The sequence below is a fragment of the Lissotriton vulgaris genome, chromosome 9 (assembly GCF_964263255.1).
Source record: "Lissotriton vulgaris chromosome 9, aLisVul1.2, whole genome shotgun sequence".
NCBI lineage: Eukaryota > Metazoa > Chordata > Amphibia > Caudata > Salamandridae > Lissotriton > Lissotriton vulgaris.
In genome coordinates this window covers 187,957,414-188,534,129 of record NC_141697.1, presented here as the reverse complement: position 1 = coordinate 188,534,129, position 576,716 = coordinate 187,957,414, and the positions used below count along the sequence as shown (strand labels likewise).

Sequence of the window (576,716 nt, the reverse complement as noted above, 5' to 3'; positions counted from 1 at the left end):
AGAGTGAGTCAATCATGGTTAAAAGCTTTACTCCTCTGCAGATTAAAATGTTTGTTGACCCCCCCCCCCCCCCCCCCCCCACCCACCCCCCCCCGCCCAACAGGTAACAGTCTGCCTGCAGGTACGTATATTAAGTTCTTTTAAGATTGTTTTTAAGAGCATTTGTCTTGCTTCGCTAACTGCAGGACAGACACACATCATGTGACAAAGGGACTCCTTGTGATATCCACATAGTCTACAAGTTGCATTATCGCATTTCCCTTTCCAATTTGGTTGCAAATCCTTAGTTTCGTATCCCCCCAAACCGATACAGCATATACTTCTTTTTCAGAAATAATTTAAAATGAGCTGCTAGATAGGCTTGCGGTTTTAAATTTACATATTGCCATGTTTGTTTGTCGTGTTTCCATACCGCTGGCTATTCCTGAATACAATTAGTATTTGTATTTTTGTTATCTTGTGTTTGCTTACAGTTCTGTACTCTACCTCCAGCCACTCAAGCAAAAACACGCGCAATATAGTATTTGGCTTTACATCTTCTTGGTTTTTCTTTGTTTTACACTACTTCTAACTCATGAGTCAGAACAGACTCGAGAGTCTGGTTAGAAAAAAAAAAAAACAGTTGAATCCATCACCTGAAATGACAAGTCATTCCGACTTGCTAGTTGTGCACTGTTTTCAACATTTGCTTTTTCTGGAGTGTTTTATATTTTCCACATGTCTCTGACCACTACCCTGGTGTCAGTCATCTTTGAGGTGGGCCCTGGACCTCCATCACTGTTGACAATTCATTTTCACAGCGCAAAACTCACGAGCCAGACCCGACTTATGAGTTTTTAAGATGGCACCAAAAACATTTTCAGCCCTGCTCCGCTTAATAGCATTTTGTAAATAAAACCAAATATGATTATTAGAATGTGGCAAGCCATGGCTTACAAGTTAAAACAGCAGTTTGTAGACAATTGTTACATTTTCAGTCCTGCGGGGAATCGGTTTAGGCTCCTATACCTTTGAAACTACTGAACGAATTAACACCAAAACGAAAAAGCATGCTTTCTGAGTAAAATTCTATTCTCATGCCAAGGTTGGCCTTAATCAGTTCAGCCAGTCAGGGCGTAGATGTGATCAAAATACCCTCTGGGAACTAAAATGGGAATTAACCTGCAAGCCTTTTAACTTTTTCCCTTATGGAGACATTTCACAAAACGTGCTGTGTCCCAATTTAGCAGACTGAGTAAGTACATTGACTTTTTTTTGCAAATCGACCCATGGCATCAAAAGTTCTAGGTAAATCACAAAATGAATTTTCAGTGGAAACACATTATGAATGATAATAACACAGTAGGGACTGCTACAGTGTGCTATGTGTGTATATATATATATATATATATATATATCTCCAAAACACAGTATCCCACCTGGGGCCAGCCGAACTCGCGGCGGGTGCAACCGGGAAGCGGTGGTGGAAACCGCTTGTAACACAGCAAAAACAAGGAGTTCATGGCACTCCCAAGGTCCGGTGCACGCTCGGGTTGTGTGCCGGCCAGAAATTATCCGCAGACGCGTCTCCGGCTCCCGCCGTCATCAGTGCGGAAAGCCGTCAGCAAAGCGGCACAGTTATTTAAACGGAACTGCCATGTGGTTGGTGGATCCTTGGCCAATGAAAGGCCGATGGCGGTCCCATAGCGAAAAACTTTATTGGCAGCCGTAACAACTGTGCCTGCACATCCCCTCGCCTGCCGCTAATAGAACGAAGACGCTGTGAGTGTCACACAATGGTGGAGCACTCTAGCTTTGTATAAGCCACAACCTGCATGGGTCAACAGCGTCCGTAAGCGGCGTTTCGGCAGCCCAAATTGAATCCAAAACACAGGATCCCACCTGGGGCCAGCCGAACTCGCGGCGGGTGCAACCGGGAAGCGGTGGTGGAAACCGCTTGTAACACAGCAAAAACAAGGAGTTCTTGGTACTCCCAAGGTTCGGTGCACGCTCGGGTTGTGTGCCGGCCAGAAAGTAACCGCAGACGCGTCTCCGGCTCCCGCCGTCATCAGTGCGGAAAGCCGTCAGCAAAGCGGCACAGTTATTTAAACGGAACTGCCATGTGGTTGGTGGATCCTTGGCCAATGAAAGGCCGATGGCGGTCCCATAGCGAAAAACTTTATTGGCAGCCGTAACAACTGTGCCTGCACATCCCCTCGCCTGCCGCTAATAGAACGAAGACGCTGTGAGTGTCACACAATGGTGGAGCACTCTAGCTTTGTATAAGCCACAACCTGCATGGGTCAACAGCGTCCGTAAGCGGCGTTTCAGCAGCCCAAATTGAATCCAAAACACAGTATCCCACCTGGGGCCAGCCGAACTCGCGGCGGGTGCAACCGGGAAGCGGTGGTGGAAACCGCTTGTAACACAGCAAAAACAAGGAGTTCATGGTACTCCCAAGGTCCGGTACACGCTCGGGTTGTGTGCCGGCCAGAAAGTATCCACAGACGCGTCTCTGGCTCACGCCGTCATCAGTGCGGAAAGCCGTCAGCAAAGCGGCACAGTTATTTAAACGGAACTGCCATGTGGTTGGTGGATCCTTGGCCAATAAAAGGCCGATGGCGCTCCCATAGCGAAAAACTTTATTGGCAGCCGTAACAACTGTGCCTGCACATCCCCTCGCCTGCCGCTAATAGAACGAAGACGCTGTGAGTGTCACACAATGGTGGAGCACTCTAGATTTGTATAAGCCACAACCTGCATGGGCCAACAGCGTCCGTAAGCGGCGTTTCGGCAGCCCAAATTGAATCCAAAACATAGTATCCAACCTGGGGCCAGCCGAACTCGCGGCGGGTGCAACCGGTAAGCGGTGGTGGAAACCGCTTGTAACACAGCAAAAACAAGGAGTTCATGGTACTCCCAAAGTCCGGTGCACGCTCGGGTTGTGTGCCGGCCAGAAAGTATCCGCAGGCGCGTATCCGGCTCCTGCCGTCATCAGTGCGGAAAGCCGTCAGCAAAGCGGCAAGGAAAGGAGGCGCACGAAAGAGCACACCCAAGGGGATCCAATACACTGTAGAGAGGGTAGACACATCACGCCCTTTAGTCACCAACAAAACTTCTTTGGTTAAACCTCAAGGCACTTACACTTTCCCGACCATATCACCATCCTGATGCCCAAGAAACCACAGGGACGGAAGTACACGATCAAACATAGTTTTTATGGTTAATGTTCCCAAAATCAGCGACCCTTGAAGATCCGAATCCGGCAATTCACTAATTAATAAATCAATTCATTGGATTCCTCACGTGCGAGGGTGCCGCTCCATTATCAGGGAGGTTATAATCAAAGCCGAGAGATGCACCTCCTCCAATTCCGCATTTGATAGTATTGAGCTAACTTTGGCAGATGCTAGCCTGGCAGAAAACCTAGTAGCACTTGAATTTCGAACATCATCTTCAGACACCTCCCGCATACAATGAAGGCGTTTCCCCATTGCAACTGTAGGCGTTTGCTCCAGGATTTAAAGGGTCGTCATCAAAACTGGATGCAAACGATTGACTTTATCAGAATTTATCTGTAGAAGGCGAGAGTAGGTGAAACCCTTCCTGGCACAGATCCCCTGCCTTGCAAATCCAAGAGCACCCTTTGGTTTCTCCTAAGCCTATACTTCTAAATAATGTCAACAGCAATGACACCCTTACTTCAACTTCTAATGCACAAACCCATCTAAAAATCCTCTCCTGGAACATAGCTGGGCTAAAGAAAAATATGTCTGTACCCTCGTGGAATGGGTTTGTGGAAACTCATGATGTATGTCTATTTCAGGAGACTTGGAATGTAGTGGCGCTATATAACTCTGGCTACACTACGTTCCATACCCCTGCTGTCACCACTGGGAAAGGCAGACCTTCAGGAGGCTTAACAGCATGGATTAGACTAAATGCGGGTTGATCAGCTTCCGCACATGACATTGATAGCTACGACATCATGTGGTTAACATTAAAGGGTCCTAAGGGTGGTGATTCATTTATCCAAATGCCCCCCCTGCTAAAAACATTGTGACAAGCGATTTTAATTGCACATTTGAGCCATTAAGCCATGAAGACCTTTTAGGGACAATGGAGGAGGACATTAAATGGGCAGTGCCCCCATTAACCTTGCCCCCAGTAATAAGATGGTCTGAGATCATACTACAAGTAAATGCCTTAACACTGGAATATGGTCTCAGAGCTGCAAACGGCAGAACCCTATCTGATACACGGGGGAAAACACTTTCAACAAACTTGCATGTCCATCTCGTATTGACTACATTTTGGTGGACTTGCGCCTATGGACAGATGTCATTGATATGGAGGTGGGACATACCATTGATAGCGACCACAACCCTTTAATGTTAAAAATAAGGAATCAATGGGTTTCTTCCAATATAAAACCTAACACCATTGTGAACATCCCCCTCCCCACCAAGGAGCTAATCCTGTCAAATTGTGGTAGGCGCCTAGTGGAAAAAAGGTGGTAGGGGAAGAATTAAAGTTATCACATAGTTCCTCAATTTTGTTATCAAAGATAGGTGAATTGGAGGAAGCTTCATTCGTAGCGCAGGGGCGGGAGAGGATTACCCTAATCCACAAAGAAACTATTGGTCTGATTGGTGCCCAGTTCTTTGAAGAACCACGTACTGGCCATGGAAAGAAGCAATTAAAAAGCTCTAATTTACTATGTCGGAAGTTACTCTTGCAGTCCAAGGATTAAAATGTAATAAGGCCCCTGGCTTGGACAAGATCCCTGGTGATCTTTTTAGAGATGAGCCAAAGATCTGGGTCCCCTACTTGACCGTCATATTTAATGCCATTCTTGACGGTCAAGAGCCTCCAAGCACATGGCTGGGGGCCGAAATTATTCCGATTTATAAAAAGGGATCTCCGCTGGCCCCGTCAAACTATAGACCAATTAGTCTAATTGACGTTACCCAAAAAATCTACGCCAAACTGCTTTTGCAACGCTTGCAAGATTGGATTAGCGAGAATAACATCCTCTCCCACTTGCAAGCAGGGTTCTGTGCTAAAACATCGACCATTGACCAATTATTACGGCTCCAGGTTCTTTACTGGAAGCATGTGGTGATGGATGGGGGGAGCCTCTACCTGACATTTGTGGACCTAAAATCCGCATTTGACATGGTGGACAGAAACCAACTTTGGAGCATATTAACAACGATGGGGATACCACCCTACTTATGTCTCCAATTCAAAAGACTCCACGAAGGAACCTATGCAAAGGTTCGCTATGGCAAAAATGGCCAGCTAACAAGAGATTTTCCCATTGAGAAGGGAGTTAGGCAGGGATGCGTACTGGCCCCTACGCTATTTTCCCTTTTTTTAAATGGCCTCGTCGATGACTTAACTAGTGTACAAAACAGCGACGCTCCTAACCTAGCTGGTGGTAAATTTCCTGCACTCATGTTTGCGGATGACACCCTGCTGCTCTCAAAAACATCTATGGGGATGCAGCGGGTGTTAGACCAATTTACCAAATTCTGTAGGGACAGGAACCTTGTAATTAATATAGACAAAACAAAGTACATGGTGTTTAATGGCACTGCAACTAATTGCCCTTGTCCAACAATGGATGGACGAGCCCTGGAAAGGGTAAATAATTTTACTTATCTAGGCCTGACCTTAAATGATAGAATGAGTTGGGAAACCCAAATGACTAAGGCTAATTTAACCCTTTCCCAGTCTATGGGGGGTATTCTTAAAGTACAGAAATCCTGTGTTCACAAGCTAGTCAGTGTACCGCTGGAAATATACAAGGTACAAACCAGATCTTCCACCCTATACGGGGCAGAACTCTGGGGCCATTGTCCAGCGAATGAGATTAGTATAACAGAGAATAAATTTATTAGACAGCTTCTCTCCTTACCTACTAACACCCCCCTAACTCCACTAAGGCTGGATATAAATCTGAGGCCTATGGCAGAAGTAATTGCCTCACGCCCGCTCCTCTACTGGCGTAGATTGTGGAGCGTCCCGGAGCTCGAGTGCTATAGAGAAGAATTAAAGATTGTGATGGCTCGCCCGGGTGTAGGGAGGATAAAGTGGTTATCTTTTATAAGGGGGCAGGCGTCCAAGATTGGCATGGAGAATCTCTGGTCCAACCCGGAGGACACATGCAAATCTATCTCATAGAGAACCCTGGCTGAGTCTATAAAATATCACAACCTTGAAGAGGTCCTTCGATCAGCCAGGCCCTCTAGCCTCACTGACAGTTTTTTGGATTTCAAGAATGTCTATAGCTTTGAGAAAGAATTAGACGCTATAGAACCTGTCTTAGCAAAAAAATTGTTCTTACAGTTCAGATATGGTACATTACCCCTTTATTCCTATTCTGATAAATGGAAATTGGGTTTAGCTCGCCCTTGTCCAGGTTGCAATGATCCAAATGAATCTTTAATCCATGTGACTTTGTTCTGTCCTGCCTATTCTGCTAGCAGGAAAAAATGGATCATACAGTTATGTGTGAATCTAGGACTTAGGAACTACATAGACTATTTTAGAATTTTTTTTCAGTTTAATAAATTTTTATTGATCAGAAGAGAAAAAAAAAAATGATACATCATAATGTCACAACATAAGATATCGCAAAGTCAATAGGATATAATCATGAAAGACATTTTTTGAGATACAAAGAAGAAGAAACGTTAAATTAAAATCATGTAATGTAAGAAAACCATATAGAGAGGAGAGAAGGGAAAGAAGAAAGAAGAAAAGAGAGAAAGAGGAGGAGAGAGCGAGAAAAGGAGGAAGGGGGGTCAAGGGGGGGGAGGAGAGGATAAGAAGTTGGAGAAAGGTAGCCAGATAAGATCAGACTTAATTTTTAAGGTGACAGATGAAGAAGAAGCAATAGCAATTCTGTGCTCATCACACACAAAATTCCACCATGTCTGCACAGATAGTTTAGAATTATCCTTCCAGCAGGACAGGATTACTTTGTATGCAGTAGCAATAAACAGGTCAAACAATTTTGCATTATAAGAATGTAAGTCCAAAACATCAGATAAAGAACCTAGAAAAATATGCAATGATGAAAATGGTTCAGAAAAATGAAAAATACGCATACAGTATTTCCAAACTGATTTCCAAAAAGTGATAACTCTTGGGCATTCAAATAATAGATGTTTAAGTGTACCTGGGTGAGAGGAACAGGACCAACAAAGAGGAGAAGATGAAGGGGAGAACTTGGAAATGCTTATAGGGGTGAACAGAACTCTATGGTAAATGAAAAAAAGAGACTGAGTAATACGAGCAGAAACTGAAGTCTTAAATAGTTTGGACCATAATCGATCCCAAGTATCAATAGAGAACGGAGAAGAGAAATCAGTCTCCCATGCAACTTCTATAACAGTTTTAGGTCTAGGACCAACATTCTCCAATAACAATTTATAAATTAAAGCAGCTTTGGGGATTTGTTGGGTGAACAACGGGTAAAGAGGGGTGGAAGGAGTAAGAGAGGGAAGGATGGCAAACGTAGGAAAGGTAGATAAGTGAGACATAATGGCATTAGCAATAATATCAAATTCATTACGGTGTTGTGCAGATAAATCAAACTTAATTAGCATGTCCTCGAATGAAATAATAGATGATTCTGAGAAGAATTGATAAACAAACATAATATCCTTTTCCTTCCAATATTTGAAGTAGAAAGATTTACCCTTGTATTTAAGATATTTGTTGTACCAAATACTGGAGGAAAGGAAAATTTGTAAGGGTGATAACTCTTTTGAAAAAATACTGTGTAACAGGGTATGAGAATATTTCAGCACAGGGTGATGCGACAAAAATGAACAATTGGACATAAAAAGGGATTGTTGAAAAGTGAAATCCTTTAATAGAGATCTCTCAACTGCAATCCATCTGGGTAATGGGGTATCAGTAAAATCAAACGCCAATGAAAAGGCTTGTTTTAGTAAAAAGGCCGAATGGTATGATTGGAAATCAGGGAAGCGAACCCCCCCTTCAGATTTAGGGCGTATAAGTTTTGGTAAGGAAATTCGGGGTCGCTTATTGTTCCACAAAAATTTAGAACAGATGGAGTTTAGCCTATTAAAGTACAATTTAGGAATTTTTACAGGAAGCATGGAGACAGTATATAATATGTGTGGAGAGATCATCATTTTGATGGTGTCTAGGCGACCCCACCATGAAAGGAAAAGGGGAGACCATGTCTGGAGGAGTGAGTGAAGCTTTTGAGTAAGGGAGGTAAAGGTCAGTTTTAGTGTGTCACGTAGGGTGGATGAAAACCAGATGCCCAGATATTTGATCTTGGAGGGGCACCATGCAAAGTCGGTGGAGTCAAACATATATTGATAACAGGATGAGTTAAGGGGCAGAACTTCCGTTTTAGAAAGGTTGAGTTTATACCCAGAGACTGATGAATAGAGGCGGACCTCTTCCAGGAATGGGGGGAGCGATGACACAGGGTTGGCCATGTAGACCAAGACATCATCAGCATATGCCGAAATTTTTGTCTCAATCGAGGACTGTTTGAATCCCTGGATGAGGGGGTTGGAGCGGATTTTAATAAGGAAGGGTTCAAGGCAAAGAATAAAGAGTAACGGGGAGAGAGGACATCCTTGTCTGGTTCCTCTAGATAAGGGGAAAAACTTAGAGAATTGATTATTAACAAAAACACTGGCACGGGGAGCATCGTAAAGGAGTCTAACCAAGGAAATGAAGTGGGGGCCAAAACCGAACCAATGTAAAGCCTTAAACATAAATTGCCAATTAATTCTATCAAACGCTTTCTCTGCGTCTAGGGAAAGGGCAGCTAAAGGGGCTTTGAAACGGTTACTGTGGGAAATAATATTGGTAAAAACACGTGCATTGTCTGCAGCGAGTCTTCCTTTCACAAAGCCAACTTGGTCAGTCGAGATTAATAGGGGTATAAGGGATTCTAGACGGGCAGCTAGGATTTTGGCAAAAATTTTACAGTCGTAATTAATAAGGGATATGGGGCGGTAATTTTTGCAAAAGGAATGATCCTTATCCGGTTTGGGAATTATGACTATAAGGGCATCCAAAAATGAACCCGACGCTTTGGCATTTGCAATAAAGGAATTAAAAAGCTGTAAAAGGTGAGGGATAAAAATGGAATGCAGGTTGGCATAAAATTCGATAGGGAGACCATCTGGACCAGGGGCTTTCGCTTTCTTAAGGGAGGTAATAGCCTTGAGTATTTCCTGGGGTGTAATGTCAGTTTCTAATTGTTGAAATTCAGTAGGAAGTGATGGAGGAGGGGGAAGGCCTTCAAAGAAACGAGAAAGATCATCAACTCCAGGCCGTGTATCGTCTGTATACAAGAGTTTATAATAATTATGGAAAACCTGCGCAATATCCTCATCAGAGGAAACCTTGGTATTAGTGTCTTCATTAAGAATAGAGCCAATTGATTTGCGTTCAGCTTTGATTTTAAGGTAATTTGCCAACATTTTACCAGCCTTATTTTGACCCCCATGAAATTTGGATTTAATCTTTAACAGGGTGTTGCAAGCTTCAACAGTGGCAATTTGATTAAGTTCAGATTTGGCTTTAATGAGGAGACGGAGATTGTCAGGGTCCCTGGAAGAGAAGTACGAATGTTCCAGGGTTTTAATGTTGGCGAGCTGGGCAGTGTATTTGGACCTATTGATTTTCTTCTTCCTAGACACATAAGAAATGGTAAACCCTTGTAGTGCAGCTTTAAAGGCATCCCAATTATTTGAAACTGATGTGTCTTGGGGTTGATTGAGGGAGAAGTACTCAGAAATAAAACTCTTAACTTTAGACATGAATTCAGAATCAGAAAGAAGGAAAGTGTTAAATTTCCAGCGACTGAAAGAGGTGGTAGTATGGGACAGGTCAAAAGTGGCATATACAGGTGCATGGTCCGAAAGGAAAATAGAACCAATTTCAGATTTTTGGATAGCAGGGAGAAGAGATTTACTAACCATAATGTAATCAATTCTGGACCTGGTGTGGTGTACATTAGAGTAGAAGGTATATTCGAGTGAATAAGGATTACATGTTTTCCACACGTCAAAAAGGGGACGAGAGGCAATTGCAGACTGGAAAGCTTTATGAGTCTTGTCCGGCTGGAATTTGGAAGAGGATAGTCTATCCGAGAATGGGTCCAACCATTGGTTAAGGTCACCAGCTATGACCACATTAGGGCAGTCGATAGATGAAATGAGGATTTTAATATTATTCCAAAATTGAGGGTCAGGACGGACAGGACCATAGATATTAAGTAGCACCATAGTTTTGCTCTGTATAGACACCTTTGAAATAACCCAACGACCTTCAGCATCCGATTGGGAGGATAAAATTTGAACGTCTAGACCTTTACGGAATAATATAGCAACCCCCCCTTTCTTGTCAATCGCAGGAGAAAACACCACTTGACCCACCCAAGCCCTTTTGAGTTTCAACGATTCGACATCTGAACAATGTGTTTCTTGGATAAAAGCAATCTGAGCATTCAATTTGGATAAATGGGACAATACCTTTTGACGCTTAACTGGGTTGCCAAGACCACGAACATTCCACGTTACGAAGTTACACATGATGGGAGGTAAGGGAGGAAGATAACAGTTGGGTCTGGAACACTGCAGGTAAGGAAGTAAAGGGAGATACAAGGAAGACATACACGTTAGAAATACAAATCGGGAAAATGTATGAGAACAAAATATGAAGGAACATCACAGTCCATATAACGAGGCATAAATGATCATGGGGAACATTAGAGAATACGAGTTGAAAGACATGAAGGGAAACAAAGAAGATAACTGAACATGAATGAGCAAAGAATATGCAACATTGGCCTGTGAAAAGGGAGAAAAAGAGAAAAGAGGAAAAGAGAAGGAAACAGCTAAGAAACAGATCAAGGCAGGAATGCCAGATCTGAGAAACAAGAGAAGAGTTAAGTAAAGGAAGCATGGAAACGCCAACGCGGGCGCTTAGCCAACAGAGCCAGGAAAACGCGGGAAAATAAGTAAGATATGTTCGATAAAAAGTGAAAGTTTTAGCAAGACAGGACAGGAAGGAAACCGGGACAAGGCCACAACAGTCGTCAAGACATTAGAAAAACACCATTGCAAAAAGTGGAAGAAAGTTAGTTTCAGTCATTGGTGTCCATCGTCGGTGAAGAGATGGTGAGAAGATAATCTCGAAGCTTCTGAGGATCCTCAAAGGTACGGGTGCGACCATTATGGGTTATTTTGCAGAGGCAAGGGTGAAGAATGCCATATTGGATGTTGAGCTCTCTCATGCGAGGACGTAGATTAAGGAATTCCTTACGGCGTGCATTGGTAGCATTCGAGAGGTCTTGAGATATATAGATGGTGTGGCCCGACCATATGAGGCGACGTTTTGCTCTTGCGGCCTTAAGGACAGTCATTAATTCGGTGAATTCCAGAAACAACAGAATGATACCTCTGGGTTTGGCCGGGTTGGACGTTGGTCGACCCAGACGGTGTGCACGTTGAATGTTTAGTGGGGTAGATTCAGGTGGAAGACCCAAAAGTTCATATAGGAGTTTACGGACGAAGGTCACCATATCGCCCTCCCCATGGGACTCCGGAACACCATAAATTCGAAGGTTGTTTTGCCTGTTACGGTTTTCAAGGTCCTCAGTGTGAAGTTTCAGCTGCTGTATCTCCTTTTCGAGGAGAGGAATTTTTGTGGATACATCCTGGACATCACTGATACGTTGCTCCAGTTGCAGGACTTTGTTTTCCATGATAACCCATCTGTCTTCGATCTGTTTGAGCTTCTCATTAGTCGCCGTCATGAAAGGCTGTAGGCCACGAACCTCTTCCAGAATAGAGTCCAGCACCGGGTTTTGCGAGGTGCGAATTGGGGACGGAGGGTCATTCTTTTGGCGTTTTGGTTTCGTTCCGGTGACAGACGCTCTCACATGGCCTGCGTCCTGAGACATGATGCCACCAGAGGGGCAAACTAGGAGGACTGCAGGAATAGAAGCCAAACCAAATATCAAAAATTGTGAAACCCTCGAGATAATGAATAGAAAATACTTGATGGAAGAAGTCCTGGACGGGGTGATATGCAGCACTGGAGAAGCAGTAATTACAACCTATAGGATAGGCGTCTTGAGGCAGCAAGACTCAGAAAGTCACATCAAGGAACCAACCAAGGATATAATGAGGAAAAAAGCAGCAGAGCGTCCATATAGGTTGGAAACCATGTGGTTTATACGTTGAGCAACGAAGGTTAATGGTGACACAAATACAGGAATAGAGCAGGTGCGCAGGTATCACCTCAAAATGGCCGCCTATATGCAGTACTAGTAGTGAGAGAGAAGTTGAGAGGGACTCTGGCGCCAAGATTCATAAAAATGTAGAGGAAGCATTCGGCACAGTATTCATGACATACCTTGTCCAACTGTGACCTGTGGCGGCTGCATATGAACAGGAACGATGGTAAATTCGCCAGAAAAACGGGACGCGATCGCGGCGGCACAAAATGGCGGCCGCCCGCGTCCCTGTACTGAAAATAGAGGCTGAAGTGTAAAAAGACGCTAAAGCGGCAATTTAAAGCGCCGCCGCCGCTCGCCAATTAGGGGGACCATGTTCCGCCGTACGAAATGAACTTTTCCCGGTGTCCGTGTGAGGGAAGTATGCAGAGAAGATAGATTATGTCCCGCGTCGTTCCGGAGCTCAGCCGGGCAGCGCCATCACACGTCGGCGCGTAAGCCACGCCCTATTTTAGAATTTTAAAAACTGATACCAATGCATTGATAGTTACTGCTATTGCTAAATTTTTGTTTTCGATGTGGTTAACTAGACGAAGACTGATTCGTTTGTAGAAACCCGCTTATTGTGGTTAGACTGCTCTGTCTCAGTAATAACTAGTTTTTTTGTGTCCTAAAAATTTTTAGCTTGTATTTTATTGTTTCAGTGCTTTTATTGATATATTATAAACCGCACGTTAACTGATCATTGTAAATATCCAAAACGAGATGTAACTATGCATGGTTGAGTTGTAAATGTATTTTTTTTCTAGTTGCGATGTACTTTTATGGTTCATTAACAAACCGAAATAAAGTTAAAATGATGATGATGACTATTGGTCTGATTGGTGCCCAGTTCCTTGAAGAACCACGTACTGGCCATGGAAAGAAGCAATTAAAAAGCTCTAATTTATGGTATACAGAGATCTGTAAGGAGAATAGGCAAGCTTTAATCGCAGCTGTAAAGGGGAAAACTCTACCATGGGTAAAATAGCGAGGAAGGAATATAATCTATCCCTGAAACAAGCTAGGCGCAACTGGGAGGAGGCTCTTTGGGAGGACCTAAAAGAGGTATCCAGTAAGAGAAACTCCGCTTCCTTTTGGGCTCTAATTAAGAAGAAAGAAACGAGTGATAATATTCATATTGGAACTCAGGCCTGGTGGGACCATTTTGCCCAATTATATTCGGAGGAAGCTGAGGGGCCAACCGCAACCAACCAGCAACGTAGTCAGGCCCCACTTGAACTCGAAGCTACCAATCCCTTCCAAGTGAATGAGATTGTGAGCGCCATTAATTGTATCGTTCCTGCAAAGGCGGCAGGACCAGATGGCATTCCGGGCGATCTGTTTCTATTGGATCTGCATAAGTGGGCCCAATATATTCAGCTCATAACTAACAACATAATGGAATGAGGGGAAGTTCCGAACTCATGGAAAGAAGCTGAGGTAATACCCAAAAGGGAGATCGCCAGGACCCCGCCAATTATAGGCCCATAAGCTTATTAGATTCTATGCAGAAAGTGGTAGGCAGAACCCTCTTAAATAGGATCCAGATCTGGAATGAGGAGGAAGGCATTCTTTCCAATTGTCAAGCAGGCTTTAGGAAAGCCACCAGTACAGTAGACCAAGTTTTTAGATTGCTTCATCACTACTGGAAAATAGTGTTCATTGGTAAGGGAAGTCTCTACCTCGCGTTCATAGATCTTAAGTCGGCTTTTAAACTAGTGCTGCGCGCAAAGTTATGGCTAGTGCTACAGGAAATGGGCATACCCTCCTATATACTAACTCTCTTAACACGCCTTCATGAGGACACTTTTGCCAGAGTCAGATGGGGGACCATGGGCAAAACACTGAGAAGATACCGGTTAACAGGGGGGGGGGTCCGCCAGGGTTGTGTGATGGCTCCTACCCTCTTTTCACTTTATGTGAATGGAGTGGTTAATTTCCTGAGCCAAGTTCCAGCTGATGCCCCAACCCTGGCGGGGGAAAAAATTGCAACCCTCCTGTTTGCTGATGATACCCTCCTAATTTTGAAAACCCCGATGGGTCTCCAGAAACTTCTCACCCGCTTCCAATTATTCTGTACACTAAGGGGTATAACAGTTAACATCTCAAATACTAAGTTTATGGCTTTCAATCCTGGGAAACATTTTAGAAATAAACTTACTCTTAACTGCTCCCCCTTAGAGAGAGTCCACTCCTTTGACTACCTGGGTATTAGGCTTTCTGACAAAATGCTTTGGGGGCCGCACTTGAACAAGATGTTACTGAACCACAAACGGGTGGCTGGTGCCATCTCAAGAGATCAACGTTCCTCCCCGTCTAGATTGGTAGCTCCGGCCCTAGTAGTATACGAAGTAAAAGCGGTGAGTTCTGCAATGTATGGTGCCGAACTCTGGGGCTTTGAAAAAACTGAAGAGATACAAAGATCCGAGAATAAATTCCTTAGAGACCTGGTATCTGTCCCTATCAATACGCCACTTAAACCTTTATTTCTTGATATGGGTAGACGCCAGTTCAGCGAGGTGGCCAGACTTCGCCCCCTTTTGAACTGGGCAAGACTAAGACGCACCCCACAACTTTCCAACTATGCGGCTGGCCTTTCCGAGTTGATCACCCTGGACACAAACAAAAGGGTTAAATGGCTAAGGGATTTGAAAGACATGTTGCTTAATCTGGGCCTAGCCGAATCCTGGGCGAACCCGGCCCCCTTGACCAACTTGGAGCTAAAGAAGATCTACTGGAATTGGGTTAATCACCAGCTTTTACTCAATTCTAGGCTTGGGAGATTAACTGATCAATTCCTTCAGCATAAGCAAGTTGGTTCCCAGGAACCATATCTAGACTTCATCAAAATACCCAGAGACAGGGCACTATATATGCAGTTCAGATTTGGGTCTCTAATCCTAAATACTACTCTTGCAAAACAAGATCTCACAAAATCTATCTTAGCTAACTGCCCCTGCTGTGAGGCCCAGCAAGAAACGGTAGCACATCTATTTTTTGCCTGCCCAGCTTATATACAGGCCAGGCCAAAATGGCTTAAGCCCATTTGTGCCCAACTGGGAACTAGAAACCATCTTGTGGCCCTACGTATCCTGAGAACAGACTCATCCAGGTCTCTGTTTGTATGTGGCGTTGCAAAGTACTTGGGATGTGCGTGGATTATTCGTACAAAAGCACAAAATAAAAAAGCAGGTCCAAAACATAGCATCCAAATCTAGGGCTCTCCGAGAAAATCCACATTTAGGAAAGTTTTGCTAAGTACTGTCGTTCATTTGTCATGCGCGAGATACTGGTTACAGAATATATGTAAATTTATACTTAATGGTGAAAATCTAATTTGATTATTACGCCTTTTTTAGAGTGGACTTGTAAAGCAAGGTTTTAAATCTTTTAATGTTTTTAACTTTGATATGAAATGTTAATTTTATACTCTTTTTATGATCCTGAAACGCTTTTATGATGCTTGCTATCGAATAAAGCCTACTTTGAATTGAATATCAGAGCCCTCCACCCATTGTGCGACTCCAGAGAAAGTTCATGCAATTGGCAAGCAAAGGGCCCGACTTTGTGTAAGTCTTCCTGCTCCAACCCCATTCCTCAGGTGGAACCGGTGTACCCAGAATTTCTCAGGCCATCCCTCACCCTGCAGCAGGTAGAGGCCTTCAGGGAGGCAAATCTGCAGCAGTTCAGGATGAATCCGGGTCCTCCTGGAGCATCTTTACAGACCATGGATCTGCTGGCACCCTCCGTCAGACCTCCATCAGTGTGTCCTTCCCCTGCACTGACTGACCCCGTTAGGCTTCCGCCTTCAGCATCCGGTCATGCTTTCGCTCCCTTGCTTCAGAAAAGCTGGTTCTGAATGCAGAACCAACTCTAGTCATTGATAATGAATAGAGTTCATCTAGATATCAACCAATGTCTCCCTATCACTAAGGCAGAGCCAGTGGTATTGGGGTATTCTCTTGCAGTGCCTCAGCTGCGGTGCCTTGAGTCCCTGCACAGCTTCCACTCAGATGTACAGGCAACAAATGGTGCGCCACAATGGTGTGAATGATGAGTAAGTGGTTGATGACTTGCGCCATCACTATTCTGATAATGGGCACTGGCTAGGCCTGACATAGAATTGGAGATCGCATTAGGAGCTCCCAACCAATAAAATGCTCCATTCAGTGTTGTATGCAGAGTAGCAGGGGTTTTGGAAATAAATTTGCCTATGGTAGAAACTAAGGGGCCGATCAGGGTGGTAGGGCCATTTTCTACCAGGATAATGGAGTGAAATACTCCTTCCAAATTTAGAAATGTCCGTTGGGCTGCTGGACACTTCTAGAATTTACAGAAACCGCTGTCAAGGTGGATACTGTAAATGCATCGAAACTTTGCCCAATCGCAAAGTTAACAAAATGTTCATATTTTCAAATACAAAAACGCCTATTGGGTTTTTGTGCTTGGAACTAAAAAACAATGTCCCACTCGCTATGGGAGTCATCTTCATCTTCCATGGCGAGGAAAGCTGTTTTTGTTTTCTACTTTCCCTTACCACCAGGGTTTGCCTGGTGGTGACGAGCAGTAATAATGCTATATGTCTGCCCATCCTAATTAGGCAGACAGACATTTGGCCAGTGCTACGACTGGCCTTAATTGGTAGGACGGTTGGAGAAGTTTGGACACAGCAGAGACAGCGTAGTCTTTTAAATTTGACTGTGACCACCATGTTGGCAGTAAGCACACTCAGTTGCTGTTTCAACACAGTATTCTTACAACCAACATTTAAGTCGGGCCCAAGACCAATCTCTTGACTGAAATCTTGCAACTTGGCCTTTCATCTTCAGAGCCTTTACTGCCACTCAATTAAGCCCTAGGAAATGCTTTAGTTGCAGAATGGGCGAAGCTCTGCCCGGCACTGCCAGTAAGTTGCTCTTTAGATAGGCACCATAGGCATGCTGTTGGTGACCAAGTCTTTTTGACTTGGCACCTTTCACCTTAAACCTGAATTCCTTTCCCACTGCTCCGCTTGATAGAGGATCTAATCACATTCTTGCACTTGGTAAGTGGGTGTTGTTCTCTGCCACCTTGGCTTTGTGCTCCTTGAATGCTGTCTTCCTGCTAAGTAGATACAACCATGCATTCTGGTACACGGCCAGCAAGATCTTGCCTGCTCTTCCTGGGGAATACAAATACGTTTGCCTAAATGGTCCCAATGGACAGATTACAGCAAAGTAAATCGTGCAGGCTGGACTGAACACCATAGACTGTTTAGTCCATGCTAAGGGCACCAGTGTGGTTATTCAATACCACTCATGGATGTGTCCAACACTCGTTCCCCGAGACGTGCAGGCAATACTCATGAGCAGATTCTATGATGGCCTCAGGCTATTTGGAGACAGATTTTCAGCCTTTCAGAGATAGGTGTGCTATGACTTGCACCTTGAGATTGCTGGCCTACCAGGTGTAACAACAATAGTGAAAGTTCAGGGGTTACTAATAGGGGCCTGGCGTATCACTGAGGCAGTCATCAGCCCTTGCAGCACCCGCCAAGCCCTTTCAAAGCTCCAGGAGATGTGGCAGAATGTGTTCACCGTGTATATGTAAAATCAATAAAAATATTTTTTTTTTTAAAGAAAAGGATGGAGCCAGCAACAATGGTCAGTCATAGCCTTGCTCTTTCCCTGCAGCCGCTGACACCAAACCATCCCCTCATAGAGAATCGTTTGCAGTCAGTGGCGGTTGAGGCAGAATGCTGCTTTACCTGCTCAGATGGCATGCAATTACCGAAGACCAGTGGTTCAGTCAGGTTCTTCTGCACGGTTACACCCTTCCTTTTTGATCAACCCCTCCACCCTCTCCAATTCCTCCTGCCTTCGCCCAGACTGCAGCTGAACATATGTCCTTCTTTGCCAGTGAGGTTCAGTCATTACTGGCCAGAGGGGTAATAGAGAGGTAAGAGAGGAAGGTAGCCTCTGTTATTACTGCTATATATCTGGTACCCGAAAAGGACGGTGGACTCAGGTTGAATTTAGATCTTATGTTCCTGGGCGCTTTTCTTTGAAAGGACAAATAAAAAATTCTAACCTTGGAACAGGTGCTTTGTGCGCTGGACCTAGGAGACTAGATTGTGTACTTGGGGTTGCAGAACATGTACTTTTGTGTGCCCATCCTGCAGCCCCACAGGCATTTCCTGTGATCGTTGTAGGGAAGGAACACTTTCAGTTTGCCATCCTGACTTTTAGGCTTACTTTCACCGCTTGTGTCTTCATGAAACTGATGGTAGTGGTTGCAGCCCATCTTTTCCGGTTGGGAGTACACATTTCCCTTTCCTTGATGACTGACTGTTGAAGGGAGGCTTGGACCCCCTGCAGACGACCACCTCACTACTTTGGCATCCGTGGTTCTCCATCAACAATCTAAAATGTTATGTTAATAAAATTTGTTAAGTGCACAAATACCCGGAGGTACAAATACCCGGAGGTGTCAAGGCACTAGTTCTGAATGTATAAGCAAGGATCAACATAAAGATTAGACAAAAACCATGTTTTGAGAGCTAATAAGTTAGGCATGGCTCTGATATTTAGGGGCAGTTCGTTCCACAGTTTGACTGTGCCCAATACAAAACTTCTGCCTCCCCAATTGGCTCTGTATATCCTAGGGATAACCAGAGTATTTGCACCAGATGAGCGCAGGTATCTAGGTGGCTGGTATTTTTTAAAACTGTTTCCTTCTCTCTGCAGAGCCTTATAGGCAATGCACAAGGCTTGGAATTTATGTCTTATGGAGAGCCAGCGTAGACTGCGAAAAGCGTGTCTGACTGAATGAAATGTAGGGATTTTTGGTAAGCAGTCTCACCGCGGCGATCTGACAGACTTGCAGAATTGCTTCTTCATGTTAAGATAAAGACCATTGCAATAGTCCAATTTAGATAGCGTAACATCAGAGACTACTGTCTTCTTAGAGTCTTCTGAAATAAAAGGGAGGACTTTCATAAATGTCCTCAAAATGTGAAATGCTGATGAAGTCAGTGCATTGACTTGTTCTTTACAGGTAAGCTTATTGTCCACCAAGACTCCCAAATGGTTTGCTTTCTTAACCGAAACCAGGAGTGTACCTAGCTCTTCTGGCCACCATGATGGGCCCAAAACATGGGGTGGTTCCCTAACAAGATGACCTCCGTCTTACCGGAATTAAGTCTCATGCAATTACTATTCATCCAATTGCTGCATGCAGCTTTGTAATCTTTCACCCATATTGGAATCCTTTGTTGCCACTGATACAACAATCTGCATGTCATCCGCATAAGATGTAAGAGCAAACCTGAATGATCTTATAATGGGTGCGGGTAAGGTGACAAATATTAAACCGGGTTGGGCTGATGGACGAGCCCTGTGGAACCCCACATCGAGGACAAAAGGTGTCAGAGACATGAGGATCTAAGGCCACTGTCTGCGTTGTCTCTGATAGAAAGGATTTTAATAGGGAAAGTGTTGAACCTTCTATCCCTAACGCCTGGAGATGGTCGACCAGCAAATTATGGTAAATCGTGTCAAATGTGGCCCATAGGGCCACCTTTCCTCCCTTATCAATGGTCATCCTGGTTTCTTCTATTGATTTGATTAAAGGAGTCTTGGTGCTATGACCTGATTAAAACCCAAATTGAGAACATAACGTGTATTTGTAAAGCGCACGTTCACCTGTAGGCATCTTAGCACTGAATAATAGATGTTTATTATTATCCAACTCAATTGTACTCATTTTATCGACCTCATACAGATGAAAGGCTGAGTGGACCCACCAATATTTGAACCTGTGACCATGAGGTCAAACAAAGGCCCCTGCAGTGGATGCATTAGTCCACTGAGCCGCAAGAACCGTCATCATCTAGTAGCTGATTAGTCTAGACAAATTGCACCAGTTGTTAGTTCATTTCTCTTTCTACCAGTTTTGCGGGTAGGAAAATCCTGGAAATCGGTCAATAGTTACCGGGATCTGTCAGATTCAGGCTGGGTTTCTTCAATAGAGGGAGTATAGATGCCCTCTTCCACTGCTTTGGAAACTAGCCTTTTCTAAACATGGCCTTAAAAATGTCTGTGAGATGCGAGGCAATGGTTTCAGTGGCTAACTTGATTATAGCCGGAGGACATGGGTCAGAAGGTGATCCTGCTTTAATGCCTGGAATTAACTTCAGGATTTGCAACATGCTTAGAATAGAGCAAGTCACTTGATAAGCCTCTTTAGTAGTTTGTTTAGTGGTGTCCTGATCATCATTGTGATTATGCTCATAATTGTTATAGATTTTCTCTACTTTCTCACAAAAAACTTCACAAGGGTATTACAGAATTCCTGATTATTTTCTAGACTGTTCGTACTGGGCTCTGTGGAGGGTTCAAATACTACCTGCAAGAGTTCTTTAGTAGAATTTTTTGCTGACTCGATTTTCATCAAGTGGATTGGAAATCCCATTTCCAGCTGGTGTAGAGTATTCCTTTGATAGGAGCATTTCTGGACACAGTGGCATTATAAGCCTTTCTGCCCCCTACATTGAATCTGTTACATTCAGGACATGATCCTGATGTTTTGGGATTAGTCCTGGGTTTTGGCCTGGGTGGTTCTAAAGTCTCCAGGCCTCATGTATCCTGCAGATGCCTCATACCCATTGGCACATGCTAGCTCTGAGTTGAACCTCCACCTTCAATCAGCTGAGCAGTGTGGGTGCCTCATGGACATCGTTCACCTGTCAAACGAGGTGGCATAGGACCTTCAATGGTGGATGAAGGATGCCAACTTGATGTTCAGTAGAATATTCTCTCTGTCCCATCCACAGCTAATGGTGGTGACAGGTGCATTGATTCTTGGCTGGGGATGCCACCTGGACAAGAGGGAGATCAGAGGTCAGAGGTCTCCATTGGAGCAGTAGCACCACATCAACATTCTGGAACTGTGACCCATTTGGCTGGCTTCTGCCTTCCATCAAGGGGAACCATGTGCAGGTTCTGACAGATAGTACAACCACCATATGGTACTGCAAGAAGGAAGACAGTGTGTGGATTTGTGCGCTGTGTCAAGATGCCCCCCATCTGGTTCTCAAGGCCTTTCTGCCTTCCTTCAAGGACAACTCTGCTCAATTTCTGATGATCAACTCGACACGCTTCCGGTACTACAAGGCACTGTGGGATCACTAGTTCTATGCCAGGAAGCACAGGACTGAGTTACAGGCTGGAGCTACAGAATTTTATTGACTGTGAACTGTAAATATCAATATGGGCAAACTAAGCAGACTCCATGTACCCAACCACAAGTGGCGCTTGCAGACACACGTGGTTCAAAACATCATCGCTCATTGGGACGTGCCTTTGTTAAATAATTTTTCTAGCACTGCGAATGCTCACTGTCAATCCTTATTGGTTCTTTAGTTTCCCCCTCACGGTCTGTCGGAGACTCATTTTGCCTTAGGTGGGACTCAGATTTCATGCATGTCCCTGCCTCTACATCCCTGAGTGCTGAAGAAGGTCATTAGAGATCATTCTAATATCCCTGGATTGGGCTTGGAGAGTGTGGTACTCTAAGTTTCTGATCCTAAGGATCTTCCCTCCTCTCTTTCTGCCTCTGCTGGGAGACCTGTTTTCCTAGCAACAAGGAAGAGTTCTTCATCTGAATCTGCGCAATCTACACCTCCATATGTGGCGATTGAACAGACCTAGCCATCTTGGCGACTTCCTGTTCATCTGGAACGTCAATCTACGTTGTGTATTGGGCAAAGTTTGTGGCCTGGTGAGAGGAACAACAGGTCAAGCTGCCTCAGGCTTACTTTTATGAAGTTTTCACTAAACAGGACCCTGATGGGAAGTTTGTGACGGTGGAGGGGACGCTAGATGGGCGCAGTATATGCCTGGTAAATATGTATGCATCGAACAGTGATGGTGGTGGGTTTTTAAGTCGAGTTCTGGGACAGCTAGATCTGGACCCGGACATGGAATTGATTGTTGCAAGAGACTTTAATTGTGCCCTGGATGGGGAGTTAGACAGGCACCCCCCGAAGCTGGATGCCAAACCTTGAGACAGAGAAGCGATAGGCCAGATGCTCCACAATTATGGCCTCTTGGATGTATGGAGACACCGCAACTCTGGTCGGCGAGTGTACTCATGCCACACACCTGCTGCCAATACCCACAGTAGACTGGACAATTTTTTTATTCAAAAGAAAAGACGGCAGTACATCAGATAGCAGAGACACAATATCTGGCCCGCTATTTGTCTGATCACTCTCCACTATTAATTACTTACTCGTTAGGCCAGCCGAGATTGAAGATACCTGTCAGGTTTCAGCCCCGTACCTCACATGCGGCACGGAACTACATTTCCCAAGATTCCTATGCAGAGACAGGATATGATATAATCTGTCTTGGTGCGCGATTTGATGCGTGTAATTCTTCCTGTTTTCCGCCTTCGTGGGAGTTCGAAGGGATTTCCTGGTGTTGCTGTTCGAGTACGGAGCCTTCGCATTGTGGTGTCAGTTGAGCCTGCGGAGTCCGTGAGTAATTACGGAGCAGTGGCAGCTCAATTCACCGTTCCCTGGTCTATTGCCGTTTTCTGCTAGCGGGCGGACACCGCTTGGCAGATCATTGTTCCTTACAGCGGGTTACTGCAGGCTGCGGCCGAGTAACTCCGTGTGTAAGGGTTTTTCATTTCTGGTTTGGTTTGGACATTACAGCGGGTTACTGCGTGTTGTGGAAACAGCGTAACGCCGTCTGTTAACTGTGTTTCTGAATTTTAGTTCGTGGACATTACAGCGGGTTACAGCGTGCAGCCGCAGCGTAACACCGTCTGTAGATTGGGAATAGAGCAAGCAGGCGTTATGTGCAGAGCTTGGCGGTGGTCGCAACCGGAAGTCACCGTATAGGAGGATTTTCCATTTGATTGTTTCTTTTTGCCATGGCTGTGTGATTAACAGCGTTTATTGATTTACTTTGTTATTCGAACAACTATTGTCCTAGGTAGGGGATTCAAGTGTCTACTTCCAAGAAAGGCTTTTCATCATTCACTGGCTGGGTGACTTCTAACCTTGTCAGTTCTGCTTCCTATTTTCGATATTTCCTTGGAGGTGTCTCAGTCCTGTGAAGCTCATAGGATTTCCCAGCAGGGTAGGGGTACTGAGAAAACACATGAGTGATAATCTGTTTCTCAATGAATATTCGCTAATGCTTGGTTTTGCTTTCCTCATCAGACGGTGTTACAGTGTGTCATATGGTGTGCAGTTAAATACATATGCAGAGGACAAACAGGTATTTTTAGTCTCAGGTGAATTAGCGAGAATTGATGAGTGTAGAGTGTTGACGTTATCTTATTATTGTGTTTATGTCTTTTCAGAGCCTTTGTCCCTGCTGACCCCTCCCCTACCTGGTGTCCCTCGCTTGACAACTCGAAGACCCTGGGGAGTAACCCCATGTCAGGGTACTTGGTGATGTCAGGAGATGGTCCTTTATTCTACTGCAGCTGAATCCTGCAAAGCTATACCTGACAATACCACTATAGAGTCTTAACAACGAAGCCTTTGGCGACCCGATCTATAAAGATGCAATCTCGAACGGGTTGGATGCTTATTTGACGGTCAATTGGGGCTCAGCCTGCACCAGGGTGACCGAATGGGATGCTATGAAGGTGGTGCTATGGGGGATATGTTTGTCCACGGTGTTGGGGTTTAAAAAAGTGCTGGAGCGCGACCTCCGGTGGTATAAAGAGCCCACTGGAGAAGGGCCTTCCCTACGAGCAAGGAGAGGCTGCCTAAATTGACTGACGTGTGACGGAAGTTAGGGGACACATGGGACTCGCTCGGAAAATTTAATAGAACGGCAAGCATGCGCCGCTGGTATTCAGAGGGGGATAAGGCGGGACAGCTACAAGCATGGCTGATTCGAGCGGAGACTCAACCTCACCCGATCCTGGCGCTTGAGAATTACCTTGGCCAGGTGATATACACCCAACATGAGATCAACAACGTATTCCGGACCCTTTTAAGTAAAATATACTCCGAGACCCAGCCCCCCATGGCCCTGAGGTCGTGAAGGCCTATCTTGCCGAGGTGAAATTGCCTTGCATAGACACAGAAAGTCAGGAGGCCTTAGGTGGCCCCCTTTGGAGGGAGGAAATATGGCCGCCGATGGCCCACCTGGTGACTGCGAAGTCCCCTGGGATGGGCGGCATAGCAGCCGACCTCTAAAAGTAATATAGGCGGGGTCCTGATCCCCAAACTCCTAGAAATCGCGGCAGAGGCCAATGAACGCAGAATGCTCCCAGACTTCATGCAGGAAGTATTGATAGTAATGATCCCGAAACCAGGGAAAGATCCCCTCCCCTTCCCAGCCCTTGTAGGCCCATTTCAATGCTGAACTTATATTTTAAAATCATCAGCCAGGTGTTGGCAAGTAGGCTCCTCCCCTATCTTCGGCGGCTGGTCCACGAAGACCAGTCCGGGTTTATACCGGGCAGGAATACCCTGCGGAATATTCGCCGCCTCGCCCACGTCATGCAATCGTTGGAGGGATGGGCCCAGCAGAGCACCTTAGTGTTTCTTGATATCGAACAAGTGTTCGATTCAATCAGATGGGACTATCTATGGCAGGTACTGGGGAGGGGTTTGTAAACTGGATAAAATTGCTCTATGCTCGACCGGTGGCTAGAGTTCGCACGGAACGATACGTATGAGACACCATAACCATAGAGAGGGGGACGGGGCAGGGATGCCCGCTCTCCCCCTTGCTATCCGCCCTGACAATGGAGCCACTGGCTTGTCATCTCCACAGGGTACTCGAGGGACAGGGAGTTCAGAGCATGTCGTATCGATGTACGCCAATGACGCGTTGATATACCTGAAACTGCCGACTCAGTCATTACCGACTCTGATAGCTGCACTGTCACAGTTTGAAGCTGCCTCCGGGCTTTCCATTAACAAAACAAAATCACAGCTTCACGCAGTTGGAATGGGGAGCGACTGGGAAGGGGCTCAACGCCCGGAGATGGGACTTCCATGAGTAGAGGACACACTCCACTATCTGGGGATATGGATTTGAAAGACTGCGACAATCTTTTATCAACATAACATGGGAAGGATAATCTGGGGTCTTCAGGGTAGTATTGCCTTCTGGAACACACTTAAACTCTCCCTAATGGGGAAGATTACCTTAATAAAGATGGTGGTCCTACCTCGATTTCTATAAACAATGCAAGGTTCCTTCTTTGAACTTTCACACCGGGTATTCAAGGAACTGGACGCACTTATGGTCCTATTATTGTGGAATGGGAAGCGATGTAGGATAAGTCTAGAGGTCATGAAACGTAGATGGGGCAAAGGGGGTTTAGCGATCCCAGATTTAGAACTTTACTATTTTGCGTCCCAATTGCAACATGCAATAGCCTGGTTGGACACGGATCCCTCTTGGGAGAAGTCCCTGCTGGCAGGTACGTATGGGGACCGACAGCTAGGTGCACTTCTTTGGTGGGCGGGGGGCACCGAGAACACGGTCCTCCATTGGTGCAGCTTGTGGCTGCAATATGGAACCAGGTGGTATGACGACTACTCCGAGAAGGGCCGTTTGCCCCAGAGTTGGATGTCTGGCTGATGCCACCCTTTGCTCAAATAGACCAGGTTATGTCTACAGATAAATGGGAGGTGGCTGCCTGATGTTGTCCAACCTCTACTCGAACAATAAATTCATAACTTATCAGGAGGCGGTGACCACCTTTGAGTTGGGATCAGGGCAATTTCTGCAATACGCTAAGATAGCAGCAGCGGTGCGCCAATTATGGCCCTCGTTTCCAGAGGCTCCGGGGCTCACCCAAACCCTGGTCACCATGATCACTATGACAGGGGGACGAAAGTTTGTTACCCAACTCTACAGGGCGATGAGGAAAGATAATAAGACCGGCCCCCTAAAGATAGAACACAAATGGCAGCAGGTGTGTCCGCAGGAGGTCACAACGCAAGACTGGGAAAAATAAGAGTGTACGGAAGGTGTCGGTAAGTAACTGCTTCAAACAAATCCAGTATAATATCATACATATGGCTTATCTCTCACCCAGGAGCTCCAGGCCATCGATAGCAACAGGGATCCACATTGCCCTAGATGTCGCATCGATCAGGCGGATTTTCCGCATATGGTGTGGGAGTGCCCAATGATACAGACGTACTGGGTAACTGTCCTCGAGGATCTGACCAGGATAACGAGGTGGACGATTGCCCTGGACCTGCGTGCCTGTCTCCTGGGCTTGATTCCTCGAGATCCTAAGCGAAAGATCAGCAGGCAATTTCTGATGCTGGGCCTGGTTATAGCCAAGCGGCATATTGCAATCCATTGGCTAACCCAGCAAGGGCCTTTATTAGCGAAATGGAGGACAGACCTAAGGGAGTGGGCTCTGGCAGAGGAGGGACATATAGGGAACACCAGGAGGGATGATAAACTGCCCGAGATCCTAATGGCGTGGGGAGCGATGATTCAGGAGATAGCAGGACAGGCCTGCCAACTTACTCCGCAAAGCTCAGGGGAGACGTCTTCTATGAGAGGGGAGGCCCCTGGACAAAGGAGAGAGGCACAGGGAGACCCAATATAATTATTATGATGCACAGACCTCAAGTTATATGTACCTGGCAGGGGGGAGAGGGAATTGGGAGGGGGGACGGGGGGGTTTGGAAGGGAGGTGGGAGGTGTTCATTACTGTTGAGTTATGTTTAAGAAAGGAAAGAGAATGAGAATACTTACGATAGCGGAATCTCCAGGGATGTGACATTCGGTCTAGACTCTGACATGTATTATTGTGGAAACATACACCACCTCGGCTGATGTGGACAAGCTGTATGATTGTATTTACACATTCTCTTATGATTTGGAGAAATTAAACTAATAAAGAAATGTATGTTTTAAAAAAAAGCAAACCAAAAAAAAAAATGTTTGGATGTTTTTCTGTTATTCCTGTCTTTGGCCTTGGCGAGTGCACCATTGACGGTTATTTATCGCAGTGGCGGCTCCTCAGCAATGGCGGAGGAGCATCGCCTCACTGCCTGGGGCAGAGCCAGCGAACGAAAAATAAAATGATGTTCTAACAACGTTTTATTTTTTGTTTGACAACTTGTGAATGGAGGGGTGGGGCATGGGTGGGTGGAGGAGGAGTGCTTGTGCACTCCCTAAGTGCTCATGTGTGTTAGGCCAGCCGTCTCAGACTGACCAAAACACACACGCACACTTAGGTTTCTCCAGCCCGGCTGCATTCAGCAAGCAGGCTGGAGAAACCCCCACAGACTCCCTGGTCTGAGCAGAGTTAAACTGCAGCACAAGGATTGGCTGGGAGTCTGTCCGGGGCTGCTGGGATCCAGGAAGAGGCCAGCAAGAGGGATGCTATGTGAGAGGAGGCTGGTGGTGTCAGGTACGTTTATAAAATTATTATTCATCCTGTGTCCCCCCACCCTCACTCTCCCACCCCATGCTCCACCACCCGCCTCACCACCCTTTGTTAGTGGCAGCCGCCACTGATTTGTCGGCTCTTTCAGCCTTTCTGTATTTGTTCAATCAGCCCTGTAAGTGACCAGTTGTGATGAATTAAAAAAAATACTTACTTATATGTTTCAACCTGAGCCTTTCATTATGCCACAGTAGGACCTTAATTTTATTCTTAATATACACATTGTTCGAGTATATGCACAGCTGTTCTTTGAGGCATCTAACCAGCCGTGGCCCGTGCTGGTAACAGCAGTGGGGTGAAAATTGCAAAAAACACAGTTGATGGACAGAATGTAGAACAATGTCATACATTCACCCCAGTACAAGGATCTGGGCCTAAATCCATCGTTTTTTTCACTCCACACCACCCTGGGTTAGACACTGGCTATATGCAAATCAGCTCTGACCCTGTGCCTCATGGGAACAGTCCAGTCCCAACTACCAAGCCATGTCTTTCCTAGACCGGAATCAAGCATCCAAGGACCAGTTTCTGGCTATCAGCCTTCATCAGCCTGGATAGCTTGACTCCAGTCTGGGACTCACGTCTGAGTAACAGCAGTGGGGCATGGGATTTAAACATATGACACAGAGGAAAATTAATTATTTATTTAATGTTCCCTTGTGGTCATCTGTCGAATCCCCCCCAACCCGGCCCCACAACTCTTTCCTGCACGGGCCATGGCTTAATTCAACCCTTAAAACTGTCTCCCTCATTGTGATTAATTTTGCACGCTATGTCTTTAAACTTTAAGCGCGGTCAGTGCCACCACTACATACCACATTTTTTCCATAACAGCTGAGCCTTCTGATTTTGGCATAATTAAAGTAGTGTTGCCTTTCATGTGGGGCAGTTCAACATACTTCTCTGCTTTCTTCTCAATGCCACGTCTTCCTGAAGAAGAGGAAAGGCTGCACAGTTTGAACCCCAAGAAATGCCTTAGCTTTTACATGGACCGGACTAAGGAGCACCCTATGGATTAGCAACTCTTTGTGTTTTCTCTGTCCCAAAAAAGGGAAATGTGGTCCATAATCAAACCTTATCCAAATAGGTTGTCCTCTGCATGAAAATGTGTTATCCTTTGGCCAAGCAGGAACCTTCCCAGGGCCTTCTGACTCATTCTACTGGCGTCAAGGCAGTCACTACAGTTTCAGCCAGGGAGGTTTCTAGTGCTGGACATGTGCCAGTCTTGTAAAAAGTGTCCATTCGCACCTATACCAGGTATTGCAGCCTTGATTCACAGGGGTGCAGAAAGGAGCACTTTGCCAACTCGGTCGTGCAGTATTTGCTGGTGCAAAGTTGACTCCTCAGACCTTGTGAGAGGTAGTGCTTTGGTATCTATTCGATAGATGAGGAATCAACACCTGAAGTGTACATCTGAAGACCAAGTTACTTCCCTTCAGTAATGATCTTTCTTGTGGCTTCACTATCTAACCACAGATTCTTCACTACCCTTCCTCCTCCACATTCTGTGGAGTGGAATATTTTTCTGAAATCCTCGGGCATGGAATGCCTCATGGTAAACTGACATCAGCGCACATCTAAGCATGCACACACTTCAACAGACACAAGCAACACAAATACAAAAAGAGAAATCTAAAACTCTTAAACATGCACACACACAGCAGACACTCACCCTGCTCACTACCTCCACCACCCCCAGCATACCCACAAGCACTACAGCAACACATAGAGACCCCTCCACAGAGACACCCATACCAGAAGCCGCCACACCAATACTCACTGACCCTTCACAGACACAACCATACCTACTGACACCAACACTCACTGATCCCTCAACAACACCCAGCACATCATCATTACTCCCACCCACAAAACGTGAACTCTCACCATCACCCATGCAACAGACTTAAACACAACACACAGTGAAGACAGCAGACCCACCTCACACTCCTCCCAACCCCCGTCCCGAATACCCTACCCGTTTTCCCTGTGAAGATCTTTTGCTTGCCCTTGCTCATAACCCTGTGACACCTGCCCCCCAAAGTCCAAAAAACATCTCCCAACCCAAACCCATCCCTTCCACTTCCTATTCCACCCCTGAAAAACAGCCTCCCCACCCACTTGCCCCAGTGAAATAAAAATAAAACTGGAAAAAAAACTCCTAAACCTAAACCCAGCCCCAAACCGAAGAAGCCCCCTCCCAAGGACAAACCCGACCCTCCCTAAACCTCTGCACCCCCTTCCCAAGTACCATCTTGGAGGTACCTGCTATGCTCAATGGATGCCCCTTTGTGAGGATGTTCCTTGGCAGTGCCAGTAAGGGCAAGTTTGGAGGCACAGCCTTGTGATGTGCCAATGACTTATGATATGGACTGGACATTGATTTTTGTTTATGCTCTAGTTATGACATACTGTCATTAGACTCTTTCCCTACCTTCGAAGGCATTGGTCCTGCCATTACCTTTCTGACTATTTTATGGTATTGTATAGTTAGTGATGCGTGAGTACAGTCGTGTTTGTTTGATTCCTGATTACTGATCTAGTTTAAGTGGTTAGAATGATATGCCCTTGGAGCCGGTGCTGGAGTTATATAGGACAAGGGGATATGTTGGATGGATGTCTATGTGGGATAACATCCAAATGGGGCAGACATTGGATTGAGTGATATGTTATGTGGTAAGTATTTAAGCTTCGCTGGCCACTATCCAAATCATGTAGGTGACACTTCTCCCTCTGAAGTAGGTTGTATATGTGTTGAAGTTAGATATGTGAGTATCCACACATGGAGGGTGTGAACTTGTCATACCTTTGTGTAGTTCTGCCTGGACATGGTCCATTTTGCAGTGTGTACCTTGCAGCTTTTGCTTTCATAAGCTGTGCTTACTCCTTGCGTCCACATGCATGGCACTTGGTTATGCTAATGGTTTTCACTGATATACTTCTGTTCCCAGGTCCAGTGCACATGGAGCTTGTCAGGCATGTGAAAAATGTATTGTTACCCAGTGCCCCAACCTTTCAGGGTTTCCCTGATAGAGGCATAGCTATCCTGCATAGACTGTTTCCATTGCACCCTTAGAATGGTTCTCACACTGATTTCTATGCAATCCCATTGACTGTCATTGCCTTTTGATGTGGGTGCTGTGTGAGAGTCTAATCCAGAGTTGTTGCAGTGAATGTGTGTTTGACATTACTGACACATCCATATAGATGTTTCTGTGTCATTAAAATAGGACATGAGATGTGTGCAAATTGAGTGTGTCACATTCACTATAGCATCTTGTTTACAGTTGGAGTGAGAGTACCTTCTGGTAGTTGTAGTCACTTCAATCTCACTTTAGCAGCACTTGAGTAATGGTAAGCTGCATGACGAATTTAGTTCACTAGTAACATGGCAGACAAGTGAGAAAGGGGAAAAAGGAGTGTAGCATCTTGGTTAGAGTTGCATTGAGGAGTCTTGTGGTAGTTGTAGTCATTTCAATCTCACTTAGCAGCACTTGAGTAATAGTGAGAGAGCGCAATTTGAATAAAATATATAAGTGCACCATATGTACAACCCAGTTGCACGAATTCAGTTAAAGTATCTAGAAGTGTTGAAAATATATAACCGCATATACTCATGAGTGTTTAGTTAATATAGAAAACATATATAGAGTGTGGAACTAATGTAGAAATGTGTGGACATGTTTAGAAATATTAGAAGTGTTAATCAGATTCCATGTTATGTAGCTGCTACTGAAGAAAATGTAATGCTGCAAAACGTAGAAATGTGCAGGCCTCATGGCAATGTATGAAGAACGAAAACGTGCATTTACATCTTTCACATGACATGGATTTACTATTATTCAGTAATTTCTGCTCACATGTTAGAGTTATGTTTTATAGAAGTGTTTCATATAATCAGAGAGTAATGTGTTAGCATATTATTTTAAATTGAGAAAAGGGTTCACTGAGTGTAAGCCACTGCAGGAAATTTAGTAGGCCTGGAAAGATAAAGTGGCTTCTTTGATCTGCACGTGTTAGTTAAAGTCGAGTCTCGTTAAGAATAAATTGCCAATTCTGTTCGAAATTTTATGGCCTGAACAGATAAGTGAAGCCTGGAATTTGGGGCCCAAGTTGTGGGTGTCTGTCTGCAGGTGTGAGGGGGTTCCAATCAAGAGCGTGATGAATAGAGCTCTGTCTGGGGAGACAGGCACAGGCCTGGAGGAGGGTTCAGGAATGTTCTGGGGGGTACCAGCGAGCCGGAGAAGAAGCCTGGGAAGCAAGGTCAACGCTAACAAGAGGCCCAAAGGAGTATCATCATGGAAAAAGCCAGAACCGAGACCACGTGAGATGTGTACGTGAGGGGCGTCTCAGAGGGGCGTTCCAACCACAACTGTGATTTTATATTAGGGACAGCACCCTGGGGAGGAGAGAGAGCAGATGGCCTGAGGACCCTTAGAGAGCGGATGGGTAGGCAGAGAGGGCATGACTGCAATGCATAGGGTTTCACCTAAAGACTAAGAGAAAGTGAGTGAACTTCTTTGGAAGTCACCACGGCTGACACCTTTTTAGGTTAAGTTTCTGCTAAGTAGGGATGCCACCTAGTCTAGTGCAGGGACAGTCTAATCTGATCTTTTTCTTTCTGTAAATGACTTCTAAATTACATCTTGTGTCTATTTTGGCAAACCTGCTAATCCTTGAACTGGCTTTAGTGGTATTTTTCTGTCGTTTAAGATCATTCAGAGAATTCATGTTTCTGTTGATGCCAGTATACCTTTTGAACCTTATATTGAGATGTTTGTACCTGCAGTTAACTTTGGCTTTATAATAAAACTTTAAAACTTATCAGTGGTAAGTGGTCCTTCAGAGTCGTGTCAATTTTGGGGTTGGTTTAACCTGATGTTGGATTGCTTTTTACTCTGACAGGCAACAATCGATCCAAATGATTTAGGTGGGAATAGATCTAGAGTGTTCAGGTAATCGATGCAAAATCCCACCTTCCCAGTTGGTAGCAGGGAGACCGAAGGACACGAGTACTGGGATAGCTTTAAGTGCACTCACCATGCACCTGGCGATAATAGACCACACTGGGATCGCGGGAACATGGGGAGTTGCGAAGGGTCTTACCATGTGTTGAGTGATACTAGGCAGCAAGGGAAATGTGAGAACAAGGAGGACAATGGAAGGTCCTATCATGCATTCAGGGAGATTGAGCAGAACAGACAAAGTGGGACTGTAGGAAATAGAGTATCATTTCATCACATGCCAAGAGGGGATGGACCTGCATGGGACCTCGAAAGATGGGAACATGGGAGGACTCCCCATAACTCGCCCGAACCCAGGCGTAGGGCTCGGAGCTGGGACGGGAGAGACCCAAATGTACCCTCTAAGAATGAGACGCTGAGGGCTGAGATAAAAGCAAAAAGGTTAGACGTAACCAGTTTAAAATCAGATCTAGATGAAATCATAGATGGTACGTTGCCTTTGGAGAGGATTGACATGTACGAGCAAGATGAGGTACTATTTATAGCAAAGGATATTACTCGAAAGGCGAGAGCAGTACATGAGAAGTTATCTGAATTAGCAGACAAGTACATGGTAGACTTGTCGAGAACAAAGGCATTACAGGGTAACCATAGGTTGCATTATTCGGATCAGGACCTCGAAGAAAGGAGAACAATTGGGTTAAAAACGCACATCAGAGAACTGATTACAGGGATAAGGACATGGAGAGATCTGGATAAATGGGAAGAAAGGTGGTCCAAGAAAGGGACCGTTAGACGGAGCACAATTGGGATGTCCCCAGAGGGAGGGCTACAGAGAATGGAAGCTTTCCCTTTGCGAGAAATAGCGAATGGGAGCTATGTGCATGTGCCATGGAGTAGGGGAGACTTAGCGGCATTTACCAATTCTTTTCCTAAGCTGAGGGAGAACCCCGTGCAGTGGTATAAGCAGGTAGAGAGGTTCGTAAAAATTTCTAAAGTACTGTGGGTTGACCTGAACACCCTGTTTGACATTGTAGTACCAGGAGACTTGTGGTCAGCATGTAAGGTTAGTGTTGAATGGCCCACATCAGAACCGGAGAGGGATGCACAGACTAATGGACCGTCAGAGACAGTAATGGCAAAATATGAAAGGGTGATGACTTGGCTGAAAGATAAGGTGCCACTGCAGGACATAGATTGGGTCAAAATAGATCGGACTAGGCAAGAACCCAAGGAGACAGTCCATGAGTATTATGAGAGATTACTGAAGGCGTTCAAACAATACAGTGGGTTAGATGTAATGGATCCTAAAGATATAGGACAGTTTGTGTCAAAATTTGTTTTGGGATTGAGACCGGATATCTGTTTGATGATTCAGCAACATTTGATCTGTTGGCAAAACAAACCATTAGATGAAATTTTGAGATATGCAAGGTATTGCAGTGATGAGATAGATTCTAAAGCCAAGAAACTTAAGGAGAAGCTGATGATGGTGCAGATGCAGTCGGCTGGAAAGGGTGGACAGCGGCAACAGGGAACAGGGACCATAGGAAGGAGACAAAGTAGCCAGAATAAGGGCGATGAGGAAAGGCAGAGACCTAGGGTAGACATTGTGACATTGAAAAAGACGACCAGGTGTCACCAGTGTAACGAGGTGGGGCATTGGAAACGCGAGTCTCCCTATAACACTGACATTGGAGAACTAGAACCAGAGGAGGAAGAAGTCCAGAGTAATCTGGTAAAGGGGACAACGATACACAAGGGAAAGGTGGTCAAAGGGGGGACCCCGGCTCCTCGAGCCCAGTTCCCTCAGCCACCCAGAATTTCGACAGGAGGAAAGACCTATAGACAGATGCCACTTTTCCTAGGAGGAGAGGAGTGCTATTACGTTGATCCGTTGACTGGACAGCGTGTGAGTAACATGGAGGACTGCACCCTCGGGCAGTTCTAGAGGTGGACCAAAGGGGACCATACGTGGAGGCCGAAGTGGCAGGGTGTCCTACGACCTTTCTGGTGGACACAGGGGCCACTCGATCCACTCTGAGATCAGCAGTAGTTCCAGGTCTGCCAATGTCAGGAGAAACGATTCAAGTGGTAGGAGTTGCAAACAGGAGAATGACAAACCCATTGACAGAACCAGTACTAGTGAAAATAGGGAAGTACAGCGATGAGCATCAGTTTGTGGTTTGCGATTCTAGCCCTGTGTGTCTGTTGGGAAGAGACTTATTGTGCAAGCTAAATTGTACGATATACTGCACACCTCAGGGAGTGGAGGTACTGACTAACGATGATGATGCTGACTTCAAAGTTGCAAATTCAAAGGTATGCGTGGAGCTGTATCCTACTTTGACAGTGGAAGAGCTTCATTGGGACCTAAGAGAGGCGGTGTCATCTGAAGTGTGGGATTTCACTGGGGAAGAGATAGGACTGGTCAAAGGAGTGGAACCAGTGAAAATCATGGTAAAACCGAATGTTGAATATCCAAGAACACCCCAATACAAGTTGACCCCAGAGACGATTGCAGGAATAAAGCCTGTGATCGAATCCATGATTAAGCAGGGAATACTGAAGGAAATCGTGGGTAGTCCATGTAACTCCCCGATTATGGGTTTGCAGAAGCCGAGTGGGAAATTCAGAATAGTGCAGGATCTTCGGAAGATTAATAACATAGTTGTTTCATGTTGTCCAGTGGTACCGAATCCATCAGTGATATTGTTTCAGATACCATTCCAAGCTGAATGGTTCACAGTGATAGACCTTTGCCAGGCTTTCTTTTCGATCCCATTAGATGAGGAGAGCCAATTTCTTTTCGCTTTTAAGCTGGAAAATCGCGTATTAACATGGTGTCGTATCCCACAGGGGTATACAGAGAGTCCATCGATTTTTAACCAGCTGCTGAAGAAAAATCTCGAAAGTCTAGTACTGCCACTGAATTCGGTTCTAGTCCAGTACATAGACAACCTACTTGTTGCGTCAGAAACAGAGGAAGCTTGCAAGGTAGACACCATCGCCTTGTTAAGTCATCTAGCTGAAAACGGACACAAGGTGTCTCCGAGCAAATTACAGTACTGTCTGACAGAAGTGCAGTACTTGGGTCACAGAATTGAAAAAGGGAAACGGAAGGTGTCACCTGACAGGATAGAAGCGATCATGAAAATGAGTTCGCCCACAACTCAGAGAGAGGTCAGGATGTTTCTAGGAATGGTTGGGTATTGCTGACAGTGGATAGCTAACTATTCCCTGAAAGCAAAACCCTTACAAAAACTGACGCACAAGGAGGTGAGTGATCCGGTACCATGGGACAAGGACTGTTTGATGGCATTCTTGCAGCTGAGAGAGGACTTGTGTCGTGCTCCTGCTCAGGGAATGCCGGACTATGAAAAACCATTTTTTTTTAAAACCTTTTTTATTAGTTACGTTCAACACAGCATAACATGACAGTGACAGCATCTGCAATCCAATACATCAATCAAAACGGTACAATCAAGAGAGGGATATCAGCTTCGTATGGCCCAATACAATATAGACATAGTGCCATGTGTACACAAATGGGATGTCAGAACACAAGGAACAACCCCCCCTCCATAGTTAAGGGGGTACGGAGGATGAAGAATTCTCCCCCACGTCTGTATTTAGGCATAAGGATAGGCCAGAAGTAGCGGTAGCAGCCTTTTCCATCAATCCCCTACCGTCTGCGATCAGTCCTGTCAGCCGGCTATGTCCCAATGTGATGCGGTGCCCCATACGTACCCCAAGTGTGTATATCCACGCTAGGCAGTGCATCTAATGTCTAGTGTGGAGATGTCCGGGTCATACCACAGAGCCAAGCCGTGCAACACGGCCCTCTTTCTCAAGTGTCGACTGCAAAGGTGACCATGTGTGGCTATCAGTGTGTGTGTTTACCATCTGTATCCCAAGTAATGAAAGAGTGTGAGAGGCCCCACCCTTAAACAATGTTACAAGGCCTTCGGGTGTTCCCAGCTCCTTTACCACCAGAGGTTTCCCAGCTGTCTCGGCCACCTGTCGTATGGTAGTCGGTGTGAATGTCCCCCCACAATGTGTGTAGTGGTATGGTGAGTGCAATACACATTATCAATACGCTAATAGGCCCGGGACCGGCTCGTCATCTCCAGAGGAGTCGCTAAGTGTCGCCTGGGACAGCAAGTACACCTGCAAGGGAGACCAAAAATCGCTAGGCTTGCAACGGGCAGGCAACAGTTCTGCATAAACGCCGTGTTGGTCCTGGCAGTATGTGAGGTCGTCGAGCCACTCCTTAAATTTTGGCGCTCTCCCCCTACCCCACTTACAAGCTATTCTCCGCTTAGCAAGGAGCAACGCAAGGTCAACAAATTTGCGGTCCGGCTTGGGCACATGTTTGGTATAACCTAGCAGCATCACTATTGGCTCCATGGGCAATGGGCCATCAATCATTATTTGGAGTGCGGCGTGTACCTGTTCCCAATACGTTTGTGTGGCTCCACATTCCCAGGCCAAATGAAGGAAATCCGCGCCGCTCGCCCGGCATCTAGCACACCTATCATCCTCCGAGAGACGAAACCTACGTTTCCTGACTGGGGTATAATAGTAGCGTTGCACAAACTTATAATGAATAATTTTCAGCCGGCAGCTGGAGGAGACCCTGGCCGTGACAGAGCAGCAATAGTTCCACTGCTCATCTGTGATCGCTGAGGGCAGCTCAGCGTCACAGTTTGTCCGAGCCTTCGGCAGCATTAGCGGGCGCTGCCCACGTATGGCGGCATACAGTTTAGACACTAGGTGCTTGCCATCTGATATGAGCATGACATGCAATGGTAGTACCGTCCCAGGTTCGTCCGGGAAGTTGGGGAGTATGTCCCGCATACCCTGCCGGAGCCTGATGTAGTAAAACGCCTCCATAGGCGTCGGGGGAGTATTCTGGAATAACTGTTCCTTAGTGCGGAACGTTCCGTCCTGAAATAGGTCACCCCATGTACTAAGGTGTACGCGTTTGCACATGGATTGGAATCCGTTTTCCAGTAGAAGTGAAAGTTTCGGGTGGTATGCAAGGGGCAGTGCCGGGGAATAAAGCATGGGGGCGTCCAGTAGTTTAGTCACTCTCCGCCAGGCATCGATAGTGCAAGTTACAGTGGTGGCAGGCGTCTCAATATCCCCAATCAGTCCCATCAACATGCCTCTAAGCGGGAGCGGATGTACGACCCAATCCTCAGCAGCGACCTGTGGCATGAAGGGAGCGGGGTGTACCCAGTAGTATGAGTGTTGAGCCTGAGCACTAAGAAAGTATAATTCCATGTCGGGCACATCGAATCCGCCCTTATCGTATGGCTGCGTCAAGACCCTCCAGCTTAGGCGTGGCTGCTTTCCACCCCAGAAAAGGCGCAGAAGCTCAGAACGGAGCCGTTTAAAAAAAATAGGCCCCCGGATAGTAGGGAATGTTTTGGAATAGATATAAGAACCGTGGGAGGATGACCATCTTAATTAGGTAAGCCCTTCCCGCCATTGAGATCGGCAGGGCCCGCCAGCGGGACACATTATCCGTTAACTGCGAGATAGCCACCCCGTAGTTTGACCGGATAGTTTCGTCTTTATCGAGCGACACCTCTATGCCCAGGTAACGTAGGTCAGAGCTGCACCATTCCAGGGGGTAATCCAGCGGAAACCTGGTTACCGATGCCGTGAGGGGGAAGAATTGCGACTTCTTCCAGTTTATATGTACCCCGGATATGCCACCAAACGCCACGAACTCCCTTAGTAGCGAATTAAGGTGATCTTGTGGGTGACGCACGTACAGAGTAACGTCATCCGCGTAGAGTGAGATACTTATCTGTCGCTGATGACAATTAAAGGCACTGGCCTTGTGCAACTGTCGCACTCTACAAGCCAGTGGTTCTATCGCTAGGGCGAACAGCAGGGGTGACAGGGGGCAACCCTGCCTAGTTCCTCTCGTGATCGGCATCTGTGTCGAGAGCGCCCCATTGACGACGACCCTGGCGACCGGCGAGGTGTAGAGCAGCTTCACCCAGGCAACAAAGATCCGGGGGAACCCCATTCTGTTCAGTATAGCTAGTAAGTAACCCCACTCCACCGAATCGAATGCCTTGGTGGCGTCCAGGAACACAGCAGCAATCGGCAAGTCAGGTGATATAGTGGGTATGAGGGAAAACAGTGTACGCAGGTTATGGGATGTAGCTCTCCCCGGGACAAAGCCAGATTGGTCCGGCAGCACCAAGGTGTTCATAAGTAGGGACAACCTAGTCGCCAGCACTTTAGCAAGGATCTTTGCATCACAGTTTAGTAGCGACAGGGGGCGATAGGCATCTGTGTCCTTCGGATCCTTCCCTGGCTTCAGGAGCGACGTGATCGCCACCTCCCTCATGGAGCCCGGTAGTATCCCTACCTCGAGCGAGTCCTCGAAAACTTCTTTCAATACCGGCGCCATGATGTCGATATAACATTTATAAAATTCGGCCGGTAGGCCATCTAGCCCCGTCGCCTTGCCATTGCTAAGGGACATGATCGCCTCCCTGATCTCGTTCAGTTCGAACGGGCATCCCAAGAACGCCCTGTCGCTGTCGCTGAGCCAACAGAGTGCAATGTCGTCCAGGAAATTACCGAACTCCACCTCACCTGCCTGCTGCGTGGAATAGAGACACCGGTAGTGCTGTAGGAAGGTATTTTGAATTCCTAAGGAGTCCTGGTGTGTCCTACCCTCCCCATCAGAGATTTCCAGGATATGGGTGGCAAAGCGCTGGTGCCTCGTGAGAGCAGCCAGTACCTTCCCCGGACGATCCCCCTCACAGTAGCGCCTAGCCGTCCAGTACTTGCCCCGGAACTTCGATTCCCTGGCCGCTTCTTCCTCATAGGTTGACAGTAGTGTCCTGAATTTCCCCGCGAGATCAGGGCAGGGGTCATCAACCATCATTGCCTCCAGCACCTTAAGCTCTGCCTCAAGTTTATGTAGTGTGCGTACAATATCCCTCAGAATACCGCAACTTTTAGAGATCGTGATCCCCCTTACTGTCACCTTAAAGGCTTCCCAGATCGTTTCGAACTTGTCGACCGACCCTTTGTTTCTTGGAAAAAAGGCTTCAATTTCCTCCCCCAATTCTTGTCTAAAGACAGGTCTAGCAAGGCCGAGGGAAAGAGCCGCCACGGCGGACGCACCCTAGCATACCCCGGCATCTCCAAGACTGTCAAGATAGGACAATGGTCCGAGTAGGTACGAGGCAGATGTTTCACCCGAATGACTCCCCCAGCGAGACCCCGAGAGACAAAGCAGTAATCGATCCGCGCCCACGAGCGTGCATGTGCTGTAAAGTGTGTACCTTCCCTAATCGTCGGGTGTGTGTGCCTCCAGCTATCCACTAGTCCAGCCTCTGTCAGTATTCCCCGAAGTGTATCCCTGGCGTTTGTGTTGTATTGTATGCTACCGTCCGATCTATCCGCCATAGGACATAGCGATAGGTTGAAGTCTCCCCCCCAGAGAATGTGAGTGGCCTCAATTTCCAGTACATGGCCCCACAGCGACAGAAAAAATCCAGGAGTGTCCACATTAGGTGCATAGCTGTTCACAAGTATTATCACATCCGTGCCCAATCTCCCCCAAAGAATGACGTATCTCCCCTCCTTGTCCACCCGTTCACCCAGCTTTTGAAACGACAGTTGTTTGTTGATTAGGATAACAGTACCCCTAGAGTACGTGGAGTAGGAGGAAAACACTCTCACATTCGCCCATCTGCTCGCAAACTTAGGGACACCATTCGGGTTAAGGTGGGTTTCCTGGAGCATCGCTATCTGCACATGGTGCCGATCCAAATAAGCAAGAACATTCCTACATTTGCGGGGGTTATTAAGGCCACGAACATTCCAGGACATTATAGAGACAGTATTCGACGTATCATCACCCGTGTTCGACATCATATCCCTGATAGAAGCACTCGGCCAATGCTGTAGCCCTCGGTCGAAATGCACCCGATGCAACGCTCTCCGCTGTCCAGAACATTCTCCTCATACAAACACCCAGCTGTTCACACATACGAATTCCAGCATCTGCACACTTGTCAAGTATGTCATACGCAACAACATTTCTACTTTCAACAACAACTTGCAACCCAACATCCATGTCCCAGTCCTCCCCCAATGCACAACTGTTCAGCTCCCGTACTCCAGCACCCCCCCCCCACCCACTGAAGCAACCCAATCTTGCCAGTATCACATCCCCACCCCCCTCCCCGATCCCAACACCCAAGAACATTAGAAAAACCATTTGGGGAATCCCCCTCTAAGGACACTAGAGGAATGCACTCCAGCACCCCAACACTCCCCCCTCGACCCGCATGCGCCATACGGAGAAGACAGAGAAGGTGGGGTGATGCCTGGCATATGTTGCCCCTGCAGGCTAGTACCCACATATCAAGTCAGTGTCTCGCTCCTCATCCCCTCATGCCGGAAAAGTTACCAAAAAAGAAAAGCCAGGAGGATCTCCCCAGGAGCAGCCGCTGCTCATTCCAGTCTCATCGCTGCCCCCAGTTCGTCCAGTCTCAGATCAACTCCAGCAGAGGGGCAGGCACATTCAAAGGCAGCTGTCGCCCGCCTGTGACCATCGACACAGCAGAACCAACAGTCAAGCCCCCACCGGCAGTTCGAGGTCTCCACACCGGCAGCAGGCAACTCAAATCTCCATTCCAGTATCTGGCATCATTGATCAGCTGTTCATAAGGATATAGCTAGGGTTCCACGTGTTCGCCAGGGTTATCGTCTGCCTCATCTCCATCCTCGTTTCGCCTGTCCCTTCTGGTGTTACGCAGCCGCTTGACATAGTCCTCGGCCTGCTGCGGATTTGTAAAAAAGTGTTGTTTGCCCTGGTGGGTCACCCGGAGTCGCGCCGGGTATAGAAGCGCATAATCAATTTGCATGTCCCGCAGTTTTTTCTTTACGTCGAGGAATTTCCTCCGCTGGTCCTGCACCATCGGTGTAAAGTCCGGATACAGGGAGAACTGTACTCCGTCACAAGTTAGGTTCCGGGTCGTGCGGGCTGCACGCAGTGCCGCGTCGCGGTCCCGGTAGTTAAGTAACCGGGCAATGATGGGCCGCGGCTGCATTCCTGGCTTGGGAATCGGGCCCAGGGAGCGATGCGCCCGCTCTACAATAAATTGGCTGGAAAAGGCCTCCTTACCCACTGCCGTGAGGAGGATGCGCTCCACGTAGTCTTCCATGCGCCCCGTGTTGGTGGATTCCGGAACCCCCGTGACGCGTATGTTGCGTCTGCTCCTCGCCTCCAACTCCTCGTTCTTCGCCGCTATTACTCTCAGGATGTTATCCATTCTAGTCAGGCGTGTGTCGTGGGCAGCGGTCGTGTCCTCCGCGGTAGAGATGCGTCTCTCTGCCTCCCCCAGTCGCTCCTCGTGGACCTCCAGTTTCTGCGCAACCCCATCCATTCTGGACGATAATCGGTCGACCTTGTCAACTATCGTAGCGAAGCCCTGCCGCATTTCCTCCATCATCAGCCTGAGCTCCGGGGCCAGGGGGGCAGAGGGGGGCTCAGCGCCCGAAGATCCTGGGGCTCCACTGGTCCCCGCCATGCTGCGCAGTGGTTTTCTAGCAGCCGCCGGTTCAAAAGAGAGCTTGGGCTGTTTACCGTCATTTTTGCCCATCGTGTCGCGATTGTGAGCACCCCCACGGGCACTGCGACTGGCTCTAGTGTGCGTGCCTGCTGCTCTCAGCTCAGGTTGCGCATACAGATGGCTCCTACAAGCAGCAATTCTGTCCAGGGCGGTATCTCCCACCCTAGGCACGAAGTGTCACAGGCTGTCTCCTGCCCCCAGAGCCCCCGCACCGGAGTAGCTGCTATGGGTGAGGTGGTGGGAGGCTGCAGCAGTCCCCTCGGTCCGGAGCATAGGGAGAGTCTGCGTGGGATAGTGATAGGCCGCCGGGCGCAGCCGGGAGTCAGCGCGCCAAATGTGCAGGGCAGTACCCGTAGGCTGGGCGATCCCTATGTCCTCCGTGTGTCCGCCGTGGTGTCTGAAGCCCCAGCTCCCAGGCGGCCAGAGGTAGTTGCGGGGTCCCGGGGGGCAAGGCCGGGAAGATGTCCGCCTCGCTCGGCAGAGAGAGGCGTGCGTCGCGTAGGTCTCTCGGACCCTCCGTGGGCCACCAGGGAAGCTCGGTGCTTCTCCGCACACTGCGGTGGCTTCGCAGGGGGAGAGACTCACCTCCGATGTCGCTCGAAGGCTCCCAGCAGCATCCGCCTCCAGGAAATCAGGCCTCTCGATCCCGAGGCCTGGCCGCCTCGTGGAGAGCCGCGGCCTCGCGTGGGTCGGTGTCCGGGCACCTCAGCTGCGCTCCGTAGCAGCACCCACCGGTCCAAACGTACAGCCCCGTAACTCAGGCATACGTGGTCGGATCGCTCCCAGAATTGGACCGGAGCCGTATCTCGAGTTGGGTCGCCGACACTGCAACGATTGGGCGTCTAGTCGCAGGGTATAAGGATAATTTCAGGATCTTGCTGGCCAGGCAGCCAGAGCCTCACTAGAGTGCGGCCATTAGCTAGTGCGCCCTCTAGCGCCCCCCCATGAAAAACCATTTTTGCTTTACTGCTGTGAAAGAGAGGGTTGTGCTTTGTCAGTTTTGGTCCAAATCCATGGAAATGCCCGTAGACCAGTTGCATATTTCTCGGCTACTTTAGACCCAGTAGCCGCAGCGTTGCCCGGATGTTATGTTATGTTATGTTAATAACTTTTATTAGGCGCACAGCTGCCCCAGCAAAGGGGCGTCCTGGCGCCTGATCAAGTACCACAACACAACAAATTGATGCTGGAAAAGAGAGAGAATCAGTCAGCAGTAGGGAACAAATAAGTTTTTATGGTGCGTCTGAAAAGAGTCAGGCTGTTCAGGGCACGAATATGGACAGGGTGAGAGTTCCACAATCCTGCCGCTAGAACTCGAAAGGAGCGACCTCCCATCCTACTCAGTCTGAACCTGGTCTTAACCGCCAGATGAAGAGATTCCGATCTGAGAGCCCGCGTAGGAACATAGGGGGAAACAAGATTAGCAAGGGCTGGAGGAAAGGAAAGTTTCAAGATCTTGAATGTCAGACAAAGAGCCTTAAATGTAATTCTTTGTCTGACCGGCAGCCAGTGAAGAGAGGTCAAGACTGCAGAGACAGAACACCGTCTAGGAAGGCCAACGATGGCACGCGCCGCGGCATTCTGCACCCTTTGCAGCCTAGTAGCCTCCGCCTGATTCACTCCGAGCAGCAGCGCACTCCCATAGTCCAGCCGGGAAAGAATGGAGGCTTGGACCACCAGTTGCCGAGTAGGGGGGTCGAAGAATTTGAGGACTGGTCTCAGTCCTCGCAGAATGCCATAACAGGTAGCTGCAATCTTCTTTGTGTGGCTGGTAAAGGAGAGTGTAGGATCCAGCCAAACCCCCAAGTTCTTAACTTCGGCAGCTGGGATGGGAGTCACCCCCAATTCTGGAGGCCACCACTGGTCTCCCCAGAGTTCCGCCTGCTTCCCTAGGATCAGGACCTCGGTTTTTTTGGCATTTAACTGCAAGCAGTTAGTGCGCATCCAGTTTGCCACGGCTATGAGTCCTGCACGGAATCTGGGAGCATTCACCTCAGGGTCCCCACTGAGTGTCACCGCCAGCTGCGTGTCGTCGGCATACGATGTCATGGTTAAGCCACATTGTCTGACGACTGTAGCCAGCGGTTTCACATATAAGTTGAACAGAGTGGGGCTCAACGCAGAACCCTGAGGCACTCCCAGCCCCAATGGATGGAAGGAGGACTGACCAGGTGGAATAGCCACTTTAAAAAACCGGTCCGAAAGGAAAGAGCGAAACCATTGGAGAGCCGTCCCCTCAATTCCCACTTCCTCCAAACGCCGCATCAAAATGTCATGAGACACCGTGTCAAACGCGGCGCTCAAATCTAACAAGAGGAGCGCTGCTGTCTGCCCCGCATCCAGCACCGTAGGCAAGTGCTCAGTCATGAAGAGCAGTGCAGTTTCGGTGCTGTGTTGTGCACGAAAACCATTCTGGCTCTCGTCTAGAATATTATTTCGAGAGAGGTGGGCAGACAAGATGGAGTTCACGTGTGTCTCAGTGACCTTGGCGGTCCAGGGCAGGAGGGAGATGGGACAATAGTTTTCTGGTAGCAGGGGATCCAGATTAGGCTTCTTTATGGGGCTGACCACTGCCTGCTTCCAGGAAGAAGGGACCACGCCCGCAGTGAGTGATAGATTGATCAAATCCAATATAGGCTCACGACAAAGGGGCGATAGAAGTTTAAATAGCTCTGGCTTCAACGGATCTAATGGAGAGCCAGATTTAATTTTGAGGCTCAGAGTGTCAAAAACCTTGTCAGACGTAACAGGCAGGGAGGACAGAGTTTCATGGACCGTAGCCATCACACCAGTAGGCTCAGCACCGGGCACAGATGGAATAAATCCTCGGTAGATTGCCGGCACCTTCTCCGCGAAAAAGGATGCCAAACTTTCACAGTGAGAGTCCGTGCAGATTTCTAACGAGGTGGCCCGTTTCCCCACAAGGTCTTTGAGAACCTTAAAGATTAATTTAGATGGGTTAGGGCTGCTCAGAAACTCAGAAGCATAGTATGCGGCCCGGGTTTGGCAGATTGCCCTGTGATAGATCTTAAGCTGGGCAAAATACAGAGATTTCAAAGTGGGATCAAAGGATTTCCTCCAAGCCCTCTCAGCTTGCCGGCACGTTCTCTTGAGCTCGGCAAGAGTATCATTATACCATGGGCTGTGCATTTTAGCGTGGCATTTCGACCAGCGCATTGGTATAAGAGAATCAAGGGCGGCCAGGACCCAGTTACAAAACTGCTCATATCCTTGTTCCAAATTCAGCAGTCTCAAATCCGTTGCTGCAACGGGTGTCAGCATTGAAAGGTGCGAGAATATTGCTATGGAACACCAGTTAGTGGTGTATGTACCTCATTCTGTGGAACTGTTAATGACCAGGACCAAGACACAGCATCTGAGAACAGCAGGCTCACGTGCTATGAGCAAGTCATTCTTGCCGCAGAGAACGTGACCCTTAAGAGATGCTCTGTTTTGAATCCTGCCACTTTGATGCCACTTCCAAATGATATAGACGATGAAGAATGTGAAGATCACGATTGCCTTGATGTGACTGAACTATGCAGCAAACCGAGGCCAGATATTGTAGATGAGCCATTGACTAACCCCGATGAAATTTTCTTTGTTGATGGCTCATGTGTAAGAGACGATATCGGTCAGTTGAGAGCAGCTTATGCTGTTTGTACCATTACTGGAGTTGTAGAAGCCGCATGCCTGGAAGGAGTACACTCCGCTCAGGTAGCTGAAATCATTGCATTGACACGTGCCTGCTTGGCAGGTAACAAAATTCGAGTCACCATTTACACCGATAGCCAATATGGTTTCGGGGTAGTTCATGACTACGGGCAATTGTGGTCTCAAAGGGGTTACATGACCTCTTCAGGTTCACCTAGTCGAAATGGGGAATTTGTACGCCTATCGTTGGAAGCATTACAAGGTCCGGCAGCTATTGCCGTTGTTAAATGTACAGCACACACCAAGAATACTGACTTTGTGTCACAAGGCAATAGGTATGCAGACGAGGTTGCACGCTACTGTGCAGAGCAAGGTTATTCTTTCACGGAAGTGGAAGTGAGTGGGATACAGGAAAAGACTGAATTAACTATGATGTTGGAAACTGTAGACACCTGGGATGAATTAAAATGCATACAAGAAAACGCATCCGACTTCGAGAAAAAGACATGGGAAACCGCAGGTTGTGTGAAAAGTGAAATGGACTTCTGGGTCTCTGCAGATGGGAGGGCAGTGCTACCAAATGAGTTAGTTAGTCCAATGGCAAGGAGAATACACGGTCCAGTACATCTAGGCAGAGATGCTATGTTGCGGGTATTCAGACAAACCTGGTACAACCCCAAGTTTAGAGTAGCCGCAGAAGCAGTGTGCCAACGATGTGTCACCTGCCAGCAATTGAACATAGGGAAAAGGACACCAGTCACATTAAGTCACATTGGAAGGTCTGGTGGCCCTTTTAATAGGATGCAGTTAGATTTTATCGAAATGCCAAAATGCAATCGCCTAAGGTATGTTTTGGTGGTTGTCTGCATATTTTCCAGATGGGTCGAGGCTTACCCTACACGCAGGTGTGACACACTCACAGTAGCAAAGTTGTTGCTTAGGGAGTTAATACCGCGCTTCGGGGTGCCGGCCTCTTTGGAATCAGATAGGGGAACACATTTCAACAGCGAAATCGTGAAGATGCTCTGCTCAGCCCTGAATATAGACCAGAAATTACACTGTAGCTATCGACCAGAAGCTTCGGGAATTGTGGAACAGATCAACGGCACAATAAAATCCCGAATCGCCAAAGTTCGTTCATCAACATCCCTAAGTTGGCCTGATGCCCTGCCACTAGTCCTTATGAGTATACGTAGTACACCAGACAGAAGGACAGGACTCTCTCCACATGAAGTGTTAATGGGGAGGGCAATGAGACTGCCATCAGTTCCAACTGCAGCGTTGTTGAATATCACAGATGATCTGATCCTGGACTATTGTAAGGGACTGTCTGACGCCATTCATTCTGTGTCCCTTCAGGTGCAGGCTGCTGAAATTCCATCGTCTCAAGACTTGTGCCACGACCTGTGCCCTGGCAACTGGGTCGTGGTGAAAAAGCACGTCAGGAAGAATTGCTTAGATGTGCGTTGGCGTGGACCCTACCAGATCATATTGGTAACGAATACGGCAGTCAAGTGTGGAGGTTTGCCCAACTGGATACACGCCTCACACACTCGAAGAGTTCCAGCACCCTTGGAAGAAACAGCTCCTCTCTCGGATGAAAATCCAGCTGTGGACGGAGAATCAACAGAGGGGACCAGTCAAGCTGTAGAGGTGCCAGAGGAAGCTGGGAGCGTGTCTGACCAGGCCGAGGACGGTCAGTACACCAGCGAAACTGACGTTGCCACAGAAGGAGAAGGTAGCTGTGAGTAAGAATCAGACACTGATCAAGCTGCAAGTGGTCAAGAGTCAAGTGCAAGGACAAGGAGCAGGAGGACAAGGCGTGGAGAGGCTAGCTGGCCGGAAAGAAGAAGGAGGCCAAGCCTAAGATCAACTCCAGAGAGAACCCTTGCTCCGATATCCGAAGACTCAGACTTGGACGAAGGTGCATTGGACTGAGAAGCAGAGGGTCCAAGAAGATCAAGGAGGGTGCGTGTGCCCTGCAGAAGGTACGCTACTCCTGAGTGGACCTACTTGGCGGCAGATGTCTTGGGGACAGAGATCCGGGAGAGTGAGGGCAGTGATAGTGGTCAGCACTGACCCCATCATCAAAGTAGAAGTGCAGTTGTTGGTGCCTGGAGTCGAAGCCGAAGGGTTACTAACACTCAATATCCCCAACCCTCCCTACTTAAGCAGAATAAAGGGCATGGTCTTGAACGGAGTGGAATTTCCAACCTTTGGAACAACGGTAACAGAACACGAGGAGACCATTCTTCGCCTAGAAATATTGGAATACGCCATTAGAGCTGATGGAACACGTATCATAGTGGATACTTAAAGAGTTTTAAGCGAACAAGATTTGAGAGATAACCTAGCACCAAGTGGAAGAAGAAGAAAATTAGGGACATTTCATTTAGTGGGCGGAGAAGGGCTAGGGTTGTCTGTTGTTGAAACTCAAGAGACTGAACTTGCAAAAGGGGTTTATCAGCTTCCAGGTGTGGTCAACAGACTGAGTATCGGAAAAAGAAACTACACTATTTGAGAACATGGAGGCCGGTAACCCGAACCGCAAGGCAAGGTGCATAGTAGGCACACTTTTAGCAGGAGTGATTTTTCTTATAGTTTTAGTAGTTACTGTATCATATATATTGGGACACAACCACGAAGTAAAGGCAACGGAAGGAAAGGCTGTAGTGACATCGAAACCTGCTACTGCTAGTAAAGAGGGGAACAATGCAGAGAAAGACAATGCCTTGCTAGCAGCAGACAGTTCGCAGGTTACACATGGATGAGTCACAGGGAAATTTCAAATCTAATGCATATGCTAAATTGTTATACGAATACATTGATGTCATGGATGCTAAGGATTGTTACGTCTGCATGAAATTGCCAGCTTCTGTAGACGAAGGTATCAGATTTCATCATCTTCCATTGACTTATGGAATTACATGTAGTTTACTGCTTAGCATATTTTATGGACGAGATAGTTTTGAATACTATTTCTCAAATTTCGATTCAGTATTACCGGAAGTTTTGAACTACAAGCAGATGAATAAATGGGACTATTGCAAGAATGAAGATAGATTAGCGAAATTCTTCATTCCTTGGAATACCCTAGATACTTCACATGCTCGTAGAAATAATCTGACTTGCAAAGTGTCAGAGATTGAGAAAAAGTTTATAGGGCAAGTGGATGACCGTTACAGAAGGCAAAAGATTTTGAAAATGTCAGGACAATGGAAAACAGATTGGACCGAGGAGGAGAAGGCACACAAAAGGAAGGGTAGTAATGGTCCAATAGCGTTAGATCGAACACAGAAAGGGAAGCTATGTATACACCGAGGTAAAACCTATTATGAAAATGTGTTCGTGGGAGAAGTCAGTTGTGAACATGCCTTCCAATTAGAATACTACACGAAAGATTTCTTAAAGGGAATGCAAGTGATTCCTAATGTATATTTTGTATGTGGAAGAAACGCCTACGTGAAGCTACCTGATAATTGGTATAGCTCATGTTATTTGGCGATTGTCTTCCCCAAAATATACCATGCTAAAGATTTAGAAATCATAGAGGGAAAAACACCAGCGAGAGAGAGACGTGATCTAGGGGATGCTGAGATAGTTGGTGACGTATTTGGTGCTATGTTCCCTCTTTTAGAGATAATATTGAATGATGTCAAAATCAGGAGACTGGCAACAGTCGTAGATAGGTTGTCTGCCAGTACTGCAAGATCGTTGATGCTGGTGGAAGGAGAGATGCAATCGATAAGGGCAATGGTTCTTCAGAATTGTCTTGCTTTAGACGTTCTGTTAGCCAAGGAGGGCGGAGTCTGTAAGGCTTTGAAGGTCCAGGAATGTTGCACTTACATTCCAGACAATTCAAAACCTCTTGAGAAGGGCATACAGAATATAACCGAGATTCACCAAGAGATTGAAGAGCTAACAAGAGTGAATGTTTGGGAAATAGTGGGTCACGGAATGGGTAAAGTTGGAGGTTGGTTCGCCAATCTAGGAAAGAGTATGATATGGTATATATTAAAGCCTATCTTCATAATAGTGATCTGCATAATCATACTGTGGGGGTTAGTGAGGTTGTACCAATGGTATAGGTCAAATAGGTTGCAGAGATCCATGAGAGAGCAGGAGCAGAGGTTAGCTGCCATGCAAGATAATCAATACAGGAGTCTAAGGGCTCTGGAAACGATCAAGAGAGGGAGCCTTGCAACAAGTTCTGTTTGATAAGTCCAAATTGGTGTACTAATGGTGATGACCCCTAGAGGTCATCAAAGGGGGGGCTGAGAGAGCGCAATTTGAATAAAATATATAAGTGCACCATATGTACAACCCAGTTGCACGAATTCAGTTAAAGTATCTAGAAGTGTTGAAAATATATAACCGCATATACTCATGAGTGTTTAGTTAATATAGAAAACATATATAGAGTGTGGAACTAATGTAGAAATGTGTGGAAATGTTTAGAAATATTAGAAGTGTTAATCAGATTCCATGTTATGTAGCTGCTACTGAAGAAAATGTAATGCTGCAAAACGTAGAAATGTGCAGGCCTCATGGCAATGTATGAAGAACGAAAACGTGCATTTACATCTTTCACATGACATGGATTTACTATTATTCAGTAATTTCTGCTCACATGTTAGAGTTATGTTTTATAGAAGTGTTTCATATAATCAGAGAGTAATGTGTTAGCATATTATTTTAAATTGAGAAAAGGGTTCACTGAGTGTAAGCCACTGCAGGAAATTTAGTAGGCCTGGAAAGATAAAGTGGCTTCTTTGATCTGCACGTGTTAGTTAAAGTCGAGTCTCGTTAAGAATAAATTGCCAATTCTGTTCGAAATTTTATGGCCTGAACAGATAAGTGAAGCCTGGAATTTGGGGCCCAAGTTGTGGGTGTCTGTCTGCAGGTGTGAGGGGGTTCCAATCAAGAGCGTGATGAATAGAGCTCTGTCTGGGGAGACAGGCACAGGCCTGGAGGAGGGTTCAGGAATGTTCTGGGGGTACCAGCGAGCCGGAGAAGAAGCCTGGGAAGCAAGGTCAACGCTAACAAGAGGCCCAAAGGAGTATCATCATGGAAAAAGCCAGAACCGAGACCACGTGAGATGTGTACGTGAGGGGCGTCTCAGAGGGGCGTTCCAACCACAACTGTGATTTTATATTAGGGACAGCACCCTGGGGAGGAGAGAGAGCATATGGCCTGAGGACCCTTAGAGAGCGGATGGGTAGGCAGAGAGGGCATGACTGCAATGCATAGGGTTTCACCTAAAGACTAAGAGAAAGTGAGTGAACGTCTTTGGAAGTCACCACGGCTGACACCTTTTTAGGTTAAGATTCTGCTAAGTAGGGATGCCACCTAGTCTAGTGCAGGGACAGTCTAATCTGATCTTTTTCTTTCTGTAAATGACTTCTAAATTACATCTTGTGTCTATTTTGGCAAACCTGCTAATCCTTGAACTGGCTTTAGTGGTATTTTTCTGTCGTTTAAGATCATTCAGAGAATTCATGTTTCTGTTGATGCCAGTATACCTTTTGAACCTTATATTGAGATGTTTGTACCTGCAGTTAACTTTGGCTTTATAATAAAACTTTAAAACTTATCAGTGGTAAGTGGTCCTTCAGAGTCGTGTCAATTTTGGGGTTGGTTTAACCTGATGTTGGATTGCTTTTTACTCCATCGATCCAAATGATTTAAGTGGGAATAGATCTAGAGTGTTCAGGTAATCGATGCAAAATCCCACCTTCCCAATAGTAAGCTGCATGGCTAGTGTAGCTAAAGTGAAATGGCAAGCAAGTGAGAAGGGGCAAAAGGAGTGTAGCATCTTGGTTAGAGTTGCAATGAGAGTGCCTCATGGTAGTTGTACTCACTTCAATCTCACTTTAGCAACACTTGAGTAATCATAACCTGCATGTCGAGTAAAGATCAGTAATGACATGGGAGACAAGTGAGTAAGGGCAAAAGATGTGTAAGAGACATATATGGGTGTGATATTGTTGAGGAGGTGCTGTTGTGGGACACAACATAATGCACACATCACTATCACTGTCTATAATTTGGTAACACATGACCATTTTTGTACAGTATACCTATGCAGTATCAGTGTTTTGGCCTAGGAGCGCATCCTACCGATTTATTTTTGATATGCATATGTAACAATACCAGACAGGGTCCCTCGACATGTGCAAATTACTTAGGGACCCCAACTCCATACAGCCAAAATGGAAAAATGCCTGGCATCTTCTGTGTCTGAGGCAGATTCAAATACTCATGCTGCCTGAATAGCCTTGTAAATGGAGTGCCAATCCTGAAATGGAGCACTCTCTGCTAACCCACATGGCAGCCCAACACGATTCCTAATGGGAAGCTGCTCAATAAAGGCAAATTCCCCTTTGTGAATCTTTCATTACTTCCTTTGAGGAGTCGGTAATATTTCAGAAGCTTACAAACGCAATTGCATTTTTGTGATACGCAATTAAGAGGTTATTATAGCCCGCCGTAGAGGGCTATACCGGCTATTAAAGGCCCTCTCCAGCGTTAAAGGGAGAGGGACTTTAATAGCGGTATAGCCCATCTACGAAGGGCTATAAGGCTATTAGAACATTCTGACACTAGAGGGCAGAATGTTCTATCAAAAAAAAAAAGCCTTATGGGAGCGTGAGGGGATTCAAATCCCCTCAGGCTTCCTGAAGCCTTTGCTCACAGCCAGAGCTGTGAACAAAGAAACATTGGAATGTTGGAGCTCCAGGCTTATACCAGCCATTATAAGCCCGGAGCACTCCATTGTTTTCAATGGAGCTCCCAACATTCCAATGTTCTAATACAGTTTAACCCCCTTTCCTAACTGCGAATTACAATGAGTCACTAAATACATTTTGCATTTCAGAAAGGATGTTTCCAATTACAAAAGGGATTTAGTAAATACAAAAATTACATTTTGTACTTGCAAACCCTGTGATTTTGAGAATCACAATTTTGCGACTGAAAAATGCTTTTGCATACCTGACCCATCGTTCAATGCTTTTACATAATGTTTTGTTTGATAATCCATTGTGAAACCACTTCATTTTATGTCCTGCTGCACTCACTGCAGCAGTTTTCTTAACAGCTCTGTCAGGGTTTTGAAGAAACCCAAATATCGCATATCTATTTTTATTTGAAATAGCTCCTATTGAGATAACTAAAATAATCATGTAACTGATACTAGTTGTGCTGAGGGAATGTTTCTTCTCATGATCTGAAAAAGTGCTGCTTCCCAAAACCACACACTGTGAACAGAGAATAAAGCACACAATGGCCTCCAGGGGTGACTTTGAAAAGAGACCTAGAATGAGCAGCATAGATGAGGCGTACCTTCCTGGCCCGCAGACTGTGCTGTGAATTGTAAATCAGGTAGTTGCACGATGCCCAAAAGTCTCAACATGACTATCTCAGTCAGTCTATATGAGCCAGGATTAGTCACAATCAAAAATGAGACACAAGTCATCAAAGTTGCTACCAATTTCCCGCTACACATTTTTTAAATTGTTTAAACTGTCTGCAAAGATGACAGATTTCTAATATATGGAATTACAGCTATGTAACTGTGAATAAAGGGGATGTTTTTCCACAAAGGGCTACTAAATGTTATTCTCATAGGACTCTGGTTGAGACTACAAGGTCCAGTGTACCTGGAGTTGTTGGAGCGGAGGCCCTATAAATACTAGCCTGCCCTCACGCAGCGTGGGATGCGCCCTTTCATCTGACTGACTTCTGATTGGGACTTCGCAGTCAAGTGTGCTATGGGGGCTTTGGAGTTGGAAAAGAGAAGGCCCTAGAAAAACCAACGTGCACTCCAGCAACGCATTCTGTACCCGAATGTGGCTAGGCTGGGCCACCCCTCTTTTACTTGTCATTGTCCCAGTGGAGGGTTGAAGACAGCCCATGATGGGTAAGCGCAAAGCCACTGGTAATTCAAGTTCCCCTTCTAACAGCAGTTCTATTGACAGATTTATTGTGCAAGCTGTTGGGGTGCTGAATAAGGAGATTGAATTAGCTGAAAGAAGACTTTCAAGTGAGGGGTATGTTCAGGAATTTGCAAAGGACAATGAGTGTGTTTTAGCTTCTGTTCCTGCCACTGTGAGTACTGCTCTGATCAGCCCTAGCAACCACAGTCCTCACTCAAATGGGGCGACGATCAACTGCAAGAGGAGGGCGCTGAGACAGTCTACCACCTGCAAAGTTGTGAGTCCATACTGCACCAGTCGAGTCCTGTTCTGGCCTACTAGAATCAGTACTTATCGAAAGGATGGATGCGTGACAAACCAGACTCATTAATAAAAGAGAGTTTTACATATCAAGAAATCTACGAGGAAGTTGGAGGACTTTAAGGTAACTGTTCCAGCTGACAATATAATATTGTCCTCTTAAAGGCCTTTGGCAGGTGCAAGGTGGAAGTTAATATAAATCCTAGGATGACAAACAGTGTTTGGATAAAATATTGTATAAAAAATATAATAATACAAAAATATTGTGTGAAGAATATGGAGATGTCAAAATATATAGTGGACCCAAATATCGAGGTAGAAATATAGTTTTAATTGTTGTTTATAATATCGCTGTAAAAAATATTAATTTAGAAAATATTGCTGTATATAATATTGTTTGTCAGTGTTATTTTGTATGCAATTTATTGTAGTGTTTGATTCTATATGTTTATTGAAAAATGTATGAGTTTTTAGTAAGATAATTTTATTAATTATGAAATTGTTGATTTTTTAGCAGCGGGAAAGAGTGGGGAGATGTATTTAAAAGTGGATATTTTAATTTTAATGTGTTGTTAATTATGTTAATGATATACAAATTAAACTGTAAAATGTTTACTTTTTTATTACATTAATATTTTTATGAATGATCATTTTTAATAATCAAAATAGATATTAATTATATGTAATACATTATTTGGTTTATTTTAAATATTATTAAAATATGGTAATTATACTTTTCTTGCAATTAAAATGTATATAAATCACATGTAATAAGATAAAATAACTTTTAAAACAATTAAATACACATTTTACAATATTTGTGGAAAAAGGTTCATCACAAAATATTTTAAAAATGTTTTATGTTGTAAAATATGTTGTAATTGTTTTTTATTTTTATTTATTTAAAAATTGTTCTTATATATTGTTTGAATTATATGATTGTTAATGTTGGATTATAATTTTGTTGTTGTTATTATGGTTCAAAGTTTGGAAATGGTAGTACATATTTCTAAATTATATTAATTATTAATAAAGATAAAATATTATTTTATATGTTAATATTTAAATATGAATATATGTTATGGTATGTTAAAATCTCTTATAAAGTACGCATACACAGATTTCTTTTATTGGAGCTAATTCTTAGAAACCCTGGAGCCCTGTTGATTTATCATGTGCTTGGGTTTAGTTATAGGTTTGGGTAAATAACCAAGTTTAAGGAGTCTTCTAAATTTCACAAAGTCTGTACATGCTCTAAGGTTAGAGGGAAGACAATTACAAAATCCAGGTGCCAGCACTGCAAACCAGTAGCCACCTTGTCACTTTATTTGTAAGAATGTGTGGCCAAGAGGTTCATGTGAGCTGAATTCAGGTTGTGAGTGGGTAAATGCTTGTAGATAAGCTGGAGATACATTTTAGGCTATTGCCATTACAGGACTTATAGATCAGGCATCCTAATTTAAAAGCTGATCGTTGTGTGTCAGAACTGGATACACTCTAGGTCCCCTCAGGAACAGATGACCTTGCCCTAGATCCCTCCAACCAAGGCCAGCGACAGGTGATGACCACTGTCACTAAACTTAGCCCGGGGGGAAAGGAGAAGTGGAAGACAAAACAAGAGAGACACACCTCTGGGCACTGGCTCCTACTTCGAGAATTCAATAAGAAGCTGTGTAAAACAAACACAAGACAATTACCATTCCTTATTACTGTGAGACTCCTCTGACATTCTCTCTACTCTCTACTGGGATGCCTCTTACCTGTGTCTTATTAGAAGCTAGCTCCTCTCTGTGCTGTTTTGTCTAAAAACTGTTTTGCCTAAACAAACTGTTTTAGTGTACATCTGCTTTACTGGAAGAACCCAGCCTGCTCATTGTTCACCCAAGCAGATGAATTATGTTGAGCTGTGCCAGCTAGGGTTTTTATTCTTAGTGAATCTCTTTTTTCTTTTATGATGTCTTTAACAACAAGTCTCTTATATATTGGTCATGACTCTCTCTCAAGAACTAAAATAAAAGGTTTGCTTTACAGTTCAATGCTCTGTGGAGATTGTCTCAATTGTGCAATTCTTTATAGTGCTTGTCCTCAGTCTCTGAACTACTTTTGTTAGCCTCCTAGTTCAAATGACTACTTGCTGTCTCAATATTTTATCCACTCGCAGTCTCTGGGCTCATCAATGACACAGCGAGTGAATTACCAAAAACCAACTAGACACACATACTTGAATGTATTGGATTACTTCTCTTGACTGAAGTTACACCCAAAATTGACCACTCCTTCTAGTCCTGAATCCTGACTGATGAACCGGCACTGCTCTCTCAGGAACTCCGAAGTTAATTACTGCTGAGGAAAGAATTACTGAGGTTAAAACTCACTCAAAGAAACACAAGTGCACATATCTTGTTACTTCCCTATTGGGATGTCAAGCGCCAGCGATATTCAAAGTCTTTCTGTGGTGATTGAAGCTTTGACAGGAAGCACGCACAAACAAGGCTCCTGTCAGATGGTTTACCACAGTTGAGGGGCGCCACGCAATAGTCACGCAGGCGCATTACCGCTAACCTTTATTTCTGAGAAAAACAATTAGACCGCGCATCACTACAGGAAGTGGGACCAGACCGGTCTTTTCCCATCATGGCGGAACGTCACAATTCTTGTAACACCAAACGAAGGGAGGATCTCCAGCAAGGATTTTGTCATTTCGAGAGCAGGCATTTGCAGTTAGGGAATTTAATAGAAGCTACAGCGTTTCTCTTATGACCTCACAAGAGTCTTTATTGGGGTTCCTGACATTGTAGGACGTGGAGCCAATGTAACTACCTCGTAAGAGTGGAGACATGTTTCCATCCGGGTTGCTGGAAAATCAATCTGGCTGCCTGGTTCTGTGCTAATTGTAGTCTCTTGGTGAGGTACAATGGAATGCCAAAATAAAGGGAATTGGCGTAATCTAAATGTGAAATCACAATGGCAAGTACAGCCTGAATCAGTGCTTCCCCATAAGGAGTCTGCTGATCTTCCGTATTTTTCTTAGCTGATGGAAACAAGTCGATGGGACCGATGCAATTTGGACTTTCATTGTAAGGTCGCTGTTAATTATCACCCCCAAACGTTTAGCAGAGAAAGATAGAGTGGGAGGAGTACCCAACTCTGTTCGCCAAAACTGAGAGTTCCATGGGTTCTGAATACCTCCTATCAGGATGAGTTTGGGATTATCCGGATTGAGTTTTAGCTTGTTGCTATTCATCCAATCACGGATGTGCAGCATGGTGGTTTGGAATTCAAGCGCAGCTTCAGTGCTATTTTTAATAGTGAACATTAGTTGTAAATCGAGGGCATAATTGAATGTATACACCTTCCTTTTTTTTTTAAAAGACTGGATCAGTGGCCGAAGATATAGATCAAATAAATGTGGAGATAACGAGGAACCCTGGGGTACTCCACATGTTATGCTCATTTTAGATGCTGTGAACTGGGATAGGCGGACTGACTGCGATCGGTCATCCAAGAATTATCTTATCCCGCTAAGAGCTGATCCCTGAAGGCCAGCATCTTGCACACAATCGATCAGAATGTCATGATCGACAGCGTCAAATGCCGCAGACAGGTCCAACAATTCCAAGTCCTGAGGGGAGCCTTTATCTGTTGCTTTCCGATGTGTATCCAGCACGGTCAATATGACTGACTGTTGAGTGGGCTGGACGAAATCCTGCCTGATGAGGTCTGAATGCTTGATAGAAGCACACAGGCATTTTGCCACATAGGATTCTAAAGCCTTGGCCAAGTAGGGCAGCAGTGAGATTGGGCAATAGTTAGTCCGCTTCTGTGGGTCAGCACCTGATTTCTTTAAAAGGGGAACAATAATTGCTTCTTTAAAAGATCTCATGACGATGCCCTGAGCCAGTGACTCATTTAGTAGGGAGAGAGCTGGCCTGGGAAGGGAAGAGAAAACTTCTTTTAGAACATGGTGAGGGAAACTGTCAGTAGGGGACCCCGATTTTACTTTGGACAATGAGTCCAGAAACACCAGGCTATCTATCTCCAGAAACTGTTCCAGGGAGTGGGGAGGTTTTGGGGGTGTTGCAGATTGGAATGATGGGTTTAATCGAGGCAATTTTGTCTATAAAAAAATGTTAAGGGAGTTACACAGTGCTTGAGATGGAATAGGTTTTACTGTGGCTCTATCGGGATTAGATAATTCAATAATAATGGAAACTATTTCTTTTGATCTGTTAGAAGATCTCATAATATTTTATGAAAAATACTTAGCCTTGGTTGTGAATTTTTTTTTTTTATATAGCTTGAGTTGGGCTAAGTAGATCTCTCTTTTATCAGGAGAGTAGCTGCATCTCCATCTCCTTTCGGATTGACGAAGGGCTAATTGTATTTTTAGATCGGCAGAGAACCATTTCTGGGCTTCGTGGCTCCTAGCAGATTTCACTATCCTAAGCGGGCATGTTTGTTGCTAGCCCCTGTTAAACATGCAGTGAGGATTTCCTCACTGTCAGTGATGGATGACTGGAGGACAGGGGCTGTATTTGCAATGTATTCAGGAAGGCGGTTATATCCATACTATTACAGTTCCTGGCCATGGTTCCTTTACCTACTAAAGGTTTGACCTTGGTTATATTGTTGATGATGAACTGTATTAAGTAGTGGTCAGACGATGTACAGGGGGACACTGTCAAAGCAGACGCCTTCAGGTTGGCCATCCAAACATGGTCTAGGGCAGAGTTATTCAAACTGTGGGGCGAGCCCCCCTGGGGGGGGCGCGACGCCATCTCAGGGGGGGCACGCACTCCACCATCACCATAAAATTTCACCTTTCATTGTTTCCCACGGCAGCGAGGCAGAGTGGAGCTGCAGGGGCCCTAAGAAGGGGTGAAGACTATCAACACCTCATTAACATGTCAAAAGGTCTTTAAAAGACGGAAACACCCATTACATCGATGTCAAAAGATCGCGGTGCCATCACACCACGACTTTGACAGTATAGTTTGAATCGCATGCATTTACTATGCATGCGACAACGGCGTGTCAAATGCCAAACACAAGCACGAGGCTAGGTTCCTGCAGTGTCAACTTATTGTAATGCACAAGAGGTTCCTGCTCTGGTCGAGGCTTTGGAAGCATGCAAGTACGGCATGAAAAACAAAACACAAGCATGAGGCTTTGTGAAATAACTATAATTATGCATGAAATAAGTATAATTCTGCATTACATTATTGTGTGCCAAGAGGTTGGTGGTGGATGTATGGGTGATGGGATGGATGGATGACTGATGGAATGGATGGATGCATGATGGATGAATGCATGATGGGTGGATGGATGGATGGATTGGTGGGTGCATGATGGATGCATGGATGGAGGATGGATGGGTGGATGTATGGGTGCATGGATGCATGATGTGTGGCTGGTGGATGTATGGGGGATGAATGGATGGGTGCATGATGGGTGGATGGGTGAATGATGGATGGATGCATGATGGATGAATGGATGGGTGCATGTGGATGTATGGGGGGATGGATGGATGCATGATGGGTGGATGGATGGATGATGGATGGATACATAATGGATGGATGGATGGATGGGTGCATGATGGATGCAGGGATGGATGATGGATGGGTGGAAGGATGGGTGCATGGATGCATGATGTGTGGGTGGTGGATGTATGGGGGATGGATGGATGGGTGGGTGCATGATGGGTGGATGGGTGAATGATGCATAATGGATGGATGGATGGGTGCATGTGGATGTATGGGGGATGGATGGATGGATGCATGATGGGTGGATGGATGAATGATGGATGGATGCATGATGGATTGATGGATGCATGGATGGATGATGGATGGGTGGATGGTGTATGGGGGGATGGATGGATGAATGATGGAATATATGGATGGATGGCTGCATGCATGATAGATGAATGCATGATGGGTGGATGGATGGATGGATTGGTGGGTGCATGATGGATGCATGGATGGATGATGGATGGGTGGATGTATGGGTGCATGGATGCATGATGTGTGGCTTGTGGATGTATGGGGGGATGGATGGATGGGTGGGTGCATGATGGGTGGATGGGTGCATGATGGGTGGATGGATGGGGGCATGTGGATGTATGGGGGATGGATGGATGCATGATGGATGGATGGATGAATGATGGATGGATGCATGATGGATGAATGCATGATGGGTGGATGGATGAATGATGGATGGATGCATGATGGATGGATGGATGGATGGGTGCATGATGGATGCATGGATGGATGATGGATGGGTGGATGGTGTATGGGGGGATGGATGGATGGATGGATGAATGATGGAATGGATGGATGCATGATGGATGAATGCATGATGGGTGGATGGATGGATGGATTGGTGGGTGCATGATGGATGCATGGATGGATGATGGATGGGTGGATGTATGGGTGCATGGATGCATGATGTGTGGCTGATGGATGTATGGGGGGTGGATGGAGGGATGGGTGGGTGCATGATGGGTGGATGGGTGCATGATGGGTGGATGGATGGGGGCATGTGGATGTATGGGGGATGGATGGATGCATGATGGATGGATGGATGGATGAATGATGGATGGATGCATGATGGATGAATGCATGATGGGTGGATGGGTGGATGATGGATGGATGCATGATGGATGGATGGATGGATGGATGGATGGGTGCATGATGGATGCATGGATGGATGATGGATGGGTGGATGGTGTATGGGGGGATGGATGGATGAATGATGGAATGGATGGATGCATGATGGATGAATGCATGATGGGTGGATGGATGGATGGATTGGTGGGTGCATGATGGATGCATGGATGGATGATGGATGGGTGGATGTATGGGTGCATGGATGCATGATGTGTGGCTGGTGGATGTATGGGGGTGGATGGAGGGATGGGTGGGTGCATGATGGGTGGATGGGTGCATGTTGGGTGGATGGGTGAATGATGGATGGATGCATGATGGATGGATGGATGGTGCATGTGGATGTATGGGGGATGGATGGATGGATGCATGATGTGTGGCTGGTGGATGTATGGAGGGATGGATGGATGGATGGGTGCATGATCTGTGGATGGATGAATGATGGATGGATGCATGAATGATGGATGGATGGATGGATGTATGGGTGGATGGGTGGGTGCATGATGGATGGATGGGTGGGTGGGTGGGTGGATGGATGCATGGATGCTGCGATGCCAAACACAAGAACGAGGCTTTGAAAACATGCAAGTACAGCATGAAAAACTAAACATAAGCACAAGGCTTTGTTCCTGAGGTTCCTGCGATGCCAAACACAAGCACGAGGCTTTGGAAACATGCAAGTACGGCCTGAATAAATGCGGTGACATAAATGTAACTCTACAGTGCTTCTCAGTGGAGAGCATAGTCTTTGAATGGGTCTTATTTTATTGACCACAGAAGTTTTTTTGAGGAGGCTTTGCAAGAATTAAGTGGAGAACCCGTTACAATTTGCACACATTGTATCTTGAAAAATGTAGTTTTGGACTGTGTAGTAAGCCTCTGTCATTTCACCGCACCAACTCGCAAACCTGCAGTTTTCTAAACACTCTTACTGTGTTTAACATTATTAGCCAGATATGAACTGGGAAATGCGGATGACGGTCGATTATGTAGAATACCAGGTTCCAGAATTTTTTGTCAAGTGGTGGGGGGCCCTGACATCTAAATAAATTCAGATGAGGGGGCTCAACCTACAAAAGTTTGAAGACCTCTGGTCTAGGGTATATCCCTTGATGTCGGTGGTAGAGGTTATCAGCTGGGTAAAATGTAACCCATTAAGTAGGTCTGTTAGTTCTCCAGTGTGAGGGCCACCTAGTGCCCAGTAGTTAAAATTGCATAGCAACAATATCTTTCCGTGGTTCATAATCAAGTGGACCATCGGTTCACCCAGTGAATGGTGGAACAGAGGCATATTCTGCAGGGTCTATACAGTAGTACACAGACTAGAGGAGCCAATACTGAATCCAGTTTAGTAACTAAGTTGTCTACTGAGGTTAGGGCAAAGGAGTTAATGAAGAGAATTTTAATTCCTAGCGTATGATGGCGGCTACTCCCCCTCCAGCCCTTTCTGATGCGCAATCTGCTTGTAGGATATAGTAGTTATTGGGGAGTGCTGCCGAGATATTAGGAGCAGATTCCTGTGATAGCCATATTTCTGTTAACAGGAGAAGATCTGGGTGTGAGGACTCCAGTAGATAGAATATGTCCAACTTATGTTTAGGCAGAGAGCGAGTATTTAAATAGAGGATGGTTAGTTTTGGAAGGACTGCCCTTGTCCAAAATCTTGTTGGGTCCTGGCGGAATTAGGTCCTGCCTCGTATTGGGAGTGCGTAATTTCTGGGTAGGAGGCCCTTGTTTCCATAATTCCTACCTTGGTCAATCTAGAGCTAATTGAGGAGTTAAAAGGCTGGTCCCTGGAGTGAAGGGATTTTAACTCTTGCGTTGTGTAGGTTAAAAAACGGGCATAGTGAATGGCCTCTAGCCCGGTTCGGCCCGGACGGACGCAGGGTGGCATGTCTTTGCCGCACCTCTGGCGCACCCGCATTGCGGCCACCATTAAATAGTTGGTGCCGCCTAACCCCTCCACCCACTCTCCGTGAGTACAGGCCCCTAATTGGAGTGGGCCAGAAAATGAAGACTTAAACCTGCGGCAGCAGGGACCGAGCACAGCAGGTGAGAGTGAAGCTTCTGTCTTTTTTAAAAACACAAATTTCAACTTCAGCAGTACATGCAAGGTAGTTTAAAAGCAGCAGACATACAAACGGGCAGCACCGCTATTCTTAGACACATGCTCCCGCGCTGCAGCCACCATTGAATAGTTGGTGCTACCTAACTCCTCCTCCTACCCTCCATGAGTACACTCCCTTAATGGGAGTTAGCCGGGAAATGAAGACTCAACCTTGCGGCAGCAGGGACTGAGCACAGCAGGTGGGAGTGAAGCTTCTGTCTTTTTTTAAAAACACAAATTCAAGTTCATCAGTTCATGTGACGTAGTTTAAAAGCAGCAAAAATAATAACGGGCAGCATCGCTATTCTTAGACGCCTGCTCCCACGCTGAGGCCACCATTAAATAGTTGGTGCCGCCTAACTCCTCCTGCCACTCTCCGTGAGTACACTCCCATAATGGGAGCTGGCCACGAAATGAAAACTCGACCCTGCGGCAACAGGGACCGAGCACAGCAGGTGAAGCTTCTGTCTTTTTTAAAAACACAAATTCAATTTCAGCAGTACATGCAACATAGTTTAAAAGCAGCAGAAATACAAATGGACAGCAGGGCTATTCTTAGATTCTTATATAGGTTTGTAGTTTTGGTTAGTGTGGTTTTTTTTAAATTTTAGGGTTTTTTTATGAATCAAAATTTATGTATAAGTATGGATTGTGGATATAAATGTGTTACCTTGCATAACATGTTTTAAATTGCAGTGTGATTAGTCAATTTCACCCCTTTAGTGTCAAATGCCTTCACCAAGTTAGCTTAGATATCAGTGGGAATAGTAAATGTCACTCCTTAGTGTCCAACATCTTCACCCCACTGGGGGTTAGATTGGAGTGGGAATAGTAAATGTCACCACTTTAGTGTCCATAACCTTCCCCAATTTGGCATAGATTGGAGTTAGAATAGTAAATGTTGTCCCTTTAGAGTCCAACACTTCCTTCAAAATAGGTTAAGTTTGGAGTGGAAATAGTAAATGCCACACCTTTTGTGTCTAACACACATGGACGTCATTTGGAGGTAGTCAGGGGTTACAGCTGTAACCTCTAGCTTTCTCCCTGCTATTCGTGGCTCTTCCTTTCCGATCCCGGGCCTTAGAGGAGGCAAACGTCTTGCCCCCTCTGTGGCTAGGAGTTGCAACAAAAGTGCCAAGAGTAGCAGGGAGCAGGCTAGTGGTCACAGCTGCGACCCCTGGGGGTCTAAATGACGTCCATGCCAACACGTTCCCAAAATTATTTTAGGTTGGAGTGGGAATAGTAATTGTAAACCCTTTATTATCCATCACCTTCCTTAAATTTGTATGGATTGGAGTGGAAATAGGAATGTCACCCTTTTAGTGCCTAACAATCCACAAATTGCTAACGGGTGGAGTGGGAATAGTAAATTTCACTCTTTGTAGAAATTAGATTCTTATCACTCTCACCGGTGCAGGGACACCCTTCTTGTCTACGGGTTCAATAAATGAGGATCAACATTCAAGTGGAAATAAACACAAATGTATTATATCTCATTAGATGGCTCTGTGAAACAGACACTACAAGTGCCTGAGAGGGATCGAACTAGAACAGCCTTTAATACAATCTGGGCACCATAGGAGATCATCAGGAAACCTCTTAGTCATGGTTACATCATACTCTACATAACCCTCTTATGATATTTTTGAATAACACTTACACAACCCCCTTACACAAAGCCTACATGCTGCACTGTACAATCCTGATAAACCCCTACCCACGTCACTTTCATAGATAAGCAGGGGAGGTTACAGGTGTTGGTGGGATAACAGTTTAAACATTTGTGAACACGCTATTTCTAACTTAGAATGTCCCCGTAAAAACACAAAATGGGGCTGCTGGGCAAAATGGCTGGTAGCAGAGGCTAAGTTAACAGAATAACATTTTTTTAACAGTCCCTCCTTTTAGCCTCTGCTAAATACATTTTGCCCAATTAAGAGTATATCTTAAACATATATTTAAAAACGTTTCAATTACAGAATACATAAAGAGTAAAAACCTGAATCAACATTATACTGCAACAGCCAAAGTTGCTCTCTCTACATCGTTCAAACTTTGCGTATCTATTTTCAAAAATTCATCAATTTGTTGCTGAAGCATAAACTGCTTATTAGCATCACGAATATCCACTTTCTTAGGGATACAGGGCATGCATAAAGAAGCACAGAGGGGGCATATAATAGGCATACATTGAATACAAAGACAACATCCTAGAATAGTGCCTACTATACAGGCTGCTATATGAAGTAATTTCCATCCCCATGACATAACAATGTTCCCGAACCAACCAGACCAGGTCCATGTACTAGTGTCTTGGTGTATCTCAGCCGCTATTTTATGCAATTTAGAAATGGCCTGATAAACGGTTGGTGCGCTGTCTGGTATATAAACACAACAAATGGTGCCGATAATTGGGCATACACCTCCACGATCTGCAAGAATGACATATAGAACCCTACGGTTCTGCAAAACTACAAGTCTTGCCGCCTAGAGTTCCTCAGTGATGTTACCTAGAGCTGCCGTAGTCTGATTAACTACTGCTTCAACTACTCTAGTGAGTCTTTGTATGTTACAACTGTTGAGAGGCAGTCCAACAAAAGAGAACATACCCAGGTTTATGTCAACATATTTTTGCAATGAGGTATCAGTCTGATCCACCACTTTAATAACTGTCATTCTCTTGGTCCGGGCTAATAAAGGATTGACAGATGATAGTCCAGTTTTATGATAAGAAGCTGGAACAAAATAAACAGAGGGAAGGAGGAAAGATAAATAACATATCCCTGACCATCCTGGAGGTAGATAGAAATAACCCTTATTCCCACAAATAAAATCTGTATTATGGGGGGCGTGGCCAAGATGGCGTGGTGAGCGGACGCTTCCTCCCGTAGCTCCTCCGGCCCAGCTCAGCTCGAGCCCCGATTCCTGCGCTTCTCTCCCCCCGCGGCTGCACTGCGGGCGAGAGAACTGTGCCGGAGTTCTTGGAGCACATTTTGATGCCACTTTGACTTCTGGTGCCCCGGGGGAAGTCCCCGAAAAGTTTGATCAACGATCGATTCGAGGAGTGGAGCCTAGATCGCCCCGAGGAGAAGGGCCTGGAGGCGGAGCGTATCACGGCGCTGTCCGCGCGCCTCGGCTGGGCCGAGTGCTGAAAGCAAGGGATCCCGAGGGAGCGGACTCGACGGACTCCGCGGAGTGCGGAGGCTTCCTGGACGGCGCCCTTGTGACCAGAGTCATCGCTGGACGACAGACCCCAGACTTGCGCCGGCGATCTATCCCCCTGCCATGGGTGTCGGGGTGTGACGCCTGGCGGACCCCGAGCCTGGAAGAGAAGGACGGTGGAGTTTGAGCGGCGACCGTACTGGGTGTACTAGTTGGTGAAACTGGGGGTCACTGGCATCGCACTTTCCCGACCCGTTGATGTTTGAGGGTCGCCCATAGACTTGCTGGCCTGGGCTGCCCTCCTTGGTTCCGCCCTCCCGCCATCTTGTCATTGAGGAGCTGGTATTGGTGACCCTCGCCCGCGCCCTTGTCATACGGGCGCCTCGGCTCATCCTGGTGCCTACGCATCTGCCGTCCTCCCTGGAAGCACGCGACTGAAAGCCTCCGACCTGAACCTTGATTATCGCCCTGACTGGCTCGATGGTCGTATCGCCCTGGCCCGTGCCGCCATTTTGTCGCCTGTGACGCACTACCCTTGTCCTCGGTGTGGTCTTCACATCTGGTGCCCACGAGCGGCTGGGCCCATCTACAGCGGCCAACTCTAGGCTTCACCCACCGCGGAGGTCAAGATGGCTGGGAGACGAGGCGCGGCATGGGGAGATCGCACTCTGCCGGACATGCTCGGCAGGGCCCAGCAACTGCGTGACAGGACGCAGCCGTCCCCGGGGTCCTCCCGGGCCTCAACGGACGCCACCGGAGGCGAACCACCAGTCACGAGGTCCTTCATGGAGGACTTATTCAGCTCCCTCAAGGAGGAATTCCAGACTCTCAAGACCGAGGTGGCCGTAGAGGTCCGTGAAGTGCGCAGAGAAATCGAGGGCCTGGGCGAGCGAGTCGACACTGTGGAAACAGCGGCCCAGCGTTGTGATGAAGAGATAGTTCATCTCCAGCAGGACGTTCTCCGCCTACGGGAGCAATGTGTCGAGCTCCAGGCCCACTCTGAGGACCTCGAGAACAGGTCCAGGCAGAATAACATCCGGGTGCGAGGCGTTCCGTCCGCGGATGAGGGTGCGGACCTAGTGGCCTACCTGCAGGACCTGTTTCGCGACATCTTGGGAGAAGGAGCGGACTTTCCGATCCGTATCGACAGAGCACACAGGGTGGGCCGCCAGCGCCAGTCATCGGCACCCCCACCTGATATCCTGGCATTCCTGCCGGATTTCCCCCTAAAGGAGCGCATTATGACAGAGGCCCGCAGGAAGCAGCCGCTGTCCTTCCGAGAACGACCCGTGGCGCTCTATCAAGACCTGTCCGCCATCACACTGCAGAAGCGCAGGTCTTTCCGCATCGCTACGGACTTTCTGCGGGAGCATGAGACGGCCTACTCCTGGGGTCACCCCTTCCGTCTTATCTTCCGATGGAATGGGGTGCTACATCAGCTGCGCTCCTTACAAGATGTCTGTGGGGTGCTGGGACTCACAGCTACGGAGGAAGAAGGGGCGACACCCGCATGGAGGCGCCCCGAGCGGCGGGGCCGGCGGAGGTCGAGAAGGCACCAATCGCCGGCGACGGTGAGTCGCCCTGACTCCCCTACCATCAGGGTGGATATGGCGGAGGCCCTGAGGACTGCGGCCAGGAACTTGCCTGAATCTAATGGCGTGGCCCAGACGGCCTAACTTTTCTCTGGGGGGAGAGACTCTTAGCTTCTGCGATGCTGAGCTGGGGCTGGGGGTTGGGGGGGAGAGGTTGGAGGTGTGTGGCTGGACGTCCACCTGACTGATTTCTACAGACTCGCCCACTAGGGCTAGACTGAGACAATGGGGTGTTTTTTCTTGTTTTTGGTTTTGGCTGGTTGCCATGGGTTGGTTTTGGGGGGGTTCAAGAGCTGGTTTGGTGTTGGGGGGGCCCCGTCCGATACTGTCCGAACACATGCGAAGCCGACTCTGGCCTTCCCTGCACCCTTGCCCCGCGCGCCCCTTCCACTGATCCCTCGCTTGCTGCATAGCGCTTTGCGTCCCCGGGAGCGATGCCGTCCCTGAAAGTAGTGACCCTTAACGTTAAGGGTCTGAATAATCCTGTGAAGCGTAGGGCGATCCTTTCCCTGCTAGAAGGGTCGCAAGCGGATATCTGCCTCCTGCAGGAAACCCATTTACTCTCTAAAGATTGCCATAGGCTGCGCTCTGCCAAGTTCCCCACACAACTCTTTTCCTCGGCTGCGACTAAGACTGCGGGGGTAGCCATTCTTCTAGCCAACTCCTTCAGGGGTGAGGTGTTGTATAAACATGCCGAGCAGAAGGGGAGGCTTCTAGCGTATCGCATGCGTCTGGGGGTGTTGCCTTCACGGTTGGCTCCGTGTACAGCCCAAACGACCACCGGGATCGCTTCCTGGAATCTGTGTTGGTAGACGTTACTGCCTCGCCCGATCGCCACGTCATTTTGGGGGGAGACCTGAACATGGTCTTCGACTCCACCTTGGATAGGTCTGCCCAGCGCTTTCCGCAGACGGGGGAGCTCTCCAGAGCGGTACAGGACCAGATTGCAGAGATGGATCTGCATGACCTCTGGCGCACCATGCACCCCGCCGATAGGGACTACTCATATTTCTCCCACGCACACCGCACTTATTCGCGGTTGGACTACCTCTTGGTGAGCGGACCGCTTCGCTCGGCCGCCACGGCAGCAGACATCGGGGTCTTGTCCCTGTCCGACCATGCGCCGGTTTCCGGAGTTTTTGCTTGGCCGGCGGCCCCCCCCTCCAGAGGGATGTGGCGGCTTCGGGACACGCTTCTCCATAAGAAATCGGTGGTGAAGCGAGTGGAGGAGGTCATTCATGAGTACCTGACCCACAATAACAACTCCTACACGTCCCTAGCCACGCAGTGGGCGGCTTTGAAGGCGGTTGTCAGAGGGGAGTTTATTTCCATTTCCTCGGCGGAGAACAGGGAGCGGCAACGTAAGAGGGAGGAACTAACGGCGCAGGTCAGGGAACTTGAACAGGTTCACCGCCGGACGGGAGCTCCTCGAGTCTGGAGGCAACTGAAGGCGGCGCGGAAACTCCTCTCAGCGTTGGACCTGGACCGGGTGGAGTATGCGGCGTTGTGCTTGAAGCATGCCTTTTACACCGGCGGAGACAGATGCGGTAAGCTCCTGGCCCACCGGCTCAGGGCTGCGCAGCAACGCAACGTGGTGGGGGAGCTAGTGGGAGCGGATGGGGTCCCGGTTTCCGGTGACGCGGAGGTGGCGGATTCCTTCCGTGCCTTCTACGAGGCGCTGTACGCTGCAGAGCCCTCCCCACCGGGAGAGGCTGAGGCATACTTGGAATCAGTAACCCTCCCTGCCCTGGATCCCGCCCAGGCGGACCACCTGGAGAGGGACATTCATGTGGAGGAAGTCATCTCCGCTATTGCACGGTTAAAGCACGGCAAGGCCCCGGGCCCAGATGGCTACACAGCCTTATTTTACAAGACCTTCTGTCCCACTGTCGCACCTCTCCTGGCTCGCTTATTCAATTCCTTCTCTGAACCGGGAGCTATCCCACCGGACCTTCTCTCGGCGACTGTGTCGGTTATTCCGAAACCGGGGAAGGACCGGACTCTGTGTGGCTCGTATCGGCCCATCTCGCTTCTAAATGTGGACCTCAAGCTTTACACGGGGATCTTGGCGGCCAGACTGGGTCTGCACCTACCAGGTCTGGTGGAGGCGGACCAGGCCGGTTTTGTACCCGGTAGGCAGACGGTCGACAACACCAAGAGGGTGACGCACGTGCTAGAGAAGGCCTCACGCGTCCCGGGTGAGCGGATGCTGCTGTCGGTCGACGCGGAGAAGGCCTTTGATAGGGTCCATTGGCCGTACCTCGAGCTGGTTCTCGGGAAACTGGGGATCGGCGAGAAGTTCCGCACTATGGTTTTTAATTGTTATAGGAGGCCGTCAGCATCGGTGCGTGTCAATGGACACAGCTCCAGCAGCTTTGCCATTGAGCGCGGCACGAGACAGGGCTGCCCCCTCTCGCCGCTCCTGTTTGCCCTCTATATGGAGCCGTTTGCCCAGAGGATCCGCGACAATCCGGATGATATTGGGGTGAAGATGGGGCAATACACACATACTGTCAGCTTATATGCGGACGATGTCTTGCTGACCCTGGATGACCCCAAGCGGTCGCTCCCTGCCTGCGTCCAGGAGCTGAACTCCTTTGCCCGCGTGGCGGGCTTCAAAATGAATATGTCTAAATCGGCTGCCCTGGATGTGTCACTCTCTGTCGACACCAGGCGGGACCTCCAGCGCCTTTTTCCTCTGCAATGGTCCTCCTCCACGGTGCCTTACCTGGGGATTTTGCTTGCACCCTCCCTACCTGCGATGGTCGCAGCTAACTACTCCTCCCTGGGCAAGAAGATTAAGGAGGAACTTGGCCGTTGGAACAAAGGCCTGCTCTCGTGGCTGGGCCGTATCGCAGCGGTGAAGATGACGATACTGCCTCAGATCTTGTATCTTTTTCGCGCTCTACCTCTCCAGCCCCCTGTAGGTTGGATACGGCAGGCGCAGGCTGACATCTCCCGCTTTGTGTGGCAGGGCTGTAGGCCTCGAATGAAACGGGTCCTCTCCATGCTTGCCCCGGAGGCGGGGGGTCTCGGTGTCCCGGACCTCCGGAAGTACTTTCAGGCGGCGCAACTCCGATATTTGGTGGAGTGGAGCCGGTGGGAATCGGACAAGCACTGGCTCTTTCAGGACCAGGCAGTTGCGGGCCGTACTCTCCAGGAAGTCCCGTTCCTGCGGCGCACTCACCGCCCGCCTAATCTCTACGCCTCCTTTATCACCCGAGTTCCGCTGCGAGTGTGGGACGCGGTGTGCGAGCTTCGTGAGCTCACCACTTTTCCATCACCGTTCACTCCCATTGCTGGCAATCCAGACTTCACTCCGGGTCTGGAACCGGGAGCCTTTTCCCACTGGGTGAGCGCGGGTTGCAGGGCGCTTTTCCAGATCTACGGGCCGGAGGGTGTGCTCCCCTTCCAGCAGCTCCGACAGGACTTTGGTCTGACGGAAGGGGACAGACTGCGTTATATGCAAGTCCGCCACTGGGCTCTTCAACCCCCAGTGCGCGACGTCGCTGCCCGTTCGATTACACCCTATGAGCGGTGGCTGGTAACCCGGACCTCGGATGCCAAGCTTATCACCGACTTGTATAAGTTTCTCCAACCCCCGCCGTTTCATTACCATAACCCAGGGAGGGAGCGCTGGCACAGGGAATTGGGCAGGACCTTGAGCCACAAGGAGTGGGACAGGATCGTGTATCGGGCGAGGCACTCTGCGTACCACACTGGGCTGACGGAGACCTTTACTAAGGTGTCCACCTATTGGTACTACACCCCGGAGAGGCTCTACGAGATGCACAAAATCGGCGATAAAGGTTGCTGGCGCGGCTGCGGACAGGAAGGTACCCTCACGCACATTCTCTGGGAGTGCCCGGTGCTGTCGGCCTATTGGAAGGAGGTCTTGGATGAGGTGGACAGGCATTTCGAGATCGAACTCCCGCGCTTCCCTGCGTATGTCCTGCTAGGCCTCCCCAATGACCTGATGTACCCGCTGAAGTCCCGCAGGGGTAGACAGATTGCGATTGCGCTCGGCTCGGCGGTTCAAAACATCCTTGTACTCTGGCGTACCCCCACCGCCCCCTCTATCACTGGCTGGCTACACAGGCTCTGGCAGGTACTGGGTATGGAGAAGATGTCGCTAACAGTGGCTGGGAATGTAGACCAGTTTGAAGAGCTCTGGCACCCCTTTTTAGCGCTGCTGTCCACGGAATTTCGCGAGCTCACATGTCCACGGTACCTGCGACTCCTTAGGCTGACGCCGCCGGCGGCTCCAGCGGAGTGAATGTGGCGGGATCGGGGGTTTGGGGCTGGGGGTGGGAGGTGGGGTTACATGCTTCTAATGCTGACTTTCGGACGGGGAGGTTGGGGTATTGTTTTCTTCCTTTTCTCCTTTGCTTTTCTCTCTTGCTTTTCTCAGGGGGCGGGGGGTTGGAGGGATGGTGTGTTTTACTTTGTGTTGCGGGACGCTACTCTAGCTCAGCCTTGCTCGGGGAATGGGGGTCTTCTGGAGGGTCATTTGCATTGCCTTATTGCCTTATGACTTATGCCTCGCTACCCTCCGGGGCTTCCTGCCTCCCTCATTTCCTTCTAAATCGCTGCACCGTTTCGCATCTTGTATTGTATGTTCGCTTGACCTCCTATTCCCTTCCCCATGTTTTTTGTACCTTAATAAAATACTTTAAACCTAAAATCTGTATTATGGGATGCTAGAAAACTACTAAGAGCCGGACCTGTTATATTCAAAACAGTGTCACAATCACTATTACCTACAATAATGGGACCAAAACCTTTTACATATAGGGGAGCTTGTGTGTCTGTTACTGTTATAATGGGGACTACTTTCTCTAATTTAGTCTGTGTTCTTGCAAAGACATATCTCATGACAGAGGTACCTCTAGCATATTCCTCCATTTCCCATTTCATTCCCTTTGCTAGCGGATGTCCATCATCGTTTGGATAACATACTTTGGAATTTTATCTATCCTACATACACTTTTCAATGAGTTTGAAATAAACATCTAGTCGAGTCTTGCATGTCGCGAATGTGGATACGAAAAGAATGTAAAACCAGGATCTCCCCAGTGATTATGTTGCCAACCATCTATTAGGCTATGTACCATACATAGGTCTTTTAGAGCCCGAAAAACTCTTGGTTTCCTACCTTGGTATTTAAATTCGGGACCCATGGTCCAGTCCCCGGGGAGATGTAAGTTAAAATCCCCACACACTATAAGGGGTAACGGCCAATGAGCTAGCTCGTTGGAGACCTTTATTAGCATCTCTGGCTCGTCAAGGACACTCCCATAAATAGTGCAGATTGTTATTTTATTTCGCCACATATTATACTTACATTCGGCAATTGCCCATCTCTCGAATTTATCAGAGAGTACTTTATCAAATTGGAGATCCCCATCTTTTGCTAAGATTGCAACCCCCTTGGTTCGGACTCCCTGTGTAGTGGCAGTGATGAGGTTATATCCCAAGGATTTCAATAAGTAATGCTGAGAACCTTCGATATGAGTTTCTTGTATGCAGGCAATATTAGCCTCCATTAGTTTTAGTCCTACCGCCACTTTCTGTCTTCTGTTGATATCATTGAGTCCGCAGATGTTTAAAGAAACAATTTTTAACTTAGCCATAATAAAATTAAAATGATTGCCATCGGCCTAGTGTCATACCCATGTCTTTGTTTCCTAGTGAATGCACGCTTGTCTGTGACTACAGTAACACAGTTTTTTATACCCTTCATGTGATTGACATTCCTTGGTCCTAAGCTCCCACCCCCTACTCCCACATCCCACCCTTGGTTCCCTCCACCATCCCCGTCCCTTACCAACTCATGAGGCATCCTAGGTCCCGGGTCCTAGGTGCGGGCACCCGTATGGTAAGATCGCGAGAGCACACCGCGCAGCCTTGACAGTTTTATAGAGAAATTATAGTCAACCACAACCATTATACATAAACAACATTTTGTTTGAGCATGTGGTTTTTAAACTTGAACTCATAATATGCTCCGACCTGCTTATCCATTATACTAATCCCCCGAGCATTCCCAGTATGATCAGCTTTTTTCTTCTACTTCTTTATATGTTATTTAGTTATTTCCCCGAGTTTCGGGTCTCCTTCTCTGAAATTTCTCTTAAGTATTCTTCAGCTTGTATTTCACTCGTAAAGCTTCTGATTGAGACTTTAAATATCATTTTCAACCGTGCCGGATTCTGTAGGTATACCTTAGCACCGATTTTTTCGAATGGTGCAAATAATTGGCGCATTTTCCACCTTCGCTCTACAGTGGTATGCGCAGAGTCTGGCCTTACAAAGAATTTGAACCCTTTATATTCCCGTTGGCTTGTGGGTCTTGCAAGATCATAGATTGTTTCCCTAAGAAGAAAGTTCCCAAAGTAAATCAGCGTAGCCCTGGGATATTGTCGTGTTTTGTGAGAATGTTTCGATAGAGTCAGAGGAAATCGATGGACGCGCTGAATCCCTCTATCCATATCCCAGGCCTCCAATTCCGGTAATGCCGCTTTGATTAGAGTGATCATTGACCCTCTAGCATCGTTTCCTTCAAAATTTTCTGGGATACCAAGAAATCTTAGATTATTCCATCTGGATCTATTCTCCTGATCCTCGACTTTTGCCATAAGATCTTTGATTATTCCATCATGTTCTTTTTCTGTCTTTTGTAGTTTGATAGCGTCTGTTTCCAGGTTTTCTGTGCGAGTTTCAACTGCGGCCATTCTCTCCGAGATCTCAGTACATATGTTTTCAACTTTTTTGACTGTGCTTTGTAATTTGTCAATGGCGGCACGGTTCCTTTGGCTATCTTTTTTAACATCTTTATGAAAGTTCTTTATTGAGCTCAGAACATCACCTAATGAGGGTTCGCTTGTCAATCCAGATCCGGACCCGTTTCCCATTGTTTTTTGGCCTCCTTCTTCTATCTCGTCCGTCCTGTGTTTCTGGCATGGTGTTTCTCCCATTGATTTTACGATCAGGCTTTTCCGAGGAGGATTTGTTCTGGTTTTGCCATGATAACATGCTTTATTCAGTTTCCTATTACGACCCCCTACATCAGCACTGGAAAGGCCCCTGATTTTTGCCGCCCACAAAAGTGCAAACCAATACCACAACAAGAACTATTGTGGGAGAATGGGAGCGGGATAAGAGGTGTTCCCTCTGCGCCCTGGTGTGCTGGCAACAATCCGCAAATCCAAAAATTAGAAATGTTAGTAATGCGATGGGTGTAATGCAGAGGTCTTCGATCTGTGGGGCACAACCCCCAGGGGGGCCTGGAGTCCTGGGAACGTGGTTGTGCATTTCCCGGCCTAACTTCTGCGTGGAATGGAAGACATGCTCTTCCTTTTGGACAAACACAACCACGCTCGTTAAAATGCTTCAGCTGACCTGAATTGAGTGTCATGTGCTGTAGAACGAAGAGGCCCAGCAGACAAGTAAAACAATCCTTAAACTAAGCCTTCATGCCACGGTTCCTGCTTGCCTGAATTAAATGCAAATGTACCCTAGGAGTTAATATGCAAATGTCAAGGATGATTGGGATTGGTTCTGGCTTTAATTGCTCGATTCAAGCATTGTGATGGCAAAGATGTGTTTTTTTGTGTGGTGGTTAGCAACTGGGCTATGAAGTGTGTGCTTTTAACGATAACTGTTTTTACACAGCGCTTAGTACCCCTGAAAAGGTGCTGAAGGGACAGTTATGCAAAAGGAAATGCATTACTTATTGTCTGATATTACACTAATCTACATTTTGGAAGCAAGTATAAAATAATGACTTACACTTTCACAGTGCTTTCTGTCACAAGCTGTGACCACAAACGACTAAAAATACACTAGTCACTATTTTCCACTGCACCAACCAATATGAATTCTGTGGCTCTCTGGTTACACACAGGCCTATGCAGTGCATTAAATAATAGAGGTTATATAATGTACTGTATAGTGCATTTCCCATTGAGTAACAACTTTTTAAAAGTATTTTTCATTTAAGCTACCCATTATTTTATATGTAGCTACCTGATGGTGAAAGACCTAAAAATGAACAAAATATTTTAGAGCTAATTTATGGGAGGCCTGTGCCACTGAAGCATAAATATTTTGAGCTTCGGCGGCACAGGCATCTAAATCATATCATAATCATATCTATGAGGCGAGACAAAGTCCCCCTGTGTGACTTTGCATGGCCTCATAGATATGAAGTACGAGGGGAAATGTTTTCATTTCTCCTCGTTTTTTCCTCTTTCCATGTTTACTGCATTCAGCAGCACGCATGGAAAAAGGAAACCCCCTCTCAGGATTGTTTTTGTGCAGGAAGGTGCCCCTTCCTGCACAAAACCATCCGGACTATGTTGGCACCAGGCAGCAACTTGTGTGCCTAGATAGGAGGAAATTTCATAAATAAAGTGCATTCCTGCCCTTTCACATTGGCGTAGGGCAGTGCCTCATAAATTAGGCCCTTTGTTTTTAGCCACAACTTTGACCACGCCCCAACCACTGACCTTTGGTTTGCTAAACACAATGTAATGTATTTCCCCAATGTATAAATGATTTGCTGTGGGAATTGGAGGCCTTTATGATTGTCGATAGTTAGCAAAAATGAGGAGGCTCAAGTTCTAGAACTTTCCGTCAGGAGGGGGGGTCCTTAAGCCTAAAAGTGTTTGAAAGGGGGGTCTCGGCATCAGAAAGTTTGAAGACCTCTGGTGTAATGTAACATTCGAATAAATGAATTATTCTTGTAGGAGAGTCTATGTTTTTCATCTAACGGTGACAGTGTAAAATGGTAATGTTCAGACGGTGTGGGGGTGAGATACAAACATGTGCACAGGATATTTTACATGTAAAGACCAAGCTATGACACAAATTCCTATAACACTAATTTAACTTGCTGCTAAATAAATAGACATCCGTTTTCAATGTTCTTTCTTGATGTGAGGTGTTGAATATCCTTGTGTTCTTCTTCCATATTTAGCGACCAAAAACCAAAATTTTTCTTAATTGTATTGTCTCTTGAAAAACGCTGCACAAAATGTTCTTTTTCAAAAGAGTCTATAATTTGTGTCTAATGCATATATCAGTCAATGGGGAGTTTTTCAAAGAAAAAGCAAATATTTAAATCAAACAACACTTGTTCACCTCAAAAAAGTTCAAACTAAAAAGGGAAAAATCGTTGAAAGCTTGTAGTTTAATGATGGCAATGAAATCAATATAACAGGTACCCAAGAGAAATCGTCCACTAATTTGTCCCCAATAGCTTCAAGGATTGTTACATATGCTGCCTCTTTCAAAGGATGCAATTTGGGTCCCCTATAAAATCCTGTCGGGGAAAAGTCAGGGAACTGAAGCTCTGGGCCAAGACAAACAATTGCAATTGTGCTTCTAACCGGGTTCCTGTGCCAAAAAGTGTAATGTTCAGACTCTACTTCCAGTCCTGGGCAAAAGTAAATTAATAAGCACTCGAATACTGTCAGGGGTTCTCTGCATAAAAACCCCTTGAATTCTCTCCATTCAAAAACTGTATGACAGCTTTTTTTTACACAAATCAATTTATAGTTCAAAATTTTGGGTTCTTCCACTGATTCAGGATATCCATGCCACAAACCGCACCAAACCTAGTTCGAACACCTCTGTAGAACAGAGTCTCCTGCCAAGTAGGCCCTCTAACCGGACCAGACTCGCTGCACCCTCTTTCAAAGTATTCGCTCAGTGGATGACACGAAGTCTCAGATTGTACCTCTCCCTTCCAGCTGTCGTTTGATCAGTAAAACAGTAAAAAGGTGTAGTAAAATATTGATCCGTCTTTTCTCCGTTGCTGAGAATATTGTGTGCAATTCCTGTGTTCTCAGATTCTGTAATTTGAGTCAAATCGGCTGGCACTTTTTTACAGTGCGAGCCATGGACCCAATTCCTTCTGTTCATAACTCGGACTACTGTTCCGGCCCCTTCCAGTGAACCTCCAAGTTCTTTGAGCGCTGAGTTTTTTTTCATCAGGACCCATTCAGCAGGTTGTAGCGTATGCCCAGGACCTTCAGAATTGTCAGGAAGTGAGTCTCGCACCTGTTGATGAATCAAAGAGAGATTTTCTCTAAGTTCCTTCGTGTAATCTTACAAAGTAGGGTACTCAAGTTCTCTCATTTTCTTAGGACGTGGGGGACCCCATACATTCATTGAACTCCCAAATACCACTTCATACGGCGTAAGACCAGACTTGCTATCTGCCACTGCTCGTGTGGACATAAGGGGTAATGACAAAGCATCAGGCCATTTAAGCCCTGTCGAGGCCTGCAGCTTAGCTAGTTTAAGTTTCAAAGTCTCATTATAGCGTTCCACCAAAGCAGCAGATTATGGGTGATAAGCAGCATGAAATTTCTGACGTATACCCAAACTTTAAGAAATTAATTTTATAATGTGCAATAAAATGAGGTCCATTATCACTCCATAAAATTCTACAGATTCCGAACCGGGGGAAATACTCCTTCAAAAGGATCTTAGCTGTAGTAAGTGCAGTATTATCTCTAGTTGGATATGCTTCCACCCACTTACTAAAGGCACATACTATGACCAAGGCATACCTAAGGGTATTGCGCCTTTCCAGTTCTATAAAATCCATCTGCAGGACTTTGAATGGCGCACTAGGCGGAGAGAACCCTCTTTTTGGGGTATCCACTCCCTTCCCCGGATTGTGTTGCAAACATATCATACAGTGTTTAACAAGATGTTCAGCTGTTTTCCTTATATCTGGATGCTCCCATACTTGCTCTAACTGTGTGGCTATACTCTTTGCACTAACATGTGCTAGACGATGTGCCAAAGTGACAAACGGTAATCAATCAATCAATCAATCAATCAAGAGTATTTGTAAAGCGCGCTACTCAGCCGCTAGGGTCTCAAGGCGCTGGGGGGGGCTGCTACTGCTCGAAAAGCCAGGTCTTGAGTTGCTTCCTGAAGGAGAGATGTCGTAGGTGGGTGGGGAGGGTGTTCCAGGTATTGGCCGCCAGGTAGGTGAAGGATCTTCCTCCGGTGGTGGTTCTGCAGATCCGTGAAAAGGTGGCGAGGGCGAGGCTGGCGGAGCGGAGCTGGCGGGTTGGGGTGTAGACCGTGAGGCGGTTGTTGAGGTATTCGGGGCCCAAGTCGTGGAGAGCCTTGTGTGAGTTGGTGAGGAGTCTGAACGTGATCCTTTTGCTGACGGGGAGCCAGTGCAGGTCCCTCAGGTGGGCGGAGATGTGGCTGTGTCGGGGGATGTCCAAGACGAGTTGTGCTAAGGCGTTCTGGATGCGCTTGAGTCTTTTCTGTAGTTTGGCGGTGGTCCCAGTGTAGAGGGCGTTCCCGTAGTCCAGACGGCTGGGTGACCTTTTTCCTGGTTCCAGTGGGGATCCAGGGGAAGATCTTACGGAGCATGCGGAGTGTGTTGAAGCAGGAGGAGGTAACAGCATTAACTTGCCTGGCCATCGTGAGGGAGAAGTCAAGGATGAAGCCCAGGTTGCGTGCGTGGTCCGTGGGCTTGGGTGGGGGGCCCAGAGCAGGGGGCCACTAGGAGTCGTCCCAGGTGGAGATGGATGGGCCGAGGATGAGGACTTCCATCTTGTCTGCATTCAGTTTCAGGCGGCTGAGCTTCATCCAGTCTGCGATGTGTTTCATTCTGCCCTGGAAGCTGGCTCTGGCGGAGGTGGCGTCGTTGGTGAGGGAGAGGATCAGTTGGGTATCGTCGGCGTAGGAGATGATGTTGAGGTTGTGCTTGCCTGCAATGGCTGCGAGGGGGCTCATGTAGATGTTGAAGAGGGTGGGGCTGAGCGAGGAGCCTTGAGGTACGCAGCAGATTATCTTGGTGGCTTCTGCGCGGAAGGGCGGGAGACGGACTCTTTGGGTTCTGTCGGAGAGGAAGGAGGTGATCCATTCTAGGGCCTTTCCTTGGATCCCGGCGTGGCGGAGGGGGGTTGTCAGGGTGCGGTGGCAGACCGTGTCAAACTCAGCCGAAAGGTCGAGCAGGATGAGAGCGGGGGTTTCTCCGTTGTCCAGCAGGGTCCGGATGTCGTCGGTGGCCGCGATGAGGGCGGTCTCGGTGCTGTGGTTTGCTCGGAATCCAGACTGCGATGGGTCGAGGGAGCGGTTAGTCTCCAGGAAGGCTGTCATCTGTTTGTTGACGGTTTTCTCGATGACTTTTGCAGGGAAGAGGAGGAGCGAGATGGGGCGGAAGTTCTTGAGGTCTGAGGGGTCTACGGTGGGTTTATTCAGGAGGGCGCTGATCTCTGCGTGCTTCCAGCTCTCCGGGAAGGTGGCGGATATGAAGGAGTTGTTGATGATGTCCCGAAGTATGGGTGCGATGATAGAGTCGGCTTTGTTGAAGATGTGGTGTGGGCAGGGATCGGCTGGGGAGCCCGAGTGGATGGTGTTCATCTAGTGGGTGGTATCTTCCGTGCTGACCTGAGTCCAGGCGCACATGGTGGTGGTGGGGGGTGTAGGTTCGGTGGTGGGGTACGTGTTCTGAGCGCCGAAGCTGTTGTGTATGTCGAAGATCTTACGGTGAAAAAGGTGGCCAGAGAGTTGCAGAGGTCTTGAGATGGCGTGATGTCGTTGTCGCTGGCGTTGGGGTTGGAGAGCTCTTTCACGACGTTGAAGAGTTCTTTGCTGTTGTGGGTGTTGTCCAGTCGTTCTCTGAAGGATGACCTTTTGGTGGGGCGGACCAGCTGGTGGTGTTTGCGGGTGGCGTTCTTGAGGGCTGTCATGTTATCCGTTGACTGGTTGTGGCTCCAGGCTCTCTCGAGGTCACGGCAGGCTTGGAGTCTTTGAGATCATTGGTGAACCACGCGGCTTTCTTGCTGTTGAGGTTGCTGGGGGGGTTTGCAGTGGAGCAAGGGTGTCGGCGCAGTCGGTTATCCACTGTGTGAGGTTGCGGGCTCCTTCGTTGGGGTCCGTGGTGTTGGGGGAAGGGTTTAGGCGCAAGGAGGTGGTGAGTTGGTCAGTGGTGATCTTGCTCCAGCATCTTCCGGGGGTTTGTTGAGGGCGGTGGTGGGTCATTGTTTTCCTGAAGTTGAAGTGTACGCAGCTGTGGTCGGTCCAGTGGAGCTTGGTGGTGTGGCTGAAGGAGATGTGGTTGCTGGAGGAGAAGACAGGGTTGAGCGTGTGGCCGGCGTAATGGGTGGGGGTGTTGACCAGTTGCTTGAATCCGAGGTTGGCGAGGTTGTCTAGTAGGGCAGTGGTGTTGTTGTCCTGGTCGTTCTCCAGGTGGAAGTTGAGGTCTCATAGGAGGATGTAGTCGGGGGAGGCGAGGGCGAGCAGGCTGATGAAGTCTGCGATGGCCTCGCTGAAGTGTGAGCGTGGTCCCGGGGGTCTGTAGATGAGGGTTCCTCTGAGGGTGGTCTTGGGGTCGGTGTGAATCTGGAATTGCAGGTGCTCTGCGGTGGCGAGGGTGTCGTCGGTGTTGGTCGTGATGCGGATAGTGTTTCTGTGAACGATGGCGATGCCTACTCCGGTCTGGTTGACGCAGTCCCTCCGGATGATCTTGTAGCCGTCCGGGATGGCAATGGCGATGTCGGGGGCTGAGGAGGCATTCATCCAGGTTTCCGTGAAGAAGGCGACATCTGGTGCCGTTTTGTCCAGGAGGTCCCATAGTTTGATGGCGTGACTGTGGATGGAGCGAGTGTTGAGCAGGATGCACTTGAGGTGGTTGTTGTTGTCGGCTGTTTTGGCTGGCGCGGTGCAGGACCGAGTGCAGGTGAAGTAGCAGGCGTGGCAGGTGAAGGCTCTGTGGGTGCGTTTCGGGGTGGCTTGGTAGCAGGCTGGATGTCGGCCGGTGTTGAGTGCGTGGAGGGTGGCGACGTCGTAGCTCAGTTGGGTTGGCTGGCTCTGGCGGGGTCCAGGGGTTATGGCGCTGGGCGCGGTCCAGGCGTGGGTGGGCGTAGACGGGCTTGCCTTTGGCGTGCAATTGGCGTGCCCGCTGCACGTACGCGTGGTCCCCGCCATTTATGGCCAAGTGGGAGGGAGAAGCAGCTGGGAGGCGGGAGCGGGGCGGCGAATGGGGAGCGGGAGACAGGAGAGAGGGGCGAGGCCGCAGGAGAGCAGCGGCGGGGAGCAGAGGGGGAAAAGAGCGGGAAAGCGGAGCGGGGAGAGCGAGGGCAAGCCTGGGCAAGCCTGGAGATCGGGGCACACCTGGGCAAGCCTGGAGAGCGAGGGCAAGCCTGGAGAGCAGGGGCCCTAAGGAGAGGGGGCAGCAAGAGGACCAAGCAGGCAGCGGCAGCAGAATCCAGGCACACGGGGGCCGTGCGGTAGTTGAGTGACTGGGTCAAGGGTCACAGCTCACTGCCACGCGTTCCCCGCCATTTATGGCCAAGAGGGAGGGAGGAGCAGCTGGGAGGCAGGAGCAGGGCGGTGAATGGGGAGCGGGAGACGGGAGAGGGGGCGGGGCCACAGGAGAGCAGCGGCGGTGAGCAGAGGGGGTGAAGAGCAGGAAAGCAGAGCGGGGGAGAGCGAGGGCAAGCCTGGAGATCGGGGCAAGCCTGGGCAATCCTGGAGAGCGAGGGCAAGCCTGGAGAGCAGGGGGCCTAAGGAGAGGCGGCAGCAAGAGGGCCAAGCAGGCTGCGGCAGCAGATTCCGGGCACACGGGGGTCGTGCGGTAGTGGAGTGACCGGGTCAAGGGTCACCCCTAGCACCCCGGTAGTACATTGGAACTGGGCAATTTTCACCTGTCCCCATCTGGCCCTCTTCTCCAACAATTTTTACTATCCAATATTCATGTCTTCTCCCATTGTACTTTTTCCTCTTTTGTTGCCATCTCTTGAATCTCCCTGATTTCGTTATTGACATGATAAGTTTTTTCTGCAGAGGAGTACATTACATACATTTTCTCTTGTTGGCTACGCACTGTTTCTTTTGCGGTACTGTCTGCAAAAGCATTGCCTCTTCCCACATCATCTACCACTTTCTGGTGTGCACTACACTGAACAATAGCCACCTGCTTTGGTAGCGTTCATGCAGTTAATAAATTCTGAATTATTTCTCCATGTTGGATCCTTGTTCTGTGTGACCTCAGGCACCCCCTTTCCAGCCACAAGCGTCCGAAGTTATGTGCAACTCCAAAGGCGTACTGGCTATCTGTATAAATATTTACAGACAGTCCTTGGCTAAACTCACAAGCTCTCAAGAGTGCAGTACGTTTGGAGCCTGTGTGGGCTTATACAGGATTCGAGCCGTCTCCACAATTGTGTGCAGCATCTTTATAGCGTAAGCTGCAGTCGTAGTCGTAAGCTGCAGTCGTAGTGCCATCAGGCAGCTTGAAGCAGAACCCATCTACATATAATTCACCCTGGGCATTAGGCAAAGGAGTATCGGTAAGGTCCATTCGACCTTTAGTCTGTTCTTCAGTGCTGAAAATACAATCGTATATATCACTATACTGTTCAGAAGGCAAGGGCAACAAGGTGACTGGATTTAAAGTCGGATATCGTTTAAGAGTTATGTGTGGTGCTAACAACGTGAGTTCGTACCCGGTAAGATGAGCACTCGTCAAATGCTGTGACTTAGTTTGATTCAATAATACATCAACTGAATGGGGAACAAAAACCATCAGTTTGTGGTCCAGTTCAAGTCCTACTGATTGTCTGATCAAAATTGCAGTCTCTGCCACAGCTTTCAGGCAACCAGGGAGTGCTCTGGTCACAGGGTCCAGAACTGCAGATAAGTATAAACATAGGCGTTGTTTTTCCCTGTGTGGCTGTGTTAGGACAGACAATGTGCAACCTTTTCGTTCGTGTGCATAAAGAGAAAATGGGTTCGTGTAATCAGGTGTTCCCAATACAGGTGCAGAGCATAACACTGCTCGGAGTTGCTGATATGCATCTTGACACTCAAAGGACCAGGGAATAGGAAATGGGGTATTGTAAGGGCAAGGAGCGGTTTAATAATAAGTGAAAAATTAGGGATCCAATGATGACAATAGGACGCCATTCCAATCAATGCCCTAACGTCCTTTTCAGACTGAGGAATAGGTGTGTGTATGGTAGCCTGAATTCTGTCTTTGGTCAGCGTTCTTCCCTCCTTCAACAAGAGGTAACCTCTGGTCGACAAAACTGCAATTTGTTACTCGATACTTTTTATCCTAATGTTGCAAGGTGAGTTAATAAGAGCAAGGTAGCCTCAACACAAAGTTTGGTGGTGTCAGCTGCTACCTGCAGATAATCCACATATTGTTACAATTACGTCCCTGGGAGTAACAGCAAGGTATCAAGTTGATGTTTAAGGGCCTGACTATAAATGACTATACTCTCTGTATACCCCTGAGGAGCACGACAAAATTAGAATGATCGCCCTTTAATTGAGAAACCAAACAAATACCTACTTGAGGGTGCAATGGGAATGAAAAAGAACACATTTTTAAGATCTATTACTGAAAAGATGGAAGCCGTGACTGGAATCATTTTCAACAAAGTAGCAATATCTGGAACTACGGGAAACTGTGGAACAACTATTTTATTGAATTCACGCAAATCAATTACGAAGCGATAAACTTTCTTTTTATCTTCAGAAATGGAACGCTTCAAAGCAGGGAAGATAGGGCTGTTACAAACATTGCTACCAGTTTCTTCCACTACTCCTTTTACAATAAAATCTTCCATAATCTGAACTAAGGCACTTTCACCTTCCTTGGATATTTTATACTGAGGTAAGAGGGGCAAGACAGCATTCTGTTTAACCTGAATATGCACCGGTTCAATAGACAATAAGTCTACATCAGATTTATTAAGAAAAGGACGGTGCACCAAAGAATAGATTCAAAAGAGCTTCCAATGTATCCAAATGAATCCTTTATTCTTTTTTCAATCGAGCAGCACTATCACTGACAGTGCTGCTCGAACCATTTGAGGACGGACGGTCGCGACACTGGCTTGTCACTATACAGTCATATATTTTGTAGGGTCAATATTGCCCGTTGAATATGGAGGATTGTGGGCCGGTACCTTACAGAACTGGACACCACGGTGCCATACGTACTGGCTCGTCGAATCCCACCTACACATTTGGTCTGACTATCGTTCATTTATTGTGGAGCCCTGATGAAGTTCCAATGGAACGAAACGCGTTGGCTGTGGTTAAATTTTAAAAGATTGCAAAAAGAATAAAGGATTCAATTGGATCAATTTGAGGCTCTTTTGATTCTAATCTTTGGTCCACCATCCTTTTCTTCATAAATTTGGTTATCTGATCCTCAGTGGAGCGAAAGTGCGGTGAGCTCCGGACGTGCTTGCACAGATTATGGACTTAAATATTTACTTTGAAATTGAGGTGCTGAACCTTGGTCAGTCGCATTGTTCGTCTTTAACAATAAGTCTACATCAGTATCACCCTCTGCCCACACAGAAGGCGGGACAGTGGACAATACATGTGATACGTCATCAATAACATACTGCCTGTTACGTATCGGCTTACCAAACGTCCCTGGGAGTAACAGCAAGGTATCAAGTTGATGTTTAAGGGCCTGACTATAAATGACTATACTCTCTGTATACCCCTGAGGAGCACGACAAAATTAGAATGATCGCCCTTTAATTGAGAAACCAAACAAATACCTACTTGAGGGTGCAATGGGAATGAAAAAGAACACATTTTTAAGCTTACCAAACGTAACATATACACTATCCGGTGAACAACAGATGCGTGCATGGAAATGTTTGAGTAAGTCGAGACCTAGCAGATTATCAGGACAATTTGGTGCAAGAAGGAGCATGACTGGACGGTTAACGGTCCAATAGTAAGATCCAGGGGTTTTTATATTCTCCAGAAATGCCTACAGCCTGGGTGGTCTGGTTGACCTCCTGCAGCGATAAGGGGGCCGTACTAGCTCTCCAAGCACTGGGCATTCACAAAGTGGGACATTTTTTTTCAGATGGCGTCGCTAAAACATGGGAAGAAGCCACGGCCGCTATAGAAGCACCCACTTGCTTCCAGTTCCACAGAGTGCACAGAGCGCTGCACCAACAACTAGGGGACGATATGGACGAGCCCCCTGAGGTGCGAGAACTATCGTATCTCATTAAAACTAAATCTCCCTGCAAACTAGTCTCCAATATATATAAATTGGCAATGTCCCAGAGAGCTAATCAGTATACCAAAGCCAGGTTGGCCTGGCAATGTGACTTGGACATAACAATTGAGGATGACATGTGGTCATACTGTTGCACTAACACAATACATTAATAGAGTGTACTACACACCAGAGAGACTGCACAGGTATGGATTGAGAGAGGACGCAACCTGTGACTGATGTCGTTCTCCGACGGCGAATTTTATAAATTTAGCGTGGGGTTGCCCAGGTGTTTTCCGATTCTGGGAAAACATATTTCGGAAGATAAGCACTATTGCAGAGTTGGAGATCCCCCCTGAACCGGCAGTGGCATTGCTGGGTTAAAATTGCCGAAGGCAGCTCGTAGATTGGTTGGCTTAGGCCTGCTGATGGCAAAACGTAGAGTGGCAATGTGTTGGTTAAGGGGACCCTTGCCTACAGTGTTGCAGTGTTCACACAATGTCCTTTACTGTTGCACACAATCAGAAAACTTCAGCGAACAACTCCCGCCGCTGAGCAGACCGAAGAACTTTTGGAGGCTCCACACAACATACCTGAAAGGCGGGGGAGGGGGCACAGCGGCAGAGACTACGACAGGGGCAAAAGTGGGAATCCATACCCCAGCCCTATAGAGGACGTCGCTATTTTGTGGATCAGGATGCACATTTAAGCAGGGGAAAGTGCCGAGCTTTGCTTAATAGATGGGGCTGGAACAGAGGGCGGGAATCAGTAGAAGGAAACTAAGTCAGCAGGAGGATACTGGGACGGAATGGCAACAGATTCAGAGCCTCATTGTCGTGATTGTATGCTACTGTTTGAGTCCTGACAGTGAATGGCTGAGCTGATACCTCTTTGTTTGTTTGTTATAAAAATGTATTTTTGAGATTTATTTAAGATTACTGAAACGCAGCAGATACGCTTTGTACATGGATCAGAACTGCAACTCTTAAGAACAACGGGATGTGGGCAAAGTAGCTGTGTGATGTGTCTTATGTATATACGCTGCCGGCCTCAGGGTTGTAGGCGAACTGCTGTGTTTGTCAGTGATAACTTTCATAATAAATTAAAAAATTAAAAAAGATCCACGGGTTTTGACACGGAACTAAGAATAGGCTTCCCAGCAAAACCTATGGACAGTTATTATGGCCCGACGAGGGAGTCCCAGGGATCAGGTTTTTGAAATTGCGCTTCGTGTAGCCCCAGTATTCATCAGAAACTTCTGTGAGGTCCCCAATATTTCAGCAGTAACGTATGGGCATGTCTGATCTATCGGTAGGCAAACCGATCCCTCCCCTTGTCCTACGCTGTCCTAGTTAAAGTACATACCCGTAAAATTGGATGCACTGAAATCACTTACATAATAGGCTTTCGTTGGGACAGGATTGTCAAAATAATTCTGACTATTACGATGACCGGGGCGCTGTTAAGGACCCCTATACACTCCCCGTCCAGTACCTCTACCTTGTTCGTGAAGTAATGGGCATTCATATCGCCAATGTCCATCCTGTTTACAGTATGCACATTGATTCCGTCCCAATGGACCAAATGCCAGAGAGTCTTGAATGTTCCTCCTTGGGAGGTCAGCTCTAAATACTCCACAACCTCTACCTCTCTGTGGCCCATAAACCTGGTTCAATAACATTTTAGTTTTCAATTCTTTGTTGTTACCCTCTTTTATCTCCTTTTCTTGATTTATTTGATTTCCATAATTCTGGGCCATATCCAAAATCTTTGGCAGGGCAGAGGAGGCCCATGTACTTTCAGCTACTTTTAATTTCTGTGAAATTTCAGGGAACAAGTTAGATACAAATTTGTCTACAAATAAATGCTGACCTGTATCAGACGTGTGTCTTGACCACTATAATCATGAAATGTTGTTTCAAACCTTGTAAAAAAAGTCAGGGTCCGACTCATCCTTCTTTAGTTTGCGGGCTACCAATTTCGCCCATGATATTTTCTTTGGTGGGTCTATCTCTTATAAATACGTAATGGTGTGACCCGGTAAATTTAATGTAAGCTGTGGTGGTTTCTGCCTTGCTTTCCTATCAATATCTGCCGCTTGTAATTGCGGCCAAGTAACACCAAAGGCCGCATGGTCCGGTTTGCAGACCATATGCCAAAGTTCACGGGGCAATATTAATCCGAAAAACATGTCAATATCAACTAAAGTCATAGCACAAGAAGTTTCAGCAGCATTTAATTAATCATAAAATGCACTCAGGTTTTTCCTAGGGTCATGCAAAGAAGTTTTAAGGGCCAATATGTCTGATTGTTCCCAAGGGGAATAAATCTATTGATACCGGAACCGAGCCGCATTAACACCCTGACGTGACCTACGGCTGCTTGAAACACAGGGGTCGCTTCTCGCATAGGAAAAGCTTTAGTTGAGGCCGACATGAGCCTCTTAAGTTTTCTTTTTTGATTAAATATATCGTCCCCTTACATAAAAAAGGCAGCAAATCTGAGGCCTCAAACTATCGGCCAATTTCTCTATTGGATGCCTCAGTGAAGGTTATGAGCAGAATTCTGCTCAATCGATTAGAAACTTGGGCAGAAGATATGAGCATTTTAACTAAAGTGCAATACGGCTTCAGGAAGGGGATGGGTACCTTGGAGCAATGCGTGAACTTGGATCTTTTAATTAATAAGTACACTGTGGCTAAAAAGGGTAATTTATTTTTATGTTTTGCTGATCTGAGCAGCGCATTTGATTTAGTTGATCATGGCATTTTATGGCAGGTTTTACTGGATTTAGGGGCGCCGAAAGAAATAGTACATTTCCTGGCTAGGCTTTACCAGAAACTTTCTTGTAAAGTCCGATATGGTAGCCATGGCGAATGCACTCCATTTTTTAAGGTATCTAGGGGCATCCGCCAAGGATGCGTACTAGCTCCTCTTTTATTTTCTCTTTTCATTAACTGTGTAGATCGCACTTTGGCCACCATATCAGCAGATGCCCCGCAGATTGGAGGCAATTCTGTCTCAATCTTACTTTATGCGGATGACGCGGTACTTTTATCACGTACTCAGATAGGCTTACAACGCCTTATTGATGGTTTTATGTTGTTTATACAAAAAAGGAGACTATGTGTAAACAAATCTAAAACCTATGTTATGTTGTGCGGCGAGTCAGTCAATAAACTAAAGTCCAATTTCTATCTAGACAGCGATAAAATGTTACAAGTTAAAACATTCTGTTACCTAGGAATCACCTATGCCAGTGATGGATCCTGGAAATCAGAGCTTGAAAATGCTAGGTTGAAAATGACTCGATGTACCAGTAGTGTTTTTCGCTTCTCTTCTAAGCTCGGTTCGCAAAGTATTCGTGACATGATTAACATCTACAATATTCGTTGTGTTCCCTCGGCATTGTATGGGGCTGGAGTGTGGGGCCACACAGATGGCACCCTCCTCCAAAAAGAGGAGAACAAGTTCTTAAGAAAAGTGCTATGTGTTCCCCACTCCGCCTCCATTCAATTAATTCATGACGAGGTTGGGGTCGAGTTTATCTCGGACTTAGCAGCCGTACGTCCACTCTTATTGTGGCGTTCTATTTGGGCTAAGCCCGAAACTCGATTCACTCAAGAAATTATTCTTGATTGTATAGGCCTGGACTTTTCTTCACGTATTCTTTGGCTGAAATACATTAATTTTTGGTTTAAAACTCTGTTTGATATTGATGTTCTTACTGACCCCGAACTCGCGGTAGAAATACCCAAAAAAGAGATTAAACAAACTTTCTTGATGTATAAAAAGAAAGGGCGAGATGAGGCATATGGCAAGTTAACTACCGTAAAGTTCTATAGAGAACTAAACTTGCCATCAGGGTTTCAAGCATATCTCCTACATGTCAGCCGCCCATCTCATCAATATGTTTTAACTCGCGTCAGGTTGGGCATTGCACACCATCTTGTTGCTTTCCCAATACAGAAACAGAAATCTGACACCCCCTGCCCTTGTGACAATGTTTCACGCCAGAGTTGCTGCCATTTCCTACTTTTTTGTAAATTTTATCATTTTATAAGACTAAGGTATTTGAAACCTATATTTATTAAATACAATATACGGTCTTTTAAGAATGCCCTTGTGTTAGTATCAGTTTTAGAAAACGTGGACATATGTTTTTTTGTTGCAACCTATATTTTGAAATGTACAGCTGCCAGGAAAAGTATTGTGTTGCCATGATTTTTATATTCCTGTCTGAACTTTTCAAAACGTACAGCTGCCAGGGCGAGTGTTCAATATATCCTTAACCCTGTCTGTACATGTTTTTCTTTTCTTGTATTAACAAATTTTAAAATGAAATTTTTATGTCCTATGATTATGCGGGGGTTTGTTGCTCAACGTACAGCTGCCAGGATTAATCTTTTGTGCTAATTTATCTACTCCTGTCTGTACGATTTTAACTGTTAACTTCTATTCCTTTTGCCACTTTTATGTGTCTTCCTTAATTATGATCCAATATTAACGTGTGCTAGTATGTGTCCTATCTTTACATGAATTTTCTCGGATTCCTGTATAAATTTTGTATATTCTTTTTAAATTTTCAATGTAATGGATTGATTTCATGTTTTGCTTGTATGATTTGTTTACAAATCAAATAAAAGCTTTGAAACCGTAAACCGTAAACCGATTAAATATATCTTCTCTTGCTACTTTCAAGGGAGCAGCAGTCAATGCTCCTTCATTTGTCCTTTTACATATCCTAATTAATTCTCGAGGAGCTTTCTCATTCATATTAGTCCTCCAGTCCTCTACTAGTGCATTACCCATTTGCCCAACACTATACTGCTGAGTAAGCATGGGCGGAAAATCCGTTCCGCTCGCGGATTTTGCGTATTTTCGGTAAATTCGCAATCCGCGAACGCTCGCGAATTTACCGAAAATCCGCAAATTCGCACGCAGCGGATTTTTTTTTCTTGGTGATACAATTTTGCGGCGCGCGGCGTTCACTTACCGTCATTCAGCGTTTGCCGAGTTGTTTTTCTCGATATTTTGCGAGTGCTGCGCCATTTTGGATCTTGCTGCGGGATCCCGCGGGAGTTTGGCGACCGCGATTACGTCATCGCGGCTTGCCACCTTGCAAAGCGAGAGTTTGTCAACGCGAGTACGCCGTGATCACGTATCGCGGGAGTTCGCAATTGCGAACACGTAGATGCGGCGGGCAGCAACAATCTCGCACTCGCGAAAATACAAAATTTGCAATTCTGCACAAGAAATCCACCAGCAAGCAGCATAAACCTTCTGGAAATAATGATTTTTATCAGAATAACTCCTCAGGTTGACATTTGTCTGCACTTTTTTTTGCAAGGAGTCCATTTTGGGGGGGGGAGGAAGGAAGTGCCCCACAGTCTCCAACTTCCTGTTCCTGTCCAGCAGGCTCCTCCCAGTGCTTTCTTCATGTGCTGGTCACTTTCATTCGGATTCTTCACCTGGAAGGATTATTTTTTGTGGATGCTGCTGGATATTTGGATTTGAGTCCTTTTTGACTTTCTTTGGATCACTTTTGGATTAGAAATTTCACAAGTAAGTTTATTTGGGGCATTACAGTTGCTGCAACTACAATTTTGGAATTTTCGATTTTTGGGCTGTTGTTGGGGCCTTTTGCCCAGGGGTACTCAGTGGTGGGTGGACTGAGTCTTTCTGTGGGGTCTCTTTAATAAAAACATCATGGAGGGCCTGGATGGCTTGGGATTGTGCTGATTTTTCTGTGATTTTCGTTTTTTTGGGCTGTTGTTGTGGCCTTTTCACCAGGGGTAGTGAGTGGTGCATGGGCCTAGTCTTTCTGTGGGGTGTCTTGAATTTAAACATCATGGAGGGCATGGATGGCATGGGATTGTGCTGATTTTTCTGTGGTTTTCGATTTTTTGGGGTGTTCATGGGGACAGGCCATGTGGGTGGGGGTCATTTTGAGTGCTGCTACAGGCAGGCCCTGTCCATGTGCTGGGAGGCAGGGGGCCATTTTGAATGCAGGCAGTGTTCTTAGGTCTGCAACCATTTTGCCTAGCTTTCAACCTTTATGCCCAGGGGTAGTGAGTGGTGCATGGGCCTAGTCTTTCTGTGGGGTGTCTTGAATTTAAACATCATGGAGGGCCTAGATGGCTTGGGATTGTGCTGATTTTTCTGTGATTTTTGTTTTTTTGGGCTGTTGTTGTGGCCTTTTCACCAGGGGTAGTGAGTGGTGCACGGGCCTAGTCTTTCTGTGGGGTGTCTTGAATTTAAACATCATGGAGGGCATGGATGGCATGGGATTGTGCTGATTTGTCTGTGTTTTTCGATTTTTTGGGGTGTTCATGGGGACAGGCCATGTGGGTGGGGGCCATTTTGAGTGCTGCTACAGGCAGGCCCTGGCCATGTGCTGGGAGGCAGGGGGCCATTTTGAATGCAGGCAGTGTTCTTAGGTCTGCAACCATTTTACTAGCTTTCAACCTTTATGCCCAGGGGTAGTGAGTGGTGCATGGGCCTAGTATTTCTGTGGGGTGTCTTGAGTTTAAACATCATAGAGGGCTTTGGATTGTGCTGATTTTTCCTGTGATTTTCGATTTTTTGGGCAGTTGATGTGGCCTTTTCACCAGGGGTAGTGAGTGATGTATGGGCCTAGTCTTTTTGTGGGATGTCTTGAATTTAAACATCATGGAGGGCATGGATGGCATGGGATTGTGCTGATTTTTCTGTGTTTTTCGATTTTTTGGGGTGTTCATGGGGACAGGCCATGTGGGTGGGGGCCATTTGGAGTGCTGCTACAGGCAGGCCCTGGCCATGTGCTGGGAGGCAGGGGGGCATTTTGAATGCAGGCAGTTTTCTTAGGTCTGCAACCATTTTGCCTAGCTTTCAACCTTTATGCTCAGGGGTAGTGAGTGGTGCATGGGCCTAGTCTTTCTGTGGGGTGTCTTGAATTTAAACATCATGGAGGGCCTGGATGGCTTGGGATTGTACTGATTTTTCTGTGATTTTCTTTTTTTTGGGCTGTTGTTGTGGCCTTTTCACCAGGGGTAGTGAGTGGTGGATGGGCCTAGTCTTTCTGTGGGGTGTCTTGAATTTAAACATCATGGAGGGAATGGATGGCATGGGGTTGTGCTGATTTTTCTGTGTTTTTCGATTTTTTGGGGTGTTCATGGGGACAGGCCATGTGGGTGGGGGCCATTTTGAGTGCTGCTACAGGCAGGCCCTGGCCATGTGCTGGGAGGCAGGGGGCCATTTTGAATGCAGGCAGTGTTCTTAGGTCTGCAACCATTTTGCCTAGCTTTCAACCTTTATGCCCAGGGGTAGTGAGTGGTGCATGGGCCTAGTCTTTCTGTGGGGTGTCTTGAATTTAAACATCATGGAGGGCCTGGATGGCTTGGGATTGTGCTGACTTTTCTGTGATTTTCGTTTTTATGGGCTGTTGTTGTGGCCTTTTCACCAGGGGTAGTGAGTGGTGCATGGGCCTAGTCTTTCTGTGGGGTGTCTTGAATTTAAACATCATGGAGGGCATGGATGGCATGGGATTGTGCTGATTTTTCTGTGTTTTTCGATTTTTTGGGGTGTTCATGGGGACAGGCCATGTGGGTGGGGGCCATTTTGAGTGCTGCTACAAGCAGGCCCTGGCCATGTGCTGGGAGGCAGGGGGCCATTTTGAATGCAGGCAGTGTTCTTAGGTCTGCAACCATTTTGCCTAGCTTTCAACCTTTATGCCCAGGGGTAGTGAGTGGTGCATGGGCCTAGTCTTTCTGTGGGGTGTCTTGAATTTAAACATCATGGAGGGCTTGGGATTGTGCTGATTTTTCTGTAATTTCTATTTTTTGGGGTGTGTAACTGAACTGATGTTCCTCTGTCTTCCATTGCTTTTAGGTGCACAAGACTCAAGAGAACCACCAGTGCCAGGAAGAAGTCCTGCTGCGGTGTGTGTGTGCAGCATAACATCACGCGACGTCACGTCTGGCCACATACAACTCTGCAACTCGTGCAACTGCGGCCTACTGTTCTGACCTGCTCTGAAGAAGATGGCCCCAAAAAAAGTTCCCCGTAGCTCCTCTAGCAAGAAAGTTGCCAGTAAGGATCAGAAGTAGCAAGTGACCAAGGAGACTGGTGTGCCGCCCGCCACATTTTTTGGGAGTAAAAAAAAAGTACGCCTGCAGCAGGGGACCAAGCTGGGAGCAGCACCCCCGCTCCATTGGGCTCAGTGCCACCACCACCACCACACCAACTTAAGTCCAAGCCCTTGAGTGCTGCAGAGGCACTTAGTCTAGTTGTTCAATCACCATCCACCAGTGATGTTGGCTCATCGCAAGAAAGTAACAGCAATGTCCCTCATTCAACACAGGTTGTTGTAACTCATCTGACGAGTGTTGAACAACCACAGCTGCAACAACAACCACATGTGCAAGTACAAGCCCAAGTGCAAGTGGAAGGAGTGGCAGCGCAAGGAGATGTGCAAGCAGAGGTGCATGGAGGGTCACACGTGCCCACAATAGTTGTTCCTTCCGAAGTAGGGGCACATCAGGAAATCGACAATCAAGGTGAGGTATCATTTGAGGAAGCCACTCCTCCTGATAATCATTCATTGTCTTCCACACCCCTAGCAAGGAAGAGATCAAGGGTGGTGTCTACATCTTCTTCAAGCACACCTCCTTCTGATGATACGGATCAAAATTTGGAACCAGCACCACTGCCATCTGAGAGTGAGGCACACCATAATCTGACAAAGGTAGTTAAGCGTAAAAGGAAGCTCGTCCAAGGTTTCATACTTATGGAGTGTGATGAGGCTCAACAAGAAGTGGCGGATACTGCTGCTGATGAATACTCTCACGACGACGACCCAGTCATCATAAAGGTCACTGCAGCCCCAGCGGGCATGCAGCAAACAGACATTTTGACACTAGCCCGAGAAGCTGCTGAGCGTGATGATGATGTTGTCGACAAGGAGGCAGTGGAAACACCACAATCATTGGAGTTAACTAGTACACCAACACGTACGGCTTCCATATTTCTTCCTCGCCAGAAGGGACCTCCATCCACCTCAACCTCAATTAGTGGTGGTGAAAGGGCACAACGTACTAAAGTTCGGCAATCCACATCCTCCACTTCATCTGGCATTAGCAGCATGACCACCACCACCAGTATCGCTGCCTCCTCCGGCCCCCACAGACAATTCAAGTCCCCAGTTTGGGACTTCTTTAGTGTTTGCCCAAATAGGGAAAACTTCGCCATTTGTAGCATTTGTAAGCATGCAGTTAGTCGTGGTAAGTTTGGTACCAACTATGGTACCGGAGGCCAGAGAGGTCATCTTAGGAGACAACACGCTGTCCAATGGTTTGCGCACCTAAAGGACATCAAGGAAGCCCGAATTGCAAGTCAAGAAAACGATGTTTCATCTGATGATGACGAGGAGGAAGAAGACGTGTCAAACACTTAACTTACACCCAGTACCCCTGTCAGCAGCATACCCCATGTGAGCCACACTAAGAGTGTGGGAGAGAGTGAGACACCAATGCGAAAAAGTTAATCAGCGAGCGTAACTGGGTCGAAGAAGTCATCACCATCATCCCGTAAATGCTTGGTCCAGGGTAACATTAGAACCATGTTGTTTACAGAAGTGCCAAATGAACGCAACCACCCACTGACGCGTCTGTATAACACTAAGCTGGCTAAAATGCTAGCTCTGGACCTTCTCCCTTTTTCTTTTGTAGAAGGGATTGGTTTTCTAGAATTAGTGGCAGCGCTCTGTCCTAAATGGAAGGTTCCTAGCCGGTTCTATTTTGCCAGAGTTGCGGTTCCAGCACTACATGAAGATGTGCTGGAGGTGATTGTGGCAGCTTTGCAGAAGAGTGCTGTTCACACTATACATCTGACAACAGACATGTGGACCAGTGGCGCAGGAGCTGATTACATGTGCATCACTGCACACTGGGTCTCTTTTTTTCAGGGGTTAAAGCAAAGCTAAACGAAGGTGTTGACCCGGACCAAGTTTTTAAAGCTGCTCGGAAACATGCAACACTAGCCATGTTTGGCTTGGAGAAACGTCACACAGCAGAAAACATGTTGAATGAGTTTAACACAAAGGTCTTTCACTGGCTGTCCCCAAAAAAACACCAGGTTGGTTATGTTTCCACTGATAATGGCGCCAATGTAGTTAAGGCCATGGAGCTGGGTCAATATTTCAGAGTGCCGTGTTTGGCGCACTGTATAAACCTGGTTGTTAAAAAATTCTTGAGTGATGAAGACAGTCCAGCGTGCGAGTTAGTGGCCACCTGCCGAAGAATGTGCAACCATTTCAGCCATTCTTTTAAGGCCCGGAAGCATCTGAGGAGCCTGCTACATGAACGTCGAATGCCAGTGAAAGCACTCATCCAGGAGGTGGCAACACGTTGGAACTCAACCTTCTACATGCTTGAGCGTCTGTATGAGCAGTATACGGTACTCGATCACTATTTCTTAACACTGGGTACAGCTCAGAAGGACCTGAGGCTAGATGCGGCGCAATGGAACCTAGTTAAAAGCCTGACAGACATGCTTTGTCCTTTTGAGGTCTTCACGCGTTCAGTCAGCAAGGAGGACTGTAATTTGGGAAAAGCTATCCCATTGTTGCGCATGCTGGAGCACCAACTGAAGGCGGTGTCTTCTATGTTTGATAAATATAAAGAAAAGAAAGACGCTTTTCTTTTGGCTGAGAAATTATTAGAGCGCCTACTTGGTGATGAACGTCTTAAAATGATCCACACAGAACAGCATTACAATTGTGGTACTATTCTGGATCCACGCTACAAAAAGGTGCTGGCAGGCCAAGCATTCTTTCCTTTTGGTGATCAAGATGTTACAAAGAACAAACGTTGGCTAGCCTTCTCAGCCAAGAGGTTTGAAAGAGAACTGCAGCAAATTGAAGGAAAAGGCAGTACATCAGCATCAGCAGGCCATCCCAAGTCAAAAGAATCCACTTCTGCACCTGTGGCTGTGGCACAAGTGACCTCTCAGCCATTAAAGACACCGGCAACCGGATCATCTGCACCAGACACAACAGTAACATTGGATGCAGAAGAGGATTGGCTAACTCGGCTTGGGTTTGGTTCTCAAAAGGTCACAGCAAAAAGTAAGCAAAGTGGAGGAACCTTGGAGGACCTTGAGTTGATGGTGCAGGACTATCTGAATGACTCAACAGAGGTCTATGTTAATGCTGACCCATTGGCGTATTGGCATGGGAAAAAAGAATTGTGGGCACAGCTCTCCAACCTGGCTATAAACTACTTGTCTTGCCCACTCGCAAGCGTGTCTTCTGAACGTGTTTTCAGTGCTGCTGGTGGCATTGTGACTTCCAAACGGAGCCGCCTCTCGCCCAAAAATGTGGAGAGGTTAACAATGATCAAGATGAATCAGCACCTCATACCACCAGATTACAAAGTACGAGAAAGCACGCCGGATGAAGACGAGGTGGACAGCAACGTAGATGAGGGAATTTCTTCTCTGTTATGTGACACTGACCTCACCCTGCCTGAATTAGCAGAGTATGATGACGAAGCCTTATTCTTATTCACTGACACCGAGCCCTGAAAATGAGACAATGAATCAATAACTTTCTTTTTCGTCGTTATTCACTTTTATTCCTGTGTGTCTGTCTTTCTTTGTTGTGCACAGTTAATAAAATTCAAACTTTAATCACCTAATCACAAAAACAAGCCCATCAGCAGAACTGTCTTCACTTGTTTGCTTATTGATTTGAAGATGCCGCAATCTGCAATCCTCAGATTCACAAGTTCACAAGAACATGCTCCTCTATCCCCCTCCTCCAGACTCCTATTTCCCTCAAAGCAGAGGGCTGGATTACGCCCAATGAAGAAAGACTCTGCACTTGTGGGGGTGTTCTACTTCTTTGCGGGTGAGTTGACGGCTCTGGGGCCATTGCTGGGAAGCTCTAATACCGGATACAAGTGGTTTGGACCAAATCGGAGGCGAAATTTTTTTTGAGTTTTTGCTGACTTGCTTGCCTTTAAGGTGCTGTTTGGGGGGGTTCCGGGTGTTTGTGGTTGAGTTTTGGGGTCTGGGAGAACTGCTGGGACACTCTAATTTTGATTGCATTTGCTTTTCAGGAAATCCGTGGTGGAAAACGGGTTCTGACCTAGCTGCCCAGCGCGTTTGGACCAAAGGCCGAGAAATATTGTAAGTATGAGATTTTCCTTTTTGGCTGTTTGGGGGTGTTGTGCTTTTTTGCGGGTGGGTTGGCGGGTCTTGGAGCCTTGCTAGGAAGGTATAATACCGGATAGAAGTGGTTTGGACAAAATCCATGCAGAATTTTTTTGTGCTATTTCTGACATTTTGCTCAATGTAGCGTTTTCAGTGGCCTGTTTGGGGGCTTCCTGGTGTTTGTGGGTGGGTTTTGGGGTCTGGAAGCACTGCTGGCTATGGATACTTTAGATTGCAAGAGGTTTGAAGCAAATCCATGGTGGCAGAGGGGAGTTAGGGCCTTGCTGCAGAGCGCGCGCAGAGTGATTTTGGAAATTGCCAAGAAAATGACTAAGTCCCCATTTTTGTACTTTTGCTTTTTGGCTGTTTGGGGGTCTTCTACTAGTTTTCGCCTGGGTTGATGGCTCTGGGGCCATTGCTGGGAAGCTCTAATACCGGATTACAAGTGGTTTGGACCAAATCGGAGGCGAAAATGTATTTGCGTTTTTGCTGACTTGCTTGCCTTTGAGGTGCTCTTTGGGGGGGTTCCGGGTGTTTGTGGGTGAGTTTTGGGGTCTGGGAGCACTGCTGGCACACCCTAATTTTGATTGCATTTGCTTTTCAGGAAATCCGTGGTGGAAAACGGGAGTTATGACCTAGCTGCACAGCGCGTTTGGAACGAAGGCCGAGAAATATTGTAAGTATGAGATTTTCCTTTTTGGCTGTTTGGGGGTGTTGTGCTTTTTTGCGGGTGGGTTGGCGGGTCTTGGGGCATTGCTGGGAAGGTCTAATACCGGATAGAAGTGGTTTGGACAAAATCCATAAGGAAAAGCCTGTTGGCACTTTTTGTAACTTAGGGTTCGTTAGGGTTAGCCTCGCAGCAGGATTGCATGTGTTTCGGGGTGTTCTAGATTTTTGCAACTGAGTTCTGGGGTCTTAGAGCACTCGTGGGAATGTGTAATTTTGGTTGCAAGTCATTTGAAGAAAATCCATGGTAGGAAAGGGGGGATTTGGCATAGTTAAAGAAAGCCGTTGCCACTATTCTTAACTTAGGGCTTGTTAGGGTTTCTATTGCATGTGTTTGGGTGGGGGGGTTTTCGAGTCTTGGAGCGATGCTGGCTATGGATACTTTTGCTTGCTTGCAAGTGGTTTGAATACAATCCACGGTGGGTAAGGGGGTATTTGGGCCTACTTTTACTTTCTAAGTAAGTTTTGTCACCAGTTTTCTGCTAGGCCTCGTTTTTTGAGATCTGATTGGGGGTCTTCTACATTTTTGCGACTGGCTTTAGTAAGGGTCTGGGTGGGAGCACTGCTGGGAAGGTCTAATTCTGTTCTAAAACACAGTTTACAGTACACCTAGCTGGAGGGGAAAGATCCGCTAAATTAATTTGCCCATACTTATTTATCCTTCAAAAGGAGACTCAGACAGAGTACGCACTTTCAAAAATATTGTACTGTCTATTAGGAAAATCAAAGTTTGACTTTTTGCACTACACAGCGTACATGCCTTATATTTATTTATCAGTGGTGTTGTAATATCACTTCCTGTTTTTCGTTCATTAATTACAGGCTGGGTTTCAGTCTGTGCAATGGGGAAAAAAGGATGGAGTCAGGCTTCACATTAGCGAGCCGCAAATCAGCATCCGCCAGGCAGGCAGTGGACAGGGTGTCTTCTGGTCACCAACATTGATGGACGAAGCGTCAGCTGGAATGGAGGAGTGCCGCTAATAAGAGGAATTGTTTGCTGCATGCAACTTACTTACCAAATTCAACAGTACAACTATAACAACATACAGATACAGTATCCATTGTTTTCTTCTATGAGTGTGACTGCATTTCTTGGATCTCTCTCTGCTTCTAAATTGATCCCTACAGCCATTCTATAGGTTTTACTTCGGCTGTTTTTTAAACCTAATTTAATGTAAGAAGTGTTTCTCTGAGTGCAGAGATAGGCAAGTGAAAACGCTGCAGCCCTGTACTGTCGCATTCTGTCATTCACGGTTGTCGAAAGTACTACTTACTTTTCAGTAACAATGCATGCAGTAGTGCATGCACTTCCTTTATGTCACTTAAAAGATTTATGGTTAGCTTTACACCCAAAGATTTCTTTATCTCCAATTATTGTTTGTCCATGCTGTGCTTTTTTTTCTTCTCTCAACAAAACCTACCCAAAAAGAAACCCCCATTCCCATCCATTTTCCAAACCCTAATCCTCTTCCCCCGGGCTGTGTGGTTTTGATTGATGTGTGACTAAATTACATCAATAATTCCACACACTTGCTGGGGACTATAAGGTCATAGCAACAGGCTGGTGAAGGAATCCGAGGATATATTCTAGACTTACTCAGCTTCAGTACTATTTCTTGTAGTAGTAGCCAATGTCAAAGAAACTCAACGCAAGTACTAGTTATACTTTCAATACTTTACCATTTGTTAGGCTACATTGTGGCACTGTTCTAGTGTACTGTCACCTGCAGGTTTCATTTTCTTTTTTTCCATAGGCATGCAACTGCCACTGTGTCACACCACTAGTACCACCGCAATGAGGAGGACATTTCATCCGCCCAGGATTGCCAACCTTAATCGCCATTTCCCATGGAGCCAGCCCTGGGCCTAGCCCTACTTTCAAACACAAATTACAGGTAAGATAAGCGTTTGGTGGGAGGTAGTATAATGGAGTATTAGGAGAGAAGAGAAATTGACGGTAGTACTAATAAAGTACTAGGACTCTTGAATTCACTTACTCTGTGAGAGGCACTTAGTGTTGAAAAAATTTAGCCATTTACACTTAAAGGTAGAAAATGACACAGACTTAAGTTTCAGGAACACAAACTTTCTGTTAAACCCCCACCCACCAGACTCAAAAGCAGTAAAAAACAGGTATGCTCAGATAAAGTTTCAAAAAGTATATTTTTGTAGCCCTAACAAAATAATCTCCCGCAAGACCCTCCCTAACCCCAACGATTGTCCTTCAAAAGTCCCAAAAACAACCCAACTCCCAATTCCCACCCCCCAAAAGTCTCTAAAAAAGGGGCAAGGGACACTACGGCAGGCTGTTGTTCACTTTTGCGGCCAGGGCATCATACTCCTTGCGGACGGTGGCATGTTCGGAGCGGAGGCCCTCCACCAAGGTCTTATACGTTAGGACCTCCTGCTCCAGGTAGGACACTCTGAGGCATAAGCGGTGCTGGTGTGCCTTGCAACTCCTGTGGGGGGCAGCTGCTGTCTTTGCTGCTCGGTGGTGGCGGTTGGCTTTGGTAGCCCGGCTCCGTACCACTGGAGCACTGCGCTGGCTGGCAGCCCGTGGGGGCACGGAGGAGGATGCAGCTGTCCCAGTGGATGTTGTACCGGTAGACTGCGTGTCCTCCTCCTCCAGGGCCACCAGCCGCTGATATTCGGCGACAGTGGCATCCAGCCTCCGTTGCCGGGCCATTCAAGCCAGCTCCTTCCTTGATGGTCTGTTTGATTTGGAAGGAGCAACTATATGAAGAAAGAAAGACATAGTCTGTAACCAATGCTCCTTAAGATTAACACAAAATGATTGAGCAGAAAGTTGTGTCACAGTACAAGTAGCAAATTGAAAGCACAGTACATAACTATTGAGGACAGTATCTATCTAACCTCCCACTTCTTCATCCTTGCTCTAACATTAGTGGGAGTTTAAGGAACAAATTCTACGAGCAGTATGGACTTCCATTACAGTCGACTATGACAGTACACCAGTCTTATTCTTCTTCTTCTCTCTTGTTTAGGAAAATTGGTACGTTATCTTATGCAATCCGGCATAATGCCAGCGCAGTGAACTTGCACCCGAGAAAAACAGACGCACACCATGATGAGTGAGACAGACTTGCGTTACTTTACCGGTCCAGTACATGCAGGTGGTGAAGCTCTTACTTTTCTATTACGGGTGGCACTGAGAATACTCTGTTAAAAGGGCTACTGCTTAATTAATTTAGCTTTCACCCTACAGTGCAAATGAGTACTAGAAAAGGAAAATGAAGAAGCTAAATAATCTGATTATCTATCACTTCACATGGAATGTATTTGATTACATATGGGATGACTTTAGGTGCTTTGCTTATTATTGAGTGAACAGTGATACACCCACACATGAATGACTTACTACTACTAAACTAAAGTTATTAAGAGAGGTAGGGAGTGTCCACCGTAAGAACCGGATATATTCAAAGTATATGCACACATACAGTTTCTGTTTCACCCACCCAGGCTGTTCTCCTTCCACCCATCCTTGCTTCATCATTCACCCAGCCATGCACCATACCAAATTCTTTCCTTCCCAGCCACCTCGGGGACCAAGCAAACACATATCATTCTTCTTTGCCAGTCATCATTACATTTCTCGTCCTTCCACACTTACTTACACCCTTCTTTCGCTTTTCGTTCATCCCATCCATCAAGTTCATCTCAGATCTGATTGGGATTCTTCTCGCCAAAAACTACACAGCTAAGTTGAAGTACATTTAGAGGAGGCTACTACCTGGTTGATTTATAATACACCTGTGCAGATAGCGGGCGCAGGCTCCTTGCACTTGCTGGTGCGCCCCTCCCCCTCCCAGAGCCCCAGATAGCACAATCTGCAGTCTTCAATCTCAATAAGTAAGGAATATATAGCTTACCTCAGCCCACCACCACCGTGTGAACCCTCACAGGCACACTGGTGTCGTCCGGCACTTGCACCGCATCCTCCCCAGAAGTGTTCCCCTCATCCACCACCACCACCTCCGCGCTGGCCCCGCCACCAGATGTTCCACCTACAAAGAACATTTAAGAATGTTAGAATACACCACTCACTACTATATAATATTTGGTCTAGGAATAAAGAAATGTTAAAAAAACAGCAAACAATGTAATAATTTGTGGCTGTCTACTCTAAAAGTAAAAATGTCCCTTTTTCCAGGGAAGGCTGTTGTCTTGCTGCACTTTTTGGCACAACTGATGAATGCTTGCTTTTTATTTTTAACACGCACCACTTTTTCTCCTAACAGACAGAAGCTTGACTTCTAAGAACACGAGCAAGATCAAGTTCAAACCAGGTGAGAGCTCGGCTCGACCACAAGAAATGTGTCCAATTAATCATCAGCACTAAGCACTTTTCCATTTTCAGTTAAACGTTTACTTTTACGACAAACTTGATTTTAATAAATGTGTTTACTTTTAATAAAGCTTTTAAACTTAAATAGACTCTGTGGTTTTGGGTCCTCCAGAATAGAGTGGCTGAGCTAAAGGTTTTGGAATTTTTGCAACCCTGAGTCTGTGCCTCTGACACTTCTTGACTCTGACTCTGTACTCTTGTCCTGCGTTGGATAATCTAATCATCATTGGGGATCAATCATCTGTGACTTTGGGAGCTAAATGACTCTGCCACGTTATCTAGTAAGTAAGGAGATTGGGGGTTCAACTACAAAGTCTGTTATCACTGAGGTATGTGGAAAGTCTAACAGCGCCTATTATAATTGATAAGCTAAGCATTGCATTATTTAGTGTCCATAGTTCTGTTTGTGCAGATTTGTCCCTGCAACAGTAGTAGAATGGATTGCCCTCCTATCCAAACCAAAAGTAAAGTAGTATCTTATTCTTTCTTGGTGGTCATTCACCTTTTTATTGTTGGCAATTGTCAAAGCATAAACATTTAGAAGACTTGAAAAGACAGTATGGACAATCCCAGAGAACTGCACTCAGTGCATAGAGCTATTGCTGACTAGAATGGGAGTCCAATGGAATTTGCTCAAGGAACTAGTCCAGCTAAATTCTATTGATCCACGGTTACAATTCACCCATGAAATACAAGCTCACTCCATAACATACCTTGACGTCAAGATCACCAACACCAATACAGGGTTCGAAACAAGCGTGTTTCGCAAAAAAACTGACAGGAACAACACTGTACATTACTCGAGCTTTCACCCTCAACCACTCAAAAATCATCTACCATATAGTCAACTCATTCGAGCCAAAAGAATAACTTCTGATGTAAACAAATTCAACGAAGAGGCAAACATTATAACATCACGCTTTAATGCCCGAGGGTATCTGAACCAGATCCTTGAGCAGGCTAAACAACGGTGTGCAACCAAATCCAGAGACGATCTATTGAGTTTCAAAACAATGACCAAAACTGATGTCATCACTATGGTTTCCAAATACTCAACAGCTAGCCACAAGTTCAAACAAATTATCAAAAAACATTGGGATATTCTCAGAGTTGAACCTGACTTCAATAAAATCTTTGAGACAGAACCCATCTTTGCTTACACCCGAGCCAAAAATTTGGGGGAACTTATCAAACATCCTAAAAACACGTCCCAAATATTCAAAGGAACTCTTCCATGTTGGAATTGTAATCACTGTAACAGTGTCATAAAAGGCACAACTGTTAACCATCCCATGAAAGGACATCAAATAAAGATCAGAGCCACGGCTACGTGTGACACATCCAACGTAATGTATATGTTGAAGTGCCCATGCGGCAAAATTTATGTTGGACAAACCGAGAGAAAACTCAAAATAAGACTCACGGAACATAAGTCTAACATAAGAACTAAGCAAACTAAATCAGCCGTAGCACAACATTTTCTTGAGGCAGGTCATGGCATCAGCCAATTGCGCTATTGCGCATTGGAAACCGTCACAAAGGAACCAGGCAAAAATGGCCTCATATCTTAGCTAAGGAAGAGACACTCTGTGGAATCTACAGCACCTTTTCAGACATCATCCCCCAATATGCAAACTTAAGGTTGGGTTCCCACGAGGTCTTGAAAATGCATTACCACCTTGTGGAATCACTAACTCCCCTCCTGAGTAAAAACTACACAAACAAAAACGTCAACACAAACAGGCAATTGGAACTAGAGACGCCATGGTATAACAAACAGTGTCATCTAGCCAAAACTAATTTAATTATTGCCGTTAAGTCCAAAGACCAGTTGAGGGTTAGAGAATGTAGGAAAGCATACAAAAACCTTATGTATAATGCAAGACGGGAATGGGATGAGCGAATATGGGAAGACCTTTTGAGTGCCGCTAAGCAACATGACCAATGTACTTTTTGGAACTTAATAGCCAAAGGTAACAAAACAGGCAATTCCAATAGGGACTTCTTTTTGGATGAAAAGGTCTGGTTTGACCATTTTGTGGCTTTGTATGACCAAGCTGGGCCTCCGGTCGAACATAGTGACACCGAGTCTCCCATTCAGGGTATTAATCCTGTGCAATTTACCACCAAGGAAACTCTGTGTGCTATAAAAGCAATAAAGGCGGGTAAAGCCCCAGGTCCGGACAAATTACCTGGTGATTTATTCACCCATAACATCGAGGTATGGTGTCCCTACATAAATTACTTGTGTAATTCGATCTTGTTAGGAACCCCGATCCCTGAAACGTGGAAAGGGGCTGAAATAGTAACCATTTTTAAAAAAGGGGATCGGTACAACCCGGGTAACTATAGACCGATTAGTTTAATCGATATTTTACAGAAAATTTTTGCCAGACATATTTTAAACCGGCTTTTAATATGGATTGAAGAATCTGAAATCCTTTCCAAATTCCAAGCAGGCTTCAGATCCAAGACCAGTACTGTGGATCAAGTGTATAGATTTATGTGTATATGCTGGAAATACGTTAAGATAAAGAAGTGTAGCATATATGTTGCATTTATGGATCTACGCTCACCGTTTGATCTTGTACCACGCCACTCCTTATGGGAATGTTTAAAGAAGATGGGCGTCCCAGATGAATTGTTGGTTAATATTGTAAAACTGCATACTAACAACTTTGCAAAAGTAAGGTGGGGAAGGAACGGAGAACTAACCCGACCCATCCCAGTGAAAGGGGGGTGAGGCAAGGGTGTGTTCTGGCCCCAACCCTCTTTTCTCTATTTGTAAATGATATTCCCCACTACCTAGCCCAATGTAACCACGATTCACCGAAATTGTGTAACGAGGTAGTCACAGCATTACTATTCGCGGATGACACAATCCTAATATCCCAAAATGCCAAAGGCCTGCAAAATCTAATAAATAAATTCAATAGTTATTGTGAGATGAAGGGGTTGGAAATTAACTCGTCCAAAACGAAATATATGGCCATCAATCCCTCCAAATCATTTAAGAAGAACCTGGCCCTAAATAATACCAAACTTGAATATGTAGATTCTTTCGACTATCTGGGTATTAGGCTGGACAGTAGTATGTCTTGGACAAATCAACTTGATAAAAGCAGGCTAATACTCAAACAGAACTCACTCCCCATTCTAAAGATCCATGGTGGGAGCACATCCAAAGCCATAACTCCTGCGATTGAGGTGTTTAAAGCAAAAGCTCAATCTGCGGCTTTGTATGGAGCTGAGATTTGGGGGCCTTACTCTAAAAAAACATTTGATGTTGAAGAAAATACGTTTTTTAGACATGTACTAAGACTGCCTGTAAGAACATAGTGCCGGTCTACTTAGACATTAATATAAAACGCACTAACCTCTTATGTTGGCTGCGACCACTGCTCTACTGGGTGAGATTATGGTCCACTCCGGAACTAGCCGACTATAGAGCAGGTTTATTGGAAGTTAGGGAGCTGGATTCTTTTAAATCAATTAAGTGCTAAAACATGTATCCTACTGGTTCATAGAAATAGGTTTATCACACTTCTGGGAAACACCAGCTACATCAATCATTTAACCAAATATCTGTAAGAACCAAGTAAAATCCGCCTACTGGAACTATGTGAACATGCATATATATGAACTCGCTACTGGTACACTAACGTGCACATTTCTGCAATTTAAGGACCATCCTGCATTTGAACATTTCATGGACGAAATTGAACCTCCCCTGGCAAAATCTATCTTCTTGAAATTTAGGTATGGGGTTCTACAAATTAATGCAAACACTGGTAGGTGGGGAGGTGCAAATACAGATCGATACTGCACCTCTTGTGATTTGCATTTGAAAGAAGACGAGGCTCACATCCTCTTCTTTTGCCCGTTATATGTATCACCTCGAAAAAAATGGATTATACCCCTTTGTAAAAACCTGGGGACACGTTCATACAAAGAGGCAGAGCGCATACTTAGATCCTCGAATAGTAGGTTAATAGTATTTGGTTTGAGTAGGTACCTCCACGTTGTTAGTATAATAAGAAAGATATTTGGAATGTTAACTTAGGAAAAAACTTTGATTTTATCTTCTGGCTTTTTAATTATTTATCTACAACTGTATATAATTGTTCTTAATAATTGTCTTGGTCTAACAAAAAAACCCCGGCATGTACATCTCCCTCCTTACTCAAACATATGATCGATGTACTATTGCACAATTGCACCTTGTACCTACCCGCATATTTGCACACTATGAATAACTGTAAAGTTTTATGTATTGTAACTAATTTTTAATGTGTGTAACTCATGTGTTTTATTTTGTATTGGCTTCATGACAAAAATGTCGAATAAAGCTTTAACAGCACAGCAAATAAAGATCAGAGCCACGGCTACGTGTGACACATCCAACGTAATGTATATGTTGAAGTGCCCATGCGGCAAAATTTATGTTGGACAAACCGAGAGAAAACTCAAAATAAGACTCACGGAACATAAGTCTAACATAAGAACTAAGCAAACTAAATCAGCCGTAGCACAACATTTTCTTGAGGCAGGTCATGGCATCAGCCAATTGCGCTATTGCGCATTGGAAACCGTCACAAAGGAACCAGGCAAAGACAATCATAATGAACTTTTGAGACGTGAAAACTATTGGATTTTCACACTGTCCAGCATGAAACCATACGGACTCAATGATCGAGTGGAATATTCTGGTTATTTGTAAACCCCGTTTGGGGACATAGGTACTTCCTGTATGCGACTAATGGCTAGCCCTGTGTATTTTTCTTTTTATTAATTTCCTCCTATTTTGTGCAGCAACAAGGCTCATACACGCATTGTTTTATTTATTTCCTTATCATCACTCACTTTACTTTACTTTACATGTCATATTGTTTTCCTCATTCTCGTTATATCGGTTGTAGTAGTGTTTTCATGCCTGATACTCGCGATTAGCACTATGCAATGTTACTTGGTCTCCCGATGTTTTCCCTTTTCAACTTGTCCATTCCTTCGTTACACATCCTGTACTACGTTTCATATCGTTCACCGAGTCTCTTTTCCCTTTCCACCTCACCGCATCAACGTCAGCTCCACCTTTAGTTACCCGTAACCTAGCAACCACCACTCTTAAACCGCTTCCGGGATTTAGCTAACGCCCTGACCCGGCAGAGAACTGCGGTAACTTTGTGAATCCTGTCCGTGCACGCCACGGTAAGCTCCCCATTATTTTCTATTCGTTTACCTTTTACTACGTAATAGCGGCATGCTGTCTTTTCTGTGTCCCAGTTAGTTTAGAACTTTTTTTACCCGTACATTTCACCCAGGTTCATTTTACCTAACGGCTATCATTTCACTACCGTTTTTCAACATAGTCACGAACCCGTTCACTGATCATCAGGCACCCGCGTTTTTAAATTGAACTTTGCACCATCTTTTCACCGATATTTTTCACCAGCACTCCCTCACCGATTTTCCATTTCCCAATCACTTCACTGTTATGTACCAGACACCGAGTATCGTTTCCTTACATACACCCCGTTTCTCTTCTTCATTGACAGATATTTATCCCCTGGAAGAAGGCATTCACGTTATGCCGAAATGCATTGGGATTTATATGAGTGCATTTAGAAAAAATGTAAGATTCATGTGAACAAAAGATTTTCTTGTGAATACAACAAGATGGAATAACAACAATTAAAAAACAAGCATTTTCAAAGCACAATTCTTATATTGTTTATATTGGTGAAACCTTTATACAAGGACTATTAAGGAGCCCGGGGGACACTTCTCACTGTACGAGTAGTGCTACCGTCAGCATTTAACACGCTCCCCGTCGGAGGGCGATACTCCGGAGCACCTCACAAACTTCAAAACCATTAACAACATTGCTGTGCGTCCATTAATACCCCATTGATAAGTCCAATGGAATTGCCAAATGTGCAATCTTAGTTAGCTACACAGACAGACTAATAGGAATAATCTAGTAATACCACAGGGAGTCATAGTCGAGGAAGGATAAGAATTTAGATCTACAAGAAGATCAAAGACAATTTAGAAAAAATCGAATGAGGAACGCTAGGAAAAAATAGGTACTCTATATTAAAATTAAAACTTACCGGGGCCAGCAAAGGAGCCCTCGCCTGCCCGATCCTGGCCTGCATCCTGGCGAACAGCAGCCTCCTCCTCCTGTGTCCTCTTGCCACTGGGGGGAGCTGATGTACAACATGAAAGAAAGAAAGACCAGAAAACATGGATGAGATTTGTCAACCAAATCAAACATTTCAAAAGAACAATAACAAAATATTTTGGCGAAATAGCAAATAGACAACTATTCCATGGGATATATTGACCGATCTCATGTGGTCTACTACGTTATTAGTATTGCTTGATTTGTGGACCGTCGACTTGGAAAGTTCTTATGTAACTCACTAAACAAAGTACTAAAAAGTTTTGCCTAGGACTGGCAGGCAGCAGTCCGCAGCACGAGAAGTGACAGACAAAGTCCATCGTGATTGCAGATCAGCGACAACACTAAAGTTTCCTACTACATTAACCAGTCATTAAAATACTCAAACTATCAATCCACCACCACTATTTCTTCTTATCGCCTTGTGTACAAAGGAAGGACTGGACTTGAGTCTGTAGGGGCTGATTTAGAAGCCCCTTGCGGCTCTTTTGCTCCATTGTTGTGTGACCTTTGTGACGCAGCGGCAGAATAAAAGAGGCGCCATGGTGCGGCGTATATTAACAACGTGACGCATATGGGAGATGCATCACGTTGTAAAGCCCTGCGCCATCAGGGGGTGGTCCGGCGCAAGGGAGGGCGTTCCTGCGCAGGAACGCATCCTAAAAGTGGCTGAGGGAAATCTACAAGATTTCAATCAGTCACTTTGAGGACAATGATGCGTGACTTAAACCCTGCGCCTGCTTGAAGCAGACGTAAGGCTTGATGCAGCATTGGGGAGATAGGGCACCCCAGAGCATTGCTGGAGCTGCCTCATCGTTGCGACGCAACTCCAGCAATGCGCCGCCTTTACGGCACAGATGCATAACGCTTTGGTGACGTTTTGGGCCCATGGTGCGCCGCATTGTAAATACTTACAACAAGGGGTGGTGAGGGACAGAGTCTCTGAATTAAGCAGAAAGCTCTCACCCAGTCAAGAGATCAGGGCTAGATCCAACACCGTTTTTTAGCTCACTGCACCATCCCAGTTTCAGAACCTGGCTGTATGCAAATTAGTCTGTTCCTGTCCCAGTGCATGATGGGAACAGGGCAAACCAAACTACAAAAGCCAATTCTTACACTGGGAAGGAAACAAGCTCCCGGGGACCGGTTTCTGGCATTACAGCCGTCTTCGGCCCGGTTTGCTTGAATCCTGATGGTGCAATGAGCAAGGGTCTCACATCTGAGAATACCCTTCCACGCTTAGGGTGGACAAAAATATTTACAACAAGGGGTGGTGAGGGACAGAGTCTCTGAATTAAGCAGAAAGGGATGGGGCAGTGAGATAAATAACGGTGATGGATCAAGCCCTGATCTTTGGACTGGGTAAGAGTGGTCTGCTCAATTCAGACACTCTGTTCATCACCACCCCCTTTTGTAAATCGATTTTGGCCACTATAGGTGTGGCAGGGTATACTCAGACATGAGTCCCTTTCTCACTGCTCCATCAGGATTCAAGCAAGCCGGGCCGAAGAGGCTGAAATGCCAGAAACCGGTCCCCGGTAGCTTGTCTCCTTTCTGGTAAAGAATTGGCTTGGTAGTTTAGTCTGCCCTGTTCCCATGATGCACTGGGCCAGGGACAGACTGATTTGCATATAGCCAGGTTCTGAGCTGGGATGGGGCAGTGAGATAAATAACGGTGATGGATCAAGCCCTGATCTTTGGACTGGGTAAGAGTGGTCTGCTCAATTCAGACACTCTGTTCATCACCACCCCCTTTTGTAAATCGATTTTGGCCACTATAGGTGTGGCAGGGTATACTCAGACATGAGTCCCTTTCTCACTGCTCCATCAGGATTCAAGCAAGCCGGGCCGAAGAGGCTGAAATGCCAGAAACCGGTCCCCGGTAGCTTGTCTCCTTTCTGGTAAAGAATTGGCTTGGTAGTTTAGTCTGCCCTGTTCCCATGATGCACTGGGCCAGGGACAGACTGATTTGCATATAGCCAGGTTCTGAGCTGGGATGGGGCAGTGAGATAAATAACGGTGATGGATCAAGCCCTGATCTTTGGACTGGGTAAGAGTGGTCTGCTCAATTCAGACACTCTGTTCATCACCACCCCCTTTTGTAAATCGATTTTGGCCACTATAGGTGTGGCAGGGTATACTCAGACATGAGTCCCTTTCTCACTGCTCCATCAGGATTCAAGCAAGCCGGGCCGAAGAGGCTGAAATGCCAGAAACCGGTCCCCGGTAGCTTGTCTCCTTTCTGGTAAAGAATTGGCTTGGTAGTTTAGTCTGCCCTGTTCCCATGATGCACTGGGCCAGGGACAGACTGATTTGCATATAGCCAGGTTCTGAGCTGGGATGGGGCAGTGAGATAAATAACGGTGATGGATCAAGCCCTGATCTTTGGACTGGGTAAGAGTGGTCTGCTCAATTCAGACACTCTGTTCATCACCACCCCCTTTTGTAAATCGGCATTGTAAATACGGCGCACCATGGGTGGTGGTGGCGTGGCGCACAATTACTGGTGCATCCCTGCTACTTTGCAGGGATGCGCCGGTAATTAAAAATCTGACCCTTAGTGTCTAGCATTAGGCAGTTCTTTAAACTACACTCATGCATAATTTCACAGGCCAATGAAATGAGCACAAAATCGAAAACAAATAAGCATAGTAGCAGCGCTACTGAGAAGGAGAGCAGTGCACCTGAAATGCACAGAAGATTTTGAAATATAATTTACCTACAATGTAATCAGCAGCATTATTGCTCTTGGTAAAAAACAAAAATGTGCAAGATAATAACACACAGAGCAGGAGAAAACATAGTAAAGAAATAGCTACTACTACTCACCAAGCCCGGGGATCTCAAGGCCGAGCAGATCGCGTTCCCGGTCCAGGACATCCGTCCAGCGGTGGGTGGCCTGGTTGTAGGTGTGCCGGACGCAGAGTGGTGGTACATGGCCCGGCACACCTTCTCCCACCGCTTCTGGCGCTCCCCGATCCCGTACCCACTACCAATCTTGCCGCCTGCCATGATGGTCCTGGGGAGGCAGTGCTGAACATAAAAAATTAGTGCGGCCACCTCCTCCGGGCTGAAGATCTCCCGGGGTGCGACCTGCTCCCCCCTCAGACGCCCGCACCGGAGCCGGTCACGGGGTGCGGGACCCTTCCCCTTCTCGGGATACTTCCCGGCTCCCTTTACCATGGTCTGGGCAGAAAGGAAGCTAAATAATAAAGAAAATAGAATAGGGAAGAGAAGAAAAGAAAAAAGTTTAAAAAAGTAGTTTCAAATTAACCAAAAGTAGCAGAAAACACAAAAATATAGAGCTAGAAAAATAGAGGGATAGATAATAAGTAAAATAGATCAAAAAAAACTTCAAATAAGCAAAGGATGGCAGAGATTCAGAGAGGATACAAAAAGCATGCCCAGAACCATAGCAATGAATGAGAAACAAGATGGCCGCGCCCGTTCACGACCGCGTGGGTAAGTTCGCGCCAGATTTTCCTCGCGAACACACGCAAAATTGTACTAGCGAGCCGCACACTTTGCGAGATTACACATCGCGCCCGGAAACTGAAATACGTCATGCAAACAAGATGGCCGCGCCCGTGAACGACCGCGAGGGTAACTTCGCGCCGTTGCGCTACAAGCGGCTCGCTAAAACGCACAAAACCTTGCGAACCAACACGCCGCCAAAAAAAATCGCCTATTCGCACGAATTCACGGCTTCCGAATTCGATCTTGCGCAAGTTAGCGCCCCGCAAATCCCACGAAATTGCAGAAAAACGAGTTTTGCAAAACTGAAAGCACTCAGCAGGTGCAAAAGTTCAAACTCATCATTAGTAACCATTCCCTGTAGTGCTTCCTGACTGGGGCCCCTCCAGAGCTCAGTTGCTAGTTGCAACAATTGTATGACCCTGCTCTGACCCTCACAGCAGGCTCATAGAATAGCTACAAGTAGGCCACAAAGGTCCTGGAAAAAAAATGCACTGCAACAGAAAGCAAATTACTGATAAGGAAGCAGGTGCCAGACTGGAATTTTAAAACAGTGACACATTAATAAACCAACCCCAAATTGATTCATGTCAGTTGAAGCAGGGCAGGTGTGCTTGCTGCCCCCCCCCCATAATCTACAGTGATGATGAACCAGAGGGTGGCATTGATGTACCAGAGGGTGGCATGGGTGAAACAGAGGGTGGCAGTGGTGAAACAGAGGGTGCTGGGAACCTGTGATGATGAACCAGACGTAGAAACAACATAGTCGCGACCGTTGCGAGCCGACAAGTAAGTTCGCAATTGCGAACTGGTACCAAACCCTCGCGAACTGGCAGAAGCCCTCGCGAACGTCAGATTCGCAAAATTCGCCCATGCTTATTGCTGAGTCATTAGTGGGTATTGTGTTAAAGTTGTAAAAACCTTGTCCAACCATATATCGTCATCCCGGACCCATTCACAAGCCCTAATCAGTAATACCAATTTGTCCTCTTCCGTAAGGATAGATCTATGATGTCGTTTAGGAGTTAGGGGTGTATGAACTACAGTCTATCTATCAAGAACAAGGGTAGCAGCAGAGGCAGTAGGAAATGGAGGATACATTTGAACTACTGGAAGTAACCTGGGAGGCTCCGTCGGGACGGGATTTGGCACATAAGGAGGCGGGCTGGTCTACAAAGCATTTATTCAAATTCTGAATCCTCATCTTCTAAACCCTTAAGTCCCACTTCTTCCTTAGTCACATATGCTTTCTGCAATTGAAGTTTAAATCGTCTCTCATCACTCTCTACGCTTTCTTCAAGCATTTTTAGTTGGAGCTCTTTGATCTTCTGCACGATAGTCTGCTCTTCAGCTTTCTTCCTATCTTTTTCTTCTTTAATTTGTTTCTGTTTAATATATTTTTTCCATAATCCTAAAGCATCAACCATACTCTGCCTATTTTTTTTTAAGTTGTTCCTCTATATATATGGCAATTTCTTTGAATCAAAGGTACCTTGAAGTGGCCACTGTAAACTAGCATCGGCCTTTGTATAATTGCTCCACAATGCACTAAACTGTATGGAAGAAATACCATATTTAATGTACATTTTATAATTCGGAGTGCCTTCTAAAGGCGCTGGCTGTCTTTCCTCTAAAATATATTTCCTGCTGCAGCAACAACATAATGCACAAAGTGTGCTCAAAACAGGCATATTTACCAAATACTTCTTAACAATAGCTTTAAGAGACTCTTATACCAAAACCAAAAGATGAGAAAAAATTCTCACATTACCTTTCAAAGGCATTTGCAAATGACTTTTCCAAATAAAATCCCAAAAAGGCAACCAATTTGATCCTACCTGATCGCAGTGCTCCAACTCCCACCTGCTGATCCTCAGATCAATAGATCACCTCCAAAATGCCAACCGAAAAGCCCCAGTTGAGAAACACAACCACCACAAAGGTCAGGTCAATAAGCTGAAAATCACCTTGGCCGCGAGAGAAAGCCTCAATCTGTGGGGAGCCCCTTCATTGTTTCCGTCCTGTCGAAACGACCTCCTTCTGGTCCAGCTGTGTCCCCCAATGGGGTCCCACGTGGGGCACCAATTATAGAAATTAGATTCTTATCAGTCTCACCTGTGCAGGGACACCCTGCTTGTCTACGGGTTCAATAAATGAGGATCAACATTCGAGTGGAAATAAACACAAATTTATTATATCTCATTAGATGGCTCTGTAAAACAGACACTACAAGTGCCTGAGAGGGATCAAACTAGAACAGCTTGTGGTCTGCCTTTTATACAATCTAGACACCATAGGAGTTCATCAGAAAACCCCTTAGTCATGGTTACATCACACTTTACATAACCCTCTTATGACAATTTTACATAACACTTACACAACGCCTACATGCTGCACTGTACAATCCTGATAAACCCCTACCCACGTTACTTTCATTGATAAGCAAGGGAGGTTATAGGCATTGGTGGGCTAACAGTTTAAAGATCTGTGCATGTAGGCCCTTTGGCAGGGCAGGGCAGCTTGCTCTGACACACAGACGTTATCACTGTGACCAGCTTTCAGTGAACACGCAATTTCTAATTTAGAAAGTCCTCGTAGAAACACAAAATGGGGCTGCTGGGCAAAATGGCTGGTAGCAGAGGCTAAGTTAACAGAGTACAATTTTTTTACTGTTTAACACTTTTAACACTTTTAGTGTTCAACCCCTCCCCAAAATTGGTTTAGACTGAACTGGGAATAGTAAATGTCCCTCCTTTAGTTTGCACCACTATAATGTCCAACACTTTCTTAAAAATTGTTTACGTTTTGAGTGTGATTATTTAATTTGATGGTTAGTGTAAAATCCATTGTTTAAATTAATTGTATGTGTGTGTAGTATAAATAAATTGTGTTATTTAATTAGTACTGTTGGTCTTTAGACATATAATAAAAATATTTAATTGCAGGTTTTTAATAACTAATATTATTAATTACATATATTTATATAGAATAAAGACATTACACATTTTTCTAATTTTATTTATGTTTTCAAGGTTTATGCAATGTATATTGAAACATTTTTAAAACATATATTTGAACTTAAAAAGACACCTTTATATATAGATAAATAAATAAAAACATTTTTCATGTATTTTTATATTCAAAATGTAAATCATATTAAAATAGTATTGTGTTGTACAATTTCCACTTTTTTCCATTGTTTAACATATTGTCAGCCTTTGTACAATTAGCCCCTTTCAATTCCAATCTCTGCTTGTTTAATTGCGGGGTTCCATTGGGTCCTCACTTAGACCTTGTTCAACATATATGTTTCACCCTTGCCTGGTATTGTCAAGACTTGGGGTTTTGAGATCCTATCATATGCTGACAACACTCAGCTATCATTTCTATTGATGAGAGACACAGGGAGGCATGAGGAAATGTAATAGGATATTTCACAACAGTAGCTAAGTGGATGTGGTCACATTGTCTGAAGCTCAATTCAGAGAAAAACGGAATACTGCTCTTTGGAGGGCCTTGCAGAGTTTAGATGCTGCCCCTAAGCCAAAGAGGGTAGTTAAGAATGTGTGATTTTTAATTGATGATTTATTTGCTATGCAGGACCATGTAAATGCAGTTTATTGAAAATATTTTGGTCTCCTACGCATGATGCGTAAGCTTTTTCGATGGATCCCTGTAGAGTGGCAAAGGAACATGACTCAAACATTGATCATTGATCATGAGTATGCTAGATTACGTCAATTGGCTGACTTTATTCGCTTTCAATCTATTAAAAATGTGGTACTATACTGATTTGTAACAGCACCCAAGTTCAGCTACAGCTTGCTTGACTTCCCTACATCGGCTTATTCAATATTTAAAATGTATTTCTCATTCTTTTCTATGGGGAGATGGCCTTTTTTTTGTTTCGTTTAGTAACCATGTTTTTTTTTATCTGTATCTTTTATTTTGCAGTCTATTTGTGTAATTTTTAGGCTAATTCCAAGAATCCAGGTCACCGTGAGGTGTTCCTGTTGTCGGAAAAGATAAGGCCTTTTCTGTTTTCTTAATGGTTTTGTTGGTGGGGAAGGTGTGGTGGGGAGGTCTAGAGGTTAGTTTTAATGTTGTTTGCGAGGTTTTGTATATTTAGTTGTATTAATAGTAGTGTTTCTAACTAGGGTGTAGTTTTGGGTTTCTACACTGTTTTAGTAATGTATTGTTACATTGTGTTTTATTTTTTGTGCCCTCATTTGTGATAGAGGGTAAGGAGTACAGACAAGGAAAAAGAATCAGAATGCAGGCACGTCTGAGAATCTCCTCTTCCTGGTCCAAAGCCTCATTCAATATTCTGTAAGAGTTTCATAATGGTCCTGGTGCTCCTCTCTTTGTTGGTTTTTCCGTCCTAAGCATTAGGCACTAGGGTCACCAAACATTATAACGGTTTATGTTTCTCTAGATAGCTCCTTATGCCAAATCTCAAAAGGCTTCTACATCTCTACCCTTCTTCCAGAATGGTAACTACACAAAATATCGAATTCAGAATATCGAAAGGACAAAATATCGAAGTCAAAATATAAAATGGACAAAATATCGAATGGACAAACTATAGTGGTGAAAAATATCGAATTGAAGGTAAGTAATTTAATATCGCTTTTTTAAAATATAGAAAGTCAAAATATAAAATTTTTAATTATATTGAATTTTTTAAAGTGTTTTGTATGTTAGTATAAGTTTGAAAAGTGTATATTATTTTTGTAATTTATTTAATTAATTAATTGTATGTTATTTAATGTTTGCGTAATTTAATTCTGTAGCTGGTTGTGGGTTTATAGGGAATAGGGTGGGTAGTAATTCAGTTATATTAAATTAAATATTAATTTTTAGAAATTACTAATTATTTTTAATTTAATTTTGCGTTTTAGTTCTGTAGCGGGTTGTGGGTTTATAGGGGAATAGGGTGGGAAGTAATTTAATTGTAATTAATTAAATATTTTTATTTATTTATTGGTATTTATTTTGAATTATTTGGTAATTATTTTTAATCGGTAATTAATTTGTAATGATTGATTGATAATTATGTTAATGTTATTAATTTATTTTCTGTAGCGGGTTGTGAGTTTATAGGGGAATAGGGTTTAATTGTAATTAATTAAATATTTTTTATTTATTGGTATTCATTTTGACTTAATTGTTAATTATTGTTTAATTAGTAATTAATTTTTATAAATTGATTAATTGATAATTACGATAATTGTATTAATTTATTTTCTGTAGCGGTGCTTATAGGGGACTAGGGTGGGAAGTAATTTAATTGTAATTATTTACATATTAAATATACTTTTTGTGTATTGATGATTAATTTACTGTTAATTAATTCATTATTATTTGGTATAAATTTTTATTATTAATTAGTTTTTGTTATTGAAAATTAATTAGTTGTTAATGAATTATAAATATGTAATTAATTTTATTAACTAATATTTATTTGTATTTTTAATTGATTACTTATTACATAATATTAAATTGGTAATTAATTTTAATTAATTTTGTGTTCGTATTGATATTTCATGTATTTTTATTAAAATATTAAATCATTACTTTCCCTACTGTTGCACTCTCTGGAGTGGCAATAGTAATTTATACCCCTATGCTATCCAACGCTTTCCCTACTGTTGCACTCTCTGGAGTGTGAATAGTAATTTTTAACCCTACGCTATCCAACGCTTTCCCTACTGTTGCACTCTCTGGAGTGAGAATTGTAATTTTTACCCCTACGCTATCCAACGCTTTTCCTACTGATGCAGTTTCTCGAGTGGGAATAGTAATTTTTACCCCTACGCTATACAACGCTTTCCCTACTGTTGCAGTTTCTGGAGTGGGAATATTAATTTTTACACCTACGCTATCCAACGCTTTCCGTACTGTTGCACTCTTTGGAGTGGGAATAGTAATTTTTACCTCCACGCTATCCAACGCTTTCCCTACTGTTGCACTCTCTGGAGTGGGAATAGTAATTTTTACCCCTACGCTATCCAATGCTTTCCTTACTGTTGCACTCTCTGGAGTGGGAATAGTAATTTTTACCCCTCCGCTATCCAACGCTTTCCCTACTGTTGCACTCTCTGGAGTGGGAATAGTAATTTTTACCCCTACGCTATCCAACGCTTTCCCCACTGTTGCACTCTCTGGAGTGGGAATAGTAATTTTTACCCCTACGCTATCCAACGCTTTCCCTACTGTTGCACTCACTGGAGTGGGAATAGTAATTTTTACCCCTATGCTAGCCAACGTTGTCCCTACTGTTGTACTCACTAGAGTGGTAATAGTAAATTTTACCCTCCCACTATCCTATGGTAAAAATATTGTATATGTTTTATTAATATTACGTTAATATATATATATATATGTATTAAAAAATTAAATTGTATGTTTTTTTATAACTGAAATTAATTTTTAAATCATTTTAAGGTTATTTAAGTATTTTTAAGTATGTTTTGGTTAATTATATGTATTATTTCATTAATTTTAAATTATCTTTAAGACATTTAAAAAAATTCGATCTTTTGACTAACTATATGTTTTACAACAATATTTTTGATTCAATATTTTTGTACTTACCTGTTTGTAGATAGGAATTCGATATTTTTGCATTCAATATTTTGTTATTGATATTTTGGTAAGTCTATATTTTTGTATTCAATATTTTGTCAGTGATCCTCCAGAGTAACTACTGCAACCCTGCCTGCTGATACGCTGGACTGATATTACCCAATCCATGCATGTCGGCAATATAGTTGACACCCATTTTGCACTTTTAACCCTTTGTGCTATTAAAACAAATAAAAATAAGAGTTATGATTGTCTCTTCTGCAGTTTCTTCCCAGACCCTTCACCATCTAGGATGCCAATAATAACCAGTGCAAGGTTTACCTTGGCTTACCTTGATTTCTCTTCCCATTATATCTGATGGAGATGTGCCCATTTACTGCCAAAAGAGTTGGATAGCGGGACCAGGGCCAGATTAGCCGTAGCGGGCTCTGGGCATTTCCCCAGTGGGCCAGAAGGGTGGGGGCCAGTTTTGTCACTGGGGGCTCAGTTTGCAGCAGTGCTGCAATATCTGCCCCCCTGTAAAAAACAAGCAGAAGCGGTGCTTCTTGCTAGCAGCCCTTCTCCCCCACCCCCTGCTCCCAGGACCGATCGAGCAGCAACCGACCACGACTGGTTGCTGTTCCCAGTGCGGACCTTAGTGGGACACTGCCAAAACACTGGACATCATCTATCTTCTCCAGACGACATTTCAGGCAGCACTTGGTCTCTCAACCTACCAGATTTGATAGCTTCATATGGGTCCAGTACGCCCTATGTACTGCAAATAAATGATTTCTCCTGAGGAATGCAGATTTTACTAAGTCCCAAAGAGTGTACAGTGATACTTGCAATAAGTGTATTAATTCCAGCGTTGGTAGGTCTCTCCTCCATATCTCATTTGGCAGTGTTAAGGCTGCATCAGCATCCAATACCATTTTGACAAAATTTTTCGGGGGGAACATTGTAATTTTACTACCCTTATACGCATCCCCATCGTTGCTCAGTCCGCGTTCCCAGCTAGCCAACTGATAGAACTCAAATTTGGATGGGCAATTGTCTGTTGTCCGGGCTGGTGTTTCCATGATATCAGGCAGCCCCCTCATCCAACTGGCCCCACCTTTCAACACCAGCTTCTTTTAAAGGTACCATACCCATGATGGCAGTTTGATTACCGACACACTGTGGGACCGCCCGCAGCATTATGACTAAGGCAATCGGACCTCAACAAGACTGCCGGGCTCAAGGATCCCGCTCGACCTACCGTCTTTCACCTGCAGTAATATTCTGGTGGTGCTGCAGCCGGCACCTCTGAGGATATTCCGAATTGCCATTTCAACACCCTTTTCATAGCAGTGAAGCTGCCATGAAAAGGGTTGGAGAATGGCAACAAATGGGGCCCTAACAGGGCCTCTTGCCAGATTTGGGCCTCGGGTAGCATGCTGAGAGGGTTAAATGTAGTGCCCCCATGAATGTTTCCCCCAACCCTGCACGATGTGGCAAATATGTCACACCATGCATTAAGGTACAGTCAGTACTCTGACTGCGACGGGCTCATGATAGGCTGTTCTAGAAGCCTAGCAGAACACCACCATCAGACTGCCACTGGACCGCACGCCAGACCAGGATTTAACTCCTAATCTGGCGGGTGGTTACACCAAAGCTTAGGTGGTCCTACAACAGATGGCACATTGCACTATCCACTGTAGGACCGCCAAAATCATAATAGGGCACAACACCTTTACTTGAGTTTTTTAAAAGTTCGGGTGGCCTAATTTAAATAGACAATCACTAGGAAACTCTAACCACATGCAGCATTTAAATAGTAAAGCAGATATTTATGTGGGTGCACTCCAACGACTATACTCTTCTTCAGGGCAACAACACTTTCATTCATTACTACAGGTTTACAGCGCAAAGATTCCCCTAATTTTATCGTATGCTCTGGAATATATCCCAATTATCCAGTGGCATCAAATTCAAACAAAAGAAGGGGAAATCCTCCGTAAACTGGCTAAGGTCTAAAATGCTGTCCCTGCACAAGCTCTGCCTTTAGAATTCTCCTTAGTCAGTTCTTTTGCCAGAGCAATCACCAATTTACTAAGATGGGCGTACAATCGTCTACACGCAGACCAAGGCACATTAAGATTCTTACTCAACAAAAGAGACATTTGAGACCGAATCTACAAAATATACTGTAAACCAGAACTTGATGATTGCTTTTAAATGATCTAAATGCACAATTGCACTTCTGAAATCATGGACTCCTGCCCAGATGAAGCTCTTTCTGAAACATCTGACGCCAAGGATCAGTTACGATCTGGACTTTTTGCACTGTTCCAAATTACACCATTACCAACATTATGCAGAAGCCATTCCATACAAACAGGTCCAACAATATAGTTGTTTCTCCTTATGGCATGGAATTCGGCGGTGTATAATTTTATTGCTGCTTGGGTTACTCCCTTTTAATTCACTGACTTCTAAATGGTCTCATAAAGAAGAGGTTACCAGCAATTGTGATCTCTGCAATGGTGGTGTGCAAAATTTGAAGCATGTATTGTTGGTTTGCCCAAACTCAATAATGTTTGAGACGAGAAGGCGCTATTTAAAACCAGTACAATGTAGATATAACACCGCATCTGTGCAAAATCTGATCAGGCTTTTTAATCATAATTTGTTTACATTTTTTAAATCCTTTTTAAATTTGCATTGATTGTTTTATGTGCATAGTAATAGCAATAGTTTTATATGACATTTTCTGTTCTCAACAGAGAACTAAATCAAATAAACTGAACTTGGACTTGAAATAGATATTGGTCACCATACTGAGGCAAACAACTGGAATATAGGGGATATCTGTTGGAAGCCTCGTGTTCAAAGTAATCGTCTATTCTTTAATTGAAATTCCAAGCAATATAGTTGGAAATCTGGAAATGCTATGCCTCCTCATGATTTTTTCTTAAGTTGTTTCTTCCAGGCAATTCTCGCTCCTTTGGAACCCCCAATAAGGCTATATTCTGCTCTGACGGCTAGTGGTACCATATTAAAAATGAAAGTGAATTTCAGGGGTATCACCATTTTTAGGACTCGCGCCTAGTGTTACACTGCGCAGCAGTGTTCGCGCAGTGAGAGTCCTTTTGTCCGGGTTTCAGAAATGGACCCTGTAAATGAACATACTTGTGCGTGTCTTTTTTCTATGGTCCTTTCTGATTGGGCTTGGAGTGCATGTTTGTCACGATCGCGGATGACCGCGAACTACAATTCCCGGCATACTCTGGGAAAGAACTACCGCTCCCGGCATCCTTCGCGACACACCGCACTCCCACGAGACTGCTCAAAAGGTGAATGGCGGCCGGGTAGCAGTGTCGGTGATTCCTGACCTGTTGCAGTGATCGACCTCAGAGTTCTTGGTTCAGGGTGCGGTAAGGGTTCTGACATCGCGACGCTGAGAGACTATACTCAGTGTCTGTCTTGATCTTACCCACCTTTTGTTGTATAAATATTCGGAATCCTCACGATTGGTTCATATTTTTGCTGTGGGTTTTGTTCATTGGATATTGTCCCTGTTGGCATTGTCGGCCAACGGTGGTGTGGCTTAAGTAGCTATCAAACTTTGGATAGTCACTTTTTTGGGTACTAATTTTCTTGCTGTAAATACGACAATTCCTGGAACCCAGCTAAGACTTATTAGTTGGTGGTTTCACCTATGGATCTTCCAGAAGAGCTTTGTGTGGAATAATAACACTGTGTGTGGAAAAGGCATTTACAGATTCTTTGTTTATGTGTAACATGATATTTGACTTTTCTACTAACAGGGGATTAGGAGGTGTGAGAAACACTTTACCCCTGTGATGTTTAGTGGAGTCATATCTAGTTACATCACATCATACCCTACGTTGCCTCTACACATCCACAAGGCTTTGCTTTTTCTTTTACAGGTATGAACCTTCATAGCAACGTTTATAGTATTGAGAAGTTTACGGTATAAGAATCCAGTCTTATGTATTTGTTCTGTTTATGTCTTTCAGATCTCCCTCCCTGCTGTCCCCTTCCTTTCCTTCCTTGATCTTTCATATTATCCCCTCACTTAATCCAGTCAACGCTCTGTGCTATAACGGCTATCCAGGTGTTGGCTCGATTTAGAGGTGGGCTTACCATTCAACAAAACGATCCTGAGGACTAACTCGTAACAGAATCACCGACTCACGAATTATTGTCCTCCCGGTCGGGTTGTGCTGGTATGGCCACTTTAGAGGATGTGATAGAGGCTCTGGGTGCATTACAGTTAGAGGTAGCTGCCTCTCTGTTAGAGACGGCGGACTTGAGGGCACGTGCTGATGTGGTCCAACGCAATCCCTTTGATGTAGGGGGTACGTCTCCACCTCAACCGGTTGTGGTAGAGATGCCAGTGTCAGTACCATTAGCTTCACCTGAACGGTTGAGTGGGGATTCGGATAAAGTGCAGGTGTTCCTCACCCAGATAGCGTTGCATTATTCCTGTAAACCCAGATCTTTTCCCACTAATCAGGCGAAGGTGGCTTTTCTGTGACCGCTGCGCCTCTCACCAGGCCGGATCATCCCCTTGCTACTCCTGCCGCCTCCTGCTCCTGCCTAGCCAGCCTTTGCAGTCTTTTCCCGCTGCCGACACCCCCATGCCCCCAAGGGCGGCCCAGCCACAGCTGAGCCGCCTGCTCGCCAGTATTCTCGCCGCTGCTCTCCACAGGCCCCGCCCACCACCGGGCCATTGGCCGACCTGCTCCCGCCGCTCAGCTGACCCGCCCTCCCGTTCCCCTTCTTATGACGCCCCCAGAGCGACCGCGCAGTGGACGTGCGCAGCGGGAGCGCCGATTGAGCGCCGAAGGCGCGCCAAAGGTAAGAGCGCCTGAGCCCGTCCGTGCCTGGACCGCGCCCAGCGCCAGGACCCCTGGCCCCCGCAGAAACCAGCCCACCCGCCAGACCTACGATCCCACTGAACTCAACGCACTCAATGCCGGCCGAATCCCGGGCTGCTACCGAGCCACCCGAGACGCACCCACAGACCCTTCTGCTTCCACTCCTGCAAGTTCACCTGCATCCGGACCTGCACTACTCCAGCACAGACCAAGACCAAGATGAGCAACAGCAGCAGCCACCTGAAATGCATCCTGCTCAACACCCGCTCCGTCCACAGACACGCCGTCGAGCTCTGGAACCTGCTCGACACAACTTCACCAGACGTTGCCTTCCTCACAGAAACCTGGATGAACGCCTCTTCAGCACCCGACATCGCCATCCCAGACCGCTACAAGATCATCCGAAGGGACCGCATCAACCAGACCGGAGGAGGCATCGCCATCGTCCACAAGAACACCATCCGCATCACGACCAACACCGACAACACCCTCGCACCCGCCGAGCACCTGCACTTCCAGGTCCATATCAACCCCAAGACCACCCTCAGAGGCACCCTCATCTACAGACCCCCGGGACCACGCACACAATTCAGCAAAGACATCGCCGACTTCATCAGCCCGCACGCCCTCCTCTCCGCTGACTACATCCTCCTCTGGGACCTCAACTTCCACCTGGAGAAAAACAACGACCGCAACACCACCACCCTGCTGGACAACCTCGCAAACCTGGGACTCAAGCAGCTGGTGACCACCCCCACCCACTACACCGGACAGACACTCGACCCGTCTTCTCATCCAACAAGGACATCACCTTCAGCCACGCCACCGGACTCCACTGGACGGACCACAGCTGCGTCCACTTCAGCTTCAGAAGGACCACGACCCACCACCACCAGCAACAGGTTGCACGCAGAAGCTGGAACAAGATCACAGCCGACCATCTTGCGACTTCCCTGAGCAAGAACCCACCCACCAGCACAACGAACCCCAGCCAAGCGGCCACCAACCTCACGAAGTGGATCAGCGACTGCGCAGACGACCTCGCCCCCCAGAGGACCCCGCCTAGCAGACCTGGTAGCAAGAAAGCCCCATCGTTCACCGACGAACTCAAGAGCTTCAAGAAGAACTGCCGAGCCCTCGAGAGAACCTGGCGCAGAGACCCAACACCGGACAACATGACTGCCCTCAAGCTCGCCACCCGAAAACACCACCAACTGATCAACGCCACCAAGAAAACTGCATTCAAGGAACGACTGGACAACAACGCACACAACAGCAAGGAACTCTTCAACATCGTTAAAGAGCTCTCCAACCCCAACGCCGGTAACAACGACATCACCCCTTCGCAAGACCTCTGCAACTCCCTCGCCTCCTACTTCCACAACAAGATCGCGGACATACACAACAGCTTCAGCGCTCAACCGACGCACGCCACGACCGAACCATCGCCCCCCACCACCACCCTCCGCGCCTGGACCCCGATCAGCACCGAAGACACCGTCCGCACGATGAACTCCATCCACTCCGGATCTCCTACCGACCCCCGCCCTCTCCACGTCTTCAACAAGGCCGACGCTGTCATCGCACCCCACCTGCGGGACATCATCAACACCTCCTTCGACACCGCTACCTTCCCGGAGAGCTGGAAGCACGCCGAACTCAGCGCTCTACTAAAGAAGCCATCAGCCGACCCCACTGACCTCAAGAACTACCGCCCCATCTCGCTGCTCCCGTTCCCTGCAAAAGTCATCGAGAAGACCGTCAACAAGCAGCTGGCCGCCTTCCTCGAGATGAACGGATCCCTCGACCTCTCGCAGTCTGGCTTCCGGGCCAACCACAGCACCGAGACCGCCCTGATCGCAGCCACCGATGACATCCAAGCACTGCTTGACAACGGAGAAACAGCAGCCCTCATCCTCCTAGATCTCTCCGCGGCCTTCGACACTGTCTGCCATCGTACACTAGTGCAGCGACTCAGCAACATCGGAATCCAGGAGAAGGCACTGGAGTGGATCATCTCCTTCCTCGCCGGAAGGACACAGAGAGTCCGCCTCCCCCCGTTCAGATCTGAAGCCACCGAAGTCATCTGCGGCGTTCCTCAAGGCTCCTTGCTCAGTCCAACCCTCTTCAACGTCTACATAAGCCCCCTCGCAGACATCGCACGCCAGCACAACCTCAACATCATCTCCTACGCCGACGACACCCAGCTGATCCTCTCCCCCACCAACGACCCCGCCACCGCCAGAGCCAACCTCCACGAAGTGATGAAAGAGGTAGCCGAATGGATGAAGAACAGCCGCCTGAAACTGAACTCGGACAAGACGGAAGTCCTCATCCTGGGATCCTCACCCTCCGCCTGGGATGACTCCTGGTGGCCCCCCGCCCTAGGCAGCGCACCCAAACCAACAGACCACGCACGCAACCTGGGCTTCATCCTGGACTCCTCCCTCTCCATGACCAGACAAGTCAACGCCGTCTCCTCGTCGTGCTTCAACATCCTGCGCATGCTACATAAGATCTTCCAGTGGATCCCCACCGAGACCAGGAAGACGGTCACCCAGGCCCTCGTCACCAGCCGTCTGGACTACGGCAACTCCCTCTACGCCGGAACCACCGCCAAACTCCAGAAGAGACTCCAGCGGATCCAGAACGCCTCAGCACGACTCATCCAGGACAGCCACATCTCCGGACACCTGAGAGACCTGCACTGGCTCCCGGTCAACAAGAGAATCACCTTCCGACTCCTCACCCACACACACAAAGCCCTACACAACCAAGGCCCAGGATACCTCAACAGCTGCCTCAACTTCTACGCTCCCAAACGCCAGCTTTGATCGACCGGCCACGCCCTCGCCACCGTCCCCCGCATCCGAAGAGCCACCACAGGGGGACAGTCCTTCTCCTACCTCGCCGCCAAGACATGGAACTCCCTCCCGACCCACCTCCGCCTGACCCAGGACCACCTCGCCTTCAGGAAGCAACTCAAGACCTGGCTGTTCGAGCAGTAGTGGACCCCCCTCCCCTAGCGCCTTGAGACCCTCTGGGTGAGTAGTGCGCTATATAAATGCTTTGATTGATTGATTGATTATCTGGCGGGCAATGCTGCACAGTGGGCGGTCCCATTGGTAAACCGCAACGATCCATTGTTGCATGATTGGGAAGCCTTTAAAACAGAATTCCTGAGGGTGTTCGACAGAAGGGCCGATTCCTATACAGCCGATAAAGAATTGTTAGAACTAAGGCAAGGAAAAAAGGATCTTGTTACATACTTGAATGCCTTCAGACGTTTGGTAACAGAAACCACATGGCCCGAAAACAAAAATGGCATCTTTGTTTCATCAGGGTTTGAATGACGAACTCAAAGATGTGATCGCGCAAATCGACCCCCAGCCTACCACCTGTGAAGGTTTGATTAATTTGGCCCTACGTTTGGACCATAGGCTGGGTGAGAGGAAAGGGGATAATCGGAGGAAACCGGTAGCTGAGACACATGTCACCAAGGAAGGGAATTCCGGTCCTTCGTCTGAGCCTATGGAAATAGGGGCAGTGAGAACGGCTTTGACACCAGCCGAAAGGGAATCAAGGTCGTAAACAGGGCCTTTGTTTATATTGTGGTAAGAAGGGCCACTATGTGAGGCAATGCCCTGTGAAGCCTAAAACCAATAGATTCCGGGGTAACCGAGTGGCCGCTGCTGATGCAGAAAAGGCATCGGAAAACTAGTAGACTCTAGGAAACAGGAAGGGGTTTCTTGGAGTCCTCAATATGTCCCTTCTTTGAGTAACAAGGAACAGTATGTGACAAGTCATCTATACATGTCCATTGTATTAATGTTGGCTGGGAAAGCGATAGAAACCTCAGCTATGGTGGATTCTGGGGCAACGGGCATGTTCATAGATTATCAAGAGGCTAAACGCCTAAGAATAGATCTGGTGCAAAGAGAGAGGCCAGAAGAGGTGTACGCTGTGGATGGGAGGAAGCTGACCATGGGTCCCGTTAGTTATGAAACAGAAGCAATCGAGGTGAGGTTGGAGGACACGCATGCTGAGATGCTTACTTTTGGTGTGATCAGAGCTCCTCAATATGGCATAATTTTTGGATTGCCCTGGTTGGAGAAACATAAACCCAAGATAGACTGGGACACGAGAACTGTGCATATGAGTTCTGAGTATTGTTTGCATCATTGTTTCCAGGGAGCTATGAGACCTGCTCAGAGTTTGTTAGGGGGGTCCTGTATCGCCACCGCAGACGAAAAATGTGTGCAACTCCCTGCTGCATACCAGTCATTTGGCCAGGTGTTTAATGAAGAACAAGCTGAGGGGTTACCGCCGCATAGGCAGTACGATTGTCAAATTGATCTGGTTCCGGGTGCGTCTATTCCGTGTGGGCGGATTTATGCCCTAATGGAACCTGAAAACCTGCATCTAAGGGAATATCTGGACAAGTTGTTAGCATTGGGTTTTATACGCCCATCCAAATCCCCAGCCGCATCGCCTCTCTTTTTCATCCCAAAAGCTAATGGAGAGCTGCGCGCATGTGTGGACTTTCGCGCATTGAACGCCATTACCATCAAGAAAAGGTACCCTTTGCCCTTGATCAGTGTGTTACTAGAACAAGTGAAAAAGGCTACAATCTTCACGAAACTTGATCTAAAGGGGGCGTATTATCTGGTCCGCATGCGTAGCGGGGATGAATGGAAGACGGCATTCAAAACCAGATATGGACTTTTTGAATACAGAGTAATGCCCTTCGGTCTCTGTAACGCCCCTGCGGCCTTCCAGTACTTTTTAAATGATGTGTTCCGTGACATCCTGGACTGCTATGTGATTGTCTATATAGACGACATACTGGTGTATTCAGAATCGGAGGACTTGCATTACCAACATGTAACCAGCGTGCTTACTATTTTGCAGGCTAATCATCTATACTGCAAAATCAGCAAGTGCGATTTTCATGTTCATGTGGTGGAATTTTTGGGAGTAATGCTGAGTCCGGAGGGTAAAGAAATGGCGGAACGGAAGGTGGCAGCGGTACGAAACTGGCCTGTTCCAACTAGTGTGCGTGAAGTACAGTGTTTCATGGGCTTTGCCAATTTCTATAGGCGTTTCATCAATCAGTTCTCCCGGTTGGTGGCGCCTATCACTCACCTGCTGAAGAAAGGGAAAGGGTTTTTGTGGACGGAAGAGGCGCAATCCGCTTTTACGGCCCTCAAGGAAGCATTTGTAGCAGCTCCTGTGTTGTCACATCCGGACCCGGGCAAGCCCTATATCGTGGAGGCGGACGCCTCGGAGGTGGCGATAGGGGCGGTCTTATCCCAACGCCATTCGGATACGGGTCAGTTACACCCAGTGGCATATATGTCACGTAAGCTGAATCCAGCAGAACTAAACTATCACATAGCTGAAAAGGAGTTGCTGGCCATACGTGACTCTTTTCAGGAATGGCGTCACTTTCTGATGAATGCTCGTCATGTGGTCACTGTTTATTCCGACCACCGGAATCTGCAGTTCATGTCTGCTGCGCGTCATCTGTCTCCTAGACAGCTCAGGTGGATGATGTTTTTCTCCGGATTCAATTTCATCATTACATTCCGTCCGGGAGCGGACAATAGGAAGGCAGACGCTCTCACTCGCCAGTCGACATGCACCCCTCGTGAGGAAAAGGCTGAGGCTAGCATCGTGGATCCATAGAAAGTGGTGTGTGTGTTACAGCCTGATACTTTCTTGAGGGATGTTCGGCAAGGGGTGGACTCCTTTGTCTGGAAGACTTGGTTGGGTTGTCATCGGGAATGGAGAATGCATGGGGGCCTGCTGATGTTCCGTAACCGGTTACTGGTGCCTACACGGGCTTTGAGAAGGCAGGTATACATCTGGTGCCATGAATCGCCTAGTGTAGGACATCTTGGTGTGGCCAAGACTCTGGAGCGTGTATTAAGACAGTTCTGGTGGCCCTCTGTGAGACCTGATGTGGGGCGATGGGTGTCCGCCTGTGCTCAATGTGCTAGAATGAAATCGGACCATGGCCGTCCGGAGGGGTTGCTGCAGCCTCTCCCTACTCCTACGATCCCTTGGGATCGGATATCGGTGGACTTCATCGTCGGCCTTCCAGCGGACAGAGGTTGTACGGCCATTATGGTGATGGTCGATTATCTGTCCAAGATGGGGCATTTCGTGGCCTGTAAACAAGTACCTTCGGCGGGTCAGCTGGCTGTACTACTTATGGTCAATGTGGTGAGGTTGCATGGTTTGCCACTGCTCATTTTTGGAAGCCATGGTGTTCCTCGTTGCATATAGATTCCGCCCTTTCCACCAGTTTCCACCCGCAAACTGATGGCCAGACTGAGCGGTTGAACCAGACCCTTAAGCAGTATCTGAGATGCTATGTGGACAATGACAAGGAGAATTGGGTGGACTACTTGTGGCTGGCGGAGGTGGCTTACAATAATGCCACACATGGTTCCACCAAAAACACTCCGTTCTATTGTTTGTTTGGCAGACACCCTCAATTCCTTCCCTTTGTGCAACCGAAAACTGACTCCTTGCTTTCTGGGGTGGCGCATAGGGTGGCACATATTAAGGAGACGATGGTCAAGGTACAGGAACATCTGCGAGCTGTGAAACGCAAGTATAAGGTTGCGGCGGATAAACACCGGAGGCAAGGACCTCTGTACTGTGCAGGGGATGAGGTGTAGTTGTCTACAAGGAATTTGCATTTCAGAAAACACAGTGTGTTCAACCCTAGATACATAGGACCATATAGGGTGCTGAAACGGGTAAATCCGGTGGCAGTGAAGCTAAAACTCCCTTCCCATCTCCGCATACATCCGGTGTTTCATGTTTCTTTGCTGAAACCATCATTGTCAAAGGGCCATCATCGTCCTCCACCGGTGCTGGTGCAGGGCGAGGAGGAGTATGTGGTTCGCCGAATTTTGGACTCCCGACTTAGGAGGAGTAAATATCTGGTGTCCTGGAAAGGGTATGGGCTGGAGGAGAACGCATGGGAACCTGCTCTGGGTGTACATGCCCCGCGGTTGGTGTCCGCATTTCATAAGAGATGTTCCTCAAAGCTGGGCCCCTGTCCCCGCGGTTGAGAGAGGGATGTACTGTAACGATCGCGGATGACTGCGAACTACAATTCCCGGCATACTCCGGGAAAGAACTACCGCTCCCGGCATCCTTCGCGACGCTCCGCACTCCTGCGAGACTGCTCAAAAGGTGAATGGCGGCCGGGGAGCGGTGTCGGTGATTCCTGACCTGTTGCGGTGATCGACCTCAGAGTTCTTGGTTCAGGGTGCGGTAAGGGTTCTGACATCGCGACGCTGAGAGATTATACTCAGTGGATGTCTTGATCTTACCCACCTTTTGTTGTATAAATATTCGGAATCCTCACGATTGGTTCATATTTTTGCTTTGGGTTTTGTTCATTGGATATTGTCCCGGTTGGCCTTGTCGGCCAACGGTGGTGTGGCTCAAACTTTGGATAGTCACTTTTTTGAGTACTAATTTTCTTGCTGTAAATACGACAATTCCTGGAACCCAGCTAAGACGTATTAGTTGGTGGTTTCACCTATGGATCTTCCAGAAGAGCTTTGTGTGGAATAATAACACTGTGTGTGGAAAGGGCATTTATAGATTCTTTGTTTATGTGTAACATGATATTTGACTATTCTATTAACAGGGGATTAGGAGGTGTGAGAAACACTCTACCACTGTGATGTTTAGTGGAGTCATATCTAGTTACATCACATCCAACCCTACGTTGCCTCTACACATCCACAAGGCTTTGCTTTTTCTTTTACAGGTATGAACCCTCATAGCAACGTTTATAGTATTGAGATGTTTACGGTATAGGAATCCAGTCTTATGTATTTGTTCTGTTTATGTCTTTCAGATCTCCCTCCCTGCTGTCCCTTCCTTTCCTTCCTTGATCTTTCATATTATCCCCTCACTTAATCCAGCCAACGCTCTGTGCCACAACGGCTATCCAGGTGTTAGCTCGATTTAGAGGTGGGCTTACCATTCAACAAAACGATCCTGAGGACTAACTCGTAACAATGTTGTTTTGTAACAGAACACGCAATAGGCCATGCATTGCTCCGCCCATGGCCTATTGGTGTCTGTTCCGCGCACCAAAGCCCATATGTTTCCAATTATCGTGCCCAGACACGTGCGCGATAATTGAAAACATATGCTTTGCAGTGGCGCACGCGCACCACTCACGAGTGTTTTTTTTTTATAATAGCAAAAGCGATCGCTTTCAGTGCTGCACATCCGGTGTGTGACTAAGAAAAGGCAACAGCTCTCAGAGACAGGCGGCCCTGTCCATGTCAGACCTTGCCTCTCACAGACACCCCCGTCCTTCACAGACAGACATCTCCCTCATAGCCAGAGGCAGCTGGGTGTCTCGCAGACAGCTCCATTACGGGGACGTCTACGCAGCGAGCGTTTGTAAACAGCCCCTCCCCTTCAGACCCAGACAGAGCTCTCTCAGCAGCCCCCACCTATCTTCCACAGCCAGCCCCCCGCCCCCTCCCCTCAGACCGACCACCTTCAACAGACCTCCCCATTTACCCTCACGGCCCCCATCTCAAAGGCGCAGTGGCCAATGTCCTGTGCGACTCTCTCTCTCCACAAACAGCCCCCACCAGCCGGTTCAGTGAACCCTATTAGGACGCGATGGTGCCCCGAAATGATTGATACAGCAACAGCCCCCTCCATCGCATCCCATTTCAGATTCATACAGAGGCTGTCTCTTAGCCCCTCCCCAGTCATACAGCCCGACTGATCCCTGGCGTGAGCCCCTCTTTCACAATGAGGGGCGCGATGCTCTATCCTATTCACAAATATTCTGGTGGACCCCACACGCACAGTATCCCCTCCCACACAACCCCCTCCCCCAAGGGGTGCGGGGACGGAAGCCGAATCCCACCGCTCAGGCCCGTCTGGCGTCGGCAGCAGCCACCTGCGGAGCCATCCCGGGAGCGGAGGAGGGTGCCCCCCCTGCTCCCCGCTGCAAGCAGGGGCTTTCTGTGCCCCCCAACCCACGGCTCTCCTTCCTCTCAGAGCGGACGACCATCTGGGTCCCTCCCCATCCCCCCCTCCTGCTTCCCTGCGGTGGGGGTGACAGAGAGATGCTCAGTGTGTGATGGGGGCAGTTTAGGCTGGCACGAGAACAGCGTCACACGCAGATGGCATTGGGGAGGGAGGGGTGATCGGTGGAGCTTCAGTGTGCACCTGATGGGTGCCTGGGTCAGAGTGACTGAGGGACGAAAACAGATCATCAGCGCAAAAACATCCGTGCTTAGAATCAGAAAGGGGGTATTTTGGGGCAGAACCTAGCCACGAGGCAGAAGCAGGGCACAATGAATGTGCATCTTTGAGCCTCAGGTGGGCATAAACTGGGGGATCATTGAGAGACAACCCGGTGGCAAGAGGCAGGTGCTGCCTTACAGGGACAGGGGCAGATATGAGGGGCAAGAAGCTTCTGATATGGGTAAGTGGCGTTCCTGATACAGCGCTGCAGGTGGCGCGAAGGCTTCTAGGCACCAGGACTGGTGAATCGAAAGTTATAGACTGAACTAGCTCGATATCCTGTTGTAACAGGAAGGGTGGGCCTTCAGGGGCTTCTGGAATGTTCTGTGATGAGGGATTTATGGAAGAGCTGGGGGCTGACATCAGTGAAGGCCCTGCCACCTTTTCACCTGGCTCAAACGATGAAATCCTAAGACAAGGAGCAAGCTATAGCAAACTGGGGTGAGAGAACTTGTACGTGGAATCTAGAAAAGATACATCTGGGAACAGGTGCATAAAAGCCCGATGGGCAAAGCAGAGAGCCCGGCTATACTCAGGGCCCTCGTGAGATTTACAGAGGCTGAATACGGTAGATTCAGAGAGATTTACGAAGGGTGAATACTAGAGAGGCAGAGATTTAGTGGAATTTATGAATGTGGAAAACTAAGGGTTCAGAAATTTGGTGAAATTTACCATGACTGAATGCCAGAGATGCAGAGATTTGGTGGGATTTATGAAGGTTGAAAACGACAGATTCAGATATTGGGTGGACATTATTAAGGTTGAATACAAGAAATTCAGTGATTTGTTGGAAAGTAGCAAGGTTGAAGACTAAATTTCAGAGATTTGGTTGAGTTTACCAAGGCTGAATACTAAAGCTTCGGAGACTTGGTAGAAGGCTAAATACCTGATACCTGACATGGTGCAGCTTATCAGTTGAACCGGAAGGAATCCCAGAGAGCAGCTGTAGTCATCGGGTCTAGACGTAAGTCTAAGCCCTCACTATCACCGTCAGAGCACACTTTCACCAGGCACAGACACCATCAGTCGTCAGTGCACGCTTTCACCGGGCACACACACCACCACTGTGCAAGCTTTCACCGGGCACAAACACCACCAGCCGTCAGTGCACGCTTCCACCAGGCACATACCACCAGACGTCAGTGCACGCTTTCACCAGGCACACACACACCACCAGCTGTCTGTGCACACTTTCACCAGGCACACACACACCACCAGCCATTAGGGCACGCTTTCACCAGTCACACACCACCAGCCGTCAGTGCACACTTTCACCAAGCACACACACCACCAGCCGTCAGTGCACACTTCCACCAGGCACACACACCACCAGCCATCAGTGCTCAATTTCTACAGGCACACACGCCACCAGCTATCAGTGCACACATCAATTGTTAACGCATCCACAATTAACTATTTTAGCAATTGCAGTATTACGCACTTTACTTTTAAACATATTCATCTAAAGCGCAGCATGACACCATTGCTACAAAATAAATACACTTTTTTGGCCTACAATTTATAGACTTTTGTTGCACTTTATGTTGCAATTTAGCAATGCCAATGGCTCAAACGTAATTAATGCGAGACCTATTGCATTGGAAATGCGTGTTATTATATTGGTCCTACCTAGGATCGTAAGGGGAGGCAGCCCCATGATCTAAGTAGTTTCTTTGTCTCTTATCAAAGTTTGCTTGGGCCACCTTGTCTAAATCCTTTACTACCTGGATCCCTAAATATATTATTTCTGTGTTTTTTCCCAAGGGGCTTTCAAACAGAGTATTCCACATACTTAAATCCGTTTTTTGATGATTGACCAGGTATCCTGAGATCTTCACGAAGTCATTCAACTTTTGCAAGTTAAGCGGCTTGGCAAGTCCTGGGTATATACCATAAAATCACCTGCATATATTGCAACTTTTTCCACCCAATCCATTGTGCCATCATTCCACGGATTTGTTTGTTTTAGACTTACTGGGCCAAGGTGCTGTCATTGACCTTCCACCATGGTATTTGGGATTTGGGTTTGTGTCTGTGTCCGGAGCAATGCAGTCTGCAACCCAAGTGCCTTTGAAATAATCAATTAGGGCTTAGGTTGTCTTTGTTTTGTTGGTACAAAGGGCTTTCTATTAGTAAATTGTAGTGGTTAACTACCTCTGTGACAGGGACATACGATAGTGCTATCATTTTTTTAATTTAAAATTCAAATTGGCTGTTTGTAGATTATTCTACACTTAGTGCAAAATATTGGAAGTGCCTTTATATGCTTTGATTTAAATGATAGTTAGAGCTTATATGGCTGTGTGGGGGTACATTTTTAAAATGGTTTGAATCATGGGTTGTTTAAAGTCTTTGATTCATTTTTGTGGGTGATAGTTATTTGTTTTATGTTTCATGTGGTTTAAGAGTTTGTAGTAAGTGCTGTTTTGTTTATTTGATAGTGGGGCATTGAGAAATTAGATCAATTCACACAAGACCAAGAGCAGCAGACGTAGATAAATCCAGGTATATTCCGAGAGAAACAGAAACTCTATCTACTCCTGTCTCCGACATGCCTACAAAGATCAGCAGTGATTTGAATGATAACATTCCCCACTCCAAAAGGCAGACAGGAGACGATTCAAATGTCTACACTATACAGATACAATGACACTAGAAATATAAACATATGTCACACCATATTTCCCCCCAAAAGGCAAACAACACAATACAACAAAGACATCAAAAGAAACGCTCTGCGTATGGTCAACAAATACTTTAGTGATTAACAAAGTTAAAGTTCCATAGTCTTCCATCGTCCAACTTTGCAGCTTCTTTGAACAAATTGATAACCCGTAGAGGATTACCAAATTGCGCACCCTCATGGTTCTTCTTTGGTAATTTCACTCTGACTACTTTTTCTTACCACAATCTTAACCTCTTTCACCCCTTTGCGTTTATCAAAATTCCTCTTCCTCTTGTCACATGTAAGCAATTATTTGAATGTACTTGCTTCCATTGCCTCCTCACTAATGTTACCTCCTTCATTATACCCCCGAACCCATGGAGGACACATTTTGGTGTTGGGTCTGCATTTGTGAAACATTTGAAAAATACTGAGACCCGTGGTGAAATGCAGAGTTAACCTATACTCCAGTACCCTATCCATAATTCCTTTGACCCTATCCTCACTACAGGTCTCAGAAATCTGGATCGACTCTTTCAAAGTACGGTTACATTTCTTGATCATTCCATTGGTTTCTTGGTGGTACAGTGAGCATTTTTTGTGAGTAATCCTCTTTCCTTTCCTTTTAAAAATACTCTCCAGTCAATGACAATGCTCCCAAGAGGTTCCCGACGCAGCGGATCAATGATCACACAGCAGCATTTAGATACCGCCAATGCAGCATAGCGTCCACATGTTCAGCCAAAGATGGATGCACACTCCATAGCAAAACACTCATCACACCCTACTCGGTGGAATTACAAGAAAAGATTGTGGCTTCCTTTAGAAATCCAACCAATCATAGAGCTCATATGACTATGACTGGAATGCATTCCAGAAGCCGACACCACTCCAGTCAATAAGAGCGCCCAAGTCGCACTATCCAATGAATGTGCTAGAAGTCAATAGAAAGCAGTCAATGACAGCGTGAACTTGGGGCAATGATATACATGCATTCCATGTGCTGTACCTGCAGCCAATGGCATCCCGAAAGAGATAACAATTCCAAACGTTACTCTTGGAGCTAAGTGTACGGACGCAAGCCGGCAATCCCATTGGTGTTCTGCACAGGCTCATCCAAACACTGAATCGGCAACCAATAGCTGCATGATTAGAAACAATGTCTAGGGTTACCTTGGAAATGAGCAACTAGAACTGTAGAAGGATTGCTCGAGCCACAGATGAGCACACGCATCAGCACGGGAGTAAGCACGAGTGTCAGCACAAGCCTTAGATGAGAGGGGAAATCAGCACACAAATTCCCAAAATTAACTTCGAATCGTCCTCCATCCTGCAACTTCACAGAGACAGGTAAACACCCTTGTGGCACTCCTAAGATGCAGCGAAAGAGTATTGAAGTTTTCGTTTCTACCAGCAGGTCCAAATGACCAAAAACACAAAAGTGCTTAATTTGTCCCAAAACAATGTGAGCATGCCACCCTGATTGCCACATGAGAAATTAGTTCAATCCACACAAGACCAGGACCAGCAGAAGTAGATAAATCAAAGTTTATTTCAAGAGAAATATAAACTTTATCCACTCCTGTCTCCAGCCTGCCTACATAGATCAGCAGTGATTTGAATGATCACATTCCACATTCCAACAGGAAGGCAAGAGACAGAAAGAAAGATTCAAATGTCAACACTATACAAATATAATGGCACTAGACGTTTAAATATATACCACGCCATATATAAAAGGGATATTTGTATTTCATATTCACCATGTATGATGTATATCAAATAGTGTAGGGTCTATATCTGAGTGAATGGTTTGGGACATATTTTGAAGGTCCCATCCATCATCCCGGTTTGACAATGGCTTAGTTTTAATAAGTTATCTGCTATAGACAATATTAGGATTTGTTTGTCATTGTTTAGGTTGCCATATAAAAGGAAAGGTTCCTCATTATGTGTCATTGTTAATTGTTCAGGTATTTCTGTCTTGGTATTGTCTAGGGGTAGCAGGAATATCGCTGGTGGCATTTTTAGTTTGCACAATTAAAAGTCTTAAAGTGGGAATAAGTGGTTGTTGATCTGTGATGTGTTCGAGGTCTTCAGTTAGTAAATCTTTTAGGGGTTGGTTGTGGGTTCCTGTGAGCTAGTGGTTGCATCTTTTATGTCCTGCAATGCCTCCCTTTCTTAGCAAACAAATATATATCTTCCATGAGTGAAAGTGAACAATTTCATACAATGTCTATGAAATAAGAAAATACAAACCGAAAATGTTAAAAAAAATGTAAACAAACTTCCACATAATATATCTATTTATTGCTTGTAAACATACATTTATTTTAACTTATTTCAAACACATGATTGTCCATAATTCATTTAGAAAAGCATAAGAAGCATTATCACAATACACCTAAAGTAAAAATAGTTTTCCCTAAAAGATGTTTGCATGGATCAATGTGATTCTTTACCTTTTTTTGCTGTGTACATGGTAGTTGTGATGTTTTACGGATGCTATGTATTGTTTACATTTTTTATAGTTTCATGTTAAAGTTTGTGAATGTTTTTAACATTTTATGTTTATCTTTTTTCATTTCATAGATATTGTATGAAAGTGTTCACTTTAACTTATGGAAGATTGATATTTGTATTAGTCCTGTATAAGCCAGCTCCACTGAAACGTGCTGACAAAATATTGATATATGGTCTACATACACTGGATATCCATATATGAAATTAATTAGAAATCATGACTGTTCAGTGATATATGAAATTGAAGTGCATGCTTAGAAAAATCTTTCTTTTTTTCTGGTATGTGTTATGTCTTTATATGTAATTTTAAGCATTTTAAAATCTATCACGGATTGAAGCCATACATGTTTTTCTAAATTTTAGTATTCAGTTTTGATATATTTCTCAGTATGGGGTTGTGAGATTGGATGTTTGTGGAGTATAAATTACTGTATGTTTTAATGTTTACTAAGAGAAGCATTTATTAGTTTGGTCTACACAACTCAGTTATCTTGGTTTCAGGGGTTACTTTCTATTTGTTGTGAGTGAAGCACTCTCATGGTCACTCTCATGATCTTATCGTTTCACTTGTGGATTCACACCTTGACAAAGATTCTCTCTTCATTCTCTCATGAAAGAGTGGACCCCATTGACACCGGCATCCTGTGCTTTGCTTCCAGTCAACTATGTATCTGTCACCATCCTCCAGCCGAGCTTGTCAGTGTTGGACCTTCACTCAGGAATATGGTTTGCACTGCTGATGGACAGCAACTGACTCTTGGTACTCCCTGAGCTTCTCCTATTCTTAATGTAATTCCTCCTTTTTTTGGCCATGCTAATTGTCATCTGCTTAGGCCGATCACCAGGGAAATGAGCGATCACTATCCTACACAGTTCCACAAAACAAAGGGAAATCTAGGACCCCATTTTAAAGAAATACATTGGTAACTACTAGTAGTAGAAATACTACTGCTTCCCCACCATCTTATAAATCCAAGTGGAAGTGCACCTGCCCTGAAAGAGGAGCCCTTACCACAGCTCAAAAAGGAGGTCACCTTCTCGCAGCACAGTTAACATTCCTATCCCTTCCCAGAAACATCTCCAAGAGTTTTCTTTACCTCCCTGTGACTATTAGTTGAAACATCATTACAACCCCTAACAAAAATTATTCTGTTGTTCTATTGTAAGGGAGTGCAACATATTTCTGAAGTATAGTAAGCAATCTTTTTTGACTTTGGAAAAACCTGACCTTGACAGAATAAATCAGCCTTTTGGGAATGATTCATGTTGCAAGAAAGATTTTGCAAACAAGTCTACTACATGCTTAGATTGCGACAGAATTGATGCTGACTGTCTAGTCAGTTAAATGGGCTAGCCTAGATATATCCTCAGCTATGACATTTTTATTTAATGAGTGAGAAGGCTATTTAGAACATCTGGCACAAGACTTCTGCTGGAGCTTGCCCACCAAGTCTTAACCTCCCACCTAGTTTCCATCACTGTAGGGCAAAGCAGAGGTATGCATCTGGCTGAGACTCTTGCAGGGGTCTGTCCCAGATATCACTGCTAACTAACAGAAAGGCTCTGTAGAACTGTTACAGTCTCCCGAGTGGTGTTGGCAGCAAAAACAGTGCCTTGGCTGTCATTGGGGACAGTGCATCATTGGTGCCATTGCATATGCGACACGTGCATAGTGCAACACAGCAGGCAAGTTACAGCAGAGGTGATGAGGAGTGATGGTAGGAATATCCTGCAGCTTAGGCAGTGCATGCTGGTATCATGTGGGAGAATGAGAGAGAGTGTTAATAGGTCTTTATCTGTTACGGAAAAGTTATCTAAAGGAGAGGACCAAAGTTAATTATGGAGAAACAGTGGCCCATTCTTGGTGGTCTCCATGACATTTTCTGCATTTTTTAACATCATTACCTCTGACTAGAGTCTCACAAATCTGCTCAAAATACCTGATGTCCCTCTACAGCTTTCCACCAAAACATCACAAAAGGTTCTTATGCCCGCTCCTCAGAGTTTTTGTATTTAAATTATCCCTACAGAAATAATTCTCCATTACTATTAATAATGTAAAGAAGAGATCCACAGAACTTTCCCAATAAGGTTCAATTGCAGTCGAGAGTAGCCAGGTGAAGGTGTGGGGCATTACAGCAGAGTGTCTTGTAATGGTATGGAAAAAAGCAACTGTGATGCTCCACACACACAAAGTTAAAAGGTTGTAAACACTTGCACAAGGGAATTCGAGTGTTAGTCACCCTAGGAGTAAAGGGGGTGGTATCTTGAGATTGATTGAAGAGGTTATGTCGCAGTATTGTGGATCTCTAGACCAGACTCTACCATCCTTGTGTCAGCTTTGAGCCCTCCCGTGGGTGTGCTGCCCTAGAACCTGATCCACTTACCATGCTAATCTTCAAATTTAGTCCAGGCCACATTCCTTCTATTAGATGACCTCAAGATTATCTCAGGACACAAGAAATTGTTACAGGCTTTAAGTGAAAACATTGAAACTATAGTAAGATAACTAATCCATTTATTAGGTCTTGGAGTTAAAAGAGAGGACCTGCCAGAGACAGCAGCATGTGAGAATGTCAAATTAACAATTGGAGTAATTCACTTGCAAGACCTTTTTTCCTACCCCCAGCCACTCTAAATAGGTTTTCCAGAACCGGTCATATGCATTTGCGAAATGCACCACTTTGTAATTTTTTCCACGTGTCACCCCGAATTGATTGATGTCATGTTGTTTTTTCTGTTAGTCTCTAGAGGCATTTGAGAAGTGTTTATGCCCAACCTATTCCAAAATTATAACACTCTACAGCCAGGCAACTCCGTTCGATTTCTAATCATATACCAAGTCTGCTGCTGAATTGTAATTCCCATACCCAAGTGAAACAGGGCTGAAATAGGTTCAGTTTTGTACAACCAGAATCTTATTCCTGGCGGTAAGACATTCCTGGTCATAGTTCATAGAATAACCTCAAGTTCAACTCCTCAGGAATCATCTTCTTGGACTAAAGACCATTTAGGGGCAAACTGGAGACAAAGTAGTAAGAGATGATAAAGCCTGTGTTAGTTTCCAAGCTCATCCACTTGCTTGGTACCAGATACATGGAAGGGAGATGAATAGGTCCTGTCACCCATCCTAAGTTTCCTTAACTAGTAAATGATCTTCGATTTGGTCATTTGGATTTTCAGAACTTCATCTTTATAAACTATCTCCTGGCCTAGATCCGGATGAACTAAGACTGTGTTTGCAAACAAAGGGTTGCAAACTGGGGAACAATCTTTTGTGAATCCAATCTGAGTTTTTAAACCAACCTATTTCCTAATTATTTGGTTCATGAAATACGAAATTGCAGGGGTCACAGAACAACCCATTGTTTTTATTTTTATTAAAAACAAAAGATCATGTGCATACATAGCAGTGATACAACACATACAAATTTCAGACCTGGACAGTTAGCTACCATTAAGAAATATTACATAGGTTCTGCACTTTCTGTACGATTATACATTGCTAATTCCACCGTTGGGGATACCACAGGATCACCTCGATACTTATTCCAACTCGATCATTTCTGGTCCCATTTTTTGGGGCACCCCCTAGCCACAAACACTGCCAGCATGCATCTGTCGAATTCTTTCATCCACACATGGACGCTCGGTATACTCGCTGCCCCCCATCCTCTAGATATCTCCCGCTTTACCAGCGTGTACCCCAGTGTCACAAACTGTTTTTCCACATCCATCAATTCAGTTGCCTCCCAGATATTCAACAATCCTAATTGCGGCTTCAGAACAATCTCCTTGTGTACGGCCCTGCACATGTGTTCCAAGGCCCCCTCCCATAGGACACTCAATCTCGGACAGCTCCATAGTATATGGTAAAACGTGGCCTGTTGGCCACAACCCCTCAGGCACAGATCGTCAGGTCTAGAACCAATCTTTGCTAGGGACTGCCCCGTCATGTATGAGGAATGTAATATTCTGAGCTGGATCAATCTAGATTTTAGTGTTATGGCGGCCTCACGGGGGGGGACATCAGGGCCTCCTGCCACTCCTCATCACTAATACTTACCAGGTCAGTGTGCCACTTCTCCCTAAGTCTCGGAAATGAATCCGGGAGATTATTACATCGTTTTTTGTACGTGAGAGAGATCGCTTTTGAATCCAAAGGCCCATCTAATAACCTGTCTTCAAGCGGGGAAGAGTCCGAAATGTCTGCAAATGACTGGAAAGCCGTCTAAAGAGGATGCTGAATCTGTAGGTACCTATATGTTTCCCCTCGGGTCAGTTTATATTGTTTCTGGAGTTCCTCAAATGTGAGTAATGCCCCCTTTTTGACCAGATCTTTGACAGCAGAGATGCCGATAAGGTCCCATTTGTCAAACCCGGGCTGATGGCATAACATACCCAATTTCTGTGCATACCAGAGTGGAGCAGCCTTAGTGAGGACGCCAGCCCATCCTAGGCGAGAGTTTACTATGCGCCAGATCTCCAACGTATGACTGGTGGGCCCAAAAAATCTCCCCTTGTTCTTTTTGTCACTAACGTAGAGGGCCCCAGATACCCAGAGATGTCAGTTTGGTATCGGTCAAGAGCATATGCCGGGTCCTCCGGAGGGCGATAGATCCACCTATTTACGGTCCCCAGTTGTGCTGCCCAGTAGTAAAGCTGCAGGTGGGAGAGCGCTATGCCCCCATCATACTAACCCTTCATCAACTTCTTCAGCGCCACCATTGGGGCCTTCCCATCCCACAGCAGCATACGGCCCTCCCTCTCCACCGCTCGAAAATACGAGTCCGGGACTCTGTGCAGTTTTGGAGGATATATAAAAAGTGAGGAAGGGCCAGCATCCTAAAAAGCGCTGCTCGGCCAATCAGGGACAGTGGGAGGGATCGCCAATGTTTCACATATGCTCACAATCTAGCCAGTGGTGGGGCCAAGTTGGAGCTGTAAAACAGATCAGGCTCCGGCATGACATAAATCCCAAAGTATCTGAACCCGTCTTTTGCCACCACTATGGAGCAGCCCGCTGGGAGTTGCGGGACTGATCCCCACAGCATGAACACTACAGACTTGTGCCAGTTAATGGCATATCCTGAGTATTTGTCGAAGTTCGTAAAGATATCGAGTACCACTGATATTGATTTGTACGGGGAAGCCAGGTACAACAGTATATCATCCGCATATAGAGAGATGTGGTCCTCTACTTCCTCTGCCCACTTCATCCCTCGTACCATTACATCACAGCATATCCACGCCGCAAGGGGTTCCAACAGTAGGGAAAAAAGCAGCGGGGACAGAGGGCATCCTTGTCTGGTACCTCGAAGCAATCTAAACGTCCTGGAAGTATGACCATTCACCCACACTTGACCAAGCACAACAGAGTACAACAAACGCACCCACGCTATAAATTTGGGGCCTGGGCCCACCCTCTCCAAAACTTCAAACATGTATGGCCATTGTATGGAGTCGAAGGCCATGCAGGCATCGAGAGATAACAAAGTGATGCTCCTCAATGTACTGCCTACGGGCCAGCACGTTGGGTTAAGCGCCTGAGGTTGAGGGCCGTATTTCTGCCAGGCATAAACCCAGACAGATCCGGGTGAACTAAAGGCGTAATGACCCCCCCCCCCCAAACTGTTGGCAAGGACTTTCGCCAGGACTTTAGCCTCAACATTAATCAGTGAGATCGGCCTGTAGGAGCCACAGACCTCTGCCGGTGTGCCCAGTTTATGAATCACCTCTATAGTGGACAATCTCTGATCCATTGGTAGCCGTCCCACCTCTAGGCTCTCCTCATACATAGCCTTCAGATGTGGTATCGTCCGGGAGGCAGTGGCTTTCAGGAATTCAACCAGGATACCATTGGGTCCTAACACCTTCCCCGATTTAACCTATCCTATAGCTTTACCTATTTCCTCACCTGAGAGATCTTCCTCTAAGTGCTCTCTGTCCACCTCCAAGAGGGGCGGAACATCACAATCTCGAATAAGCTGGCGTGAGTCCTCCTCCGTGTAGAGAGTGAAGGGAGAATACACTTGTTCTAAGTGAGCGGCGAATTCCTCCGCTATATCCCTCGGATGCGTCACTAGGCCCCCACCCGATGTTGTCAATGTATGCACCCATCTCGACCCCTGTTCTCTCCGCTCTAGCCAGGCCAGTGTCTTGCCTGCTCTGTCTCCCATTTCGTATATTTTGTGCTGGGTATGGCGATACTTAGCCAACATGCGTTCTCGGGTTTTTATCCTATATTCGTCTTGCTTCAGCCGAAGTCTATGGGCAGTATCAGGCGGAGGATTCTTTGTATGGTCCCTTTCCAGGTCATGTAGGTCAGTTTCCGCCTACACCAAGAGTTCCCGCTTTTTAGCGATATATCCCATCTTCGGTGACAGAGCCTGCCCCTTCAGAACTACCTTATACGCCTCCCATATTGTTTGTTCAGTAGAGAGGTGTGGCTCACTGGTTAGAGGCGGCAGACCCGGAGGCTGAGAACGGCCCGGGACCAGGGTTCGATTCCCGACGCGGCAGGGTCGAGGACCAGGGTCAGCGGACTGATAATTCTCGCCTCGGTGCCCACTTTGGGCAGTGATCACACTCGGTAACTCTGGGCATTAAGCTTGCCTCATCTCTACAACGGCCCCCCACAGACGCCGGGGATGCCTGGCTTCACCTTGGAGATACCCAGCATGGGACCATCTCACAGGGACGCCAGGACGGGTTCCCCAGCGGTCATTCGCGCCAGGATACTCCGGTAGTAATTGAGCGCGCTATAAAACACCTTACATTTACATTTACATTTACATTTACATTTACATTTGAGCTGACGAGACCGACCCCACATTCTCAGCAAAGTAATTCTCTGTCTGTGAACGGAGTTCCTCTCTAATGTCAGGCATGTGCAAAAGCCATGGGTTTAGGACTTTAGTAGTGCATGCCTGTCTTTCCCAATGTGTGTACTCCAGCCAGATCAGGGAGTGGGCAGATATACCCCTCGGTAAAACCCAGGGGTTGACAAAATTCCCCACCGTTGATGGGTGCGTGAGGAAGTAATCAATACATGATAGGCTTTGGTGCATGCTAGAGAAAAGTAAACATCTAGGGCCCGATGTAGGTAATTTTATTTTACCACTTCTTAAATACCGAATGATACCGAATCGGTATTTAAGAATTGGTAAAAATAGAGGGGGGGGATGTAGGTAATACAGAATCTGTAAATACAGAATCGTTAAGATTCGGTATTTACCGATTCTGTAAATACCGATTCGGTAATGCCCATTGATTCCAATGGGCATTGAAGCCCATAAGAATCAATGGGCATTACCGAATCGGTATTTACCGATTCGGTAAATACCGATTCCAGCAAGGGTGCAGGGGGTGTCACTTTGACACCCTCTAGCACCCCAAATACAGGCATGTGTGCCATGTGGCACACAGACATGCCCTAAGGGCATGTCTGTCTGTCACATGGCATAGGTGTGCATGCACACATGTGCATGCACACCTGGATTTGGTATTTTACCACCCAATTGGATTGGGTGGTAAAACACTGAATCTGAAAGGCCTGTAGCACTGGAAACAGTGCTACCTACATCAGGAATTTTCAGAATTGGTAAAATTACCGATTCGGTATTTTACAGAATCTGTAAATTTACCTAATTGGTAAATTTACCGATTCTGTAAAATATAGCCCCCTACATCTCAATCACCAAATACCGGTCAGTAACGGCCGAATTCGGCCGTTACCGACCGGTATTTGGTGACCTACATCGGGCCCCTAGTCTGCGGGTTGGAGTGCCCAACATCCACCAGTCCCAACGCCTCTGCGAAGTCGGCCATCAGGGTGTTAGATTTCGCACTTGACCTTGGTGGCTGGCGGTCAACTGTATCGTCCATTGTCATATTATGGTCGCTACCCATAATCAGTGTACTTTCTCGTAATCCCGTCAGCTTCCCACCTAAGTCTTTCAGGGCCAACTTACCCATAGCAGGTGGCAGATAGATTGAAATTATGATAAGGTCTCTACCGTCCCATTGGGCCTCCACCCCTGCAAACCTCCCCGCCGTAACCGCCCATACTTTATGAACAATTAGAGGCACTGACCTTTTCACCAGAATCACCGTTCCCCTCGACCCAGAGGTGCAGTCGGCATGAACCAGGAGTTTGTATCCCCATCTAGTGAGGGCCTTCGTCTTATGTCCCACCAGGTGTGTCTCCTGTAGCAGCACCACATCTGGATAATGGCGTTTCAAATATTGTTGCACCATCCCCCTCTTTATCTTGTCCCCCATCCCGTTAACATTCCACGTCAGTACAGAAAGTGTCCTATCTCTATCCCCCACATCCCAGGTCACAACCGTCTCCACGCTGATGTGGATCAAAAAGGTCAGCAAGAAAAGTCGAAGCATTCTGTCCGGTACTACACTTCTCATCTGCACATTCAAACATAGCGTCATCAAACCCCTCCTCCACCCCCAGTCCCAACTCCCCACCCCCCTCCCTGCCCCCCTGCCCGTGGATTTAAAACTACCCACTCCCAAACATGGCAGAGTGCGTCTCTACCCCCTGGAATGTCGAAACTGCACGGGGTGAACCAGCCCCCCGCATATACATATCACTATTAACTCGTAGATTAGCCATCCACATACGATTATTTCCCAGTCTCAATCAGATCACCGCAATAGAACCCATCAGCGTGCCGCTTTACAGTAAGTCCACAGTTTTTAGGAAGTCCCGCAATGATGGGCCTCACCACCCCTTCCCCCCTCCCCCCTACTTGCTCGTCCTCCACACCACCTCAATTAGTCATTCCTTCCCTTGCGTCTGGACCGCTTCCTCTACCAACCCATTGCGCGCCGTCTCCTTCCGCAGTTCTCTGTGCTGGTCAGGTCTGTCCCTCTTGTCTCGTCGTTGGCTGCCCACCGTACTCCAGCCCTCCATCCATTCCTACACCGCCTCCGGAGAATCAAAAAACCACGACCTGCCATCGGACTCCACTCTCAGCCTCGCTGGGAAGAGCATTGCGTACTTTACTTCCCGATCACATAGTTCCTTCTTCACCGCCAGGAAGCTTCGACGTAGGCCCTTGGCCGTGAAATCCGGGAAGTATGCCACCTTGTAGTTATCTATCTTCAAGGGCGGATTAAATCGAGCAGTCCGCAGAATAGCATCTCTGTCTCTTTAGTTGAATACCCTGGCGTTAAAGGGTCTCGGGGGCGCCCCAGGCTTTGGTCTGCCCCAGGTACCCTATGAGCCCTCTCAATGGAAAAATAGCTGGACAGGGTCATGGGTTTGAGGTATTTCGTAAAAAGGTCCTCCACATAGAGATTCGCCGCCGGCCCCTCCGTCCGCTCCGGAACCCAGACCAACCTATTTGATAGGTATTTATTATATTTATTAGGCTGGTTACAATTTGCGACCTCATACGATTGGCTACAATCCCTGTGTGGTTTGCAAGGGACAGCATACCCGCATCACTTTGATTGCAATTCAGGACAGAAACTTTTTTTGTAAAGCAGCCCGAGTTCCTCAGAATTAACCAGGCTGTTTAAGAAATAATAAAAGCTTTCTATTTTGAAAAACATCAGTGAGAGTGTGCAGTGATCCCCTGGAGCACCACCTATTCCACACTAAGGGCCCGATGTAGGTAAATCCACATTTATCACTTCATAGATACCGAATCATACCGAATCGGTATTTATGAAGTGGTAAATTAGAGGGGGGGAGATGTAGGTATTTCAGATTCGGTAATTACCGAATCTGTATGATTCGGTATTTACCAATTCTGTAAATACCGATTCGGTATCCCCCATTGCTTCCTATGGGCCTTGAAGCCCATAGGAATCAATGGGCATTACCGAATCGGTAATTACCGATTTGTGCAAGGGTGCAGGGGGTGTCACTTTGACACCCTCCAGCACCCCAAAAAAAGGCATGTGAGCCATGTGGCACACAGACATGCCCTAAGGGCATGTCTGTCTGTCACATGGCGTACGTGTGCATGCACACATGTGCATGCACACCTGGATTCGGTATTTTAACACCCAATTGGATTGGGTGTTAAAATACCGAATCTGAAGGGCCTGTGGGACTGAAAGTAGTCCCACCTACATCCCAAATTTAAAAAATCGGTAAAATTACTGATTCGGTATTTTAGCGATTCGGTAATTTTACCGAATCGGTAAAATACCGAATCGGAAAAAAAAACGTCCCCTACATCTCAGTAGGCCAAATACCGGTCGGAAACGGCCGAAATCGGCCGTTTCCGACCGGTATTTGGTACCTACATCGGGCCCTAAGTCGCCACACCGATTCCCAAAAGGGAAGGGCTTCTAAGGGTACTTCTTACACTTTGCAAATCAGTTATTACCCCAACTAGGGAATTTGTAACTTTTCAATTGTTTGCAACCCGAACTGGATCTCCCGAAGAACACCCTTACCAAATTGAGATTCGGTAGAAGTTGAAAACCCATTTTGTGTTTCATAAAAACTTTTTCGAATTGCAAAATAGTGTTGAAAAACATTGGAAAAAAGAGATTTCACAGTTAAAACCCCTGTGATTTTGTGAATCTCATGGTATGCGACTGCAAAATCCGATTTTACATTCTGGTGATGCTTTGTCACCATTCCAATTTTCTAGACCTTGTCAGCAACAATTTCCAGAGGTGGATGTTTTTCCTGAGCGAGTCTATTTGTAGTTCACACTTTCTGTCTTGAAGAGCTGGAAGGCTTTGAATGAAAATTGAAATGTCAAAATTTAGACAACAAATTATCATCTTTGCTGCACAGTGGAAATAAAAGGGTGAAAAGAAAATCCAACAGCATACTGGCCATTGATTTAAGCATGTTTCTGTTCTTAGATGTTTTAAATGACTGTGATCACGATAATACTTTACTTACTGGAAGGTAAGTACTGTACTAGCCTCTGAAAGCGTTGTTGAAAGCAAGCAGTTCCTTCTCTAAAATACTGTCATTCATGTCTGTAGCTTGAAAATTGCTGAATAATAGGCAGCTGGCTGTGACATAGTAATTTCATTTTTTTTAGCTAATACCCTTGTAATGCAAACTCACAAGTATCACTTTGAGTTGAAAATGACAAATCAAGTCTGTATATCATTGCAAGAGCCCTGAAACAGGTTTCTAAGCATCTTTTCCGATTATAAGTTATATTTAAGCTTGTCATCAGGCTGATAGTGGAATAGCAGGTGTTAGAGAATCCATGAAAGTCAGAAAATACCAGGAACCGTGGTGTCTAATGTTTCTCAGACTTGGCATTTTAACGCTGCTGAATTCAGGGGCGGCTCCTCTGCAGTGGAGGAGGAGCGTCGCCCTACTGTCTCAGAGATGAAAAATAAAACAATATTTTATCATAGTTTTATTTTTCAGCTGCTGGATTGGACGGTGCAATAAGGGTGTCAGAACTGGACTCACCCCGGCAAAAACCATAATTCTAATCCACACATTTCTAAGATGCACCCCAGGTCACAACGATATCAGGAATGTATACACACAGGGTTTTTTTACACTTTTCAGCAGCACAGTGGGCAAAGGCGGCACGGGTCAAACCAATTCCAAAATGGAGTATTCATTAGGTAATGAAACAAACAAGTACAACAACATCGCTGCACGGTACAACTATTATCATGGCTGTTCCCATGCAACACACTCTCCCATTTTTATTTTTTTTAAATATATTTTTATTGCAGATTCATAGACAAACAATAAATTATTTCGACCTTCCCGTCTCTGACCATCGTAAGTCACCGATCAGCGATGAAACTGCACACAGCCATTCAGCCCATGCAACACACTCTCACTTATTTACTCACACAGCACCGTAAAGTGGTGCAAAGGATATCGGCAAGTCCGTATGAAGCACTCATGCACATATAAGCATTTGGCACCATAACGCAGTGCAAATGATATCCGACAGGTCAGTTGATAATATGAATGCGGCTGCCGTGGCACAATCCCTCCCCCACCTCTCACCTACTCCCCAGTACTCTGCCCACAGGTTAGAGTAAAAACCCCTCTCCCCTTATTATACCGGTTTAAGGCCATTGTCACACTACGTCAGGGGCCCAGGAGAGATGGCTGGAGTAGCTATCAGGGTAACCAGTCAACAATTGGCAAATGGGTTGGCCACCATTCGGGAAGTTCACTCACTTTATGCAGAGCAGAAACGGGCTAGAGGCTGTTCCAGTTCAATTATGAGGTCCCTCAATTCGCCTTCCAGCACAGCCCAGTTTTGCAAAGCACAGGGGGTAACACAGTCTCTTGACCTGCTTACGATCGCTTTCGGAAGTGTTCCTCAGCCCAGTCACTTACTCTCACTACCCAGGCCCAATTGAGCGATATTACCTGGCAACACGAAGTCGTCTGGCTTGGTAAGGAGAGGGCAGTTGATTCACTGCACTGAGGGCAAAACGGAACTCTCAGTGAATGGGGGTTGCAGCTGTCCCCGCACCCCACCAGCAGTGATACACAACGTCTGGTACGTGTTGATCAGAGTTGCGCCAGACAATCCGGTCACAATGAACCACGAGTTGGGTTCTCCATACCTCCCTGGAAATGAGGCACAACATCTGGTGCATAATGATACGAGTCACACCATACACTCCGGTCACCATGAATCTAAAGTTGGGTTCGCCGTACCTCCCTGGAAGTAAGGCACCACGTGCATGATGTTCGGAGTCGCACTAGACAATCCAGTCCCAGTCAACCCACGGTTGGGTTTGCCCTACCTCCCAGGAAATGAGGCACATTGGCTGATGCGCGATGATACGAGGCGCAAAAGACAATCCGGTCCCACATACACATTTGTAAGTTCAGTAGCACCGCACGAGATAGAATGAGGCACTACTATAGATGCACCCTCCCTCGGAGGGTCGCAATCTGTGAATCAGACACAGCACGCAATAAGCATGCAATCAGCATGTTGCATGCGAGAGATGCGTCACGGACGTCGAAGTGGGGCATACTGAGTCCCGCAACCGGTGAATCCGCTCACCACCAGCTTGTGCGTGCTGAGGCCCCACAATGCAGAGGCCACAATCCTTAGATGCGGGCACGGTTAGGGGGCTCCACACAAGGCAATCCGGTCTCCAGGCACAATACTTAGTTCCTCGTTCACACCGTGCTGCAGTCAGGATCCAGCATACGAAGTAGGCATGTGAGAGGGCATCGCTCTCCAGGTGTATCACTTAGATGGTGTAGGATCCTCACGGAAGGTCTTTGATTTCCCTGAGACCTCCACAAAGAACAGCGGGCAAGCCAAAAAGCCATTGGAGAGCACACTTCAGGGTGCAACACAGCAGCAGGTAGTCAGCCCTGGCCAGCCACTATTCAGTCGGGGTGCACAGTCCCATCCAATGGCAGTCTCCTCCTTGTGCACAACAGAATCCTCTGTCAGTGTGCACCACGCAGAATAGGAATTGTGGTTAAAGTAATCTCAGCCATTCCCCCATGTTAACCAATGGGGAGAGCAAACCTGTTGGCAAACAGACTATGCAGAGTAATCTGAGACCTGGTACATCCAGACCAAAATAGATTTATACCACACAGGTCTACCAAATTGAACCTCCAGCTCTTCTATAATAACATCACAGCAGCAGAGGGGCTACCATTAACAATGGCATCATTGGATCCTCACAAAGCATTCAACTTTTTTGAGTGACTCTTTTTATTTGCAGTGAAGGGAAAGATGGGATTTGGGCCCAAATGTATAACATAGGCAAAACTCCTTTATATTCACTCCATAGCCCTACTTAAAGGTAATAGGACCCTTTCTAGGGACTTCCCAATCTGGAGGGACATTAGGCAAGGCTGCCCCCGTTGCTCAAGTGTGGGGATGGAGTGGGGGAACTCCTGGGAAAAGCAAATATCTCTGTATGCGGATTGAATACTGTTATATCTGGCAGAACCAGAAGGTCTCCGAAGAGATTAGGAGAGATTTGTGAGGTGTATGGGGCATTCTTGGACCTGAGAATAAACTGGGAGAAATCCCTAGTATTTCCTATGGACAATTGTACGGCAGAAGGGAACTACCCTCACTGCTGAAATTTGCCACCCAATACTTTAAATATTTAGGGTTTTATTTAGGGTTATGGATCTCAAAAAGTGAACAAACACAATATGATGATAACTTAGACCCATTAATCCGTAGTTTGGAAAAGGATATTAAACAATGGGTGGGGGGGGGGGGGGGCACACCACTCTCTCTCCTTGGCAGAGCGTCCCTATTTAAAATGATCAAGCTGCCGTGATTTACATACATATTGCAACACAGCCCATACAGAAATCCCAGGCGCGTTCTTCTGGTTGATAAATAGACTGCTTCAGACCCTGCTGTGGCAGAAATGACCAACTTGACTGGTGCTGTCCACCCTTCCGAGATCTGCCTACAAAAGCGGGTATAGAGCTACTGAATGTCCGTATATACCACAAGGCAGCTCTGGTTATTATATTAAATGGATGGGCATACGCTCCACTTGACGACCCAGTATTTAAAATGGATCTGATTTACTTGGGGCAGAATGAGTACTTACACACACTCTATAGAGGGAAATTCAGAACTGCTGTCCCACTGGAAATAGTGACAGTGGTATCTGTTTGGTGTAAACTCACAAGGGAAAGGCGTTAGGAAAAGAGACCGGTATTTTAATGTCCCATCCAGTACGAAAATAAAGAAAATCACCTAAAGCTGGTATTTTCTCCTCTGATCACTATATACTTTAAAGTTTAAACAGTAAACATAAGATGAAAGCAGATTAAAATGCGGTCTAAAGCTGTCTTAATGATCCGTGACGGATAGTTAAAACTAAGCAAAAGAAGAAAAGCCATGTTAAGAAGGAATATGGACTTTTATACTATTGTATTAAGAATCCTCTTTCATTATTATGTTCCAGCCTTTACAGACTCTTAAAACATGAGCATACAGAATGTTCTTTTTTTATTTTTTTTTATATAGTGTGAACTTGGCCCATGCAGAAGATAAAATTAATTTTTATTTGAAGCATTGGGCAATTAAGTCATTTGCCCAGAATCACAGGATGTTGAACTAAGGCTATTTCCATAGTTCCACATTCAGCTGCTCTGACCCTAACATTACATCCTCTCAATTCTTCTCTCTGGGAAAGGTGTCTCTCAGTGCGGGTTATGCAAACTGATGCTGTTCATGGGCCCTCAGACAGACTCTCTCCCTGTTATTAACTTGGAACTTGGCCTCGCTGGGCCTCAAAGTCATCCAGGATATCGTTCAGTTTGTATATTGTGCATTTGTAGCTAGCCACCCTGTGAAGTTCTATTCTTCGTTCATAGAAGCTAGGTTGTATCCAGTGCCAAAGGATGCAAAGCTTTGCCACACCGAGAGAGGTTGCTATCCACCAGTGTCCACAGGTTATCAGGTCAGGAAGGTTGGAGATATCATGTAGGATAACAAATTGTGAAGTGGGAGGAAACAGGAAGGAGCAGTGACAGCAAAGTAAAGGCCATACATCCGGCCAGTATCTCCTGAGCATTGGGCATGACCAGAGGATGTGGAACAGATCTCAGTGGTCGGGAGCGCAGTTTCCGCAGCAGTCGTCATGAGGTAAGAGCTTGGCCCGGCTAAGCTTCCAGGGTGACTAATACCAATTATGGAGGATTTTGAAGTATAAGAACGTAAGTCAGGATTCTCTAAGGGTTCTGTCATGTCCCGCCACCAAGGGTGCCCACTCCTCAGGTGACTAATCTTTTCTTAGCCTCAATAGCCACGCCAGTCTTGTCATGGTACTGAGGGTCAAGTGTGGGTGAATTTAATGAGCACCCCTTAGAGACCAGAGTCCACTTCCCAGTAGAATCCCACAGCATGCAGTTAATAGAGAATGTCAGAGGTGGGGAGCTCCACTAGTGAAGGTTTGAGTGTCACCCGTAGGCAGTGGTCAAAGCAGGAATGCCATTCAGAGTGCCGGAAATGTCTTGAGCAGGCTGCCGTTATATGTTGGATCCACTTGATGCAGCTTCGATGTATGCCAAGACCCCAGAAAGAATGGTGTTCCACCGATCCACAGAGCCGACCTTTTTCATAATGGTGCATTTAGGTGTAAGAACGGGGGTACACCAACTAATCCGTGTGCCTCCTTCCAGGCAAAGGCTGCTACAACAGGATTAGAGGCCATCCATCGATGAGAAGGAGATAGGAAATGCAGCAGGAGGGGGAGGGGCCACCGAGGGGATAGTGCTCTACACAGGCCCACAAAGGTGCATCCTGGAGAGGGCCCAGGTGTGCCCCCAGTTGGGAAAGATACATGTGAAATAAGATTTCATATGGGGCAATCGCAAGCCCCCTGCCTTTGTGTCTGCCCATGGGTAAGTCACCCAGAACCGGGGTTTGCACTTGCTTCATATATAAGCACTTATATCCGCGTCTATATTTTCTCTATCGAGGTACGAGAAATCTGCTGGGGTAAAATGCCAAATAAGTAGTTAAACCAAAGGGCCCCTGTCATCTTGGTGGTCTGAACCCTATCAGTAGTGAAAGATGAAGGCGAGACCTCAACCTCCTTATATTGACCCTACAATGGAGGGTGGGCAGGAGAGTGGTTGTTTCCTCCTCTCTCTCCTCCTATGGCATCACTAAGAGCACCATAAGGAGTTGAAGCACGCCTCTAAGTCCTTCTACTGCACCAAATAAACTACTGAGTGCAACTGACCAGAGCATATATCATAGCACAGCTGGATTACTGCAATTTGATTTAATTGGACATACCCTTGATACTCTACACGTGCAGAGCTAGTTGGCAAGGCTGGTTCTTATTTGGAAGAAACTCTATGCTCTAAATTGGCTCCCGATGGAATGGAAAATTAATTTTACAAACTGGTAGACTATGAAGAAGGTGTTTTAGCAGGAGGATCTGGACAGTGTGCAAACATTGACCTCCTCTACATTCCATTGAGGAAACTTAGATCAAAAAACACAAAAGCCATTAGTCAGAAAAAAGTCAACAACAGAAACACGGATCAAAATCCTCCAAGCACTTGGTCCCAAACTCTTTTCTCAAAAACAACTATCAGACCACAGCCTAATAACCTACTTTTAGGAAACAGCTGAAAATTAAGTATTTCAAATAAGCTTTAAATAACAGAGGATACTTTATCCCATACCTTGCATAATTGTCTACATCAGTAATTTCTCTTATAACTTTTCTCAAAAGCCAGTGTTGTCTTCATATAAGCCAGAAGCTGAACTGACTATAGTAAAATTGTACTTTGCTCATGTTGACCTAGTATGATACCATATTAGGCTTCACAAGTACCAACTTATGTCTTCGAGCACATTCTTAAATCCTTGGAAGCACCATAAACATCACATTTGAATATATAAATAAATGCTATGTACCTATTGGATTTTCTTAAAGGTACTTGACGTGATACACTGAGGCTGGGTTAATAGGCACTTCACAATAGATCTGGGTGTCAGGATTCACCCTGGGGCTTGAAATCTGAGATTGCCCCAGGAAATAGCCAAGGTGAATTGTTTTGTTTAAATTATTTTTTATTGAGAGTTCAATTATAACAATACAATATAGGAAACAGGATACAGTTGAAATCCAATTAATACAGTACGAGAAAGAGAATACTATAAAACATTCATGCAATTTGTCATTTTAACATTTAAATTATAAAGTGCAGGGTTGTGTAAGAGCAAAAAATCAATCGACTGTCACTGTTCAAAAGATTTTGTTAGAATTAAAACAGTACGTAGCATTTAAATACAATGAGCGTCTTCTCAGTTAATATTCCAAAGCTAAGTTAGAAAGTGCAGCGTGCGGAGTCAAGACGGTCGTAATAGACTAATAAATGTTCTCAGAAAAGTTTAAATCTGGTTACGTTATAGCAGGACAAATTTAAAGATCAAACACACTCCAATACTTATCATATTTTTTGAGAGCCCCTGATCTAAGAGCATATTTTCTTTCCCTACCCTGGATTCGAAGTAATTTTGTCTTCCATGCCTGGAAGGATGGAACAAGATCTGTTTTCCAGGACTGTAATATGAGGGCTTTAGCTATTAAAGAAGCTATAAAAAGGGACTCATCATGTTGGGTGTGAATAGGAGAGCAACCTAGGAGGGGAATTAGGTCATCAAATGCAATATTAGTTTTAAGAACGATTGAAAGATATTTTTCTATTTCCTTCCATAAAACCTGGATTTTTGGACACTCCCAGACAATGTGTTTCCAAGTGCCTTTTTCTTCACATCGGAAGCATTTGTCGGCTACTTGGGGGAAAACATTATGTAAAAAGGACGGGGTTCTATATATTAACCATTTGTGATAAAATTGCATATGTTTAAAATTTGCTTCTCGAAAGATGGTTTTATTGAATTTATTTATTTTGTCCCATACCTGTTGATTAATTGTAATATCTTCCCTCTTTTTCCATCTTTCAGTAATCTTGCTGTAGAAGTCCTGGTCCTTACTTTCCTTTAATATTTTAATCCCTATCCCGATACTCATTTTCTTTTGTATTTTAATATTAAGGATAGTGGAAATATTTTCTTTATTGAATAAATTTCCTATATTGAGTTCTCTAAGTTTTGGATTTATCCTAATAAAGGACCAGTTCAGCGTTATGTGCGAGTGGATTAACTGGCTATAAATTTCATCATAAGATTTCCACCTATTTCCCAGCAGGAAGTCTTCAATTTTCTCAAAACCATTCTCCTTCCAAAGAGTTAATATATTTTTGACCATACAGCAAGCATCTCCGAAGCTAAAATTTATTAAATTCGTCTTATTACTTAAAATGGGTAAGTCATAAAATTTAAAAAACTGAGTTTTCACCTTGAAAATCCACTGCAGGGATTTATATCGTACTTATTTTGGATCTTTCGTGGTTCTGACCGGATCATAGATTTTCAATTCCAACAACATCCTATTCATAAAAAAATTATCTGTCTCATGAGAATCTAAGAAAAAAAACCTGTGACTATAGTGTGCAAAAGACGCGAAGTAATATTCTTTGATATTTGGGAGGGACAGCCCTCCTTTTATAGATGATAAATATAAAGTGCTCAGTGCAAGTCTGGGAGATGTGTTTGCCCATAAGAAAGAGGAGATCAAAGCTTCTATTTTTTTAAAATAAGAGGCCTGGATTGCGCAGGGAATTGCTCTAAAAAGGAAATTGAAAAGGGGTAACACCGACATTCGAATTAGCGATGCCCGCCCCATAAGAGACAGGGGTAGTAAATTCCAACGATCTAAAAGTGAGCCCACCTTTTTTAATAAAGGTAAAAAATTAAGTGAAAAGAGGTCATCTGGGCTATCCGATATAAATATTCCAAGATATCTCTTTGGATCCGTATTGTATATCCGCCTGAATTCTGGAGCTAAAGTGTCTATAGTGCAGTTAAGTTGAATAATTTCCGTTTTGTTTACATTAATTTTATAACCCCCTAGCTTTTGAAAGTCAGAGAAGATTTTTAAAATCTTCAGTTGACTTGAGGGTTTAGAGTCTATTAAAAGGGCAATATCATCCGCATATAATTTTATGTTTGTCATTCCTAATATTGGGGCAGTGTCAGCTTTGGTATTCCTGATAGCGATCGCTAAAGGTTCAATAAATAATGCGAATAAAATTGGCGACAAGGGGCATTCTTGTCGCGTGCCTCTAGTGATCTCATAGGACCCAATATTAGTATTATTGACAATAATTTGTGCCCTAGAATTCATATACAATTGTCGTAAAAGAGAGCTAAAAACATTCAGGAAATTAAAACTACGTAAAATTGCAAACAGGCAATCCCAGGACACTAGATCGAAGGCTTTCTCCGCATCTAAAAACCAAATTTGAGCCTTCACCTTATTAGTTTTAAAATAATCTAGTGCCTCCAGTAAAAATGTAGTGTTGGAATGAAGATGCCTGCCTGCAATAAAACCACACTGATCATGGGCTACCAGAGATCCTACTATTTTATTTAATCGGTTTGCTAAAAGTTTTGTACAAATGTTGTAATCTGTATTCAGAAGGCAGATCGGTCGGTATGAATCTATATTTTCCTTGTCCTTTCCTTTTTTTAAAATACTGACCACCACCGCTGTATGAAAGGAGTCCGGTGGGTGACTTCCTTGAAGTAAGTTATTAATTAATTTCAAAAGTTCCTTACGTAATGTTCCCCCAAATTTTTAAAAACATTCAATGGGAAGGCCATCCTCACCGTTGGCCTTGCCATTGGGGAAGGACTCTATCACTTCATCTAATTCTAATAATGTAAAATCCTGTGTAAGGTAATTCTTACCCTCAGCATCTATTTTAGGTATTTCAAGTGGTTGTAGAAATTCCATGATAGTCAGGTGTAGCCCCCTCAGTCGCTTGATATATCCCCTCATAGTGTTTTAAAAACAGCTCACCGATGGAAGTGGTGGTCTTAACTTGTATTTTAGTGATGGGATCTGTTAACTGATCTATTCTATGACGCACATGCTTTTCTTTAGATTGCCAGGCCAGCAGCTTTCCTGTATACTCACTCTCCTCATAAATATTTTGTGCTTGTGAATTACTATTTGTCTCACCTAAATCATAATAAAAATCCTTCATCTTGCACTTCGCCTCGTGGAGTTTGTGTCTAGAGATCATAGATCTGACCCTGTAGTGCTCTTGAGTTGCCTGCGAAAGTTCAGTTTGGAGTTTGGTTTTCTCCTCCCTTCTTGCCTTAAGCTTGGGAATTTGTTTAGATGTAATTATTCCACGTAAAGTGGCTTTAAATGCATCCCAGATTATATTTAATGGGGCTGTACCTCTATTCTGTGTAAAAAATTGCTCTATCTTTTCGTTAATATCCATGCACCATTGTTGGTCAAGAAGGTTAAGTTTATTAAAAAACCATCTACTTGTAGGTCTTGCTTCATAATTCCCCAAATTGACCTCCATGCAAAGAGCTGCGTGGTCTGAAAAAGCGTTAGGTAGATGGGCGTAGTTGTATAATTCTAGGTCATGGGATGATAGAAAAAAATCTAGCCTTGACGCAGAATTATATTTTGCTGAGTGGCATGTATACTTGCGCTTGGTAGGATTTAAATAACGCCAATGGTCAGTAACATCTAGGTCAATTTTACAACTTTGGAAAGCTAAGGCAACTTGGGGTTTATTCTGTCGGCGGTCTTTCTTGGAAGAATCCAATCGAGGGTTTTGTAATAGATTAAAATCGCCCCCCCAAATTATTGGCCCAGAAAGTCCGGTTAATGCCTGCTTAAATTGTAGAATAGCTTGAGGGTCGTCCAAAATTGGTGCATAGATTGTGGCAAGGATAACATTAACCTTGTTTAATTTACCGTGTGCAACTGCCCATCTACCTCTGGGGTCTATGCACGTCCCTTCAATAACAAAACCTACATGTCTCCCTATTAATATGGAAACTCCTCTCTGGGCCATCCCGGCAGGAGCAGATATGTTATAGCCCGCCCAGCTTTTAAAGAGTTTAGCTGATTCTGCCTGATCTTTGTGATGGGTTTCTTGCAAATAGATGACGTCTGGTACAAGGTTTTTCATCCAGCACTCAATAGCGTTCCTTTTACGAATGTTATTCAGGCCATTAACATTTAAAGAAATACATTTCACCATGTTATTTGATGATCAAGATATTGGACGTAACCCTCAGCTAATATGCAAGTATGCAAATGGGCAAATGTGCAATCAGCAGCAGCAACATATATAACTGATAAATAATATATATATATAAAACAGTAAAGAGCAATACATGAACAATCTAAATTTCAATGTGCAAATATGCAAGCGGGCAGCAAAAGTGTAAGGTGATGTTATTTGAGGAGACATACCGTTCATTATGCAAGACATGAAGATAGACGACGCATTGTAAAATCTAATCTTATATAACAAATAGACCGTATAAATATATAATATCATCAGATAGAAATAGAATACCATTGTCTGTGCAAATATGCAGATAAGCAGCAAGATAGTACAAATAGCAGCACAGGCTTGAAGGTTTAAGCCCGCCCTAGTGCAAAATAGTGGTGGTCTTGTCATCTTATAGCCAAGATGAATTGTGAAATGCATCCCTGTGCGATTGTGGCAGATCAAATTATGGAGGCTGTGGCACCATGACTACTAGGCTGGCAAAGGTCAGGGGGGTGGGACTTCCGGGTCACTATAGGAGCGGCAATGTTTAAAAAGAGAATTGGCAAAAGGAAGATGCCTGGCAACTCTCTGTGCTGCATTGGTGTTTTGCTTGAGATACAGTTCTCTCATCTTTGTACTGTCACTCACCTCTTCCACTCCCTAGTTATCTAACAACTGGCCTGTATTTGACTTAGATTCTTGGATCCTGTTTAGGCTGGGTTACTTTCTCTGTGCCTTGCCCCTTTTACCTTTGCTTTCCAGAAGTATCTTGACCTGGCGCATGATACCCATTACAATGGCTTCCTTCTGTGTTGGCTTAGGGTCCTAGCAGACTATCCATTTTGAATCCTAAGGAAGAAAAATCTCTGTGACTCACATAATTGTTGCCAACTAATTCATTTCAATTAATGGTGATTAATATTTTGTGCTTTATTTATATTTGGTGCATGCCTAACCTGGCTGAGAACACCTGCTTGTAACCCCGCTATCTAAGAAAGTTGTGAGTGAGAAGATCATGACGCGCTGGCTGTCACTTGTCGTTCTTGTTCCCACTCCCCCTTCCCTCCAGTATTTCGTTTTCTGCTGTTTGTATTGCCCTTAGTTCTGAGAGAACCATCTACAGCACACTCACATGAAAAAAATATTATTGCATCATATCAAATACCTTTTTATCAGTGATGTCATGAATTATGTCATATGAGATGTCATCAGTAATGTCATTTGTGATGCCATTGAACATGCAATGACTGATGTAAGATGTGAGGTCACAAGCAGGTCATGAAAGAGACTCAACTTATCGTCAGTTCAGTAAACTAGAGCTGGTGAATTTCAGTGTTTTTTTTGTTTTAAAACACTAGTTTTTTATTATTACAAGGCCTTACTGTAACATCACTTTATCTTTTGGTTTTTTTTACAGTGAATTTCTATTTTTTTTAATGTAACCTAATTTCCCAGTACCTTACCTAACACTAAATTTTTTTTAAAAACTTACCTTAAATGATGCACAATAAAGACAGTAAAAACTCTTGATTTGAAGGTACCCTTGATGCACTTCCCGGAAGAAATTGGCCACAATGTAATACATTTGCCTAGATATCTGTGAGATGGAGTCATCTCTTCTGCAGGGACACCAGCAAGGCAAGGCTTAAGACAGTCCAGCATGCCTGGGTCATGAGGAGTCAGCTGTAGAGGGATGATTATGAACAGGTAGTTTTCTTACACTTTAGCTGGTTTTAGTAGATAAAAATGCATTTTAGTTGTAAATTAAACCAAATAGCAAAACCATTTTTTTTTTAAATATATTTTTATTGCAGGAATTAGCCAAAGTTACATGATAGATCAGCGACATAACTTCAATGGAAAAGAAAAACATCAGATCCCCCGTGAGGAGGTACTTCCCATACACAGCCATTCAGCCCACAACCCGAGGGTCGGGCGGCGTCTGCGATTAGGTCACATACGGGGATCTGGTAGTTTGCTGGGGTTGATCCAAATAAACGAGCAATCTTCATCTGCTTTTCTAAATCATCCTAAAACCCCCCCCTAACACCCTCCCAACCCAACGTCCCCCGGAGGAGCGGGGACTAACCACTTAACGTGAAAGAACTCAGAATGATAGTAGAATGAAATGAAAGCGATCTACGCCCCCCCTACCTCCAACTACCCCCCTCCCCCCGCCCAGCCCAACCATCAGTGTGGTGTGTGTGTAAGAAGAGCTTGTGGATAGAAACCTTAATCAACTGCGTGGAAACCAGTGTTATGGACACCTAATGGGACTCAGGTCGTGCTACTTCATCACTCTCCGAATCGCTGGAAACGCTGTAATCTCGCAAGGCCTGCACTAAAGTCTCCCATTCCAGTGCAGCTTCTAGTGCCCTCTCATTCTGCTGTCACCTCGCCAGCTGGTATCGCAGGGTGCTCTCCCCCGTAGCCCACTTCAGAAGTTCATTGTGCCATTTAGTGCCTGTTGGACCAACTCGTGCCTTCCAATGCCTGGTTATCTCTCTCTTTGCTAGAATGAGCCCTAGGTCAATAAACTTACTAGAGATCTTGTTTTTAGGGGTATGAGGGAACCAATGTAGGATCCCCACTGCCGCGTCAAAGGTCAGGGATCTCCCAGTGACCCCATTGAGGGTGTCCCCTATCAGGAGCCAGTAGGAGGACAGCGCTGGGCAGGACCACAGCATATGTATAAGGTCCGCCGCAGGAGATCGGCATCTGGGGCAAGCCGCCGTGTCTGAGGCGAAGTATTGTTGGATTTTCGCCGGAGTCAGGTAGGCCCTGTGAAGTACGTAAAAGTGAACCAATTGAAACCGGGCGTGGCGCGTGCCTTTCCAGGCACGACGCATTAGTTGTGCCCACGTCGTTTCCGGGATATCTTTCCCTATGTCGGTTTCCCACCGGTTCCGTAGTATGTCGAGCGGGGGCAGTCCCTCATTGATTAACCTAGTATATAAACACGTGACCACCTTGACCGTCCCCGAGGACATCATAACATATTGGCACACCGGTGATGTTGGCAGTTACTCCATACCTCTCTTCCAGTGCGTCTGACTTGCTCGAATAACTGCTGTGTGAAGGAGGAAGTCGCCTCGGGGAAAGTCAAAGCAGTCTAGAATCTCCTGGAAGGGCAGTAACACCCCATCTTCATAGAGGTCTCCCACTAATTGCAACCCTGCATCTTCCCAGTGCCTTAGGCGCGACCAGTCACCACCGTGCGGCAAGGCAGTGATCATCCCCAACGGAATCTCTGGAGCATACGGGAGTTGCAGCTCCCCCCGGCCATGTGCACGATTCCAGCACAGCCGTATAGTCCGTTCCTCGAGCGTAAGGTCTTTCAGAGCTAAGCGCTGGCGTAATGCAATGTAGGAGATAATGTGTCTGGGCATTCCCCTACCTCTCCCATCTTCCGGGCCTCGGAACTCTCTCGCTACCTCCTGAGTAAAGGTTTGCAATTGAGCCGCTAGATAGTATTTTTCGAAGTCAGGCACCGCTAGGCCGCCCTCCGCTTTTGGTCTCATCAGGGTCTTGAGCGCCACCCTTCGGCGGCCCGACCCCCAGAGGAACCTGACCAACATAGATCTCAAGAGGCGGAAGGTGGCCGGTGGAATCCAAATCGGGAGCGCTCGGAAATAATATATTAGCCGAGGGAGTGCCACCATTTTCAGCAGTGCTATACGCCCAGCCACTGATAGCGGCAAGGTGGCCCAAAAGTCCATGCTGCCTCGTAGCGCGCGAATACAGCGGGCAATATTGCTGTCTAGGAGATCGGCAGGGTCATGGTACACACATACCCCCAGGTACTTGAGGCAGCTAGGTTCCCACCTAATCTCTCTAGCGGTGTCAGGTCTGGACTCCCCCTTTCGAACCGGGAATAGGCAAGTTTTGGCCCAGTTCACCTTGAGGCCCGAGACCTCTCCGAATGTCGTGAGGGCCGCTTCAGCCCCAGCCAGAGCATTGCTCGAGTCCTCGAGGAAGAGCAGCAGGTCATCGGCATAAAGAGAGATGTATTGTTGTCCCGATAAAGTCCGCAGCCCGCCGAAGTAGGTTCCAGTCCGGACCGATAACGCTAGCAGTTCTACCGCAAGCGCAAAGAGCAGAGGGGACAACGAGCATCCTTGTCTCGTGCCTCGTTCCACTGGGTATTGTTGGGAGACCAGCTGGCCCGTTCTCACTCTGGCCGTCGCTGAGGCATATAATACCATGGTCCATCTGACAAATCCCTCTCCCAGACCGAAACGCTTTAGCACCCTACGTAAATATTCCCATTCCAGGCTGTCGAAGGCCTTTTCCAGGTCAATCGAAAGGATTAAGGGGCACGGGCCTCCGTGTGTGGTTCTTCCAGTAAACGGAACAAGCGACAAATATTCATAGTTGTATTGCGTTTAGGGATGAATCCTGCCTGATCTTCATGTACTAAGGAACGCATGTGTCCCAACAGTCTCAACGCTAATATGCTGCTCAGAATTTTATAATCAACCGTTAGCATCGATAACGATCGATAGGACGCCGGGTCATCGGATTCCCTACCAGATTTGAGGAGGGGGACTACCAATGCTTCACACATAGAACCGGGGAGGCGTCCCAGGCGTTTTGCTTCCTTATAGACCACTAACAGACAGGGAGCCAAGAGGTCCACGTAGTCTGAGTAAAATTCCACCGGGAGCCCGTCGAGGCCCGGAGTCTTGTTTCTCGCCATCCCTTTTATGGCGCTACGGATTTCCCCAATCTCTACGTCTTTGCCCAAGTCCTTCGCTAGTTCAGGGTCAGTGCGGGGATCTCTAAGGATTGTAAGTAGTCATCAATCGGGGCAGGATTACGAGTCAGTCTACTACGGTACAGCCTTTCATAATACCTCAAATAGCAATTGAGTATCTCCGGTTGGGTGTGTACCTCAGCTCCCTCCGCGGTGCACATGGACACCGTCGGGGTGGTCCGTCTCATGGGGTTGGCTAGCCAGGCTAGGAGTGCGCCCGACCTGTCCCCTTCAGTGAGCGATCTGGTGACATAGGCCTTATAATCGAAACACCGCAATCGTTCGACCTCTGCCGCCACCGCCTCTCTCGCTGCAGCAGTTTGTTCCTGAAGTTCTGGGCGGCCGGGGCGTCGAAGCTCCAACTCGCGGAGCTTCCGGTCTGCATTGGCCAGGTCATCGAGGATGACTCGTTGCATTCCCACTTTCTTGGCTATACAATAGCCCCTGACCACCACTTTAAAAGCATCCCACTCCGAGGCTCTCGACCCAGCTGTGCCCCATTTGTCGCAAAATAGTCAGTAATCTTATCCTCTAGGTCCGCCTTGAAGACTATATCCTCCAATATCTCGGGGCGCAGTTTCCAAGGGGGTACACTAGGTACCCCCAGAAACCATCTGAAATCCACTAACAGGGGGTTATGATCAGAGATGGTCCTAGCCAAGTATTCAGATCTCACAGTCGCGGACACCAGTTCCGTCGACCCCAGGTACCCATCTAGTCTCACATGCAGTTCGTGCATACCAGAAAAGTATGAGTAATCTCTAGCATAGGGGTGCTGCGCTCGACAGATGTCTGTCAGCCCCCATTGAGCCTGCCATTCCTTCCTGCCTTTAGCTACCCGTCGGACGGGGGAATCTGGGAGGGGGGGTGCGAACGATCGATGTCAACATCCACCACTGAGTTAAAATCTCCTCCCATCAGGAGGGTCCCCGACAGGAAATGGGCCAAGGAGCACGATAACGCGGTGAGGAAGGCGAGTTGGTCCACGTTAGGCGCATAAACGCAACAAATATTCAGAGCCCTACCCGCCAATGTGCCAGAAATTGCCACGTATCGTCCCTCCGGATCCACCACAGATTTGGAAACCTGTAGGGGTATCCCAGCCCTCACCCAAATCAACACCCCTCTCGCGTAAGCTGAATATGTGGTGTAGTATACCTGCCCCCTCCATCTACGCTGTAGCGCTATCCCTTCCGCCTTAGTAAGATGTGTCTCCTGCAGTAACGCTATCTTAACCCCTCTACGCACCAGATAGGTGTGAATTTTGTGCCGTCTGGACATGGTGTGAAGGCCTCGCACATTCCAAGTGACGCATTTCAAATTAGTGATCTCAACCATTGTCCCAAATTGTCACATCCAGGTTCCCCCAGCAATGCTCAGTCATGGATCGTTCAATAGTCGATTCAACACCAATGGCGGTCTCTCCCCCCAAAAACAACAAAACTTCCCTCTGAAACAAACCCCCTCCCACCCACCCCAGAATAGGACCCAAATAGCGCCATCTAGTTCCCATCCAAACCATACCCTCAGTAAACCCCCTTTTCCCAACTAATCCTACTGTAGCCACCGTAGGTAAGCCTTAAGGGCAGAGTGGGGGTCGGGCGCCAGCAATGGGTCACCGAGTCTCAGGCTGCCGAGACTAGACCGAGCACCAGATCATGAGTATCAGGCATAACAAGGCCCCCCAACCCCTCCAGTGATCCGTGGTCCAGCAGCAACTTCTATAACCCCTGCACCCACCGCCACATTCCTCCGCCCAAATGGAGTCATCTCACCCGAGTTCATCCCTGCCCATCCAGCAAGCCCTCTGCCGAGTCCGGAGTAACCACAGGTAAGTTCACACTATCAGTCTCCGAATCCTCAGTGTCCGAATGGACCCCCTCTCCGCCGGGTTCCGAATCTTCAACGATGGGTCCGCCCTGGGAGCCAGATAAGTTGGAAACCATTTCCAACACTCCTCCCCGCTCGGCCATAGTCTCTATCGTCGAGGGCTTGCCCGGTTTACCGCGGCGGCTCCGAAGTCTTTTGGATCTCCGTTGCTGTCCAGTCTCCGATGTCGCTTGAAAGGAGGAACCGAGGCCATCTTTACCAGCTCTGTACAGTTCAAGCCGATTGCAAACGTCCTCCGGAGTTTCAAAAAATTTGGTCGTATCATCGAGGATGATGCGGAGTCTCGCTGGAAAGAGCAGGGAGTACTGTATACCCTCGCTCCGCAGTTCTCGTTTGACCGCCAGAAAAGAGGTCCGCTTACGTTGGGTCTCGTAAGTATAGTCCGGGAAAATGTTCACTTGACTGTTCTCCACCTGGTATGGGCCGTTGTGTCTGGCGGCATTGAGGAGAAGATCCCTGTCCCGGAAATGCAACAGTCGCGCCACCACCGGGCGCGGGGCACGGCCTTGTTGAGGAGGTTTGGCCGGTACCCTGTGTGCACGCTCCAGGGTATAGAAGGAGGAAAGACCTTCCGGTGCCACTACAGTCCGGAGCCAAGATTCCGGATAGGTCACCATGTCGCCATTTTCAATTTTCTCCGGTAGGCCCACCACACGAATATTGTTCCTCCTATTACGCCCTTCAGCGTCTCCGCCCGTCTCTCCAAGTCACCGATCCGGGCCAGGGCATCCTTCATCGCAGCGGCCAGGGTCTTTTGCTCTGGTTCTAGGACCTTCACCGAGCTCTCTACCTCTTTGACTCTGTCCGAGAGCTTACCGTGGTCCGCTCTGAGGAGGCCCAAGCTCGTCGCAACTTGGGCGATGTCTTATTGTAGGGCCAATCGTGTATCTGCGATCGCCTCCAGGATCCTATCAAATTGCTGCTGTAGGTGAGGGCTTCCAGAACTCTCCGGGTCATGTCGATCATCCTTATCCGGAGCCTCCGTGTCCGAGGCGGCTGGAGTGGTCCCTTTAGGTCCCCTTGGTTTCCCCATGGCGGGTGTGCTCTGTGGAATGAGGCTCGGCAGACGACCCGCCAAGGAGGGGGGCCTCAGCTGCTGATCTTCCGGTGAGTGGCCGCAGTGGCACGGGCCTTCAACCGATCTCAGCATAGTGGCGTAGAGTTCTGCCCCTAACCAGATCTCTCGGGAAGAATCACCACCGAGTCCCCGGAGGCGACTAGTGGGGAAGTGGGGGCGATCACCGCCAGTCGACGTAGTCCCGTCGGATCGGGTGAGGCCTCGGTCTGCTGCCACCGACAAAGCCGGGTTCCCGACAAGGCAGTATCGTACTGTCGCTCAAGAAGTTCCTCGGGACCCGGGGGGCCGAAGTCACGGCGTCGGGCACCCTCACCGATGATTACAGGACCTCAGCGGAGTAAAGTCAACCGTCTCGGGCGGCTCGGCGTCTCCAGCCACGCCTTCCGGCCGCTAGGGTCTACTCAACGCCGAAAAATCGACTAAAGAACCTTCCGGAGATGTCCACGGTGTCCGGAAACTCCCAGGTCGTCGGATGGATTGTCGTCTCTCCGAGAGAGGAGAAGTAGAGAAAGCAAGTGCAGAGCTGGCGGGCTCTCCCGGGCCGGGGTTCTCTGCAGTTCTATCGAGCCGGTCCGGGCGCCATCTTGAGTTCCGCTCCGCTCCCTCCGCAACTCCGCTTTTGGACAAGATCAGTCGATTTACGGGTTTCCTCAGGCGCCTCACCAGGTCGGCCCCAACTCGATCTTCAATTTGTGGGGATCGGGGCACCCAAAACCCTCGAAATTCAGGATAAATCGGGCTCAGTCTCCGAGCCGAGCTCTCAGGCGACCATCGCCATCGGCGTCCAAGCCACGCCCCACCAAATAGCAAAACCATGCACAGTACTTCTACTATCCACTTGACCTCAGCAGCACTCATGCTACCATGACTTCAACAGCAAATCGCACATGTCCCACTGGTGCTGGGTTTGGCCTCTGGGGCAGCCAGTTCTACCTTGGAAGCACGCTGAAGTTCTGCTGGTACTCTGACTAGTAAGAGGTTCTTTAGCTTGCAAATGGACTGGATCCCAAAGACGGATCTGTAAAGGCGTCTGAGGTTAGGTATTAAAGATAGAAATCCCTGCCTCTTACTGAGATATTTTTCCACCTGCATAACTGTTCAGTGTAAACTATCCTACTCTTAACTGTCCCTCCAGTTTCACTGCAAATGCATAGATGAGTATATAAGCAGTTTTCCTTGCAGTGCATTAAATCTCTATCACATTCCTTTCTTGAATAAAATGTCTGATACCATGTATTTATAGAATGTATTAATCAAGTCTCTCCCTTCCGATTTGGGATGACAAAGAACTTGAGACCTGGGTATTGGGGCTGAATAAAGCTATCATCTAGCCTCTAGCTTGTGTGACTCCTGCCTTTGACTGGTGCATGGTAATTTTGTCTAATGCTGTCACCTGGGGAATAAACGAATAATGGCAATTTTTCAGAATTCTCGCATGAAATATCCATACAGTGAAGCTAAATGATAATGATTTACACTAATAGTTGATAAGCTGATAATAGGGCGGGAGTGAGGGCCATATGTAGGTAATTAGGAAATACCTATTCCTAAATACCAACTTTTACCGATTCGGTATTTAGAAATCGGTATTTCCGATGTAGGTAAAAATTCGGTAAATTTTACCGAAACGGTAATAATCGGTAAATATTTACCAATTCCACAATACCGATCGGTATATCCGAATCGTTAAATACCGAATCGGTATATAATACCGAATCAAAAAATACTGAATAGTAAATTCAAAACAACACCAATAGAGGAATCAGCCAATCCTGTGCAACCACCACCCCTTCCAATCAGGAAGTGGCCACACCCAGGCAGGTGCACACAATCAGAACCTTCTGGAGAGGCTGGGAGTACAGAGGAGAGCAACAGAGTCACTGCCTGAACTTTACCTGCAAAGCTTGCACAATGTCCAGCCAAGACACAGAGTGCAAGAAGCAGGGGGGGGGTAGTGAAACAGCATACAAAGTTGTTTGGAAAGCAGTCCCTGCAAGTGGGTAAATCGGAAAAAAGACGAATCTGGCTTGGAATCAAGTCACAGGTGAATGCCATTGGAGTGACCCGCCGGGACATTGAAGTGCTCAAGAAGCGGTGGTATAACATCAGGAGCATCACCAAAAAGAAGATGGCTGATCTAAAAAAAGAAGCCAGCCAGACAGGAGGAGGAAGGAACAGGGCACCTGCCCTGACTTAACTTGAGCAGCTTGTGGAGTCCACAATAGAGCCAGAAAGTGTCTGTGGAATCTGGGATGCAGACAGCTCTGCCAGAGCTGCCACCAAACAAGGTAAGAAGCATGCACAGCATTGTGCACCCCCTTTCCCTATCCCAAATCCCCAATTGGGATATGTGAATCACACTCCAGTACAGGTTACTGTTAAGACCAACAATGCATTATGGGAGATGTGGTCAGTAAAACCCCAATCATGACAGGAATCGCACTGAACAACAAGGCATGTGACACACATCAGCCATAAGCTGGCAGAGGACAATGGGATAGTGTGGCAGAAATGTATTTTTATAAATGCAAAGCAGGGCTGCAGGTACACTGAGCTAGGCGCGACATTGCGCCTAGCTCAGGTGAGATTGATTATGCTCAGTGATTATGTTGGCAGCATCGCTGATTACCTGCACAGGCGAGACATTGCGCAGGACTACTCAGGACAAGGGAGAATGGGCACCCCCGAAGGACAGAACAGAGAAGGCCAGTACAAGTGCAGGGCACACACCACCACCACAGCCAGCTTCGCCACCACAGCCAGCCTCGCCGCCACAGCCAGCCTCACCACTACTACTAGCCCCACCAGCAGCAACACCACCTGCATTGATTAGACCCAGGAGGCATGCTGTTGCCACACTGCAGGAGTTTGAGTCGTCCTCAGAAGACACCAGGGGGGGGGACAACAACTGTGCCACTGGATGGCAGCAATGCTGGTTTGCTGTCCACTTCTGAGGGAGCACACACAGATGCCAGACGCTGCCTCAGGGCTCGTGAAAGCAGTCTACCTCTACAGGGTGAGAGTCATGGTGTCTTCACAGGGCTGGAGGCAAACATAGTGAAGGAGCAGCGCCTACAAGGCAAGGCAAATCAGTCAGTACAGCGACAAATGAAGCACCTCAATCACAACATGGTTAACATCGAGAAGGGCATTAGCTCAATAGCTGAGGGCATGAAGGAGATGGCTGCGGGCATGCGGGACATGTCCCAGTCTGTGATGCTGCTGTGCAGCAAAATGGATGAGGACAGGGTAACACGGCGTAGGGAGACGCAGAGAATGGAACACCATACGAGAGCAGTGAACCGCCTAGCAACTGCCACTTCTCTGCTCTGCAGGCGCTCCGTGGCCATGCAGGAGGGGCTGGCTCACTGCAGCACTGATGTTTCTAGGGGACTGGTAAAGGTAACCACTGCACTTGAAGTGCTGCTGACGACTGAGTCTGCCACTACTGGTCCGGTGGAAGTTGGGGACAGCGAGGACACAACCAGTCAGGACTGCATTACCCCCCCTGTAACAGACACCCGGAGGAGCAGCAGACGGCATGGGGCTGGCACTGGTTCCACAGCCAGTGATGGCAGTCAGATGATGGCATCCAGCACTGTTGTGCGTGGCCGTAGACACTGATTCAGCCCACACTATCAGAACTGAATTGGGTGAAGTAATCCATGACTTCCTTCTATGGATGTCACTAATTGGACTGCCAAGTTTGGCCGTTTGTGGTGTGGCGTAGTGCCCAGATACTAAAACTACGTCATTACATACAACAACTGGCTGTGTCTCCTTACTTACTTAAAAATAGTTGTGTGTGATCTCTGCCCGTCTCTGTCTCCCATCTGTTGCTGGTGCCACTCCTGCTGCATTGTGCTCTGGCTGTGCAAATTCATCATCATTGTCCTCATAATCAGTTAATTCCACATCTGTACCTTTCTTTGTGGCAAGGTTATGCAGCATAGCACAAGTTGCAATGATTTTGCAGCAGATGATGGGTGTGTACTGACGTGCGCCTCCGCTTTTGTGGAGGCAGCGGAACCTGCTTTTCAATAGTCCAAAGGTGCGCTCCACAACGTTCCGTGTTGATTTGTGTGCCACATTGTATCATCTCTCACTCTGGGTTGATGGGTTTAGGTAGGGAGTGCAGATAAATGACCGCACAGCATATGCGCTATCGCCTAGGTGAGTAAGAGAGTGCCATTAGTTACATACACCAAAACAAATTCATCTGCAGTAACTATAAGGGTGTGTCACAGTGATTTACCTAGCAGGTATCCTTCTCCAAGATCCCACTGTTCTGGAAGATGTATGAGTCGTGGGTACTCCCAGGAAATTTGGCCTTGATGTCAGTGATTATGTTGGCAGCATCGCTGATTACCTGCACATTCATGGAGTGGGTGGACTTTCTGTTCCTGTAGATATACTCAGTGGCTGCAGGTGGGCAGATTGGAATGTGTGTGCTATCAATACACCCTATGACATGCGCTAACTGTGCCATCTGGTAAAACTCTGTCTTGGCTTTCAGCAGTTCCACCTGTGTGTTTGGGAAGCTAATGTAGTGATGCATTCTCTGCATCATGTCATCCAGGAACTTTCTGAAGAAACGGGGCAGGCAACTCTGAGACACCCCACCTACTGCAGCTATCACCCCCTGGTAACTGCCAGATGCAAGTAGATGTAGGCTACAGAGCACTTGCAGATGTGGTGGCATGGCGTGCGCCCTTGGTGTAGGGTGTTCCAGGAGTGAGCGCAGGTCCCTTATCAAGTCCAGGATGGTGTGGGGGTGTAGCCTGTACCTTTCATGAATCTCAGCCTCAGTAAATACGCTCCTACCGTCTCCAGATCCTCACTCCTGCTGCCTGTAGCCGTAGCCGCCATGCAATCACATTTAAAGCTGCCATAGTGATCACACTGTTGCATTTTGGGATTGCTCATATACACTGTAGCGGATTAACACCTGCTTTCAGTTAGTATTAATTACCGACTCCAAAATACTGAATTTCATGAAATTCGGTATTACAGATTTTTCCTACATCTCTTTTCTCGTTTTTACCATTTCTTACTTACCGATTCGGTAAATAAGGAATCAGTAATTCCGAATCGGTAATTTTGAATTCGGTAATGATGAATCGGTATTTACCGATTCATAATTACCGAACCCTTACCTACATCTCAATTGCCTAAATACTGGTCGGTAACAGTGAAATGTACCGAATTTCACTGTTACCGACAGGTTTTGGCCCACCTACCTGTGGCCCTAAGTCCCTTATCACCTTTGCAGAACAATTCTAGGCTAAGGGGAAGGGCCACGTGGTCCCTTCTCTTAGCCCAGAACTGCCATTCACCCATTCCTCTTTCTTTGTCTCTTGTGAGAACAAAGTCTAGACTATTTGTAGAGGATAACCAAATACTATCCAATGATATTTTAGACAGTCCTGACACACAAACCGCACTATGAGGCAGACGAAAAATAAGGTAACAAGATCATCAATGACCACACAGGCTTTTAAAGATCTTTTAGAACATTTGCAAAGTCAATTAGATGTTTTTCGAACAATTCTATCTGTAATGATAAACACTGCCGCCTGGCAGATTCAATAGGGTCTTCGATCATAAACCAAGAAGACCACCTTCACAGTACGGGGTACCACATAGTTACCAAGCAAACATCCAGAGGCCAGGAGGTGACAGGTATCACAGATGATCTACTGAAACCAGAACAGTCTACAGGACCAAGGGAGGCCCTATACATCTGCTAAATTCTTAAGGGATTTATAGACTTTTCAGAAAGCCTGCCCCTTAGAACACCTCGCAGAACATCAGAAGTAGGAATCAAATTGTTTGCATTTTTCCTTCACTTTGCCACATTCTTCTTAGCATCAATCGCAGGGCTTAAGTCGGGGTACCAGCCGGGTGGACGACGTCCCCCCACTTATTTTACCGGGTTTTTACCGGGTGGATTCGGTCCTCCCTGCCGAAAAGATGGAGCCGGTACCAGAGTCTGCACCTGCTCGTGAATGATAGCCTTTCAATTGCACACGAGGCTCAGACTAAATATCCCCTTCAATCTCGAGCCCTCACCTTGCCAGTCTTTCTCAGAGCACAGCCAAGGCACCAAGGCTTCAAGGAGCTGCGCTGTCTACACGCCAAGCATGTCACTTCCAGGGACCCCAACAGATGCACCTAGTGCCTACGGCCCGAGTCTGTAATAACCGTGTAATCCGAGGAATGGGTCCAGTGTATAGTGTGTTCTTGTGTTTTGAGTGACTGTCACTTATTGCAGTATTATACCTCTACTTGTATCTTGTATATATTCAAGCATTTCAGATGGAGACCGGCAAATTTTGTGACGTCACTTCCGGTGACACCACCTAACTTAGTGCGTCCCCCCACTTCTTTTTTTAGGACTTGTGCCCTGATCAACCATCACAAATTTGTTAACATCATAGTTTTTCCAATGTCACAAAGACTTTCCAATTCCACACAGCTCCTCAGCCCAGCCTAGCCTTAAGGCACACAGACAGTTATTGTTCTTCCAAAATCACCTCATCGCAGCCTTGTATATATTCAACATTTATGTAACTGAAATTGTAATTGTACAGAGCTTCATACTACTTGCAAGGTATTGAAGCACACTTTCCGGCATGCCACACAATGAGGGAGTGCTTGCTTGGAATGATAATGTATCATAAAGTGGGTTACAACACTTTGGTGTTGTGTATTAGAGCCAGAGGGGTATTCCATCTTGGTCTGCGGGTGCTTGAAATCTGCTGACAGTATCCATGTATGCAAGAAGTACTTTATATACAATAAAAACTACTCCACTTACATAAAACATACTAATGTGTTGGTTCAAAAAGCAAACATTTGTGAACAATGATGCAATATTTATTCCATTCTGTAATAGTCTCTAATGTACTTTGATGATATGTAATTGTACATGGTAATTCCTTCTTGTTTCTGCTCCTTGGTGCTTCTTGCAATCTGTGTGTATTTAACACCACAGTCGCGTTTGTTGTGTTTGTGAATGTTCCTTGAATCCATTCCAGTTCTCTAGTATGTCTGAATAGGATGTACAATGTGATCGTCATAAATTGACCTCTTAGGTGTTGCTTAAGTCATGACTCACACAAAGGCGAATGATCCCCTTGTAATCACATTCCAGTCCTCATTGTACTTGAAGCATGTCCAGCCTTGCCCATAACTGCTTATTACGTTCTGTTATTACAGCCTTTGTATACAGCATCTTTGTGCTCCAGAACTTGTCCATTGTTTGTTCTGGTTCATATTTTTTAGCCTAGCTGTCATCAGGTACAGTGGTACCGGGGCAGTATTCTGTTTTTAATATCATTAATCCAAAAGATTGAATACCACAATATAGTGAAGGTTAGTACAAACAGCTAAGTATAGATGTACTATTCTTCACACCACATGATAAATGCCTTGATGATAAATATAGTCATGGTACGAAGAAATGGAGTTAGAAATATCTAAACTTACATATTATCCTAAATATTGTATACAGAAATATTGTCCAAATAAAAATCTACACCGGTAGGGATGATGCGGTTGTTAGCAATATGTAGGACACAATATTTATACCATGCAATATTTCTGCATATTTTATTACTTTTATACAACTATTTTGGAGTAGAAATAGAAATGGCAAATACATTAATGCCTGTGCAATTTATGAGATGAGTTGTAAGCTAACAAGGGTTGAAGTAAAACAGAATACAGAGGCTAAAGTAATTTAACAAGTGTGAGACACTCTCCGCATTACTTATGCAGAGGGAGAGGTGTTCACCACCAAGATTTACTATACTTTGAAAGGCCACTTGGTAGTGTCTCACTGGGGCAATCAGTGACCTCACATTCTATTACCTATAATACTGAAAAGTTTGCCAATGAGAATTCAGCTGCACACCACATCAGTCACGTTTGTTGCTGAGCATTGGTAGCACTGCACAAAAGACACCATTCATCTAGCGGAAATGGCTACTCACTACAAGCATTTGCAATGCAATAGGTCTCGCATTAGGAAAGTTTGAGCTATTGGTCTTGTAAATGACAATTATTTTATTTATGTGTTGGTTTTGAAAATAGCTAAATTAATAGCTTTGTCATTTACAATACCAATAGTTATAACTTTCGCAAATGTGACACCTATAGCATTTGTAATGCAACATGTTTTGTATTATCGTGACTTAGATGTATTGATATTACAAATAACAATGGCTTTTCATTTTTTTAAATAATTATTACTTAAATAAAAGTGATTGTAATTTATAATGTCAATAGCTTAAACTTTTGTAAATAACTTTTGTGGAGATTTTGTTCAGTGTATTTTATTGTGACGAAAATCCAAGAACAGAAGTGAAATATTAACATCTTTTTGTGACATTTGTAATAAAGATTGAAACATTGAGAGAACATATTTGAACCAGTTGTTGTTGAATGGTTGCACATATTGATGCTGTGATGGCGCGGAGTGATGTTGTGGTGGCGACGAGTGATGCTGTGGCGTTCAGTGATGCTGTGGTAGTGCATAGTGATGTTGTGGTGCCCCTCAGTGATGCTGTGGTGGCCCTGAGTGATGCTGTGGAGGCAGTGAGTGATGCTGTGGAGGCCATGAGTGATGCTGTGGAGGCCGTGAGTGATGCTGTGGAGGCCGTGAGTGATACTTTGGAGGCCCTGAGTGATGCTGTGGAGGCCCTGAGTGATGCTGTGGAGGCCCTGAGTGATGCTGTGGAAGCCCTGAGTGATGCTGTGGAGGCCCTGAGTGATGCTGTTGAGGCCCTGAGTGATGCTGTGGTGGCGCATAATGATGCTGTGGTAGGCATAGTGATGCTGTGGTGTTCCAGAGTGATGCTGTAGTGTTCCAGGGTGATGCTGTGGTGGTGCTGAGTGGTGCTGTGGTGGTGATGCTGAGTGGTGCTGTGGTGGTGCTGAGTGATAATGTGGTGGTGCTGAGTGATAATGTGGTGGTGCTGAGTGGTGCTGTGTTGGTGCTGAGTGATGCTGTGGTGGTGCTGAGTGTTTCTGTGGTGGTGCTGAGTAATAATGTGGTGGTGCTGAGTGATAATGTGGTGGTGCTGAGTGGTGCTGGGGTGGTGCTGAGTGATGCTGGGGTGGCGCTGAGTGATGCTGTGGTGGTGCTGAGTGGTGCTGTGGTGGTGCTGGGTGATGCTGTGGTGGTGCTAAGTGGTGCTGTGGTGGTGCTGAGTGGTAATGTGGTGGTGCTGAGCGGTGCTGTGGTGGTGCTGGGTGATGCTGTGGTGGTGCTAAGTGGTGCAGTGGTGGTGCTGAGTGATGCTGTGGTGGTGCTGAGTGGTGCTGTGGTGGTGCTGAGTGATGCTGTGGTTGTGCTGAGTGGTGCTGTGGTTGTGCCAAGTGATACTGTGGTGGTGCTGAGTGGTGCTGAGTGATGCTGGGGTTGTGCTGAGTGATGCTGTTGTGGTGCTGAGTGGTGCTGTGGTAGTGCTGAGTGGTGCTGTGGTGGTGATGAGTGATGCGTTGGTGGTGCTGAGTGGTGCTGTGGTGGTGCTGAGTGATGCTGTGGTGGTGCTGAGTGATGCTGTGATGGTGCTGAGTGATGCTGTGGTGGTGCTGAGTGGTGCTGTGGTGATGCTGAGTGATGCTGTGGTGGTGCGGAGTGTTGCTGTGGTGGTGCTGAGTGATAATGTGGTGGTGCTGAGTGATAATGTGGTGGTGATGAGTGGTGCTGGGGTAGTGCTGAGTGATGCTGGGGTGGCGCTGAGTGATGCTGTGGTGGCGCTGAGTGATGCTGTGGTGGTGCTGAGTGGTGCTGTGGTGGTGCTGAGTGATGCTGTGGTTGTGCTCTGTGGTGCTGTGGTGGTGCTGAGTGATAATGTGATGGTGCTGAGTGATGCTGTGGTGGTGCGGAGTGATGTTGTGGTGGTGTGGAGTGTTGCTGTGGTGGTGCTGAGTGATAATGTGGTGGTGCTAAGTGATAATGTGGTGGTGCTGAGTGGTGCTGAGGTGGTGCTGAGTGATGCTGGGGTGGCGCTGAGGGATGCTGTGGTGGTGCTAGGTGGTGCTGTGGTGGTGCTGAGTGATGCTGTGGTGGTGCTGAGTGGTGCTGTGGTGGTGCTGAGTGATAATCTGGTGGTGCTGAGTGATAATGTGGTGGTGCTGAGTGGTACTGGGGTGGTGCTGAGTGATGCTGGGGAGGCGCTGAGTGATGCTGTGGTGGTGCTGCGTGGTGCTGTGGTGGTGCTGAGTGATGCTGTGGTGGTACTGAGTGGTGCTGTGGTGGTGCTGAGTGGTGCTGGGGAGGCGCTGAGTGATGCTGTTGTGGTGCTGAGTGGTGCTGGGGAGGCGCTGAGTGATGCTGTGGTGGTGCTGAGTGGTGCTGTGGTGGTGCTGAGTGATGCTGTGGTGGTACTGAGTGGTGCTGTGGTAGGGCTCATTGATGCTGTGGTGGTGCTGAATGGTGCTGAGTGATGCTGGGGTTGCGCTGAGTGATGCTGTGGTGGTGCTGAGTGATAATGTTGTGGTGCAGAGTGATGCTGTGGTGGTGTGGAGTGTTGCTGAGTGATAATGTGGTGGTGCTAAGTGATAATGTGGTGGTGCTGAGTGGGGCTGGGGTGGTGCTGAGTGATGCTGTGGTGGTGCTGAGTGGTGCTGTGGTGGTGCTGAGTGATGCTGTGGTTGTGCTGAGTGGTGCTGTGGTTGCGCCAAGTGATGCTGTGGTGATGCTGAGTGGTGCTGAGTGATGCTGGGGTTGCGCTGAGTGATGCTGTGGTGGTGCTGAGTGGTGCTGAGTGGTGCTGTGGTGGTGCTGAGTGGTGCTGTGGTGGTGATGCGTGATGCGTTGGTGGTGCTGAGTGGTGCTGTGGTGGTGCTGAGTGATGCTGTGGTGGTGCTGAGTGATGCTGTGATGGTGCCGAGTAATGCTGTGGTGGTGCTGAGTGGTGCTGTGGTGGTGCTGAGTGATGCTGTGGTGGTGCGGAGTGTTGCTGTGGTGGTGCTGAGTGATAATGTGGTGGTGCTGAGTGATAATGTGGTGGTGATGAGTGGTGCTGGGGTGGTGCTGAGTGATGCTGGGGTGGCGCTGAGTGAGGCTTTGGTGGTGCTGAGTGGTGCTGTGGTGGTGCTGAGTGATGCTGTGGTTGTGCTGAATGGTGCTGTGGTGGTGCTGAGTGATAATGTGGTGGTGCTGAGTGATGCTGTGGTGGTGCGGAGTGATGTTGTGGTGGTGTGGAGTGTTGCTGTGGTGGTGCTGAGTGATAATGTGGTGGTGCTAAGTGATAATGTGGTGGTGCTAAGTGGTGCTGGGGTGGTGCTGAGTGATGCTGGGGTGGGGCTGAGTGATGCTGTGGTGGTGCTAGGTGGTGCTGTGGTGGTGCTGAGTGATGCTGTGGTGGTGCTGAGTGGTGCTGTTGTGGTGCTGAGTGATAATGTGGTGGTGCTGAGTGATAATGTGGTGGTGCTGAGTGGTACTGGGGTGCTGCTGAGTGATGCTGGGGAGGTGCTGAGTGATTCTGTGGTGGTGCTGAGTGGTGCTGTGGTGGTGCTGAGTGATGCTGTGGTGGTGCTGAGTGGTGCTGTTGTGGTGCTGAGTGATAATGTGGTGGTGCTGAGTGATAATGTGGTGGTACTGAGTGGTGCTGTGGTGGGGCTCATTGATGCTGTGGTGGTGCTGAATGGTGCTGAGTGATGCTGGGGTTGCGCTGAGTGATGCTGTGGTGGTGCTGAGTGATAATGTGGTGGTGCAGAGTGATGCTGTGGTGGTGCTGAGCTATGTTGTGGTGGTGCTGAGTGGTGCTGGGGTGGTGCTGAGTGATGCTGGGGTGGCGCTGAGTGATGCTGTGGTGGTGCTGAGTGGTGCTGTGGTGGTGCTCAGTGATGCTGTGGTGGTGCTGAGTGATGCTGTGGTGGTGCGGAGTGATGTTGTGGTGGTGTGGAGTGTTGCTGTGGTGGTGCTGAGTGATAATGTGGTGGTGCTAAGTGATAATGTGGTGGTGCTGAGTGGTGCTGGGGTGGTGCTGAGTGATGCTGGGGTGGCGCTGAGTGATGCTGTAGTGGTGCTAGGTGGTGCTGTGGTGGTGCTGAGTGATGCTGTGGTGGTGCTGAGTGGTGCTGTGTTGGTGCTGAGTGATAATGTGGTGGTGCTGAGTGATAATGTGGTGGTGCTGAGTGGTACTGGGGTGGTGCTGAGTGATGCTGGGGAGGCGCTGAGTGATGCTGTGGTGGTGCTGAGTGGTGCTGTGGTGGTGCTGAGTGATGCTGTGGTTGTGCTGAGTGGTGCTGTGGTGGTGCTGAGTGATAATGTGGTGGTGCTGAGTGATGCTGCGGTGGTGCGGAGTTATGTTGTGGTGGTGTGGAGTGTTGCTGTGGTGGTGCTGAGTGATAATGTGGTGGTGCTAAGTGATAATGTGGTGGTGCTGAGTGGTGCTGGGGTGGCGCTGAGTGATGCTGTGGTGGTGCTAGGTGGTGCTGTGGGTGTGCTGAGTGATGCTGTGGTGGTGTTGAGTGGTGCTGTGTTGGTGCTGAGTGATAATGTGGTGGTGCTGAGTGATAATGTGGTGGTGCTGAGTGGTACTGGGGTGGTGCTGAGTGATGCTGGGGAGGCGCTGAGTGATGCTGTGGTGGTGCTGAGTGGTGCTGTGGTGGTGCTGAGTGATGCTGTGGTGGTGCTGAGTGGTGCTGTGGTGGTGCTGAGTGATAATGTGGTGGTGCTGAGTGATAATGTGGTGGTACTGAGTGGTGCTGTGGTGGGGCTCATTGATGCTGTGGTGGTGCTGAATGGTGATGAGTGATGCTGGGGTTGCGCTGAGTGATGCTGTGGTGGTGCTGAGTGATGCTGTGGTGGTGCTGAGTGATAATGTGGTGGTGCAGAGTGATGCTGTGGTGATGTGGAGTGTTGCTGTGGTAGTGCTGAGTTATAATGTGGTGGTGCTAAGTGATAATGGGGTGGTGCTGAGTGGGGCTGGGGTGGTGCTGAGTGATGCTGTGGTGGTGCTGAGTGGTGCTGTGGTGGTGCTGAGTGATGTTGTGGTGGTGCTGAGTGGTGCTGGGGTGGTGCTGAGTGATAATGTGGTGGTACTGAGTGATAATGTGGTGGTGCTGAGTGGTACTCGGGTGGTGCTGATTGATGCTGGGGTGGCGCTGAGTGATGCTGTGGTGGTGCCGAGTGGTGCTGTGGTGGTGCTGAGTGATGCTGTGGTGGTGTTGAGTGGTGCTGTGGTGGCGCTGAGTGATGCTGGAGTTGTGCTGAGTGATGCTGTGGTGGTGCTGAGTGGTGCTGTGGTGGTGCTGAGTGATGCTGTTGTGGTGCTGAGTAGTGCTGTGGTGATACTGAGTGATAATGTGGTGGTGCTGAGTGATAATGTGGTGGTGCTGAGTGGTGCTGTGGTGGGGCTCATTGATGCTGTGGTGGTGCTGAATGGTGCTGAGTAATGCTGGGGTTGCGCTGAGTGATGCTGTGGTGGTGCTGAGTGATAATGTGGTGGTGCTAATTGATACTGTGGTGGTGCAGAGTGATGCTGTGGTGGTGTGGAGTGTTGCTGTGGTGGTGCTGAGTGATAATGTGGTGGTGCTAAGTGATAATGTGGTGGTGCTGAGTGGGGCTGGGGTGGTGCTGAGTGATGCTGTGGTGGTGCTGAGTGGTGCTGTGGTGGTGCTGAGTGATGCTGTGGTGGTGCTGAGTGGTGCTGGGGTGGTGCTGAGTGATAATGTGGTGGTGCTGAGTGATAATGTGGTGGTGCTTAGTGGTACTGGGGTGGTGCTGAGTGATGCTGGGGTGGCGCTGAGTGATGCTGTGATGGTGCTTAGTGGTGCTGTGGTGGTGCTGAGTGATGCTGTGGTGGTGTTGAGTGGTGCTGTGGTGGCGCCGAGTGATGCTGTGGTGGTGCTGAGTGGTGCTGAGTGATGCTGGGGTTGCGCTAAGTGATGCTGTGGTGGTGCTGAGTTGTGCTGTAGTGGTGCTGAGTGGTGCTGTGGTGGTGCTTAGTGATGCTGCGGTGGTGCTGAGTGGTGCTGTGGTGGTGCTGAGTGATGCTGTGGCGGTGCTGAGTGATGCTGTGGTGGTGCTGAGTGATGCTGGGTTGCGCTTAGTGATGATGTGGTGGTGCTGAGTGATAATTTGGTGGTGCTGAGTGGTGCTGGGGTGGTGCTGAGTGATGCTGGGGTGGTGCTGAGTGGTGCTGTGGTGGTGCTGAGTGGTGCTGTGGTGGTGCTGAGTGGTGCTGTGGTGGTGCTGAGTGATAATGTGGTGGTGCTGAGTGATAATTTGGTGGTGCTGAGTGGTGCTGGGGTGGTGCTGAGTGATGCTGGTGTGGTGCTGAGTGGTGCTGTGGTGGTGCTGAGTGGTGCTGTGGTGGTGCTGAGTGATGCTGTGGTGGTGCTGAGTGATGCTGTTGTTTTACTGAGTGATGCTGTGGTTGCGCTTAGAGATGATGTGGTGATGCAGAGGGCAGAAAGGAACAAAAACGAGTCTAACAGAGGGCAGAAGGGCAGAAAAACAAGGGAAAAACGAGTATAACAGAGGGCAGAAGGGCACAAAAAAACGAGTCTAACAGGGGGCAGAAAGGCACAAAAACGAGTCTAACAGGGCAGAAAGGCACAAAAACCGAGTCTAACAGAGGGCACAAAGGCACAAACAAGAATGGAGAGAAAAACCATGCGACCGACTGAGAAAGAACGTTGCTGTTTTTTGCCAGTAGTTGCATCACTGTACATAAACACCAAAAAATGCTCACTCAAACAAGAACCCGATCGTAACATTCTTGCTAATGAGCACACACAGTAACTGTGTGCCAGCTGCGCATGTAAATCAGGCACTGAGCTGTGTTCATGCCCGTAGGCACTTCTCAGCAGACAGGCAGATAGATGACTTAATAAGGAACTGCTCTTAATGAGTTGTTGTTACATGCTACTTTTGTTCCTGTGCATTACATGATAGCTAAAAACCGAGATCGGGGATAATTTATGTTCGCCCCTTCCTGCTTTCCTATTGCCAATACAGTTATAGGACACCGCGGAACCCATTTTAAAGTGACACAATGCGCAGGGCGGTAAAAAATGTTGTCACCCTCCTTCCTTTTTCTCCTCCCCCTTGTCCATGGCGGGGCTGCAAGCCTGAAGGTGACAAAGTCGGGTATTGGGCTGGAGCACTGGCTGCAACAGGAGTTGAGGTAGCGCCGTGCGTGTGTGCTGCAGCAGAGCTTGTGAGAGGTGCCCCAATATAGGGAAAACAAGAAAGGGTGGGCAGGGGATAAAAGGCAAGAAATGGGAAATGAAAGGCAAGAAAGGGTGGGAGGGCGGGAAATGAACGGCAAGCAAGGGTGGGAGGGCAGGAAATTAAACACAAAAAACGAGTCTAACAGGGCAGAAAGGCACAAAAACCAAGTCTAACAGAGGGCACAAGGGCACAAACAAGAATGGAGAGGAAAACTGTGCGACCGACTGAGAAAGAACGTTGCTGTTTTTTGCCAGTAGTTGCATCACTGTACATAAACACCAAAAAGTGCTCACTCAAACAAGAACCCGATCGTAACATTCTTGCTAATGAGCACACACAGTAACCGTGTGCCAGCTGCGCGTGTAAATCAGGCACTGAGCGGTGTTCGTGCCCGCAGGCACTTCTCAGCAGACTGGCAGATAGATGATTTATTAAGGAACTGATCTTAATGAGTCGTTGTTACATGCTACTTTTGTTCCTGTGCATTACATGATAGCTAAAAACCGAGATTGGGGGTAATTTATGTTCGCCCATTCCTGCTTTCCTATTGCCAATACAGTTATAGGACACTGTGGAACCCGTTTTTAAAGCTACACAATGCGCAGGGCGGTAAAAAATGTTGTCACCCTCCTTCCTTTTGCTCCTCCCCCTTGTCCATGGGGGGGCTGCAAGCCTGAAAGTGACAAAGTCGGGTATTGGGCTTTAGCACTGGCTGCAACAGGAGTTGAGGTAGCGCCATGCGTGTGTGCTGCGGCAGAGCTTGTGAGAGCTGCCCCAATATAGGCAAAACAAAAAAAGGGTGGGCAGGGGATAAAAGGCAAGAAATGGGAAATGAAAGGCAAGAAAGGGTGGGAGGGCGGGAAATGAACGGCAAGCAAGGATGGGAGGGCGGGAAATTAAGCAAGTAAAAAAAATTAAAAGTACACTGGGATGGGGAGGAGAAACGCGAGAGACGGCTTGGCGGCCGTCAAAGTGAAAGTATGGCCCGCCGGCCGTGGGCAGTGAATAAATTAGGAGAGGAGAAATGCCTGAGGCAGAGCGCACGCTGGGGGATGCCTGTGGGAGGGAGGTTGGTGACTTTGATGTGCACGCGCTTTTTAGGTCAATGCTCTTGCGCTTTGAGCTTGCTTTTCACGGGCACAGCATCAAATCGCCCGATGGTTAAGCTCTGGTTAAGCCCCGAATATCTCTCGTTAGCTCAATGCGCAAGCGCATTGACAGGCTCGACCTAAAAACCTCACATTCTTGAACTCACCATTATGTTTAAGTTTGTAAATTCTCATTAAATATTCCTTTTCACTTGCTTTATTTCTGTTATCACATGCCATATCGGATCTGAATCTGAAACAGTGCATGGTGCTTTCTGAACTTCATGCAGTTGAGGCTTGCCCTGAATAATTCAACTTTATTGCAGTTCTTTGTCATGAGCAGTAAAAAGCATTTGACCACTCTGGAAAAAGATGCATGCAATAGGCTAGGGAAGACACTGATGTGTTTCTCCTACAAGAAGATATTCAAAAAATGAAAATTAAAAGTGATGACCTGTACATAGGTGATTGAGTATTTTGTAGCAACTCACGATCTTCGGAAAAACTCTACCAACAAAAAACGGTGGAACTTTTGAAACATCTGTACTAGTCACCTGAGAGGAGAAGAGCTGTAATTCAATGTATTCTTGGTTATTTTACAGGTGACCAAAACTAACTTTCAAATCAGAAGCCGAGTGGACAATTCATGACTGTAGTCTGTACCCAACGATGGTTGGTATGTCAGGTCTGTGGCCTTGTGACTAATTGTCCTGCATCAGAAGCTAATACAGACATATAGATTTCAGAGGCCACCTTCATCAAAATGGTGCATTTTGTTGCTCCTCCCGAAATATCCTAAGCTATCCATCTTGTCATCTTATTTAATGTATTTTCTGTTGAGGCTACTTTACACGATCATCTAAAATAAAGCGCCTGCGCAGGATTGGGGGAGGAGTTGTCCTTAAGAAAGTATGAGGAAATGTGGCCTACCATAGATAAGATTTTGCATAATAAATCATGTAAAAGGAATTAGCATAAGGGCAATAAATTGCAGAATTTTTTTGCCACTGTTGACATTCACACTAGATCCAGCATGAGACATAGGGTCACTCTCAAATAGAATGAAGAAAAATATTCTGTTCAACAAATCACAATACCGAAAAAATATGTCATCAGCTTACACCAGCCCAACACAATCCCCTAAATGAATATTCAGTTAGCAGCCTTATGACCCGTTATGCCATCGGATGTGACTACAAATCTAGTTGCATACAAAACAATAAGAGACTCATACAATGAACGGACCTACAGATCTGCAGGCATGAAGGAACATTAGCAGTAATCATTTTGTAAGACAGCTTCCTCCGTGGCTCACCAAGAACAACATCACATCACAAAGCATTTTACTGCATGCAAAGTCAGTGAGAAATTAAAACATGGTCAAGTTTGAAATTCAAGGTGGAGTCTGGGCACAGTTTGTCAATACCAGAAAAGCATAGTTCGGTGCTATCGTTCTAATGCACATCATTCATGATGCAAAGCAAATATTATTTGTTAATCAAAATATTTCCCACCTTTGCTTACATTGTTTACCGACAGGCCTGATGACAGAAAATAACTTCAGTTCGCTGCTAATTTCTGGAAAGCATCGAACATTGTGCCAGGCATCAAGCCCAAGTATTCTGCCACATTGCATCTACAAAGAGATGGACAAACCAATCACATCAAGCGATGGGTCACTTCCTCTCACAGGGTGTTTGGTCAGCTTTAGTATCTGAATTTACATACAATAATGTTTGGAATTTCTTTATTCCTATATTCCTATGTCCCCTTTCTTCTTAAAGTCTAGAAAACAACCTAATCTGCTACTTGCATGGTTTCCACATGATTCAGACATAGAACCCATGGATGATTGGTGGAGAAGTGTGGCTCAATGATTAGAGCGGCAGACCCTGATGCAGAGGTCTAGCCCGGGACCGGGACCAGGGTTCAATTCCCCGCCTCGGCGGGTCATGGGCTCAAAGTTCCACAGACCTGATAATTCTCGCCTCGGTGCCTACTCCAATCATGGAGTCCCACTCTGCAACTCTGGGCAATAAAGTTCCACGGCACACTCTGCAACTCTGGGCAATAAAGTTCAACGGACCTGATAATTCTCGCCTCGGTGCCTATTCCAATCATGGAGTCCCACTCTGCAACTCTGGGCAATAGCTTGCTTAATCTCCACAACAGCCCCCACAACGCTAAGGATGCCTGGCCTCCAGGAGTGGACGCCTCACAGGGAAAGCCAGGATGGGTTCCACAGAGGTATTCGTACAAGCGCCTTGAGACCCTTGCGGGTGAGTGGTGCGCTATACAAGTATCAATTTACATTTACAATTTACATGATTTTGCCAGGACACTATGAGACATTCAAGTAAAAACTTAAAAACACCTTGTAAAAGGAAAACTGCAGTAGGAGAACCATGGAAATGCACAATAGAGACCAGCTGTGACTTGCACTATTCATGCTAGGGTGTGGCTCCCAACTCCGCACATACACCTTCTGAGTCACGCCCCCAAGTTGATACCCTATTTGTTGGTCAATACCCTATTCAGTCGATCTTCAGTCCAGTGGATATTCACAGCAGTAAACATTAAGATACCTACAGTATTTCTTATTCCCCTCTTAAAACGTGTTAGTAGAACACCATACTCTCACCCTGCATCATTACTTGCACATTGGCGCACCTGCATAGATCGCCTTTCAGTAGAAGATATCATCCGCACCAGCAGAGTTGGACGTTTTGTTGATTGTGATAGTGTTTTTTATGCTCTTAACTAAAAACATGTTTCCCTTAAAAACATTCTGCTCAAACATTGGTATTTCCGTCAAAACCGCTGTTGTTGCTCTTGCACATAGTGTTGTTCATTTAACTTTAAGTTCCTTTCCTTTTGGGTTTCATCCTATAGATAAAACTAAGAATTATTTGGGGTAGCAGCTACTTCCGAGCTGGCCATTACATCCTACAAATCGTGTTGCAAGTTAACTTTTTTCATCTCAAAGAGAGTGTTTTGAAAGAGAGCTTACCCTCTCTTGTTATCACTTGGAGATCTCATCCTTCGGGCCATTCATCATAATCGGACAATACACCGTTTCTGAGAAGTGCTCCTTAAGTGTTTCCCTGACTGGCCATGAAAATTGGAGCGCTATCAGTAATCTGTGGCAACTTTACTTGAGTTTATTGAAAATAGACTACTTGTAGTCCACAGGACAGGTGTATATTGCCTAGTGAGCACTTTGGGCTCTAAGAACTATTTCATGAGCCTCTCTCAAGGTACAAGAATCAAACAAGATACATGTGTAAACCACAGACCCTCTAGAAAATTAAAAGTTAGTAAGCTTTCCAGAGAAATTAATCGGGATTGGCAGTGTAGGGATGTCATATTATGAATGTTCAACCTTTCATTGACATTTTCAACGCTCTAGTCCTAGTTGAGCTGGTATAGCGGATAGATGGATGGATTGGTAGTATTGTAAAACAATACAACATGCAATGTGAGTGTTACAGTCACCTATGTCCATTAGTATACAGTTTGGGTAACCCTACTTCAAGCTACATAACACTATATTTAAAACCCAATGTGGAGGAGGAGCTACGTCAGCAAACAAGATGGCTGCTTAGGCTCCCGGCTCCGCCGACCTCCGTAACCCGCCGCAACATCCTGTACATTATCCTGACTTTACGCCTGGTCTCTGTGTGCATGAACTGTTCCACACTCCGATGGTGAAATCCGGAAACTTTTATCGGCTTGTTGGATGAAGTTCTGTCTTGTTGAAGTTTGCGGCCTGCTCCAGCGGTGAAGCCGGGGCCTCGAGTACTTTCACAGCCGGGCTGCAGTGCAACAACATCGGCCAGAAGAACCAGGCTGGGTCCGGTCAACCGGAGTGGAGGCTTTGTTTAAGCCCGAATTTGGCGGCGATCGTCCCTATTGCTCGCTATCGACAGAGGAGTGATTCTGCTTATTGCTGGCTGTGAGTGGGGGTTCCCGCGGACCCGGTATCGGGGCCGCCGGGGTTCGTGGTTCGGGGCCTCTGGCCTGCGGCCTTAACGGTGTGGACCGTGGCTGCGAACAAAGACCGGTCACCCTCCGCATCTGCACATTCGCGATCCTGTTTGATTCACCCGGGGAGATGATTGGGATTGATATCGGGCATGAGACCGTGGATTGAACAATGCATGAGCCATCGCTGAGGTCAGTACTGGCGGAAATTTGGGCGTTTCGATCACAGTTGGATATCTTATTGAGCAAATTGGACTCGCGCCTATCTGAGATGCTCCTGGTAGACCCAGACCCGGCAACACGGTTGAAACAGTAATTTGCAGCCATTCAAACCGTGGCCATTTTGACTCTGTGCGAGAGCCCCGTGAGGAAACAAGCATTGGAACCATCGGATGGTGCCCTGGGAGACGGTGTTCCCGAGGATGTCATGGTATCACCGAACCTTCCGCCACTACCGGCTCTGGAGATATCAAAAGGCGTTCCCCTCCCGGAGACTTCTGTTTGTTACTTTTCTTTCACTTTGTTGTCGTCTTCTCCTTTCTTGGTGACTCTACGACTCCTGTGCAGGATACATTGGGACTGTTCATCCAGGAGGGAGAGTTCTTTAGCATCTAAAGTTCCCGTGGACCCACTGCCTGCGAGTCGCCATGGATTGATTTTTGATGACTTTTTTCTCCTTTATTACCTCTTTGTGTGCCTTTGGGTCTCGATGGGAGGGGTCCGTGTTCTTGTTCGGAAGGGCCAAGGTTAAGATTGACTAGGTCGGGAAGGGTTGGAGTGGCTTTCACAAGTGTTCGACCTGTAACTGCTTGCTCTAAGAGGCTGGGCGGTGTTTTCCGGTGCCCTCTACTTTCTTCTATAGTGTTGTGATAAGTGTTCTTTTATTGATAGGGGGTGCTGTATCTGGTGGGGGTTCTAAAGGGGCCGGGACCCCAAATGTCTATGCCCTCCTCCATTATTTTTCCTTCCTTTAGGGTTTTAGTTATTAGGGGCGACAGGCACGCTGCTAGTGGGGTTAGGCTGTAGCCATCTTCAGGGGTGCAGGGTGGGGGCTGGACGGGGTTTTTTTATTTTGCCTTTTTTATTTTCTGTGGCCTTTCTTTTCCTTCTCTTTCTTTCTTAAGGATCAGTATAGCTACGAATCATTCAGACTTTTATCGTATGCTTGTATCTAGTGCTCATGCTTTTATGATATCCGATTTCCGGGTGGGCAAGCTCCGAGAATTGGCGCAACATGGACTGTATATTGTGTGTTCATTTGCATCGATCTCTATACTTTGGCGCCGATTCTCCATCACAGTGGTTATTATGTTTCTATCCTGTTTCTTACCCTGTCCCCCGCATTATCTGGTTTGATTGTATGGCACCTGATCCTCTCTCAATAATATATAACAAAACCTCTGACTCATTCTGAAACTTAGTTGTGCATTCTTATACCAGTTTTGTCCTGAATCGCCGCCAAACCTCTGGGTTGTCAGCTGATGAGCTGTGTAGTACTGTAATATCGGTGGTTTTAATCTATCTAGCGGCCAGCCCCCGCGTTTGTAGGCCCATGCTTGTATTTTCTTGAATGCTACAATAAAGGTTTTCAAAGAAAAAAAAAACAATGTGGATAACTACTGGCAGGCATAGCAACATGCATAGCAAGACAGACCTTGGATCCAATTTACACTTCAATACTACTGATACCCTTGATACATATGTTCCTATTCCACCGCCTAGTCGTCTCTTGCCTCGTATTGCAGTACAGAATGTGTCTATCAAAGCTCTAGCCTCAACCTCCACTTACCACAGTTCTTGCATGCAAGGATGTCAAACTTGGAAATGTATTCTATAGAATCATGATCATCCACATTCTTGGATAGACTCACTGTATTGCAGAATGCTATTTGAAATGTGTTCCTTCCGTGTCCATGTACTGATGTTTAGGGGTTTACTGTCAATAGACAGTACTGAATTTGCCTTGAATTGCACATTTCTCAACAAGATCGATTTTCTACCGAATTTCATGAAACATCAATATTGTCTAATGTCACATGACTACGGACAACTAATTATAACTGGTTTCAGTAGCAACGAGTCTCCATGATTGATACATAATCATTCCCATTTTTTAATGGTCATCCAGTGAATGATGTCATAATGGGTCTCAAAATCCAAACTGACATCATAAAATAAATATTCCAGTGTACCTACTGTTTGTAATTATTAGTGGTGCAGGACTGAAAGAAGATAAGTATTTTCCTCTATACTGGATAGGCACTTCTAACATCACTGTTTCTTTCCTGGCACTATTCCTGGCTATTTCTGGATAACAAGCTTATTCCAGTGTACCTACTGTTTGTAAATATTAGTGGTGCAGGGCTGAGAGAAGATAAGTATTTTCATCTATAATGGATGGGCCCTTCTAACATCACTGTTTCTTTCCTGGCAGTATTCCTGGCTATTTCTGGATAACGATCTTTAGAGTCACTAGTGATAAAAAAGACGTTTTTTTTAAATGTACAAAAGCCAAATTGTGATTCAGTATCCTGCCTCGGGGTCGCAATTTGGGGTTGCGAATTTGGAATTTCCAAATACCGATTCACAGTGCTATGTATGAATGTTTCGCAACCAAATTATGGTTGCAAATTTTTATTGATACCTCAGAGGAGGTGGTAACCATTCGCAAATGGGAGATGGTCCCCTTGGGACCCTTCCCCTTTGTGAATGTTGATACAAATATTTTTCAAGAGCAGGTGGTGGTCCCACAGACCACTGCCTGTTCTTAAATAATAAAACGTAAACGTTCCATTTGTTTCTTTTTAAACACATCCCATTTTCCTTTGAGGAAAACAGACTACATTAAAAAAAATAAAAAGATTGCTTTATTAAAAGCCATCGTAGATAAGGTGGTCTGCTGACCCCAGCAAGTCACCGTACCTGCAATGGCTGCAATTCTGAATGGGTCTCAGACTACGACCTACTTCATTAATATTCATGAGGTAGGTCAATTTGCAACCCACTAGGGATTGCTAAATGAAACTCAATGTGTTTCATACATTAGGAATAGCAATTTTCTAAGTTCAATTCGCAGAAAATCACAATTAGGTAGTCACTATTCCTTCAATTTGTACGTATGGCCCAATGCCTTTAACAATAAGGACCAGTGAGTATCCTTTGCAGGTACATTCCTAGGCAATATAATTTACTGATTATCCCTCTGAGTATTTTCAAAATGTGCATGTTTCTGAAAAAGCTGCTGGGCTTTAGGTATAGGAGGTCATTAGAGCTCAGTGGGTAAATTGCCAAGTCACTAGCATGACAGAGTCCTCTCCTCTGCTTTCCAGTGACCCCCCCCCCCCACCATATTTAAATTTCCCTGCTTTAGAAAATGGCAATTCTTGAAAATAGGGCTCCCACCAACACACAAAAACTTTTCCATAATGGAATTTTCTGTCTGGTGATTATGTCATGAGAGCCTGAATGGCATTTTTTGTTTCTCATAACCTAACCCTAAAGTGGGAGTTTGTTTGTGAAAAACTAAAAAGAAAAATACCTGACACGCAACTGGACCAATTAGAACACAGCTCAAAAGGGAAGGCGAGTGCTTCCAGTGCAACATAAGAAGCAGCAGTGGACGTTGCCACCTGCCTCGCAACTGCTTTGTTGTATAGCTCCTAGATTGATAGTTGATCCACCATCATCCCTTTCCCGCACTTTTGTTGTTTTTCGTTCCATGTGTCTTCCCCCTTCCGCAGTTATGGTTGTGATTTTCTGCACTTCTTGGCCTAATCATGCACTCTGTTATGCTGACTGAACATCTGTCAGCGCACTTACATAGCATTCTCATATCCTGGTACTCTCCTGTCTTGACTTCCTCCTCTCTCGACATCTTCTTACACCATGCGGCCATCTGCAGTGTCCAGGTTTTCCAAGTTGCAGAAGGAATTTCCGGAAACCCTTAAGCTCACACACATGTTTCCTCCTGTTAGACCTGGCAAGTCCCAGACTGAAATATTCTATACAAGAAGTCATAATTGTTTTCTCCTACGAATACCTCTTGCATGTCCCTTCCATCAGCTTAATGTGCCATTCTGGAAGTGTATGAGATCTAGCCTAACGAGCCATACCTGCCTGAGACACAATAATCCCAACAATCAGAAGCTACTTATTTTCTCTCTTTCTCTTAATGCCTTCCAACGTTTTCTCCAATAGAGAGCACTGGCTTCTCAATCAAGTTCTACGACTCATGGTTACATGTCTCTCTTGGTGTGGATACTTGGGAATTAGCATTGGAATCCTATACTTTGTTCCCACGAAAAAAGAACCTCACACATTTATGCGGAGGGCCAGAGGGGCTTCTCTATCTTGCGCCCTCTATACTGATCGCCTACCACGCATTTGTAATACCTCCCAGGGTAAGCAGGACAGCATTCAATCCTATCCTGACAACATCTCAATTATAAATTGACGACTTTGATGCGTAACAATTTCCTACAACTCAACAGCTGCAAAACAGAACTTACACTGTTTAGGATCCAGTGATGCTCCACATTAACCTCGCTTCCATTTCAAACCTGCTCAGTCCCTGCTCTCCTCTCACTGCTACAGTGAAGGACCTGGCTTTCTGTCCCTTCTCAGATCAGTCACATTTTAGTTAGTTACTTTTTCCAGTTTATCAAACCACGCGCTTTGCACCCTTTACTTTACATCAGTCCCAGTGCTATGATCATCGGATCCTCTCTGAAGTCCCATCTAGTCCATTGCACTGATCTTTACACAGAGAGCAGGAGATAGAGTGACCTTCAAGCTCGAGAAGAGGGACCATGTTTCAGAGGCAAGATGTACTATTGATTGGCTGCCAGCTCAAGGGAGATTATCATTCAAATTAGATATTTGCAAGTACAAATGCACTAATAACCTGAGGAGAAAATGATGTGGTATCAACCAGGAAGACATGTAAGGAGCAAGGTTCAGAGGTTGCTGGCCACTCCCAAGCTTAAGGGGAGGAGGTAGGGCCTTGTCTGCACAGGGCCCCTTCTTGCCAAATGCTTTGCCCAAGTTTATTACACATCTGCCTGATTTGACGTCCTTCAAAAAAGTCCATCTGTGTTAGGTGACGGGATAATCTGTGCCAAGAGACCCCCAGACTTTGTGTGCGTTATAAATGGCATGCTTTCATTAACTGACTGGAAAACAGGATCTGGGGGAATCAAACCTGGGTACTGAGAGGCGCAGAAACGAACTGGGGGACTCAGGTTCAAGAACTTCTATCTTCAGAAGGACAGAGCTCAGCCTCCTGCTGAATACAACTTCAACCTAATAAAAGCCTAACGTGTGGTAAACCCTCCCAGCAGTAAGCAATAGATGGACTTTCCTGTAGGGACAGAATCACATTGATTACCACAATGACACATTCTTCAACTCTTTAACTGGCGCAGTGGTTAATTTGGAATATAAAAAGAGCTGAGGCTCTCCTCAGGAGGCAGCACTAACAGGAGAAATTCGCTGGTGCAAACTGCCTTCTGACAAGAGTACCAGCACTTATTATTCTGGAAAGGACTTGGCCGAATGGCTAGAGCTGCCGATTTCAGAGCTGGGGAACCGGGTTCTTGTCTCGGCATGGCTCAACGTTCTGTGATTATGGGGAAAATTGTCTGCCTTCCAAATGAGTGTTCCCTTAATTGGTGCTATAAGCTCCCGTGCTGATGATTAGGTGGTGGTGCTGAGCACCGTAAAGCTCCGGCTCAAATTAAGCACTGAACTGGCGCTTCCTTCATGTTAACCCCCACTTCCGGTAGGAACCAAACATTTCTCTGCACCAGCCTCCTTCTCTTCTCTTTTGTTAATATTTTCCCAATTGAGCAAAAAGATGTTCATATTCACTCCTCAGTGACTTTTGAGAGACAAGCTTTCAATGGGAGGGATACCTGTTGTTTGCTGCGTGAACTCTCGGCGTTGGAGGCGACTGGAGGCTTCCTTTGGTCTGTGAACTTCGCGGGTCCTGCTTCGCGCTACTGTGCTGCTGACCGGCTACACTTGCAGAGGGCATTACCACCACAGGGCGGCGAGCGTGTTGAGAGCAGGACTCAAACTCCCAAGAGTCCCTGCTGCTCCACTCACCGGAATCACCTGGTGACGCTCTCCCTGGTGGCCACGCCCCCCTGCATTCTGCTAAAAGAACCCGGAGACCTTTCCTCGTTGGATACCTGTTGTTTGCTGCGTGAACTCTCGGCGTTGGAGGCGACTGGAGGCTTCCTTTGGTTTGTGAACTTGCTGGGGCATAGAAAGACGCTACAGCTTGCCGGACCCGCTTCAAGGGTCCCGCTTCGCGCTACTGTGCTGCTGACCGGCTACACTTGCAGAGGGCATTACCACCACAGGGCTGCGAGCGTGTTGAGAGCAGGACTCAAACTCCCAAGAGTCCCTGCTGCTCCACTCACCGGAATCACCTGGTGACGCTCTCCCTGGTGGCCACGCCCCCCTGCATTCTGCTAAAAGAACCCAGAGACCTTTCCTCGTTGGATACCTGTTGTTTGCTGCGTGAACTCTCGGCGTTGGAGGCGACTGGAGGCTTCCTTTGGTTTGTGAACTTGCTGGGGCATAGAAAGACGCTACAGCTTGCCGGACCCGCTACGCGGGTCCCGCTTCGCGCTACTGTGCTGCTGACCGGCTACACTTGCAGAGGGCATTACCACCACAGGGCTGCGAGCGTGTTGAGAGCAGGACTCAAACTCCCAAGAGTCCCTGCTGCTCCACTCACCGGAATCACCTGGTGACGCTCTCCCTGGTGGCCACGCCCCCTTCACCTCCCTGTCTATATTATTCTTGTTACATACCCGCTGCGCGGGAGCGCGCGGGAAGCGCCCGGGAGAGGCCCGGGACAAGGGCGGGCCCTCTGAGGCCCTCAGAGGCACGAGAAGGCTAGGCTAGGCCAGTCCTCCAACAATTGTTTCACCATAAGTTGTTTTACCTGAATACCTGCCTCGTGACCCCCCTGCCGTACATGAGAATTGTAACAGAAGGTATACGTCTACCACTTAGGATTTGTAGACTCCGTTTGTTAGCTTTAGATTTAAGTCAACAAACACAAACATTAGAGAAAAAATTATCAAGTACTTCAGCTTAGGCTTATAAATTAGTAACCTCTTTTACAAATTTTGTCTTTGTTTTTCCGCTGCCATTGTTTGATTGGGATGATGACAAAAAAATTGAGGTCCGGGAGAATACTGGTAGGAAGATCAAGCTCAAAAACCAGATCGAACCCCCTCCGAAATAAACTTGGTCAGGCTACCAATCTGAAAAGCACTTGTCAGCTTTTCAATCTTTGGGAAAGGGGTAAGAATAAAGCTGCAATGGCGGACAACAAATCAGTGGACATTAAGGATTCCGGAGCCATCCATTTAGATATATTACCCAATACTTCAAGAGAGTTGCCTGAAAATAGAAAGGAAATTGTGGATAATAGTACAGTTGTAACTAAAGTAGTTCCTCTTACCTCTGAGAGTGATTTCTCTCCTCCTCTATTTTCCACAATGAAAAATAATATCGAATTAGTGCCAGAAGTAATTATAAAAGCTAAGAAAGATGTAGAACATGATAATTTGCATATAGGGAAAATTTCACAAGTAGATGCCCATCATACATTAAATATATCCCCAACAAAAGTTTCTTTCAATAATGGTCTGTCCCCTATGGTGCTAGACAAAGACTTATGTCAAAGATACATAGAGAATGACTTGGTCAAAGCTGAGATGGGCCTAAAAACCCCGGTAACATCGACCCACGCTGGCTTGCAGCTGTACAGTAGTACCCCTTCCAAGTCCTCACACTCAAATTTTTCCATTAGTCCCAACCTAAATCTGACTGGGATAAATGCACTACAATGTCAGGGGACAGACAAACCCATTTCTGATTCCCTCCATATATTAGAACACTTATTGTCGTCCATTTTACAACTATTGGAAAAATTTGTGGGGGGCTCCGACTGTGTATTAGATACAGTGACCAAAATTCTAAAAGTCTTATTGGGCACTCAAAAAGAGAAGGACGTAGCCCAAAATGAGCAGTCCTCCCCTTCCTTAGTATTAAATGGGGCAGAAATAAAAGATCAGTTATCTATAGTCAATAACGCTTCAAATGAAGTATATGAGGATGGAAAAATAAGTGTCTTTCAGTCATCCCCTACCCTAATTCGCCTTTCAGTTAATGACTCAGAAAATAAATCTTGTGGGGAACTCCCCCCAAAATTTGGGAATGACCTTTTCCCAATTTTTAAGAAGCAACAGGGAGAAGGAGATAGAGAGGCGGACGCTGCTCCGGAAGAGAATGGTAACAAAGGGAAGTCAGAGGAAATAAAAAAGAACGGAAAAAATAAAAGGAAACTTTTGAGACGGATAGAAAAAAATAGGCGGAGGAAAATCCTTTTTAGAAAACATCTTAATTCACCTATAGATAATGAGGTACATCAAACTCAGGTGGTAGCTGAAAAGGAAAATAACCCTGAAATTAAGATCATTAAGGAAAACATTGCTCCCCCGCCTTCGGCCACGTCAGCAATATTATTTACTTCCCCTCCTCCCCCATCATCAACAATTGATTCAAATATCCTCTTTCAACAAGTTTCCGCTAATAGGGATACAATTGGGTCCAAAAATCCATTATTCCCAGGACAGGATCATAACCCCCCTGGCAAAGTAGTCCCAATACTTAACCCTCTAGCAACATCCTTTTCGGGAGCAGTTGCGAGAGGTGCTACGTTAGCAGAGTCCAAAGAGAAATGCATAGATACCGTATGGGTAGAATTCTCTCCCCTTTTTGATACCGAATGCATTTTGAACAGATCCCTCTTACTCAAATATTTTCAAGAATCTGCCAACTTGAAATTAATACAATCAGCCGATCTGGATAGGGTACAAATATTAAAATCAGAAGCGGGGATGATAACTAGGGTGAAGTTCTACTCTAAGTTAGTAGCCAATCTAATTCTGCAACGCTCAGAAGATCTGCAGAGCAGAGGGATAGACGTAATCCCGGTGTTGGGGCACACTAGACAAATCAATGTCCTTAAATCCAAAACCTCCCAGAAGCCCCCATTCTCTCTGTTGCAAGCAGCAACAGGGAGTATAAACAAGGCAGGTGAACTTACAGAATTAAAAATATGTAAGTCTAAGGATTCTCGTATGGTGTCCTATTCTACCCCTCCCCTGTTATCTTACCAACCAGATACTGGAGACGAATGTGTCCAATGGAATTGGCTCCCCAGAGTTTTGGCAGAAAAATCCTTAAATAAACATCCAAATAATCCGCATCTTTAGCAAAAAACTATCTATAATATCCTGGAATGCAGCGGGCCTAAAAAACAGTCCGGAGAAAACGGCTTTCCTTTTATCCTTGGAGGCAAATATAATATGCCTCCAGGAGACATGGTGCCCCGATAAAATTCAAATAGGGAAAGACTATTATGTTTTGGAAGGCAGTGCCATTTTGAACAAAAAAGGACATGCCAGTGGGGGGATAGCCTGCCTTTTATCAAATAGAATAAATTGGAATTATGGGCACTATATGGACCCTAGTAAACTGTTCCAAGTAGTAACCATATTTAGGTCAGGTAACCCAAAAACTGATAATCGTCTGGTCCTGATTAATGCCTATATACCACCAGAAGTTGGTTTTAATGCAATACTTAAAAGGGTGTTCTTGCATATCCAGAGTATTAGGGAGAAAGATCCGATGACGGATATAATCTTAGTCGGGGACTTGAATTGCAAGATTTCCAATTTAAGCATAAATTTATTCTGCGATAAATTTAGAGAAGAAACTCTCCATATTCCCCGGGCAGTGTTTCCTGAAAACATAAAAACAAATAAACGTGGTAAAATATTATTAAATGAGTTGGCAGAAATGGATGGGATTATAGCAAATGGGAGACTCCCCTCGGGTTCCCCGGCTAACTACACGCATAAATCCTACCGAGGGGAATCGATTTTAGATTATGTAATAATGGGGACCCATTCATTCGAGTTGTTGAAGGACCTCAATATTATTGACACACCGCTAAGCGATCACAAAATCCTTTCCATCTCGATGAATGTAAAGCCTCCAAGATGTGATCAGTGGTCGCTGAATAATGACCAAACAAATTTCAACTCTAAAACAGGAAGGTGCTACTGGAACGCGAGGGCGCATCGAAACTTGGAAGTAATGCTGGATACAGCAATATCTGAGCTCCCTTCCTGGTATGGCTTTGAAATTGAAAATTTTTGCCTTTTCATGAAGTCAGTGGTAGTAGGGACAAAAAAACTTAACAAGAAAAAATTTATTAGAATATCCCCTAGCCCTTTGAGACCGCTAAATACAGAAATTAATAAATTAGTAAGGGCTCAATACCTAAATGGATCGGTTGTTACAGCACAAAAAATAACTAAGTTAAAAAGGAAAAGGAGAAGGCTATTAGCCACATTACGCAAAGAAAAAGAGGATACCATCTGGGTAAAAATAAGAGAAGCTGCTATCCACAGGGAAATGAGGCAATTTTGGTCCCTCATAGGTGAGGGTGCGGACTGAGAACAAGCCCCTCACCTATCGCTATTGAGGAACAAATATGGAGGGATTTTGTTTCCAACCTCTATGCAAGTAATAACACGGTGGACCCTCAAGTGTGGCCAAAAGAAATGAGTGCGCCTTTAGAACCATTTACAGAAAAGGACATAGATTTAGCTATCGGAGAAATGCGGCACTCCGGGGCCATGGGCCCGGATGAATTGCCTATTAATATACTAAAACAGAATAGGGCTAAATGGAGCATGCTACTCTGTCCAGTCTTTAATATTTGTTTATTAAGAGGTAAGGTTTTACCCTCCTGGAAGGGAAGTATCCTGGTACCGTTGTTTAAAAAAGGTGATCGCCTAGCCCCTCAGAATTATCGCCAGATTGCATTACTGGACGCAATCGGCAAAGTTTTTACAAGGTGTCTGCTCAAACGAATAAATGTCTGGGTGGAGCACTCAAATATTCTTCCACTTGAGCAGACGGGCTTTAGGAAAAATCACGGTACCCTGGACAACTTGACAGCCCTTCAGGTAATAACCGACAAATACATTGGAGCCAGAAAGGGTAGAGTCTATGTGGCATTCATAGATTTCTCCACGGCCTTTGATAAGGTCGACCGACAATTACTGTGGAGAAAGCTACATGCTCTGGGAATGCCCCATGGACTCTTAGGTTTGGTACAAGACTTACACGATAACACGTGGTGCAGAGTGCTATTGGGGGGAGAAAGAGGCTTATCCCAGCTTATTCCATCGGCAAACGGCCTCAAGCAGGGCTGTCTTTTAGCCCCCCTTTTGTTTTCCCTTTATGTTAGTGATCTTCCCCTTACTATATCCGCATGTGAAGGCATTGCCCCACGCTTGGGAGACACATATATTTCTTGTTTAATGTATGCGGACGATATATTGATCTTAGACCTTACCCCAAAAGGCCTCAATAATCGTCTGCAATCATTATACGCATTCTCCGAAGACCATTTTTTGAAAATAAATATTTCTAAAAGTAAGGTAATGTGCATGGAGGGGAGAAAAAAACTGAAATTAGAAAACTTCAGCTGGGAGGTCAAAAATTAGAAAGAGTAACATCTTACGTATTTATGGGCAAGGTTGTTAACAGCAACCTGAGCAATAAATCTCAAATTGAAAACAGCTCCCACAAGGCAAAGTCGCAGGGAAATGGGTTAAGAGCATTATACAAATCGACTGGTAAAAGACATTTTGGATATCTGCTGGAGGTATTCCGGGCAAAAGTCCCCCCAACTTTGCTTTACGGCATAGAACTTATCGACTTAGTCGAATGGGGCTTTTTGGACACTGTCGAGGGTTCCCTCTTGAGAAGCCTAACCTCGGTTAATAATAGCTGCAGTACAGCTGCCCTTCGCTTGGAATTTGGGCTAAGAAGCAGCTGGGTACAGGGTCTGGCAGGAGTCATCCGCTGGGTAATATGTTTGATCAAAGGAAAGCCAGCCACATTAAGATCCCTAATCAAAAAAGAGTTGATGGGCCCCCTAAAAGAGTATTCGATTCTTGTAAAGAACTATAGGAAGGCCATTACACTCTTGGACCTGGAGGAAGCCACCCTTCTAGACCTCTCTACACAACAATTAAAGCTCACATTAAAACAAGCTTCATGGAAGTTGAGCTATGAAAGGGATCGCAACCTGATTATACAAAAGAAGGGGACTACCCAAGCTGTTGACTCTTGTTTGCTTAGTCAAATACAACCTTATGTCTCTTGGAATATACCTCACGGCTTGCGCTGCTTTTGGCTGCTTCTTAGGCAAGATCTCCTTCCATTGAATAAGTTGCTAGCCAAATGGCATGGTATATCCAACATATGTAACTTCTGTAATATTTCAGTCCAAGACTCCATACATGCCTTGTTAGTTTGTCCAGTATTGTAAGCAGGGACACGCAGACAGGGTTGCTTGTTTGATCTTCTTCTTTATTTAAGAGTAGCAAGTAGTACAGCAACATGAGCACAGGAGCCTCCTCCGCCTTCCCCTCCAGTAACTGACTCCCACTGCATTCTACAAACAACCTTCCACGCACTCTACACTCGCACGCCATACACGCTCTACATTCGCACACCATCCACGCGCCACACACATACACGCGCCACACACACGAGACACACACGCACGATACATACACGAATACCACACACCCTCCTCCTCAAAGAACTTAAGAACCATCGGAAGAATCACCCTAACTTAAAATCCAAAAACCTAGCTGGCATCTTCCTTACTCTATCGCCACGGCGAAGGCATTCACTACTAATGTCAACATTTGAACGAGATGATCCAACACCATCAACATCTATAACATCTCTAGCACCAGATGGACCAACGTCATCAACATCTCTAATACCGTTACCAGTTCCACAACTAGGCTCAGACATACCTGCATTGCCAGTCAACCTCAACCCCAAATCCTTTACCAAACCAAAATCATCGCCTAACAAGTAACCACTACAAGACCCACCATCAGAATGTACAGCAACCACACCCCTCCTCTCATTACAAAAGCTCAATTGGCGAAAATTCCACCTTTTGCCATCTTCCAATTCAACAGCACTACCAAAAACCTTCATAACCTTTAAAGGTTTGGACCATACACTTTCACCTTTCAATACCTTCCTAGGATTCTTCACCCTAACCATCTGACCTATCTTAACTAGTGGCCAGTTACATCTGTTACCGTGATACTGCTGATTGCGGTCTTGATACCTTTTGACTTCAGATCTGACTTCTTCATCAATTTCCTTAGTGTTACATTGCATTTTATCATTTCTCTTCCTTAACCACCAGGGAACCAACCCCATAAATGGTTTCCTGCCTCTCAAAATTTCAAAAGGTGTCTTCCCTGTAGCTGAGTGGGGAGTTACACGATAGGCAGTCAACCTCTCTTGCAAAGCCTTCCTCCAGGGTAACCCTGCACTTAATGCTAATTCAATCACTTCCTTGACCACCCTGTTGAAGCGCTCAACCTGCCCATTACCTTCTGGGTGGTATAATGATGATTTAATGTGCTTAATGCCCATTACCAATAAAAACTCTTCCATTTTTTGTGAAACAAATTGGGCACCATTATCCGAAACCAATGTTTCAGGTACACCCTCTCTTGAAAATACATCCTCCAAAAACTCAATGACAACGTCTGTAGTCATTCCACTCACCATTCTTACCTTGGGCCATTTCGAATAATAGTCCACTAATACAATGGCATAGCAATCTATAGAAGACAAAGCTGAAAATGGCCCCATAAAGTCGATAGCTAATTTCTGCCACGGGTATTCAGGTAGCTCCACCATGGTCAATGGCACACTCAACGGCTTAGCTACTTTATCACTGCTGTTACAGATTTTACAATCCCTTACCAATCGGTCCACCATGGAGTCCGCACCTGGCCACCAGAACCACTCCTTAACTCTTCTCTTAGAACTGGACATACCACCATGTCCTAAATGGCTTTTCTCAACAATGTCTTTCCTTAAACCAACTGGAGGCACAATCCTGTCACCTCTTAAGATGATATCATTGACAATACACAACTCATCCTTAATCTTAGAAAAGGCAATAGACTCACCACGTAAATAAGACTCTCTTGGCCATCCTTCAACTATGAACCATTTAATTTCTTTTAGGACCACATCCTTCTCCATCTCACTCACCCAAGATGCTTCAGAAATACTGCTAACAACATTCTGAGCATCTATAAGAAATACATCCTTAGCAGTAAATGCCACTTCACAGTCAGTATTGGTCTTCACATCAGACAAATCTGCATTGGGTAATCTGGATAGGCCATCGGCAACAACATTGTCTTTACCAGGAATGTATTCAATGTCAAAACTAAACATTTGCAGCTTTGAAGCTAAACGAGCTAATCTTGGAGTTAAGTTCTTCCCACCCTCAGGTCTCAAAATGTTCACTAATGGTTTGTGATCAGTACAGATTTTAAACTTCCTTCCCCATATATACATTCGAAATCTTTCAGCTGCCCATGAAGCAGCCAACAGTTCTTTTTCTATAACGGAATAGTTCCGTTCCGCTTTGGTCAAGGTACGTGAAGCATACGCTACTGCCCACTTTTCAGACTTGACTCGTTGGGAAAACACAGCGCCAATACCATACCCAGACGCATCCACAGATAGAACACATTCAGCCGTTGGTAAAAAAGGTTTCAAACAAGGCGTAGTAACTATTTCCTTCTTCACTTTCTCAAAACAAGTTTTCTGTTGATCACCCCATGCAAATGTTACACCTCTTTTCAGTAAAGATCTTAGAGGTTCAACTTTCGAAGCATAGTTCTCAATAAAACGCGAATAAAATTCTGTCAGTCCAAGAAATGACATTAACTGTTCTTTGCTTGTAGGTTCTGGAACAGCCAAAATAGCATCCACATGACTAATTTTGGGCCGAATACCATCCTTAGATATGACGTGACCTAAGTATTCTACCTCAGATTTCCCAAATACACATTTCTCATTTTTAATAGTTAGTCCACTTTTCCTTAATGCTTCCAGAACTGCGAGCAAACTTTTATCATGACATTCTTTGTTCTTCCCATATATTAAAATGTCATCTTGAAACACTTTAGTGTTTTCAATACCCTGTAAAACCCTGCACATTTCCCTTTGGAACACTGCAGATGCACTGGCGAGACCAAAAGGCATACGTTTATACCTAAACATTCCTTCTGTGGTGATAAAAGCAGTGCAGTGTTTAGAATCGTCCTCTAACACGATTTGATGGTATGCACTAGTTAAGTCTATCTTGGAAAACCAAGTAGAACCACCGACAGATGATGTCAACTCTTGCAAATTTGGAAGAGGAAATGTATCAACCCAGATAGCCTCATTTAAACATCTTAGGTCTACGCACAGGCGCAAATCGCCATTGGATTTAAGCGAAATAACCACTGGCGAAACCCAATCAGAACTTTCAACTGGTTCAACAATACCATCACTACACAGTTTTTTAAGTATTTCACCCAATTTTTCTCTATAACTAATTGGAACATTTCTAAGTTTTTGCCGAATGGGGCATGCACCTTCCCTTAATATTATTCTGTGCTTGAATCCAACCATTTTGCCAATTCCACTTGAGAATACGTCAGGAAATTTCTCTTGAAGATCTGAGTAAGCATCCTTTTCAACACACTCATCCTGAATAGAGTAAACCGGGCATTCCAGTCTAGGGTCAATTTTCATACCTAAATCATAAATGTGTGGCCACCCCAAAATAGTCGCACCTTTATTGGCCACGTAAATTTTTCCCTGACAAGAGTTGCACCCAAAACTTATTTGGGCTATTATAAAACCTTCTAAAGCTATTCTGTGTCCGGTGTAACTCCCAGGATGTATATCAGGGCCTAATAATGGCCTGCTGGGCCACAGAGATTTGAATAAATCCATACCCATAATGGTATACCAGGCACAAGAATCAACCATGACCTTTACTTCTAACCCATCAATAATAACAAGACATGATGGTAACTTTTTAACCCTACTCGCCCCTTTAGCTACTTCATCGTGAATACTGCATATGTCACCCACTACATGGAAAACATCATCTTGATCTTCGCCCTGGACACAATTAATGTCATCCTGCTCATCATCTTGCAAATAATTAACTTTAGCTTTAAAATTTCGACATACTCTGGTAAAATGTCCTTTTTTTTACAGTTGGTACAAATTTTATCGAGAGCAGGACACCACTTGTAATTTGCTAAATGAGTAGAAGACCCACACCTAAAACATGCAAACTTTTTCGGGTCATTATTTCTTTCAAAACTCTTTTCATTGCCTTTCTTACTGGAATAAGATGAATAATTAGTCATCTTATTATCACTCTTGAATTTGGGTTTGTCACCCTTATTTACAACATTTATAGAACTAGAATCAGAATCATTCTTTTCATTCCTGACTTCACGAATGCATTGGTCGGAAATTTCTACACCCCTAGCTACTTCAATAGCATTTTTTAGAGAAGTACTTCCAGATGACCATAGTTTCTCTTGAATTTTCTTCGATTTGGTCTTCATAAGAATCTGATCACGCAAGACCTGGTCATACGTCATGCTTTCAAATTCACATGTGACAGCTAAACCTCTTAGAGCTGATACATATTGATCAATAGATTCATCACTTTTTTGAGCTCTTGAATAAAACTTAAACCTTTCCATCACTACATTGATTTTTCTCCCAAATCTTTCTTGCATTTGTTTAACAGCACATTGGTAAACGCCCATGTCACCAGCATTCTCAATTTTAGGAAGATTTTTGAACTCCCTTAATCCTACAGCCCCCAATCTATGTTTAAGTAACGACACTTTTCTTTCTTGTGAAGATTCTTCTTCAGCTAAAACTTCCACGTAAGCTTCAAACATATCTAGCCATAGGTCCCATGCAATAGGAGGTTCACCAGATTCTGCTAAAAAGAATGGTGGTGGATGAATTGAAGACATTTCAATAAAAGTACAAGTTACACCATACAGAAGAAAAGAAAGAAAAATATATTTTTTTTAAATTTCTTTGTAAGTACTTGCACAAAAAGTTCACCAGAGTTCAAAATGGTATGGTAATACCTAACTTCTTTATAATTATGTTGCTCAAACAGTTGCAAATGCTTGCGCAAATAGTTCACCAGAGTTCAAAATAATATGGTAATACTTAACTTCTTATAATTATGTTGCCCAAACAGTTCACCAAAGTTTAAATAAAATTAAAAATGGTAATTCACAGTTGTTTATATTAAAACGGTATCCGGCGTTGGAATCAGCATCCGGCAATTGGTATTTGTTGAAAATCCTTTGTAGACGCGTTATTTCCTTAACGCGTTGTGAAATTGACGCGTTGCTCCGTTAGCGCGTTGCTAGGATACAGTAGACAACAAAAATCGCCGCTGTGCGTGAAGAAGATGTCACTGAAAACACTCAGCGTGGTGACGATATGGTGGAGTCACGTGATGACGCTCAGCGTAGTGACGACACTCTGGGGTTCCACGCTTAAGAAATAACAGCTTGCGCGCGCCGATGCCAATGCTGGTTAGGAGGACAACTTGAAAAATGCACTATGTCGAATAGTGTATTTGGAGGTAAAAAAAAAATTTTAACGTACCAAATTGCCGAGAAGATCGCCGCTCGCTGGATAGTTACCGTTCTGAAGTTAGTTGAGCATCATTTCATGAATAATGTAAAGTTGGAGGAATCCAAAAAAAATTTGTGCTCAATGTTGCTGTCGCTGTAGATCCCGCTCGTCGCCATGTATTGTAATCAGGGACACGCAGACAGGGTTGCTTGTTTGATCTTCTTCTTTATTTAAGAGTAGCAAGTAGTACAGCAACATGAGCACAGGAGCCTCCTCCGCCTTCCCCTCCAGTAACTGACTCCCACTGCATTCTACAAACAACCTTCCACGCACTCTACACTCGCACGCCATACACGCTCTACATTCGCACACCATCCACGCGCCACACACATACACGCGCCACACACACGAGACACACACGCACGATACATACACGAATACCACATCCAGCACTAATGGCCCATCGTCGGTTGTGGGTAAAGCCCGTATGTATTCAGTTTGGTATTTTATCAGCAAGATCTTTGATAGATGCGATCTTTTGTCCCCAAATGAAATTTTCTGTAACAGAATTTTTAATTTTTTCAAATGTTTTTTAGAATTGTACTAGATGAATGGCATGATAATTTGTATATTACTGTAGAACAAGTTGATTACATGTGGTCTCATTTTAATATGCCTAATCTGTTACCTTGTAATATGTGGATCTCTAAGGAGTTCCAAAATCATATTTAAATAAAAAAAATTGAAATTGAATTGTAAATGACACTTTTTTAATTTATGTGTTGGTGAAAAAACTGGGAGGGAGTGACACTGGAACAGGCTCAATGGGAGGGAGTGACACTAGAACAGGCAGAGGCAGTTACATTCTGAGACAGTAGGTCTGGGAGGATAAGATAGGGCCAGACAGGCATTTTATTCTACCAGGCATTTCCCTGGTGGGCTGGAGCCCTTGGATTCCAGTTCTGAAAGCCAAGGACCAATTTGGGTGTCTCCGTCACTTTCACCAACTCTCCAAGCATGCAATAGAAGGCTTCAGGAGAGAGCGTGAGAGAAAAAGTGGAAGGGAGGGAGAAGTCAGAAAGAAAGCGATCAGAGAGGGAGAAAAGAGAGATGAGGAAAAGGGAATGGATGGATGGAATGAGAGAGAGCATGAGGAGGCGAAGAGAGCAGGGCTGGTTTGACCATTACTGCCAGTCCACCCCTGGGAATAGACATGGCTCCCACTTTTAGAGGTAGGATGACCACCCCCTTCCTTTATTTTTTTATCAAACGTATTGAATTTTCCAACGTTCACAACTTACAGTACTTGTATATCAATCCCTAGATCATAGTACATGGCTGCTATTGGGATATTCAGTTTCTACCTTTTGTAGCTATATCAAATTACGAAGAACATTGTCGATATATAGTACTGTAAATTACTATAACAATAAATCAACATTCCCCCTGTGTTCCCCCTCCCGCCGCTACAACCCTCATGAACTGGTGGCACATGGGAATAGGATCTAACGTGCAAGGATGCTGCTGGTGTATGTAGTTGGTATTTGTGGTTGGTAGGATTAGTGTCTGTAAGAAGGCGGTTTATACCCCCAGTGGCGAGGTTAGTCAATATTAGAATTGAAAAAGATGAAGGGCCCATGTTCAAGTCGGACTTTCACACAGAGTAAGACCCCTGGAAAAGATATGTGACTAGCGGACCCCAGATATATATTTTTTAAAAATTATCAGAAAGATTGTCCATCATACGCTCCATTGTAATGGCTTGCAACAGTCAAGTGTTCCCTTGTGTCAAGTAGGGTGCGTCTTTTCGCTTCCAGGTGGCGGCCACCGCCATTTTTGAACCACCAAGCCCTAGCCAAAGTATGGTTTTGTCACCCAGTTTGGTGTTTGAGGGTGTCATCATTAGTCCCAAGAGTGTAAATTCTGAGTCATCTGGGATTGGATATCCCGAATGCCTTTGATCTGGGCTAGTATTTCTGTCCAAAATGGGCAGATTGTAGGGCAATCCCACCAGATGTGTCTAAAGCAGGGATCCCCAACCTTTTCTGTAGCGGGAGCACGTTCTGGTCAAGGAAAGTTCTCCCAAGCTACTAGCAAATTTTGTCACTGTAAAATAGTACTGACATGAGTAAACAATACATTATAATCCGCCCTAACAAATATTATCAGTAGTGACCCCCAAACATTCCAGGTGAGGTTACCAGTAAATATACCGGAAAAGTTATCAATATTAAATGAAATGTCTTCATGTGACCAATGAAGTACATTCAAATCATCACATGCCTTCTGACACAAAGGATACAAACATAGCATTAAGGCTTACCAACTCAGGTTGAATTATAGTTCAACTTTCAAATTTAAATTTGTTTTGGAATTGCAACCTTTTGTTTTCGTCAGCATATTATTTTCTGAAAAAAAACACATTTTGCTATAAAATACCACTTGCCATTTAGGACAAGCAAACCAAATTTTCCAGACAAAGAGACTTTTCTGTTAAAAAAAGTTTTGCCTTCAAAGTAACAGTTTTGATTTTTTGGAAATACGCAGTCACCAAACATCAACTAGTCGTTTTCACCGAGTTCATACATGCAGAAATGCCTCACATGGACAGATTCTGCTTTGAATGACCAGTTATTACAATCATATTATACCAGGCCCTCGATTGGGCCATGGCTGGACACTATAACAGCCAGAATGCCCACAAAATATAAGTCATTGCAATTATTATGCGAGGGACAGCCGCCATGATGTCAAGGGTAGCTAAACGTAGGCCAGTCATGCACTTACTATTGATGGCATCCAGTATGCCATGATGAGACCACAAATGGCCCAAAAAATCAAGGGTGACCATAATTATGTAATGAATGGACACAATTGTGTCAGAGATAAAACCCTTATGATGGAGTCTAGTATACACACCTGGGGGTCCTTGACACCAGGCGTAGCTTCCGGGAAGCGATATTGTTTATTTGGGAGGGACACAATGTCAGACAGACAAACATAGAAATGAATGCAAGAGGCAACTCTTAAATTTCTTTGCTCTGGATCCATTACCCTGCTCTCCTCAGCTCTGGGGCTGATCAGGCACCCAACTAACACATTTACATTCTGGCTCCTGAGTCCCACTTCAGTGGTCAGCACTGGTTACTGCTCATGCTACTGTTACCACTCTTCTTTCTGGGCCATAATTTACACACCAAGTGCGACTGAAAGGGCATGGTCTACAACATGCCCAATGTCCTTTTGGCTTAGTTAGAGAATGGATACAGGTGGTCATGTGGCATAACCCAAAGGCCGACACAGTAGTTGCGTGTTATAAAGCCCTGCCTTTGATTTGGCTGTCTGTCCTTCTTAGGGTCTTAAGATGAGCAGTGCTGTCTTCTTTAATATGCACAGATCCTCTGAATGAGTTACTGGGATTGGCTTCGCCTCGGAGAGCTACTCTTTGGGTGCTGGCGCTCTACTAGCAGCCCTTAACTACCCGTTGGAGACCCCTGTTGTAGACTGTTGTGAATTGCACACCATTGCCAGTGGACATGGCTTACATAGTGATCTCTGGCCTCATCCAGGTATCTGGAGTAAGACAGGAGTTTATTCAAAGATATATCTTCACCATCAAATACAAGTTCTGAAATTCTAACACTGGTAGGCGCAAGCAAGGAAAAATCTTTTTACGTGATACGAAGAAATTTGGGTAGTGATTTAATGCATCACATTGGTTTTCCAAATATAGGCTGTGTTGGAATTCCTCAACATGTACATGGATTTTCAACCACTTTACAGAAGACAAGATGTTCACGTTCATTCCCATTACAAAGGTAGTGCAATAGACTTGAAGATTACGTTTACTGCATTCGCTCACTACACTTAAATGGTTAACTGACTTGAACAAGGCACACAAATCAGCACAAAAAGCTCTAGAAAATGTTTATCTAGATACAAATAATATGCTGATGATAGCAGAAACCCGACAAACAAATATATTGTGGGTAAGAATGTAGTTTGCCCACAAAAAATTTTAACACTTGAAAAAATCCTCACAATTACAACCAAAATGTGTTGGGCCATTTCCATTTGAATAGATTGTAAATCTAGTTACTGTGCAGTTGAAACTGCTCCCATGTGTGAAAATTCATCCTGTATTTTATGTGTCCATCTTAATATTCTCCTATAAACGTGCCGTGCTCCAAATTCTGTGGCAATACAGGTGAACGCAGAAAAAGAATTGGAGGTACATAAGATGCTAGATGCAATAACCTTTCGAAACTAATTGCATTATTTGTTAGATTGGAAGGGGTACTGCCCAGAGGGGAGATCATGAGAACCAGGGCTTTAAGTGGGGGTAAAAAAAACTGAGGGGTCTCTCAAAGGGGCGTGACCAATGTAATCAGGGGGTGGCTTAAGACTCGTAAACCAAAAATCTGTGCTTAGCATAGTGTGCTGCCCGACTTGTATTTTGCTGTTTGTGTCATTGCATCTAAATATGATACAACAAGTAACATCATACCTATAACAAGTCAGGACTATTGGTTTTGACAATGGTTGGTAGTTGCAAAAGTTAAATAAGCAGCAACTTTGGCCTGTCGATAATGTTGAGAAAGCTTCCACTTAAAGCCCTGGTGACGCCACAACAATGTTGCTGCACCTGAGTCTCAGAGAGAGAAGGGAAATCCAGAGAGAAAATGACTCTCTTTAAAGGATTTTCCTTCCTCTACAACGCTCAGATGGCATGACCTCATGCCGTCACTTCTCCACTAGTGAGAACTGAGCAGTGTCAGCAGCGTCAGCAGCGCACCTGATGTGCCTGCAGTCTCTAAACGGGTCTCTATCGGGCTCTGTTTTGTGCCCTGGCACTTTTTCCTGGGCTGCAGCAACAGCAGGCTGTCACTGCAGTCCGGGGAAAAAAGACAGTCTGCCTGTGGCAGGGCTCAAAACAGAGCCCGATAGAGACCCGTTTCGAGCCTCCCTTAAAAAAACTGCCGGTGCTCAGACCCAGAGAGACCCGGCCCACTTAAAGCCCTGATTGAGAACTAACTTTTTCTTCATGCTCCACATTTGTTACATGAATTTTGTCAAGAATCTTGACAAACAGGAGGATGACCACTGAAAATGCAGTCTTTAACGAGACAGCACTGATATGAACTGTGGCTTGTACTCCAGCACTGAGCTTTTTCCGAGAAAGGAAAGGCTGGCAGTGGTAACTGAACGTTGGTGTCGCTTGGTGAAAGACTTTGCATCCCTGGTGAATGCACTTTGCATCCATGTCCACACGCAAATTACAGTTCCCATGAGCCCACTGAATTCTCACGTATTTTGAAAGTGGCAGACAATTTTTACTTAGCGGTATGTGTTTCATTGTGATTCACGGTGTCCTTGCTAAGCAACGAAGATACTTTGTGGCTCCATTGCACATTTCGTAGAAAATTTGAAGACTGTTTGGATTTTTGGGAAACGTGTTTGCAGAAACATTGATAACTTTAAACACTGACTCCTAATTTCTTTTGAGAAGTTTAAAACTATGTTTTGTTTCACATTTATTCGAACCTAGTGTAAGCAAGTGTCATGGTTTGGATTATGATGACGACGCTTCTGACCCAGTGACTTGGTCCTGGAAGGCCAGATTACGTGGCAGCTCCATCAAGAAGCCTTGATGCTGATGACGTTGGAAGGTTTCGGGCCGCAAGTGCCAACAGGAATGAGCCCCAGGAACTAAAAGCTGACTGATAAAAACCTCCCAGATGAAACCACAGCAGGAGCTTGTAGGAAGAATGGGGCTCAAGATTCAAACCGAAGACTGGGGTTGAATCCTAGAGCAGCGGCCTGGAGCTGAGGACGGGTGCCGGCCTGGAGCAGGACCGGCGCAAGGACTGGAGCACATCTGGTACAAGAACTGAAGCAGGGCATATGTAAGGAGTGGAGAAGGACTGGAGCAGGACCGGTGCAAGGACTGGAGCAAATCTGGTACAAGTACTGAAGCAGGGCATATGTAAGGAGTGGAGAAGGACTGGAGCAGGACCGGCGCAAGGACTGGAGCACATCTGGTACAAGAACTGAAGCAGGGCATATGTAAGGAGTGGAGAAGGACTGGAGCAGGAGTGGAGCAAGGACTGGAGCAGAGCTGGTGCATTCAAGTAAAACTGGAGACCAGGAAGAAAAGCACACAACAATAACATCCGAAGCGTTGTGCTGCAAGGATGTGCAAGAAAACTCCTCCACATGCATGGGAGGAATAGGAAGCTATCCCAGACTTCCTCTCTCTACCATCTTGGATTGGGAAGAAAAACATATCCCTCTAACCAACGTCCGTTGTATTCCCTTCTGACCCTTCTTATGTATATATGTTTTGGAGCAGTTCTGCGACTGCGGGTCTCACTTTGTCACCTATATTTCATAAGTGTTGCGAAGTGGGAGATTTGTTTTAGTTGAGGGACTCTTTTCGCTGTTAAGAACTAGATAAAACACCATGGCCACCAATCTAGGCCTTGCATTCGATGAGAATGAGATTCAAGCATTACTTTCTGAAAATCCTAGCATGCTGGATATGATACCTACCAACCCAACAAATTCCGAGGAGGGTTGGGCTAAAATACTAATTCTTAAAAAAAACAAGCCATGGTCTGCGTACATGGAATTGTGATGGCAGAATATCTGAGAGGCAACAGTGCCCCAAGTGGCCTCATTGTAGGTAATGTCCCTCGTCTTTTCTTAGACGATAAGGACTTCCTACATGACTGGTCGCTTATAGTGTGGAAGTGCACTCGCGATTGGCTGGTGCTTATTATAAAAACGGCCAAAAAGACAGCAGACAAAATATTAGTGGAGATTCAAGTTCTAGAAGGTCAAATCAAGACCACCATTTCATCGAGCAAAGTATTCTCTAAACACCAAGAGGATGGCAACAAATCTAGCAAAGAGTTCAGGGACACAATACTGTTCACTAAACTGGAAAAGTTTAAAAAAGACCTGGCCAAATTTGCAATGGACAAAGTCTACCCTTACACAAGTGATGACTTCTCATCTTCTGTGAATACCAGAAATGGCCAAAAAGGAGGATCCAATTATGGAAGCTCCAGTTCAGATGGAGTTTCCAGCGATTCAGACGGTTCTAGCACTAGCAACTCGTCATTCAAACAAAAAGACCCTCAACTTTCAATCCCACAACCATAGGTCTGCCACCTAAGGTTCTCACCTTTGAGGAGGCTGTTAACCATGACATGCAGGAACTCTTCAAAACCAGGCAGAAGACCTTCCACAATCTATCCAGAAAAGAACAAGATGCAATCAGGGAGTTGGCAGACAATCCCCTGATTGTAGTCAAACCTGCGGATAAGGGGGGAGCAGTTGTAATTCTAGACGTGGAAACTTATCGAACTGAGTGCCTGCGCCAACTCAACGACACAAGGTCTTATAGAAAACTCTCAGTAGATCCAACAGACAGACTAACGAACACTATAGGACATATTGTCGAGGAGGCACTCACTGAAGGGTGGATAACCCCGTAAGAGGGACAATACCTCCGTATGCCAAACCCAGTAACACCATATTTCTACCAACTACCCAAGATCCAAGAGATACAACGCCCTCCTCCAGGACGTCCCATAATATCAGGGATAGGTTCACTCTTGGAACCTCTATCGACCTTTGTCGATGTTTTTTTTACAACCTATGGTACGAGAAATGCCCACGTTTTTAATGGACACAAAAGATGTCTTGAGGCTATTGCCCAACATTGAGTTTGACATACAAACTGACATCTTAGTGTCATTTGACGTTGAGAGCTTGTATACCTCGATACCACAAACAGAGACATTAGAAGTCATAGAGGAATTGTTACTTGCCAGAGATCTGAAATCCATTGAACCAGTCAGATTTATCATGACACTAGCCACTCTGGCTATGACAGAGAACTTCTTCCCTTTTGAAGACTCCCTGTACTTGCAGATTAGCGAGACTAGCATGGGCAGCATTTTTGCCCCTAGTCTCGCTAATCTATACGTGCACCATTTTGAACAGGAGCACGTGCTCGCAGACACCAACCCCCATCTTAGGTGTCTGCGAGCATGGAAACGCTACATAGACGACATCTTCGTCGTGTGGCGAGGAACGGATATACAGCTCAAGGTGTTCCATGAATGGCTTAACCAGAGAAATCGGTTTTTGAAGTTTACAATGGAATATAACACCCACAGTCTGGCCTTCTTAGATCTATTGATCAAGAGCACGCCCGCAGGTTTGGTGTCAGAACTTTACCGCAAACCAATGGCACGTTATTCGCTGCTAAACTATCATAGCTGCCATCCAAAGTCTCTGCGCGATAATCTGCACTTTGGGCAGTTTTTACGCATCCAACGAAACTGCTCTACCCGCTCGTCATTCGAGATACATGCTAAAGGGTTGGCACAAGATCTGACAAACAAAGAATACCCTAAAAGATTGATTAAACAATCTAAGAAACGAGCGGCTAACAATAATAGAGCCAGCCTATTGGAAATTCTACCCCCTAAACCCAAGACGGAACGCATGACATGCGTTATTACTTTCAGTACCCTTTCGAATCAAGTTACGAGGATTGTCAAGAGACATTGGGGAATTCTCAACACGGGCAACGATACATTGCCTTCGCCACTCTTTGCCTTTAAAAGGGGACAAAATTTGAAGGACAAACTAGTCCATACGAGACCAAGATGTGAAACCCCTAGAGCTGTAGGTACCCTATGGGATATGCCTGCAGTCACTGGCCATCACCCTTGTGGCCAATGTGCTGCGTGTCCTCAGACTTCAAGGTCCACAATGATTGATATTGGCACCGGACGAGCATGGGAACAGCGCAGGTTCACAAACTGCAATAGTGACAATTTAATCTACCTAATCAGTTGCCCATGCGAAAAGAGATATGTGGGTATGACCACTCAAAAAGTGAAGTTAAGGATATCAGAACATAAGAGTTCAATACGTTGCAACAAACAAGCAACTAGACTTACTAACCACTTCATATCAGTCCACCATCTACCCACCGATCTACGCTGGACCGTGTTGGAACAACCAGTGATCCCCACACATATCTCAGACATCAGTGCATTTCTATTTAGAAAAGAACAAAGATGGGTGCACAAACTGCAGACCGATAAAACGGGACTGAACGAAGACATCCCGTGGATGTCATTATAATCCGGTTGTAATCCAATATTCGCAATGATAAATTCAGTTCTCATATTGCTGCCTGCAAAGTAAACAAACATCAATGCCGGTATATTTACAATTGAGGTGTACAACATACAGTGAGGCTATTGTGAAATGAGCTTACAGAGTGCCTGCTAAATGATCGCTCGATAATTAAATTTAAAAACATTTTTTTTTCTCACAATTTATCTTACACTTGGGCCATTTACACCTCATTTAACTAACTATTGAAATACCATCAGGGGGCATCTACCCTTCCTTAATCATACTCCTTATCATTGTGTGAATACTGGTCCTTATCTCGGGTGAATCAATATAGCCCCCCAATACGCATTTATTTAATTGGCAGCATTTTCCAAGACAGTAAAAAACGACTACTAGCAATATCGAGTCGTTTACACATGACTGGTAGCGAAGATAACATGCATTTTAAGCGGCATTAAATCTGCATTACACGTCTGGTGTTACTATGACGATAGTCCCTCCCATGTTTCTATTACCACGTCCGATGAAAGACGAAACCCAGATGTACTACGTCCCCCATCATACCCTGGCGTCTTCGTGACGTGATTATGTGACTTTAGGACTTGGTGCGGGATAATCCTTTCGGCATGCACTTTAACTTTGTTTCCTAAACAGTATGAATTTGATGTACTACAAGTTCTATGCCACTGTGACAACAGTTTTTCATCCAGTAATTGTATTTATACATTACGTCTGACACAATTCAGACGAACTACATATCCCATCAGACCCTGACGTTTTACGTGACCAGGTGACTCTAGGGCACGTAATGGTAGCGTTCTTATGGCGGCTTCCTGTCCGTCCAGGTACCTCCCACGAAGACAGCCCAGACGGACGTCAGGAGTACCGACGGACAGGTAAGCCGGCCAGGGAACACGTAGCAATACTTCACGCCTTTAACAGCGCCTCCTTCAATGCTTTTACATGACCTGTGGCGTCCCTTCATTTTGAAAATCGAAGCACAGATCTTGAGCTGTAGTCGACGTGAAGCACTTGATGCAACACACCACATATGGCCAACGTGTTAGCTCAAGACAGCAGCTCTCGCTACACTTATTTGATTGTTCTATATGCAGGTACATATACTAAATGCGAGATTATTCACAACTTTAAAACGACGAACCATCATCGGGCTTGCGCTTGCGAACGCCCCGCTGTGTGTATAGGCTGCCTTTTAATACAAACACGGCAACTATTATTTATACACAAACATCGGCTAAAATATTAGCCAGTGAATGAGAAAGTAGCATGCACTGTGTCTAACATAAAATTACCGGGCACATAATCCTTCTTCCAAAGTAATGTTACTAAAGACAGCTTATTAGTCCTTCCTTCTCCTTCTCCCCTTATAGAGCGGTGCTCCATTTATACCTGAGCTGCAGCCAGGTGAGGTGGAGAGTGTATTCCCCACAAATTGGGTGAGTGGATACAATTTTATCCGTTGTCCTCTATTTAAATATAAATATAGGATTGTTTATTCACCAGAAACCTTTGACCTAAAAACCATTGGCAAATACAATTCTTTACAACTATTGTTGTTTTAGTGGACTATGGCCATTAACTGTGTGTCTTTTCTGTTTGTTTGTCCACTGTTATTACTTGACCACCTGAATCATCTACATGGACGCACGCCAGGTGATATGATTTTCATTTATTTTTCTCACTTTTTGTACACTAAGCAGTAGCATTATGTTAAGGTCCTGATGAAGCAGGAAGAGATCTTTTGACTCTACATCAACTGCAGAAACATGTCGACCTACAATCCATCTGAGTAGTCATTTGTTGAACACTACTTTGCTCTGTTTTTGGCCTTGGGTGTGGATAGGATTCTATTAAAATTGTTCCTTTCCACTTCCACAACCCAATCTTACTCACCCATTTTGCACTTAGCACCACTATCATTTATGTTTTGCACTGCTAGTCAGATCACTCCCTGATGCCACTCAATCAGCCACTACATCCTAGTTTCCTTTCACCAGATTAGGCTACAGTCTACCTAATCTACAGTGGATTTTTACCACTTCCTTCGGGTGAAGGTTCCCAAATGATGTAGGGCGGCACAGGATGGGTATCTGATGGGAAAAAATTGTTTTCACCACAAATTATTCCTTGTGGATTTCGTGACTGTATCCTTGATTTGCTCACACAGTTTTTAGATAGTTCTACCCTATCTGACCCATTGCTATTCTATGTATCAGGTAGCTAGTCCTTTGGGAAGACCAAAACTTCCACTTCCAGTTACTCCCAGTGGCAGCAAGAATATGCCCTGCCTGCGGTCTAGCCTCCAGGGAAATGACAGTCTGCAATACAACCTACACCGGCAGGTTGGTCGCCGTCGGGTGAGTCTCTTGTTACGGTGGCACTGCTGTAACAGCCGCTGAGCCGCTTTCTCGTTTTTCTTCAACACCCTCCACCCCACCCTTCAGTGCCTAATAAATTATGCTGTGAAGGACAGTGAGTTTGGGCTGAGTGGCAAAACATAACAGCGTGGAAATGGAAAGGACTGTTTTCACTAAAAGAAATTTGAAATATTCATGATGCACATATTGTATTATGGTAGTGATAGGTGTAAAGGGAAGATACTAATTGGTATCAATGCGAGTTATATGGTTCTGATGAATGTTTATTTTTTTACAGTTTCTGAAAATGATGGAGTCAGAACAAGCAGTTATTGTGGGCACCTCTCAACACCACTGCAGCAAAGAGCCTTCCAGACAGGTTTCTTTGAAGCACATCTGAGTAAATTCATATTAAAGTAAAGAATCGGGAAACAAATGTCTAAAAAACAATCATATGCATTCTTGTAATAACAAAATGCGCTTTTGACTTCTTGTGTTTTTTAAATTACTTTGTATTTTACACTTTGCTTCTAAGGTCTAGCCACTGAAAAAAACTGCATCTTATTTAATGTAATTAAATACTAAATGAATCAGCGAGTACTATTTGTAATGACCTAGGTCAAGGGGCGCTAGTACCTCGCACCCAAACATGGGGAGGGGACAGGAACCGGACACCACCTCCCGTCAGGGGAGTGGGAAGGGCATTACTAGACACGAGGGCAGCGAGAACGGACATGCATGTGGGCACGGCCAAGAAGCAAATAAACAAGCCATAATCACTAACCTGTCTTTGCGTGCATTTATTGAAGACATGACAACTGGCGACGAGCGTGGGTCAAGAAAAGCCACCAGATGCATGTGAGAAGTGTGTGCCATGTTGAAACGGAGCAAGGAGCCCACCCTGGTCCGTCAACCCGGGAACCAAACAGTGACATCAGGCGTTCGCCAAACTGCAGGAAAACAAAGCCAGGAGCCTACCCTGGTCCGTCGGGTTCATCGGCAAGACACCGCGAAGTCGGGAGCCCAACCCGATCGCGAGGGAAGCTTAGCCAGGAGCCCACCCTGGCCTGCATATGAGACTGCCTCACCGCATGCAAGATTGATGGCATTGGGAGCCCACCCCGACCGTCTTAAGCAGAGATGAGGAAAAGAATAGCAAAGCAACCAAGCGCGAAAAAAACGACTGCCGACTGCCTGGAGAACCCGGAGCGTCCCCACGCGTAGATTTCAAACCAAAAACCTTGTGAGAGCTCTGTGGCCATCTTGGAGTCAGGGGGGACAGCCAATGAGAGGCTGAGAAGTCCCGGCGGCCATGTTGAGGTCAAGCAATACAAAGTATAACAAATCTCGGTGGCCATCTTAAGACCAGGCGGGCGGACCAATAAGGAGCACTGAAGAGGAAGCGGACACTTTTAGGTCACGCGAACACCAAAAAAGACCCAAAAGAAGACAAAAAGGAGCAATAAAAGGAAAATACAACGAAAACAAAAAGGGAAATAACACTGCAATAAAAGGAAAATACAGAGGAAAAAAAGGAAAAAACATCAAAGAAAGGTGGAAATAAAGGACGTAAAAGAAATTGTCGCACAAAGTGATCACAAGGAAAAAAAAGTACGCACGGAAACGACCTGCTCAAGACCTGCACGTCAAGAAAATGACTGAGCCCGCAAGTGACAAGAACAGTGCACAAGCCATATTTCGCAGACCACTACCATTCAGCCTATCGGAACCACAGGCAGGTATCAGGTGGGAAAGATGGGTTCGGCAATTTGAACGCTACATGCGCACCACAGACATCGCAGAGGCCAAACACCTTGATCTTTTTCTAAATTTCGTAGGGGATGAAGAGGAAGACCTGCTCATAACATTTCCCAGCGATCAAACAGAAACCTACAAGGGACTGTTAAAGTGCCTCACAGATAAATTCGACCCGCAAAGAAACATTGACTTCTAAAGGTACACATTTAACACCGAGTGTCAACAAGCAGAGGAGTTCCTTAACGATTTTGCAACAAGACTGCGAAAACTGGAGAAGGGGCGTGGCTTGGATGCCGAGGAGGTAGGCAGCGTGAGCCCGGAGCTCCGCGCCCGATCCTGAAAATCATCCTGAATACCTGATCGGACCCCAGCAAAACTGAGAAAATCCAGTATCTAAAGTCATCACGGAGGGTGCGGCGCTTACAGCGGTCGACCTAAGGCTGTTCCCTGCCCAGAATTTTGGGTTTAAAAGTTCGTATCAGGCGTGCAGTCATCGAGCTAAGATGGCGTCTTCGGCCTGAGACAAAGGAACGACGGGGACACGAGGCTGGACTCCCTTACTAGCCTGCTGCTAATGGTGTTGGATGAGTTGGCGGATACTTCTTGACTCATTCGGGGGTCTTGAGCGGACCTTCCTCGCACTGACGCGAGTAGCTGGGCGTCGAGACTTTGGCTGTGTGCGCGGCGGTGGCGACAACATGGCGTCAGCCCTGTGACGATGGCCCCGGCCCTTTGAGCACAACTGGCATTGGACGGCTCAACGGCTCATCGGGGACCCCAGCCCCAGGAGGCGGCTTTGGCCTGAGTGTTTGGAGCGGGGCCCAAGGAGCGGAGCGCAGAAGGCCTATTTGCTACTACTGAACGGGGACTTTCTGAGGGGCGATGCCCTGCGGAGTGAAGAGAGGGTGAAGAGGTGACACCGGAGGCCGTCACTCTTTACAGCCCAGATGGGGAAGCCGAAAGGGAAGGGGGGTGGCGCGACCGACACTGAGGCCGCGGAAGGAGCGGATCGTGACCAGTCTGCTCTTCAACGCATGCAAGACCGTATATTGGAGGCCATCTCCACCACAAGGGACGCCCTGCAGCAGGACATAGCACAGGTGGCGACGGGCCTGGGCCTCCTGAAAGCAGATCACGATAAGCTTAAGGACAGAGTGAAATCTGTGGAAATTACAGTTCAAGAGTTGGCCCCGGACCATGCAGCGGTAAAGGCACAGATGGCGGATGTGACGGATCGGTTGAAGGTGCTGGAGCGAAGGGCTGAAGATGCGGAAAACCGGAATAGACGCAATAACGTGCGCCTCGTAGGCCTGCCGGAAAAAATTGAGGGCGATGATATGGTGGGCTATCTCGACAACTGGTTACGAACTGAGGTGGCACCGGAGGGATTGTCCCCTTTCTTCTCCCTAGAACGGGCCCATAGGGTGCCAGCTCGGCCGCCGGCCCCGGGCCTCCCACCTCGCCCAGTGGTGTTCAAGTTGCTCCACTACAGAGACAGAGACTGGCTGTTGCAGAGGGCGAGGGAAGCAGGACCTTTTCAGGTGAATAACAACAGGGTCACCATGTTCCCAGATTATACGTTTGAGACTCAGAAGCTCAGGGCCAATTTCCTGTCCCTCAAGCGTGAGCTCCGTGATGAGGGCATTAAATATTCCCTGCTCTTCCCAGCGAAGTTGAGAGTGGTGGTGGATGAAAAGGCACTCTTCTTTACAACCTTGGCGGACGCCTGGGCCTGGTGGGACACTTACAAAGCGGGGACGGATGGCGCCAAGGCCAGGGCGGAGGAGGCTAGAGTGGCACAGCCGATCAGGAAATCCCAACGGATCCGGAAGAATCGTCGGAGGACTGGCAGACCTTCAGTGTCACAAACAGAGACGGAGAGGCAGGCAGCCCTGCAGGCAGTGGTGAACTTATCTAGCGCAACCAGGAGCCAGTCCGGTAAGGGCACAGACTCGGAGGAACCAGGCACGGGTTCGGAGACGGGTCTCTCGGAATTTGGTGGAGCCAAAGGCCCTATAGTGACGCCTCAAACTTCGGAGGAGATCCTTGAGGCATGATACGCTGGACAGAAGGAGCGGCCTACTGGTTATACACTGGGGCGCTGAGCCCGTGGGTGCAGGACACTGTTATTTGGGGTTTCGAGATGCTGTAATGTGGGGATTGTGGGGCGGAATGTGCGGGATTGATTTGCTTTCACGAACCTTTCGCATTGATCCGCGCCCTACTGGCCCTTACGGTCATCGCAGTGGAGACTGCGAACACTAGTGCCTTTCCTTGAGGGGTAGTTGGGCGTGACAGTTTGGATGGGGGTACTTCCAATTGTGGGGGGGCCTGTCCTGGGGGGGTGGGAATCGAGAGTAGTTGGGGTTGCTCTGGATGTTGTTTCTGGATGGGGGGGGAATTTTTCTGTTTGGAGAGGGAGGGGGGGACAGTTCGTGGTTGGTAAGCGCGCGTGGTCGATGATTTCTATTGTTCTGTCTGTGTGTGCGAAGGGGAATGGCTAGTACTGGGGCTTTGAAATGTGTGACCTGGAACGTGCGGGGTATGCAGACTATGACACGTAGGCACAAGGTTCAGGCGTACCTCAAGCGTAGGGGGGTGCACATAGCGTTCTTGCAAGAGACACATCTTAACAAGCAAGAAGGGATTGCGCTGCAGAGGCTGTGGAGGGGGCAGTTATTTAACACAACGTATTCAGCCTTTGCAAGGGGGACGCTGATTTGGATACGTGCGGGGGTCCCCTTTCAAGTCACTAAAACGTTGGTGGACCCTGAGGGTAGATATGTAGCGGTGGAGGGGAGGCTGAGGGGCAGGGTGGTATCCCTCTGTAGCGTGTACGCTCCCAATGTGGATTTACCCGCATTTTTGTCCACACTCGGGCAAACTGGCGAGTTATCTGGCAGGGCCGATGCTCCTAGGGGGGGATTTTTAATTTGGTGGTAGATGTGGTTTTGGACAGGTCCCATCCCCCGCTGCGCGCGTCCCCAGCACATAGGATGGCCAAGCGCAGGCTGGAGTGGCAGGAGAGTTGGGCTCTTAGAGATGCTTGGAGGACACTGCACCCCACCACTAGGGACTACTCCTTTCACTCGCATTTGCATGATCTGCATGTTAGGTTGGACGCTTTTCTGTGCTCATCACATGTGCTTCCCACGGTGGGTGGGGCGGAGTATTTGGCTCGGACGATGTCGGACCACAATCCTTTGTTGTTGTCCCTGAACTGGATGGTGGAAGTTAACTGCGTGCCAACATGGCGACTGCAACCTGACACCTTGGATGACTTGCTTTTTCGGGAGGCCCTTGGGGAACGTATAGAGCGTTACTTTGAGGAGAACAGTGGCTCCGCCTCCACTAGGGCGGTGGAATGGGATGCGTTTAAAGTGGTGGTACGGGGGCACTGTATTGGGAACGTGGCCGGGGCCCGCAAGACTTTGATGGATGATCTGGAGAAGGCAAAAAAACGGTTGAGGGAGATGGAGAGGGGTCGCCCGAATCACCCTGAGCTACAGGAGGAGCTTAGTGGTGCCAGGGAGGCGCTAGCGGTGGAGCTGGAACGGCTGCATAGCTTTGACCATAAAACGTACATGACGAAGGCGCATGCGGAAGGTGACAAGGCGGGGTCAATGCTGGCGTGGCTTGCCAACCCAGTCAGGCGGGGCATGCCGATTATGATGATCCAGGAAGTGGGGGAGGAGCCCTGCCATACCCAAGCCGGGATACTGGACAGGTTCCGGGCGTACTATGAAGGTCTATACGAGAGCGGGGAGACGGGCGGGGCGGACGAGCTGGATGTCTTCCTGGACGGGTTACAGCTACCGCGATTGGAGGACTCGGAGGCTGAGGAGTTGGGTCGGCCCATCACGATCGGGGAGATAGGGTGTGCAGTAAAGCAGATGGCCAGAAATAAAACTCCGGGTCTTGACGGTCTCCCGATTGAGTTCTATAGTAAATATCTGGAGTACCTTGCCCCTCAGCTGCAATCAGTTTACAACAAAGCGCAATCGCGAGGTCGGCTCCCGGGCTCCATGTGTGAAACCCTCATGATCCCGCTGTTAAAACCGGGCAGGGAGGGAGCGGCTTTATCCTCCTACCGTCCGTTGTCCATGCTCACGACGGACTATAAGATCCTAAGTAAAATCCTAGCGAACAGACTACTGGTCCACATGACTGGACTTGTTCATAAGGATCAGTGCGGCTTTATCCCTACACGTAACACCACTCATAATATCCGCAGGCTCACAAGATTGATGGGGGCCCACTGGCCGGACGCCATCACTCCATTTGTACTCTCTATTGACATCGAGAAGGCCTTCGACAGTCTTGAATGGGGATACTTATATGAGGTGATGCGGCGCTTCGGGCTGGGGGATGGATACATAAACTGGACCAAAGTCCTGTATACCGATGCAGTAGCTAGAGTCCGGGTTGGCACATTGATCTCGAAGCAGTACCCCGTGCGACGAGGCACTAGGCAGGGGTGCTCCCTCTCCCCTCTCCTGTTTGCCCTGGCGATGGAACCCTTTGCTGTAGAGGCCAGATCGGGCCGCCACTATGCCGGATTGCTATATAGGGACAGGCCGCATCTCATCTCATTGTACGCGGATGACCTGCTGATGTTCTTGGCAGACGCGGACGCAGAGCTTCTAGGGGCGAGACGGCTGCTAGGGCGGTTTGGGCAACTATCGGGCCTGAAGGTCAATTGGCCCAAATCCTGTTTATTCCCCTTACGATTGGGAGACCCGTGCCCTCTCACGGCGCAGGAACTCCGGTGGGAACCACATTGTTTGCATTATCTAGGAGTCTATGTCTACCACACCCCGGCGGATATGCTGGATGGCAACATCACCCGTTGTATCTCTGCCTCAGAGGGAGTATGGATTTTTGGTCCACTCTTCCGCTGTCCCTGGCTGGTCGGATCTCCCTACTTAAGATGGTGGCTCTGCCCAGGCTGCTGTATTACTTCAGGACGCTCCCGGTATGGATCCCGGGCTCTGTTTTTCGGCGCCTAAGGTCTCTGGTCATAGCATTCCTATGGGGCACAGGGAGGAGGCGCATAGCGCTGGACACCCTTCTGCGTCCCAAGGACGAGGGAGGCTTAGCGGTGCCTGATTTTGAAGGGTATTATCTAGCAGCACAGTTGCAGGTTTTTACCCAGGAGGTCGCGAGGGTATATAGAGGCCCGGAGCATGCTAGAGAAGAGGGTACTCCGCGGCATGTGGTGGCGTATATTACACTGCACCAGAAGCTCTTGGTCAGGGACCTGACGGTGGAGGAACAGACATTCCGACTCTGCTGGAATCGGGCGCGCAAACGAGCGGGGATCCGCCTTATGTATGCTCCTGAAATCCCATTGGGGATGGTTACGGCCCTCCCTCATGGAGTGGACTGGTCGCGGCTGATAGGTTGGGAAGAGGCTGGGATCCAGATGCTGGGCGACTTATACGAGGATGGGGTGCTGCTTCCGTTTCAGGAACTGCAAGAGCGGTTCGACCTACCGCGAGGCGACTACCTGTTGCATGCGGCGGTCACGGGCGCTATGCAGGGTCATTGGGGAGAAGGTTTGCAGGAACCGGGTACCTCCATGGCATGTCAGTACACGATGATGGCAGCCGGGACCTTTAAGGCTGTCACCTGTTTATACTCCAGAATGTTGCGGGAGGCGCTGCAGCCTCTCGCGGCTCTGAAGGCCAAGTGGGAGTTGGACCTTCAACTGGAGATCCCTGATACGACCTGGGGTCAGCTGCTGCGACGGGCGCGGAAAAGTTCGAGAAATGCCAGGTTTCAGCTAATCCATTTCTATGTCATTCATAGGGCGTACCTCACACCGGGGAAAATACGACAATACTTTGGGGTGGAACAGGCTGCCTGCCCCAGATGCAACACAGTTGGAGCAGACTTGGGTCACATGTTGTGGGATTGCCCTACCTTGGGAGATTACTGGCAGGAGATTGGGAGGGCCCTCAACAATGCAACGGATAGAGACATTCAGTACACCAAAGCAGTGGGGGTCCTCCATTGGTTTCCACACACGCCTAAGAATAAAAATACCAGTAAATTCATAGATTTGGGACTGATCCTTGCTAAGCGGGAGATCACGAGAAATTGGAAATCGAGGACGGGACCCACATTTAAAAGATGGTATGGTGAATGTTTGCGGTGGGCGGCGTGTGAAAGCACCTTGAGGTACCAGGTGGCTTGGAGAACGAATGATGAGAAGGCTATGGAGAGGGCGACTGCATGGGAATTGATGGTACAGGCGCTCCGAGATGCTGCTGACGAGGAGCATGAGGAATTGGAGGAATTGGACACAGCCAACTCCGTCACCTTACCGGGGGACACACCTTAGTGAATGTATAAACTTCCTACAACACACCAGACTCTCTTTTCAGTAGTGATTCTGTACAGCGCGACCACGGGGGGGGATGTTGGAATTGTTGGGTTGTCGAGGGGCAGATGTTTGTTGGGGTGGGGGAGGGGCGAAAACCACAAAAGCAGCCCACTCTTTTTTGCAGTAATGACATCAGACATTGTAAGATACAGCAAGGACTGATCTACGGATGGAAGCTGAACTGTCTTCGGTATGGGGACGTGCCACTCAGAACGGGGTTCGACAATCACTGTGTTTTCTTGCTATGTTTTTGATCGCACTTTGACTTCAATGTCTGTACATTTATATTGGTGATGCAATAAAAACGATGTTAAAAAAAAAAAAAGACTGCGAAAACTGCTCACATATTGCGAGTTCGACAAGTTTGACAATGAGCAAGCAATACAACTCCGCATCATTGAAGGCTGCCAGGCTGTGGAGTTCCGCGCACGTGTTCTGAAGGAACCAAAGACGCTGGAGAAAATACCGACCATGGCCCGAGCGGAAGTGAGAGCAGCGACACATGTCAAACAAATGGAGCTGGTAAAAGAAAGAAGGGTGGAGAAGCGAACCGCCTTACTGGAAACAGCAGGAGAAAAGACAGTACACTGCCACCGCCAACAAAGAAGCACGGAAGAATGTGCTATCGATGCGGACTTGAAGTTCCACACGTTGGTGCCTGCCCGGCAATGGGCCAGAAATGCAGGAAATGTAACAGAGAAAACCACTTTGCAAATGCCTGTCTGAGTGGACAATTTAAAAGTGAGCGAGGTATGCTTGCGAGACCAGGACGGCAACGAGCAGGTATGCCAGGCACATGGAAACGGTAAATTGCCGCTCCTCAGATGAATCAGAAGGAACAGCAGCACCAGAGAGTATGGAACGACTGTATTTGATGTCAGATGCACCTACGGAAGACCGAAGGCCAGAGCACTTCATCTCGTGGAGAACCATAAGATCAAGAAAACAGCAGAAAACAGCAACTGTGGACATTGGAGTAGGGAAACACAATACACGTTTCGTGCTTGATAGTGGAGCCACATGCAACATAATGTGCATGTCGGAGTATGAGAAAATGAAAGTGAGACCGCCACTATCACCATCAACTGTTGATGTGTTCATCTGGGGCTCGAGGAAGCCTGTAGAAAACATGGGGAAATTCACTGAGACTTTAACGTACAAGGACAGGTCATGCAGAGAGAAGACACATGTGCTACGGGGAGATATCCCAGCACCATGCCTGCTAAGCAACATCGCGGACCAGGTGATGGGTCTCCTAGCGATGACATAACACATGTCAGATAAACTGAACATTTTACACAAACATCCGGCCATACTACAAGGTCTAGGCAAGTTAAAAGGGAAACAAATCACACTGCACATCAACGAGGCGATCAAACCTGTAGCTGAGCACCACCGCAGAGCGCCCATACACCTACAACCGCAGGTCGAAGAGGAAATACAAAGTCTACTGGCCCAGAACATTATTGAGCCTGCAAAAGGGCCGATGCCCTGGGTGTCTCCAATATTGGCGGTTTCGAAAAAGAACACCTCAAAGATTTGCTTATGAGTGGACATGAGGATACCAAATACAGCAATTGAGAGGGAAAGACACCCTGGGCCACACCTCAACGACAGGATCAGCTGTCTCACTGGCGCATGCCGATTCTCGAAGCTGGACAAGTGCAAAAGGTACCATCAACTGGAACTTGACCAGCAGTCAAGGTACATACCACATTCTCCATGCACATGGGTCTGTTTCGATACAAGCTGCTGAGTTTTGGCATATCATCGGCTGCAGAGATTTTTCAGGAGACCATAGGACTGTTAATAAGGCCATTGAAGAACAGTCTAAACTACAGTGACAACATCCTGGTGTTTGGTCGGTCAGATGAAGAACATGACAGTGCCCTGTGTGAAGTGTGCCTGCAACTGGAACAAGCAGGACTAACACTGAACGCAGACAAGTGTGAGCTGAGGAGAAGTGAACTGGTATTCTTCGGACACATCTTCTCTAAGAAAGGCATGAGGCCGGACCGCAGCAAGGTAGAAAGGCGTGTCCTCCAACTGATGTGACAGAAGTGAGGTCATTTCTTGGGCTTGGTAGCTACTGTGCTCGCTACATAAAAGACTTTGCCACAGTGAGCACACTGCTTCAGGACTTAACAAAGTAGGGTCAGAAGTTCATACACCTGACAGGTAGAGACTCACCAAGAAGAAGTGTTGAATATGCAAGCAAAAGCCTGTCTGACATTGAGAGGGCACACTCTCAAACAGAAAAGCAAAGCCTAGTAGTGGTATGGGCGTGTGAACACTATTACATGTTCATCTATGGGAAACCGTTCACCATCGTGACTGACCATCAGGCCCTGGTGACAATATATGGAAATCCGATTGCAAAGATGCCGCCTCGCATTGAGCGCAGGGGTATACGATTTATGGACTACGACTTCAAGATCGTGCACAAACCAGGTAAAGAACACAACCCGGCTGACTACATGACACGGCACCCCTTACCACAGGCACCAGAGAGTACATCAGTAGCAGAAAAATATCTCAACTTTGTACTAAGACAGAACACTCCGGTGCCAATAACAATAGTGGAACTAGAGCAGGAGACAGCAAGGGATGTCACAATGCAAGCGGCTAAAGTCAGGACAAGGCAGCAGAGATGGAGACATATCAACATCAACTGCACCATGGGAGAAGGAGTAAAGAAGGAGGAGATGTTAGTGCTCAAAAAGATACATGAAGAACTATCAGAGACTGAAAATTGCATAATAATGCAAGGAACAAGGATAGTAGTACCAAGTGCACAATGTCGACAGACTGTTAATTTGGCACATGAGTCACACAGAGACATGGTCGCAACAAAAAGATGTTACGGGAGAAAGTATGGTTCCCTGGCCTAGATGAGAGGATTGAGGACACCGTCCTAAATTGTCACATCTGCCAAACAACGGGACTTCTAGGGGCAGTATGGACAACGTTGGCAGCAGACTTCTATGTGCCTTTGGACACGGACAACTACTTGCTCGTGATCATTCATGAATACTCAAGGTTTCCCATAGTGCGCCACACCTCATTGACATCAGCAACCGCGACCCTGCCAATATTGGATGACATATTTGTGGCCTGGGGCTCCCCAGAAACATTAAAGACAGACAACAGTCCTCCGTTCTCAGGGGAGGAGTTCCGCAAATTCATGACCTACCTAGGCATTCATCCCAGGCAGATAAAGCCTCTGTGGCCACAAGCGAATGGCATGGTGGAGAGGTTCATGGGGAACATAAAGAAGGAGGTCCAAAGAGCGAAACTGGCACAGATCTCCATAGCACAAGCACTCTGTCAAGTACTACGAGATTATAGAAACACCCCCCCCCCCCCCCCCCCCCCCCCCACAGCTCCACAGGATGATGTCCCGCTGAATTAGTGCTGGGGAGGACAAGCAGGACGAGGTTTCCACAGTTGGAAGAAACGATGCCACCAGAACACAGCAGCATTCTCATCTTTACACAATACAAATATCTTACTCTAAGTTAAGTGTCTCTAGATATACAACAAATCTAACATGCAAAAAAATTTGCGCAAAAATAGCTATACGATATGTATAAATATGTATAAATACCATAGGAATTTATTAAGGTAAAAAGTACACACAATGAATCACATATTCAATAGACTCAACAATTCTTCTCCAACCGGAGGTTACAATGTAAAATTTATCACATAAGTCAATGAAATGTATTAAAACAGTCAGAACAGTCTTTGTTGTAGATCTAGAGACACTTAACTCAGAGTAAGATATTTGTCTTGTATAAAGATCAAAATGTCATTCATATACTACTTTTGCTAGATCAGTAATATATTCACACAAACACTTGGTCCCTGGTGAGGTGTTTGCCTCGTTCATATAAAAGTGTAGTGACTTTTGTCTTTATCATTCATTGAAGACACAACACTATTGTGAAGGGAAGGTGGCTTTTCTAATCAAAAGGTTCATGTACATACCTTGAGAAAAGTCAGACGATGCGTAATTTAATAGAAACACACCCTATCAAGGTCAGCCATTGCCAGTGACTGGAAGTGAAACTTTAACTCCCCATCCTCAAAATAAACTGTTTTTAAAAAAAAAACTTGTCCAGAATCCAAAGACATTTCATTTGAAGGAGCCTGGGTCAGAAGACGAATTAACTGGTAATTCTGAACACCGAGCACCAAACATTCACCAGCACTGCCAATTACCTTGAAGCATTATTGGTTAGACCAGAGATACTCAAAGTATTGCCTGGGGGGCCCATGTGCCCCCTGTGACCTTTACATGTGCCCCCCCCCTCCTCAACAGCAACTCCTTTCTGCTGTTTCCTTGACTCCACACTAACATGAAAAATATATTAAATAAACTGGCAAACAACTATTCCATTGTTGCTTGATCATGAAGACAAGAAGTACCTGGGGTGTCCTGCACTTTAACTTTAAGAACACCTTCATTTTTAAAGACATCTTGCTGCAAAGGTGTAAAAATATGATAGTCTCTCCAAAATTCAAAAAGTGTATTTCATTAACATGAAGAATTATTTCACCTTAGTATATCATTTCAGCGCATTTAGGATTTTTTTAAGTGCTTTGAGGACTTTGTTTTTAAGTGATAGTTTTCAAACATTAATTTAGAAATATTCATGCTTCTCGCTACCATGACAACAATGACAATAATAAACTAAGAGGTTAGTCAGTTGTTCTGTTAACCCTTTGGGTGGGCTGGCTCGCTATTTATTATACATGAACTACATCATGTTTTGCACAGCGCACACCCTTAAGTCATGTATTTCTCAGACCTCTTACATGTGATAATGAAGAAAAAAAAGAGGGATAGTGAACTAAATGAATTGCCTAGGAGCACACATTTTGGCCAAGTAGTTGAAGCAGGGATTGAGCCCAGGTTTTCTGGTTTCACGTTGTGCAATTCAGCCACGAGATGTACGTGCTTGGCTTCCCCCACATCCATCTTACCTCCTCGCCCTGACCACCATCCTTCTGGCATCAGTGCGGCCGTCAGTCACACCACAGACTAATCCATTTGGCCTCTAGGAAAATGTTTGGGAGAAGCCATGGGTTAGACTATCGCATTTGTGTGGCTGTCCTGCATCACTCGGTGCTGTTAATGGAAACAGTGAAGTCCAGACTATGTGTTTGCTCCTGAAAAGTGCAGATCCTCTCCCTTTAAATTTATTGTAGCAGTGCTGAGAAGAGCAGGCACTCAATTGTTTCATATTTCAGACGTGCGGCCATTTAAAGCACTGCCCATACTGAAATGCATTGGTTACGTACGGATGCGTGGCTACCACTGGGGCAGCAGATGCAGTGCACAGGGGCCCAGAGGGGCCTATCCAGCCCTGATAACTGCTATCTTTTACAACCCCAGCAGAAGTAGACAGGGCCATTTTCCCTGCATGCACCAGGGCCCAGGGCATCCTTGCTTCACTACTGGTCACACAAATTAGCTCTCATACAATCTTCCGGCGCCTTCTTTGCGGAATGCTCGAGGCACTCTAGCACAAGCATGTTTTTGGCCTGTGTGGAAAGGGATTTTCTTTCTTTGGCATTCCGTTTTCTGCCTAGCAGAATGTGCCAACTAGATTTTTGTCACTGTGTTTCAGGGATCACGCCTGATTTATTTCAGATTTGAAGACACTGGTTGGCAAATTTCGCCCTGCATGATAGGTCTCTGGCTCCCAGGAACTATTTAACACCTTGCCAAGCAATAAATTATCCGCCTTTTGGGAAAATATGTTATGTAAGATTTGTGAGCAGTAAGGAAAGAGAAAAGTATACAACATCAAAACAAAAACATACCATTGATTGTGGTGATGTAAAACAACATGCTTCTGCTTCCGCTCTGCATTGCTAAAATATGCGACTAAAGAACGCTCGCAGAATGTTTTTGTACTTATTCAGTATGTGCCTCATCACTAATGAGCTTATGCTAATTGGCTGGCAGCATCCCCAGAGTAGTAAATAAAAATATTACTAACATGCTATAGAGGGCTTCTGCAAAAAAACATATCAATGGGCAACAGTAAATTGAAGCTGATAAAATGAATGACGTTAAGGAAAACAGGGTTCAACCCACTAAAATCAAAAGGACCTGGGTAAGTTATCAGTATGAAAGTAAGGGGTCCAAGACCAAAACAAATGATTCAAACTTAATTACAATTAGTATTCAATTAATTCAGAAAGCAAAGCTATTGGATGCAAATGCGTTTAATTCGGATTTGCATGTACATCCTATTCAATGGTTGTAACTCATAATACATTTTATTATATACATCACAGGTTTAAATGTACGTGCCCACATTCACAACAGGGAGGGGTTTGAGTGAGGGAAGTGTCAAGGATAGGGTAGGGGTAATCTGTGTCATTCAGTGACAAGTCATCATTCTAAATTTTCAAGACTGCGTACATGTGGTCCTTCAGGCAAAAGGCCACATAGGGGGCTCAAATGAGTCCTAAAGTATTACTGATAAACAAAGGCCTGACTCCGCTGGAGCTGTTAATGTCTTGCTTGGGATCGGAGTAGGTCATGGATTACGTAGTCTACGTTTCGACCCAGAATAGCCGTAGGAAAGTGTTCCTTACAAGTCGGGTCTTCGTCAGGACGGAGAAGTTGTGGGTGGGCGCCTCCTATCTCAAGGGGTGAGAGAGGCTGGATCAGTGGAAGTTGATTCGTCGCCAGATCAAAGTGATAATGTTGAGCCCTTTCCCTGGAAGTTCTCAAACAGTCTTGGTGGCCTGGTAATCAGTTCTTAGGAGTGGTTGATTGGATCACCACTTATACTTTTTTAGAAATCAAGCAGGTCGGGCTGGAGGAGTTCAATACTAGGTTCTTAAAAACTGGTTGAATGCTGTCACCGCTAATACTCTTATTAGCAATCAAAGCAAAGTGGATTCTTCTCATACAGCAAATGTAATGGGCTTCAATATTTGTTACCATACGGTTCAGATTGGTTCTAGCAAAAGATTGCCTCTCATAAATGGAGTTTATTCAGCAGTTAGCGTTTTGTAGAGAAAGTAGTTTGATAGTTCAGCCTCCACACGTAGCCAATCGTTCAGGGGAGGACTCGGTCATATGTGGGTTAGACTGCCTCCTGGGCGTGTGGAACCGTCCCGAATTTAATCCGATGTGTCCAAAGTGCAGAAAGTATTGCCGCCGACCACGTCACAAGGGGTGCTATTGGTCTATAGTGGCTAGAAAGTGTCTGTTTTCTAATGGATGAGTGTATATATAAACTATAAGTGTGAAAAAAGAGGGAGAACAAAGACTAGGAAAAGTAAACCCATCAGCCCACCCATTGGCGGAACATCATCATCTGGGATTTATGAAATACAAATTGGTATCCACTAGGTACCTCACAGTGAAAAATTGTGAGGAAGCTCTAGTATAGGATCCGCCAGTGATGGAAAGCCAGACAGCAATGTATATTTTGTGTTTTAGGAGTGGATTCTTTTCACACACCATGACTTCATACCCTACCACAAAGTATACACAAGTATGGTAGGTTTATTGCTTTTGCATGGTATGTAGTTTTCTTTTTCACTATTTCTCACAGTTGCATTAGTGTTATAATAGGTCCTGAAGAAAGCCTTCTTTGGCTGAAACATGTCGGCCAACTAATTCATCTATGGATTGTAATATTTGTTCTCACCCATCCGCACTCTGCTTTTAACCTTGTGACCATGGTGACACTTTCTAGCCACTATAGACCAATAGCACCCCTTGTACTTTTACAACTTGTAACTAATCATGCTAAAATACTGATGGACAGTGACTTCAACTACTGGGCCAACGACTTAGCGGGGGGACCGCACTCAGCCGAACTAGCAGACCTACTTATAGGGCTCAACCTGAGCCAAATGATATCCACAGTGACTCATATTAAAGGGCACATATTAGATCAGGTATGGTCTAACAACATTTCTATAACCAATTTAGATGTCACCCCGGGCATATGGTCCGACCACTGTCTTATTAAATTCACCATAAATATCCCTACCCACTCCAAAACAAATCATCACGAGCCTGGCTTGCGTAGGAGCTGGAACACTACTAATAAAGATCAAATCATAGAGTCGCTGACAAACACTATCCCCACCGGACACTCATCTATTAGTCAAAGCGAGAAAGACCTTTCAGACTGGCTAACGACAGCCAGCAATAAACACGCCCCCCCTCAAAAAATTACGCCATGCTCGTTGCCACAAAGCCCAAAGATGGTTCTCCCACGAGTTAAAAAAACTGAAACTTGACCTACGTCACACAGTGAGAAAGTGGAGAAATAAATACTCACCCGACGACAAAAGCACTTACCTAGAAGTACGTGGCACCTATAAAAAGGCTATAATGGCCACTAGGGCCAAATACTTCTAGGCCAAGATCTTCAACTCCACAAACCGCTCCAAAGACATCTTCTCAATCATTAACGAGCTATCCAACCCAGATAGAGTAACTATGAAACCCACTCCCTCTCAATCCTTATGTGAATCCTTAAACAATTTCTTTATTGAAAAAACCAAAACCATTAAAAATAGTATTCCCAACTGCCAGAGTCCTGCATGCCCCACAAAAACCAAGAACTTACAAAAGATGGAACAATTTCCATTAATAAGCCAAGAAACATTCACAGATCTGTTAGTTAAAGTAAAATCTGGCTCTCGAAGGGGCTGCTGCCCCCCTTGGATCCTTAAGGAAGCTTTCACCGCCTGCCCAAGCCCAGCCGTCACCCTCCTGAATATTCCTTGATCCAGGGTCAGATACCAGAGTCCTTTAAAGAGGCTATAATCATTCCCCTGATAAAAAGGCCAGGAGCTGACCCAAAAACCCTTACTAACTACCGACCGATCTCACTGCTCCCCTACCTAGCTAAACTGATTGAAGCCCATGTAGCTAAATGCCTATCCACGTTTCTGGAGCAATCGGAATATCTAAATACACACCAATCAGGCTTCCGTTCAGCCCACTCAACAGAATCAGTGATCCTATCAGTATTGGATAAGCTGAAAGAAAAAGTGGTCTCGCCCAAGCGCTACTGGACCTCTCAGCCGCCTTTGACACGGTCGATGATAACATCCTGATCGACCGTGTCAGGGATGCAGGTATCGAAGGGCTAGCTCTCGAATGGACTAGATCATTCCTTACAAACCGATCCCAGTCAGTCCAACTTGGTGGTTTCACGATCCCCATGATTAAAACTACATGTGGAGTCCCCCAGGGATCCTCAATCTCACCTCACTTATTCAACCTCTACCTTCTCCCTCTGATCCATGCGCTAAAAGAAAGGAACATCCAAACCTTCAACTATGCGGGTGATTTCCAATTAGTATTCCCTATCAATAACTCCTTGACCTCTGTCCACGAATTTCAGTCGACAATGCTGTTCATCCGCGACTGGATGAAAAGTAATCAACTGATATTGAAACCGGACAAAACAGAATTGATCCTCACGGGTGGCCTACTCAAACCCTGAAACTCCCAATTCGGGCCTAAAGAACTAGGAAAACCCCCAACTCCATCTAATCATGCCAAGAATCTGGGAGTCGTGGTCAACTGCGACCTGACCATGAAATCTCAAATTGGTTCTGTCATCTCTACCTGCATCTTCCAACTAAGGAAAATAAATAAAATCAGCAGGTTCCTAGCTCAGGAAGCTACACTCCAGGCAGTCCTCGCCATGGTGATCTCACATATCGACTATGCCAACTCCCTTTACTATGGCATCCCGGCATACCTTACCCACCGTCTCCAGCTGATACAGGACAAGGCGACCAGATTGATTCTGCAGGGAAAAAAAAGTCAACACGTCTCCCCCCTCCTGAAAAAACTCCACTTGCTCCCTATATCACAGAGATGCGCCTTCAAGCTGGGATGTATTATCTTTAAATCGTTGAATGGCAGTAACCCCAAATTCATTAACAGTATGATCAACAGACATATTCCTACCCGCAATCTGAGATCTGCCCACTTGCACCTCCTGACAACACCCTCTTTCAAACAGAAACGATGTGGGGGGATCAAGATTCTCCACACTGGGCCCAAGATACTGGAACTCCATGACCCTGGAAATCAGATCCTGTACAGACATCATGACCTTTCGCAAACTCCAAAAAACATGGCTGTTTAGACAGGCATTTGAGTAATCACGCAAATTAATTTACCCCCATCACCCTTCCAAGCAGCGCCAAGAAACCAACCTGGTGAACGTGTGCTTTACAAGTTAGATATAATATTACATAACTCGACCTGAGGAACTTAAGAACTCTGAGCATGTGCCGTTCAGAAGCATTGGAGCCATTTTAAAGTTGTTTCTGGCCTTAACATTGCACAGCAGGAGCTCGTTTCTGAACTCTGTCCCACTAAATTGACTGCTTTGTTCTAATCATGGTAAAGTGTGACTCAAAGTGTCGCACAAATGGAATTAAAATATAATCTATAAATTTATTGGAAACATGGAAATGTTCCACTTAGTCAATCTGAAAGCCTGCCTGATATGCGAATGGGGGAAAACCTCTGATATTTGTCAGAATTTGAAAAGCACAGATTCTTCAATTAAATCACACATGAAACTGGGTCAAAGAAGTACCTGCTAGTGAAAAAACCATTGCAGAATACTATAAAGAAAATTAAATAAAAAATCTCTCCCCAAGCCCCACTCTGTCCACAAAAATTGAACCTACCATCACCCCAAATAGGTCACCAGTCAAAAGTGGGATTATTGTATGAAGGGGTGGTTCCTCATAAATACCACTCCTTCAAGAAGTGGAATATATGGATTGGTATATATGGGTTTACACTCAGAAGGCTGGAGTGCATTAGATGGAAACTAATAAGTGTTAAGAAACCAGAAGGGAACGAAGAGGAAAGAAGCCACATCTGGGATCATCAACTGGGAATAGTGCCTCTGTTCACACGGACACCTCCTTAGGTGCAACTATTTATACAATCACCCCATGGATCACAATAGCAAAATAACTCAGGGCCTGATTTATTTCTTGGTTGTATATATACTCTGTTGCGACGGAGTATACATACCACCAAGACAGTGGTCAGCCCGCAATACTTAAAAGTGTGCACTTTTTTGGTTCATTCACTGCGTAGACTCCTCTGTCTCCACCATGATTAGGCCTCTTCAACAGCCTTGCGGAGTAAGGAGACAGACCACTAATTCCGCCCACCTGATTTAGAGGTCAGTTTTCATTGTCCAGCAAGGGGCAGTGGACACTGGTAAATACTCCCCTTGCCATGAGCGAGAACTAGCATATCAAGGGGAGCATTTTCTTTTTTCTTTTTAAAAAGAAAATCCTGCTTCTGGATTTTCTTTTAGAAGATGGAAAAGAAAACAGTTTAGTGCAAGGTTTCGTCATGTTGACGGAATTATGCACCAAACCTCAAAAAGCATTAACAGGAACTGCCGCGACGGCGTTACTTGCGAAAGCTTTAGAAATGACAGCAACTGAGGCAGTCATTTCTAAATTTGTTGGACCCCAACCACGTCAGAGCAGCGGAGTAATTTACTTTGTCTCCCTGGTGGAGGAACGGGCCACCCGACAATTTATAAATTAGGCCCTTAGGTAGTTGGTAATTAGTAACAGATAGCCAAGCCTTATGTTGTCTGCCAACTGATGAGCAGGCCTTCTGTACAAAAATATCTCCAGAAATACTTTAATGCAGTAGCAGATGGACAAGCAGCCATCAATTCTGATTTGGAAAAATCACATAATTTCGATTTCTCTTATAGCTCTTAAACAGATATACCAAATTGGTCTCTTAATTTGGGCTATCCGTGCTGAATTACACGCCTGTAGGTGAATCATAGCTCATCAGTTGGCATCTTCACAAAAAAATGTTTACACTTAATCTACCCCTATCTGTCGCAGGTGATATATCAGTAACTGGGCAGGCTTCAAATTTATGGTTAACTTACAATGTATCAATCAGGAACATCATGTAGCTTTCAGTGTCAGATAGCGAAAGGTTGACAACCCCATACTTTTGTATCTACTCGAAATATATTGTAGACAAAACATGGAAATGTGGAGAAGTGTGGCTCAATGATTAGAGCGGCAGACCCTGATGCAAGAGGTCTAGCCCGGGACCAGGGTTCAATTCCCCGCCTCGGCGGGTCTTGGGCTCAAAAATTCCACGGACCTGATAATTCTCGCCTCGGTGCCTATTCCAATCACGTAGTCCCCCTCTGCAACTCTGGGCAATAGCTTGCTTAATCTCCACAACGGCCCCCACAACGCTAAGGATGCCTGGTCTCCACCTTGGGGGTGCCCAGGAGTGGACGCCTCACAGGGAAAGCCAGGATGGGTTCCACAGCGGTATTCGTACAAGTGCCTTGAGACCCTTGCGGGTGAGTAGTGCGCTATACAAGTATCAATTTATTTATTTATTTACAAGGCACTTTGGTGAAGTGTGTTTTTCAAACTTTTTACCATATCACAGGAAATCTTCTCAGTAAAGTGGGAACTTCTGTGGAGAGAAACTAAAATGGATGAGAGTGGCACCCCGTTTTTGATTGGATGACAGGAGGAAGCCATTACCGTGTGTGATAAAGTATGCATTCCCTAATGAATTTCTACAGCTCAAACCAGCAAAATGTAATGGGGGGGGAGGCCCAATATGTTATTGGGACATGCTCAGTTTGGCGTAATTAGCTAACAGGGTGTGAGTACAACGGATCCAAGATAAGTACTCCTACATGCTTGTAGGCTTCCCTGTTTATAGCCACTACTTCATTTTCTCCACAGGGTGTGCCAATTCGCTACCACCCCCCTCCCAAGATCCATGGTGCTTGCAATTTAAGCGCCCCCTGTAAGAACGTTTCTGATTTTTACCTTGTGATTATCTAATTAGCCCAAACACTTTAAGCAGCTCAGCTGCCTGTCTGTATTGTATTGTATAATCACCTGTTAGTTTTTACTACTATGGGCATATTAACACTCTTTGCCTGTATTTTCTAGCATAGTCACGCTATGAGACCTATGTAGGGACCCTTGTCCCTGTGTCTCCACAAGGGTACTGTTAATCCCTTATGAGCACGAATTCACTTTTTCCCTCACTCGTGTTTAGGATATGGCTGCCATCGCACAATATGAGCACTCGAGCAAGTTTGCCCTGTACCAAACAACAACAGTCATTACAATATCGAATTGATTTTGTGTTCTCTCTTTTTCTTTTTGTCTTTGTTTTGTCTGTTGTATGCAATTGTGTGACTCACAGAATAAACTCGGTTCCATTTCAACACGAAGGAATCTTAGTACAGTGTTTTTCATTTTTCACACTGGCAACCCAAGGCTAGGGTGGGCCTTAGCGCGCTCATACCACTGGGGTTTGACATTATATATATCATTCTTTTTTAATTCACTGGTCCTGACGAATGCCTGATATACCATTTCACATAGGCTGAAACATGTTGACCACACACTAGGATAATCTTGGACTTGTAATGTGTTCCCTTATTCTACACTTCTAGTTTTTATCGTTGTCCAATTGGCAAAAGAAATAAATTATTTTTTTGACTCAATTGTGACATTTTAATATTCACTTGATCACTTCACACTCACAAAAAAACCCAGCTCCGCAGTAACCTGGCGTTGCAGCACACCAGGGTGGCATTCGGCCACTCCTGGTGGGGCCCGAAGATGAAGCATGTCACCAACCGGGTTGGTGAGTGAGGGCTTTAAAAACAACCTAAAAAGGTTTCCTTTGCAGTCAATTTAGACTGTGAGCTTGACTACTTGCTCACTCTATTTTTTGTAGCCATTTTTTCACTGTTGCGCTCCTTTGTTGTTATATTTAAAAAAAACATAACAGACAATTAGTCTTTTTTATTAAATAATTGCAAAAATCTGCTAAATTTTGTGTACATACTAGCTATTGCACAAACAATTAAATTCATAAGTTACTGTAAACTGGAGTGATTGAGGAGTTCTGACGCTCACTCACTGTACATAACATAACAAATATATTTGTAAAGCACACTTATCACCCGTGGGTCTCAAGGCGCTGAATAACAGATGTTTATTGTTAACCAATGAAATGGTACTAATTCTTTCGGCTTGACAGGTACTTACTACAATAGCTCTATTTCTGCGGTGCTTTAAAGGGGAGGATGTCAACCATCCATCCCCTAACAAACCCTAGGTTTTCATAAACAGATAAGCAAGCCTTAAGCACATGCCCATTCTATGCACATTTGTCACATGTATTCTCCAGATTGCCAAGTTTGTTGGTATCTAAAATGCATTCTTTATTTGTCCTGTGCCCTCAGCCAACACATGTTTCATCAATGGGTGTCTCACCCCACAACTTCGTCAGGGTTATCACAAAACAAAAAGCCTCTGTTTTACATAGGCCAAAGTATGTCCACAGCATTAACAACATTCCTCCAGTGACATGGTATGCACTGGCCTAGCTACATAAGTGAAGTAATCAAAGTATGGTGGAAACCCGTGCATCAGTAGCTTCCATGCGCAAGCAAAAGTGCTAAAAAAAATGTAACCTCACATTGTGGTTCATACTTCACACGGCAGGACAGTAATCAGTTACAGAGTTAGAGTCTAATATAAATATATGGTATTGTGCCTTACCCGTTGACAACCCCCCAAAGAGCCACCTACCCCTTTCTCTTTCTCCTTGCTCCTGTCCGTGCTTCTGCGGGGAATGAGATTTTGGTATCAATTTATGATCAAATTAATAATTTATCTCATTCGTCAATTTTGGACCGATAGTATCTGTCATTGAGTAAAAGACAACCCCCACATAGGTTTAGACAAACCCCATTAAATGACGCCACTCTGAAGAACCACTTACAACTGATAAAGTTTAGAAGTTTTATATAAAAGTCAAATTTGAATGCAAATTACAATCCTCTCAGGATAAATCTCGAAGTATACAAAGAATACAAAATCAATTCCAAAATCAGCAATTTAAAGCTTCGATGTGAAGTGGTTCCTTTGCGTCATCTACAGAAAGAGAAAAATAATCAAGTTAAATCTGTCCCTACTCTATACTAGGTGACTTTCCTATTTGCAAGTTTCTTCCCTAAAAAGGTGTCAGCAGTTTGACTTCCAAAGAAGTTCAAACTCTCTTAGCCTCTAAAGGTAACTTAAGTTTAAGAAGCAGTACCCTATCTGCCTACCCATCCGCTCTTCTAAGGGTCCTCGGCCTACTGCTCCCTTGCGCTCTGATCTCTCTCAGCGCATCTGCTCAAGGCATCTACCCTTGCCTTCGCTCTGAGCAATTCACCTCGCTGTTCCTAATCTCCAATTGCTACCTTCTCCCCGGGGTGCTGTCCCTAAAATACGCAATCACAGTGTGGGTGGAACGCCCCTTGACGCCCACCACGGACTTTCCCCGATGATGTCAGTTTCTGGCTCTTTCCATTGCTTCATCTCTTCGCGTCGTCCGTTAGGTTGACCCTTCTCCTTAGTTGTCATCTTCATCTTCTCGTTGGTGACTTTAGTTTGACACTTTCGGATCAAAAGTCAAATGAACTTAAACAAGACTTTAACTTACAACTATTTCTTTGACCTTACTAGATCCTGTGAATGGTCATTCAAAACAAAGCTCAAATTCCAATCGCCTCCTCTCATGTTTAGGCAATAAACTTCGTTCGACATTTGTCACCTTAAATCTAACAAATGCTAGACTCTTCGGCTCGCACCTTCAAGTGAAGACTATTCACGACTCCTGCGAGCCCACTAAATTACATACATTGGACTATGCTCCTGCGAACCCTTGGTCATTCAAGTTACAATCACAAATGACCTAACTCTTCCAGCATTCCTCCAAACTTCTTCTACACAGTATAACCTTTAACATATATTTATATATGATCATTTTTAGCAAATACGTTTCTTCTAAACGAATACAATTTTACATAGAATATAAAGTTCATACAGAATATAATCTCATACATAGAATATAAAGTTATATTCTCATTGCTTGTCGTTATGCGTACGCTCTCCGCACATTTCTCTATGTTACATTTCTCGCCGTTTCTGCATTTAAAGTTACACACGTACATGAACTCTCCTTTAATCGTTCTACATTTCGTAAGCATTTCTACACATTTCTACATTAGCCCACTTCATACACGAGCTTTCTAGATCTAATACATTCTAAAATGAATATATTTATACATTTCCTATACTCTGTTGTCACTTTCCGTTGACTTTTACGCTATAGACGTCAACTTCACGTTCGATATACATTTCATTCCTACGTTACACGATATGCTTGTAAATATGGCCTATACATAATTTTTATTCAAATTTGCACTCTCTCAGTCCCCCCTTTGATGACTTTTAGGAGTCATCACTAAATGCAATTTGAATAACACCTTTAAACAGAACTAGTTACATCATTCCCTCTTTTCATCATTTCAAGTGCTCTCAAGCTTTTATACTGTTGATCTTGTAAAGCAGCTAATCTCCTTTCTTGTTCCTTCATCGATCTTTGTAACCGGTTCGTCCTATACCATTTATATAATTTCACAAATCCTAACAATGTGATTATGCAAATTAATACTATTAATACAGGTTTTAATATGTACCACACTATACTTTTGCCAAGGTTAGCAAACCAACTTCCAACCTTTCCTACTCCATTACCTACTTTTTCCCAAACATTTATTTTTGTCAAATCTTCGATTTCTTGATGAATCTGTGTAATGTTTCTTATAACCTTCTCTAGTGGTTTTGAATTATCAGGAATATAAGTACAACATTCCTGAACCTTCAAAGCCTTGCAAACTCCGCCTTCTTTTGCTAATATCACATCAAGAGCAAGTCGATTCTGAAGAACCATTGCTCTGATCGATTGCATCTCACCTTCTATTAACATTAATGACCTTGCAGTACTTGCAGATAATCTATCTACGACTGTAGCTAGTCTCCTGATCTTAACATCGTTAAGTATTAAACCTAACATAGGAAACATCGCTCCAAATACGTCTCCTACTACTTCTGCATCTCCTACTTCCCTTTTCGTTCTTGTCGAAGCCTTTCTTTCTATGGCCGCTAAATCCTTTGCATGATATATTTTGGGGAAGACAATTGCCAAGTAACACGAACCATACCAATTGTCAGGCAGTTTTACATAGGCATTTCTCCCACATACAAAATATACATTAGGAATAGCCTGCATCCCTTTCATAAAATCTTTCGTATAATACTCTAACTTAAAAGCATGCTCACAATTAACTTCACCTACGAATTCACTCTCATAATATGTCTTGCTTCGAGTTAAACATAACTTTCCTTTCTGCGTTCTATCCAATGCTATTGGACCATTGCTCCCTTTCTTTTTATGTGCCTTCTCTTCTTCGGTCCAATCAGTTTTCCACTGTCCTGACATTTTTAGAATCTTCTGCCTTCTGTATCGGTCATCTACTTGTGCTATAAACTTTTTCTCAATCTCTGACACCTTGCAAGTCAGATTATTTCTGCGTGCGTATGATGTATCTAATGTATCCCAAGGAAGGAAGAATTTGGCTAGTCTATCCTCCTTTTTGTAATAGTCCCACTTATTCATTTGCTTATAATTCGGAACTTCAGGCAGTACCGAATCATAATTTGAAAAGTAGTACTCAAATCCTTCTCTACCATAAAATATACTTAGCAGTAAACTACATGTTATCCCATAAGTCAATGGGAGATGATGATATCGGATGCCCTCATCTACAGAAGCCGGCAATTGCATACAAACGTAGCAATCTTTGGCCTCCATGGCATCGATATATTCATACAACAGTTTAGCATATGCGTTTGACCTAAAGTTTCCCTGTGACTCATCTACATGTAATCTACGAACTTCATCTGCTAGTAACGCCTTTTCACGTATAACATTGCTCTCCTCCTTCTTTCCATCAGGAGCAGGTTTCAAAGACGTTACAAGCTTAACATCTGCTATTTCTTTATCGTTTTCATGTCCTATGATATATGATATTGTCACTACTGTAATTATGAGAAATATTACTATCGCTATAAGTGTACCTATTATGCATCTAGCTTTTCTGTTTGGGTTGCCGTTCTCCATGTTGTCAAAAACAGCGTGACTCTTTCTTTTGCGAAAAAGTTTTTCAGTTCAGTCCTTTGTTTGCTTTGTTTTCTTCTCAATTTGTAAAGTGCTCCTTTATCAACAAAGTCTCTTTTTCGCAACAGTGTCTCTTTATTTTTAACAACAACAGACAACCCTAACCCTTCTGTTAGCCTATTCCACTCGGAGATCCACATTATTGAGTGTAAGCCTACATTTACTGCCATATGATAAGCTGGTGTGCCTTCTGGTGGAGCTTCTTCTCCAGCATATAAATTTCTTCTATTCCTCCTAAAGATCTTTCTTAAACCCTTAAAGCACTTCATTTTTGATAGTCTATGATTTTCTCTTATTAATTCTCTCCTTTATTTACGTCCTGATGACAACCACCAATCCCTGTGCGACTCTCGCTAATCAGCCTATCCCAATGCTGTTCTACGCTGACCGACCAATCTCAGCGCGATTCTACGCTGACGTCACTCGTTCCCTCTGCAGCAATTTCCTTCGTTTCTCAACTCGTCTCGCGATCTCACATGCGTTTCATTCATACGCCGAAAAATGACTACTTCCGTCCAAGCGATCACTTTTCTCTGACTGTACGGCCACAGTCTACTGTAATTGTCACCTCAACTGGCGAGACGTCTTTCCTCGTATGGTCAGACGTTCACCTCAACTGATAGGTTACTTACACACAGTAAACGTACGACCAGCATGCGTTTACTCATACACTCACTCAAACGCTCCCCCTATCATCGGTCTGCGGGCGATCAATGGTACCTCATGACCCCCATTAAATGGTAGACAAATTACTCTGGGTGTTCGATACACCCGAACCACTTAAGCCCTCTGGACATAAGATTTTATCCGGTTGCGCGCGCTCACAACCTTCCCTCAATCACACTACAGGCATTCAACTCCGCTTGACATTACAACACAGGAACAACATAAAACACCGCAATCTTACAACGCATGGCCCTTATACTCACTCTCGACCGATTCTGCTGCTTTTCTCTCGACGCACCGTCAGCACCTTCTTCGGCAGGGATCCTTCTTCTGGTCGTCGATGACTAGGGACCTTGGGGTAAACTAAACCTGGCCTAGGTCGTCTTCCTCAAGAAGATAACCATCATTACTCTGCTACCAACTGCGGGGAATGAGATTTTGGTATCAATTTATGATCAAATTAATAATTTATCTCATTCGTCAATTTTGGACCGATAGTATCTGTCATTGAGTAAAAGACAACCCCCACATAGGTTTAGACAAACCCCATTAAATGACGCCACTCTGAAGAACCACTTACAACTGATAAAGTTTAGAAGTTTTATATAAAAGTCAAATTTGAATGCAAATTACAATCCTCTCAGGATAAATCTCGAAGTATACAAAGAATACAAAATCAATTCCAAAATCAGCAATTTAAAGCTTCGATGTGAAGTGGTTCCTTTGCGTCATCTACAGAAAGAGAAAAATAATCAAGTTAAATCTGTCCCTACTCTATACTAGGTGACTTTCCTATTTGCAAGTTTCTTCCCTAAAAAGGTGTCAGCAGTTTGACTTCCAAAGAAGTTCAAACTCTCTTAGCCTCTAAAGGTAACTTAAGTTTAAGAAGCAGTACCCTATCTGCCTACCCATCCGCTCTTCTAAGGGTCCTCGGCCTACTGCTCCCTTGCGCTCTGATCTCTCTCAGCGCATCTGCTCAAGGCATCTACCCTTGCCTTCGCTCTGAGCAATTCACCTCGCTGTTCCTAATCTCCAATTGCTACCTTCTCCCCGGGGTGCTGTCCCTAAAATACACAATCACAGTGTGGGTGGAACGCCCCTTGACGCCCACCACGGACTTTCCCCGATGATGTCAGTTTCTGGCTCTTTCCATTGCTTCATCTCTTCGCGTCGTCCGTTAGGTTGACCCTTCTCCTTAGTTGTCATCTTCATCTTCTCGTTGGTGACTTTAGTTTGACACTTTCGGATCAAAAGTCAAATGAACTTAAACAAGACTTTAACTTACAACTATTTCTTTGACCTTACTAGATCCTGTGAATGGTCATTCAAAACAAAGCTCAAATTCCAATCGCCTCCTCTCATGTTTAGGCAATAAACTTCGTTCGACATTTGTCACCTTAAATCTAACAAATGCTAGACTCTTCGGCTCGCACCTTCAAGTGAAGACTATTCACGACTCCTGCGAGCCCACTAAAGTACATACATTGGACTATGCTCCTGCGAACCCTTGGTCATTCAAGTTACAATCACAAATGACCTAACTCTTCCAGCATTCCTCCAAACTTCTTCTACACAGTATAACCTTTAACATATATTTATATATGATCATTTTTAGCAAATACGTTTCTTCTAAACGAATACAATTTTACATAGAATATAAAGTTCATACAGAATATAATCTCATACATAGAATATAAAGTTATATTCTCATTGCTTGTCGTTATGCGTACGCTCTCCGCACATTTCTCTATGTTACATTTCTCGCCGTTTCTGCATTTAAAGTTACACACGTACATGAACTCTCCTTTAATCGTTCTACATTTCGTAAGCATTTCTACACATTTCTACATTAGCCCACTTCATACACGAGCTTTCTAGATCTAATACATTCTAAAATTAATATATTTATACATTTCCTATACTCTGTTGTCACTTTCCGTTGACTTTTACGCTATAGACGTCAACTTCACGTTCGATATACATTTCATTCCTACGTTACACGATATGCTTGTAAATATGGCCTATACATAATTTTTATTCAAATTTGCGCTCTCTCACTTCCTTTTACTTTGCTTGCACCCGGATACTTCAGAACAACTCATTTTTCCTTGCTGTCTCTCCTCATGTTATTATTCACCCATTTCAATACACTGGAAATGCTTGTCATTATCAAGAAATAAAACTCGTGACCCACCCTATCACTGTTTGAAGACACGATTAACCACTGCACAGGTCTTATGGCCATGGTTGCCACTTCTGCCCGAATTTTGGCTCATTCCACATTCTGAGCAGTATTTATTTACATTTGCCAAGGGTTATGTTCAAGGAACTGATGCTTGACTCTTGTATTATGCCTGTATTTCTGCCTCATGTACTTTTCCTATTAGGTTGTAAATCAATGTCAACCCTTCCTGCATTATGCCCTGGTTGGACGTCACTCAGGGTGTTATGAAATGGCTTTAATTAACCTGTGCCATTTTAAAGTAGAATTGTACCTAAGCGGCATGCCTTAGGAAAAACAGCCAAGCGTGTGACTTTTAACAATTTAAGGTGAAAGCAGTCACTTGAATTTACTTTTTTGCGCATTATTGGAAACTGGTTCAATGGGCTTTTTCCATTGGCTGCTGTCTCTACTGTTTCATGACTGACACATTTGAATCTTTTCTGGGTTTAATTTCATGATGCTTTAGTTCTGTCCAGCGTGTAAATTGTGTTTTCACCTCTGGACTCCCAACGACAGTCTTCTTGGTCAAACAATTCACCATCAACGCCTCGTGCCTCTGTCTTTCCAACTATAGGTTCTCCCCCATTCCCATGGGTTACGTGATTAACAATACTGATATCTCCAAATACAAAAGTTTTAATTTTGGATGAAGGAAGTACAAATGGAGGCAAGAAGCAAATTAAAATAATTGTATACACAGGCCATTGACATTATGTACAGATTATGCCAGTCTTCTGGTAGGTACACACATGATATAGTCTTTGCCTTTCTGATTTTGTTTACATAACTCTAAGTCTTGTATCACACTCCCATGAGTAACAAAAAACGTCAAAGTTATGGGAAGTCAAAAATATCTCTTTTGTAGAGTCTGGCAAGCACTTAAGCTATGTCACTTGCAGAACCACACAGTATTTTGTCAAAGTCCCCATGTCAGTTCCCATGGTATGTGGACAGATTTCAGAGGGGTACGGTGTCACTCATACCCGAGAACGTTCTTTTTGCAATTTTGATCATTTCTGAAAAGTCGACTTTTTTTTAAAGTTTTTTTTTTTAATGGATTTTATTACTACTAGCCTATTTCATGAGACTTTGCTTGCAAATGGAGATTATTTGCAAGAGAGCACCCACTTTGTGTTTTTGGCCATTTGATCTTGAGACTGTCTTAGCAACCTTCCGTTCTGTTTTGTTAGGTAGGGTCGGTAAAGGGCAACTTCTGCTAGTGTTTTATTTTCTTGGTGTTATTACTGGATACAACACTGTGCTAACACGCAAAATACTTTTAGATTGATGCCAAAGAAGATGGCAATACAAAGCATTTGTGTCTGATTGTAGCAGCCACTGGTGACAGGTCAAGGTACGGCAGTCTTCATGGGGAAAGGACAAACTGCAGCGTTTCAAGGGCATGCATAATGCTCTTTAACATGGCAAGACCTCTTGGCTTTAGCAACACTTTTAGTGGTTTGTTGTAAGAGACCTATTGTGTGCTATACCAATACTTGCACTACACTTGGTGAGCTCATTGTTTATCATTGATTGGCGTTCTGGTTGCTCTCATTCGCTTGCTTCTTGTTCAATGGCTTTCTTTACTCTTCTTGTAATGGTCCCTCCCCTGGAGCATAGGGTCTTTTCCTTCTTTTGATTGGATGACTTTTATCCTTCCACTGATTACATTCAGGCTACTTTTTTCTTTTTCTCTATCCACTCCATGAGAGTTTAAGTATTTCTTGCTCTCTTCTTCATGTGCTGCGTTTCCCTTCAAATCCCTGCCTTCTGCCATCTACGTGTTGCTCCCACCTTCACCCTGCTCTTACATTGCTTACACCGCCGCGCCTGACTGACTTTTAAAAATATTTTTCATACCTCCCAATCTCCTTCGTTGACCCCTTGAAGCTCTCCCCTATCATTAACTTTTTTTAGGAAATACATATTTTTGCTTCCTTTTCTGAAGGGCCCAGCAGTTGTAGTTTGCTACTTATGAACATATATCTTTAATTTAGCAGTCCAAGATTGCCTTCCTCCATCTTTGAACAGTAAAGTAAAAGTTAAACAAAAAAGGGGATGCTGCAGTGTCCTGACACATATGTGCGCATGCATGTATGCTTATGTGTCTTCACACTGCTGCAGGCATTTTTTATCTGCATCAGCAGCCATGCATTTTTTTCATTTGCCAATATAGGATAGCATTTGCAAAGCCAAAAGCTCAGGTAATGCCATTTAATAACCGCATGTTATTGATTTTCGAAGATACAACGCACAGTGAAACAAATCCACAGTTCTATAATGTAAGTACAGAAATCCGATATGGCACATCCAGATCACACATGCAGTCCATGGTACTGCCACCACTTGCTCCAAATCTTGTCATGTGTCTGCGTGCATCCTCGTGCTTCATAAATCGCACGTTCCTGGTGGGCACACCAATCCACACCCCTCCGCCAATCTCCCAGTGAAGGGGTGCTGGAGATTTCCACTTGTGGTCAATGTCTTGCTTGGCTACTAATGTGGCTACCACAGTAAATGAGCGCTCTATTTCCTGCCCCCCAACCTCCTATAGTAGGTCCAACAGTGCAACTCTGGGGGTGAGGTGAATCAGGCAGTCTAGAACCATGGAGACCTCCAGTCTGACCCCTCCCCGAAGGGTACGAGGGCCCCACAAGCCCAGACCATGTGAAAGAAATCAGCCTGCAATAGGGAATATCGCACACAGCAAGACTAAGGCGACCTGCCAGCTTGATGAGGCCGCTGGGGTGTCAGGTAAGTGAGGTGTAGGTAATTGAGCTGAACCATGCCAAGCTGAGCAGAGATGGACAAATCCCTGGGAGTCATTCTGGCCTCTAGCCAGTCATCATCATCAAGTTCTCCCACCCACACATCCCATATCCGGCGCAATTCCAGAAAGTAGTCAGGAGCGTTGAGGATTAGGGAAAGATAAGTCCTAGAAATTGCACCTCAACCCAATTTCTCCATCAATATCATAGCCTCAAGAGGGTTAAATTCTGAAATGTGCATACCAATGGGTATATGTTCAGACAGAGCATGGCGCAGCTGCAGATACCGAAAGAACTGTATACAGGAAAGCTGATAATGATCCTGCATTTCCCAGAATGACATCAGGGTATCGCCCTGCCAGACATCTTCCAGGAGGTTAACACCTACTTTATCCCATTGTGTAAAGCCTTGAAGTCTCACCGTGTGAGCCAACCACGTTCCCTGCCACAGTAGGGTCATTCCTGTGAGTTTGCGGTCCCACTTGATGCGACAAAGCAAAGCCCTCTAACACAGGAAGGTGACTTGCAGTCACGAAGGGACAGGTGAAGTGGTTCCCCCTAGAGCAAGCCGATAGGACCACCAAAGCCCATCAGATTTAATTCCGTTTGATAAGTAGGGTCGTCCCAGGCCCGTTGAGCCAGTTATTTATCGTAACAATTTGATTGGCTAAATAGTAACCATATAGGTCGGCCGTCCCCAGTCCCTCATATGGAGAGTGACTGCCTTTAACAAAGACCACCCAGTGGCAACCTCCCGCCCAGAGAAAGGCATTAATTTTTTATGCCAGTGTTTGAAACCATTGCCTGGGAAAGAGATGGAGAAAGCTCTTCAGGACATAAAGAAAATGCAGGACACACAACATTTTAAACAATGTTACACATCCCAGGGGGTTCAAGGGCAGTTGGCACAACCGTTGTAGGTAATGTCATTTAAAAGCAAGACCTTTTGGCATTGGCAATGCTTATAACACAATCTACTAGTCAGATGTATGTGAGCAACTTCTCTGTGTAAAGAAAGTGTCTACTCTATACAACAGCACATCATCTGACAAGGCAGCCTCTAAGCCCAAGGAGATCTATCGGATAGCAAAATCTCTCCTTCAACTACCCGAGACACCAAAGGAGCACAGCAACACCCAGGTCCATTGTGATGAGCTAGCGGACTTCTTCTACCGCAAAATAGAAATCATGAATTCCTCTTTCTCTCAAAATATCCCTCCGCCCAGCTGCCCTCTAGACCCAGATGCCGCGGCAGCATCACCCGTTTCCCTCACATATTTCCCGCCCTTATACCTCAGCCATTTAGAAAGTATCATGCAGCAGGTCAAATCAGGATCACCTACTGACCCGGCCCCTCCACGAGCTCTCACCCCGATCACCAGTCAGATCTCACCCACTATTCGGGACCTGCTTAACTCCTCTCTCCACGCTGGCATTGTCCCGCCTTTATGGAAGAGAGCAATGGTCAAGGCTCTATTAAAGAAACCTAGCCTTGATCAAAACAATCCCTCCAACTATAGACCTATCTCTCTGCTACCCTGGCTCAGCAAACTACTAGAGAAGTATGTCAACTCAGTCCTGACACACTTCCTGGAATCAAACGGCATACTTGATTCCTCACAGACGGGCTTTTGGCCCCTTCACGGAACCGAAACAGCCTTGGTCGCAGTGACGGAGGAGGCAAGAAGGATCTTAGACAGCGGTGGGTCATCGGCCATCGTTCTCCTCGACCTTAGTGCCGCCTTCGACACTGTAAACCACAACATTCTTCTTCACAGTCTCAGTAGGATAGGCATCTCGGGAACGGCATTCACCTGGCTAAGATCCTTTCTCACAGATCGATCTTTTCAGATATTTGAGAGAGATTTCACCTCCTCCAGCAAACCCCTGAACTGTGGGGTGCCCCAGGGCTCCTCCCTGAGCCCCACCCTTTTTAACATTTACCTTAGCCCTTTGGCTGATGTCGTCCGCCCCTTTGGAGTGAAAATTATCACCTATGCCGACGACACACAACTGGTGGTTGCCCTGGACCCCCCTCTCAATTCCCACCACAGCCTATACAAATGTTTGGAAGCAGTCGCCGCCTGGATGTCGGCCTCCTGCTTAAAACTAAACGGGGAGAAAACAGAGATTATGCTCCTGGGAAATACTATCACCAAATCTATCGACTCTATCTGGCCCCTTTGCCTAGGCTGTCCCCCCGAACTGAAAGAACAAATCAAAAGTCTCAGCATTTGGCTGGACAGAACACTCAATTTTAACTACCAGGCTACTAAGCTTTCTGCCACATGCTTCGGGCTCCTGAGGCTTCTTCGTAAGATCCTCCCCTTTCTCCCTTTCCACTCAAGACGGATCATGGTCCAAGGGCTGATTCTATCTCGCCTTGACTGCGGAAATGCCCTACACCTCGGGCCCCACAGTCCAAGCTCAATAGACTCCAAATTGTCCAAAACTGTGCCGCCAGGACCCTCCTCGATATCCCGCGACGAGTCTCAGTCAAAGCTCGACTGAAAGATCTCCACTGGCTTCCTGTGAAATCGAGGATTGAATTCAAGGCCATGTGTATTGCCCATCGTTCCTACTGGAGAACAGGCCCCGCTATCAACTGCCCCCTTGTAAATGCCTATCATCCCAATCATCACCTCAGATCCGGGACATCTTATCTCACCACAGTGCCCCGAATCAAGAGAGCTAGGTGTGGAGGCTGGTCGCTCTCCTACAACCTAGCCAAGATCTGGAACACTCTCCCCTCTCACTCAGATCAGAGCCTAAACTGCTTACTTTCCGAAGGCTCCTTAAAACCTGGCTTTTTAATAAATCATCTTAATAAATTCGTTTTAAATTCTAGCGTACTCCGTCTAGCCCAACCTCTGCAGCGCTGGGACGCCCCAGGGTAGCCATCGCGCTTTACAAATTATCTTTTCATTTCATTCAATTTCATTTCATTTCAGCTGCTGCATCATACCAACACTGAAACAAGCAATAGAAAAGCCAATAGGTCTGGCTTGCATGTTGAGTGTTGTCTAAAGTAATTTGAAAAAGCCTGCTGCAGTGAAAACACACATTTAAAAATTGCTTTCTACATACAATGCGTCAATGGAAACAAATGTAATGTCTGATGATTCAGTATGCTTTTGAGATATAAAATAGTCTACATGAACTGCAAAGCATTGAAATATTGAAAGGTAAGAATATAGAGATGTTATATACCTAATTCACCTATATGTAAGTTGCCATATTAGTATATATATATATATATATATATATATATATATATATATATATATATATATATATATATATATATATAATATATAAGTTGCCATATTAGTATATATATATATATATATATATATATATATATATATATATATATATATATATATATATATATATATATATATATATATAATCAATTTACATATATGTTGAATTAGGAATACAACATCTCTACATACTTACCTTTCAATATTTATTCAATATATGGTGCATAACGGTGTTAAGAATACTACATCTATACTTCCTCCATACATACTTACCTATATTATTTTGTCCTAAATATTCCGATACCATGATATCCCTAAACTCGGTATTCTGCAGTAAAATCTGGGAGGCGGACTGATACCACAAGAAGTGAGGGAGTGACACTGCTGTGGGCGGGGCCAAAGCCCAATTGATAAGAAAGGGTCAGCAGACCGACAGGTCTAACACGGGTGTTTACAAACACCATGACGGTGACATTGTTAAACAGAATCAGGTGTTCTCTTTGGCAGTATTATTATTGGATTCTACCTTGTGTTTCGACACGCATGACAGCCAGGTTAAAGGCACATTATACATGGTCCCTGGATGTCTTGACCTCCCCGTGACCCCCGGCCCCACGCGCAGCCTGTCACAGATGAACCCCTAGGCTTTTGTCTATCAATATTTTGCAGGCGGTGGAGGTGTTGCAGTGATGCTTTAGAAGCTGTTATATTGCCGCGTGAATGGTTGGTTGGGTGATTGATGATCGTGCTGCCTGTGTTCTTCGTTCTCTCCTCTGGGGGCAGTGGTGCTGCCTTCGTTCTTGCTCACTCTCTCTCCTCTGGGCCGAGGCCGCCGCCGCTGCTCCTCCGTGCAGTCTCCTCCTCCTAGGCTCGCAGACCGCACTCAGACCCGCAGAGGAGCGGCGGCCGTCTGTGGGAGCTCCGGCCAGCCCCACCCGCCTGCAGCAGACCGAGGGCGACCCGGGAGCCCATGCAACGCTGCCCGGGGAGGCCCGGGCGGCTCTGACCTCCTGCATCACCCCGGGCATGTGACGGGCGCTGCGGACACTCAGCCATAGGAAGGACGGTGGGTCTCTAACGGTCTGGGAGCGGCCGGGCTGCCCATTCATTCTGCAGGCGCGGCTCGCTCTCCGTGGGGTGGGGGGCCTCCCGCTGGAGCAGGGTCGGTGCCAGCTGGGTGGGCTCCGTGGGAAAACGCCGCATCTGTTCGGGGGTTTCACCCAGGAGGGAAAAATGCTCTTGAGCGCCCACTCCCAGCTGCTCGCCCCCCCCTCCCTGGGCCCCGCAACGGATCTTTTCAACGGTGAAATGCTTCATTTAAAAACGGATTCTGCTTTGGGGGTCACCTTATCTAATTTTTACATGGGAGACCCCTCCTACCACTTTAACATTCCACCTTCCTTTGCCCAAAGACATGTCGCCCATTAAGTTGTCTATTTAAATTAGATTTTATAGGTTCGAATCCTGGCTTCCAACTTGTCCAGACTGTTTGATTCCAAGCAAAACCCTGTATATCTGTTTCTTAGTTTTCGTATTGTTAGGAACAGCGTATACATTAAAAGCGATTCTGTCGCAGTTATACTCTAAGAAATATGTATACATCAATGTCTTTTTGATCCAGTTAGATTTTTTTGTCTTCGGGTTCTTTGTGCCGTTCTATAGTTTATCCTGCTAGTTGCACCGGTATTGGGAAAGCCCAGCCCTCGCGGCTTCAGCTGTGTTGATGCCCTTTAACCTGATGCTAAGAACACGCCTCAGTTGCTAGGGGAAGTGATGCTTGGCTTCAGGCTCACGGAGAGCTGCAAACACTTGCACAGCCGCGCAGGCTGCTTATGCAGTCTTATTTTATTTTTCACCCCCTGCCCTTCCTGTCTGTGTAACCACGAGCGACTGCGTCATAACGCGAGAGCCCACGCACCAATAGAGAAGTTATTGTCCAATGTTGTATATTATAGAATTTCCTGTGTGTCTATCTTCGGTTTCAAAATGCACAACATTTAATCAAACGAAGGAAAATGTTGCCCTTTCCCCCTTGAAGTGTGACCGACAGTGCATGCTTTGGAAAACCCCGCAAACCATAAGTGAATAATCGCACCTGTCGTGATGAATTTATAGCTCTTGTTTGAGGTTTAATTTGCAGTGATTGGGTAATTGTAACTTTACCGAAATGATTACTTTGCTTGGTTCCCTCTCAGTTGCCTGTACCAACGTTTCCGCAGGGAGTTATGCGTTTTTGTGAGCAAGGGGGTTGTGTTTGTGTTTTGTTCAAAATCGAGGCGTGTGAAGTCCTGCCAGGAAGCACGTGATTGCTGATGGACCTTTTAAATTATTCCTCGGAACAAAAGGGATTGAGGAAAGCATAATTATTGCACTTAGTGTGATGGCTTATTGTCAAATAAGCAACGCCTGTAGCATAATTATTGGATTTACAAAGAACGCAATTTGTTGTAATTTGTGGTAAATTGGCTTAGATTTGCATTGCAGAAATAAATATTTGAAATAAAAACAAGAAACTGTCAATGGGTGTTTTAAAGAATTCAGCATGGAATTATAACAATATTTATACATGTCTCATAAAGCTTCCTTGTGGGTTGCCAGGGCATGCAATCAGTTGCAAATCACTTTAGGAGTGGTGCAGGGCATTTGGTGGATTACAAAATAATTGGGCTTCTGAATCCACAATAAAAACGTCATCGGCTTTATAATCTTTTGCTGTGAAGGTTACTAAGCTTAGGTAATTTTGTAGCATGCTTGTATTATTATTTTTTAATTTATGCACCAGTTTTCTGTGGAATGCTTGCACTGTTCAATCATGTAGCTTCACATCAGAGATGTTTCTGTAGTGCGTGGAAATTCATAAGGTGCTTTTTTGGAAAAACGAGTGGATGAAGAAATCATGATGTCATGGGCAGAAGCCTGAGGCCAGGCAGTCCAGGACTATGAGCTCAGTTCTATTGTCTCCACATACACAAGGCTTTCGGCCTTGCCGCAGAAGTAGCAACAGTGCCGCATCAATCGTCCTCTATAGCTGATGGTTGACTTTATCATGTCAGTTACCTTTTGTAGGTTGCATTCGAGGTCCGGTGACCATCTTAAGGTTTGCACATTGTTGCTGCATTTTTTTTTTGTTCAGACTGCCAGCTGAGATTTGATTCACATGCACGCACTGGTCAATTGTGTCCCAGTTTCTAAGAACTTACCGCTGTAATTCAGCGTAGTGCCCTGCGAACCTATGGGCATTACAAGTTTGCACGTTTGAGTTAAGCAGACCACTGATCCATATCTCGCAGGATTTGTGGCTTTGTCTCCATTTCTTAAACAGTGGATATGCCCATGAGCTATAGGGGTACATAGTGCATCCTATAAGATTAAACATTGAATAACATGAACAATAGACCAATGCACATCTACAGGTTTCGATTTCTTTGGTAGTGTTTCGTGATCAATTAACCGTTGCAGAAGTCTATACTTCAGTTTCCCTAGTACCTTATTTTGATAGCTCGCTTTTTCCAAAAATGTCTTGTGTATCAGTGAGTGGGCCTTCATTGGATATGCTAAGAAAATTGATTCATAGTTAAAACATCTAACTATAGTTTTGCAGAGAGGATGTAAACGTTCCAGTTTTCTTTACATTGTTTTTCTTTAGATGCCGATTTCACGTGGGCCAATTACCTTTGTTCTGTTACCAGGCATACAAAGCACTTTTATCATGAGCGCCCATGCAGCATTCGCAAACTTTCCATTGATGTGATTTTTCGTCTTGCATCTGATTTTATCACAAAAGCTCTTTTTAGCCCTTACTGATGCGTTTTCAGAGATGTTAAAGCCAGCTGACTGACATTTAAGCTCAGATCTACACTTCAGAGAGATTCACCTCCAGTTGGAGTCATTCCTTTTATGATAAAACAGAACTGCAGGTCATAGGCAGTTGTCACAGGGGACATGTTTACGTTTTTCTGACTGACTGATGGAGCAGTTTTGTATCTATTTTGAGAGTATGTTGATGCTGGAGTGAGAGTGTGACCTGAAGCAGTTGGAAGACGAGACAAGTTCATCAAGTGAACATGTTCTTTAAGAGCTCTGTCTGCATTTTGAGGGCCCTTCTGTCCCTCTGACCTTTGTCAGCTGTGCCTTTCTCTGGTGCTGAAAATATTCACACCAGGGCAGGACACTCTTGAGGCAACAGCGAGCAGCCTGCAAGCTGCTGACCAGCTGGTCAGCTCATGCATCTGCAGAGTCCCCTGGTCAGGGTGGCCCAGGGTCGGTCTGGTCGTCTCCCTTTCGGTTGGCAATAGAGTTATTTTGCACTCATGCTAACTCGTTGTTCGTCTAGATAGAAGCATCCCTTTAATCGGTGCGGTTTTACTCGGTGGAAGGAATAGTGCAATAGAAGTTAAAAGCATTCATATTTTTTTTTTGACAGCCTGAAAATTAAACTTGAGCCTTGATCCATTGGAGACTTTAGAATGGAAGACAAACACCTCTTTATCCAGGACCTTAACCTGCTGAACAGCATGCTGGGAAACTGGAAACCAAATCGGAAACATTATTTGGTTAGGAAGCCCCTAGAACCCTCACTTTTCAATCTTTAAACCATGTCGAATGTCAGAAGTTGTGATTTTAATTATTGGTGGCAGTTTATGGGTACCAAAGACCTTTAACTTGAACATAAATCAGCGCATAACAGGTTCATGGGCGAAAGCACTTTGTGGGATCCGAGGCTGTGGATGAAGAGCAGTATTCTGGTTCAACATATGATGAGGTTGTGTCGTCCTACCTGCACTTGGAGTCTTTCGTAAATTAGAATGTTCAGCGGTCTAGACAGGTTTTCATGAGTCGCAGTATCTTTGTTATTTCTCAGTAGGTAAGTGATGCTATAACTAGTGCAGATAAATGCATGGAGGTTAAATAATGATTTTTAGGGCCTAGAAGATGTCTAATTGCGTCACAAGAGAGACCTATGAGCAGAGTAGTTAATAACTGTGCAAGAACTTGTATTTATTTTTGGGAAATGTGTTGTAAATTATTTACCCTTTTTTACTGTTTTGTAAATAATAAACTCAACTAATGCTAACTAGTTAACACCTTGAATCAGTGATACCTCATATTCCAATGACCACCTTCAGCAAAACTCCTCTTAGTCTCACTGATTAAAAGTTGAGTTTTGCTATCATTAGGTTTCACGTTGTCGCCAGCATGTAGAGCGTTAACCCGTTGATTGTCATAGTTTTGACTTTGTTGGAAGTTGTAGCCTCTGTCACCTCTCGTTTTATGTCTTCTGTGTTCCAGACTTATGAACCATGGTAACCTCTAATTACTATTATTTTGAGTTTCAGAGAAGAATTGTGCTGTGTACTAGTAGTTTTCATGAGGTTTTAGAGATATCTAAAGTCGTCGTCTCAAAGCCATTGGTTAATGTAATGCATCTACAACTACCCGAGACCCCTGCAGACTTCATATGGGTTCGACCATTAGGAATTTCCTTGTTGGAGTTTTAAAACCGTTTTATTTTTGTTTGACCCCATTTCTAAATGGTAATACTTAGTAATGCATACATCATGCTCAAACTACTTTTAGTTCCTATTGCAAAAGTACATGATTTTGTTCACAGGGAGTATTCTGTCTGGTATTTATGAATATTTCTGTGATGTTTCAGTTCTAACGTAACCATGCTAGTTAACATTGTCCCTCTTGTGCGCCTCATGATGGACAAATGTATAAAAGTATTCCAATTAAGCCCACAGTATATATCCTATCCTGCCCAATATCAAATGCATTTTTGCCATAGTAGTTTAAAACCTTGTAGGCATTCCCAAGACCGCTCCCTTCCATCAGACCTCTGCGTTCAGACACCGGCTGTCTGGAAGTAGGACCAGCTCTCATCTCTGTGGCTCTACCAAAATCATAGTTTGCACAGGTGTGGTGTTAGTACGATGGTCAACCTCCTGCCATAGAGAGGATGAATGGGTTTGGGATGGGGTAAAAGGATTGGCATGGAGATGGCCTGGGACCAGCATCCACTCCAAAATCCACCTTGGTTGTGACAATTTACATGCTAACCAATTTCAATGTTTTCCTTCTGAGGTGTTGGGGGAATAATCAACACCGTTCTAACGTTTGAGGTAAAATGATGATGATGATGAGCCAGATTTTTTATTTTGTAAGTAGTAAGAATTACATTTGATAAAAGTACTGAAAACAATAAGAACTAGTTCAGAACAAACAATTGGCCTGTTTTAAAGTGGTGCAAATTTTCAGGAAACCTGGCACCCATTGTAACCCAAATAAAAAATGTCAGAAAAATTAAACTGATATTGGAGATGCTTTTTAAAGAGCATACATTTTTGACCTGGGTCAACTCTTGCATTTGATTCAGCCTGAAAAACGCTTTTTTCCAGCTGATTGTGACAGCTTATCTACAGGAGTGCTTTGGTTGGGACTTTCTTTGGGAGGCTCAACAAGACTTTAAATGCTTCTCTGTAGTTGAAGCCTCCATTTTGTTTAATGAGATACTGAAGGTGGAGGCGTTTGGGTGTTGGTGAAATTCTACACACACAGTTTATCTCATGGTTATCTTCTGTGTGTGGAGCTTTGTTCTAAATTGTTTCAGGTTTGGGATTTTTCAGAGTTTCTCTGCTACGGAGAATTGAGTGAAGGTAGATGGTGGGAGTGTTTTTTGGTTGTGATCTAGCTGGATGCTGCCTGCAAACACTTCAATGGCAGATATGGGTTTTCCCTACAACCGTATGAAATTTTCGCACAGTTTTGGACTTGGATTTCAGGTCTAGCCTTGTTTTTAGTCATCTGCATTAGGCAAGACATGAGCCCAATTGTATACAGTTTAAAATATATATTGGATTCAAAGTAGAGGTTTGCCCGGCCACTTGAAGGTTCAAGGGATTCTTCTGGTGCATAAGAACGTTCAGTAGATTGCTTTGTCTTGTCGCATAATGGCAAAATAATGTTTTCAAAGATTACACATGTTGCGCTTGAAGAGAACTTCCAAAACAAGAAGAAACGCAGGAAAGAGTCACTCTTTCGGCAAATGGCCTCTATCTGTCCTCCACTAACCTACAGCCTGGCAAGTGAGGTGGGCTCTGCCGAGGAGAGTACCTGCACTACTCTTTAGGTATCATTGACGCAGCCATACTTAAAGCTTCTGTTGTTTCTAGATGTGTTGTCCACCTTGGTGTGTAGAAGGCCTTCCTTCTGAAACACTAGAGCAGAGACGTCACCTATTTTCTGTAGTATTTCAAAGGAACGTTCATATGAAGAAGTTTAATTTACTGGGGGACACCTCGTTATCATGTTCGTGAGTAAAGCATCTGACAGGAAATGTCACATGATTGGGGTATCCCTAAAAAAAAAAAAATCTTTCTTTCTCCTACTGATTCTTTTTCACATTTTTCGTCCGTTCCCCACTCTGCAGGGATGTGTTGTAAGAATTTGTAATTTTCGTGTAAAGTGTTACCATAGTATTTCCAAAGTAAGCAGCATTTCATATTGTAGAAAAATTACACATTAGTCTTTTAAATTAGAAAAAAAATGAAATTGGGACTAAGGCAGGCTTAGAGTAGACATCATTTTGGATGCAGATGCTAAATATGTACCTTTCATATCCCTTGACCCTACAGTCAACTATCGAAGTCTTTGTCGCGTTACATGAACTCATTTTTACAGTTTTCTTGGACTGGATTTGGCAACTTAAGTTTCAGTGTGTTTAACTCTTGATGATCTTTTTCGAAAACTTGGATAAAGGCCAATACATAGTTGGAGCCTTTAGATATGATAGTATCCTAACACTGATTCTTGCTAGTCCTGCTCCTCTCCTTCCACGTGAGCATTGCAGAAATTAGCCAACTTTCTTAAAAAAACGTCTTTGTTAAAGAGTTGGGAATGCCAAGCTTCCTTGTGCTCATGCTCTCTCCGGAGCCTGTGACCGTGTTTGGATACTAAGAGATCTACACTTTACTGCAAGTCCTTTCTGAACTCTGAACCTCAGGCCTTCAATTTGTATGACCGTGTCATCTTGGCCTGGAAAGCTAGGTCAGGTTTACACCCCGGTGTTGGCACTCTTGCTCCTCAAATTAATATATCCATTTCTTCTCTTGCAATTCTTCCTTAGAGTGCTGTGGCTAAGACTGAAATGGCTACATTGACCTACTTATGACGTCCTCTGGTAGTATCGCTTTTCTCAGACAGATCATTCTTTTGCCGTATAGCTACTCTGGAGATGTACGAGTAGCCCGTGGGTTAATCTCTTGCTATCTAGAACATTTTGTGGTAACCGAGAACTCATGTAAGTGATTAATATGAATGAGGTGTGATGACATAACCAATAGGGGGCGCCTGGACACTATAAATTAGTGGTAGATGGCAGGGCTTTAAGTGGGATGAAAAAACTGGGGGGGGTCCCTCAAAGGGGCGAGGCCGGTCTAATTAAGGGCATGGCTTAAAAACACATAAGCTAAACCTCCGTGCTTAGCATAGTGTGCCGCCTGACTGGTATTTTGCTGCTTCTGTCATTGCCTCCAGATATTTAATGCAGCAAGTAATATTGTATTTACAACAAGACAGGACTATTGGCTTTGCCAGTGGTTGTTAGGCGTATAAGATAAATAAGAAACCACTATGGCTTTGTTGGATAGAATATTGAAAATGCTTTAGTTCTGAAAAGATGAGAACGTCAAAACTAAAAAATGTTTTTTGAAGTTAACTCAAAGGATGCGATGCGTGGTACCGCTACAGAATTAAGATTTTTTTTTTCCCATGGTGAGGGCAAAAATCGAGAGCCCAATGGAGACCCATCTCAGCACCTGCTTTTTAGAACTGCCAGTGCTGAGCACCGACAGGACTCGGCACACTTAAAGCCCTGGTAGATGGAGACATGAACTTTCATGTTCCTCCATTGAGATTATCCCCTTTCAGATTTAGACCCCTTTAAGGGTGTATTTAAAAAATTTGAGAAGCATTCCCCAGGTGATCATGCTGGTGCTGAATGATCTACTCTTTGCCATGGACAAGTAAAGTAATATTGAAATTTAAATCAACAATGATTCCTTCTCGCTCTTCACACATGGGATGGAAACTTCCTGTTTTTATTTGCCACTGAATTCGACAATTCAGCATTTAGTTTAGTTGTTTTATCGTGGGGAAAAAGAACTACTTCAACAACTTCCAACCGCCTTTATGGAGCGTTTTTTTTCCTGTTGCATCGGTTTTGTTAAAAAAATCTATCTAATCTCTCTAAGCTACTACTTTCCTTTCATCATATAACTGAACACCTTAGCCTGCACATAAACCATATCCGTTTCAACATGGCTGCACCAGCGTCAAATCCCTGTCTCGTTCGAGGGGCTCCCTCCGCACTGACTGTCCTCGCGCTGCTCCTGAGCCCGGTGTTTATGCATGGGCCTGTGGTGGCCGTCGCCAGCTGCGCCTCTTAATCCGTGGTTTTAAGGACCCGGGCAGTCTCTTGACCTCGCGAGAGAAGGCCCACGTCCCCGCACCAGCTGCTCTCGGAGCACGGTTCAGCGGCGAAGCCTCGTCTCCATCTGTGTGCAGCGCACGGGAACAGATTGCCTTCAGCATAGAGAGGAAAAAACATGAACTTCAGCGAAGAATATTCCGCCGCCCTACTCGCTGCAGCTGCATAGTGTACTGCGGAAATAGTTTTACGCTCCCCAGGGAAATTGTTTATAAAGTCTAGTGGTGTTCCTGAAAATGCCTACCCTCTCCTCAATACACACAAGTTATTACAGAGGCGCAACCAGAGGCACATTTCGAGGGGGGGGGTTGCTAATAAAAATGTGTGGGGGGGAGGGGTGTAATTCTTCCAGCAATAGGCAAAGCGGAGATGCAGGGGCTCTAAGAAGGGGTGAAAAAAACAACGAAGCCTCGTTAACAGTAAATGGTCTTTTAAAGACCTGTGAAGTACTCGGGTCTGGCTGCATTAAGAGGACGCCAGACCAGCCAGCCCACAGCAGCTCAAAAACTGCGTTGCACGCCTGAGTTATTGTATACCCTCATGTGATTTATTCTAAAGATACAGGTACAAGAATTAGGATTATGGCAATTAATATTTGCTGTGGCAACACCCATTTCCTTTGAGCCTTACATAGCTTCAAAGTGGTCATGTTGGCATTTCAATGCATGCATCCTCCACACACTGGTGTTAACAATATAACTTTTTTCTTTTTTTATGTAGCGCGAACTTGATCCAAAGGTATCGGGTATCCGAGCGCTTTACATGAGCAAGTAGTTTTACAGAAGGGACACGTTCATTTTTGTTAGGCACTGGGAGTTTAGGTGATATTTGCCCAGAATCATAGGTGTTGAGCGTCGTTGCTGAGACTCAAACCTAGATCCCCAGATTTGAGGTTGACTGCCCTAGCCGTTAGGCCACATCCTCTCCCAAAACCCTTGTAGAATAAATTCTACTTTGGTCTTCCTAGTAAATTTACAGTCTCCCTTGGTTTGTTTACAGTCTCCCTTGGTTTGTTTAGTGTCAAGAGATTAAGACACCCTTCCTGTCCAATAAGAAACTAAATGAGCTACTCCACCAGCTTAGACCAGGGTTCTCCAATGTCTGTTCTGGAGGGCTTGACCCATGCCAGATTTAAGATAACTTTGTTTATCTAAATGGGTATATGCTAAAAATCTGGCATTGATCCGGCCCTCCAGGTACGACATTGGAGACCCCTGGCTTAAACTATGCCAGTCTGTTCCATGTCAAGGGAAATTGCTGCTGAACTCTTACTAGTTGTTTAGTCCAGTGAATAGTGCCCCGAAGGAGTTTGGTCGATGGACTGCACTGCATACATCTTTTCAGTCCATCCTATGAGTGGAGGGATAAGTATGATGGCATGCGACTCTTTGATTTTGGAATCCTGTTCGCCAGATCTGAGGCTCCTTGGACTAATGCATCCTCTGCTGAGACCAGTGTTTGACCCCCAAGGACACAAGTTTGTACCCAGGCAGCCTTTCATACAAGTTCAATACAATAAGTAGCGTTTACAATCGGTTAATAGTTCCAAGAGGCCACCACAGGAGTAAAGTGCTCTCTGCACCTATACTTGATATGTTCTTAAGGCGCTATACCAAATGCGAAGATCTGGTACTATGAAGATCTGTTCAGTAAGCATTTCTTGCTTTACTTACAGTGTGGCACATATAAAGCTGACTAACAAAATAGCTTTTGTTTATATTGTTTCATACCACACTTAAGACCATCTAAACTCTAAAAATAAGAGGTCACTGTTACCTAATTTTGCAATACTCAATTTTCTGACCTCTGAAGGAGACAGGGCTGAGAGAGCCTTGTACCATCAAACCTCATGACCTTCAGTCGAGTGTAGATTCCAGAGGAGGGTTAACTCACTTAGCCATCTTCTAGGCTAGGCTATAAAGTGGTTTGGTCGTGGAATACCAGTTGTTGGTGTTAGCTATACATTACACAGCAATTTCAACAGATGGCAAAACTAAAAGAGATCTGTAACTATTGAAAATCTGTAAATCAGAAATTTTATAGAGCGCTTCAGTGTAGCGGACAAGACCACCTTTGTAGTGGCAATTCCTTGGATTTTCACATTATTCTGAGCTCTTGCCCGGAGTGGTTAGTATGTTTCTTTTCAACTTTCGATGTAGCTTTTCCTTGAAAATGTATTTAAATGCCGCCCTTTTCTGCTTCCCCTTTCTACCGTAGGTATTTGCTACATATTGCAAATAGTTTTTGTCGGTCCTTCTCTCTCAATATTTACCATACCTTCTTTCTTGCTTTTCTTCTGTTATGTCTATTGTTTTTTTAAATATATAGTTACAGCATACCACCTCACAGCCACTTAGCTGCACAAAGCCAGCCATGTGTTGTACATTGATGGGGAAAGAATTCGCAGGGAGTGTGTGAGATCCCTAATGGACCTTTCGTGATCAAAAGACTACCTTTCTGACTGTGATAATACATCTTTGAAGGCCTCCCGGACATGGGCTGTTTTCTGACTCTTCCTGAAGGCAGATACATCAGTTAGTGCCCTAACCACTACACACTCTGAACTCCGTTTGAGATCAGAGTATGGCAGGTGTGGGCTTTAATGTTCAGTGAGCTCCCAAAGTTACTGCTCACTTGACCAGCATATGGTTTGTTCATAATGCTCAGGCTTTGGGAATTTGCATTTTGATCTCTGCTCAGCATGAATCGAATGCATTGTTTTTTGGGTTGGCGTTGCATGGTGCGATCGCTTTAGGTTACATTTTCAAACCTGATTTTGCATTCTCGAATGGTTCTGAATTTCCTGTCTTGTGGGTGCTTGCGAAGACCTTGGTTCCACTAACCTGTTAGGATAGCACGGAAAGCTTGTAACTTTCATTTTCTCGTTGCTTCAAAAAACATGGGAACGCTTTGTAAAATCAACACTTGAAAGTTCATGTTATCGACAACCACATGAATAAGAGGTTGAGGGCGGTGAAGGTGAGATGTAAGTCTAATATGAACCCCCTTTGTTTTTTCTGTAAATCAGTGTGGACCAGGACTCGCACCAGTCCATGTGCCAAGAGAAAGGTATTGTATCTCCGGCTCCATTTCTCAGAACTCTCATTTCCAATTCAGCTATAGTGTCAATCCAGGTGTATTTGTCACTTTTCCAGTTAAAGATGGACGCGAGTGCTGTCGGAAGGTGCCTCTTTTTGACATGGTCACCCCTGCCTTTTGCCCTGTATCTGATGCAATTTTAACAGAAGCGCACTGTGTTCCTGCTGTCCAGGGCCAGGCCTCTTTCCCTGAACTGTCTAGTTGTCCCTCCATTTGGCAAGGACTTAAGCACCCCCTGTAAGTCCCTAGTAAGTGGTACCCCAGGTACCTAGGGCAGGTAGTCTAAGGAGGGTCCCAATGGGCTGCAGCATTGTGCCACCTTAAGAGACCACTCGGCACCAGCATGCAAACTGCCATTGCAGGTTGCATGTGTTGGTGAAGACAAAAGGGAAAACACAACATGGCACACATCCCTTTGTGTCATGCCTGCAGACACTGCATGCAGTGTAGATAAGCCACCCCTACAGTAGGCCTTACAGCCCAAAGGCAGGGTGCATTATACTACACGTGTAGACCTATCTGCATGAGCAGTTATGCCTCTGTGATGTTTAAGTCAATTCTTAGATCTTACAAATGAACAGTGAAGCCATTTTAACCCCTTGGGCGCGGCTGCGATTCTGCGCCTGAGCGGCACATTCCGATCGCGGGTGCCGTCATCAGCACACGAGCACTGTGTGCCATGACTGCTCCCGGCCGTCATCAGCATGGAAGGGGTTAAGTACACGTGCTGGACACTGGTAAAAACGAGTTCCCCCAGGTACATGAGAACTTCACTGAAATCTATGGTGTTTGGTATCAAACGCCTTGTAATAGTAAACCCACACTGATTCCAGTGGTGGAATTAATAATACATGCACTCAGAGGGCACCTTAGAGGTGCCCCCTTAAAGCGTACTAGCCTCCAGTGTGCTGGCTGACTGGTGTCGACCAGCCTGACACTACAAACCGGTTCCTGACCCCATGGAGGTGAGAGCCTATGCTCTTTGAGAGCAGAAACAATGCCTACTGTGGCTATAGGTGTTGTCACCTCCTCCAAGCAAGGTGGCTAAGTAATCAGCATACCAAGGCAGGAAGCTTCAAAGGCCTCTGCTGCCTTTGATGTTTGACCATGGCTTCCCCAGACAGCGAAAACACCAACCCCCTGGTCTGGATCCATTTGGCACTATGTCAGGTAGGAAACTAGACATGCAGGGAGGCGTGGTGCACTACCAGGCCAGTCACATACCTAAGGTGAGAAGCCTGATGTGCTCCACTTTAGGAAAACTCCACCATCTTGGTGATGTCAGAATTAGGAGCTCTGGGACAGGGCTAAGCCCAATACCAACTGGAAGTGGTTATTTAGGGGTGTCTTGAACACAAGGGTAAGTAGCCCATTGGCTACCACCCAACACTCTCCTTAACACCCTACATCTAGTATATAATGGTGCCCTTAGCACCAGGGCAGCAGATTCTCCCAATCAAAGGAGGAGGACACCAAAGAGCTGAGATGCACCGACTGCCCTGATGCCAACCTTACTATTCGGCTTTCTGTCCCAGACAATTGCTCCAAAGTCGACTCTGCCTGCAGCTTCTCTGCATCCAAATGCCTGGGAGGATTGCCAGCACTTCAAGGAACAACCAGCATCTCCTGTGAGTAGCAGAGATACTACTCTGCGGGCACCCAAGAAGAACTGTGAGGACTCTGGACCGTGAAAACCTGATACTGGAAAGCACCACTGCACCTGTGTCCCCCCCCCCTTGCACCCCTCCCAGCCAGAGTCTTAGTGGACCAATGGTGCCATATAGGTCCTGAGACCCACCAGAGTCGAACCCCATCTTGGGTTTGCCCAGACGCCGCCTGCGGCCTCTTTGTTGAGGTCCCTTCAACCGGGAGTGTCTCCTGCAGCACGGACCCGACGCCTAAAGACATGACTAAACCCAAGCCCTACAGCCCGTGGAGAAGTGGACTGATGGTGTCACTACGTGCCTGAGCATCTCCAGGACTAAGCCTCTACATGGGTTCAAAGGAACTGGTCCCCAGTCCCAGCTTTCAGCTTCTTTTCCCCATGACCGTCTCCCATTGAAACTAACTGGGCACCCGACGCCGAATAGCACCTCTGCATCCAGACGCCCCGGAACCTACCGAGGTGATCTGTGGGTACTGCCATGGATCTTTCCCCATACTTATCTTAACTCCAGAAGATTGGTTCTGTAAGTCGCTGCTAATTACCCATATGCAGTATTTGTGTTTTTCCCATAGGATAACCTTACTGCATTAGAGGCAATAAAAGTGTATTTACCTGTTTCCTTCAAAACTGCTATTTTGAAAAGTCCTTATTCAATAACAAAGTTTTTGGTGTCAAAAATGATATGAAGATATGTGGTATTTTTCTCTGTGTGTGTGTCATTTCTTGACTGTATGTATGCAACAAATATCTAACACTCCCCCTTGATCAGCATTAGGCTGCTTGACCACACTACCTCAAAAAGAGCATCTTGGGGTTGTTAAAGGAAGCCCCTGTCCACTCACCGGGGATACCTGGGCTCTCTACACAATATACCTCCTTTTTGGTTTATCATATAAAGAGTCCGCTTCCTACAAGTGCCATCTGCTATCACTTGTCAATTAAATTTGTGTCAAAACATCTCCTTTACCAGGGAGAGTAATTGAACCCATCTAACAGCTTGGTGACCATTAGGAGCCAGGGAATGCTCCAATGTATACCTTCACTTGAGGACTAGGAAATGCCCAATAAAAATGTCAGACTTGCGATGGTCAGTGAAACTTAGTTTATTTATTTTCAAAGTGAATAAAGTTTAGAAACATTTGACCGAAATCACTCCTAGTGTGTATTTCGAAAGAGGCTATAACATAATGTCCCTGGAATTTGGTGCAATAGTTATGTGGCCCAAACTTTTCTCTCCATTTTACCTCATTTGTGTGCACACTATATTTCTAGTTTGCTATTAGAAGACTGAACTTGTTTTATTGTTAATCATAGGATTTTAGTCTAGTGAAATGGCTTCAAGAAACTAAATGTGTATTTCTACAGATTACTAGATGGGTTAATTGGGACGCTTAAAGGAACTGGGGCGAGCACACAAAGAAAAGTCTAAATTGTTGACATTGCAACAATTGCAGTAACTGTGATGTATACTTATCTCAAGTGTATGTAATATGAGTGGTAATCCCATTAGGGAAATAATGGTGAATCTATGTGCCTTTGGGTGTATTCGAAGGCCAGTCCCGTTGTTGCTCTCCGCCTTTCTACCCTTTATCTCCTACAGTAGATTATCAGATTCCGATATGATCTCTTTTTTACCCCATTTTCTCATAAGGCAGTTGATGGAACTTGTGATGCATGCTATTTATGGTGCATTGCAAGTCTAATGTGGCTTACTGTGATTTTTGCAACCTGGAAAACAATCTAGTCCTGGAAGTTGCCGATTAAAGCACTAAGGCCATGCATACCGGGGATAGGTGGTGGGATGGCACGCCATCTCTTACGTCAATTTGGAGCTTTTGATACCATTAAACTCTCTGTCCTGCTCCCAAAGGCCAGATCTTTGGAGAGTTCCTGGAGTGGTTCAGCTCAGCTCCGTCTGGCCAGTAGCCGCAGGATTAGATTGGAAGTTTTCTTTTTTTTGCTGGTTGTTGTGAACGTTGGCGTGGCCAAGGTTTCCCTTATTCCTATTTTTACTATCCGTATGAGGCCAGGCTTGAACAATGTCCTAGGCTTGCACTTTCCATCGTTATGTGGATGCGCTCTTTTATTCTGTATGTCCGTATATCAAAGGAACACTTTGCTTCTGAGCTGAGGGTCTGCATTCAACTAAATAGTGGATGTGAATTAATGACCTCCGAATAAAACATTACTAAGACAAATACTTTTGTTTACACCACTTCACCCCCTCCTGGCCTTAACTACTGTATTGTTTGTCCGCTATTCCCTCTTGGTTACTAAGTTCATTGTTTACATATGATTGGTATCTGAGCATGACCTATTAGCTCAAACTTTTCCGAAGGTGCCAAGTTTGCAAATAACTGGCAATCCTCCCAGCTCAATTTCCTCTTTTGGAAATGTCCTACCTGTGAAGTCGTTTTAATTTCTGCTTCTTTTTTCGGGAGTGGTGGTGGTTGGGGTGGGGGGGATTAGTGGGATGATACTCCTTAGGTCTGGAGTTAGCCAATATTATTATATGTATGATACACTTGTTTATAATCGCTTTCAACCAGCCTTCTTAATCCATTTGTCTGTTATTAGATCGTTCACATTTTTCTTCCGCCTACTGTGGCATGGTCAATGGGTCCTCCGCTGAAACCATTGGCTAATTTCACTAGTGATGGCAGTCTGCGCTTTCACAAGGAGAATATCCACATGCAAAGTAGTCCGTTTAAAACCAGGGACTTCTATGTTAATGTATACTTTTTTTAGACCGAATAAATGGTTTTGCTTTTAAGCATTTTTTGGGATAGATTTACAATTTTGCCCACAATAAATGTATGCAAAAACCATGACCACACAAGCATCGACATAGCCATAAGGCTTGCAGACCTATTTGCTCTGCCAGTGCACATTTTTCTGTAGATGGGGAGACGGATGAAGTTGCCCCAATTTTTGGAGATTCTTAACTTATAGGTTCCTTGTATTAGGTTGTCTAGTGAGGAGCCAAGCACATCGTCGGCGGAAGAACTATTGCAAGAGGGGAAGTGTAGGTCTCCTATCAAGATTCCCTGCACGCCCTGCTTCTTATGAGTAATAGATATGATCTCACCACCTCAGACGGAAACTAATGTACCCATCCTGGGCCTGTGCAGAGCCACTCTGTTTCTACTGAGATACGCTGAGGTCACACACCACCAGACATGTGCAGAACCTGTCGCTGCGGAGATACGCTGAGATCACACACCACTAGACATGTGCAGAACCTCTGTTGTTGCGGAGATACGCTGAGATCACACACCACCAGACATGTGCAGAACCTCTGTCGCTGCTGAGATCACACACCACCAGACATGTGCAGAACCTCTGTCGCTGCTGAGATACGCTGAGGTCACACACCACCAGACATGTGCAGAACCTCTGTCGCTGCTGAGATACGCTGAGGTCACACACCACCAGACATGTGCAGAACCTCTGTCGCTGCTGAGATACGCTGAGGTCACACACCACCAGACATGTGCAGAACCTCTGTCGCTGCGGAGATCACGCACCGCCAGCCCGTCCGTTTTCTTTCTCTCTGTCCCCTTTCTCCACCCCATTTCGACCTCCCTTCCTAATTTTAGAGCCCACCTCCCCTGGTCTCTTGCATCCCATTTTTCATATTCCTTCTCTTGGATTGTTCAGTGCTATCAGTGGAAGCCATTAAAATAACATTGAAAATCTTTTTGATCCATCATTGAATTGCCCTCGCGTTGTTAGCAGTGGCTTGCATGTTCTGATCCTACTGATATCAGTAGAAAAAGAGCGCGTCATCTGCATCCATTTTGTTACGTGTTCATATGAATGTGAAACTATGGAATGGCTTTACAATTGCCAGCCTAATCTAGAAGTGTACAAAAATGAAATTCTCTGTGTGTAAACAGGCAGGGTTGATCATTTACCCACGACCTGGAATGCTGAGTGGTAGTTGCGGATGAGCAGTCCCATGAGCCAGGGATGTTCTGTTATTGCAAATGAAGCAAACGGTGTAGATGTCATGTGTTCTTGTGATAGTGGCTGGGGCAAACATTAGAGAAGGGACACGTCGCGTTTTTATTATTTCACGTTGGTGGCCTACCTGATGGACTGCTGCATTTTAGCATTTTATTTTTTTATTTTTTAGAGTTTTATATAGCGCGAACTAGACCCGAAGATATCTGGTATCAGAGCTCTTTACATAGCACCAGTTTCTTTACATGAGGACACATTTATTTTTGTTGGGCACAGGGAGATTGCGTGATTTGCCCAGAATCGCAGGATGTTGAGCGTCATTGCCGAGACTCGAACCCGGTTCCCCAGCTTCGACGTCGACCGCTCTAGCCGAAAGGCTACATCCTCTCCCCATTTATTGAGATGCTGTTGGTGCAGTATTCTCATGTTAATCTTGTGTGCAGTGCTACTGGTGAAGCTTCTCGTTTAACTGTGGCTAGTGGAGCATTTTCCTCAAAGAAGGGTTTTTATAAGGATTAAAGTATTCTTCAGTAGTTTACATATTTGTGTTTTCTGTTGGCATGTGCTGCAGAATGGTTTAAAGAATGCAAACTAAAAGATCATTTCAGTCGAAAGATAGAACTATTCAAAGGGCTTTCAGCTTCCTAAATGTAAAATTGAGAGTGCGCAGCATAAGAAAGAAGCATTTGCAACGCCAATAAATCACACCTTGATAATGATATTTGGCCACACATTACAGCATTGTGGATACTGGGCAGCAGCACTAATATTATTTTTTTGTAAAGTGCTTTGATGCGTTTGTCAGGTTTGAAGGGGAGCCTCTACAAAATGAGGCGGGCGTTTTTTTTTCTTTTTCTTTACCAATCCAAGATGGGCTGGTAAATATAGGAATTTTAAAAAGGTGAATAAAAAAAATGTTAAAAAATTTTTTATAAATCTTTTTATTTGCAAAAAGAATTAGGTAAGGCGATCACCACATACAAGGTAACATTCGTTGCATAACATCTGCAGGAAGATCACAGGTTAGCCATGTTATTACTATTACAGTGCATAACGGGATTACATCAATTGCATCGGAAGTTACAGTTCAGTTAGCTCGTCAATGGAGGGAGCGCTGGGGGGTATACAGATCTTGCCACGGTATTCGTTCCAGTTTGACCACACCGCAACCCACTTTCAAGGGCATTCCCTGGCCACATATACTGTCTTTTCCTGGATCATACACCAGTCCATGTCAGTTTTCAAAGAGCTGAGTGTTGGTGGCGTGGCTGCCCCCTACAATCTCGCTATGTTTCTCTTTGCAATCACGAGCCCTAGCGTTAACCATATTTTGCCTTTCGAGGGTAGGTCAGAGGGCTCCCAGATATTAAGAAGGCATCTCTTAGCCTCTGGTGGCAATTCTACACCCCACACCTCACGCATGCATCTGAGTACCCGTGTCCAGTAGCTTTGTATCACTTGACACTCCCATATTATGTGCAGGAAGGTACCCACCTCCCCGCACCCCCTGCGACAGAGTCTGTCGTCACTGCGGCCCATCAGGACCAGCCTTTTGCCTGAGATATAAACTTGGTGCAGGATCTTCAATTGGATCAGTCTTAGTTTCGCCCAGATTGCTATTTCCCTGGGGGATGCGAGCGCCCCTCGCCATTCTTACTCATCGATTTCGAGACCATCTGCCTCCCATTTCCCTTTGCGAGTTAGTAACAGGTCCGGGGTGTAATTAATGAGTTTTTTTATATGTGAGCGAGATGGCCTTTTCCGGTAGGTGGCCATCGAGCAGTCTGTCTTCGAGAGAGGAGGACTCTGGTAGTTGGGTCCCAGGGGTGATATTAGCTTGAAGTGCGTGTCTGACCTGCATGTAGCGGAAGAGCTCTGTCCGGGCTAGATCGTAAGTTTGTTGGAGAGTGTCGAATGGTATTATCCCAACCGGGCCCCACAGGTCTTTGATCTGGGATATTCCTATCGGGTCCCAGTTGCAGAAACCTTTAGTGCGGCTAAGTGTGCCCAGTTTTTCAGAGGCCCAGAGTGGCGTAGCCAGTGTAAGTTTGCCAGCCCAACCCAGTTTCTTTTGAACTATGTGCCACAGCTGTACAGAATGCTTAGTAGGTCCCGTGAGACGGTACCTACCCGGTCTGGAGTAAAGGGCGGCCTCATAGTTTATCCATCCCGTACCCCGGGTCTTTCCCAGCACAGTAGGTGCCCTGGTTAATGGCCGAGAGATGCGCCGCCCAGTAGTATTTCCGGATGTCTGGGAGCGCTATTCCCCCCCCCGTCAAACCACCAGAGTGTGAGTTTTTGCAAGGAGATCCTGGGCATTCCGGTCCAGAGGAGGTCCCTCTGCGTGGCCTCGATGGCAGCAAAGTACCTTTGCAGGACTAAGTCTGGGTAGTTTTGGAGGGCGTATAGACAACGTGGCAGCGCCATCATTTTAAATAACGCTGCCCGGCCCAGCAGGGAAAGGGGAAGCTTTTTCCAGGTGGCAGTATCTCACTTGAGCCTCTGTAGGCTCAATAAAACAATTTTAAAAAGCATTACAACAGAGCTGCCATGTCATTTTGTAAGCCTGCACCTACACGCATGCATGCACCTACAAAATGAGGCAGGTTTTTTTTCTTTACCCAATCAGAGATGGGTTGGTAATTTAAAACAGTACCACAAAATAGTGTTTTTTGTTGTTGTTCTCAAAAGCGCTTTAAATAAACACAAACAAATGATAATGTGGGTTGGGGGAGGGAGTAAACTGAGGGCAAAGCTTCATGGCGGGCATAGAGAACTGTACGGCGGAGAGAGAACAATATGGAGCTCTGCGTGGGGATACAAAAGGGCACGAGAGAGTAATGTGGAGCACTTGGTGGGAGCAGAGGACAATGTGGAGAGTTGGGAGCGAAGCACAGAGGCGATAGAACAACATGAAGCACTGGACATGGGCAGAGAAGCACTCCAGAAAGGCAGCCGTAAAACATATGCACTCTCATGGCGTGCTTTACAAAAAAGAAAATGGTGTTACTGAAAAGCGAGCGTTCTTGGAAAACTCAAAGGAGCCAGTCAGAGATATGGTAAACAGGCTATGCTCCCAGGACAGACAATGACATGCTGGACAGGCTAAAACAAAGCCAGTAAATAGGAGTGACAAAACACAAAGACAATGGTAAGCAAAGGCAGGGATTGGTTTCTAAGTACGTTTTCGGCATGTCCCCAATATGTCTTTGCAATCACACAGCTTCATTGTCTGCTAGCTTGGCTTCGACCGAAAAAAAATATCTTTTTCGCTTTCGATGAGCAATTTTAGAGAACCATCCTAAATTGACTAGGAAAGTATTTTAACTTCTGAGTAATGCAAGATGCATTGGCTTATATTTTTGATCTCCCTCGCAGATCCTTGGCTCCAAAAGGAGCCAGTGAGTGAAGGAGGAAGCACAAAGAAAAATGAATACTGTCAGAACTGTAACCTTGCTAGGCTACCCCACCCCCCCCCCCCGGCCTTTTCCACCACAGAATGTACCTAAAAATCAGTAACATTCAAGACCAATATCACTCTATTTTCTAAAGCAAAGCACACTAGCCAACCTGGCACTACCCCATTGCAGGACAAAGTCATTACAAAGACTGGCCTAGATAGTCCAGTAAGGCTTTCGCTGAGTTTACCATGACCATCTACTTTCGGGTGCACTGAGGCTTCTATTCCTTTCCATTAGGGCTGTCTTTCAGTTCATTGTATGGGGAACTACAGCTTGGAAAATTATCCACCTGGCCTCTCCCCATTTTACCAGCTTTTTTTCTGTAAGGCAGTCCTCAAAGTCTGCTCTCTGAGTTCAGGTGATTAAACACCATTACAGTGGTGGCCACAGGTTCAGCTTCAGTGTTCTTTGTAATCTGGAAAGCCTTCACCGCCATGTCTGAGGATAAACCCTGCTGCACATCTCCAAGTCAGGATAAGTGCTGAAAGCCCTGCAGGGAGAGCCTCATCCCTAACCTCGCCTGGATTTCCCAAAACTCTGATCTGGGCTTTTGTACAGAAATTGTCTTGGATGTCAATGCTCTCTAAGCATTACCAGGGTGCCTGCTACCTAGGTCTCCATCAGCGTCGCTCCTTCCAGTTACTGGTTCATTTCCAGAGAGTGACCCTGCAATTTTTGCAGTCAATCCTCTGTTCCCAAAATTCTGTGAGAAAGATTCTCCAACGTCCTTTTAACTTTAACTGCAGCTTTGATGGTACTGATGTTATTCCTCCCAGTCACTGCTTGGGGCATTGATAGTTTGCAGCAGCATTCTGTCCTCTTGCGTCATTGCTGACTCATCTTTCCGAGAACCAGATTGACATCCGCTATTGTTCTCGAACTGTGCATTCAAGGTTAAAAAAAAATCTCTTTACTCTTCTTTTTCACTGCAGTTGTGTTTGTGAACTGACAGCTCAATATTAACGAGGTGTGATGAGGCTCTCCAAAGTTGTAGGCCCATTGGTGGTCTGCCGGAAGTCAAGTAGCTGCATGTGGCCAAAAGGGGCGGTCAACACAATCGAATTTTCGATGGTTCAGGTACAGCCCTGTGTAGAACGAGCACTGCCTGCTAGTTGTTGGCAATGCTATCCCTTCTCCAGGTCATACCCACAACCCATAAGCCTTTCTCAGTTCCAAGTTATGTCCTGTTTATTGCTGTGGCTCTCCTAAAGTCCTTGCACAGCGGGGCTAACTCCCAGCACGTGAGTTGCACCACTTGCCTCCCCCTCTTCTCACTTGGGGAGCTGCTAACTGGAGATAGTCACTGTCAGATGAAGCCACCATCGGGCAGGCAGCACGGGCACACTTGTGCAGCACGGGAGCAGACTGTGGGCACTCTTATGACTCCGCCCAGAACCAGACCCAGCCTGGGGGACAGAAGGGGTGCTCCTTGGTCTTCACTCTAGGTCATATAGGGCATGACTACATTTTTGAGCCCAGAGAAGACAATAGATCAATTGGGGGTTCAAAGAGCGTTGCCACCTTGGGTTGTCGTGCTTACTACTGAAGGGTCAGAGTATTCTAGTGCTGTGCCCAGCTGGTGTTACTGTTTCCAACCTAATTGTCAACTTTAGAAGGATGATAAGCTGAGTCACCCATGCCAGTGTTCATACTTGTGATTTATAGATCAGCGAGCTGTAAAGTTACCTAGTCTTCTGGTCAGAATGGGGCGAGGGGTGATTTCAGGACAGCTGGGTGTGTTCCTCTTCTAATAATACGGGGAAGCAACTGAGGTGGCGGCCAATGGAGCCAAAGTCAGGATTTTATTTTCTGCCAGCTATGTTTAGCAGATAAAACCATATTATGAACAGCATATTCCAGACCAGTTTCATTGAAAAAAACAATGTAATCAAGAACCTTGGCATTTCTTAAATTGAAGTCAACCAGGACTATATCATAGAAAATCGCATCAGGTTAATTTAATCTTTTACTGTCCATCTATCATCTTTCTTTCCAAGTGTTGCATTTCCCCCAACTCTACTAAAAGTTCTCTGAGAACAAGGGCTTGATAGTGTCAGCATGCCAGGCAGAAGTTTCTAAAAATAAAAAATTCTTTAACGTTTTTAACAAACGGGATGTCCAATCTATTCAGATATTCAGAGTGGTCGATTTATGTCGATGTCCTAGACTCCTCATGCTTATAGGCAATTTGGTGGTCCATTCCTGGTGGCTGGCTGGCTGCCTTGCACGAACACGGTCACTGTATTTATTAGGAGTCAAGCCAGGAATGTTATGCTTTCTGCAGCTGTAAGACTGGATCCATAAAACCTCTGTTCCTGTGTAACAGATGCCCAGCGTTGGGCAGGATTCATGGCTAATTTTCTGGACACATGGCTAATTTTCTGGACTCACATCAGCTAAACTTACATGACCTGCAGCCAGAATGAGCTCCTTTACTTAGCAAGTGGTTTCCCACAGCTGGCATGCATCTGGCCAAATTCGACTTTGGGCCCAATTATGATATCAGGTGGTCGGACCACCGTCCCATGTTGTGGCACTCAGGAGACAGCCCAACAAACAGCCTGTGGTCCGACCGCTCAAATATGATAGGACCACCGTTTGGGGCCCCCATAGTCCCTTTTCATGGCGATCAGAAAGGCTGGGGAAAAGACATCGTAATCCTGATGGCGGTAGGCACTGCCCATTCAAGGACTGCGATTCAGACTGCCACCCCTGCGGGATCATAGATCTCTTAGAGGCGGCGGTCCCTCCCGTCTCCCCCTGATGGTTTCGGTCTGACCACCTGCATCATAATGTGGCAGTCGGCCCGAAGGACTGTCTATTGGTGGGACTGCAAGCGACGACCTGTCGGTGGCGGTCCCAACAACCTAGTAATGAGGCCCTTAGTTAAGTTCAACACCACATCCTTAAAGGGTGCTCAGTCAAACTCTAGGTAGGATCAGTGAAGGCGTATCTACTCAACAAGCAATTTCCTAAGCATTATTCTTCACATTGACTACTGCGGAGTGTCCTTTGACACAGACCGAATCCAGGCTTGTTGATATCGAGCACATCCTTCTTGAAAAAACAAAAAAGAACACGTATTGGACATGTTGGTGTAAGGTACATCCTTATCGAAAATTGTTGATTAGAGCGGATCTGTTTCACGTTTATTAAGGAGTAAAATTTTGTGATTAATGTAATTTGTCAGTTTTGGAACAGGCTTTTTCAACTGTATAGTACTGAGGTGCACCCAACACCACTGGCTCGACAATAGAGCAGATTAGCAGATTTGTTGCCCAGTAGATACAGTATACATACTGCACTGTCTAGATCTTTATCATCCAAGTGGATTCAGTTTCTGACATAGAAGAGGGTTTAGAGTTACATCCTACAGATGCGTGGCTCCATCACTTAAAGGCAAGGGCTCTTTTCAGAAATGTTCATGGCCTAGCGGACCAGACCCATCCACAAAAGTGATGCTATATTTGGATAACAAAACTAAACACACATCTGAGTATAGATTTGTAAGTGCAAAAATAGTTGGAACTACCATGTATTTGAGAAGACCATCCCTGTTGGGGATATTGTTGTATGCCTAATATTTTTCTGTTTTCATTTTGAAGCCTTCTGTAAAGGGTTCTTATACAGGAGGAAGTGACTGCACCTGCACAGTCCTCTGATTCGGACGTGGACGCTCTTGATGACGCGTAGGACATACACACCATTGCGCATAGGCAGGAGATGAAGGGTACTAGTTGGGAGCATTGATTAGAGCCCTGGAGGTAGGGGGAGTGAAGATCCGGTACACTGTGGGGATATAGCGAGTGGGGCAAATGTAGTTTCCTCTTTCACGTCCCTCCTTCCCCTCTTCCCCTTTATTTCCCCCTCCCCCTGAAGGGACGACCCTCTGATCCCCAAAATAGTCAGTCATGGAGGTTGCGCAGCTAACAGACTCCTGGTAGTTCGTTACAAGTTAAAGTTATAGGTTAAGATTTTTTAATGATTTTCTTTTCTTTATTTGTAGTGAGGTACATCCTTTCTTTTACATATTGGCTGACTAAACACGTGACAGACGAAATGTGCTACTTGCTGGGCGTTATATTCAACAAGAATGAGCACTGTCAATCCCGCAATATATATACTCCTTATTGGAGAACGTAATATGGAGAGAGGTTTATGGATGGTTTTACAGTATTGGGAAAGGAATTCCCCCCAGAAGTTATCGGTAGGGAGAAAGAAACGGTTTGGATAGCAGGGGTGAATTACCTGCATGTATGATTATGTAACGAGTTGCATCAAAATATGTATATTGTAGAACTTACTTTTCTTACCATGGAACTGTAAACTTGTTGAGTATAATTCTTGCTATATATCTAAATTCCAATAAAAAAGATATTTAAAAATACAGCAGGAGGTGATAGTATTTCAAATTAAAAGGGTAAAATATAGCAGAATAGCATTTACCAAAAGTACGTCAAACTCAAAGACATCCGCGATTGCATAGACATTTATAAAGCAGCTTTGTGTGACGTGGTGCCAGATAAATCTGTCCTCGACCTTTATCTATGGTGCTAGGGTGGATCAATGCTGGCCAAGATTCCTGATCTTCCTTTTATTGAAATGACAAACCTAATCAGATTTCAGCTTGATCATCGCACGGAAACTGGGCTTGTGAGCTACCAAAATGTAAAGTTGAAAAAGTATATATTTTAGCTCAACAGCCTACCATAGCCAGGATGGCTAATGGATAGTATGTTGCCCCGTTTTCTTCTCGAATTTTTTTCCAGAAGGTTCAGATACAGTGAGCACGTGTCACTCCAATATCGCTCATCTTGCAAGGATTGTGGGCTTATGGCACTTGCTGTACTAAATAACCCTTTTCTGTTTTGTTTGATGACGTTTGAGGCAGGACCCTTGGTGAAGGACTACTGTCTCATTCCTTGTTCACTTTTTCTAGTTGTGTTATCTGTGGGCATTGGGACCCTGAGCAGATGGATGCTCCGAACACAGGGGACCGCTCCATGCGGACCCTGGGGGCAGGAGGTGGAAGACAGCAGTGGTCTTCATACTACAGGTTGGCGTAGGGACAGCATGATGGGAGCTAAGTTCCCTCAGAAGTATGAAAACAACAATTCCCCTTAGAACTGATGCTGTTGCTTTGATCACGATTTACACTTCAAAAGCGTTGCTCGTTGTGGTTTGGAATTGATCACTTGTAATTGATGTTAACGCTGATCTTGCCACCTAATAGCAATGTGGGTATCTGCGTGTATGTTTTTGATCGATAAACCCTTTGCCTGAAGCATGGATGATCGAATCTATCTTCAGAAGGCTCAGTTTTACTCTGTTTAAAGTTGATGTAAAACGGTTTTCGCAGCAGCATGCATTAAAATCATTTGCTTCATTGGCCAAGAATGTACATTTAAAAAAAAAAGGAGAAGCTGAAAGAATTTATTTTGGCGAACAAAAATCCCTAATGACTCTTCAGTATTGAAGCAGGGTTGCAGTCATGCCTCTGACATTTTTTTTTCTTTTTCTATCTGCTTAACGATGCCAGCTGACGCACAAAATTAATGGCTTCCTAACATTCCTTTGTTTATTGTGCATTACCTCAGTGAATACTTGACTGTACCAGTGATTATTTGCATCGCCTGAGCTCTTCTTTCCGCTCACTACCTCCGTGTTTAGGAAGCCTCGTTTTTTTTCCAAACCAATGACTTTGACATTTTTTTTTGTTTGTTGTAATTTTGTAAATCGATAACTTCTTAAGGCTAACGACCTCCAAATGTTTGTATTCCGCTTTGTGAAGTGGCCCACACTTCTCTCTGAAAGGTGAGCAGCTTTTCCAAAACATTAAACATATGCACTGGCTTCCAGTTAGGCAGAGAATAATTAGAATGTTATGTACTGTGCAAAGGCTAACATGATGCATGTGCCAATTTGTGGAACTGAGGAATTGATTAAGAGCCAGTTCCACAAAATACTTTTAGTGAACAAGTGCAACTTACTCTGACTTGGTTGTGACCTCCTCCTGAAATTCCAGGATATTGTCACACTTGGAGAAACGCACTCTTGTGACACTGTGTTCATGTAACCAAATTCACTTGACATTCTGTAGAATTCTGATGTCCGTGAAACAACGACTAGAGTACTGATTTCAAGATTTTGCCTAATATAAGGTTTTGTGAAGGGGTATCTTTGTTACTTTCCTCAGAAGGCAGTTAAATGCAGCTTTTTGCTTTCATAGCCTTTAGCATTTGTTGTCTCAGTGATAGTTTTAGAATTATCTTTAAAGGGTTTCTTCAGCCATTGGTCTTCTTTTGTCTCTACTGTCGCCAGTGCCTGAAAGGAGACGTATCTATTCATCCAATTGGGAGCTGATGAAGTGACTTTTTAAAAGACTATTCTGGTTCTCCACTTTGACCACAATTGTTGTGCTGCAATGTATCTTTCATAGCTGGGCCATGGTGTTCCTTTGTATTTTATTTTATAGTTTTATATAGCGCAAACAAGATCCTTTCGGGTGGCAGAGCGCTTTACATGAAAAACAAAGGAAAATATGATAAAAACGGTGACCATGTACAAACATGGTATAGACCATGAAGAGCAATATTTATGTGCACAAATGGTAAGACGAGAGATAAGAACAAAAAGTCCAAACATAAGTCCAGGCCTGACCATAGACCAATCAATAGGTGACAGGGTAGAGTGTAGATGGCAGAGAGACTCAGGAGAGAGAACAGAGCTGAATCTCTGGGAAATGGTAGAAGGCGTGACAAGAAGCAATGAACAGACAGACAGGGAAGAGTTGCTCATGAGGATTAGGAGGGATGTCCTCGGTGTGAGACTAATTTGTTGGATTGTACAATTTTTACTTCTTTCAAGAAGATGGATGTGGGTGGATTGCATCTAATCGCGGAAGGGAGAGCGTTCCAGATTTTGGGAACAATTCCAGAGAAGAATTGGTTGTACGTTTTCGTTTTCTCTAATTTTTGTGGCTTGAGTAGTAAGGAGCTTGTACTTCTTAAAGGTCTGTTTCCAGCAGATAGGGTAAGTCTCGGAGTCGGGTAGGAGGAGGTATTGTGGTGCAGCGCTTTATGGGTCATACATGCAACTTTTAAGTGGATCCTTGCCCCCTTAGGGTAACCATTTCAGTGATTAGAGTGAAATAATCATTTTTGTTATTCAGTAATGAGCAGAACTGCTGCATTCACTTAGGCTTCAGCTGTGTGTAAGTGAGATTTTTGTGAGGCCCTCAAGGGTAGCACTACTGTCATCTAATGTCGATAACACAAGAGCTTGAACTGAGGTTTTGAGGTCTGCCAAGGGGAGGAAAGGTTTTAGTTTCCTATGGATATGTAATTGATGGGTAGCTCCTTTGGTGGCGGCGCTGATGTGTCTTTGCATGGAGAAGGCTTTTTCCAAGGGTATACCTAGGGATTTAGCATAGTCAATGATGTTTGGGGTACAATTCAAGGCAGTAAGATGTGGGAGCCAGTCTTTGATATTAGGGGCGATGTTGGTTGGCGGGATCAATATGAATTATTTTTTGGGCGTTCAGTTTGAGGTGGTTACAGGTCAGCGAAAGTTGCATTTTTGTTGAAGTGTTATTGAGTTTATTGATGTCATCAGGAGAGGTGGCTTTCATATAGAGTTGAGTGTTGTCCGCATACATATTGTAGGAGATGTGGGTGAGTTTGAGAATCTAGGTTTTCTGGCATGCCTTAGTATTTTTATAGTTTGTTTACATGTATTCAGATTAAAAAACAGTACATCTTGGTAGAGTGTTGAGATACATGAACACTGTAACTCAGTTACATCTTGGTGATCATGGTGCTCGTGACTTGTGGTTTTAGGCAAGGTCTCTGCCCATCCAGACAACATAAGCTCTTAAATTTCGCTTCAGCGGTTTCAGGCCAGATGTACAGTTTACCTGCCTACTGCAGAACAACCAGGTGATAAAAATACCAGTTTGGTCTTGGTAGTACTGTTTCTGAGCCACATTAGGAAAATGAATCTTTTGTTCTGTGATTGGGAAGGGTGGCTCTAAGTGGCTCTACAGATGGACCGCGCAGTGCTGTGGTAGGTCTTTTAAGAAGGGCGAACTTGGGGGGCGTGGCTAGCAGCCGATCATGGCGGCAGCATAAGGGACGAGCTCCGCAGCTGAAGCGGCCTCTTCGTCTATCCGACACACAATCCGGCACAATTTTCAAGCCCTACAGGACGGTACCAGAGCCCAGGACCGGGCGGTGTAAGCAGTGGACAGCGGCGTCCAAATCCGACGTCTGGAGACCGAGTTACGTCGTGGCTGCGGTCTGGCCTACTCCAACCTTCCGAGCCGGGGTCTCCCCTGGTCGGGTGGCCCAGCAGGAAGTGCGGGCGGTCCTGGGGAACTGGACCGGAAGTGCCCGCAGACCGCGAAGAGCGGCAAGACCCGTAACTCCCGAACAGCCAGACTTGGCGAAGCACGCGGGCCAGAGGAGTGTGACGGACATTAGCATTATCGCCGGTGCCCTGGCCCTCCCTGATCTTAAATAGGTGGCCGTGAGCGTGAAGAATCCTGGAACGACGAAGGGCAGCCGCCGTTTTCTGGACAGAGGAAGTCATTGCGCACTTGGTGATTACTGGCATTCTTCGCCCTACGGAACACTCCACCAAGGCACAATACATCTGGTTTTGGAAGTGCGACTACGCCACTCCGGACACCCTGGAGCGGAGAGGCACGAGAGGCACGAAACCCAACGGAATGGCGGGGAAAGGTCCCAAGGGCGGCGTCACACAGAACCGGCACAATTTTCAAGCCCTACAGGACGGTACCAGAGCCCAGGACCGGGCGGTGTAAGCAGTGGACAGCGGCGTCCAAATCCGACGTCTGGAGACCGAGTTACGTCGTGGCTGCGGTCTGGCCTACTCCAACCTTCCGAGCCGGGGTCTCCCCTGGTCGGGTGGCCCAGCAGGAAGTGCGGGCGGTCCTGGGGAACTGGACCGGAAGTGCCCGCAGACCGCGAAGAGCGGCAAGACCCGTAACTCCCGAACAGCCAGACTTGGCGAAGCACGCGGGCCAGAGGAGTGTGACGGACATTAGCATTATCGCCGGTGCCCTGGCCCTCCCTGATCTTAAATAGGTGGCCGTGAGCGTGAAGAATCCTGGAACGACGAAGGGCAGCCGCCGTTTTCTGGACAGAGGAAGTCATTGCGCACTTGGTGATTACTGGCATTCTTCGCCCTACGGAACACTCCACCAAGGCACAATACATCTGGTTTTGGAAGTGCGACTACGCCACTCCGGACACCCTGGAGCGGAGAGGCACGAGAGGCACGAAACCCAACGGAATGGCGGGGAAAGGTCCCAAGGGCGGCGTCACACAGAACCGCATTGAAAGGTACACCTCCGACAAGCCAACTACCTCCCCGGTAACCGGGAAAGACCCGGGGAGCAAAACTGCTGATTCCCCGGGAGGGAAGAAGGCGACGCTGGACGATGTGATGCATGCTCTGGCTCAACTACAGACGACAGTGGGTGCGATCTCCACGGATGTCACCTTGCTCAGAGCCGATCTCCACAAAATGTCGGAGAAGGTTAAAGACATGGAAGTGGTTACAAAATCCCTAGTGGAAGACGTCTCCGAACTTCAACAGGCAATGGGGAAAATGGCGCAGGACAATAAAATGCTTCGCGAGAAGCTTGATGAGCAGGAAGGGCGTTCGAGGCGGAACAACATCCGTATTATTGGGGTACCGGAGTCTGAGGGACTTAGAGCCATAGACTTATTTGTGGAGAGCTTAATCACAGATGAACTTAAACCGAAAGGCCTGTCCACCTTCTTCTCCGTGGAAAGGGCCCACCGCGTGCCGGGGGGCCAACCGAAGCCAGGGGCGACTCCGCGGCCCATAGTAGCCCGTTTATTCAACTTCCGCGACCGAGACGCCATCTTGCAGGCGGCCAGGTCTTCTCCTCCTATAAAAATACAGAACTCTACTATCGCCATCTTCCCCGACTATACGGCGGAGGTCGCACGTAGGCGACGAACCTTCTTCGAGGTGAAAAAGGAGCTGAGGGCACGAGAACTACCATACTCCATGCTCTTCCCTGCGAGGCTTAGGGTGGTAGCTGAAAACAAAACATGGTTTTTCGACAACCCAGAGACAGTACAGGAATGGCTGGAGGGATGGAGGCCGGGACAACACCCGCGACGAACCAGACGACCCAAGAAGGACCGAAATACAGGTCAACGCCCGGGCTCCCAGGCTTCGGGAGGAGGACCAGAGGGTAGCGAATCCTTGGGGGCAGACGGCGGCCAGGAAGAGAATGAGGAACAGTGATCTTCAGACTTTGGTACTTTAATAGACATTTAGTGCTGTACACAGACTTCCCGCCATTGGACACTGGGTGATGGACCTCCGAGGGTGTGAATGAGAGACTGCCGGCAGCGGAGAGTCCCTCACCCCAACGCGCAAGTACACTGTTTTGGGGATGGGGTATGCACTCTGCTCAGTTGGGGGGGCGGGCAGTTTTGAGTCCGTGCAGCAGGGCGGCAGGGAGGGGAGTGGGTGGGGGTTCAGGAATGTTAGCACTACAGGACCAGTTGGTTCTGCGAGTTTTTGTTTCATGTACACACATGCTCATTGGTATGTTTCATTATTCTAGTAGCATCTCGTCTCTTGGGGACAACAAGGTATTGGAATGCTGGAAGGAGTTGCATCTACCCTACACTTGTTTCCGTACACCACCTCGCTCACTGCAAGAGGGCCTCGCGGCTGTTCGCCACTTTTCTCATGGCCGGGATAGATAACCATACCACACCGGCCCCGTTGCACGTCATGTCGTGGAACGTTAGGGGCCTAGGGGACAAGATCAAGAGGGGCCTGGTGGTACAGGGGATTAAGAGACAGGGACCTGCCCTAGTTCTTTTGCAGGAGACACACCTGACGGGGGCGGCCACAAGGGCTCTAGATAGGCGAGGATATCATATGATAGTACACGCGGGGTTTACCTCAGGGTCCCGTGGCACGGGTATTTTACAGAAGAAATCCTCCCAATTCATAGTGAAATCAACGGCAGTCGATGATCAAGGCCGCTTCGCGGCAGTACATGGCCAGTGGGAGGGGAAATTGTTAAATGTGGTCTCCGTGTATATTCCGCCGGCACTGCACTCGGATCTCCCTGACGGGGACTTGCTTGTAGGTGGAGACTTCAATATGACACTCACAGATACACTCGATCGATTCCCCGCACGACCACACACGGATGGCCTTAGCAGGTTACAGACATTTTTGGATGCACAGGGTTTAGTGGATGTGTGGCGTACACTGCACCCAGGTCAGCAACAATACTCCTATTACTCTGCCACCCACAATAGTCTTTCCAGGATCGATTACTTTTTCACATTGGGCAACGGACTTCTTGCCGTGGCCGAGGCAGGCATACAGCCGAGAGGAATCTCGGACCACTCACCGATCACTCTGACAGTCACCAGCACAGGCACCAAACGAAAACGGATATATCCGATTTTCCCGGGGTATCTTAAAGTCCCACAGATAAGTAAGGACCTGAAGAAAGCTACCCAACTCTACTTTGAGGAGAATCGGTCCTCGGTGGACTCCCCCTCCACATTGTGGGAAGCCTATAAAACGGTGTTCAGGGGCCAGGCCATCGCCACCATTACGAACCATAAGAAAGCACATAGAAGGGAAGCATTGGATTTGGAGTGAGCGTCGAAAGGGCCAACACTGCCCATATGGCTGACCCATCGGAAGACACACTTCACGACTTACAGTTACACCAGCGTCGCCTCACCGACCACTTGAGGCGGGTAACGTTGGCGGATATTGCCGCGACTCAACACAGAGTCTATGATATAGGGGATAAAGCTAGCAAACTCCTTGCGGGGCTGGATAAGAACCAAGGGGGAGGGAAGAACATACTACAGCTCACAGACTCATGTGGCGTTGTCCATACCCAGCCAGGTGATATAGTGGAAGTCCTGGCTGATCACTTTAGTGACGTGTATACTCCTGCGATAGTGGTAACAGAGGATGAAGCCCGGGATGCCCTTGAATGTGTGCCTCTGCCGAAACTGACGGACGAGGCTTCGAAGGACATCGACGCCCCCTTGACTGTCGACGAAATTCAATTGGCCATTAACTCCCTTCATTCGGGTAAGGCTCTGGGCCCCAATGGGGTGCCCATCGAGTGGTTTAAAATTATGTCGGAATTCCTGAGTACGCCCCTTCTTCAGATGTACCAAGAGAGTAGGTTGAGAGGAACATTACCGCCAGACGAACGGATGGCGACTATTGTTGCCATCCCGAAACCGGGTAAACCCCCCCAGCAACTGCACATCGTATAGGCCTATCTCCCTCCTGAATCCAGAGGCCAAAATAATAGCTAAAGTACTGGCGAACAGACTACTGCCGTGCTTAACTCAGCTGATTCACCCGGATCAATCCGGCTTCATGCCGCATCGAAGCACGGCCCTAAACCTTCGGAGGGTACATGGAGTTGTGGCGAGACTCTCGATGCTGCAGGAACCGGCCGCGATCCTATCATTAGACGCCAAGATGGCGTTCGACATGGTGGAGTGGAATTACCTTTTCGCAGTGCTCACACGTATGGGCTTTGGTCCAGTGTTTATCTCCTGGATACGTATGATTTATAGAGATCCCATGGCCAGAGTGGTAGCTAATGGCCACATTTCTCGAACCATACATTTAGGACGAGGCACACGGCAGGGATGTCCACTCTCGCCCCTCCTTTTTGCTCTGGTTCTGGAACCGCTGGCGGTTACCATCTGTACCACGCAGCTCCTGAGTGGGATCCAATGGGACCCGCATTGGGAGGACAGAGTGTCCCTTTACGCGGACGACATGTTAGTATACCTTACTGACCTGGAGAACAGCCTTCCCAACCTCCTAGCTCTATGTAATTCACACGGGCGAGTATCCGGTTACACCATCAATTGGGCAAAGTCGATAATTTTTGAGCTCAAGGGGCCACTCCTGCCACTTCCAGACTCCTGTCCACTGGAGATAGCACCTTCTTCCTTTAAATATCTGGGAATCCATATTACTCGCGACGAGGCGGAATTTGCACAGCTTAACTTACAGCCTCCCTTGCTCCGACTCCGTAACGATGTGCAGCACTGGAAAGAACTCCCACTGACGTTGCTGGGCAGGGCAGCGTTATTTAAAATGATGGCCCTGCCGCGCTTTTTGTATGTTCTTGAGAATGCCCCACGCTTGATACCAGATAGCTTCCTCCAAAAAATAACGGCACAGATCACGGGTCTGCTCTGGGGGAACCGACCAGCCCGGATCTCACACACAAAGCTGGATAGGAGTTGGTACGATGGAGGCATTGCACTGCCCAATATACGACTGTACTATTGGGCGGCCCAACTTAAGATCCTTAATCAGTGGGTGCACGCCCCACAAGATGATCCAGCGTTCAAGGCAGACAGGGCACAACTGGGCACGAACAGTTTGCTGGCTCCACTATATCACCGAGGCATTGCGGCAAAACTCATGGGACCCACTAAACACACTGTTCATCTGTGGTACAAGGCGCAAGCGAAGCTGCAATGGGATGGGACCATCACAAAACTCACACCTTTATGGGACACTAAGGCACTGGGTCATCTGCGGCGCACTAAGGGCTTTACCCAATGGGATAACATCGGGATATCAATTGTGGGAGACATGTGGACTAGAGAGGGGGTGGTTTCCTTCGCGACCCTTCAGGAACAGTATGAGTTGGGAGATAACTAATTATACAGATATATACAGATCAGACATGCCCTGCAGGCGGCCATCCCACCAGACTCATCCCCACCAGAATCCTCTCCGCTAGAAGACCGTCTTCTCACAGACTTCTTACAGGAGGGCGCAACCTCACTGACATACCGCAAAATAATCAATAACTTACCTGACCCACTGGAGAAGTTAAAAGTCAAATGGATGACTGATGTCGGAGACCTAGACGAGTCCGACTGGAACGCAGCCATGGCGTCTCCACGTGAGGCAGGCATATCATCCAAATTCCGTCTAGTGCAGTTAAAAATTCTGCATAGGATTTATTACACCCGAACGACACTACACAAACTGCAAAGGGCGGATCATCCTTATTGTCTTAGGGGCTGCGGGGCAGAGGGCACGTTCATACACACGCTGTGGGAATGCCCATGTATTGTTAGTTATTGGCAGAGGGTTCTACGTACCATCGCGCAGACACTCCACACCTCACTCACACTGGACCCACGGATGTGTCTACTGAATGTGTGGGGGCCTACTGATCTTACCTTCTACGCGAGGGTATGGACCACGATAGGACTTGTCACAGCCAAACGAGATATCGCACAGAAATGGGGGTCGGCGGACCTCCCCACATTGGCACAGTGGATCAGGAACATGGACATGCTAATGTTGACAGAAAGAGCAGTTTACAAATTACGGGATAACCCTCGCAAGTGGAACAGGGTCTGGCAACAGTGGTATTCCTATAGGGGGGATATATGTGAGCCACTGGAGGAAGAGGATCTTGAGGGTTCTGATGATGGGGAAGAACACTAAATGGGGACCGGGGCAGGACGAGGGGCCACACGCATGGAGGACATGGGGATGGTTATGTAGCAGGGGACTGTGACTGGCGGGGTAAGGGTGGGCTCAGGGTACGGAGAATGTACGATTGGTCCCTCACATGACAACTAGGATGCTGGATGCTATACCGAAGCTAACTTAATGACATGCTGATTCATGTGCACAGTTTCTTTTCGTTTACGTTCAGTGTTACACAAAAAACATAAAAAGCAAATTATGTTTTTCTACAGTACATTTATACGCTCCGTACACCTGAACATTTTGATAAATAATGCTGCTCTACAATCAGAAGAGGTCCGGAAACATACGCCTTGTTTGTATTTACGTTGTACTACGAGCCGGCCTCAGGGATGTAGGCATTTATGTGAATGGTGATGATGATACTATTTGATTTTTGCAACAACAAAAAAACAACAAAAAAAAAAGAAGGGCGAACTTTATAATGACAGAGTTAAGGTCTAAAATGTGACCCGGTCTCAGACTTGGTTTAAATCTCCATCGTTTTTTTAGTTATTTGAACAAAAAGTAACATACTCTGATTCTTTTCAAACCAGAATGGACTTTACTACTTATAATTCCCCTATAGTTTAAAAAAAAAACTTTTCCATAGTACTTTTGAGGTTTCACCAGCGACAAATCTATTGTCTTTAATATAAACTTAAAATGGACTTAATCCTGCCTCATCTTTCCTAACTTCTCATTAGTTTCTTTGCATGCCACTTACCTTTCTCCATTTCTATTGGTTGTAGCATACTTTGCTGCATTTACCAGTGCTTGTTTCTTGCCTACTTCCCTTGTCAGTTTCCAGCCGCTGAAATACTGTTAACACCTTCTTTGGAGTAACTGTATTTCCATAAAGTTTCGCCTTTTACTCCTGCATATTTATGCAACTATTTATCACCCAGAGAAATTAAGTGATTTGCGCTGAATCACGGGATGTTGAGCGGCGCCGCCGCCGAGACTCAAACTGAGATTCCCAGCTCTTGAGTCAGCAGCTCTGGTCGCTGCGCCACATACTCTTCACTACTGTGTTAGCTGTCAGGGAGCTCCTTCCATCTCCCGGACGATGATTGAGGAAAAAAGCTCTTTAGTCATTGCATAGGGGAAACCGATGCATTACCATTGCTTGTTAGATTTGGTGTTAGCCAAGTCCTTTTGATGATACTAAAATTATACCCATAATATACTCCATTAGAGGGACTTTCAGCCAGTCCTCTTCATTCGTTAGTTTGTTTTTGTGTCATTCATTTTCTCCAACTCAGTACAGCATACAGGATAGGGATGTGGGTCTGCCCACTTCAGCCGATGGCTAACGTCACTTTGGGGGGCCATTCTGCCCTCCCACAAAGCACATCTGCACATGCAGTAGTCCCTTTCAATTCCAGGCACTACTGTGGCAATGTGTGCTTTTTCTTACCATAAATAGTTTTGATTTTAGACCGCTTTTTTCCCCCTAATATTCTCGAGGGTCTGCAGCTCCTCCAACAATGAAGATTCACCATATTCATGACAAACAAGCATGGGCAAGACCATTAGGCCACACGTTTTCAAGAGCAATTGGCTTTGTCAATGTGTTTTAGACATATTGTGCACCAGCGTAGAGTGTAGTGTAGTAATGTAGCGTGTGATTGAGTGGGGTGTGGGAAAGTGGAGGTGTAGAGTGGAGGGGCGTGCAGTAAAGTGGTGTAGAGTGGAGCATGCATGGTGTGTTAGTGCACTGTCATTACAGGCAGCACATTTTCAATTGACATGACCATTACATTTGCACAGACATTCAGTTTTACTGATAAAACTATTCAGCGCACAAACTTTAATGTGTAGAAATGGCATCACCTAGTGTATTGATTTGTTTTGACCGCATTAAAGTATTTGTTTCCAACACACTTCAGAATTACAACCAAAATATGCTTTGTGCTTTAACAATTCTGAAATATTTGTACAGTTCATTTGCAGACATTTAAATGTTTTGTTGTGTGCTAGAAAAAAGTCTTTCCCTTCACAGTCTCAGAATATCAGATAGCCTCTCCCTTTGAAGTCAGTGAAAGTAAAGTAAACATTAAGCTCCTGCAAAGATGGAGCATGATATTTGACCTCTATCTTTGAATGCACTACAAATTTGACCAGATCAGAGCGATATTTAAAGGGCTAGTTACAGAAAGCGAGTACTTGAGGAAGAATACAGTAAACCGATTAGGCTTCCCGGGGGTGGACAAAGTTGTGGAAAACAAATGAAACCAGCAAAAAGAAAGCAAGCACATTTGAGTAACAAAGCAAATGGTAAGCAATGGGCGGAATGCATTCTTAGGTCAACTTTCAGAATGTCCCCAAGAAGTCTTTAGCAAATCAGACAGATGCATTGTCTGGTAGGCTTCGCTCGAAAAAAGCGCTGACAAAGCTAAATGGCAGACAACCTAATCCCAATTGTCTTTTCCATTGCTTGTTTAAAGCATTTATTTTATTTAGTAATGCATTTTTATATAGCGCAGGCATTACCCAAAGGTGCCAATCTTCTTTACAATAGACATAGATTTTTAGTTCTAGAATTACAATGTAGCAGTTTACAATGAACATGGGTTGTTACATAAGATCTAAATAAAATCATTACAGAAGGCACAGCATTACAATTCGTGATGTAGGTGATGTGAGTTGCAGCAGAAACAAGTGAAACATAAAAAAGTGAAACTACCTTAGGGTTACCCTCGCGGGTGTTGAGCCTAATTTTGCAAGAGAGTGCTTTTTGCAGCATTTGCAAGGTGCGCATTTATTTTGTGAGGCAATAGGCGTCCCTGTGATCTTTCTGCAGCGGGCGTGCAGCTGTCCCGCTTGCGTGGCTGCAGTGTTAGGAAGCTCCGCCTGCCCTGGTAGTTTGCGGGCACAGCGGAGGGATTCCCGGGGGTGCCTGGCGTCCAAATGGACCCTCTTTGAAGTGCCCCGGGTTTAATGGCCCTCCAGTTCTGAGGCCTCTGCACTGTTGTTGCCTCAGTTGTGCAGATCACAGCGTGTGCCCATTTGAAGTGCTGTTGTTGCAAGTGTTGGGCTCTGTATTGTCACCGTGTTTCCAAATGTGTTGTCAGCCGCACCAGGGAACCTCTGGCGTCCGGAAAACCAGCTCTGAAAGTTCTGCGAAAATGTCAACGTTGTACTTACTATTCGACCCAAGAGCTCGCTCCGCAAATCCCGCAGCCTTCGAAAGCCAGGTTCTTTCGGAGGCTGCGGCCCCCGGCTACAAAATAAATCCATGACCGTCATGGATCTAAGACCGATCTGAAGGCTCTTCCCAGAATCCTTTGCGGTAACCACCTTGAAGCCTGACCTAGGCCTCCAGGCAGGGAGTGTTTAGATACGTCTAAGGTTGTTAGGGCCTGTCGGCTCTATTTCTAGACTGCAGCTCTTGGGGAGAGCCCTTGGTAACCAAGGCAACAGGATGCACAGCCCAGGTGGCGACACGAACTGCACACGCCTGCCTGTCGTGTTTTATTTGTTCTTCTCTATATATAGGTCATTTGAAAATATGGCACTAGCTAGTTACAAAGTCGTGTTTCTTCTTCTTTTTATCCTCTTTATTACATGTTTTAAGTGTCCTGGTAGCATGGAGTATTAACGAGGCCGAATCACCTCCGTTGGCGCACCTCCGCCGCCTCCTCACGGTTGTGAGCTTCACTCCTGAGTTGTTCTCGTCCGGCCGCGATGCCTTCTCTTAGTCTCGCTGCAGTTTTGTCCTCTTCAGAATTCATCCTTCGAATTCACTTTAAGGGTCAAGAAGCTGTTGGCGATCTACCGCGGTATGATTGCCCAGGGTAAAAAGAGTGCGACCCCTCAACACAAACTGTATGTGCTTTGTGTAGAGCTCGGAGAGCCAGCAGGCAGAGTCGATCCAGGGCCCAGAATGGGACGAAGAGCCGCACCACGCAAATCGTGCAAAAAAATCAGTTTTTCAAAATTCTAAAAAGTGCATTTATTCAACTAGCAGGAGAATTTCACTGTAGGAAATTAGACCGTATCGCTGCATTCAGTGGCATTTTTGAAGTGATGGTGCAGGGAGAAGGCACGGATATTTTTGAATTCACCTTTAGAAACTAACAGTCATGCAGTTGGTGAACCAAGAGACGCGTCCGCTGTTGTGTATCCCACGGGTGGCCTGTGGTGGTGTTATGGATTAATCATTAATAAGTCTATTAAAACTTTTGCAAGTGCTGTTATACAGCACATATCCTGAATTGATGTATTTGGAGGTGCTTTCAAAGGTGGTGATAAATGAAAGGGCGGTGCTGTTAAATAGGTAAACTGCCTAGAATCACACAGTTTGGTTAGGCAGGGAAAGCCAGCATTTCTCGCAGGTCATCTGGTTATGCAACTCGACCACAAATGGGTATTTATCGCTCCCAGCTTACATCGGAGGTTCATGATTTGTCGTCAATTCTTTGTAGACCTGCAGTTGGTGAGCACTGGTGAATAGAAGTATAACATTACAAATCAAGTTGAAGCAAAAATTATTTCTAGAAAATGGTGACTAAGGTAATAAGGAGGCAACAGAAACCACACAAAGGCCTGGCTTCCTTTTGACGGGAGGTTCCAGGAGGGCCTCGAGCATTTAGCGGCCCTCCCACCTCTAGTGTTATAGGGTAATGAAATGTATGTAGCGCTTTATACTGCGGACAAGACGCTGAAGTGCATTAGCAGACAAGTCGCAGTCTACGCCATAGTGTGCTTGGCTGGAAGGATGTTGAATTGCAGAGTGTTTGTGTTGGTAAGTGTTTTGGTGTTGTGCCGAATGCCCAAAGTGATACTTATCTCGTCACCTGTAGCCTCGTCTGCGCGTAGGGTCGCATGGAAGGGGGGGAGGTAGCACACCTGAGCATCATATTTTTGAGTCTGATTAGATGGCTGTGGGAGCGTCAGGGGAGTGTTTTGCTGGCGTGCATGACCACTTATCAGTCTTGCTGGTGCGACTTATTAGCTGGGGTCGTGCAATGAACAAGCAATATTAATTTATTTTGCCGCCCAATCCCTCCCACAATAGCCAATTAATGCTGGACGCTTTATATGTTTGCAGCTTCCTAGTCCGAGCAGTAAAACATGTTTTTTTTTTTAAAATCTGTCCTATGACTGCTCCAAACTTTGTTGTGACACCCAGAGGATGTGTGGAAACTTCCTCCTTTGTTTCAGCGAATGACGCCTTAATCTCCGGTCACTTGCAACTAGTAAATAAAATATACTAAAATGTATGTATGGTTTATTTTGACTGTTCGTTTTCGGCGATCCTGTGAAGTGACTGCTTTTTGTCCTCTTCGTTCTTCCGTAGGTGGCTCTGCTGTGCTATGGGATGGATGAAGCGGAGCAGGACCAGTACGAGGCCCGGCTCAAGGAGCTCTTCGACAGCTTCGACTCCACGGGCACCGGGTCCCTCGGGCAGGAGGAGCTGACGGACCTCTGCCACATGCTGCAGCTGCAGGAGGTGGCGCCCACGCTGCAGCACGCGCTCCTTCAAGACAACCTCCTGGGCAGGGTGAGCGAGGCCGGCCGCCAAAGCATTGAGGGGAGGGGCGGAGGCAAATAGTTTGTCTTCAGGGCGCTAGGTGTAACCTTGACATCAGTCTTTCCTTGTTTACAAAAAATATACGTGCATCTTAGTAGGAGTGGCTTGTGTTATGGGTATTTGTAAAGCGCTTTTTCACCTGCAAGGTTGTCCTGGCACTGAGCAAATGTGTGTGCCTAGCCATTCCTGTGTTTGGTTGGGTAATTGAAAATCCATGTCTTTTACCTGCTTTTCGAATTCAAGAAGAGAGGAGGAGGCTCTGATGTGGAGTGGGGAGGTCGTTCCATGCTATAAGAGTGATGCAAGAGAAGGCCCGTCCTCCTAATCTGTGTAGGCATAGCATGCGTGCGATAAGGAGTCCTGTGGGGCGGAGGTGTCTGGGAGGTTGGTGGAAGGAGATGTGACCGTCAAGGTAGATTGGAGCCTGAATTGTGTTTGAGATAGAGCGTTTTTTTTTTAAGCTGAGTTTTATATAGCACAAACGTGACCCAAAGGTATCTGTGCCCTTTACACGAGCACCAGTTGCGTTACATGAGGACACATTCATTTTTGTTAGACACAGGGAGATTTAGCGATTTGCCCAGAATCACAGGATGTTGCACATTCTTGCCGCAACTCGAACCTGGTTCTCCAGATGAGGTCGACCGCCCTAGCCATTAGGTTAACTCCTTTTCCTGTTGGGAGCCAGTGTAGTTCCCCGAGTTGAGGTGTGATGTGAATTCTGCGTAGGAGATTGAAGATGAGTCTAGCTGCCGACATATGGACTGTTAGTTTTCTTCTAGTGAATTGTTTGGTCCTCCCAGCATAAAAGGTGTTCCCGCAGCCCAACTTGTGGTGACTAGGCCCTGATTGGCAGTTTTTCGAGTGGTGTTTGAGATCCATTTGAAGATCTTTCTCTGCATCCTCATAGTGTGGGCAGGATGCAGCGATGGTGTTGACTTGTACATTCATGTCCAGTTTGCTGTAGAATATTCAGAGGTTCTTGGAGTGGTTACTGGGTGTGGGTTTGAGTTCAGCTTGCTACCAGTTGGAGTCCCATAGTGAGATGTTCCTGCTGAAGATCACTACTTCTCTCATCGGTGGTGAACTTGACGGTTGGCATTCATCCAGTTGGTGACTTTGATGATGCAGGTGGTGAACTTTTTTGTGTTAAAGGTCTTGTCCGAGAGGGAGAGTATGAACTGCGTGTCGTATGTGCAGGAGAGGATGTTGATGTCTTGTGCATGGATGGGCTTGTCCAGAGGGATCATGTATGGGTTGAAGAGGGTGGGGCAGGGCCATGAACCTTGAGGCACTCCACAGATGAGCTTGTAGGCTTCTGAGGAGTAAGGAAATAGGTTGAAAGCCTGTGGTCTATCCGTTAAGAAGAAGCAGATCCAGTGGAAAGCGGGTCTTTGGATACCAATATTGTGGAGGCGCCCGATTAGAGTTTGGTGTGAAACAGTGTCAAATGCTGCAGGGAGGCCCAGTAGATTAAGGGCTGCCATGTCTCTGCTGTCGCATCATGCAGATGTCGTCTGTAGTGGCTAAGTGTGCAGTTTCTGTGCTGTGGTTGGGCCTGAACCTTGACTGCATAGGGTTGAAGAGCTGGTGGTTGCTGAGGTGGTCGGTGAGGGGTTGGTTGATTAGATGTTCTCAGACCTTTGCCAGGAATGGTAGGAAGGATGATGGGCCTATAGTTCGCAAACGTAGCTGGGTCAGTAGATGGTTTCTTAAACAGGGGCATGACAGTGACATGTTTCCAGGTGTCTAGGAATGTGGCTGAGTCAATGGAGGCATTGAGGATGGGTGTTTGTGCTTCCCTGATTGGTAGGAATCTTTTGGTGAAAGCGTGGCTGGTGGCAAGGGTCAGATAGAGCCCCTGAGTGGATGGTTTTCATGGTAGCAGCGATTTAGATTGTAGTGACAGCAGGCCCTGATGTCTGGGTTTATTGCCTGTAGTAGGGTCCTATATCTGCTCATGAAGGCACTAGGAGCCTGCAGTTTTCCGTTACCTTCCCGTTTTAGATGCCCTACCTTTCCTACACTGAAATTCTTATTTCTATTAATATAGTGGGTTTGATTGGACATTGACTTTGAAGTGACACTTATCTTGTGCAACATCTGAGTGCCAGAGTGCCTGCCAGGTCCTGGAGGAAGGCTGGAGTTCTCACTGTAGCTGCTCTTGAGCAGCGAGAATAGGCTGGAGTACAGCAGTACTCGATGTAGTGCGACACCAGTGCAAAATAGTGCAATTGTCAAAGGCCCAACTGATTGCTCCAGGACCCAGAGAGAAGCCTTAAGGATGCACACTCCCATTCACCGGCAGATTCACCATAAGTGACACGTGGAAGTGTTGCTGAAAGCAGTCACAGGCTGAAGGTCCAGATAAGCAATGCATTTTGCTCCCGATCATTTGCATGGCTTTCGAACTTCTGTTTCTCTTTCGCTATTTTTGGGACATTGTGTTTGTCCCTTTAAGTGTAAATAAATGCTATCAACATGCTCAAAGCAACAACTGTTTCTTTGGCTTGGAGTTTTGGGTAGAGACTGTCTGCAACTAAAGAATACCTCAGCAGAACAAAAGTCCAAGTCAAAACCATGAAGATTTATTACAGGAGGCAAATGGTAGTTAGTCAAATTTAAATCAACCCTAATACTGAATAAAATAAGGCAAATGCATGATAATTAATGTAAGTTATATTCCCAAAGCAAGTAATTACCCAGAACCAAGGCATAGTTCAGCAAGAGAACTAGCATAAAATCTGCTCGAATGGTTTAAACATTAAGTCAAAAGACAGACTATTGTAGATCCTGCACAGTTCAAAAAGCAAGAAAAGTCTAAGAATAGACAGACAGCTGTGGAGTCTGTCTTTGAGAAAGTGACCAGTATCAGGTAGTGAAAGCTGACACTCAAAACGGTGAGATCTTAGGCTGTCCTAATAAAGGTACATACACATAATCTAATAGCTTTACAAGAAATTGTGATGCATCACATAAGAAGCAATAGGGAACACCTACTTTCATGCATCATTATGATTAAAGCGTACATAGGAAGTTACTTGACATTTGTGGAACAAATAAAAACAATAGACAGTACAAACGGGGAACGGTTCTTGGAGCAGGTTCTGGCAGAGACACTTGTATTTGTTATAAAAAAAATACAGAAACATTCTGTACACGGCTTCCTTCTTGAGTAAAATCAATGTATTACATTTTAGCTCGACAAGTAAACAGTACCATGACATTAATTCTATTTCACATATTTTCTGAAATTGAAAGACTGAAGTGAAACATGCACATAGAAAGCTTGTTCATATAATTATAAAAGCACAATTATATCCTGAAACTGGGAAATGAATGTCCATGCAGACTGACTTGGCTGCAGTACTATTTAACTAAAGTTCGATTATGGTAACAAAACCTATTTTAAAAAAAAATGATTATTTTGTTTTAATTAAAAACGAACTCGCAGTAGTTTGTGGAATATATGTTTGTAATTGCGGTCTGTGTTTTCCCTTATTCTTCTTGATACCCCTGTGATTATTGGTGCATTTCTATTATTATGTCAATGCCCCGCAGAGTGGTTGGTGGCTCCAGTCAGATTTTGTTTACATTGATACCTCATTCTGGCAATGCTCATTCTTGTTAGCGGCTTCAAGATTCTCAGCAGACAAAGCCACCACTGTGACAATCCTATTGCTTTCTCTGTTAACATCAGATTGTAAACACGCCATTACACAGTCCGTTTTTAAAACCGGTTTGGATACTTTTAATGTATTTTAGGGAAATGTATTCTTGTGAGATGAACGGCCCTTTAAAGATCCATGCCTCCTTCTTATTTCCTAAACTGTACCCGAGCCAACGCTGCGTAGCACACATAGGGGAACTTTTTCTTTTATGTTCTGTTAAATAGGGCGGGCCCTGTTTTGAGGTTACTGACAAACCTATAAGTGACCTAAATGTTGGCCCTTCCTTTAGTTCACTGCCGTGAAATAAGGTATTGCATTACCTTTACCTAGATTAGTGACGATGGACATATTTTACCTTGGTTCCCAAGTATCATTTGTAAAGACTACAGTAGCCAAACTGGGCACAAAGTCTTAACAGTTCAATGGGGAGAGGCCAATTGCCATAGGTAATAAGAGGCGACTCTTCAGGAAGTGAGGTCACAGCCTTGCCGGAAATGGAAACACATCTGTTTTACAACGAATGGTTCATATCGTTGCTGTTGGAAAACTGAAGGATTGTGTCCTGTCATCTACATAGGAATATTTTATACAGCTCCATCCCGGACACTGTTTTGGTTTAAATTCTCGTATTTGGAAGATACTAAAATGAAGCATTGTATATATGCTTTGATGAAGCTTAGATCTGTGTTTGACCATCCTGCCACAAGCTGAGATCATAGCATGGCTACTAGGCCTTTTATTTCATCCTAAATCAATGTAGCAAGCACCAGGTTAGAGTGAGCAATGCATTATTAAATGTTCTGTATAATGTGATTTGCACAAAAGAGCTATATTAATTGATTATTGGGAAAAAGTGCATCATTTATTATAGTGAAAGTGTGATTGTGTGCATTGTATTACTGTTGTGGTGTGTTTGTTTAGATTATTCCTGGCAGCGTTTTAGATCCAATCTAAAGCATAGCAAACCAGCTCCCTTGACCCATCCACACCCACCCAAAAAATGACCACAAATCTGTTACGAGTGACCGAGGAGCCTCCCTGAGTAGCTAATGCAACATTGAAAGGGTAAATCGTGGGCATCTTCCAATGTAATCAGTAGTGGAGACCAAAAGTGCTCCATCATGTATCCTTCTCAAGACTAAAGTGGGCACAGGCGGAGGAAGCAAAAAGCACCATGTTCAGCCACATTGATATGTCGGAAAGAAAATATTGATTAGTAATCACAAAAGTGAGGGTGCTGGGTTACAAGATCGCCTTGCTTTTCAGCTTTCAATTTGCAGACCACATTCCCTCCTGGAAGGGAACATCCAATGAATGAGATCACAGTGCATCTCAAAACCCAAGCAGACACCATAAGACAAGTCTCGAATGAATGTCTGTTGGTGATTGCCGGCAATGCGAGGCTGGTTAAAGAGAACGTTTTTTCTCTCTACACTGGATGGCCCCTTTGAGGGTAGGTGGACCGTTGTCCACCCGTCCTCTCACATCAAATAGTATGTGAATTCCTTCCAGCCTGCCCTTCACATGTCCCATTCGTGGCACATCCAGCCAGTTCTTGCTGATGACCAGCAGCGCATTAAATTCTTGATATCGTTGCATTGTGTATGACCTCGTTAGCGGGATTTCAAGAATCCCAGCATGCAAAGTGTATCGGTCCTAGAAGCCAGGCCAGCGTAAAAGTGTCCTACATCAATCGGACGGCCTGCACGTGAACTGCAAACAGATGGATTTTTTCAAGTCCATCATATCTCTTGCTTTCTTCTTACTTTACAACTTCGTCTTTGAATGTTTTTTAAATACGCAACTATGTGAGAGCCATACACCATCGCTGTTCCATGCCGGTAAACCTTGTTCACGCATTAAGTAAACCGAAGTGCAGCGAAAACAACAAAGCTTGGTGTCTAGGCAGGTTTCCTTGGAGTCTCTAGTAAACAATGGGTTTCATGTGACTATCTTGCATGTCAATTGGCACAAAATAGTGATTGTAAGACACCTTATGCTGGCAGCTATCACAAAAAGCTGGCAGCAGTTGATTATTTAATAAGCAGGTGTGGGGCTTTAACGTGCATACAGAAAGAAGTATTTTGTATGGAATGCATGGACCACTGCCTCTGGAGACTTGTCTCTTAAGGGCTGTGTGCAGGCCATTGTGGCTCATGTTTGAGGACGAAGACATTAACTCTTGGCAGCCAGCACCATGTTTACTTACTGCCTAAGCTGAAGATGTTGACAATCCATACTCTACAGGTATTCTTTTCATCCTGCCTGAGGTCGGCGTTCTTTAATTTTGCTCAATTCCCAAGTTGGTACCTCCTTGTGCTTTGCATTTGTTTGCACAACAATTAAGTTGCACAGAAATTGCAGGTTCAAAACTGAGGTTACTTTCTCTCTTTTTTTTGTTTTCTTCTTTTTCAGCTTGCTTCACTCCCTAATTTGTCATCATTGCTAACCCCTCTTTCACCCATTGAGATTTGGAAGCCTAGTGGGGATGTCTCAATTATGTCCTGCCAAGCATTGGATATGGCATCTCTCCTGCCGGTCCCTTGAAACGTCATCAAACGTATTATGAGAGATTTACCAAGGGTCCACTTTACTCAATCGTGCAAAACCAAATAAAAGCTGTCGGTGTGTTGTGGGTTGGATGACGAATGTCTGGCAGTGAAAGAGAGTATCCAGTTTTTTTTAGGGTAGTTGTAGCAATTGTGCTTGCTTCTTAGCTGTGGAAACCTATAAAGAGTAGGGCATGTCTGCTTCTAGGTGCTCCCCTCAAATGTAGGTTGCAATTCTGTATTGCAACTTCTCACAAGAGTACCGGCGGATACACTATAAGTAATTCAGTGTGTACATGATTGTTCTTATTGGTGTGCTCCACTCCTGGGAAGGGGTGTGTGGGAAGGGTACATTGTGCCTGGTAGCAGTAAACTGTCTCTTTGCCTGTCCGTCAGTAGTGGGACCTTAACGCGGCTTAGGCCCTACAGGCCCTTTTCCCTCTTCATTTTTGGTGGAAAATCAATATTAGTATATGTATGTGTGCTCAAAAGATTAGAACATTTTGGGGCAAAGAGGGGGTGATAAAGATGTGACAACTCTACACTTAAACAGTAATTGTGATGTGAGAACGCTCATATTAAAATAACAATATTACGTGTTCTTTTTGATTGATTCCAGGCACTACATTTTTCACCACCACCATATTGTTTTGGGGCACTTTCATCAGCACCATGTAAAGAGGGCACAATTATGGGGTGTATTCCCAATAAGAGTCTTTATACCCTAGGATGCCTGCCACCACCCTAAGTGGAGGAAGCAACCCTAAAAGTAAAGTGCTTGGTCTCTACTATTTTGATTGTCAGTGCTTCTGCTCCCAATCTTTTATTTTGGCTCCGTATTTGCGCCTCACTGTTCCAAAAGAAAGGACCTACATGTGTCCCTCCTTTCATGATCACAACAGAACGAAGTGCCTTTAGTAGAATTGCGTATCCTGGCTGGGTGCAGGTGGATTGGTTCTGCACTCGGTGCACAGCAACCCTGGAGGTGTGCAACGTGTGCACTGTACAAATCTGCATTGGAGCATCTCTGTTTCCCCCACACAAGGAGTGAGAGGGGCAACCATGGCTCCTGAAGGGAGCCATGGGGTGTCTGCACCGATACAGAGACCTCCAGGCTATTTCCAGCTGACAGGTGGAGTTGTTAGATTTTGCACAGCCAGGTTACCTAGCCTGGCCATTATCACCAGTTCGGCCCCAGCGACCAATTAGCTTGGTTTGGGAATTATTCAAAAAGACATTGGGACCGGTTTTCCCTCCCTCTTTGGTATCCTAGATGTACTGTATTCTGTGTGCCCCACCCCAATTATATGTATCAACTAGGGTTTTATTTCATTATGGGTTTCCAGGACCTCCCCCATATGAAAGAACGAGTGCTTCACTGGTGCCTTCACATTTAAGTATTCCAGTAGTGACAGTGCAGTCTCTGATATCTGCTGCCGCTCTGCCCACTTGCTTATGCACTCCTTTGACTTCCCATACCTCCACCTCCTGATATGAATCTTCCCCACTCTGTGTATTCTAGCAGGAAGAAGAGGTTCACCCCTTATAGCAGTAGCTCTGAAAAGTTGGGGTGCCTTAGATCTGATCCGCCTTGTAAGCTTTTCTAGCGTACTCATGATGGCCAAAGGGCTTCTACTGGCCGAGCTGTTTGCCTTCTTTAGTCTACAGGGTGCAGGGCCAGCAGCAATGCCTTACAAAAGGCCTTGCTCTTCCTTTGTAATTAGGGACCAATCTTGTTCTCCAGATGCGAGTTCACATCCGTGAAAACCTCCATTTATAAGTCTACGCCACCCTGTGGGTAGAATGACCTAATCATTGTAAGATTTCATTTCATCCCGGCCCTTACCTCCGTGCTTAATTTGTGCTGGTGGTGAGCATGGCTCTCAGATTAGTCTCATCTACAGACCTTTAACAATCAAAGACTTTTTGTGGCCAATATTGATACTGGCAAAGGGCTTTGCATTAGCACATTGTTTACAATTGGTTGGCTTTCTTGTAAATCTCGTTTACTTACTTCTAAGTCTATAACTTCTTCATGCGTACGTTTTGTTTCTCCACTGGAGTACACCTCTTTACCATCCTTCTGATTGGATGACTTGTGTCCTTCCATTGGTTACATTCAGGGAATTACTTTTTTCATTTTATATCCTCATTCCATGGGAGTGCAAGTGTTTCTTGCTCTCCCTTGACTGCATCTTTCCCTTCAAACTCATGCATTTTCCTTGTTGTCGCCCCCCCCCTTTCCCTGACCCAGCTTGTCTGTTGCTCACCCCACCCTGTCCAGTCCAGAATCTGTCAACTCTACTGCAAACTCCTTCGTTGCTCCATCGCCTCCCCTAATACTCTGTGTTTCTAACTCCTGGTGTTGAATTCTTCTCACCATCCGACAATCTAATTTTCTCGCTGCCCTGGTCCCCACTGTTGTGCTCTTTTAATAAAATAAGAGGGTCCTGCAGCGCCAATTTGCTACACGATGCTCTTTTTAACTCTAATGCTCTTTCATGGTTATTTATTAAATTTACCTCTCGAAGATTGGTGTCTGCCATTTAGGAATGGTAAATAGAAGCAAAACAAGCAATTGCAATGCAACAGGTTTCACATGTTTTTAGAGTTAGTTACTGGCGTTGTAATGGAACTTAATTGTGCGACTGGCTGGGAATGCACAGAGGGCACATAAGCTGAAAAAGCACCACCATAAGTCGGGAGATTTAGCAACCTCGGAGGGGTGGCGGGTGCGGGCATGCACTGTTGTGGGAGGGGTCCCACCTAACCAAAAGTATGTAATTTTGAGAAAGTAAGTCCTCTCCCTATGCCTCAGTATTTTTACCTTTCGAACTTGGAAAAGCTTTAATAAGAGGTTATGTGTTATTAGCTGATTATATAAATAACTGGAAGTTAACCTCTCCTGCAATAGACAAACCGATAATTTCTAAACGTTTCATTCCCAAGTTAAAGAGCTTGTCAGGAGTTTGCAGCACCCAACCTGTACCAGTGGATAGCGGGGCACATAGTGCTTTGAGGGTCCCCACTGTACTTTAAAACAGTTACCGCCAAATGTCAACAAACGCAATGGTATGTGTTGTAGCTGCAAACCATCATGACCGCACAATCTTAAAGTAGGTATACTACATGAGCCCTGTTCAGATGACCTGAAATTGTAGTTTCCTTAGCACTTGAGAAAAAAAAATAGAAGATGGGGAGGTGCCCACTCCCTGCCAGCGCTACTCTGGGTGCGACAGGGGTGTCGGGGAGCAAAGCACACTGCCAGGTATTTCCATTTGCAGCCGCACAACATGATCTCTGGGAAACCAACACATCTGCCTCTGTGAAACACACATCTGACTGTGTCCCACACTGCCACCCATCTGGAGCAGGTGAGCTAGGGGGCGGGACGCAGGGCACAGCAGGGCCCAGGGTGGGAGATGGCGCGTCGGGAAAGCGGGCAACGTGGCACGTCACATCCTGCTGGCATTATGTGCCGAGAAGCAAATTAATTACCCTCGTTAGTGACCATATTTTTTTAATGGCTGTCTGTGCCTAAGTAGGCAGGACACTTGCAATCTCAACCTCACCTCTGCCATCTGCTCAATCCACAGCATGGCCTGCTAATAAGCAAGCTGCCCACTGCCATGGAATGGCCTGCTAATAAGCAAGCTACCCATGTGTTTATCACAAACTGGTGGTGGTGTAGAGAGCTAGGAGCTATGCCCCCCTCCCCACCGGCATCTGCAAAAGAATCATTCGCAATAGTCAGGAAGTCTGCAAAATGGCATGGTGAGGAGACCAGCTACCTAGGAAGTATGTGTGCGGGTGTGTTCTGAAGTTTATATATTTGGCTGAAGGACCGCAAATGAGTCCTGAAATTGATAACCTTCGGCTAATAGGACTGACTGGTCATCACTAATGTGCCAAGAGGCAGTTTAGTTGGCAGCATGCGCTATAAGACAGTTATAAACATTGAATGAGTCGCCTTATGGGTAAACTTGGCACAAAGTGTGAGGCGCAGCTCAGGCCCAAGTTTCGAGCTGCTTACCCTCCTTCTTGAGTTCATGCTGACTTTGGTGGTTCCATGCGTGAACTGAAGCATACCATGCAAGTATCTGTTTTGTGGCATGGACGCAAGTTCAAATCCTGCCAGTGCCCGCTCAGCCATGTGTTCTTTTGCAGGCGCAAACGAGTAACTTTGAGTTGAGTAACAAACCCTTAGTATTGCGCGCTAAGATGCCCTGAGAGTGAACACGTGCATTTCAGCTACACATTTAGTTATATTAGGCGATTTTTCTTACCCTCCTAGCTAGGCCGGTGGTCTTGTTGGGTAATTATTGCTTTGAACGTTTCCACCAGGGTCGAAGTAGGTTTAATGCTAGAAAACTAGCAAAATGACCCATGGCCTTCAGATCCATTGCAGGTTATTGAGAAAGACTCCTCTGATAGCTAGGGGACCCTGGCAAGGATCCTGTACATCTCTATAAACATAATTGGTGCAGTCTCCATATTATTTGTCATCCTAAAAGGGGGGAGGGGTCCGAGTTTTCCCTTTAAGGGCTGTTCATTCGGTTTCTGACTCGATTTATTTTTTCCTGCATGTACTCTTTTGAATGCATTTCTGAATTCCAAGACTCTGTCCTGGCACTTTTAATCATTCATTTTCAGTAATGAAATGCAAAAAAATAGCCCCCGGGCCCCAGAATATGCACGTTGGCCTCCCATGGGCCCTTCTTGATCAGGGCTGCTGTCCCCAGATTTGATTGCAGTGCTCGCTCTGCGTGCCCCTGCTATCAGCCGCTGCCACCCGCCTAATCTCTTTTGCATTTCTTTTGAAGCGTTCCCGGTGACATAGCTTCACGGTGCGGGGACGCGGGCCATCTGTCCCTTGCAGCTGCCTGCAAGCGCACATTCGAATTCCTCTCCGTCTCGTTCGAGTTTCTGAAATGCCCCTCTGCTCGCTTGAAAGGCTCTCTGTAATTGATTGTTGTTTCAGGGCAGGTATTAGCAGCTGAAACCCTAACCCCGCAGACGATCCTCGGCCAGTGGCTGCCACGTGCTTGGGTACCAGTCGAGCCTTTATCCCGGCTGCAAACATCCCGTGTGGTCATTAATACGAGTCGCGTCCGCCTTCTCCCACCTGAGCAAGACCAGGAGAGATAAGAGGAACTAAACATTCTTTTCTTAGCCAGTCCTTTTGTTAGGGTCCGACGTGGAGCCGAGGACGGAGGAAGCCAGCTGGGCATGTTGTTTAACTGCAAATTATTAGATTTATAATTGCACCGTAATTCAATTTTTGGCACATGCAGCGCCCAGCATCCCTTACCAAGATAGTTAGTGGAGCTGCCCCTGTGCATTGGATGCTGGCATGAAATAGCCCCCCTGTTGGTTTCAAGTGTTACCCAAATATTGCAGACCCTGCAGGCCTTGCTATGAAAACCACCAATTAGTGCCACGCTTCATCTTGGAAGGTGTGAATGAATGCACGAGCTCGCACAACCCCTGGCCGGGCCCCCATTCATATTCATGCGGTTTTGACAAGGCAAACAATGAGGCGAGCTGTGATTTGCAACCTATGGGGCCCAGCGTGCTTTCAGCAGCTGCTCTGCTCTCCCAGCAGACACCCTGTGCTGCTGCTGCCCCCTTCCTTTTGTATCGTTTGTATCTGCAGGCTTACAAAACTCTCCGGCATCCGCCAGCCTTTACATTGTTACAAGGCCGGTTCCCGGCATGGCGGATTTTTGTTATTGAGACAAAATGGCGACCTAATAAACCAGAGTGGGACAGCAGGCGGGAAGAACTAGTGCTGGGCAGAGTTAATCTAGGAGACTCACTGTGCAATTTTGCAGTCTAGAGACTAAAATATGATCCTGTTCTTAAAGACTTAGTAAGCTTACTTCATATTTGTAATGCAGAATTAAAGATGGATTCCTACGTTATGTGGATATTTATACAAAATCCAGTGCCTTATCTACAGTAGCAAACACTCCCTTCCCGGTCTTACTTCTCTCATCCGTGCTCCCTTACTCTTCTCTCCCAGATCCTCTGTGTGACTTTTGCCTCAAGTTCATTTTGGAGAAGGACACGGATATTTAAATTGCCAACTTTTACTTTCCTGATACTACTGTGTGCTTCTTCATCTGCGTCGGCCATTTTACAAATGGAAGGCAAGGAGAGCTTGGACCTTCAGAAGGATACAAGTCTGACACTGTAGCTGCAGTCGTCTTGTTGCTTTTATGCAAAGAGTCTAGAGTTGTGTGCTTTTGAACCTGTGGCTTTTTAGCCACCAATGTAGTTTTTCCTGTAAATAACGATGTCCTCACTGTGTAGTGTGGAAAAGGAACAAAAGTATGTCCCCTAAATTTAGAAACCCTTATTTGTGTGTTTTACTATATTTCTGTCTCTGTTGCTGTTTTTCTTTCTGTACCTTGCTCTTCTTCTAGACCAAGTATCGCCAATAGCAACTTGAAAAATATTTTTTTATGTTGTAGCCTACCAGACAGCTGTGCTGTCTGGCTTGCTAAAGTCATCTTGGGGACATTCAGAAAGTTGACCTAAGAATGCATTTCGCCCGTAGCTTGAAATGAATGAAATTAAAAATAAATGTATAAAGCGTGATACAATTACTCGAGGGTGTCAAAGCGCTAGCTCGTCAGGTGACAAAATGCCTAAAGGTCAAAGATTGAAGAGACGCATCTTTAATGCTTTCCTGAAGGCCAACAAGTGAGTTTCATCTTTTAACTTGTGTGGAAGAAAGTTCCCGAGTCTGGTCGTACCGACCAGAAAGCTTCTCACACCCCAGGAGTGTTTCCTGAACCTGGGGATCACCAGAGTGAGGGTAGATGGGTAGCAGGAGTGTATAGTTAAAAATCTGTTTAAAAAGACAGGCCCTATGTCATGAGTAGCTCTGAATGCTATACAGAGAGCCTTATACTCGATCCGTCTCTTTACTGGTAACCAGTGTAACTCTTTCAGCGCTGCAGAGGCAGATGTGTGTAGGAATGTTCAGCAAAAAGCGCGCTGCGGCATTTTGCACAATCTGCAACTTTGTTACACATTTCATCCGGAGGTTGATGCAGACCGTTGCAGTAGTCTGCTCTCGAGAAAATGAGAGCCAAGACCACTAACTTCCTTAAATTAATGGGGATAAATGGAAGGATCTTTCTAAGTAGTTTTAGTGTGTAGAAAGATACAGAGGTGACCTGGTTTGCATGGCCCTCAAAGGAGCTTTGACATTGTAACTAAAATTTTCAGGTTATTTGCTGGCTTTATTTGCTTTAGGCTGTCCAGCTCAAGTTCATCCCTCCTGTTGCCCAGATCTTGTTTTCTGTATTCTTCTCTTCCACAAACCTGCTTTCTGCAAGCTGTCCTTTAAATCTTGTTCTTATCTTGTCACATTTGCTGTGCATTCAAAGACCTAGAGGTCAGATGTCCCCGGCTGTCTCTTTCAGGGAGCTTGGTGTTTATTTTTCTTTCTCTGACTTGAAAGTGAGAGGATTTATGTGACCTTGATGCTGGTTAGTGGGGTCTGCATGAGGAAAGCTCTACAGATGTTGTGTTTTTTTTTAGCACACAGCAACATTTAAATGTCTGTAAATAAACTGTGCTGATGATAAAATCAATACATTGGGTGATGACATTTCCACACATTGTTTGTACGCTGTATACCTTTATCAGTAAAACTCTGTGTGAGTGTAAATGTAATGGTCATTTTAATTGAAGATGTGTTGTCTGTAATGACAGTACGCTACCATCCCATGCATGCTCCATATTACCCCACTCCGCTCTACACCACTCCATGCCACTGCGCTCCACTGTGCGCCGCTGCACTGTGCGCCACGCCACTCTTCACCACTAAACTGTATGCCAAAGGCTGTGGAGAGAGGAGGAGGGCTGCTGCTGTCCCGAAGCAATGATCGTCTCCCTGCCTACACCTGGCCTAAGACTACAGCCCCCAGGGTGCATCTCTGCCCACACACCTGCCGTGACTCAGGGGGAGGCGCTCACATCGCGCCTAAAAGCCACTTCCCTTCTTCCGGGGCGCAAGATTAAGCCGGGACTAAGCCCGGGACCAAGGGCGGGACTGTCTGTGCCAGTCTGTGCCTGTCTGTGACTGGGAGTGTATGGACTGGCCCAATTCAATTTGACCACGGCACCACATACGGTTCTGTTATAAGTTTTTGGCTTATTCATACAGGCGCTTCAAGAACGGACCTTGGGCTGGACTGGGGTTGGTGGTTGCATTTAGCGCCAAATAATCCAAGGCATTCCCATCTTATTTTTGTGAAGTTTGGGTCTTTATTTTTTTTTTTTTTTAATATATCTCTAAAGAATTTTATCTCAAAACTGTAAGAATGGGCAAACCCAATCCCATAAGCTCATTTTTTTTTTTAACATCGTTTTTATTGCATCACCAGTATAAATGTACAGACATTAAAGTCAGAGTGCAATCAGAAACATAGCAAGAAAACACAGTGATTGTCAACCTCCGTACTGAGTGGCACGTCCCCATACCGAGGACAGTTCAGCCTCCATCCATATAACAGTCCTTGCTGTATCTTACAGTGTCTGACGTCATTACCGCAAAAGAAAAAGTGGGTTGCTTTTGTGGTTTTCGCCCCTCCCCCACCCCAACAAACATCGACCCCCAACAACCCAACAATTTCAACAACCCCCCCCCCCGTGGTCGCGCTGTATAAAATCACTATTGGAAAGAGTCTGGTGTGGCGTAGGAAGTTCATACATTCACTAAGGTGCGTCCCCCGGTAAGGTGACGGGGTTGGCAGTACCCAATTCCTCCAATTCCTCATGCTCCTCGTCGGCGGCCTCTCGGAGCGCCTGTACCATCAATTCCCATGCAGTCGCCCTCTCCATAGCCTTCTCATCATTCGTTCTCCAAGCCACCTGGTACCTCAAGGTGCTTTCACACGCCGCCCACCGCAAACATTCACCATACCATCTTTTAAATGTGGGTCCCGTCCTTGATTTCCAATTTCTCGTTATCTCCCGCTTAGCAAGGATCAGTCCCAAATCTATGAATTTGCTGGTATTTTTATTCTTAGGCGTGTGTGGAAACCAGTGGAGGACCCCCACTGCTTTGGTGTACTGAATGTCTCTATCCGTTGCATTGTTGAGGGCCCTCCTAATCTCCTGCCAGTAATCTCCCAAGGCAGGGCAATCCCATAACATGTGACCCAAGTCTGCTCCAACTGTATTGCATCTGGGGCAGGCAGCCTGTTCCACCCCAAAGTATTGTCGTATTTTCCCCGGTGTGAGGTACGCCCTATGAATGACATAGAAATGGATTAGCTGAAACCTGGCATTTCTCGAACTTTTCCGCGCCCGTCGCAGCAGCTGGCCCCAGGTCATATCAGGAATCTCCAGTTGAAGGTCCAACTCCCACTTGGCCTTCAGAGCCGCGAGAGGCTGCAGAGCCTCCCGCAACATTCTGGAGTATAAACAGGTGATAGCCTTAAAGGTCCCGGCTGCCATCATCGTGTACTGACATGCCATAGAGGTGCCCGGTTCCTGCAGACCTTCCCCCCCAATGAGCCTGCATGGCGCCCGTGACCGCCGCATGCAACAGGTAGTCGCCCCGCGGTAGGTCGAACCGCTCTTGCAGTTCCTGAAACGGGAGCAGCACCCCATCCTCATATAAGTCGCCCAGCATCTGGATCCCAGCCTCTTCCCACCCTAACAGCCGCGACCAGTCCCCTCCATGAGGGAGGGCCGTAACCATCCCCAACGGGATTTCAGGAGCATACATAAGGCGGACCCCCGCTCGTTTGCGCGCCCGATTCCAGCAGAGTCGGAATGTCTGTTCCTCCACCGTCAGGTCTCTGACTAAGAGCTTCTGGTGCAGTGTAATGTACGCCAGCACATGCCGCAGAGTACCTTCTTCTCTAGCATGCTCCGGGCCTCTATATACCCTCGCAACCTCCTGGGTGAAAACCTGCAACTGTGCCGCTAGATAATACCCTTCAAAATCAGGCACCGCTAAGCCTCCCTCATCCTTGGGACGCAGTAGGGTGTCCAGCGCTATGCGCCTCCTCCCTGTGCCCCATAGGAACGCTATGACCAGAGACCTTAGGTGCCGAAAAACAGAGCTTGGGATCCATACCGGGAGCGTCCTGAAGTAATACAGCAGCCTGGGCAGAGCCACCATCTTAAGTAGGGAGATCCGACCAGCCAGGGACAGCGGAAGAGTGGACCAGAAATCCATACTCCCTCTCAGGGCAGTGATACAACGGGTGATGTTGCCATCCAGCATATCCGCCGGGGTGTGGTAGACGTAGACTCCCAGATAATGCAAACAATGTGGTTCCCACTGGAGTTCCTGCGCCGTGAGAGGGCACGGTTCTCCCAATCTTAAGGGGAATAAACAGGATTTAGGCCAATTGACCCTCAGGCCCGATAGTTGCCCAAACCGCCCTAGCAGCCGTCTCGCCCCTAGAAGCTCTGTGCCCGCGTCTGCCAAGAACATCAGCAGGTCATCCGCGTACAATGAGATGAGATGCGGCCTGTCCCTATATAGCAATCCGGCGTAGTGGCGGCCCGATCTGGCCTCTACAGCAAAGGGTGCCATCGCCAGGGCAAACAGGAGGGGGGAGAGGGAGCACTCCTGCCTAGTGCCTCGCCGGACGGGGTACTGCTTCGAGATCAATGTGCCAACCCGGACTCTAGCTACTGCATCGGTGTACAGGACTTTGGTCCAGTTTATGTATCCATCCCCCAGCCCGAAGCGCCGCATCACCTCATATAAGTATCCCCATTCAAGACTGTCGAAGGCCTTCTCGATGTCAATAGAGAGTACAAATGGAGAGATGGCGTCCAGCCAGTGGGCCCCCATCAATCTTGTAAGCCTGCGGATATTATGAGTGGTGTTACGTGTAGGGATAAAGCTGCACTGGTCCTTATGAACAAGGCCAGTCATGTGGACCAGTAGCCTGTTCGCTAGGATTTTACTTAGGATCTTATAGTCCGTCGTGAGCATGGACAACGGACGGTAGGAGGATAAAGCCGCCCCCTCCCTGCCCGGTTTTAACAGCGGGATCATGAGGGCTTCACACATGGAGCCCGGGAGCCGACCTCGCGATTGCGCTTCGTTGTAAACTGATTGCAGCTGAGGGGCGAGGTACTCCAGATATTTACTATAGAACTCGATCGGGAGACCGTCAAGACCCGGAGTTTTATTTCTGGCCATCTGCTTTACTGCACACCCTATCTCCCCGACCGTAATGGGCCGACCCAACTCCTCAGCCTCCGATTCCTCCAATCTCGGTAGCTGTAATCCGTCCAGGAAGACGTCCAGCTCGTCCGCCCCGCCCGTCTCCCCGCTCTCGTATAGACCTTCATAGTACGCCCGGAACCTGTCCAGTATCCCGGCTTGGGTATGGCAAGGCTCCTCCCCCACTTCCTGGATCATCATGATCGGCATGCCCCGCCTGACTGGGTTGGCAAGCCACGCCAGCATTGACCCCGCCTTGTCACCTTCCGCATGCGCCTTCGTCATGTACGTTTTATGGTCAAAGCTACGCAGCCGTTCCAGTTCCACCGCTAGCGCCTCCCTGGCACCACTAAGCTCCTCCTGTAGCTCCGGGTGATTCGGGCGACCCCTCTCCATCTCCCTCAACCGTTTTTCTGCCTTCTCCAGATCATCCATCAAAGTCTTGCGGGCCCCGGCCACGTTCCCAATACAGTGCCCCCGCACCACCACTTTAAACGCATCCCACTCCACCGCCCTAGTGGAGGCGGAGCCACTGTTCTCCTCAAAGTAACGCTCTATACGTTCCCCAAGGGCCTCCCTAAAAAGCAAGTCATCCAAGGTGTCAGGTTGCAATCGCCATGTTGGCACGCAGTTAACTTCCACCATCCAGTTCAGGGACAACAACAAAGGATTGTGGTCCGACATCGTCCGAGCCAAATATTCCGCCCCACCCACCGTGGAAAGCACATGCGATGAGCACAGAAACGCGTCCAACTTAACATGCAGATCATGCAAATGCGAGTGAAAGGAGTAATCCCTAGTGGTGGGGTGCAGTGTCCTCCAAGCATCTTTAAGAGCCCAACTCTCCTGCCACTCCAGCCTGCGCTTGGCCATCCTATGTGCTGGGGACGCGCGCAGCGGGGGATGGGACCTGTCCAAAACCACATCTGCCACCGAATTAAAATCCCCCCCTAGGAGCATCGGCCCTGCCAAATAACTCGCCAGTTTGCCCGAAAGTGTGGACAAAAATGCGGGTAAATCCACATTGGGATCGTACACGCTACAGAGGGATACTACCCTGCCCCTCAGCCTCCCCTCCACCGCTACATATCTACCCTCAGGGTCCACCAGTGTTTCAGTGACTTGGAAGGGGACCCCCGCACGTATCCAAATCAGCGTCCCCCTTGCAAAGGCTGAATACGTTGTGTTTAACAACTGCCCCCTCCACCGCCTCTGCAGCGCAATCCCTTCTTGCCTGTTAAGATGTGTCTCTTGCAAGAAAGCTATGTGCACCCCCCTACGCTTGAGGTACGCCTGAACCTTGTGCCTACGTGTCATGATCTGCATACCCCGCACGTTCCAGGTCACACATTTCAAAGCCCCAGTACTAGCCATTCCCCTTCGCACACACAGACAGAACAATAGAAATCATTGACCACGCACGCTTACCGACCAGGGACTGTCCCCCCCTCCCTCTCCAAATAGAAAAATTCCCCCCCCATCTAGAAACAACATCCAGAGCAACCCCAACTACTCTCGATTCCAACCCCCCCAGGACAGGCCCCCCCACAATTGGAAGTACCCCCATCCAAACTGTCACGCCCAACCACCCCTCAAAGAAAGGCACTAGTGTTCGCAGTCTCCACTGCGATGACCGTAAGGGCCAGTAGGGCGCGGATCGATGCGAAAGGTTCGTGAAAGCAAATCAATCCCGCACATTCCGCCCCACAATCCCCACATTACAGCATCTCGAAACCCCAAATAACCGTGTTCCGCACCCACGGGCTCAGTGCCCCAGTGCCTAACCAGCAGGCCGCTCCTTCTGTCCAGCGTATCACGCCTCAAGGATCTCCTCCGAAGTTTGAGGCGTCACTATAGGGCCTTTGGCTCCACCAAATTCCGAGAGTCCCGTCTCCGACCCCGTACCTGGTTCCTCCGACTCCGTGCCCTTCCCGGACTGGCTCCTGGTTGCGCTAGATAAGTTCACCACTGCCTGCAGGGCCGCCTGCCTCTCCGTGTCCGTTTGTGATATTGAAGGTCTGCCAGTCCTCCGACAATTCCTCCGGATCCGTTGGGATTTCCTGATCGGCTGTGCTACTCTAGCCTCCACCGCCCTGGCCTTGGCGCCATCCGTCCCCGCTTTGTAAGTGTCCCACCAGGCCCAGGCGTCCGCCGAGGTTGTAAAGAAGAGTGCCTTTTCATCCACCACCACTCAACTTCGCTGGGAAGAGCAGGGAATATTTAATGCCCTCATCACGGAGCTCCCGCTTAAGGGACAGGAAATTGGCCCTGAGCTTCTGAGTCTCAAACGTGTAATCTGGGAACATGGTGACCCTGTTATCCACCTGAAAAGGTCCTGCTTCCCTCGCCCTCTGCAACAACCAGTCTCTGTCTCTGTAGTGGAGCAACTTGAACACCACCGGGCGAGGTGGGAGGCCCGGGGCCGGGGGCCTGGCTGGCACCCTATGGGCCCGTTCGAGGGAGAAGAAAGGGGACAATCCCTCCGGTGCCACCTCAGTCCGTAACCATTTGTCGAGATAGCCCACCATATCGTCACCTTCAATTTTTTCCGGCAGGCCTACGAGGCGCACGTTATTGCGTCTATTTCGGTTTTCCGCATCCCCAGCCCTCCGCTCCAGCACCTTCAGCCGATCCATCACATCCGCCATCTGTGCTTTTACCGCTGCATGGTCCGGGGCCAACTCTTGAACTGTGCTTTCCACAGACTTCACTCTGTCCTTAAGTTTATCGTGGTCTGCCTTCAGGAGGCCCAGGCCCGTCGCCACCTGAGCTATGTCCTGCTGCAGGGCGTCCTTTGTGGTGGAGATGGCCTCCAATATACGGTCTTGCATACGTTGAAGAGCAGACTGGTCCCGATCCGCTCCTTCCGCAGCCTCAGTGTCGGTCGCACCATCCCCCTTCCCTTTCGTCTTCCCCATCTGGGCTGTAAAGAGTGACGGCCTCCGGTGTCACCTCTTCACCCTCTCTCCACTCTGCAGGGCGTCGCCCCTAGGAAAGTCCCCGTTCAGTAGTAGCAAATAGGCCCTCTGTGTTCCGTGCCTTGAGCTCCGCTCCAAACACTCAGGCCAAAGCCGCCTCCTGGGGTTGGGGGTCCCCGATGAGCCGTTGAGCCGTCCGGCGCCAGTGGTGCTCAAAGGGCCGGGGCCATCGTCACAGGGCTGTCGCCATGTTGTCGCCTCCACCACTCACACTCCCAAAGGCTCGACTCCCAGCCACTCTCGTTAGTGCGAGAAAGGTCCGCTCGAGACCCCCGAAGTAGTCGAGGAGTACCCGCCAACTCCCTCAACACCAATAGCAGTAGTCCAGTAAGGGAGTCCGGTCTCGTGTCCCCGTCGTTCCTTTGTCTCAGGCCACAGCCGCCATCTTGGCTCGATGACTTCACGCCTGATACGAACTTTCAAATCCAAAATTCTGGGCCGGGGACAGCCTTGGGTCGACCGCTGTAGGCGCCGCACCCTCCGTGATGTCTTTAAATATCGGATTTTATCAGTTTTGCTGGGGTCCGATCAGGTTTTCAGGATAATTTTCAGGATCGGGCGCGGAGCTCCGGGCTCACGCTGCCTACCTCCTCGGCATCCAAGCCACGCCCCCCCCCAATCCCATAAGCTCATGCCCTCAGACACAGCAAAAACTCTTTTAAATGGCTTACCCACTAATCCAACTGATATTGATAAAATGCTCCAAAAAGACATTGGAACGATGTCAAGCGCCATAGAGAGCACCGAATGTCGTCTGTCAATCACTCCATCAATCTCTAACGTTCCGTTGACACAAGGGTCTCCCGTTTCAATACCCCCTAAATCACCGGGTATTATCCTCAACCTATCCATCGGTGAGCTTCCATGTGCCCAGCCTCAAAAAAATGTCACACTAACAGCTACACCCCCCATTGTAAAAGCTTCCAAAGTTACTACCAGGAGCTATAAACGCCACACTAGACATAAGAAAGGCACTCTCGCTAACAAAACCCCAGTAGTTGTCAAAGAACCAGAAGGTCCTCAGGTGGGCACAGTGCCCACAAACTTTGCATTTACCCCTCCTGTTTGGCGAGCCCACTTACTAATTGATTTGCAAGCGCATCTCAAACAACTCATCAAGGCGCAGTTTAAAACTGTGATGAGTCGGATCGACAAGGTTGTTACACTGCTGAACACAAAGGGTGTGGGAGGTAGCCATTCTATAGCTCCAAATGGGTCCCACATTGCTGATACTGACTCAAAGCAATCACCATTTTTCATCAAGTGTTATTTCTAACGGTCCCCATGTTGAAAGGCCAGTCCAGGCGCCATCTCAAACGATTCTTTGTTCCCCTGCTCCTACCTCAACCCAACCTTGCCTGTCTAATACTAGTGAGGCTATCCCTTTAAACCCTCGAAATAACTTCCATGGTAACAAATTGAACCTTCCTGTCCAGCCAGCAGTCCCACTTGGAAGTATACACAACCCGAATACCAGTGAACACCACCACCAATTACCCTGTCTGGACCTACCCCAGCAGCACCCCCCTATGTAGTCGTACTTGCAGGGGTACCATCGTTAAAGCCTGAGCGAACCGAAACCTTTTCTGAGCTCAAAAATAAGTTCATTTATTGGCTAAATAGGAATAGACCACTTACAGGACCTGCTCAGGGAGAAATTCTGTTCGCCCGCAGAGTCAGATGGCTGGGGTTGAAACGTATTGACATTGACGGGGACTGCATGGTGATACATTTCCGGGACTGAGGGGTAGTCAATCACATACTCGACAGGGGTTGTAACAACTTATCTGGCACAATTCACTCACTTCCCTTGGGCTACTTTTATCCTCCAGACCCATCAACTAGAAGTATTGGGGGGGCGTGGCTTGGACGCCGATCGGGATGGCGGCGTGAGCTCGCAGCTCCGCGCGGAATCCCGCTAATTCTCCTGTTTTCGGTACCCTGGGCGACCCGGAGGCGACGCACCTGCCCTCTGAAGTGTAAGGGGACAGCCGGGCACGATCGGCGAGTCGCTGGGGGACTGCTGGCCCCGAGGAGATCGAGTTGAGGAGACGGCCGAGGTGTTGCCGAGAGTGAGAAGAAAATGGCGGCGATGAGACCGGGCGGCCCCGGACTTCAGTTTTGAGCCGAGTTGTCGCCGACTGGCAGGAGATCCTGCAACAGATAGATCGGGGCACTAGGATCAACGGTGCTGTGCCCAAAGACCAGAGGACGTTGACCCGTCCCGCCCAGTCCTTGGGAACCCTCGCTGGCCGCCGTCCCGAGATCTCTCCTTCCCCCTTAGGCTTCCGAGGGGGTCGGCTGAACAGGGCTCGCCAAGCTGGTCATTGCTCCTGAGGGCATCGGCGGCGACATTGGACACTGCCCGGTGCCGGGGAGCCGGCACGGAACCACGAGCACAGACACTAGACGGGCACTTGGGCCTGTGACGCGGCACCCTGGAATGGCGGCGATCGGAGGGCCGATGGCCGAGAAGCGCGCTGAGGGGGACCCGGCGACATCAACTCGGATGGGCGAGATTCCTTCGCCGGAGTTGGACCAGGAGCAGCGTCTGAACCGACGTTTGGATGCCATACTAGATGCGATCACCTCGACCAAGGAGGTGCTGCATCAAGATATTGCCCAAGTGGCCACGGGCCTGGGGCTCCTACGAGCGGACCACGCGAAGCTGGCGGACAGGGTCAAGGACCATGACCAACTGTTGCTGGACCTGAAGCCGTCGGTGGTGACGGCGGAACACAGGATCACGGATATTTTGGCCCGGCTAGACTCGCTGGAACGACGGGCGGAGGATGCCGAAGGCCGCAATAGACGGAACAACGTACGGGTCGTAGGCCTGCCGGAACGGATTGAGGGGGAAGATGCGGTGGCCTATATGGAGAACTGGTTCCGCACAGTGGTGCTGCCGGAGGGGCTTACTCCTTTCTTCACTCTGGAGCGAGCTCACCGGGTACCTGCTCGCCCGCCGGGGCTTGGCCGCCCCCCCCCCGACCGATGGTGGTGCGGCTCCTCCACTACAAGGACCGGGATCTCCTCATCCAGCGGGCTAGGATGTCGGGCCCATATGAGGTGGAGAACAGTAAGGTCACAATTTTCCCGGACTACACCCAAGCGGTCCAGAAGAACAGGGCATCGTTCCTAGCGGTGAAGAAGGAGCTCCGGGAGGAGGGCATCCAATATTCCCTGCTCTACCCGGCCAAGCTGCGGATCATACTGGATGGCACTACGCACTTTTTTCAGACTCCGGACGAAGTTTGGCAATGGCTGGAGTCGTACAGAGCGGGGACGGACAGGTCGCATAAAAGTAGGCGAGATCAGCCTAAGCCGCCCCGGATTAGGCAATCGCAGCGCATCAGGTCCCGCAACAGGCGCCAGCGGGAGAAGCGAGAGGCTCAAATGGAGGCGGTGAAGAGGGATGCACTCGCAGCGACGGCGGCCATTACGGGGTCGCAACAGACTAGTGAACTGGCAGAATCGGACTCAGGCGGGGAAGGCAGCAGGACGGGAGAAGAACTCTCTGAGGCGGAAAGCTCGAAGGGGCCGATAGTGACCCCACAAACATCGGATGGAATATTTTGCGGCTGAGACTGTTTTGGGACTTGATCGAGACTTCATGGTAGGGTGGTATCCTGTTGGTGAAGAGCGGGTTGCTGGGTATGGGGGCTGAGTGCCTAGTGGGGGATGAAGGCGCGGGACGCGGGCTCCGCTAGCTGGGATCGGCGGTGACTCACCCCCCTTGGGCCCTTAAGGCCTGCTGTGGTGGAGACCACAGGGTAAGAGTGTGGGAAGTTGGTTCAAGGTTTGGATGGGGGCGGCCATTGGGTTTGTGTGCTCTGTCCTGGGGAGTGGGGTTTGGGGAGTTTTTCTGTTCCGGGTGTGTTTGGGGGGGGGGCAACTGCATTGGGGGGGTTATGAACCTTTATTATTTGAATCGGACTGTTCGATGTTGGAATGGGGACATTACCTAATTTGAAATGCCTGACGTGGAATGTCCGGGGGCTGCGTACTATGGTGAAACGTCACAAAGTTCATGCATACCTGGTGCGTAGGGGGGTTCAGATCGCTATGCTACAGGAGACTCATCTCACCAAAAAAGAGTGCGCTGCATTGCAAAAAAGATGGCGGGGCCTGGTAATTGGCACCACTTATTCAGCGTATGCCAGGGGGGTGTTGATCTGGGTGAGGGCGGGGATACCCTTTCAAGTGCTGAATCAAGTGGTGGACCCTGATGGCCGGTTCGTGGCGGTGGAGGGGAGGTTGTATGGAAGAGATGTGGTTCTCTGCTGTGTGTATGCGCCGAACACTGATCAAGCTCGATACTTTGATGGCCTCTCGGGGTCCTTGGCCTCTTTCCTGGCGGGCCCGATAGTGTTAGGGGGGGACTTTAATTCGATCACGGATGTGGCTCTGGATAGGTCCCATCCCCCCCTGGTGGACTCCCCGGTACGCAGGTTGGCCTTGCACAGGAAGGACTGGCAGGATAGATGGGGGTTGCTGGATGTTTGGCGGGAGCAGCACAGAAACGCCAGGGATTACTCCTTTTATTCTGCTCTCCACGATCTGCATGTCAGGATAGATTCGGTGCTCTGTGGAGGGTCCCTAGCCCCCTTGATTTCTCATACGGAGTACCTGGCTAGGACCATCTCGGATCATAACCCCCTATTGGTGCACATTCAGTGGCAGCGGGAGCGCTCAGCGATACCAACATGGCGGCTTCGGCCGGAGACGCTAGAGGATTCTGTGTTCAGAGACGCGGTCCAGCAAGGCATTGATAGTTATTTCGGCGTGAATGAGGGCACGGCTACGAGTAGGTCCACGGAATGGGATGCAATGAAAGTGGTGGTGAGAGGGGTGTGTCTGGGTAGGTTTTCGAATGCTCGCACGACTGTGTTGAATGCGCTCATGAAAGCGGAGGAGACTTTGAGGGACTTGGAGCGCCGCAGGCCGGCTAGGCCGGACTTGCAGACCCAGTTACTGGAAGCGAAGGAAGTGGTTGCCACCGAGACAGAACGTTTGAGGTGTTACGACTACAGGCAGTATATCGTCAGAGCACATGCGGAACGGGACAAGGTGGGCACACTCTTGGCCAGATTAGCTAACCCGGAACTTAAGGGCTGCCCGGTCCTCAGCATTAGTACTGCGCGGGGGGAGATGGTGCACTCCCAGGCAGCGGTGTTGGAATGTTTCAGGGTGTACTATGAGGGTTTATACCAGAGTCAGCTGGGAGTGGGGGTTCAGGACATTGCAGACTACCTGGGGGAGAGGCAGCTTCCGGTCCTGGACGAAGAGGACGCGAAGGAGCTGGGTGGCCCGATCACGCTCACTGAAATACGGGTGGCCATTAAACACATGGCTCGTAATAAAACACCCGGGGTGGACGGATTGCCAATTGAATTTTACCAACAATATGTCGACAGCTTGGCCCCCAGGCTTCTGGTAGTGTATACGGAAGCTTTTGAGGCCGGGGAACTGCCTGGGTCCATGCGAGAGGCCTTGATTATACCGCTCTTAAAGCCTGGCAGGGATGCGGCGGATGTACGGTCCTATCGCCCGCTATCCATGTTGACGGTGGATTACAAGATTCTGAGCCGAATCCTAGCCACCAGACTGGCCCCACACATGACGGGCTTGGTGCACAGGGATCAGGCCGGGTTTATACCCACGAGGAGCACGGCGCTGAACATTCGCCGCTTGGTGGGAATAATGGACGCCATCTTGGACGGGGAAGGAGCTCCGGCGGTCCTGTCCGTGGACATCGAGAAGGCTTTTGATAGTTTAGAATTGTCTTTTCTGGATGGAGTGTTAGAGAGGTTTGGCATGGGAGAGGGGTTCCGCCAGTGGACGAAGGTCCTATATGCCTCGGCGAGGGTGCGCTTGGGCGGTCTGGTGTCGGCGGCATACCCGGTGGGTAGGGGCACGCGACAGGGGTGCTCCCTATCCCCCCTATTGTTTGCTCTGGCGATGGAACCTTTGGAGGTCCATGCGAGGTCGGGCGACAGGTACGCGGGGATAGCCAACGGTGAGCAGCGGCATTATATATCGTTATATGCGGATGACCTGCTCCTGTACCTCGACAACACGGCGCGGGCCCTGGACGGTGCGATGGACCTGTTGTCGGATTTTGGCCAGCTATCGGGTCTCAAGGTCAATTGGGCAAAGACTTGTGTGTTTCCGCTTAGAGCGGGATCGCCCGACCCTGGTGGCGATCTGGGTGTGGTCTGGGAGCCATCTTGTTTCACCTATCTAGGAGTCCGCATCTACCACGCGACTGCGGACCTATTGGAGGGCAACATTGGTCGATGTGTCCGGGCACTGAGGGGCAGCTTGTCCTTCTGGTCGACCCTCCCGCTGACGGTTCTGGGTAGGATCGCGCTTTTAAAAATGGTGGCGCTCCCCCGCTTCCGGACGTTGCCTGTCTGGATCCCTCAGGGGATCTTCAAAGACCTGAGGACAATGATCATTGGCTTCCTATGGGGGCATGGCCGCCGTAGAGTGGCGCTGAGCACGCTACTTCGCCCCAAGATAGAGGGGGGCATGGCTGTGCCCGATTTTGAGCTGTATTATTTAGCGGCGCAGTTGCAGGTCCTCACACAGAACGTGGCTAGGGTGTTCAGGGGTCCAGAGGAGGACCGGAACCGGGGGATACCACGCCATGTGCTATCCTATATTATCATGCAACAGAGGCTCGAATTGCGGGGCCTCACTATGGAGGAACGGACGCTCCGGCTGTGCTGGCAGAGGAGCCTTCGGAGAGCGAAGGCGACGCGGCCTTATGCACCGCAGATCCCGATCGGTATGCTGACGGCCTTGCCGCACGGGGGAGATTGGTCCCCATTGCTGGACTGGGAGGAGGCGGGCCTACAGGTAGTGGGCGACCTATACATAGATGGGGCCTTAGCACCGTTCGATGCGCTCCGGGAACAGTTTGGGCTGCCCGACGGGGGGTTCCTTCTGCACGCGGCAGTGGTGGCTGCTATACAGAAGCACTGGAAAGGGGGGCTCATGGAACCGACAACGACTATGGCGTGCCAGTATGTGGTAATGGCGGCGGGTACGTTCAAGGCTGTGACATGCCTCCATAATAGGATGCTGAATGAGGGACTGGAACCGCTCCAGAGGCTCAAGACTAAATGGGAGGAGAGTGTGGGCCGGCCCATACCGGACACGGCATGGGGCCACATCTTGCGGCGCACGTGGAAAGGCACGAGAAATGCGTGCTTCCAGCAAGTGCATTTCTACGTGCTTCATAGGGCCTACTTAACCCCTGAGAAAATACAGCGGCACTTTCAGGTACCAGATGCCCGATGCCCACTGTGCTCGTCTCCGGGAGCGGACATGGACCATTTGTTCTGGGGGTGCTCGCACTTGGAGGCCTATTGGGCGGAGGTGGGGGACCTCCTAAACGAAGTGACTGACAGGGAGGTGGACTTCGATATGGCGGCATGCCTGTTGCTCTGGTTCCCGCACACCAAACACACCAAGGTGACGAGCAAATTTATTGATCTGGGTCTGATACTGGCGCAAAGGGAAATATCGTCGCATTGGAAGTCCAGGGGGGGACCCTCGCTGCGTAGATGGAAGAATGAATTGCTGCGGTGGTCAGACTGCGAGAGTGTGCTCCGGATGAAGCAGGCTGTCAAGAATGGGAATGAGAAGGCTTTGGATGCGGCGCGTGCATGGGAGTTAGTGGTGCAGGCCTTGTGTGATTCTTTGGTGGAGGATGAGGACGGTGGGAATTAGACCAGCGGACACTGCGGGGCGAACACAACAGAATCATAATCCGCACTGTAGTGGATCCATCCAACATGTCGGAACGAGGCATATACCTTTCGCAGTTGCCAGGGGGGGTGGCTTCGGGGGGGTTGGTTGATGGGAGTTTGGGGTGGGTCGGAAGCCAAATAGATGGTTGCCCAACAGGGCACCTTGAATCTAATAGGATGGTGGAGTACTGTGTGGAGTGAGGAATGGCTGGGGGGTGCGGCCAGGCATGATAGACCTACAGTGTTCGGGGCAGGACCCGACATGGGCGGTACCACCGATAACCACTGGGATGGCTGACGGAGTGTTGTTGAGGGTGGGGGGGTAAAAGCAGATACGTAAAACGACATATCAACCATGGTCCCTATGGGACGTGCACAGTGATGTTTTCCTATTGAGTGGAGTATCATGCCGCCCGGCCTCCGGGATGCGGGCTGAATGGCTGTGTACGATCTGTGTTCTACTATTGACCGGTGGGAGGTCACGGGAGCACTGGCTGACTACTTGTATTCTGTGGTTTCTAACTCTGCAATAAAAATATATTTAAAAAAAAAAACTAGAAGTATTGGTCAACACCAACTCCGGTATGGAGAACAGGGTAGAGAAAATATCATCTCCCTAGAGAATAGATTCAGTTCCTTGAATTATGTTGATTGACCATTATCAATGCTCGAAAGATGGAGGGAAAAACCTTGCTCTATTGAAGGCAGCCATTTGGAGGTGCGGGGGCCAACGTTGGAGATCATCCCCACAGCAAAAAATGGACATAAAGGGAGGAAGGTACTGAGACCACATAATGCTATTCAATGTCCCCCTGGTCCCAATGCTTCCCCTGGAAAAGCCTATTCTAGTCCCCATATGGCTAGGCGCCCACTCACAGTCACCGCCGTTCCGCCAAAGGAGGACAACAAGACTATGCTTATTTCTTGGAATATAGCAGGTATCGCCTCCAAACTAGATCACCCGGAGTGAGGGGCGTAAATTGACCAATATGACCTTTGTCTATTCCAAGAAACTTGGGCCTTGATAGCCCCACACAGACCTGGGTTTGCTACTTATTTTATTCCTGCAAGTCTGGGGGCGAGGGGACGTCCATCCGGGGGACTCTGTATTTGGGTGGGAACTCATCTGGGTTGCTCAGCAAAAGTGATTGATACTCACTCCCTTGACATCCTTTGCATTCTCCTCTCCTTTACAGATGGCTTAAAGGTAGCAGTAGTCAATGTCTACTCACTTCCCACTCCCTCCTCCCAGGCAACCCCTGCTTTAAATAAGTTAGATCAATTTCTTTCTACTCTCCCTGCCTTATCTCATAACCTATTAGGGTGGGGACTTAAACTGTCACTACAAACCTTTAGACGGTATTAATACACCCAGGAAGAGGATTCTGCATGGTCCATCCCAGAATGCACTATGTATCCCACAAGGGGCTGGACCCCACTAGCTCTCCAGCTAAATAAGCTTACAATCTCCCACTCCCTTAAAGCCTGTATCGGAAGATTTTCTTCTGATATACCAGGCAAAGTTACATTCAATAGACCAGGCAGAGGCACCACGATAGATTATATAATGGTCAACATTGAACTCTGGATGTATAGCAAGGGTTTCAATGTAAATACCAGACACGATAGCGACCATAATCTTTTGTTATTGGAATTAAAGCTCCTGATGGTGCATAGCCAAATGTCCCCCTCTGAAGAGCTTCCGTCTCTAACGAATCTAATTGCTATTGCTGGTGGTAGACTAATCAGATGGGGTAAGCATATCCAATCAATTGATAAGGTAGCTACACTATACCAATATGCTCTCCCTTTTCTAGAGAATGTCTCCACCTCCCCAGTGGAAAAACTCGACCCACCACATCAACTTGCCCTAAAGAACATCCATTAAGACCTCAATAAAATTGCAACTTTCTTTTATACAACCGCCAATTCCAAGGCCCGCTCAACGCGCTCCAACCCTTGGTTTAATACTTCCTGTAGATTGGTGAAAAGTGCCCTTTTAAGACACATAAAAAGTGGACAAAACACTAACATCAGAACAGCAAGAAACTAACTTAATCGCCCAGGCAAAGCAAGAGTGGGAGGATGACAGATGGGCGTTCATTAAATTTGCACTCGACTGCCGTGACTACAGGGCCTTTGGAATCTAGTTAAAACTGGTAACGTTGAGGGTTCTGACGCCATAGTGCCTAACTTAAGCGAAGAGGTTTGGAATTCTCACTTTAAAAATCTGTATTCCCAAACCAATAGGCCACTTTTCACCGCCCCCTCTACACCTAAGGGAACATCTGTCTCCTCTGATCCCGGTACTTCTAACTCGATAGCCCCGCCCTGCACTATGCAAGAAGTAGTTGCGGTTTTGAAGAGCATACCCTCAGGAAAAGCCCCGGGTTTGGATAGGATCCCGGGAGACCTGTTTCGCAGTGAACCGAAGGTATGGGCTCCCTACATTTGGGGGCTGTTTAATGCTATTCTTCAGGGCATGGAGGTTCCTCACACGTGGCTTGGGCCAGAAATTATACCCATATTCAAAAAGGGCTCGCCTCTTGACCTGGCAAATTATCGCCCAATCAGCTTAATCGACATCCTTCAAAAACTGTTTGCCCGCTTTTTATTATCAAGGCTGCAGACTTGGATGGACGAGCATCAGATTCTCACCCCCTTACAGGCTGGCTTCCGTGCTAAGGTCTCCACCATCGACCAACTATTTAGACTCCAACTAATTCACTGGAAAGCTGTGGTTATGGAGGGGGGTAGTTTGTATCTGATATTCGTTGACCTAAGAGCTTCATTTGATTTGGTCCAAAGAGATTAGCTCTGGGGCATATTGAAAGATATGGGTATTCCTTTATACATCTGCCACCTGCGACAACGCTGCACCATGACACCTTTGCAAGGGTACGGTATGGGAAAAAGGGGGAACTTTCTGCACCATTCCCTGTGGAAAGGGGGGTCAGGCAAGGGTGTGTCCTGGCCCCCACCCTCTTTTCTCTTTTTCTGAATGGCCTGATAGCTGACCTTCTGGGCAAGAAAGATTTAGATTCTCCTCGATTGGCAGATCGTAAGATCCCTGCTCTCATGTTCGCGGATGACACGCTTCTTCTGTCAAAATCATCTATGGGCATCCAGCAAACATTGGAAGCATTCTGTCAATTTTGTAAAAATAGAAATTTGGAGATCAATCGTTCCAAAACTAAATACATGGTCTTACGAGCCAACACAGTAAATTGCCCTCACTCCCATATAGATGGTATGGCCCTTGAGAGAACCTCAACATTTGACTACCTAGGGGTGACCCTGAATGACCTGATGGATTGGGGGACACAAGTCGCTAAAGCCAACCTGAAGCTGGCACAAGCATCCAGGGGTATTCTTAAGGTTTACAACGACTTCTCCTAGAAAATCCTAGGTCCCCCATTGGAAATCTATAAGACCCAAGCCAGGGGAGGAGCACTTTATGGGGTTGAACTCTGGGGACATGTTAGCGCTAATCCTCTTGCTTTGACTGAGAACGATTTCCTCAGATGTCTTTTAAGACTCCCCCAGAGCACCCCCATCCTCCCTTTGCGACTTGATCTGGGCACGGTCCCTATTTTGGACATATCTGCCAATCGCCCCCTTCTTTTCTGGAGACGTCTTTGGAGTACGCCCAAGCTCTCCAGTTACAGAGAGGAACTTAAGGACCTGTTATCTATTTTGGGGGTGCGGAAGATCCCTTGGATCACCCATGTCAGAAACCTGTGCTACGAAATAGGGAGGCCAGATATCTGGCTTCTACCAGAACAGACATGTCCCCTTATCTAAGAAAAAGCCCTTGCATCTGCCCTTAAGGAATATCGCTTGGCTAGCCTATCACGAAATAGTACTTTAGGTGTTTTGAGTTCTAGATTCTTGGAGGTAAAGTCTGTTTATCATTTTGAGCAGTTCTTTGACCAAATACAGCCTCTTTTGGCTAAGAAATTATATCTACAATTCAGATATGGAACACTCCCACTTAGGGCCTACACTAACAAGTGGATAGGCGCACCCACCCCTATTCAGGGTTGTCCAGGGTGCGACACTAGTGTACTCTCTGATCTGCATGTTTTGCTATTCTGCCCTCAATACAAAAAGGCCAGAGTTAAATGGATTGTTCAATTATGTAAGAACCTGGGCTTTAGGAATTATCTTGAGGTCTATAGAATTCTAAAATACGATACATCCTTTATGATGGCATTGGTCACTTCCAGGTTTTTATTTTCAATGTGGTGTACTAGAAGTGCAAAGATTAAATTAATGGGAATAGGGAGACGTGTAGTATTTGCCTCTCCCCCACAGACCTGAAACGTGGGATGTTTATAGGTTCCACCTGTTGGTAAAAGTCTTAGCCTATAATATTGTAATTATCTGATTATCTAAATGTACTGTTCGTCGGACTTTTTATCAGATTTTTAGGGCATTTTTATCTTATAGTTTTAACTTTATAATCTTACTGTCTGAGATTTACTTGCGTTATTTTATGTATTTAATGTTGTTTTTTATTTCTGTTGGTCATGGAATACCCAGAATTTTGCCTTTTATTGTAACTTTTTGTACTGCTTTTAAGGCTGTAAGGCCGATTAATAAACCTTATTTGACTGACTGTATGCCAATGCAATATACCCCTCTCTACTATGCGCCACTGCTCTCTACACCACTCCATGCCACTCTGCAACACTGCACTCTATGCCACTGCACTCTACATCTCTTTACTCAAAGCCAATGCACTCTATGCCAACCTACCTTGCACCAAATCACTCGATGCCACTATACTCTACGCCTCTCTATTCTACTTTGCGCCACGTTACTCTGCGCCAGTGCACTCTACTACAGTATACACTGCAACTCTGCACTCTGCTACTCTACTTGATGCCACTGAATTCTACACCAGTCTACTCTAAGCCTTTCTAATCTACTCTGCACCTCCCCACCCCACAACACTCTACTCTATACCACTGCCCTGTAGGCCACTTCACTCCACTCTGAAACAATCTACTCTGCCACTGAAGTCTGAGCCACTGCACTCTATATCACTGCACTGTATGCCTCTACACTCTACTATATATCACTACACTCTAAGCCACTCCACTCTACACCATTGCACTCTACGACGCTTTACTCTGTACCACTTTACACCATTGCAATCTACACACATGCATTCTATACCACTGTACTCTACTCCGCTGCACTCAGACACTCTACTCTGCAGCACCACACTCTGCAGCTGAATTGTCTGCCACTTTACGCCAATTCACTCTACGCCACTCTTCTGCACTCTACACCAATGCCCTTTACGCCACTCTTCTTTACTCTACCCCAATGCACTCTGCACCACGGCACTCTGTGCCAGTGCACTCTACCTCACTCTACTATGTACCACCGCATTCTACACCACTTCTATATACCACTCCACTCTATGCCCCTTCATTTCACGCTACTCCACTGCACTCTATGCTTCTGCACTTTTTGTGTCTCTACTCCTCTTTGAAAACTCTGCTTTAAGCCACTGCACTCAACCCTGCACCACTATACTGTAACCTGCACCACTCCACTTCACTCTACTCTGAAACAATCTATGCTGCGCCACTCCACACCACTGCACTCTACACTGTGCCACTTCACTTTATGCTCTGCCATGCCACTGTACGCTGTGCCACTGAGCGCAATACTACTCTATACCACTGCACTTCGTGCCAGTTCACTCTACACCACTTTACCCAAAATCAATCCACCCTACGCTACTGTACCTACGCCAACTACTTTGCACCACTGCTCTTTACTCCACTGTACTCCACAACATTGTATTCTGGTACTGGACTATACTTCACTGCATGCTATGTCGCTCTGCACCATCGTGCTCTAGGTCACTTCACTGGATGCCACTCTATTCTGAACCACTGCACTCTTGTCACTGCTCTCTGCTCCACTCTATGCCTCTGCACCTCTACTCTATTCCAGTACACTCTACACCGCATCACTTCACTCTTATACCGCTCCCCAGCACTCCACTCTACTAGTTCAACCTACGTCTTGACTCTACTCTGCAACATTGCTCTCTATGCCACCCTACTCTGCATCGCTACACTCTATGCCAGTGGGCTCTACACCAATCCACTCTAATCTACTCTATACCACTTCACTCTACTCTGAAACAGTTTTCTCTGCCACTGCAATCTGCACCACTGTAGTCCACTCTTTGCCAATCCACTCACTGTAAACCACTCTTCACTACATCCCTCAAATTTACACTGCTGTACTTTATGCCACTGCCTTCTCCGCCAATGCACCCTACACCTATGCGGTCTACATTACTTCACTCAAAACCAATATACTCTATACCATTCTACTTTGCACCACTGCATTGTACGCCAATATATTCTGCAACACTGCACTCTGACACTCTACAGCACTGCACTCTCACAGCATTCTCTGCCACTCTACTCTGTGCCACTTTCCTGCACTGAACACCAATGCACTCTAAGACACTGTACTCTACAGCACTACTGTCTTGATCTGGAACTCAGCAACACTGCACTCTATGCCACTAACTACTGTATTCTATTCAACTCCACACTACATCACTTCTCTCTACCCTGTGGCACTCTACTCTGCACTACGTCACTACTCTGAAACAGTCTACACTAAGCCACCACTCTCTGGCACAGAGTGGAGTAAAATGGCGTGCAGTGCAGTTGCACCTCTCCACTCTATGCCTCTACAATCAATGCTGTGCTACTCTACACCACTCTACTCTATGCCACTGCACTGTACCCTGCACCACTATACTCTACCTTGCACCATTTCACTCTACTCCAAAACAATCTACTCTATGCCACTGCAGTCTCACTGTAGTCTATGCTATGACACTGTGCTCTAAAGTTCAGATGCATGTTAACCTCTAAACCCAGTTAAAACAAATAATTGTGAATGATAGCATTGTAAGGCTGTTAATTAAGACTTGTATAAGTTGCCCTCTGTTTTATGCTAGTTTTTTTGTTTTGTTTTAAAGGTACACTTTGACCAATTTAAAGAAGCATTAATACTCATTTTGTCCAACACCCTGTCAAACGACGAGAGCTTCCACGAGCCAGGTAATTTATGCATTCCTTGCCTTAGCAAAAGTTTTGCGGTTTCTTATTGACCAAAATTCACAGAGAAGTCAACGTGTTTTTTAATTTTATTTTATGAATGTTCTCAATGCAATTACGGTTTGTTGCTTATATTTTGCCACAGCTGGTACAATAATACATGTTTCCAGGGCGCTGTAGATAAACAAACACAAAATTCATATATTTTTTTAAACACTATTTTGTTTGTTTGTTGTGCTGGTAAAAACCGCTTCTTCAGTGTCTACGTGTTCACCTCTAAACCCAGTTAAAAAAAATGTCATTGTGAATGTGTTGGTATTGTAAGGCTGTCGATTCAGACTGATAGCACGTGCCCTCAGCTGTATGCACAGGTCTTCCTGTGTTTCCTTTTCACCCTTGTTATAATGTACTTATTATGCACAAAGTATAACAAACCACGACAAGGACATACATCTGACTTTAGTTGTACTTGTATGTATAAAGAGAGGCATTCACAAATGTTTTTTACACACACACCTGCTGCGTATCACATTAAAGCTCTCCTATTTGCTTTTCCAATGCTGGGGAAAAAGTAGCAAAAAATATTGCATTCAGTATAAAATGCAAATGCTAAAAAATTGAATGTGACTAGCAACTTGATGATGTGTACTTTCCAGATGTAAAATAGTCCCTCGTGCATTTTAATTAAAGCACTTCCTTGAAGCTGGAATGATACGCAAACAGTCAACAGGATGAAGAAGAGCATAATACTCCTGTACGTGGAGCCAAAACCCAACTAGGTGTATTTTAAACAAATGGTAACCTGATCATGCAAGCAGTGATCTTATCAAACCAGACCCAAAAATTACAATTGTACGTTTGACCAGCAGTCCCTACCATAAGCTGGGTCTGAAAAATAAAACCTTAAACAGTTGCTTCGTGATCCTCTTGAAGTCCCGCAAGACTGATCTGATCATCCCATCTGACACTGTTAAGAATACAGTGAATGATACTGTGTCTCAAAAAGTGTGCATGCTCAAATATTTGTTAACCAGGTACAAAATAAGAAAAAACCACAAACATAGGACTTCAAATGGTTAAAACTGAGTATTCGGTGGGCATGCAGGAGACTAACCGCAACATACCAAATGCTTTGCGAGCGAAGACCCAAGGAGACCCAGAAGTTGGAATTGTGATAGTATTTTAGAGTGGTTAGCAGAAGTATATTTTTTGTGTTGAATAATAAAGTTATTGATGTAGGAAACCCAGTTATGAACTGCATTTCACTCTGCTGCCTCACAGCACAGAGAACATTCATTTTTAAAGAGGTTTATGTACTTTGTCACACTTGTCGAAATTACACATACATTTTGACTTAGATTTGTATTCTGTCTTCGATTGGTGGGGGATGTGTCTCTGTAGATAAAGGCTGTGACACCCAGTAATAGGTTCATGGATGAAATGAAAGTGAAGTGCTCTGTGTATTCTTTTCTCGGATGGTACATCTCCTTGCTCCTCTAGGAGACAGTTGTCGCCTCAAGCTTTGTTTGCACATTTAAAGTCCTGCCAGTCTTTACTTTAGCCTGATGTATTTTGGCTCTGGTGATTTGTGTTTGTTCACTCCGCTGTCCTGAGGCTTGAGTGCACAGTGGCAGCTTGCCAGCTGCCTCACTGCGCATGCCCCAGGTGAACTGCAGGTTTGATGCAGCTTGTTAGGCGTTCGTTGCTAGGTAATGATAACTTGACTCGGCTGAGCCAAGTGGAAAGGCTACTGCGGCTCAGACGTTCTTGTGCACGCTTGTTTAACTTTGTGTTACTCGCAACATAATTAGAAATAACACTTTCTACTACACTTTTCATATTTTTCTTCTGATGCTTCCCGGTCAGTACCCTTAGCCTTGGGGCAATAATGCCATGTTTAGCCTTCAGAACACATCCTAGCTTCTTATCTCTTATGTGCCAGTCCCAGGTTTTATTAATGAACCTATAAAATACATCTAAAGACAATTTTTGTCTTCTCTGCCTTGGGTGGCTTTTTTCAGACTGTTGTCTGAGATACAGAACAACAAATGTTCAAACTGTTCAAGATTAAAACTTTTTGGGGGGATGAATCGGGTATGAAACCAAACTTGGTTAAATTCAGACCATGGGAACCTAATTTGGGAGTCTATGGTTTCTGAGGATTGTAAAATGGAATGGCATCATCTGAAGTATTCACTGTAGGGTGACAAAGCAATCCTATGTGAGGTGGTGTATACGCTTAAATACTAAATGGGTTTGCCAGAGAGATAGGTATTATGCAGTGTTGTAAATGGCACACATTGGTTAGTCACCGACCCATTAAGATATTTAGCAAGATATGTATATTTAAGTGAGTTTGTCCTTTGCGTCTTTTGAAAGATGGGTACGATCGGTTCGGAAGAGTTACAAGTTTGGAAACTGTACTTACTTTTTAGGATTCTCTTAAGGCCAGTTACTGATTTCATATGTGCCAGACCAAGCTGACTAACTTATGGATTGTAGTGGCCACTCAACATAAAGAACACTTCAAAAGTTTTGTTTGAAAAAATAAAATAATTACCAAATCTCTAATTCTACATTGAGTCTACCATTACTGAATTAACGTAATACCATTACAAGTAAAATGAGTAAAAAGAGTCCCAGCTCATATGAAACCAATATTGACTCTTAATTGAATGTTCAGTTTTTGTGAACATTTAAAGTAAGAAATCACGAGTGCTCAGTCACTAGGTCTTTTATTTGCTAAATTTGCTGAAAAGTAATGTTAAAATGAATAAAAGAAAATCCCCTGTACAAAGACCGTAAACTTCATCTGAAAGGCGTTCTAATAAGTTCTATATATCACACAATTATCTAGAAGTCGTTCTGTTCCTAGATCTGAATAGGAAGATAACCAAAGCAGGCGTATCGAATCATGAGCGCAAGAATAGACACGCTTAAATGTCTTACAACAGATGAGTGGTTTGTGAGCATAAAGTTGCTCCAGAAGGCAGTCCTAAGCCTGCAAACAAAAGCCGAAAGGGCTGGCTCGCCAGACCTTGACCAATGGTGGCAAGGGATGTTCAAGAGGTGGGTGGAAGAAGGCCTTAATATGTGGCCGGCTAGTAGCAAGAGATCCTTTGCTGAAGACAAAGAAGACCTTGTTGATGTAAGGCCATGAAGACGAGACACACAGCTTTGACGAAGATCCTTTATGCGGTAGGGAGAAAATGTAACAACTGGAGTGCCTTAGAGCACAGGCAGAGGCAAAGATAGGCAAATAAAGTGCAACACGAGCTTCTGCATTCTATATGTTTTGCTGTACCTAAATATAGATATAACACACGTTAATATACCACTCAGAGATCGGGAACATCTGACATATCCTCTAAACATTTGCACTTGAATTTCTCTCAAAGAAAGCCTTATATTATTGTGGTATCTTCAGCACCCTCATTTTAGAGTGAAGTAGAATGTGGTGATGTTTGATGACACATTGATAATGACAGTAGTAGAATGTGAGGCTGGAACATTGAAGGATCCTGCAGGAGGAGGATGCTGTTGTGTGTATGGGGTACATATGTACAAAAAAGCTTTAACCCCTTGGACGCTGATGACGGAACCGCTCCGTCATCAGCTGCGGGTGCGCTGTGCTGATAACGGAGCGGTTCCGTCATGGCCCGCTCGGCGCGCCTGCGCGGCGCGAATTCCGCGCCTGCGCTGAGCGTTCCATTGAGCGGGGCGGGCCATGACGGAACCGCTCCGTCATGAGCACAGCTCAACCGAGGCTGGTGACGGAGCGGTTCCGTCACCAGCATGCGGCCGCCGCGCCCCCTTAGCACTGCGGCGGAATAGCCGCCGCAGTAAAGGGGTTAAAGGATTTACTACAACTGTACTGTCTCCCTGGTGCTACTGATGGGACCCCTCAACAAACTACATTTGCCTTGCAATCAGTTGGCACTTTGAAAATTCGCATTGGAAGTGATGGTGTGTACTGTCTTCTTGTTGAAGAGGAAAATCAGATGAATGGAGGTCCCTCAATATCAGGAGTCCCAAAACCGGTCCTGGAGGGCCGGATCCATGACAGATTTTTAAAATAACTACATGTATCTCAATGGAGATATCCAAAACATCTGGCATGGATCCGGCCCTCCAGGACCGGTTTGGAGACCCCTGCTCAATATGGTCAGCATGTGGTTTAGTAACTGTCGTCCGGACATCACCAAATAGAGTGGTGAGTTTTAAGTAATAACTGTTTTGACCTTCACCATTAACTGGTACTGGAGTGTCCATTAATGGCTGGCATTCTTACAAAGTTTCAACATGTTTAGGACTTGTATACAAGACCAAGGCCTATGTCTCCACCACAACCACATCTTCAGGTCTAGTTCGCGCTATATAAAACTCTTTAAAGAAAACAAAAAAAAAACAAAAAAAAAAAAACCCCACATGAGATGGGGAATGTGAATGGAGTGTACAAGATACTGTCGGAGCAAATATTATTTTATTTGTCAAGATACGGAAATAAATATATCTAAAACACAAGAACAGGTTACTCCAAAAGGTACACACTTACCTTGATTAAGGAAGAGGTACCTGGAGTTTGTACCGCCTGGAAAACAATAAGGTTTTAAAAAAGAACCCTCACTCACCTACCTAGTTTGGGACATGCTCCATCACTGGGTTCCCACCCTGATCACCTAATGCACCCAAGGTGTGCTACGACGCCTGATTACAGCGGAGCTGGTTTTGTTTTTGCAGCTCGTAAGTGGATCATACTTACAACACACTAGGAAAATTTAATGTCGCAGTTGGGTTTTCTGCGATGGTAGCTAATCGCCACCTGAGATCGGCAGAGGGGGTTGGACCTTGTAGTCACACTTTCCTAAGGGATCTCACTCTCTGATACCTATAGTCTTCGGTCGTACCGCATCTCACAAGCTGCATGCTTTAGTATGCATGCATGCGTATATCGTTCCTGAAGAAAGCCATTTGACCCTACCGGGCACTTTAGATCATGTCTTAAACATGTAGACCAATCACAGGACACGAAGGATGAAAATAAAATCCTTCACCTATCCACCACTTTTTAACTTTGACCAATACACTCAATAATACAATTAAATAACATTTATACAATTAAGAGTATTGAGCCAATTTTAAACAAACCTCACCTGAGCACATCTCACTCACAACCACGACTCTAGGAAGCTGATTTGAAATGGAGGTTACTAGATAACTCTGTTGTCATAGCTGTAGCCCTGCATTTATATTGTTTATATTAACTATAATATTGTGTTAATATAGTATTATTAGGAAATCCAAATTTTTTAGACTTCAAATTCATATAAATTATTAAAAATACACAAAAAATGCTACTTCAAAAAGATGATTTCATAGCATTGTGAATATAGTATAAATATAACCATTTATGATAACCTTTATTTCATAGATTCACTGCACACAGAAGCAATCTTCATTTTATTTTGCATTTAATGAAGTAGGCTTTTTTGATTGTTTGAGTTCGTACTCAAAATGAAAGCGCCCAATCTATTGGTTTTTCTAATGCTTGTTGTTTCACTGAGAGTGAAAACTTTTATCAAATCTCCCATAGAAGTCGTACAAGTCTATTAATATAAACGTAAACATGGTGTAAATTGAGGGCAATCGGAACTGATCGAACTTTTTAGCCTAATGTTTATATAACTGAAACGCAATATTTCAAAGAAACTAAAATGGAAGAAATGATAAATCCTATAATTAAATAAGAGGATTCTGGTGGAATAACTTGGGCATTAAAAACTGAAAATGTGCCTACACGCGTTTTCATAATGGCTACTCCTATAAATTCTTTTTACTTTGCAAACTATAGATTTAGTGCATTTGAAATGATCCCAGATCTTGTCGCATAGCTATTTGTTTTGCGTAAAATGTGATTTTTTTTTACACTGGAGCATTTTAAGATGATTCTTTTTTTAAATTATACCTGCAGAGACCGATTACACTGGAACAGCCTTCAAGGTAGCGAAAGTGAGACAGAGTGAGTTCAATTTAAAGATCAAAGACAGGCCTGGTGACTCAGCGAGACGGACAGGCATTTGATTCCTGGCATGAGTGACTGTTCTCTGGCACTGACAAATGTACATGATACTTTATGAATTCTCCTTGCCCGCGGTATACTTCTTCAAAGGTCTCACTTGTATGTGGTGCATGACGAAAAGCAAAGCACTTTCAGACAAGCCCTGCTTGTTGCAGGATTCAGTTTGGCTTGAGCTTGGGTGTGAACATGGCACTGTATGTTTGCTCGCTTGAAACTCACCCATACTGTCTTGGTCAGGCTTGGTTGGAAAAGGTGGAAAGTCCAATTCCAAAAGATTTTATTGGAATAATCTAATGTGGGAAAAACTGGTGTATTTTGAAAAGATGTAGTTCAGAATTCTGCTTCAAATAACCTTTCAGGGCAGAGGTCAAGCATAATTTGGACAATCTATGCCAGCTGGGAACAAGCATACAACATAATTTTGTACTATATACAATATAGAAATAATGAGGCAAAAAGCACTACCTCTTCCGGCCCTATTAGAGTAGAAAAGAAGGATCCTTCAGGTGGCGGCCATCTTGAAGAGGTTTGTATAGGACACAAAGCACAGGATTACCATAGCTATGAGAGGCCTCAAGCTGTGAGCGTTGCTATTATGTACTCAAAGGAAATCTGCAGGGCTAATATTTAAAGGGCTTGATTCTTTCATTGTGCCCTGGTGTATCTAGTATTTAGCTTTGCAGCATGTCTTTGAAAATTCTTGGTTGTTTAATGAGGCATTCAGCGGCACCTACAGCTTCCATTTTAATTAGATTTTAGCAGGATATGTTTTAGGGCACATGAGCTTTGAAGCAGCAGATGTGCTTTGGGTCCGACATTCCTTATTAATTAGAAGTCCTCCAGTACTTATTGTGGGCTGGATCTGTTAGTCTTGTTCAGCCATAATATATTTTATTTTTATGCATCTAAGATAATTGACACCATGAGTGTCAATTATAGAAGCTGTTTTTTGAAGAAGGGAACGTTTTCCTGATCAAAACTTTTTTTTCCCTTCCTTACATACTTCTGTATTTAAGATTGCTTCAGACCTTTATCTTCAAGAATTGTCTCCCATATATATTGGAAGTTAATGGGCGCAGTTCAATTTAAGGCTTCATAGAATTTCATTATCTGGAATTAGTTTTTTGAAGTTAGTTCCTTGTATAAGTCTCCTATTTGTGTAAAGTCACAATGTTTGGATCTTCAGAGTCCACTTGGTCAGATCGTTTCCCTCTCAGGAGGCAGCAACAAGAGTACATTACATTTTTTTTGCCATCTGGAGCTAAATCACAATTTGATACCACTGTCACTTGTACCGAAGCATAATTTCTGTTTATAGGGGCGCAAACTGAACTTAACTTGATTTGTATCACATCATGGTCATGCTGTTCTCAGAAGCATACTAGCGGCAGGAGTACACACCTCCATGACTACAAGTGCACTGCACCATTCTTAGGAGCTGGGTCAGAACACAATATCTATGGTCTGATGCAGACTTCACCACACTTGTAAGATTGTCCTCCTCGGGATCTTTTATTCTTATTTTTTTTTTTTAAATAGATGTTGAGACTAAGTCTGGTGGCTTTCGACTTTCCCTTATAAAATTACACTTCTCTTCGTGATCTGAGTAAATGAGGGGAAGTGAAATGCGAAGATTAAACAATTAAAAATCTCACTGCAGAAGTTCCATATCAATCATGATCAATATAAAGAAACTATGTAAATAGTGAACGGGGCCTGGCAGTCTATTGGGATCACTGAAATAATATCGACGGACACAATATCGACTTGCCAGAATATCGTGGACAAAATATCGACAGTCAAAATATCGAGTTTGTATCTACAAACAGGTAAGTACAAAAATATCGAGTACAAAATATCGTTAACAATAATATAGATGTAAAAAATATCGACTTTATTAAAAACAGTGTTAAATTAAATTAATATTAAATTTAAATTACTAAAATATACTTAAAACTACTTAAATTAAATTATAATAATTAAATAATAAATGAAAATAATAAAAATAATTTTTTACAATCTTATTAGTTGACCCTGAACCCTAAAAATACCCCTTTACCCAAAAACCCAAAACTGACCCTGAACCCTAAAAATGCCCCTTTACCCAAAAACTGAAAACTGACCCTGAACCCTAAAAATACCCCTTTACCCAAAAACCCAAAACTGACCCTGAACCCTAAAAATGCCCCTTTACCCAAAAACCCCAAACTGACCCTGAACCCTAAAAATACCCCTTTACCCAAAAACCCAAAACTGGCCCTGAACCCTAAAAATGCCCCTTTACCCAAGAACTGAAAACTGACCCTGAACCCTAAAAATACCCCTTTACCCATGAACTGAAAACTGACCCTGAACCCTAAAAATACCCCTTTACCCATGAACTGAAAACTGACCCTGAACCCTAAAAATGCCCTTTTACCCAAAAACTGAAAACTGACCCTGAACCCAAAAAATACCCCTTTACCCTAAAACTGAAAACTGACCCTGAACCCTAAAAATGCTCCTTTACCCAAAATGTATCAATATTATTTAATTACCAATTAATTATTAATTAACAATGACAATAAAGTAAATATATTAGAACATTAGCTGTAATTATTTTAATAAATAATATTATTTTTTCCAAATTAATTACTTAAAAATAACACAAAATTAAATATATTAAAAATTTACTCTAATTAATGTAATTAACTAATTACAAGTAATTAATTAACAATTAATTACTAATACAAAGTATGTTCAAAATTATATTTAATTAACTAATTAATATTAATTAATTATCAATTAATTATTAATTAAAAATATTAACAAACATATATTAATTAATTAATTATTATTAAATTACTTCCCACCCTATTCCCCTATAAACCCACAACCCGCTACAGAATTACATTACGCAATTATTATAAAAACAAAATTCATTTAATAAAATATTTTATAACATTAATACACACTATTCACACATATTATTACATAAAAATACACTAAAAAATATTATATATTATTAAAAATTCGATATTTTTGCTATCTATATTTTATACAGTCGATATTACTTCACTTACCTGAAAAACGATATTTTTGTAGTCGATATTATGTCCAGTCGATATTTTGTCCAGTCTATATTTAAAACTCGATATTATGTCCAGTCGATATTTTGGAGTCGATATTTTGTCTGTACACCGTCTATTGACCACTTCACAGTTGTCCTCATTGCAAAAAATTGATACTGGCTTTAGTAGACGATGCAGATACGCTAGACTATGCCGTTAGCCTGACAAGAGGCATGGCCGGTGTGGGTTTTTGTATGTGAATGTGGCAGGCCATCTTTCTGCAACCTGGGAGGCAAGAGGTAGGCATTACAGAGCACTGATGGCCCTAATGCAGAACAGGTAAGATGGGGACATCTTGAGAAAATCTACCTTTGTGCCGAGAAGAGGGTTTCCGTAGGATATTTAGTGGGTACCTCCTCCTTCACGTCACCTTTTCCTGCAGTTTATTTATTTATAGAGCCCTTTATCCCAACGTTTTTTGGCTCGAAGTCAAATCCAATGAATTTGCTTTTCAAATGGAATACTTAAATTAATCCACTCTTCTTCAAGTTTTCCCCTGCCTGTGAAATTAACAAAGGACTGACTGTATAGTTTTTAAAAGCATATGTTAGGAAATTGTAAACCAAACTGGTTCCAAATGGATAATTTAGGTCTGTATAGGCAATCACAGCCTTTATCCCGATTTGTTACAATAACATGAATCAAAAAGTGCTTGCGTGGGTGTATTAATCTCATATCATTAGAAGGGTGACTGGGTTTGGTACCCTTGAATTTTTCTTTAAATTTAGAAGAAAATTCCTTTTTCATAAGGATGTAGAACAGGGCAACCGAAAGTGCCTGTGTGTGTGTGTGCGTGCGTGCGTGTGTGTGTGTGTGTGTGTGTACATGTAATTACAGCTGTTAATGGTCCCACATTATGGGGATGTCTCGAGGCATATTCTGGGTCCTCGTCTCCATTTTTTACCCTCTTTGCCTTGACCGTAGTTGCCTAGAGTCATCCAAGTCAGTGGTCATGCACGTCAGTGGCCGGACATCATCAACAGGCCACAAAGCCGGTCAGCAGAGTCGGACAAGACCTCTGAACCAGATTCATGATAAATAATACTTGCAGTCCCAAAATGCGAAATCCTGCTGGTTCCACTTTGCTTTTGTGCTGCAGCGTCCACCTCCTTGCATGTGAGAAGTGTCCTAGAAAATTTTATTTGAAGAGTAAGCTGTGTGCAGTATAATTGTTTGACCACCGTTTGATTTCATCCTGAAGGTGTTTCCTGTGCAATATCCGTATTACTGTTGCTTGCCTCTGCGTAGTGCAATTTTGATTCTGGCTGTTGTGGTTTGATAATTTATTGCTAATCACAACATCAGACTGCCACAAAATCAAGGGTGACTACATATTCGAAGTAATTTTTAAAGAAATTCACAGCTGTCTCGATTCCATTTGTTCATATAATTACCTCACCTTGTTTTGATTATTAATAGTTACATTGCTTTTTCAGAACGCTCTTTATAATCTTTTTTTTCTTACGTATTTTTGCGTATACTCCCCAATTAAATTTTACGATTTAGACATTATTCTTAGCCTACTGTATTAAATTATTGATTTATAATTTGTATTTTGTTTATTCTAGCTCTCATCTATTACCCTTTACATTAAGCATGAATTGTTTTGAAATATGTTTATATTACTACACAGGATCCTAACCTAATACTAGTCCTAACTTCATCAGTTTTTCATTCTTAACCTACTTCTAATAACCTTAACCATTATATATTTGATTTGTGGATTAATCATTTATTGAGAAAAGAAAAAGGATGTGAAGGAAACGGTATAGGATCATCACCTACGTTCCCCGTGCCATTATGGAATATAAGGGGTACAATGATGTTTGAAACAAGTATCTCTCCTAGAACTACAAGAATAACAACCATTGCCATTCCCGATATAAACCTGTCTGCATGGGATAATCAGAATAAACCCAGTATATGTCCTCATTTATCCATATGGTAATTTCATGGAGTAAGGTTTAGGTATCAAGAGGAAGGAGTTAAGGGCAATTACTGTTCTAAGGAGAACAGAAGGTCCAGTCACGACGTGCCCTAAATGTACGTCTATGCAAAGAGTTGTCGTGCTGTTCCTACCAAAAGAAAGATAGTCAGTGATGTGGGTGGATTATGGAAGGGTGGTCAGAAGTTCACCCTGGGAATCCATTTTGTTGGATTTAATGCCCTCACACACCCTTTCAGGTGTCATGCTTCATCATTTGGGCTTGCTCCTCGTTGGGTCGGCGGTGCAATACCCAACGGGCGACACCTCAAAGAGGGGCTCTTTGGCGGAGATCTTTTTCCAACTGCAGTATAGATGAAGTGTGGGTGTGGGGCCAGATACAGGTGGTAGACGTGGATATGGTGGGTTAAAATAAAACTTGTGGTACCAAGGGTACTTTATTCAGAGGGGCCACTGCTTTGGTTAAAAACGATTACCCTGGAGGAGAGTAGTGGAAAGTAATGTTTCCAACTCCGATCCAAAGGTTATTATAGTAATGTCAACATGTTTCTCGCTACAGAGAGTATATCTAGCGATTCTTCAGGACCAAGATTGACTATTTTAGCAGGTATCTAAATGTGAAAAAACTGTCTACACTCCTTTATATAGGATGTGGTGTATGTATGCTACCTATGGCTAACAAAATTTTGTATTTGGAGGGATAACACTATTATATTACCCTTCTTCACGTTGCGATTGTCAATACCTAGCGTTAAAAACAATCAGACAACAACAGTGTCCAGCGGGTAAAGCTTCAGGGAGATCTTCCACCATAAGGTTGGTAGTATCCTGAGCTGCGTTTCTAGCACCTACCCATCGCCGCTGGAGTGCCATCAAAGATAGTTGAGTGAGCAACATTCTTCTAAAGACAAAGTTGCGAGTAAAGTTGGGATTATTTTCAGACCCTTAAGATATTTGGGGTTGGAGAGTTCTCTGAATTAGTGTAGCAAGTAGTCTAAGAAGGGTGTCCAGTTCATATCCTAAGTGTTCAGTCTGCATTCTAGTGAAATGCTGAATGTTTCTTTCTCAGAAGCTCCCAGGTATGGTGCGGTCAGTCGTTCACATCTAGGGTTCTAGCCTTATGCAACATTGAAGTGGCAGGCTTTCTATGCAGAGAGACCAGGAGTCTCTGTGCTCTTAGGGTACGTGTTCAGGTAAACCTAGCTCATGCCAGAGATGCGCTGTAACAATCCTAGATCATTTACAGTTCGAATCTTTGCTATATGCAGCCTGGACCTTCTTTCCAACAATATACATGCTTTGCAGGCACTGGGAAAATAGTTTACTTTGAGTAACCTTACTCCTGTGAGAGTTTGAGTACTTTCAAAACTTGCAATAAAATGTAGCTGATCAGTTTATTGTACATTGAACAAATAAGTGTAAGTTTTAATTGTATTATGCTTTCAATTCAATGTTATGATAAATGTTTTTATGGAGTGCCTGTTTACCGTAGGTTACTTGGTGGTGCAGGTAACAAACATATGTTCACCTATTCTTAGTTTCTATATCTTTGGAACAACAAGGGGATCAGCACTTGAGGTGCGGAGCGTCCTCCGTTGGCAGTGCTTCTGGAAGTGAACTTAAGGGAAGCTGGAGTTTTTGCATTATAACAGCATTCTAAACCAAGAAGAGGGATCCAAAGAAAATCTGTTTAATGGGCAGCCAGTGCATTTGAGAGAGTGGGTGGGGGGGTAAAGTGTAAACACCGTGAGGAACCCCTAAGAGTAAGCGTGCTGCTGTTTCTGGATGACCTGTAATATTGGACGGAAATACTGGGTAAGACCTAGCCATAATGAGTCGGCAGAGCCAATTAGTGCTGAAATGATTAAGCAGTTTTCCTCAACGGATAGGATTGCCACAATTATTCTTAAGACTCTTAAATAATAAAAGCATGCGGGGCTCACCGAAGATACCTGGCTTGCAAGAGCGAGTTTGTCATCTATTTTTACTTCTAGGCTTTTTACTGATTCAGGTGAGACGGGTGCTGTGCCCATCTCATAAGCAGTAGGTAAAATATATAATAAATTAAACACTTACCTGCTGCACTGCCGGCCACCGTCTCGGGTTCTTCTCCTCGAGGTCCCTGCACACTGTGCAGACACCCAGACGCCAATCTAGCCTCTCCGGAGAGCAGCGCCGTGATTGGCCTGAGCGGGCTTGTTTATTGCTCGCTCAGGGCCTAGGAGCCTGTGTTTCTACTCCACCTGCTGTATAATGCAGCTGGGGAGAGCGAGATCAGAGTGCGCATGACGGTTTGGACGGCATTAAACAGCCAGACAAACCCTCATGCGCACTTTACAGTGTGCACTACTCCTCCTGAACTCCTCCTGGCTGCCTGCAGCAGAAAGAAAAATATAATGATAATGGTTTTATTACCATTTTATTGTTCCTGCCTGCTGCCTGGCACTCGAGCAGGACGGGCGACGCTCCTCCGCCATAGCGGAAGAGCTGCCACTGCTCATAAGGCCAATAGGAATCATGCCAGATGTGACTATGACCATTAACCAAAAGTACTTCAATTTAGTTATTTATTAGTTGTTTAACACCCTACCCTTGCCATATAAATCTCATGACCGACCAGAATTTTTGATGGGTAGCATATTTGTTATCTAAGCGCACCAGTAGGTGTGTGTCATCCGCATACGTACAGTTTGGCACCCATTTCTATGAGGGGTTTGCCAAGCTGCTAATGTAGATATTAAAGTGATGAGGTGAAAGTGAAGAGCCCTTACTGTGTAGCAAGCCACCCATCTGCATAAGGCCCTCGACCGAGGTTTGAATTGCTATATAAATGCTACTCTAAAGCCATACATGGCCTCTATATATCCTCCAGACCCTTGCACTGCTGTCACGTGAAGGAGGGGGCTGTGTGACGTCTAAAGCGTCTACATTTTGCTACTTTACTTATTTAGAGTTTCCTTTACACGCTGTTTTGTGTTTCCTACTAAGAGTATCAAAGCCAGGAGTACTTGGACTACTTGTAGATATGTTTCTAGCTCTGGGTGAGGGAGGGAGACAGAGTGAATGTGCAAGGTCTCCATGCTACATTGTGAGACGAACACAGTTTCCTGCGTGTTCTGGTGGGCAGGTCATGTACTGAAACAAGTATCTGCAAAGCGAATAAAAGTATCGGCAAAGCGAATAGCTCAAGCTTTGTTTGGGGGGGGTGTTCGGTAACAGTTTGGCGATTTTGTGTGTATGGCACAAACTGTCCAAGAAAATCCCGCAATGAAGCAACATCTGGGGCTACAATAATATGGAAACTGAGTAGTGCCTCTTTCCTGCGCAGACTGCATTAGCAGAGTTAAGTTGTACCCTCAAAGAAGACGGCTATGAAAAGGAGTCTAAAGGTTACATTTTAAATGGCAAACTTACAGTGCAAACTGAAAGTTCAGCAAAAGATTCCATGGTACATACGTTTGGCAGTTTCGTTGAAGCCTTTGAAAGCCTGTGTATGTGTACGTCTTTAACTACGAATAAAAAAACTTTCATGTCTAATAAGATATAATCATGATAGCAAAGTAGAACAAATTAATACTCAAGGGTGATAAGTCAATAACACTGTTTATATGGCAGGGTAAAGCATCCAAACAGCATACACTTACAAAACATAATATAAACTAGCACTTACAATGTATTCAAACTTCCAGTTGTGTCGTATTGTGCTCTAACAGAAGTACAATTAAATCTCTTCCCTAAAACTTAATAGAAAGACAAATGTAATAATGTAACCGACGTAGAAATACCAAGTATTTATGGACACCCACACAAGCAATGTCAAAGTAATAAAAACACATAAAATACAGTGGCTGAAGGTGGCTCATCCAAAAATCATTCTCTGTACATCTAATTATCCTTTTTTGAAGATTTGGTGATATTAGATATTTAGCCACTCAACGCTGTTTGTGGCAAGACTTAAAAAGGACTTCTTGATAGAAGAAGCGATATATAGGCCTATGGTCCTTCTCTGTGCGAGGAACGTCCTGGATTTATAAGTAATACCAATGGTGGCAGACTTTGCAATTTGCATAAAGTGTTGGGGACAATATTTCCAAGAACCCTATGTTTTATGGTTATGAGGACAGATTGGGAAATGCATTGTCTACAGTTGGGTGTGCCTAACGTTTGATTTGTAAAATCCCGTAACCGTCGTCTTGGGGCACAGTGGTTGCTGAAAACGTTGACAGTAGGCCACCAAGCTAGCTTCCAAACAAGGCGCCATATACAGGCGGGAACAAAGGCAGCTGTAGCTCTGTGTTTCTGATTGTCGGCAACCACCCAGACCACTAGATTTGTGACCTTAAATTCAAAACTGAAATTGTTGTGCACTGTAAATATTATTTTTCCTTATAATCGCTGAATGCCGTTTTAGAGATTTCCCTGCCGGCATTCACTCGTTCACGTCAAATTAAGAAAATTATATCAATTCAGAAAATTGTGCGTAGTGCTTTTCACTGCATGATTCAGGCACAGTTTCCGTTCAGTGCAGTCCTCATGCTGCTCAGGTAATATAGCATTTGTATAATGGAACAGCCAGCAAATGCCTCCTTGAGGAAGGAGTGCCCATCTATGCGCATTTCTAGAAGTGCTGTTGAGGCTGCTGATGCGCACTGAACCCCAACAAAAGCAATTTAATCGAGAATGTGATGGAAACATCAATCATGGTTTGATAAAAAAAAAGGCTGCAGAGAATTCATAAAATAAGCAATCTCTTGCTGCCACTTTAGCTTAACCCTGTCGGGGATGTTCTCCCTTTGCGCTAGGGGTCTACCGTCACCTTGTCTCTTGCAAGGGAACAAGATCCGTCTGGAAACCCGGACAACCGGATATGAATTATTGAGCGGACTCTGCTGGCTGTGGGCATTCATGGTTTCAGGTGAGATTAATGCCTCTATGCTCATAGGGCATCATTGTGTCTGTGAATGACTGCGAGCATATGGGTAGGTATGTGGTTTTACAATCCATACTTGTGCTCCTCAAATCACCTGATTCAAGAAAATGTTTACATTCCCCAATTGCTTTGGGTGATTGGCATAGGTACCAGCAAATTTGTATTTTGGCTAAGGGAATTACATAGCTTTTCTACAAATTGATTACTGTATGTGGCATGCAGGCAGAAATGTGTGACATACATGTTTTACTTGCAATATAGCATTGCTGCAGAATTCTGTACACATTGGTAAGGGAAGTTACGTATCTTTTCTCCACAACCTGGGTAGCTTGGTTTGTGGTTTAAAAGTAAAATTGGCACTCCGCCCTCATAGCAGATCATAGCACTTCCCCTCTTGGAGCTGAAGATGAGCCAACATTTGATGTCCCGCTGCCGCACTGACTTCTAATAGGCACATTCGCTTATTTGATTTTTTTTTTATTGCAATGTTTTTTGTGATGGTTTTCATCGTCATTGGTATTAACAAAAATCATACCAGTGTGAAACCCTGAGCACCCAGTAGCGCTCTGCACCACCAAACTATGCTTAGTTATCTTACATTTTTTTAATGTATTTCATTGAATTAACCTAATCGGAGATATTTCCTCATGTTCTTATGAGTATATTTTAATTGAAAGCATGTGTCGCAATCCTCCTTATTCCAGAGCAGAATAAATGTCTGTTCTTTTTGTGTAATATCTTTCAGTGATCAGTATTTTGCGTACTTATTAGTGCACTCACCCTTTGTTCACTGAAGCTTATCTGTTAATGCTGGGACAAGTGGTGACCTAAAGGGAAAGCCTCCTACCTGTGGTACACTTCTTAATTCATTGCATATGGAATGTAAAGAACGCTTCCCTTCCAGCATGAATTGACATCTCCTAGACAACATTAAATAAGTACCTTTTCAAAGAGCCAGGCACGAACACTGCGTCCAGTCACCCCATATTGGTGTGCCTGCCCTTTTGTGGTTTTTGTTAGTGTATAGTTTAATAACCCAGGTGCATGCCCGTTTGCTTTTCCTTTTGTCTCGCACATGGCTTTTGTTTCTTTGCAGTCTGAGTCTCTGCTGTGTTGGGTCAATTGGAAGTGGCTGGTCTTGCTCCAGCAGTGAAATGCTTTGAGTGTCTTATGTATATAGTATTGATTACCTAGTGTGAATCTAGCGAGTGAGCATCAGGGCTCACAAGGTTGTAGAGGAGAATTGTAGGAATCCAGCTTCTGTAGAAGAAAGGATCATCCTTTAGGGATGTTGACTGTGAACAAGATGCATTTCCAGCTGTTTTTCTGAAAAGGAAAAGTGACGGAGTAAGTGTGATTTGTGTGTGATGGAACATGCGCTAAGTCAGTCTGTCAATAGCTGACTTGAGAAGATCTGGCTCCGGGTCCTTACTTTTTTGTACTTCTACCTCTTCTTGATTTCCAGTCTGGTGATATTAGAATTGTGGATGGATGGACGGATGTGTTTTTATATAGCGCAATATCACCGCCAGGTCTCAAAGCGCTTTGCATTGGGAACCCGTCCTGGTTTTTCCCTGTGAGATAGCCCCTACTGGGTATCCCCAAGGTGAAAGCCAGGCATCCCGCAGCGGGGGCGGTAGTGGAGATTAAGCAAGCTATTGCCCAGAGTTGCAGAGTGTGAACCTGTGATTCGAGTAGGCACCGAAGCGAGAATTACCAAGTCCGTGGACATTTTGGGCTCAAGACCCTGCCGCGTCGGGAATTGAACCCTGGTCCCGGGTCTGATCTCAGCGTCCGGGTCTGCCTCCTCTAACCAGTGAGCCACACTTCTCCACCTGCTTATAACTTTCTAGATAACGAGTGAATCGTATATGTCTAGATTGACCATAAGCATTAACCTTTTCTCGTCCAAGTACATAGTGAATGAGTTTCTAATGTCAAAGCTTCTGTTCAACTCACAATTGAGCCTTCGGATTTAGCGTTCCGTAAATTAAAATGAAAAACAACTTATGGGTCTTCCTGACAGCTTACATATTTTTGATTAATCTTGGATCCGCCTGTTTGCATGCAAGCTTAACTCTCCTGCTTTCCAGTCCAGCACCTCCTGGTCAGCCAAACTGTTCAGGCTAAGTTTTTACATCTGCCCCTTTGACGTCTGTACCTTTTCAGGGTGCCTGGGCGTTTTTGGATCTTGACTTCAAACACCTGTCTAAAACGCTGTTTTTCAATTTTCCCCTTTAAGACCGCCCCCACCCCGCACAGTGGCTTGGCTTCCTTTTAAAAGCATGGACCCTGAGATTTCCGCTACAGCGCAAGCCGATATTATTTTAGATAAAAGAAATACCAGATTCTATATCCTTGGCAAAAATACTGCAATTCCCCGCATTGTTTCCTCAGAGATCAAATTGATTCTATGAGTAAGCAAACCGACTGTAGTGTAACCATCAAGGTCTGGGTGGTGAATCCTTTTTCAAGTCGGACAGTGGAATTAAAAAAATAAAACTTTCTCTCCTCTGGGCATTAGTTGATCATCGATTCATAAGGATGTCTGAGTGCTTGTCCAGGATCTTCTGAAGATTATCGATAACTTTTTCAGCTCCTAGTTTGTCCTCAATTCTTTGACCTAAAATGTAGTAACCTTGCACAAAAAATATGGAATGTGGTAGTATGTTTAGATGCCACGCTCATCCCATTTCAGCTCTCCAGTATGTAAGGAATGCAGTAGAGAAGAGGTAGACTGCCACTTAGACAATTTTATGTTCTAACATACTCAATTGAAACTTGTTGAAGATAATGCATCTGTAAAATGTGAGGTCCTTCCAAAAAATGTTATTGCTCCTTTCGCAAAGCTGCTGACAGTCTGAGTTTGCAAGTGTTTAAGGTAGGAAAAGAAACATGACTTTTAGTCCTATTTTGCTGTCTGGGTGTTCTGTGGTTCTCATTAAATTAGTTATATTATTTCTTATTGCAAAAATATTTTTGTATTGGGCGTGGGACAGGGTGCCGTAATGCCAGAATTGGCATTGGTGGTAGCTGGTTTTGTAAGTTCAGAAGCGGTGAAACGGGGTGTTACCTTTCCAGAAAATAGTGACATTGTATGGAGAAGTAAACAGTGTAGTGATTTATTTGAAGCAAAGTGTGTCATGCCTTATCAGCTATTTTTGACGTTGTGCTAGAATAGATCCCTTAGGTAATGATCTTAATTGGGTTTCTGAACTGTTTAGCATCCGATTTGTTTACATACTGCTAGAGGGAGACAGACTCATTAAGCAGGGAGGTTTCACAGCTTTAAAGAGGTTTATTTCCATAAACTTGCTCAGAGGCCTTTCCTCAGATGCTCTACCGAAATGAAACGGTTGGCAAATACATTATTAAAATCTGGTATGAGGACCCTCCATCATCCTTTTTATGTATTTCTCGATAGCAATTGCATACATTCACCTAGCTTCATTAAAATATTTTCTTAAAACCGTTTTATCGTTTTCATAAATTTATTTCAGTATTTTAAGTACAAATTTATTTTTGAAAACGTGTACCTTTTTATAATTGCAACATTTGTATAGTGGAAAAACATTTTTTTTTAATTTGCTTATTTATTTACTTCTTAATTTGTGCTCCAGAAACAACGTCTATAGAATTGTATGGCAAAATATTGGCACCCCAAAGGGCAAACTGTGTACTCTTGATAGTACCCCGAGGACGTGTTGTGAACACAAACAGGCACTGCATGGAGAAGTGCGTCCATTTTGTAGAATCCACTCGGTTTACAGCGCAAACACTCTAACTCTACGAGCTAGTGTGTGAGCTGCATGTTGGTCACTCGATTAATTCAGCCTTTTAAGACCGCCCCCACCCACTCCCCCATGGCTTGGCTACCCTTCAAGGGCCAGGACCCAGAGAAATTAACTACAGCTGAAGCCAATGTTATTTTAGACAAAAGACACATTTATTTCTTTATCCTTGGCCAGAATATTGCATTTCTCTGATTTGGTTTCTATGTCATAAATTTGATACTATATGCACGGTGCACGGCTTGGAAACAGTAGCGGTGGAACAGCTCTGTCATACTATGGACTAAATTGTGGAGTTTCACAGTAAAGTTTAGGTGCTGCAAACAGTGTTGTTTAAGAAAAATGGATGCATGGCTCAGTTCTGCACAAGTGAACAATTCTATGACCCACAGAAGCTGACTTGTAAGACATTGAGGGATCCTAGTCCTGTACAGTATGTTTCACAGGAGCCGGAGCTATTCTGTGTGCACATCTGAAACTTCATTTTCTTTTGATCTGAACTAGCATTGCAACATCTTACCCTGTTTCTCTACCCAGGATTTGGAACCGTAGTTCACAAAAATGCTATTCTGTTCTTTTCAGCGCTGCAATGCCCTACAGATATTGATTCACCCTCTGATATTCTTTTGGGCCACTGCCTGTATCCATTTGAGGTTTTTCCCTCACGCCCCCTTTTGCCTCACCCACGGGCTGGGATATGGGATGTCCATAGTTTCCTCATCCGTAGAAGAATTACCACTCTGAAGAATGAGCATATCTTCAGTGTTGTGTATTTCGCCTTGTACTTCGACTATCAAGACCGGTCTACTTCAGTCTTGGGTCCAATCAGGACTGACGGGACTAGCACAGGGGGAAGGAGGGAGTCAGGTGCAGAATCTTTACCCTTGGTGTATTTGCTCTTTACTGTATCATGTGTTAATGCTTCCTCTGAATGTGTGGCTTTGCTCTTTTTTTTTTTTGCCAAATCCTTTCTTGTGCATTGCTTTCGTGGCATATAAGGTGGATGTACATTCCCCTCATTATACAAAGAGGCGATCTTTGTACTCCTAGTATTGTTGTCTGTACCCCTAGCATTGTTGAATCCAAAATAGCTTTGTAGGCATTTGTGGGCGGTCTGTGCTGGAGAACCGTGCCAAAATCATTGAGGTCATCAATGGGACTTTATAGGGTTCTCGAAGTCCAAGAATCATGCAGTAGAAGTGTGTGGATTGAGGTGGAATGATAGCACCTGAGAATTCTTATTGCAGATCGACCTTCAATGGGAAGCCGGTTGCTACATCATTCTTCACGACTTGATCAGAAGATATCCTTAACCACAAAAGAACGCTGCTCTCGCTGCTACGGCTTGGAGCACAGTGGTGCTTATTGTGTTCCACTGACGCCTTGAGTAGTGATGGAGTGAAGGGAATCAAATAGGGTTCATTGTATAAGTTGTGTGTACTGTCTACATGTGTCACTAGTCCTGGGCCCATCACGGATAAGAAGGCCTTTACACTAGGTGGTCTGGTGATTACGTTTTATGGTGAATAAAGACTTCAAAGTATAGTGCTAAAATGATAGCGACATATCTGTAAGGCTCCATAAAGCATCTTTAGGATAAGGCATGGGCTTGTTTGTCACAAGGGTATGAAAAAACTGTATAGTGATGTTTTATGCCACAGTATACTGTAAATCTGCTGCAAGGCACGGGTCAGAGTCCCTCCCCCGTAGCTCGTGGAAGACTCTGGCCATATGGAATCTATTTGAAGGCTTCTTTCACTCTCTGCTTGAGACGTTCATCCTGTGTTGGCCTTCATAATTAAGGGGTTTGTGCTCACCACACATTTATCACCAGTTTGAATAGCGAATACCAGTGCTAATCTTCTTGAATGTACCCAGCATGCACAAACTGACAGGGTTTTGCTACTATTCACTTTTTTTTTTTATTTCTTTATTTGTGATTGTACATACAAGGCAGAACATACCTATAATCCTCATACATTTAATTTATTTATTTATTTATTTATTTAGTATATTTATAGAGCGCAAGACCTGTCACCCAGAGGGCATCCTGGCGCTTTGATAAAAAAAACCATAGAACTTCCACAACTCAGGCTATTTATGGGAACAGGTGGGTTTTTAACGCTTTTCTAAAAGAAAAGTAGTCCTTGTGGCTTCTCAGACAGAGTGGCAGGGAGTTCCAAAGTTTGGCCGCTGCGACACTAAAGGAGCGGCCACCCATCCTCACTCTGTGAAACCTCGGAACTACAAGAAGATGCGCCGAAGAAGAGCGGAGGGGCCGCGAAGCAGAGTACCATGCAAACATCTTTTGCATAGGAATGGGGCCCTGTTGGTGAACAGCTTTAAACACAAGACACGCAGCTTTATATTGTACCCGCAGATGAACCGGGAGCCAGTGTAGGTCTCTTAAAGCAAGAGTGGAGGAGCTGGACCTAGGGCGAGAGAGAGCCAGTTTGGCGGCCATGTTTTGCACCCGCTGTAGCTTACCGGTCAGATTTTTTGGGGCCTCCAAAAGAAGCCCATTGCAGTAGTCGAGGCGACTTAATATGGTCCCACGAACTACTTCCGGCCTTGCTTGAGCGGGGAGAAGGGGCAAAACCTTGCGCAGCATGCGCAGCAGCATCATACACGTAGAAGTGGTTTTATTGACGTGTATGTCAAGCTGTAGGTTAGGGCCAAAAATTACCCCCAAATTGCGGGCTGATTCCGCCGCTAGTACTGGCTCAAGGAAGGTACTAGGCCAAAAGTTCTCTGGGAGTGCCCGCGGAATCCGGACGATGGAACAATGGAGTACCTCCGTCTTGGAGCTATTAAATTGTAGGGAATTAACTCGTAGCCAGTCTGCTGTGGCTGCCATGCAGCGATGGAAAGTATCCAGCGAGACCGCATTATTCCCTTCCAAAGAAAAGACCAGCTGGGTGTCATCGGCATAATTAAATGCCGAGACACCGAAAGATTTTATTAGCTGGACTAAGGGACGGAGGTACAAGTTAAAGAGTATAGGGCTGATGGCCGAGCCCTGTGGGACCCCCTGTCCTACACTCCTTGGCTCAGAGCTGAATGGTGGCAGTGAGACCAACTGTTGCCTGCCACTAAGATAGGATGTCAGCCAATCTCTTGCCCCCTCAGTGACCCCGCACTCCTCCAGTCTCCTGACAAGGGTCCGATGGCAGACCGTGTCGAATGCGGCCGACATGTCGAGCAGCACTAAGAAGGCTGCCCGACCACTGTCGACACGCGAACGAAGATTGTCCAACACGGTCACCAGCGCGGACTCCGTCCCGTGTCCGGGGCGGAAGCCAAACTGGTCCTCATCGAACCAGCCGATGTTCTCCAGGAAACCTGAGAGTGAACGAGTCACCCATTTTTCCAGAATCTTGATCGGAAAAGGGAGCAAGGAAATAGGCCTGTAGTTGGACAGACAGGCAGGGTCCAAAGTGGGCTTTTTTAGCAGAGGTGACACTACTGCTAATTTCCAGCATTCTGGTACCGATGCCGACTCCAAAGATTGGAGACAGATAGAGTACAAAGGCAAGAAACGATCTGCGTGGAAAGCCTTCCAGAATTTGGGGGGCAGTGGGTCGAGCGGGGACCCCGAGGACACCGTATGTGCCACCTTACAGAATTCCTCGAAGGAAGGGGAAGGAAAAAACCTTAGTTGGGGTCGACTGGAGGGGGTGACCGGAGCTCCCAAGCTAAGGTCAGGGGCATTGAGCTGGGGTCGACTGGATGGGCTGTCCGGAGCACCCAGACCCAGGTCATCACCAACCGTCTGGGGTCGACTGGGCAGACCCACCGGAGCTCCCACACCCAGGGCTCCCAAGGTGCAAACCGAGCCAGTCGGCTGGGGTCGACTGGGTGAGCTGCCCGGAGCTCCCGGACTCGGGCCAAAGGCATCAGTCCGGGGTCGACTGGGCAAATCAAACGGAGTTCCCATATCCGACACTCTTAGAGGAAGGACAGACGACCGGGGTCGACTGGGTGGCCCGGTCGGAGCTCCCAAACCAATGCTAGGAGCAGTTGGCTGGGGTCGACTGATGGAGCCAATCGGAGCTCCCGAGCCAACGGCAGTAGGTAAAGGGTGCGTTAGGCCCTCTAGAATCTTAGCAGTCTTCTCCTCAAAAGCAATGGCCAGCGAGTCACAAAGTGCCTGCGACGCACGGACCGTATTGGCCGCACAGACAGGGTGGGACAGGTCCTTGACAATTTTAAACAGGGCTTGGGATTTATTAGACGTCTGAGTCAAGGAAGCTTCTAAGAAGGCCGCTTTGGCCCTCTTAATCTGAGCCTTGTAATCACGCAATGCGAGCCTGTACGAGATTTTTTCCGGGGCGGAGTACTGCTTCCTCCACACTCTTTCAGCACGTTTACAGCTCCGCTTCAATTGTCGTAGCTCTTCCGTGTACCAGGGAAAAGCCCTGTTCACTCTCTCTCTAGATTTACGGAGGGGCACAACCTTGTCAAGCGTATCAGTAATCGACCGGCATAACAAGGAGTAGCTTTCCTCCACCGAATTACTCAAGCGGAAGTTAGCAGGAATTAGGGAGGGCCTAGGAGATGAGCTGAGCAGTCTGGACCAAGATCTGCCCCATTTCGAAAGTCCAACCCCGGCGCCTTCCGAGGAATAATCCCCTAAACCTAGAGAAAACGCCACAAGCGCATGATCAGTCCAGCACTGGGCTAGGATGTCGTTAATCACTGCCGATTCACCGTCAGCGAAAATCAAGTCCAAGACATGACCACCCCTATGTGTCGCCGAGCGGACCAATTGCTGCAGTTGGATGTCAGCAAGAGCCTGGCAGAGAGACGTGAGCGCTCCGTCTGCAGGGTCCCCCTGCCATAGGTTGAAGTCGCCCAGGACCAGCAACTTCGAATGGGTGTTGGATAAGTCATACACTAGGTCGAGGAACTCTGGTAGAGAGGAAGCCGATCCCGGTGGCCGATAACACAGCACACCCGAAATCAGTTCTTTCTCCGAATCTTTAATGGAAAACCCCATCAATTCAAAGCCCGATACCTCGCTGATTTTAAGCTGGGAAAGGCCCAGCCATTCACGATAGATGATGCCAATCCCACCACCCCGGTTCTTCGGTCGAGGGGTGTGGATAATTTTAAAGCCTGGGGGGCAAGCCAACCCCATTTCAACTGAAGTCCTCCCGAGTCCAAGTTTCGGTTAGGAATTAACAATCACGGTTTTCAATTTTAGCCCCAACAACAGGTAAAACAGTGGTAATCTCTCTCTGTCGTTTCGGACCCATGTAACCTCTATAACTTCAATATGGCCTCTCGGCGTGCGACAGTACATATCTATCTGCGGGACGTTTGATATAGATCGTCTATATTCACACAAATGACTGAAGAAGACCTGTGCTCCCCCACTCACACCCCAACTATCACGCCCCTAACCATCCCTTCTCCTGAGCGCAAGGGTCTCATCTACTATTCACCTTGAGGTGATCTTATCCTTGAGGTGATCTTAACCATGCCGATGGCTTCTTTAGGAGTATGGTTTGTAACTGTGTGTTGTTGTGAAATGTATCTTTGTTTCTCTGGAGTGTGGTTGTGTATCCTGTTGCCTCCAGCATTAATGTGCGTTTTCTTCTGCAGACAGCTCTCCTGAAGCCCAACCCAAGTACATCAAAGATGGTAAGCGATATGGGCGCAGAACTGTCCCCGAGCTGCACGACTCCTTGGAAGACCTAGCTGAAGTGACCGTGCTTGAACAAGAAAACGAAGACCCCCATCCTGAGGACTGTGATGAGGTGAGAGCTCTTCTTGCACTTTTGAACCATAAATCCTGACTTTTTAATCGATAGCGCAGTGGCTGCGCAAGTGTTGGCAAAGCTCTCTGCGCAAACTCTGACACCTCAAGCTTTTTTCTTCAGATATTCCCCATTTTGGGGCAAAATGCCACGTGGCCATCAGTCACCTTGGCCAGGGCTCTACCAAAAAAAAACTTTCAATAATCATACCTTCCCAAACAAAAGTGGGACGTAGTTAAGAGACGTGCAGCAGGTGCAGTGACATCAGGCCCATGGGGGTACATTGCACCACAGTTATGGTTGCCTTTTACTTCCTAATTTGGGAGTGGGATGTCCATTTTCTTGGAATGCATTAGACCCGTGCCACCATTGCAAAACCACAGGTCTGTAGATTTGTATTGTTTAAAATATGGCTTCCAGATTTCCAGACTCTGAAATGTTAATAGACTGCCATCCTGTGTTGCCTGTTAGATGTACCTATGCTAGGACTGTTATAAATACCTCAGAATGCTTGTCTTCCATACTTCGAAACAGTCTCAATTCGGTTTTTAGAATCTGAGTGGCACATCACCAAAATACCAACTTTCATTTTTTTTTTTACTCACTAGAATTGTTTGCACAAAAAATGTTACCAGTAGAAGCATTTAGTATTCCAAGAAAGCGACACCACTGCGAACAACTTGGTAACGTGCACCAGCTGGATATCATTGAGACGTACTCCACACTGATGCACTTATGTCCTGGCCAGCCGGTCCTTTCAAAAGGCAGTGGGGCTAGGCGCGAGTCACTCACATGTTGTGTGCATCTTACGCGATGAATCCCTCCTCTCCTGTTGCATGCACCAAAATAAACTTTCTTTTGCAAGCTGCATACAATGGGTATACTGCCCTGGCAAAGAGAAAGGAGGTCGGCAGAGGCTGTCAAAGGTAGAGCTTCCAATGCTTTAATGAGCTCATTACATTTATAATAAGATATAATTATGTAGCCCTTGCTATTAATGCAAAGCTTTAACATTACTAGATTACTTGGTTGTTGCACCTAATTGTTGCTCAATCTGGCACCTTCGGGGTCTATGCTGATATTTGTAGAAGGCGCATTAACCCGCACAGCTGTCTTAACTTCTTCACCATGGGCTAATTGATTACTAGGTAAGCCAAAATGGGCGACATGCTATTATGTTACCTTACAATCCTGGTTACTGTCAGGTATATCTAAAAATCTTTGTTAGACTGCTCTAAAATGGACGTCTTGAGAAAAGCGGCTTACTGACAAAATTAACTATTTGAAATTATGAAAATCAAACCACGCTGGAAGGGAATGGGTGACAAAGAGCACAGAGTGTGGCCATAGGGAAACCGGTTAAAAACCTGTATAGGAGCCAGCAAAGAGGATAGAAAAGTAGAAGCATGGTAAGCAGTAGGAGAAAGCAAGAGAGGGAGTAGAACCAGGAGGAAGACTATCTCAAAACACCTTCATTCTTAGTGAGTAAGAGAAAAAAGTAGCTCATCCCAGAAGCAAGAGCAGTAGAAGGACACTTTCAAAGTACTTGATGTGTGAATGGCAGAAGTGCTCCTTCTTCCTGCAGGACGATTCTGGCATCATATGACCTACTTTTTCCTGACTGGGCAGATACCCACTGATCCAGACCAAGAATTGTTTTGTGTCATGTTAATTATATTTATAGTGCTCGAATCACCCGTTGGGCCTCTCGGCGCTGTCTACAGTTGCAAGCAAGCATCCCCAAGGACAGGTCACTTTAAAATAAGTAGACTCAACAGTTTCCTAAATTAGCAATAGTTCATGCAGCTACCAATATGCATTGGGAGCTTATTCCAATAAGAACGGGCCTAGTAGGAAAAGGCTCTCTCGCTGCATCGCAACGCTTTATGGTAAGATTTTAAGCTTCTTGTCGGTACATACGGTTTGATTTATTGTTGTACATAACTGGGACACAGCAGATTTAAAAAATGCCCGTTTTTTTCTTACTGTCAGCCAATGCAGAGGCATTAGCGAAGCCAATGCAGAGCCATTAGCGAAGCCAATGCAGAGCCATTAGCGAAGGGGCGGCGGTGTATCAGGTGAAAGATTGAGAACAAGCCTGGCTGCCGTATTTTAAGCTATCTGTAGTTTAGCCACAAGTGTCTCGTTCACTGTCGCCAGTTGCTAGCTTTGTGGTCTTTTTTTAACAGAGGCAACTTTGTCTTTGATGAAATTGTTACCCTCTAGATGTCACTTCGATTGCAGGGGCTTATTTTTGGACTTGTAGTCCTTATTAATCTATTTCCTTGTTCTTAATCACTCACTATACTGGGAGCTACTCCCAGCCCTTTCTGCGTGGTATCATGTTCTATACGATGGAGAGCATGCCGAGAGAATTGTTTCTTGTAGCAAATTGTTGGATGCTAAAAGGACCATGTCACGGTCACCTTTCCTTTGCAACACTGTTATTAATTGCTGGTGTTGATGTTGAGGTTTTGGAGCAGTTCAACACTTCTTAAAACCTGTATGTTTTTCTTTAGGCCGATTTTATTTCCTTGGTTTATTTGATGCACTTTTGTTTGCTGGTTGTTTGTATTTATGAACATGTTTATCTTCTTGTAAAGGTCATGCCAAAAATAAATTTCTCATGACTATATTGGTTTTAGATTTACCTTTTATAAATTCAAAATTTGGATGGAAACGCTGATAAAGCTTTTTTTTTCTTTTTTTTTTTTTACTTCTGAAGCGATTTCTGATATTTATTTCTCCAGTATACTGCCCTTCCTGATTTAGTTGTAAACTTCACTAAGTAGTCACCTGTTGCTAAGGGCGGTTTTGATGTTTAAGTCCATCAGCTTTCGCGTGATCCCATAATCTCTTTAAGATGTCCTTCCAGGCAGGTCCAATCCTCTGACAATGGCTTTGTGCAGGGAGGAGTGTATGACGTCAGGAGTGATGCGTTTCATGGAAATGCTAAGACCGTATATCTGTAATTAAAGATATGTGGGCTTCATGGCTTACAAAGAAATTGTAGGTTTTTTCTGCTAGCCTGGTGCCTCTGAACTACTTGGAAAAGTTTGTTTCAAATCTTTATTTGGATACATTTTATCCATAAAAGCACATATCAAACATATAAAAAGGGTAAATATAGCAATCCATTATCAGGAGCCCAATAAAAGCAAGATCATATTTAACAATTGATTTAACATGAAACAAATACATACAAAAATCCCCGAAATCAATTAATATTCCAAAACTCATCTATATAGAAACAGATTTCATCAAATTCATATAGGGCCGAATCACAGTATCTACAAATTGTATCAGAGAAACAGAACATCATAGGGTGCACATTAAATTGCAAGCGCGCACTGACAATTTAAAAAAGGTACCTACATGGGCCATTAGCTCATCATTTTCTAACTTGCGAATTGTTAGATAAGCTTCCTCTAGATGTATAGGTCGGGTATTCTTAAAAAATGGAAGCTAAAACTGATTGGTGTATAGGCCATAAAATTTGCAAAAGAAGAAGAAATGGAGTGTTGTCTGCCTACTCCTGTCATCACATGGGCAAGGTATTTGATCCAGATTTGCAGTATACCCTAAAGGAAAACACAGTAGAAATGTTACTGTGCCAGCCCTTCAACGAAACAATAATCCCCTCTCCCAACGTCCAATTGGCTTTAGGAGGTAACTGAGGGGGTTATTTGATTCTTCCATAATTGGCAAATAACTTTCTACAGACTTTTTCTGGATCTCCCTTTTGAATCTTAAAGTCCTGTAGTGCTCATATAAAACACCCCAGATCACTTTTTTTGTTTATGCCAACGGATTCATCCGGGTTTGTAAAAATCTGTGCATGGTTGATACTACTCAGACCATCCCTTACTGCAGCGAGACATGGTATATCTTTCCCCTTGTCACTAACGATCTCTCTAGTCAGAGATACTGCAGGATTCTTCCAAATCGCAAGCCAAAAGAGAACGGGTCGTGCCTTTACGAAGTCTTCAACATAGTGTAATTTTCGTTCTGCATGGCAAATGAACTGTGAGGTAGAAATCGGGCCTCCCAGTATTTTCCTACAAAATCTATTTTCTTCAAGTTGAATACTATTATGCACTTTAATGGTATCTTTTTAAGTACCGAATAAAGAATTTTGAATTTGAATTTGAATACTATTATACTTTGTGTGTCCCCCATATTTCAGCGCCGTATGTCGCAGTTGGAATACTCTGTGATAGATGCACATATATGCAACTTTCTAAGATCTTATTGCTTTGCCTAGGTTTTATACGTCGCCTAGAAAAGTGAAACCGCAGTGTTCCATTAGTAAGCCAATGGAATAATGCCAACTGGATTAGATTAAATTGATTTAAAGGAATGAGTTTGCTAGTCTGAACCCAATGCCCCTAATACAGTTCACCTGAAGATCTGCATTGTTTTTATTCCATTTGGTGAACAACAACAAAATATGATGATACCTGGAACGTATAGTAAGAACAATAATAAAGCAAGCAGTGATTGATTCCACCGTCAACACAGACTTGGGCCTTTTTAAAGACCCTCTTGAAAGTACTGTATGCTTTTGCTGGATTAGGTCTCAGCATCTCAAAATATGATCAGACTAGACCAGTTCATAAACACCTATGCCAGCTTGCAGCGAATGAAGAACTTATCAACCGTAAATCATACAAAATAATCAAAATCCTGAAATATTGCAAGAAGAGGATTTTTTTCTTCTTGCTCCAAATATTTAATCTGCTGCTCAAAATACAAGTGCCAAAAATACCCAGTTTCCTTAACAAACCAAACCTGGAGTAGCTTCACCTTGGTTTATCAGTTTTGGACTTGGATAATGAAAGGTTTGATAGCAGATACGACGACTAGTAACAGTGCAGAGAGTGTTTCTAAACTCGTCTCGTAGGATTGAACAGGAACAAAGTCTGTGGAATATGATACTCATATTTTAGTCTATTTTTCCCTAGAACAGAGCAGTGTGTCACACACCCGTTAGACTTACGCATGGAGCCCTCAGAAACAAGATTTAGACTCAAACTTAAAACTTTCCTTTTTCCAAAGCAATAATGGTTTCTGTAGCCCTGGACCCTTATGGACCCCTGACCTCGGCCTCTTCGGGATACTGTAGCATTTCTTAGCGCGGGGACACACTGTCATTAGTGTAACCAGGCGCTCTATAAGTGTTTTTATTATTATTATTATTATTATTATTATTTGAAGTATTTAATTCGCACTCAGTCGTGGTCTTAGAAAACAAAGGTTAAAATCATGTTAATTAGCGTAGCTTGTATTAGCATGAGCTACTTTTTTAAAAGAGGGTAGAGAAGAATGAAAATTAGTTCTCGGGGGAGGGGAGCTGTATAGGACTTGGGGAAAGGGGCATGGATTTGCGGATAAATCTTTAGTTGGGGAGCTCCAGAAGTTCCATTGTTTCTGTAGGTTCTCTTTCCTCTCATTTGTATTCTTTGTTGTGTTCAGTCTGCTCATTAACAACTCCTTTATCCTTTCACATTAGCAGTAGTCTTTCTGCGAGAAATATGCTGGTCTTCTGATTTCCTATGCTATTTATTTGTTCACCAGTCCATGTAATAACAGTAGGTTCTATTTCTATTTTACTTGCTATGCATTTTGCCCTCTCGTCTTTTCTTCCTTGTAACTGTTACTTTTTTGTGACAGAAGAAAAACAAGTATTTGAGGACCCAGTTTTGGTTTGTACATTGTTCGACAACATCTAGACCCGGTCACATTACATTTGTCCACAGGTGACAGCAGTGTTTCTCAATAGCCCAGGGTAAAAAATAATGGCGTATTTTTACTAATTTCATTTGCATGCATTTTTGTAGCATTACATTTTAGTGAGATAATGGCAAGAAAGATCAGCTTTTACAATTGGTTTGAATTTAAGGTGATTTTATTCTTCAGCTGTCTCATGATGGCCACAGTTAACACGCTGTCGGCCACCTATTTGGAGAATTGATGTTTCATAAATATATATATTTTTTTCCATGACATAGTTGACTTGTGTGATTAAGCCCTCCTTGGTGGTTAATAGGGTTAAATAGCGGAGTTGGCAGATAATGTATATTTTGAATGCTTAGAAGAAGATTGTGTTTTTATACTCTTCTTGACTACATTTACCACCAGCTTTGCTTGAAATCACCCATCATTCCCAGACTTCTGTTCCGTGGATCCAGCGGGTTTCAAAAGGAGGTTGTCAATTTAGTTTGTCCCGATGGAATTCAAAAGTCGTGAATTAGAAGTTAACATTTCCTACGGCTAACTCTCTATAGAAGTAGAGACCCTGTCTCACTTCCTGGGTCCACTAGGGCGGCTAAAGAACAAGTCCTTTGGATGGTTAGCTGGATCAATCAATCACTTGTAAAGCGCACTACATACCCGCGAGGGTCTCAAGGTGGGGGTGGAGGCGCTACTGATCGAACAGCCAGGTCTTGAGCATCCTCCTGAAGGTCAGCAGGTCTTGGGTCTGTCGTAGGCTCAGTGGGAGGGTGTTCCCTGCCTTCGCGGCGATGTGGGAGAAGGATCTCCCGTCGGTGGTTGTTCTTCGGATGTGCGGGACGGTGGAGAGTGAGAGGTCGGCGGTGCATGGTTGGGGATGTAGGAGAGCAGTTTGTTGAGGTAGGCTGGGCCATTCTTGTGGAGTGCCATGTGTGCGTGGATGAGGAGCTTGAAGGATATCCTCTTGCCAACGGGGAGCCAGTGCAGCTGGATGACCCTAGGATCCCTACTAAATTGGGAAAGTTCAAACTGAATGCACAAACTGATAAGCTAGGATCTAGCTTTTGCCTGGCTTTTTAGAACTGTACTAGACTGCATTCATCAGTGGCTGCTGTGCTGTGCAATTCAGTAAGCTGTAATCCTGGTCTCTAACTATTAAAGAGCAGTGTGTCCTAGACCAGCCCTCTCAATATTCTGTTCAGTACACTACAGATGCCATCATCATCATCAGAGTAGAATGAAACGATGTGCAAGAGGGGTAGTTGACTCAATGTGATGGCTGCTCCTACCACATGAGCTTTGTGTCTTGTTTGAGGGGTGCATGCACATGTGAGTGCATTTGGGGAGGAGCATTTTGTGGGAGAGAGCACATGCCACAGTTCAGTGACCCACCATTGTCTCCCTTTTGATCACTCAGATTTCCTAATCTTGGCATGCTTCTTTGTGTGCTTCAATACAGGCTCTTTGGAATTCTGCAAGAGTGAAATGGGAAAGACTGAATCCTACTGAAGTCCTGCTTTTGTTGAGGATTGAAATTATCCAGCTAAATTGCTCATCCATCCTCAATAGCTCATTCACAGTGCTAACGCGAAGCTGTGAAATAAACATGGAGTATCTAGGATCCAAGTGCTCGTTGAAGGTCTTTAAGGAGCTGTGCCAAGCCAGTGTAATCACTGAATATGAAAATTGTCCCTATGAAAATGCATTGTATGCCGTTTTGTTGCATGGTTGATTCAACCTTTGAGAGCGATCGGCAAACACTGAAATGCGGTGGTGTGTTGCAGACTGAGTCAGCCATGGATTGACTAACCTGAAATCAGAGCGAAATTTTAGGAATGACAAAGTACAGTCCAGTCAAGCATCTACAGGTTTGGAGGGAAAATATTGGGCAGGTTCTGGTAAAGGACCTTGGGTCAACTATCCCCTAAGACCTGAGCACAATGCAAATTGTCTTAAATTGAGCTGTGGCCCTATTTGAAGCCAACAAAAGATATGCAGAGCTTTTATGTCCTATGCCCGGGACACAGATGGATGGTTCGGACACTCTGGGTCATCTTCGAACAAGATATGCACTATTTATATCTGGAAGAAGTCATTTTGGGAGCATCTGAAATGAGCGAGTGCTCTCTGTAGAGTACCTGCTTTATGTACTCACTGTTTTGGTTTTGCACTCCTGAGCTACCTTGTTGGTTTAAGAGCGGGTTAGAAAATGCCTGCCCTACACCCGCTAGAGCCTAGATGATGCATCTTGGTAGAGCACTGACAAGCTATGCCGCTGTATTCTATATTCTATGTTAAGCAGCTTCATAAGCACTAAATCTAAACCTATATCAAGACTTTAGCAAGTATTTTGCATTCGAAGTAGGATCAGCTCGGTATGGGTTAAGAGCTGGCGCTTTTAAATAGAGGTTTCTACACTAAAGTGAGAACCTTGTGTAAGATGAATGAATGGTCTTTACATCAGTTCAGTCCCAACGGCCCAGATGTTGCGATGCTGACCGTGTTTTCATAGTGCCTCGCGAAAGGTGTGTCCTATGAATGACTCATTGCGCTTGCTGCGTCACTGTCCCTGGAGTGGGTGACTGGCTGTGCTCTCCTGGGCTATATATAACGTTTCTCAACTCCCTTGGCCTTTGTGCAGACTTGTAAACAATTCCTACTTGGCTTTCTACTTGAAGACCTTTATATTTATTGCTTTAAAAATAGAGGAACGTACTACAATGTGCATCGAAATTTTTTTAGAAAGGTCACTTCGAGAGTAGACCATTTCGTGAAGGTGACCAAATGGTGCTTCAGCCGCACTAGACTAAAAGCAAGAGGTATGCAATTGAAAATTTAAATTCCTCACAGTGGGGGCAGCTATAAGTGCTGCAGGCTCTCTGGCATCTATACGTGTGAGCCCACCCTGATGCTTCTTTAGAGTGGCTTATAGACCTGGCCTCCCTTTCCCACAGTGCACTTAAGAAAAATCCAGGCTTGACTTGCATAAAAGTACAGGATTTACCCCCTGAAGGATACCATTTAACCCTTCATGGTGGCCAAGTAACCCTAATTGAGAAACGTGCCGTGGATCAGGCCTGCAGAGAGTAAGAGGTGGATACCAGAAAGAAGAAATCCATGCAACAGATCAGCCGCTTATCTACAAGGACTAGAAGGCCTGTACGGGCGATTGATGGGATATTGTTCGTTCGTTGTTTGGCATGAGCTACAGCCAACCAAAATATAAACAGTGAGCTGAAGAGCCGAGCAAGTCCCACGGTAATGGAAGGCCCTGAAGGCAGTTCTGGCGTCATGATGTTCCTTCCTGGATTACAGAGCAGCGCGAGGTGGGACCGCGGTTATGGGTGCTGCAGAGGGATGTACGACTTTAATCTCTCCTGGGGCAGCTGGATGGAGATTGTAATACTGCAGTCACTCTTCATCCGCCTGCGTACGTGGTAATCCTCTTGGTGATCCTTCGAATGTGAGGCTATTCTCGTCCGGATCAACCCTTAGGAGCTCACAAACTGAAGGCGCCCATTGAAGAGGTCCTCAACAGAACCTACTAGGTCAGGAGCGACAGTGGCCTAAACGTGCCATTTAGAAATGCACTGTCTTGCCGGATGTATGAATGTTTATATGTCTGTAAAGTTATTTATATTGCACAAAGGAACAAAATCTGCCCAGCGTGTTTTAGCATCTCGGATGATACGACCAGGCGTTATCTTCAGCTTTCCTGGTGGTGATTGAAGGGGAAAACTGACATAGAACCACTTTGAAACTACTCAGCTTAAATAACGTGAAAACATCCTATTTCTGAGGATATATGGGTCAAGGACTGTCTGCCTGCTTGATACCTAGATATGCAGCTGTTAAATTGTCCCTCCTATCATTTCTTTATAGCACATAATTAAACCGTTGTCCAGGACAATTGAAACTCCCTTGTAGAAAACGATTTAAATTCTCAGTCGGTTGCTGGTAGACTTTTGTTTTCATTTTTTATCATGAAGTATTGTATATTGAGCCCTTTGCTAACTTTTATCCTTTGGCTAATATTTTGTGCACAACTAGGAATTTGAATAAATCTTTTAATAATGATTTAATTAATCCATGTGCATGTGGTACTGTAACTGCCCACTGTCCGTGTTCTCTGAAGAGCCCCATCAGACTTGAGGTTAATTGTACCATAAGTCATTTTTAGGGTCGAGCCTGGGAGAGCATGTGCTAGTATATATGTCTCACTTGTGAGACTTGTAGCTAGATGCATCAAGCGAAATAACGTTCACAAAGGGGCAGATTCTCAGAATCTGCCCCTCTGCGACCGGTATTTATGCATTTGGGATGCATCATCCCAAATGCATAAATAGCTATTTGCGATTGCATTTGAGGAATCTCAAATTGAGATTCCTTAAATGCAAAGCATGAATGTAAAATAGCTAACTATTTCGCTGATGGGGGTCGCTATTTACCGTGAAATCAAACTTCATGGTAAATAGCGAAAACTGTGAAAAATGCACTAAAGTGCATCTTTCAAAGTTGTATGTTACACACACACATGTCCTTGGGACATGTGTGTGCGCAATACCAGTGTCCAGGTCAATTTAAGGGGTGCAACAGGGTGTCCTTTGGACACCCGTCACCCTTAAGATTGCATTCTCAAATTGCGATTAGCTAATTGCTAAACGCAAATTGAGAATTCCTCCCCATTCATTCCTTGGGCATCTTGGCCCATAGGAATCAATGAGATGTCATTCCTTATTTGCGAATCGCACTCTGCAAGTTGCAGATAAGGAATATTTGGGAATTTCGAATATTTTAGCAAATCCTACATGCATCTGAATTTGCGAGTCCCTAAATGCAAGTCCTTAAACTTCGCAATTAAGGACTCGCAAAATCGAACGTTGATGCATCTAGCAGATAATTGTTAGCAAGCTGGAGGCTGGCTCCAGCTCTTATTGTTATTTGTTGGCTTGCGCAGCGCTCATCTTTTCAGCCTTTGTCACCCCGAGTGGGACTGCTATGCCCAGACACAGCCGTGCTCTCCATACCACTGGAGTCAAGCTATCCTGGCTGATGAGGGCGGAACGCCCGAAACCAGGCCTAGGATGCTTGTTTCCAGTACAGGGAGGACCTGGCCTGGCAGTTCGGGCTGGACTGTACCCAATGGGCGCAGGGTCAAATCTGATTTGCAGATGGCCGGGTCCAAACTGGAATGGCATGGTGAGCAAAAAAAATGGATTTAGGCCCAGATCTCCGTACTGGGGTGAGTGTATGAAATTGGGCTGCATTCTGTCCATCAATTGTTCTTTTTGCACTCTTTAATTCGTCAACGCAGCCCTAACATTTCCGTTCCTCTCTGTGGAGAAGGGCGCAAGCACTGATTGATTCAACTTAATCAGGGCCCGTCCGCTGCTCCTGACGTGATTGAGGTACTATTTTGTTCTCTTTTTTATTAACTTTTAGTACCCTGCAAACAGAAAGCATGTGACTGGCAAAAACGTGCCCAGCAGAACAAGCAAAAAAAGTTGACTATAGAAAATAAAACTTTGGAATTTTATTTTGCCAATTCTTCTTTCCCTACGTTGCACTGATGTTTTCACTCGTAGGCACTGTTCACAAAAGATGAGGATTATTTTATTGCAAAGCAACATTGTTTCTTTCTTATGTGTAATTTCTGAAATGATACTTTAACATATAATCGTACAGTACACCCCAATCTACCCGACTCCAATCCACACCAATCCGCCCTACTCAATCTTGTTCACCCCACCACACCGCAATCCTAACCACTCACCCCAATTCAATCCTTCACACTCCAGTCCTCCCAACCCTCCTCACTCCACTTTGCCCCACCCCAATCCAAAACAATCTGCCCCACTCCAATCCAAAACAATCAGCCCACTCCTATATGCCCGACTCCAATGTGCCCATCTGCTCCACTCTAATCCACTCCGATCTGCCCCACTCCGATCTGCACCGATCTGCCCCAAAGCAATCTGCCCCACTCTGCCCCAAAGCAATCTGCCCCACTCTGCCCCAAAGCAATCTGCCCCACTCTGACTCAAAGCAATCTGCCCCACTCTGACCCAAAGCAATCTGCCCCACTCGGATCCAAAGCAATCTGCCCCACTCTGATCCAAAGCAATCTGGCCCACTCTTCCCCAATCTGATCCAAAGCAATCTGCCCCACTCTGCCCCAATCTGATCCAAAGCAATCTGCCCCACTCTGCCCCAATCTGATCCAAAGCAATCTGCCCCCCACTCCAGTATGCCCCCTCTAATCCAAAGCAATCTGCCCCCCACTCCAGTATGCCCAACTCCAATCTGCCCCACTCCAGTCAGCCCCACTCTGATCCAAAGCAATCTGCCCCCCACTCCAGTATGCCCGACTCCAATCTGCCCTACTCTAATCCAAAGCAATCTGCACTACTCTAATCCAAAACCACCTGCCCCACTCTAATCCAAAACCACCTGCCCTACTCTAATCCAAAACAGTCTGTATCACTCCAATTTGCCCCAATCCACCTCACCCAAAATCACCAACTCCATCCCAGTTCACCCCTGCTCCAATCTACCCCACTCCAACCTATCCGCCTCTCGCCAATCCAATCCACCCCACACTCCTTCTCCAATATCCCCACTCCAGTCAATCCAAAACAATCTGCCCCACCCCAGTCTGCCCCACTCCAATCTTCCTATTCCAATCCAAAACAATCTGCCCCACTCTAATCCACCCCAGCTGTGAGGCTTTCACCCCAGAATTCGCTGCTTGCAAACGCCATTTTCAAGACCCGACTGTCAGCTCCCCGAGGTATAGGGCAGCTGTAGTGTCTGATGGGGAACAAAAGGACAAAGCGCATCAGTAACCCAGTGACAGCCTAGGTCAGTGGGTCTGTGCAATCCAATAGATTTAGGAATCCGAGTGCGGCTTCCAGAGCAAGGCGCTGCAGGTGGCAGGCTAGTTGAGGAAGGGGGAGGTGGGTGTGGCAGACAAGGGTGTTGTGGGCTCGCTTGAGAACATGTCTCCATCCCAACCAAACATTTGACTTGAGAGTTCCCTGTGCAGATGAATTTGTCAGTAGTCTGTCCTGTATCTAAAGTTGTGGATTTTTATACTGCTGGAGGCTCAAAAAGTATCACATGATTTTAGTTTTACTCTGAATGTTTTAAATATTTTTGGGGATGGTTACCAGTTCGTATGAGCTATAGTGTTGGCGTTCTGTGCGTAAAATGAACATATGGATATCGTGCATGAGAAATAAAACTGTAGTTTTGCATTTTTATTTTCACAGGTGGCTGTAAGTTCCACCGGGAAGAATGCCTCCGGTGTGGGCTGCAAACCTTTAAAATAGCGCTGTATTCCTTATGTTTGATAACAAAGGGGGGGTGGGTGCAGCTGAAGCAGATGGTCGGGCGGGAGGAGTTGCTGAATTATTATCTAGAGGAAGGCCAGCAACACAGACTGCAGATGCTTTAGTGACCCAACTTCATGATTGAAGCCCCGGCCTACACCATCTGCTTTCATCAGAGCAAAGCACGTGTCTATCAAAATAATACATTGCTAAAATGGCCGACCCCAGCATTGCAATCGGTAATATATGTGAATCACATCCAGTTGTAGAACAATAGTATCTATTGGAACAATACCTGAGCGTGACATTGAGATGCACGCTCCGCAGCACCGACCGGACCCTTTTGTTTGCCTCAAATGCACTGGCTGCCGTCTGTGGACGCCATTTTGGAGCTACTTTAACCTTTGCCCCTTTTGACGACATAAACAATGACACTCTTGTTTCCGACCACTGGCAGTGGCTTACAAGGGCGGTTGGTGGTAGCTTAAAGTTGTCTGATAACTAATGCAGCGGCAGAAAAGCATACCGGCTCAATGGGATCACGGACGACACAAGGCAGAGTGCGCCCCCAGCTGACTAGATGTATTTATCCACTTAAAAAATCACGGCCGTAATAATATGGGGTCTTTTTAAAATAAGCCACAATCAAACGCTCACTCCCCCCCCCCTATACCCCCCCCCCCCCCCCCCCACCTTTCGCGCGAACGGCTCTGTTGTAATATTTCGCTTTAATATGCGAATGTCTTGGCTGACCTGTTTGGATAAAATGAAATTTATAGATTACAAAAAAATGTACGAATGGTTTGGGAAAATACCTCCATGAGAGTTGTTAGTTTATCAGGGAATAATTTATTTGCGCATTCCGTACATCAAGAATTTATTTCGCTTACTAAGATCGAAATTGTACCATTATATGGTTTTAATCTTTTAAAACATTACTTTGCAGGAAAAAAACTTCCAGTTAAATATGCAGAGATCCAGCCTGTGCACTTCCCCACAGCGGTGGAGTAAAGGTTGGAGGGACAAAGATGCGAGTAAAGAAAATAGCACGTCAATCTATTTAGGTACAGAAAGAAATCCCTCATTGGAGGTGCAGTTGGTCTCACTCTTATCTCGATCTCCCTCGCGCACACACGTCCACCCCTCTCGCCTGCTGAACTAAATTTAGCTGCACCAGAATGGCCCTGCACTGGCCTGGGTAGTAATGGCTGTCATCACGCACCTTGGTGCCAGCCAAGGAGGTAGCTGCAGAGGCAGCGAGCCAGGCTTCAACAGCCTTCTGTATTCATTCTAGCACCAGCCCTTTGTCTCGTCCTTTCCTCGCCCCACCCCCTGCTGGGATTAATGGGCAGAGACCACATATTTTTAATTGGAATAAAATAATGGCGGTCTTAGACTCCTGCACATGTGGCGTTCGCAGCATGTGGGGGATTTTTTGTTTAGCATAAAAGCGCAAATATTTTCAGGCCTTGGTTTGTCTCTGGGGATGCATCTCATCTAACTAATTCCACCTCTGGCTTCCACAGCCCCCTTTCCCCGAGCCATTAATTTAGCTCTACAGACTCATCAGTGGCAGATGAGATGCAGGCTGCCTGGTCCCAGTCTAGCCTGCCCAGGTCTGTCTGCGCCAGCAGTGCAGCCGGTTTTCACCGTCCAGCACTACGTTTGCTTTCAATGCCCCAGACTAGTTCCTTGGGCAATACTGCACACCTTCTAGTAAGTGCTTGATTGGTTAAAAAAAAAAAAGTGCAACGGCTCGCACGTGTTCCCCATGAGGCAGGAGCAAGCGCTGCAGAATGTCGTAATTTCCAAACATCAACGCTGCCTTGACTTGATTACACCTCATACCCAGATGGTCTGGGCGATTTTTTTGCCAGGGTGTTTTCCGCATAATTGTGATTTTTCTCACTTGCCCAGTAATGCATCATCTGCGGGGTAAATTACACAAAATGCTTCTAGCGCATACGGATGGCAAATTTCTATGCGCTGTCTCACGTGTTACTGCTACAGCGCATGCGAAAAGTTACCTGGCCATCTTTCGGTTACTGATGTCTCCATTAAGGGGTTACACAGATACTAATGAGGAGTGAACGTTTCCAGATAGCGGAAACTTACAAAAAAGGTCAACATAATGAAGTAATGCTGCCACAAATTATGCCACATACTTCGCCTTTTCATGCCACATAATGTAGTCAAGCCTGCCGCATAACTTGGTCCTAATCATCACTTAATTCTAGTGGCCCCGCTCATAGTTATGCTTTCCTCCACCTCAGATTGGTGTCTCTTTATCTCAAGCTTTCCTGACTGTCCTGGTCCGTGATAAAAATTAGCGGCAGCCGTCAAAAATACAAGCGATGGTATCCAGCTGCCCCATCGACTGGTATAATGGGAATACATTGAGCTCTGCTACTAGCTTTGATGACCCAGCTTAGTAAAGTGCTCAGTAATTGTAATGATGGGCCGTTAAGAAAGCAAATATAATGCCCCTCTTTTCTTTCAGTTGTTAAAATTGTCATAATTGGGGTCTGTGGACCCTTCACAGACCTTGGCCCTGGCAGCACTGCACCTGCTGTAGTAATGACCGCCACGACCCTGCTTACTTGTACACGCCTCTTCCAGTACCTCGATTTTGTGGTCCCACTGAGCATCCTTGTATGTCTGGCCTTGGACCAGATGCTAGTTAGGCGTGGCTTGACAGCACAGCTGGCCATTACCTTATTCCACCAACAGAACGTTTTAAGAATCTGTACTAAAAGGGGGGCCTTGGCCCCACCGACAAGATTATTACCTTTATTACAATAGTTCTAAAGTGAAGTGTATTACATTAACAGTGTAGTACAATTCTTACCTTGAGGGAAAGCTTAAGGTCGATACAGCAGGACTGAGTTGGTATTGTGACAAGCCGATGATCAAGAGTTTACGTCTGATCTACGTGAAAATCCTTGTTAGGCAGTTTTTAGAGGGGTTGTGGTTTTTTTGCCACCTGTAATTTTGCACATATTTATAATTTCATTGTTGTATGCATGTTGGGTTCCGGATTATGCACAATACAGTAGGCCGGCGTTGGATATGGTGGCAAGCCAATGATGAAGCCTACACGCCTAATTGGTTCATTCTGAAACTTTATGTGCGATGTTGAAGGTCTTACCTTTTTTGCTTGAAGTTAAATCAAGTGCAGGAGGCCCGACCTACTTATTGTGAAAAGCACAGTGCTTGAAATAGAAGTGCAGGCACTCTGTACCAGAGTTCCAGCTTGTTTCTGAGAAGTGCCGGTACTCTCCAATTAAAGTATTATTTCTCTTTTGAAGTGGCAGGACTATATGCTGGAGCAAATGGGGTTTGAGGTGCTGGCCTTTACAGGTCAAGAAGATAGGAAAAAGGGGGTGGCGATATTAGCTAGGAAAGGGGTTGTAAAAGTTAAAAGGAAGAAAGAGGATCAAGAAGGGCGATGGGTCTTGTTGGATGTGGAAACATTGGCTGGGAGATTCACAATTACCTCAATATATGGGTCAAATGAAGATGAATCTGAACTGCTGGAATTTCTGGATGGGGAATTAGCACTGTGGCCGGAGCCTGTAGTATGCTGTGGGGACTTCAATATTAATGGTTTGGATGGCTTAATTGAAAGAGATGGGGGTAAATACCGGGGTAGGAAGATAAGGACATATAAGGCAGTACAAAATCTAGCTCGACACAACGCCTTGGTGGATATGTGGGCTGAGAAAAATCCCATAGGCACAGGCAGCACCTACTATTCAGCTCCTCATAGAAAGGTTACTAGACTGGACTATTTTTTCATCTCGAGCTCACTGATGGGTAGAGCTGATATTGAACGACTCCCTAGGTTAGTGTCGGATCACAATCCGTTGGTTTTAAGCCTGACATTTGTTAGAGAAAGGGATAGAACGCATAATCAATGGACATTTGAACGGGGGCTGCTAAAGGAGGAGGAGTATGTGAAAAGGATGCAGGAATGGATTACACACTATTGGGACATAAATAGATATTCGGCATCAGCGGATATGGTGTGGGATGCTTTTAAAGCTGGAGTTAGGGGAGAGACACTAAGTTATACCATACTAAGAAATAAAAAAGAAAGGGAGAGGATAGAAGAGAGGATTAGAAGTCTGGCGAGTTTAGAGGAGGGTCTAGTGGGTGCAAGAAGTAGACAAGAACCTATTGAACAGATTTTATTGGATATAGAGGTACAGAAAGCGGAGACAGGAGTAACGATGGCGCAGAAGGCAGCAGGGAATTATCTAGCAAAAAAAGAAAAATGTTATGAGTTCAACGAAAGAGTGGGTCATTTATTAGCAATTAGAACCAGACAAACATTAGCTGCAGGGGAAATAAAAGAAATCAAGGACAGCACAGGGACTATAGTTAATAAGGTGGAGGAAGTGCAGGAAGTCTTTAGGAGGTTCTATGAATTACTATATGAGCAGGATGCAAGTAATGATCTGCCAAGGATACCAGAATATTTGTCAGATACACCACATAGAGGGTTAAGTACGGAAGATAGAGAGAGATTGGACCTTCAGTTAACGCTACAGGAGGTAAGAGAAGCAACATTTAGCCTCCCCTCTGGCAAAGCAACAGGACAAGATCAGATTCCTGTTGAATTTTATAGGACCTTTTGGGACGTGCTGGGAACAGACATCTGGACAATATGCTGTATGGCGCAGGGGGGTAGGGTAGTTCCACAGTCCTGGGCCGGGGCGGATATAATTGTAATATTAAAAAAGGATAAGCCTCCAATGGAGCCAGGCTCATACAGGCCAATAACGTTATTGAACGCAGACGCAAAAATATTCTCTAAAACACTAGCAAATAGGCTTAGTAGGGTTATTGAGAGTCTGGTGTCCCCGGAACAGCATGGCTTTATACCAGGCAAGGGGACTACCCAGCACACCAGACAGATGATCACCGTCCTGGATGCAACCGAGGTGGCAGGAGACCCTGTCGCGGCTATTTTTCTGGATGCTGAGAAGGCTTTCGACAGGGTCTCCTGGGACTATCTGTGGAAAGCCCTGGAATGGGCTGGGTTGGGTGAAGGCTATATAAAGGCAGTTCAGGCACTTTATAAGAACCCATCGGCTAGGATTAGAATCAACAAATCATACACAGAGGTAGTACGGATCCGACGCGGGACTAGGCAGGGATGCCCAGCTTCACCTCTACTATTTGCTATATACCTAGATCCGCTACTAAGAAGGCTGACAAGTAATCACAGGATCCCCCCAGTCAGATTACACGAGCAGGAATATAAGCTGTTCGCCTATGCGGATGACGTCGCAATCATAACATCAGCGCCAGGGGGGGGGGCTAATAGAAATAGAGCAAGAGGCAAAGAAATTCGGGGCTTTTTCTGGATATCTTATAAATAGAGGAAAGACGCAGATAGTGCAGAACAGGTTTGCCAATTGCCAGGATACCAGAGTAGTTCCAGAAGCAATGTATTTGGGGATCAGGGTATCAGCGGAATTGGATAGAGTCATAGAGATTAACATAGAGCCACTCTTAGGGAAAGTTAAAAGAAACTTAGAGAGTCAATAAATTACATCTGACGTTAATGGGGCGAATTAATATGATCAAAATGGTTACGTTTCCGAAACTTCTATACATCCTTAGAGCAATCCCCTTATATGTTGATGGTACATGGTTTAACGAAATAGAAGCAATTATGAATAGGTTTATATGGGCACAGGGGAAGACACGAAGGGCGTATCGTTTCTTGACACTCCCAAGGGAGAAGGGGGGTTGGGGCGCACCTGATTTTAGATTATATTATTGGGCAGCAGCTCTACAATACGCACAAGGGTTATTAGGACGGGGATGTGGGAATGCTTATGAAGCAGTTCTGGGTAAGGAGGCAGGGAACGCCTTGGTGAATACAGTGGATTATGTATACTTCAAACATACTAGGTTCAAGACACTGAGCGCAATTTATAAAATCTGGAAGGCCGTTGGGAAAGAGCTAGGAATTGGGAGATATAACAGATATCTTAGGCTATACTCCAATAACGATCTTCCCTCAGAAATCTTCAGGGATACAGTCATGAAGGAATGGGATGGTAAGGGGATTAAAAAACTAGGTGACCTGCTGGATGCAGAAGGGGTGTTCTTTTCATTCCAAGAAATTCAAACTAAGGCTAATATCCCAGGATGTAATTTCTTTAAATATTTACAACTCAGAAGTTACTTTTATAAGAAACAGGGCGGGACAGTAGGGATGTCTTATTGTAGGATAATGGACTACTTGGAGCGTAGTACACGGGCAACGATTAGACAACTTTATGCTGAATTTTATGCATTAAAAACAGACGATAGAGAGAAATTCTCCAAGAAATGGGTGGAACAAGTAGGGGCGCACCCTGATGGTCTACAAAACTCATTAGATCTGGGACGGTCGGTTTTGTGCCCGGCTACGCTACAGACCCAGCACTATAAGACGATTTATGCTCTCTATCACACACCTGCAAGAATTGCCCAGTGGGGGGGCACTACGGGCATAACATGTCCAAGATGTAATTCAAGTAGTGCCAATATGGTACATATGTTTGCACAATGTCCACAACTCTATACATTAAAATTGGCAATCAAAGAATTTATGGAAGTTTCTCTAGGGATAAAGACTAAATTGTCGGAAGAATTGATAATGTTAGGGGTGAATATAAGAGACAGCAATGAACACCCAGAATTTTTGTTTATGGCTACGGCAGTTTTAAGGATTATTATTGCAAGGGCTTGGCTTGATAAGACGGCACCCACATTTCAGACGTGGATAGCAAGGCTTCTCTCCACATATAATTTAGAGAAGGCAATTTATGATAGGAAAGGCAGAAGGGCAAGGTCATTGGGGGGTAGGATCTGGTTACCCATAGAGAAATGGAAGAATGGGAGCAAGTAGAGGCTTAAAATATAAGAAGACTGATTTTGATTGTACTTGAATTTTGTATTTGTATTTGAATCTTGTGAAATATCTCCATTATTTTTCTCTTTTTTTATGGTCTGTACTGCTAAAATGTATATTGGTATTATTGGAAAAATGAGGGGGGGAAAAATTCAATACAAATATTTAAAAAAAAAATGAAGTGGCAGGACCCTCCCTCTCAAAATAAAGAAGTGCCAGTACTTCGTACCGGCCCATTTAAGGCACTGGAAAAGCATTTGTTGAAGCAAATGGGACTTTAAAGGTGAATGATTACACTATACTGTAGTAGGCAAGATTTGCAGTGTTGGTTGCCTGCTCTAACAAACAACTCTAAGACACTCTCTGCTATTGTACCACTGAACTCTACTCTCCTCCCCTCACCTCTAATCCATTCTTCTCCTCCCTACTCCACCAAATCAAGTGTGCAACACTTTACTACCCCACTCGACATTGGGACACACCACGCTTTGAAGTGCCTACATAGGTTTGTGCTAACAGATTTAGTGTTTAAGATAAAACAAGTGCCTTCAAAATATATATTTTAGAAATGCGCAAAAAGACTGTACCTAGTGCAAAAAATGTTTGTGTGTCCATTTAATGGACCCACTCCAGGACTCTGCAGGTAACACCCTAACATTACCTCTCAAAAAATAGTCACCATGAAGCCCCAGTGACTCCATCAGTTATGTATGTATGTACATGGTATTTTTATTGTGCAATCCCACTCAAAAGGCAGTATAGTGTTGTACATAGTCCAAGATTAGCCTCCATTCAATGAGTAAGAGTTGAGGAAGCTGGGCTGTGCATGGCTAATGCATTTTAATGTACCATTCTTCAGAGATGTAAGTCTTCAACTCGTTCCTAAATTGGAGCAGCATTGAGGCAGTCCTGATGGATAGGAGGATGCTGTTCCAATTCCTGGGTGCATAGATAGAAAACAACTGCTGTCTTGTTTTTCTTTTTTACACTTAGTCTGCAGTCAGATGGTTTCCTGGCTATGGATGTGGTGAGATCCACCAGAGTGGGTTAGGTTTGTCTACAAGATACAGAAGCATGCTGGTTGTGATAGCTTTGTACTTAACGCCTCTGGTTTAAGGGTGGCATGGGCCAGCAAAGGAAGCCAATTGAGTTCCACCAGGACTGGAGCGACATGATCCTAATTCTTTAGGCCCTGTTTAACGTGCTGCAGCATATAGAATGATCCCAAGGGGTGCCAATGTGGTGTGTGGGAGGCCATTGAGTAGTGCATTACCACCACCCAGATGCAAAAGTACATAGTCATAATAGCAATTCTGAAGTCACTTTCTGGAAGAATTGGTTTAATTTTCTTTAGAATAGGCAGCGGATAACAGGCTTTTTTTTTGCAATGTATTTCTTGAGGTTGGTGTCCAGGGTCATTCTGTGAATTGGCATTCGGTGGAGGTTGGGGTTTGAAGCTGTCAAGCTTCATGTCGTTGAGCCTGGTTTGCACCGTCTCTTGTTTATTATTTTTGGCAAATAACTGGGATTCTGTCTTGGTTGGGTTGAGATTCAGGTAGATGCTGGACATCCAAGTCTAGGTGGTGAATAAGTAGTGTTTGAGATGTTGGCTGTCTGCAATAGAAGAGACTTTCAAGTTGAGTTGTGTATTATTAGCATATTGGTGAACCTTGATACTGATATCTGTGAGTAGAGCACAAAGTGGCTCCATTCATACGTTGAAGAGGACGGGTGACAGTATGGAACCCTATGGGACTCCACAGGTGATAGGAATCTTCTGTGACTTGGAGTTGCCGATGTGGTCAAAGTGCTGTCTGTTGGAAAGGCAATAGGCGAACCAGTGAAGGACTTTGACGGTGCATACCATTTGCGACTCACAGGTGTGTAAGAGGGAAGGATGGGTGACTGTGTTGAGGGCACCGGAGAGGTCCTGCAATATCAGGAGGCAGGGGTCTTCACATGTGGTCAAGAGGGCCTGGTCTAGGATAAGTAAGGTTGTGGTCTCTGTGCTTCAGCGTGATCTGAAGCCAAACTGCTGGTCTTGGTGGAGATGGCTAACATTGATGGGGTGTTGGAGTTGAAGGTGGACTGTTTGTTTCAGTTATCCTGCCGATGAATGGTAGTTGAGTGGTCATCCTGTTGATGACAAGGTTATCCAAGTCTACTGTAGGTTTGTTTAGGAGTAAGAGGATCTGGCCTGTCATGAGACCTCCTGGAAGATGGCTTGAGTGAGAGAGGAACTTAGAATGGTAATTTGAGTGTAGAAGTGCTTTGGTGCATGATGCTAAAACGTAATCTTCACAAGAAGTGGCTTTGAGGGTGCTAAAGACTATTCTGGCTTCCAAGCCACTTTTACATTTGCTAATTAACCCATTGCACACACTTACATTTCTTTCAGGTAGCAGGCACTCTGGCAAGAAGGATTATTTCTTCTACAGCTATGTGCCAGTCCCTCTGCCTCACAGTACATTAGAACCCTGTCCTTCCTTTTCAGCAAATGCACCTAAAAGTCTACATACATTTCCATGGATGTTTTTTTTTTTTAACTAAAAAGTATGGTAACTGTATCTGGAAAATGAAATCGGCATGGCAACGTTGTTCCCACTGGATCCTGCCCAATTCGACCTCTGATGAGGGTTAAAGATTTGGGCTGTTAAGATTCCTTGTTTGTCCCTCTTGGAAGGTTGCAGGTATTTTTTGCCAATTGTGATTCTGTGCCCATTTTCAGTTTTGTAACTGTAGCCCTGATGCCTGCTTTGTGGGACAGCTTATGTGCAAGACAGTAGGCTTGGGTTGGTTATGGTGAAAAGCTGAATGTAATAGCAATAGGCTTGATTGATCTTTTGAAAAAGTTACAAGACATGCCCAAGGTTGATCAGTTTATTATAAAAAATTAAGACAAACGCAGTATTTTTGATTTATTTACCCATAAAAGCACATGTTGAAGCCAATAGTCTTTTAATGGTCTATTGTTATTACACCTTGATAAAGCATTCAGACAAGTATTTTGTTACAAAGTAATCTCACAGATTATGCTGTTAGGCAATAGTTTTGATGTAGATTACCTGCCTTGACACTCTGGGGTTTGAAGATTTGCACTGTGATTAGCCTTGCTTGAAAGTTGTAGGATGACCTGCATGTTTAGTTGTCAGCTAGGCTCTTATAATACTCAAAGAAAACCTCCAATATATACATACATACATACATTACATATTTGTACATGCAGAGAGGGACTGTGGGTCAGACCCTGATCAGTTTTGAGTGTCATTAAGATTCTGTTTCCTCATATGAAAGAATACAGCAAGGGCACTGGGTCAGCAGAATTAGGACACTGACTCTATTGCCGTTTGAGAGATGGTATTTCACCTGATCACGTGCGCATACTGTGGACCAGTCCTTTTATTTTCCATTTTCTCCTTTTCTTTCACTGATTTTTTTCAGATAGTTTCCTAAATAATGCTGCCAGGTTGGTTTCTTGCCATTTGATACATCTTCAGTGTGCTATATCCCATGTGGCCATGCTTCTAAACACAATGGCCATCTTACAATTGGTATTCTTCATAGATTATAATTGGTTTACTGTTCCAGTATGACTGTGGCTTTTAAAAGCTTTGTCTGCCATCTTTGATCTGTTCAATAATGCTACACTATGAATTATACTATTCCAAGATGGCCACCTAGTGCGAGGTTTAGAGTGGTCACCTTGTACTGTGCATAGTATATTTTTACTTATCTTAGATAGCCAGCACTTTGCTTAAAGAGGCGGCCATGTTGAAACTTAAAAAACAGTTCATTATATGTAAAGCCATTGCACGCTGATCTCCGCGCTATGTTTAGTTTAATTTTTTAATTGCAAGAGTATGCCGTTGTGTTTAGGTTTTGATATGTTTTCTTTTCTACTTTGATTCCTTGAATTTATCTTAAATATGCTTTTTAAATTGCGTTAAAGGTTTTATTATGTATGGGTGAGTGCTTGAATGCAAGAATGAGTCTGGTGCTCGAACTAGTGACTTGTTGTGCTTGTATGATGAGTTATTGAGTATCTAAATTTACTTTGACTGAAGAGGCGCTTTCAGGTCTAAGCCAGCATTGCTGATGCTCGTGAACTGTGTGAATGGTTGCCCTGCTGGCTGTTTTGTGAGAAGGAAAAGGGTGGAGGTTTGTGCCAACCGTAGACACTTTTTCATACGCTTTGTATGGTGAGCGATAGACGGCATAGTTGTCTCTTGCACGAATATGCATTTTTGATCAGGTTTGCTGTAGATGGTGCATGCTGGAAGCGGTCTGCGAGAGACCACCCCCTGGCCTTCATGAACAAGTTGATGAGAAGTGACCGGCTTGTAATTTGCAAATGTAACCAATGCTCCTTCTGTTTCTGATGTATGCCGGAAGGGAGCAGGGTTGCTTCCTTGTTTACTGTTGTTGCTCTTTGACTGTTCACCAGTGAAGCAATTGTTCAAGGTCCGAACTGGATCTTTTGTGCTTGAGCACGCTTACTGGGTTATATTTACAATTCTAAACTGCTTTGATCACAGCCCAGTGTAGTCCTTCCTTCCAAGAGTTTAGACATGCAGGCCATCCGGGCATTACTTTTAAGGAGGACTTGGAGACAAGGTGGAGTCCTAGGTTTCTGCAGTACTACATATTCATGGAAGTACATGACTGTTAATCAATGCATGGTGTTCAGTGTCCACTGCTGTGCACCAGTACATGGGTGAATGCACATGATTGTGCAGCAGTACATGTCCGTGAACGGTCAGGTTTGCACATTGGTGGTGATTGAACTGGTTTGCACTTTGATTGGCGGGGGTGAAGATATTGGATTGTACGTCGGCTCTTGGGGGTGGATGTACTGATCTGTGTATTGAGCTTGGTGAGCCACAGAAGCTTTGAGCCAGAGGCCTAGCTGTAGGTCAGCTCGAGGTCCTGTTGAGCCCTCGAGCCCAAAACGAGCCAAGCACATCATGCGGCTCCTGCCTGCCACCCACGCTTACGCCTTATTCGCTAGGAATTAAAGACAAAGCATTGACCTCTCATGTAAATGGGTGCAAAAGGGAAACCAATCTAGTAATCTAAACCCCTTTTGGAGAAGTTGCATTGGTTACCCATCAAACAGAGGGTGAAGTTTAAGATCTGCTGTACAATGCATAAGTGTCTACAGGGAAATGGTCCAGCATATCTGATTAATAAATTCTCCTGGTATACACCGACACGCTCTTTGAGATCCAGTGAGCAGGCATTGTTACAGATTCCAAAATTTAGCAAAGTGAGACAAGGGGGAAGATCTCTTACGGTTGCTGGTCCAACTTTGTGGAACAGCCTCCCACTGTATTTGAGACAGTGCAAGGACCACCTTCCTTTTAGGAAGCAATTAAAGACATTCCTTTTTCAAAATTGACTTATGTTTATGGTTAGGGTCCGCTAGTTGCTTTTTTGGCTGCCAAAGGCGCGGAGATACTCCTTCGGGAAGTGATCCTAGCGCGGTACAAACACGCAAAATAAATAAAATAAATAAAGTAATGGAATTGCTCAATATTATGAAAAGAAGAAAACCTGAGATCGATCCTGACTTTCCTGCTTTACCAAATTATGTGATCCTAAACCATTATTTTATTTCTCTGTGCCGCCATTTTATTATTTGATTGAATATGAGAACACCTCAGGCGGAGGGGGCATGACTGCTTCTGAGCGATTTAAAAACGATCGCTTCTAATAAAAGCCATCCAAAGCAATGATTCAATCTGAAGTACTAGGTGAAATGCTTCCGCATTTAAAAAAATACTTTATGAAACAAATTTTAAAGAGACATTATCATATATTTACATGTTTGTTTATCGATTTATATGCTAAACATTTTCATGGCTCGGTTGGTGCATGGCCTCTTAAGAGCCAAGCCAGACCATTGTCTCTGCTCTCCTGTTGCTGTGTTCTCACCCATTTCTCTCTGCGTGCCAGTTATTGACGGTGAATGTACTCGTCTGTTTCTTTTCTTAGTGACGAATGCAATACTCTGTGTGTCATTACATGTGTCCTGGCCTGTGTCATTTCTTGGTGGGTGAATGTACTGGACTCCCTGTTGGCACATGCTGGCTAATATACTGGTCTGCAAGTCTCTTGTTGTTGGCTAATATACTGGTCTGCAAGTCTCTTGTTGTTGGCTAATATACTGGTCTGCAAGTCTCTTGTTGTTGGCTAATATACTGGTCTGCAAGTCACTTTTTGGTGGTTAATGTACTGGTCTGCACGTTGGAACATGTTGGTGAACTTACTGGTCAGCAAGTCACTTCTTTGTGGTGAACCGATAGGTTTGCACATGTTGGTGAATGGACTCGTCTGCGCTTTACATCTTGGTGGTGAATGCAATGGTCTTCGTCTCAGTGCATGTTGTCAATGTATTGATCTGAGCATCATTTCTTAGTGGCGAGTCCTGTGTGTCAGTACATTTTACCAAAAATACTGGTCTGCGACTCAATACATTTTGGTGAATGTACTGGCCTAGGTCTCAGTATATTTTGGGGATTGTGCTAGTCTGCACCTCAGTACCTGTTGGTGAATGTACTGGTCCGTGCCTCAGTACTTGTTGGTGAATATTCTGGTCTGCTTCTCAGTATATTTCGGTGAAATGTACTGGTCTGCACCTCAGTACATGTTGGTCAATGTTCTGGTTTGTGTGTCAGTAATGGTGCTGAATGTTCTGGTTTGTGTGTCAGCAATTATTATTATTATTATTATTGCATTTCTTATATAGCGCCAGAATCAACCCCCGAAGGGGTATCTCCGCGCTTGCCTTGGGAACCCGTCCTGGTTTTTCCCCGTGAGATAGCCCCTACAGGGCATCCCCAAGGTGAAAGCCAGGCATCCCGCCGCGGGGGGCCGTTGTGGAGATTAAGCAAGCTTAATGCCCAGAGTTGCAGAGTGTGAACCCATGATTAGGTCAGGCACCGAAGAGAGAATTATCGAGTCCGTGGACATATGAGCTCAACACCCTGCCGCGTCGGGAATCGAACCCTGGTCCCGGGTCTGACCTCTGCTTCAGGGTCTGCCTGCTCTAACCAGTGAGCCACACTTCTCCACCAATGGTGGTGAATGTTCTGGATTGTGTCGGTAATGGTGGTGAATGTTCTGGTTCTCATCTCAGTACATGTTGGTGAAGGTATTGATTTTGTGTGTTCTGGTTTGCGTGTCAAAAATGGTGGTGAATGTTCTGGTTTGTGTGTCAGCAATGGCAGTGAATGTTCTGGTTTGTGTATAAGTAATGGTGGTGAATGTTCTGGTTCTCATCTCAGTACGTGTTGGTGAAAGTATTGATTTGTGTTTTCTGGTTTGTGTGTCCGTAATGGCGGTGAATCTTCTGGTTTGTGTGTCAGTAATGGCGGTGAATGTTCTGGTTTGTGTGTCCGTAATGGCGGTGAATCTTCTGGTTTGTGTGTCCGTAATGGCGGTGAATGTTCTGGTTTGTGTGTCCGTAATGGCGGTGAATGTTCTGGTTTGTGTGTCCGTAATGGCGGTGAATCTTCTGGTTTGTGTGTCCGTAATGGCGGTAAATGTTCTGGTTTGTGTGTCAGTAATGGCGGTGAATGTTCTGGTTTGTGTGTCAGTAATGGCGGTGAATGTTCTGGTTTGTGTGTTTGTAATGGCGGTGAATGTTCTGGTTTGTGTGTTCGTAATGGCGGTGAATGTTCTGGTTTGTGTGTTCGTAATGGCGGTGAATGTTCTGGTTTGTGTGTCAGTAATGGCGGTGAATGTTCTGGTTTGTGTGTCAGTAATGGCGGTGAATGTTCTGGTTTGTGTGTCAGTAATGGCGGTGAATGTTCTGGTTTGTGTGTCAGTAATGGCGGTGAATGTTCTGGTTTGTGTGTCAGTAATGGCGGTGAATGTTCTGGTTTGTGTGTCAGTAATGGCGGTGAATGTTCTGGTTTGTGTGTCAGTAATGGTGGTGAATGTTCTGGTTTGTGTGTTAGTAATGGTGGCTGTACTTCGCCAGGTCATGCTGTGTCTTTGCTATGTGCTTTTTTGTAGCATAATAGTGTCTGAAAGGGGGGATATTTCCTAAAAACCGGACTGACCTAATCTAGTTTCTATGCCAACCCCGGGGATTAATGGCTTTCTGCTGTAATCTGAAAGAGACTATTACAGCGGTGCATTAAGATTTACATCCTCTTTTATTTCCCCAGTGGCCATCCATCCATCCCTCTGAATCCGCGCGCGCATCTGCACAGTGTAATGTGTGACACGTCCGCTGATGTCACCGTTATCAATCCTTTGTCTCTTTAAACGATGCCCTGTGCCCAGACAAAGCCTGATTTGTGGGGGTGAAGGACGAGCTATTTTCAGGAACCACTCTCTGTATGATGTCATTTAGCATTTCTATTCCTCCTTCAGTGTAAGCCTTATCGTGTCCGTGTCAGTGGATGTACAACATTTACTGTTCCTGTTCCCGCTAAGAGCTGCATTAAATTGTTATAGTTCAGGGATTACTTTGTCTTCCAAATCTGTGTAATGTTATGCAGCTTTGTAGCACGCACGATCACCCGGGTAGGTATCCTGGAGCCGAGCAGGCATGAGTCTAGGCACACTGGGTGCCTCGTGGGAATTCTCCAAAAGCCAGGCCTTCAGCTTCTTGCGGAATTCAAGATGTGAGGCGGAGGCTCTTCTGTGTAGCGGTGGGTCGCGCCCCGCTTTAGGAGCTATGTGGGAGAAGGCTCGACCGCTGGATCTTGGTTTCTGTATGCATGGGATGTGTGCAAGTAGGTATGTGGACGAGTGGAGGTGTTGGGAAGGTTTCTAAAAAAAAAGACGTGATTGTTGAGGTGTACTGGGCCAGTGTTCTGTAGTGCCTCGAAGTGTGGGGGAGGAGTTTACTTGTCAAATGGAGTTTTAGAATGTTTTATGTACAAATGTCTAAATAAACTTGTCTTTGAACCTGAATCTGTAGGGGAGGAGTTTGAATTGTGCTCGGTTGAGAATGCGGAGCCAGTGGGGCTCCATCAGGTGTGTTGTGAGACCGGCGTGGGTGGTTGAGAGTGACGCTAATAGCCAAGTTCTGAATGGTCTGCAGTCTTCTGGGGAGTTTTTTTGTTTATCTGGCATAGAAGGTGTTTCCATAGTCCACTTTGCTTATTTGTTCTATTTTCAGATATCTGTAAATCAGAGGCCTTTGCAGTAATGCGTGTAGGTGTGTTTGAATTGGGGGTGTGTGTGGTGAGAGAAACACGCTGTAAATACATATATGACGCTCACAGCCAGTGCTGTTAGTCGTCGGGGACCTGTATAGTGAAATAAATACCATGACAGGCACCTTGCTGATCCGGATGTGACAATCTCACCTCCCACCAATGCTCACCCTAAGACCTTGTGCCTGCAGGTTTGTGCATGACTGCGTTCTCTGACTCAGGGCCCCCACCCTCCACTTCCTGGGCTCTCTGGGTCACAGAGCCCCTCAGTGTCTGGAAAGATCTATTTGTGTATGAAGTGGGTGGCTGCTCCATTTATAAAGATAGTCACTTAATCAGAACGTCGCCAGGTTCCAAAAGACCAGCCCTCCATCCGGCGAAAGCAAACCACCATCTGTTGAAAGGAGGAGCAGGAATCCTCTGTCCGGTGTTAATATTCATGTTCATGCAGGGCCACCAAGCAAGAAAATCCCAACACATATCCTTACCAGAAACTGCAATCCCAATCGCCCACCTGTTGAACTGCGTTGGGGCATCTACATAAAAGGGTGCATGCTTTTCCTTGTAGCTTCGTTTACTTTTGAGTGTTTTGTAGAGCGCAGTGCCTTTTGAAACACTGGCAGGCACGGCTCAAACACACATGCATCAAATATCCGTTGTGTGTAGTAGGACTTCCAAAGTCAGCGGCCTTGGTTGCAGCGCGCGCCCCTGGTGGCAGCTCTGGCAGAAATGGGCGCATCTCCCGAAGTCCGGAGACTGATTGCAGAGGGTCCCCTGGAAAGCCCATGTCCAGGTTGCACTGTGTGCTCTCCCCCCCCCCCCCCCCCCCCCCCCTCATACACACAGCGCGCGCATAGTTATTAACGCCCAGCCATGCAAGAACACTACACCCAGTGAATTCTTCTGCCGGCGGGAGTGATGCGCAGCAGCGCCGGGCCCTAATCTTACCAGGCTGTATGGAGGTCAAGACGACGCACTGGGTGGCCCCAGACAGCGAGCCTTCCACAGCAGGGGGTCGGTGTCTCAAGCCTCAAGGAGACAGACAGGTGGTGTAACCCAAGCCTGCAACGGAGGAGAGTGAGGCCCTGCTTAACTCTGTTAACAACAAAGGCACGGGGTCCGTCAAAGGAGGCGCAGGCCCCCCTCGTGCCCGGGAGACCGACTGAGCGGTGCCGAGAAGTGTGCGGGCCCCAGACTAGCTTCAGAGGGAAGGGGTCTCTGGCAGCCTCGGATGAAGCCGGCGGTGCAGAACACACCGTGTGCAATCCTCCGAGTGCAATGCATAGCTAGAATATCACGCAACCAGCGGACAGGACTGTGCTGAATTGTATCGTCCTTTAAATACTGGGTGAAAACCTTGCACGGGAATAAGAGTTGCGCGCCCTCTCCCCGATCCACACGCGCACTTCTCCAGCCTCTTTACCAGCAAGGGCAAGCAAGGAAAAAAGCCCCTTCGACAGCTGTTGGGGTGGTAAAATGTACCATTGGGAGGGTCCAATGGGCCCCGGTTATAGAGCACCTTCTGCACCTGTGGTTGCTACGCCCCTGCTATTCACCCCAAGCCTCGAACCCTACAGAGGTAGTAACTCAGTGGCATGGCTTTCATCGATCTCTCCAGTTGGAGGCAGAATGCTACTCTGACGTTTTCTTTCCCTTAGTGAACCTCCTAACGTTTCGAGGCGAAGAAGAAGCTAGTTACTTAGCTGTAACAGTAGATTTGCCGCTTGACTCGTCTAGGTGTATATATATCCCGCCATCTAGTCGTTGGAGTTGAAAAGTACTCCTCCCGATACAACGCCCCCCCCCCCACCCCCGTATTTGGGCTCTCCGCAATTACCAGAGTATAATTAAGATAAATCTGTGTGCAGTGCAGTGACGGGTTTAACTCCTCATAACATATCAGAGGGTTAATGTGCCTGCTGCAAAGCAACCACTAACGTCCAGGTCACACATCCATATTTAAGGCAAGAGCTCAAAGGCTTCCCGCTTTTGCTGCAGAGTTCATTGTGCCCCCTGCAGCTCACACGTTATACTCTTTGCAATATTGCTCAGTGAGTTATAACCCTGCATCAATACCCAGTTTCAAGGAGCTTCAGGCAGATTTAAAGGCGTAAGTGTCGAACCTTCCTTTTTTTACCTCCCTCTCATTATTCTAAGGCTGCGGAAAGGGCTCCTTCGGGTAGTAAACAAGAATATCAAGTTTTTAAAAATAGTGCTGTCTAAAGGGATTAGTGTCACTGCGCATGCGTGTCTCCTACATAAAGGTGGGACAAACTAGGAACCCGTCTCCATATCGTAGCTTATCTCTTAAAACGTGTGACGTGGTAAGCGGATGTATGTCGTTACAACGCATACTTTTACAACGCATACCTTTACAACGCATTTTTTACAACAAATTCTTTGAAACTACCTTTACAACGCATACCATTACAGTGCATACCATTACATTGCATGTATGGTAAGTATTGGATAGTGTAGGGGTAAAAATTACTATTCTAACTCCAGGGGGGTGCAACAGTAGGGTAAGTGTTGGATAGTGTAGGGGTAAAAATTACTATTCTAACTCCAGGGGGTGCAACAGTAGGGTAAGTGTTGGATAGTGTAGGGGTAAAAATTACTATTCTAACTCCAGGGGGTGCAACAGTAGGGTAAGTGTTGGATAGTGTAGGTATGCGTTGTAATGACATGCGTTGTAGTGGTATGTGTTGTAGTGACATGCATTGTAATGGTTGCGTTGTAATGGCATGCGTTGTAATGGATGTTGCGTTGTAAAAGTTTTGTTGTAAAGGTAGTGCGTTGTAAAAGTTGCGTTGTAAGTGTTGTTTCCCGTGGTAAGCTGAGGGTCTTTGTGTTCTGGCCTCGAGGTGTCGGGCTCCACCATCCTCCCAGGCCACGAGACTTGAATGAAGTGTGCGTGTTGGGCCTGACTGAAAAAGAGGCTTTTCTGCCCCCTGCAGGTTGATTCTCTGAACGGAAAACGCACAAGTGCAGGTCCCGCTGGATGTGTCATGAATAGAAGGGGCGAAGTTTCACCCCTAAACCAGGTGCACAGCTTTAAATTGGGGTTATCCCACTTTGCTTTTTTATCCACAATTTTCCAAATTTTAACAAATTAATCCACGCACTCCAACGTGTTTATTCCGTTTCATTTATTTTCTTCGTTTCATTCAGACGTGAAAAGCCCATGAATTTTACTGCTTCTCATGATCCAGATATGCTCAACCGAGCCTTTTTCTGGTCACGCCAAAATACATGAAAACATCCTCGGTAGCAGATCATATTCTACCCAATGCATTTTGGGCTGTTCATAAGCCCTTCTTCAGGGGTTCACTACAATAAAAGACTATTTGCAATTAGAGTATGGCTTCATACCCTGTAGTTTACAGCAAATCTGTTCAAAACCAATCTTATTACCCCGAATGTTGACAGCGTTTTCCCTCTAAAATGGAGCATAATGCTACCTCGACAATGCCTGAAAAACCACCATTCTTCCACTTCGAGTTTTAAACTTTCCCCTAATGTAACATCACAGTTCCGCACTTTTGTGATGTATGGAATGCCTGCTGGATGTGTCCCAGGGCCAGCAAATCGCAGCAGAAGCCGGCACGCTTCAGTGGGTCCAGCATCCCGGATAAAGGCCCGGTGATAACTAGAGCTGGAATAGCTGGAAGTGTAGGATGACCAGCATTTTAAAGCCACAAACCGGGACATTTCACAAACATAGAAGACGGACTACAATTTTACTTCAAGACGGCGCACAGAGTGACAGCGCGCACCAGCAGAAAATGATCGAACAGGCAGTAAGAACATGCATACAATGCAATTTTAAGCCTAGTAGCTTGCCTGTTAATGAAATTGCTTTCTTGAAACAACTGCTAACTATCACTGCTTTGTGAAACATAAAAAAACACCTCCGGCGATTTTCAGCTGTCCCTCTTTAAAAAACAAGCATGAGCTACATTTTTTGAAATCTGCCGTGACAGCGGGTGAACAACGGGGACTGTCCTGGCAAATCTGGAACGCCTGGTCACCCTATGGAAGTGGAATCCTGCAGCACCCCCTCACTTTCAGCAGAGGCGGCGACACTCCGATAACCCCAACTCGTGTGGCATGATGATAGAGGGGTGTGGTGGGTTTAGGTACAGGGTGTGATGCAACCATTTGACATTGTGCTGCATTCGGTGGTTTCACTACCTGAATTTACACTGAAAATTTAGCTGAAAGGACTCGTATCGCCTGAAACGGTCCACTCTAGCCTAATGAAAATATCAGACTAGGGTGTAATTAAGAATTATTTTCTTTTGAGTTATCAAGGTGTATATTGAAGGGGGTTTGGTTATACCTTTGCCATTCTTATTGATTTAAGTGCTGGATAAAGACTACTTGTTGGCCTTCGTATAATAGAAGAAATACTACACAGAGCTGTCCGAGATGGGTCTTGCTCATACAGTGTGATTGCAGGCTGCTGAATTAGGGCTCAGGTGAACAAGCAGGTAATGTTTGTTGTAGAAGACTGGGGCAGGTCTCTGCCTCCCCAGACGTTACCCTAAGCGATGGATGTGTGTAAAGGCGTCATTAGTTGCAGTACTCAGAACAGCTCTTTTAATTAGATCTTTCCGCAGATGGTTTAATTACAATCTGGAATAAATCCATGAGGAGTGACAGCCCACACGTGTGGCACTTCTGTGCATTGCTTACTGTGCCTTACATGGAAGTACTTGATTTCTGACATGTGTTCTCTAGAGGAAGAACCAGTTGGAGAAAAAAAAACGTGGTGTATGTGTGCAGCTCGAATAGTAATCACTTCTCTTTGTTTTAATTTTTTTTGCAGCACTGGAAGACCCAAGACAGCGAAGAATATGAAGCAGAAGGTAAGAGAAATCATCTGTGTTTGTGCCCCACGCCCTGCATTTATTACAGGCCACTCCGAGGACGTCATACCTTGTGAAAACAACTTGTGCAGTTAAAACAAGGCAATGACCTGATCTGCCTGGTCTGGCGGGCTCGTTTAAGGGTAGTCTTAGGTGAAGCCAGCATTGCATTTGTCAGGGCTCACTAAGAATTTCATTTGCTACGGACATCTGCTGAAGTGAACCACAGTTCCATATTTCAGCAGAGCCAACTAAGCCTTTCATCTTTCAGAGTTTGGTAGGTTGACTATCATTAATTTCTTTTAATAGTCACTAACACCTGATCATTACCACATTTAGGCAATTCAAGAACTGCAGAGCCATGCACATTGTATTTAGGTCTCCAATTTCATGCTGTTAATTCTTTGATCTTTTATGTGTGCATTTATTCATATGTTTTTCGCCCATATTACAAATATTCATCCATATTTATTTCACGTTTCACAAATAAAAATTGGGTCGTACCAGGTATATTTCCACATTCATTTAACTGATAAATGTGTGCTGGTATTTTGATTCCTGTCCGGTTTTAGCACTCCAAGCAGTCAAATATAATAAAACTGATTTATTTGAAAATATTAGCTTCGTAATACAAACAAGTCCACATATAATTTATTTAAGAACATGCTGTCAGTTTGCACATGCTGGCCTGGAAGTCTTCCAGGTGACTCAAAGAAAATAGTCCTAATTTTCGGAATTTGTTTTTTTTAAAAATAAATGCAGGCAGGAAACCACATTTATTTTTGCTGATAAATAATTGGAAAACAATCTGGTGGTCTTAATTATATTAAACAAGTGAATTACTTGCCTCATACCTCCTCCAGCCTCTACAACTGCAACCTAGGACCACTCGCCCTCGCAGAAACTCGTGCCACACTCACCCCGTTGACCAACACAAACCTTAAACAGGCAGTTGAGAACTTCAACACCTGGATCACCAACACCGCCGACCAAGGTGCCCCCATCAAACCAGCCAAAACCCAAAGATACACCGAACAAACCAGCTAAAACACATCAGAATTAGGCACAATAAAAAGCAGGTGCAAACAACTAGAGAGAAGATTGCGCACCAGCAGATACGAAGATGCCCCCATCAAACCAGCCAAAACCCAAAGATACACCGAACAAACCAGCTAAAACACATCAGAATTCAGCACAATAACAAGCAGGTGCAAACAACTAGAGAGAAGATTGCGCACCAGCAGATACGATGCATTCCGATCTACCTTCAAGTCAGCCCTCAACAAATACCACCAACGACTCCAACACGAAAAAGGATGCCCTTGCAGACCACATTGAGGCTAGTGGCAACCATGCAAAGGAACTCTTTACCATTGTCTGTGTTCTCTTCCCCAACAGCCACCAAGAACATGATCCTTCCCTACAGGAACTCTGCGATGCTCTAGCGAATCACTTCCACAATAAGATATCCACCATCTACTGGAATTTGAAACCCCAACCCACCAACCTTCTCACTCCAACAGAAGTCTCCTCCACCAACCGCTGTACCATCTCACCGCATAGGTACAGCTCTCCACATCAGACACCACACCATCATGAACACCAACCACTTAGGGGCACTCACCGACCCCCTGCTCCCATCGCCTCTTCAATTTAGGAAGTAATGAGATCAGCCATCCACTCACCACCACCCTCAACACATTCATCACCACAGCCACTTTTCCCATGCATATAAACACGCAAAGGGCAGACCTCTTCTCATGGAACTCTCAGCAGACCCCAGAAACTCCAGAATTACCGCCCCATCTTGCTGCTCCCATTCCTTGCCAAAGTTCTGGAGAAGGCTGTCAACCATCAGCTCATCCCAAACATGGAGTGAAACCACCTGCTAAACGCCTCCCAATTCAGTTTCCAAGCCAACCACAGCACTGAGACCCCCCTGATTGCCGTCATGGATGACTTCCACACTCTACTCGACAGAGGAAAATTGGCCGTCTTGATCCTTCTTGACCTCTCCACAGCCTTCAACACTGCTCACACCACACACTCATCAAGGGACTGCACAAGATCGGGATTAAGGAAGACACACTTAGATGGATTGCATTGTTCCTCACGGGACGACACAAATAATCCATCTCCCCCTCTTCACCTCAGAACCCATGAGCACCCTCAGTGGCGTCCCTCAAGGTTCATCCTCACCCTCTTCAACACCTACGTGATGCCTCTAGCCGACATTGTCAGAACCCAAGATATCAACATAATATCCAATGCTGGCGTCACTCAGCCATCATGTTGCACTCAGCCGTCCCCATCACTACCAAGACCAACTGCCGCAACTGCATGAAGAACGTTGCAGCATGGATGAAGGACCACTGTCGTAAGCGCAACACTGACACAACAGAAGCGCTGATATTTGGCAACCATGCCTCCCTCTGGAATGACACCTGGTGGCCATTGAACTCTGATCCACCCTGGTACCAAAAGACCCCACCTGCAACCTCAGCATCATCTTGGACAGCAAACTCGTCATGAAATTACAGATCAACACAGTCCCCTCTGCCTGCTTCCACACTCTCAGAAGAATCATCAAATGACTCCCGATAAGCACGAGAAAAACAGTCATGCAAGCCCTAATCACGAGCCGTCTGGACTACGGGAAGGCAGGAACTGTATGCAGGAACCACCACCAAACTCATGTAGAGGCTCTAGAGGCAACAGAATTCACTGTCATACTGATACTTAACCTATCCAAATGGACCCACATCACTCAGCATCTGATACACCTCCACTGGCTGCCTGTGCAGAAAATATGCCAATTCAAGCTACTGGCACACGCCTACAAAGTCCTCCACGACCAAGGACCAACATACATGAACCACCGCCGTATCTTCTACTAACCATCCAGACACCTTTTCTCCATCTTCCTCGCCCAGACACCATGCATACACCATAGCCACAGTGGAAGCCACTCCTTCTCCCACCTCTTCATCTCTGAACATCATCCACGCTGTCAGAATTCCAGAAGAGAGTCCAGACCTAGCTCTGTGACTAAGTCGATTAACCAAGCGCCTAGATACCATCACGGGTGATAAGCAGCGCTCTACAAGTACTGATTGATTTGATTATTACACACCAGTCGAACCTTGTGTTTGTCGGCATTAAATCTTGTGACTGGTAGCAGGTTCACCAAATCACAAGATTACATTTAAATGCCTCTGAATTGCTTACAACTCACATTTTTTTTTACTGCGAAATGGATACAAATGTTGAAAAATACCCCTGTGGAACCTTGCAGGAAAAAATGCAGTGACAACCATTTGAGGATATGGTTTCCCATGAAATAAACCACCAATGAACATTTAATATTCTGGTTTATAAAGACCATCCATGTCCAAACTCAAAAAGCAGCATAGACTTTCCCCTACAAACCTGTTTGTAAATACAGTGATTTAACAACAAAATGATAATACATGTCTTGAATTTAATTTCTTATATAGGTTTCAGTTTGCATGAAACAATTATGTTTCCTGATAAAACATTAGCACAGCATTAGTATTGTTTTGTAAGTCTATGGCAAGTTAAGGAAGTACAGTTTTCTGTCTTTCCCCAAAAAGTAAGATTGCCAGATGATCCGATGCCAACAAGGATATTTTCCACTCCTAGGTTTTCATTTAACAACTTGGTGCATTCCTGGAGTTGTAGTCTGCTCTCCTTTGAACTGAATCAATTGGACTAACACACTTGAAGACATTGATTTGTTAAAAGAAAGCCCAGTGCGAAGACGTGATGTAATTGAAGACATGGAGTTATCTAGTAACCTAAGCCAAGAGAATTTTTTTCATTTAACATGTAAATGTAAATGTAAATGTAGTTGAGCTTATATAGCGCACAGCTACCCGCAGTGGGTGTCCCGGCGCTTGCCTAGGGAACCCGTCCTGATATTCCCCTGTGTGATAGCCCTAGCTGGTATCCACAAGGTGAAAGTCAGGCATCCCGCCGCGAGGGGCCGTTGTGGAGATTAAGCAAGCTATTGCCCAGAGTCGCAGAGTGTGAACCCGTGAGTCGAGAAGGCACCGGAGCGAGAATTATCGAGTCCGTGGAATATTTAGCCCAAGACCCGCCGAGGCGGGGAATTGAACCCTGGTCCAGGACCGATCTCAGCTTCCGGGTCTGCCGCCTCTAACCCCTGAGCCACACTTCTCCATGACACACGTGACCTGCGTGTAAGAGAACCACAGACTCAGTCTGAGAGTACGTCTCGTTGAATTAGTCAGTACAATCAATCTTCTTAAATGTAACCTGTTAAAAACAGAAATTATGCTTTTTGGAAAGTCCAATATATTTATGCCCAACCATTGGAGGCCCTCCATTTCGGCCCCACTTCCGAACACAGTGAGAAATTTGGGAATACATTTTTACCCTACATAATCTTTCCACAAGCAAGCTCTTGCTGTGGCAGGCATGTGTTTCCAAACTATAAAAACTCTTAAATTCTTTGATCTTCTCCCGGTGCCGTCTAGGAAAACTGATGCAGCAGCCTCAATTTTATCACTTGTGGACTACTGTAATAATCTATACGCAGGAATAAAAAAGACGGTCTTGAAAAGATTGCAGGTTGTCCAGAAAACTGCAGCAAGGCTACTACTCAAATGGCCTAAAGGCTCCTCCTCAGCAACAGCACTTAGAATTCTTCACTGGCTGCCTGTCCATAAGAGGATTCTTTTTAAAACCTTGACCATCATTTACAAAGCCACAAGGGCAACTGGACCAGGATATCTAAGATCCAGAATTCGGCTTTATGCCACCCAACGCACTCTGTGGTCATCCTCGGACAATTTTTTAGCAGCCCCCACTTTCAGAAAGAAATCTGGAGGGGGCAAGGCAATGGCTGTCCTAGGGACCAAAGCCTGGAATTCACTGCCCACTCAGCTTAGACATACACTAACTGAACTCACCTTCAGGAAGCTCTTAAAAACATCGATTTTCGCCACCCCAGACCATATTGTGCTATCTCTTATCTAATCTCTGCTTCTGCTGTTGTAACTTAGCTTTCTCTCCTCTCCGGACTTCCAGATGCCCTTTCTCCACAAAGCGCCAAGATGCTCCTTGGAGTGAACGTTGCGCTATATAAAACTACTCATTCATTCATTCAATCTGCCTGATAGAGTATATCCCCCCTCACCCCCCTCCCCCCCCACCCACAGAATGCCATGGTCACGTTTGTATTTAGATATTGTGCATTAGAACAAGAAGTAAAATATTACACATTTTGCCCAGAGAGGTTCTGGGGCAAGATCCACTTGATGTTTTCACAGATCTGATGGGGCGGTCATTCTAATTTAAATATGTAAGTTGTTAAATTGCAAAAGTTGAGCATTTAGTTTCATATGTGTGTGTGTGTGTGTGTGTGTGTGCTATACAGGGATTGCGTAAAATGGAGAGTAATGCAGTGTATAGACTAAGGAGGTAAGTGGAGTCTGTGAGGTGTGAAAGTCATTCTTCTGAAGTACCTTCTTTATCTTCCCTCCAGCTCCAGACCCTTGGAGTCTGGGGAGGGAGGCGAGAGCTGTAGGGAATATGGGGTGTGCTAGCCAGCACCATCCATCTTTCATTGAAAGCCACCCATGGGAGGAGCATGTAGGAAAGGGCCCCCTTTTTGACACTCACTGTAACTTTTTTGCCTAGTGCATGTGAGTTCGACTGAAAGTGCACTGGGTTCGTCTTAACCAGGTCCCCAGTGCCAGAGCTCTTTCCCAAAGCTGTACAATTGTTCCCCAATTGGCAAAACCTTTAGCACCCTCAAAGTCCCTTTTAATTGGTACCCTGGTGCCTGGGGTACTAAAGAGGGACCCTAAGGTCTGCAGCACGAATTGTGCCACCTTAAGGGACCAAGCACATGCAAGAGTGCCATTGCAGGCTGCGTGTCTTGGTGCAGACCAAAGTGAAAACACGATGTTGCACATCCCTGTATGCCATGACTACCACCACTGCATGTAATATTTGTAAGTCACCCCTACAGCAGGCCTAATGGCCCTAAGGCAGGGAGCTGAATATTACCTGTGAGGGCACACCTGCGTGAGCAGATATGCCCCTGCTGCCGACTCGGTAGCTGGGGATCTGGGTTTTTGCCTCAGTGTTTTTTCAACATCCTGTGATTCTGGGCAAATCACCTGATCTCCCCCGTGACCATGAACAGCGCCTGGATACCAGTTATATAAATCTACAAATGAATTACTATCAGCGAGATTATGCATGTGGAACACATCCATTTATCTGATCATCAGTATACCCCCATTGTACATCACCAACTGTCCAATTTCTAAGCAGCCATAATATTTCATCTTGATTTAGCCAAGTTCGCCATATCCATACATGGCCTTATACCTGAGCCATTTTGATGATTTTATTGACTTGGTCTGTTTCTCTTCAGTCATACCTTACTCTTATTACCCTCCCTCTCAGTAACGGTCACATCCAGCCTTTGTTATGGCTGCATTCTTGATGCCTCAAGCATCACAGGGCTGCCTTTCATGTAAATGGAGGAAATCTTCTTGTGATGTTGACCTTGAAAGTTGCAGGCTAGCACTCAACACTGATACAGCCACCCTGGATGCCCCCTACTGTCCAACTTCATCAAATCACTGTCTCAGCAAAAACACCCATCACCAGCCATGCAGTCATTATTTTCCTACCTTAAACCCTTGTATTGTGATTTCTTTATGTTGCCCTCATTGCTAAGGATTTTGCTGATAGACTCCATTTCACTACTTAAAATAAAGAACCTCTCATACTCTCCTCTATGTTCTATCCCCCTCCACACCTCTTGGAGTGCTCTGTTCCCTCCTCATTCATGTCCTCCAATGAAATACGTCTCCCGAATCTACTAATCCCTGTTTTGTTCTCTCTTACCCGAGTTGTCCTTGAATCGCCAAACCTCTGGCTTCTCCACTGGGATCCTGACCGCTCAGTCGCATTCAGTCTGTATTCAGCCATCACATTGTTTTAGGTCCACAGTGGTGCTACCACTAATGGGGAAAAAAAAGAACATGAAACAGCGACTTGAACTGGCTCAAGATTTTAGACTTGGCACGGATGTTGTAGTTCAGAGAAAATCAGTCCCATGTCAACAGCAATGCAAAGCTAAGTAGGGAAGTCCTGGACGAAGTTTATTTGAAGAACGTGAATTGGTGCTCGCTCTGACACTGCTTTGTCGCATTGTTGCTGGGAATGACCCTTGACTCTGAAACAGTTTAGAAGCACTTGCCCACGTGTATTCATTTGTGTTTGATGGGTTGAGGTGTGACACAGGAGACTATTCAACTGGCATGATGTTTATCGACCCACCATTATCTATAATAAAGTTTATGGGGCAACCATTGACCTTTTATTGTAATCTTGCGGCAATGTCCAAATGAATTCAGTTATTTTGTTTGGTGGTTTGCCTTTGTCTTTTTGTTCTGACTTGCAAGCATCCAAACCTACTTGTGCATGTCTGTCGTTCCTTGGTCAATTCCATCATCGCACATCCATCTTCACTGGCGCTTGTTAATGGCGTTGAAGAGCTTGTAGGAAGAACATATCGACAATCAGCTTTGTCTAGTTTCTACTTGTCGTAACCGATAATGCTTTTCGGCCATGTGGGCGTGGCTAGAATGCTTTCTGAACCTTTTGGCATCCATTTTCTCTGCTCTCTGTAATGTATTTGGTTTCTCTTTCGCTTTGCAAACGGTTATGAAGTGGTTTTCTTTCTCGCAACCTTTGCACGTCTGTCCTATGGATGGCCATTTGCCTTTATGGGGAAATGAAAAACCACATCAGAAACACAACTTTTCTTCTTTAGAGATGTTGGCTTGTGTGCATCTACCTTGTACTTGTGATTGCTTTTTATGACCAACACTGATTAATGTATTTGCTGTTCCAGCTTCCATATCAGCAGCTTGCCAATCTGCTCTTTCATCGTCCCTTGCAGCCATTAGTACTTTCTCCAAACAGAGCACCTCTCTCAACATTCGTTTTCTGAAAGACTGCCATTGATGACTTTGACCTTGAAACAAATAAGGGTTCGGCTTGAGCGCAGTAAGGCTACGCCTGGATAAGTATGAAAACAAAACAACTGCCAGTACTGCTCTTGACAATTTCTCAAAGATAAGAGAAGTTGAGTGGTCCTTTCTCAACTCCTTTGACCAATCATTCAGTCAACACCTAATGTATATCAAAAGAAAATTTATTTTCTACTTCCAAAAATTCGTGATTGGTTTTTTGTTTTTCTGAAAAGTTTTTCGCAAAATTTATATATACATAAAAAAAGATCAAGATAACATCAACAACATTTAAACCAAAAAATCCTCTCAAAATAGAACTGGAGTGTGGGTGATGCGGGGTATTTACAAGACACTACAAATATCAACTACTGTTCTATCAAAATTCACAATCTCACCATTCATACTCCCAGTCATACTACATGAAAACACTAAGACGAGTGAGGGAATCTTGTGGGGTTATGTACAAGGGAAAAGGTCTTATCTACTATATACAATTTACACCAGCAGAAAAAATCAGAAAAGTCATACTGAACATGAAAAATTACAATACAAAAACAGTGAATACTCGGTCAAATCAATTAGCGAGCAATGTATGCACGATCTAGATAAGTCTCAATGCACCAGATGACGCAAGGTCACCATGGGGAGAAAGGTTATTCTATCTAGAGGGGTCGACGCGTTTCGAATCCCATTAATTCTTGGGATTCTCCTCAGGACCAAAAACAGAAATGGATCTGTAAAACATAAAACAGAAAGTAGAAAATAACTCAGTCAACTGTCTGCACACCAGGGGGGAAACTCAACAAAGCGTACGACCTTGCACACACACTAGTAGTACCTGTCTGAGTTGCTTGATGAAGTCTTTGAAGAGAACTGTGGAAAGGAAGAGGTGCGCCGTGAATGACTAGAACCGAGAACGGAATTGAATGGAAAGAGTGAGAGGGAGGGCGTCGTTCAACTTACTAGAACGTATTTTGTAGTCTCCACCAGAGGTTCTTGTCTTTCGAGTCTGATATCAATCAGAAGTTGGACGCGGAGCCTGCAGTTAAGGGTCCATCTGTCAATAGATCAATGAAACCGTGTGAGTGAGCTTACATAATCTCGTCCTAGTTGCCGTGCTCTATTGGGAAGGGTTGTTTGTTTCCAGTATGGTCTTACCATCCGCCGTCTCTGTCCGTGTACTTCGTTTGGCAATTAGATTTGGCGCCGTGCTGACTCGTCATGACTGGGGCCTTTTAAAATTGCGTCATCCAGGTGTCCAAGGATTCTGGGAGTTGTAGTCAGTATGATGTTGGTCTACAAATGGTACAATTCCGACATTTCATTTAATCCTTTTGTTGTGCTGTTGAATTTAAGGATGAGCATTGCCTCCCGTTGTCTCAGTCTCGCTTCAAGGTCTCCTCCTCTCTTATCTGGGTCTATTTTAGAAATGACCGTCCATTTGAGATCGGTTTCAAGATGTCCTTCTTCTGACCAATGTTGGACTAATGGAGCAGTCAGGGTTTTCATCTTTATCCTCGATCTGTGTTGTGAGATCCTTTGTCTTATCTCCTGGTTTGTCTTGCCAATATATAATTTTCCACAGGGGCACACGATTCCATAGACAACGTTACGGGTTTTGCAATTTGAAAAATTCTCGTGTTTCCAGAAAATGCCGTCATGTTCAAACAATGATCCTTCCAAAGTTAATGGGCAATTGACACAAGTACCACATCTGTGATGGCCTTTTATCGGCGGCAAGCCTACATAATCTCTAAGTGTGGGAGTCGGTGTCTTTGGTACCATGGCCCGTACAAGTTGATTAGCGATGCTTTTATCTTTCTTAAAAGCAAAGAGCGGTTTGTTCTTGAACTGAGGATCCAATTCTTCAAGGAGGTGCCAATTTTGGTGGATGGTTTTCTTCAACCAATTCGATGAGGGACAATAGGTAGAGACACAGACTACTCTAGACTGTTTTTCCCGTTTGCTTCTTTTTAGTAGTTCTTCCCGTGGTGACCACCACGCTCTTTTTTGTGCTTGTCTTAACAATTTTGACGGATAGCCTCTTTGTAGAAGTCTCGCTCTTAGGGCATTCGCATGTTCCGTATATTCTTCCTTGAATGTACAATTCCTCCTGATGCGGAGGAATTGACCCACTGGTAAATTTTGTTTTAAGCTTCGGGGATGGTTACTTGTGAAGCAAGGGCCTTATTCCTGTCTGATTTTTTTCGGTATAGAGTTGTGACTAATTTGTTTTCTACACAGTACACTTCTACATCTAAAAAGGTAATTCTGGTCTTTGAGAATTGAATGCTGAACTGAATATCTTTGGTTCGATTATTAAGCCAACCATGGAAGTTGTTCAATTCTGTTTCGTTACCTGTCCATATTAGGAAGATGTCGTCTATAAATCGCGCCCATCCTCTAATTTGATCTTTATAGGGGTTGTTGTTATATATGAAGCACTCCTCATATTGACTCATGTAAAGTACGGCTAGCTCTGGGGCAAAGGGGCAGCCCATTGCTACTCCCTTGGTTTGGAAATAAAAATCATCCTTGAACTTAAAATAGTTTCTGGTCAGAGCTATTTTAGCTAGCTCCAAAATGAACCTTGTTGGAATTTTCATTGGTCTTTCTCTTTTGTCCAGGTATATTTCAAGGACCTCTAGGGCTTGGTCCTGTGGAATCTGTGTGTACAACGACACTATGTCCATACTAACGAGTAGATCTTGGTGCTCGGTGAACGGTATAGTATCCAATTTAGAAATAAAATCCGTAGTGTCCTGTAGATAGGACTTCACCTGTGTCATAAATGGTTTTAGAAAAAAATCGATAAATTTCGAAATTGGCTCAAATAGCGACTCACAACCGGAAATGATCGGTCGTCCTGGCGGTGTCCTTTCATCCTTATGTACTTTCGGAAGTACGTAGAATAATGGTATTCGTGGATATTTGTTCTGCAAATACTCATATTCTTTCTTTCCTAGGAATCCTTCCGAGAATCCCTTGTCCAAAATGGAAAATAGTTCTTTGATGACTTTGAGGCTTACAGCTTATTCATCATTAAATTCACTAAACTTGGTGTTTGATGAGCACATCTTTCAAGAAACTCATCTATCCTTTCACCAGCTTGCTGTCTCTCTTGATTGAAATTGTAGTTTTCATAGTCAACATTTGGCATTGTATTGAACTTGGTACCCACACTTCTTTTATCTGACGGTACAATATTGCCACAGTCTGCAGGTTCTTCTTCAGCACTTCTTTTAGTCCATTCCTGGCAAGGTTTATTATAAAAAAATCATTATCTACTTCTTCGAGGGCATTTAAAAAGTCATCAACCATTTCGATCCATTCAGTCCACCTGGTGCCAATATTCTCCTTTTTGGTTGTGTCAAATGGTGGTTTCAGAAATACAACTTTGCACTCTTTTCTACTGCAAGCATTGAAAATGTCACTATTCCTATAGCTTTCGTTGCACTGGATGACACTTGCCGCTATTCATGCATCGGCTTCCCAACCAAGCCTGGGTCGTCACACCAGATTTGAGGTCATGTGGCACTTCCCTCGCTCCTGCTGGTTAGTACGTTTATTCTTTCGTACTTGGTCATCACTGCCTTTAGCGTTGCTTTTCATGGATAATGGCTCTGTGTTATGGCGCAACCCAGTACTTCTTTCAGCCTTACCAACGGATTCTGGTGGGCTTTTCGCATGCTCTCCTCTGAAGGGCCTTCAACTTCTTTGAGGGCTGTACATGGGCTGGACCAGGGCTTTGACTCCACACACCAACTTCGAGCTGCTTCTTATTGAGTTGGGCGCACGGGGCACAGGAGCAGTTTGAGGTAGAGTTGCAAACTCTCAGGGAGAGCAGTCTCGTTTCTTCGGGGCAATTATGCCTTACTCGTAGCCATTTGTAGCATCCTTTGTAGCCCGGGATCATGCAAATGAATATGCCACACACTGCGCTCTATAACAGACGTCTTTATTCCTAAGCATACAATCACACACTGCCCTCTAATTAGGTCATAACCAGCAGTAACCACACCCTAACACTTCCCAGGAAGTTACATAATTCCTCTGAGTCCTCCAAGAACTTCAGGGATCCTAGGGAACATAGTCTCAGGACGCTTCAAATTGTTAGTCTACCGCCCCTGGTTTAAGTGTGCACATTTCAGTGTTACCAAACATATAATTGCTCGCCAATGGTGCGTAGACGTTCGATGCTTCATTAGGTTTCGCCTGCGAAGAGATGCGCTCTGCGCATCTTTTCGGCGCAGGCGAAATCCTGTTGAGATCTGTAGTGTGGCTTGGTTCGGCCCTCGTCCTTGATTGGCTGGCTCCGTAAACGGAGCCTTGCCATTGGACGAGGGGCCTGTCCGTCAATGCCGGACCAGACACGGGGGCGTTCCCGACATTCTTTGGCTTTTGCCGACGTCACGGGACGCCGGGAACGCCCCCGTGTCTGGTCCGGCATTGCCGGCACCCGCCTTCCGTAGTCAGCGTCTCTCCTCTCCTTTCCCGCCCCCTCCCGCTTGTTTTGTTTGCGACCGCTGCTCGCGCTGACACTCGCCCTCCCCTGCCTGGACCCTGAGCGTGTGACTGCCCGTTGCTGTTTTGGTCGTCCTGTGTATGCTGCCACGTTGGTCTTGCGTCGGGGTTTTTTCCCTTCGACGTGTTTGGCGGTGAGTGCTGGTTCGTGAGCCCGCTTGCGGGCGTTTTGGTGGTAGAGGGGCATAGAGCGGTGGAGGCAAAGAGCGGAAATGAGCGGCATTTTGTGTGGCCTGGGGCGCCGAGGGGGAGCGCACACGGGATGATGGTCGGGCCGTGTTCATCGGGGTGATGCATGCCTGGGTCGTGGGGGTGCTTTGCCGTGGCTCGGGAGGCTCTGATGTTGTGGAGTTGGCTGCGCAGCGAGGTTGCGGTGCGGAGCTGGCTGTGAATCTGTGACGCCGTTGACGTGCATTCAAGGTGGAGCGGCCGAGGCTGGACTCACCCCGGTGGCCACTGGGGGCGCCAGCCGGTGGGGCACCGTCCCCCGCGGGAGTGGCAGGGACTCGAGCCTTGTGAGGAGAGCCAGGCTTTGGGTGTCTTTTATGCATTGGTCTTGTTGTCTGCGAGCGTTGTCGTGTGTGAGAGGGTGTCGGCATTTGGAGGGAGACCATGGTGCATTTAGTACGACGAGCTGAGATTGGATTTGTCCACGGACGGTCACGGGGGGCCTTGTACAGGAAATGTACAATGGCGATGTGTTTTTATGACGACCGGTTTCTGCGCGTTGTGCTTATGGAGGACCGCTATCGTTTTGATGACTGAATTTGTTCTGTACCGTGGACGGAGTGGCCACTGCCTCTCACGACACCTTTCATTTGCGTGTGCAGTGTGTACCTCCAATTGGGGTTGGTTTTTGGGGAGAGTGTGGCCTGGCAGTCGGGGCGGTCGTCCGCGGATCTGGGGATCCAGGTTTGAGTCTCAGTGGGGATGCGCGGCATTGCGTTATTGATTTCTCCGTGCCTGATTAGAGTGAAGGTGTCCGTCTGTGCCCTGGTCGACATGCTGCTTTTCCATTTGTGATACAGGTTGTTTTGTGTAAACTTAAGGCATGCAGACTGTTGTCATGGTGGTTGGGGTTTGGTGTTGGTTATGGGGGGAGCTCGTGAGCCGGGTTCGAGTCTCGGTGGGGACGCGGGGGGCTGTCTGGCGGATTGATGTGTTTCCCCCTATGCAGCCCGCCTCTCTCTGGCACCACTGCAAGGCATACCCCCGCTCCCTCCTTGTGCCACACTGGCCCTCATCCCATCACATAAGCCCTTCGGTCGCTCGCCGCAGTACCGCTCGCGGCCGCCAGAGGACGCCCTGCCCTGACTCTATCCCCGCGATCCCGGGCTCCAGACCCACATGTCTCCGCTTCCTGCTCGGCAGAGCCGCCGCTCACATGCTGCTGAGCGGAGCCCCGGCGCCCCGCTCCTCCGTGCCCGCCTCCCCGCAGAGCCCCGCGGCCCAGCCGGGGCCCCCGCAGGCCCACAGCACGGGACAGCAATGCACTGCCGGCATGGCCCGCTGGCTCAAGGAGCACCTGGGCTTCAAGAGCAGCGCCAAACCCGTGCCCCCGGCGCCGCCCCGTCCGGACTACCGACAGCCGCTCCCGGGGGGCCCCCGCGAGCCCGCCGTCGTCACCCCCGCCCCGCAGCCGGACATCGTCAGCGCCTACAAGCTGCAGAAGGAGCGGGACTTTGAGGACCCTTACAGCAGCGCTCCGGGGGGGGCGCGCCGACCCGTCCGCCCCCGGGGGGGCCCCGGACGGCAGGTTCCTGTCCCCCAACCGCCGGCTCATTAAAGTGGAGGCGGAGAAGGCGGCACCCCCGGTGTCCCCTGGGGCCCCATCACCTGGCCCCGCAGCAGCCAACAAGACGACCCCGACGTCGCCCCCTCCGGAGCCGGCCAAGCAGGACAAGGTGAGCCGGGGCAGGTAGAGATCCGAGGGCGGGAGGGGGCAGTGAGTGGTGAGAGATCTACACCGTGTGAGTGACACTTCATAACAACTACACACATACTTCGGAGCGCCAGGTAACCCCTACGGAGGGGGCAGTAATACTACCTGTGGGGCAGGGATGGCGAGGAGGCCACCCCTACAGCGGTCTTCGGGGCAAGCCAGCCATATAGTTTGAAGAGGGGTAACGACTCGGATCCGCACTGAGGGTGGGAACAACAGCCCGATCGAGGGGGACCGGCTTAGGAGCCCCAGACCAAGGGAGCGGCACATTGATGCCAGCTGGAACATGTTGAAGGGATAAACTTCGTGCCCTGGGGCATTACTCCCAGCCATAAGCTAAGGACTGAAATGTTTTCGACTGGTCCTACAGTAGGAGCAGTGCCCCCTGCCTTGTGCCGCCGGTGAGGTACCACCATACTGACGCAGAGCTGGGCTGCCAGCCCCTGGATGGGCATTAGTAATGCCTGGATGGTGGCCGAATGCCATCAGCTTCCGTGTGTGCCTTTAGTGTAGGTGATCGCTGCATAGTGAGTAGTGGCATTGTACCCGACTTTGTGTACTGTGACCCCAGTCCCACAAACCCTTCTTGCCGTACTGCCCATGACTCGAGACTGGCTTCCCTTCCTGGAAGGTGGCACGTTCTAAAGGTCAGGGATGCAGTTTAAATTCCCCACTCACAGCTTCATCCGGACATACAGCATTTACCGGCAGCGGCGTGTGAGCACCCCCCTTCCGCGCACGCACACTTCGCTGTTCCTCCAAGAATGTGTCTGTGTACACTGCTTTACCTGCTCGTGTATGTGTGTAGTCCCTGGGTCAAACCGTCAAGAGATGCCTGTCCGTAGCGCAGTGCAAATGGGCACCCATTATGCGGCGACAACTCACGTTTCTAAGTGGCTGTGGTACATGCCTACAATACTAGTGCCTTGATGTGATTTGTTATGTAGCCGAAGCATGAGGCACTACAACCTCGGTAAGTTACGTGAGTCTGATTTCATATGAGACGTAGACCGTATCAGTCCCTCCATACAGTGAGTGCCTAGACATGACTGGGTGTGTAAACCATGCAGGAGACACTACAATATCTGTATGTTATATGTGTAGGATGCACCTTCAAATATTTATCTCTATGGTTGGGGGGCGGGGGGTTGTATCACCCAACCAGTATTTTGGTTTTTGCTGTGCTTTCTGTTCTTGCATCCAGCTATATAAACCAACAGCTGACATGTGGGCCCCTGTTGCCTGCTTGTGCCTCCGTGTGCCCCTGTTGCCTGCTTGTGCCTCCGTGTGCCTCAGTTTTCGTGCCCCTGTTGCCTGCTTGTGCGCCCCTGTTGCCTGCTTGTGCCTCCGTGTGCCCCTGTTGCCTGCTTGTGCCTCCGTGTGCCCTTGTTGCCTGCTTGTGCCCCTGTTGCCTGCTTGTGCCTCCGTGTGCCCCTGTTGCCTGCTTGTGCCTCCGTGTGCCCCTGTTGCCTGCTTGTGCCTCAGTGTGCCCCTGTTGCCTGCTTGTGCGTCCGTGTGCCCCTGTTGCCTGCTTGTGCCTCAGTGTGCCCCTGTTGCCTGCTTGTGCCATGTGGGTGTGTGTGGAGGGCTCTGTGTGGCTGTGTGTGTGGGGAGCTTTGTGTGGCTGTGTGTGTGGGGAGCTTTGTGTGGCTGTGTGTGTGGGGAGCTTTGTGCGGCTGTGTGTGTGGGGAGCTTTGTGCGGCTGTGTGTGTGGGGAGCTTTGTGTGGCTGTGTGTGTCCTTTGAAGCTAATATTCTGAGCTGTAGGCGAGTTCTGCCCCTTTTCTGCTAGCAGTCTTTTGAGGTAGCTTTCTAGCCTCTGGAAGTTAGTTTTCTCCCTGAGGTTGATTCATTGTCACTATGTGGGTTTCAGCGCCTTCATTGCAGGCCATCTTTAGAGATGACCTCCAGCTGTATGGGTGGAATATCCTCCTCCTACTCTGGCTGCAGTCTCTGGAGGTGAACTAAGCTACAGGTACCACGGCACCACCTTCTTCTAACAGTCTCTAATCATGACTCCTGCGGGCTAGGTGGTTGTGATTCTTCTGCAGCTGGTCTCGAGATTACCTTCTGATTTGTTTGTTTCAATTCCTATGCTGCACGCAGAGTCTGTAGGTGACCTCTAAGCTCTCTGTAGTTCATCTCTATATGCCATCTCCCTGGGTGGCCTGCTAAGCTCGTAGTTCATGTTGTCATTTACCCGCACTTTCTGAAGATGCCCCTTTGCAGTCAGTGTGTTCAGGCTTTCCTGTATCTGCAGCTCAAAGTTTTAAGTGGCATGAAAAAAAAGTTGGAGGTTGGGGGGCGGGGGGTTGTATCACCCAACCAGTATTTTGGTTTTTGCTGTGCTTTCTGTTCTTGCATCCAGCTATATAAACCAACAGCTGACATGTGGGCCCCTGTTGCCTGCTTGTGCCTCCGTGTGCCCCTGTTGCCTGCTTGTGCCTCCGTGTGCCCCTGTCGCCTGCTTGTGCCTCAGTTTTCGTGCCCCTGTTGCCTGCTTGTGCGCCCCTGTTGCCTGCTTGTGCCTCCGTGTGCCCCTGTTGCCTGCTTGTGCCTCCGTGTGCCCTTGTTGCCTGCTTGTGCCCCTGTTGCCTGCTTGTGCCTCCGTGTGCCCCTGTTGCCTGCTTGTGCCTCCGTGTGCCCCTGTTGCCTGCTTGTGCCTCAGTGTGCCCCTGTTGCCTGCTTGTGCGTCCGTGTGCCCCTGTTGCCTGCTTGTGCCTCAGTGTGCCCCTGTTGCCTGCTTGTGCCATGTGGGTGTGTGTGGAGGGCTCTGTGTGGCTGTGTGTGTGGGGAGCTTTGTGTGGCTGTGTGTGTGGGGAGCTTTGTGTGGCTGTGTGTGTGGGGAGCTTTGTGCGGCTGTGTGTGTGGGGAGCTTTGTGTGGCTGTGTGTGTGGGGGGGGCTCTGTGTGTGTCATTTGCGAGAGATAAAGCTAGTGGCATTGTAAATGACAATGCCATTTATTTATGTTAAAAAATACATAAATAAAAATAATGTCAAGAGCAATGCCAATAGCTCTAACTTTAACAAAGGCGAAACCATTGCATTGTAAATGCTTGTTTTGACTGTTGGATCTGCTGTCTTTCTCTGCAACTTTAGCGCCACCCAGTGCTCCTGTGACATACACATGAACGGGTGCTGTGTTCCATCTTTTAATTTGAGGCTGAATTTCTAATGACATGAAGTTTGTCTTGTTGGTGTGTGGCTAGAGCGTCCCCTTTACCATTTTTAAGACTACAAAAAAAACAGTAATAGAGAAATTGACAGCATGCGCAGCAAATCCAAAAAGATCCTGGCTTGTCCACCATACTAATATTTTGAGCGTATTGGAAGTTTAGAGACGGTTAAGATTTTGGAAAGAAGCTTGAACAGGTGCAGGTGCTGCATGTACTAGTTTAAGCTAATCTCAAACTAATGTTTAAGGCGTGTGTTTTTTGTTCTTTTAATGTGTCTTTTTTATAATGCTATTTAGTGTCACTAAAACTGCACGTCCAGAAAGTGTAACTTTATTGGTTACATTTTAAAAAGTATTACAAACAACTTTATTTTCACCACCCAAAAAATACTATGCATAACTCCCAATAAGATCTGAATAAAATACGTATTGATAAATGCAGATGCTACAGTCATAAAAAATAACCCTAAGCACTGCAGCTCTTATTATCTACGTTGCATCTCTTTTTATGCTGCAGGAGTTCAAACATGTTGGCTTTCTTATGATCAGATGTGTTCCAAGTCCCTGTTGATCAAGTATTTGCTTCTGACTTTAATGCCTCTTTTTTTAATGTGTTTTTTATGTTCGGTTGCAGGACAGTTAAGATTTTGGAACCCAGACGACTTAAACGCGTCACAGCATGGCTTTTCACCCTCCCAAGATTGGATTGAAGAGAAGCTGCAGCTGGTCTGCGAGGACCTTGGGATCACGCGTGATGGTCACCTGAACCGGAAGAAGCTCTTCTCAATATGCGAGCAGTATGGATTCCAGAACCTTGACAGAGAGGTACGGGTGCTGGAGAGCTCTCTTGGGCCATAGATGTGATGTCATCTGGAATGATAAGGGTGCGGGGTTCTGGGTTGGAATGGAGAAGGTTTTCAAGGGATAACAGTTAGTTCATGATTGGAGTTAGATGTAGCTGTAACAAGTTTGCTGAGCTCCAAATAAATATAATTAAATATCTGTGGAGTCCTATTCTTTATAATGGCGACGAGGATGGGAAACTTGGGAATATGTTAAGCTGCAGAAATTTTTCAGGAAGTTATAAAGAATGTGATAAGACCGGTGCAGAACAGCATGAATTACAGTGATGACATTTGAATTTTTGGCAAAACTCCGTAGGAATATGAGCAGGCATTACATGGTGTATCTCAGCAACTTCAAAGAGTAGGGTTGCCACGTAACCTAAAAAAAAGTGTGAAATAAATAAGACTGAGCTGGCATTTTATGGGCACATATTTTCGGCTGAAGGGATGATGCCAGATCCTGTCAAAATATCAGCTCTGAATGAAGTACAAAGGCCTGAAGATGTAACGGAGATACGGTCATTTTTAGGAATGGCTAGCTATTGTGCAAGGTATAATAAAGGTTTTGCGACAGTAAGTTCACCGCTCCGAGAACTAACCAGAAAAGGACAAAGATTCTATTGGAGTAATGAATGTGAACTAGCGTTTAAAGAAATAAAGCTAGAAATATCAAATGCAGCAAATGTAAAATATTTTGTCCCTCATCTATGCACGGAGTTGGTAGTGGATGCCAGTCCAGTAGGACTGGGCGCATTCTTAGTACAGCATAAACCTGGGAGAGAAACTCCGAGATTTGTGGTCTCTCATGCCAGCAAAAGTCTATCTGAAGTAGAGCAAAGGTACACTCAGCCTTAAAATCAAAGTCTGGCCGTTGTCTGGGCATGTGAACATTATCATGACTTTATGTATGGTAAGCCATTCGTAATTATCACTGATCATCAAGCTCTCATTTCTATTTTTGGGAACCCAAAAACAAAGATGCCACAGAGAATTGAAAGATGGGGAATAAGGCTGATGGATTATTATTTTAGAATTATTCATAACCCAGGAAAAGAGTATAAACCCAGCAGATTTATCTAGACATCCATGCAATATAGAGGTGGAGCAGCGATCAAAAGCAGATGAAGACATACATTTCATAGTAAAATCAGCAACACTAGGAGTTAAGGAGGAAGAACTAATTAAAGAAACATGAACAGATTTCACTATCCAAGAAGTGAAAAGAATTATACATGAAAATAATTGGAAATTGATAAAACAATGCTAGTTGTGTTGGTCCAACTATAACGAGATGACATATTAGCATTCAAAAACATACAATCTGAGTTGTCTGTAACTTCGTCTGGAATATTCTTAACGGGGTTACAAAATAATTCCAGCAAAATTGCAGTTGCGAGTCATTGACTTGGCACATGAGTCATCGAGACATTTCTTCCACAAAGAATTTCTTAAGAGAGAAATTATGGTTTCCTGGTTTAGATAAACAAGTGGAAGTAGTATTCAATCCTGTTACATATGTCAGTGTACCACTAAGGAAAGAGGGATGGAAGAATTACATATGTTTGAATTACCAAATGCTGTATGGTCCAATGTAGCAGCAGACTTTTATGGACCGTTGGACTCTGGGCACTACCTGCTAGCAATAATAGATGAATATCCTAGTTTCCCATTGTGAAAGTGGTGTCATCAACATCTGCATCAGCAATATTGCCAGTTCTGGATGAAATGTTGTCTACTTGGGGAATACCTAACATTTTGAAAACTGAAACTGGGCCACCATTTGGGAATGAATATTAAAAATTCATTGAGTATCTTGGCATAGTGCATAGAAAGATAACCCTGATCTGGCCTCAAGCTAACAAAATGGTAGAAAGATTGATGGCTACCATTAAAAAGGCTGTGCAGAGAGCAAAATTGTCACAAATATCGATAAATTGAGCACTATGCCAAGTTTTGCGAGATTATAGAAATACCCCTCACATTTCAACTGGAAAATGTCCTTTTGATTTAATGTTTGGTCAGCCAAGACAAACCAGTCTACCACATCTGCCAGTAAAACCACCAAAAGATCACAAGGAAGTGATGGAAAAGAATAGAGAGGCAAAAGAGAAAATGAAATATTCAGAGAATAGAAGAATGTCAAGATAAAGAATACCATGTAGGTGATTTGGTGCTAGTTCGACAACAGCAAATAAAAAAGTCACAAAGCAGATTTCATCCTATACCTCTAGAGGTAACTAATGTTAGAGGAACAGCAGTAACGGCAGAAAATTATGGCAGATCAATAACCAGGAATAAAACGTATTTTAGGAAAATCAAACAAAGCCATGAACAACAAAATACACAAGTGAATGGACAAGGAAATGAGCTGGTGCTCAGGAAATCTGAAAGGGTTCTAAAAAAAAGCCTGAACGTCGGATTGAACATTGTTAAATTATTATCTTCAAACGGGGGAGGGGGGAGATGTGATGTCATCTGGACTGATAAGGGTGTGGGGTTCTGGGTTGGAATGGGGAAGGTTTTCAAGGGAGAACAGTTTGTTCATGATTGGAGTTAGATGTAGCTGTAATAAGGTTGATGAGCTCCAAATAAATATAATATAATATAATTAAATATCTATGGAGTACTATTCTTTACAATATTCTGTACCATTACTTTTCGCCCAATTTGCCATTCTAGATAGACAACCTGCCATATGAAAACAACTCTTAGTACCTTCCCAGTAGAAACAGTCCAGCCTAAACTGCTACGACAGCTCACCACCAGCTGGGAACACAAGCAACCCAAAACCGGTTTTGACCCACTTAGGTCTCGTCATTGAGGTATAGCTTGGGGCTGATGCGCAGTGAACATGTCTGGGCATACCCATCGCACTTTGGGCATCCACTGCAAAATAGATAGGGTGATGGAAGGTATTATGACAATTGCTCAGGGCCATATTCCTGACCATTGTGCACACTGTGCCATCCGTCTCCAGTTATTCTACACTGAGACGACCCACGTATGTCAAAACCACTTCAGGCTGAAGTACTTAAGCATTCCAGGCAGTACAAGAAAAATTTTCTAAAGCTTCAAAAATATACTGACTCGTGTTTATATTATAGGGGCAACTCTGGCTGTTAAAATCCTGATGCTTTTATGGTGTACAGTTTCTTTTATATTGTTCCTGTGCATGTAATGCAATCTGCCACCTTATACGGTATAGTTTTCACTATTGTAAATTAACAATATATAAAGGAATTACTGACTTTTAAAAAAAGTTTATACCTGTCCTTCAAAAGCCTATGTTGAAGGAACATTATGGTTGTAACCCAAAACTTGGCTAGCTATGTAAGAATAACTGCCCACATTTTCTAGCCTTGATCTCACACGTGACCCTTCACACATGCCACAGAGGACATTGGTGGCGTCACTTGTGACGTCACATATTATGTTGCACAAGAATGAATGGCTGCAGTGCCACGGACAACTAACTGAAGTCCTCACAGAAATTCTAAAGAATATTTTAATAGGTGTTCCACTGACTACCAACAAATACCAGCTTGAAATTAAATTGAATGGCTGTAGTTCCAATGACCTATGCAGAACAAAAGGTGTAGTTTCTCTGATAGCCAGCATACTGTGTCAAAAAAAATCCATATCCAATGAAAGTTTCTGCTAAAGGTGTTGTCACACCATGTAAAAGAAAGCAGATGGAATTTTATCTAAAAGATGAGAAATGATGCTCAGAGGCTGCAACCCGCAGTATCATTGGAAGAAGCTAAATGGCCTTGCAGAGAATATAAAGAGTAGAAAGGGAAGGCTAGTGTTTTTGGACTCTTGAGTTAGATATTCTCACAGATGTTAAAGGCAACATATGGCTGCAGTACAACTTCGGTCCTTACACAGTTTATGGCCCAGTCAATTTAACGTGATCTGAAGGCCATGAGTTTGAAACTCTACAAGGCAGGCTCATCCATCCATCCATCCTTCCATCATTCACCAAGAGCAGTCAATTGAGTGTCATTACATTGGATAACAGTAACAACCATTCCAGTGCTTAGATATGGCAGGAGTGCAGTATGAAGTGCTGTATAAGGAAAAACATTTTTTATAATACTGCCACTTGCTATAAAGGGATTTGCAAATGTGCACTCATGGATTCCTTCATAGCTGTCACTGGTGATTCCATTGATGTAATCTGATATGTTATCAGTATTTTATTATGGTACAATAATTAAGGAGTTTCATAATTTTGTATGTTTAATTGAAAAATCTTACCCCTGCTTCCGGCACAGTCCCGCACACTTCTCATCCACGGCCTTGTACTGTCCCGCCTGGACTACGGCAACGCCCTGTACCTAGGTGCCCCCAAAAAAGTCCTGGCAAAACTTCAGACAGCTCAAAATGCCGCAGCCCGTATTCTTACAGGAACCCATCGTCGCTGCTCAGCCAAACCCTCCTTGAATGTCCTGCACTGGCTCCCCATTCAGGAGAGAATACAATTTAAGGCTCTCTGCACGACCTACAAAATTCTGCACGGCAAGGCCCCCCCTATACTCCAAAACCTTATCTCACCTCACACCACCTCAAGAACGCTCCGATCCTCCAACTGCAATCTAGCCTCTGTACCTAGGATTAGGAAAGCCCGCTCTGGCGGCCGACTGTTTTCATACAACGCGGCCAGACTAAGGAACTCGCTTCCTCCAAACCTCAGAGCCCCACCCAACCATCTCTCATTTCGCAGAGCACTCAAAACATGGCTATTCCCATGAGACTCTCCCTCATTAGGTTCTTGTCACTTAGCGCTGGGACGCTCACGGGCAGCCATGCGCTCTACAAATCTGTAAAATAAAATAAAATGTTTTCAAGGATTTTTTTTTTTAATGTTTATTTATGTTCTTCGTTGATAACCATAATGTTCATTAAGAAAGTGTGTACGGAATCTGCAATGATACTGTAAATTGCCAATGGCACGAGGTGAGCGTAATACTCTTCTGGGCAGAGTGAAAGCCCACTCTACTTATATTTTAAAGAATTGGCATTAATAGGTTTTGTAGACCGCTGCGCTGTCGAGCAAGGTCATGTCGGGCTGAAGACTGTGTCAAAAAACACAGTTTTCTCATATGTCTAGTACAAAATATATGTAGTGGATAAGTCAGTCATTTAAACCCACATGGTGCTGTTCTGAAGTTACTGTTCAAGAACAGGGTCTGGTTTTAAAGCTGTGTGCTTATTCAAGAGCTTTGCTTGTAGTTTTTTTTTTGCATATCCTCTTGTCAAACCAAGATTCCTCTTTATGAAAGCACTGGAACTGGGGTCCTGTTATTGGCCTATTTGATGGCCTCTGCAGGGATAGCTGTCGAATTATGCCCAGCAATGGAATTCTTCTAAATACTTATTGTAGTCTAGTTATCTCTGATCTGATGATTAATAATACCTTTCTTTCCAGGCAATGGAAGACACATTCCAAAACCTTTCTCAAGATGACACGATGAGCCTGCAGGACTTTTTCTACGCTGTTTTTAAAAATGGAAGTCCTCCCACGCCTTCTTCATCCACTCCTTACAGACAGCTCAAAAGACACCTGTCCATTCAGGTAAGAGGCAGTCTTCCGTAGACTGTGCCTGCATGGCTCTGCTTTTACAGTAAGATGTGGGGGTCAGAGCTAAACTTTGATGAGGTGTCCTCATGGTGCCTGGGTATCCTAAATGCTGATATGGTGTATCCGCCTGGTACATGGTAAATGTAAATTGTATTTAATTTCTGAGGGGACACCCGCTGAACACCTAATTCACAAAATGGTACCAAATGTACCAACTCATCAGTGGGTAGAAGTATATGCCAATGACGGCCTGAAATGTATTATCCTACAATTAAAATCTGAACAGTAGTCCAACATGGGAATCTTGTAAATAATTTATAAATGTAGGGGAGTTTCTTGAATCACATAGATTAAGGCAATGAATGGGTTATGTGGTGTGTGGCCGCAGAGCTTGTTGTTTTAGCTGCTAGTGCATGGTAGAAGTTGATTTGTGGTGAGAGGGAGCTGGCAGAGTGCCAGTCCCTCATTTCCTTTAGGGGGCTGGGCCTGCAAGAAGGGCACCAGTGTTCGAGACCTCATTCACCATAAAAGTTAATTGGCACTCTGAACCCCAAGGCAGCAAAGAATAGGCTGCCAAAACTCTGATCCATATTCTAGCACACAGCTTTAGTAAGTCACCAGTTGTCTGATCCTGACCAAGGCTGTGCATGTAACTAATAAAATATCTCCTTCAGTGTGCCACCAGAGTGAAGGCTGGGAGAACTGGGACAAATAAACATTCAGTGCCTGTCTGACAGGTCTACAACTGGATGCAGCATCTTACTCTTTCAACAAGCCCTACTGCTTCAAACACTGTTTTTAAGTTTCGCTTAAATAAAGTTGCAGCTGTATTTGGCGGAGACCTTGTGTTATCAGTACGCATATCTGCAGGACAAAAAAGGAGCTTTTGGCCAGCTGCTCTTAAGCTATTGGGTGTTTGCATTTTTTAGAAGTTGCCATTGGGTGGGAGTGCTGCCTTAAAGCCATGTCATTCGTGGGTGGTTATATAGTGCTTTAAGTGTCCCCTTCGATAAATTCCTCGCTGTTCTTCTGCCTCCCTTTGCTGACACTGTCGCTCACCGGCATGCTCTTACTTTAGATTTGCAGCCAGTTTTTCTTGAATTGCTTCACAAGCATTGGTAAAGCCAACCATTCTTAAATGGCAACTTGCGTGCACTTGTAATGGTTTTCAAAAAACATGAAAAACTTAATTACAAGATACAGCACCAATAATGGATTCCAGAAAAAAACATATGCAATTGTATAATAAAATGGCCAACATGCATGCACGTGCAGTGCAGCGGTCATCTACTGGATTTTCAGCAATCATAACCTCGATAGCAATATGGCCTGTGTCCTTGTGCATACATGCACGCTGGACCACTTGTAATGGAGTTTGTTTTTTGAAAACCTCATTACAAACTAGGTGCTGTGCTGGAAGGCGCGTCTATGACAGGCCACATCTGGGGGCAAAATAAATAGGTCTACATCCTGTAGTGAAGGAGATACCTATAGTCTATGATAATGCTTGTTTTACAAAAATGCTTTCCAAATCTGTCCGAATGTTTTTTTTTTTTTTTTTTAAACAAACCACTAACTAATACACAAGCATGGTGATTGAGGAAGAAACAAGTAAGTGGCTGCCTTACATAATGAATCCCCCCTCCCTAATATTTTACATTCTGGGGGAAAACAAACGTTTTATTTTGTTCGTTTTGAAAAACATTCCTCTTGTGTATATATAATCCTGTGAAAGAAAGAGACAATTTTATGCACCAAATGGACGCACTAGTCAGTCAGCGTGAATAACTTTATTTCATTACAGTGCGTTGTAATTCGGCCTTGTTAAGCATGTGTTTAACAAAACGGGGTTGTAACAATCCGCGTGTGCGACCAGAACTCCTGCATCTTGCCTGCACAGGATAAATACTTCCGGGTTCTGTCAATCCACCAGAGAGTAACCTGCTGCAATTGGGCCGTATTTGGCCCGTTCAACAAGGAGAGGTCTGATTGGCCTTGAGGGGAGGGTGCGCGAGGGGGGGCTCTAGTAACAGGTAAACATCAGGAGCTGGTCTTGCTGAAACAGAAAGTCCGTGTGCAGGGAGAGTTAGAGTTCTATAGTGGTTGTGGTCCCTAAACCGTTTTGGGAAAACGAGCTGTCTATTTTATCTGCAGTGATAACTGTAGGTCCCTGCAGTGTCTCAGATCAGATGTCCACAGCTTGCAGGCTGACAAACGTTCAGATATGTGAAAGAAGCCTGTTGCTCTGGTGTGGCTGAAATTCTGTCTCTTTCTGCCCTGCAGTCGTTCGATGAAAGCGGGAGGCGGACCATCACTCCTTCTGCCATGATCAGCATGATCGGCTTCCGGCTGTTCTCCTGCTTGGACGATGGGTCGGGGTACGGCTCGGTGGAGCAGATTCTGGACGTCTGGCACGAGGATGGCATCGAGAACAGTCAGGCGGTGCTAGAGGTACGTCTGCTGCGTGGCATCAGCTTTCTGGTTGCATGCATTGTTGCTCTGTTGTGCTCTCTCTATGACAAACTCAACCGTTGATGCAAACTTATAATTGGTGCCGAAGAAATTGTCTTCATGCCGCAGATATTTTAATTCATGGCAATTCTTTCTACTAGTTTGTTGGATGAACAAAAATGAACCTATTTCTTGGGCCCGGAGTGCCCATTCTCCCTAGCTACTATGCATTGGGTTATTTTTTTAAATACATTAAGCTCAGTCAGGATCTCCGTTGAATTCCTGTTTTTAATGTGTGCATGGAAAGAGTACCACATCTACAGAGCCTCATGCAAAAGCCACCAGATTTGTATCTACAGATGCACACACTACTAGACCTACATGCACCCCTGCACAGAGATCCCACACGCATGCAACTATAAACCCATATCCAGAGACCTACATGCAGCGTTGCCCACAGTCAACCAGAACCACATACATTCAAAGACCCATACATACACAGGTTACCAGATCCATGTGCACCAGTGTACAGATACGCCTATTTGCACAACCCCATGTGCACAAATCAGCTGACCTATATGCACATAAATCACCAGACGTGCAGTTGCATATGCAAGTAGATCACCACTGGAGGCTTACTTACATAGCCACCACACATGCAAACAGATTGTCAAAGACCACACATAAGCATATACTAACAGAGGGTTATACCCACTCAATATTTATCCTCCCATGGAAGAAATCACATTTCAGATGGAGAAAATAGTGGTGTAAAAATCCATTCAGTCTTTGACATCAGTTTGGAGAAATAGTTTCTAGTGGGTTTTAGAAGATTTCACATTCCCATCTCATCCTCATTGAAAAGATGAGTAAGTAACACCACAATGGATGCCCGTTACTTTGCTGGACTCTTTTGTGTAATTCTACATAGTGTTGTGAGTCCGTATCTGAATCTCTGACTAGTAGATGTCACATTAGGGTTACCAGATCCATGCGCACCAAATAACAAGTGTACAATTCTTGACTTTCCTTCATTGTTATCTAGTTAGTTAGTTCATGTGGATCAAAAAACGAAGGCTAGAATTTTTCGGCTTTTGCCATATTTTTCTTTTTTGTTGTTTTTAATAAATGAGTATTAAGACATGACATTTAACACTTCTGGCGTGATCAGCCAACCCTAACTGTACATAGCATTAGGCACTTGCTACATATATGTGCCATTTTACTCCCTCTTGTATTTAACATAGGAAGTATACATTTTGTTGCACATCGTACGATATCCAGCCCTAGAATTTTGAGCAGGCATGATGAGGGAGCCAATCCAAGAATGTATTAAAAACGTACACATTTGCGGTGTTTTAATTCTAAAACACAGCAATAATGTACATAGCTTTTATGATGACATAATGTATTTTTTTTGTTAGCTAATATATATTGTACTGTTTTTAAGTGCTTTTATGGCCTGTATGGTCGAAATAAAGTTTTCTTTGAATGACTGACATGGCAGATTATATGCTTTAATTTATCCCAGTGCTCATTTTCAACACTGATCAATGTTGCCAACTGTAGGAAACTGGATTTTTGTTGCAGTACCCCCCTCTCCCCTCACTCACTTTTTGCCTGATATTTGATGCTAACTAAGTTCCCAGTACCAGTGTTATTTCCCTAAAAAATTGTACAATTGCTCCCCCTGTTAGCAAAATCTTTAGCACACTCTGTAAGTCCCTAGTAAATGGTGCCCTCTGGTATCTAGGCCCGAAGGTACTAAAGAGGGTCCCAAATGGCATCAGCATGAATTGTGCAACCCTAAGGGACCCTCACAAAGCATGTGCAAGTCTGCCACTGCAGGCTGCGTGTTTTGTTGCAGACCAAAGTGAAAACCCGACATGTCACATATCCCTGTGTGCCATGTCCCCTGCCATTGCATGTAATATTGGTAAGTCACCGAACAGCCCTAAGGCAGGTTGCTGAATATTACATGTGAGGGCCTGCCTGCATGAGCAGATATGCTCCTGTCCTGTCAGTCCTATTGCAGCCTGTACAAGTGGCCAGAGAAGCCATCTTGACTCTTGCAGCACACTCTTGCAAACGAATTCCCCAGCTACACAATTGCTTCACTGAAAGCAGAGATGTTTGGTATCCAACATCTCATATTGATAAACCCATACTGATGTCCGTATTGGATTTACCAATACATGCACCCAGATAGCACCATAGAGGTGCCCCCTGAAAACCTACTAGCAAGTGGTGTCCTTGCTGACTGGTTTCTCCTAGCCTGCCACCCTAGATACTGCGTTGACATCCTAGGAAAAGAGGCTTTTGCTCTCAGGAGACCCAGAATAAAAGCCTGTCTGGGAAGTTGGTTTAACACCTCTTCCACAGGCCGACCTTCTGATTAGCATTCCTTGTGCGGCAAACCTCAAATATCTGCAGCCTTTGAAATGCAAATCTGGCTCCCCTTCTCAGGAGAGGAAGCAGACCTCTTTGCCCAGGATCCCCTTGGCACCTGGACAGACGGGAAAATTAGCTACTCAGATAGGTGCACCACCTCCAGGCTAGCACCACCCCTAAGAGGGGTCACTGTGAGGTGGATGTGATTTTTCAGAAGTAGCCATCTTTGTGATGGCATACTTAGGAATTCTGGGACAGGGTTGTGCCCACTTCCCACAGGAAGTGGTCATATAAGAGGCATAGTGACCCCAAGAGCCAGTAGCCCATTGGCTACTTCCCTACACTCTCATAACGGCCCATAATTCAGTAATTAGGGGAGCCCCTGGCACCAGATCCTGATGACCTACAAAGAATTACACAAAGTGCCGCAGAAGACTGAAGAGAGCCCCTAAAGCCTGGCTGTCCTTTCTGCCATTCTGTGTCAAACCAGTGCCAAAGACTTGTCCTGCAGCTGTGTGCCTCCAAAACCCAGGAGGACTGCCTGCCTTCAACAGAGACCAATACCTCTTGAAGAACAGCAGAACTGTTACCTGCATCCTGCAGGAACTCCAAAAGCGAAGTCTCTGAGGTCTCCGGAACCACAAAAATCGGACTCATGAGGTCACCACTGCACCCGCTACTGTGGGGACAGGCGAGCAAGACCACTGACTCATTGTCGGTGAAATTGCTCTCCCACCCTCGCAGCTCCACCATTAAGTGAGGTGCCCCTGCCCCTGCACTCTTCAGTGTTGGTGATCGAGGCCCTCCTCCACCCGCAGGTTTCCCTGCGCCTCATCCCTGGTGGTCCAGTGGACCTCTGTCTCCTTTCTTTCTTTCTTTCTGCTCCTTCACTCGTTTTTCTCCCCTTTCTATCTTTCACCTTTCTGCACCTCTGCTCTTTTGCGCCTTATTTCTGCCCATTCTCCCTTTCTCTCCCTCTGCTCCTTAACTCGTTTTTTTCCCCTTTCTATCTTTCACCTTTCTGCTCTTTTCTGCATCTCTGCTCTTTTGTGCCTTATTTCTGCTTATTTTCCCTTTTTTCTTTATCCCTTCTTTCCTCCCTTTACCTTTCCCCGCCGCTGCTGCCTCCGCGGCCCCTCCTCCCCCAGCACGACCGGCCCAATCCAGCTCCCCTCCCCGCCTCCCAGCTGTCCAGCCCTCCCCGACCCCTACTTAATGGCGGCCACTGCGCGGCCGCGCCGCTGGTGCACCGAAGGCGCGTCAAAGGCAAGCACGTCTGCGCCCGTCTGCGACCCGTCCGCAACCAGCACCAGGAACCCTGGACCTCCGCCCGCCAACGCTACGACCCAGCAGCACTCCACGCACTCAACCCAGGCTGCAACAACAACTGCAAGCTAGCATCACCAGCCGACACCCATGGACCCTTCAGCTGTCACCGCTGCCGGCACACCTGCAGCACCGCCAAGAACACGGATCCAGCACAACCCGCCCACAAGAACACAACCGAACCGAAGACCCTGCAATGCATCCTCCTCAACGTTCGATCCCTCCACAAACACGCAACAGAAATCTGAGATCTCCTCGACAGCACCACCCCAGACGTAGCATTCTTCACCGAAACCTGGACCAACACCAACTCGGGACCGGACATCGCCATCGCCATCCCCCAAGGATACAAGATCTCCAGGAAGGACCGCCCCATCCACCCAGGAGGAGGAATCTCCATCGTCCACAAATCCAGCCTCCGCCTGAGCACACTCCCTGACGAGTCCACAGAACTGATGGAACACCTTAACTTCAAGATACTGGCCAGCCCCACCGCCGCCCTCCGAGGAACCCTCATCTACCGACCCCCTGGACCCCGCGGACCCTTAGCCAACTCCATCACGGACATTATCTCCCTGCAGGCCATCGCATCCACCAACTACACCCTGCTGGGAGACCTCAACTTCCACCTCGACAATCAACTGGACCCCAACACCACATCCCTCCTGGACAACCTCCACAACATTGGACTCTGCCAGATCGTGACCGAGCCCACGCACTCAGCAGGACACACCCTCGACCCCCTCTTCACTACAGGAAACTCCATCACCTTCAGCCACACCACCAAACTCCCATGGACCGACCATCTTTGCGTCCACTTCACCTTCAGAACACCCACCATCCACAGACACCAGCACCTGCTTCCACAAAGAAACTGAACCAAAATCACCGATGACCAGCTCACCTCCTCACTCAACAACTCCACCCCAACCATCGCGGAAAACGACGACCCCAACACCGCAACCCTAACCCTGCATAGATGGATCTCGGACAGCACCAACACCATAGCCCCCCTCAAGAAAAACAATACCCGTGTCAAGAAAGCCAGATGGTTTACCATCGAACTTCGAGAGTCCAGGCGCACATGCCGCCGCCTTGAAAAGGCCTGGAGAAACACCAAATCCATTGAAGCCCACAACAACTTCAGAGCCGCCACCAACGCCCACCATCAACTCATCAGAGAAACGAGGAAAAAAGCGATTGAAGACAGAATCTCCACCCACGCACACAACAGCAAGGAACTCTTCAGCATCATCAAGGAGTTCGTCCAACCCACCAGTGAGTCTACCGACATCCCTCCCTCACAAGACCTCTGCGACAAACTCAGCATCTTTTTCCACCACAAAATCAAGAGCATCTACGACCACTTCGACGAAGACAACCAGCACACTGAACCCTCACCAACCACCCCGACACCCGGAAACCAGCGATTGATGACTGGACAGCCCTCACCACCGAAGACACACTGAAGACAATGAAGTCAATCCACTCAGGGGCCCCCACGGACCCCTGCCCCCACCACATCTTCAACAGAGCCGCCAACACCATCGCACCCATGCTCCGCCAAACCATCAACCGCTCCATGGCGACCGCCTCGACGACTGGAAACACGCCAAGGTCAACCCCCTCCTAAAGAAACCCTCAGCGGACCCCACCGACCTCAAAAACTACAGACCCATCTCCCTGCTCCCGTTCCCAGCGAAAGTCATTGAGAAAGACAAACAGCCAACTCGCCACATTCATTGAAGAACACAACATCCTCAACTCCTCCCAATCCGGCTTCAGAAAAAACCACAGTACGAAAACCGCCCTCCTCGCCGCAACAGACGACATCCGCACCTTACTGGACAAAGGAGAAACAGTAGCCCTCATCCTCCTCGACCTATCAGCGGCGTTTGACACAGTCTCCCACCGCACCCTAATACGCAGACTGTACGATGCAGGAATCCAGGACAAGGCCCTCGACTGGATCTGCTCCTTCCTCTCCGGCAGGACGCAGCGGGTCAGACTCCCCCCTTTCCTCTCGGACCCCACACCGATCACCTGCGGAGTCCCCCAGGGCTCCTCCCTCAGCCCGACGCTCTTCAACGTCTACATGGCTCCACTTGCCCCCATCGTCAGAACCTACGGACTCAACATCGTGTCATATGCAGACGACACCCAGCTCATCCTCTCCCTATCCAACGAGCCCAACACCGCCAAACGCAACTTTCGAGAAGGCATGGAAGCCGTCGCCAAATGGATGAAAAACAGCTGCCTTCAACTAAACACCAACAAAACAGAAGTACTCATCATGGGCCCAAACCCCGACGCCTGGAGCGACACCTGGTGGCCCACCGCCCTCGGAAACCCGCCAACCCCCACAGACCACGCACGCAACCTGGGAATCATCCTGGACTCCGAGCTCAAAATGGACCGCCAGATCAACTCTGTCTCATCTTCCTGCTTCCACACCCTCCGCCTCCTTCGTAAGACCTTCAAATGGATCCCCCTCGAACACCGAAAGAGAGTCACTCACGCCCTGGTCACCAGCAGACTCGACTACGGCAACGCACTCTACGCCGGAATAAACAAAAACCTCATCCGCAAGCTACAAAACATCCAGAACGCCGCCGCAAGACTGGTCCTCAACCTGCCAAAACACTGCCACATCTCCCAGCACCTGCGCACCCTCCACTGGTTCCCCGTCGAGGCGAGAGTCACCTTTAAGATGCTCACCCACGCACACAAGGCCCTCCACGGCACCGGACCAGCATACCTGAACAGCCGACTCAAATTCCACGCACCCCAAAGGACCCTACGATCAGCCCAGCTTTCCTACGCCGTGGTCCCCCGCACCAGAAAGACCAGATCGGGAGGCCGCTCCTTCTCCTTCCTCGCGGCCAAAGCATGGAACGCCCTTCCGCTCCACCTCAGACAGACAACATCGCTCCCCATCTTCGCAAGAAACCTCAAAACCTGGCTCTTCGACAGACCCCCTCCTTGATGGAATGGAACCTGCACCCCCCCCCCCCCCCCACCCCTAGCGCCTTGAGACCCTTACGGGTGAGTAGTCGCGCTTTAACAAACTCCTGATTGATTGATTGACCCGTCGCTTCCGGCCCGAGTTGAAGTTGTATTGTGGTTAACTCCATAGAGCTGGTGTCAGCCTACACAAGTAATATAGATCGCGTGGGAGGTTTTGTGATTTTTCTTTGGTTAATCCCCTTTCTCCCAGACCTGAAAGTAACTCTTAGGGGGTAATGATAGCACCTAACTAGGCCCCAACTATGCTATCCTTTCTGCCATTCTCTGTCGAACCTGCACCAAAGAAGGCTTTTCCCGCAGCTAAGTGCCTCCAAAGGCTGGGAGGACTGCCTGCCTTCAACAGAGACCAAGACCTCTTGAACAGCAGAACTGTTCCCTGCATCATGCAACGATCTCTCGATGAAACCCCAGATCAATGCTGTGGTTTCCTCTAGTTTTTTTCATCTACGCAAAATTCGAAAAATTGCGTGTTTCCTCACCACCTCTGCCCTCACCTTGACCCTTTTGGCGTTGGTCATTTCTAGAATTGATTACGCCAACTCTTTATGCCGGCATTCCCTCCTATCAATTGAACCGTCTCCAGCTGGTTCAGAATCAAGCTGCACGGCTAATTTTCCATCAGCCCAGACATCAACATGTGCGCCCCCTCCTGAAGACCCTTCATTGGCTCCCGGTAGCAGAACGCGGCTATTTCAAATTAGGCTGTATTATCTTTAAAGCCCTAGCTGGCCTTGGTCCTCTTAATCTCCTCTCTTCTTCTTCATTATGTTCCCCCCCCCCCCCGCAATCTCCGTTCTTCTCATCTTGCCCTACTCAATATCCCTGTTTTTAGGCGTAAGAAACATGGTGGGCTCAGATTCTCCTTCCTGGCCCCTTCCTTTTGGAATGCACTCCCTTTAGAATTTAGGCTTACGGCTTCCTACCCCCACTTTAGGTCCCTTCTTAAAACCCATCTGTTCCGCAAAGCCCATAACTAAGTTCCCCTCCGATCTGTCTTCACACGCTCACAGCGCCAAGAAACAGTTTGTGGAAGTTGCGCTTTACTTTTACATAACATAACTCCTAAAGCGAAGACTCTGAGGCCTCCGGAACTGCCAAAATTTGACACCTGAAGTCAATTCCGGCCTGAGTTGAAGTGGACCACCAGTGTCAACAAGGACCTCCAGAACTGTCTGATATTTCCTGTAGCCTCTGCATGCAGGCCCCTTCAACTGCTCTCTGTAAGGAAACCCTGCGCCTAAAGACACCTCTGTATCTCTTTCTCTTGGGCCCTGAAAAAGAGGACCCCAGGTGTCCCAATGTCCATGAGCACCGCAAGCCTTGAAACCCCCTGTTGGTTCAACCCAACTGGCTACGCAGCTAAAGCCTGCAGCCTCTTTTGCAGTGACTGATCTCCATATAAACCTATTGTGCTCCAGATGCTGGTTAGCACCCTGCACCCGGCCGCCCTCATGCCGCCACTGGTGGTGTTCTGTTGGTGCTGTCCACCACTCATCTTAACTCTTGGAGATTGGGGGCGCTAGGGGGCACACAGCGGAATGGCTGGGTGAGTTCGCAGCTCCGCCGGACGGCTGAGATCAAGGCGCCCTAAGGCCGTCAAAATGCCCGCTACCACCGCCCAAAACGGACTGACAGGCGTGTGAAGCCAGCGTGCGTGAGATGTGAAAAGACCTAGTGCCAGGAATGAACAATTGCAGCTAAACGGCGGCGTTTTCCGCTCCGGAGCTCGGGAGTGAACAAGATGGCGCCCGCCGCTCTTCCCTGATCGCACGAACTACTGGCGACATTCTGACCACCAGCGCTCGCCTGAGCATATTGATCGGAGTGGCACGTTATGACCTCGCAGCGACACGGGTACGATTGCCCTGTCGGGCTGGGGGGCCTCCGTGGCGGCAACTCGGTGTGGCCAAGACCTGGAGAAAACAACACGGCGGCTCTCAAAGGTACAGTTACGGTGGTGGATTGCTGAGCTTCGGCGGAGCGCCCACCACAATCACTCGCCTTCAGGGACTGGTGTCCACCTCCCACCTTGGTGCCGGGTGCGACTGCAGTGGGCCCTGATCACACTCAGCTAACGATCGGATACGACAGCGGGTGCAGTTTTGGCCGGGCGCGAGGAGACGCTCGTGGGCGCCATTTCCAGATCTCTGCCCTCGCCTCCCATGAGCTGCGCATACGAAGGCTTACGCTCAGTGTCCCCCTTTGCCAGCAGTTATCCACCGCGGACGTGCAGACGGTGCTCGGCCTAACCACGGCGACAGGCAACAGGATAACGCGCTCTACTCCGCGGTTCAGGGCACCGCTCACGCCATCTTCAGCGGCTATGGGGAAGCCGGAGAAGCAACAACAAAAGTTATCCTTCGAAACAAAGAAATCGTCGAAAGCTACGGACGTGGGGTCTCCTGCGATGAACGACACTCCGAGCGACCAGGAGGCAGGCAGCAACATGGAGAAGATCCTCTTGGCCATCCAATCGAATTTACAGGACATCAATGGGAAACTGGATAATCTCACATATAGAATGGATGGAATGGCGGCCAAGTTGGAGAAACACGGGGAGAGGCTGGACGCTGCAGAAACGAGAATATCGGGGGTTGAGGACGAATCCCATGCCACCACTGCCAAATGCGCGGCCATGGAGAAGGTGTTGGAGGTGATAAAGGCGAGAGAGGAGGATTTGGAGGCGCTTTCGAGGCGCAACAACGTGCGCATAGCGGGACTACCGGAATCCACCAACACCGGGAAAATGGAGCAGTACGTCGAGAAATTGTGTAGGGACGTGTTTGGTGAACACATTATTGTTATCGAGCGTGCACATAGATCCCTTGCGCCCCGACCACCACCGGGAGCCTCGCCAAGGCCGATTGTGGCCAGAGTTTTGAATTACCGGGACAGAGACATTATCTTGAGGTTGGCGAGGGAGAAAGGGGCCTATCACTCATCAAGGCATTAAGCTGGAATTCTTTCCGGACCACACAGTAGCGGTACAGCAAGCACGCAAGGAATACTCGGCGGTGAAGGCCAAGCTTCGTGAGCTTAAAGTCCCTTACTCTATGCTTTACCCAGCTCGTCTTCGGGTGCAGTGGGAGGGTAAGCCGTTGATACTGGCGAACCCGAAGACGGCACAGGACTTCGTGAAACGAGTCTTCGCACAGAGAAAAGCTGAGGCACGTAACGGACAACAAGCCGACTCCGACTGAGCTGGAGGGGTCGTCGTATACCTTCTGCTGACTGTGAGTATATAACGGCTGGCCCCCGCGTGGTCTCCCTGGGGCCCGGTTGGCAGTGCAGGCCTAGATGGACTAATGGCGGAACTAATGTTAAACTCCGGGAATATCACTGACTATGCTCCACATGCATATTGACTTTTTGATATTGATTGTGCCTTGTATAAATTTCGGGGTGGGACTATGTTGTGCTGGGTTCTGTGGGTTATGCCTTCTTGGCGGGCGGACTTCCCTGCTCGGGGACATATCAAAATGGCGCCCACATCACTCGACCGTTAGCCCCGGCGCATGGTCTTGCCTGCTCTTCCTAGAGGAGGGGCTGCCTGTGAACACTACTTGTGCATAATCTGCCCGGTGGAGGGCTACCCTGTTAATTATTTTTTTGCATTGCTTATAGGACTTGGTACTACTTGTTCTGAGGTGGTGGTGACGGGTTGGGGGAGCGGGAACTTGCGGGTGTGTCATGGATCAGAGCACGCTGCCCGCCTATTGCTCATGTTTCTGATATCAGCTATGTTCCGCACTGTTGACTAGTTACCTGGGTACACGCACTATCAGCTTGTTATCGGGGCCTAGGCTTGGTTCTTTCCTGGAACGGACTACGCATAGCCTAGCGGTACTTTGCACATTGGGCTTCGAGGGTCTGGGGCGCCGAGTATGGTAACGTGTCTTTTTATAAAACAGCGAGAACGCCGTCCGCACTCAGCTTGAGTGCAGAGTTGTGACCCCGGCGGACCTCCACTAGGGAGTTCCCCACAAAAGTTCTACGGGTTGGTTCTGAAGTTTGGCCCTGACATGGTTCTGAGGGCATTGGGGAGGGAAGACTGGCTTCGGCATGTTTGGGTTGCTGGAGTGGGAGGGGGTGGGGGGATATGTTGTATGTTGCGGTTCTGAGACCTTTGCAGACAACTCTTGTCCGTCATGTATTTATGCACGATCTGGTACCTATTGCACCACATTTCACTGCCCTTGGCCACCCCTCACATGCCCCCAAGGGGATGAATACTGTGTCACGCTTATGTACACTACCACCACACCGATGACTCGGAGACAGGCTCACTCACCTGACCTGCATATCAACCTCTTGACATGGAATGTGAGAGGACTAACACAGCCCAGAAAAATTAGGAGAGTTTTTGCATATTTGACCAGACACCACATTGATGTTGCTTTTCTACAGGAAACTCACATCGCTCCCAACACGCATCAGTCTATTGGTCTTAAGTGGGCTGAATCTGTCCATGTCGCAACATACTCATCCTACTCCAGGGGAGTAATGATATTGCTGAGGAAGGGTCTCAATTTCACAGTTTCACGGACACTACATGATCCAGGAGGCAGATACGTTCTCATATCGGGTACGCTACGGGGTGTGGCACTGACTTTGCTTAATGTGTACGGCCCCAATGTGGACTCGCCTGTTTTTTTCCGCGAGGTGTGGGGACATCTACAACAATTCACACACACTAAGATCCTGTGCGGGGGAGACTGGAACGTGACCCTCACTGATGAGCTGGATCGCTCAGCACACTCCACCGAGTCGCACAAACAGGCCAGAACACAGCTTCACAACATACTAGCAGATGTGGGACTGACGGACATATGGAGGCATAACTATCCAAGGGACACGGGGGCTACACACATTTCTGCGTGCCATAATAGTTGGTCGCGGCTAGATTACTGGTTGGGCGCAGAGGACATTGTGCATTGGTCTAGCGGCATGAAGGTACTTCCCAGAACGCTGTCGGACCATAACCTGGTTTTGTTAACACTGACGATCCCAGGTCATGCTCCACCTCCTCGTCATTGGAGATTTAACTCACGGGCCTTAACTGACATTGTATACGCTGACACTATTCATAAAGCTATAAAGGACTATTTCCTGCTTAATGAACCAACAACAGATGACCCATGCCTCTTGTGGGAAGCCTTTAAGGCGACTATAAGGGGGGTTTGCATGAGCACCACCTTTGGAATCCTTAAAGACCTTCGGCATCAAATTAAGAAATGTGACACACAGTTGAGGGATTTGGAACGGGAATATGAAACTACCCGAGACCCTACGATACTGGGACGACTGCGCACATTAAACACGGAACATCAATCGTTGGTAGATGATGAGATCAAATATATCGATAAACGTCACACGGCTAGACGATTTGGGGAGGGTGGCAGACCGGGAGGGCTGCTGGCGGCCAAAATATGTGATGGGAGGAAGCACACCGCAGTGCTGGGTATAAAAGATGAGAATGATGTCATCTTGACACGACCGGCGGACATTTTGCGTGGCTTTGTGTCCTCCTTTAGCACACTGTATGCTTCGCAGCCGATTGCACCCACAGAGGACATCAACGAGTACCTCAGGGATGTGGCTATTGCGTGGTTATCTGATCGTCAGAGGGAATATTTGGCGGCGCCCATTACGGAGGATGAGGTCGCGGACGTGATAAAAGCGCTTCCGAATGGCAAGGCGCCAGGCCCAGATGGCTACACAGCCGAATTTTATAAACATTATGTGGACATCCTGGCTCCCAGGCTGACGGAGATGTACGGGGCGGCGTTCGACAAAGGTGAACTTCCCCCCACGCTTCGCGAAGCAGTCATTATTGCCCTATTGAAACCCTCTAAAGACCCCACCCAATGTGACTCTTATAGGCCACTATCATTGATCAATGTTGACTCCAAAATCCTGGCAAAACTCTTGGCCGAGAGACTTAAGCCATTGATGACCAACTTGGTTTTGCCTGATCAGGCGGGTTTTGTACCGACCCGATCCACGTCTCACAATACCAGAACATTGTTCGCTCTAGCCCATTATCTACACCCCCAGAAGAAAGCGGTTGCAGTTTCATTGGACGCAGCAAAGGCTTTCGATTCGATCGAATGGAGGTACCTCATCACTGTACTGCATCGCATGGGCTTCCCGAAACGGTTTGTCCAGTGGGTGTCCCTCTTATATACTAACCCCAGAGCCAGGGTCCGGATTAACGGGCACCTGTCCGGCGAGTTTGCGGTGGAGCGCGGCACCAGGCAAGGCTGTCCGCTCTCCCCTCTGATATTCGCTCTGGCACTGGAACCGTTAGCCTGCATCATAAGACAAAACTATAACACATCTGCCCTACACTTCCCCGCCCGTCCGCTACACATTTTGTTGTACGCGGATGACATGGTTCTTTATGTGAGGGATCCACACGTTCACCTCAATCAACTTCTGCGAGAGTACATCAAATTCGGTGGGCACTCGGGGCTTACGATAAATTGGTCCAAGTCCTCCATTATTCCCCTTACGGATTCCACGACTCCCATCGATGTTGACTACCCCTTGGAATGGCAGTCCGACCCGTTGCGATATCTGGGGGTGCAATTTCATAGAGACCCGGAAGTGGTGCTGCGTGCGAATTATGGCGTTACTATTTCCTCGCTGGAGGACAAGGTGAAACGCTGGATACAGCTGCCACTGTCGCTGGCTGACCGTATCGCCATAGTCAAGATGAATGTGTTGCCCAAATTACTGTACCTTTTCTCCAACATCCCTATCACTCCACCTTCTGAAGTGTTCCGAAGACTCAAGTCGCTGACACTGCAACTCATCTGGGCAGGGAAACAAGCACGGGTTGACCTCCAGACCTTGACGCTCCCGTACACCAAGGGGGGTTTTGGGGTGCCGGATTTCAGGCTCTATTACTTGTGCGCACAGGCGCAATATGCGGCATATTGGTTCCATATGGTGCCGTACCTGACTCACACAGCCATAGAAGAGGGAGATGCGGCCCCAATCCCACTGAATGCGGTACTGTCACACAAACGCCCGCCGTTGCACACACGGGACATCAACACAGTAGACACTACCATCAAGGCATGGCACGAACTTGGGAGGCTGGCACACAAACTACCACTCTATACTCGTAACATGCCACTGCATGATCACGCAGCGCTATGTCACTTGTGAGAAGGTGGGGATGTCGTTACTACAGAGGGTGGGCATTGCGCAGATGGGTGATTTGTTTCCGGAGGGCAGATTCGTGGAGGTGGAGGATTTGCAGTACATACACAACAAGACACAAATGTTCTCCTTCACGTACTACAGACTAAAGAGAGCACTGATGGAATTGTACCCCACTTTTCCGGAAGAACCGGCTGTATTAGATACACTGCAGCTTCTCATTGCTTCACAGGATCTGTCCCACCTGACCTTGAGGTTGTATTATGCTGCACAGGCTGACATCCCACGTACCACGGACAAGGCCAGAAATAGGTGGGACTTGGTGCTCGATGACCCACTGACGAAGAAGGAATGGGAACAGGCTTGCGCGCTTACACAAATCCTGACTCCTAACGGTAACCTCAAAATCATACACTACAAGTATCTTCATCAGGCCTACTACACCCCGGCGCGTATTGGGAGGTTTGGCATGAGGGAGGACACCGGGTGCAAAAGGTGCGGTGCCGAAGGTGCTGATTTTATTCATTTAGCCTGGGGTTGTTCGGCAATACAGAATTACTGGTCGGAGGTACCTACTACACTCACAACGATGGTGGGGGCTGAGGTGCACTGCACGATTCGTTGCTGTTTACTGGGCATTCTACCACAACTTAAATCATCCAGGCGTAAATTCTGTGCGATTGCCCTGCTGTTAGCCAAGAGACAAGTGTCCCAGTGCTGGCAATCTATACAGGTGCCCACTATTAAAAGGTGTTTTGTGGATATGTCAAGCTGCAGGGACAGACTGCAGACATATGAAGAAAGTTTGCCTGCCAGCTCTAGGCCCAAAGACTTCTGGTCCTACTTTACGGAATATTTAGTCACGTTGGAGTCTGACACGGATTGATAAGTAACACAGTGTGGATGGGTGCGCGGGGGATTGGTATGGGTAGGGGTTGGGATGGGGGGGTGATCTGGGTGCATGGATCGAAGTTATTCCACTACGCTACTTGAACGGGACGATTGGTATGTGTGGGTCTCATGTTTGGGGAGTTCTTTGTTACTGTTTACTGTGTATGTTTTAATACACCAACAAAATTACCATAAAATAGGCCTCATTTATGTGCTTCACGCCGCCGGACGGAAGTTGTCGGCTGAATGGCTGTGTGTTATACATGTTGACCAGGCACTTTATTTTGATTGCAGCCGGCCCCAGGGTTGTAGGCTCCTGGCTGTGTAACTCTCGGACGATATGAATAAAGGTCTACCAAAAAAAAAAACTCTTGGAGATTGGTCTTGTAAGTCGCTGTTCCATACCTGTTTACAGAACTTGTCCTTCCTTCTATAGGATAACATTGCAGAACTCCAATTGCATTGTGGGCACTTTTTAAAGTGAAACTAATTTATATTTAAAACTTACTTACCTGAACGATTTTTCTTTGATGCCTAAATATATAAAAAGGTACTTACTATTTTCAGAAATTGGTATGGATGTCCTTCTTGAGTCGTGCGTCATTTACTGATCATTGTGTGTATTTCCAAATGTCTTTCTCTCCTCTGTGTTAAGCCCAAGCTTTCTCAACCACACTACCACCTAATAGAGCACTTTGGTGATTGCATAGCAAGCCCCTGCCCACTCATAAGGGAACCCCTGGACTCTTTACATGGTATGTTAAAATTTTGATATCGCGTAAAGAGCCAGCTTCCTACACCAACATAGTTTTTGTCCTTGGAAAATACTTCTTCTTAAATTCTATTAAGCTTGAAAAAAAAAGCCTGACACTTCTTTATATTTTGTTTTCTCCTGTCTTCAAATGTATTACTGTTTTTACATTTCCTTGTGTTCTAGAAATATCCTACCCAATGAATCATTCCATTGGACTCTAAGAGGTATCTCCCAAATTACGTTGAAAGTTATACCCTATTTAGTCAGCCAATGAGCTAATACTGTAACCTTGACTGTCTGTTAGGGCTGACTCTTTCAATGGGTTTCTCGCAGGATGAGTTTCTATCTACCACATTCTTTAGTCATGTTAGCACTGTGTAGAAGCTAAACTCCATTCTTCATTGCAGGAGTCTTGTATACCTCTCTCAATCGACCTATTGCAAAGTCTGCAGTTCTACTTGGTACTCTCCATCCACTTAATAATGGAATGTTTGGCATGAGTGCCATTCATAAGGTTAAGCCTGAAAGGGACTTATTTACTTGTGACCGATATTAATACATGCATTCTGCCCAACATAAAAAAAAAATCCTTGGTAAAAGGAACTGCAGCAGGATGTTTTATGAGGTCCGCTACAGAGAAGTTGGCATTCCAATGTTACTGGTCATGCACTGTAGTAAAGAGAAATACACTGTTAAGAGGTAAAAATCAAGAGGCTAGGCTGCTGAGAGGAAGGTACAGAAAAGATTGGGGATGGGGAGCCTAGCACCCAGGCAGACAAAATGTGACATCTAGTCAGAAGCGCCAAGGGGCAATCCTGTTCCTGGCATCCAGTGTGACTTCCCAGGATAAATAGCAAGCATTGTAGTGACTTCTCCCCATTTAATACACCAGGTTTGTGTGGCTTACCTCCAACGTTTATTTATCCAGTAATAGCTTGGATGAAGTGGCTGGTTAAAACATGAATGACTACAGTGCATTCTATCTGGGTCCTGCAGGTTAACAGTTGGGCATTTTTTCAGTTGTAAAATATATTGGTACTGGATTTGTCGATTTGTTTAAATGTTAACCTATTAATTCAGGTTTTTAGAGACTGCCTACATTGAATCATTTTTGCAGTAGAAAATTCCATAAAAGCCCACTGGGGCTTGAGAAAGACTGTGTCAAATAAGATCAGCACACCATTTCTGCCCACTGGGGCGTTACGGACTTTGTTGCAAACACAAAGCAGGGTTTAAAAATTGCCAGATCGGTTCACCATGATGTATAGTGCACATGAATATGTTGAAAGTTTCATTGTTTAGCTGGCTAAAACGTTGAAATGACAATGACCCTAAAATTTCACCATTGTGAGACAATATCAGTTTTGGTGTAAATATGAATTGATTGTTTACATAGGCATCAAAAGGAACATATGAAATATTGCATTATTTATGTGCTAAATATGTCACTTGAAAAGACGTGCTGTAACATAATGTAAAACAGTAGCAACAATGTAACTACGTTAGTCTGTCTTCATGTTTAGTTACCACGTGATATGTGCAAGCATAATCCTGTCACTTTAAAAGTTTGGCGCTTTGAATTACACTCCACCCGTGAGCAAGAGGTAGGCGTACCTCGAAACGCGTAGGGTTGTTTTTCTGCCAAAAATAAATCTTTGAGCACTTGAAATCTACTTGGGCTTCGACTCTGGTTCTTCCTACAGGATTGTGGTGCCAGGATTTGGATATATATATATATATATATATGCAGAGCAACTCCTTCCAGACGAAAGAAGCAGAGGCCAAGTAGGGGATTCCAGGAACTGCTTTATTGAAGAAACAACTCATTTTCGGCGGATGCATTTCGGCGTGGGAGCCTTCTTCTGCGCCTAGAGTGAATGAGCGGGGTGTGGACGAGAGATGATTTTGAACAATGTCCTGCCGTCCACCGATAGGATAGCATCTGACTCCTCCTCCCAGATAGTTAGTCAGTCACACCTGTGGACTCCAGGACACTGCAGGCACTGCAGATCCCAGAATGCAGTTCATCTGTGAGGTGAGTGATGCGGGGGGAATTAGATGCTTGGTACGGTTTACAGGGCTGTTCACTGTCGCTTGCACAGGTGTCCCGCAAAAGACTTCAAAAGCAATGTTCCCTCAAGTCCCCTGTGCCGCAAAACCCCGGAGTGTAGGAAGAAAAATAACGGGGGCTTGTCAGGAAATCCAACTTGCCCAGCATTGGAGCATGAATGCTGCAACTCCGCTCTGCCTCTTCCCACTCCGATGGTGAGCCTAGTCGTTTCAGTAACCTGAAGAGCAATGTGCCGAAGCAGTTGCCAGTGGGTCCCAGGCCAACTTAGATGCGGAGGCCTCTGTGGCGCGATACTGGCATTCGCGCAAAATATGCAGAGCAACTCCTTCCAGACGAAAGAAGCAGAGGCCAAGTAGGGGATTCCAGGAACTGCTTTATTGAAGAAACAACTCATTTTCGGCGGATGCATTTCGGCGTGGGAGCCTTCTTCTGCGCCTAGAGTGAATGAGCGGGGTGTGGACGAGAGATGATTTTGAACAATGTCCTGCCGTCCACCGATAGGATAGCATCTGACTCCTCCTCCCAGATAGTTAGTCAGTCACACCTGTGGACTCCAGGACACTGCAGGCACTGCAGATCCCAGAATGCAGTTCATCTGTGAGGTGAGTGATGCGGGGGGAATTAGATGCTTGGTACGGTTTACAGGGCTGTTCACTGTCGCTTGCACAGGTGTCCCGCAAAAGACTTCAAAAGCAATGTTCCCTCAAGTCCCCTGTGCCGCAAAACCCCGGAGTGTAGGAAGAAAAATAACGGGGGCTTGTCAGGAAATCCAACTCCTAACGGTAACCTCAAAATCATACACTACAAGTATCTTCATCAGGCCTACTACACCCCGGCGCGTATTGGGAGGTTTGGCATGAGGGAGGACACCGGGTGCAAAAGGTGCGGTGCCGAAGGTGCTGATTTTATTCATTTAGCCTGGGGTTGTTCGGCAATACAGAATTACTGGTCGGAGGTACCTACTACACTCACAACGATGGTGGGGGCTGAGGTGCACTGCACGATTCGTTGCTGTTTACTGGGCATTCTACCACAACTTAAATCATCCAGGCGTAAATTCTGTGCGATTGCCCTGCTGTTAGCCAAGAGACAAGTGTCCCAGTGCTGGCAATCTATACAGGTGCCCACTATTAAAAGGTGTTTTGTGGATATGTCAAGCTGCAGGGACAGACTGCAGACATATGAAGAAAGTTTGCCTGCCAGCTCTAGGCCCAAAGACTTCTGGTCCTACTTTACGGAATATTTAGTCACGTTGGAGTCTGACACGGATTGATAAGTAACACAGTGTGGATGGGTGCGCGGGGGATTGGTATGGGTAGGGGTTGGGATGGGGGGGTGATCTGGGTGCATGGATCGAAGTTATTCCACTACGCTACTTGAACGGGACGATTGGTATGTGTGGGTCTCATGTTTGGGGAGTTCTTTGTTACTGTTTACTGTGTATGTTTTAATACACCAACAAAATTACCATAAAATAGGCCTCATTTATGTGCTTCACGCCGCCGAAACGCTTAGGGTTGTTTTTCTGCCAAAAATAAATCTTTGAGCACTTGAAATCTACTTGGGCTTCGACTCTGGTTCTTCCTACAGGATTGTGGTGCCAGGATTTGGATATATATATATATATATATATATATATATATATATATATATATATATATATATATATATATATATATATATATATATATATATATATATATATATATATATATTGGTGGCTTCTGCTTTCTTATTCCACTCACATTCACAAGTGGTGCCTTTTTTGTCAAGTTTGATATTTCACATTCCAGAGATGTAGGTCGTCAGATTTCCTCTGCACATATCTTCTACTGTGTTACGAATAGAGCTTAATTCTAGGATAAAAACAGAAACATGTTACTCTTAATTACTGTATATATATATATATATATATATATATATATATATATATATATACATATATATATATATATATTATATACGTTCTGCCCATAATTCCGGGGTGAGGGGATCATCAGATGGTGCAAGGTTTGCATACCCAAAAAACATAAATCAAGCAAATTAGTCCACACTGCCTGAACTTTCAGAGATTGCTATGAATTGTTTAATGTGCACTTTAAAATTACCTGATACCGAAGTACACACAGACCATTCGATGAAAATTAAACAATTTGATTCTAATTTGTATCAAATGTTATTTAGGCATATAAAGCTGTGGTTGCAAATTAACTTTAACTTTTTTTTAAATTATAAATTAGGCTTTGGATTTTGGCATGGATGGAAAGATCAACCTGACTGAGCTCACCATGGCCTTGGAGAACGAGCTGCTGATCACCAAAAATGAAATTCATCGGGCTGTGCTCGCCAGCTTCAAATCTGAGATTCGGTATTTAGTGTAAGTACGGGACCTGTAGTTAAGTGTTCCGAATGGTTTCTTTCCTGTCTAAGGTTGAGACATTCCATGGCTTCCATTGACATTCATTCACCATTGAAGAAGTGTTTTCCCAATCCCCCATAAACTTACCCTCTTTCTCAGAATACTGGGGAGGTTATTGCTAATTTCCCAGCACCACTTTCACTCCTCCTTGACGTGTTCACACCTCAAAGACGGAATTTGCTGACGTGTTCCGCATCTAGCCGAATCAAATTCCCCATCTTCACTGAGTATTTTGCTGTTGCTTGTATTTGGCTTGATCGAGAAAGCATTGGCATGTTTTCTGCTTCGACATGCATGTCCTCAAGATTGGCCTTTATCTTAAATAATGGTTTGATAGGAATTCATATGAGATTTATTAGTAAAGCGTTTGTCTCCTCATTTTTTGCACTTTTGTAACATTGTAAATCATCTCTTACACAAATACTCGACTCAATGGCCTCAATGCATCAATTCTCAGAAGGATGAATGGAAGGGTCTATAGTGGAGGATTGCTCCCTGTGACTTCTGGATACCAGTCTCAACCTCTGATGCTTATTGAAGCGAGCCTGTAGTAAGAACTTAAAGTGTTTTAATAGTAGGAGTCCAGGATCCTGAAGTGCTTGTGCTTCAAAAGTATGGAATCCCATGGAAGGCAAGGACATCATCTTTCTTAATTGATGGTACCCCATATGTGCTTTCTAGTGATGCTGAAGTAGTCTTATTTCCTTATGCCGGCTAGTAGATTGATCTGAGAATGTGACCTCATTGCCTATTCTGCCCTTGTAATTGCGGTCTGGCCAGGTTATCATTAAGACTGGATTCTAACCTCATGTTATTTTGGGGCTGCATAATTTCGCATAGGTATTTGTGGTGTCCCTTTGGAATGTTCCTTACTCAGGTGGCATATTTTTAGACCTTTGGAGTCAGGCTCTTAGTAGGTTGATATTAACTTATTTTACAGTGTTGTGAATAACATGTAAATATTTAGTCTCTATATTTCACATTTTATGCAGGCTGTTATAATTTTGACAAAAAAAGGTGTTGCTGCCTTGTAGTTAAAATCAACTTCAGTCAGTTTTGACTTTTTAGCCAAAACAGTCCTGCCTTCTGGGACATTTAGCTTCACTTAAGTTTTAGTTTGGACTCAAAAATAGCCCTGTACAAAGTGCTTTTGACTAAAAACCAGGAACTAGCAGAAGGTCATTGGGGGCACTCAGCATATAAGAAAGAAGGATGAATATTTAATAGAAGTTGGTCACAGGTGCACCCTGTGATTACCCAGCATGTGAGTGTGCCGGGTGGCAATTGAGAAGACAACCGTGGATTGTTTTTCACAAGTCAGTCAGAAAGAAGTTTGTCTTTTTGCAAGCAGTGTCACTTACTCTAATTTATTGGAGCCAGGCCCAGAGAATGAAATGGTCTAATGCCAGTGCCACGGAAACAGCTGAAGAGACGAAGGCAAGGACAACCAATATCCAAATCCTGTCAGATATTGTCCGTGATTGAGGACAGGACAGATTGACTTTGGCCAGGCAACCAGTTTATTTTCTATTATTGGACTTCATATTGTTTTGTAGCTGATCCTCCTAATGCTCCTTCGGAGGAAGGGATGCTACGCTTGAGACAGGCTTGTAATTACTGAGGCATTTAACATTTTGATGAAACTGCTGCAGGATCAAGAGAAGGATTTGAGAGCAGGTGTTAAATTTGAATAAGGAGCAGAGTGAGGTTATTTGCTGATTTGTTTCCTTCTCTATATGATGACTGGCTGTATGTGTGTGCCTCAAATATATCTGCCATAGTATGGTCTCTCACTTAACTTTTACATAGAACTGCATTCAAACCTGATATTTCTTACAAGGAATTAGTTCATGAATAAATGCATTTAACTATCTTCAGTCTTCATCCAACTAAAATGGACACAAATCAGATTGTTATTTTAATCTTATAAGGCGCACAGCTATCCAAGGGTTTCCCGGCGCCGAGATCAAAGTGTAGAGGTTTGTTTTTTCCATTTTGAAGATCACACCACTAGAGTCTGGGGTTAGAGTATACCATGCAGTTAATAAATGGTGGCTCTCTACATTGCCTTCCCTGCTTCAAAGGCAATCGTTGAACAAACACATAACTTAGATTCATTCAGTGTGTATTTTTCCTTTTTAGAGGACGTGCCGACCAGGGTGCCAGAGAAGTTGAAAAGCTGCGATCTGACTTGGATAAAAACGAGAAACTGAAATCTCTTTTGGCTTCTGAAGTAGATGACCACCATGCAGCAATAGAACAGCAGCACGAGCACAACCTCAGGTAGCAATGCTGCCCTTTACTTGCTTGTTACTAAAATCCAGGCCTTGGAGAGATATTGAATGAACCTGGTAGAAGGTATACTTGAATAGTTTTCTAGTACTTCATTGCCATTGTTTCATGCAACCAGTGTTGGGGTGCCCTCTCTAGAAGTATGCATGTAGATACAGAAGATTGTCTTGCTCCTCACTGTTGTCTTTCTAAATAATTGTGCATCCATGTAAGCAAAGATAGAACAAACATTGGGAAGGGATGCGGGTACCAAATAACGCTGAGAATTTAAATAGTAGAATCAGAACATACGTAGCATGCATCTCCACTGGTCTTAACAGAACTTAAATACTCAAAATTTAATTTGTAGGAAACTGGAAGAAGATTACAAGGAACGCACTACAGCTCTAAGAAGCGAACTTGGAAGAGAAAGAGATCAGATTTTACAGCATGCGAACAAGCAGCGGTCGGATCTGGAACAGGAAGTCGAGAAGCTGAAGAGGGACGAGAACTTTTCAAGGGATCGACTTACCATCTCTTTGAAGGTAGTTATGTTACTAATATAATTTGCAAGGTCTTATGCAAGCAAAGTACAATAAAAACTGTGCTTGGGAGGCTTTGGCTTCCAGCCTGGCCTAAGAGCTTCAAACAGAGGAGCATTACAGGTCTCTTTTCGGCTGATTACTATTACATTGTATTGATTTTTGCTACCCTTCATAAGTTTGCGTTTAAGATTTGTTTTTCGCATTACATGCAGTATGTATCCATTCAGGTATTGACCTTCATCTAGAGCTATGTGTTAAATCCATAGACAACGTATATGTATTTTTCCTTTTGTTTTTTTAAAGGAGAACAGCCGGTTGGAAAAAGATCTATTGGAGACTGCGAAGAAGCTGGTGGAATCTGAAAACCTCAACAACAAATTACAAAGAAATGTTGAAAACATGTTAAAGGAGAAGGTATGTATTCTCTCCAATTTCAGACTACAAATTTGGTCTCCAGTGTCTCCTCTTAATTGTCAGCGATCTGCATGCAACACAGAGGTATTGTCTGACATTAAGCAGATCCGTCAGTTATTTCTTTGTAACCGCTCCAAATATTTGAACAGCTGAGTGAGCTTACATATCACCATCGAGAAAGTGAATTAACATCCTAGAGCATTGAGTATGTGCTCAGCATTCTTTAAATGTGTTTGTTCTGGAGATGTCCAACCGAGCAAAACATTTTAGAACAAGTTGTTGATATGGAATAGTCATTTACTTATGATCTTGAGAACATGTATTTAGATGATTGTTGGTCACTTGAAGTGAAAATTCTAGCAATGAAAATCACATGGGGTCTTTCAAACTGTTATATAATCCTCAAAAGACAGTTAACCTGTGTTAGACGGAGACCCGGAGGGTCGGCCGAGCACAGGGGGAGAGGCCTCCGGTGAGGGCCGTCTCCTAGCGATCGTACAGACAGGTAACTTCCCCCCCCCACAAATGGACACCACACAAGGATGCGATCGGCACACTTTATATAGGATTCGTAAGGCAAGGTTATCAACGATACAGTGGGGGCAGGACGCGAGGATCCTCCCAATTCTAGTCTCTGTAGGGTAAGGGGTAGCGGGACAGTCTTGGTACCGGTTTGGTACAGGGGCGGCCAGAAGGAGCTCACAATCCTCGAGCTCAGGTGTCGGCAAGGTCGGGCCACGGCGGCGCCAGCAGGCTTGGATAGTAGTTCTCGGCAAGGGGGGGCCGCGGCAGCGCCAGCAGGCTAGGATGACTTCACGTTGCAGAAGGCCGCGGCAGCGCCAGCAGGCAGAGCGATGATTCTTAAGGATGGGCCGCGGCAGCGCCAGCAGGCAGAGCGATGATTCTCAAGGATGGGCAGCGCCAGCAGGCAGAGCGATGATTCTCAAAGATGGGCCGCGGCAGCGCCAGCAGGCAGAGCGATGATTCTCAAGGATGGGCCGCGGCAGCGCCAGCAGGCTTCGGAGATAGTTCACAAGGCAGGGCTGCGGCAGCGCCAGCAGTCCGTCAAGGATGAGTTCTTCAAGGTGTCTCTCGACTCCAGGATACAACTGCCTTCCTGCTCTGGAGCGGCCCCAGTTATAGGTCTGGTCTCCTTTAATGTCCGGACCCTCGCACTTGGATGTCGGGAGGTCCGGGATGAGGGAGTCCAGACACCCAGCAGGGGGGTGGAGCCAGCGCCCGGGGAGGCCGGGGGTGATCGGCACCTGGCGGGGGAGAGCCATCGACACTCCTTTCTCCCATTGACCTGCCAAGTGGTCTCTTCACCTCCTGGGTGGATGGTGGTGCCTCAATGTCGGGGCCTGGCCAGGCCCAGGGTTGGGGTCGAGCTGAGGCCACGCGGCCTCGTGGTGCAGTGTCCAAGATGGCGGCTGGGCCGGGGCGATGGTGCTGGAGGAGGCTCGGGACAGCCGATGCTGGGATGTTCGGGAGCAGGCGTCCCGTTGGGGACGGGTTACAGGTTGCTTCGGCGGGTACAGTGAGAGCCGGCGTCCGGACCCTATCATGCGGGGAGGGAGCGGGCCTTTCACAAGGCCTGTCCAACAACCTGCTTATTCACAATTTTATTTTTTATTTGTTAGCTACCAATATTGTTATCCAGGGGTCATCACCCTTACATGTTGTTCAAATGAGCATTAAGCTACAAGTAATGTTCCTACAGTGCCATTCAAAAGTACTAATAAAATGATGCATAAATGCAAATTCCTCCAATGCCAACCACAGATCCCGGTAGTTGAATGTTTGCAGACCGTACAAGTCATGTACCATGATGTGTTTGACAGCGGGAGGGTTCTGATCACTTGGTCTGTCTGTTACATCATGGTGAATAGCTTGTCCACGAGGGCTCTATTGATCAGTCCCTTTGGTAACATCGGTCAATGTACTGCTGATATGATCACCAGTTATAATTGCTGTGTTTGATTACCTGGATTTTTATGTGCTTGTAATCCTGCCTTTTTGCAATTTGGCTCCTGTCACCTAACAACCCAAGGGACCATTGAGTTGAATCTGTCTTCTCCTACAGCGACATCATGAAGATTTGGAATGTCGCCTGTCTTCCCCCTCTTAAGCTCAACGCTGCCAACTGGGGGATTTCTGCACCCCAAATGGTTCTGTAACTTGCGAGCTTGCGATTATTTTACCCAATAACGTAATAAATTAACACCTACTCCTATTCATTATACCCCAAAAACGTGGCATCTTTTGATTGTTTTAAAGCCCATAGGAGTCTGGCAATATTCAGCTTGGTATTGGTGCAGCTAAGATTTTAAATGGTGGAACTATCTGTAATTTTGTTGCATATGTGATTGCAAATAGAATCTGCACACTACCTGTCTATGTTGTTGATTTTTCTCAGAAGAAGGTAGCTTCATCTCAAGCAAAGATAATAAAATATATAAAACCACTCAGCGTTTTTTTTTCTTTCTTTCTTTTAAAAAAGTTTGGTGATCTCGATCCGGCCAGTGCTGAGTTTTTGCTACAGGAGGAGCGATTGGCAAAAATTAAAAAGGAGTACGAACAACAGTGCAGGGTAAGTTTATAACATTACATTTTAAGTTTTGCAAGGGTCACTGTAAAGTAACTTGGGACACAGTATCAGTAGACCAGCTGGAGCATACACCAAACATGAGGATTAATTGCATTATTTGAAGAAGTATTTTAATAAAGTAGGAATCAAGTTGTAAGTGTGGAATGTTGACATTTTGAGAACATTTTAGGGAAACTATTTTTTGGTAAAGGTGATAAGTTTGAAAGGAGCCTACAGGAATTTGTGTTTCTTATCTGGGTCCCAGCAGCACACAAGTACCAGATGTACAATGTGATGGTAGCCATTTTATTTGTTAGAGCTTTAGGATTTAAGGTCTAAACTACCTAGGCCCCGTAAGAATTTCACAAAATAAGTGTTTTGTTATGGAATGTGTATTGCATCTTTTTTTAATTCTAGAGCACACCACACGTACAAAAAGATATCAGCAGGCGACTGGTGCAAGTAGAAAATGTCTTGGTGAAATATCTTCTATGACAGCCAGTCTCGAACACGTGCAAATTGTTTTTCTTTCGAAGAAGTATTTTGAGTCACAAGATATAGAGACCACACCTATTACTGGTAATGCACATGGCCATTGGCTCCATTGCTAGATTGTTTTATTTCCACCGTCTGGTCAGATGTGTATCTTCAATCTCCGGGTTGACGCTGTGTGATGTTCTTGCTAGGACCGTTCATATCCTTTGTAAAAGGCTGGCTCTATATATAGTGGACCAAAAAGAGGTACATTGTGTAAATAGTCGCAGCAAACACCAGAGGAATTGCAGAGGCCCAAATGGCACCCCATGCTCTCTTTTGTGTTAGTGTGAGCGGGCAGTTAGGCATATCAGAGGGTAGTTCAAAGCATTTATTGCACCTGCAAAGGTAGTAAGTAAAACCACACTCAAAAAAGAAATCCGAAACCAATTTAAAAAAATAACAGATACTTCTATGACTTTAGATGTCAAGATCTGAATCAGATGAGTACTTTTCGAATCGTGCATTTCTACAGTTTTAAAAAATAGACACTTTTTCTGAAGCGGTAATGTTATCTTATGATGGAAAGACATACACTATACACTGCATACAGGTACTTCACAGCGACTTACAGGACCAATCTCTTGGACGTAAGGTAAGTATGGGGCAAGGTCCAAGGCAGCACCAACAGGTCACCTCAGGCAGCACTGGGGCGGCTGGTGCAGAGGTGCTTTGTAGCGTTGGGTGCCCCATGTTATCTTATGAGGAACACATGTACTGCATTTGGGCACTTCACAACGACTTACAGGACCAATCTCCTGGTCTTAAGGTGAGTATGGGGCTAGGTCCAAGATCACACAGGTCACCTCGGGAGGCTCTGGGGTGTCTGGGTGCAGAGATGTTAGGCGTCGGATGTCCCATTCACTTTAATGGAGAAAGGTAGGGTTGCAAAGAGGCTGCAGGCTGGGACTGGGAGACCAATCCGGCTGAACCAACAAGAGGGCTCAAGTCTCATGGTGGAGAGACCTTTGGTCCTCTTCTCCTCAGGCCAGGGCGGCTGGGTACACAGGTGTTCTTGGGTGTCAGGTTTCTTGGGTGTCAGGTTTTCATCACCAGAGACACTCGCAGTCGAGTGGACCTACACAGTGAGGATACAGGGGGTGTCTGTGAGTCCACTGTGGGCAAAATCCAGGTAAGCTCGGAGAGTCGGGGGACTATGCTGGAACCTTGGCCCTCTTCAAATCGGGCAAGGGGACACTGGTGCAATGGTGCTTTCCAGTGTCGGGCTTGTGGCAGTCCAGAGTCCTCATTGTTTTGCAGCGTGATTCTTTCTGGATTCACTATGCTGTGCATTATTCAGCCGTCTAGTGGTTGGGTCCGGAATTGTAGTCGTTTTTTTTTTTTTTTTTGTAGTCCAAGTGGGCGTCGACGTCCCACCTTTTGGTGTCCTTCCGTGAAGTCGGCACGCTTCCTGAGGAAGCTCCCGCCCTTGGGCGCCATCTTCAGATTCTTTTTTCCGCCGTTGGGTCTGGATCGTTCCCGAGAGGCTCCAGAGTTTTGGATGGGAGAAGTCACAGAAGAGTCTAATTTTGCACAGGAAAGACTGAGAAGACAACGAGGAAAAAACACCTATCAGCCGGGACGACAAAAAAGGAGAACTTCGAGAACTTCAACATCCAACGGAGAATGCGCACACAGGGGGCCCCCTGAGCACGAGAAATGGACAACACTCCTTTTAAATTCTGCCGTAACTGCCACCACAAGTACGCGCAGAAGGACCAGCACCCGGTTTGCAACCTCTGCTTACCGGTCGACCACGAGAGCAAGGACTACAACGCTTGCTCTGCCTTCACACCGAAGACTCTCCGCGTTAGAGATCGTCAGAGAAGAGCCAACTACAGCATGCAGGGGAGAGGGCAACAGCCGTCCCTCCAAGACCTGGGGTCATCGAGCGACGAGGAGGACGTCACCGGAGAAGACTGCGACTACACGGTCGTAGAGACCTATAAGAAAAGTTCTAAATAGGTAGGAGAGTCGTCGACCCCAAAAGCCCAGACAGACCCTCGAAGGTCTGAGTCAGACTCTCGAAAAACTGAGTCTAAGTCCGCAAAGGGAGCACTGGCGCCGAAAACCTCGATGGCCGCAGCTGCATCCAAGGACAGAGAGCCCAGCGGATCCTTCGAGAAGGACCCCCAGGCGGCGAAGACCGGCAAAAAGCCAAGGTCGTCGAAGCACGTCCCCGAAAAGGTACGTCCAACTTCGAAAGAGAAGGCCCCAAAGGCTGCCTCGACGTCGACAAAGGACCCGAAGCCCGCGTCGACGTCGAAGTACACGGCGAAGAGACCAGTCGAACAGTCCGATGCCGAACAGGCCGTCGAACTGGAAAGTAAGAAAAGACAGCTCGAGGCCGAAATAGAAAACATCCTGCAAAGAAAGGAGGAGTTCGACGAACGGATCAAGCGATTTACGATTCTGTCGAAACCGCCGACGGTTATAGTCGAGTTAGAAGAGGAGGAGGATTTCGAGGCCGAAGAGCCGCCGAAAAGCCCCAAAACTCTAGAGCATCAAGAGGAAGAAAACTTTTACTATGATGAGGAGGGTGACTACGACCAGAGGACGATCCTAGGATCGGTATCCTCGGGGACACAGGACCTTGAGTGGCAGGACCTCAACACCGTAAGTCCAGAAGAGGGCATAGACACGTACCCTTCAAGGCCTTCACCGCCAGATGACATTGGGGCATACAATATGGCCATCAAGAACGCCGCAACGGCGTTTGGAGTCAAGCTTGATGAAGAAAAACAAAAGTCAGACTTCCTCTTGGAGACCCTACTCCCCACACAGACCAGGAGTCAGTATCTCCCAATGCTTGAGAGTGTCATGGCTCAGGGGAAGGAGGCGTTCAAGGAACCGGCAACAAGCAGGTCCGTTACGCAGAGGGCGGGGAAGAAATACAAGCACTCCACGAAAGATCCCCCGTAATCAGAGGGACAGTCCTAGCGGATTCCATTATCACAGCGACCGCAAGGAAGAGGGCAAATGTGCCAACAACATCAGGGCCACCACCAGACAAGGAAAGCAGGAGGATGGACCTGACAAGGAGAAAGATAGAAAGGAATGCAGCAATGCATTTGTGTATGGTAAACTCAAATGCCCTACTGAATAGGCACCAGTACCAAATCCTGGACCAAATCGGGAAGCTGATGAAGCACCTCCCAGAAGAGTACCAACAAAGAGCCTCTCACCTTGTGGAGGAAGGGAAAAATGTGGCAAATGCTTGCCTCAAAACAGCCTTGGATGGAGCAGACACATCCAGCAGGCTGATATTGGGAATCACTGAAAGAAGGCAAGCCTTGCTCAGGATCTCAGGCTTCAAACCAGAGGTACAGCACAACATTTAGCACCCCATTCAATGGGGAGACGCTGTTTGGAGCGCCGGTGGATGAAAAACTCACCCAGCTTAAAAAGGAAAACGACACTGCAAGGTCCATGGGGGCCTTACAGTTCAGATGAATGAAGAGAGTTACCCTGTCACGGAGACCAAACGGAAGAGGGGGAAACCAGCCAGGAACGTCACACCAGACCTTCCAGCAGTCCAGCCAGGGAGACAACCAGACACAGCAGGGACACCAAAAACAAAACTGGCACCACCAGCAAAAGGGCCACTCCTTTCGCGGGAGAGGAAACTGACGTGGGAAGAATAAAAGAGGGGGCCATCAAGCCACCTCTAAGTGATGCCGTCACTCAGTACGTGCCCACCCGCAAGATGCCTCCCAGGGTGGAGCACAAGAGGACCAACAAAGGGTTACACGGACCAAATATCATAGAACATGTAACACCAGTAGGAGGCAGGCTAAGTCACTTCTTCACAGAGTGGAAGAAGATAACCACAGACAAGTGGATACTAAACATCATACCGTTCGGATACTGTATAGAACTGGAAAGGACACCGCCAAACAGAAAACCAAAAAAGAGGGCGCAGTCAGGAAAAGAACTGGAACTGCTTCAAAAGGAAGCGGAGGAACTGCTCCAAAAGCAGGCCATCGAACCAGTACCATACCAAGAAAGGAACAAGGGAGTGTACTCCACCTACTTCCTTGTACCAAAGGTGGAAGAAACACTAAGACCCATCCTGGACCTCCGGTTCCTGAACAAATACAAAAGACGCACAACTTCAAAATGACGTCTCTACAGGAGGTCATTCCCAGATGGAGGACGGAGATTTCATGGCAACCATTGACCGCGAGGAAGGTCATGGGCATGATGGCCTCCTGCATACATCTAGTACCAAATGTACACCTCCACATGAGACCATTCCAAGAATGGCTGCAAAAAGGATGGTCACAAGCTACAGGGAGTTGTGAAGATCTAGTTGTTGTAACACACGCAGTGCAGGAGGAGATGTTGTGGTGGAACATGGAGAATATAACAAAGGGAAAGCCTCTAATACCACCGACCCCAACGGTGACCATCACCACAGATGCATCCCAGAAGGGATGTGGAGCACACATGAGCAAGCTTAGGGTGAGGGGTCTGTGGACTCCAGCGGATGCGGTCAAACACATCAACTATCTAGAACTCAAGAACGTGTTCTTCGCCCTGAAAGCCTTCCAGACGAAACTGTACAGCCAAAGAGTGTTGATCCAGACAGACTATGTTCTACATCAACAAACAGGGTGGAACGCAATCTCCGCCGCTATCGAACCTAGCACAGGAGATATGGAGATGGGCCTTCCCACTAAAGATAGACCTGCTAGCCATACACCTGCCAGGGAAAGACAATGTGGAAGCACACTGGCTCAGCAGACCGACATCGGCATCACACGAGTGGGAGCTCAATACACAGGAAACGCAAAGGCTATTCGGGAGGTGGGGAACACCGACAATAGACCTATTTGCAACACACCAGAATGCAAAATGCCAAAGCTTCGCATCCAGGCAACCAGGGGAAGGTTCCCTGGGGAATGCCCTATGGATAAGCTGGTCGAGGACATTTGCTTATGCTTTTCCCCTGATACCTCTGATACACAGAGTACTCAACGAGTGCAGGACCAGCAACATGACTCTGATCCTGGTGGCGCCACAATGGGCCAGGCAGACATGGTACTCACAGATAATGGAAATGGCACAAGGTGCACCCCACAAGTTCGGGAGAAGAAAAGACCTACTGTCCATGCAAAACGGAGAGGTACTACACCCAGAACCAGAGAGCCTCTGCCTAGCAGCATGGCTCCTGAAGACATAGAGTTTGCGCACCTGAGGTTACAGGAGAGCACCCTGCGGGTACTGCGAGAGGCAAGGAGGCCTAGCACACGAAGGTGCTATTTGGCAAAATGGAAAAGGTTCACACAATGGTGCAGCAAGAAGAAGCTTCACAGAAAGATGACGAGGGAGTCAACAGTGCTAAGGTACCTCACGCACATGCTGAAGGCAAAGCTAAGCTCATCCTCACTGAGAGTACACCTGGCAGCAATTGTAGCCTACACAAGAGGAGAGACTGGAAAGAGTTTCTTTACGTCACAGATAGTAAAGAGATTCATGGTAGGGGCAAAAAGGATTGCGCCTCCTAAGAGGATGCCGCCACCAGCATGGAACCTTAATCTAGTCCTGACAGAGCTCATAAAGGCGCCTTTTGAACAGATTCATAAGGCTTCCCTACAAATGCTAACAATGAAAACAGCCTTCTTGATAGCTATCACCTCCCTGCGCAGGGTGAGCGAACTACAGGCGCTAACGCTACAAGAACCCTACATCCAAATTCAAAATGATAGGGTGGTGATGAGAATGGACCCACACTTCATGCCAAAGACGGTGTCGAGGTTTCACATCAACCAGACAGTTCAAATATCAAGCTTCTTTCAAAAACCAACAACCAGCGCAGAGAGGACACTCCACACTCTGGAAGCTAGAAGGACAGTAATGCACTACATCAAAGGAACACAAAACAGTTCTTTGCGTCCTTGGCAAGCAGTTTCCTGGGTAGACCAGTAACAAAGGGGATCATCACTCAACTAGGAAAAAGGGAGCAACAATACCCTTCCTGGCTAACCCACCCATTCAAGACATATGCCTGGCGGCAACATGGGCTTCAATGCACACGTTCACTAAGCACTACTGTGTGGATATACAAATGAACAAGGAAGCATCAGTAGGACAGAAAGTGCTTCAACATATATTCAACAACCAACGCTCATTTTCCACCCAGCCACCACAAAAGTACAAACAGTTACAAAGTCTGTGCACAGCATAGTGAATCCAGAAAGATTCACGCTGCAAAAGTATAGTTTCTTGCCTGTCGGTGTAGTTTTGCAGTTTGAAGATCTTTCTGGATTCACTTGCGAACCCACCCACCTCTGCCAGAAAGATGAGGCTGGAGAATAACGTGGTGAAAAACAAGGACAATACTGAAACAGACACCTTTAAGGACAGAGCAGATAAAATAACTTACTTGAACATTGCCAAGGATTCGCAAAAACACAAAACAAGAAAAAAAGAATCCGAAGATGGCACCCATTGGTGGGAACTTCCGCAGTAAGCGTGCCGACGTCACGGAAGGACACCAAAAGGTGGGACGTCGACGCCCACATAAGCTTCAAAAAAGCAAAAACAAATAAAAGACTACGATTCCGAACCCAACCACTAGACCGCAGAATAATGCACAGCATAGTGAATCCAGAAAGATCTTCAAGCAGCAAAACTACACCGACAGGTAAGAAACTATTAGTTCTTTTGGAGTGCCTGCAAATGGGGTTCCTGGCTCTTTGTTGCAGACAGGAAGACCTCCCAGGCTTTTAGAGCCGCTGCAGGAGGAGACAACTTTGGCGCATGTTTGTCTGGAATAGCAGACAGGCTGGCAGGGTTGGTTACAATTCAGTTGCTTCTCCATAGTACTTGCTTCTCACAGCTCTTCTGTGTCCTTCTTAGGTCAGCAGGAATCTGATTTCCTTTTGCCAGGGTCTTCCCTAAATACTAGATTTAGGGCCGTTAGTGCAGGGTAGTAGCCAAGGGGCTACTTACCCCTGGGGGTCACTACGTCCCCTATATGACCACTTCCTGTGGAAAGCGGGCATAACTGTCCCAGAGTTCCTAATTCTGCCTTCACCACGGTGACAGACTTTTACATTTTGTATCCTCATTATATAGCCCATTTAGGCGTGGGACTAGCCTGAGGGTGGAGACACCTCTCAGACTACAAATGTTCCCACCTGTCTACTTGCCAAATGGGCCCTGGTCAGGGGGGTTGGCATCCCCTCACCTCTGGAAGCCAGATTTGCGTACCAGAGGTGGTTGTTCTTTTTGAAGCTCCCTGCATTGGAATGCTAATTTGCAGATCACCCCGTTGCAGGGGGTGTAAACACTTCCTTCCAGAGCAGACTTTGCTCCTGACCTCCTGAGAGCATAGGGTTCAAAAAGTAGTCTATGGCAGCCGGCTGGTCCAAACCAGGCAGCCAGCACACTAGTAGTTGGTAGGTTTTAAGGGGGCCACCTCTAAGGTGCCCTGTGGGTGCATGTATTAATAACTCCATCACTTGAATCAGTGTGGGTTTATTAATTGTAGGTATTTGATACTAAACACCCTATGTTTTAATGAAGCTGTTATGTAGCTGGGGAACTAGCTTTGACCAGTGCATAGTACATATGACTTCTTTGTTCCCCTGCAATATCTAGTAATAGAACTAGATATCACAGGTGCATATCTTCTCATGCAGATATGTCCTCATGTAAAATATAATCCACCCTGCCCTAGGGCTCAAAGGCATGCTGTAGGGGTGACTTGCATATATTAGATGCAGTGGCTTTGGCATGTCACAAAGGCCCTCCACACATGCACCTTGCTGTTAAGTTTCTGGAAGGTAGCTTTCCTGAATGACTTCACTGAAACAGATGGTGTTTTGGTATTGAACACCTCGTATTAATAAACCCACACTGATTCCAGCGATGGACCTATTAATACATGCTCCCAGTGAGCACCTTCGAGGTACCCCCTGAACCCTGCTAGCCTTCTAGTTTGCTGACTGACTAGTGCAATACAGCCTGCCACCGCAAACTAATTTCTGACCCCTTAGGAGATCAGGGATCTTCTCCCAGAGGACAGACAATGCCTGCTCTGAGGACAGGTATTATCACCTCCTCCCCAAGGAAGGTTAGTAAATCAGCATATCAAGACAGGAGGCATCAAAGGCCTCCGCACCTTTGATATGCAGCCAAAGGCCTTACAAGACAGGGGAGATGCCACTCCTGCCCTGGGCCATATGGCACCGGGACAGGCTGCAAAATTAGATATGCAGGAGGCGTGTTGCAATGCCAGGCTGGAAACAGGAATTTAAAAATTCCACTATCTTGTGTGTGGTGGAATTAGGAATTCTGGGGCAGGTAGATGCCCACTCCCAAAAGGAAATGTTCATCTAGAAGGGCTTAGTGACGCCACGGGTAAGTAGACCATTGGCTACACCCCGTCACTCCACTTAGCACTCCTAAATTGAGTATTTAAGGGACCAACGGATACCAGGACTCTAGATTTTGACTGACACAAAAGGAGTGGACAAAAGTCTGCTGAACCGAGAAGCACGCCAAACCTGCCGGCCTGTCTGCTGCACCTGACCCTTGTGGAGAACCTGACTCGTCTTGCTGCTGTGCAGACTCCAAAAAACCCGGAGGGCTGCCAGTGTTTCACAAATTGCCAAATAAATTCCCTTGGGGTAGAGACGCTATTCCCAGGCGTGCACCATAGACTCAAAACACGGGTCACCGTCCTGATGCCCACCAGGACTACCGATGCAGCAGCCGCATAAGAAGAGCTAGCAGTCTCCTACATGTCAGATTTGTCCTTCCAAGTGTGGGGTTGCCAGAGCCGACTGGAGCCTCACAACACCAATACCTGGGGAACTGGATCCTTTGCAGCACCAAGACTTGTGACCAGACACCAATGCAGAGGAGAACAAACCTGCAGGTCGAGGAACTTCAGGGACAGTGAGACCCACATATTGAGTGGTCCAGCTGTCTGGTTTGCCCCTCCGCAGAACAAACCGAGAAAAAGAGAGAGCCTCTGACCGCTGCCACCCAACACCTCAAAGGGCCTTTGCACCTGCACCCCACAGCCCAAATCTGAGGGATGTGATGGTGCCAACGGAGTCCTGAGACCCTTAAAGGCGAAGCCCACAGGTTTGCATAAACTGGACTTCCAATCACCACCTGCAGTCTGCAGGGAAGCAGGTCAACTGCTTCACAGGAGTTCTTGGTTCCTCGGTGAAGTGCTGGCAGGCCTCTCAGGCTTTGGAGACACAGCCCATGTTGTTTATTGGTGCAATTGTCAAAGTCAGCAGGCCGGCTAGCAGGGTAGGTACGCAATCAGTTGCTGGGTCTTCTGTTTTTGCTCTGTGTGACTCTTCACATCTGTCTTCTTCTTTTAGGTCGTCAGGATCTGATTTTCTGTTGCCCCCTTATTACAGAATATAGGGGTTTTAGGGGAGCATAGGGTAGTAGCAAATGGGCAACTGACCCTTTGGGATCACTATGACCCCTTCCTGTGGGAAGTGGACGGAACACTGTCCTAGAGTTCCTGAAGTTTGCCATCACAAAGATATCCAACTGAAAAGTTGTGTACACTTTAGGTTAAGCCACCTTAGGGGTGGTGCTAGCCTGGGGGTGGGCATGCCTACCAGGCTGGCTAATTTGTCCACCTGTCCTGGTACAAGGGGCTTAGCACAAAAGGGGTTGGCTTCCTCTACTGTGAGGGGATCCAGAATCGCATTTCAAAGGCGGTGGCTTCTTTGTAGCTCGCACGCCCTAGAAAGCCAATCAGCAGGTCATCCTGTCGGAGCGGGTGCGAACACACGCTTCCCGAGCAGACTTTGTATCTGACCTCCTGAGTGCTAAGGCTCTCTTCCTTGAGGGTCAGTAACTAGTCTCCGGCAGGAATCAGGTAGTCAACACACTAGTCGCTGGTAGGTTTTTCAGGGGGCGCCTCTAAGGTGCCCTCTGGGTGCATTTATTAATGTGGGTTTATTATTTGGATATGTTTGATACAAATATCCCTTTTTTTCAGTGAAGCCATCAAATAGCTGTGGAACTAGTTTTCACCAGTGTCCAGCACATGTTTTAAAATGGCTTCCCTGTTCATTTGCTCTGGTGGTAATAGAACTGACCAGGACGGGGGCATATCTGCTCATGCATTAATGTCCTCACATGTAATATAAGGCACCCTGGATTAGGGCTGCAAGTCTGTTTTAGGGGTGACTTATACATACTTAATGCAGTGTTAGGGAACATGAGACACAGATGTGTCTCATGTCATGTTTTCACTTTTGTCTACACCAAAACACGCAGCCTGCAGTGGCATTCTTGCATGTGATTGGTGAGAAGTCTCTTAGCTGACCCTTTTTAGTTTCTCAGGCCCCAGGTACCAGGAGTACCATTTATAGGGACTTACAAAGAGTGCTAAAGGTTTTGCACATTGAGGGAACAATAATACAGTTTTTGAAAAGACCTCTGGCACTGGATGCGGTTTGCAGGAACCCTGCACTTCAGTCAAAGTTGCCTGAAATCCCTGGCAAAAAAGTGAGGGGACTACTCACTTTTTTGCCTCTCTGTGGGTTCCCCTGGACTGTTCCCCCCCCCCTTCCAATACGATTCCACCCCCTCAACCCCATCCCTGCTTGCAATCTTTCTAACTGGACTATTCCCCTTTGAAGTGCAAAGGACACCCAGTGCTGTAACACCGCCGCCGCCCCCGGTTTCAGTCTGGGTCCTGCGTCGGAGCGGCACCGTCATTTTTGCCTGTTTATCGGGACACGGATGAAGGGGAGGACTGGGAGGGGTCTGAGGACCCTCTGGCACAACAGTGCCAGTTAAGTCAGGACTGGGGAGATGAGCTAGGGGAGGCCAGTGGTCTTGACACATCGCCTGACACTGGATTCATCTCTCCTCCCTCCGTGGCTACGGAGGAGGGTGCGACTTATGGTGTGGTGTTGCGCAGGGCAGCCAAGACCTTGGCTCTTGAGCTCCCTGCTGAGTGAGGACTAATAACCTCACCGAGGTGCTTCAACAGCCTGTAAGCTCTTCGGAGCTTCTGCTGCCGTTCAATAAGGCCCTCTCGGACGTTTTGATGGGCACTTGGTCCTAGCCCTTCACAGTCCCCCCTATGGATAGGAACGTGGCTCGACGTCGGCTCCGGGCGACCCCCGAGACCCTGGTGATCCAGGCCTCTACGTCCCAGACCGCATTCCCGAATGCCCCTCCAGATCGGGAATCCAAAACGTTTGACCAGTTTGGGAAGAGACTTTTCTCCTCACTTAGTATGGGGTTGCGGTCTATCCACACTGCATGCCTTTTGGGCCCTTACACCCACTCTTTGTGGGATTCATGAACATGCCCTTTGATGGCCGTCGTCTTTTGGGTGACAAAGCGCTTGAGCGTTTCAAGGACTCCAGGGCCAAGGCCAAGTCCTTGGGCCTGTCGGGCCAGCGCCAGCAGACTTCTGCTTTTCGCCCCTTTCGTGGCCAAGGAAGGGTTGCCCCCACTCGTTCGTCCAGCCACAGGCCGCAGAACCAACCTAAACGCGGTTGCGGACGTGGTAACCGCCGTGGCGGTGCAGGGGGACAGAGGCCCGGTCAGTCAACATCCACTCCCGCAGCATCTGCCTCAAAGCCTTCCTAGTCCGAGCTTTCAGGCCCATTCAACACCAGTGGGGGGGCAGGGTTCACATCACCTCCTCCACTGGAGTACCATCACTTCAGACAGCTGGGTGCTGCTAAACGTCCGAAGGAGCTACGCCCTCCCCTTCGAGGAAACCCCTCCAGCCATGCCACCGCAGTACCACCTGATGTCGGGGGATCACTTGCAACTTCTGCAGGAGGAAGTTATGGCCCTCTTGGCCAAGGGGGCCATCGAGCGCGTTCCTGGGCCAAAATGTAGGACGTGGTTGCTACTCTCACTGCTTTCTGGTTCCCAAGAAGGGCAAAGGGGGCCTGCGCCCTAACTTGGACCTCCGGGAGCGTCAACGGCTTCCTCTGCAAGGAGAAGTTAAAGATGCTGACTTTAGCCCAGGTCCTGGCTGCCCTAGACCCTGGAGACTAGATGGTGGCATGGACTTGCAGGACTCTTATTTCCACATCCCCGTCCTGCCAGCCACCAGCGCTACCTGCAGTTCACGGTAGGCCACGAGCACTTTGTTTACTGTGCTCCCCTTCGGCCTCACCAGTGCCCCTCGGGTGTTCATGAAAGTGATGGCCGCAGCTCATCTGCGCATATCAGGGGTTCCAGTCTTTCCCTATCTCGACGACTGGTTGTTGAAGGCGGGCTCGCCCCAGACAGTCGTCTTCCACCTACAGACTACGGCCGATCTCCTGCACTTGCTAGTGTTCTCCATCAATGTGCCGAAGTCACACATGTGCCCATCTCAGAAGCTCCTCTTCATCGGAGCGGTTCTGGACTTGGCGCAGTTTCGGGTTTATCCTCCCGAGCAGCGGGTCCGGGATATTCAGGCTCTGATTCCGATCTTTCAGCCTTTATCCTGAGTTTCGGTCAGGCTGATGCTGCGGCTCCTGGGGCTGATGGCCTCCTGCATCCCGCTGGTACATCACACCAGGTTGCGGATGCGGGCTCTGCAGTGGGACCTAAAGTTCCAGTGGGCACAGCATCAGGGCAACCTGTCGGACCATGTCCTGATCTCGGAGGGCACTGTAAGACCGTTGAAGTGGTGCCTCACGGACTGAAGTTGGATCAGTGGCTGATCCCTCTCCCTAACTCAACCAGAGAACACAGTGGTGACAGATGCGTCCCTCCGGGGATGGGGGGGCCACCTGGGAGAGGCGGAGATCAGAGGCCTCTGGTGAAGTCCCAGCTCCATATCAACCTTCTAGAGCTGCGGGCGATCCGACTTGCACTGAAGGCATTCCTTCTCTCTGTGCGGAGAGGTGTAGTGGAGATGTTCACAGACAACACAACTGCCATGTGGTACTGCAACAAACAGGGCGGGGTGGGGTTGTGGACCCTTTGTCAGGAGGCGCTGCGCCTCTGGACGTGGCTGGAACACCAGGGCGTCACCCTGGTGGTTCAACACCAGGCAGTTTCCCTGAACGTCAGGGCGGACTAACTCCGCTGCCGGTGCATGATGGATCACGAATGGCGTCTGAGCTTGGACGTGGCGCAGGGTCTCTTTCGGCAGTGGGGAGAGCCTTGGTTAGATCTATTCGCCACCGAAGAGAACGCGCAATGTCATCAGTTCTGCGCGTTGGAGTTTCCAAGGCGGCACTCGCTCGGCGCCGCTTTTTGTCGCGAGTAGAGCTGCGGTCTATTGTACGCCTTTCCTCCCATACCTTTTTTGCCCGGAGTGCTGAAGAAGATCCAACGCGACCGGGCCCAAGTCATCCTTGTGGCTTCAGACTGGGCACGAAGATACTGGTATCCCGAGCTACTCAGTATGTCAGTCGATACCCAGATTCCTGCCTCTTCAGGAGGACCTTCTGTCGCAGCAACAGGGGATGGTCCTCCACCCGAACCTGTCCAGTCTCCACCTACATGCGTGGAGATTAAGCGGCGACAGTTGAGGCCATTTGACTTGTCTCCTGAAGTCTGTGATGTGATTCTGGCAGCCAGGCGTCCCTCCACAAAAATGGTATACGCCTGCAGGTGGAACAAATTTGTGGCATGGTGCACAGCAAAGGGTGTGGATCCACTTTCTACCCCTCATTCAGAGGTTTTCCTCTTTCTTCTCTCTCTTGCCCCGCTGGGCTCTGCCCTGGGCACTATCAAAGGCTATCTCTCGGCCATTTCAGCCTTCTTAAGGCTTCCTGATCAGCCTTCTCTTTTCAAGTCCCTTGTTGTAAATAGATTCTTGAAAGGCATCACACACATGTTCCCCTTGTGATGCCTCAGTGGGACTTGAACTTAGTTCTTACTTATCTGATGTGCGCTCCCTTTGAGCCACTTCATAATTGTCCTCTTCGTCTTCTGACTCTTAAAACTGCTTTCCTGGTTTCCATCCCCTCTGCCAGAAGAGTGAGTGAGCTCCAGGCTCTGTCTTCTAAGCCAAAGTTGTTCTGAGGACTCGTGCTTTTTTCTTGCCCAAGGTGGTTACGGCCTTTCACATTTCGCATTACCTTGCCCACCTTTTTTCCGCCTCCGCATCCCTGGAAAGAGGAAGAGGGGCTCCACCGCTTGGACCCAAAACGTGCGCTTTCTTTTTATCTAGACCGCACACGCCAGTTCCAGGTTGACGACCAGCTCTTTGTTGGTTACGTGGGCGCTAAGAAGGGGCGGGCGGTGCACACGCGGACCATCTTTTGGTGGGTCGTTTTGTGCATCAAGGTCTGTTATTCCTTGGCTAAAAAGGAGCCTCCTGTGGGGCTGTGCGCACATTCCACTCTGGCCACGGCGGCGACTACTGCCCTGGGTCGGGGAGTCCCCTTGCAAGACATATGTCAGGCAGCTACGTGGGCTTCGCTGCACACGTTTGCCAAGCACTACTGCCTGGACAGTCTGGTCGAGAGAGATGGCTTTTTTGGCCGTTCCGTTCTCCAGGACTTCCTGGTGTGATCTTGGTTCGCAGGCCCACCCCTGGGGTTGGTATTGCTGGGGTATCTATTCTAAGGTAAGGAATCTAAAATGTTTCTTTCAGATGAACAAGTTACTTACCTTCGGTAATAATATATCTGTAAGAAACATTAGTTAGTTAGATCCCTTAATGCCCCACCCATCCTCCCCGTTCTGCGAACCGATATCTAGGGTTAAGGTATCACCCTTTGAGGGCCCTAATTTCATGGCACCAGTGTCTGCTTCTTGCATGGCTCTGCGTTCCTGGCGCGGAAAGCTATGTACAGGACTGACGTCAGCGTGCGAGGGCAGCGTCTAAGGACTCAGACGTCATCTCGGCGATCATGACGCCGATGAATAACGTGGCGCCGCAGACGACGCCTACTGACTCGCAGGGGTACTGCTGAGGAAAACTTTCCGGATCCGGTCGGACACCTGGGGATATTCTACGGTAAGGAATCTAACTACCTAATGTTTCTTACAGATATTTCGTTATCAAAGGTAAGTAACTTGTTCTTCCGTGGGTTTCCTATAGCTGAGATCTGCAAAGCAGCGACTTGGTCTACTCCCCATGCTTTTACTAAATATTGTGTGGGCGTATTAGCGCGCCAACAAGCTAGAGTTGGCCAGGCTGTCCGGCCCACTCTTTTCCAATCTTCTGCAACATTCTCATGCTAGCCACTGCATTAGTAGAGGCTTGCTGTACAGATTAGAATTTCAGTGTTTATAGATCGGTGAGCAGCCTTTACAACGCAGGCATTACCATGTGCTGCCATTACTACGCTGCTTTTGCAGCGCAAGTAGTTACGACTTGCGCTGGAGGGCGCTGTTGGATAGGGAATAGTTTAATTTTCTATTCCAACACCTTCCCTACTGTAACGTGGTCTGGAGTTGGAATAGAAAATTAAACTATTCCACTATCCAGCGCATGTTGTAACGACTTGCGTTGTGAAAACAGCGTTGTAATGGTACTCGTGGTAATAGCCTGTGTTGTAGTGTCATACAACCTTATAGAACGCATTATACCCAAAGATGTCAGTTGAGCAGAATACTACAAAGAAAAGAGACCAGAAATGCTACCATCACGGAAGGGAGAAAAGCCAGTTTTCATATGCTTGCGAAAGCATAATGAAGGGTTAAACTGTCAATGTGGGTGGGCAGCGTATTCCACAGTTTAGCAGCTGCAACTGCGAAAGATGGACCACCCCACCTGGCCTTCCGAAATCTAGGTACTATCTACTTTCTAAGAGAAGATGACCTCGGCTTGCTCAGCGATGTACCATTGAAACGCACGTCTGGGGCTTGATGGCGGAGAGCTGGATGAGCCAAACAATGGGCTTTAAAAGGTCACTTGCTTCCTGACTGGCAGCCAATGAAGGAAATGCATAACCTCCCTGACTGACATACTTTTGGATACATCCAAAACCTGTCACGCTGACACATTCTGAATGACTTGGAGTCTATTCAGTGCTGACTTGTCTCTGCACAGCATGTGTGTATATATATATATATATATATATATATATATATACAGCTACAAATGCCACAAAATGTTACTTAGCCTGTAAGCATCTGTTTGTGGTGCTGTAGATTCACATGCACTACCCTCCTCCCCGGAAGCCTGCCAGTGTTGCAGGTCATTTCTTTTCATCTTTAATCTCCATTCGCATGGTCATCTTTTCTGTATCTCTATGCTCCATCTACATCCTTGACATTAGTGCGGAAAAAGCGATTTTACAATGGAGCCAATGTCCATGCACATTACCAGTAATAGGTTGAGTCAGTATAACTCGTGACTCAAGACTTCTTTGAGTAAAACAACCTGGACACGACTGAGCCCAACACTAGATGGGAGGAGCATGCACAGCATATGAATCTACAGCACTGCATGCCCTAGGGTATGGAATATTTTCCTTTCTCGCATTTTGTTAATAGCACTCCACACCCAATAATGTAGAAACTGTAATTAAATGCCAGAAATTTGTTTCCTTGAGGAGGTCTGCAATGATGGTCGTACTTCACGAGGCTTGAGTAGTTTTTGAGTTCCAAATTTGAAAATGTTCTATATTGTATGGTCTGAATGAAAGATACGATGACATCTTGAAGTTAAATAACGGGAAATATATTTGTAGTATATACATATAGAATCCAATCTCTTGAAATAATCTGGTCTTCCCCAGTAATGGCAGCATGATTTTAGCTTTTAATGGATATTCCCTGTTTAGGGGTGCAACTCCGCGTGCCATGTCTCTGATCACCTTGTCGCTTCCATCAAATAAGTCCTGATGTACATTGTCACTTGTGCCTTTTTTGTCCAGCCTTCCGTATTTTGTATCCATCACTCGATTAAAGGTGTTTTATTTGTTTTCCCATTCACGCTGTTGTTCACTGGGGTAAGCATGGGGAAAACTAAGTGCAATTTGAATTATACACATTTTGAGGTGAATGTAGTTCCCTCAAGTTTGTTGTGGTTCGAATCGTAAGTGGTTTGACTTCTAAAGTTGACTTTCCAAGTTTACATGTTAGAAAAACAAAACTTTTTTTTCATATGTGCCGTCCTGTGAAGGCAGAGTTAGGAGCTGAATTGGCTCAAACAATAACTTTTTTTAAACCAGAAGCCTCTGGGAAGGTAGATGTGTGAGCTGACCAGCTCAAACCCCCTCAAACGTAATTATTCAAGTGGGGGCGCTTTATCTAACAACTATGTTTGCAGGATCTGACTAATTTGTAAATCTTCATTGAGAGATATTTTGGGTTTAAGGAGCAGATTGAAACAATGTTTCACCCAAGGGTTAACCATTGCCAGGTTTGAGAAACTTAGTTGTCTTTACTCAGGGCAGAATGCCCACTAAGATATACCTTCATGCAATGACTTCCTTGTTTTCCATTCATTTTCCCCAGTAGTTCAGTTATTGGAGCCCAAAATCCTCAATCCATGGGGAGTTCCTTAGCAAAGGATAAAGTGTGGCTCTTAAGCGAGGCCACATATAACACTGTTATGGCTCACTCACTCGGAGTGTCATGCCTGGCTGGTCATTCGAGGCTAATTTTATCAACTTGCTTCTAACTTTATTAGAAATAACCGGTCTGTCTGGGAGAGTAGCCAGTGTCCTATGTTTTCTGTCTGTCCTGCTGTTGATGGATAACTTGCCGCTTAGCAGGAATCAATCCTTTGTTATACCACAGTGCTCTTTAATTTGTGCAAATATTATGAGCCAATCCTCCATCTTCCGGTCCTTTGTAGACCTGCATCTATCTTCTCTCCAGCTAATCATGTCTGTAAATTAACCATCTTGTCTGCGATATTATGACAAGAATAAGACATTACATTAGAGACCATGTCAAGCTTCATTTTGCGCACATTAGTTTCCATGTGTATGTGTACACGCACATTTATATTATCTTTCCGGGTTGCTTAGGAGACTGCATTGTCAAGCTTTTAAAGAAAATTGAGGTAAATCATTACAAACCACTAAAACTTATGCAATTGCAAGTTATTAATACATAACCAAATCTGGTGGTTCATTAGATTAACACATTACCTCCAGGAATTTGCGTTCGACCTTGTGATCACAGGTTTAGTTAGTCTTGGGAGGTCCACTCAACTGGTCACCCTTCCGAGGGCAGTAAGATGAGTACTATTGAGTTGGGTAACAATAAACACCTGTTATTCAGTGGCAAACTGCCCGAAAGGGTGAGCATGTGTTTTATGAACACAAATGTTATGGATGAGACCAGAGTTACTGTTCTAAAGCAGCTTTTACTACCTCTCCCGACCACCTTCCCTCAGTCCGAAACAATGATCCCTTACTATGCATTTAGATAAGTAAACGTTACACAGGTACCTTGGCTGGCGAATTTCAAATCTTTTAGGGATTTAGTACGTTAATGTCTCAGCACCATTTCATTGTAGGGTCTATTGGTGTGAACTGTTCTATAGAAATTTCCTCTTGGTCTATTATTTATTTAATCTTTGACAAACATTGTACTTGTGTTATATTCCAGGAATTGCAGGACCGAATTGATGAACTCCAATCTGAGCTGGAATATTACCGTGTTCAAGGTATTCGGTCCTTTCGACCAGGTTTGAAAAGCTCCCTGTCCGAGGAGATCGACAGTAAAACTGGTGGGGTTGAGTCTGACCAAGGTAAGGGACCCAGTCTTTTTGTTTCTTAATCTGCTAATATTCTCGGCATGTACAACATGAAGATATGTGCTTGTATATACTTTGTATTGGTGTATATATATATATATATATATATATATATATATATATATATATATATATATATATATATATATATACCGCTTTCCATACCCCTTGCAAGGTCTGTATCACTTTTTTAATCGTTGAATTAGTACCGGCCTTCTCCTTATTACATATATTTTATGTGGCGCATATAGCCCTGATGAGATCATGAAGCACACTGATTTTTATCAACATTCTGGGTGCTCTTCTTGTGTGCGATTGGAAGTGTTGGGTATAGGTTTACCAAATGGGGGACGCAATGATGTTAAATGTTCACATATACAGTGGAGAGTTGTGGGGTATTACAGATGAGTGATAAACAATTATTTTGAAACTTCATTCCTTATAAGCATCCATTTTTGGGATAAAATGATTGCTGTTTGGTGCATCATTTGCTGTTGGAAACATGATGTACAATGACTACGAAGTAACTGAGGCATATCTACTGGGAAACATGAAATGCACATTGGCGTCTTTGCTCCCATGCCCCAGTTCAGCGTGAGCAGCAATGCCTGCCACTTTTTGATGAAGAGTTGGTCATAGAAACCTTCTCTGTTATAAAATATACCAAAGGATAAATACAGAGCGCATTAGGAGGCTACACTTTGCATTGTGGTTTGATACCTTTTTATTTAAGGTCTTTTATTTTTAGGGCTTGGCTCAGAGGATTGTCATCCACTGAACATGAGCATTGAAGCGGAGTTAGCCATTGAACAAATTAAAGATGATCACCACAAAGAAATTGATCAACTGAAGCTTGAGCTGGAAGACATGGTGAGGATTTGTATTCATTTGGCAAAATACAATTTGGCCTGATGGGCTTCATGGGCTTTTTGGGGACCACCAAATGCGTTCAAGGAGGTTTTGGGGTGGGCATTAGTTTATTAATCCTGATTTATTAATCTTGGAACAATTAACCTTGGTGTCCTATTTAAAAAAAAAAAAAAAATTTCTTAATACAGTTAAAGGAGAGAACTAATACCTTTACTTTGCCTCTTACCCCGTTTAGCCATAACTGTTTGTAATGCTGTGTTCCTACTTTGGCTTATTCATGTTTAACTTTATTTGCAGGTGTAGCATCCATGTCTCCCATTACTGATTATTTTTGTAACCTAATCCCTACATATAAATAGTTTTACCCTTTCGATTTTTTTTACCCCTAATACTTGACATTCGCCCATCCCGAATTTTTTAGGTCTTCGGTTGTGACATAAGTTAAATGGAAGGAGGGGTCTACTTTTATAGCTGCTTAGAAGGGATGCTGTCTTACTGAACAAGTACAGTGATGACGCAGTACACTTGTTTGGGAATTGAGCTTGAAAGATAAATGTGCAGCCACTTTCTACAAGTTCAAAGGATTTGTTTTTTACGTGTGTGCATGCTGTTAATTCCTCATGCAAGCTCCTGGTCTCTGTTGGTAATACGTATGTAGGCATAATGGCCAACATGTTCGTCCATCTTATCATATCTGTTCACTATGGTAATAAAGGGTTATGATCACTGATGCAGAAGCTTCATGAAGCAGGAATTCCAGTCATTTATTTTGACCTCTGTGACCATGGCCACAGTCAAGTGACTTTGGAGTATCTTTGTACAGTAATGTCCTTGTTTCATTAGTATATACTTTGAATATATATTTTACAAAGTATGAACTGCGCCCTTGAGTGCTTTACACACAAGCGAAATAAAGGGAAAGCATAACAGATGAAAAATGAAATCTATTTGTTGAATGTGCTAATTGAACAAATGTCAATGTTTTAAACTTTGTAGAGCGCTGCGCTATGTTTGCAATGTTCTTCTCTGCATGTAAATTAGTTGATTATAAATTCAATGCACATAAACCCTTTAGCACAATGATGCTTTGTATTTTTATGCTAGTGTGTAAATTATCCAAATCTATAGAAACTCCTAAGCGCTTTAGACTACAAATATCTTTACTCTGAGGCACACTGTACAAGTGTAGTCTATTTCATATAAAACAGAGCACATAATTTTCACAGCATTTGTGCATATTGATTGATTGGTGTATTTGTGTACTTCATTAAACAAATGTAATTTCATGTGTTGTTATAAGAGTCTGTTTGGATGGAATCTGTGATCTCGGCAGAATTATCTTGAAAACATCTAGTTTTCCCAGTCATTTCAAAAAAGGGAATGAATCTCCTTTTGTTTGCTTAATTAATGTCAGTAGACAGAGCCTACCAGAGTTCCCCATTCATAAATATTTGTAGGAGAGATGTCAGACATTCACTACTGCAGGATTATTTCTAGAGCATATTTCTGAATTTTAGAAGAATTGTAGGAGTCAAAATCTCACTGTTGAAGATTCTGAAACATAATTATTTCTGCACACATGTAGTGTAAGCCTGCTTGCATTAAGTGAACATAAATATGCAGTTGTAATTTTCTTTCTATTGGAAACAGGATTGGGACTAAACTATCGGGATCTATTTTCTTGTTTGGCACATGTTAGTGGAACATTGAGCGTTGAAAGGCCCTGTGAGAGACTAAGACTATTTATTGACGAGAGAAAGATGATTTTTTGTCAATTAAAAATAGAGAAAAGGCTGGTGAGTGAGGCTCCTTACTGGGAAAAGAGTGTGTGTCTGTGTCTGTGTCGGTCTGTGGTCTCCACAGAGTAGACCTTTTTGCTCAAGGATGAATGAAGTTCTAGAATACAGTTTACAGTCTTGATATCCTCTTCTTTTTGTTCTTTAATTTTTCTTGCGACGTCACCCTTTCCTTTGTTTAGATAAACCATTATCAGAAACAACTTGAGGAGACAAAGAGCGTCTGTGAAAAAGAGCAAGAAGATGCACAGCAGATGTTCAGAGAGGAGATCTGTAAGATGGAAGAGCAAATAAGTGCCCTTAATATGCAAATACAGTACCTTGAAGGCGAGATCATAAGGCTTGGTGAAGAGCAAAGGAGGATGGAAATCAGCTATCATGATGAAAAGAAGGCCTTGCAACTACTGTTTGAAGAAGAGAAGTCCCAGCTACAGGAGCGGCTCAGACATGAACAAGAGGAAGCTCTCGCTCTCCAGCAGGAGCATGCCAAAGAATGTTTCAACAAAGAAAGAGAGGACCTGGTTGAGAGTGGTATTCAGATACAGAAAGACTTGCAGGAAAAGATAAACATGTTGTTGAGAAAGTTTGAAGATGATAGCAAGGACCTGGAGGTTAACTTCCACGAACAGTTAGCCAGTTTGAAAGAGCAGCATGCGGCTGAGAAGAGCGAACTGCAGCGGGAGCTCGTGGAGAGGCATCAAACCGAACTCCAAGAGGAAAGGTAAGGATGAGCAGGAACTGCTAATGGAAGTACTGACTTTGCGCCGTCCGCAGAGGTCAAACTGAATGCAAATAAATATTAAATTTTTAATTTATGTTCAGGGTCCTTAGATACTGTAAATATGCTGAAGGTATGCCAGAGCAAGAAACGTTTGTTCACTGTACAAACATTTGTAAAAGGAACTGAGCAAGCAACCGTTTGGCCATAATCAAACCAAATCATGCGGTTATGCATCAGTGCCTTTTGTTGCTCATTTGGGGTGTTACAGAGCAGGACCAATGCTTGGTGCAATATCCACTTAAGGAGGATCTACATAGTACTCCGTTCATAGCAGGAGCATGGCTAGAGGACCAACTAAGTGTAGGGTGGAAGTAACGAGAATTACTTGCATATCCACTTCATCACCAAATTTGTATACTCAGTGATTGTTTTCTGGCAGAAAATAACAGTTCCCCCTTAACAGCAAAACTTCATCACTTTTTCAAACCCAGAATCCTAAAGTCAGAACACACAATATCATGTGTGGGTCTCAATTGGTGCAGTCAGAGCCTAGTTTTTGAACTCTTCTTTTTAAAGGTTATCCATTGTCCCATTTATTTTCCTTCCCGGTCTCAAGTATTTGGTGCTCCACGTCTCCTGCTGGGACTGTGTCCACTTCCTCTGGAGTGATTGTCTTGTTCTTCACATGAATCTTCCCTGGCATATGCACAAAGGTATTTTGAGCCCAAGTGAGTGGTTCTTCCTTTCATCAGAGTGCAGCAATTCAAGGTAGATATGTGATCTGGATTCCAATTCAATAGCTGTTCTGTTTTGGGGACGTCCCTGCTATCGCTACCCTCCATCTCCGGGGCCTTGCCCTTTAATGTACTTTACCATGCCATTGGGTCTGCCGTTGCACCCCAGGCACTACTAATGCCACATTTCTTCTCACTTCATCTGTCTCCAGAGGCTGACTTGTGCCACAGCCCACTGTTGCCCACAGGTTCAAACAGCCAGGTCTGGTTTACCAGTCTCCTTGTGGCTTCTTCATTACCCAGATTTCACCTTTCTCACAGTTTGAGCTCTGTCCAAGGTCTGCACGCTCAAAGAAAGAGGAGCAATACCTCATTCAGTCAAGAGGGAACCACAATTGTGACTCTTGCATCTTTCAAGGTTACTTTGTTGGTGAATTTCTTGTTTTTCCAGTCTTTCCTATTTATATGCTAAGAATTAATGTTCCCAAAACTATGCTGCCTGAGGCTCACACATCGTAGCAGGCGTTGACGTGGAGCTACAGTGCTTCTTCCTTCCTGAAACTGTCTCTTGAACTGATCATAGCTAGTAAATCTCATGCTTTGTGCATCCTCTTTCCGCTCACTACTCACCTCTGACACCTGCAGCTGCACTTCCTCCTTTAAATAGGGGTGCTATGTTTGATTGTGGTAGATATGGACATAGTAAAAAAAGTGTGTGTGTTTAATAGATGACACCTTTGGCAGATGTGATTTGGGGAGCCAGGAAACCAGGCTAGTTGAGGCAAGATTGGCGCGCTCTCTCTACAAAAGTGTTTTAGTAAATCCTTTTCATAACCGCCTCAGTTCAGCAATAATACTAATGAGTGTGAGGGCCTCCATGTGCTCCCTTGTCTCAGTTACTTTATCTACTTATACATGTAGGATGCTACCACTGCGACCACATGCGTAGGCACTCTGTCAATAAATTGTTCTCAGAGGGTCGGTCGGTCTTTTTGGCATTTTGTATATTGTGTTGCCCTATACAATAATTTTTATTTATTTATTTAAAGAGTTTTACATAGCGCTGGCTAGACCCGAAGGTATCAGAGCGCTTTACATGAGGATCAACAATGTAACTGAGAAAGTTCAACAATTACACAATACTTCCAAATAATTAGGCAATACAATTAGGAGAGGAGAAAAAGGAGAGAGAAAAGTAGTGGAGGGGGCAGGGGAGGTGAGAAAGGGAGGATAAGAGAAGAGACAATAAGGAGAGACGAAAAGAAGTCTGTCTAAAGACCGACTGGGTAGGTGACGACTAAGGAGGGAATCCACGGCCCATCTCCCCTATAGCTAAACCAAGTAACTCCATCGGGCATCAGACAAAATAGTTCAGTCTCAATACATAGAGAGAGGAGGGAAGGAGAGACATAAATAGAGGGAGGATACCGGAGGAGACGACAGGAGAGACGAAAGAAAGTGCAACAATGCGGTTCGACAATATACCAGAAAAAGATCAACAAGTAAACATTATATCAAACAATCCGCAATAAATTAGGGGAGGAGAGAAAGGAGAGAGAAAGTAGTGGGGGGTCGGGGAGGCGAGAAAGTGAGGGTAAGGGAAGAGACAACCACATTTTGTCTGATGCTCCTTGCTGATGAAAGGGTTTTTAGTTTGCATTGTAATGTTTGTTTATGGGTTTGCGTCTTTTAAATTCAGTGTTTTCTGAACTTCTAAATAACGAAACTGAAAGTTGGACGTTCTCTTTTAAATATTTTAGGATCGTGGAAACATTATATTCAATACTAAGCTGTTTATATGCAGTTCTTTGTGTTATATCATATAGAGTATAACACACACCAGCTCACACAGGTGGTAGTTGAAAGGATCAATTGTGTTGCACAGTTTCATTTGTCACAGTGAAGGGTTGAAACAAACTTTGCTAGGCAAATAATTTTTTTTCCAGAGCTGAATGCTAGTAACTGGTAGTCTGTATTGTCCCTGTGAAGGGAATACCTTTGCAAGACTTCATGATGTGTTGATGCTCTTTTACTATAACAATCATCCATTGCTAAAAAAAGATCAGAGTTAAAATATTGTATTATTACAGATGAATAATTAAGTGATTTATGGATCTCTAGAACGATCTGCTCTACTATAGTCAGCAGCATGTAAAGCATGCAGGAAGATTGTTAGTAGTAATTTGTGACTGCACAATAAGCTAGCCATGCTTGAACTATGATGTGGGAGGATCTCTGTCCATGTAAGAGCATCATGCTGGGCAAACTCTGGTTGACCGTTCATAAAGTATAACAAAATGAGGTAAAGCGAGATAGAACCACGGTACACAACTGTGGTCCACAGTAGAAAAAGAGATCCACGCAGGAGATGCACGACCACCTGTTCCACATTAGGAACCTCTGGCTTTCATAGCGCGGGCCACCTATAAACTGGATTATCTGTTATATTGTATGTCGGTGGATGGCTCTCTCATTCTAGCCTTTCTGCATACCAGTGCTTCACTGTCGTTTAAATAATAACCAATCGAAAAGCATTTAAAGGAATGATGAACTGTTATAAAACCCACATGGCTCACTGCAGAAAAAATTAAGACCCCCACCAGTGTGTAGCAAAAATAAATGGTGCTTCTGAAAATATACATTTTGGGAGGCAAGAGGATTGTACTATTTTATTTCAGTTCTATGAATTGCTTTCAAAACCTTGGGCTTGACATGTTTACTGGTTCTAATGGTTAAAGTATATCTTTCAGTTTTTTCCCTATTTTTCATTGAACCAGTTTCCATACCCTGTCCAGGCACTTTTTTTTGCCCTCGGTTTTTAAATGCGTGTTTTTATTTGCGCATAATAAGAGGTATTGTTGGTTTGAAGAATATAATTGATGGAGAACTCTGGGCCCATTGCTGTTCTATGGGCACAATTGCCATGGAGCTCCCGTCATATAAAGTCGGACTGCAGATGGTAAATTGATTGGGTGAAACCTTGATGGAAAGGCTTCAGCAGAGATTGTGCTAGCATTTTGAACATTCAAATTAAAACAAGTGAATTAAAAGGCAGTGGTTAAACATGTCATTTGGAACATGTTTTTTTTTTTTTGTTTCTAGACATTGACAACTTTCTTTATAAATCAATAACCCCCAACTTGCTGCCCCTATGCAATTTCACCATATGTGCAGAAAACTGATCAATGCCATGAATGCACTAATGTATGTCGATCTGCCAGTGATAGGCCAATGTTGTTTTCATGTTTATTTTGCCACGTTCCTAAGCTAGTGACATTTTGAATTGGCACTTTTGGCTGGCTAAAAGAATAGACTTCATGCTTCCATGAGAACCCTAGTAGTAATCTTTCTTAATCATGCGGTTGCCCTGATTTGTGGTCGCCCGTGCAATGGAGACTATTTGAATTATCAATTACCAGTCTGAACAAGTGAAGGATGAATGAGTGAATTTTCTTGTAGCTTTAATATGAATATCCACTAAGAGCTGCTAATGTTTGGCAGATAAGAGAACAGAAGCACAGGGAGATTAAGTGATTGCCCTTGATTATATGGTTTGGTATAATAGGTAAGGGGGATTTCATACCCAGATCTCTTGATTTCCAAGTGTGGTTTCTAGCCAATAGATCTCATAGCCTTTTCTTGAAAAAATAGAGTAAAATAGAAATGTAATTGTTTTTTATCTGTTAATGAAGAGTTTAGTAATGTTGTATGTTGACCACATTTAGGAAAATAATGGAAACTGAGTATGAAAGAAGAACATCTGAAGCCACTGCCCAGTTTGCAGCGGACTGCCAGACTGCCAGAAGTATGCATGAAGAAGCACTAAGGGACCTTAAAGTTCGCCATAAAGAAGAGCTGCGAGACCTCATGGAGCAACACGGTGAAGAGAAATCCCAGTGGGATTTTGAAAAAGATGAGCTTATCCAGGAAAGTGTGGATGCCCGAGACAGACTGAGGGAGAAACTTGAAATGGAAAAGGACATTGCCTGTACTGCGGTTTCACAGGAGAAGGAACTGCTTGCAAAACAGCTCAAGGAACAATTGAGAAATGTTATTGCCGAAAAGGAGCAGGTGCAGAAAGAGTTGGAAGAGCTGCAGAGTGCCGCTAAAAAAGAAGAAAGTCATTTGTCCAATAAAATTCTCCAGTTGCAGAATGATCTCCAAGAAGAGTTGAAGGAAAGAGATGAACTTCTGTTTCAAGCAGAAGAAAATGTTCGAATAGTTAGTCAGCAGTTAGAGCGACTGGGGAAAGCCTATGAGCTTGAGAAACAGGAGCTAAATACCAGACTGCAAGCATCTGAGAGGTCATACAAGGAAACCTGCGAAAGAGCTCAGCAGAAAAAGGAGATGATGAGTCTGGAGATCTCAACGCTGCAGAAAACCATCAGTGAACTGGAGCATGATATACTTTCCCTGTCAAAGCAAGAAGGCTCCTGCAAGGCTGCATCTAAGGAGAACGTTGAACTGAAGAACACAATTGCCCAGCTTCAGGATAGCAAGCGACAGCTGGAGCAGGACATGGACACCCTCCGACATTTAGAGAAAGTTCACGAGCAGGCTGTGAAGGAAAACGTGACACTATTGGCAGAGAAAGCTAGGCTAGAGCAGCGAATACAGGACTTGGAGCAAGAGCTTGCAAGGTTTTCCTGCCTGAGCAGCCCAGTCCCTGAATGGCTACCAAAAGGGTCGCAACACACAAATGCACCTGAGGAGCAAGAGCGGGTGCGACAAATGACTGACTGTTGCAATGATCACACAAACCCACAAGATGGTCACAAATGCTTGGAAGAGTCTGGTTCAGTTGTGAATCTTCAAAATAAAATTAAGGTCCTGGAAGACACAATCAAGGCACATGCAGTGCTTAAAAAGGCATATGAAGAAACCAGTACTGAGAACAGTGACCTCAAGGGTCAGCTATTGCAACTTCAAGCAAAGCTGAAGGAATTTAAAGACTATGAAAACCTTGTCGAGCAGAAACAGGCTCTTAGTGCTGAGATTTCAAGGCTTAATTCAACTTTAAATAAACAGGATGAAAGTCTGCAGACTGATCCCATGCTTGAAGTATTATGTGATGACACTAGGAAAGAAAACCAAGTCCTTCAAGAAAACCTCAGACTGTTGGAAGCACGACACGCAAAAGCCATAGAAAACAATGAGCAACTCTATGCAGAAGTGTCATGGATGCAGGCAGAAATACAAAGTTTTGAGGAAATCACTGGGGCCTCACTTAAGCTGGACAGAATGTATGAAGAGGTCAAGAGAGAGAACACTGACCTGAAGAGCTATGTGCCTTGGCTTCAGGAAAGGATAAAGGTGCTGGAAGAGAAGTCCTTGCAGCATTCTGTAAGGCTGTCGTTCCACAAAGAGGTGCAGACAGAAGGTGGTGAGAGAGACTCTGAGATACACAGGTTAGTGGAACGAAATAAATATCTGGAAGAATATGTGCCAAAGTTTGAGAACCTACAGTCACAGTTTGAAGAGAGTAAAAAAGTGAATGTGTCTTGCAGGTTGGACAATTCCCAGCTCTTGGTGAAAACCCGTGAACTGGAAGCCAGTTGTGAATGTCTTGCACTAGAAAAAGCAGAGCTGCAAAATGAGAACATTTCTATGCAGAAGCAGTTTAAAAAGCTGGAAAGGAATACTGCAGCACTCTTGGATCTTCAGAAGAAGTATGTCCAGGCTGAGGCCAACAAAGAAGATAAAAGAAAGTTTTCGGAACTGAGTAAGAAGTACGAAGTAACCACAGTGGAGAAGACCCATTCCGACTTTCTCACGAAAGAGCAGAATATGGCAGCACATGACCAAGATAGCAAAAGCAGTGAGCTTCAGCAGGAAGTGGAACTGCTAAGGTAACGTACACCTGTAAGCTCCCATGCGTCTTTGTGTTCATTTCCGCCTGCATCTCCTGCATTACTTCCTGCTGCAAACTAGAAATGGTATGCTAGGATATTTTACAAAGCTTCGTAATAGAAACCTGCATCACAATCCTTTGACATTCCTTAACACCTTATAAACCCCCTTATCTGTGACAGCACTGTCTTTTAATTTTACAGCCTGTGAATATCACTTTAATAACAAACTGCTAACATGCATGTTTTTCCATTTTGTACTCGTAGGGTACTTTTTTTTTCTCCAAGCCCCATATATATCTAACCAACCTCTTTGGACTATTGCTTCCCAATTTGAAGTTTTTCATTTGTAACTCTGGTGGAATTGTGAGTGATTGTTGTACATGTAAAAATATGCAGAGATCGGTTTGCATGTTGCTGTGCATTTCTCTTCGGATCACTGCATATGTCGCATGAAGCATAAATGTGGTGGACACTGAAAAATATATCTTTAATCAGAAATATATGCACAAAACATCTGGTCATTTGAGCACTTATTTTAATGTTGAAAAAATGAGCGAAAGCCTAGTTAGTATTCAATTTATTAAGTGACGCTTAGAACAATGGATATACGCGAGCATGTTAATGCAAACCTGATTGCATGTGGTCATGATTTTGGAGCTGCTTGCTCGGCTCTACTCTTCTGTACCATTACAAAATAATGGAGTAACCCAATAATCGTCACCAGACCTGGGTACAATACAGGAATGAAAAAATTGGTCTGTGACTGCTTAAAGGAGAACTGAGTTCCAGTCTATCTAGTGTGTGTTGCAATCAGTCAACACTAGTACTTAATACCATGTAGAGAGACCACTACGTTCCATGGAACCGGGATCAAAGTTCAAAGCATACAATAAATGTAAAACAAGGAAAAGCGCCAGAAGGAATTCAGTTAAAGTATATTTCTTCCATATATTTGAATTTAATCACAATTTATGTATTTGATACAAGGTTTCATAAAAGGAGAAAGAAGTGAGGATGGGCGTGCTCGTGATGGATAGGTGTAGGTGAAAGTCACTGGTTGAAGAATACAGTATTAAGATAATTACAAAAATAAACTGGTAAGAAAGACCAGTGTAGAGAGACCTGTTCTTGCGAAACATATTTTACAACATTTTATACAATTTTAACTCTGTCAATGCAATTTCAGAAAATGGGGGAGGAATGTGGTACAGGCCTCGTGTGGGTGGAGAGCGTCGACGTTTCGATTCGACTGGTGCATAGAGGGTAATTTGGACCTCTGCTGCGAGTCTTCTTTAGGACTGGATGGGGCAACCTATTCCTGGTGCCTTGCAGGTATCACAGGTATGTCAAGGAAGAATGGATACAAGCCGGGCTGGTAATTTCCCCTATTAAAAGTGAATTCCACTTGAGCGGACCAGTCTTGTGAAGTCCTGAAAGGTATGATATACCATTGAGTTGGGCATCCATAGTTATGCAAAACCCGAATGAATCGGGAGAATCTTAAATGAAGAACGGGCTTTGTGTGCCTCGCGGTATTAATCCTGCTGAGTTCAAGACCAAGCTTGGTAAGAGGTAGTTGTAGAAACAGGGAGCGGCCCCACTACTCAAGAGTAGGGGTACCACAGGTAAATGAAGATTCAGAGTTCTCTTGGGACAACCAAAAGGTTCTCAACTCTCATATGATTCGTATAACAAGATTCAATGGGGCCGATGCACACAATCCTCACACACACACACACACACACACACACAGTTAGAAAACGGACCCTATTAGGCAATTATAATAGACAAATTGATGACTACCAAAGGTATATGCAAAATATATATATATTAAAAACAATTTTACTGTTCTAAAAAGATCATAACCTGATCAAAATCCGACAATGCATTAAGAACCACAATACCATACATATGTAATTTGTGAGAGACAAAGAAAGAGTGCAATCTATTGGTCACATAACATTTGGATTGTTCCACATGGAATTAATTTCATTTGTCTGTTCATATGTCCATCAATAAAATCATCTATTGGGCATGAACATGTTCCTTGGATACAACTGCATAAATAGAAAAAAGGGCGTTGATGCGTTTCGGTGGTACTTACTTGATAACGACCACCTTCTTGAAGACTCACAGAATAATAATCTCCCTTGTTTTTAAGCACAATAAAAACCTCATCAGTTCCAGAGGTAGGATTTATAATAATATCCTTAATTCTCTATCCGCGGGGCTCCATAGGGCTCCAACGCGATGAGAAAATCTATACAATAAGTAATCAGAAGCTGCGCTTCAGATGTCTTAGCTCCAGTTGACCATCCGTTTGCTTTGTGTAGTTCCCAGAAAATGTCTATAGGCGATGTGTAAGCCAGCCTTTATAACGGGGCTGGCAGCAGTGCGCCTGTTGGGCCTGAAAACGCCCGTATACGAGTAGAGGACCTCTGATTTCGCCATTGTGCGAGGGAACCTTTCACTCTATCTTACACAACCTCGGTCCTGGGCGTAGTGCACAGCAACTCCAATCCACGGATATTCGTGTACCAAGAGGTAGACCTTGCTCTTCAACTCAGCAGGACAAATACCACGAGGCGCACAAAACCCGTTCTTCATTTAAGATTCTCCCGATTCATTCGGGTTTTGCATAACTATTGTATAAAATGTTGAAAACGTTTCGCAAGGACTGGTCTCTCTACACTGGTCTTTCTTACCAGTTTGTTTTTGTAATCATCTAAATACTGTATTCTTCAACCAGTGACTTTCACCTACACCTATCCATCACAAGCACGCCCATCTTTCTCCTTTTATGCAACCTTGTATCAAATACATAAATTGTGATTAATTTCAAGTATATGGAAGAAATATACTTTAACTGAATTCCTTCTGGCGCTTTTCCTTGTTTTACATTCTTTGTATGCTTTGCACTTTCATCCCGGTTCCATGGAAAGTAGTGGTCTCTCTACATGGTATAAAGTACTCGTGTGGACTGTGATTGCAACACACACTAGATAGATTGGAATTCAGTTCTACAGTCATGAACGAATTTTTTCATTCCCTTGTCTTCTGTACAGCTGTCTGTCTATTAGGAAGTCAAATCTCACCTGTGTGAATAACCGTTTGGTATTTCACGTTGTAACAATGTAAATTTGAGAATAACGTAAAGCAGAACATTCCTCTTCCAGTGGAGTTCCAGGTGAAAATGTGTACAATTTAAGTTTTCTTTTATCTTGAGGCTTAAAATACGTTTTTAAGCTTAACAAACCAGTATGTACATTGCAATGAACTAGCATTTGGAACCCCCATTGCTTGGGCAGCTATGTGCTTTGTAAATTTTATAACATAACATTCTTTTATTATCGAAGTACTTGACTTATTGGTCTACGATGATATCCGTCACCTGGAAGACAAGCTGGAAGAAGAAAGATGCAGTCTTAGAGATGCTAGGAAGGAATCACTCGATCACTTTCATGCACTACCTCACTGAATCTAAACTAGTCTCAAAACTAGACACTAAAATATTCCACAAAGCACTAGTCAAAGCAACAAATAATGGCTCTAACTCGGAGACAGTGAACACTAATTTATGGGCTAACGAATTATTCACTTGCAGGAAGTTGCTTCTGTACTGCAGTGACTACGCAACGGTATAAAGCAAAGCAGGCAAACCTCCTAAAAAATAAAATATTTTGTAACCTGGAGAATAGGAGGTCCTTAGAACATAACATTGCGTTGAAATAGAATCTAGAAATTAAAAAAGTATTACTAGAACTAAATCCACAACTCTCAAAAATAGGCACTAAACAACAGTTTGCGGAGCAAAACAAGTGCAAAAACCTTTTGCAGCAACCCAAGGGTAAGGATTCTGCTTTTCAAATTTAACTTTTATAGTTCTGGGCGACTTTAACAGATCTACATCCAGATTCTCTTTACCAAGCATTCTTCATACTGTGGCACAATACAAATTCGTCTGACTCATAAGGCGTTGAGAGAGTCTGCTATTGTGGAAAACTTGCAAAAGTGAATTTCACATTAATGTAAGGCAAATATTCTCCCTATGAAAGGGTTCCCATTATTTTGACAAAAATGCAATTGAAACTAAATCTATAATAATGAATGTAGTTGTGTATCTTGAAACAGGAATCTGTGTAGCTAATCACTACTCCTGGAAAGCTTGGGACAGATGTAGTGGACAATGCTGAATTGTGGTAAATTGAACACAAAAAATCAATTTTCCCTTTCTTAATATTGAAGTACCTTGGAATTATGCGGTCTTTAGAATAGTGATGTACCTGGATCATGTTTTGACAATTAATTATAGCAATAATAATAAATGTTAGCAAATCTGGAAGAGAGGACTGTGAAATTCTATTTAGTGTAACAAATAAGTATTAGTGTTGAAAGATGTAAAACTATAGTGTGAACTGGTAAGATTATCAATGTGCCTATTAAGAGCAATAATAATAAATGCAAGGAATTTGGAAGAGAGGACATCTGAAATTATATTTAGCGGTAAGTGCTCATGAAAGCTAGAGTCCAGTGTGACTGGGACTCCAATCCTTGCTGATGATTGTATTCCCTCACTACTAAAATATATCTAAAATTGCTAGTGGTATTTGCGTAACTGTGCACGGCATGTGGGGCAGTATCAGTTTGATTTAGTTTTTTTGGGTGTCATTGCTTTAGATGTGAAACTGAGGGGCTAAGAGAAGAAAATTCATCTCTAAAAAAGGAAATTTCCAACTTTAAAGAGGAGGCTGGTGTCTACAATCAAAGGTTAAAAGAACTGTACAGCTCTCAAGAGGAATTGTGGTAAGAATATTCAGAAGTGATGCATGTGACTGCCTACAGAAAGAAAACTACATGCAGAGTGTTTCATTAACAAAAACTGAGCACCTTTGGTTAAATAATGCTGTTATTTTATGATTTGTGTTTTAGGCAAAATATAGAGACTGTGAAAAAGGAGAAATTAGCAGTGCAGAAAATGGCAGAAAATCTAAAGAAGCAGGTACGTTTAATGTGCAGGATATCAGGGGACTAGGCATAAATATACATTGGATTGAATCAAAGGGTATGTCCTTATGCATGTCTCCAAGCAGCGAGCTGATACCTAGTGCAGTTACCATAAAACTTGGAGGCTAATTTAGAAAAGCTGCGCTTCGCCGTAACCAGTGCTTAATGTGAGCTGCGGGTTGCCAATGGGGTACCACCAACACTCATTTTTGGGGACTGGCACTTTTTTTCCTCATCAGACTTTCCCGAGAGCAGAGAGAGGGAAAACAAAGCGGAAAGACGGAGAACGAAAAAGACAGAAACACTATCACCAAGAGAGAACGCAAGGACCGCCAAAAGTGGGATAAAGGGACAGGGAGCGACTGGCAGTGGATTAAAGAGGTCTGAGTTGGATTCAGGAGTATGCATCGTTGTATGTGGTGCACGGACTCTTCATGGAGCTGGCCGGGCTTCTGAGCAGAGCTTTGGGCACCGGCTGTCTATATTTTAAAAATTAGGCACCAGCTTTAACTAGTGCGTTGTGGTATGGCTCCAAGAAGCAGCCACCAACACGGAAGTGAGTTCTACCCACCATGTCAATTAAGCGTAACCATTGGCCTGCTCTTTGGCACCACTGATCCTACCTTTATTGTCCTTGGTCTCAATAGTGACACAGGCATCAGCAGAACCCCAGAGTAAGCAGAGTTCCTCTCATCCTGTTTACCTTAGGCTGTTGCCACACTTTACCCTTCAACAGTAAAGGGAGGGCTAATGAGGACCTAATGGAGGTAAAAGACATATGATGTCATGTGAGGATGGGCAGCTTTCTGCTGCTTGAAGTCGTAGAGTAGCAAACAAAGCAGAAGACAGTCGAGTCAGTTAAGCAGGATGTTCGAGGCATACTTGTGCGTGAGATTTTTAATATGAAAACACTGGCCTCCAACATGAATATTTTCACTACTCATTTTACTTTTTTTTTTGTGGTGGTGACTGCTCCTCACTTTTTCTAATTTGAATGAGGTGGCTCCTCGCCCCACCTCTTTTTCCTTAGCAATCTCCCTCTGTATTTTCTAGCTTTTTTATATTTGTGGGATACGTGGTGTTGCGCTATTTCTGTCCTGAACCTTGGTGTTGGTGGCTACTGATACTAAATTTAGCATTTTGCATTATGCCGTTTGTTAGTGCAAAATACATGAAAATGGATGTTCAACTTTATTTAATCACTTTTTTTATTCCGCTCTTTTCTCGTGAAAAAACCACCGTACCACACAACCATGGGATAAGATTCACAAAACTATTGTTGGGGCTTAGGTCACTCAACCCAATTTTGACAGCAGTTTGGGAAGGCTTGCAGGTCCACTGGATCAGTTTCTGCTCCCTCCTCCTCTGCATGTACTCATACACATTGCCCCTGCCTGATCCCTGCCCTTCTGCCCACACAGTGCTTGTCTGTTCTCCAGCCCTCTCAACACTAAGTTCACTCTCTGCTACCTGCCCCTTCTTTTTACACACTGCCAGTACCTTCTCTCATTAAACCGTTCAACTCCACATACCCCATGATCCAGGATTGCATAGATAACCCCTACCATCCTGGCTGCACTTAACAAATAGTGGCACATTTATCTTCTGGTCTCATCTAACCTGTACCTTTAAAATTCGAACATCGCGGAGGCCCGTAGGACCCATCTGCGCGAGGTGGATGAGGCGGCGGGGCGGGTTCGAGATCTGGAGAGGGACTGTACCGTGGGTGACACGGACGAGGCGGTGGGACAGCTCCTGCAGGCACAGCAGTCGTACTCCTCTCTGCTACACAACGAGGCGCGCCAGCTTTGGCTGGCCACCCAGAGCAGAATCTATCAATGGGGGGATAAATCCAGCACCATGCTGTATAGACTCTGCCAGCACACCTTCAGGCCTCAGGCTCTACCGGGCATTCGAGATGGCCAAGGTGTCCAATTGGTGGCCCCTGAAGACATAGCTGCCAGCTTTGCACGGTACTATGCTGACCTCTATGCCCCCGGGAGGTCCTCCCTGCGGAGGAAATAGAAAAATCTTTGACGGACATCCCGCCGCGCGCGCTCCCAGAGGAGGCCAGGGACCAATTGGACCTTCCCCTTTCATTGGAGGAACTAGGCACGGCACTTGGGGAATTGAACACTGGCAAAGCCCCGGGACCGAACGGGTTTCCGTGCGAATTCATGAAGACCTTTCACCTCCAACTGGAGGGGCGCTATCGGTTGGCACTGGAGGCAGCCAGGGAGAGCGGTCCCCTACCAGCGGACTGGCGACACGCAGAAATTGTGGTTTTCTGTAAGCCCGGGAGGCCCCCGGAACAACATTCCTCGTACAGGCCGATTTCCCTTTTAAATTTTGAGGCGAAAATATTGGCCAAGGCCTTGGCAAACCGCCTTCTCCCGTATATAACCGACTTGGTGCACCCTGATCAGGCGGGGTTCATGCCCCATAGAGCAACTCGACACAACATTCGCCGGGCACAGGTGGTGGTGGAGACGGCCCGGGCCGCCGGGATCCCAACGGCGCTCCTCCTGGCCGATATCGACCGAGCATTTGACTCTCTCAGCTGGGTGTACCTTAGGGCACTACTGTCCCGACTCAACCTCGGGCCGGTCTTCCTCTCGTACCTGGGCCTGCTCTACACGGACCTGACCGCGTCGGTGCGGGTGGCGGGAGCGGCGTCCGAGTCCTTCCCCATCGGGCGGGGCACCAGGCAGGGATGCCCTCTCTCCCCCTATCTATTCGCCCTTGCCATGGAGCCTCTGGCAGCGTGGGTGAGGATGGATGCGCAACTCTGGGGGCTGGAATGGGATATGGGCCCCTCCGACCGTATTGCGCTCTACGCCGACGATGTCCTGTTCTTCCTTACGGCCCTCAATCGGTCCGGGCCCAGGGTCCTGGAGGTAATGAAAATTTTCGGGGAAATTACAGGATTGCATCTGAATGCGCGGAAATCCAAGCTGTGGGTCCTGGGCGGCAGAGAGGAGCTGGGTGATTGGGCCTCGACGCTACAGAGCGCGGCGGGTGGCCTCAAGTACCTGGGCGTCGTTATCACGGATGCTCCGGAATTGGCATGGGAGCGTAATGTGGTGCCCGTGTGGGACAGGGTGCGAACGGACATCAAAACCTGGTCCAGAATGCCGCTCAACATATATGGCCGATCGGCGATCTTTAAAATGGTGGCTCTGCCGCCTTCTATACCAGCTGCAGAACCACCCATACCCTATAGCACCTCAGTGGTTTCGCCAGGTGAACGCCGCACTAAGTCAATTCATTTGGGCAGAGGGAGTGGCGAGAGTGGCTCTACGTACCTGCTTTCTCTCTACGTACTGCGGGGGCCTGGCCGCCTCAGACATATTATCCTACTATCAGGCGGCGCACCTGCTGGTGCTTAACGACTGGTGGTATGGGGATCGGGGGGACCCGACCTATGCCCTGGAGCGGTATCTGATGGACCCAGACACGGTCCACACCATTCTTTATTCGGCGGCTATCAGGAAACGGCTCCCCATTGTCACTCAGGTGGTCTTCCGGGTGTGGCGCGCTGCCTTGCGCCGCATGGGTTGGTGGAACAAATTGAGGAGGGAGACCCCGCTGTGGCGGAACGGCCGTCTCCCGGCGCTGGCTTCCCTACAGGGATTCGGGGGCTGGGATGATATCGGCATCTCCACGCTCGGCCACGTCATGAGGGGCACCACCCTGAAGTCTTTCCAGATGCTGAGGGAGGAGTATGACATGCCCAAAACCCAATTCTTTAAATATTTACAACTGCGCCATGCACTGTCTCCCTCTCTGGTGGGTTTTGAATCTCTGCCCGAGTTTAGCCCCCTGGAGGCCAGGGGGAACTGGAGTAGAAGAAGATCTCCAATATATATCAAACTCTAGTCACACACTGTTCTTCCCCCCTCGATGGATTGCGAACTGAATGGGAGAGGGATATTGGCGCATTCGAGGAGGAGGACTGGAGGGAGGCCCTGGAGGCCCCTAGGGGGGCGGCCATTGCGATGCGCCTCCGCTTTATTCAGTTTAAGTACCTACATAGGGCCTACTTTACCAGAGAGCGGCTGTGGAAAGCAGGTTTGATTGCCTCCCCTGAATGCCTGAGATGTGGTCGGGAGGTTGGAACGTTTGTCCATACTGTGTGGTCGTGTGCGAACTTGGCCAGGTACTGGGTGGGTGTCTGGGACTGCTTGGCAGAGGTTCTGGGCTGGGACCTTCCCCGGTCACCGCAACTCGGCTTGCTCCATGTTATGGAACAGGTAGGAGGTAACATATACAAGCGTCACCTACTGGTCCTAGGCCTTACTGTAGCTAAGCGGGATATAGCCAGGGCCTGGAAGGACCCCAGGGCCCCTTTGTTGGAAGTTTGGCGACGGGGATTGGACTTTTGTATGGGACTTGAGCGCCCGATCTTTGAGGCCAGGGGATGCCCCCGGAAGCATTTCAAGATATGGAAAAGATGGGCGGACTACAGGGGACTGTGGCTGGAACCACCGATGGCCCAGGACACTGGAGAGGATCTTTAACAGCTGTATCCTGGGCGGTGGAGAATACACGCACTGGGTATTATCATGCTTTATGCCTTGAGATTAGCAGACACTGTGTGGGGGGGTGGGGTGGGGCCGGGGGAGTTAGGGAGTTGGGGGATGGGAGGGTCGGGTAATTAATGCAATACTGCTTGTACTGACGGCATACACGTTTTCATGCTTCTGTTCATTTGTCCTGCGATGTGCTGCGGGACGATGTCCCTCCATTCTGTGTTATGTCAGTACTTGAATAAAAATTTGTTCTGAAAAAAAATTCGAACATTCACGTACGGTGGTAGGGCAGCTAAAAGTGTTTAACAGGCCCTCACATAGCTATTCCACCCCATCCCTTATCACTTCAACATATTCTGTTGTCATGTAAAAGCACCACATGGCTCTCTTCATGAGCAGAGGACTGGATCTTGCCCCTAACTGGCGACTCTCCGCACTTCAGGTTCAGGACGATGGCTGTGATTGCATGGTGCACATTTTGCGCAGGTTCAAAACCTCTTCTAACATATTGACAGATGTGAATGACTGGAGTATAACACCCCTTAAAGAGGTGGCTAGTGATCCAACACTAGCTCTGGATGCACACAAGGCAGTAGGACTGGCAGGAGGACTGGTCTCTAAGAGGTAAAGGACATGAGAGGATTCTTCTGGTGAGGTTAAGGGACCACAGTGGTTTGGCGCATGGTTTGTGTAAGTTTTGCTGCTTTTGGTTTTTCCCTTCTCATTGTGATTTGGTGCCTAGTCTGAGGCCGTTTTGGCAAACCGTTTACTTTAGAACCTCCTGAAAGCCTAGCCTTCCAGCATTCCCATGGGGAGCGCCAAGCTGTTTAACCAAAAAGCTACAAGGGCTTTAGCATTGAGAATGTGGGTGGACCAGCACAAGAAAGAACCACTTTGAAAAATAGAAAAACACGATTACCAGTAACCTTATGTCATTCATGACTCCTGCTTGCTTTCTACCAGCAATATTGCATGTTGGGATTTTTTCCCCCCTACTTACAAAGTTAAAAATACAACTTCCTGATTGCTACATGCTGCTGCTGACAAAAGCCAGGAAAGGTGGAAGGTTTCCCACGTTAAGCTGCTTTAACAAATGATGCAAACAATAAGGTGTTATAAAAAAAAAATACAAATATTCTACTCTAAAGATATGCAATGGACTATATTTGCATGGTTAAATCATTCAATATCATTCATAAGTGACCTACTGAATGCATTGACCGCTTAACAACTAGATGTGAAACGCTGAAGGTACTTGAGCTTAATCAGTCGTTTTTTCCTCAGCACCTTTACTGAAACGAAGTTTTAAAAATGCTATTATGCTTCACACTTGGTATAATGTTTATATAAAGGGATTTGTGAGAGGTTACCCTGCAACTCCATCTGCATAATAGGGAGTTGCCGAAGTTGGAATTCCAGTGATAAAGTGAAAATATTTGCGTTATAAAGCTTTCTGCCCATGACCATAAGAGAACTTGTGGCCACACAACTGAACTCCTGAGAAAGAGACCAGAAGATGTCACTGTTGGCTCCTGTTCCCAAGCCCAGCTTTGTCACACTTTCAAGTGCTGTATCTGCAGTATTTGAGAGATGTGCATGTGGTTCAGGTGTAGCATCGGTCTCAGTGTTGCCCATACAGAGGTGGAGCCTCTTAGCTGTAATGTTGCTGGGACCCAAGCCCCAGTGCCCTACAGGAGGTGACACCAATGCACTGAGTACAATTTTGTGCTCCATACTCCGGGCCGGGCTTGCTTGAATCCTGATGGTGCAATGAGCATGTGAGTCCCTTGCTCATTGCACCATCAGGATTCAAGCAAGCCGGGCCGAAGACGGCTGAAATGCCAGAAACCGGTCCCCGGTAGCTTGTTTCCTTCCCAGTGAAAGAATTGGCTTGGTAGTTTGGTTTGCCCTGTTCCTATGATACACTGGGCCAGGGACAGACTAATTTGCATATAGCCAGGTTCTGAGCTGGGATGGTGCAGTGAGCTAAAAAACGGTGTTGGATTAAGCCCTGATCTCTTGACTGGGTGAGAGTATTCTGCTTAATTCAGAAACTCTGTCCATCACCACCCCCTGTTGTTTAATCACTAAATATCACTGACCTCAAGAAGATTAAAACTACATAAAAAAATTGAAACATACTTTTCTGTGAGTTTGACCTTGTGGAGTCGGTGAATGCATAGCAGAGTGTAGCATAAAGTAATAGAAAATACTCCCTGTTAGTTTTGTCGGATTGCCGTCACAGATTGGCACAGAATGATGCCCATTGGGTCAGGAACCTGTGCCTTCCTAAAGACCAAAGGTCCAAAGGTTGTAACGCTTGCATGGCCTTTTTCCCCGAACCATAATGTTCTAGAAAAACCTCGGCGTACTACACTGTCAAGAAAAGTTTCCCTGAAAAACATGTGGCTTTCATTTGATGAGGAAATGTTAGAGACCCAGGGAGAGCAAGGCTCAAACATAGAGGATTTAGCCACAGTAGATTTGGATGCAAGGGGACGTACTGGAAAAGGGACCAAACAAATGTGTAGATGCCACAAAAAGCATACGCTCACAATTCCTCATGGCTCTAACGTGTAACGAACCAAAAACATTGAAATAGAAGATACCTGAACTGCCTTCCTACATAAAGCCATTCAGCAGTCAATTTACTAACTAAGAAGTCTCCTTGGTCCGAACCCAAACCTTGCAAACTATCTTTCCTCCAGAAGGGGAGTGGGATTGAAGGACGTAAAAAGAGCAACTCAAGCGAACCATCATATCGAAGCCGGTAAAAAGAAAGCGTGCCTCAGGTATGTGCATCGAATACCAAGTGCTCGGTTTTGGGTTGAACAAATGGAGGTCACATGCCAAAATAGAAACAATGGGGAAAAATGTAAGCTTGACGTGGCTCTAAAATTATACCAGGTGCACTCACAAACAAAATGGAGGCCTAGATATCATCCTCCCATAGTAGTTCCCTCATCCATACCAGAGCAACATGACCTTCCCTTTTGGGGTGGGGGGAGGGGTAGCTCATAAGAGGAGGAAGCAGGAGGTAGAGGCTGACTCTCAAGAGTAACTGTATTCTTAACTCTTGCTACACTCCCCTTCGGACGGGTGTCTCATTGTACAATGCAGTGGTCAAAAGAGCAGCAGATACCTATGTGGTGTGCAGCATGAGGAAGCGCAAGTACAGGCTTGATTCCCACTGGATTTGCCCCCGTCATCTCATAAAAGGAACCAGTTCTTCCTAGAGTGAAGATGAAATACAAGTTTTCAGGCCAAGCCCCTATATACATAAAAACAGTTCCACCAGTGGGCTATGTAATTGTGTCCACAGCAAGAAATAAGGCTAATGGCCCTGCATCTACAGAACCACCACCTGACTTGGAGAGCAAAAGGCTGGAGGCAGTAGACAAAAAATGGAGAGGGCATCAGCCACCTAATCGTGTATCTCTAAAAAAAAGTTTTTTAAAATGCCTTGCTCCGCAGATAGGGTCAGCTGCAATGGAATGCCATGGAGGATCTCACGCAACATCAACCAGTACATTTTAAAAAGAGGACTAAAACTGTCATCCAAGAGTGATTAACAGTCATCGACATATGCATACAATCCTTCCTAGATTCTGCAGGTGCAGCTACCAGGCAACTGTGCACTGGCACCAGACTAAAAAGGCACAGTGGGTCAAACCTGAAAAACAACCATAAGTTCTTCCCTGTAAAAGGCATGTTGATTACCAATTTTAGAACATCTGTGGACAAATCGTTACAGCAAATGAAGTAGATACCAGTCCTGCTGAGGCAGTGATACACTGCAAGATAAGGGGTCATTCAGTAGAGGCACACCTACCATGTAACAGTAAGGGGGTAGGTCTGGTGTCCAACAACAGCAAGAAAGCCATACTCGTCAGGAGACTGGCACTCGGAGAGCAAGCTCATAGTGGCAACAAACTACGAATGAGAGATACTTTGAGCCAGTGCAGTAGGCAGGAGCCTGTCCACTAGAGAATCTGGCACTCTAGGTAAATGTCTTTCAATCAATACGCCCCTCAACACTTAACACCAGAAAAGGGTCGGCTTAAGAGGATCCTCCAAGAGAGGAAGAAAATCACCTCCAACCAATGGGTTGCAAAAATGATTAATTACAGATATTCTGTTGAAATGGTGAATATAACCCCCAATATCAACCCCGGAAATAGACTTTGAAGCAGACCATCTCAGATTGTTGCAATTATAGGAAGTGCAGGTGCTCCTAAAAAAAAAAGGAGCAGTAGTGAAAGTACTAAAAGAAGAATATAGTTAAAGAGTTTTCTTCACTTGCTTCCAAATCCACAAACAAGATCTGAAGTCTTGGTAATCCGGAACAAATTTCTCAAGACACAAATTCTGAATTATTACACTACAGGAAGTAATCCCACTGTCGCTGAAGGAGGACTACATAGTGAGTATCAATCTAAAAGATGCCAATGAACAATAGCCACAGAAACGTATCTAAGATCTGTTGTAGTGAACTCTCATGACCAATTTAAAGACTTAACATTTGAGATGAAGTCAAAACCAAGAGTGTTCACAAAATGTCTTACGATGGAGGCTGTGTACTTGCAAAGGCAGGGTATACACGTGTGCCCCTGCCTAGATGATTGCCTGGTAAATACAAACATGTCCAGATAGTGTACACACTAGGGTTCTCAGTGAATACGGAAAAAGCCTTGTCCCACCCTTTGAAGAAAAAGATCAGTAGATTCACGAGCAATTGCCAACTGCACTTATTTAGATTTATCAGATTTATTCATTTGCCATCACATTACAACGTCGATTGGTTCTTTTGATGGTATTTGTCAGTTTTAGACCCAAATGCATGAGGTAATCCTTAGACCATACTCCGCTGAGTTGTTTAGTTATCACCGAAGCCTAGTCCTAAGGATGATCTTGCTTATTAAATAACAATGAGACTGAAACATCAGCTTTTTTTCAATACTTGCCATCTCATAAGATTCAACCGCAATGATTTAATCTGTAGATTTAATTACCAATGGATAACTCCCTATGGCGGACTCTGTTTGGGCAAGAGTGGACCAGTATTCACCTGACCCTTGTTCAGAGAACTGTTTCTAAAGAACTTGTTTAGAGCCATCTAAATGATATATGCTAGAAAATATAACCCCTTCTCCATCTATTGAGTAGAAATAGGTGACAAAGTATAACTGGTTGAGTAATTTGTTTGGAAAGAAGTAAACCATTTGATCTCGCATGTAGGCCACTGGATATTTCCTTATTTGATTTATCCAGTACACAATGAAAAGGAAACTTCATTAAGCCTTGTTATGTATGCCTAATTGCATGTTAAAAAACCTTGTTGCCTTAAAAAAAAATGAAATGTTGAAGGATCCCGTTGTTTGCATTACTGTTGCTGTAATTCATGGAAAGGGCAGTGGAGTGAGGGAAGCTTGCATATCCAAATCCTAATATATATCTCATTTTGTAAACTGGTTTCTTTATTCCATCTGCCTCAGGTGAATGAACTGAAAGCCCAAAATCAGCAGCTGGAATCTGAGAATGTTGAGGTTTGTCAAAAGAACTCTAAGAATCTAGCAGACATTCAGGATTTGAATCGACAGCTGAATGCTGGAATCCTCCGACACAAGGGAAGGAAGGGAACTGGCAAAGAGATGACTCGAGAATGGGAGCGCGAGAGATCAAGGCTGAAGGAGGAGGTAGAAAACTACAAATCACGGGTAAGATCAGGGTTTTTATGAACTTCTCCTGCTGTGGAATAGTTACCTGTGAGGAGTATGGCACCATTGCACTGGTGTGGGTTAACTTCAGAGAAACCTCAAATTGGAGATTTTTCTTCGATGGATAAAACGTGGGATACAAATTAATATGCATTCCTCTGTCAATTTATTCCTCAATAATTGTAAATTCATCAAACACTGGTTCAAAAACCCAAAAATGCTTTATAAGCTTAAAGTTTTCCCCTTTCTCATTGTATGTATTTTGCATAAGGTGCAAATTTTACATGCTCGCTCTTATACATTTCTTTATTAGGAGTGTATGTTTATTAACCAGTGCATCCAGATGTATTAACTATAAGAAGCTGCATTTCAGGATCATATGTGCATGATGTCCCTTTATCTGTGAAGGCTAAGAACCCCCATTTCCCAAAATCAATTTTTATGTTTGCGGTTTAATGACAGACCTGCATGTAACACAGCTTTGACTATATTTATATTTTTGAGCAGATCTAAAACTCAAAATAAATGAATCTGAACATTTCAAAATTGGAAAATGTAATGAGATGTTTTAGAAAGAAAAATGCCATTATCAGTATGTTTGTAACTGGGTTCACATGATAAGCAGGTATCCAGAAAGACCCGGTCTTGCTCGATGTCAGTTTCTGACTGTGTTTTGTCAGTCGTATTGGTGAGAGAATTGTGCATAATCTATTAAACTAATATGCCTTTCATATGTTGCTTGTGTCCGATAACTGCAACATGCTATTTTATTATATTTTGTTGTTTCTGAACTCCTCCAATAGACAATGAATTGATGGGCTTGTTTTGATTCGTTTCATTCTGAATGCTTGAATTGATAACACAGCTAATAAGTGATTATGTATAGGCTGCACAGGAATGTGATCTGAACCTTTGATCTAGAAAATTTTTGTATTACCCGAGCACTTTCAGCTTTGTGGCACCTTCTTTGGGGATCTTCTTTTGCCGTGGGTGCAAGTAGTCTAGTCTTCAAACTCCTTATTATGTCAAGTCTGAGAAACTGCTTTGTAGGAAAGTTGGCTTGGCCCCGAATGGCACACTGATAGTGTTTCAAAAGCAATTACATATTCACCGATCTCTCTCTACCAGTTCCCCATTAAAATGGTGTCAGGAATCTAGATAGCTAACCTCACCATAAATGGTAACGCTGAAAACCTTGTTTTGCTATATGGAATTTCTGGCTTGTTTTCTGCAAACACCAGTTATTCACTGACCAAATGATTGTACTAACACCAGATCCTAATGCAGAAACTTCTTTCTTACCTTTATGTTGGTCTTACTTAGAAAGCAGTGTTATAGAATTAGGTCAGCTATTTAGAATATCTATTAAATTGTCAAACTAATTGAGTAGTAGTTAAATATGGTATGTCTGATAAGTCAGTCAGAGGGTAGAGTCTCATTTTGAATGAGTTACTTCTACAGTGTTTTCAAATCTTTCATAAAGGTTGTCTAGCGTGAATGGAGTGGGAGGTTGTATTGCTGTCATTGCTTGCCATTTTAAGTAAACAAAATTTTTAAATCCATGTCGGATGTCTCACTCACATCTGTTCATTATACTGTTTCAGTTTATTTAACATTTGGATCTCAGATGAGACCCACCTTCATAAATTGTAGAAATATGACAAATTTTTTTTTTTAAACTATAAGTTTTCTAAATACTTTCATTTAGTTTTCCGGGTGTAATAGCAATTGCTGAGCATTTTTTGTCAGAATGCACTACCATTCTAAAAAAAAAAAAAAAGCCTTCAGAAAATGACAGTTTATAGTGTACTACAGCGGGCAAACAAAGAGTATGTGCTTGAACACTTGTACACTAATAAAGCATAAATGACATGATTTGTCTTTAATATAATTTTTTTGCCAGGCACCTGTTAAAGTCTGTAAAAGTAAAATACTCATATGAAATAATAAAATCAAGTGACACCCTTCATGGTCCAGATTTCCAGGTTAAATGAGGTTGAGTTTTTTTTGTTTGCGACAAAGATACTTTCCTTTATTAACACAATATGCAATGTCCTGATTAATAGAAATTCTACCAGAGTGGTTTAAAATGATTTTTCAACTGTGATAGCGCCATTGCCACTAAATCTTCTTTGTGCTTGATTAAGCAATCAAGTACATGAATAATATTTGAAATCAAAATATTTTGGATAATACCATAATAGTGGGTGGAACAAAGTCACTGACGTGAATGTAATGCCAGCGTTAGGAGAGGAATTTGCCCATTAGGAAAGGTTTGGCCTCTTTTTTGAAGCGTGCCAAAGAGGGAAGTCTTCTGATGGCGGGAGTGAGTTCCAAATTCTTGGAGCAGCCCCAGAGAAGGCCCGTTTTTTTTTTTCCCGCAAGCGTGCCGGTTGGAGCAAAAGGTATCTGGCAGACCGGGAGTTTCTGACTCCTCCGTATATCACAAGTTTCTGGGCAAGAAATGCTGGGGAATTGGAGTATAAAGCCTTGTGAGTGATGCAAGCCAGCTTAAGTTGGATTATGGCTTCGAGAGGAAGCCATTTTATGTCTTTCAGGTGGGGAGAGATGTGGTTGAATTTCTTTGAACCTGTTAGGAGTCTGGCGGCGGCATTGAGGCAGGCTTTTAATTGGGCCAAAGAGCTCCTGTGTAGACCTGCGAGGGTAGAGTATCCATATTCTAGTCTGGAGAGGACTAGTGCCTGGATTGACATTTTTAGGTCTGGACTGTTGAGGAAGGATTTCAGGTTTCTTAGGTACCTCAGGTGAAATCTGGAGGTTTTGGCCATCGAATTGATATGGCTACGGATATTCAAACTGCAGTCTAGGGTTATTCCAAGTCCAAGTCTTCCCACCGTTTAGGTAGGTTGAGATTCATCCAGTCGGATATCTCCCTGAGGCCGACCTGGAGGGGGGCAGATAGAGACCTGGTCAGATTGAGATAGGGAGAAGACGATTTGTGAGTCGTCGGCGTACAAGGTCTACCCAGAACGTTTAGCGATGTGAGCCAAGGAAATAACATAAAGATTAAAAAGGAGGGGGCTAAGAATCGAGCCCTGGGGTACTCCATAGGGGGAAGAATAAGTTTTGGAGGTGGTGGAATGTGAGAAAATTCGAAAAGTCTGGTCCGTCAGGAAAGATGCCACCCAGTCCAAGGCTTTGCCACCAATACCCATGGCGGCTAGGGAGCTGAGAAGTATATTGTGGGAGACATTATCGAATGCTGCACTGAGATCAAGCAATATCAGTGCAGCTGTGTCTCCTCGATCTAACAAAAAACTGAGATTTTCCGTCTTGCCAAGGAGTGTGGTTTCTGTAGAAAAGCCGGGACGAAAACCCGACTGGGAAGGGTGCAGTAAGTTATTGGTCGACACGAACTGAGACAGATGCCGATGGATATGTCTCTCCAAGACTTTGGAGAAGGCCGGCAACAAAGAAATAGGACGGAAGTTGGAGAGAACCTTGGGATCGGCGGCAGGCTTTTTTAATAATGGAGTAACCATTGCGTGCTTCCAGCAAGCAGGGACAACGGCAGATTTAAGTGATTGAGTGTGGAGCAGATCATGGAGAGCTGCGGGGTATCCAATAGGCGCAGTATTGGGACGGGCAAGGTATCGATAGAGCCAGATTTCACTTTACGCAAAATCTCAAAGAGAGTTGTAGGGTGCAGATCCGGCCAAGACAGAAGTGCGGCATGGGAAAAAATAGAAGGATAGCTTAGGGCCCCTGAATTGGCAGGCAATGCAGGGGAAGTATTACTGCCTCTTTGGTTAGAAATATCTTGGTAAATGTTATCGATTTTTGTGATGAAAAATTGAGCGAGTTCATCACATTTATTACCAGACAGGGGCGGAAGCTTAGCTATGGTCTGAGCCGGCAAGATTTTTGACCAAGCCAAAGAGTTCTTTGGACTTATTAACTGCTTCGGTTATAGTTTTAGTGCCATAATTGGCCCTGGTCAGGGCACAAGCTTTATGGTAGCGCTTCAATTTGCTTTTATAGAGAAGGCCTGCCGTGGAGGAGTAGTTTTTCTCCAAATGCGTTCCAACTTTTTACAATGAGATTTATCCGCTTTTAATGAATCGTTGAACCAGGGTGCCGGTGTTTTGTGGATTGTCACTTTCTCAATAGAAGAAGGAAGGCAGATGTCAATAGCCTTAAGAAGCCAGGAATTAGTAGCACATGCGGCAATTTTCATATCGGACGAATTGAGTGGGTCGAGAGGTAAGTGAGTTTCGAGAACTTTAAGAAAGACGATGTCCAACTTTTTCTAGTCTCTTTTGCTTGTGGTCAGTGGAGCTCCACAGTGAGGCAGAGCCTCAGTGGCAGTACACCTAAATCTGATCAGATAATGATCAGACCAAAGGATGGGTGACGCAGGGGAACAATGTAAATGGGGAATATTGGAGAAAACGGGGTCAAGAAAATGACCACCCCTGTGCGTAGGGCCCCAATTATGTAAAGTAATGTTCATAGCTTCGAAGTCGTCAATTAGATTTCTGCTTGTGCTGTTCTTAGAGTCCTCCAGATGTACATTAAAGTCCCCAACAACCAAAAAATTGCTGGAGGTTGTAAGAATGGAGGCTATGTAATCAGAAAGTTGTGCCGACCAGGCGTTCACAGGGCCGGGAGGTCGGTAGACCAAAAGGCCCGTAAGAGTGACCTTGGGATGGAGATTAATTTTGAAAAGAGCTGCCTCACAATTATTTAAAGTGACAGGATCAAGCTGGCATTGGAAAATATTCTTAAATATGATAGCAATGCCGCCCCCAATTTTGTTGGGTCTGTCGCTCCTAGCAATGGCGTAGCTAGAGGGTAGAGCTTCCGCAATGTCGGAACCGGAACATTCGTGGAGCCATGTCTCCGTGATAAATAATGCATCTGGTAGTTCATCCGCTAGAAGATCAAAGATATCGCGTTTGTGCTTGTGTAAGGAGCGGCAGTTCAAACTAAGAAACGTGTAACAGGGATTAGAGGGAGTGGTATCCCGCTGAGCGCAGCAACAACTCAGCAGTGGGACGTCCAGGGAGAAAGTGCAATGCGAGCAGGACTGTGGGAATTGGTCCAATAAATTGAAAATGTTACAATTCTGTGTTATTGAGGGTCTCAGCGCGTACAGTAGTTCAGCCCCGTAAGTGTATCTCTGAGACACATTTTGGCCGAGGCGTATGGCCCCTGGGCGCGGACGGGCGCAGAAGGGCACGCCTTTGGCGCGCCGTCGGCACGCCCGCTGCGCCCGCCTGCTACGCGGACGGAAAGTGCCGGACATTTATGTAGGAAGAGGGAGGGAGGGTCAAATGAACTAGACCACAACCCTGCGAGTCCCAGCAAGATGGCGGCTTACCCCCAGAGCGTCCTGCAACAGCGCCTAATCGGCTGTGTGGGATGCCAGATAGTGCAAGGGTAAGTGGGCAAGTGCTAATATCAAAACACAGATCACAATGTTAAAAATGATTTAAAATTAGAGCGTATCTCGCTGCCTAGCTTTCCCGGCTTTCCGCCTCAGGAAAGTGCTTAGTGCCAAAGTGCTTTGCTCTGGGGCTCATAATGGTGATGGATTAAAGGGGTTTGAGCATCATTCCCATTGTAAAGTGCCTAGAGATTAACTAAGCCAATTAGGATGTGTGGTCTTAGGCTGACTACTTTACATTAATGTTAATGTTTGACGTAGGAATCTAAGGCCATACTATTGGCAATACAGTTCTAAGCATATCTCTTTTACAATAACATGACATAACAGAAGTAAATGGCTGCTTAAATCTCAAGTCCCTCTGACTGACTACAAGTTTCCATTGTTTAAAAGAAAATGTCATCTCCTTGCAGATGAACACTGTGTTGCTAAATCTCCTTTAAATAACTATTACCGAAATACCAAAAAAATATAATCATCAGACTGGCAGAAAGGGCTATAATTGCTGGGATCCTTAAAATGAATGCTATTCGTACTTAAAATGATTGAAAGTAAGGAACATACTTTTGCTAAATACATTTTAAAGAATCTCTAGATTCATATCTTTCAGTGTTAACATGCAATTTGGTGGTCTATGTGTACTAACTCAAAACAACACATCTATCAAATGAGTAGGGACATTATGAGACCAGCTCAAGTGTATTATAACCTATTTGACGTGACGCTGCACACAAAACCTGGCCTCGCAACACCCCATAAAAATTATTTCTTCGTTTTACGTTGACGATGTCTCGGTATTTATAATTTTGGGGAATTCATATCCACCTTAACAGAGTTCATTACGAGTTGCCTATTATTTTCGGAAGTAATACTTTAGATGGTAAATACTGATACCACTGGGTGCAGGATTTACTGAGAGCAATATTACCTCCCTCGTTCAGAGTTCACTGCAGAACATGGGGTACTGCTGGAATATTCAATGTTTCTCCATTTATGAGCTGCAAAACTAGGAATGTGTACTATTTTCCCTGCACAAATTATGTCACACTTTACCCTGCAAAATTTGCGAGGGAAAAGCGCTCGGAATTTCTAATTCTTTTGTAACCCCCCTTTTGGGCTCTAATTCCTGTTTGTTCCCAACTCTGGAATAATTGCCTTCCTGTCATGAGGGCCTGGAATCTGGATTATATTAGACAGCAAATGTTTCTCTGTTGGGTAATGTAAATCTTACATTTTTCATGTGTTACCAAAGGCATAGCAACATTCAGCTTTTGCTGTTCTGGTGTCTCACTAGTTCATACATCGCTGGAAATATTATTTTGTTAAGAGCTTCCATAAACACTGATAGCAGATGATTAACTATGTAAATATTCTCTTCCACTAGGCAAGTTACAAGCAGTTGACTTATTTTGTTTTTCGCAGCTGGCCAGATGTTCTGATCTCCAGAGGGAACTTTCTGCGGTTCTAAGCAAAAATGAGAAATTGCAGAAGGAAAAAGAAGCACTGAACGAAGAACTTAACAGATGTGTTGAGAAGGTAAGCTAGTTTCAACGCTGATTGTGGCTGGTTGGGTACCCTCCAAAAATGAGTCATTGTGCCCATTACATAATTAAAAATGTTCTTGTGTACATCTCCTCTTCTTGCTGGCTGAATTGCAGAACATAATTTTATTTATCTTAAACATTCTGCAAAAAAAACATAATTGTGTTGGATTATTGCACAGGTTTAGTATTTCAGGTACTATTGTTTTTTCCTTCATCTTTTTAAATTCCTTGGATGCCAATTACGTCGTTTCTGAAACAGAAATTACAATTTACTTTAAAATAGCTTGTGGCACAGGCAGCTTTGATTGTTGTTTATAATGTTCGATAAACTCTGAAAAATGACACGTGGCATGCAGGGCTATATAAAAATGCACAACTGTGATCCTTTATTTACAATAATAGTAATAAAAGGTGGCCATGACATAAAGGTAAAAAAAGCTTTCTTGGAGGTCCTTCTATCCCATTTCTTCGTTCCCCCCCTATCTGTGAGTTATACAAGTGTGAATTAACAATGATATTGCACTGTGTGTCTGGTTGTGTTTGTTGAGTTACCTTTGCAAGGAGAGCATGACAGAATAGGATGGACATTTTTACAGAGTGCCTAGTAAGTTCTCAATCAAGCAGTGGATATTGGGCAAGCCATGATCCTGAGGTCTACCAAAATGTGAACTCTATTAGAATTACTAAGCAGCAGGTGTTCAACTTCCAAATCCTACTACTGAACTGGTACTGTTATAGTTGTTTCACAAACACTGCAGGTTACAGAAGCGATTAAAAGAACAATATGCACAGTATACAATGCTAGCAATTGACTCATGGTAATTTAATGCTTACTAGTCATGATATTGGAAGTGCAATTTGCTGTTTCTTTAGTACACACACATTCAAAATATAAAAAAATATTCAAATAGAACAGCTGGATTAGGAGGGAAATTTCACTCCATGTGCAAAGGCCGCTTAATGCACTTATGCACTTCATGGAACACAACTAAATATTACAGAAAGAGTCAAAAGGGTCTTTAAACAGCCATTTACTCAAAAGGGGCATTCTCCTTCTTTGCATCTGGTTGTGGCATTTAGAGGATCCCACCACTAGGACTTACGAGGACCAACTGGCCCCAAGAGATGTTGATTGTCCACTACCAGTCACAAGGTGGATATTTAACATGTGCCTGTTTATGGCCTTGGTAGGTGTCGGGCTTCAAATTGTTGCCTAGTTCTCTATGGAAGTGTACATTTGGATGCACTTACGCCCACCCTGTCCATATGGCTTGAACAACAGAGACTGGTTTTGCACATGTGCACCATTATTTTAATGGGTGACTGATGCTCCAAGATAAAAAAAAAGCACCCTGTTCATGCTCTGTAGAGCAATTGATAACACTGCATCGGATGACCATGTACCCTGTGTTTTTCAGCACAGGCAGACACTTGACTGTGCCTATACAGGTGCCTGCATTTTTATGCACAATGGTGTGCAGATTGCCAGTGCACTTGAGGTGCTCATGTTATGCACACGAGCAGCACTATCTATGAAAATATGGCCTGAACGTTTTATGATGGTCTTAAAGTTCTTCTTGTTCCTGCTTACTCTCCTGTTGTATTTTTTTTGTTTGTATATTTGCATGGTGGTCCTTTTCTCCAGCCAATGATTTACATTTAAACCTTAACTGCTTGAGAACTTAACTTCCTGGGGGTCAGAAGCATACTTAGTCACTTTAGCAGGAAGTGCACAGTCAGTTCACATGTCTAAACTAAGTTGTTCGAGGCATATGAGCTGCAGATTACACACTGTGCCTAGATGGCCACTTAGTGTTGGGTCCGGATGTTTGCAGTTTGTTTTGATGTAGAAAAGTCTTTGGAAGTCACGGGATTGGTGACTCCTCCTTTGGATGATACTGAGCATGGGCATCGGCTCCATCCCCAGATTGTTTTTTCTGCCACCGGGCTCGGATGTGTTTCCAGTGCTCCTTGTTGAAACCGATTTCCTTTGGCGCCCAATCCTCACCAACTTACAGAAAATCAGTTTCAAATGCTTTCCCAGTCGACGCTACTCTTCAACACCGAAGATTTCGATTCCGGTCATCGTCAACAGCCTTCGGGCCTAACTAGGCCTCGACTCCAGCTCATGGAAAGGACGGCATTCAAAAAGTGTCCTCAATGTGGATCGAAGTTTCCCCACACCGATCTTGATAAAGTGTGTAACCTTTGCCTCTCAGCGGAGCACGAAGCCAGAGACAGTTCACCCTGTGCCTCTTTCCGCTCCAAAAAGACTTATCTGGGACCGAAGAGCTAGGAGAACAATGGCTTGATCTTCAGCTCCAATTCCGGACGACATCTTTGAAGAAGGCGTCGACGTCCCAGAACACGACATCGAAGGCAACGCAGAGGCAGAAGAATCAGACGTCGAGGACTTCACTCCAGCACAGCGGGTCGTAAGTAAGACCGTCTACCCCGACCCTTCCTCAACACATCCAAAGAAAGCCCCGGTCACACCAACACACTGCTTCTACTGCCCCACCTTCGGGCCCGGCTAAGAAGCTAACTAAGCCTTCAGGCGACTCGGGCTCGAGTCAGCCTTCCCACGGTGCTGGCACACACCACCAGCCATGAAAAAGACCACATCACCGGCCCCGTCGACATCCAAACCACCGGCGCCAAAGCCTACCTCTACTCCTTCGGCATCGAAACCCAGGTCGGAACCAAGCAAACCCGCTTCGGATTCAAAAAGACCTCCGGAACCAAAAAAACCATCGGATCCAAAAAATATACCGGAGCCGAAAAAATCATCGGAGCTGAAAAAGACTCCTGCTTCTCCGGTTAAGGACATTGCCAAAAAACCAAAAGAAATAGGTTCGGTGCCGAAGCCTCTCTCTGCACCAAAAGATCGGCCTCCTGTAGAGGACTTATTTCATTCACTTGCTTCGGCATTTTACGTAACATCAGACCCATTTTGAAGTTCTTTAACTGCCGCACTCGCCAGCTAATTGTTCAGGCGACCATCCTTTCTAGACTGGACTATGCCAGCTCTCTTTTACTGGGGGCAAACCTTGCCGAAACCACCAGACTGCAGAGAGTCCAGAATGCGGCAGCCAGGGCTCTGGTAGGTCTCCCTCGCCATTCCTCGGTATCCGGAGCCTTGAAAAAATTGCACTGGCTCCCGGTGGGTAAAAGGATCCACTTTAAGGCACTGTGTTTAGCCTTTAAAATCCTTAAAACCGCTTCCCCCCCAATGATGTGCCCCCTCCTGTCAGAGTACATTCCTAGGAGGTCGCTCCGCTCAGAGGGACAACATCTCGCGATTATCCCCCGCACCAGACTGGCCAGAGTAGGCGGCCGATCCTTTAGCTTCCTAGCTGCCAAGCTATGGAATAGCCTTCCCGAAGCTATCCGTGGTATACAGGACCTTTTAGCCTTCAGAAAGGCCGTCAAAACTCATCTCTTTCAATAATTCTTTCATTTCTCTGCGCCTCTAACTCTCTGCAATCTGTCTGCTCGCAGCGCCGGGACGCCCCTTGGCTGGGGCAGCCGCGTGCTATACAAATCACTATAACATTAACATAACATTAACATTCAGACCCTGCACAAAAGACTCTAGCTAAAGACCCAATCACTGGACAGCTAACTTTAGCTTCAAAAAAGCGACCACCGGATACACCAGCGCCAGCTCATCATTCAAAGAAAAAGGACATGGCTACCTCGCCTTTAAGACTTCCTTCCCCTCCTCCTCCACATATACCATCACCACCTGCTACCCTACCACAACATTCTCCTGCATCCTCTATCATACCAGACGATGACAATAGGGATGATGGCTCTGATGATATAGGAGCTAACTTGATGATCCATCTATTCCTCCAGGCTCACCTGACCCGTGGGGTGATTATAACACCCCCACAGTCCCAAATGTCTCTCAAGATGACCTATACCCCTCGAGGCCTTCCCCACCAGAAGACTATGGGTTTTAATCCGTTGATACACAGAGCCGCGCAATATCATAGAGTAGATATGCATACAGACCCTGTAGATGAAGACTTTCTAATGGATACCTTTAATAATGTACAAAGGTCCTCATCCATTTTACCAATGATTAAAGGAGTAATTAAGCATGCTCCTGAAGTCTTCAAGGACCCAGTCAGAACTCGGGTTATTAACCCTCCAATAGAGAAAAAGTATAAAGCTGCCCCTTCTGACCCAGCATATATTAAAGATCCAGTACCACTAGCCTCACTTGTAGTTTCCAACGCACGCAAGAGAGCAAACTCACAAGCATCAGTTGAAGCTGCATCACCAGATAGAGTCTAAGCTACTTGGCGCATCAGGGAAAAGAACTGCGTCTCAAGCAGCAAACATGTGGCGTATTTCCAATACACAAGCATTATTGGCTAAATATGACAAGGCCCATTATGACAAATTAGAATCACTAATGCGACACCTCCCCGATGAATGCAAAGATAGAGCAAACGAGCTTATTCAAGAAAGGAAAAATATTACAAACCCCTCTATTCGGTGTTCACTTGATACAGCGGACACCGCATCCAGGGCAGTTAACACCAGTGTTTTATTACGTAGACATGCCTGGCTACGCATATCAGGGTTCAAACGTGAAGTCCAAAGTGCTATACTTAATCAACCCTTCAATGAGCAACATTTATTCGGACCCAATGTAGATGTATCACTTGAAAAAATGAAAAAGGATACAGATCCAGGCAAATCTATGGGAGCTCTGCAGTCGCAGGCTCCCAGGCGCTCATTTCGCCACTCATCTTATCGAGGTGCCACCAGGGGATACTCCCCAGACACACCTTCTACCTCATACAAAGCCCCTACACAATCCACATATAGTAAGGACTACCAAAGGGGAGGTTACAAGGGTGACAATAACAAAGGCAGAGGTAAAAACAACAACTCCAGCTCTGCCTCTACCCCTGCCCAATGACTCCCCTTCCCTTCCCCCGTCCCATTCCACTCCTGTCGGGGGAAGACTAAAACAATACCTACCAGCCTGGGAAAACATCACATCATGCAGGTGGTGCTTCAAATAATTCAATCAGGTTACTGTCTAGAGCGAACATCCACCCCCCCCAAACATACCATCCAAGCAGCGTCCAATGTCACAAGAACATTTAACACTGCTCAGACAGGAAGTAATATCCCTTCTGCAGAAAAATGCAATAGAAATAGTCCCAAAGCATCAGCAAAACAAAGGAGTATACTCCCTATATGTTCTAATCCCAAAGAATGACGGATCTCTAAGACCTATCCTAGACCTCAGACCTCTAAACATTTACATACAGTCTGATCATTTTCATATGGTCACACTCCAACAAGTCCTTCCACTCCTGTTACAAAACAAATTCCTTGTCACTCTAGATCTCAAGGACGCCTACTTCCACATTCCAATCCACACAGTGCACAGAAAATATCTCAGATTTGTGCTAGACGGGCAGCACTACCAATTCAAAGTGCTCCCTTTCGGAGTCACAACAGCGCCATGGGTATTTACCAAATGCCTAGCAGTAGTAGTAGCAGCACACTCACGAAGACAACATATTCATGTCTTCTCATACCTAGACAACTGGCTGATAAAAGCCAGCTCATACAGCCAGTGTGTACAATACACTCAGGCTACTATTCAACTGCTTCACGAGTTGGGATTCACAGTAAATCACACCAAGTCACATCTGCAACCTTCACACAAACAACACTATCTCGGTGCTACAATAAACACCCAACTAACACTAGCCCATCCCTCTCCAAACAGGATAACAAGTGTACAAACTCTCCTAACCAAATTCAAACTGCAACACTCGCTTCCAGCTCAAGTGTTCATGCAGCTCATAGGAATGATGGCAACTTGCATATTTAAAGTACCTCACGCAAGACTGCAAATGCGTCCACTTCAAGAGTGCCTAGCACGCCAATGGAACCAGGCTCGTGGTCCATTAACAGACCTAGTATTGGTAGACAGGCGGACTCATCACTCTCTGCAATGGTGGAACACCAAAAACCTTTCAAAGGGCCGACCGTTCCTAGAGCCAGTTCCTCAGATAATCCTGACAGCAGACTCCTCGCTCTCCGGCTGGGGAGCTCACCTACTGCATCACACCATGCAAGGCAGGTGGACACCGCAACAAAAGTTACTCCACATCAACCACTTGGAGTTACTAGCTGTTTTCCTAGCCCTAAAAACATTCCAAAAACAAGTATCCGGCAAAGCTGTCTTAGTCCGCACAGACAATATGACAGCCATGTACTACATAAACAAGGGGGGGACACACTCTCTGCAGCTCTGTTAGCTCAGCAGATATGTAGATGGGCTATACCACTAAACATCTTCCTCTTAGCTCAACACGTTCCAGGAGTACAAAACACCATGGCAGATCTGCTAAGTCGACAGACTCAGCAGATCCACTAGTGGGAACTTCATCCACAAGTTATTCAACCGTTCTTTCAAACGTGGGGACAACCTCAGATAGACCTCTTCGCAACCCACGAAAACGCAAAATGCTCTAACTTAGCCTCCAGATATCCACACCCGCTGTCCAAAGGCAATGCGATATGGATGAACTGGTCCGGAAAATTTGCGTATGCTTTCCTTCCTCTCCCACTACTTCCGTTAGTGATACGCAAGCTACAGCAACATTCCCGAACACTCATTCTAGTAGCTCCAACTTGGGCCAGACAACCGTGGTTCACTACACTGCTGCAAATATCTGTGGTACCACACCAAAAACTAAGCCTATCTCCACGTCTCTTGACACAGAACCATGGAGAGATCAGACACCCGGACCCAGCTCAGCTCAACCTAGTGATCTGGCTCCTGAAGTCATAGAGTTTGGTTACCTCAACCTTCCTCCAGAATGCATGAACGTTATTAAAGAAGCCAGACATCACACTACGAGAGCATGTTATGCTGCTAAGTGGAAACGATTTGTAATATACTGTCAAAACAACCACATAAATCCTTTTAGATGTGTCTATTCAACACATCATAGGATACCTATTAAACCTTCAAAAGTGTAATTTAGCTTACACGTCTATCAGACTACACCTTGCTGCCATTGCAGCATATTTACAAAATAGACCACATCTATCTCTGTTTAGAGTACCTGCTATAAAAGCTTTCATGGAAGAACTCAAAAGAATAATCCCTCCCAGAACACCACCTTCACCAGTGTGGAACTTGAACATTATTATTATACGGTTAATGGGACATCCCTTAAAACAGTTACATAAATGCGAATTACAATTCCTAACTTGGAAAGTAGCTTTCTTAGTAGCTATTACTTCTCTCAGAGTCTGTGAACTACAAGCATTTACCATTCAAGAACCCTTTTTGCAAATGCATCATAACAAAGTGGTTCTACGCACTAATCCTAAATTCCTTCCAAAAGTAATTTCACCATTTCATCTAAATCAATCTGTTGAACTGCCCGTTTTTTTCGCGCAGCCACAAACAGTCGCAGAAAGACCTCTACACACCTTAGACGTCAAAAGAGCATTACTGTACTACATCGAAAGGACACAAACTTTTCATAAAACTAAACAACTTTTTGTGTCTTTTTCACCACCACATAAAGGCAACCCAATATCAAAATCAGGTATAGCTAGGTGGTTTGTTAAATGCATACAAATATGTTACCAGAAAGCCAAACGTACGATAACAATTCCTCCAAAAGTCCATTCTACAAGGAAAATGGGGGCTTCAATGGCATTTTTAGGGAACATTCCCCATGATGATATATGCAAAGCAGCTACATGGTCTACACTGCACACATTCACAAAACATTATTGTGTAGATGTGCAAACTAAACAACAAGCCACTGTGGCCAGGCTGTACTAAAAACTCTGTTTCAAACTACTGCAACGGATACTGGTGGTCGCCGCTAGGTGTGGGTACTGCTATACAATCTATGCACAGTTTGTAATCTGCAGCTCATATGCCTCGAACGGAAAATGCTACTTACCAGTATGTATCTGTTCTTGGCATGTAGAGCTGCAGAGTTACACACGCCCACCCGCCTCCCCGGCTACCTGTATCTGTTTCAGTATTATCTTAATTCGATACAAATCACATGGACATCACTACTTCTTGTACAGCTCCATCACTTCCCTAATGGCGAAAAACAATCTGGGGATGTAGCTGATGCCCGTGCGCAGTATCATCCAAAGGTGGAGTCACCTATCCCGTGACTTCCAAAGACTTTTCTACAGCAAAACAAACTGCAAACATCCGGGCCCAACACTAGGTGGCCATCTATGCACAGTGTGTAACTCTGCAGCTCTACATGCCAAGAACAGACGCATACTGCTAAGTAGCATTTTTCTTATGGCTCAAACCCTTTTGACAATTAAGAAATTGCCCTACATGTAGTTACATTCTAGATAACGTTTCTTGCATCTTTACTTTCTGTTCTTGCTTTTTGTAACCTACTTCTCCTTTTGCTTCATGGACCCAAAAGTGTGTATACAACTTGTCTACAGTACCTGCACCCGAATTTAAGTATGGAATGTTACTGTATTTCAAATAAGTTTTGTTTTTAACCCTAGCATTAATAGGAAAACTTGTGTTTTTGTCAGCTGAAAATGTATTTCGCATTCAGTGCAATAATAGTTGCACATAAATTAATCTGGTTGTTTGAATCACCAAAAAGATGACCATACTATATTTGGTTATGTCCAAGGTGAATTTGATATACACCTGACTAGATCACTTGACGGCATCAAGACCTCTGCATGTACTGCAAGGATAGAGCCCATCTGACAGTCATTGCTTTTTTCACCTACAGCTCATTACATTCTGGTCACAGGATGTCACACTTAGCAGCTATGTACACGAGACTTGCGTAAATATATAATTAGTAACGTGCAGTGTCAATCTTTGGAGAAACATTTTTTTTAACAAAATTAGCAACTAACACCTGAGATTGATAGCAACAGTTCACACACACTTCCTGTAAGCTTCAATCTCTACAACCTGTAGCTTGTGCTACAGAACGTTAGTGTTCATTGGCATGAGTTCATAGTAAACTCTTTAAAAATTAAGTGTAGTTATTTTGTCCTCATCATGGTCCCTGGCCACTGATTCGAAGTTCCAGAAATTTAGCGAATTGTGCTTATAAGACGTATGTTTTATTTCTTCTGTTTCCGTCTTAGGCTGCTAAAGTGTCATTTTTAGAGACTACAATTGCCAGCTTGAAGCAAGAACAGAAGTCGTGGGGGCTCGAGTTGCAGACTCTAAAGACCCAGCTCACTGCTTCTCAGGAAAAGGTAGTATACCATTCACTGTTTGAAACTTTCCTCTCTTGCACGCATACATTAGGATAGTTGCTCAGTCAATGGAAGCCAGTAAGTGTACTTAGCAGAACAAATGTTTGATTAATACTCGTACATTGATAGTTGCAGTGTGCCGAACTCTGCATATTCAGTATACTGCTTCTCTTGCTGGTTTCTTAATTTGTAATCTACATTGTAATTTTAATGTCTGAAACAGAAGAACAAAAAGGGTACAGGTGAGCTATATGTAATGGAAAATGTCAAGTAGATACTTAAAAGATGAAAAATTGACAAATTTATGGCAGAAGTTCTAAATAGCGCTCCTACTGAGTTTTCTTAACAAGCCATTCTTTTCAGAAATAAATTCAAGTCAAGTAAGTTTGTCAATCAAAAGCAGAAGTAAAACTCTCCAGTCAACACATCAACAGTTACAGACAACATACATGACAAGGGAAGCAATAATCACATGATTAAAAATGTTAAATATGCTACTTGTATTTGCGTGCTCTACAACCCTGAAATAACAAAGTATTTTTAAAATCATGAGCCGAAATGCCACTGAGCCGTATTAAACCTGTTTGTTTTCGCCCACCTTTTCACCATGCATTTTCCGCCTTTTTTTTCTTCAATCTTTTCTATTTTCTAAATACATATAAATTATTAATGGATCGACTTTGTATTTCAGAGTTGTAAACTAGAAGATAGTCTACAAAGTGCAAACCTTCACTTGTCGAGGATAAAATCAGATCTACGTGTTACCCAGCAAGAAAAGGAAGCTCTCAAGCAGGAAGTGATGTCATTACACAAGCAACTACAAAATGCTAATGATAAGGTGATTTGTTTGGTAGTGAATGGTGGTTAAATTGCAAAGGTGGGATGCATAGATTAGTGTCGATTTTAATATTGTTAAATCCAGCTAACCTAGGCCCTGATTCACAAAGATTTTAACATGAGTGGGTTTGACTTCTGAATCGCCAACAAAAATCACACCTACTCATGGAAAAACACATTTCAAACCTGCTATTTTTCTCCTCTACAAATATCAAATCACATCTCTTAAGCTTGAAAGTGTTTGCATTTATTATGATTTATTTATTAGCTCAGTTGTAATGATGTACATTCCTAGGCAAGAGATCAAAGGTTTTAAATGTATGGGTATATAATGCAAGAGGCACATAGCTCTGCTGCAATAGACGCCAGGTATGTTGAGTTTGAACTAAAAAGACCTATGTAAATATGTACCCGTTTGATGCACAAGATTCTTAAGTGGACAAACCTGAGTTGCTGATGAACACACAAGGAGACCTTACAGACCCCAAATTCTGCGGCTTGCCTACTATTTTGCCTGAGCAGACTGTGTGTGTTTATTATAAAGTAGGGACTGCTGGGGTATAATAAACGCAATTATGCAGTTAGGTTTCAGGCATGCATTCAATTGAAAAGGTATTTTTTAATTTGTCTAGAACTTTGGTACCCGAGGACACTAATGCTCCAAATTTGACATTCACTTAGCATATGCAGCTAATATCCCCCAGGCAAATTTTGGGTTGCTGAGGTGTTTGACTAGTGAGGTCTCAACTTGAAAGTATTAAGGGGCAGTATGGGGTAGGTTTACTAGTTATTAAGAATCCTTTTGGTATTAAAATAATTTTTGCCCTAGATGTTACCCACTGGATAAGACAGAGTAGACCTCAAGCATGTGTAAAAACTTGCAAGATTTTGTCCAGTAATGGGACTTGGAGTGAGGCACCTGACAACAATGGTTATCCCCTTTGCTTGCTCTAGTAGTAAAGCCTCTGCCAAGCTGCACACTCTAATGGGACAATGGGGAATATGGATTGTGACCACTGTAAATATGGTACACCAATATGCAGATAACTGGTACATGTACATTTTCCCTACAGATCGACCAGAACACTTCCGAATTTATTGTAAGAATACTGTACAATGTCAGGACTTATCAATTGGATAAAGTCCAGAATCTTCCTTTGATTGCATGGACACACGAAGGTGGGGTGCTTTTCGTTAATTAGGTATACACTGACAGTCAACCTCTTTGCAGTACTTCAGTGTGGGAGAGCGGGCTTGATAAACAGGCGAGGAGGCTGTAAATATTTTCCAAAAGTGGAGGGTTTATTAACAGGTAAAGGGTTTTCTTCTAATACAGTAAGTCTTTCTTCCTGGTCTTCTTTGGCCGCCCCGAGTGGAGAGCTGCTAGCACTTGAAGGTGACGATGTTCCGGGCTCTTCTTCACTCTGATTGGGATCTCCCGGAGGCTCATAGAGAAGGTGATAAAGAGGGAACCGTCAGACTCTCTGTATTAGATTGTGTTTAAGATGCTACCAGTCCCAACACCTGGAAAGTGAGGGGGAGGTTGGTTGTGCCTGGGGAAGTTTTATCAGGAATGGGAACGGGAATGTTTTTATCTCAAAAAGAAAGCATGCATCGGTAAATGCTAGGAATAGGAGAGGAGGGTAATTCAGGAGTCATAAACTAACTAAATCCCATAGGGTTGGTGGTTTGAACCCTCTCTTATACACTCCGTTGCTAAATTACAGGCAGAAATATCAGCGTGTACTCTGACAGTAAGCGCTAAAGAATTCTTAAGCAAACGGTATAACGCTACAGAAAACAGAAAACGATAGGCAGTCGGTATGATGCAAGGGCTTTTTAAGCAAACGGAAAAACCTACAGTCAGTATAATCCTCTCTCCTGCCCGCCCTTTATTTTGCCTCCCACCTCCCGCCATCACCACCGAGTCCCCGGAGGCGGTACCACTCACCGGCTCCGCCGCAACTCCCTTGAGTTCCGGCCGCTCCCCAGCCTCCTCCGCTGGACACCACCAATCTTCGGTCCACCGCTCCTCTGTCTTGTCTTCTTCTCCTTGACCGATTTCAGGTCCGGTACTCTCCTGCTCTTCCACGTCGTTCTCCGGCTCCTTTCGGTCTCTGGCGTCCTTCTCCAGCTCTCCTTCCTCCTTCTGGTCCGTGACAAACACTTCCTTGGTTCCCCTACTTTCATTGGAGGGCTCCGTTCACTTCCGGGTAGGTCTCGGCCCACTTCAGGGGTTTCTCCATGGTCTCGCTGTAGGGAGACAGTACATGGTGATAGTGACCGACTGTTCTGCGTTTCCTCCAAGTCCCAGGATGCATCAGGTCGGCGTGATCCTACGGTACGCCCCTCTACCAACGCTCTCCAGGTACGGGTGGTGTCGACTCCCTCACACTCAGTATTAATGTACCACATAATAGCAAAGATTACATAAAGCAGAATGAAGCATGTGTTGAATGGGGTCTGAGGGTTGACAGACTTTCGGTCTTAAGTGATCCTCAACATGATGATAGGAATAGCATTAATTTGTGCTATTAAAATGTCTGTATGTGTTCTGGGGCATTCAGGGAACCTTGATGGCCTACTGACCAAGCTTTTGTGGCTGGTAGCCCGTCCTAAGTGGGCAAACCAATCCAAGATGGCAGCTAACTAAGGAATAACTAACCTAATCCTGGGGCATATTGTATGTACAACTCCCCACAATAGACTAGAGGTGTTGTGATAGCCACAGCTAACCAGGGAACACGAAATTTCCAAGTCTGGGTGCAACATCAAGCACAAACACCAGAAACCAGCAGTAGCCCGCGCAGGGAAGCGAGCGGGCCCCGGAGTGACGAGCGGGCAAGGTGGGAGAGACCAGCACCAGCCACATTAGTGAAAACACACCAGCCAGGGAAAGCAGTAAGCGACATCTGGGGCCCGAACTGCAGTGAAAAGCCAAGTGGTGTGCAGAAATTAACTAGTGGGGTGGTAGAAGAGGCCTAAGGAGAGAAGCGAGCAGACCCCGGAACAACGTGCATCCGAGTTGAGAGAGGCTAGCGGGTGGTCACGCTTGTGCAGACATACTAGCCTAGGAAAGCGTGAGTAACCCAAGGGCCGAAGCTGGAGTAAACGACCAGTCGGTGCGCAGAAGCAAACTAGTGTGGGAGGCGGCTTAAGAGACCCAAGGCCAACTGGATGCATTGTGAGGCCTGCTCCGGCATACTGCGGGTAAAGAACATACGGGAACGCCACGCAGCCCTCCAGAGCCCGGCACGAAGGTGGTAAACACAGTAGCCGCCGCAGCAAAGTTAAGTCCTGCATCACCCCACACATACTATCCCCTGGGGGCTTCGAGGGGCGCTTGATAGGGTATAAAGAACACGGGTAGTTCAAACATTTGCAAATAACAGTGGATTTGCCCCATTAGCGCCGCAGAGCGAAGGGAGGGTAATGAGCATCGGAACAGCGCTTATGCAAGATCGGGAAGCCCGGGGAGTGTTGCATGCGCGTGCAGTCTTCACTTTTCAAGCACTGCACTCGTGCTTGTGCCGTGCTGCTGCTCGCTCCCTCAAGGTGGATGTCGCCACAAGCACGACGAGTGCATTGCTTGAAAAGTGAAGTCCGATGGCTAAAGGCCTTCCTAGAGCAGCGCATGCGCGCTGCCTAGGCGGGACCTAAATATAACACATCTTTAAATATGTGTAGGCACCAAAACCAGTTCTTTCAGATAAGTATGTTTTAAAATAGAAAATCCTTTCAGTTCAATATTTAGAAGCTGCTATGTTATCCTATGGGAGGAAAATTCAGTGAGGACTTCAGGTACAGTACAGTGACTTTCTGGATCAATCTCCAGTAGTTAAAGTGAGTGGTGGGCAAGGTCCAAGGCAGCACCAGCAGAACACCACCAGCAGCACTGGGTGGCCAGGTGCAGGGATGCAAAGCAGCGTTAGTTGCCCAATGTTACTCAATGGGGATTGATCTTTGTGTAAAGTGACTGCAGGCTCAAACTGCGAGGCCAGTCGGGCTGAGCCAACACGGAGGCTCCGGCGTCACAAGGTTGTGGGACATAGGGACACCTTAGGGCATCTTCTCCGCTGCCCAGGGGCAATGGGTGCAGAGATGTCTTTAGGTGTCGGGTTTTTCTTACCTGGAGAAGTCGCAAAAGAGGGGGCTTGCGTGCAGAGGCGATGTCTGAGTTCACTGAGGGTGAAACCACAGTCGACTCGGACTCTGGAGGGCTGGGGGAGCACAATAACACCTTTGGCCCACTTACAACTCGGGCTGGAAACAACAGGCGCAGTGATGTCTTCAAGCTTCGGTTTTTGCATTCACCAAGTCTTCATAGGAGTCTTTAGATGCCTGCAGGTTGCAGGGAAGCAGGTCTGCTACTTCTCTGGAGGTCTTAGTTCCTGGGTAAAGTGCTGGTGGGTCTCCCGGGCTTTGGGGAGTCAGCAGCTGCAGGTCAAGAAGACTTTTGAAGCATTTGTAGAAGTCAGCAGGCAAGCTGGCAAGGTTGGTGGCAGGTCAGTTGCTGGATCTTCAGTTCTTTTAGTACGAGACTCTTCCCGTCCTTCATCTTTCAGGTTGGCAGGATTGGATTTCCTGGTGCCGGGGTTTCTCTAAATACTGAATTTAGGAGTGTTAGGGGAGTGTAGGGTGGTAGCCAATGGGATACTGACCCTTGGGGTCATCACGTCCCCTGTATGAACACTTCCGATGGGAAATGGACAAAGCCCTGTCCCTGGGTTCATAAATATGCCAAAACAAAGATGACCACTTCTGAAAAGTCGTACCCACATTAGGTTAGGCCCCCTTAAGGGTGGTACTAGCCTGGTGGTGGCCACACCTACTTGACTAGTTAATTTCTTGCCTGTCCAGATGCCAAAGGGTCTGGACAAAGGGGGTCGGCCTCCACTCCTGCAATGGAAGCCAGATTCACAATGCAAAGGTGGGAGCTTCTTTGAAGCTCACCGGCCTAGGAATGCTAATCAGTAGGTCATCCTGAGGGATGGGGTGTAAACACTCTCTTGCCGAGCAGGTTTTGTTTCTGCCCTCCTGAGAGTAAAGGCCCTCACCCTTGGAGGTCAGAAATCTGTCTCCGGTCGTAGGCTGGCAGAGACCAGTTAGCCAGCAGACCCGAGGCTGATAAGTTTTCAAGGGGCACCTCTGAGGTGCCCTCTGTGTGCATGTATTCACAAATTAACTACTGTTGTCATGGTGAGTTTGTGAATACGAGTTGTTTGATACCAGTCATCTCTATTTTCAGTGAAGCCATCATGTAGCTGGGGAACTAGTTTTCACCAGTGTCCAGCACAGTTATTAAAATGGCTTCCCTGTTCACTTGCACTGGCAGTAATTAAACTGACCAGCACAGGGGCATATCTGCTCATGCAGGTATGCCCTCACATGTAACATTAAGCACCCTGCCTTAAGGCTGTAAGGCTGTTGTAGGGGTGACTTACAAAAACTAAATAAATTTTTAGGGGACATGACACACGGTAATGTGGGACATGTCATGTTTTCACTTTTATCTGCACCAAAACACGCAGCCTGCGATAGCGGCCCTGCATGCCTTTCATGAGGGGTCCCCTAGGATGGCACACTTCTTGCCAGCAATCATTTGGGGACCCTCCTTGGTATCTCAGGCCCTAGGTACCAGAGGTACCATATACTAGAGCAGACGTCTTCAATCTGTGGGGCGCGACCCCCAGGGGGGCCGTGGAGTCACAGGAAGGGGGGCGCGCATTCCCCAGCCGAGCAATGTGCCAGAGAGAGCCTCGCACTGGGAGCTGCTCCAAAGAGCAATCCTATTGTGCACACTTCACACCAGCTGATGAAGGAGGATGGGTCTTGGTGACAACGATATTAAGAGGCAGTCAGGCTCTGCAGGAGGCAAGTACTAGCTTAATTGACCTCGTGTTGGGCCTGTTTATGCACTGCATCTACAAGGAAAGGTGCGATCTGGGCTTGATGGGGGGGCTGGTGCAGGCCGTTCTCAGTGAGGGGAAACTGGGATGGAAATAAGAGGCCAGACCCACCCAACTTCGAACTTTCCTTACCTTCTGCTGTGTCGAAATGTGTCATTTTTCCTGTTTTTATCACCTAGTCTACACAAATACTTTCGATTTTCTATTTTTTATTGTGCTGCATAAAAAACCTGTACTGGAAAGGCAATTTGACACCTGGTGCTAGAATATTTATATTTCCTTTTAAATAAATGTTTGCAGATTACTTGTAAGATTTAGTTCTATTAACTTTTAATTCTTTATTCTTTGCTCTCATTGAGGGATAATTCTGCCAAATGTTATATTTATACAGTGCAATTGTGCGTTTCTGCAGTGAAAGCACTCGTAAACATATTTAAATAGCCGTTCCCCTACTTTATGGAAAAACCCAACCCTCCTGGGGCGGTTAATTCTAATAGTTAATATGCTTTAGCTGGAGTGTCATTCAAGGAGTGTCATGTGCTGCGAAACGGAAGGCCACAGACAGTTAACTCTCAGGGTGCAGCAGCTTGACTGAAAGAAATACAAACAGGTGCTAGGTGAAAATGTAAATAAAGGGTGCTTGAAAGCAGGTACTGGTTTTAATTGATTGAATCATTCAAAGCTTTGTGATGACACAGATGCATTCTTTTTGAGTGGTAGTGCAAAGAGAACAATTGAGATTTGAAGTGTGTTCTTTCAATTGTAATTGAATTTGTATAAAGTCTACTACCCCAGGAGGTGTTGAAGGGACAGTTCTGTAAAAAAAAAATGTACAATCTGGGTATTACTAAAATGCAAGTTTTAAATAATGACTTACATATTCACAGTGTTTTCTGTAACAATCCGTAACCTTATAGCACAAAAAATGCACGTCACTATTCCCCACTGCACCATCAAAGAATTAATTATGTGGGTCCCTGGTTACACATAGACCTTTGAAGTGCATTAAACCAATAAAGATGTCATAATGTACTATTGTGCATTTCCCACTGAGTAACAGCTTTTTAAATGTATTTTTCACTTAAACTACCAGTTATTTTATACGTAGCTACCTGCAGTGAAAAACCTAAACATTTTTACAGAATACACTGTTTAATAACATTTGCCCACCGTAAAAATGATTTGCCACAGGAATTAAGGGCGTTTATGGTTATTGATGGAGAGTAACGGGTTCTAGAATATTTTGTCAGGAGGGGGTCCTTACACCTAAAAACTTTTGAGGAGGGGGTCTCGGCATCAAAAAGTTTGAAGACCTCTGTACTAGAGACTTATAAAGGGTGCTAAAGGTAAGGCAATTTTAGGGAACAATTGTACAGTTTTGGGAAAGGGATCTGGCACTGGGGACCTGGTTAGCAGGAAGGAACCCAGTGCACTTCAAGTCGAATTCACATCATGTGCAAGGCATTAAGTGGGGTTGACCATGTCAAGAAGGGGTACTTTCCTGCAATAGGTCTCACTACACTAGGAAAATATACTGTGACAAAGTGGATGTTACAATACAAAGATCAGTGAGGAATATAGTAAAACTGGATGTTGGTGTGTAATGGGACAACATTCATGCCCCTAACTAAACAAAATAAGTTCTACTAATATACAACAGCCTTGGGTTTCAAACAGGCCCACAAACAAGGGGGGCCTTTTTTTCGACCTTGGTGCAAGGACCTCAGAATATGGATTGTAGCCAAAGTAAGCAGATGTCATTGGTGGTGCAGACCCAAACTGGGTGAAGTTAGATTGCTTTAGAAAACTGTATGTAATAGACTGGGAACAGACAATCAACACTTGCATTTGGACTGAATAACACAATGAGTTCTTACAATTGTACTAGGACATAATGATGACATTGTGCCCTCAGAAGGATTGGTATGTACATTTGGTAAGAACGTGAGACCTCTCATATTAAAAATGCATTAAAAAAAGTTTTGTGCCACTTCATATAGGGGAGGGCTGGGGGCAAAAACATGTTAATTTTCTAATAAGTTAGACAGTGTTAAATGAATTGCATGAAATGTGGCAGGCAGTCAGCAAGGTACACCCACTGCTGGTATTTCTGGTTGTGTACAGGTCCAATGGTCAGGGAGGGGTAGGTCCTATTAAGAGGAGGTCAAAACTTTTTTTATTTGCTAATAACTTTTACACACTAGATCTGCGTGAAATTTGCTAATGACTTCAGTGTAGTTTGATGAATATGCACAGAAATAGTTAGCAGATTTTGCTTTCTGTTGGTATGTCAAGTTATGCGCAGGTTTGTCGGGAGAGGGGCAAAATGGGGCACTAAACCGTTAAGCCACTAATGGCGGTGTTTGGATTTACATGGGATTGGTCAGATAGCTACGTATTGAAACCCAGTGCCAGATTGGGGTGCACAAAAAACAAAAGGCCAACACTGCTGCACACAAAAGGCTTTGCGTAACAGTGTTTGCCTGCCCATGGGGCATGGGCCCTGGGATTGGCTTGAGGCAACTGTAGTTGGGAGAGGGGTGTGACCTTTGGCGAGACCCTGTGACCAATACCAGCTACAAAGAGCCGAAGCCGTGCATGCAAATCTCAGAATGGGTTTATGTAAGGTAAATGCAGTGCATCATAAAAAGAAACCTGAAACTCACAGTTAAAGGATAGTTCTGGTTCAGTGCACATAGAACAAAAAAGGTCCTCACATTGGACAGTTATGGTATGAATCACACAACGTACACCATAACTGAGGCATGGGAAATTTGCATTGAAGTTGCATCTGAGCAATAGCATTCAGGTAACAAATTTCACTTGGAGGGCTGTGTGAAAAGAAAGAGTACCATTGTCTCAATCTGTGATTCTGAGCTACTAGCCCTGTAGAGAATACACTGTGTAATTGTTTTTGTCCTAAAATAGTAAACATTTATTGTCTCTCTCAATCTCATGAATGTTTACATACTACTCCCTGAAAGGGCTCCTATATAGATAAGACATGAATGTCTCTTCTTTATTAATCAGGGATATGCATGTAGACTTTCAACTTGTCAGAGCCTGGGCTTCCAAGAGGAGTCATATGTAGTTTTGGTGTTTGTTGCATGATCAATGAAGGTTATACTGTTTCTGCTGAGCGCCTACAGCCCACATAAACTGAAGGATTGAGTGCATTGTACATGCTTGTGGACACAGTGGTGGATATAAGCAACAACCTGATCCATTGTTACTGGATCATGTACCTCTTCTAGCACCTAGAGGGCCTGTTTCATCTTCAATTTTCCATTACCTTTGTCATTTCGGTACATTGTAGAGCTGTAAGCCTTTTAAATGGTTTCCTTATTGCCCAACACTCCGTGCACATTTTTTTATTCACCCTACCATCCACCGTGCCCCAGCCCATGTTTGAAACACGACAATGTTTGCCAGTTACATGCCTGAGTTATCTTTCTCAGTCATCGTGATGCCATACACAATTTTCCAGGCATGGATCCACTTAATTAACTGCATCTCCCAAAAAGAAAAGAACAGATATTCTTACTTGGAAACTGCACCTTCCAGTGGGTCATGCATCCTTTACTCCCAAGTACTTAAAAGTGGACCGCATAGAATCATAATTAAACTGATGCATTTTGGGAGCTGCATCCACTATAGAATGACATTATTCCTTTAAATTATGTTTAATGTTGTCGGTTTTGTGCCAATTGTGCTGTTCTTTTTCCAGAACCAGCAGCGTTATCCTATCTGTGAAAAATTCTAGTACTCTCAAGGAGGACTAATATCTTTTGCCGTCAGAAAATACTTAACGTGTAAATGTTTATACATTGATGCTAATTGGTTCCACGCCATGACTACATCGACCTTCCAGCAGATAACACTTTGAAAGTGGGAACACTTATTACAATATTAAAAGATCATTTTAAAATTCTGGAATTAAACATACAGTTGGCCAGGAGGTTGCACTGGCTGTACATACCACACATGACTAGGAACACCATGCAAATGTTACTACTTATGATCTGTGTTAGACTTGGACCCACATACACACCTACAATGTGGCATACCTATTGCATTTGCCAGTGCTTGTGTTTCTCTAATCTGCCAAACACTTAGATGTCTCTTGTGGCTTGTTAAACTAGTGAACCTACATTGATACCACACACTCACTTGTTCAGAGCTTTATTGTATTGGCATATATTTTAATCCAGCTACATGTGTAGTTCCTGATCCAATCACATATGCAAACCCAGCCCAATCAGTCGACAACCACTAGTATGGCACTCTCGAACAAATCCTAGTTCCAATAAGTAGTACGTTGCCACAAAATAAAAATATCGAAAATGTATTGAAATACTTGGGAATGGCTAAAATTTGAACTCTTGTTCAGAACCAGGTTCTAGAGCTGGCGGTCCATTCCTCAGGGTTACAAACGCAACAGAAGAAACTTTACTGGGACGACCTGGCTCACCTGATGACGGAAGAACAGCAGCTTCTGCGACAGGAGAATGAAAGGCTCCAGAAAGAAGTGCAGAACACTAAGCTGGAGTTAATGCAGTGCAGAGAGAAGGTATGGCCGGATGGTGCTTGCGATGGGTATATTTTCCCTCGAAAGGCAATCCTATCTTCGTTATATTATTTTAATGTGCCTATGATGAGAACAACATTTCTTTAATATGTTTATTGAAAAAAGGACTGTTAGCTTTGTATCCCTAAAAATGTCTCGAGCCATAAAAGTAATGTTGCATGAAAATGCTGTAAAAGTGGAAGTCATTAGTTCAGATTCACATGATTTCTTAAATTCAATGGATCTTATTTAGGGTGTGGCTGGCGGAATGTATGGTAACGCATGTCCTGTCCTAATGAAAGAGCATTATTGTGGATGACACTTGTGGACGGACATCTACCTTGGTGATGGTGTATCCTGTCAAACATACTCTAAATAAGGCCCTCTGTTTTTGCTGCAGCATTTTTTTCATGTCATGAGTTTCTGCTTTGAGTCCCACCTGCTATTTGCCGTTCCATTTTTCTTACTGTTGGAAGTGGGGGGTCCAAATGTTGGAGGCAGGAGTCCCTGACCCCTCGTTTCAACGCTAGGCTAAGTAAGGACACTGTATGAGATAGACCTGCTCACCCCTTAGTAGCTTGGCACGAGCAGCTGGGCTTACCTCCAAGGCACGAGTGTACAATATGTGCAACCACACTCATCGCAACCCAATGATTTCACCACAAATAGACTTCACACAAGTTTTTATAAAATGAGTATAATCTTTATATAAGAAGTTATAAGATATGACCACACAATACAAAACCAACATATAAGAATGGGTAGTATTCCTTCTGGTGGGTATGTAGATTTTAATCCCCAACAACTGCTTCTAACCAACAGTTAAGCTTACTTCTAACTATTTCCAAAAGCTTAGCAAGTCATATTGCTAGAATCTCATACGTTGCAAAAGAAAAGAAATACTGCAATGCGTAATGATATTCTCTTGTACTGTGCAACAGAGAAACCATGCCATATGTAGAGGAAGAGGAAGAGATTGTGGAAGAGGTGTGGTGCAGCTGCCAGGGCGACTGACGCCGGACGCTGGGGATCACGGTTTGATCCCCGGCACCGGTGGCAGGGGTCTGCCCAGCACCATATGACTGGGTAATAGCTTGCTTAATCTTCCCAACGGCCCACAGTGCCGGGAAACCTACGGGTAGCTGTGCACTTTACAAATACAGGATAAATAAAATATAATATAAATAATACGTAGCTCCACAGTCATGTACTTTGCAATAGAAGGAATAATGCAATGCGTATCACTACCAGCATGCCCTGTACCAGGAAGAATGCATCACACTACAATTATGCACCGTGCAATGAAAAAATAATGCAATGCGCCATGTTACAATCAGGTACTCTGCAAGGGAAAAATAATGCAGTGCGTAGCGCACCAAGCATTTAGTTCGTCAGGTATCATATGACAGTTTGATAGTTCGTTAGCAGCAATAATGCAAAGTTTAATACGACAGTTTAGGTGCTCCGTTAACAGTGCCCCCAATATGGATCAATGATGACACAAAAGTACTGCTTCTCACTGTGGCCCCAGTACTGCCGTTCCTTGGGTCAGCACAGGCCGAGGTCCGAGCCAAAGCAACAGGCTTGCGTAGCTGACAGAATCGAGAGGCCGAAAGGGTCCATCCAGGCCCGCACCCCTCCCCAGGTGGTGATCCACGTTACCTGGGAGAGGCGTGACCCCACTCTCCTCTCCTACTTCAACGACTTGGGCCTTGATCCAGAAGTCCGTTACGGGGTACGGTGAGCTCGGGCTGGCAGCTCAGCTCCTCCTAGCCTGCCTGTTTCACTCCAAGGACCCAATGACCTGACCCTCCTTCCGGCAGTCTCAGTGAACACCGTGACCCGCCCTCAGCACTGTGGAGACTTTACTTGGAATTCGGTGCACACCCTACCCAGGCTCTCCTTACCAGCGCCTCAGGTTGACCCCCAACACGCACTATGGACATCCGAGACTCTCCTTCTCTGGTGCTCACGATGACCCAGCACTCTTAACCAGCGCCTCTGCTTGCACCTCGACACGTACCCTGCGCGTCCGAGTCTCTCCATTTCTCCCGGTGCACGCAATGTCCAGGCGCTCTTCACCAACCCCCTGGCTGCACCACGACACGCACTTTGCGCGTCCGAGTCTCACCTCTATTCCCGGTGCACATGATGACCAGGCGCTCCTCACCAGCACCCTGGCTGCACCACAACACGCACTCTGTGCGTCCGAGACTCACTTCTTCTTTCGGTGCACACAACGACCAGGCTCTCATCACCAACGCCCTAGCCTGCACCACGACACGCTCTCTGCGCGTCCAAGCCTCACTTTGAGGCTCCGCTTACTCCTGTATGTCCACCATCACAAAGCACAACTTCTGGGGGTTTCAAGCTGCAAAAGCACGCGATCACCTCGTTGCTTAGGACTTCTCCAGAAACTTTTATGATCCTGTATTTCCAAACAGAGAGCCAGCTCACCTCGGGCCCTTGGGGTTACAGGAAACAGCACAAAGCGTAATCTTCTTCAAGCGGGGGGTACCAGCGCCTCCAAGCACAGTCCCAACAGCCTCTCCCTTGGTTAGAACAACAAACTGCAGACCAGCCCAGATCCTGAAGGAAGGATTGGTCTTTCCACAGCAGTCTCTTCAGTTGCTACTTCTTTAGCAGAGGTTCCTCTTGACCACAGAATGGGTCCAAGCCTTTTCACTCTCAATCCATTTCTTTCATTCCAACTTTCAGGGGTTTCAGCTCTCCTAATTACACCCCTTTATGTCTTTGAAGTTAGTTTGTGCTTGAGTTCCTAGTTTGTGCTCAGGAGTTCCAGAACCCTCCCTAAATCAGTTCTGGGTGTCTCCCTCCCAGGGACACCTTTCTCCCTTTGATACTGGGGGTCTGGATCCTTTATCACTCAGCAGGAGACGGGTCAATTGGTTTATAGCGCCAGCCCAGGCCTTTTCACCTTCCGGGCTTCTCCTCCCTCTACTCTCCAGATGCAGGGCACCCTTGTACCATATCAACCCCTCCTTGGGTCAAAATCTCTCCCAGCTCCTCTCACCTCCTCTCACCTTTCAGATCCAGATAGACAATCCACATTTCAGCAGAGACGCAAAGAAATGCTTAAAATACAAAAGTCAGCCACTTTCTAAGAGTGGTTTCTGAACACAGTGACAAAACCACCTTCACAGAACGATGAGTTATGACACTGTGAGTTCCCATTCCTCTTGGTTCTGGGCACATAGATCAAGTAGACCCCTCTAGTTATTGTCTATTTCTCCTCTGTCACTGGTGGCATTGCCATATTTTTTGGACCACTGCTCCACTTACAAGGCATCTTGGAATCTATGCAGCACTTGCCGTTCTTCATCTCTGTGACCAGGTTTCCAAACACCATGTCCTTCAGGTACACACAGTGGATGCAACTCCTGCCCATTGTGAAGCATAGATAAAACAACCCCATTTATTTTATATATGTGATTTCTTTATTGAGCAAGTGACGTGTCCTTGAACAGGACAGAGGTACAGAAAAGACCTACAGTTGTACACTAGACAGAGCTGGAGATAGTTTTGGAAAGCAAAATATTAGCTGTATTAGTTGTATATTGGGCGACAATGACCGCAGATCTGAATGAGGAGTGTATGGATGGGGTTAGTCAATGTATTCTGGATCATTGATTAGTTTTTGTTGGTTTGGCATTTGATATTCTTACCGGAAGTTGTTTCAAAGGTTGGTAGTTTACTAGTCAGGATTGGTTACTGGGCTTTTGTTGTAGTTGTCCACCCACTTTCTGTCCCCTTTTTAGCTACTAGATGCTGATTTTCGACTATGCACAAAACTCTATGCTAACCAGACCTTGGTGCCAGAACTCCTTTCACAAAACAAAGTGTTGTCTAATTGTGCTACAGTTTTTTAAGGACTTTAGTACCCCTGTAAGTCCCTAGTATATGGTACCTCGGAGTGCTAAAGAGGGTCCCAAAGGGCTGCAGCATATTTTCTGCCACCCTAAGGACCAAAGTCTCTGCATCTATTATATGTAAATCACCCCTAAAGCAGGCCTTTGAGCCCTAAGGCTGGGCGCATTAAATGTTTGTGAGCACTTTTCTGCATGAGCAGATATGTCCCTGTGATGTTTAGTTCTATTACTGTATAACACAAGATACACAGGGGGTCTACCAGCTGAATATTAGAGCTGTACTGTCAAAACCGAGTCCACAAGATCTCAGAGTGTGTATATCACAAAGACAGTGTGTTTGAGAGAAAAGAAGGAAAAAAGGGTGAACTATACATGCATAGAAGAGACAGATACATCATAGGGTATTCATAAGTGGCTAACCAGCCCAAAACAATTCAAATAGGGTTTCCATCAAACAGACTTAATGATCAGTCATATCATTTGGCCAAACCCTTGTGCATAAAAGGCGGGTTCGGGATATTCAGGCTCTGATTCCAATCTTTCAGCCTTTATCCCGGGTCTCGGTCAGGTTGACGCTGCGGCTTCTGGGGCTGATGGCCTCCTGCATCCTTCTGGTGCATCACGCCAGGTGGCGGATGCGGGCTCTGCAGTGGAACCTGAAGTTTCAGTGGGCCCAGCATCAGGGCAACTTGTCCGACCATGTCTTGATCTCGGAGGGCGCTGCAAGACCGTTGCAGTGGTGGCTCACGGACCGCGATTGGGTCAGCGGCAGATCCCTCTCCTTACCCCAACCGGAGCATGTAGTTGTGACGGACGCGTCCCTCCAGGGCTGGGGAGGCCACATGGGAGAGGCGGAGATCGGAGGCCTCTGGTCTCCAGCGGAGTCCCGGCTCCATATCAACCTTTTGGAGCTGCGGGCGATTCGTCTAGCTCTGAAGGCATTCCTCCCCTCTGTCCGGGGGAGTGTAGTGCAAGTGTTCACGGACAACACCACCGCCATGTGGTACTGGAACAAACAGGGCGGGGTGGGGTCGTGGACCCTCTGCCAGGAGGCTCTGCGCCTCTGGCAGTGGCTGGAACATCAGGGCGTGACCCTGGTGGTTCAACACCTGGCAGGTTCTCTGAATGCCAGGGCGGACGAACTCAGCCGCCGGTGCATGATTTATTTATTTATTTATTTTTGCAATTTATACAGTGCGAACAAATGCCCGTAGGTGTCTCGGCGCTAGATACTGTGCGTGAGGTTCCCGGAGACTGAGTCGGTAGCTATTCTTGACCAAACAGCCAGGTCTTTATTTTTCTGCGAAATTGCATCAAGGACGGGCTTTCTCTGATGGCTGCTGGTAGAGAGTTCCACAATCTAGGAGCTGCCACTAAGAAGCGTCTATCGCCCCAAGTAACTGTTTTAGTTTGTGGTATCAGCAAAAGTTTGAGGTTATTGGATCGAAGCGATCTTGTGGATGAATGGAACCTAAGGTGGGATTTCAGGAAATGCAGACCATAGTTGTGCAGTGCTTTATAGACTATGCAAAGCGTTTTGAACTTAATCCTATTCCGGATCTTGAGCCAATGGAGGTCCCTTATGGTCTCGGAGATTGGCAAAAACTTCGGGGTTCCAGACAGGAGACGGGCTGCAGCATTCTGGATTGTCTGCATTTTGTTGGTCACTCTGGCTTGGGCATTAATAAATAAGCCATTACAATAGTCGAGGGAGGACAACACTAGGGAACTTACCAGTGTCTTACCTGCTGCAATTGGTAAGAACGGCATAATTTTCTTAATCAGCCTGAGTTTATGGTGGGCAGTGGCTGCTATTTTGTTTGCATGGGCCATAAAATTCAAATTCTCGTCCAAAGTCACACCAAGATTTCTGACAGTAGGGACTGGTTTAGGGGGGGTTCTATATGTAGGGGGCCACCAGGTAGTTGACCAACTGGGTGAGAGATGTCCGAAGATGACGACCTCCGTTTTTTCGGAGTTTAGTGATGGATCACGAATGGCGTCTGAACTCTGACGTGGCGGAAGGTCTCTTTCTGCAGTGGGGAGAGCCTTGGTTAGATATATTCGCCACCGAAGAGAACGTGCAATGTCATCAGTTCTGCGCGTTGGAATTTCCAAGGCGGCACTCGCTCGGAGGCGCTTTTCGTCGTGAGTGTAGTTGCGGTCTTTTGTTCGCCTTTCCGCCTATACCACTTCTGCTCAGAGTGCTGAAGATCAGGCGCGACCGTGCCCAGGTTATCTTTGTGGCTCCGGACTGGGCACAAAGATATTGGTATCCAGAGCTACTCGGCATGTCTGTCGATCCCCCGATTCGTCTGCCTCTTCAGGAGGACCTTATGTCGCAGCAACAGGGGACGGTCCTCCACCCGAACATGTCCAGTCTCCGCCTACAAGCTTGGAGATTGAGCGGCGACAGTTGAGGCCATTTGACTTGCCTCCTGAAGTCTGTAATGTCATTCTGGCAGCCAGGCGTCCCTCCACAAAATCTGTATACGCCTGCAGGTGGAACAAATTTGTGGCATGGTGCACAGAAAAGGCTGTGGATCCACTCTCTGCCCCCCTTTCTGAGGTTTTCCTCTTCCTTCTTTCTCTTGCCCAGCAGGGCTCTGCTCTGGGCACTCTCAAGGGCTACCTTTCTGCCCTTTCTGCCTTCTTAAGGCTACCTGATCAACCATCTTTGTTCAAGTCCCCCATTGTAAATAGGTTTTTGAAGGGCATCACACACATGTTCCCTCCTGTTCCATTCGTGATGCCCCAGTGGGACTTGAACCTTGTACTGACTTACCTGATGTGCGCTCCCTTTGAGCCACTTCATAACAGTCCTCTCCACCTTCTTACTCTGAAGACTGCTTTCATGGTTGCCATCACCTCTGCCAGGAGAGTGACTGAGCTCCAGGCTCTTTCTTCCAAACCTCCATTCCTTTCTGTCCATCCGGACAAGGTTGTGTTGCGGACAGGGCCCTCTTTCCTGCCCAAGGTAGTCACAGCCTTCCACATCGGGCAATCCATCACCTTGCCCACCTTCTTTCCGCCTCTGCATCCCTCGAAAGAGGAAGAGAGGCTCCACCGTCTGGACCCAAAACGTGCGCGCTCATTCTACTTGGATCGCACACGCCAGGTCCGGGTGGATGACCAACTCTTTGTTGGTTACGCGGGCGCTAAGAAGGGAAGGGCGGTGCAGAAACAGACCATCTCTCGGTGGATCGTGTTGTGTATCCAGGCATGCTACTCCTTAGCTAAAAAGAAACCCCCTGTTGGGCTGAGGGCCCATTCCACTCGGGCCACGGCAACTACTACTGCCCTGGGCCGGGGAGGCCCATTGCAGGACATTTGTCAGGCAGCTACGTGGGCTTCCCTGCACACGTTCGCAAGACACTACTGCCTGGACAGCCAAGTCCGGAGGGATGGCTTTTTTGGCCGTTCCGTCCTCCAGGACTTTCTGGTGTGATTATTAGTTCGCAGACCCACCACCGGGGTTGGTATTGCTGGGGTATCTATTCTAAGGTAAGGAATGAATCACTAATGTGTCTTTCAAATGCACAAGTTACTACTTGTGTAACGATATGTTCGAGGCATGTGGGCTGCTGAATTCATATCTGTGCATAGATCGCCGCCTAGTGTTGGGTCCGGATGATTGCACATTGTTGTCCTGGAAGAGTCTTCGAAGTATCACGAGATAGGTGGCTTCTCCTCTGGACTACAGTGCGCATGGGCATCCCCTCCATCCTCAGATTGTTTTTTTCCGCCATTGGGTTCGGATGTTACTATCTTAGCTCAAGTTAGGAAAACTTTCTACAAAGCCAAAAGGCTTTCGACAGCGTCGGTATAGTTTTGTTCTGTACCAATAACTTTGCTTCGGAAGGACATAGAGGAATCTGCCGGTATTCTTTCCATACTCGATCCGATCTTCGACCTACGATGGAAAGAAGCCCATTCAAACGGTGTCCACTTTGCAATGCAAAATACCCGCACATCGATGTCCATCCGGTGTGCAACAAGTGCCTGTCCCCGGATCACAACGAGGCCAACTGTATGGCCTGTGCCCGGTTCAGGTCGAAGAAAACTCTTCGGATTTGTCGCGTGGCTCGATTGGAGTTGCAGAAATCCGCGCCTGAGCCAGTAAACATCTTCGGGACCGAAGACGAGGAGGTCTTTGATCTAGAGGATCAGGGTGACCCTGTTCTGAGCCATGACTCCGAGTATGACGTCGAAGATGAGGAACTATTCGAAGAGGAAGAAAACGTCATCGATGAGGTAGGAGACGACGCAGAGGCCCTTGGGGCCGTAGAAGATAGCTCAGGTGAGAAGCTAGGCCTCACCGTCGATACGGGAGCCCGAGATAAACCACTCCATAAGGCTCAGGTCGAGGGATCGCCACAAGGCCTTACCCGAGATCTACAGACTCGTCCTATAGCCCCGCATAAAGGCCCGGCTACGGACACATATAAAGAGCCATCGGTATAAAAAATGCCATCGGTCGATCCAAATAAATCGAAACCGAAAGCTTCACTGCCAAAACCGAAACTGAAAGTGCAGCTAACTCTGGTCGGCTCCAAGGCCTCAAACCCCTCGGAGCCGAAGAAACAAAAGAAGGACGTCGATACCGACAAATTCAGAAAGGTCATCGAGCCGAAGATTGGGGCGCCGAAGGCCAAAGTCAAGGCCGTCGAACCAGTGAAGTTGGCGCCGAAGAAATTCGGCACGGACAATGTGCTCGACCCAAAAGGGGGGGGTCGATCCCCGGTCGACGCCTGCGGCCAAGACAAAGATTGGCTTCAAGGACCCTGTCGAGTCGACGCAAACGACCCCATTCGTGTCCAAAGAGGTGTCGGAATCACTCCAACGCATCAGGGAAAAGGCTACAACGGTCGGACCAAAAAAGGCCCCAACCCCAAAGTTGGTCAGAACAGTTCCAACCACTCCAACACCAATCAAATTCGGGTTGCCACCGATGGTGCGACCGAAGATGTTCGAACCAAAAAAGGGTATCAGAGCCAATAAAGGAGTGTCGATGGGGCTACAGAAGAGCCTGAAGAACAAGAGTCAAGGCAGTTCATCGACTCGGACACTGGTAGATTGTCCTTGTATAAAAGGAAAATAATACCTGAAATGCCCATGGAGTCATATAGGATTCCACTAAAGAAAAAAAGGGATTCAACCACATCGCCAGCTCTTGTGGAATCTCTGCAATCCTATGGACAAGAACCTCACTCTTTTTCACCCACATACTCCGATGTGGATGCAGGGGATGACGAAGACGAGGATAACACTTATCATGTGGACACTGATCCCGATGATCAAACCCAACCATGGGCGAACCCTGCTGACCCAAAAAATCCACAAAATGCCCCTGACACTCAGGCATACAATGTAAAAACATCTCCTACTGAGGACACTACTGCCTTTAACGCCATTATTGAAAGAGCGGCAGATAACCATGGTGTACAACTACATGCAGACCCGGTTGAAGACGATTTTTTTTCTCGACACCTTTTCCACTTCGGAAAGAACCGTCAAAACTCTGCCCATGCTCAAAGGGGTCCTCAAGCATGTTGGTGACGTTTTTAACGAAAACACAAGGGCAAGGATATTAAACCCTAGAATTGAAAAAAAAAATAGACCGGCACCTGTGGACCCTACTTATATAAAAGGACAGTTGCCACTGGACTTATTAGTTGTTTCTAATGCACGAAAGAGGACGAACTCCCAAACTACAGGTGACAACTTCAGGAAAAAGAGTGGCAGCGCAGGCAGCTAACATCTGGTGCATTGCCAACACTCAGGCACTCTTAGCCAGATATGACAGGTCTCATTACGATACCCTTGAGACACTGTTGCAAAACCTACCAGATCAGTACAAGGAGGGAGCAGAGCTACTAATCCAAGAAGGCAAGCTGATCACTAATGCTTCCATTAAGTGCACGTTAGACGCAGCTGACACTGCAGCCAGGGCCATTAACACTAGCGTCATGCTAAGACTACATGTCTGGTTGAGAATCTCTGGATTCAAACCAGAAATACAAACTACTTGGTTGACACCACCCTTGAGAAGATTAAAAAGGACAACGAGACTGCAAAGTCTATGGGGGCTCTGCAGACACAGCAGTTTCGGGGTGGCTCCTTTTGTCGCTCCAATACTAGAGGACCTTCAAGAGGCCAACACACACAGCAAACACAGTATAATAAAGGAGGTACACAGACCTCCTACATTAAACAAAACGGGTGGATACTGTGGAAACAACATCAAAGGCAGAGGAAAAGGAAACAACAATTCCAGATCCTCTGCCAATAACAAACAGTGACGCCCTGTCACTGCCCCCCGTCCATATAACACCTGTCGGGGGGAGACTCCAGCAGTTCCTGCCGGTCTGGAAATCCATCACCACAGACAGATGGGTAAGAGACATTGTCCAGTACGGGTACTGTCTAGAGCTGATATCCACTCCACCCAACATACCACCAAGACACCGTCCTATGTCCGCAGAGCACTTACACTTATTGCCGCAGGAGGTCGTCAGCATGCTGCAAAAAGGGGCCATAGAGCTCGTGCCTGTAGAAGGCCAAGGCTCAGGGGTGTACTCTCTGTATTTCTTAATACCCAAAAAGGACGGGTCTCTGAGACCCATACTGGACCTCGGGCCTCTAAACAGCTACATTCTGTCAGAGCATTTTCATATGCTCACTTTACAGCAGGTTCTACCGTTACTCAGTCAGGGAGACTTCCTCGCGACTCTAGATCTAAAAGATGCATATTTCCATATACCCATACACCCATCACACAGACAGTATCTCAGGTTCACTATTCAAAATCAACATTATCAGTTCAAAGTCCTCCCTTTCGGAGTAACGACGGCACACAGGGTGTTCACAAAGTGCCTGGCGACAGTAGCAGCACACCTAAGGAGACAGCACATGCATGTATACCCTTATCTGGACGACTGGCTTATTCAAGCAAAGACGGCCCAGCAGTGTGCCAGCCACATGTACCACACCATTCATCTTCTTCACAGTCTGGGATTCTCGCTGAATTATCCAAAGTCTCATCTTCAGCCCGTCCACGTGCGACAGTACCTGGGCGTGACAATAAACACTCTGGCAGCCAAAGCTCAGCCAAATTCAGCGAGGATAAACAGCATGCAATTGTTGATAAAGATGTTCAGACCCGAACACTCACTTCCAGCAAGAGTGTTCATGCAGATGATAGGCATGTTGGCCTCCTGCATCTTCATAGTCCCGCACGCGAGACTACATATGCGCCAGCTCCAGGAGTGCTTAGCACGTCAGTGGAATCAGGCTCAAGGACAATGGAAAGACCTAGTGTTGGTTGAGATGTCGGGCATACAACTCTCTGCATTGGTGGAACCCACAAAACCTTTGCAAGGGCCGACCGTTCCAAGAGCCTGTACCACAAATAATACTGACAACGGACGCATCTCTCCAAGGATGGGGAGCTCATGTACTCCATTACACGGTGCAGGGACTATGGACAGCACAGCAAAAGAGGATGCACATCAACCTTCTGGAATTTATGGCAATCTTCATGGCAATGAAGGCTTTCAAAGTACACTTGTGCAACAAGGTCGTGTTGATCCGGACGGACAACATGACTGCCATGTACTACATACAAAAGCAGGGAGGAACACACTCTCCACAGTTGTCTCATCTGGCTCAGAGCATGTGGAAGTGGGCAAAGGAACATCTTCCTCATGGCGGAACACCTCCCGGGCAAAGACAACCAGATGGCGGATCTGCTCAGCAGGCACAGCCACCAGATGCACGAGTGGGAGATACACCCATCAGTACTCCAACTGTACTTCCAGCAGTGGGGTCATCCACAGATAGACCTGTTCGCCACAAGGGAAAACGCAAAATGCCAAAGCTTCGCCAGCAGGTTCCCACATCCACAGTCGCAGGGCAATGCAATATGGATGAACTGGTCAGGCAAATTTGCGTACGCTTTCCCCCCAGCACCTCTAATACCGCTAGTGGCACGCAAACTGAGGCAACACTTGATGACACTCATCCTGGTTGCTCCAATGTGGGCACGCCAACCATGGTACACCACGTTTCTAGAACTATCCGTGGTACCGCATCAAAGGCTGCACCTCACACCCAGGCTTTTGACGCAGAGCCATGGCGACATTCAGCATCCAGATCCGCAACAGCTCAACCTGGCGATCTGGCTCCTGAAGTCTTAGAATTTGGCTACCTCAGCTTGCCGCCAGAATGTATGAATATCATCAAGGAGGCAAGACTGCCCACAACCAGAGCATGCTATGCGGCTAAATGGAAAAGGTTTGTCATATACTGTAACAACAATGACATTGACCCACTGGATGCATCTATTCAAAACATTATCTGTTATTTGTTGCACTTATACAGATGTAATCTGGCGTACAGTTCCATTCGTATACATTTATCCGCAATAGCAGCTTATCTTCAAAACAGGCAGCACCTCTCACTATTCAGAGTGCCTGCCATTAAGGCTTTTCTGGAAGGACTCAAGAGTGATCCCTCCCAGACACCCACCTTCACCAGTCTGGAACCTCAATGTGGTCCTCACCAGACTTATGGGACCACCTTTTGAACCTCTACACTCTTGTGAGATTCAGTTTCTAACCTGGAAAGTGGCTTTCCTAGTAGCCATTACCTCACTACGAAGAGTTAGTGAACTCCAGGCACTAACCATTCAAGAGCCGTTCATACAAGTCCACGCAAATAGAGTTGTACTACGCACCAACCCTACATTCGTGCCTAAGGTGATTTCGCAGTTCCACATGAACCAGACCATAGAACTGCCAGTTTTCTTTCCTAATCCAGAAAATGTCGCAGAGAGATCCCTACACACATTAGATGTCAAAAGGGCTCTTATGTACTATATAGACAGAACAAAGGATTTCCGGAAAACCAAACAGCTTTTTGTTGCATTTTCTCCACAACACAAAGTCAACCCCATTTCCAAAGCAGGGATAGCCAGGTGGATCGTTAAGTGTATACAGATTTGCTATGCTAAGGGTAAACGCACACTAACCATTCCACCAAGAGCACACTCCACACGTAAATTAGGAGCGTCCATGGCTTTCCTGGGGAATATTCCTTTAGAAGAGATATGTAAGGCAGCCACATGGTCCACCACACATACATTTACGAAACACTACTGCGTAGATGTGCATTCTAAACAGCAGGCAGCTGTAGGACCGGCTGTTCTCAAAACTCTTTTTCAGACTGCTGCAGCTGGCACGGGCAGCCGCCGCTAACAGAAGGAACTGCTATGTAATCTATGCACAGATATGAATTCAGCAGCCCACATGCCTCGAACCGAATATGCTACTTACCAGTATGCATCTGTTCTTGGCATGTAGGGCTGCTGACATTCATATCGCCCGCCCTCCTCCCCGGCGCCTGTAGCAGCTGTAGCATTCAGAATTACTATGTAGCATGGACATCACTCACTGTATTACACTCCATCTCTGCCACAATGGCGAAAAACAATCTGAGGATGGAGGGGATCCCCATGCGTACTGTAGTCCAGAGGTGGAGCCAACTATCTCGTGATACTTCAAAGACTCTTCCAGGACAACAATGTGCAATCATCCGGACCCAACACTAGGCGGCGATCTATGCACAGATATGAATGTCAGCAGCCCTACATGCCAAGAACAGATGCATACTGGTAAGTAGCATATTCGATCTGTAAGAGACATTAGTTTGTGATAGATTCCTTACCGACCCACCCATCCTCCCCGTTCTGCGAACTGATATCTAGGGTTAAGGTCATCCCCTTCAGGGCCCTAGTTTCATGGCACCAGGGTTGGTTTTATCATGGCTCTGCGTTGTTGGCGTGGAAAAGCTGTGTATAAGAACTGACGTCAGCACGCGGAGGCGGCGTCTAAGTACTTCGATGACGTCATCACGGCGCCCACGACGACGGACGCGGAGCCGAGGACGACGCCCACCGACGCGCATAGGTACTGGTACGCAAAAAATTTCCGGATCCAGTCTGACACCTGGGGATATTCTAAGGTAAGGAATCTATCACGAACTAATGGCTCTTACAGATATATCGTTACACAAGTAGTAACTTGTGCATTAGGAACTCTGAGACACGGTTATGACCACTTCCCACAGGAAGTGGGGTCTTATATGGAACGTTGTGAGCCTAGGGGTAAGCAGCCCAATGACTACTTCCCTACACTCCCCTCACACCCCTAAATCTAGTATTTAGTTGAGCCTCTGGCACCAGGAAACAGATTCCTGCCAACCTAAGCAGAAGGACACCGAAGAGCTGTGAGAAGCAAGGACTGTTGTAGGAAAATACACATTTTTGACATGGTCACCCCCACTGATATTGCCTAATAATTGAAGTGATTTTGACTGGAAGTGCCCTGGGTCCCTACTAACCAGGTCCCCAATGCCAGATCGCTTTCCAAAAACTGTAGAATGGTTTCTCTCAATTACAATACCTTTAGCACTCTCTGTAGGTCCCTAGTAAATGGAACCCCTGGTGCCTAGGACCTAAGATACTAAAGAGGGTCCCCAAGAGTTGCAGCATGAACCCCTCACCACACACATGACAGGCTGCTATTTCAAGCTGCGTGTTTTTGTGCAGAAAAAACGTGAAAAGACGACATGACACACATTCCATGTCCCCTAACACTGCATGTAATATTTGTAAGTCACCCCTACAGCAACCCTGACAGCCCTAAAGCAGGGTGCCTGATGGTACATGTAAGGGCTGGATTACGGAAACACCCTCTACACAGGAACAGCGGCCAAGCTCCTGAAAGGGCTGCAACGCAACCAGAACGCATCTGCAGGTCTGATCCTAGACATCCCTCACCGCAGCCACATCACACCCCACCTGAGCGATCTGCACTGGCTCCCCGTCAACAAGAGGATAACCTTCAAGCTCCTAATCCACGCACACAAAGCTCTCCATAACACCGGGCCAGCATACCTCAACAGACGACTCGGCTTCTACACCCCCACCCCCCAGCTCCGCTCCGCCGGCCTCGCCCTTGTCACTATCCCCCGCATCCGAAGAACGACCGCCGCCGGCAGATCTTTTTCCCACCTCGCCGCCAAGACCTGGAACACCCTCCCCACCAACCTGTGGCAGACCCAAGACCTACTGGCCTTCAGAAGACTCCAGAAGACCTAGCTCTTCGATCAGCAGCAGCACCCTCAACCAACCAAAGTGGGCTTTACAAGTGTTCTGATTGATTGATTGATTGATACCTGCATGAGCACATATACCCCTGTGCTGGTCAGTTCCATTACTGCTAGTGCAAATGGCCACTGGTGAAAACGAGTTCCCCAGCTACATGATGGCTTCACTTTAGATAGGGGTGTTTGGTATCACACATCTCATAATAATAAAGCCACACTGAGTCCAGTGTTGGATTTAATAATGCATGCACCCCAGAGGGCACCTTAGAGGTGTCCCCTAAAAACCTACCAGCCCTTGGGGTGTTTACTGACTGGTTTCTGACAACCTACCGCCAGAGACGGGTGTCTAACCCCCACGGGTGAAACCATTTGCTCTCAGGAGGTCAAAAACAAAGCCTGGCCTGGAAAGGGTGATTGCATCCCCTCCCACAGGATGACCTGTTTAGAATTCCAAGGCAGGGGAGATTCAAATAAGCTGCCCCCTTTGAAATGTGAGTCTGGCATCTCCAAGCACTGTGAGGCCTGAGCCCCTGTGTTGGTTCAACCCGACTGGCCCCGCCAATCAAAGCCTGCAGCCTCTTTGTACTGCAACCGTTCTCCATAGAGTAACATTGGGCACCCGACGCTGTTTCGCACCTCTGCACTTAGCCGCCCTAGTGCTGCTGGTGGTGTTCTGCTGGTGCTGTCTCGGACCCACTCACCTTAACTCCTGGAGATTGGTCCTCCTGTTAGTCACTGTACTGTACCTGAATGCCACATCGACATTTCCTGCCATAGGAATAACATTGCAACTTCTAAAAAATTGCACAAAGTGTCTACTTTTTGAACCAAAAAGAATTTCTCTTTAAAAAAAAAAAAAAAAAAGTACTTATATGAACGAATTGCTTCTGGTGCCTAAACATATAAAGATACATGGTATTTTTATTAATTGGTATGGATCTCCTTATTGAGTTGTATGTCTCACTAATTGACCAGTTTGTGTATTTTCAGATGTCTTGCAGTCCTTTAAGATACACCTAAGGCTGCTTGACCACCCTAGAAGAGCACCCTGGGATTGCTAGAGCAAGCCCCTGTCCATTTATAAGGCAACCCCTCGACTCTTTATATGATATATCAAAGTGAGAAATATCGTGCAAAGAGCCATCTTCCTACAACTGTGGCGAAGAAACTGACTTGGTTCCAACACTGCTGGCCTGTTTGCTGTTCCTAGACAAACTTGAGTTAAAGTCATCTTGCACCAGTCATCTCATCTTGCAGCTACTGTGCCTCCAAATGCCTGGGAGGACTGCCTTCCTTCAGCAAAGAGCCAGGAACTCCTATGAAGTAGCAGAGCTGCTTCCATGCATCTGGCAGGCACTTCAAAGAACTGTGAGGAATCCAGACCACCTCCAACACGACACCTATGCCCACTACCCTGAGTTGAAGTGGGCCAACGGTGCCAGCATGGTCCCCCAACCCTCCAGAAACTAAGCCCACCTTCGGTTTGCCCACAGTGGACTCCCTGACACCACCTGCAGACTCTTTGTGCAGGGCCCCTCTTTCGCAAGTGTCTCCAGTGATGAATACCCAACTCCTCAGAACACCTCTGGACTCTACCATCCTGGCCTGAGGAGATCATCGTGAGACCTGAGCCCTCTTGTTGGTTTTGTGATTCCTTTGGGTTTGCCGGGACTCTTTACACAGTGTACCTCTCTTTGGTCCACTATATAAAGAGCCAGCTTCCTACAGTAAGAAAGGGAGCTGAGGCAAGCACCAGCTGTTCTTGGCATTTCCATCTCCAGGGGAGCATGTGAATTCGCAATATTAAGTATGTTTACAGTGCAAGTATGGGTTTGTGTGAATTGTGCTGGGCCAGAGAAATTCCATGAAAACCAACTGTCGTATATTCAGTGTAATTTGGATTGGATATCTCTGTTGCAAGAGTTGTATTTACTTTGTGTTATCGGAGTAGTATTTTAGCAAAATATCAGAAAATATCATACTAGACCACTCTGGTAACAGAACGTAAAGGAAACTATCAAGCACATGATAATGGCGTTGACGTGTGAGGCCACCTTGCTCTAATTACTCCCTGTAACTCTTTTCCTTAATCTTCCTATGGTTTTGTAACAGGTCAGACAACTAGAATCGAACGTGATCTCTCTCAAGCATCACAATCACCAGAGCCAGTCAAGTATGGTTAAAGCTTTGGAGCAGGAAAAGATAAGCCTGAAGAGAGAGTGTGAACAACTACAAAAGGAATTCTTGTCTGCGAATCGAAAGGTGTGTTCTGAAGGGTTTTCTTAGCTTGTGAACATTGGCGACTTATTGTGTGACTGTTCTGTTGGTGTAAGAAGTTGTTTCAACAAACTGGTCTAGGCGTTTCATAGCTGTATGCCAAAATATCCCTTCACGCCATTTAACTCTGGTCCTTTAAACCATGTCCGTGTTTCAGAATATCCAATCTTAGTGTTCCTGAGATGTATTTGATCTTTTATTCAAGATTATGCTATGTTGTAATTTTGCACCATTTCTTCCCGTTATGTTTTTTCGGAGTATTATGACATATACATAATGTGTATATAACTTAATTGGGAATCTTTGAAACTTCTTTGTTTGGAACCAGCTAACTTGTGGGCTGGTAAAGTGTGGATCGAACAATTTCTTGCAGCTTATCCCACTGCCATAATCTCTCTAAATTAATCCACCTATTAACGTGCTTGTTGGGATATGCATAAGGCTCTTGCTAGGATGTATTTCTAAAGCATTGCTTATAAAATGGGTCAGCCCCTGTTTCCATGATTGCTAAATGCACTACTCGAAATGTTAAACTGCATACCTCATCTGATAGGTAATCTGTGCAGTTGCTGTAAAAAAGGTGTACATTGATCCCGGCTTCATAGTAATTCTAGTGGTGCCAATGTGCAAAGCAACTAAAACGAGTGTTAAAAGTAATCTACTTTTCTTAATGTTTGGACGGATCATGGCTTTCTGTGTTGCTTGCAAAGAAGTTCACAAGTCGTGGTAGGTAAGAAACAGGATTTTATTATGGAGCTTCTTAAGAATCGACTGGCAGGGAAGGAGGCTTACAACAACTGCCTCTCCCTGTTTGAATACTAACATTCCACTATGCTCTCACTTAATGAAGAGCATTCTACATTCACTCGCAGAACAAGAACCCAACATTGCTCGGATCCAACTCCCGCCCGCATCCATCACTACCCATGCAATACTTTCAGTTTACAGGAAATGAATGCATTTGGTTGCACTTAGCAGCGCTTCTTGGAAGGATTTTAACAACTGTAGATAGGAGTGTATAATGTCTGCAGAAACATGAAATTAGCATCTCGGTTCTTTCTTCGAAATGTAAGCTACAATTCCCCCTCACTAAAATCAGATATCCTCATGAAGAGGTTCAATTAGTTATGGTAGGGCAGCCTCAAATCCTAATTCATTCACATTCACCAGGGTGGAAGGTTGTGGAATGAACAAGGCTTTTTTCTCCCTCCTGCCCTTCAGTGGTCTTCCTATGGAGGCATGGCACCCGACTCACCGAGCCTATTACTGGATGCAACCCTTTCCAGCATTGGCATCAAGCAGGGGGTATACAACAAGCCTAAAAAAAAACAATCTGTTGCTTCTTAGGCTTTCAGACTGTAGGCAGTCAACCTGCTCACACTTTGTGCAGCTCCTATGGTGCGGGGCATTTTCAAATCAACACTTATTTACTTGGTTGATGCTTGTTAAATGCTAATATTCACCCATCTAAAATGAAACTGTTGCCCATGGCAGGAAGTTACAAGAAGCTTTACATGTGATGCCTACTCAAAAATAGTGCCTGGTACAGTACACATTGCTGTATGCATGGCGTACTGATGCTGTTCTATACAATTCAATGCTGACCAAGATATGAAATACAATTATTTTTTCTAAGTTGTCCTTGGGAGTCGTTCCAGGAATACCTATAGTCTAACTTCAAGGTATTCAGTTGAATTGCCCAATGATTAGTGTTACGTTGATATATAATCATAGAAACATTAGTCAATACTGAACCCTCCACTCCTTGGTAAAAATGATGTTGCTCTCCATATAAGGTATACACATACAAGGTGCAAACTGTACAGTGGAAAAGTGTAGACCGAGCAGTGCTTGTGTAAGTGAATATTTAGAAGAGTAATAGAAAATGCACTGTACATATCCCTGATTATCAACAGTTTAGAAACCGTTCTTATTGGAGGAATATAGTAATTCATATGTTCCCTCCATGTGATTCCGTAACCAGGGAAGTGTGTGTCGACGTTTTGACCCACTCTCAATTGTAGAGTCTCATCAGAACCAATGTTGTTTGTCTAAAGTGCCTGGACTCAATGAGAGAGGAAGTCGAAGTATTCAGCCGACTCGCAACAGCCTTGTTTGAGACACCATTCATATGCAGATGATTTACCTAGGGCATCAGTAACCTTCAGTAATAACAGTCTCAAACCACCTACATAGGAACACAAAGCTCCGACACATTGCATGCAAAATCATCACTAGTGAGAGCTACTATAAATAGTGCAGCCAACATTCACACCATCTACCAGTGTTTTATCTCCATGGAGTGATGAGGAGCACTCGGGAAAGCCAAAAGCTGTAGTGCGTCCAGAGCGCCTTCCGTCTACTGATTGTGTAACGCTGCCGAAAATGTACCAAGTCTGTATTATTTGTAGTACTCCCTGGACAATATAGTGGGGCAGTGATGTTCTCTCCATATGGGTATCCTACTATACCTACTTTATGGGAAACAGGCTGAATAGCTACAAATGTAAGCGCACACATCTATCATGCTGTGTGTCTTGAGCAAAATAAACCGCAAAGTGTTATTATTGTGAAGACCACAGTGATAATATCTTGGTAGTCCCTTTTCATTGTTATAAATCTGTATACTAGTCAATCTAGAGATCAAATAAATGCTCACATACTCCGTGAGACCATGCAACAAGTTGGCAAAGTTATGGAACATGCTGCCACAATCACTAGTGTAGATCATGATTGTGTAAGATCAAGATAGTACTGATTCAGAAGTACATGTTACTACAAAATTGCGTTCAAGTGGTTGCCACCTTTTGCAAAGCATAAGTATATCTTTCTTATGATATTGTCTAGTTATCAAGGAAGACCAACAAGGGATGGTGGATTGCAAGCTTACCAGTTAAACTAGGAACTGTGCTGCCCTACACCACTAGGTCTGCAGCCACATTAAGCAATGAAACCAGAGTTGGGGATTTTCCCACCTAAATATCGCCAGTGTCCTAATCAACTAAACCAATAACTCATCGACGCCATATTGGATGTAAATTGTGAGCGAAACAGTTTTCACATTACAAAATCCTAAACTAATGACCTTGTTAAAGGTTTTTTTAAAGAGTTCTGGACCATTCCACCAGGTGAACGTATTTACACCGCATTACATAATGTTGACCTCTCCATGGAAGAACATTGAGGCATTTGTTTCTTCTTGCTATCTCAAAGCAGTTTATGCTACGGAAGTGCAAGAGCTCAAAGGTTAGAATTAAATGGAGCATAGTTTCAAGCTACCAAGCGTCATATGTTGGTCTATTTACTTGCCACTTTGTGACCGTAAAAACGTTCTCAATTTTCTTTTCACTACCATGCTCCTTTTTTATCATCCAGCCCTCGTAGGAGGCACAGGACTTAATTGTAATACTGCCTCCATTCTCACTCCGATTCCAGATTTCTAAATTAATGATCTTCGAAACCTGAAGTCACTGTCTACCTTCACGCCTCAAAATATTTTATCCTTTTCTTTTTTCTTCGGTGACAAATAACTAGCATTGAATTGATCCTAAAGTTGTACTTGTTCTCTGCACTTCTCCAGCTAACATCTAGTCTCATGCTTAGCTTACAAAACACACTCTGTACTTCTTGACCACTTGGCTCAGTTCTCTATTTTACTAACCCTCAAATTTAATCTTTCTTCATCCACATTGAAGAGACACGGTTTTTAATTTATCTGTGCTATGCTTTACCCCAAGCTTTTGTGCACTATTCAAAACAAAATCTCCACAAAGCCTTTTAAGTTACATAATATGACTTCCAGATCTCATTTTGTTATCGAGTAATATATTTTCCTATAATTGCAACATAAGTGCCCTTTAAAATGGGCTGTGCATTCATAACCAGATTATTTGCGATATGACTTATTGTTCCTTTTAGCCAAATAGTTCTATTAGATATGCAAGTATGTAGAATAATATCTGCAGTTATGAATTTTGATTGTTTTTTCTTTCACAGATTAGCCGGATAAATTCCCTTGAGCGAGAATTGGAAGCTGTTAAAATGGAAAATGAAGGCTTTAGGAAAAAACAAATTAAACTTGATGATCAACTAATGGAGGTATGTTTCCAAAGTTGATGCTTATTGTAAATCACATTCAACAGTTATAATACTGAAGTTATAATTATTAAAACAATTAATTGTGTGTAGTCTTCTCAGTAACACTCTATATGTTACTGTGCTACACCTTTTGATGTTTGTAGTGAAGGCTGCTCTTAATACTGGATTTAGTTACGCAAAGGTTCTGCCAGTCCAAGTACAGATGGTTTTCGTTTTGGCTTGCTTCAGCAGTCCTCGCTCTACAGTTGGAGGATATACTAAGCCTTTGTGCCACACCATCGGCCACATCTGTTATCCTGGTTATCCATATCCAATGACTGAGTATCTAGTTTCCCAACATGAAGATGCCCAGTCAAGCCCCAGGATATAATTCCATGGAATAAAACAACATTGGTCTAGAAGCCTAGCTCCTTTTGATGTGCGCTGTAAAGCATTGTTCATGTGTTTCATCCTTATTGAATTACGTATGCCACAGCAAGTATCAGTTTAGCATTTTGGGCCATTGTTCCTATGAATAAACTAAAACCATCTAAGTGGTAGTGTGCTCTTCAGCCATGCAACAGAAAGAGCATATTGTTTCCTTCTCTTGTAAAGACTGATAGCTTTGTCACTGCAAACACTTGCCAATACTAAAATGTCTTGGCACTTGGTGGGATTCTGATTTTGCTACGACGTCCGACACTTGGATGATGTTGGGATGTCTTGTTCTCTGCCTATGATGTGATTACCAAAGTAAGATTGGAAGTTGATTCTCTTTGAAATGTACAAACGCTAGACACAAGCCTGTTACTCACCAGGTTGCAAGAAGGAAGAACCTGAGAAAACACCACTCCATGCACCACCTGTAACAGGTCTCTATCAGAAACACATTGTCACTCAAGGGATCATTTTGACTAGGACAACATCTGCATGACTAGGCTAATGTGAGGGGTGCTCTTGATGCCCTACAAGCAGAAAGTACTACCCCGTGCTGCTGAGTAGACTGAGCCTTCTTTCATCTGCTCTTTCTTGGAAGTATCTTTGGTAATGTTTAGTGCTACCTCTCATAGGACATCAAGCAGATGAAGAAGAAAACATTATGTTGTGGATGTACGATTCACCGTGGCTCTGGCTTTTCACTTGTTGTCGGTACAAGGCAAACGCACATGCAAATCTCCTCAATTGTTGTTTTACAGCATGAATCTTTTTAATCTGGTGCCCTAAAAGAATTCAATGCTATACGAAAAGCAACAGGGTTCTACCAGATGGTATTGTTTTTAGCACAAATATTAACATGTACTCAGACTGCATTACTTTTATTAACTGTTGACATTTAAGTTGTATCCTTAGAAATGTCCAGACAGTTGCACGAGGTTATAAAGCTGCTAAGGTTAGAAGTGCCAGACAGGGAGCAGGGAAAGACGAGCCTGTATATATATCCTTTTGGGTGATCTCCTTAAGAACATTGTTAGTGAAGCGGTTTTGACAATGATTCAACAGGTTTGTTTTTAAAGCCGCATAAGAAAATCAAAATAAAATACTTAAATTATTGTCTGTAGGCAAGGTCTTGCATTTCTAATGTCTCACTTTAAATATGCAAATTAAGAGAATGTGAAACAGTTTTGAGAGAAATTGAAGAACAAAATTGTGATAATCTTTGAAAAAGGACTACCTTGTCGAGCAGCAATGACACTCCTTGATCAGCTTGGTAGCACAGATTCTGTCTGTGTATGACACCCACTATACCTTGCCTTACTTAACAGACAATACTCTGATTAGATGGTGTAACACTTGATATTACCCTTAGTGTTTTTTTGAGGGAATGTTGGTTACAGAATTGGGCCAGCTGTGGGAAATACAAGGGCAATCTGTTTGTTAAATCTATTTTTAGAATGTTAAGTTGGTTATGGGAATATGTTCAGTGATATTTGTATGCTCCAAGTGAGCAAACTTTAGCTGCTCAGTCTGAAATAGTTATCTGGGTACATTTATTATTTTGTGATTCCAGCCAAGGCCTAATTTCCCTTGGAAGGTGTTATTTCCGCAAAATTCCTATGACTGGATCCAAGGTGCTAAGACATTATTAGTGAAGGCTTGCTTCCCTGATTTGCACACCCTTCAACTCACTAAGCAAGATTTGTGTGGGAATGCACTTGGACTGGGTACTTTTATAAGGAGAGGAAGAAATTATTAGACTCTTGGGTCCAGCAAGAAATATTGAATGGCAAATGCAATTTAGCATTTCCTTATTAACACGATGCAGCACCCCAAACTAGTTGTAGAATGGAAAGAGGCACAGGACCAGTTTTCACAAGTCCTGTCAAAACTACATCCATGTACTGAGAACTGACCACATAAGTCTTTAAAATATAAAATGTTGTTGACTTAGTTTGTTATTGTCCTGCATGTGTTCCTTCTTCACAATTCAAAATTCTGTCAGTGATTGGTTAGCTAGTTCTCCTATAGCACTAAACCTGTTGTTCTGTTCTTTGACAAAATGTAGTTCTTTCCTCCCTTTTAACACTCTGATCTTCTAATCTTCTCCTTCTGTTTCCAACCGTCCTGTGTTTAGCACTCAAAGCCTGGAACTAGCAGTGAAGGGTGCAGTTCCCTGTCTGAGATAGTTGGTGAAGGTAGAACAATGCTTTTTCATGTTCTGCCATGGCATGATGGCAAATCTTTGTTTATGCATTGTCATTTATTTTTAGAGCACTCAAGTGGGTGTCAGTTCAAGCATTCGTATTTAGCATGGATGTCTACATCGTTCATTTAAATATATTTTTCTGGTATTCTTTTCAGGAAGGCACTATTTTTGCCTCATTCATTAAACAACTGATTCAGTATCTTGAATTGCGGTGTGTGTGCTTATGTGCTCAACGTGAAATTGAAGCTAGTCTGTCAGTATGATTGTGCAAATGTATATTGACTCAAACATCACATTGTGTCATGCCTGCATGTGAACTGATCTCATCTTCAGCCTCATCATGAGCCATTGTGGTTGATCTACATGCATGTAATTGATGTGACGCCTTTTAATACTCTTTGTCGTGCAGTGATTGTGAACCTTTGTGGGGGGGAGGGGGGGGGGGGTTACAGTATCACATCACTCCAATGGCAACTTGTACACCATGTGGAGCTAGGTAATCTGTTGCTGTTTTTCTGTCCTCGAACATCTTTCTGCCCTATCTCTGAGCCTACTTTATAACCTGTGCCAATGTCTTAGTGAGGCTACGCTCTGTAAGAAAGCACAAGGAAGAAAATAAATATAACACACCAGTTTTGTTTTCTGTTTACACAAACAAATTGTATCATCTGAGTTTAAACTCTCAATTCTGTGTCTTTTTCCTTCCATCTACCTGGGCAGTAATTAAATGTATGCAACTTTTGAGTATTTTCAGGTGCCACTGCAGTTTTGGGGAAACTACTATATGGGAGAAATGAATCTTAATTGAAAAGTCAGTTTCTTCTTATAGTATGTACTCTTGTTGTCATCTAAGTGATACTTTCATGAGAAAATGAGAAGCCTTAGCAGAATATTATGGGCATTTATGTTGGATTGTAAAGCTTGAGAAATAGAGGCAAGCCAAAGCAGGGTCTTCTGCTTATGTCCGTACCGGAAAATGTTGGAGTATTGGTGTTCCACTCCAAAAACTGTGAAGCTTTTGTCTTGGTCTTCATCAAGGATGGATGAGAGGCAGTTGAAACCATTAGCATGTATTTCTATGACTTATATTTCTGTTTTCAAGGTCAGCACCAAATCTCTGTATTTTGTACATCGCAACAAATGTCACCAATATTCTGCTGGCACAGGTTTGATCTTGAATATTCGCATCACTCAAGATTAAGGCGTTTGCATCAGACCACCAAGATCTCAGAAACCGTAGACAACATGGGTTTCACAGATTGTAAAAGGATGCAACGTCACCTGCAGCATAAGTCCCCAAATTTTGCCTTTTACTCTCAAATGGAGCACTGGTGTGTGTGGTTTTGCACACCAACTTAAGTAAATGCCCTCAAAATGAGGTTGGGGGTGGAACTCTTTGAGATTAGGTATTTCTCTCCTATTTAAAAAGGTTAGGATGTTAAAATCGCCTGATAAAGATACATGATTGATTGTTCTCTTCTGATAGACCCAAATACAGAGGATCCTCAGCAGTACAAGAACTGGAGGAAGGGCAGGAGAGGCCAGTGATGGTATTCGATTGTGACTATTGAAACTTACACGAGTGCTGGTGGAAATGCTGGTGCACTCTTCGGTTGTATAGTTAAGTGGTAACACCCTCACTCCTTTCAAGGAGAGTCTTGAAGAGAAGTAATCAAAGCAGATACTTTTGTAGTGTGAGGAAGATATAATACTTGAAGGATTGAAAAAGCTTTTGCAACAAATAACTGCATCTTGCAGAGGCTTTCCTAAAGTAAATTTGTCTTTGCTTATTGGGGTGGTTAGGTTATGGGTCTATTGCGGATCAAATATGCTGTTTAATGCTCCCTGATGGAGCTATAACCTGAGAATATGCAGCTCCATCAGCTAAGCAGTAATTTGGGGCAAGAAACCAAGCACATTTGCCCTGAGTATTAAGATTTTCCAGAGACCTGGACGCTAATCCTACTCAGGATTGACTCTTATTTGGGCTGTAGGCCAATTGTTTACATTGAAAAGTTGGGTTTTATCTCGGATTTTGGATGCTAACCCAAAGGAGAACATTCCTGGATACAACATTAGCATTTTAAGGTACTTAACCCCAAATCAGAGTGAAAAGCAGTGGAATTTCAATGAACAAAATTCACGGTAGAAGAGTAGCAATTTGAAGAATCTAGAGGTTTGTTGGCCAGGCCACTTTAGACATCATAGTATAATTTCTAGACACTGGGAGCGCTCGGCATTAAGGTATTCATGTGCAGCCTTTTTGTTCTTCTTGTGCTTGAATGAAGCAGATGTAAAGTAAGGTTTGGCGAAAGGAGTTTGAGTGCCGCAGGAGTTTTAGGATTACAGGTGGCTTCTTACTGTATTAATCACAACTGATTCACAACTCGGCAACAATATCAAGCACAACTCAATTACTTTTAAGGTGGCTTGGATAGATCATACCTGCTGCAGCTAGTAGTGAGTCAGCTCCAGGTTCTTCATGCAGTCTCTTGGCTGGAGCTTGATAAAACAATATAGTGGGGAGTTTGGGAGGTGTCTGATCATTTCCAGTTGAAACATAATTTCTGCCTATTTTATAGTCTGTTAGAAACAGTGACAAAGTTTCTCCAATGAGCGAGCCCAGTTTTTCTATGCTACCCCTGGTCTTGTATACCTCCCTTTTTTTGCAGTATGTTGTCCTTTTGTGGGAACCAAACAGCAAGTTCAGCCGGATCATCAGCTTTAAATCGTTCTCAGTTTGTTGGTTGTTATTAGAGCAATGAGCACCAACAGTTTGAAGATCCAAGTCGGCTCAAATTCCTCAAGTATTCTTAAAATAGTTTCTTCGCTTCACCTCTGGCCTCTTTCATGTCAACAGTTTGTACTGCTAGAGCTTACCTCCAGTATCGACTGTGCTTGGGCTGGTTCCGTTTGCATGTTAGAAATCACGTTTACCCTGTGTCTCAGACTCTGATGATTCACTCAACCCCCCACTCCACTAAGCCATTCCTTCCTAAAACATACCCAGTTTCTTAAGCAGCATTAGTTGACATTTCATGTTCATAAGGCTTTATCTAGACTTCATTACAGCCACTCCTTATCCTTTAGGTCGCCTACATCGGGTTCCCATTTTGCACACCTAGAGGTGTCTGTTTTTGAAACAGACATCTGTTTAGTTTCTCTGCTTCCCATCGACAATCTATTTAACTGAGGGCTCTATGCTGATTTGTCTGCCACCCCTCTGAGTCTTCCTCCCAATATGTGTTGCAGTAAAAGATGTCTATAAAAACATTGAATTGCATAGATCAAAATCCTGTTGCAAGTGTCCAACTGCTTTCCTAGTGTCCTGCAACCAGAAGTTGTATATCCTAAGAATGCTAATCATGTCCCATTTCTGAAACTCTTCCACAGTCAACAACGTTCTGGTAGCAGAAAACCTAAACATATTGGTCTTTTCCTGGTCACCTCCCTCTCCATTCCATCACCCAGTTAGCTCTTTTGCTTATTTGAAGGGCAACTTTGATTGCGTTTCAGATCTTAGCCCCCTTCAGAATGTGCCCAAGACAGACCAAGCTCTATTGTCATTGCCGGATTCTCACCCCAAGTGCTGAAAACCCATATTATATTAGAGCTAGTTGTGAGGCATTTTTACAAATGTTTAGTAGGGGTGTCAATACCCCTTTCAGATTTAAATTGATACCGTTTCACCAGAGCTAGCATTTGAATTTTGTTTTTCCAGAGCATTTCTCTGATTTACTGGTTTGTTTGTTTTTCGTTTTTTTTTCTTTCTGAAGAGTGGTTTGGCATTTCAGTGGTTACATTTCATAAGGTATTTACGGGTTTAGGTAACTCTATCATAAAATGAAAATGACGCATACAGGTTTTGACAGCAGGGCTCGTGAAGGGGGCATTGACACACTGTGCATTTCATATAACAGCTGCCAACCCCAAGTTATACTTACTTAGAGAGTGTATGGATCAGTTTCTCAAAAAAGCAGCATCAGGACAACTGGGCCCTTTCCCTGCATTTCCAGATGTGGTACATCATTGAGTTAATGACTAAATGTAAACAAGAAGCAGCTAAATGACTTAAAAGAGAGGAGATGGACTTCAAAACATGAGTAGACAACCTTTATTCTAAAGATGCATGTCATTTATATGGTTACAGTGAATGCTGTTTGCTGAGAGAGTCGGTGCAAAGGCTCACTGCAATCTCAAAATTCAGTTAGCAAAATAAATGTCCACATAAGGTTCACAATTGTATATAAGTTCGAAATTATTTTGTTATAGGCAGTGTGCCCCATCAAATCTATTTTACGAATATTGGGAATGCTCAAGGTGCATCAGATAGAAATCGTGCTGAGCAGAAACATGATAAATGTCCATGTGAGGTCCTTTCATCTAGGCCTGAGGAAATCATACGCTTTTAGTGCAGTTGGTCATAAAGGGAAGTTCCTTAACTCTGAGCCATTGATCCCAGCTTGTTTTGGTTTTTAATTTGTTTCTTTATGAAGAATTTGAGAAGTGCCTAATCAAAGTAGTTAGCCATCAGATGGAATCACAATGCCTTGTAGATCCTCTATTCTTTGGCTCAGTACTAAGTAAAATTGTTGAGTATTAGTTATGAAGCTGCAAGCATGACGCTGTAGTTGTTATTCCGCAGATGCTACACTCCGGCTCCAGTGTGACGCTTAGCCAATCCCAGCAATCCCGAGAGCTGCAGCAGCTCCAGCAGCAGGCCTCTACAATGGTGCCGAAGGAACAGTTCCTGCAGCTTCAACAGCAATTGCTGCAGTCTGAAAAAAAGAGTCAACAGCTTCAAGAGGAGCTTGAGAACAGGACCTCTGATGGCAACTCGTCACAGGTATGATCTTTTTTTTTTGTACTTTTTTTGGAAGATGATCTTTCCTAATGTGGTGATTTTATTTCTGGTCTTTGAACCTCTTTTGATCGTTTCTCTGGTTATGCCAGTTTTTTCCAAACTTCTCCTTTGGTGAAAAAATCGGTGTCTGACAACCTCAACTTTTGTGATTTCTCAAAAACACCCCTATCCGCTGAGATGATAAACCAAATTTGTGCAGTATCTCTCAATGCCAGTGTTTCATATGCCAGGCAAAAATCTCAAAACTGATTAAAAACTCTTAACAGAAAATACCAGATGAATCTGTTCATCCTCAAAATAGCACACTTTTATTATCCATGGATGACACTAAACTGACTTTAACTTACCCAACTAATACTAACTGGACTGCTTCTACACTTCTCCACTTAAGTCTACTTGCTTTGCATATCAAGCCAATTGACTTTTGTTGTTCAGTGTGTTTAACTCGTGGAACTTTGGAGTGTATGTCCCTTGTGTGTTATCTTCATGTGTTGTCTGTGTTTTGGCAGTGAATGAGTTAACATGTCAAGCTATCCCTCAGGCTACTTAAGATTACAGTATGCGATGGAGAAAGGTCAAAAGCTAAACATTTCTTTGGCAGTATATTTGTCAACTATGTTGTCAGCCAAGCTTGGGAGTAATATATAAATTCTATATTGTCTATTTATGTAGTGATCTACTACAAATGATTTCTCTGATTTGATGCTCGCAGCACTGACTCACACAGACCATGACATAAGTTAGCTTACTTCCGTATGAAGCCTATCACGTATTTACTGCTTACAAGATTAAATAAGCATTTACATGAGCTGTGCTGCCTTAAAGGAGTTGTTCTTTCTGTTGCCTTCCAACTTATTATATTACCAGTGAAGTGTTTGAAGGCACAAACTCTACTACTTGACAACTGTTAAATAACCTACCTACTTAAAAACAGAGGTTAATCGATTGTAGTAACTTTATTTAAACTCTGCCATATGCAGTGGTTCTGGGTAGGGCATTATAAAGTGAGGGTTTGTCCTTCAGCATGTGATTGTTTGAGCATTATTTTGTTATAATATTTGTTGACTTTGCTGTATTTGTAACATTTGTTCTGCCTCCGAGTTCCTTTGCTTGTGTGAGCTTTGTGTTGTTCTGCAGGTGCTAATTTGTTAACAGTTTTACTAATTGCGTTTGGTGTATATGCATGTGTAACAGTAGACTTTATAATACATTGACCTCGGGTGAAGTGTACTACTTGCCTTCTTTCCATAGGCCTTGCTACCGGAGCCGCGAGCAGTGCATACAGATTCCTACAGGAGGATTGGGCGCCTTTGAAGGCTCTGCTGCATGAACGCCCTCCTTCCATTCACAGACACTAATAATTAAAACTGGCATAAGCTGAGAAATGCTTTAATTGGAACAGTAATGACTGAATGGTCCTTTCTTTTTTTTTTACTACTGAGCCGTCTGCAGTATTAGTGTATTTTTTTATTTATTTGAACCCCTACTTTTGTTGAGAAAAAATAATTTTATTTGATTGACTCAATCATTTTATTTATTTATTTGAAAGATAATTCATTTGTTTTTGGTCAACCAAAAATATATATTTTTTGCTTCTTTTTCATCCTGCATGTTGTAAGTATTTATAATGAAGGCAATACATTTTATATGGTATTTGTATAATACTGACTTTATTTATACTGAATTTTGTACAAACTGTATGATATCTTTTTGTCAAGAGAAGGAGAGCATTTAATGTTCTAGGTAAATAAAGAGATTTTAAATATCACATACTTTGGATCTTATTAACATATGATGTAATAAAATCTATAGCGTATGTTTACTCACCCTCGGGGTTTCAAATAACTATTGTAGACTGGCCCTTCAATATATAAGCTTCTTTCTGTACCCATCAGCCAAGTGTCTTGATTTTCAGGTGGATGTTAAGAAAGGCTGTGTTTTTTTCAGGGTGATTAGTGTTAAAATTGTTCATTGATACTGTGAGTCTGCACTGTAATCAAAGCCCTATTTTATAGTCCTGTTGCCCTTGCTGGTGGGCCGCTTGCTGGCAGCAATTCCTCCTGGGTGTTGGCAGCCAAGGGCCATAAGATCGGTTAAATGGCGGTCATGCGTAAAAAGTTCTTCCACAATCTAAACAATGTTTTCTTGAATTGCCTTTAAAGCAACATCGTTTTATACAAAGGATGGTGTACTTGCTTTGTTTCTTCCCATTATTTACACAATTGGCAGAAGAATTTCTGTTTAAATTTGATTATGGAAGAATGGGATTTTTTGTTTTATGTCAATCAGTTTCAAACTTTGTAAACTTGTATTTGCCAATTTGTGGTGGGAAACAAAGGTGAACAGCCTAGCACCCTATTGCTGGGTATTCAACGTGGTATTGACCCCACCAACCCATCCATTTATATTTGTCATTTGCACTTTGGTTTAAATGAGTTTGCTTTGTTGCAACCAAAATTAACAGACTGCTCTTACATTGTTTTGTTCTGCTTGTGAGATTTTCCAATTTTCAGCATGGTTCCTTGAAATGGATGGATCTAATGCCACAAATTAAAGTATGTAAAATTGTAGTTTTATTCACTGCCCTTTTTTACTTACAGGTGTTCTTGCTTGGACAGGTGTTTAACAACCAGTTATCAAATACCAAATATATAACATTAAAATAGAGTATTCGATAACCCCATTGTTAACAGTTAATCCATCCAGATGTTTTTTTATCTAATGTATGTGTTATGTACTATTAGGGTTGTCCCCCTTCCATTCCCACCGTAGAAGAACCTAGTACCACCCTGTAGGAGGACCAAGCAGTCTGCCTCATGAAGTTTATAGAAGTGGATTAGAAACCATTCACAGACAACTGCGATTTAGTCTGGTACAGTAGAGACTTTGCTCACAATCTTCAGATACCAGTCATGTATAGTACCACAGTCAGCAGAGGCTTCCTATGCCTCATATCTATAGAATCACCCAAATGATTATTTTGAAGCCTAGTTGTTATGGCATAAAGAAGGTGTGTCCTTTTTTGAAAGGTAACAAAATCATTGTGCTAGTGCACTAGCCTTTGATTTTGTTCCACACAAAACATCAACTGACGTGATGGACAACGGAGCATTGAGGTCACCATTACATTTCTTGTTCCATACATATGACTTGTTACGGTGCACCCCCTGTGTCTTTGCATTTGTTGACTCTTGAGCTTCAATTTTCAGATCAGGCTCTTTAGGATTGACCTTTTAATGTGTATTATTCCTTTAACTCAACAAGTCTGTTATACTGTGGTGATCTAGATCTTAGAAGCCCTCCACCCACTTGCCAGTCGATGAAGATGCCTTTGTCTACCTCTCTATTTCTGCAGCTCACCCAAGCTTTTTTGTTAATTAACTTTAAGGTTTCTATACTTGCGATCTGTCATTCTTCAGTCCAACAGCTTCAGACAGGCTTTTTGTTCCACATGGAGTGAGTGAGGGCAGTCTCAAGAGGTTGATCAGCTGTTTGTATCCAGGGCTAATCCTGCTGCAGCATACAACTAGGTGCTCCCTGTTATGTAAATGCTAACATTTTCTATGAGCTCTGTCACCTACAGATTTTTTATTAGCACATGTCGAGGTTCAAGAAGAGCATCATTTTATCCCATTTACCGGGTCAGGACTGGATCGCTGGTGCACATCCATCCAGACATTCAGAAAATTTGATCATATGTTGGAGGCACGGAGAAATCTTTCCTTATTGCTATGCAAGCATGCATCAACACTAAATGTCTCTGACCTGTGCATATGTGTCTCTTGGTACAGATGCATTGGTATCCTCAAGATATCTGTGCACTTCCAAGACTGGTCTTATTTTTGCTAGGTAAAATGCTTAGGTCATGTGCCCACAATCTGTAAATGGCTACATACCCTCATTCACATAAACTTCTTATGAGATGTTTCATGAGCTCTTCAAAACTCATTTATTTTCTAACATCTGTTTGGCTTTGAACCTTGTACAGGATGTGCTGCACCATAGTGCTTAGAGATATTTGACATATAGCTGTGATATATGTGCGAGTCCATTAATTTATTCATGAGGTAATCTCAAGTTTAACATGTACATCTTAGAAATCTACATCATCAAGTGATTTCTTAGATGGCTGAAACCCATGTCATAAGGGGCCAGAACTTTTCCCTGTAATGACAGCATGGTCTTGTGCTATTCAAGTAATCTTGGTGATCAACTTGGGAAATCACAAGTCTATTTTTGAACGCCAAACTACTGGTCGTGAACTCTTTTAGAATATCTTCAAAGGCCCCAATTTATCTATCTAAGAGCGTGGAATCCAACTGTTTCAGTTTGTTATCGAGATGGACTGCCTTCTCATTAACAGCACAATCCATGGAGGTCCTCCACTAAGTGAGTTATGGGCTCACTTCCTCATCCACGTGCCTTGCAGAAAGGCACGCTGAAGGTCTTGGTTGGACAGACCAGATTAATTTGAGTACTAAAGAGCGATTTTGTTTTTAATTATTGTTCTGTTCACCATATTTCACCTGTCACTGTGGAAGGATATGTTGATGTGTTGTGGTTCCTCAGAGGTCTCTCACCAAGAGCCTGTAGAATAATTAATTTATTTGAGGGACTAAGCATTTCATAACTCAACTCTGCCGATGTCTATGTGAAGAAAATTGATCTGAAATCTTCTTGTCTCAAATATGATCCCCCAGTCTAGACTTTCAGGCTCTGATTCACTGACCATCAAATCTACTCGGATCTACACAACTACTGGTAAAATGTGGTACCATTGTCAGCCGGTTGCCTATTCAGTCAGGCCACTCAATCATTTCAAATCTCGTTGCCCAGCTAACTCATTGCACTTTTATGCCTACTATATCCCCAACTGTCGACATACCTAACATGAAGTCTGAATGAAAATCGCCTTTTGTTGTCCCAGTAGACTAATAATAATAATGAACTCTTTAGTACCAAGCAATGTTGGAAATGGATGTATTCCTATGCCAAAATCTTCTCTGTTGCAGAAGACTTTTATGTGGCGCATTCTGTTGAACTTTTTGAAACTCATTGATTCTAAGCCCCATGTGGATTTGGGATAGTCCGGCTGATCAAGATCTAGGCACAAGAATTAAGATTAAGTGTGTGACCTTATTGAAGACATGCTTATGTTCAAAAGCAGCTGCTATTTGGCTCGGCTTCAGCTACACATTTGTTGCTCTAATCATCCCATTTAGTAACACTATTAGGTGTCTCCTGGGTTTAGACCGAATGTGGTCCTCAATGTGGCTTACCAAAAGTTGTTCATCTGTTTATCGACTACAAACATAGCATTCAATCAGACATTTATAGAGCAATCCAAATCATCTGTGAGTGTCTCGAGGCGCTGGAGCTGTATGCTGCTATGTGGGGGTTTGATCATTCAAATATCCAGATCTTAACTCTATTCTAAATTGTTGGGGCTACGGTGTGGTCATGAGTTTCAGGGGAAGGTGCAAGAAGAAGCCTCCTAGACTGTTGGCTTGATGGATCCATGGGGTGCCTGTGAGAGAGGGAGGTCAATCGGAGGTGTCTGGTCGGTGGTGGAAGGTCAGGCGTTTGTTGATGTATGCTGGTCCTTCATTGTGCAGGGCATTGTAGGCATGGGTCAGCATCTTGAACTAGCATCTCTTCTGAATCTGGAGCCAATGTAGCTTATTGAGATGGGGTGTGATATGGGCTCTGTTGCGGAGTTCTGTATTGTCTGGAGTGTCTTCTGGAGGCGTGCATTGGTTACTATGTAGAGCGTATTTCCGTAGTCCAGCATGCTGGAGATGAAGTCTTGCGTGATGCCCCTTCTGGTGTTTACCAGAAGCAACCTGAAGATCTTTTGGTGCATGCGAAGGATGTGGAAGCAGGCTGATGAGACTGCGTTTAACTTGTTTCTTCATGGACAGGTTGCTGTCTAGGATGATGCCGAGGTTGCATGCGTGGTCTGTTGAGCCTATGAGTGGGTCGATGGCAAGGTGTTGTTCCCAAAGGTGAGGACTTCTGTTTTCTCTGAATTGAGTTTGAGACAGTTCTCCTTCATCCAGTCAGCGATATTCATCATGCATCTGTGGAAGTTAGCTTTTGTGGTACAGAGATCTTCACATGGATTTTCGGACAGTGAGAGCATTTGCTGTGTCACCTGCCTAGGAGATCATGTTGAGTCCGTGTGATCTGACTGTCGGCCGGGGTGAGGGGGGTCATGTAGGTTTTGAAGAGGGTCTGGCTGGGAGACGATCCTTGGGTGACTCTGGATGGTCTTCTTGGAGGTGTACGGTGGGAGACATATTCTTTGGGTTCTGCCAGTGAGATACAAGGCAATCCAGTTGAGGACGTTTCCTGAATCCCGATGTGGTGGAGTATGTAGATCAGGAGACTGTGTTGAATGCGGCGGACAGGTCCAGGAGGATGAAGGTTGCGGTTTCCTCGTGGTATAAAAGGGCTCTGATGTTGTCTATGACTGTGTTCGGGGCTCTCTGGGTGCTGTGGTTAGCTCAAAATCCTGATTGGGAGGGATCCAGAAGGTTGTGGTCTTCTTGGTGGTGAGTGAGTTGCTGGTTGATTGCTTTCTCAAGGTCTTTAACTTGGTAGGGAAGCAGTGAGATGGGTCGGTAGTTTTTAAATTGTGCTGGGTCAGTGGAGAGTTTTTTTAGCACAGGCCTCACTTCAGTGTGTTTCCAGTCCTCAGGGGAGGAAGCAGCAGTGATTGTCTTGCTTCAGAGATTGAAGGCGTGGTGGGAGCATGGGTCTTACAGAGTTCATGGAGTTCATGATGGAGATAATGTCTCGAATAGTGAAGAGTTCCCAGTGGGTGAGAAGGTGTTCCAGGATTGTGTTCATGGGTGTGCGCAGGTTGATGCGGTCTGTGGGAGAGGGTTGGCATTCGACGTGTTCATAGATGGCCGAGATCTTGTTTGAGGAAGAAGTCCGTGAGGTTGCTGCACAATTCCTGGGTGGGAGTGATGTCGTTCTCTGTGCCTGCGGGATTGCTGAAACGGGATTGCTGAAATCCTTCATGATGGCCAAGAGTTCTTTGTTGTGGGGTTGTGGTGGTTTTTATGTGGTCTGCTAGGTCGTTGTCTTATTTTCTTTCAGGATGCGGTGGTACTGATTAAGAACAGTCTTGTAGGCAGTGCAGTCTTCTGTGTTTTTTGCTGATGCGCCACTTTCTTTCAAGTTGTCAACAGTTGCTACTGGTAGAGGGCAGCTCCTCGGTGAACCAGCTTGCTCTTTTTCTTTGTTGTTTGACCTTGGCTGTCTTGGCAGGGTTGATGGTGTCGGTGCATTTTGTGATCCACTGGGCGAAGTTCTTTGCTGTTTGTTCAGGGTTACGTGTAGAGACTCGAAGATGGGAGTAGAGCGTTTCATTCAATGGTCTTATGTTATCTTTTTCCAGTCTTTGTGTGGATCTGAGGGCCCCGGTCCTGGGGTAGTTGGGCCCTGAGATGGTGAAGTGTGCGCTGTGGTGGTATCTGACTGTCACTCGAGGTGATGATGGGGTCTGGTGTTTTGCCTGCATTGTGGGTGGGTTGGTGACAAGCTGCTTGAGTCAGATGTTGCTCATGCTTTCCAGGAGGTCGATGGAATGGGCATTACTGACTCCATCGAGGTGGAAGTTAAGTCGATTGCCAGTGGGGCAATGATTTTGCCAGTGGGGCAATGATTTCCCGGATGGTGCCGCAGAAGCTGGTGCGTGGTCCTTGTGGTCTGTATGCAAGTGTACCTCTGTTGCTTTTTCCATCTCTGCGGAGTTGGAAGTTGAGGTGTTACATTATCAGTGTTTGGTCGTCAGGGGATGTTGTGCAGCAGATAGTTTCCCTGAAGATGATGGCGGTTCCGCCTCCGTGCTTGTTAGTTCAGTCTTGCTGCCTTTTCTTGTAATCTGAAGTGGGGTGAAGCCAGGTTTCTGTGAGGAAGGGAAAGTCCGGGGTGGGGGAGGAGATAGTGTCCCAGATCTCTGTTGAGTTTTTCCAGAGTGAACGTGCGTGAAGTTGGATGCACAGGAGTGTCATCGTGGGGTTCTTGGTCGATGTAGTAGGTGCGGCCGCGTTTGCTGTGTTGGTGACATTGGTTGCTTCCATGCTGAATGTGAGGCGGCAATGTCGGAAGTAGAACAGTCCTTTGGTGGTCTGTGGGGATATGCAGCAGCAAAGGTGGTTGATTCGTCCGAGGTCCAGGGCTCGGAGGTCTGCAGCAGTGTAGCTTCATGAGGTGGTAGGCACTGGGCACAGTCCAGGCTCAGACGCGCTTGACTTTGGTGCGCCGGTGGGTTGGCCATTCAGCGGCCTCCCTAAGTAGCCCTGGGAGGTGGGAGGAACTGGCAGGGAGGCGGGAGCGCGGGGAACAGTAAAACTTCAGAGGAGGTGAAACGGCGGGAGCGGGCATTGTCAGTGAAACCAACCAAGTTGCCAAAACGGAATAGAGAGATGCCAAACCCAAATCCTGCAAAAAGACTACCACAAATGGAAGTCACCAGTAATCAAGTTAAATTGCCTAGATCGGCAGCAGTCGCCTGGCAAAGGGACCGAGCAGCTGGCATCAAGGGCAGAGACGCAGCACAGTCAGGAGGCGCTAGGCAGCTTGGGGAGTGGCTCACAAGACCAGGAGGTCAAGGGCTTCTCATATGGACCCCGATCAGTGGCTTCCATAATGAGCCCTGAGAGGTGGAGGGGCTGACAAGGAGGGCAAGTGGCGGGAAAATGGGGGGGGGGGTGAAACTGCAGGATCAGGTGGGAGCAGTGAAACCAGCTAGCAATTTCTAAAACTGAATAAAGAGAGGCCAAACCCAAATCAAGCAGATGGACTACCTCAAATTAAAATGCCAAGTAATCCAATTGCCTAGACAGGCAGTGGTAGTCTGGCAGCGGGACCAAACAGCCAGGCTTGAGGGCAGAGATGCTCCACAGTCGGTAGAAGCTAGGCAGCGTGGGGAGTGGTTCACAAGGCCAGGTGGTCAAGGGCTTCCTATACCTATACCTATACCTATACCTATACCTACACCAGAACCATTACCTATACCTACACCAGAACCATTACTTGATCCAGGCTTAGACACCATAGCTGGTCTTGATCAGCAGATAACATTCTTGAAGCTCCTTACTAACAGAGCTTATTTAATTAAGTACCTAAAGTCAACCCTTCACCTAACTGAGCTTTCTGGTTATCGGTGCTGCCTTGGATCCATCCAGAGCATTGTCCTTCTTTATACTAACAGGTTATGGTCTACAGATTCCTGAAAAGAAGCAAAAGCCTTATACTGTCGCAAGGAGTCTGCTAGTAAGCAGAACATTGCCTTGGGATGAAAGGCCATCCGAGTGTAGAGACTGAGTCTCTACAACATCAGTATCTCAGTCCAAATCATGACTAGCTCACAGTGCCTTGCCTAAACTCCAGAAGAGCATGTGCTTTTGACAGACTTAGAACATGACCCTTTAGTCCCCAAGGGAACCAAGGAAACAGATATTTGCCTTTTGTCTCTCACTCATGCGCTTCTTTAGTAAACAAAAGAAAGACATGATGAAAGTTTACAATATGTTTATTAGAACTATTGTAGTCGCGGTTTTAAAACTTTTTCGGCTGTAAGCCATAAAAGCACATGGAATACAACATACATAAAACATTTGGCATTTACAGTACAAATGTACAAAATTCTGTATGGTAATATAACCAATGAAGCAACCTATGACTCTTTGCTACCATGCGGGCTCCTACAGCGTAAGGATTTAATGCAGTTTGTCGGAGGGCCTGGTACCTCCCTAGGCTTGATTTGATTGTTGACATAATTGCGTATCCAGCTATTCTGAAGCTAAGCAAGGATGGCTTTCTGGGCAATAAGATAGGTTAATCACCTGCTAAAAGGTTAAAAAGAATGTAAAAACTCTCAAATGTATCCTGTTATACAACAAAAATTTGCCTTCCTATTTTCCAACGATTGTACAGCTCCCATGTTGCTGTTCGCCACTATCCAAGTTTCTTTTGAGTGATACCTGACTTGTACCTTATTCTCCACACATTCATCAGAAAAATTGGTAGTCTATTATGAAGCATATCTGCTGTGATAAGTAGGCAAATACAACTAAGCAATGTAATCCTCATAACTAGCCAGCTGTATTCAATAAACAACCCCACCATGGCAAATAATATATCTGTGTAAGCCTACCCTCACTAGAGAGTACGGGGTGTTTAGTGACCTCAGGCATTAGCAACAGACCTGATACCTGGCTTGCGTTCCTTTCAGGATAGGTCTTGCTGCCGCAATTCAAATGTAGACAGTACCTAGCATGAAAGACTAGGTGACTATACACCCAGCAAGCAGAGGTGATGAGTATTAGCAAAATGTCAAAAGCTTTAATACAAAGGTTGCAAACCGTTCTATACAGTTACTTCTGAAATGTAACTCAAAATGCAATGGAGCCTTAGGCACATCGCACCCTATTGTCCCTTTGGTGGAAGCCAGATGTAGGCAAGTCTAGGACACTATTTGAGAATTTCCTCCTTCCCCTCTCTTGCTTCAACAATGCCTATTTTCAATAAGAAAAAGTTACCATATTCACTGCTAATCTGACCTCTCTCGCAGACACTTCTTCCCATTTTGCTTCAGCTTACCTGGCCTTGCCACAGAGCAAACGGGTGCCACAAGGTCTACCGTGTGGTGAAAAATACTTCATAGCTTGTCCAGAACAATACCCAATCCTCTGTGAATCTATGGGTTCCATACAAGAGTAAGTGGATGCAAAGCTCAATCCATGTGTCTGGAGAACACAGATTTAGCCACAGGATACCTCTAGGGCTCAAATACTATCCATAACCTTTCAACATGTCCCTTTCGTACGTGAATAATCCAACTAACAGGCCTAGGTTTACGCACTAGTGTCAGTTAATCGTGTAGACTTCTCACTCTTTAACTTTATTTACATCTGTTCTTAATTGCTTGCCTTTAATTTTGGAAGATCTGGAGTTTTGGGTCTTGCAACACTGGTTGTTAAAGAACAAAACTTACAAACTCCAAAACACAGATGACAAAGTGACTGTGTAAGGATCTATGTTATGTTATGTTATGTTATGAAACATTTTATTACGCGCTCTGCTACTACAAAGTATCCTGGCGCGATATGTGAGCACTAAGCTGACCCAATCCAGAAAAGAAAGAAACAGAAAACTAAGTACTGAGATTAAAAAGATGGGTTTTTAGCCCTTTCTTGAATCCTGCTAGTGTAGTTGATGATCTCAGAAAAAGCGGTAAGGCATTCCAGGCCCGTGCTGTTTGGACAGAAATTGACTGACCACCCAGTCTCGCATATCTGACTTTAGGCATAGACATCAGACGGAGATTGGCCGATCGAAGGGCACGATGAGGAGTATAAAAAATAAACCTCTTGTGCAAATATTGTGGGCCTTGCTGATGCAGGGCCCGAAAGGCCAGAACCAATGATTTGAACATAATGCGATGTGCCACTGGGAGCCAGTGGAGCTTTCGAAGATGGGCACGTGCACTAGTTCTTCGTGGAAGATGGAACAAAAGTCGCACGGCCGCGTTCTGAATGATCTGCAATCGCTTTATGGATGCTTTATCTATGGAACGGCCATATTGTTTGTTTTGAAACTAGGGTTCTGGCTGGGACTGGCCTCCAAAATAGCTGTAGATCATTAGGAGTAAAGCAAGTATGTACTGGTGTATGTATATGTATAGCGCGCACAAGGGCCAAAGTACATCATTGAAGACCATCAAAGCCAAAGGGTAAGAGAAGGGGAAGCTGGGTTGTGAACCATTAATACATTTTGATGTAGTCTTCTTTAAAGATATGCTGTTGCAGATCCTGGATGCATAGATGAAAAAGGCTTGCTGTCTTGTTTTTTCTTTTGTGCAATTCTTAGTCTGCAGCCTGATAATGTCCTTGCTGTAGGTGTGCCATGATCCACCAGCGAAGGTGAGCTTGTCTGCAAGATAAGCAGGGTTGCTGGTCGTGATAGCTTTTTAAATGATGCAGCTGGCCGGAACAAGGACAAGGGAGGCCAGAAGCTTCTCCCCACTTTAAAGATACAATTGGGTATAAATAATAGACCGTAGACACCAACAGTACACTTCTGGACATGTGGATACTCTGCCAGGAAGGACTGCTGTTCTGCTAAAATTCCACTCTGCTTGAGTGGACCCTGCTGGATTCTTGCTTTGCTGTGCTCACCTGCTGCTCTCCTGCCTGGGTGAGAAGGACCGGAACAGCATCTCTTGAACCCAGAGTGATTCTAAGGGCTCTTTGGCAGGCCGCCTGATCTGAAGCCTCAGTTACATAACAGGCTTCCAACAACCTTGCATCCGGACTCTTCCACCTTGAGTCTACCCTGTCAAGTGGTGCCACCCCAGCCCTGGACCTTTGGAAGTGGGCTTCAGGTGTTTTGCCAGCCTCTATGGGACGCATCTCCTCCGTTGCGTCGTGCAAACCTGATTAGAACCAATGCATATTTCTGCTGTGTGGATTGGAACCGTCACACAGACTCACATCGTCACCGCTCCCCACATCGCCTTCAGAACCGCCACTGGGTGACGCATCCTTGGTGCAGGCCCTCGCATCGACGGCAGCCTCAACTACTATGACTGATTCCGCATTGCAGCCTCGCAGCTCTTCGGAACTGACTCATCGCCCTGGCTGCGCACTGCATCCTCGATCCCGGACTTCACATTGCAAATCCTGTCTACAGGATCCTCAACATCGATACAACTGGACCACGCACTGCAGCCTCATCAGATCTCATAACCAACACATTACTTCAGCTTTGCATCACATCTTCGGTGCAGATCAAATCAACACTCTGCAAACTAGTGTTTAAGGTACTCTGCTTCAGTGGGCCTAACTGGGTCCCTGTAGCTGGCCTGCACTCTGTTGCCGTCAGCCTGAACTTGTGACTTTGTCCTAGTCTAGTGCGACCAGATATCCACAGCTGGCGCTTTATGCCTTTTGGCGTTATTTTCTATAAAAAGTTAAAATTCATTAACTCAGATTCTAAAATTTGGATTTTTGGCATTTTAGTTTTTTTTATTCAACATCACTCTATTTTTCCAATACTGTTGTTGGCTCCTTTTGTGGTGTATTTTCACTGTGGTAATGTTTGAAGTGTTGTACAAATACTTTACCCATTGGATCTAGGTTAAGCCTGGCTGCTCTGTACCAAGCTACCAGGGGGTTGAGCACAGGTTAATTTGGGTTATTCATGCTCGCTACCCTGACCAGTATTGTGGTTTGTGCTTGACCAGGGCTCACACCTCAGTCAACCAACAACCAAATTTCTTACAGTGCTGTTTTATCAAGATGTAGTAGCTCTTCATTTTACTTTATGGCATTTTGTTTAGGGTGGCAATGGCCACGAGCTGCTTTTAAGGAAGATGGAGCAACGCATGGTGGATGTCGAGCAGAAGCTGAGAATTGTGAAGCTTCTCCTTCAAGAAAAAGTGAATCAGCTGCACGAACAGGTATGTGTTTTTTCAGTGAATATTTGGAAAAATAAATAGGTGAAATTGGGAATTTGGATAGTTTCAAGTTATGCTGTTATTAATTGACCAATAAAATGGTAAATTAAATCATGCTAAATTCATCACGCCACGTATGCAATGCTTAGGAGCTGAGATACTTGGGCATAGCTGTACAAATCAGTGGAGGCACCCCATCTTTTGACGTTTATGGCTGGTGACTACAAGACTAGTGCTTAATTACCTTCTCATCTGTCTGAGGTGGGTGACACCAGATGTCCTGTAGGATATACTCCAAGGATTAGGAACTGTTGACTGAAAATTGCCTTGCCTTCTACAGAAAGGTTCCATGAACTGCCAACACTATTGATGAAAGTACCATGTATGGTCCCCCTTCAAGCCTCCCCAAACAAGCTGGTCCTCCGCAAGCGGGCAGCAGTCTTACCATGGTGGTGTCTCCATTTCATGTTGTTCAAGCCATTGCTTAGCATGCATGTTAACCCCCTCCACATCTTTCCATGGCAGAGGAAAGAGTACATGGGCTCAATCCTAGGTGTGCTCTCAGTTTTACATAGACTGGGTCAAAGATGTTTATTGATGACCCAGCTGCAGCTGTGTTGGCTTTGAAAGTTAGAATAAAGGGGATGTTAGTCAAAGGTGTGCCAGTTGTCAGTGCCATCTGTCATACCCTAGCTACAACAGATCCACCAAAGGGCATTAGGGTTAATTAACAAGAGCAAAGGTGGCACCTTATGCGTTGTCAAGAGCTGTGCTTCATCCATATCTGTTGCACTGAAACTTGAACTTCTGTAAAAGCATTCAATAAGCACCATAGGGTGGGTTTGCAGGCTAAGAAATACTCATTATGCTAAATTGGTTTTCCAGATTTTTTCAGTGAACTTTTTGCTACTGTCAGACTTACCTCCTTGGATGTGCATTGCTAGGGGATTCATTCAGTGATGAGCAATTTGCAGGAAGAAGTATTTATCAGAAGTATATGGGTGGCTAGACCTGTTTTGCCAGGTCAGAGGAGGGATGTGCTCTGCTGTCCTGGCAGAGTAATCCTGACATACATATTTGTTGACCACCAAGCAGGTGCAGGTCTCTGTGCCATCTGCAGAGCCCTTTCCACATGGGCACCACTGAAGGCACTAAAGCTTTATTGTGCAAGTGCCATATTCAATGTACTACAAAGCAGCAAAGAGGGAGTTTGTTTTTGAAAATAAAAAATGTAATTGCCCTGACACAGCAGGAGACTTCTCCTAACATGTGCAGATGATTTATTTGCCTTCTTGTTCGGGACTACCAGGTTTTCCCTTGCTGTCTTGTCGTGTAGTTCCTAGGAGTCCTGAGGACCTGCGCATTTTGAATGACCTAAACTGAGTGCTTGGTGGTCAAGAAGCTTCCGGACACCTCCATAGGATAAGTCAGCCGTTAGGCCAGCTAGCTCTACAGTGCCACTACTACCCCCCTGTATATTACAGTGGTGTAGGTAGTTTCTGGCAACCACTGAACATGACGTCCATGATTCCTCAGGGATCGTGGAAAACAGTACAGTACTTTTCGCTCAGTCACTTGTGCTCACTTATTCTCAGAAAATACACAGGATGGCGATTAGGACGTTCAATAAGTATTTATTGATCCAGCGTCGGTCTTGTGTAAAACATATTTGCTGCAACAATCAGGAGACAGAAGCATATGAAAGAAATCGCAAGTACCAATATACTAAACAGTAGATACATTTCCACCATAGTGCGAAGAAGATGAACATATAGAGTTCAAATAAAACAGTAGCATTTGCATACTTCTATAATGTGCGCCCTACGTAATTTGCCCAAATGTACCTAGCCTAGATGTAGGTGTTGCATGTAGATGTGTGTGTATATCTGTGTGTGTGTATATCTGTGTGTGTGTATATCTGTGTGTGTGTATATCTGTGTGTGTGTATATCTGTGTGTGTGTATATATATATATATATATATATATATATATATATATATATATATATATTCATTCGTATTACCGTCACCTTCAAGTGATCAAGGGCTCTTGAAGCCCGAAACGAACGCGTCGTTGCAGGCTGGTGAGACGCAAATAAACAAACATCTTGCCTGAAATCGTTGTGGTGGTCTGAGTTCCTTCCTCGCCGCAAGTCAGAAGTGGTGGGAATTGTTTGGTGCATATATATATATATTCGTATTACCGTCACCTTCAAGCAGCAGTTAATAACGAACACCAACTTGTATAAAGGTAGCCTTTTTAATTAGCAAAATTCATAGGTAATCTTCACTCTACCCGTTTCGGGAATGTTTTCCCTTGTTCACGACTGATGGTAGAAGATTTGTGATAGGTTTAAATAAACATGTGATACTTTCAAAACAAAAGGCAGTGAAAACAGACTTCCGCTGTTGTGCAAATGTAAACAAATGAAGAAAGTGCGGTTTACCATTTACAAATTCATTACTTTCCGAAGCAGTTATTGGCACACATAATGAAAAGAATAACATGACATTATTGACATTTTTGTTAGGCTAATGTCACAAAATGTGTGATTGAAATTAATTTGGTTCTACCACTCATATAATTAGCTTATCACATGCATGTGTTTTTCTTAGGAGACATAATTTCTTCACTGTATCCGTTGATGCAATTCAGCCGCAGTGGGCAAAAAAATTAATTAATCAGACAATTATTTGACATATGTGAACAATCGAGTGCTTCATAGCAGTGTTGCCGTCCCGCCCTAGTGGGCAAAATTCAAGTGAAACCAAATTACTCACACTAACCGTGTAGAATCAAACATTAAGCCATTATTTATCCATTGTTAATCCTATTGCCATTGTGGGCACAATTCTCAGTAAAGTTATATCCAACAACTTTAACTGCCCACACTGTGAAGTAGAAGAAACTTTTGCTCTCTAACTTCTCTTCAACGCTGCATTTTCTTACATATTCTAGAAGAAATACATAACATAAAATAAACAAAACCAATAAACCGTAGGTGTAGTAGTGATTAAAAGTTTCTGTTAAAATTGAGACAACAACATGTGATATTAGCAATATATACAATTCAAAAAGCTTACATGAAAAAAACTGTGGTAGCTTTGAAGCACTCGATTGTTCACATATGTAAAATAATTGTCTGATTAATTAATTTTTTTGCCCACTGTGGCTGAATTGTGTTAACGGATACAGTGAAGAAATTATGTGTCCTTAAAATACACATGTGTGTGATAAGCTTCCAAAAAATGTATGTGCCCACTGCGGCTGAATTGCATCAACGGATACAGTGAAGAAATTATGTCTCTTAAGAAAAACACATGCGTGTGATAAGCTGATTATATGAGTGGTAGAACCAAATTAATTTCAATCGCACATTTTGTGACATTCGCCTAACAAAAATGTCAATAATGTCATGTTATTCCTTTCATTATGTCTGCCAATAACTGCTTCGGAAAGTAATGAATTTGTAAATGGTAAACCCAACTATCTTCCTTTGTTTACATTTGCACAACAGCGGAAGTCTGTTTTCTCTGACTTTTGTTTTGAAAGTATCACATGTTTATTTAAACCTATCACAAATCTTCTACCATCACTCGTGAACAAGGGAAAACATTCCCGAAACGCGTAGAGTGAAGATTGCCTATGAATTTTGCTAATTAAAAAGGCTACCTTTATACAAGTTGGTGTTCGTGATTTACTGCTGCTTGAAGGTGACGGTAATACGAGTGGATTTGAGGTTCGCCACCTTTTCACGAACTGCTGTCGAAATGGCGTTGCTCGGCGGATGCTGAGCCCAAGAAGTGTATATATGTATGTGTATATATATATATATGTATGTGTGTATGTATATATATATATATTCATTCCCCTAGGGAAGAACCTACCCTCTCACCTGATGGTAGAAAATGAAGATCCCCGTGTTTGCTCCAAGGATGACACCCCATAAGAGATGTCAAACCCTATGTTTTAAAAATTCCGCATGCAGGACCCTGTGTCACCGTGTAAAGAATTCTCCTCTAATTGGCAGGGGGAATAAGCGTCTTATATACTAGAGGGGTCACTCCAAGGTTTCTTCTAGAATCAATATGTTTTGAAAACAATCATAAATGTTTTGAAAAATATCATAAATGTTTTTCTAAAACAATGCAATCATGCACGGCGAGCCTGTTGGCCAAGGAGGAAAAAAGTGTCTACCCTTATACAGAATAATTATGCAGTGCCTAAGGACATGTTTATGTACCGTCAGATACAGGGAATATGATAGAATACTAAGAGCCTGGTGTCGAAGAGCGAGCAGCAAGCTACTAGGTAAAAGGTCACCTGTTCAGAACCGCTAATGTCATGTGGATTGGACAATGTATGTAAAAAAGGGGCATGCATGACAGTACTAGCCTAAGGACATGACAGTCTCCAAGAGAAAACAATTAAATTGGAACATCAGCTCTATTTAGGGTGCAAATTTTCTTGGGTACTTTGGACTGATGGCCCATCGTCAGTCAAGCCATCAATTAAAGCATATTGTGACTCAATCCAGGATAGGCTCTGCCATTGGAAGCATGGTGGTTTTCCTGACTCTAAACAGAGCAAGGAACTAAGAGTCTGATAGACATAATTACTAACCTTCGGGAATGGTTTTCCTGATGGATACTGCTAGCCACAATATTCTCACCCTATGAATTTCGCGAGACTGATTCCAGAAAATAAGAAACCTTATTGCACTGGTAGGTGATGCAGTGCAACTGCTAAAAATGTATAGACAGAGGTCCTGAAGTCTTACCAGGTACTGGTCCAAACCTCTTTTGCCCTTCCATTAAGTCTTCACTGACATACTGCTGGGCACATGGGCTAAACCATGTTCTACCCTCCGGTCTACCAACCGGTCACCCACTGCCATAGACCTGCTCGAAGAGACCAAGACTCTTTAACACAGCATGGGACCCTCCAGGTGACACTGACCCCAATTTATACCCCGCATGCCCCTACTTCCTGATGATTCTACTACATACCAGGAATTACTAGGCAAGGCTGCTATGTTCCATGAGGTTGAATTGCACAAACGCCTCTAGAGGAGGCTTTTCTTTGTGAAAGATTGTCAACAACACACAGGGGCACACAACACCTACCTACGTTGAAAGTGATGATGCGTCGCACCGATGACCTCTTCAAGGACCCTGTCAGGGTCCATATTGTAACACCAAGAGGCGACGAAAAGTATAAAAACTCTCCCTCAGACCCTATTTTTATCAGAAGACCGGTCCCACTGGACTCATTGGTGGTCACCAGTACTTGTAAAAGAGCAAACATCAGACACCTTCAGCTCGAGGCTCCTTTTGCCGCTAGAGCTATCGTGGAGGATCCAAAACTATGATGCTTCTCTAGTGCTAGCAAAAATCTCTTACCCTCTGTTCAGGTTGAATAGAGGCATTCTAAAGAGAACTGAACAAAGAGGAACAGCATGTTCTGTAGTAGGGGATCTCTGTGTATAGTCATAATCTAGTGAATAGTCCCGCCCATGTACGTGGACCCCGGAGCAATCAAAAATAATCTCTAAAGTGTCGAAAAAATGCAGAACTGCACAGACACTTAAGAGAGAATTTAAAGACATATAATGCAGCCTATAAAAGGCTACACTGTCCAGTACTTCAGCTAGAAATTCCACCAAAAATCCACAAAAACAGCAAAGCCTGTCCAGATTTCCTTTGTCTTCAGTACAAACCCCTCTAGAAGATAGAGAGGAAGGCATGGACAGACAAGCCCCATAGGCTACCATTATGTGGCTCAGAATAGGATACTGTGCCTTTAAGAGAACTTTCCAGAACTTCACAGTATCCCAGAATGCCTTGCAGGTCTCTTACTTTCAGTTCTTTTTTCCGGCTCCTGCAAGCAGGACCCTGGAGCATTGAGCTCTCCCTTTTCAAAGGTTTTGTTGGTGTTTTTTCACTAAATTCGATTTTGTGTAATTTTAAAGTACTTTGGTGACTTTCTTCTTGGTTTCTTGCACCCTTTTGTTGTCCATAATGCCTGCATTATTTGACAAATGCCCGGAGTGCTCCAGGAAGAAGGCCAAGACAGACCCCCATGAGGTCTGTATCCTCTGCCTTCCCTCTTCCCACCTCCCTGAGGAGTGTGAGATCTGCCAAGGCTTCTCTGGCAGGACCCTGAAGGACAGACTGAAGATCAGGCTTCATGGACTAGAAGAAAGGAGACAGAAGACGCAAGGTGGGTCTGGAGGGGCTTCATCTGCCCATGCTGAGGCCCCTGGGGGGCTCCCCGGGGGCAGGAAGCCCAGCACACGTCCCCATTCTCCGTCTGGGTCGGTGGCACCCGCCAAGACGTCGAGGGGGAAGTCCAAGGCCGGCTCCCCATCTCCCCAGGGCTCTGGGTCGAGAAAACGTCGCCCGTCGAGGGACCTGCATAGGCCGCCGTCGAACACAGAGTCTTTGTCATCGTCGCTGTCTTCGGCGTCGACGTCGAGCTCTCGGCGTCGACAGGATCGGCGTCGACGCTCGCCGCCGAGGCGATACCGTCGATCGCCATCAAGACGCAAGGCTTCATCGTCGTCGAGGGGATCCTAGTCGTCGAGCCCGCCGTCGACGCAGAAGCACTCGCCGGCGAGACGGAGGCGTTCGTCGTCGAGGCGTAGGAGGTCGACGTCGAGACGCTCCAAGGCGACGTCGAGGCGGTCGCCGTCGAGGCGCAAGAGATCGCCGTCGAGACGCAGGGGGTCGTCGTCAAGATGGTCCGGGTCGACGTCGAGACACGGCAGCCGTTCGACGCCGAAGAGGAGGAGACGGTCGACGCCGAAGGGTCGCTCGACGTCGAGAGGCCGACGGTCGACGCCTGAACACCGGTCGGCGGCGTCGAAGGATCGTACTACGCGGCCTAGGGCTGTGGGGGGCTCCCTTCAGCCCGGGAAGGATGGTGGGTCACCGGGATCGGTGTACTCGGAGGTGTATACTCCAAAGAAGTCTGTTCCACCTCCTCCTCCGCTACCTAGAGGCCCGCGTCCGAGGACTCCTACCCCTCCTCCTTTGCCTCCTCTGCCTGAGAAGCCTCCACCGGTTCCGCTGAGGTCGGTCTCGTTGCCCGATCTCCCGACCCCTCCTAAGAAGACTCCTAAGTCTAAGGAACCACGTAAGCCCAAGTCGGCCACCCCGGAGAAGCCGGTGGACCGGCGGAGGCCCAGGAGATCGAAGTCTCGCTCCAGACGGAGGGAACTATCGAGGAGTAGGCACAGGTCCTCCACCCGTTCCAGACGGCACCGTAGGAGACATAGATCCAGGACGATACGTCTTCTAGGACCCGCTCCTATTCCCCTACCTTGTCCGATTCCCCGGAGACTAGGGTGTCTCCTATCGATGACATCGGTACATTCCAGGAGGTTCTCCTGAGGGGGGCCGCGAAGTTGGGTATCACGGTGACTGCTCCTACACCTACGACGTCCGTGATATTCGAGACTTTGCACAAGAAGCACCTGTCTCGCCCTCTGCTGCCCTTGGTTCCGGGACTGGTGGAACCGGCACAAGAACTCTTTCTTACACCGGCAGTGGTGAAGGCCGCCCCGTCTAGACTTTTGAAAAAGTACAGGGCGCCGGACTCAGACCAGGCCTTCCTGAGGATGGACCCGGTCCCCGACTCAGTGATAGTTACGGCGGCCAGAAAACAGCATTCTTCCTCCCCGTCCTCCACCGTGCCTCCAGACAAGGAGAGACGCTGGATTGATTCGGCGGGAAGGAAGGCATGTGGGACTTCTTCCACCACAATGAAGGCTTCCAGTGACTCGGCATTGCTGGGACGATATGACCGGGCGCTTTGGGATTCCATGGAGCAGTTCGCGGACCTTGTGCCGCGTGACAGAAGGGAGGACTTCATGGAAATTGTCAAGGAGGGGATGCTGGTCTCGAACCAGGCCATCAGTGCCGCGGCGGATATCTCCTTGTTAGCTGCACATGGCTACTGCCACGGTATCAACCAGCGCCGCCATGCATGGCTCAGGCTTACGTCTCTCAAGCCTGAGGCGCAACAGCGAGTGGCCAACCTGCCTTTTTCCGGGGACACCCTCTTCGGTAAACACGCAGATGACGAGATGGCCCAGATGAAGGCCGAGGCAGAGACTCTGACGGCGGTGAGCTTGGAGAAGCCCAAGGACAAGAAACCCTACCGCCAGTTCCAACAGCGGTTCGGCTCGCAAGGGAAAGGAAGAGGACAGTCTTCGGGACAACAGCAACAGCAACAACAGCAGCAATTCCGAAGACCCTTCCAAAAACGTCAGAGGGGTAGAGGTGGACAGCAGCCCTCTACCGCGAACAAGGGTCCGGCCGGGTCTCGACCCTGAGCGGTCACTTCCCCGTCATCCGTTACCCACTCCGGTGGGGGGAAGCGTTCAATTTTTTCTGGCAGAGTGGAGAAAAATTACTCAGGACAAGTGGGTGCTGAATATTGTTTGCAATGGATACAGTCTTCGGTTCATCAGCCCTCCTCCAGCGATCCCTCCGGTCAGTTCGCAGTATCAACTACGCGAGCTCCAGGCGGAGGCCGATATTCTGTTAAGGAAAAGGGCGATAGAAGACGTACCTCTGTCTCAAAGAGGAAGAGGTCTGTACTCCCGGTTCTTTCTGGTTCGCAAAAAGGACAAAAACGAGTTCAGGCCCATTCTGGACTTGCGACAGGCAAACAAGTGGATTCGCAGAGAAAAGTTTCGCATGCTGTCGTTGCATCAGATTTATCCTCAGTTGCAACAGGGGGACTGGCTTTGTGCCATAGACCTTCAAGATGCGTACTTCCACGTACCCATCGCGCACAAGCACAGGAAGTTTCTGCGGTTCCAAGTCGGCACCAATCATTACCAATACACGGTGCTGCCTTTCGGACTGAAATCTGCACCCAGGACATTCTCGAAGTGCATGGCAGTGGTAGCGGCACACCTAAGGAAAGGCAAGGTGTTTGTCTACCCGTACCTGGACGATTGGTTGATCAAGGCCTCCTCCTTCTCAGAAGCCCAAGCGGACTTCCGGAAGACGTGCGTTCTCTTGAACAAGTTGGGGTTGCACATCAACATGTCCAAGTCTGTCCCGATCCCGGTCCAATGTATTCAATACTTGGGGGCCACCATCAATACGCTGTCAGCAAGCGTGTCTCCTTCGGAGGAGCGACGGAGATCGATCCTTCGGAAGGCTCAGGCTCTTATGACCACTCCATCTACAACAGTGAGGACGGTGTCTTCTCTACTGGGGTCGATGGCCTCTTGTATCTTCCTCACTCCTCATGCACGACTACACATGAGACCTCTGCAGGAGTGCCTGGAGGATCAATGGGACCAGAGAAGAGGATCTTGGGACGACAAGATACGACTGTCTCTGCATGCTCTTCAGTCTCTGACGTGGTGGTGTTCAGCGGAGAATCTCCTCAGAGGAGTTCCCTTCCACAAGGACATTCCTACTCAGACGATCGTGACGGATGCTTCTCTCCAGGGCTGGGGAGCGCATTCGGGGGACTTACAGATCCAAGGCACGTGGTCTCAGACGGAGTCCACGTATCACATCAGTTTCCTGGAACTCAGAGCTGTTCGTTTGGCGCTGAAGGCCTTTCATCCGTCCTTCCGGACCAACTCTCTGCTTGTGCAGACGGACAATACGACCACGATGTATTACCTCAACAAGCAGGGGGGGTCGAGATCGCGCACCCTGTCTCGGGAGGCGCAGACGATCTGGCACTGGCTTCTGGCAAGAGGATTGACGATAACGGCTACCCATCTGCCAGGTGTGCAGAATGTTCAGGCGGACGCACTGAGCAGGCTGATTCAGGAAAACCACGAGTGGGTCATAAACGACAACGTGCTAGGAGAAGTCTTCGCAAGGTGGGGGACTCCAGACGTAGATCTGTTCGCCACCGCCGAAAACAGCAAATGCCGAGACTTCGCCTCCAGGTACTACCAGCAAGGGACGCTGGGGAATGCACTCTGGATCAACTGGTCGAACAGCTTTGTTTACGCTTTTCCGCCCATCCCTCTGATTCCGGCGGTGCTCATCAAGCTGTCCTGGTCCAGGGCACGAATGATCCTGATTGCCCCGGAATGGCCCAGACAGTGGTGGTTCACGGACCTTCTACACCGGTCCCTCCTTCCACACATTCGGTTGCCGTGCAGGCCGGACCTTCTCACGAAGTTCGGGGGGCAGATGGTGCACCCCAACCTCTCATCCTTGAGTTTGGCGGCATGGCTCCTGAGGTAGTTCAATATGGCCATTTGAATCTGCCAGACGATTGCATGGACATACTGAAGGAGTCTAAGAGGCCCTCCTTGGAAGGCTTGAAGAAAGTGTTCCCTCCTGTCAGGCTTCCTTCGCCTTCATGGGAATTGAATGTGGTGCTGTCCAGATTGATGAAGGTGCCTTTTGAACCCATTCATAGGGCTCCGTTGCAGCACCTGTCCTGGAAGGCGGCGTTCCTTGTGGCCATTACATCGGCCCGCAGGGTGAGTGAAATTCAGGCGTTGTGTTGTAATGAACCTTATACTGTATTTCATGCTGCTAAGGTTGTTATGCGTACTCACCCTAAATTTCTTCCCAAGGTTATTTCTGACTTTCATGTCAATCAAACCATAACTTTGCCTACGTTTTTTCAGAATCCTTCATCTCCAGCGGAAAGGTCCTTACATTCCCTGGATGTTCGGAGGGTGTTGAAATTTTATCTGGATAAGACTAAAGATATTCGTAGGTCAGACCAATTGTTTATCAATTACGGATCAGTCAGGACGGGTCTTGCGACCTCTAAGCAGTCCATTTCTAGGTGGATTGTGTCCTGCATACAACTATGTTACCAGAAAGCTAATAAGACCTTAGGGGGTAAGCCTAAGGCTCATTCCACCAGGGGCAAAGCTGCCACGACAGCCTTGCTCCGTAATGTGCCGATTGCAGAGATTTGCAAGGCAGCCACTTGGAAGTCGGTTCATACCTTTGCTAGGCATTACTGTCTGGACGCTGATGCCAGAGCAGATGCTCAGGTTGGACAGGCTTCGCTGCGGAATTTGTTCGCACGATAGTGGTGTTGGTTTCTTTTCTCCACCGCCGCTTTGGTGTGGGGATGGGCTTGCCATTCTATTCACTAGATTATGACTATACACAGAGATCCCCTACTACAGAAGGAGTAGTTTCTTTTCTGTAACTCCAGTTCTGTAGTAGGGGTATCTCTGTTATAGTCATAAGCGCCCGCCCTCCTCCCCGGTGGAGAGATGTTCATGTAAAGAATGCTACAGGTCGGGCGTGTTAAGCCTTCAAAAAGAACTGAAAGTAAGAGAGACCTGCAAGGCATTCTGGGATACTGTGAAGTTCTGGAAAGTTCTCTTAAAGGCACAGTATCCTATTCTGAGCCACATAATGGCAGCCTATGGGGCTTGTCTGTCCATGCCTTCCTCTTTATTTTCCAGAGGGGTTTGTACTGAAGACAAAGGAAATCTGGACAGGCTTTGCTGTTTTTGTGGATTTTTGGTGGAATTTCTAGCTGAAGTACTGGACAGTGTGGCCTTTTATAGGCTGCATTATGTCTTTAAATTCTCTCTTAAGTGTCTGTGCAGTTCTGCATTTTTTCGACACTTTAGAGATTATTTTTGATTGCTCCGGGGTCCACGCACATGGGCGGGACTATTAACTAGATTATGACTATAACAGAGATACCCCTACTACAGAACTGGAGTTACAGAAAAGAAACTACTCCTTTTAGTAACATTTCTCCTGACAGCACAGTAAAAAATCTTTATTAAGTTAAGTCCTACCCCTTTCTCATTACAGTCCTTGCAGTATAATGGTGAATTCACTCCTAAAGACTGGCATTTCCATTGCCCCTCACAAGTAAATAATTTATTTTCAGTGGCTTTCTACTTTTTTTTTCATAGGATATAATCGTCCCTCAATTTTACCATTAATACTAAGTATCATCTGCCATACAGGGCCAAATTGCCTAGGGTTAAAGACTGCGTCAAGGGGAGTGGATGGCATTTGTGGTCTGTCATGGGTTTGAGTATAAGGAAGATAGCTTAAGTGATCGGTCATTACCTGTTCATCCCTCTTCTCTGTCAATATATCTGATATTGACAGTGTTTCCTCTGTCAGTTTGCAAATTAAAGTTTCCACTACCTTTTTGTTTGGGGAGGGAAAAGAGGTATAGTATTCTAATGCCTTTCAGCTAAAGCCGGGTCCAGTGGAGAGCAGTTCACACTGAAGAGGTAGGTATACCCACAAAGCCTATCGGAAAATGCTTTGTGTTCTATTCTATTCAATGATTGATGAGAGCCGGCAAGGGCTAGCAAGTCCTCCACACAAGTGGGTGGTTGAGGTCCCATCCCTCGAAGACCAACTGCAACCATGAAAATCTTGCTGAAAATGTGTCGAGACTTTTTCAGCCTGCCAGGTAGTTCTTTGAACGTACTGTGATTATTTTGCACCACAAAGGAATTCTTTATATGAACTTTCCATTTTTAAATAGAATAGGCTTGGGCCATTCATTTATGTACTGTAATTTCAAGAGCAAGAGTCACCAGACACTTTCTTCACTAGAAGCAAGGTGGATAGACCAAGCTTCTCCTCAACATGTATTACCTTCCTGGGAAGGTCCTCAATGCCTGTTGACCTTATCCTCCGTTCTTGATCCAAGGAGTCAATAATGTCCCTTATAGTAACCTACAATATTTGTTGATAACCATGCATGCCTCTGTCCATGGCCCAGTCTTTTAAAGCAGTATGTTCCCGCTCTCGTAGTACTCAGTCTTATTGTCATTTCGACCCCAGGGGAAGGAGAAAGAGGACTACCAGCAAAATTACCTCAGCTGATGGGGAGTTGCTCTCTTGTAAGCCATACTTGGGTTTCCAACCAATGTCAATAGAGATGGGGACATGAATACAGGGCAAGAATCAGACTGAGTTTTAACACTTTCATGAAAGATGTCTGGAAGTAACCAATACAGCTTTAAGAATTGACCATTTTGTTTAATTTGTTTGGTGGGGTTGTTTTTAATTTTGTCCCATGCTCATACATATACTGCCTCACCAATGAAGTTCTCTTAAAAGTTTACGGCAAAGCAGAATTGTGTTTCATGTATAAATATGTAAGCTAGCAGCCTATTAGACAATTGCTGTTATAATGATGTGCTGGTGCCAACAGATCTTGGGTGTTGACAGTGTCTTTCAGTACTTGGACTTTCAGAAACGCACCTTCAACCTTTCCATGGCACAAATTTTTGGCTCACAAAGTAGTAATGTGGATGCAGATTGTTTTTTCAGTGGACCACACAATAAGAAATTTATGTCAGTGAGTGGAAGGGCCATATCTCTTTTCAAAATGTTAGACTCATCATAAGAGGGTTTTTGATAGACTGCTAACCGCAGGTTCCTCAACTTGAAATATATATATATTTTTTTAGTTTTATACATGTGGCGGTGCAGAGATCCTCCAGGATTGTCCACCTTTTTCCTCTCACTGTCTTTAACTATTTTCCATGCCCCTCCTTTCACCCACATTTCCTTACCTCTTTTTGCTTTTGAGTAAGTCTATATCAGGAGACCCGTGAACTTTGCCCTCTTTCATGCACCATTTTCCATAAACATACGCCAAACTAGTTCTTCCCTCCTCCTACTCTTGTGGTTTTACATTTTTGTCCCCTTCCCTACTACTCTCCCACGCTTGATTCTGCATTACTCTGTTCCGGCCCGCGTAATTACAGCTCCAGATGGCTAGCAAGCTTTTTGTTATCATTTCATTATTAGACTTTTGCTCCTCCTTTTCATCTGCTTGCATTGTAATGCGTAAGGGACTATTTTATATTTGAAAAGTCCACTCAATCATCATACGATCAATTATTTGTCATGTGTGTATACTATACATACTACTATTATACAGCACCATTACTACCCACACTAGCATTCCTAATACTGCCACCTACTAGCATCAGCCTCTTACCACCACCACCACTACCGCTGCCTCCAGCATTGCCACTGTCATTTCATCACCACTATAATGCTCATTACCACAACCTACATTAACCGCCAACGTCGTTATTACCATCCGCCACTCCAACACAATCATTACTATCATCCCCATTGTGACCACCACCATTGTGTGTTTATCAGTAATAAAGCCAGCACTGGAAAAGCAAATGGAGCTAGTTTATAACTGCAAATGGGAGCCAGAACATATTTCCATTGCCAGTGCTTGTTACTTTTGTTGTTCCCTTTTCCTCTTTAGGCTTCTTGCTCTCCTTGTGAATTTATTCTTGCAGTTCATTCTTGATGGTCAATTTGACCGTGCCAATCTGTGCACATTTCAGAGTGCATCTCTTTGTAAGGGCAGTCCATGCAAGGACTGCAGTCAGTCTCAACTTGTGTGTGCACAGCTGCACTTATTCACATAACGTTTTTTAGTTTTTGTGGTGGCCGGGTGAGCTAAAGTACGGTAGAAATACTGCTGGAAGGGTCGCCAATTGTTAGATCAAGAGAGGCTAGTTAGCCTCGAACTGATGAATCTGTCCCTCACATTACTGGTTTTGTGCTCCTGGTGTTCTGTTCTGCCACTGTGAATGCATTGTTGGGCACCTGAGGAGACAGAACAGACTTAAGGCTTCATCCAGTCTCTCTGGATTTCCTGGAGAGTTATCACTAAACACAGGGCGCTTGGTCTGTTTTGTCTGTTCTCATGTCCCATAGCTGTGGCGTGATCGAGGGGATAGTGGTCTGGTGGCACATGTGTATTAACAGGACTATACTTAGCCTTTGAAAGTGATTGCAATCTGCCACACATTTTTTTACATAATTCCTAATTCTCGGGGGTTTTCAGGTGCATTTCCTGTGCCTGCCCCATTTCACTGTCAATGTCCAGTTTCATGCCACTTTTTATGTTGTCTCTTTATTCAGTTTACTACATAATCCTGTATTTGGCAGATGGGGAGAATTGATGCACAGATAGAACATGATTTTCCAAGTTATGAGAAAGAGGGAACCCAGGATTAAGTTAAGAGGTCGATTAGTTTATAGGTGGCAGTGTAGCCACTGCACCACATCTGACTACATTCCTGCTGCCCACCTTTTCACGTCTTTCCCTTGAATGTAGTTTCACTTTGTTTTCATGATCACTTAATGATGCACTTAAGTGTAATGGTGGCACTTCATCCACTGGAGTCTTACCTTCTTGTGCTTGAACGTGTGTAAACCTTTCTGATTGTGTACTGAAAGAATTGTCTTCTTTTCCCTTAACTATTTCATGCAATAGCTCAAAATAACTGAATTTTGACTTTAACACTTGAAAATGCCTTAGCTCCCATCCTGAACGGCTGCAGCTTAATGCATGTTGGCGGATATAGCTAAGAAAATGTTTATGTTTGAAGGGATCACTGGGGCTCTTAAGCCTTCGTAGTTCTGTCCAAAGCTCTTACTCGGTGTTCATTGTCCTTCTCTTCTGTTTGTCCAGGTCTGCAAGAACACTAAAGCCAGCGAGGTGATCAAGGATTTGTACCTAGAGAACTCCCAGTTGCTGAAGGTTTTGGATGTCACCGAACAGCGAAGCCAGACATCCGAGAAGAAGAACTATCTACTGGAAGAGAAAATAGCTGGCCTGAATAAGATAGTCCGAGAACTGGCTCCATCCTCTCTCAACGGAATGACTGTCCATCACACCCTAAGATCTTAGCCAACAGCTCGTGGCCTGCCCCAACCAACCCCCCAACCTCGTGCACTTTATGGAGCTCCAAGCACATTTTGTTCTGTTGCTTTACGTTCCATTGCTTTTGTAGTCGTTTGTTGATACAAATTGAAGCTGCCAGCTCAACATGTTTTATTTATGGCCTCTTCTTTGTGTAGAGCGAGGCCAAGAGTCTGGATTAACTCCTCCAGCTTCCCCTGAGCCTCAGCTGTTCTCTGTCTGATTTAATTTATTTCCTGTTCGCTGTTGGTTTGTAGTCTTACTCAAAGTCTGCCTGACGAAGTATCTTTCCAATAGCTGCAGTTGGTCTTCCCATAAATCCCTACCCTTTTTTTCTTTCAATAATCTTAACATACTTTGTATTTTGTATGGTATTGAAAAATGTTAACTTATGGCCAATAATTGTTTGATTTGTATGCGTCACTGTTAATATGTTACATTGCCATTAATTTAGATGCAAGCTTAGATTTTGAACATAAGCAATAGTTGCTACCGAGGTGTGAACGCCGGGTGTCCCTCACAAACGGCTGCCTACTTCCGGGGTGAACCCCCAGTTTGTAGTTACTTCATGTCTGCACTAAGCTCGTTTGCTGCCTGTGGCGAGGGGCTGACCTCCCAGATGTCATGAACGCTGTGAACGCGAAAGCTGCCCTTTAACCTGTTCATACGTCAGCATCTGAGAAGCATCACAGCTGTTAGTTGACAGACTCCGCACAACACTGCACTGCCAAGGAATCTGCTGAACAAACCCGCTGCCGCCTGACGACTCGTGGGATGACTGGAGCAGGTCGGCCCGGTTGTCCTCGTTGCAGAATGGCCGCAGCCATGACTAGGCTCCTCTCCTAGAGCTCTGAGGTGCCCCGTCACTGAGAAGTGGATGTCCTTCTTCGCTCGCACTTACGTCTGGACTTGTTGGTGGCGCGTGCATCACATTCTGACCAATCACCATTTTCAACAGAGCTCTGGCGTGCTGTGACGGTGAAAAGAGGCTTCATATTTACACTGTGAAAGTTCACCTTCTGTTGAAAGCCAGCGTCTGAATCGTGTTTTTGAGGCAAACTTGCCTTCACCAAGTCTTTTGTTTTTTAAAGATGATTTTCCGCCATGTTTTTTTGCCCAACTGTATCATTCTTTTCTTTACACCCACAGAATGGTGTTAGTTAATAAAGACCAAGGAAGTGCAGGCACAACCTTTGGTAAACGAGACATTACTGTTTCTGGTTTGCACCCACGGTTTCATGGCTGAACTCACTCCCGTGATGGCCCCTCTGCGGAGGGTTACATTGTTTTAACCAAGTACTGCCATATCATGTTATGTTGACTAATTATTACATATCGACTCATACACTGTTTAAAAGGCCCCTACCTACAGTTTGGCAATTCAGAAAGAACAGTCCTCTATTGTCTTGAGGTTGCTTTCGGTGGTCTGGTCATGCAACCTTCCTCTAAGACTTGTCCTTCTACTTTCCTAGTGCTCTCAATCCCTTTAAGCATTTTATTCTCGTGAATTTGCTTTTTAGGGGTGGGAAGGAAGGCCCGGGCGGCGGCACCAGAATTGCACTGCCCCACAAAATGACTTGTGTTCCTTGTTTTGTGAAACTGATAAAATATTGTGCGTTGACTACAGTTTACCTGTCTAGGCCACCGGGACTCACAATGCCCTCATGTAGGTTACATTTATAAAACTGCTATTTCGAGGAAGATCATGTGATGATTATTCAAAATCGTTATGTTTTTATAAACTAACTTGTAAAAAGTGCTAAAAACATCACTTCCATGTACAGAAAAACTGTCCCATCCTTCCTGTGACCTCCCCTTCTCCTTCTATTGTTATTTTTACTTGACTCTACCGCTCTTGCAAGTGAGCTCTGCTTTGTAAAAATTACCTGTACAAATCAACATATAATGTGTGCACTTCACCAGCTACCAGAACTGGGGGTGCCAACATGTCTTCAAATGTAAATAGAGACCACCTTTGCCACTCAGATGCCAAGCTTCAGTGATTGCAAATACCAGCTTCAGCCGCATCGCCTTCCTGTTAAACAGTCCTGTTTCAAGATGGATTCCACCATCAAACTGTATCACACTCGGATGCCCAGGGGTGATACAGTGCTGTGTAAAATACTGTGATTGGCTGATTCATTCTTCAGTCCTATGACGCGTTGCATACTTAAAGATCTGAGTGCTGCTAAGTTTCCACTGAACTTTACGGTGACAAATGTACTTCTAAGTAAAATCTGCTGTGCTCTCAGCAGAACAAAATGCAAATGTGGTTTTCCTCAGAGATGACGGACTCCTTCTTCAAACAAAGCAATCAGACTGCCAAGTCTAATATTTGAGGAGTTAAAGGAATGTATTACAACCAGTTTGCCTCCAGACTTGCTTATGTTGCCTTCTGTCTACAGAAAAAGAAATCAGCAACATATTTCAGGGTTTATTTGTCCAAGTTCTGCATGTATTGTCAGTTTCTGAAAAGGGCCTTGGACAACTCTCGCATTGTAGCCTCTGGTCAGCTGCAGCTTGACTGGAGCTTTCAGAAAGCATTCTAAAAGGGCTGCTGGCTTGCAAGAGAAATGCCCTTTACACATGGTCTATTAAAATTGCCAACTAGAGATGTGTTTTTAAAAAAAATACATTTGCATGAATGTAAAGATAAAAGCATAACTTTCTTTTCGACCAAAGGGCAGAACATGACCATCTAAAGAATGGAAAAATTCAGCTTCTGTACAGTGTGTGCATTCTGCTGTATATTGCTTTTGTTCAATTGTCTAACAACGTAAATGTTGAATTGCATCATGTACAGCTAAATAATGTGAACGTTCGAGTTTTATACCTGAATTGCAGTTGCTACACTGTCCTCATGTGAATATTTAAATATAGCCATCTTTCACTATCAAGTGGAAGGAAAAAAAATAACTGCCAAAAATGATTGCCTTAAATAGGCGTTGAACCTGCTGATTGCAAGCAAATAAAATGACTTTGCACTGATATTTTGGTTTAATTTTGTATTTAATTGGTAGTTAATGCAGTGCGAGGTGGGACTACTTGGGAGAGGCTTGGAAGTCCTTTACATAAAGAGCAGAAATTCAAACGGTATCTTTGAAACTAAAAGGTATTTTAAAATTTGAAGGCTAGAGAAACTTTAAATCTACTGTTCGTGGTGTGTTTGAGTAGCGGGGCTTTTTTTTTTTTGCATCTCCTCATATACAGTCAGTATGTAGGTGCACTGTCTGTTTCTTTCTAGAGCAACGTTTCCCAAACTGCGAGTCGTGACCCACTGGTGGGTCACCAGTAATTCCTGGTGGGTCGTGAAAGAGCAATAAAGATGCCTTTACATTTTCTATTTATCTGGTCACATATGCTGTGCTTCAAGAACAGAGGCCAAATGTCCAGCTAGGTCTTCTAACAAACTGCTTTTTATTCTTTTAACATGGGGATTGGTGTTTACATTTCTTTCTCTTACTGTAAAAAGATTTGTCGTCTCCACATTCACAGGAGCTGACATCACTGGGTGTCCCATGATCCTTCTTACAGGAAGTGACATCACTCCACTCCATGTCCAGGACTTGTTTAATGGCTGCCTAAGTGTTGATGTGAAGCGAATGATGGCTGAAAACATGCCAAAGGCAAGCCCGTTTGCACCAGTCTGTGCCTGAACGCCAGCCTAGCGCCAGATCAGCCCTCCGAATCTGGAACGGTATCACTGACAAGGACTGGAACACCACTCTCAACACCCACTGACCTGAATAACGCTATAGTCGCCCTAGAGTGATCACAAATTTCAACAATTCGATCACATCCTGCGCCAACTCCCTGACCTCCCTCCCCAACACTTTAATTCAACAAGATCAAGACCCTGGCCATTAGTGCAAAGCGGAACTCAGACTGATGAAACACTACTTGAGTACAAATGGAAAATGAGCCAGGACAATCCAGACAACCAAAACGCTCCACTGTGGCGGACTGCATAGAGTCCAGCAAAAAAAGAATCCGAAATCTTCGCCATAGTGAAAGATTTCACTTCACCACTAGTTGCCTCCAACTTGATCACCCACTCGCTGGACCTCTGAAACAATATCTGTCAATGCTTATAGCAACAGAATTGCCACCATTTACAACAACTTCAGCCCACAACTGGACCTGGCAGGCCTCGCCAAATGCCAATGCTAACCACATGGCCCATCGCCGCTCCAGAAAAACACTGCCACCATGAATTAAATCCACGCAGAGGCCCCATCAGACCCCTGTTCCCACCAAGCCTACTTCAGAGGACTGCAACCCATCAGCACCATGCTCACACCCATTCTGAATGCCTCCACCTATTAATGCAAGCTATAAAAAATAATAGATACAGAAAAGGTCAAATGGCTGGCGGTAAAACATTATTGAAATGTGGATTTAGGTTTAAACAACAATGCAACTGTTCTAAGAACCTGAACAGAAGGCAAGATACAGTGCACTAGACAAGCAATGCGAAGTGTAGTAATTCAACGCACTGTATCAGAACCATCCTCACCCCTTTACCAGGTCACATAAACCACATAGCCTCCAGAAAATCTTGAGTATCATGCACAAATATGGAAAATAAATGAAGCATGCTCCAAATATGTGACCTTTAAATAGCCATGCATGATGATGAAGCGACTTGTAAGGCGCAGTAACTACTCCGAGTGTCCCGGCGTCAAGCACAGGTCAAAATGGAAAGTAAATCTCGTTGTTTCAAACCTGGACAAACAGCCACGTGTTCAACCTCTTTTTAAACATGGTCATGTTGCTAACTGCCTGAAGCTCGAGGCAGTTTGTTCCAAGCTACGGATCTCAAATAGACAAATGACCTTCCTCCAACTCTCGCACTCCGGATTCTTGACGTCTCTGCTAAAATTGTATTGGCTGACCTCTTGCTGGAACATGTAAATTAAATCTAGTTCTGAGGTAGACTGCACGAGTCTGATACAGGGCTCCATGAACTAG

At 45.6% G+C, this 576,716-nt stretch overlaps 1 protein-coding gene across 7 annotated transcripts; it reads left to right on the top strand.

Moving 5' to 3' along the window:
• The first annotated feature begins 253,412 nt into the window (after positions 1-253,412).
• NIN (ninein) lies at positions 253,413-574,735 on the top strand. 7 transcript variants are annotated; one of them, XR_015299899.1, is made up of 30 exons: positions 253,413-253,672; positions 294,165-294,368; positions 329,596-329,677; positions 355,137-355,291; positions 389,273-389,312; positions 407,630-407,820; positions 413,272-413,418; positions 415,708-415,875; positions 435,746-435,882; positions 438,067-438,207; positions 438,566-438,740; positions 439,044-439,154; positions 441,655-441,744; positions 460,753-460,894; positions 461,649-461,770; positions 463,749-464,287; positions 468,747-470,429; positions 470,529-470,870; positions 475,551-475,676; positions 475,803-475,872; positions 485,905-486,126; positions 492,959-493,072; positions 502,240-502,353; positions 503,045-503,191; positions 513,490-513,669; positions 530,838-530,987; positions 534,999-535,100; positions 537,652-537,712; positions 542,369-542,569; positions 543,839-544,355. XR_015299899.1 is itself a non-coding variant. In XM_086937307.1 (30 exons), exons 2-30 carry the CDS (start codon positions 294,186-294,188, stop codon positions 571,731-571,733), a joined length of 6,213 nt encoding a protein of 2,070 aa, XP_086793433.1. In that variant the 5' UTR covers positions 253,413-253,672; positions 294,165-294,185; the 3' UTR covers positions 571,734-574,735. The 7 variants fall into 7 exon arrangements, 5 of the variants coding, with proteins under 5 accessions (XP_086793433.1, XP_086793432.1, XP_086793435.1 ...); XM_086937307.1 differs by lacking the exons at positions 537,652-537,712; positions 543,839-544,355 and adding exons at positions 555,945-556,064; positions 571,515-574,735; XR_015299898.1 differs by having other exon boundaries at positions 468,747-470,870.
• The last annotated feature ends 1,981 nt before the right edge of the window (positions 574,736-576,716 follow it).

What these genes read in the sequence shown, in the direction of transcription:
- NIN (XM_086937306.1), top strand. Translation starts at nt 294,186, where the DNA reads ATGGATGAAGCGGAGCAGGACCAGTACGAGGCCCGGCTCAAGGAGCTC. An exon ending in AAGACAACCTCCTGGGCAGG is followed by an intron (nt 294,369 to 329,595) that starts GTGAGCGAGGCC and finishes TTTGTTTTAAAG; the next exon opens with GTACACTTTGACCAATTTAA. An exon ending in TTAACAGATGTGTTGAGAAG is followed by an intron (nt 493,073 to 502,239) that starts GTAAGCTAGTTT and finishes TTTCCGTCTTAG; the next exon opens with GCTGCTAAAGTGTCATTTTT.